This window comes from Hemicordylus capensis, chromosome 3, assembly GCF_027244095.1.
Source record: "Hemicordylus capensis ecotype Gifberg chromosome 3, rHemCap1.1.pri, whole genome shotgun sequence".
NCBI classification, from domain to species: Eukaryota; Metazoa; Chordata; class Lepidosauria; order Squamata; family Cordylidae; genus Hemicordylus; species Hemicordylus capensis.
This window is the reverse complement of record NC_069659.1, coordinates 355,682,786-356,259,501: the sequence shown is the minus strand read 5'-3', so window position 1 is coordinate 356,259,501 and position 576,716 is coordinate 355,682,786. Positions and strand designations below refer to the sequence as shown.

Genomic DNA, 576,716 nt, shown 5'->3' with positions numbered 1-576,716 from the left:
ACCATGCCGCAAGAGGCCAAGGAGTCGGAGAAGGAAGGGCTGGCGAGAGAGTGCAGCAGAGCACAGCACAGACTGATACACCCCACCCTCTCCGCCTGTGGAACAGCCAGCAGGTCCCCCTCACCATGCAGAAGTCGGAAATGACTTTGAAACACCTGCTGACACCAACGAGGCCACTGGCACACACCCGAGGAGCTTTTCCAAACGGTGGTTGGATGCAGCTCCGTGACACTTAGGCTGGGGGAGTTCATATGAGGGCACAATTGACAGTGACATCAGGACAGTGACAGAAGGCGCCATTCATACAGCCAATGGCACGATTCAGCTTTGCTCCTGGCGATTCGCTGTTACTGTGCAGGATACGCGTCCTTAAAAAGTCGCACTTGGGTGCAGTGCTCAAAATGGCTGACCTTTAGGCACTTCCTGCTGTAGTAAAGTTGCCCGGCTGGGGCAACTCCAGCTTCGACAAGGGCCAGAACCTCTCCAGCCTGGACCAGGCCTTGGACCTGAGAAGGTGTGTCATCCAGGCTGGCATACAGGTAGACCTTGTGGGTTCCAGGAAGCCCTTGTTTGGGACAGGATCCAGAGCGCAGGCTTTCAGGAAAGCCAGAGAGGCATCCACTCCTTGAACTGAAATAACTTCTCTTCTGGGTTTTCCTCAAAATCTGAAATTACATATTCACCAGTGATGACATCTGTCATCATGGCTTGATGCCCTGTGCTTGATTTTCAGTACTGGACTCTAGAGATGTGCAAGGTGGCTTGATTCGAACCGGCCTGGTCTGGACCCAAAGTGGGGAGCCAGTATGAGTTCTAACTGGACTGGCCCCTGGTTCTAAGAACTCGTTCATGGGCTGATTCGGGGGTATACTTGTAAAGGGGAATCCATATTGTAAGGGGAATTGAGTGAGGATTCCCCTTTACAAGTAAAGGGGGATTCCCTAACATACAGTGGTGGCGGGGGGGGGGAGCAAAAGTACTTTTAATTTTAGGCCTGCAGAGGGGACAGTGGTGGAGAATCTCCACCAGTGGTGGGGGCTCCTCCAAGCCCCCTGCCAGCCTCCTGAATGACAGCCCGGGCCGGCTGTGGCCCAGTTCAGGCCTCTGCAAATCGCATGGTGACAAAAATGACCTCTGCACATGCATTTCTTCTGCCAGAGTTTGTGTTCCTTTCTGTTCTCTTCATTTGGGCAGGCCTTCCAATTTCTGAAGGAAGTCTCCCTGCATCTGGGAGGAGAGCTGTTCTTGTGGTTGCAAGCATGACTTGTCCCCTTAGCTAAGCAGGATCTGCCCTGGTTGCATTTGAATGGGAGACTTGATGTGTGAGCTCTGCAAGATATTCCCCTCAGGATGGAGCCACTCTGGGAAGAGCAGAAGTTTTCAAGTTCCCTCCCTGGCAGCATCTCCAAGATAGGGCTGAGAGAGATTCCTGCCTGCAACCTTGGAGAAGCCGCTGCCAGTCTATGTAGACAATACTGAGCTAGATAGACCAAAGGTCTGACTCAGTATATGGCAGCTTCCTATGGTCCCATCTCACACTGTGAGATGCTGGACAAATGCGGAATTTTTTTGATCTATAGATGCAAGACCCTTATGCCTCATGGACAGAATCTGGAGGAAATCACATAATGCCACCTCACATCCACCTGCAGCATCTGCCCATCATCTTCTTACTGTCACCTGCCCTGGAGCTCTGCTCACCCAGCATTCCTAACTGCCACCTTGTGAGCTGCATGTGCGCACATAACCTTTTTTTAAAAAGTCCATTTGTTGCTGATGAAAGCATAAGCCAAAATGTTCAACTAAAATTTGGTTCCCTTTAATTGTATCTGTTTTCAGCCACCCTTGTGCCCCCCCACCCTGCCGCCTCTCTACACACATACTACATTGCAACCCATGTACATGGTGCTTTACAAGGAATGAGAGGATAGATCTCTGCCCCAAGGGGCTTACACTATAGATGCAACCTGTGATGTGCATGAGTCCTCTGCCCTCCGTGCCACTTCATTGGCTGCCACTTGCCGGGGATGGGAAATGCGCAGTGCCATCCTGCTACTGTGTCCTATGTTCTGATCTAGCAGACGTGCGACTGTGAAAGCAGCAGGGGCAAAAAGACTACCAAAATATGGGCCTATTCCATTTGCTCCCAACCCCTCCAAATTGGGCAGGGTTGAAAGTGACCACCACACTGCAGCTTAACCCAGAGAAGACGAAGGCCCTGTTGGTAAAGGGCTCCCCCATTCTGACTAGAGGCATCCCACCTCTTCTGGATGGGATTGTGTACCCCCTGAAATACCAAGCATGCCCCTGGGGAGGGCGTCTGGATCCAGAGCTGCCCCTGGATGTCAAGGTGGCTGCTCTGGCAAGGAGTACCTTTGTCCAGTAGTTTCCCCTGGTAAGCCAACTGTAGCCCCACCTAGAAGAAGAGGACCCAGAAGAGGAGACCTTCAGTGACCCATGACACTTGGTCATCGGACTAGGCTACTGCAGCATTCTGTAGGTGGGGCTGCCACTGGAGATGGTTTGGAAACTTCTGTTGGTACTGGATGCAGCTGCCTGAGTACGGATTTGCACAAGTCAGATCGTGCATCTTCCATGAGGTCTATTTCAGTGGCAGGGGCTTCCGTTTCACTCCCAGGGCCAATCCTCGGTGTTGGACTGGGCCTTTCAAGCCACCACCCCTCCCCCAAGTCTGGGACCTGCCTCTCTCTGTATGGACCTTCCAGGGTCTTGAGATCAGCCCTTTGCCTTTGGAGGCCATGAGAGACAGAGCCTTTTCGGTGGCTGTGCCACAGCTTTGGGATACCCTCCAGGAATATTAATCCAGTCCACTTTCTGACTGCCATTTGACAGCAGGGTAAGAATTCATCTCTTCAACAGAGCTTGTAGCGATTTACTGTTTTACCAGTGGGAGAGAGTTTGGTTGGTTGATACTGCTCTAGTGTTATCTTGCTGTGTCTTTTATTAGTCCTTGTTCTGTGGAGAGATGGAGTTTAGATCTTGAAAATAAATAACTGCTAACTAAATCAATAATATAAAGAAGTTACAAACAAGTTTTCTAAAAAAATAAATCCAAGGAACAGCAGCAAGAAGTCCCCAGTCTCAGCCGACCTCAGCTTCTTTGGGCCTTCCTAAAGAAAGAACGGGTCTTGCAGAAAACAATCAGGGATGGGTTTTGGCGACTGTCTGGGAGGTCGTTTCACAAACCCAGGGGCTCCTGAGAGAGACCTGCTCCTTGCTGAAGTCAGGAGGCAAATTCTCACACAGTGGTGGAACATGGAGCAAGCAGCCAACAGCAGATCTTAATGGTGGGGGCGGGGGGGGGACATATGGGGAGAGGCAACCCCAAAGGCTTGCAGGGTCCAGGCCATGAAAGGTCTAAACCAGCACCTTGAAATGCAGTGGGAAACCAAATGGAAGCTGATCCCTGAGAGTGTAAACAAGCCCCAGAACTTTGGGTGGCAACTCTAGAGAAGCACCATCTGTCATAGCCAGCAAGGCGAGCCCCTTCCACACGCAGCACAAGCCCTGGACTGCAGCCAGTTTGTTTGCTCATGTGTTTGTTTTGGCAAGGATCCCGGACGTTTTAGCTGATTGCTTTGCAGATAGCCCCATTCTTAAATAATAATATTGGTACCCAAATAACTAAGAGTGACACTTTGGAAAATAAAGGAGCATGGAAAACAAAGCTGGCATTTGCAATTGTCAATGACTTGTTCTCCAAGATGCTTCTTCCCAGAATCTGCTGTCAAGAGAACATACAAATGTACTTTCCTTTGATAATAACACATTAGGAGAAGCTCGGTGGAGTGCCCTGGAGGGTGCTCTAACTTACCGCTGTGCAGGAGACGGTGCGTTCCCTTTTGAACAAATTGCTTCATAGCAGAAGGGGGGAAAGCCTCCTGTGCCTCTCCTTGTCCGGCCTCACCCCTTGAAGAGCAATTTCAGGCTCTGAGCTACACCTTTAGTTGGTGGTGATGGCACATTTTGCCCACAGTGAACCAAAATAGGGCTCTGGAGACTGTTTTCCTTGGCTGTGGCTCTTTAAGTTGCCTATTGCTACGGGCTGCAGAGAAGGCCTTCGCAGGGTGAGCACCTAGTACCAGAGAGCCAGCTAGTCCAACCCATTTGCTCAAGCACTTCGGTTTGGGAGGGTTTATGACTGCACTGTGGCCAACTGGAGACCAGAAAGAGGGGCAATGCCCTGAATGTATTTCCCTTTTTCACTCTTGGAAAAGTTCATTTCCAAATGCTTTTCAAAAGACAATGCTTCTTCAAATGTCACAATTTATTTTAAAGAATATTCCTTTCTGCATGGATTTGGTGGGTGGGGGGGAGGGGCTGGGATCACTGACTTCCAGACCAGGTTGCTCAATAGTACTGCAGGAATTACTCTAAAGGACTATATATTACATTTGATAAGACCTTCCTCCAGTAAATTTAGTCAGGATAGGAAGATAGGAACATAGGAAGCTGCCAGATACTGAGTCGGAACATTGGTCCATCTAGCTCAGTATTGTCTTCCCAGACTGGCAGCGGCTTCTCCAAGGTTGCAGGCAGGAATCTCTCTCAGCCCTCTCTTGGAGATGCTGCCAGGGAGGGAACTTGGAACCTAGATGCTCTTCCCAGAGCGGTGGCTCCATCCCCTAAGGGGAATATCTGACAGTGCTCACACATCAAGTCTCCCATTCATATGCAACTGATGTCAGCTACTGCTCAGGAATAGGAATGTGCGAACTGGTTCGACCGTTCGGGGTTGAACCGAACCACCCCCTGTTCGGTCCAACCCCGGACCGAATAATCCCGCATAGTTCGGGTGGTTTGCGAATTTATTTATCTATTTTTAAATTTAAAAAACTTGGGTTTTTTACCTTCTCCCCTGCCGGTCCAAAGTTTGAAAGCCCGAACAGGCCACTGGCACTGAAAATGAAGGCCGGCGGGGGGAGGGGGAACCTCCACACACATCCCCGCCGCCCCAAGGAACACCCCCCGTAGGGGAGAAGGTAAAAAACACAAGTTTTTAAATTTTAAAAATAGATAAATAAATTCGCGAACCCTCGAGGGGTGCCGGACCGAACTGACCCGGTCAGGTTTGAGTCCAGTCCGGACTCGAACAGAACCGGGACAGCCGGTTCCATGCACACCCCTACTCAGGAACCCTGATGTGCTTTTTCTTCCTCACCAAACAGAACAGAACGTAAGAAAACAAGAACAGCCCTGCTGGATCAGGCCCAAGGCCCATCCAGTCCAGCATCCTGTTTCATACCATACGAGATGCCGCTGGGAGCTTACAGGCAGGAGTTGAGGGCATGCCCTCTCTCCTGCTGTTACTCCCCTGCAACTGGTACTCAGAGCCATCCTGCCTTTGTGGCTGGAGATGGCCTGTAGCCCTCCGACTAGTAGCTGTTGATAGACCTCTCCTCCATGAAGTTATCCAAACCCTTCTTAAAGCCATCCAGGTTGTTGGCTGTCACCACATCTCGTGGCAGAGAATTCCACAAGTTGATTATGTGTTGTGTGAAAAAATACTTCCGTTTGCTGGCCCTAGATTTCCCAGCAATCAATTTCATAGGATGACCCCTGGTTCTAGTGTTATGGGAGAGGGAGAAGAATTTCTCTCTCTCCACTTTCTCCACACCATGCATGATTTTATAGACCTCTATCATGTCTCCCCGCAGCCGTCTTTTTTCTAAACAAAAAAGCCCCAGGTGTTATATCCTTGCCTCATAAGAAAGGTGCTCTAGGCCCCTGATCATCTTGGTTGCCCTCTTCTGCACCTTTTCCAGTTCCACAATGTCCCTTTTTAGATGTGATGACCAGAATTGTACGCAGTACTCCAGGTGTGGCCGCACCATAGTTTTGTATAAGGGCATTCTAATATTAGCCATTTTATTTTTCAGTCCCCTTCCTTATGATCCCTAGCACAGAATTGGCCTTTTTCTCAGCTGCTGCACATTGAGTTGACACTTTCAACGAGCTGTCCACCATGACCCCAAGATCCCTTTTCTGCTCAGTCACCGACAGCTCAGATCCCATCAGCATATACTTGAAGAGTTGTGCGATACTGAACAGCTGAACAGATATTGAACAGCTCTGAGATACTGTTCTGACAGACCAGTGCCATTTCAAGGAAAATTAGTTCTCTTTTCTTCATACTGTGAAAAATTAGAACAATTTCAAAATATACCCCTGGGAAACAAGCATCCAAAATAAATGAAGCAAGCTCTCCACACAGAAGAAGTTCAGGTAAAAATCATCTATAATAGAGAGAGATAGCAAATGGGCTGCTTGGCTGGTCTGTGGATCAGGAAGGCAATTTTCCACTCACATGTGATTTGTCTGCTTTAATCAGCATCATCTCTGCCACCAAGGAGATGACATTTCCTACCTGCTTGTTGAAGTTCTCTTAGCAAGTCTTAGTAACATTTGCAAAGAATAACTAGAGACCTGCAGCAAAAGTCTCTGGGCTGGTTAGTTCAAGTCGGCTGCTATGGCCTCTTCAAATTCAGCCTCTCTCGGCGTGTTCCATTCAGTTTCGCTGCCTCTCTGGGCAACTTCTCACACAGCACCCCAGTCTTCGAGGCATCCTTGCCTGTCCACTCCCAGGGTGCCACAGCGCCTCCTATTCTAAGGCGCCTCCTATTCTAAGGTGCCCCTAGCTTTCTCTTTTTTCTGTAGCCCTACATCTCTTCCACTTTAAGCTCTGGGAAGGGCAGAAGGTTCCAACAAGTTCCCTCCCTGGCAGCATCTCCCAAGAGAGGGCTGAGAGAGATTCCTGCCTGCAACCTTGGAGAAGCCGCTGCCAGTCTGTGAAGACAATACTGAGTGAGATGGACCAAGGGTCTGACTCATTCTATGGCAGCTTCCATTGTTCCAAGGATGCATCCACTTAGCCTTTGCACTCTGGTGAAGAAAGCAGTTTTCTTTCAGCACCTCTCCGCAAGAGCAGCCGCGGCAGCAGCAGGATGGCACACACTGCCTGCAGTGGGGTTGTCTTGCCTGGCTGCTGCCCCAGGAAGGTCAAGCACATCCTGCATGACCAGGTTCAGAGTGTGCGCCACACAACGGAAGGACACAGAGAGCCAGCATGGCTGCCTTAGTTAGGTGGGAGGCATGGTAGGTGACCATGAACCCTTGGCGAAGGTTGGGCTGCCCGGCCAGCCATCCCGTCCCCCACCTGGAGTTCCCTGGCTGCCAGTGACAGCTGCTCTGCCTTGTGGCCATTCTCCAGCATCTCCACATGCAGCACAGCCCACCTGTGCTTTGCTCCAAGGGAGGGGCTGGCCATGCCACCAGCAGCAGATGTCCCTTCGTTCTCCTGCCCCCACCAGTGTGCCACGAGGGACAGGGAAGCAGCATACGCCTCCCACTGTGGCTGGGCCACAGATCCGCAGTGAAGTGCAGGCCGGTGTCAGGCGCAGCTGCATGCAGCAGCCCCAACACGGCCTCCCTCCACGACCGATACAGGGAGGGCACCACCCACCTGCTGAAGATGTTGCATTAAGGGATGTTTGAGTTGGGGACGAGCAGTCAGAGCAGCTGGCAGAAGCCAGCATTATCCACCACCTGTAATCATCCACCGACGGCACCCACTGCACAGGCAATTTCCCCAGCTTGGGAGCAGGAGCAGGCGCCTTGCCAGTTGCCACTAGTCAAGGACACACCAGGCCTATTGCTGCCCGCAGGAGCACGGACCTCCGGGTAATACTGTCGCAGGCGCTGCAGCATCCCTGACATTGTAGGATGCTTGGGGTCTTTACCCTGCTGACCTGTGTCCCACCGTGGATGCATGCAGCATGGTGTGGGTCACCATGGCAGAGCTCAAAGTGGCCTTTTCACACAACACATGATCCACTTGTGGAACTCTCTGCCACAGGATGTGGTGACAGCCAACAACCTGGATGGCTTTAAGAGGGGTTTGGATGACTTCATGGAGGAGAGGTCTATCAACGGCTACTAGTCCGAGGGCTGTAGGCCACCTCCAGCCTCAAAGGCAGGATGCCTCTGAGTACCAGTTGCAGGGGAGTAACAGCAGGAGAGAGGGCATGCCCTGAACTCCTGCCTGTGGGCTTCCAGCGGCATCTGGTGGGCCACTGTGCAAAACAGGATGCTGGACTGGATGGGCCTTCTTGGACCTGATCCAGCAGGGCTCTTCTTATGTTCTTATGGCCCCACACCAGGCTGCTATTGGTCCGGTATAATTTTGGTGGTGGTGGTACTGGGGCTGCTGGTCCATTCTGGGGGCCGCCATCATGACATCACCTCTGTCTGGGACTGAGAAGGTCCAGGAAATGGAAACCGTTCCTGCTCTTCCTCCATCTTAGCTGAGAGGTGGGGTTGCATTGCTGATGGGGATTGGGGAGGATGGAGAGCACAATCTGGCTGGGCTGGCAGCAATGGCACCTCCTCCTCTGCTGCCACAGGAAAAGCCTCTTCCCTGACAGGGGAAGACCCCCTCCCTCCCCCCGCCCACCAATTCTACCTCAGCTGCCCCCAGGCTCCTCTGGAAAGGAAAGCTTGTGCACAACATCAGCAGGCCCTTCTTGCCCTCACCCACCATGACCAGCGTCATCATCTCCGCCTCTGCCTGCCACTCTGCTCCTCGATCTCGGTCACGCCCTCCCGGACATCTTGTGGGTTTTAAAAAGTATTTATCTGACCCCAAGGCTAGGAGTTTTCCATGTTCCTTGATGTTAGAAGTTGGGGGGTTGTCTTACATTCAGAGCCCTCTTCCATTTGGGTAAATATTTGTAAGAGGGTCGTTTTAAATTCAGCGTCACCATCTATTCAGTCAAATAGATGGGTCAGAAGGTCGAAGGGTCAGACCCGGGACATGGAAGCATCATGTGCAGCTGCCTTGAACCCTCCTCTACGTTCTCTTGCTGCTCTGAGCCATCGGGCCCTCTTCATGCTGTTGTCCCATTTGGCTGCGTTTGCACTCATTTTCTCATACTCAAAGGCCCTGATTTGACATTTTAAAATTCCACACAATTAAATAGTAGTGCTGTCTCTTCCCTGCTGAGAAGTGGGGCTCTCCAGTTTCAATTGTTTGGGTCAAAAATTTCCCTGAAGATTTTCAGATTGTGCAAACGTTGACGTTATTGTGGCTGGTGAAGACATCCCTGGAGGCAACTGAGCGTTAAGCTAGATTACAGGAACATTGACAAATGGGGTTCCAACAAGACTTTGGAAAGGCGACAGATTTCTAGCCAAATCCATTCTCTCTTCTTTGTACTTTATTTAGCACAAAATTAGAACCATTTCAAAACATTTCCCCAAGGGAACAAGCATATTCAATGCATGACGCAGGCGAGATTCGGGTAGAGATTATCTATAATAGACAGGTAGCAAATGGGCTGCACGGCTGGTCTGTGGATCGGGAAGGCAATTTTCTACTCACCTGCAATTTGTCTGCCTTAATCAGCATCATCCCTGCCACCAAGGAGATGACATTTCCTACGCACTTGTTGAAGTTACATCAGCAGGTATTTGCAACATTTACAAAAAAATAACTAGAGACTTGCATAGATTGGCTGCTTGTATATCAAATTTTGCCTTTCCAACAGCTCTGCTGTCTCTCTACCTCTCTCCAAAGCTCCCTTCTCAAGGAGATGTGGTCCCTCCCTCCTGGCCTGGATTTCTCTCTCTCTCTCTCTCCAGCTTTAAGCACAGTTACTGCTTTTTGTGCAGATGATGATGGTGCTTCTTTCAAGCTTTTGGAGTGGCCCGCTTTCAGTGGGGGGTAGTTGAACCTCTGGTTCATGGTTTGACTATTCACTCCCCGGTCTGGGGGATTTCCCCTTTGTTACAAAGATAGCCCATCTGGGGGCTCCCTGAAGCACCCCTACACCTGATTTGGAACTACAGGCTTGTTGTTTCCATTTTGGACTCACGGGATTGTGGGCTCACCATTTGCTTACCTAGGCGGACTCCCGTGAGTAAGTCGCTTAGCAGGTAGCATGAGGAAGGTAACCCCAGGTCAAGCCTAACATGCGACTGAAAGTGAGGGGGCTAGCCCCCATGCTCTCCTCTCTGTTTAAGATCAGGTGAGGATGATAAAGCAGACATGAATTAATTAAGCATTATGCAGCCACTTAATGGCGCAACGGGAAATGACTTGACTAGCAAGCCAGAGGTTGCCGGTTCAAATCCCTGCTGGTATATTTCCCAGACTATGGGAAACACCTATTTCGGGCAGCAGCGATATAGGAAAGATGCTAAAAGACATCAACTCATACTGCGCAGGAGCTGGCAATGGTCAACCCCTCCTGTAATCTACCAAAGACAACCACAGGGCTCTGTGGTTGCCAGGAGTCTACACTGACTCGACAGCACACTTTACCTTGATTCCTCAAGCAGAAATAGCCCAGTACTCCCCAGTACTCCCCTCTGTTGACACATCAGAGTAGCCTCCCAGCTTATCACAGGAAGAACAGATAAGAGGTAACAGGCTTACCACTCTAACAAGAAGTGTTAATGGTTGGCTCAAGGCTCGGGAGGTGTGCTTATTAACACATTCCAGGCACCAATCAAGGCCTTCCTGACTACAAGATAAACCCTAATGTTCCCATTCACTCCATCCTGCAAAGGTTTCTCAAGCCTATTCACTTCACTGTGCTGTTACAGCACATCCACCAAAGTTTGAACAGAACAATATGCATTCCTTTGTCTATCATGGATGTCACCCTTTTCAGCAGAAAGGTATGGTCCACATTTGGCCCCCAGGCAAGATGTTGCCTATTTTAGTCCTTGAGCCCACCAAGCAGGGTCTCTCCTCTCTGGATCCACCCGCTTTGTGTGAGTGCACCTAATCTGGGCACCAGCGATACCATCCTGCTGTGACTTTCTCTCGTACCCATCCCGCTTTTCGCCTCCAGATCGGCCCTGCTTCCAGGCCCAATCTGTGCAGCATGCTTGGCTGCATCGAGAGACTGATCACCTGAGATCAGACCTCCTCTGGACTTTTACTTGCTTCCTGATCCATGAGTGGCACACAGGCCCCCACTTTTGCATTCCACTTCCCTGCTTGTTCATGGAGATAGAGGTCCCTCAGTATTGACTGAGCAACCAGTGTCCAAACACACCACTGGAACGAATTAGGTATACTCATTTCTGCTCTGAAGTCTCTTGCTCCCCTCTCTTCCTAGTCTCTTTAAAGTCTGAAGCTGTTCTCTAAGTCCATTTATCTGGTCAGCCTTGAGTGGACTTAATTTGGATCTCAAGCTAAAATGCCTCTTTGTGAGCTTCAATCTAGTATTATTGATATTTTTTACCTGGTTAGTTTCTCTAGTTATTATTGTGTAGGTTGCTAACCAAGATTTCCTTTCTGTACCCCTAAAACTCTAAATAAGCCTGATGCTAAAAAATGCTAAATAAGCATATATATATATATATATATATATATATATATATATATATATATATATATAATTAAAACATGTTTATAGCACCCAAAACTTACATCTCTGGGTGGTTTACAACAGAATAAAAACAAAGTAAAACATTAGTTAAGACAAAAATGAAAAATTTAACACATTACAACAATTTTAAATTTTTAAAAAGAATATTTTAAAATAGCATTAAAACCATTAAAACATTATTAATTAAAAGCCTGGGTGTCGCAAATCTGTTAGCTCAGCTAACCCAACAGGATTTACAACCCCTTCAGCTCTCCCCCTGTGAGTTAAACAGAAAGTAGCAGCGAAGCTGCATGAAGGAAAACGAAAGACTCACAAAGAAAAATAGTAGTAAACGAATAAAGTCCCCTGAACTAAACTAGGTACCCCGCTCTATGATAACTGAGTAATAACTGAAAAGAAAAAAAACAGAGCAAGGAATGAATAGAACAAAGGACAACAGAGCAAGGAATTAATGGAAAAAGAAACAACAGAGCAGGAAAGAACAGAACAAGGGCAAACTGGAACTCGAAAGGTTGAGGAATTCTAAATAGGAACACATTCTGCGGTAAGCGAAAGTTGCTAACAGCAATCTGTGCCAATAACAGTCTGCTTAATATAGGGCTCAAGATAACCAGCAGCCAATCAGGCTTTCCTAAGTCAGCACTTCTACTTCCTCTCCTGTGATATCCTGCGCCTGTGTGTCTCCCACTGAGCCTTTCTCTTGAGATGTCTTCTCAAGACAGGCGAAATCTCCGCCTCCTCCTGATCAGCCTCCTCAGCACTCATGTCTGGCAGCTGTCCCGATTCCTCAGCTCCAGAGTCTGTTCTCCCTGCCAGATCCTGTTGCTGTGCCTCTGAGCCTGCACTGCCAACTGAGTCCTCCCGTTCCTCTGAGCCATGACACCGGGTGAACAGATGCATCTTTAAACACTTTTAAAAAGCTGTCAGAGATGGGGAGGCTCTTATTTCACTAGGGAGCGCATTCCAAAGCCTCGGGGCAGCAACCAAGAAGGCCCATCCCTGAATAGCTGGTAGCAAATGCCTACAGACCTCTCCAGCAGATCTCAGTGGACGGTGGGGTTCATGACGAAGAAGATGTTCTCTTAAATACCCAGGGCCCAAACTGTTTAGGGCTCTATAGGTTATAACCAGCACCTTGTATTTTGCCTGGAAACATATCGGCAGCCAGTTTCAATACAGGAGTTATATGCTCTCCGAGATGACCCAGAGACCAACCTGGCTGCCGCATTCTGGACAAACTGTAGTTTCCGGACTACGTACAAGGGCAGCCCCACATAGAGCGCATTGCAGTAATCCAGTCTGGAGGTCACCAGCAGATGTATGATATGATGTACCACTGTTTTGAGGTCATTCACCTCAAGAAACGGACGGAGCTGGCGTATCAGCTGAAGCTGATAGAAGGCACTTCTGGCCATCGCCTCAGCCTGGGACACCAGGAAGAGGCTCAGATCCAGAAGCACCCCTAGACTGCATACCTTCCTGGGAAGTGTGACCCCATCCAGAACAGGCAGATCAAAATCATCTCTTGAGTTCCGACCCCACACAATGAGTACCTCCGTCTTAGCCGGATTCAGCCTCAGTTTGTTATCTCTCATCCAGCTCATCACCGACTCCAGGCAGGCATTTAGTGAGGTTATGCCCTCTTCCGATGATGCTGACATGGAGAAATAGATTTGAGTGTCATCAGCATACTGATAGCACCCTGCACCAAATCTCCTGATGATCTCTCCCAGCGGTTTCATGTAGATGTTAAATGACATTGGAAACAATATGGAGCCCTGAGGCACACTATACAAGAGTTCAGATTTTGAAGAACAACAGTCTCCAAGGGACACCATCTGGAACCTGCCCAAGAGGTAGGAGTGGAACCACCGCAAAACAGTGCATCCAACTCCCAACCCCCTCAGACACTCCAGAAGGACACTATGGTCTATAGTATCAAAAGCCGCCGAGAGGTCCAGAAGGACCAACAGAGTCACACTTCCTCTGTCCATTCCCAATGGGAGATCATCCATCAGGCTGACCAAGGCAGACTCCACCCCATAGCCCGCCCGAAAACCAGTTTGAAATGGCTCTAGATAATCAGTTTCATCCAAGACTGTCTGGACTTGGATAAAGTGGACTGTCTGGAGACTGTCTAGATTTGACTTCAACACTCTATCAGTCATTTCCAAGACCGAAACTTTGCACAGATATATCATGTAATGAACTGCTCACTAGAATGTCTGATTCACCACACAAGCCCAAAAGTTAGTTAGGGGTGGTTTGCCAATACCCAAGAGCAATTTCATTAATATCTTCCCTCTGCAGCCCCCCAAGTCACACCCCGTGCCATTGCTGAGGGTCCCCTGACCCCCCCCCCCCCCATAAGCAGAGTTTTGTTGAGTGTAGGAGGCTGTTTTGGCAAGGAGGAGCTGGGGAAATTGCTGGCGCTCATGTGATTGTGCAAGCATTCCCCAGTACTGGGATGTCACCCGCTTCCTGCCTTCTTATGTGAATTCTTATGTGAACTGCTCAGAGCATTTTTGCTGAAAGGAGGTCTTGTAAATCAATCAGTAAATACGCACTAACAAGTCATTAAAAATGGGAGGAATCACCCACTCATTATATTTTCCAAGTTTGGCTGGAAATAAAGAACAGTTCAGGGACATGAAGCTGTCTTTTGAGACTTTCAGCAAGGCAGAATCTTCATTATAACCAAATGCAAAAGATGGCAGAAAGTCCTTATTTCTCCAAAAGCAAAACATGCACACCCCCTTCCCATCCTAATAACAAGGCACCAAAGTGTCTAACAATAATCAAATAAAATCAATAAAACCACTTAGAATATCATGTTTGAAAATCCCAAAACCAGTAGTACGGAATGCAAGCAAGCAACCAACAACCACAAAAGCATGGAGAGAATGGCAGATTTATCTCCCAGACAGATCAAAAGCCTACTGGGGAAAAAAATGTTTTCAGCAAGTGGCAGAATGCCTGGATTGATGTGGCTTGCCTGATCTCATGAGGCAGGAAGTTCCATAGGGGCCACAATGGAAAAGGCCTCACCCGTTCTGTGGTCTCCAACAGTTCCACACAGGATTTTGAAACCCCCGCCCATCGGCTCAGAGACAGACAGACTTCTCTGTGCTTGTTGGCACCCAGAGTTGCAATTCCTCTGTGCTTCAATTGCACCCCATCCGCCACCTATCCACGCTTCTTGAGTTTATAGGGACTCGAACTCGAACCCAACCACTCGGAGTGGTTCTCTGCACACCACTGGGCAGAATATGGAATTCTGAGAATGCTGCTCTTGCCAGTGGCTAAGGATGAGGAATGAGGGCCACTGTCTGGGCTTTTGCAGGAGAACTAGGTTACAAAAACAGATGAGACAGGAAGAGATCTCTTCCTTGACAGATTGGAATCAGTGGAGGCGACTGTAAAACATGAAATGTCTGCCTCGTCTTTGGACTTTCTAACACTTCTTGGGTTATTTCCACAAGCACAAAAAGATGTTTACTGTTTCCTGGATCCTCACCCTGCATGTGTGTGAAGGGGAGATGGTAAATGCACATCACATGATCCCCCTTATTTTCTGCAGAGCTAGGGAATAATATAAGTTGTCTTGAATGCCTATTGGACTGCAGAGTTGATTGCTTTAAGACTAGGGTCACCATCTAGGGGCTTTAGAGGGCATGTGACTATTTGGGGGACCAAACGGGTTTTTTGTTCTGGTTTTTTGCAGTATTTATTTATTTTTATTATTATTTTTATTAATTTAAAATATTTCTGTACCATCCAAATCTTGCGCCTCTGGGTGGTTTACAATGAAAATCATTTAAAACATCAAATCAACTAACAATTAAAATCATTTAAAACATTTAAAACATTTAAAACCCAGTATTAAAAATATTAAAACGATAAATATAATTAAACGCCTGGGTGAATAAATATGTCTTCAGTGCCTATTTAAAAGTGCCTGTTTAAAAGTTGGGGTGGCTTTCATTTCAACAGGGAGTGCATTCCGAAGTCCAGGGGCAGCAAAGGAGAAGGCCCGTTCCCGAATGGCCACCAAACGAGTTGGCGGCAACCATAGGCAAACCTCTCCAGATGATCTTAACAAGCGGTGGGGCTCATAGTGAAGAAGACATTCTCTTAGGATGTTCTCTTAGGAGGAATAGAGACTATTTTGGGGACCAAACAACTTTTCTTGTCATGTCTTGTGGTGTCCAAAGTTCTGGGGAGCAGTTAGAACATGTGGGCCAAAAAGGATCAGTGGGCCCAGAAGGTGCAGGTTGCTTCCTTCATGTGGTGACGGTGGTGGGGCAGTGAGAGGTTAGGAGCTAGCTAACTAACTTTACTCAGCAGCTACCCGTGCTGAGTAAAAAGGCACCTTTTAAAGTGGTGAATCTCTTCTATTGATCATGGGGAGAGCAACTGGCCCTATCCAGCCCCAGCACAGCATCCCTTCAATGGCTGATGCTGGTGTTACATTGTGTTTATTTTTCACCTGTGAGCCCTTTGGGGAAAGGGGCACATCTTATTATTTGTTTTGCTTTGGAAACTACAGTGAAAACCTCTATCGAAAAGCAGTCAATAAATGTTTTTAGTCGCAGAGAGCAGCAAGTGAGTGTGAGACCATGCACACACCACTGCACCAGCATGCAAAGAGGCTGGCTCAGCAGCTAGATGGCTGCCGTGCCTCTAGCCAAGAGCTGAAGTTGCTGGCCGGGTTAGGGAGAACCAGCTGGGTGACCCATGGAGAGGGGAACAAAAGGCTGTGTGTGGTAAACTTACCCAGGGTGCTTTCCAGATTAAACCCTGCAAAGGGGTCAGGACATATCTCGGAAGTGTGCTTCCACACTCCCTGCGTTGTGACACCGCAGTCCCTGCATGGACAGCAGGGTGCCGTTCACATTGCCTTGTCTTGAATTTAATCGCTGCAGTATAGAGCTAGGATGTCCTATATCCGGCGTAAGGAAGTTGCTGTTTTTTCGGGTTGTTAGTTGCTGCAAGACTGCTCCCCCTGCTGTTTAGGTTTCAAATGCGACTTGCCTGATCAGAGGCATTTTGCTGCTCTTGAGCAGCTAGCCTGGAAAGCGCCCAGGAGATGAATTAAATTGGGAGAGGTCAGAAGCAGGGGCCTTGAGAACACTTCCCCTGGACAGCAGACTGAGCAGACATACAGCTCACCTGGTCATCAGCTTCACAATGGTGAGCTGTATTTATTCTCAAATTATCCTATTTTTATCAAAATATACCTATATAATACCAATAAGCATATGCAAATTTTATGCAAAGTGAAGACTTTGGGGAGACTTTTTTTTGGGGGGTAAATATTATTGTCTTCTATTTGTCTTCCTGGAGGCGATAATGGGCTGGATGAGGGATAACAAACTGAGACTGAATCCCGACAAGACGGAAGTACTGGTTGTGCGGGGGCATTACTCGGGAAACAATATTGACCTGCTTGTTCTAGTTGGGGTCACACTTCCTCAGAAGGAACAGGTACGCAGTTTGGGAGTGCTTCTGGATTCACGCCTCTCCCTGGTTTCTCAGGTTGAGGCAGTGGCCAGAAGTGCTTTTTATCAGCTTTGGTTGATACGCCAGCTGCGTCCGTTTCTTGAGATTCATGACCTCAGAACAGTAGTACATTTGCTGGTAACCTCCAGACTTGATTACTGCAATGAGCTCTATGTGGGGCTGCCTTTGTATGTAGTCCGGAAACTACAATTAGTACAGAATGCAGCAGCCAGGTTGGTCTCCAGGTCATCTCGAAGAGACCATATTACTCCTATATTACAGGAGTTACACTGGCTGCCAATAGGTTTCCGGGCAGAATACAAAGTGCTGGTTATAACCTATAAAGCCCTAAATGGCTTAGGCGCACCGTATTTAAGAGAGCGACTTCTTCTGCACGATCCCCATCGTCCACTGTGTTCGTCAGGGGAGGCCCGTCTCTGGCTACCTTCAAGTCATTTGGTGGCCACTCAGGGACGGGCCTTCTCAGTTGTTGCTCCGAGACTTTGGCACGCCCTTCCTGCTGACATAAGACTCTCCCCATCTCTAGCAGTTTTTAAAAAAGCTTTGAAGACTCATCTTTTTAACCAGGCTTTTTAACTTTTGTAATTTTAAATATTGTAAATTGTTTTTGTTTTTTGGCAGCTTTTTGGCGTTTTAATTGATTTTAATGTTTTGTGCTTTTGTATTGTTTTATTATTGTGAACCGCCCCGAGAGTTTGGTTTGGGGCGGTATAGAAATGTATAAAATAAATAAATAATAAATATTTCCACTTTGGGGTTGATGGATATCGACTTTTCCCATCATCTGAACCTGGCAGCCCTACTCATAGGACAGACCCCACAGCAAGCACTTGTTTTGCAAACAAATCCTTCAGCTAGTGGAGACAGTAGCCTTTAATTGCCCCCCCCCCCGGGGGGCAGGGATTTTCATGATCTCCCCTTCCCGCTAAAGCATTCTGTACCACCCACAGATCAGCCCCTGAGGGAGTGGGAAGATAAAACTTTAAAAACATGTAGGTCTATTTTCTTGCCTCTTGGAGGTGTCTCCTGATGACAGGCTTGCCTGAGAGTAACACTGCCAAGACAGCATTCCTTCCTGAGTGTAGGAAAGCCAGCCCGCATTACAAAATGCAATTACATACGTGGCAGAAGTCATGAAGCAACAGAACAGACCAGCAAGGTATTTTGTGGACACACAACTGCAGCAAAATTTGCCCTTCACCACTCAGAGATGGTTCCAGGACAGAGTCCCACCATCCTGACGGATATCCAAACAGACAGTCTACTGCAGGCCTTTCTGCCCTTAATGACTCTTTACCTCAGAAGCAGATATTTTCTCTTTGTGTCCACGTCAAGTTGGCACTGGGATGATGGCCTGAGCCTCTGAGGTGACCCTGCGGAACGAGACGTGCCATTTTTCAGAAGAGGCATAAAATGAAGGTCCTGACCCATTTCAGACTCTAAAGATACTGTGTTTTTGTTCTGTTTTATTTTTCTTTTAATGCCCAAGACTAAAGTTGTTAACCTCCAGGCTTTGGCCAGAATTCAGCTGGTGTAATCAAATTCTTCCCAAGTTAAACACACTTCGTAAAGATTACTGGAAGAAGACTGCAATGCATTACTGTATGTGCTTCAGTTCTTGCCTAGGGTCCTGAGCCCTGCTTGGCCTCTCAACAGAAGATGCCTCACCAGTTCTCAGAGAGCCTTTGGGTGAAGACAGCATAAGTCTGATGTGCCTGGTCTGAACACTCCTTTGTGCATTCCGAGGCATTTGTTTTCACAACAACGAATCAAAGTGTCCAAACCACTGCTCCTCACACTTACAAGGTTGTGTCCGCCATCCCCCTCAGGTGGAAACATGGTTTGATGGCTGCCTCAACTCATTTCCTCTACAGGTAGAAAGCTTCAGGGGGTAGCCTTTAACTGGGTCAGTGACACTGTGAGGAAAGAGATTACTGGGGCCTTGTGGCAGATGATATTCAGACAGTCAGTCAGTCAGTCAATCAATCAATCAATCAATCAATCTTTATTTCAGTCCTTGACCAGCAGAAATTAACACAGCAAAATCATCATCATCATCATCATCATCACTACGAACAATGTTATAAAAGCAAAAAGTGATAAGACCCAGAAAGACAGTAAGCGTCAGTTATGCAAGGAAGTGGATGAGACGACTGAGCACTTTGTATGTTGACATTCCAAAATCCGTGTAAACCAAAGAAAAAAATTCCCAAAATAAATAAGCCCAAATCAGGCATTATGCTGAACAAGTGTACAGATGCCTGTACACTCGTACATGTGTTTGTGTGAATGACGGTACCTGTTCTCAGTCCCTTCAAATGCAATTTACAGATAGGAAGTGTACTTTTGTACCTGCATACAACATAGTATGTGAGTGACTCTACCTGTATACAGATGTGTACCTATGTACACTGCACACTTCTATGAGTGTTGAACATAACGTGTGGGTGGGCCTCTAGTGTTCTCCACATCTGAGGGATCCCTGTTGTATGCAGAAAGCACTACTTGGCCTGTGGGTGTCCCCCTTTCACTGACCCATTGATATACCCCTCACCAAGAAGTTCAGCAGACCGACTCCGAGCCGACAGCCACTTCCATCCAGCCATACCAGGGCCTGCACAGTGTGCACACACGTCCTCCAGCAGCCTGCCCTTGCTACACGTGAGAGAGGCAGCAGGAGATACCGAAGCTGAGGGGTGAGTCTCGGCAGGCAGCCACTGACTCTCCTGCTTGGAAGCGTTGGCGCTACTGGCCCAGGCCAAGCAGCAACCCTACGGCAGGCAGCCAGGTGTGGTGCAAGTGAGTGGAGAGGCAGCCATGCTGGCAGCAGGACAGGCACGCCTGCAGTGGACCAGCCAGAGCGGGCCTCCCTTGTTTGCTTGGGTTGCCCCACGCACTCACCCAGACCACCAACGAGAGAGAGGACCAGTCCAGAATCCAGAGAGAGGTCAACCACAGGTAAACTGAGTGCTGTGCAGCTTGTGTCAATGGAGCTTATCTTCCCCGCAGATGATTCGACGGGTGGGATGTGCTGCTCAAACACCCACATGATCCATGCTGCTCCTGGCAGCGCAGATCTCCAGAGGCCGGGAAAATGAGTCCCAGCCTCCAGGGGTCTCTAAATGCACCATGGGAGCGGCGCGGTCCATTTAGGGATTCCCCTGTGGGTCGGGCGCTCTTGGCGCCTGGCTCTGGGTGCAGCTCAAGCAAACACATGGATGGCCCCGAACCGGGGGTAAAGGGCACACTCACACCCTTTAACCCAGGTTAAAGGGCATGACCTGTAACCCAGCCTTTAACCTGGGGTAAATTTCTGGGCTTACGGTGGAGGCAGTGCCAGGATTGGCTACGATCCCAGCACTTCACATAGGCAGCCAAACCCAGGCAGGGCTGCGGAGTGGGTCACGCTGTGTGTGTGTGAGTGTGTAGGGGGATGAAGCTTATCATGCAGGACATTGGGGGGAACCATTAGATCCAGGCTCTAAAATTATCTAGTGGTACCTCAGGCGACCTGGAGTGTCCCACAGAAACTGCTGGCCAGATGATGGGGATGTCTAAAGTCACGCACAAAGAGAAGCATCAGCGGCCTCAAGACAGGCTGTGAAGTTGGCCAGGGCTGCCGCAATCGATAGAGAGGATGACATCAGACAGATGCTGGAGCAGAACATCATCGTCATGAGGAATTCTTGCCAAGTGACTCACACCAGGATGCAACACATTCTCAATACAAATGGTGACTGCTTTCCTCCGCTGCACAGGTGAAGCCGTAGACCTTGTCAATGTGCCGTGCCGCTGAATGAATAGGCTGCCGGTGTTCTTTAAGTACACAGAGGGACAGCTCTGGCACCAGCCGGGCTTCAGAGTCACTCAACCGGTAGCTGGTGTGGGGATCCTGACCTTCAGCAAAGGCTGCAAATGTGCTTTTGTGAGTCGGGACTTCACAAAGTTCTTTCATGTAATTGGATTTGAGTGCCTGCTGCTGCTGCTGCTACTAGGAGAAGTGTGTGTGTGTGTGTGTGTGTGTGTGAGAGAGAGAGAGAGAGAGAGAGAGAGAGAGAGATGGTGTGCACTGATTTTTATAAGGATTTTATGATTGTGAAGTTTAATAAGTTGCAAGCAGTCTTGAGTCATGGCGAGGCACAGTAAAAATCATTTGATTAATGTCCTTTTTTCCAGCTCTTCGGTGTGCTTTTGTTGTAGGGAAATATTAAGGTTGTTCACACGACTGAAATCCCTGGTGGCTAAACTCGTGGGCTAATGCAAGATGCTGCAGGCAGGTTGTGTGCCAAGGAAGGCCTCTTCCACGCAAGGCACCTCCTCTGTGTTGGAGGAGATCCTTTGATCTGTTGTGGGAATAGGTCTCCACAGTTTTTCACGTGGCAGCCAAAGAAACCTGGAGTGCTCGTACTGGGGGCCTCTGGGATGAGAAGGTGGACAGGCCTGGGATGGCAATGGGAGGCCGTATCCTGCAGTATCCTGCAAAAGCTGTGCTGATCACAGGAACCTGCGTCTAGCATCCTGACTGTCCTTTAATGATGCCAGATAACTCCCCTTCTAGAAGCCAATGGCAAGAATGAAAATGTGCAAGAAAAACTTGTAGATGTTGTTTGATGCTGCTAAACAGCTGTGCAAATAGCGGGGCGGGGGGAGACAGTTGCTCCCCTGGATTGAGCTGGTCCCATTGAATTCAATAGGGCTTACTCCCAGGTAAGTGGGTAAGAGACTGCAGCTTTTGCCCCTGCCCCCTGGGCAATCTTTTGCAGACATTCATGGCTGAGTAGATGGAACTAGACTAAGTTAAATATGCACAAGGTAAAGAATTTGGGACCCAGCATTTAGGGAGAAACTCAGATGAAGAAGATGTCGTAAGCATCTTTGATTATAAGTTGTACAGAACAGCATTACAGAAAGTACTATATTTACCTTAATCCAAGATTAGGTTTTTCTCCGAGTTTTTGATATTAGAAATCAGGAAGTTGTCTTATATTCAGAGCCTTTTGAGTAAATGCAGGTTTAACTTGTATTTAACCTCTACATTTTAAGGGGGGGCATCTTAAATACAGAATAGTCTTCAATTCAAGCAGATATGGTGACTTGTTTTTTTGCACTGCAATTACAAACATTCAATTTATTGTTGTTATTTGCCTTTAGGTGCTCTCCTTCCTTCCAGTTTCTGTAACTGGCCTAGCAAAGAGAGGGGAACACACGGGTGGCAAAAAAATTCATGCTGCTTCTGCCTTTGCATCTTCCCTCCAGAGCAGGCAAGGGCAGGCGGGGGGCTTGCCTTGTTCTGCCTTGCAGGTTTGTCTATTCAGTGTCAACTCCATTGTCAAATCACCTGAGGCTCAGCAGTTCCACAGGAAGAAGGGAGAACGCTATAAGGCGATGTCTCTGGAGATCTTATTACTCGGTGTGTGTTCCGGGCTGTTGCCTCAGGGACAATGTCATAAATTAGTCTCTCAGCACAGCTACCTAATTTAGTGATCTCACCAGAGGGCTGGCATTTCATTCAGAGTTTAGAAACAGGCATGCACACAGCTTGGAAAATCTTAGCCCATTCATGCTTCTTCTAGCAAGGGAGCCAGCCAGCTGAGGTTCTTGCAAAGTATGGATGAATCTGCGGGCTAAAGTTGGGTGGTTCTGCCTTTGCAACATATGAAGAGCTTTGCTGGCCAAGACCACAGGTCTGTCTAGTCCTGCATCCGGTGTCCCATGGTGACCAACCAGAAAGTCCATCAGCAGGGCTTGAAAGCCCACGGGTGTTAGTGGTCCCAGCCACTAGGGCTGCAGGAGTTTCCATAGAGCCATCCTTCCTGACGAAGGGTAATTACTCCCCATGGTGCAGGCTTCCTTGAAGAGCACCCAGAGAACAGAATTCCCAGCTGTGCACATGTCCATTCTTCCACCTTTCTCCAGGCTTACATCTCTGCCATCTTTCCCTCCACATTTGGGGGCACATAGTGTCAGAAGGAAGGACTTGTTGTGTGACAGAGCATATTCAATCCCTGGCTGGCAGTATCTCCAGGTGGAGTTGGAAAGAAACCCTGCCTGAAGTTCTGAAGAGCCACTAGTAGTCAATGTAGACCATGGATTCTCAACATTGGGTCCCCAGATGTTATTGGACTTCAACTCCCATAATCCCCAACCAAAGGCCACTGGGGCTGGAGATTATGGGAGTTGAAGTCCAATAACAACTGGGGACCCAATGTTGAGAATCCCTGATGTAGACAATGCTGAGCAAGACAGGCCAGTGGTTGGACTCAATTGATTAGTTCACATGAGCGCCAGCAGGGTGGGAGAGCGGGACACACGCCTGGTTTTTGATCTTGCGCTTGCAAACATTAAGCTAGGAGGTGAGGTGAATGACGGTGGGCAAGGTGGAAGCTGGGTGGGGCGGTTCTTCCTCCTACCTCAGTAAAATGCTGGGGACAGAATCTGGGTAGGGTGCGCCCATTTGGTCCAGCTGCCACCTCGCACACCATTGTTGTCCCTGCCTCCAACCTCAATGTCTGCAGGCACACAGTTGAAAATTGAGGTGCACCATCTCTCCTACCCTGATGACAGTCCTGCTGTATATTCAAGCCCAAAGCCCTGCATTTGATAGGACAACATGTGTCCGTGATGCAGAGAGCTTTCAGACAGCCGTTCATGTGCCCTTTCTTACAATCCCATGAGGAAAGCCCCAGGGCCCCACTGCCCAGTCAGGGCCATCAAGATAACGGTGGGGGTGGGAAGTTCTGGCATTTTGCTACCACTGGAGAGGATTGTTTTAAGAACATGGGGTGGGGGGGATCTTTGGTAGAGCCCTGTCCACACCTGCCCCCTGGCTCTCAGTTCTCCCTTGGCTGGTGGACAAGATTCTTCTTCACTAGCATAGTCTTGAATGGAGTCTCTGTCATCACAGCACTGTGTGGAGTCTCCATGTCCATAATGATCCAACAGGAGAGCATTCAGCAGTTGTGAACCCCCCATATCTTTCTGCTTTTTATAACAATTCCTGGTGGCTTACAATGATCAACTAGAACCAAACACAAGAACATAAGAACATCAGAACAGCCCCGCTGGATCAGGCCCAAGAAGGGCCATCTAGTCCAGCATCCTGTTTCGCACAGTGGCCCACCAGATGCTGCTGGAAGTCACAGGCAGGAGTTGAGGGCCTGCCCTCTCTCCTGTTGTTACTCCCCTGCAGCTGGTATTCAAAGAGGCATCCTGCCTTTGAGGCTGGAGGTGGCCTATAGCCCTCTAACTAGTAGCCGATGATAGACCTCTCCTCCATGAAGTTATCCAAACCCCTCTTAAAGCCATTCAAGTTGTTGGGTGTCACCACATCTTGAAAACAATTCAATCAGTAAAAATATAACAAATATAGCTGTGCCAGCACAGCGAGAAAAACACCCTTTGAAATCTTGCTTCATATGAGTTCTGTGAAAGCCTATTGAGTGAGAAGGGTCTCTAAGCCACTGCCACTCTCCACGCCCCCTGCCATTGAAAAAGCTCTATCATTCATATCTCCTGAGGTAGGGAGTTCCACAGCGCAGGGACCAGCATCCAGAAGGCCCTCTCTCATATGGACTTCTGACGGAGGAAACACACACAAGAGGGCCTTTCTGGGTGATCCAGTTGAGCAGGCAGATCCATGTGGGATAAGGTGGTCCTTCGAATGCCCAGGAACCAAACTATTTAGGAGGTTTCTGCACCTTGAATCATGCCTGGAAACAAACTGGTAACCGGTGCAGCTGACTTCTTGTGTGGATGCTGGGACTGTTGTTCAGCCGGTGAGTGAGTGCTTGATCCAGTACAGAACTGGGCATCCCAGGAGGGATCCTTGGCATGGGGGGGGGGTCCTTCCCTCCAGAGCAGGTGCCAGGTTCAAAGAGGAACTTTCATTCCCCTGGACAGGTACCTCCCAGGGGACGAGGTGGGCTCCTAGCCATTCTTGGACTCCAGAATGACTGGAGCACCCCCCAGAATGTCAGCCTCAGGAACAGCCAGGCGAGGAGGTGAGCTTGCCACCTGAGTCGTCCTCCTCCTGGCTTGCTGCATTCAGCCAGTTCCCTCTCCTGGGGAACTCCTGGCTCCCTTACTCAGAAGCCGCTCCTCCTCATCAGCTGCCTTGTCTTTAAATACCCCCATGCAGAGCTGACAGGGCTTCAAGCCGACTTCCAGCCCTGCCCCCTTCCTGCCCTGGCTGCCCGTTTCCTGCCCCACCCAACCGAGCTGCCTCCCTGGAGCTGTTTCCTGCCACTCTCCTTGCCTTGCCCTGATCCAACCAGCCTGGGCCCTTCTCATCCCCACTGCCTGCTAGAGGGGACGAAAACCTCAGAGGAGGGATGCCACCACGCCCTTCTCCAGCTTCCACAGGGCCACCCAAGCGACCAGGTAACCTGGCATCCCGATAGTACCCTTAAGTACCACAAAACTCCACAAACATCAGCTGGTAGGGTTGGCCTCTAGATGGCCCCACTGCCGTCATGGACAGGACTGATGTGGATGATTCTCACTTGCAAGCTAAGGGGCTGTGATTCTGCACAGCTTCAAGCCTTCGCTTTCAGATGCTGAGTCCCTCTCTCCCCATCTCCCCTTTTGCTAAGTTGTTTTCCAGAGCTCAGGATTAATGGACGAGGGAAGCATCCTACACCTGTAGTCCTGTCGGTGGGCAGCACTAAGGACCAGCAGCAACCTGGTTTTCATTCATCAATCAGGCTTGTGGCTGAAGGACAGAGCGTGCTCTTCTGCAAGGAGGGCAGGCAGGCTGGCGGCTGACAGTTGTTTGAAGTTGTGCCAGGGAGACTAGATCTTCTGCCTTAGGGAAAGCAAACTTGCCTGTGTCTCCCGCCTCTGGCTCAGCTACTGTTTAAGCCAGACCATCGGTCCATCTAGCATAGCATTCTGCAATGACTTGCCATGGCCCTCCAAGGGTTCAGACAGGTGTTTCCCAACCCTGCCTAGGGATCATGCCAGGGACTGGACCTGAGACCTTCTGCACACAAAGCAGACCTTCTGCACATATAGCTCTTTCACTGAGCGATGATCCTCCCAAGGGTGTCTTTGATCTTCCTCTGCAGCAAAAACGGTTGCAAATATTTAGTACAGTAACGGAAGCCATCAGGCACTCAGAGTGGCTTGTAAATAAATATAAGATAACAACACCTTTAATTATGATACATTCCATAATTGACTTAATGGCATTCTATAATAAAACAGAAATCATTCCAAACCCAACAAAGACGGGTGGCTACCAGGGAGAGAGCCTTTTCGGTGGTTGGACCCCATTTATGGAATAGCCTTCCCAGTGAGGTTCACCTGGCTTTGTTCTTTTAGACACAGGTAAAGACCTTTTTGTTCACCCAGGCCTTTTAAATTTGGGTTTTTTAATTTGGGTTTTCAGGTTTTAAAATGAGCTGCTTTAAGCTGCTTTGTATTTTATTTTATATTTTCTTTTCACCTTTTTTTTGGTCTGTTATGATTTAGTATGTTATGTGTTTTCATTGTATGTTTTAATCCTCTGTTGTGAACTACCCAGAGAACAATATGTTATGGAGTGGCTAACAAATAAAGTTGTATGTATGTATGTATGTATGTATGTATGTATGTATGTATGTATTATTTCTTGTTTATACAGTCAGACAGGCGTTATTGACTGGCTTGTTTTATCCAGACATCGAGTCCTTCCCAAGGACCTGGGATGCCAGAATTTTATTATCAATATTTTTGTTATTATTATAGATATTTTCACAAAATATAGGCTGTTCCCAGTAAAGTTGCTTTTTGTAGTTGGCTGATGGTGATTTCTGTGGCCCCTATGCTGTTGAGGTGCTCTTCAAGGTCTTTTGGAACTGCACCCAGGGCGCCAGTTACCACTGGGATTATTTTGGTCTTCTTCTGCCACTGCCTTTCAATTTCAATTTGTCGATCTTTGTATTTTGTTATTTATTATTATGTCTTGTTTACACAGTCAGACAGGTGTTATTGACTGGTTTGTTTTATCCAAACATCGAGTCCTTCCCAAGGACTTGGGATGACTGCGTTAGGCCCCCCTACTACTGATACTTTTGGGGAAAAGAGGTATTGGAGAAGACTTCTCTTTGCCTTCTAATGTTTCTTTTCACTTTTGGAAGGGTAATATCATCGCTAGTACTATATTCTGCCACTGAGTGTCACTGTCTGACATCCAACTTAATGCAGCATTTCTGGAAGGATGTTGTGCAGTGTTCCCTCTAACAGGGATTCCCCGATGTTGTTGACTACAACTCCCATAATCCTCAAGCAAAAGCCATTGCAGCTGGGGATTATGGGAGCTGCAGTCAACAACATCTGGGAATCCCTGTTTGAGGGAACACTGATGTGCTATTTACTGTTCAGACTAGTATTGTGCTACAGCAGGCATGCTTGCACTTGGAACATAGGAACATAGGAATCTGCCATATACTGAGTCAGACCATTGGTCTATCTAGCTCAGTATTATCTTCACAGACTGGCAGTGGCTTCTCCAAGGTTGCAGGCAGGAACCTCTCTCAGTCCTATCTTGATGCTACCAGGGAGGGAACTTGGAACCTTCTGGTCTTCGCAGAGTGGCTCCATCCCTTAAGGGGAATATCTTACAGTGTTCACACTTCTAGTCTCCCATTCAAATGCACCTAGGGCAGACCCTGCTTAGCTATGGGGACAAGTCATGCTTGCTACCACAAGACCAGCTCTCCTCTCCACTTGTGCAATGGTTGTGCAATTGGCAGCTCACCTCTTTTTTAAAGAGGGAAGTTTGTGCAAGAGCACGATGGTACAATAGTGCAATTCCACAAATTTCCACTTTCTAGGGCAACTATGCGATTTTCCTTCACTAGCAACAACGTGTTTCCTTATGCGAGCGCATTGTCAGCCAGGATCTCGGCCCCTCTTTGTAGTTTGTCTCTCGCCTCCGTGCTAGCTCGCAGATGGCCTGGGATGTGTCAGTTACCTATGTGGTGGGATGTCAGAAAAATGAAAACAAACACGAACCCAGAATTATAAGAAACTAAAATTTAAAAGACAAAAAACCCAGAAGCAATCAACAACCATAATAAAAAAACCCATCGAACAGCAGTAGCAGTTTAAAATAATTAAACTAGAAGAGTATGCTCTTTATTGATTGATTGATTTGATTTGATTTCTATACCGCCCTTCCAAAAATGTCTCAGGGCGGTTTATACAGAGAAACAATAAATAAGATGGATCCCTGTCCCCAAAGCATACTCCATTACACAATGTTTTCACTGCCCAACGAGAGGCAGGCAGTGATGGAGCCAGACATCTCTCCTTAGGGCCACAGTCTGGATGTCCGTGCTGAGAAGGCCCTCTCCCTCTTCCCACTCGTCACACATCAGTACCTGAACGCTCCCTGGCTATTGTCTGGCAACCTGTGTAACTGTGAGCTGTAACTTGACAGCTATATCCCACATTCTCAGGACACTTCAAAGTGGCTTAAATCCATGATAGTCGCATCAGGCTTGCAGACTGGCTTTAATTCAGGGCTTCTCAAATTTAGGTGCCTGGATGGACTACCACTCCAAAAGCCATGGTGGCCAGGGATGCTGGGACTTGTAGATCAACCACCTCTGGGGACTCAAGTCTGAGAACCGCTACTTTCATTACCACCCACACATCTCTGACAGCATCCCTTCTCCTTCAGCTCACTGGCATGACCTCAGTCCACAACTGAGGTCATTTAAAATTGTTTTAATGTTTTAATGTTGTTTAAATTGTGTTGTTTTATTGTAAATCACCTAGTAATGTGAGTTTTGGGTGAGATATATATATATATATATATATATATATATATATATATATATATATATGATAAAATTAGATAGATAGATAATGGTGCTTCTGCAATTTCTCCTGTTCACAACAATGGGGGAAACTGTAGAAGCACTCCTAGCTCAATAACACTGGGGCTGCTTCCGAATCCACAGCCACTTCCGGGACATAGCGTTAGGTCTCCATCATGTTGCTATACATCACATTAGCCCCATTTGAAGAGTCTGGACATATTCAGAGACATTTGGAGGCATCTGGCTATTCGCCCCACTCTTCATCCTATGGCAAAGGTTGGAACTTGTTGCAATTGACAGAAAGGAGGCACTGGGGTGATGATCTTCCAGATATGGAGTGTTCTGAGAGGGAGAAACAGCCCTTTGAGACTGACATCTGGAGCAGCTGGCCTGTAACTTTGCCCAGCTTCTCTGTTCCCTTCCAGTCACAGTGTTTGTGGGGAGGGAGGGACAGAGATTCCTTTATCATCCCATGTTCCACCGCAGTTCTGCAGCATTTTGCTACCCTGTGGGGTGGACAATGAAAGTGATTCTGTGGAGGGGGGGGGGAGTTCTTGCTGCTTCTGTCTGCCTCAGCCTTCTGCTTGTTTGTGTTTAGTGGTTTAAACTAAATTTAACCTAGTTTGTGCTTTTTTACATTAAAAACAAACCAACTATTGGGCGAATCTCCTTCAGTCTCCACACACTTAGTGCTATGACCATGAATTACCACTATGAGAAATTTAAGGACTTTCTGCACAGCATTCTGGAGTGCAGGGGGACCTTGTTCTCTGCAGTTTCGGCACTTGCTGCTTTGCATATCTGTGGTTGGGCAGTATATACCCGGCCTCATTCTCCGCGGTACAGGGCTTCGCAGTTTTTGGCAGTGCAGTTCTGCCCTTCCGTGGTCATGCTCTTGCTGCCCATCCTCACGGGTTGTGAGAGGAGTTTGGAGGAGGACAGTGGAGTGCTTGGGCCTGCATTTTAAGTATTTTGTGCTTCTGAAAGCCATTGCTCTGGAGCCTTTGGAGGCTTTTTGGAGCCAGTTCTGTGGAGCTTCTTGGAGCCATTTTCTGGAACCTCTTGAAGCATTGTGCTGCCCTCGTAAGATGCTAATTATCACTTTTATAATCTAATTTTAATTTTGAGGGGAAATTTTTTTTAATTAAACATTTCAAACTTTAAAAAATTAATTTTAATTGTGATGGTTCCAGTACTGTATTATTTACTCTAAATTGCAATTAAAATTCAATTTCAAATTGATTTGAATTATCCTTTGAAAATGGATCCTCCTCTCACTCCTTGATTCTCACAGACTCCTCTGTGTGTGTTTACTTGGGTTTAATTTTGTGCTGCCTCTTTGGCCAAGCAGTCCAGCCAAGTGGCTTGTGCGGCTGCTAAGTGCTGGACCTCAACCTCATGACTGCGCACTAGTGGAGGAGTTGGGGGGCACTGCTGGAGGACCTGGAGAGCGGGAGCACTGAGGTGGCCAAGATGCAGTGCTGCGCTCCGTCCTTATTTCTGCGTTTATTCTGTCTTTTCAGTGAGTTTTTGGTCACTTTCCTGGGCTCCAGGACCTAATCCCCACCCCCAATTCCCATTGAATTAAGGTGTCATTATGCACTGTTTGGTTTCGTTATCTGCAATTGTAGGCCAGAACGGAAGCCCTGCGAGTAACAAGGTCCACCTGTCTAACCAATAACACTGGGTACCAAAATGGGGGCTAGTCCATTCATATGAAGGCAAGGACAAATGTATCCCAAAAATTGTGACCTTTATGACCACTTAAGGGACTACCATCCCTGTTGTTTTCATCCCATTTTGTGCAGGAATAAAGGTGTTACAGGCATCATAGTGATTCTCCCCATTATATCCTATGGACAAATATTTGGACAATTGAATGATCTGAATATCTGCATACAAATAAGGGAGGAGCTGAAATAATGAAGTGAATAATGAATCCTTCACAGAATTTGAATATAGAATTGAATACTTACCTGTTGACAAAGGCCTTCAGTCCGCTGCTTACTGAGCCGGAAACATAGGAACATAAGAAGCTGCTAATTACTGAGTCAGACCATTGGTCTATCTAGCTCAGTATTGTCTTCACAGACTGGCAGCGGCTTCTCCAAGTTTGCAGGCAGGATTCTCTCTCAGCCCTGTCTTGGAAATGTTGCCAGGGAGGGAACTTGGAACCTTCTGCTCTTCCCAGAGAGGCTCCATCCACCAAGAGGAATCTCTTCCAGTGCTCACACTTCTAGTCTCCCTTTCATATGCAACCAGGGCAGACCCTGCTTAGCTAAGGGGACAAGTCATGCTTGCGACCACAAGACCAGCTCTCCTCTCCAAGGAAAAGTAGGTAGCTCAAAGAAAGATGATCCAGAAGAGGGCACTTGATCATAGCGGACACAAGAGACGACATGAAGACTGAAATGCAACCCTGGATCCACTTTCCTGCACAACCCAAAAGGTCCTGGGCAGTTGTTCTGCGAAACCCACATTGTATACACCTACCCTGAGCAAAAAGGTCTGGAAGTCCCTCCGACCCCTGGCATGTCAGCCACCTTCCTACTCAGGCTCTCCACCACACTTAGGGCCATCTGAAGAGGCGAATGCCCAACGCATGTCATGATCGCTATTGTTCCCCATTAGTTGAACAGTGGCCTGCAGGCTGGGCCAGCAGGTGCAGCAAGGAGGCTGTAGAACAACTGAAGAGGGCTAAAACCACCTGGAAAACCGGATTTCTGCTGGAGTGAAACGGGCTGCATTGCAATCTCCCACTTATTTTTTTTGGGGGGGGGGAGGATAGCTCAAGTTAAGCAAAGCAGCTCCTTTGCTGCTGCTCACGAGAGCAACCCAAGCAAAGCCCCTCCCCGAGAAATCTCTTTTGGCATCCCTTGAAATTCCCCAGATGCTTTGCCGTGGAGGAAACTCCTCTCTGCTCTGAATTTTGCTTTTGGTGAAATCTTCCCTCAGTCTTGGGATCTGCTGCAGAACCCCAACCCTGCTCTTCAAAAAATAAAATAAAATGGGTGTTCTTCTTATTGAAATTGGCGCTCCTTTGAAAGTCCTCAGTTGCCACACCTGAGAAGGAACTCAAATGATTCCCTTTGAGGCTCACTTCAGGATAAATCTGCTGTGCTGAGAGCCTACAGATGTGTGGGAACCGATTCACCCCACAAGAAATGTTTGCCGAATCATAGAAACTGTTTTGGTTCCCCTCAAAAATTCTCCAGTTCCTTCAGGAGAAATTTCCCAGGTGAGGCAAAACTCATTTTTGCGTGCAACTTGGCATTTTCAACATAACATTGGTGAAAACCCATTAAATCAAATGATTCTTGCAATTGTCATATGTGGGCCAGCAGAGGGCACCACAAATGTGGTGCTTATGCAACCACCAGGAGGAGGAAAAAACAGTACAGGGAATGTGGCTAACAGCTTGATGAAAAGTTTATCTGGGCCAGTTACAAATTTGGATCTGGTGCACTTGGCGAGGGTCTTCCTTGCTTTGCTCCCGAACACGTCCTCTCCTGTTGTCTGTTTATCCCAGAGAGGGAGCCATCGATCATCCACAGCCTGGCACGTCTTTGCTCCCTTCGCTGGGTCGGGATTCGTCCACGGCTGCCTTAAGTGACACCATGACCTACTTTCCTCGTATCCCAGAACGCTGCAGTGGCAAGCAGCAAGCACACCGCCCGGCCCACAGCTCTCCGGCAAGCTGAAATTTGAAAAAAAGAGGAAAAGTTAAAGAGCACTGGCAAGATGTCATAGGGCCCTTTTCAAAAATGCATGACTCTTCGTAAGAGGTTACTCGAGGTAAGGCCGGCGCAGCGGACCGCCACACCATGCCAGCAGGGAGAGGAGGAGAAAGAGGCGAAGCAAAAAGAACAAACCCTCCTGGGCCTGGTATTTTTCGAATACTGAAGGCCCTCGTGAAGGGAGTAAACAGCAGCGTTGCTGGCCAAGCATCAGAAGGGCGGCCCAACCAGGCCAGCTGCCTGTCTCCATCCGGGGAAGCCAGATCAACATTGTAAATGGGGAAAACATGACCGGGGCTCCTCCAAGCGTCCCTGTTTACCAAGGATGGTCCCCTGCATGTCTCCTTGCTGAAATGTGACTCCATGGTCTGGCCTTTCCAGAAGACGTCGGGAGCTGTCTTTTTAGCATGTCCTTTGCATGCATGCATGCATGCAGTGGAGGTTCGAGGCCTCTGTGCACCTGAGGCAGGGTGTCAAATGATGCCACCCTTCTGTGCACCCCCCTCCCCTTCTTCCCCTCCTGTTCAGAAAAGTCGGAGGCAGCAAAGCGTCTTGCCACTCTGCTGGTGCCTCAGTATTCTGCTGCCACCTGTGGTGACCATCTTCCCTCGCCTGATGGAAGGACCACCCCTGGATACACATGCGCACTACAGCACACATCACATTTCAAGAGTCTTTGTGTGGGGCTCTAGAAGTTCAATATGGGTGGGGAATATCTGCATTTTAACTGGAAGTAAATGTTGCTGAAACGTCCCTTCAGAAATTGCTCTGGTCAGTTACTAACACAGCCTGAATCAAAAGCTTGTGTGCAGGATCAGCTGTTAACAGAGGGCAGGGGCGTAACTACCATTAGGCAAGGGGAGGCAGCTGCCTGGGGCCCCCAACGCCTCGAGGGGCCCCCCAGAGGCAAGTCACATGTGAAGTGTGTGTATCAGCAAGGGGCCCATTTTAAAATTTTGTCTCTGGGCCCACTCCAGCCTTGTTACACCCCTGACAGAGGGCATTACCTTCCCAGGAGGCAGAGAGGAATCTTCCACTCTGGGAAATGGTCATTGGTGTGAGAAGTAGTTCTTTCAAAATACAAGTGGCCCCATTCTCATATGCAAAGTGGCAGAGGGTATGGCACTATGCACCTGTGTGCTTGTTTCATTTGAAATCAGATGTTTGGAGAATATGGTCTCTGAACTTACTTTTGTCTCTGTTGTGGTTCAAATGTTTGGTTTGAAGCTAAGGAGATCTTCTGCTAATACTGCTGCTGCACATATTTATATACCACTTTTCAACAAAGGTTCTCAAAGCATTTTACATTGAGAAATACATAAATGATAAATAAGATGGCTTCCAGTCCCCAAAGGGCTCACAATCTAAAAAGAAACACAAGGAGGTTTTTCACACCAGGCTTTATGCCTCGGGGTATCTGAAGAGCGAATCTGCTTCCCAGCAGATTCGCAAAACGTTTACTTCGGGGGATGAAATTGACAGTCCACCTAGCTGTCGGCTCCTCCCGCACTCCCTGCGATCTTTCTTCTATGAGCGTTCCTACTGTTGGTTTCAATTTTTTTCCTCCAACCAATCACATCCCAGGAGGAGGCATGAGATGCCTCCCTTCAGTATTCCTCTTATTTCGTTTGACAGACAGCATCATGGGTATCACCGTTATTTATGAGCCTGCTTCCGTAAGCATCGCGTGCTGCTTGATTTAGAAAAGAACAGGGCGGGGGGCGGAAGAGAGGGGGAAAACGTTTAATTTAGAACAGAAAAAGCGGCGGCGGTGGCAGGCAGCAGCAGCAGCCTGCAGCAATTCATCACGACACATATTGGTGCATGTATGTGTATGCGCCCGCGCGTCCTCCCCCCGCTCCATGCACCTGCATTTTCAGCTTCTCACATTTGCAACTCTGCTCTATCCCGATCTACAAAGACAGGAGCCCTTGAGTCACCACTCCCAGCCTTCTGCCCTCCTCATCCCGCTCTTGCATTTTGCAAAAAAGAGCAAGCGTGCAAGCGGGGCCTTTGCGTGTGCGTGAGTGTGTGCAATTGACAAGATCCCTCCAACCCCGGCAAGGCTGGCGGGAGGGAGAGGGCAAAGGCTTTGTGTTGGGAGAGGAGTCCCCTGGCCTCTAGCGTCTTCCCCCCACCCCCTACAGCTCCCAGCTGGCTGCTGCGTGACGACTGAGCTGCCAAACTCTCCTTTGCTGACACTGGGGTGGATTTACAGAAATCCACCCAGTAGACATTTTAAAAAAAACAAAAACAAAAACCACGAAAGTGTGAGTAAGCCGAACTGTCGGCTATAGCTCCTCCGCACATCAAAGGAAAATGTCAGGTTTTCTCCAAAAGCCACTGGAAATACAGGATTTTTTAAAAGTTTGACGTCCTTCGGGCTAAGCCAGAATGCCCATCCTCAATTCAGGGGAAAACAGAGTCATGTCTGTACTGATCCATGATAGCCTGCAAAGAGGTCAGGGTAAATACAACTAATATGTGGACTGACCCGTCCAGAGTGGATTTGAATTAAAAGCCATGTGTGTAAAGCCTCCAGGTAGACACCAACAACAGCCACTGGAGGGATGCTGTGCTGGCGATGGAGAGGGACAGTTGCTGTCCCCCTGCGAAATAAAAAGAATGGCCACTTCCAAAGGTCTGCTGCTGATGTCTACCTTGAGTTTCTTTTGAGATTGTGAGTCCTTGAGGGACAGGGGACCATCTTCTTATTCTTTTTCTTTTTCAGTGTCAACTGCTTTGAGGACATTTTGGTTGAAAAGCAGTATATAACTAATGGTAAGTAAGTTTTCTCAGCTGCTTGGATGGGAATTCGCCCGAGGCCCATATAGAAGTCACACTGACTGACTTCTTGAAGGCAAGGAAAGTTATGCTGCATAAGAGGCTGAAGAAAGAAGGAGATGAATGTAGAAGCTCTGGCTTCGGTTATCTGTCCTGCCCATGGAAAACATTCTGGGCATAATTGCACCAAAGTTAAACACCCCCATAATTTCAGCAGGAGGCATTTAAAGACATTTGGAACTCTTTTGCTGAAATCAGCAGAACTTAAAATTGCCTTTTTACAAAAGCCTGGTAAAAAAAAATCAGATTCAGCCTTTCCAGACGCAGGACTTGCATTTCCCTCTAACCTTCAACCTTCCACCCCCCCCCCCACTGGGAGAAAAAGAAAAACCCAAAGAAGAAGAAAACGACAGAGGCACCCATGCAGTTGCCCAACTCAAATCCATGTTAGAGCCACCTTGCAGAATCTAAGCAGGTGGGAGATTGACTGGGGGTGGGTGGGCACTATGAATGCTGCATGATGAAAGAAAGACAGGAGAGGAGGGAGGGAGGGAGGGAAGGTGGGAGGGAGGGAAAGAAGGAGAGACGGAGGGAAAAGGAGGGAGGGAAGGAAGAAAGGAAGGAGGGAGGGAGGAAAGAAGGAACGGAATCTGACACAGACAGACAGCAACTCAGTGGTAGGTTTATACCTACTGGCAGAAGCAAGGAATGTAACAGGGAGGGTTATTACCTGCACTGGACAAAATTCACCCTTGCTATGGGATCCCCATCTTGAGAATGTATGTCAGCCACATGGAACCAGTGAGCCCTTCTCAAGAATTGCCCGAACTTAAGTGACACCATGGAATGTTCACAGACATTCTGACTGGTAAACTGTCAGGCCGAGAATGTGGACACATAGTGCAGGTTCTCTGAGGAAAGTGTGTGTGCGGGGGGGGGGGGGGATCATCCTTATCTATCTATCTATCTATCTATCTATCTATCTATCTATCTATCTATCATATTTCTATACCACCTCGTCCATCAGCTCTGGGCGGTTTACAGTACCAAAACAAAACATAATCATTTAAAAATCAAACTTATAATCACATAAAATTCCAACACAGTTTAAAACAGTTAAAACAATTACAACAATTTAAAAACCCTGGAAGGACACCCCCCCCCGCCAAAAAAAAGTTTTAAGGGCTCTCTTAAAGGCCAATTATATTTCTAAACCACACGTTTCTGTGGGGAGTACATTCCACAACTCAGGAGCAGCTACGGAGAAAGCCCAGTCCCGAGTCACCACCAGATGCAGCTGGAGATGGACTTCTCCAGATGACCTCAACATGTGGTGGGGGTCAAACAGAAGAAGGGGTTCTCTAAGGTAACCTGGACCTAAGCCATTCAGGGCTTTAAAGATAATAACCAACACTGCCCGGAAATGTATCGGCAGCCAGTACAGTTGTTTAAATACAGGCAAAATATGGTCTCTTTGGGTTATCCCAGAGACCAATCTGGCTGCTGCATTTTGAACTAACTGAAGTTTCCAAACTACATACAAAGGCAGCCCCATGTAGAGCACATTGCAGTAGTCAAGCCTGGAGTTTATCAGCTGGTGCACCACTGTTTTGAGATCATTCTCTTCAAGGTATGGATACAACTTTCGAATCGGCTGAAGCTGATGGAAGGCACTCCTGGCCATAGCCTCCACCTGAGATACCAGGGTGAGGCCTAGATCTAAGAGGACCCCCCAAATTGCCTACCTGTTCCTTCTGGGGGAGTGTAATCCCTTCCAGAACAGGAAGATTTATCTCATCCCTCAAATTTCAATCCCCAATAATGAGCACTTTTGTCTTGCTTGGATACAGCTTCAATTTGTTATCCCACATCCAGCCCATTACTGCCTGTCGGCAGGCATTTAGGGAATGAGTACCATTATCTGATGATTATCATGAAAAGGAGAAATAGATTTGGATGTCATCAGCATATTGATAACACCCTTCACCGAATCCCCTGATGAACTCATCCAGCAGTTTCATATAGATATTAAAAACCATTGGTGGCATTGGTGGCTCCATAATAGCTCCTGTTTGGAAGAACAACTGTCACCAAGTGCCACCATCTGGAATCTACCCAAGAGATAGGAGCAGAACCACTATAGAACAGTGACTCCTATCCCCAAATACCCTGAGTGATCCTGAAGGATACTAATGAGCCGGGGGCGGGGGGAGGGGCACCAAAGGAGGCACAGCTGCCTCTGCTTCCAGAGCTCCGTTTGCTCTTCTCTCTCCCATCTCTCCCTGTTCCAGCATTAATGAGACCTGCACTGCCTGCAGGCTGGCCACTCATCAGGTAGGGCTGCACAGTTAACCTCACAGCTCTACCTGACAAATGGCCAGCCTGAAGGCAGTGAACAGAGTGGGAAAGAGAGGAGCAAACAGAGCTCTGTTTGGGAAGCAGAGGCAGCAGTGCCTCCTTTGGGGGCCCCCTGGCTCATTGGGATGAGTTGCTCCTAGAGGGAAGTGACTAGTCAGTTGGACATTGGAGGTAGGTCTCACACAGGCCCTGTGTGATGTTAATTGAAAAGGGAGTAGAGGAACCTGCCAGGGCCCTCCGCTCATCATCTCAGGCCCTGCTCATGGTCCCGCCACTAACAGAGATCCGGTTGGCAGGGAGTAGAGACGGGGCCTTTTCGGTGGTGGCCCCTCAGCTTTTGAATGCCCTCCCTGAAGAGCTTCGCCATGCTCCCTCCCTCAGTTTTTAAAAAACGATTGAAAACACATCTTTTTAAAGAGACTTTTTAATGCTCCATCTTTGGTTATATCTGGTAAGTTCTTTAGTTCTTCATTATTACAATTCTCAATTTTTAGCTTTTCAAATAAACTTTTTTAAACTTCTAATTTGAAACTTAATTCTGATTGTGGTTTTAGCCTGACTTTTAACTTGTTTACACAATTTGGTTGATTTTATTATATTTATTTTGCATTGTTTCTATTTTATTGTCGTGAGCCGCCCCGAGCAGTAGTGAAGTGGAGGGGTGGGGAATAAATATGTTAAATAAATAATAATAAATAAATAGGAGGAATGGGGCAAGTGGTAAGTTTCTGAGGGCACAAACAATGCATGTGCGTGTGCCTGTGCATCGGTCCAGAGAGTCCTTTGAAAAACCCAGTCAGCTTGTTGGCTGCTGACAGGGAGCTGACAGGGAGCTGCTCCCAAGGAACTTCAATTCTCAGGCAGAATCTTTCCAGAGCAGGAATGTTTGGTAACTGAATGCTGGGATTGTGGCTGCAAAGATTTTGGACTGCAGCACGGCCCTCAATATTAACGAAAGAAATGAAACCCGTCCTGGGAGCCCTGCCCTCAACAAGAGGCCTTCTGCCCTGCCCTAGACACACCTTCTGGGCTGGAGAAGGGGCACCCGCTACTCCAGGAGCAGGGCGGACTTTCAGGTTCGCAGAAAGACACTTCCAGGGTGTCTGTCTCTGCAGAGGCCTTGTTTGCTTTCTTTCGGAGCAGTTTGGCTGCTCGGGGAAAGTTTGTTTCCACAGCTTGTTCAGGCAGGAAGACAGAGTGGATTCTTGCCTTGAGTCTGGGTCACAGCGACCTCGCTGGCAGGAGGCAAGGCGAGGCAGGGCACTGCGCTGAGCACACAGCCTTTCCAAAAAAAGGAAAAAAAAGAATCTGCTTTGGCCACGGAGATGGCTTGTGTACAGACCAGAAGCAGAGCAATGTTGCTACCAAACCTCTGGAGTGTTTGTGTCAAGCCATGCAGCACGACACTTTCCAGAACATCCCTCCTCACACATAGATCCAAACCCATAAGATTTTCTAGCCTGCTAGGAAAGATAACTGTGAATCTCTCTCCGTCCGCGCATGAAAAACTCAAATGAAGAGGCCACTTTCCCTCCACACCTGTGCGCGTCCCCTAGAGGGAGGGCCCCTTCTTCCAGCCTAGGGCCACTTTCCAAGTGCATCACTTCAGGTCAGAGAAGATGCCCCCGTCAGACACGCCCATCGCAAGCTGGGAAACTGCTGGGAACAATTTGGGCCCCATTGAGTGGACTTCCCCTTCAGCAAATCGAACTGTCCGTTGGGGCTGTGCAGTTATGTTGGGCCAACAGGCCTGTGTCAGCCGGGCAGGCATATTGGCATGAGAGACCCTTTTCTGTTGGGCATTTTGGGAATGAGTTCAGACACAACAGCTGGGAGTCCCAACAGCCAGCCCTTCCCAGCGAGGTCTCTCTCGGCTGCTGTTGTGCCTCAGCGCCACGGAGTTCCTAACTGAATGGCCACCTCTTAGCATCACTTTGAAGTGTCCCATGCAGCACCTCTCAGCTGAACGCTGCCTCCCTGGCCATTTCACTTGCTCCCGCGGGATATGTTGGGGAATGGAACGGGGCCATAGCTGAGTGACAGAGCCTCTGCTTTGCAGGCAGAAGGTCCCAGGTTCATTCCCTGGCAGCATATCCAGGTCGGGCTGGGAAGAGACCCCGGCCCGAAACCTTGAAGAGCTGCTGCCAGTCAAACTGCCCTGGATGGAGCAAGGGGTCTTCTTCTGCAGAAAGCAGCTTCCTCTGTTCCATAAGCTGTCAGTAATTTATATTAGTCTTTGTCAGGTCAAGTCTAGCACACACACACACACAACACACACACGTTAGAAAGATTGTGTCCGCCCTTTTGCAGGGCCTGGGGGGGGGCGGATGTCAGCCCTCCCAACAATTTCGCTCTCATAACTGTGCCGGCTGTGCTCAGAGGCGCTCTAACCGCTGGACTTCGGGGCTGAAGTCCAGGGCCCCCACAGCTCCTGGGGCCCCCCAATTGACTCTAATGTGCCGTGGGTGATGTGGTTTGTGCCCTCAAGAACCTACACGTTAAAAAACAAGGCTTACCTTGCAGCAGGGGGGCCTCCACAGGCCTTTACGTCCAGCCTCCCAAATTAGCTCGGGGCACCTCTGGCTGTGCTGTGCTGTGAGTCACTGGAGAGATGCTGGGCTGAGGAGGCTGAAAGCGGGGTGCAGTGGCTCACCCCCTGCTCAACAGAAGAGCGTCTGGGAGCCAGAGGAGGAGCTGGAGCTGAGAGACAAGGTCCTAGGTCAAATGGGAAGCACGCAAAGGCCACCCTGCAAGGATGGCAGGAGCCCAGAATGGGGGGGCCCTCATTTGATTGATTGATTGATTGATTGATTGATTGATTGATTGATTGAATTTTTTATACTGCCCTTCCTAATTTGGCTCAGGGCAGTTTACAAGCAAAACAAAAAGAGTTAGAATCAATCAACAATAAAAACAAAATTTTAAAAATACCATAAAACCATCAGTTTAGTTTTTTTTAAAAAACCCTAAAAAAAAACCCCAGTACATAAAAAACCCCTTACAACCATTTAAAAACCCTGGAAGGCCAGGCCAAACAAATAAGTCATAAGGGCCCACCTGAAGGTCAATAAAGAGTTCAAATTACGGATTTCTGCAGGGAGCTCATTTCACAGCCCAGGAGCGGCTACAGAGAAGGCCCACCTCTGAGTTGCCACCAGACGTACCGGTGGTAACTGGAGACAGACCTCCTCAGATGACCTTACCGTGCGGTGGGGATCATGCAGAAGTTCATTGCCAGAAAGAAGTTCCAGACCGCAACCAGGAGACTGCAATCATCTGCACAAAGCCAAGAATGGCTGGGTCTAGTCCTGGGGGCTCATGCCACTAAAGCTCTGTTGAGATATTATAGACACACACCCCTCCGGTGCAATGCAGGTTCAGGAGTCCTGCCTCTGGTGAGTCTCTGGTGCATCAGTCCCCCTCCCGCCTAGGCCCTTCTTCAAACTGGAGGCATTTGTCTGAAGAGGCAAACACGCTAAGCCTGATTGCACCCATTTTTGTGATCAGCAGGCTGGGGCACCCCAGCCTCCCAATCACGGAAATGCCTGATACGGCATTCACTGGATCAGGAGGAGGAGGGTTCATTCACAGACCAGGAGAAGAGCTGGCCTTGTGGTAGCAAGCATGATTTGACCCTTCTGCTAAGCAGGCTCCACCTTGGCTTGCATTTGTCTGGGAGACTACATGTGTGAGTGCTGTAAGATATTCCTCTTCAGGGATGGGGCCACTCTAGGAAAAGCAACTGCCTGCTTACATGCAGAAGGTCCCCAGTTCCCTCCCTGGCAGCATCTCCAAGACAGGGCTGAGAGAGACTATTGCCTGCAGCCTTGGAGAAGCCGCTGCCAGTCTGGGTAGACAATGCTGAGCTAGATGGACCGAGGGTCTGGCTCGGTCGAGGTCAGAACAGCTTCCTCTGTTCCATCTCTTCAGAGGAATGCTGCTGTTCATGAGGGGTGCGCTGCTGGGGGTCAATTCCAGGGCTGGGCTGGGACCCACTTTGGATGCTGTGCTCCTAAGCGTCTTTTCTTTAACATCTGAACAGGGTTCATGTGTCAACCTCTATCAGTACAATCCAGAAGCAAGCCCCATCGAGCTAAATGGGACTCACTCCTAGGTTCGTGTCCACGTGGCAGCAACTGGAGTGGCTGCAGCACCCTTAGACAATCCACCCCGGCTTAATGGGTAGCAGAGGCTCCCCTTCCTCCTCCTCCTCCTCCCAAGCCCCCCCCCATTCCTGCTGGCCCATCCTCTTGGCCACAAGAAGCTATAACAGCAAGTCCTCTGGCGCTGATGGCATTATGAAGAGGCTATTCATAACCACCCTGTGGGTACGGGTAGCTTTCTCCCAATGCAGAACCTTTTCCGTGGCATGCCTTTTCTGCTGCGCTGGTTTTTCTACTCCAGTGTGCAGAAAACGGCTTCACCGAGCAGCTGATCCCTCCTGGTTTGCTTCTCCGAAGCCACTCAGGATCTCTGGAACAAGTGAATCCTCCTCCTCCTCCTCCTCCAGTGAAGTGTGCTTGTCGTTGCTTGAACTGATGCTCATTTCTGGGCTGCCAAACTCAGAGTCACCCAGGCAACAGTTGCCTCCAGTAAGCAGGCTCTCTCTTGCTCCCTGTTGGATCCTTCTCTGCCTCATTCTTCCCAAGGACTCGGAGCCAAAAACTGCATGTTCGGTTCGATGCATTAGTTGGTGCTGCGGGTTTATTCTGAAGAGGAAGCAGCACCCGTAGGGCTCGATCAGAACCACAACACATGGGTGTGTGTGTGTGTGGCGTGGGGTGCATTTAACCCTTTCTCCTCTGTCTGTGTGGTCCCAACAAAAACAGCTCCCCACAGGATCTGCTTTTAGCCCCACCATGAGCAAACCTTCCTTGCCGTCAGGGCTGACCTTGCTAGCTGGCAGGAGGCTAGAAGCCTGAAAACCAACCCATAGCCGGGGGCAGGGGGTGCAGAGGCAGGCTTGTCCCCTCTACATTTTCTCTAGCCCCCAAAGTTGTGTAGGTATGTGTAAATGGCTATAGGAGAGCAACTGGGGTAGTGAAACCTGGGCCTCCTACTTTTTCTTTGCACCCCCCTCAATGCTGAAAATTTTAAATTGTTGTAATGTGTTGATTTCCCCCCCCATTTTTGTCTTAACTGATGTTTTACTTTGTATTCTGTTGTAAACCGCCCAGATATGTAAGTTTTGGGCAGAATAAAAATGTTTAATTAATTAATTAATTAAATGTTTTAGGCTCCCCAGGGGCCTGATTGAAAAGTTATATAAATAAGAATAAACCCTACGGAGCAGGAGGACCAAGTCACCAGCCCGGGTGCCAACCAGTGGCCAGAAACATAGCCAGCCAGCCAACCTCTTGAACTCTTCCCGTTACCTGGGGCAGCCAATGTGGCCATCCCACAGGGCGGGGCTTGCCCAGGGCCTACAGACTTAAAAACTTGCTGCGGTGCAGCCAACTGCCCGAGGGGCAGCAACATGCAGAGCGCAGGGCAGGCAGAACTTGGAAAGGGGCCTTCTGGGGCTCAGAGCACCTTCCGGGATATGGTTCCCGTCAAAACGGTCATGGGGTGCACTGCCAAAGGGTTAAATGCCGCCCCCCCCCGACAGTCGGAAGTCCCAGTCCTGATTCACTCCCCCACCCTCTGCCTGGCAATGCTATGTACAATTAAAAACACTGGTCACACTAGGCATTTAATGCCAGGGTATGTTTCCAAGTTTTGTTTGGTTCTGTTTTGTTTTTGAGGGGGAGAAAGCAAACTAAAGCCAAGAGAATAATTCAAAAGCATGCCAGATAAGGGATGCCAGAATGTGGCCACTGGATGTGGGGACCTCCAGTCCAAATCCCCAGTTAGCTCCAGAGCGCACTGAGCTTTAAATGTTTGGGGTGAGGTTGGTTTTCAGGATTTTAGCGTGACAAGAGCTATACATGCACTCCTGGGGGACAATAACACGCGGTCTGAAACAGGATGGGGAGCGGGGAACATATCACAGTTCGTGAGTAAGTGCTTAGCCACCTTTAACTGCTTCAGACATGAACAGCTTTAGAAGGAGGCCATAATTCAGTGGCAGAGGCTGTCACTTGCAGGCAAAGGACTCCTGGTTCAATCCTCACCATTTCCAGATGAAAAATCTTATGCGAGCAGGTCTGGGAAAGATCTTGGCCAACCTCGGCCAGTCTCCAAGGAGACTGAGTGGAGCTGGATTCACGAGCCACGGCCTGGCTCCATATAAAGCAACTCTGAATGTTTCTGGAGCTGGAGCCACAGGTCAGTGGTGGATGCAGTAGAAGAGTTCACGTTCAGTCTCCAGGTAAAGGACTACAGGCTATAGAGCTGACAAACTGCACAGAGGGAAGGGGGATCCAATCGTTCCCAAAGGAGTTCCACCTTATAGGCCAAGGTGAACCCCCCATTGGCAGCTGACTAGCTGCCGAGTTAACTTGAGCATGTCAAATAGCACGCTGCAGTACCCCTTCTGGCCAGCTGCATCTGTGGTGCCCAAGAGCAGAGGGGGGACTGTCCATACAGAAGCTATACATAGGTCCACCTCTTCACACATTAATGAATATATATGTGAATGTGATTTTGCTCCTCAAAGTTGGATTTTCTAAATGTTCAACATTTTCAGAACATGTTGAATAATAGTCCTGCCACCAAAGGAGGCGGGGGAGACTCACATTTTCCTTTAACGAGATCCAGTATTTCAGATTAGAAATGTAGATTTTACAAAATGCTTCCACATCCTGCATTGAGTGGGATATGAGAAGTGCTCTCCAACTCCCCATCTGCCTTTCATTCCACTCTTGCGTTCTTCTCGGTTTGGCACAACCAAATCTCATATGACACTAATATTTTTTTCCCACCCCAATTTTCCTGTGATGTTTACCAAACATGTGGAGGTTGGTTCTCGCCATAATTCATCCTAAATAAGGAGATAGGTCAGATGGAGTTGAGTTTTAAAACCATCAGCATCAATAAACACTGGCCTCAGACTGCAAAAAGTAATCTGTTCCATCTGTCTGTCAAAAACACGGTCTTGGACTGTCCGCCTGCCGTATTGACATAAAGTTCACATTTGCTGAGTAAGGTGGCCGACCTTGGAACGTATTGAAGGTTTACATTTCTAAACAGGGGTTAGTGCCTGGTTGTGCATTACCGTTTTGTCATACAATGAGCTACTTGCTCGAGAAAAGGAGATTCTTGTAAGCATAATTCTGGCTGCCAGTTTTGCATGGCCAGCCAGAACGAAAACATCTGGATCTTGTGGTATGAGCCGATTATACTATAGTGCGGCAGGACTTTCTTCCTGGTAAATGTGCTGGGGGTGGCAGCCTTTACATCAGGGGTTCTGATCTTTGGGCCTCCAGATGTTTTTGGACTACAACTCCCAACATGCCCAGCACTATTTTGGCTGAGCATGATGGGAGTTGCAGTCCAATAACATCTGGGGGACCCAAGGCTGAGAAACCCTGCTTTACATGAAGCACCAGATTGGGTGAAAGCTAAGCCTTGGGATTAGTTTTATGAAAGACGGTATATATAAATAAAACAATAAATAAATAGATAAATAAATTTTTAAAAGCTAGGCCGCCTGGCCTGTATCACGGGAAGAAAAGGGCAGCGTTTAGTCACGTGTCTTCACCCTGCTGTCTTCCCTGATTATAATTAACAATGCATAAATAACAGATAGAATTCGCTACCATACAAGTTGTTGCAGTGATGGCCATTGGCTTAGATGGTGTTTAGAAAAAATAGTAAATTATGGGAGGAGAGATCAGCGACCCCCATTCAAAATGACTAGCACTAGAACTTCCATAATCAGAGGTCGCTATTCTTCCATTTTCTCATCCCTTTTGCTCTGTTAACCTTTTAAAGACATTATTCTGTTGAAAAGCCGTACACCAAATGAGGATGAGGATGAGGATGAGGATACCACCTCAGGATGTTTGATGCTGGGGATGAGCACATCACATTTGTACCCTACAGATGCACCTCCCAGAAGTATCTGACTAGTCACTGTGTGTTAGAAACAAGATATCACATCAGATGGGCCTTACAAGAGAGAGAGGGAGTTTCACAAATTCAGCATTAAACAAAGGCAGCTTCACAGAAGATAGTCTATTAGCAGAGGTGAGCCCAGGATCAGTAAATGGAGCCTCCCTGTCTAGGCGCAGTCGTCTCCTGAATGCCTTAGGAGGTGTTATGGTCCAAGCCACTCATACTGGACCAGAACTCGTAGCCCAGTGGGTCAGGATGAGGCCTGTATGTCTTTGCCAGCAATCCCATTGAGAGAGACACTGTTGCAAGGCCTCACTCAACTCTGAGTGAAATGGTTAACCCCTAGGGGAAAAGCTGGAAGCTAATCCCTTATTTCCACTGACAGAATGCTTATCATGTTGATGTCACCTATATCGTTCTGCCTTAGTCAAATGTGTTGATTAACTAGCCTCAAGTAGGTACCCCTTGGCTGTTACTTTAAACATTCTTTTTCTTAGAATCACACACTAAGTAGATGTACGCAAGAAGCAATTTAATTGCTGTCTCACACATAGAGCTTAGCTTCTTCCTTCTTAAACAACCCCCTTTGACTTTTTAACACTCTTTGGAGCAAGAGGCACCAGGAGCCTGCCTCTTAGGCACAGACAAACCACTTAAGAAATGCAGATGTTTGGAGAACAAAAGGAGCAAGTTGCTTCCTGACAACAAAAAGAGGATGCTGCTCTGAAGTGGTCTAACAAAGAAACAGTTTTGACATAAGAAGGATGTTTTATGATAAGAGCAACTCTCACTTTGGAGATCCAGGACTGAGACTGCTATCTTGAACGAACTCCTAGTGCAAATCTACAGTATGAGAGCCAGCTGCTATAAAAAGGGGTCTCTGGACATGGCAAATCAGCAAGCTTTGTCCAACCAGCAGATCTTTGCTCAAGAGCGATCCTAGAGTTCACTGTTCAAGCCTTGGGGCTAGAGCAGGAATTATTTCCATGGACAGGAACCGTCGGTGACCTCTGCTGCGAGTGAGAAGTCAAGACTGCCCAGCCATGCTGCTCTCTCTCTCTCTGCTTTGCTCTGAGCATTTGCCACCAGCCTGCCTGACTGCTTGAAGCCTGCATCGTTTCCAAGCTCCAGCAACAAGCAAGGCCTTTGAAGCCTTCTCTGTGAACCTGGTGAGATGCCTGTTCAACGCAGCCGGCTCTCCGCTCCCCTCCTCCCTACTAATCCCTGCCATCCCTCTCCTAAGCCCTCCCTTCTTTCTGCTTTCTCTGCTTCTCTCCAAATGTTTTATTAGGATTTGTTAGAGAGCTGTAATTACTGACTGCACACACATATGTTAGCTAGGCACATTGCACTACACCTTGAATCGGAAACATGTTTTTAATTTGCATGACCTGTTTGATTTTTATCCTGATGAGCAACCTTCTATCATAAAGCCCACTGAACTTTCTGAGTGTGTCTCCCTCTATCTCTGCTTGCACACCCAGATCCTACATGGTCACCATCTCCAAGAACCAATTCCGTTTGTGTATGGCATAACTTTGCTGCTTTCCCTCTGAGCATATACAGAGTGCAAAACCAGGTGTAGTTCACAACAGAGGTTCTGGGCCAACTAGGAGGGAGGGCAATGGCCTTTGTGCCCTGATGGTCAGCTTGCCAAGAGTGTCTGGTTGGCCACTCTTGGGAACCAGGCTAGAAGAAGGATTCCCAAACTTGGGTTTCCAGCTGTTGGTGGTAGTTGCAGTCCACCAACATCTGGGGACTTAACGTTGACAACTCTGCCTGTTTCTTGAGGAGGATGACCTGAAAACGGCGGTGCACCAGCTGGTGATCTCCAGGTTGGACTACTGCAGTGCACTCTATGTAGGGCTACCTTTGTATGTAGTTTGGAAACTTCAGTTAGTTAAAAATGCAGCAACCAGACTGGGGTAACCTGGAGAGACTCATTATTCATTCATTCATTCCATTTATTCATTCGATTTCTATACCACCCTCTCAAAAATGGCTCAGGGCGGTTTTGCATGTTCTCAAACAGTTGCACTGGCTGCTGATATGTTTACGGGTAAAGTACACATTGCTGGTTAAAGCCCTGAATGGCTTAGGTCCAAGTTACCTGAGGGAACACCTTCCTCTATAAGATCCCCATTGCTCACTGAGGTCATCAGGAGGGGTCCATCTTTGGGTGCCACCGCTCCATCTGGTGGCAACCTGGGACAGGGCCTTCTCTGTGGTCGCCCCTGAGTTGTGGAACGTGCTCCCCGTGGATATGTCTTCATTGGAGGCCTTCAGGAGAGCCATAAAATCCCATCTTTCTAGCCTGGTGTTTAACGGTATCTAGTTTTAGTTTTAATCTGCTTTTAATTGGTTTTTGATTTTAATTGTTAATTGCTTTTAATTGGTTTTTTAAAAAATGTAAACCGCTCTGAGCCACCTTTGGAAGGGCGGTATATTGATTGATTGATTAAATGGGAACCCCTAGTCTAGAAGCACCCACTGGAGTGATTGAGCAGAACTCTTTTTGATGTTCTTATGGAGCCCTGATGCAGCTCTGACTCATTTCTGGAGAGGGTGCAAGTCAGACGAGGAGACAGGTGTTCCCTTCTTCTGCATGCTCATCTGAATCTCTACTCCCTGCACAGATGTCCACACACACACACACACACACACACACACACACACACACACACACACACCCTTCTCCTCTCCCCTCCCCCACCCTTGGCAGGACAGATGCAGAAGGGTGTGTGTCTCAGGTTGAGGGCGAAACAAAGATGGTGAGGGGGCACTGGCTAGGCCAAGGGGCCAAATGCTGCCTTGCCCCGTGGCCCAGGTGGGTGGGGGCCACCCCCCTTCCAAAAACGGCCTTTGCCAACTTTGAGAGTGCCACTAACAGAGCTCCGGTGGGTGAGGACTAGAGACAGGGCTTTTTTGGTAGTGGCCCCTCGCCTTTGGAACGCCCTCCCTGAAGAGCTTCGCCAGGCTCCCTCCCTCAGTGTTTTTAAAAAACATCTTAAAACGCACCTTTTAAAGGAGGCTCCTTTTGGGGGGGGGTTATATCTGGGTAGGTTCTTTAGTTTTTTAAAATTTTCAGTTTTTAGCTTTTAAAATAACCTTTAATTTGAACCTAATGATGATTGTGGTTTTTAATCTGACAACCTTTTTGGGGGGGTTTAATTTAGTTAATTTTATTGTGTCTATCTTATTGTTGTGAGCCACCCCGAGCTGTAGTGCACTGGAGGGACAGGTATAAATATTTTAAATATATAAACAAACAAAGAAACAAACAAATAGCATCCTTCTCTCCTCTCCTCGGGCTCCTTGCAAGCTTAGTTGAGCCAGCAAGATGGAAATTCCAAGCAGCTTGAAGTGACTGCCGGTGGGTCCCTTATCCTTGCCTCCTGTTTAGGAAAGCAGGAGACCCTGGGCATAATAATAATAATAATAATAATAATAATAATAATAATAATAATAATAATTCAATTTCTATACCGCCCTTCCAAATATGGCTCAGGGTGGTTTACACAGAGAAATAATACATAAACAAGATGGCTCCCTGTCCCCAAAGTGCTCTCAATCTAAAAAGAAACACAAGGTTGACCTCAGCAACAGTCACTGGAGGGGTGCTGTGCTGGGGGTGGAGAGGGCCAGTTGCTCTCCCCCTGCTCAGTAAAGAAAATCACCACCTTCAAAAGTGCCTCTTGGCCCAGTGAGCAGGGGTCTTAACATATCTTAACGTTCAGTAACCTGAATGAGGTTCCCCAGCACTGCTCTCCCCGCCTTAATCCCTCCTGCAGCATCTTGTCCCCTACAACCAGTCACTCCCATGAGGTGGGCACTGGGAGCGGGCCCCATTGGGCTCAGGGGGACTTTCTTCCAAGTAGCCATGCACAGGCTCCGCTCAGACGGTTCTGTTGCATAAAAGACGCTGGCAGGAGGAGATCAGGAGCAGCAGAAAAGGGAATGGGGGGGGGCGCGTCTGTGTCTTGTGGTTACACACAAGTAATGAAGAGGGAAAACTAGAGGGTTCCCCTCCTTGCTTTTCTCAGTTCTGGCCGAGGTTTTGGTTGGGTTCACATTGCAAAAGGGTAAATCAAGTCTGCATGAAAGAAAACAAAGCATTTAGGAAAGGCCGCAGATGTGGCACATGTGATCGCTGCCTGGGATCTGAGGCATGGCTGCCTCCCACATCCAGGAGGCCTGTGCTGAACTACTATTGTTTTCCACAGCAAAGCTTAGCTCAGTAACAAGTGGAGGCATCCCAATGAAATTGATGTTTCTGAGCATGCGCAGAGTAAATTTCCTTCTGCGTGCAATTGAGCAGTGAAAGAAACTCGCTCCATGCATGCTCAGAAACACCTATTTCATTGGGATTCCTTCACAAGTGCTATTCTGTGCGGAGCTGAGCAGGGAACAGCAATTGGGCTTGAAGGCTTCATGGCAGATTTGAGAGGCAGCATTTGTCTTTGTAGATATCATCTCCCTTCCTTTTTCCAGCCTATTTTCCTGCCTTGCGATTACACCACTTCAATTTATGCCCAGCAGGCCCCTCTCCTGGTAGAAAGGAGAGCCTGGAACGTTCCCAAATCCCTCTCCTGCCCAAATTCACGAGAATGACTGAGATGGAGCACAGCATCCCACCTGGGGAAGAGCGACCCCTTCCCACTGCTGGAGATGTGGCTCTTTGCACCAGTAAGCAAGCCTGTGAGGCCACTAGGAGCAATCGGGCTAGAGAGAGTGAGCCAGGGAGCCCCCTCTGGCCACCGTAGCCCGCTTCATACGTAACGCACAACCGGAGGCCGGTGAACCTGCAGTTTCAACTTGGGACTGTGGGTCGCCCTGTAGATGTTCATGAAATCACAGCTTGCCAAACTCCCGTTCCAAGGGACGGGAGCCCCTCCCTGCTTCTCGGCCCAGCAAGCTCCATGGCCAGGCTCTGTTCCAAGCATTGGCCTGTCAGCCGGCCGGCCACGACTGCCCACCATCTCGAAGGGGTGTGTGTGCCAAGGGGCGACCGTGCATTTCCTGAGCACTCCGCCCATCTTCGGCAGGGAAAGGGCATTCAAATCTCTTGACATGCCATGGGATGCCAGGGCTTCTTCTGGCAGCGATGGCACTGGCGGCCCCCAAAGGGCCCTGCACCTTGAGAGTCCTGCACAAGCACGCATGGGGGTGGGGTGGGGTGGGGGGTCCGGTGGGGGATATTTCTATTTTTCTCTGGGAGGGGAGGGGAACATGGAGACTTCCTAGGAGGGGGTATGTAGATGAGGGAGGGCAAAGGATGCTGGTGGGGATGGGGAGGTCCTGTCCCACTGTAACCTAGGATGCTGTTGTGCGGGATCACCCTGACAAAGCAGGCCATCCCAACCCAACCAACGTCCTGCTCCACCGGAAGCTTGCTGCTGGCAGGCTTACCCTTTCATGAGAGGGCTAGTCTTCTGGGGAGACCAACGGGGCTGGGAGGGTACTGGCCAACCCACTGCGAGCTCAAGAGTTGAGCCACCCAACCCACCCACCTACCCATCCAAGGGGCTCCCGCTCGCGTGGGGCCCCCAACTCTCCGTGGTAAGAGATAGGACAGAATCTCTGTGACCTTCCCACCCACCCCCCATTCCCTGTGAAGCCTTGCAGGCACCCAAAGGAGATCTAGAGGCTCTATGTGCCACAGCCTGGCTGCATGTGTGGACAGGGAAGACCCGGGGGTGGATCTGTGAACTGACGGAGAATTCAAGGGCCCAGCCCAACATTGGGCCATATGCAGATCGGATGGTGTGGGGAATTGTGGGAGAGGGGAGCCCCAATTTTGCAGCCACCCTAGGACAGCAGGGTCACCATTGGGGGCACCGGCAAGGGTACACATGTCCATGTGGGCAGAGGGGTGGGCAGGGGGCACACCTTGACTGCAACATAGTGACAATCACCAACACTAGGAAAGCAGTCTTTGGGGTATCCCCGCCCCACGGCTTTCCTCCCACAGCAACCCTGGCTCAATTTAGACCCCCCCCCCATGGCCTGTCACTCCTGTGAGGGAGCAGTCCACAGGAGAGGGGGATGTTTTGCCATCAGGCATCAGGATTGAATCTGCTGGGCATTTCTTTCCCCTCCCCTCTGATGGTTCTTCTCATGAGTGTTAAGGGGGTATCTCCCTGGCCTGGCCCTCCCGCTTGAACAAATCTGTCTTCACAGCAGTGGTGCGCACTACTGACTCTGGTGACCGCCCCTGCTCATGAGCAAGCCAAGGGAGCATAAACCCCCAAAGGGGAAAGGGGTGGGCCCGCCTTTCCCAACCTTTCAGTGAAAAAAAGATAAAACTAGGCTGCTCCAGAATCCCTGCTTGGGTCCGCCTTTTGAACCCAGCCAGAAGCACACACAGCTCAAACCGTTTGCTCCTCTCCCGGCGATGGGTGCCCTGTTCGTGGTGGCTATCCTTCCCATGAGAGGGGCTTTCTGTTGGGAAGGACCAAGGGTGTCTGCCCAGTTCCCCCTCCGGACCAAACACTCACAGGTTGAGCCAATCCCTCCACAGGGGTGTCCACCCAACTCTCAATGGCAAAAAGAGTGAGCTTGAGTGCTGCAAACCCCCCTCTCCATAAGGCTTTGTGCGCACCCATAGGGGTTTTTGACGCCCCACGTGTCAGAGGCTGCCCGTGTGCATGGACGGGGGAGGCACCAGGTCCTGGGATGGACCATTACACCCATTCAGAATCCCAGGCTCAGTCTGGCATTGCACCGTATGCAGATCTCCCAGTGCAGGGATTCGTGGAAGAGGGAAGCCCCGGTTTCCAGTGGCCCCAGGGTAGTGGGGCCACCGTTTCCAGTTGCAAGCAAGAGTTGCACATGTCCATATGGGCGGACAGGCTGATAGGGCACATGGTTTAACAGCTAGTTTGTGGCAGTCACCAAGACGGGGGCAACCCTCGCCCAAGTACCTGTCCCCGCTCCTTTCCTCCATAGAGTAACTTGGCTCAGTGACCAAGCCCTGATGGCCTGGCACTCTTGTGGGGTAATGGGTGGCAAGTGCTCAGATAGGAAATTTGATATAAGGACTCAAGGACAGGAAGGGTTGCAGAATGCAACAAGAGCACCTCCGAGCGCCCCCCTCCAACTCCTCACAGACACTGTTCTTCTCATGAGTAAGCCTAGGGACCAATAATCCCCAAGGGGAAGAGGAACATAGGAAGCTGCCATATACTGTGTCAGACTATGGGTCCGTCTAGCACAGTATTGTCTACCCAGTCTGGCAGCAGCTTCTCCAAGGTTGCAGGCAGGAATCTCTCTCAGCCCGATCTTGGAGATGCTGCCAGGGAGGGAACTTGGAACCTTCTGCTCTTCCCAGAGCAGCTCCATCCCCTGAGGGGAAGATCTTGTAGTGCTCACACTTCTAGTCTCCCACTCATATGCAACCAAGGCAGACCCTGCTTAGCTAGAATTTGGCCGCTCCAGGATCCCTGCTTGGGGCTGCCTTTTAAACCCGACCATGGGCACTCCCTCCCCACATGCCAAATGCCCCCCCCCCCAGTGCTGTGATTGGGTGCCCTGCTTATGTAGCCACTTGCAGTGCCTGTGCTTGTGAACATACATCACGGGTGCTTACCTCTTGGGGAGAAAAGCACTTGGTGCCCGTCTCTTTTTGTCCTGCTCCCTCCCTTTCCCTCCTGCTTGCCAGGTGTGTGTGTGTGTGGTGGGGGGAGCAAGGACAGAGTTGGCATAGGGAATGCCCGTTGAGAGGATGGCAAGGCTGCAACAGGGCATCGCCGCAGCCTCCCTGCTGCAGGGCAACTCCATAGCTGGAGAGGTGACAGGAGAGGTGAAGCTAGTTGTCCAAGAAGCACTGCTGGCATAGAACAGCTACGTCCCTGGGCGGGTCTGTGCTTCTGGCTCTATGATTACAATTTGGAACTCTTCCATCGGCATGGAACTGCGGTTATGGCAGTGTCCAGAGCTGGACGTAACGTTTTGGCGGCCAAATCGGCAGCGAACCTTTGTGCAAACTAAAGGTTCATTTTGGAGTTTGGTGAGGCAAATCAGAGGTCCCTTTTGCCGTGAAACCATGGTTGTCTTCTTTATGTATTTTCCTATGTAAACCACTTTGAGAACTTGGGTTGAAGAGCAATCTGTAAATATTTGTGGAAGTATTGTAGTAGTAGTAGTTTCACATGTTCAGATGTACTGGGGTTCGAGCGTCTGCCCTCTGCCGTCAAGTGTGAACCAGGCCCCGGTTTCTGTCCCCATTCCCCATTAGTTAGACTGATCGTCCCCGGTTTCATTCTCTCACCTGAGAGACAGGCTGCCATCTTCTTCCTTCCCCCACTCCTGATGTAGCAGCAGCTGGGCACGTAGGCTCTCTCTCTCTCTCTCCCAGTTGTCTTTCCTCAATACACTACTTTGCTTCGAACTCGAACTCCATGTCTCCAGTGCTCTTGGCGCTCCTGCACTTCTGCTGCAGGTGGGGCAGGTAAATCATCGAGCCCCTCCAAATCCCACCCACCCAAGCCAAGAGCAGCCCATCCTTACAGCAGGGACAAGGACGCATTAAGGCAGCCAGAGATTTGCCACCTCAGGGACAAGAGTAAGGGGGTGGGGGGGAGGGGAACTTAATTCTGGTTTTTTAACCTTTAAAAATGCCACTGTGTAGTGTGCACGTGCACAGAGGCCCAAAATCTCTCGCTCTGTGTCATTTGTGAGTAAGCCAGGCTGGAGTGAGGACCTCTTTTGCCGCCGTCCTCCAGTGCCCGACCTCACCTCCTGTGATGGTTTAGGAGGAGGGCGGAGCCTCTGCTGCTACACAGTGGCATTCTTAAAGGTGGGGGGGATTACGTTTCCCTCCAAGATGCCACTCCCCAAGATTTGCCGCCATAGGCAGCTGCCTATTCTGCCCATGCGGCAATCCGCCATTGTTTGCAGGGCCAGAGGTGCTCTTACCCCCAGACTTTGGGGCCAACGTCCAGGGCCTCCTCCACACCCCCTGGGGCCCCACAAATCCTCTTTAGTCTGTCCTGGGTGGGGTGGTTTGTGCCCTCAAGAACCTATGTGTTAAAAAATGATGCTTAACTTGCAGTGGGGGGAGGGAGGGCTCCAAAGGCCTTGAGGTCCAGGCTCCAAAATTACCTCGGTGCACCTCGGTGCAGGGCTCTTGCGTGCCCACAAAGGTGTGTGGTCACTGCTTCAGCACTATTGCTGTTGTTCCCAATGGTGGCTGCAGTGGAGAAGTGATTACACACTCCTTTGTGTGCACGCAACACTCCCCCTCGCTCTTCACTGTGAGGACAAGCTCTCAATTGGGGCAGAAGGTGCATGTGTTTGCCTGCGTCGCTCTCCCACAGGCGGCACGCTGGGCTTTATCCCAGCCAGAATGCATTATTCCAGATCCTCCCCACCAGATCTGATTTGATAAGATACAGAGATATCTCTGGCTTCTGTGCATTTGTGGGGAGAGGTGTATAAACTTTGCAACATATTGTTGCACCAGTGGTTTGGGTAGAAAAAGTGTTCAAATACTTTTAAAAAATTCTTAAAATAATACGTGACCTTATACTTTTTCTGTGATGGAAAACCATCTGGGGATTTTTCAAGTGAAGATAACAGAATGGAAAGCAAAGGAAATTGTGTGAAGTTCAGATGGAACGAAAACGGAGAGTGGCCGTGTTGTGTGCTGCTTTTTAGAGAGGCAAATTCTCAGGATGAGGCAGACCGTGCGTGTGAATTGGAGGAAACGTGTCCACTTTTGCAGTATAGTTCTGTGTGAGTGGTTGACCCTATCTCCTTGAGGGGAATGGACAGAGCTAGGCCCGCTGAATCAATAACCGGAGACAGTTCTCTGTTAAGTTGTTCTAATTAATTCATCTGTCTTTTTGCCCTGGGTTTCTCCCCAGTGAGTTGTAAGCACTGCGTAGTTGAGATGTTAGAAGGCGTCTAACATGCTGTGTTCACATTCCCAGTGGGGCGTTGCAAATATCATTTTGTTTCCACTACCCTTGTAGGTCTCTCTCCTTCTGTTGGGGTGAGGTAGAAATCTTTAAACTAGCTCAGACTCCTCATATGCAAGAATGTCCCATAGACAAAAGCCCTGGGCAGAAGTTAATTTCCATTCATCTTTACGCTTCTTGAGAGGGCAGGGTCTTGTTCACAACAGTAAGCCCTGCCTGCTTCACGTGCCCAATATCCACGTGATGGTGGGAATGTGAGCATAGCTGCCGACATGCCCATACTCCAACATGATGCTCCATGTACCCTCCACTTTTTCAGTGCAAAGAATATCCACTAGGGGGCTACAGGCGCTTATGCTCCCACTGTCCTTATTATCCAGGGACAGCCCCTGTTTTCTGCCTCTGTCCCTAGCAACTCACCACCCCTGTCTTTGGTCTTGGGGATGCCTTTTAGCATCCTGCCAGGATTGCTCTTATTTTTCAGGACTCATTTCTCCAGGCCCTCAAGAGGGGAGGTTCCAAGCAGGGGCGGAGCCACCACTGAAAGAACAGGTTCAAAGAACCCGGGCCGTGCCCCTCAAGGGTTGTGCCTTGCAGCCCTGCCCCACCCCCTGCGTCGGATGTCAGATGCATGGGGAGGGGGTGTGCTCAGAAACGGGGGGCGCCCCCCCCGTTTCCAAGCAAATTCCCAGCCAGTGCTGTGTTCTCAGTGCGTCTGAGAGTGGCTCTCCCAGTTTTAAAAGGTAAGGAGATGAGTTTCTGGCCAGGCTGAGAAGTCGGCACTGGGCTATGCGACTCAAAAATGGAGCTGTACGGCTCTGTTTTGAGCCGCTTAGCTGAGCGCTGGCTTCCCAGCCTGGCCAGGAACATGTCTCCCTGCCTTTTCAAGCAGCGAGAGCCACTCCAGGATGCACTGCAAACACAGCATGGCTTGGAAATGGGGCACATGCCCTGTTTCTGAGCAAAACCCTGCCCCATGCGTCTGACGTCAGATGCAGGGGGTGCAGCAGAGGGAGAACATGGGCCACCGCTGGCCTCCCTCGGGGGCCTGGTTCCAAACCTTTGTCCCAAGAAGTAGTTGGACTACAGCTCCCATCATCCCCAGCCACAATGGCCTCAGCCTTTGTGGCTGGGGATGATGGGAGCTGTAGTCCAACAACATCTGGGAACCCAAGGTTGGGAACCCTACTCTAGATATATCATAAGAACATAAGAAGAGCCCTGCTGGATCAGGCCCAAGGAGGCCCATCTAGGCCAGTATCCTGTTTCGCACAGTGGCCCACCAGATGCCGCTGGAAGCCACAGGCAGGAGTTGAGGGCAGGCCCTCTCTCCTGCTGTGACTCCCCTCCAACTGGTACTCAGAAGCAGTGTTCGCTCTAAAAGGGATTCCCAGAGGTTGATGACTATAACTCCCATAATCCCCAGCTGCAGTGGCCTTTGGCTGGGGATTATGGGAGTTGTAGTCACTGTTCAGAGGCATTCATTCAGTGGCCTACAGCCCTCCAACTAATAGCCATTGATAGACCTCTCCTCCAGGAAGTTATCCAAACCCCTCTTAAAGCCATCCAGGATGTTGGCTGTCACCACATCTTGTGGCAGAGAATTCCACAAGTTGATTATGCATTGTGCAAAAAAGTATTTCCATTTGCTGGTCCTAAATTTCCTGGTGGAAATTTCCATTTCCTGGTGGAAATGGAAGAGGGAGAAGAATTTCTCTCTCCACTTTCACCACACCATGCATGATTTTACAGACCTCTATCATGTCTCCCTACATTCATCATTTTTTCTAAACTAAAAAGCCCCAGGTGTTGTAGCCTAGGCTCCTAAGGAGGGTGCTCCAGGCCCCTGATCATCTTGGTTGCCCTCTTCTGCCCATTTTCCAGTTCTACAGTGTCCTTTTTAAGATGTGGTGACCATAATTGTATGCAGTATTCCAGGTGTGGCCACACCATAGTTTTGTATAAGGGCATTATAGTATTAGCAGTTTTATTTCCAATCCCCTTCCTAAGGACTAAACTGGCATATAACAAGAAAACTACCCTTCCTCGCTTGCTTTATCCCCATCCCATTCAACTCCAAGCTGAGCCAAGGTATTTGGGCTCCGCACACCACATTTGAGAGGCTCCCTCTATACTAGGCCTCTTCTTCTCAGCAGCAAGTGCAAAAGGGAATAGAAACCTCAGAAGGCTCCAAACCCAGAAAACCTCACAGAGCAAGGGCAGTCCTGCCTTCTGCATTTCAAGGACCACACTCACACCAGGGTTTTGCACACGTGCATGGACAGGGAAGTGGGACACAAGACACAGTCGGCCTGCTTTTCACACTGTTAGCAACATACTGCCGGCAATTATGGTTTTCCAAGTATATAATTAACTAAGAGAATGAACACTGTCTCTTGGCTTCTAAATCAGTAGGAAACCAGCTACTGCGGAGTAAACAAAGACTGCACAGAACAGGCAGACTAGAACTTGTAACAGTGGATTGTGCAGTTAAAAGTCCATGTTTCCTGCTAATTTTTGAATGGCACATGGGGGCCATTCAACTGACGCATGGATGATGGGCAGGTGGAGGGTGCGGAATCTGCAGCTGTGATCTCAGTCTCTCCACCTGCAAAATAGAATAGAAGTGTGTGTCTTCAAAAATCCACTTTCAGCATGGCGAACCAGGTCTCTTTGCTCTCTCTTTTCATACTCTGTTGACACTAGCCTCCATTTTGACTGTTCCATGTTGGGTGACCAGCGTGTGTAAAGGGAGGAGGTCTTCTGGTTACTTTGGCTGTCTTCTGCAGCAGGGCCAGATTGCGAATGGGCCTTCAAATGCAAAAAGCAGCAGGTGGAGGCAGGACCTGACTTGTGGTTGCCTTCAGGTGATTTCAGGACGGTCTGTGCCACTCAGGCCTTTCATGCATCCATCCAAGCAGAGTTTCTGGAACTCTGGATGAGAAGCATGGAAGCAAAGCCAGATAGAAAGACAAGGCTGTGGGGAGATTCCATCTGGTTCTTGCAGTCAGAGGTGCGCCTAGGTATTTTGGAGACCGGACTTAAAGGCCTCTGGAGCCCCCCCCCCCCCCCGCTTCCCTGCAAATTATGTTAGAGGTTGTTGATTTTTACCCACAGTAGGTAAAACAGCAGAGCGCTAAGGAATGAGCACACACTCCAGTGACAGAGTAGGTAGCAGAGGATGGTTTGGATATTGCAGCTGTTTCGAGAAACAGATCCTTGTATGACTAAATACTAAATATTTATTGGTCAAATACACTTAGATAGGAAAGACCTGTCTCTAATCTAAAGGACTACATAGTGGATAGGTAAGGAGAGAGAGAGAGATGTTTCCATCTGCTCTCTAGGAGGAAAGGAAGGATTGTGACTCAGCCCAGGAAGTGCTGCAGAGTCAGTTCAGGGGTCTTAGAGCAGGGACAGAGAGGGAGACTGTCTCTACTCCCAGTGCCCCTCGTGGTCATTAGGACAGTTGGAGCAAAAGGTCGATGCACTGGAACTCCATCTCCAACAAATTAAGCATCATCATGCTTGGCCAGGCAACCACACCACCTGGGACAGTCTAAAGAGGATTTGGGGGCCCCCAGGGGCTGTGCAGGCCCTGGACTTTGGCTCCAAAGTCCAGGAGTAAGAAAGAGCGCCTCTGCTTGCAGTGCCAGATTCTTGGGCTCTGCACCTACAAGCCCTATAGTAACATAGGAAGCTGCCATCTACTGAGTCAGACACCTGGTCTATCTAGCTCAGTCTTGTCTTCACAGACTGGCAGCAGCTTCTCCAAGGTTTGTGGAATGCGCTCCCTGCTGAAATACAATCTTCCCCATCTCTGGCAAATTTTCAAAAAACACCTGAAAACCCATCTCTTCACCCAAGCTTACTCAGCATCCTAAATTTTGGGGGTTTAAAATTTTTGGTTTATTTTAAAATTTAAAACCTGATTTCGGGGGTTTTAATTACTGTAATGGTTTAATTGTTGTTTTAAAATGTTTTTTAAATTGTTAGTTGGTTATATAGTTTTTAATTTGTTTTAGCTTTTAGTGGTTTGTTTTAACTGTAAACCGCCCTGAGCCATTTTGGAAGGGCGGTATAGAAATCAAATAAATAAATAAATAAATAAATAAATAAATAAATAAATAAGGTTGCAGGCAGGAGTCTTTCACTCAGCCCTATCTTGGAGAAGCCAAGGAGGGGACTTGGAACCTAGATGCTCTTCCCAGAGCGGCTCCAACTGACAGGGCTCACACTTCTAGTCTCCCATTCAAATGCAACCAGGGCAGACCCTGCTTAGCTAAGGGGACAAGTCATGCTTGCGGCCACCAGACCAGCTCTCCTCTCTGGGGACCCATCCAGGTCTGCTCCTCAAATGTCCTGCACTACAGACACTGTCTTGCTCACTACATTTGCCAGGCTGATATACCTTGTGTGAGAGCGAATCTAAGAGGGAAGGACAAGGTGTCTGGGTCTTTTGGTTGGGAAAACAGATGACTACTGAGGGGTAGAGAGCATGATCAGTCAATTTATGAATGGCTTGGAGACAGCAGGGAAAGACAGTTTCCTGGCACTTTTTCAGAATCCCAGGACTTAGGGGTCACCCACTGAAGTCTATTTGGAATGGCAGATGGGCACGTTTGTGTTTCTAGTATTGCTTGAACAAAAAGAACAGTCACCACCTTGGGCTATATGGCAGCAGAGGACAGAAGCCCTATTCACATGTTACATTCAACACTTATAGAAACTGTGCTCAGTGTACCCAGGTCCATTTAGTCACATGCTATGTTGAACCTAGGTAGAGCAGTACACTTCTATCCACACCATGCCTGTCAAGGAGCCTGTACCCAAACTCATTTTTAAATGAACGCAAGTACAAGCGTCCACACAAAAACATGTACATGTATCTGAATGCAGGTACAGTGTAATGTCTGGATAGGGTCAGACTATTGTGGGGTAGAGGGACAGAGGATCCAGCCAAGCAGTGAAGAGTCTTCTTCAAGAATATGGAACTGTGCACAGAGAGAGTGGCATTCATGATGGGATCTTTGGTAGAGAAGGTGTCATGAGCATGCCTCTATTCTCATCTTTGGTCACGAGCATGCCTCCATCTTCATCTGTGAAACTGCTGCGGATGGCATGTCCCATTCAGTGCAATGGACATAAGTGTGCAGCCTTAGGAAGGGGTAACAAAAAAGTACCAATGTATTTAAATAATCCAAATCCAGCATGATTAGACTGTTACTCTAACAGAAAACAGCAGGGCTGAAGATCTGGAACAAGCCCTTGAAACACACAGCTCTTGTTTCCAGCAGTTCAGGGAAGTGCATACTGAAAGTGGAGAGGATCTTTTCCACGGAATACTCCAGCAATTAACATGCACTTCAGTTCTGGCAGTAAGATAACCCCACTCCTTTGAATGGCCGCCAAACTAAACACACACAGAGAGAGAGCCCTTAGTTAACGAACTCCTCGTCTTGGTCACTGCTTTCTGGCTTAGTGTGTGAACTACTGAAATGCATGGTGGTGGGGGTGTAATGGTGGGCTTGTATTATACTGGTCTTGCCTTGTATTGGTGACAGGAGAGGAGAGCTGGTGCTGTAGTAGCGAGCATGAATTGTCCCCTCTGCTAAGCAGGATCCATCCTAGTTAGCATTTGAATGGGAGATTGCATGTGAGCACTGTAAAATACTCCCTTTAGGGGATAGGGCCACTCTGGGAAGAGCCCCTGCCTGCTTGCATGCAGGAGGTTCCAAGTTCCCTCCCTGGCAGCATCTCCAAGTTAGGGCTGAGAGAGACTCTTGCCTTCAGCCTTGGAGAAGCCACAGCCATTCTGTGAAGACAATACTGAGCTAGATAGACCAACTTCTACTTCTGACTTAGTAAGAAGGCAGTTTCCTAAGTTCCTATGTGTATGACCATCAGTTGCTCAATGTGAGAACCCTTGGACTAACCATTTAACCAAGTGGGTCAAGGGCATTTGATCAACTAATGAAGAATCCAGCAGCAGAGGGTTTCTGTAGGCCTGTAACTTGTGCATCCCTCAGCAGAAGGTGTCAAGCGACATGCAAAGGCCCTCAGAGATCACTCCTGCCAGTAAGAGTCTCTTGCATGGAGTTCTGGCAATCTCATCTTTACAGGCACTTGATGGGGTGCAGAGGTGGTCTGTGCCTTTGCTGTTATACACCTCGAGAGAAATAGGGATGGCCAACCTTTCTGGAGAAACACACAGAGCCTTGCAGAACGTTATGCTGAAAGGTCGCACTTGCAGGCTCTAGGATCTCAACCCCCCTCAAGGAGGCAGTGCTGCCTTTGTGTCTCAGTGCCTCAGAGCGGGACACAAAGAAATCTAGGGCAAGAAGATAAATGGCTCTGGAGCATTTGGCAGGAAAGGCCTTGCAGCTGAAAAATGGTTACATGTGGGAATCATGAACGCAGATCAGCTTGGACACACCAGTGAAGTTCTAGCCACATGTGCCTATTGCGACATTCCACCCTGAGAAGCCAAGAAGGCATGAGGGGAGAAGATGGCGACAACCTGATTGGGCCCTCTCCTCCTGGCCGTGGGTTGGGACCAGCCCATTTCCTAGGAATGGAGTCGCGCTGGTTCTTTCAGTGCCTTCCAGGGAACCCTGGAATGCCTTGGACTCTTACCAGGGGTTGCAAAACCAGCAGCTCAGTCATTCTGCAGAAGCAACCCTGGTGTGATTTCCCCACCATGGCTGATACAGGGAAATGCTGCTGTAGGTGCCGTTTAGGGCACATGTCACACTCAGGCCATGGAGGTCACTCAAGACTCAACAAGCCTAGAAGACTCTCCCTTTTGCAAACATTACTGTCATGTGAAGGGAAGAGATTCCTCAGCAGATGAATTGGACGTGAAAAGGGTTCCTGGAAGGTAGAAAGGCTGGGGAAAAACCTTCTTACTCACACGAACCCTGTTTGCATTCAGTGGCTGCCCTTTGCAGACAAGTGCTGGATTCGAGGGGGTGGGTGTGGGTGTGGGTGCAAGGGGCAGATATTAGCAAAGGACAGAGTTAGTCAGTGCTTTTGTTTCTTTCTGGCTGTAGGGGGTTGGGCTGCAAGATCGCCAAAGTCCCTTCCAGCTCTAAAACCCTGTGGCTGACATCCTGAGGAGTGCTGCACATGCGCAGCACAAAGAAACACATGTGCAGGGGAACTGCTCTTGCTTTTGCAGTGCAGGAATTTGTGGGTCTGTGTGTGTGTGTGTGTATTCTACAGCACAGGCTGTGCAACTCTCATGGACATATTGGAGCATTGTACAGAACACTTCTGCAGGAAGGGGAGATTGGCAAACATCCTGCCCTCCACTTGCACATAGGCGCCTGTGCTGCAGAAGCCGGAGCACTTCCAGAGCATGGGTACCTCTTTTGCAAAGCTGCCCAGGATGCCAGCTGAGGATTCGATGACTTGCTAGGCTATATTGATATATTCACTATGCAGAAGGACAAGGAAGCCTTCGAAGGCTGGGCATCGGATGGGTTTGTTTTGGTTTTTGAGGGGGGAGTGGATGGAGAACAGTGGAACAAGCCACATTTCACAGAAATCAATAGTCCGCATGCTATTTATCGTAATGAAGTCTTCAGCTGGTTAATTGCTCCAATTCGTCAATTCAAGCTCTCCGTCCGGAGAGGGGTGCTTTAGTGCGATACATGGAAGACCAGCGGGGTAGGGAAGTGAGGGCTGGAGAGCTTGGTGGCCTTTCAGAGGGGAGGGAGCCCTCAAGGGCTGGAGCCAGCAGCGAAGTGGGAGGTGATTTGGAGCCGAGAGCCTTTTGGACTGACAAGTCTTTTCACACTGGGCAACACTCCAGTCCACAGCAGGGAATAGAGAGAAATCGGTGAGGGAAGGGCTGGGATGGGTCAGTCTTCCACTGAGTTTAAGGACACTGAGCCTTCTTTCTGCCCACAAAATCTCAGGTCTTTTGTCGCCTGGGAGAAGAATGGCCAAAACAGAGCAGGCCTTTACCCACGATGGGACACCATCAGGCCGAAAGCTATGCACATGTGGTTTGGAAGGCAACGGAAGAGCACAAAAAACCCTGGCTCATCTCCTCTGGGGCTATTTACCCATCTCTCCGAAAATCCATCTATCTATGAAGGTTATCCCATTCTATCCTCACAACAACCCTGCAGCGTAGGTAGCGGAGAGAGAGAGAGAGAGAGACTGGTACACAAGGTTACCTGGTCATCTCCTTGTGGGGATTCACACAGGCCCCTCAGTTCCATGCCCAACACAGGGCTTCTCAAACTTAGCCCAGGGCTTCTGAAACTTGGATCCCCAGATGTTGTTGGACTACAACTCCCATCATCCCCAGCCACAATGGCCAGAGGCCATGGCACAGACTGGGGAAGATGGGAGTTGTAGTCCAACAACATCTGGGGACCCAAGTTTCAGAAGTCCTGCATTGACTGAACAGGCTGTGGGAATATCACTTGTTCCCACAACCTCCTGCTCTCACGGTAAGTGTGCCATCGAGTCGAGTGGACTCCTGGCACCCACAGAGCCCTATGGTTGTCTTTGGTAGAATACAGGAGGGGCTGGCCATTGCCTCCTCCCGCACAGTATGAAATGATGCCTTTCAGCACCTTCCTATATTGCTGCTGCCCGATATAGTACCAGTGGGGATTCAAACCGGCAACCTTCTGCTTGTTAGTCAAGAATTTCCCTGCTGCGCCACTTAAGGCAAATGCTCAAACAAGGGTGTGGGGTCCTTCTGCATCAATCTGTGGCAAGCTGGGAATATGTTTGCCATTGTTGCCACACACTGAATTCAGCCCAGATCAGCTTTATCATCCATGGAAGATGTAATGGGAGGAGTGTCTGACAAAAGTTGTGCTCAGTGCAGCACATGACAATGGTGTGGGCATGAACACCTCACCATGGCGGCAGGCACACCTGAAACTTGGCACTGGCTGCATATGTTAAGAACATGAGGACAGCCCTGCTGGATCAGGCCCAAGGAAGCCCATCTAGACCAGCATCCTGTTTCCACAGTGGCCCACCAGATGCCTTTGGGGAGCTCACAGGCAAGAGGGATGCGCATGCCCTCTCTCCTGCTGTTGCTCCCCTGCAACTGGGATTCACAAGCATTTTGCCTCTGGGGCTGGAGGTGGCCTATAGCCATCAAAACTAGTAGCCACTGAGAGATCTGTCCTTCACGAACTTGTCTAAGCCCTTTTAAATCCATCCAGGCTGGTGGCCATCACATGGGAGAGAATTCTACAGATTAATTGGCTAAATGCTGAGTCAAAGACCTGCTTCTTAGGGTAATGATCATCCTGTTTCTGGGCTGCGCCACGTCAGGGCTTTGCCATAAAATACTCTCTGCACTTAGAAAACTAGCACCTCAGGGTTCAAGCCTAATCTTCTCCTTGACATTCTACATTCATGTGCAGGGCTGCACAATTTCAGCCCCCAAGCTGTTTTTAGACTACAACTCCCAACATCCCCAGCTACAATGGCCAAGTATCAGGTATGATGGGAGTTGTAGTCCCACATCGACAGGAGGGCCAAAGTTGTGCAGAGTTATCACCACGGCGGGCATTAGGCCAACGAGCGTTTTGAGATCTGAGTAGCATTCAAGACCAAGATAAATCCCCGGCTTCCAGCCATGAACCCGGGCACGGCCTTGGGATGGAAAGGGGCTACAACTTGCCACCTGGAAAGAGAAAGGCTGCAGTCACAGGGCTTCCTGTGAGGAGGCGCCAGCAGGCCGGCTGGGCCCACCATCCTGCTCCACCACAGCCAGCCCCAAAAGCCTGAGCGCCAGGGCCGTGGTGGCTACTTTGCAGCCGCTGTGCTTGCCCACAGAGAAACAGGCCGGGGCTGGCAGCCGAGAAGACTGCATTTTAATAGTTCCCTTGGCAGAGCGCTCCAAACATTTGGGGAGATGTTTTGGAAAAACACAGAGATTTTTTTTTTAAGCAGCAATAAAAACATATCTTTGATTTGCATGCTGTTTATACACTCTTCATAAAAATGTGAACAGTCCTCAGGGAGCAGAGAGGAGGAGAATGCTTTTCTCACAGTCCCCACCCCACATTTATAACTCTCGCCACTCATAAATTCTCAGATAATTAGTATTTTTTACATATCCAGTGGAAAATGGTGAAGTGCTTTTCTGAAACCTTCAGCCTCCAAACATACAAACAGCGAGACACTTTTGCAAATCTTGGCTGGGAAACTTTTCCAGCACCACCTCGGAAGTTTTTCCTAGGCTGGCTCTGGAACAGAAAAGCGTCTTGCCTGACCTCAAACTGAGGGCACAAAATCAGGCCTGGGCGGGGGGGGGGGGGGGAGAGAAAGAAGAGGGTGAATCGGGAAAGAGGGTTGTTAATTCCCAGGTCGTCTTCTCATTCCTCTCTCCTGAAAGAGAAGGCCCAACCACAGCCAAATGATTCACACATCAACCATTTCCAAGATACTTTTTTTTTTGGTCTTTGTGCTTTCCTCAGAAATAATAATCATAATAATTGACAATAAAATCCAGCCATCCCAGGTCCTTGGGAAGGACTTGATGTCTGGATAAAACAAACCAGTCAATAACACCTGTCTGACTGTGTAAACAAGAAATAATAATAATAAAAAGAGCCAGGGGGAGAAATCGTCCATGGCTATGCTCAGTTTTCCTCTGGGAATCTCTTGAAAGAAAGAAAGAAAGAAGGTTCTGGAAACTCTTCAAGAGATTTCTTTAAGGCCATTCCAAATTTTAGGGAGGAGAAAATGTCCCCTAAATTGCTCATGCTGTGACATGAGAGATCTAAGTCTCAGCCTTATTTTATTGATGGCCATTCGCTTTTTTTGTTTTTAAAAACAAAACAAAAACATTTTTATTAGAACTATGAGCTTGATTTCCCTCATCAAAGCATGCTGGAGGGATGATCTGGAGGCTGAAGGTTTCAGAAAAGCACTTTACCATTTTCCAATGGATATGTAAAAAATACTAATTATTTGAGAATTGCTCCCACAAGCACAGCTCAGAATTCACATGGGGCATCTAGCTTCTGCCTCTGATTTTTATGGTTCCTGAAATATCTACCATTGTTGAAGATGTTCACAGAAAGTGCCCATCTTTTCCCACTGAGCTCAATACATTTCCAAATTTCATATTTCAAAAACTGAATTTTAGACGTCCTAAACATGAAATTTGGAATTTCACCTCACAAGCTTCCGTGGGAGTCATTGCCAAACACTGAACAAACCAACCAAAGAAAGGAGTCAGGCTTTCCTAGGCATGAAGGGCTGCGATTATGTCGCTCTTCTGGCTCAGCGGAAAACAGGGTTTACTCAGCATAAATGCCTGGCATTCAAACAAGAAGGGAGTTCAGCAGCTCTTAGAAATATATTATGGTATTGTAGCAAAGCGGATTTGGCAAATAATAAATGGAACCTTTGGATAAGAAGAAACTGATGTTTAATTTGGTGTAAGTTTAAGGTCAAACTCAGCCCAAACTGCAAACTGTTAGGACAAAGAGCTTGGAAACAAGGGACACTGAGGCAGCATGGAGCCCTTCCTTTTTCTTCTTTGTTCTGAAAACCACGGTGGGATGGGGGGCAGTGAAGTCTGCAGTGGTGGCTGCAGCAAGTGTGGGTGGGGGGCGAGGGGGAAATCCCCCTCTTTACCTTTAAACTGCCACTGCCTGCACGCTGCCGGTGGGACGGGGCTGCAGCAGAGAGGAGCGCGGTGGGGTGAGGGGAAAGTCCCCCCTTTTAGCAATGCCCAGAGAGATGCACAGAGAGATGGGGCAGCGAGGGAGAGCTCCTTTCCAGCTCTCCTCCTCTCCCCGAAATGACTGCACGCCCCAGCTGCAGTCCGTTCTGGGCCTTTCTGGCCCAAACTTGCCACTTCTCAAATTTTGCTGCCATAGGCAAGTGCTGACTGTGCCTCTCCTTAAATCCTCCTGCATGGAGCCATGAGACACAGGTGACGCTGGTGGAACTGGAAATATGGTTTATGCTGGTACAAGGAGCTTGTGCACAGACCTTTAAAGCTCTTTGGGGCAGGGCAGACCACGGTGGTTTCAGCCCTTTTAGACGGTTCACTTGATCACTCCAGGATCAAACAGATTTTGAGTCCCTTTTTCCTGGTAATACAACTGAAGTATTGATTTATTTTTTAAGAAAATCGCATGGCATTCTTATGAGTTGGGATAAAAAGTCCTGCACTTATGCAGGGGACTAGGAAGGCTTGTTCCAGAGGCTCCTAAACTAACATATTTGTAGGAGTTTCAGGGAAAGCTTCTTTAAATGTATAGTTAGGTGGTACTTAATGTGGGCCAGGCTAAGTGAAATATTTCTGGCCACCAATTATTTTTGTTGGAGAGCTGTGGATATGCTGGCACAGAGTTGCTCTATATTTGTTCATCAGGCTCGACTGGGAGATGCATCCGCCGTCTTCTCCTGGGCCTTTAAACCAGGAGTTCCACACCCTGGGTCCCCACATGTGGATGTACTACAACTCCCAGCACTCCCAGGATGGAAAAAGGCTTCTTTTTCACATAACAAAACTCTCATGGCAACTTAAAAAAAAATCAGTCAAGACACATCTGTTCACCCAGGCTTTTAATTAGATTTATAGTCTTTAACAATTTTAAGCATTGTTTTGAATCTTACATGGTTTTGATGTTTTAATTTTGTTGTAATTGTATTTTTCTTGTGTACTGTCCAAAGCAGTGGTCCCTCTGATTTTTTTCATCTCTGAGTTTTGTTCTGGGCAGCATCATCAAGGCAGTGTGTGTGCATCTGCATTCAGAGCGGGGCCTTCCTGATTCAACCTGAGTAGGATCTAAAATGAACTTGGCAGAGATCCAAAATCTTGTGAGCACGTGCTCACACTTTAGAGGCAACACCGGTCCAGAGACATAAATTTTGGGTGGTACAGAAATCTGTCAAATAAATAAATATTGTGTATCCCCCTTGTGGTAAAGAACATTTTAAAAAAACGATCCAGCCAACAACTATCATAAGATTCTGAACTCCATGTTGAACTTGCCTGACATCATGGACACAATTTGCCTCTATGTACGTTTCTGGTCCCACTATAGCCTGCTGTCAATCAGGTAACTTCTGTATGATTTCCAGATTGTTGGGAAGGGGGTGGGGTGGGGGGGCGGGATCCACATTGCAAAATAGTTTCCCATCAGGGAAATAGCTTTCTATGACTTGGGCGCGCTTTTGCCCATCATCAAAATATGATGGCTGGTTTTTGTCTTCAAAAGCCCTGATCCATTTCCCAACATCTAGCCCAGACGTTTGCAGAGACAGAGCAGTAGATTCCTAATTAACCCAACCCTGCAAGCTTGTCGTGCCACGACGGCAGGGGAGGGACAACATTTTCTCTCTTGAAAAGGGATGGAAGAAAGATGCGCTTAGTTGCTCATTAGTGGGTTGTCCACCCTTCCATTCCTATCTCCCTACCCCATGCATGGGCTCCCTTGATTGACTCTTGTTGGAGTCTGGGCTGCCTGCTCTGAGGCACATGCAGAGTTCCTTCCAACCGTGCTGAATGGCTCGTTTCAAACTTCATCTTTCACAACTAAGATTAGCAGCCTCCTGACTAATAACATCCTGGGGTCAGGATGAAGACAGCTTGCTTGGCTTTTGAACACCTGTTTTTATACTTCTAATAGCCTGTTAACTGGTCCTTTGCTTTGCAATCAATCAACTAGATTTTTAACTCTTGTTGGTTTTTTAAAAAATATAAGGCTGACTGTGCTGCATTAAATGCCGCGTTCTGCCTCTCCCCATCACTGCTAAGGCCACAGGCTACAGAAGAGGCTCTGAGACACTTTAAAGTATATTTTTGAGATCAGCCCTTTTTTGTGCTACAAACAGGGAAAGTCTGTATTAACACATTAAACCCTTCAGAGTGGGCTCTGGCCACTGATGGTGAGCAAGGAATTTGGAGGTGCCCAGCTGAGCCCCAAATCCTGGTTCTTCCATGGCACCCAGCCACAATGGCCAAGGGCTGGGAAAGGCCAAAGGTCACTGTGGCTGTGGACGATGGGAGTTGTAGTCCAACAACATCTGGGGACTCATGGTTGGGCACTCCTACTTGAAGATCTCTTTCAAAAGCCAAGCTTTTGAAAGAGAGATGATTCTCTGTTTAATGAAGTTTTAATTACTATCAGGTAGATGCTTGTATGAATTGTATATTTTATTGTTTGCTTATGTTGATCTGAAATGCCGTGTTATTGTCAGCTGCCATTTGCCTCTTTTTATAGGGAAAGTTGGGATACCAAAATTTAACACTAAAGCCCTCGGATTCTGCTCTATTGGATCCAGATTCTAGATCTGTTGCGAGGGAGGGCAGGTTCTTTGCCACACTCAGATTTCTTTGTGAGACTTTTGCTACTGCGAATTCTTTGTGCTATTAGAAGATCTGGAAGTAATAATAATAATAATAACAACAACAACAACAACAATGACGACATAGCAATACCAGGGGATAGCAGAATAGAAGAAAAAGAAATAGAAAAAATCACCAAATACAAAGATCTACAAATTGAAATTGAAAGGCTGTGGCAGAAAAAGACCCAAATAATCCCAGTGGTAATTGTCGCCCTGGGTGCAGTTCCAAAAGACCTTGAAGAGCACCTCAACACCATAGGGGCCACAGAAATCACCACCAGCCAATTACAAAAAGCAGCATTACTGGGAACAGCCTATATTCTGCGACGATATCTATAACAGCAACAACACTGACAATAAAATTCTGGCATCCCAGGTCCTTGGGAAGGACTCGACGTCTGGATAAAACAAACCAGTCAATAACACCTGTCTGACTGTGTAAACAAGAAATAATAATGATAACAATACAACTTTATTTATTAGCCCCCCCCCCCGAACAAATTGATCTCTGGGTGGCTCACAACAGAGGATTAAAACATACAATAAAAAACATAAGACATTAAATCATAACAGAGAAAAAAGAAGAAAAGAAAATACAAAATACAATACAAAGCAGCTTAAAAACTCATTTAAAAATTAGTTAAAAATCAGATCAAATATGAGAACCAAAATTTAAAAGGCCTGGAGGCTTTACACACAGGGCTTCTACCCTGAATCTCCTTCAGAAGAGAGTGTGTGCATTCACACACCAACCAAACTTACCTTGAAGTCCCTTCAAGATCCTTGGACCCACTCCACACACAAACCAGGCTTTGTGATGCGAATTCTAGCTTTTCTCGACGTATGCCCAGGTTTTTTAAATGCTGTATTTAAGCTACTTTTTCTGAAAACGCTGGAGCAAACGGGAGAGGCACTGACGTACAATCATTAGCACGATAAGAAGGATACTCTCTTCAGAAATGCTGCTCTAACTCTGCAAGAGCTCTTCCCCTTCTCCCCCATTGGCTAGAAGGCAAACATGGATCATGCCATGTGGACTTGTTTCAAAAGAAAACGGAGCAGAGCTGCAAGTGTAGTTCAAAGTGGCTTCACCCAACATTAACCTCGAAGCATGAAGCCATGTGCGAATAACTGCCTGTGTGGACCAAAGGGTCTTTACCTGGCATCTAAAAGAGCAAAAGGATGAAGCCAGGCGAACCTCACTGGGGAGGCTATTCCATAACCGGGGTGCAACCACTGAAAAGGCCCTCTCCCTTGTAGCCACCCACCTCACTTTGTTTGGCAGGGGCACCCAGAAGAGGGCTTCCAAAGAAGATCTTAAGGTTTGGGTAGGAACATATGGGGCAAGATGCTCTGTCAGCCAGGACAGGATGCCCACGCAAACTGCCCCATAGTGTGTAGGGGCTGCCTGACGCCATCACCTCACCTCATTTTGGTGCTTTCCAGATTACCAGATTAATTGTAAACCTCCCTGAGCCTTTTGGAAGGGCGATATAAAAATTGAATGAATGAATGAATGAATGAATGAATAATACCCGCTCAACAGCAGTTAAATGCTTTGGCGTTGAGCAGATTGCCTTGAAATTGTACATAAAGGCTGTTGTGCAAAGCCACCAGCAGGAGGAACCATCTTATGAAAACTCCACAACAGGGAAATATAGCTATTTATTTGTGCAGCACATGCAACATTATAAGACTGTAATGTGGCAATGAAATCCAAAAGAAGGCACTGGAAATGTGAACGGCAGCTCGCGGTCAGCGCAGGGACTGCGGTGTCACAACGCAGGAAGTGCGGCAGCACACTCTGCAGCTCCATAGTGGCCCTGTGGTGAGGGTGAACCTGGGAAGCACCCTCTTCAGTGAGCCACACCTGAAGGGAGGGTGTCTGTATGACAGAAGTGGTTACAGACACATGATACACTCACAATGGGATGTGAGGGCGATCTGGCTGGGACATCTGTCACCCCACTGATCGCCAGGGTTGATTCGGCGGATCTGGCTGGCTAGGCGGGTGTCCCCTTCCTCCCTCACCGCTCCATGTGCATCCCTCCCGAAGCTGCGTGCTCGGTGGAAGAGGACGACCATCCCAGATAGAAGGAGGGTACCGTTCTTCGGTCAAGGGTACGATAATGTACAACAACAGAAAGAGACACAAAAAGAGCTAGGTGTGCACCATAAAAAAAAAGTCAAGTGACCCTAAGTAATATTTTAATGCCATTAGAAAAAGTAATGCATTGAGGGAAATAATGGGGCCATTCTCATGACGGCTGAGAATGGGTGGGTGGACAGGGGAGGCTCCAAAGAGCTTGCCTTCCCCTCAGACGATCCAAGGATCGGTGGTGGGAGCATGTCCCATGTCCCATGCTCCCACACAAGCAGCCTTGCTCCACAAAGCAAGGAGCAGGATGGAGGGATCTGGGGCCAGAATTTGTTGTTTTGGCCCCTGGGGATCCCACAATGCATTGTGTAAGTGCGTGGTAAAATGTGGGGACCCCCCAAGCAGGGGGCAGGTGCCCCACGGTGCTTCAGTGCTGGCACACAATCCGGTAAACGGGGAACTGGTAAACGGGGGAGCCCTCACTTCCTGGAACTCATTTAAGAGGTGGGCTCCCAAGACAGGCTGGCCGCCGAGGCGCTGCCGGCGCGGCCACTCGGCTCCCGTTGTTTCTCACAGTCTTGGCTGCTCGTGAGAACAGCCTCCATCTTTCCCATCCAAAATCCACAATATTGAATTTCTCAGATTTCTCATAAGTAAATAAATCCACTAGGTCCAGGGTGCAAAACTACCTCGCTGCACCTCCAGGCAGGGGAATGAACGAGGTGGCCTTCACGTACATTAACCGTTACACAGAGGGATACAGTCCATCCTAAATTCTCCCAACATCATTTTCCTGTGATGGAGAAAACTGTACCTGGTGAATTTCTCTTTCATGGTTCAGCTGCAACCGTGCCGGAGCCCTCTATGGGTCTGGAACGGCAGTCCTACTGAAGGAATCCTTTTGCATGCATGCACATCACCACCAATGTCCTGCAGAAGTTTGCAGAAGCGATTCAGAGATGTTTCTTTCCTTTCTTCCAATTAAGGGGCTCATTTGGCTCTAATAAGGTGCTTATTGACTCACAGGCCTCCACTGATCTGAGAGAGGCTGCCATGAACATTTAATAAATTGCCTCCGAGATAAATCAGCTCACAGGTAATAAAGTGCAGCTCGCACAAGCAAACATCCCTTAATTACGTTTCTCTTAACACACCAAGTCCATAATGAATTTTTGAGGTATTTAATTACCCATTTGACAAGATAATCGAGGGGTAGTTAATGATGGACCTGCACATTTTAAAAAGCTGGTATCGGGTGGGAGCAGGGAGAAGAAGAAGAGGAAGGAGAAGAAGAGCAAACTTCTGACAACAAAGAAGTCTCTTCATTGACAGCAAACGAGGATACAGTGAGAGAGGACGGACCATTCTGCACCAGGAATGAGGACTCTGCTTTCTTAAACCACAGAACTTCCAGAGTATCTCTTGAACTAGGGCTCCTGTTCCCTTTTCAGTGCTAGGCCTTCGCCTCTTGCACTGTCCAAAGTCATAAAGAACGGTCTCTGAGCATGTGCAAAGTAGATCCTTCCACACACCCCACCTTTTTGTTGTACCGCTCTGTTTGGCAGGCAGCCAAGTCTTGTGGCCAAATGAGCATTTTGTGGAGGCAACTCGTTGGGTCTTGTATTGCTACCTCATGATGGGGTTGGGTTTTGGTGGACATCCGGGCCAAGGCATGGAGACTGCAAATCGCGGGGTCAGTAAGAAGAAGACAAGGCATCTTGGGGCTCAGAGTGGGGCTGTTTGGGGGGGATTCTTGTGGAGGGGTTGAGTCACATACTCCTCTTTCTCTAGAGCAGGGGATCTCAACCTTGGCCCCTCAGATGTTGTTGGACTACAACTCCCATCATCCCCAGATGGCCTTTGACTCTAGAGTGCCAGCGTGGTGTAGTGGCTAGAGTGCTGGACTAGGACCAGGGAGACATGAGTTCAAATCCCCATTCAGCCATGACACTAGCTAGGTGACTCTGGGCCAGTCACTTCGCTCTCAGCCTAACCTACTTCACAGGGTTGTTGTGAAAGTGAAACTCAAGTATGTAGTACACCGCTCTGGGCTCCTTGGAGGAGGAGCGGGATATAAACGTAGTAATAATAATAATAATAATAATAATAATAATAGTAATAATAGAGGACCAGCTTCTCCCTGCTTCTTTGGCTTCAGCCTGTGAGGACCCAGATCATGATAAAGGGCTCTTTGGTGTATCTGCTCCTTGCAGGTGCTTCAGGGATCGGGGCCTGCTGAACCAGGGCCGGGTGCAGCAGCATCAGTGAACTCCTTATCCATTGTGCCTTGCAGATCCGGACTGTCCTGTGCAATTCCCCAGGGAGCACGAACCTGGAGCATTCCTGCCTACAGGGAAGGGGCCACTCAGTCCTTAGGTGTCGACCCCCAGAGCCTGTGGGCACCCAGAGCACCCACAATGACGAACGCTGGCAAGGGATGTACCCTATTCACGGCGGAGGTCTCCTGCCCTTGAGAATGTTGGGACGCTATTAAGCAGGAAGAGGTCCATTCAAAAGACATCCGGGCTCCACTGAGATCCCACCAATGAGATGTGCATCTTCTCCTGAGCCGTCCTTGGTTTCCGTGAGCTGTTGCTGGTGAAGATGATAGATTTGTCAACCACCTGTTTGGATGGAATGGGGGAAAGTGCATGACCTGCCTGCAGCCAGCAGAGGGCAGCCGAGTAAGAGGATTTGGGGGAGATGGAGACAAGTGGAAATAAAATTTGAACCCATTCCAAGGCGTTGGGGAGAGGTAAAGTGCAGTCAAAGCCACCCCGATCTTTCTTCTTAGAAGCTTCCTCAATAATTCTACTACCAGCTACCGTTGAATGAAACCTAAATGTGAACCCACTCAACACACAAAGAATCTGTTAACTGACATTGAGAAGTGAAGAACAGCCCTGCTGGATCAGGCCCAAGAAGGCCCATCTAGTCCAGCTTCCTGTTTCACATAGTGGCCCACCAGATGCCTATGAGAAGGCCACAGGCAAGATGAGGGCATGCCCTATCCCCTGCTGTTGTTCCTGTGCAGCTGATATTGAGAGGCATCTTGCCTCTGAGGCTGGAGGTGGCCCACAGCCACCCGACCAGTTGCCACTGATAGATCTGTCCTCCACGGATGTGTCTAAGCTTGTCTTAGATCACCACATCCCTTCCTTCCTTCCTTCCTTCCTTCCTTCCTTCCTTCCTTCCTTCCTTCCTTCTTTCTTTCTCTATCTATCTATCTATCTATCTATCTATCTATCTATCTATCTATCTATCTATCTATCACATTTTTATACCACCCAAAAACACAAGTTCTCTGGGCAGTTTACAACAAAACAATAAAAACAATCAATAAAAAGATTAAAACATTTCAACTATTAAAATTTAAAACATTAAAACACAATTAAAACAATATCTAATTAAAAGCCTGGGTGAGCAAATGTGTCTTGACTGCCTTTTTAAAAGTTGTAAGAGATGGGGAGGCTCTTATTTCAGCAGGAAGTGTGTTCCAAAGCCTCGGGGCAGCAATGGAGAAGGCCCGTCCCCAAGTAGCCACCAGCCAAGCTGGTGGCAACCACAGACGAACCTCTCCTGATGATCTCAATGGGCGGTGTGGTTCATAGCGAAGAAGGCATTCTCTTAAACACTCAGGGACCAAGCTGTTTAGGGCTTTATAGGTTATAACCAAAACCTCATACTTTGCCCAGAAACTTATCAACAGCCAGTGTAGATCTTTTAAGATAGGAGTGATATGGTCTCTCTGGGATGACCAAAGGCAGCCCCACATTGAGCACATTGCTGTAGTCAAGTCTGGAGGTGCCCTGTGTGAAAAAGCACATCCTTTTGTCAGTCCTAAATTTCCTGGCCATCAGTTTTATGAGATGACCCCCCTGGTTCCAGTGTTGTGAGAGATGGCTTTAAAAGAGGCTTAGACAAATGGATGGAAGACAGGTCTATCAATGGCTACTAGTCTGGTGGCCACCTCCAGCCTCAGAGGCACTATGCTAATCGATACCAGTTGAAGGGGAGTAATGGCAGGAGAGGGGGCATGCCCTCACCTCTTGCCAGAGGGCTCTCCAAAGGTATCTGGTGGGCCACTATGTGAAACAGGATGCTGGACTAGATAGGCCCTAGACAAGATCCAGCAGGGCTGTTTTTATGTTCTTATGGAGAAAAATGCCTCTCTGTCCACTCTCTCTACTCCATGCATAATTTTATACAACTCTATCATGTCTCCCCGTAGCTGCCTCTTTTCCAAACTAAAGACCCCAAGATGCTGTAGCCGTCCCTCATAAGGAAGATGCTCCAGGCCCCTGATCTTATTGGTTGCCCTCTTCTGCACCTTCTCCAGTTCTACAATGTTCTTCTTAAGACACAGTGACCAGAAATTTACTTAGTACTCCAGATGTGGCCACACCATAGATTTGTATAGGGGCATTGGCATTTTTATTTTCAATCCCCTTCCTAATGCTGATTCCAAGCATGGAATTGGCCTTTTTCACAGCTGAGTCAACACTTTCAACAAGCTGTCCAGAGGCGCACCAAGGTAATTTGGGCACCCAGAAAGCCCAGCTGCGGGGCACAACCCCCCCCCCCCACACACAGCATCTTGGGCTTGTGACGATCTCAACTGCACAGGCGTGCCTCGCAGTTGGTTAAAGATGCTGGAGTGAATGGATGGGCACAGCGTTGCTCCTGGTCCTCGTCACTTCCAGGGGAGTGGGAGGAGAAGGGAGAAGGACTGCTCTGCTCTCCCCCACAGCCACGCCTCGGCAAGAAAAATGTTTTTTTAACGTGGAGGTTCGGTGGGGCGGGCCGTGGGGTGGCCGCTGGAGGCCCCTGGCCCCGGCCATTTTGAGTTCCCCCCGTACCTTGGAGAACTGGGCCAGTTTCCCAAGGTCCGTGGGTTAGTGAGCCTCTGAATATGTCCACCATGACCGCAAGATCTCTCTCCTGGTCAGTCACTAACAGCTCAGACCCCATCAGTGTATATGTGAAGTTGGGGTTTCTTTGCCCGAATATGCATCACTTTACACTTGCTAATATTGAACTGCATTTGCCATTGGGTTGCCCACTCACCCAGTTTGAAGAGATCTTTTTGGAGCACCTCACAATCTGTTTTGGATTTCACTACCTGAAAGAGTTTGGTGTCATCTGCAAATCTGGCCACCTTACTGCTTACCCCTGCTTCTAGATCATTTATGAATCAATTAAAAAGCACCGGTCCCAGTACAGATCCCTGGGGGACCCCACTTCTTACTTCCCTCCATTGTGAAAATTTTCAATTTATTCGTACCCTCTGTTTCCTGTCCTTCAGCCATGGACCTGTCCCCTTATCCCATGATTGCTAAGTTTACTCAAGAGCCTTTTGTGGGGAACTTGGTCAACGTCTAGCCCATTATCCTGTTTCCAACAGTGACCAGCCAAAGCAGGGCATGAAGACATTATCCACAATTTTTCCATTTGCAACTCACAATTAAAACTCTCAGGCCTACCTTGCCTTGGACTCTTTTATGGTAGAATTTTCACTCGAGACACAAATGACCAGGCTCAAACTATCATACTTCAGACACATTATGCAAAGATCCAGCTCCCTTGAGAAGTCCACCATGCTGGGAAAGGTTGAAGGAACAAGAAGAGGACGACCAGCAGCAAGGTGGATGGACTTGATTACGACAGCAATGAACGCACCGTTGAGAGACCTTAAAGGCCACCTTGAAGACAGATTATCCTGTAGATAATCTATCTATGTGGTTGCTAAGAGCCGACACTGACTTGATGGCACTCAATCAATCAATCAATCGATCGATCAATCAATCAATATTCTCAGTGCTGGGCTGACTGCGATGTTAGGTATGTATGCATTTATTTTTACATTTCTTCTCTTCCTCCGAGCAGCCCACAGCAGTATACATGGTTATGTTTATTTTCACAATAACCCTGTGAGGTAGGCTGGCCTGAGTCACCCAGTGAGTTCCATGGATGAACGGGGATTTGAGTTTAGGTCTCCCTGGTCCTTGTCCAACACTCTAAGCACTACACCACACGGGCTCCATATAAATCTCCCTACACCTAAGGGACATCAAGAGAGAATAAAGTGGGTTGGGAAAGACTCAAACATTATTTGCAGCATAACCCTGTGTATTTTTCAAAGGACTTACTCCCTCGTAGGTATGAGAAACAACTACCCATTTCTTGGTGTAAAATTTTGGTCCTGTTGAAAACCACCTCCCAGGGTGTCCTCTCCCCTCCCCGGAGAATATTCACTTATTAATTTTAAATTGGGCTCACTTCTCTTCAGTGATGTCACCACACAGCCAAAGCTGATTGGCTGTGAAGTGTTGTGAAGTTATCCACTCTACTACATGATTCCTGATTGGGTGGGATCACCCGAGTGACTCATCCTCAGCTGGAGGAATATATTGTGCCAAAGGAGCAGCTGCCAGGGAAAAGGATGACTCCGGACGGGATGGTAGAAAGGTAAATATTTATAATCTAAGTATTTTTTTCCTGAAGAAATTTCCACCCCAGCAAAATTGCCGGCTTGGCCTCGAACATGGAAATGGAAGACTTTTTGGTGCAGCCTCACCAAATAGTGCCGATATTTTTAGGGTTGCAACCTGAATCCCTGTTTCTCCCGGCTGCCCAGACAATGCAGTCCGGGTCACAAATGGATCTCAATCAGAGAGCAAGAGGCTGATGGAACAAAGGGCTCCCGGCGCATCCTGGCAGAAGGGGGCTCAGCGCGGCACCTGAAAGGACACTCCAGGTCCGTCTCCAGCGCATGGCCAATCTGACCTGGAGGAAAGTCAGTTCCTTCCTAGTCTCCGGTACAGGGCTGGTCCACCTGTGGTGTGACGGAGAGGCAGACATGGCCGCGTACACCCCACCCTCACTGGCTGCAAGCCGCCCTCCCCCCTTCAGTGCCACTCCTGACCCTAATTCCCCCCTTACCTGGTGTGGGCCACTGTGGCTGGCCCGCTCCTCCCCTTTACAGATGATGCCAACAGAGCAGGAGGACAGGGTGGCATGGGCTACCTCGCCCCCCCACTCTGCTCTGCCACACTCCCCACCTGCTGCCTTCCCCAAAGCCCCAGAGCAGGAGCAGAAGGTGGAAGCGGCAGGGAGGCAACCGTAGGGTAGTGGCCAGAGGAGGGACAGGAAGGCGAGGGCCACCTCCTCGGATGGTGGGGCGTGCAGGAAGAAAGGGCTCCCTCTCCACGGGCATGGGGAGGGAAGCGTGGCGCCCCCACACGCTTGGCTGGGCCTTGGGCAGAGCCTGCCCGGAGAAGAACGTGGTCATTCAGAATATTGTTTTTTAAAAATTTTAATGGTTGTGTTTTAAATTTCTTGTTTTTGTTTTTAACTAATGTTTTAATGTTTTGTCTTCTTGTAAACCGCCCAGAGACGTAAGTTTGGGGCAGTATAAAAATATGTTAAATAAATAAATAAATAAATAATTTTCTGAGAGTATATGCAAAGCCCTCTGCATGCAAGCCGCTGCCTTGACTAGCGCCCACATTGTTATGTGCTGGAGATGGAGTTCCCGGGCATCGACCTTTTGCACCGACTATCCTAATGACCACAAGGGGCACTGGGAGCAGAGGCAGCGAGTGAGGGTCTCCTTGCCTGTCCCTGCTTGCCTCTACTTAATGACCCCTGCCTTGACTCCTCAAGCACGTCCTGTGAGGAGTCAGAATCCCTTCCTTTCCTCTTAGAGAGCAGATGGAAACTTTCTCTCCCACCCCGCCCCTATTCATTATATAGTTCTTTAGATTAAGGATTAGGCCTTTCCTATCCAAAGGTGTACATCACCAATAAATACTTAGTGTTTAGTTCTACACAGATCTCCGTGTGCCGTCTCTTAAAACAGTAGTTGCAACAACCAAACTCTGCATTCTACTCTGTAACTGGAGTGGGTGGCTTCCTTAGTGCTCTGCTAATTAATCACAAAACCCATCACGGGTAGAATTGCACCCTCTTTTCAAAAGTCAACAAGGGGACCTAGAAAACGTGTTTTGCACATCCAGTTTGCACGTCCTTCTGGACATGTGTTGAACATAACGTGTGGACAATTGCACGTGCCCACAGAGCGACAATCATGTGTCTTCTGCCACAACTTGTATGTGCACTGAATGTGATGTGTGGTTTGAGCTCATGACCCCCTTCGTCCTGTCGATGTCCTTGAGGTAATTGTAAAAGGGGGGAAAGACTGGAATCTGAGATGGCAGTGCAGCAAGGGGCAAAATAGGTCTACACGGGTAGCTGCTACGGCTGAGTCAGGCCACTGGTCCATCTCACTCAATACTGTCTGCTCTGACTGGCAGCAGCTTTCATTCTGCCATCTCAACATTCAGAGACGGGGTTTCCCCATCCCTACCTGGGGATGCTGCCAAAGAGCAGAACCTGGGAGCTTTTGCGTGCAAACACAGGGAAATAGGATGCTGCCATCTGCCAAGTCAGTGCATTGGTCCATCCAGTTCAGGATTGTCTACCCAGACTGGCAGCGGCTTCTCCAAGGGTGCAGGCAGGAGTCTCTCTCAGCCCTATCTGGAGATGCTGCCAGGGAGGGAACTTGGGACCTTCTGCTCTTCCCAGAGTGGCTCCATCCGCTAAGGGGGAATAGCTTACAGGGCTCACACATGTTGTCTCCCATGCAAATGCAAACCATGGTGGACCCTGCTTAGCAAAGGGGACAATTCCTGCCTGCGGCCACAAGTCCAGCTCTGTGGTCACGGTGTGGCCTGCCCAGTCCCCCCGGCTGTGGGGCCTCCCGCCCTTCCTGAGGTGTGGAGGCATTTTTATGGGTGAGATGAAGGGGGACCAAGTGCAACTGTGGTCCTTACTCTGCTTTGAGAGGTTAATGACCCAGTTAGCAGTTCTTGGCTGTGGTTCCCGACAGTTTGCAGACATTAAGAGCGGCTCCTTTGCCAAGTACATTCTGTTCCTTGGAGGTCAGCCAAGGCATCTCAGATTACTGTGTAATGCGACAAAGAGGGAGCTCTCGGGGAGGGGAGGGGGGATCCGACTCCGGAGGGGGGGGCAGGCGGGGGAAGCACCGCTGCTAAATTTAAACCTCCGAGCTGGAAACGCTTCTCCAAAGTGCTTATTCACTGGAGGCTGAGCGAATCCCAGAGCAACACGGGGCGGACGCTGCTGGGAAAGGCAAGAGATAATTGAACGGTTCCTCCGCAGGGACCCGTCCGGCCCCGTGACTCTGCTCAGCTCCAGCCCAGACAGCGCTTGTGTTCAGGGCCAGGGTGGCAAGGATTTGGTAACCGCGAACCAACTTCCTGCTGCTGGGGATGCCAGGGAGAGTGGGGGGGGGAGGAGGAGGAGGAGCTGGGGCTGCCGGATGGGGATGCCGGGAGAGGTGCCCGTGGGAGGCAGCTGCAGCAGCCAGCCCACCACCCTTGCATCTTCCCTCCGCCTTCCTTGAAAGCAGGAGGGGGATGCCGGCGTTTGCCTTCTGGGGCCTGCTGACGAGCCGCCTCGGGAGGCGAAAGGCTGAAACCGGGAGGAGGGGGGAAGGCAAAGAGCCCCGAGCCCAGCGGCGTGTGCCTGGAGGAGCAGGCCACGGGGCCTGGTGGGCACATCCTGCAACCCTTTCGGAGCTGAGTGTGTGGCGGGGGCAGAGATCTTAGTGGGGACCCCGAGTCGTGAGTGAAGGGGCCGCGGTGGAAAGGGCACGCTTGGAGACCGGGGCGGATGAGTCCTTTATAGAGCATGGGCTGTGCTTCCTTTTGTGCCCCCAGAAACTCCGGCCATGTCTCAACACAGGCTGGACGGTCTCTCTCCCCCCCCCCTCCCAACCCAAAGGCAAAGGGAGTTGTGCTTGTGGAATGCTTGCCTTGTGCTGCCCGGGGCAGGGGGCCTCAGACTTGGCTGCCTTGGACTACAGCTCCCATCGGCCCTGGTGGCTGCGGATGGTGGGAGCTGTAGTCCTGCCATGACATCTGGGGGCCCAGCTGGGAGATCCCCTGCCCTGGGGCCCTTGGCTTGCGTATCGCCCTCGTTTCGTGGGGTTCTAGAAGCAGTGCCTTGGCCCACGCGAGAGAGGCTCCGAATCTCATACAGCCTGAAGCCCCGAGTGGGGAGGCCCTCTTACCCTCCCGCCGTGGTGCCCCCGCCTGCATCCATCAAGGACTGCATCAAGGACTGGCAGCTTCTGCAAGGACATGCCCTTCCTGCGAGATCTCAGGAGCATGTTGCTGGCCCCGCTGGAGAGACATGCTGGGTGACGTGGACCCTGGCTTCGTCCAGCCTGACCGTTCCTCCAATTTCCTTCTGGTCACATCCTCCTGCTCAGTTCCTTGGGGGTGGAGGAGAGAAGCAGGCCGCACTCACAGGACCAACCCCTAGAGGGACACGCAGTCTCACGTTTCCCACAGTTGCCCCTCAAACTGGGGTCCCCAGATGTTGTTGGAACTCAACTCTCATCATCCCCAGCCACAATGGTCAAATCCCACTGTGGCTGCAGATGATGGGAGTTGTAGTCTAACAACATCTGGGGACCCCAGTTCGAGAACCCCTGCCTTACTGAATCAAACCAAGGTTGAGCTAGCCCAGCATCCTGTATCCACATAGCCGGATGCTCTAGGAAGCCCACAAGCAAGGGGTGAATTCTACAGCCCTCTTCCTCTGTTCTCCCCTCACCCCACCATGAAGGATATACTGCCTCTGAACATGGAGGCTCTTTGTTTAACTTAAATACCTAATAGTTGTGGATAGACCATGTGTGTCTCTAATCTTTTTTAAAGACCAGTGACCATTGGCACATCACATCTTGTGGAAATGAGTTCCATAAGTTTTTAAGGCATTCTGCAAATAGGTTGTTCTCCCCACCCCCACTTCTGAATCTGTCGCTGCTAATTCCAATTAAGTAGTGCTGATGTTGGAAAATGTTTGTATTACAGGAAAGAAAACCCCTTGGGTTAATGATGTAAGCCTGCCATGCAACCATGCTCCCTTGCAGTACGGATATGCAGGTGTGAACATTCTCTATGCAGGATAGAAGGTGGAGGAGAAGATGAGATCTCATGGGCTCCACATCCTTCGGTCACTTAGGATTTGGGGGGCAAGAGGCAGGGAGCGAGAAACATGGAAGAGTGTTTATTATGGTTAACACTGATTGATTTGATTTTGTGGAATGGGCAATTAGAGAACTGAACAGGATAATCACACAAGCATGGAGAAAATCAAACAGCTGTTAGCAGCAGTGTAAAAAATCAACTCTGAATAGCAATCCCTGCTTGCAGGCTGTTGAAAGGCGGGGGGGGGGGGATGTAGTGTAAGGCCCAGCGATTTGTAGGTGGACTTCCATCGGAAGCTCTTGGCCCATCTCATGGTCTGCTCTGCCTGGCAGCAGCAGCAGCAGCAACAACAACTCTAAAAGGCCTCTGGTAAGCATCTTACCAACTTGTATGGTGGTGGTGAGCATTCCTTGGCTGGTGGTTCCCAAGAAGAGAGTGATCAGCCCCATCTGCCAGGGATGCTGCAGCAGTTTCTTGCATTGAGCAGCAGGTTGGACTAGAACAGTGTTTCTCAACTGCTGGTCCGCGAGGCACTGGGTACTGGTCCATGAGGCATCATTAATAAAAATCACCATCCCGAAAAACAATTTAGGGCCGCTGGAGGCTGCTGCCGGGAGCTCTCCAAAGCTCATTTCCAGGCAGCTCTCACTGCCGGATAATGTTCATTTCAAGGAAGCAAAAGGGATGTGATCCAGCAGTGAGGGCTGCCTGCCTAGAAATGAGCTCTGCAGAGCTCGCCTGGGTTCTGTGGACCTGCCTGGGCCCTGCCCCCTTTGCGCATGACATCACTGGGGATAGGGGTGGGGGCGAACCCTTTACTAACTGCTGGTTCATACAACTGCACATGAAGAATGTACCGGTCCAGGACTCCAAAATCGTTGAGAAACCCTGGACTAGAAGACCTCCCAGGACCTTTCTGATGCGAACCTTCTGTGACCCCAAGTTCCTTTGAATGGGAGCTGCCAGAGACAGAGCCGGGAACCTTCTGCGTGCAAAACAAGTGGCACTGATGCTTCTCATGCAGTTACTATTTTGACAGAAGCAGAAAGAGCTTTGCTCAAGTGAGGGGAATTTCTTGGAGGCGTCTCGCACATTCCTGCCAAGGACCCATGGAAGACCTCGATGCAGTTTGTGAGTGGGTTTGTCTGCCAGCAGCTGGATGTCCTGTTAGGAGGCTGGGACTGGTGAAGAAACTCTCCATGCAACCGGAAAAGTGGATAGTTGCTCAAGTGGGAGCAGAGTTGTCAATGGATTTTGCCTGACGTGAAAATTTGCAGGAGGCACCGACAGTTTGGAAGAGCGGAACCAAACGTCTTGGAGTTGGTGAGGATGGGATTTGTGGCGTGCCTTGTCTAGGGCAGGTAGCCCAGAGTCAAAAGATGCTTGCCAACACACTTCTGTAGTGATGCACTCAACAGATAAACCTCCCTCAACATTGGCTTTGGGGCAGCCTGGCTCTCCTCCCGTGTGGTTGGAAATGAAAACGAAATGTATCAATTGCCACGAAAATGAAATTCATTGCACATTTGAAATTTCACTGAATTTTGAAATGAAATGTTTTGCCTCAGCTTTCAAAACAATGTTGAGAGACCCTTCGAAAACGAACAATCTTATTCAGAGAGAAGTCCCACTGGGGCTTACTCCCAGGTAAGCGTGCATAAGATTACAGCCTAAGCCTGGCTGATCAATTTGAAGCCAAACATTAACTTGATGCGTGGCGTTCCTTATTCCACCCTGGAGAGGTCTGACTGTGGGTGCAGCTACCAAATACGAAAACCTTGGAGGAGTGGGGGAAGCCAGGAGTGGAGAGGGGTAGCAGCCACGTGCTTGCTGGGAAGGCGTGCAGCCAGTGGGTTCCTCTTGAAAGCCATCATGACTGGCGCATTGCAGGGCCCATGTCCCCGTTTGCCTAGGACCACTCAGGCCCAAGCAGGGAGAAGGAAAGAGTCAGCTGCGCCCTCTCCTGACCCCTTCCTGTCTGGCTGCATTGTGCTTCCCGCCTGCAGACGAAGTTCAAAATGGGCAATCTCAATCCCGTTTGAGCAAGGACATGTGAGTGAGCCGTTTCTCCAGAAGAAATGCTGCCCCCTAGACCTGGAGTGCCCTCCCAGGTAGGGTTGCCATATTCTGGCTTTCCAAATCCGGGTGCCTACTTTGCATATATTATGTAAATTGGCTTGAAAATAATTTCTCAGCAGAAGAGTGACTGCACGATTTGCTCCGTCACTCTGCTTCTGCAAGGGCTAGAGCTCAGCGTTGTTGTTGTTGTTGTTTTTAAGTGAAAGCTGAAATCTGGGCAAATCTGGGTGGGCCATGCAATCCAGGTGAGATGCTTAAAATCCGGGTGAAACCCGGAATTTTGGGGAGCATGGCGACTCAACTCCCAGGACTCTTCTGTGGGGCAGCCTCTCTCTCCACTCAAGCCCCGCTTCCCGATTAACCTCTGCTCTGAAGGCTTTCCCTTTGTCTCTTATTCCTTCTCCCCACCTGGAGTGAAGCCTGCACTTGCTTCTGCTCACAGCCATCCTTTGCTGCCCTCACTTTCCGACTCCCTCTGCTTTTTGTCCCCGGCTGCTGGGGCCATTTCCCGGCTGCCTTTTCTTTGGAACAGGGGGCTTGCTGCGAAGGTGCTGCTTCTCCCTCTGCTAGGCACCTCCCTCCTCCTCGTCCTCCTCCCCTGAGCTCCCTGCTCTGAGACCACCGTGGTTGGGGCTTTGGAAGTGCTGCATAGGCAACATGATCTCAGGACTCCTTCTCAAGCCAGTGGGGAGGAGGAGGTTGGGCTCAGGCTGGCCCACAGGGCTACAGGGCGTATTCCCGGTGGCGCGCCCCACCTGCGGGGCACCCCTGTGCCCCACCGCACTCGGCAGCAGTGAATACTCCCACCCTTCAGCACCCGTTATTCTGCTCAAGACCCGGCGCCCTCCCCACAGACATTCCACCGCCCTCTCAGTGCCCCCAGTCTGGCCCTGGAGGAGGTGACTTGAGACCCCCCTCAGATGGTGGGGAGGAGGTCTTGGCATCCCCCCTCCCCGCCACCGGCTTGAATGAACCAGCCAACTCTCCCCATGTGCCTGCAGCCAGCCCAGCCTCCTTGGGAAGCGAGAGCAGCGGGGTGAAAGGGAGAAGGCCAGCTTGTGGAGGTAGATCCTCCCCCCCCCCCGCCCAAGGAGGAAGGAGGTGGGCAGAAAGTTGAACAAACAGCTTGGTAGTTGGGAAGCCGTCGCCAGCCCCAGCTTTGCACACAGTCTGTGTTTCCCATCGCTAATTGGCAGCAAGGAGCTCATCAACATTTAAATACGAGCCTCGGCCATGCCAGCAGGAGCTGGGTGTGTATGCCAAGGCTGCCTCCTGCTCCTTCCTTGCCAAGGATTTTCGAAGAGCAGATTTCTCTAGGAAACTTCTGCAAGAAGAAGGCGAGGCAGGGGGGGCAGTGTTTGGGAGAAGGAAGAGGTTTGCCAAAGGTTTCCACAACAATAGTCTCTTTTCTCCCCCAGTACATGCCGATTAAGGCTCCAAAAATCACTAAGCATCCAATCCTCTAGCATATGAATGTGTTCAAGGTCCAGTTACTTCGAGAAGGGAGACGCCATTGTCTCCGTCAGCAACCTGAGAGTCAGCAAGGAAGTATCATCAAAACCTGGCAGCCATGAGAGAGAGGTGCCAGTGCTGTGGATGTGAGCGACTCGTTCAGCTCTGGCGTGTGTGTGTGTGCATTTCGCCAACCTTCCCTTCCCCCTCTGTGTCACCTGAAAATATATCCCCAAGGGCAGCGCAGTCTTTAGGGACATATGTCTGGGTGACACAGAGGGCTTCCAGGTGAAGGGGAGGTCGCTCCACCTCATTCCCACCCCACCCCACCTGGCTGCTGGAGCTGCACTTGTCTGGAAATTGTCCGCAGCTCTGGCACATCTCACTGAGCGCTTTCTCACTTAGGATCTTGGCCCTTGTACTTAGAGCAGGGCTGCTCAACTTCGGCTCTCCTGCAGTCGTTGGCCTACAATGCCCATAATCCCTGGCTATTGGCCACAGTGGCTGGGGATGATGGGTGTTATAGTCCAAAAACAGCTGGGAGGGGGGTCTAAATTGAGCAGGCTTGAGTGACCACTGAAATTTCACCTGAAGCAAAATTTGCAGCGAATTGGAAGAACTTGTTCTTGTGCGAAATAACCGAGGGATTTCAAGGCAACTTGAAATAATTTGAGGATCATTGGAGGAATGTAGTGGGAAGCCAAAGCAAGCCACATTTCTTCCCATTTGTACTGGGAATCACTTGTCGATGAAGTTGGGGAGTGTCATGTCAGCAGGCGGAAATGCATGTTATCCTAGGCATAGAGGGGTCCCTGGATGTGAGGCCCCCGGAGTGCAGATCTCCCCTTCTCTCAGCTTGCTCCAGGGTATTTGGGTACGCTTATCCAAAGTCGATGATGTGGAATGGGAGTGGGGGACCACTTCAAATGGTGTCACGACTCAAGCAAGTGGCCCTCACTGTTACTGGAGAGGTCAAGGGGAGGAGAGACAGAAGCCCCAAGTAGAGCATAAGGTGTGGTTGGGGATGGGGGCCGTAGCTCAGTGGGAGAGCATCTGCTTTGCATCCTGAAGGCTCAATCCCTGGCAGCATCTCCAGGTAGAAAGGCAGTGGGTGGATGCCTGCTTCCTATGTGGTTCAGCTCTGAGAGTAACAATACAGCAACCACTGGATCTCTCTTGTGTAAGCTCCGCAAGCGCTTGTTGTTCAAGGAGTCAGGAAGCTTTTGATTCCACTAGTTCCACTAGCTGCTGGCCCTGCAGCGCTGGGAGGCACAAACTGGTCCGGACGATGAGAAGCGGGTTCAAGACCTCTCTGATCTGGCCCTACATAACATCACGTGGGCTTGCCTAGAGCAATTCTGCCACGTCTCGAAGGAATGCAGGGCCCTCTTGGGTGACTAGAGGTGCTACTGAGAGACGCAACCCCTGCAACGACATCCGACCGTTAGTATCATCGTTCCATTTTTGAGATGCCCTCTTTGTGTGCAAGTGTGTGTGTGTGTGTGAGATCTCCTCCTCCTCCATCACCTTGGCGTTCCTAGGGCTAGGAGTGATGGCAGGGTGGGTGCCGAGGGATTCTTTGGAATGGCCAGGAGAGGGGAAGGGTTAGGGTGCCTACTAGGCACGAACAACTGTTCTCACCATGAATGCCCAATCAAACAGGGCCCATTTCTGGGGGGAATGCCACACCAATAGCCAAATGGGTGTGAGTGGGTTCGTTTTTGAAACCCCGTTCACTATCCATTCATTCTCATTATTTTAAAATAAATGATAGTGAAAGGGTGTGGGAAGAAATGGGCCCTTTAAATGGGTCCTGAAGCGAGAAGCTTTTGGGCCAATTTGACACAAATTGAATGGGATGCAAAATGGAAATGTGTTGGATGCACAGACCTGAATCAGCAATTGCTGCTTCTTATCATTCACTGTTATGCTGTATCTAAAAACCTTAAAAAAAAACAAAACAGAACACCACCACCACCCAGCCAGGGACATGTGCTACCACATGCTGGGGAGCTCATTCCCCAGCTTTAGGGCTACCATGGAAAAGGCCCCGCTTCTTGATTGATGATTGATTGATTAAGTGCCCTCAGGTTGGTGTAGACTCTTAGCGACCACATAGATAGATTCTCTCCAGGATGATCTGTCTTCAACTTGGCCTTTGAGATCTCACACTGGTGCATTCATTGCTTTTGTCATCGAATCCATCCAGCTTGCTGCTGGTCGCCTTCTACTTCTCAACTCCTGCCTGCAGGGTGCCTCTGAGTACCAGTTGCAGGGGAGTAATGGCAGGAGAGAGGGAACGCCCTCAACTCCTGTCTGTGGGCTTCCAGCGGCATCTTGTGGGCCACTGTGTGAAACAGGATGCTGGACTAGATGGGCCTCCTTTGGCCTGACCCAGCAGGGCTGTTCTCTTCCCACTTCTTACAACATCTTTATTGGATGGAGCTCAGAATAGGATGTTGCGGTCTAAGCCTGGGTCTTCATGCAAGGAGAAATGTTTGCTGGGATATGCGGAGACATGTCGACCAAATGAAAGTGGAGGTGGGGATGGTGCAGCACCAATGAATCAAGGAGAATAAAGTGGGGATATAAAGGAATACAAGCATTGACAGCCAACTGTGTAGCACCTTTGGGGTCCTCTGTTCCCCCCCCTTGAAATATGCAGGTCCTAATCCATATCTGCTGATATCTGTTGGTCACGAGCCTTGGAGGAAGTCTCGGGAGCCCTAGCCAAGAGGGTTTGGGGACTGTGCATCAGCATATGTCCAGCTTTCCCCAAAGCGTCCTTCATCCTTTGAGGCCTGTCATCTTGTTGAAATAAGATCAGCAGTGCTGGAGTCTGCTGGGGGCAGGTGCCTCTTGTGGTAACTTGAGCCCTCCAGGTCAGCATTTATTCACCCACTAAAACCCTTTATTGCCTCGTATAGTCGCTTGCTGCAAATGCTACCTAATAATTAATCACCAAGATAGCAGCAGCCACCGCTGCCGCATTAGGTCTCTGAAGGCTATAGTGATGGGAGCCAGGTGGTGATAAAAATACCAAGGCTGACACTAGAATTCTCTGATTTCTACCCACCCCACGCTTTTGACTAAAAGAAGAGAGAAAAAGAAGAATGTGGACATTTTGCTCACAAAATGCCCCACAGGTGGCAACTTCTAAAAATGAATCCTGCAAGTTGCATTAAACAGGATGACAGAAGAAAACCTCCTCCTGCCAGGTCCCCAGTAGAATTTATTTTATTTTATTTTATTTTATTTTAACAATTATAGCCCACTCTTCCTCCATTGAGCCCGGAGCGGTGCCCATGGTTATGCTTATCTTCATAACAACCCTGTGAGGTAGGTTAGGCTTGGGGTAAGTGACTGGCCCAGAGTTACCTAGTGAGCTTCATGGTTGAACAGGGATTTGAACTCAGGTCTCCCTGCTCCTAGTCCAATATTCTAACCACTACACCACACTGGTTATAACCCGCACCCGCCACCGCTACATCCCTAGGACAAGACAGGAGGCATGGAGAAAGAAAAGCTCACCCAGCGAGTGGCTCAGTGTGATGAGTTAGCTCCAGGCCCCCTCCATATGGCTTGATGCTCATATACCTGTTGAATTGCTGCCTTCCACATGAACCTGCCCACGGGTTAAAATTTGCATTGGACATGCTTCTCTGGGTGTGCCCAGCATTGGAGACCAGAAGGGTGGTGGTGATGAGGGGAAAAGCCTTCTTGGTGGCTGCACCTGACTGTGGACAGTTCTCCCTTGGGCTGCTGGTCCCTAGCCTGGGAAGCTTTAGGCACCGGGCCGTGAACTTCTTCTCTGCCCAGGTCAGTTCACTGATCATTAGCTGCTGTTCATATCGTATTCAAGTGCCGTCTTGTTCTTCCGGCTTCATTGTGTTTTCAGTTGTTGCATTGTTGGATTGGAATCTTCTGTGAGTCACTTTGGAAATCCAGCAGAAGTGAATTTTATTTTTTAAAAAACCTATTTGTGTGTGCAGAGCTTGGAAAGGAAAAACAACATCCAGAATATTGTAAGTGGGACCTATGGGAAACATGCTTTGAGATTCCCTTGGCTGATAGTTAACATGCATGTTCTTTTGTCATCAAAACATCTGCATTTTGATGCCTAATTTTAAATTCATTTCCATGTTTATTCCCTTTCCATTTCATTTTAATTTGGTTTGAATGCATTTGTGCAAGCGGCTTTGGGGGCCGTGTTGGGAGTGCAAGGCAGGAAACGTTCTCTCACCTTTTAGTGACCTGCTCCTACAACATGGTGAATGCTACCTGAATAAAACAATAAAAGAAATACATAAATGCAAACAACAGCACCAAACAACAGCCCCATACCTTTCCCCTTAAAAACCATATAAATTTGGTCACTTTTTGACAGCTTTGTGGCAGAATAGCTTTTTCAGAGCCCCCATAAAAGCTGTTTGGGGGTGTGGGTTTTTTTGGTTTTTTTGTTTTTGTTTTTGCAGATCAAGGCATGGCAAATCTTTGTGGGGAGGGCCTTTCTCAACTATGGTGCCAACACTGAAAAGACCTTGTCCTGGTACCCACCAACAAAACCAGAGACAGGGCCTGAAATGCTGATCTGTAGAGCTTGAGTGCATTCAGCAAGGTGCAGACTATCCTTAAGGTCCCCATTATATTCACGGTAACCATACCAGATGCATAAATGAACAACATTTTTGTGGCAGGGGCCCTAGTCTGCAATCTATGGGCAGGAGAGTGGCTGACATCATTCCAGCAGCCTTGTGTAGCTGCACAACAGTGCTCTTGTGCAACACACAAGGATTGTGCAGAGCTGCCTGATGCAGGGCCATGGGACATAAAGGCCCTCTACCACACAACTGCATTTGGGAAAATCTTGAGTGGCTGATGGAACATTGTGCAATACATCGGCCAGCAATCTCCAGCTTCTCCCCCATTTGCTTAGTGATCAACTTCAGTCAAACATCCCAGTGGTCATGATGTAATAGGTCTCAATCCTTTGCTTTCAGCCGCCGCCCCAACCCTGCTCTATGGCCTCAGAAAGGGGAACAGGGTATAGGGATGTGCAAATCGATCTGTGGTTGAATTGATTCAATTCGAATCTAGCTGAGTGAAGTGATTCGACGATGAATCTAATCAGCCTGGGGTCCAAGGAGGGGGCTTAATGCCACCCTCCCTTCTCCTTTAAGGGGTCTCACCCAACTGGTGGGTTGTCTGGCCTTCGGGTCCTAGCTAACTCTCCTGCCTCTGGCTCTTCATTGGCCTTCCGGCCACTGTCCTGAAATATAAGCTGGCATTGATGTCCTTGCATACTGAGCACTTCCAGAGAGAGCCAAAACTCTCATGATATCCTCTGGTCACCATGTTTTTCTGGCCTGCTGGCAGCCAGTGCAACACCACCAAGGCCTTCCAAAGAAACCAGGCTGATATCAGAAGCATCCCCGAGCAGCCCTTCACCCTTTCCCCTGCCAGATGAAGCCCCCCCCCACCGCTGGCTCTGAAGAGTTGGGTAGGTGTGGCCCTTACCTCCTGGCATGTCCTTCACGTGATGAATATGCACAGGTAGAGATGGGCAAGCCCCACCCCCCTGCCATTTTGGGTGACTCAGAAATAAGCCAAGTTTCCCCTCTGAAATGAAAAGCAAACAGGATTCCTCCAAAAGGGAAAACTGGTTAATTTCAAAGCCCATCCAAACATATCCCCAGCCCATCACCATACACTCACCAGCGGGCTCCAGAATCCTCTCCAGCCACCACGGCCCAAACCTGCTCCCCTCCTCCGTAAGCATTGCTAAAAGGGAAGGTGGGGAAAAGGTTTGAGGGCTGGGTGGGCTGGTGGGTGGTCAGCTGGGAATTCTTCTCAGACTCAGCTTTTAATTCAAGATATAGAAGAACTTGGGGGCTCCTAAGGCTTGCTCTCCTTGGAGGTGAGCATTGCAAGGCAGCCCTCAAAGCTTGTAGCCAGGACCTCGACACACTGGGATTTCTGGCTCCAAATTCTTCTGGTGCATGGAACACTTCTTGCCTACTTCCAGATGTGCAAGTAAATAGCAGCAGGGATTGGGTCCTGTGTTTGCTTAGACCAGGGATTCCCAAGATGTATGTTTGTTTGATTGATTTATACACCACCCTTCCAAAAACGGCTCAGGGCGGTTGGGGGACCTCAACAACCCATCATCCCCGGTGACAAGGGCCAAAGGCTTTCCCATCTTCCACCAAGCATGGCATGGGCATCCCGCTCCTCTCTGTTGACCATGGTGGGGGCAGGGTCCATTTAGCTCTCCTGCTAACAGCTGAGGGGGTGAATGTGCAGCAGGAATTGGTGGGTCAGGCTAGAGTTGGGGCAGTTTGGAGCCAGCCCTGTGCAGAGCTGCCATGGGCTCCGCTTCCAGATGCATCCAGCAAGCAGAATGGGCACAGGGTGGTGATCTTTGGTATGAATTTATTTCTGTGAATTGCTGGCAGGTCTGTGTTGCCCCCTGCCTGACTCTCTCACCCCCCCCCACATTTGGCCTCCATTCAGGAAAGCAGCTGCTGGAGGGGGAAAGAAGAATTTCACACACAAGCCAGCACAACTGAAAGGCATAAAGAGTTTACTGGATTGCAAAAACGTTCTCCAAAGATCTGTGATCCTTCTGCCAAATAAATTTTCTCCTCACAAAAAGGGTATTTAGAAAAGTACAACTGGATACAAATCACGATGCAATAAAAGGATAATAACCTGAAGAGCTGAGCAAAGGACAAGAACACATTGATGTATAATTGCAGAAAGCACAAGAAAACGTACAGAAAATACACGACCGAGAAGCTTCTCATGTCCTACACGATAAGGCACCTTTATACCAGTTGGATATAAATACATGTGGTAGTGAATCGGAATTGTGTGGTTCAGGAGAGGTACACAGAGCAGAGAACAGACTTAACAGACTTATTTCATATTATTTCTATATATTTATAAATATATATGGCTCCCCCCCCCACCAATCTGTGCACATACGCTATAAGCGAGTAAACTCTATAGAATTACTGACTGTCAAAGCATCGGGCTTTGACGCAGGCAACCTTCAGGGAACCCTGTCCTCATCGCAGGAGGTGGGGAAGGGCAAGAACCTCAGGGAGCCGCTCAGTCTGCAGGGGGTGCCAGTGAGACCTCTTGGGCCGCCTTGGTGCACCCCCCTGGCACTGAGAGTGCACCTTGGAGCTTGCCCAACACTCTCCTGTTGCTGCAGGGGGTGGGCAGGAGGTGTCTGGGAAGCATGCTTGCCATGACGGCGCTTGAACGGGGGAGGAATGCCCATAAGCTTCCCAGGAAGGAACAGTCAAGCTCTCCAGGATTCAGCCTGGAAACCACTAGGCAAACTAGACTAGGCTTGCCAAATCTCAAGGTTTGGCCTGAAGTTTCAGGAAGTTAGCTGCCTCCCTCTCCGGGTTTCCAGGGAAAGGAGCAAAAACTCAGGATGGGGATTGGTATCAAGGGGGTGGCAGGCTATTTCCTGCTTGGCTTGAGAGTTCTTGCTCTTCACGGCCCACCATGTTTACTAGGCCCCAGCCAGTGTTGTGGAAAAGCCACCTGAGGACATTCTCCAAAAGGTCTCCTTGGGAGAAAGCCTGGCATATTCTCCTTGGAAGGAGCCCTGCTTCCTGTTCCCAGCAGCCCTAAGCCACTCAGCAGCTCCCCACGGGGTCTTTGCCCTCACCCTCCGGGCACCGTTCTCTGCCTTTCCCAGGTGCTCCAAGGCTCCATCCCAACCTCCCTAGACCCCCCACCCCACAATCTACTAAGCGCAGCCCTTTATTCCAGGCTCCTCCCTCTGAGTTTCAGGGGTGGGAGCTCGAGAGACCTGGTGACCTTCCAGATGAGCTACGCAAAACGGATGTGATCCAAGTGGGACAGCCTTGACCAATGCAGGGCGTGAATCAATCCCCAGACAGACTCTGGACTGGAATTAAGGCTGAGCCACATGGCCAGAGTTTAAAAGGGCCCCCTATTATGCTGTGCTGGGGTTGTCTGGCCATTGTATACCAGCGATTGCCTCCGGGTATAGAGAGAGAGAGAGCCTGGGGCGTGGAGGTTAGCATTGGCTTGCTATAAACCCACTGCAGTATGGGACAGCAGGCCTTACACCAAGTATTTTTCCTACACTCACTGTACCCATATTTAGAAGGTGATTGTGCAAAGGAACGTAGCATGCCACGCTGGACTGAAGGGAGGCAAAAGGATCTGATAGAGGCAAATTCTGTACACTACTTATGAATGAATGAGTAAGGATGTCACTGCTGATACGGAATAGCTTGTATTGTTACTGCAGTTTGCTTTGTTCTTATGATGCCTAAAAAGGATTTCTTAAACACACACATGCAAACATACAGCTCATCCTAACTGCTCTAAGTTTGTATAATGTAGTGCAAAGCAAATTAATCTCATCCTATCCCCTAAATCCAAAGGGGGTAAAGGGGGCCTTTTAGATATATTAGAAGCAGCCCCACACAATGCAGCGGGGAGGAGAAAAAAGGAAGCCATCAAAGCCTCTCTTCAGTAAAAGAACTGCACTTTTAAATGGCTCAGCTACAAATAGAGACACTTTGACTAAGAGTTATTTATGGGAAAAGGGTACAAATATATGTATCTGGAAGTCAGCAATTCTGCCAAGGAGCAGGAGAGGGAAATGCAGTAAGTTGTCCGCTGGGTATTTCCCCGCTTCTAACCTCAATAGCAAACATTTGAACCCTCTGCAGAAATAACATCAGGGCTGTGTCCAGCTGCAGCCACAAAAGCTGGCCAATATTTGCATAGGAGTTATGAGACATCCAGTTCACGGAATGTTCCACATTAGGCCCAGGGCTTATGAGAAGATCCTGGAGATAAAACATGAAAAGGCCGGCATCTGCTCTGTCTTCTGACTGTGCAGTTGGGGACGTTCTCCACAGCAAGGAACACTGCCCATCTCACATTAATCAGTGCTGGGGTTTTGCTTCCTTTCTTAAGTGTAGGAGAACAGGGCTTCTCAAATTTGGGTCCCCCGATGCTGCTGGACTTCAACTCCCATCACCTCTGGGGACTCAGGTTTGAGAACGTTCGCAGCAGAAGGTCTCCCAATTGTGTCCTTGAGTTTCTGAAGGGCTAAGCCCATGAAATCCATCTTGCATCTACTCCTGCCCAATTCTTGTGCAATTTATACAAGCCTCAAGAACAGGCCTGCCCAAGTTGTGAGCCTCCAGGTTTTGCTGACTAAGACTGCAGGGCTGTCCAGTAGTCAGCCAGGCATGGCCCCAGGTTTGAAGCAAGCCCCCGGCAAGCCACTCACCAGTGGGGCCCCCCTAAGATTTCAGTGGTGTCCTTTCCCCACAATGTCAGCAATGTAAGTATTGCTTTGGGGCACTGTGGGGGTGGGTGGGAATGGCAACCCACAGCAAGACAGCAGCTGGTCCCGATCCATCCCAGGGAACCGGAGGGATGGTCTGCCAGGTGTTGGGTTGCAGCCGCTGCCTGGTGCTGATGCTGCAGCCATAGGGGGTTGGTGGGCCTATGTTCAGGGGGGTTGTCACAAGATGAACAGGACTGATCTAGGGCAGGGCTGCACAACTCCGGTCCTCCTGCAGATGTTGGCCTGCAGTTGAGTCGCCCTGCTCCAGCGCATGCGCAATTGTTCCCTTAGTCTGTTCCATGGGTACTAGGAGAGGTCGCGAGGGTTGCCCGGTCTCAGGGTCTGCCACCAAAGCCCCCTTCTGGGTTGCAGATGCGGGGCTGCAGTCAAGGGGGCAGACTATTTGCAGGGTTTCTCCGATTCCAGAGCTTCCCAAGCTGTGGTCCTCCAGACGTTGCTGGACTACAACTCTCGCCATTCCAAGCTACAGTTCATTGTGGCTTGTGGATGATGGGAGTTGTAGTTCAGCAATGTCTGGAGGACCACAGCTTGGGAACCTCTGTACTGTTCATGACACCCCTGCACTTGTCAGGCATGGCTGGGTGCTTCTCCTCACCAGGTGTGCTATCCCCCCCATGCAAAAGGTGCCATTAGGCCCTGCCCCTCTCCCACCAGGCCCCACCTCTGAACTCCAAGCTGGGCCTGAGCTTTCATGGCTGACTTCAAGGGCACCGAGAGGGGGGCTCCTCGCTTTTCTTATCCACATTATAGTTCAGATTTTTCACCCGAACAGTCAATTGTCTGCCCATTAACCCATCTTCACGAGGGGCCCCTTTTCAACGCCTTCATTGACTTTTGCACACACCTGCTTCTTTCTCAGCCTGAATCCCAGCCTGGTTTCTTTCACTCCCCCCCTCCCCCACCTTTTCCAAACTATTTCGATTGGTTAACTCCAAGTCTTTTTCCATCTGAACCACTCCAAGAACTAGGTCAAGAAAGGAAGCTATTGATTTCCAAAGCTTCACTACCTATGATTGTGAAAAGCCAGAATTTCCTTTCTCCACTTTTAAAAGATGGTGGCTGACATACTGTGCACGGGTATATCAGCCAAGTAATGTACTACTGTATTGGAAATAATGTAAGCCCCTTAGTTTCAGTGTACTTACTCTCATATAATGCGTTTTGTGCAAATTTTGTGTTTGCACAAACACCATGTTACTAGGATGACACACCCTTGTGAAGTACGTCAGCCCAAGTCTCTGAGAAGCAGAACTAAATTTAAAAAACAAAAAACAAAAAAGAAACATCCTATTAAAAGACACAATAGTGAAGAGAACGTTAGGACACACTAATTATAACAGTAATTTCATCTCTCCAAAGAACTCCAAGAACTATAGTTGTTGGGGAGGGGGAACTAGAGAACTCTGTCAAAGAATTTGCAGCAGCCTCGTTAAACAACAATTCCCAGGATCCTTTGGGGAAAGTAATAATTTTTAAACTCTTATAAAATGGCAAATAGACCATTAGGCACAGTAATTTTGGCACATTAATGTATTTCATTGCTTGCCCATTTAAAATACACAGACCACATTGCATAATGTAAAATAATACGTGAGCCCAGATCCAGAGATTGAAAAGTTCTAAAGTGCACAGGGAACTCCCTCCTACTGGACAAGTTTCAGCATAAGAAATACTGGGCTCTATATATTACCAGGCTTCTGGGGGGGGATTTTTTTCTTTCATGCCCCCACTTCCAAAGATTTCCACTAGTTTTGTGCATGCAGGTTGGCTGCCTCATATAATTCTGCAACCTGTTCTCCACATGCAGATTGCAGAAAGAAATCCCCTATGTAAAATCTCACAATGCACATGATCATTAAACAAAAGAAATATTTCAGCATCGGTGATTCAAAGCATGCTGTTAAGACCCCCCCACTCGAAGCGAAAACAAAAAACCCACAAAAACAAAAAAAAATGGGAATAGGGGACAGGTTCATGAGTTGATTGGTATAACTGGTTGAAGGACAGGAAAGAGAAGGTAGGTACAAATGGACAGTTTTCACCATGGAGGGAAGTAAGTAGTGGGGTCCCCCAGGGATCTGTACTGGGATCAGTGCTTTTCAACTTATTCATAAATGATCTAGAAGGAGGGGTAAGCAGCGAGGGGGCCACATTTGCAGATGATACCAAACTCTTTCGGGTAGTGAAAGCTAAAACAGATTGTGAGGAGCTCCAAAAAGATCCTCCAAACTGGGTGAGTGGGGGTGACAAAATGGCAAATGCGATTAAATGTTAGTAAGACAGGGGCTGATACAGGCCTCTAGGTTGAAAAATTCCTCTGGATTTTGGTTGCTAGTCAGAGGGAGAATAAGCCCCAGAACAGTCCGAGACTCTTACCCGATTCCACCTGGTATTTGGGAATCTCTTTTCCGTGCCCAATTTACGGCTGCCTCAGATTGTCTTTGTACAACAGATGATAGGACGGATTCTACTGCCCCAGGATGGCCCCCAGTTACTCCAGGGGAGATTAATGAATTAGTTGGGTAACAAAGATCTGGGAAGGTGCCCAGTGCTAATTCTGTCCCCATTGAATTGATAAAGTCTAATATGGCTTGGTGGGCCCCAGTATTAGCATCACTCTTCATATCTATCAATCAGACTGCGTGTATTCCTCACGACTAGTACCTAGCTATAATTATCCCAATCTTCAAGAAAGGCAATAAAACTGATCCAGCTAATTATAGACCAATTAGCCTCCTCTCCATAATTGGTAAACTTTATGCCAGACATTTATACTGGAAGCTCCTTGATTAGACTGGCTGAGAAAATGTACTGGCAGATGAGCAGGCTGGCTTCACAGCTGGACGATCTACCTTAGACCAGGTAGACCATCATCTGTTATGATGGCATCTAATAAACAAGTATAAGAACAAGTCGAAGGGTGCACTGTATGCTACCTTTGTTGATTTCAAGGCAGCCTTTGATCATATCTCTCGTGATCAATTATGGGGGAAATTATCAAATTCGTCAATCGACCGAAGGTTACTTCTGCTAATGAAAAATCTTTATAGGGGTTCTCACTTAAGAGTGCGCTGCAATCCGCAGGGACCCTGCTGGAGTGGAAAGCAGGGTCCAGTATTGCTGTATATTAGCCCCACTACTGTTTAACTACAACATTAATGACATGGTGGACAGACTTTCTAATTTGGATTTTCACCCCCCTAAACTGAGCAGTAGACATCTAGCAATCCTTTTCTATGCAGATGATGCCTGGCTTCTGTCACAATCTCTGGTGAGGATGAGAAAAATGCTGAAAGCTCTGGCTGAATACTGTCATGAAAACTTGCTCTCTATCAATTACCAGAAGACTAAGGTCATGATGTTTGCCAAGAAACCTATTATGCATAAATGGCAAATTGATGGGGTTGATGTAGCACAGACATTGCAATATAAATATTTGGGGGTCATCTTCCAGGAGACAGGTAGCTGGAAAGAGAAAATTAATGCCATCGTAACAAATGCTCAGAGGTCTATTACTGCGATACTGAGATTCTTCTTTTCTGCAGGGGGCAGATGTGTTCCAGCTGCCATTAAGGTTTTTCAGACTAAGGTAATTTTGCAGCTTCTTTGTGGCTCACAGATTTGCATATATCGTGACTTTTGTCCACTTGAAAGGATCCAGTCCAAATTTCTCAGGGCTATTTTTTCAACCCCCTGCTGTGTGTCAAATGTCAAGCTGCGAATGGAAGCTGGTTTGTTAAACCTGGAGTCCTCTGCCTGGATTTATATTTTCAACTTCTGGCTGAAATTGATCTTTTCCCCGTCTGGCTTAGCTTCCTTAATCTTGAAGGATGAATACCCCTCTGATTGGACACACAGTCACTGAAAAGTTAAAATTATGTGGGCTGTCAATAGAATTTCTACTCCCTCTGGGCTATGATAATGCCAGGGTGATCCTTAAGCAGTGTATTATCGATATGGAACACCAGAGAGATTTAGGCCTGGCATCAAGCTACAGGCGGTTTGGACTGGCTAAGCCCATGCAAAAAGCAGCCAACTACCAGTATAATCTGACATATCCAACCCACAGAAGAGCCCTGACACTAGCCTGGATGGATGTGTTGCCCTCTGTGGCTTTAGAGGGAAGGTTTAGGAAGGCCCCTTTTTTGGAGAGATTGTGTCCTTGTGGGAATGGCGATGTAGAAACAGTCGCTCATGTGCTTTTGTATTGCTTTTTTAAAATTGTGATGTGCATCTTAGATTTATTGCTCCTCTTGTTTTTAGATATCCAAATAATTCAGATGAGTTTTATATAAACTTATTTCTTTCCGATACAATATTGATGTCACATATCTGGTGGCCAAATTCTTTACGGCTCCAACATGGTGTGTTGGAGCTGGTTAATACAGGCTCTTAACTGGCTTTGTTTTGTTGTGTTTTGTTATCTTATTCAATTTTATATTAATTGTAGGTAATAGTTCTTAATTGTATATTTTATGTGTAATGCACGCACACATTTGCATCAATATTCACTTTTAAGGACCCTTATATCTGGACCTGAACTGTATATTGATCTATGATCGTAATAAACTGAATCTGAATCCGACTAAGGGGAGACATAAAATCATGCACAGTGTGGAGAGAGAAAAATTATTCTCCCTCTCTCATAACACTAGAACCAGGAGACATCCCATGAAACTGATTGCCAAGAAATTTAGGAACGACAAAATGAACTACTTTTTCACACAATGCATAATTAACCCCTGCCACAAGATGTGGTGACAGCCACCAGCCTGTATGGCTTTAAGAAGGACAAAGACAAATTCATGGAGGACAGGTCTATCAGTGGCTACTAGTCGGAGGGCTATAGGGCACTATAGGGCACCTCCAGCCTCAGAGAAAGGATGCCTCTGAGTACCAGTTGCAGGGGAGCAACAGCAGGGAGAGGGCATGCACATACCTCTTGCCTGTGGGCTTCCCAGAGGCATCTGGTGGGCCACTGTGTGAAACAGCATGCCGGACTGGATGAGCCTCCTTGGGCCTGACCCAGCAGGGCTCTTCTTATGTTCACAACATCCTTGTTCATCAATAAGGAACCGTTCATCTTTGCCAGGGAAAGAACCCACAGAGGCTAGAGAGCGAACCCAAAAGGGGAAAGAGAGTGAGAGAGTGAGAAGGAAGTTGCCCTGCTGTTATGCAACTGGAGGGCTAAATATACATCCCAGCTGGCGACGCTTCACCGTTTTCTCCCTTCATTTCTTGGTAGGGGGTGGGGGAAGCTTTTCTAACCCCACTGCCTCCAGGAAGGTTCCTCCCAGCCTGGCCAAATGACAGAAAGTGTTTTCTTCCAACAGCGGAGTCCTGCATTTTTCAGACCACTCAAATACTCTCGCAGGATTCCCTCTCCTCCGCCTCTGCTCAACAGCACCTCAGACCCACATTACTTGCCTCCAGCACTGATGTTTAAAAAAAACAACAGGGGAAAAGAAGCTTTGCTTATTGATGTGGTTTAGTGTCTTGTATCATCAGCAGTTGATCTCTGGCTGAAAGAAGGGCACCGTATAATAGTGCAGTGGGGGTGGAAGCCAACAGCTCTTAAAGTAGCATTGAAAAGAGAAGTCAATGTGGGGTGTGTGTGTGTGTAGTTCACCACCAGTGGTTCTCCTTGGGGGTGGGCAGGTATTGAAAAATGAACTCTTGGAGACAGGGGCAATCCCCCTCCAAAACTCCCAATGTTATGGGGGAAATTGGACCCAGAAGTCCCACAAAGGAAAACTAAAGGGTGAACAACAGAATTCTGGGTCAGTTTGATCAGGCCCATGGCAGCAGAAGTATTGTTTTATTGCAGGAGTGGCTGGACTGCAATTGCCACTATCCCCAGCCTCAAGTTTTTGGGAGCTGTAGTCCAACAACAACTATGGTGTGGGCAAGCAGACAACATTCCTAAGAGCGGCCGTGCTGGATCAGGCCCAAGGAGGCCCATCTAGTCCAGCATCCTGTTTCACACAGTGGCCCACCAGATGCCTCTGGGGAGCCCACAGGCAAGAGGTATGTGCACACCCTGTCTCTCTTGCTGATGCTCCCCTGCAACTGGTATTGAGAAGCATCTTGGAGGCTGGAGGTAGCCCACAGCCACCAGCTAGTAGCCATTGATAGACCTGTCCTTCATGCATTTGTCTAAGCCCCTTTTAAAGCCATCCAAGATGGTGGCCATCATCACATCCTGTGGCAGAGAATCCTGCAGATTAATTGTGTACCATGTGAAAAATCCTTTTGAGGTCCTAAATTTCCTGGCAATCAGTTTTATGGGATGAACCCTGGTTCTAGTGTTGTGAGAGTAAGAAAGAGAAATCCCTCACTCTCCACACTATGCATACTTTTAGAAACCTCTGTAAATGCTCACCTTGACAAAGGGCAGTGGTCTTAAGGAAAGAGAAGAAAGAGGACAGATACTACCTGCAGGGACATAAAACCATGAAAGATGGGAAAGAGTTGAGATCAAATCAACTGGCAGAACCTGGCAATTGGGAAAAGGTGTTACCAAAGTGGCCCAGGGCTGCTTGCTGAGCAAGGAAAAGAGGAACTCAGCCATGGAGTGGAAAAGAAGTGACTAAAAGGACTGACGAGGTGGACATCTCATAACCCTTACCGAGAAAGTTGACTCTTATACGGAGTTGACTCTTGGTCCATCTAGCTCACTGTTGCCACACTGACTGGCAGCAGCTCTCCAAGGTTTCAGGCAGGAGTCTTTCCCTCTGAGAACCAGGAAAGCTGACCAAGGGAGGAAAGTTTCAAAAGGGGAGGAGGGGATATCAGCTGAAACACAATTACAGCTGAGGGCCTTTCCACTATATCACCCACCACCTGCCTGGGCTGGTGCAGGACTGAATCTGACACAGAACTGACATCTGACAGGTGAGCTGGAAATCGGTGGGATTCCTTAGAGAGGGAACTGATGGGGAGGTACGTTGCTTGTTAAATTGTCCTTGCTCGTGAGAAGGAATGGCTTATTTGGCTGAGCAAATCTAAAAGAGAGCTTTGGGATGTCATTTGCCTCATGGAGTAGTTACTCGTGAGGACCACCGTGGACCCACCAAGAAGAAAGCGAGAGTTTGGGCTCTCCAGGAAGGGAAGGGAAGAGGGTTTCTCCCTCCTGCCCAGTGGCCCTGGGACCTGCGACTCCGGGTTCAGGCATGCAGGGAAACCATGAGGCACAGCCCCTCTGGGACTTCTCTACTTCAAAATCCAGGTGGGAGGCCCCAGTGGTGGCTGCCGGGGAGTTCGAAGCTGTGGGGTGAGTCCAGTTTGGGTGCAGTGGGCTTCTTGATTCTGCAGGGCCGCTTGGTGTTCTGGGGAGAAGGTCTTAGGGGACCCTTCAGCATCCTGGTCCTGGTTCATGCTGCGGTCCTACTCTGAGGAAGGGCTCTTCCTTGAATCTGGTTCTGGGAACTGGCAGGTCCTCACAGAGATGGCACAAGTGAATGCCCTGCAAGGCCAACGGTCTCTGCTTGGAAAGCTAGCAGGGCAGGGAATCCGCTCCAGCTCCAGCCTCCCCTCTCACTCGCTAGCAGGGTGAGTCTGTGAGTGGTTCTCAGGGGGAGCATCTCCCACCTGAATTCTGAAGTGAGACAGCCCCAGGTGCGCCGGGCTCTTGTCCATTTGCTTTGCTTTTACAAACAGCTCAAGCCTTTGAAATTAAGTAAATGCATAATTAATCTGCCCAAAGAGAGCCTAAAAAGGCTTTCTACTGGACGATGCAAAATGCAGAAAGCTCTCATCCCTTTCCTGCTCCCAGGCAAACCCCTGGATGATACAACAAAAAGGCAAAAGGTCTAAGGGGGCAGGGGAAGCAAGATTTAAATGATTCATGATTGCCCCAATCCTTGGGAAAGAGTCTTTTTTCTGCTTTGTCCCATGAATGATGCAGCAAAAGCAATATAGGCATTCATCAATTTTTGCATAAAACACTTAGATAAAATTGAGCATAGACAATGTAAAAGGCACTATGAAAAACTGCTTTGGGTGGAAGGTGGAATCCCCTGTTAACTGAACAAAGAGGCACTTTTTAAAAAGTGGTGATTCTCTTATATTTAGCAGGGGGAGAGCAACTGGTCCTGTCCATCCCCAGCACAGCATCCCTCCAGTGGCTGTTGCTGGTGTCTATCTTATGTTTGATTTTAGATTGTGAACCCTCCGGGGGGGACAGGGAGCTATTTAATTAATTAATTAATTAATTAATTGCTATGTAAACCGCTTTGGGACCTTTTGTTGAAAAGTGTATATAAATATTCATTGTATTTGTATTCATATAAGAGTATCAGAGGAGCCTGGGAAGCTCACACGCAAGGATGTTCACAAATCGATTTTTAAAATTTGATTTGTGCCCCAAATAAACCACCCCTGATTTGTTTTGTATCCAAATCTACCCCCTCCAAATCACCCCAGATTTAATTTGTATTTGCTTTGATTCGATTTGGATTCAGACCGATTCAGTTCAGACCACTTAACAAGGTCCTTGGGGGGACCAAATTTGGGTGGTGGGTAGATCCCCATGGGTGCCACCTACCGCCCAAATTTCAAGGCAGTGGGACACTTGGTTGATTTTTAATGAATTGTCAAAGTTTTTACTTATTTTGAACATTTCCGCCATAGGAAACAATGGGGATTCAAAGTTGCCATATCCTAACCCTAACAAGGATCCCCAGTTTTCTTTCTTTCTTTCTTTCTTTTAAAAAGCTAAGCTCTAGCCCTTGTAGAAGTGGAGTTATGGAGCAAAATGTGCAGTCATTATTTTTCAAGTGTTTGGATTCTTTGGTGTATACAGGTTGAGTATCCCTTATCTGGACATCTGAAATCCGGAATGCTCCAAAATCCAGACACCACACCGTAACAAAAACAAAAAACAAAATGCCTCAGCTCACTCGCTCACAGATTTATTTCAGAAGGTTGTTAGTGACAGGGGTTTTATCTGTATCTCTCTAGTTGCGGCTCTGTTTTTATTGTGAAACTTTTTAATGTTTTTGATGTTCTCACTTTGGTGCTAGAGGGAAAAGGGAAAGACCCCCTCCTCCACACCCTGCTCAATTTGGCGCCTGCTCTGTTGCTGTCTGTTTTGGCGCTCTAGATTCCATGCCCAAGATATCTCATTATGCAAATATTCCAAAATCCAGAAAAATCCAAAATCTGGAACACTACTGATCGGATAAGGGATACTCAACCTGTAATAAGTTTTCGTCATAATGAATCCCTATGAGGATTCATTGCACACCTTCATTTCTTCTGTTCATGTTGACTGTCACTTGACAGTGCCAACTGTCAACTGCCATGTGCAAACTACCCCCACGCCCCACCGGCAAGGCAGTGGGGTACTCATTTTAATGTTTAGATTCTTTGGTGTCTAATAACTTTTCCTCATAATAAATCCCTCTGAGGGCCTTCATTTCTTCTGTTCATTTTGACTATCATTGGACAGTGCCAACTGTCAACTGCCATGTGTCAACTACATCCACCCCCCCCACACACTGTGGTACTCAGTTTGGTTTTTAGGTATTTTTGAAGTGTTTAGATTATTTGGTGTCTTCATTACACACCTTCATTTCTTCTGTTCATTTTGACCCCACCGTTTTGCAGGTGGGGGTGGGGAATTAGTGGCATCCCATGTTCCAACTACCCCGCAGCCCACAAGCCACTAGGTACTCAGTTGATATTTTAGGAATTTTTGAGGTTTTTAGACTCTTTGGTGTGTAATGAATCCTCATAGGGATTCATTATGAGGAAAGGTTATTAGACACCAAAGATCCTAAACACCTGAAAAATAGTGACCACACATTTTGCTCCATAACCCCACTTCTACAAGGGCTAGAGCTTAGCTTTTTCTTAAAGATGAAAGCTGGGAATCTGGGGGAATTAATAGGAGGAATTCAAATCTTGAATCGATTAAAATCGAATCAGGTGTGATTTGATTTGTACCCGAATCTAGCCAATGGATCACAGGAGTGATTTGTTTTGTCTCCAAATCACCCGAATCAGCTAGATTCAGCTACAAATCGATTTGTACCTGAATCAATTTGCACATCCCTACTCACAGGCAGGCAGCCCCCTCCCAATGTTTCTGCTTCAGCAGCTGGCACTCAGAGGGGCGATGTGCCCATATACAGAGACCGACATCCAGAGTGCTTATGGGCAGGCGTTGAGTGAGTGCAAGACTGTTGTGCTATCTGGTTACGCTTGTCCTCCAAACTGAAGTTGCCCTACCACAAGCATGCTCGCACTTGTACAACTGTGGCACAGCTTTTTAGCCTCTGTACAACAGCAATAGAGCGCACAGGGACAGTAGCACAATTCCTAAACTCCCTGTTCCTTGGCTCAACTGAGCCATCTTCTTGTGTAAGCACACCATTGCTCGGGATATCACCCAGAGGTCCTGTTGAGCTGCAATAAGCAACAAGCTTGACATCTTACCGAAACTCAGTTAATCCTTCTTCTTTTTTAAAAGTCTAAACTGATGACCATTTCTATATCCTTGTGCTCGCTTTGTCAGCACATATACTAAAAATTTCTCTATCCTGTGGCAGTAAATTCCATATTAGTAGTAGTAGTGTGTTTCCTAGTGAAAGTCAATCCAATGCCTTAGTTTCAAACACCAAAATCTAATTTCAATGGGATTTCCAAGTAACTATATTTAAGACACAGCATAATCCTCAAATCCTCAAAATCAGTGCACAAGGAAGGATAAGAGACAAGAAACAGAAATCGAAGGGAACCTGGCAGTGAGAAAAGTCCCATCCTGACCCCTTTCATTTTAAGGGGGCCTGCACAGGAGTGTTGTTTTGGACACTTAACCCTGAGGACCGTTTCAGGATCAGGATTAAAAAATAATGCACATATTTAAAACCAAGGGCCCAATCCACCAGGAATGCCTCCTGAGTAGGCGCCATTGAAATGATCTTCCCACCCATGGCCTCAGTGTTCATGGAGAAAACCTTCCAAGTGGATTGTGCCCAAGGCCTCTTTGGCAATAGGTTAAATAAAGCTTTGCAATAAATATACTTCTCTGATGTGACTAACCCTATGGGGCTAGCATCCCATTGCACTCTGCTTATATATCAAAGCCCATGCAAAGGAGTCAGGTACTTCTGAGAGTCAAAAGACGCTCACCCGCTTTCCAGGGACAGCAATGGCTAAGAGCTGAATTGTACACTCACCCCCCACCCACCCCCAGACCGCAGTAGTACAGTCCTTGGGGCAGTTTTACTGCCTTATCTGCTGTTCACACAAATGGAGACTTCGGTTGGATCAAAGCATGCTTGCATCGTAAAGCATGGCAGACACCAGAAGTGGCTCCCCTTCTCTCACGAAGAGCCTGGCATGATTTGTGCACCGTCAGCAGAAGCAAACCTGCTGCCTTTTTGAAAAGTGGAAGATGTTGCCCTGCATCTAGTGTAGCTTGGTGTAGCCACATCAGTTCTTATCTCTACCTGACTGGGTTGTCACATTGCTTCATGTAAATTCCAAGGCAGCAGAAGAAACCTAGGCATTAGGAGGCGTCTCCTAACTAACTCAAAGAGATGTGTGGCCGTGGAAGAGTCTGCCTTGTGCAGTGCTGAGCTCTCCTTGGATGGAAGTTTCCAAACAGAGGCTCGATGGCCATCTGTCAGGGACGCTGTAGAAGACTTCTCAGGTCCCTTCCGACTCTAGAATTTTATGATCTGATGACAAAGCATGAGAGTTTCACAGGGAGTGACTTTATGGCTATAGTATCCCTCTGCAGGGCAATGATTTTCAAACCTTTTGCATTCAGGGAATTCTTCTATGGCTGTAAATGACAAGATAAAATTGAAAGTGGCATTGGGGAAGCTATCTTTGGCCGACGTTTGTGCCCCTATTACCGCTGTTCTCATTGAGGAAAGCCTCGTCAGCTTCTGGGGGACATCAGAGTTCCCTGAGAGAACGTATGAAACAAGGCCATAGTGCAGGGCTGCCTTGGGTCATAACCTTCTGAATAGAAGAAATAGCATGCTAAGCTCAGGCTAGTACTCATACTGTCCACCACTCAGAGCGGATAAAATTAGTATTTCAATACATTTGGCAAAAAGGCACATATCTCTCCAAACCACCTCCCCCACCCCACCCCAAACAAACATAGAGAGAGACGTGAGGACAGCTTTAGCTGATCCCCTTGAGGTCTGCATGGTAGACTGGAGCATTGAAGGCCGGGGGTGGGTGGCTTGGCACACAGTGGTATATTCACAAAACCTCAACCAAAGTGGTAGATTTTCTCACACTTTTTCTGGTAGCCTTTCTTGTAGCTCTTCTCACACTTCAGGTTTTGCACCAAACCAGGAATGTGTGAAGGTGGCTTGAACTGTGGGATGGGGTGGGGCTGGCACAGTAGTTACATTTCCTCCCCCTCCCCATTTTCGTTTCCTAAAGTGCAGTTTGATTTCCATCAAAGACATGGACGTCTCCTAGATCTGAGACCTATTTGGAAAAGAACGTATTTTTCAAGCAAATGTTTTAAGCTCAAATTTGCTGCCAAGAATTTGGATCCTTTGCCACATTCCCAAATGGGGAAAGTGGTTGGATACGGAGGTTTTGGAAAAACAGGGTGTGTAAGCCCTTGCGTTGGACAAGTTTCATGCTTAATATATTTGCTGTACACATTTATCAACAAGGCTTATACTTCATCAGTTTTTTAAAAAAACAATTGTCCCTCAAAATCCAACCGTACAATGGAAATTTAAAGTTTCAATCTCCCAAACTATGAACGTGTGCAAAATTTAATTGCAGTGGTAGTGTATGTGTGTGTCTCCTGCCTGAATTCTCATTCAGGTGGAGGTGATAGTATGAATGTGTCAGTAGAGAGTGTGAATGTTATTCCCTCGCTGAAAAACTGAGTTCATTCTGTTTGTGGTTGCAATCCAACCATGTTAGTCAACAGAGGTGCAACTAGGTTGATTTTTCGAACATGCTTTAAGGCACTTCTACCAGAATAAGAACCTAAGAACAGCCTTGCTGGATCAGGCCCAAGGAGGCCTATCTAGTCCAGCCCCCTGTTTGCCTCTGGGGAGCCCATAGGCATGAAAGAAGAGCATGAACCCTCTCCTGCTGTTGCTCCCCTGCAACTGGGATTCAGAGGCAATATGTTTCCAAACAAGCGTCTGTCGATTGTCTATAAAACGTCCCATCCCTTAGTCATTGTTGTAGCTCCTTACTCTGCATCGCTGACTTTAAGGCACTAGCAAAATATTACAATACATTATCATATACACGTATAGATGGAGATATAAAATGTGTTTCTGTGTAACAGTGTGCAAACAAGCTTGGAACTTGATGGCTCATGTGAGAGAGAAAAAGAAAAGCCCTAAGCAGCACCTGTGATTGGAAGCGTTGCTAGCTGGGTAAAATTTCTATGATAGAAAGCGTTGCTAATTTGAGAGGTGGTTAAACTGGAAGAGGATGGAGACAAGGAAAGGTGCCGGAGGAACTACTCTTGACCCTGTGAAGCCAGGAGGCAGCTAAAGCTGCATTGCAAACTTTGCCCGCAGAGGCACTGGCTATATCTACACTACATTTCAATTTAAGACCAGTTCAGCTGTCATGGCTGCCCTCAAAGAATCCTGGGAATTGTGGTTTCTTGAGGGTGCTGAGGATTCTATGCAAGTAAGCCCGAGCTGGCCTTCACAGAACTACAATTTCCAGGTTTCCTTATTGGGGAGAGGGAGTGAACACTAAATCAGTTTAAGTCTGTAGTGTAGACTGGAAGACACCATGATGTGAGGTTTGCAGCTCAGGGTCAAGCCCTCCAAAAGCACATCTCGTTGTCCCAAACCCTTCCAGCTGCCCAAGAGGCAGGGGTGGTGCTCTTTCCCCTAGAGGCTGATCGGAGGCATTCAGAGGTCGGTGCTCGCCTTTGCCGTCAGGGCCTGGATCCGAGCTGAGTTGCAGGTCTTGCAAAGGATGTGCCCATCCAGAGGGTAACAGCCCTGGTTGTCTCCTTCAGAAAGGAGCCCTCCGCAGTCCTGCACAAGAGAAGGAGGATGACGATAATCAAGGTCCTGAGACTGAAATGCTAAAAGGATTATCGCTTGCAAACGTCATTTACAGTTATCTACTAGATAACAAAAGCTACACTAAGGGAATGTGGCTCAGGATGGGCCTGCTTTTCACAGTATTCCTTACTAAGGATTTCTTACATCTTATGGGCCGCTCTGGAACTAAACAGAACAGCTCGATTAATTTCCTGGATGTCTAATGGACATCCTTAAACTTAATCCAAACTCTGGATCAGGTCTGCAGTGCATCAGGCCCCTGGGCTCTGTTGCATGGCAAAAGTATCCTCTCTTCTGCCCCCCCAACCCCATGCATATATTTCTGGAGGCAACAGGACGGCATGGCAGAGGGGAGACTCCCAGGAATGCTGTGATTGGAGCAAAGACCCTGGACGTTGCTGTGAGCATGCTAACATCCTGGGACATTGGGAGCCATGCGAAACGGAAACTACCATGACCTACAGATGACCCAAGATGCTAAGCAGAGATGGATTGCTTAGGGGAGAAAATTGAAACACCCTGGGATTGTTTCGGCTAGTTCAACTCTCAAGACACACTGGGTATGGTTTATTCAATGCCCTAATTGGAAATTATTTTTATTGGAATTCCTCTTAATATGTTAACACATGACACTCCACAGCACTGCACTTTCTTTATACGTGTGAATGCTGAGGAAAATAATGAAGGCACTGGAAATGGTTAACACACTAATTGTAGGATTGATAGCTATAATATAGGCATGCAGGCTTCCTATGGACAGCCACCTGAAAAGAAAAGTTAATCACAATTTTGAAACTGCCCAGTTTGACTGGTATTGTATCTATTCATTATGTTACTCATTAATGAGTGGAAAAATACTGCAGTGGAAAATTTCCGCCCCACATCATGGCTTGGTTTATATGTTTATGAAGTAATTTTTTGTTTGAAATCCAAACATGAGCTTCATCCTCGTGACTCTTTTCAAGGTGGGGAGGGAAGATGCACAATATATTGCAGAGACAAAGCAAGGTCTCTCGAACCGTGGGGTTTCCTAGCAAGAAGAAAAACCCATAAATACTGGCACACTTCACAGGGTTATATGAAAGATTACTGGCAAAGTACTTTGAACGCTTGAAATGTTAAGCACTATTAGAGGGCATGAAGATAGTGTTTACTCCCAGATATGGAGTCTGCCCTCTCTACTCTGAGATGAAATCTTTTTCAATAATATGCCAAAATGTGTTGGACATGCTTTAATGCAACTCAGAACTAGTGCTCTAACAACACAGGAGGGAAGATGTTTGCACTCTGCTTGAAAATGGCAATTAAAAGCGCCATATTGGACCACCTTGTTAATAAATCATCCAATCCTTCAATTAATCCACTCATATAATCCTGTTGTATCCAGTAGGAATGAGCAAAACATTTCAACATTGAAAGACTTAGATTCAAAACAGGCCGTTTTGAGTGTTCCGAGCTTAAAACAAAAGACGCTTTAAATAAAGGGCCTGTTTCAAGCTCTGACCAAAAAAAACCCCCATTTCAACTGAAACATTTCAACCTTTTGAGCGCCATTTTGGAAACCTGTTTTTCCCTTGCTGATTGGTTTTCTGGCCCTGCCTTCCAATTGGCTTGCAATTTCCTGCTTCTTGGTTGGCTCGTTATCATACAAATCAAGTGTTGTCATGGGCAACTGTGCCCCCATTGGCTGTGGGGAGGGAGGGGGAACACAAAAGGAGGGCATTTCAAAATGTATTCAATGGGACTGGGAGGCAGAGAGAGCCCTTATAGTATGCCTTGCTTGAAGAGGCTACATCAAGAGAGGAGGAAGGAATCAAAGAAGGTTTGATTTTGTGGTTTTCTCAGCACGAGTATAACATGCTGTGCTATTGCTTCTATAACTACCTGGTTTTGCTGGATCTTGACAGAGGCAGAAATTGGGTGCCTTCCTTCCTTGAGTTGTGGTTTGTTTTGTTTGTAAGATAGTGTTGTGGCGAGAAATGGACAGTGGCAGCTCATCTCTCTCCCTATATAATATTTCCTTGGTGGTTGCTGTGATGAGCTCCATGTCTGGCCTTGAGGCAAACTTGTGCATCATTCACTGCTCTGATCTGCTCTGCAATCTGCATTGCAAGGTGTACTCAGTCAATATGTGGCTGAAGTTGCTCTAGTTGAGTTTATGGCTATGCTTGCTGCTAAGGGTGCTGCTGTGGCAGCTGCTGCAATGCAAGGAACGTAAGGAGTCATAATTGTGTTTGAGGGAGCAACTTGTGCCAATGAAGTTGGTGCCAGGCACAGGCACTGTGGCTCGTAGTGGATTCTGGGTCAGTGATTTTTTTTTTGCCATTTTTGGACTATCTTTGAAATGTGTGTTCTTACTGTGTGCTTCTGCAGTGTTCTTCAGGGCAGGATTGCAAAATGCATTGCAATTGCAATGCAAAACATGTGTGTGCACTCTGTGAGTGCAGCTTGTTCCAGCCACAGGAATCAATGGGGAAACTCGAAACACCCCATTGTTCTCGATGGTTAGCTCCTAGGCACACCAACGTGGGTTGTGCGGTAGGGCATGATGGGTGCTACCTACCAATCAACCACAGAGCCTTTGGATGGAGCGGTTTATAAATGTAATAAACAAAAAAAATATCGATAAATAAAAGAATGGGTAAGTGGGCGATTTTTAACAAATGTTTAACCTTTCTCCAAACCCCCCATAGGTTCCTATGGGGGGATTGTTTAAAACCGCTTGCTTGCCCATTTTTTTTGTGGGTTGGGTGGTAGGTAGCATCGATCATGCCCTACCACCCAACCCACTTTGATGTCCCTAGGAGCTATCCATGAGGAATAATCAGGTGTTTCAGATTCCCCCATTGTTCCCTATGGCCAAAACACTTGAAACATTGTGAGTTAGTTTCGTCAAAACAGCTGGTTCGACATCTGCTACAATGAAACATTTTGGCCGTTTTGAGTTGCAGTTCGAGCTTGAAACAAAACGCAAAATCTGTTTGGTGCACATCCCTAATATCCAGGGTGGTGATGAGGGCAAGAGAGCTATGCAACATTTCCACGTAAGTTCTAATCATACAGATACAGGTGTACCCCATTATCCATGAGGATTCTGTTCCCACAGATTTCTACAGGTAATGAAACAGTGGATAACAAGGCATTGGGGCAATGGGAATTAGGGGGTTAGATTCCTGCATTGGGGGAAAAGTCCAAAAATAGTGAAAATAATGGAAAGAATATACCGTATTATACTCCGTGGGTCTCCATCAATCTAGGAATGTCACCCCCAACCCAGGAATGCCCCCACACTTTTCTGTGAAAATCCATGGGCAAAAATCCTGCCCCCTGACATTAGAACCACAAAATGGGTCCTTTAAACAAAATGGTGGCCAGAAATGACCTCGGAGGTCATTTCTGGCTACCTAAGAACAGCGGATACATGGGCATCAACTCTTTCTGTACCTGCATATGCTGAGATTGGGTGCCTATTTTCAGAACTGCAAATAGCAGTACTGTGTAAAGCGAGGTCCATCTGTAACAGCCTTGCATATATATAGGAACATAGGAAGCTGCCATATACCGAGTCAGAGCATTGGTCTATCTAGCTCAGTATTGTCTTCACAGATTGGCAGCGGCTTCTCCAAGGCTGCAGGCAGGAGTCTTTCCCAGCCCTATCTTGGAGATGCCAGGGAGGGAACTTGAAACCTTCTGCGCATCCCAGAGCGGCTCCATCCCCTGAGGGGAATCTCTTCCAGTGCTCACACTTCTAGTCTCCCTTTCATATGCAACCAGGGCAGACCCTGCTTAGCTAAGGGGACAAATTGTGCTTGTTACCACAAGTCCAGCTCTTACATGAGGTGGCCGAAAAACCAAAGAAACCAGCCCTAGGCCACTGTGGCTAGGGATGAGGAGAGTGGTGGCTTAACAGTACCTGGGGACCTACGGCTGAAAACCCATGTCACAGAGGTTTAAGGGAAAGCTGAAATCATTTGTTACCTTTCACCAAGGTACTGACAGGTTGGACTAGGTGAGGAGCCAATTTTGGAAGTCAGGGGCAAATGCTCCTCTTGGTGGCTGCCATTTCCCTCCAGAATGTCCCCACAGGCAATATTTTTGTGATGACGCAATGCAGTTCCAATGTGGCATCTTTCCACCAGTAGCTTTGGAGAGGGGCAGCCACACCACAAAGTGGGCGGCAGTGGTGAAGAAATGGTGCAAAAGGGCCAAATTCTTCCACCCCTTTCCTTGCTGAAACATGCGCCCTCCTGCCAATCTTTATTCAGCTAGAGGTTCTGGCTTCCATACTCTGATGCTTTCCCTGCAGGCTGAAAGTACTGACCTCACACCGGTAGCACTGTACGTGGAAGTCACGGTCTAAGGCCACAATACGGACCGTCTCCTCCTGGCCCTGAGCAGGCATGATGGGCTCCTTGCAGACGGAACACCGAGGGGCAAATTTCCTAAAGAACCAAGAGGAAGTGCAGTGAAAATGGCTGCCATCCAAGCTGACCCCAAGTCATTTTATTGATTGATTAGATAGATAGATACTACTTTTCTTCCAAAAGTTGGAACTCAAGGCAGTGCACAATAAAAAACCAGGCAGTTAAAAATTACAACGAAGTACAATAAAATACAATGACCAAACCAACCATTTAAAACTAACAAGACACAGCTAAACACAACAGGAAACATAGGAAGCTGCCTTCTACCAAGTCAGCCCATTGGTCCAACTAGCTCAGTATTGTCTACACAGACTGGCAGCAGCTTCTCCAAGGTTGCAGGCAGGAGTCTCTCTCAGCCCTCTCTTGGAGATGCTGCCAGGGAGGGAACCTGGAACCTTCTTCCCAGAGCAGCTCCATCCCCAAAAATCTTACAGTGCTCATATGTAGTCTCCCATTCAAAAGCAAACCTGGGCAGACCCTGCTTAGCAAAGGGGACAATTCATCCTTGCTTCCACAACACCAGCTCTCCTCCCCGCCGCCACCCACACACAGAGAGCAGAACAAAAGGGAGGCCACAAATATATCAAGCTATGAGAGGTGTGTGGATATCCCAGTCTCTCTTTCTGCTCAGTCCTTGCTTCAGCAATGTCAAACCTAGCGCTTAAAGCTCGTCTGCTGTGTTTTGGTTTTGTGGTAGCGAGCATGAATTGTTCCCTTTGCTAAGTAGGATCTGTCTTGGTTTACATTTGGATGGGAGACTACATGTGAGCACTGTAAGATACTGGGAAGACAGTGGAAGAGCATCTTGCGTGCAGAAGGTCCCAGGTTTGATCCCTGGCGGCATCTCCAGGTCGGGCTGCGAAGGACTCCTGCCTGGAACCTTGGAGAGCTCCTGGAAGGGGAGACATCCTGGCAAGGGAGACATTAAAAGAGAAAGCATTTGGAAACATATTCATAAGGAATGTGCCTGTCTGCTTTTTTCCACGCCCCCGCCCCCCAAATCAAGCAAGAGGAACAGATATGTCTCCCTACCACTCTTCCTTGGATTAGCTGAGCTGAGGGAGTGGATGGATAAGTGGGGGGAGAAAGCACAACTTTCCATTTTTGGTAACTGATATTTGAGCCATTTATGCAGTGCAAAAACAGCCTCACTGCATGCCTCTGTGATGTGGCCAAGGCTATGCTGAAAATCACTTCTTGGTCTGGGAGGGAAGGTCAGTATTCTGTCATGCAGGGTCTCTCAAGTGCCTGATAGCTGAAGATTTTTTTCTTTTTCTGTCCATGCAAAACGTGCAGCTCCAAATCGGGTTGGAAGGAAGAGATCGAAGATCCTCTGAAAGGCCTCACCTGACTCACCTCTTGTTGCTGCCTCTGCTGCCTGTTTCACAGCAACCCTCCTCCTGGCAGGTGCTGTAGGCCGCCATTTTTTTTACCCCACAAGTCCCCACACCACAGCACAGTGTGATGAAGAGACATGTGGGCCAAAAACATGGCAGCCCCCAGTAGCCATTGGGTGCTGAGAAGCCCAGTGCCGGTGAATGCACCTATTTCCCCCTGCAGAAAATTACCAAAATGACCCTCAACTTCACTGAAATTAGGGGGAGGGTTTCAATGCATCAGTCCTTGCTGAATTAAAATGGAAGGCACACTTGATTCTTATGCCCCCAAAGGATTACTGTCAGCCTTCGCAGCCTTCCCTCCTCCTCCTCCCCACCACCAATGCCATTCACGCCAACCTCTCTCTCTCCTCCCACCCTACGGCCCTCTGAGAGGGACTAAGCAGTGGCAAAGACGCCCACCTGTGGAAATCCTCGATGCAATGGATGTTCCCGCCGGCGTCCACCGTGAAAGGGATGCCGTCCAGGCTGCGCTGGCATATCACACAGGTAAAGCAGTGGGGATGATAGGCCTTGCCGGTGGCCCGCAGAATTCGCTCCATGATGGGCTTGGCGCAGACGCTGCACTGCTCCAGAGTATTCTGTGGAGAGAAGGTGCAGTGGAGACCGGTCAGAGAGAAGCGGGCTGACCATTTCCGCAGGCTCCATGGCTGGCCTAGGAAGGAAGGGGGCTTGCCAAGCTTGGGCCCCTGGACCTTGTTGGACAACGTCATTCCCAGGCCTCTGAATATCAGGAGCACAGGCAGCGGCCTTAGACCGAGTCAGACCCTTGGCTCACCTAGCTCAGTCTTCTCTACACTGACCGGCAGCGGCTCTCCAGGATTTTAGGTGGGTGTCTTTCCCAGCCCTCCCTGGAGATGCTGCCAGGGATCGAACCTGGGACCTTCTGCCTGCAAAGCAGATACTCTTCCACTGAGCTACAGCCCCATCCCCGCAGGGGAATATCGTACAGCAGACAAAGCTCACGTGCAGTCACTCACCCAAATGCAGACCAAGGTGAACTCTACTTAGCAAAAGGGACAATTCATGCTACCACAAGACTGGCTCTCCACCCCAAAAGGCTGTGGATGATGGGAGTTGTAGTCCGACAACACTTGGGGACCCAGGGCCAAGAACCCCTGCTTTATCATCTCTCCAAAAAGGAGGCTAAGACTCCCCCTTTACTCCCAACATCTTTCTTTTTTTAAATGTCAGTATGATCACTACAGCACAGGTTAACATTTCAATGCTAGTCTCTTGAAATTTGGACATTCAACTGGAATGACTCTGTGATCACATGACCCTGTGATCTCTCCTGTGAATGGACGAGGTCTTTGAGATGCACGTGGTCTTTAGTGTCCAAGGGGGCGACACTGTGACCAGCCTGCACAACTTGTGGTCTGCCAAGCGGAACGGAGACATGCATGGTTGCTTGTGCAGAGCTCGGTAATCCTTTGCTTTTGCAGCCCCAGGTAGGCAGCCCGAGTGGAAGGGCTATCAGGCTTCTGGAGGGTTGCCAGGCATGGCTAGTGGGGCCATATTTGGCTTGGTTGGCCACAGGTTGTTTAAGACTGAAATATAGGAACCAGAGACCCTGCCTGAGGGTGATCAATAACAACTACCTCTCCACCATCTTTCTTCCAAACAGTATACTTTACGGGGGAGCAAGACCTCATCTCTCTACTCTTCCTTTCCCATAAGAACATAAGAAGTCTTGCTGGATCAGGCCCAAGGAGGCCCATCTAGTCCAGCTCCCTGTTTCCCCAAGTGGCCCACCAGATGGCTCTGGGGAGCCCACAGACAAGAGGGGAGGGCATGCCCTCTCTCCTGCTGCTAATAATAACACCAGAATTAATAAGTGAAAGAGCAAAGATAATGAAAAATTAGACTGCACCAGGCGATGATGAACTGCATGGCTTCTGGCTTAAACATCTAACAAGCCTTCATAAACAACTATCAAAACAGTTCAATCACATTTTGCAAGGAGGTGATATTGAACAATGGCTAACAACTGGGAAAACTCATCTCATCATGAAAGACCCAGCAAAAGGTGCAGTTCCAAGTAATTATAGACCGATAATCTGCCTGCCAACCACGTTCAAATTATTAACTGGAATAATAGCAGATGAAGTGATGCAACACTATTAACTAACAAACAGCTTCCAGTTGAACAGAAAGGAAATTGCCCGAACACCAGAGGCACAAAAGATCATCTGCTGATTGACAAAATGATTTTAGATAATTGCAAAAGAAAAACAAATCTAAGTGTTGCATGAACTATAAGAAGGCCTTCGACTCATTTCCTCATACATGGATACTAAAATGTTTAGAAACGACTGGTGTCAGCAAAAAAATTCAGATATTTATTAAAAAAGCAATGAGCATGTGGAGTACACAGTTAACAATCAATGGCGAGACACTTGGACAGGTTAGCATTAGAAGAGGTATTTTCAAAGGGGACTCACTATCCCCTCTGTTGTTTGTAATCGCCATGACCCCACTTTCACAAATACTCAACAAAACAGGCCTCGGATACCAAACATCTAAAACATCAAGTCAAATAAACTACGTGGACAATTTGAAGTCGTATGGAAAGTCCCAGTCAGAAGTCGAATCACTGCTAAACACTGTCCGTATATTCAGTAGCGATATAGCAATGGAGTTTGGACTAGACAAGTGTGCTGCATTAATAACGAACAGAGGAAAATAACAAAAACAGAAGGAATAGAACTGCTCGATGGAAGCAACATCAAGAACCTGGGAGAGAAAGAACCTTACAAATACTTGGGCATTCTCCAGGCTGATAACATTGCACACACTGAAGTTAAAAGAAAAATTGGAAGTGAATACATCAGGAGAGTTAGAAAAATCCGCAAGTCCAAACTCAATGGTGGGAACACCATACAAGCCATAAACACCTGAGCTATACCCATCATTAGATACACTGCAGGAATAATAGACTGGACCCAGGCAGAGCTAGAGAAGCTAGATTGTAAGACCAGGAAAATAATGACCATCAATCATGCTCTGCACCCCCGCAGTGATGTCGATAGGCTATACCTCCCTCACAGCTCAGGCGGAAGAGGAATGCTGCAAGTCCATCAAACAGTAGTGGAGGAGAAAAGAGGCCTTGAACAATATATCAAGGACAGTGAAGAAGATGCACTTAAAACGGTCAATAACGCAAAACTATTCAACACCAATTAAACAAAGCAGGCCTACAAAAAAGAACAAGTCAAGAACCGAGCAGAAAAATGGAGAAATAAGCCACTGCATGGTCAATATTTGCACAATATAAGTGGAAAATCAGACATCACCAAGACCTGGCAATGGCTTAAGAATGGCAACTTGAAGAAAGAAACAAGAGGGTTTAATACTGGCTGCACAAGAACAGGCACTAAGAACAAATGCAATAAGAGGAAAAGTCAAAAAGTCAACAACAAACAGCAAGTGTCACCTTTGTAAAGAAGCAGATGAAACAGTGGACCACCTAATCAGCTGTTGTAAAAAGATCGCACAGACTGAATACAAAGAAAGGCATGACAAGGTAGCAGGGATGATACACTGGAACATCTGCAAAAAATACAAGCTACCTGTAGCCAAAAATTGGTGTGACCATAAAACTGAAAAAGTTGAAGAAAATGAAGATGTAAAAATATTATGGGACTTCCGACTACAAACAGACAAATATCTGCCACACAATACACCAGATATCACTGTAGTCGAGAAGAAAGAAAAACAAGTTAAAATAGTCGACATAGCAATACCAGGGGATAGCAGAATAGGAGAGAAAGTAATAGAAAAAAATCACAAAATACAAAGATCTACAAATTGAAATTGAAAGGCTGTGGCAGAAAAAGACCAAAATAATCCCAGTGGTCATTGGCGCCCTGGGTGCAGTTCCAAAAGACCTTGAGGAGCACCTCAACACCATAGGGGCCACAGAAATCACCTCAGCCAATTTCAAAAAGCAACTTTACTGGGAACAGCCTACATTTTGCAGTGATACCTATAACAACAACAATATTGATAACAAAATTCAGCCATCCCAGGTCCTTGGGAAGGACTCGATTTCTGGATAAAACAAACCAGTCAATAACATCTGTTTGACTGTGCAAACAAGAAATAATTATAAGTAGCACCGGCACTCGGAATGTACACCAAAAACATATTATCCAGAGTGCTCAAACCTCAATTAACTTAATTAAGTCATTTCACTTTTCACGTGGAGCTAGGTATATACCAGTTGCATTAAGACTATTTGCTGCCAAAGTAATTCTGCAAATAATGTATGGTGCACAGTTAGGTACATTTACTAATTTTGCCTTGATCGAATCTTTGCAAACTAAATTTATAAGAAGTATACTCCAACTTCCAAGGTGTGTCTCAAATTCTGTCATTAGAAGAGAGGTGGGACTGACCACAATTGAATCCTGCTACTGGAAAGCCATTATACTTTTCTGGCTAAAGCTTGTGTTTACAAAGGTTGGGTTGGCATATCTTATCCTGGAGGATCCTTTTAAATCTAATTGGGAATTAGGAATCATGGAAAAATTATCAGCATATGGATTCTCCCTAGTGGAGATAACCAGACTAGGATTTGATCGAGCTAAGCGCTTGATTATTCAGCGCATACAGGATGTAGAATTGCAAATGGAACAGGCAAACTTACCGAGTGGTATATATCTTGGAAGTCAGAACACTGAGATTAAGCCAGCTCCATATTTAAGTAGTATCTTGATACCAAAGTTCAGGCGAGCTCTTACTCTCGCCCGACTAAATGCTCTACCTACAGCGGTCTTATCTGGAAGATTCGCAGGCAGGTCAAGTGTATCTAGAGTGTGTCCTTGTGGATCTGGCCATATTGAAACAACCGCTCATGTCCTGTTGTACTGTGATCACTATAGAGAAGGAAGATGTAAATTAATAGCCCCGCTCTTGAATAATTTCCCTGGTCATCAAGATGAATTTTATTTAAATTATTTGCTTACCAACCTAAATTCTTGATGTATATACAGTGGCTAAATGTTGTTATATAATATGTCAAATATGGACTCACATGGTGTAATGAATTTTCTATTGTTGTTTTTCTATTTTTATTTTTATCTGTTTTTATTTTATTTTATTGTACTGGTCTATGACCGAAATAAATAAATAAATAAATAAATAAATAAATAATAAGTAGCAGTCTTACAATCATGCAGACTGCTTATAAGGAAAGACACAACAAAGTTGATCCACTGAAACTTTTGCAATAATTAGAGATTGCCAGCAAGTAAGAATTAGTGGAATCATCCGGTCACAGAAAATGAAGAGGAAAAAATCCTTTGGGATTTTCAAATACAAACTGATAGGCATTTAGCGCACAATACACCTGATCTGACAGTCATTGAGAAGAATTAGGTTCTGATAACTGACATTGCAATCCAAGGGGATAGACGAGTCAATGAAAAACGACTGGAGGAAATAACTAAATACGAGGACCTTCAGATTGAAATTGAGTGGCTCTGGAAAAAGAAAACAAGAGTGGTGCCAATAATTGTGGGTGCCCTTGGTGAGGTACCAAAAGAACTTGAACAGCATCTTGACACCTTGGGTATTGATAGAATTACAACACATCAACCACAGAAGGCCACACTACTCGGGACAGCACGAGTACTACGAGGCTATCTTTAATTTTTCTTTACTTATCCTAGAGCCTTGGAAAGGGCCCAATAATTAAAGCACTAAATCCAGTCAATAACATTTGGTAGACTGTGTACAAATAGCATAACAACAACAATAACAACTTTGTTAGCTCTGCCATAACAAATTGTTCTCTGGGAGGCTCACAACAGAGGATTATAACATACAATAAAAACACATAACTCATTATATCATAACAGACAAAAAAGAAAATACAAAACACAATCAAAACAACTTACAAACCTGTTTTAAAATTAGTTGAAAATCAGATCAGATCTGAAAAACCAAAATTCAAAAGGGCTGGGTGAACAAAAAGGTATTTTCCTGGCATCTAAAAGAACAAAGTGACAAAGCCAGGCAAACTTCACTGGGGAGGCGATTCCATAAACGGGGTGCAACCACCAAAAAGGCCCTCTCCCAAGTAGCCACCCGCCTCACCATGTTTGGAAGGGGCACCTGGAGGAGGGCCTCCGAAGAAGATCTTAAAGAAGATCAAGACTGGTAACTACTGATAGACTTGTTCCTCATGAATTTGTCTGACCCCCTTCTCCAACTGGCAATTCTGCCACCTCCCTTCACACAAAGTCACGGCTGGCATAATGGCCTTTACATTCTCTCACTGGCGCTAGGACCTCTGACATGCAAAGTGTGCAAATCTGCCGATCTACATTGGGAAGGGCGGTATAGACATATAATGCAATAAATAAAAACAATAAATAAATAAAATACAGACTTTGATTCCCACGTCAGGACCTGAGTTCCTGACGGGTCTTCCTGAACCTGGAGCCTAGGGGGCGGCACCTGGAGATGGATTCAACCTATATGTCACCACCTAACTCTGTCCGAAGCAGCTAAGGTAAGCTAAGTTTCCATAACCACACCTACAAATATTTATATACCACTTTCCAAAAGGTCCTCAAAGTGGTTTACACAGAAAAAATGAATAATAAATAAATCAGATGGTCCCCTGTCCCCAAAGGGCTCACAATTTAAGAAAGAAACACAAGATAGACACCAGCAACAGCTGCTGGAGGGACGATGCTGTGCTGGGGGTGGAGAGGGCCAGTTGCTCTCCTGCTGTTCAATAAAGAGAATCACCACTTTGAAAGGTGCTTCTTTGGCTCCATTAGCAGGGTCCTTCCGCCAAGAGGACATGTGACATATATGACACAAGCCATGAGATTCCCCTTATAAAAGCCTGCTGGCCTGGAACCTTGCTGCGTCTTGCAGCTACAAATGGCATTGCCACCTCCCTCTTCTTTGCCTCTGCCTCATCTACAACTGAGCAGGAGCCAGATCGGATGCTGGGCTTGTATGGTTAGGCCCCCACATTGCAACATAAGAAGCTGCCTTCTACTGAGTCGGACTCTTGGTCCATCAAGCTCAGTATTGTCTGCACAGACTGGCAGCGGCTTTGCCACAGTTACAGGCAGGAGTCTCTCCCAGCCCTATCTGGAGATGCTGCCAGGGAGAGAACTTGGAACCTTCTGCATTCAAGCAGGTAGGTGTTCTTCCACTGAGCTATACCCCCAATCCCCTATGAGGAATATCTGAAAGTGCTCACACATGTAGTCTCCCATCCAAGTGCAAATCAGGGTGGACTCTGCTTAGCAGAGAGTACAAAAGCGGGAAATGACTTGACTAGCAACCCAGAGGTTGCTGGTTCGAATCCCCTCTGGTATGTTTCCCAGACTATGGGAAACACCTATATTGGGTAGCAGTGATAGAGGAAGATGCTGAAAGGCATCATCTCATACTGTGTGGGAGGAGGCCATGGTCAACCCCTCCTGTATTCTAGCAAAGACAACCACATGGCTCTCTGGTCGCCAGGAGTTGACACTGACTCGATGGCACACGTTACCTTTACCACAAGACCAACATTCCTGTTTCTTGCGGATCTCCCTCTAAAGTTCTTTCCGACGACATGCTCAGACCTGGCATGTTGGCGACTTCTCTAAAAGATTGCTGGGATCCCCGTGAATTAGCTGAGCCTGTCCTCTGAAGAGCAAAACAGGCCGTACTGGCAGGCAGACGCTTCCTAATCACCTCTCCCACCCCCCACTCCGAACCAAACTCTGGCTCAATAGCCACATTTTTCCATCCGCAAAGAGGCATAAAAATAGCCAAACTTTCCCTGCTACCCAGAGGCACTTTGGGATCCAGCTTGTGGTAAGGGGAACTGAAGTTTAAATCTTATTACAACCGCACTTGTTTCCAGAAGCTTGATAATTAGACAGCATCAAGTTTTATAGACTGTTTCTGGCTTCAGGGGATGGTTGTACTTTTTCTCAATACAGCAGAACAACAGAAAGAGATCTGGAATGTGTTCCTGCCAACGGCAGGAGTGTGGGAAACCTGGCCCTTCTCCGTGCAGCCCTGACCCTGTGGGACCGCCTTGGGGCTGAACGTTATCGCACCGAGATCCTCTGCAAAACCTCTTGTCAACATGCAGAGAGGGAGATGCGTCGTGCAGCATGTGCAGAGTGCTTTCCTCTCACTGCTGAGTAACCAGAGCCAGCCCCCACACAGCTTGAGCGAGGGCTTCGGGTATTTGAAAGAGCAACTAATCTGCCGGCTGTGATGCTGTGGGAACCCCCAGAGAGGTAAAAAGAGAGAGACAGAGAGAGCACCCGCCACAGGGAAGGCCAGCCAGAGGCCCCTTTCCCAAGACTCTCTCCCCTCCCCTGGCCCTGCCCTGCCTTCACAGCTGGTAAGATGTCAGATCACAGCTTGCTGCTTGGGGGAGACATCGCCCTGCCTCGCAGTCAGAACAAGTTTGCATCTTGAAGGGATTAATTGGCCTCTAGAATGCCGTCTGGGTCGAAACAGCAGATTCCACTGCCCTGCTGATACGCCTCCCTGGACACGATGGCAGGATGAAAACAAGACCCCTGTCCAGCCAGAGCCTCTTGCAAGGCTGTTGTTTTCTAGAAGAGGGCGGGCAAAAAGATCAAGGGGCTCAACTTGTATTTGTCTGCTTATTTACACCCGCCGTCAATAATCTCTCTGCGGTCGATGGGGGATCTTCCCTCCCCGGGTACTTTCTCTCTCCCTCTGCTCTCCCTCACTGTGGACATTTCAGTACAAGGTCCCTTGGGCAGTGTCTTGCCTCTCCATCCAGGACCCTGTACAGACGAGGAAGATGATAACTGCTAATATGAATACGACAATCTCTAATATGTGGCCATTCGCTCCTCGGACTCCATCACGGCTTTTAGAAAGCTTGTTAAAACTTGGCTTTTTATCCAGGCTTTTACATAATCGTTTTTACTGCTGCTTCTGTGTGTTTTTACCTGTGTTGTATTGTTTTTATGCTTGTATTTTATAGATTTCAAATTTGGTTTGTTTTTATATTTTTTAGCTTAATATTTTTATTGTCTTTTTATTGTATGTTTTAACTTTTGTAAACCACCTTGGGGTTGTCTTTTAATGAAAGGCGGTATATAAATGCAACAATCAATCAATCAATCAGAATACGACAATCTCTCTAGCTAAGATCTGGGCTGAGCTGAAATCCACTCCACCCTTCTGCTGCTCCATTTGCAGGTGTTGAGAGGACATCTTGGCCAATTTTTTTGGAGAGGGTGAACGGAAGGGAAAGAAATTTACAGCGGGTGGAGGCAGGAGCATGGCACGGGGGTCAAAAAATGGCCAAACAAGGGTGCCCCCCCCAATGGTGGCCACCTGAAAAAAGTGCTTCTGCTTCTGCCATGTTCAATGCTGCTGCAGCAATGGAAGGTCCAGCTCAGCTCCGTTTCCTTCTATTGGTTAATCCAGGGGTGGTCAGCCTGAGGCTCTCCAGCTGCGGATGGACTACAACTCTTGCCATCCCCAGCTGCAATTTATTGCAGCTGGGGATGATGGGAATTGTAGTCCAACAACAGGTTGAACACCCCTGCATTAGAGCAGGGACAGGCAACCTTGGCTCTCCAGCTGTGTCTAGGCTACAACAATTGCAGTTGGGGATGATGGGAGTTGTAGTCCAACAACAGCGGGAGAGCCTCGGCGTGGCCATCCCTGACTGAGCTGTTACAAAATCTTCCACGAAGTCATTGTAAACAAAGCAAAATGCTCGAACCTGTGCATATTTCAGCGACCGTCAGGCACAGAAAGGCAGAAGGGGGCAAGCAGATTTGGCCCTTGCTTTGTCCTTGAAATCACCCCCAAACATTCTTGGGGAAATTTCAGCCCCACGTTTGCACATTTGGGAAGGTGGGTTTTCTTTCCTTTTTTCCTTTCTTTCTTTCAAGCTTACACAGGTCTGTGTGGGAAGAGAAACGAATAAAAGGGTTTGTGGTCTAGTAACTTCTATTGACTGCAAGAAGGGTTCAAACATTTTGATGGGAAGAGATCGAGCAAAGGTGTAAAACTCTCCTTTGGCAACATTTTCAAGAAGCATTTGCTTCCGACCATGGGCCCTTTGTGCCTGGCGGCATCAGCCCAGCCACTGTGTGCTTGTCAACAGATTAACGTTATCACAGTTTTGTTAAATTTTCACCGGCTTTCACCTTGCCTTTTGAAAGAAAATACTCAAGGACTCTAACCAAGTACAGAAATTTAAAAGAATTCTTAAAACTGAAATGAAACCAACAAACAATACGCAACCATGATCTGGAAATCAGCAGTAGTCAAAGACCCAGTGCCACAGAACAGAATCTTAAAAGGCCTGCTGGAAAAGGTATCTTGGCTGCTGGGGCCAGGTGGGCATCTTTTGGTAGGGCATCCCACCGCCTTGGTGCCACTCTGGGAAAGGCTGCCTCCTTTGTGGCCACCTGCCACACACAGAGCAGGGTCACCGAAGGTTACCTAAATGGTCGGACAGACTCATGTGGATGGAAGGACCTTGGAGTCATGGTGGACAGCTCGTTGGAAGTGTCGACTCAATGCACAGCAGCTGTGAAAAAGGCCAATTCCACGCTGGGGATCATTAGGAAGGGGATTGAAAAGAAAACTGCTAATATTATAATGCCCTTATACAAACCTATGGTGCAACCTCATTTGGAATACTGCGTACAATCTGGCCACTGCACCTCAAAAAGGACATTGTAGAACTGAAAAAGGTGCAGAAGAGGGCAACCAAGATGATCAGGGGCCCGGAGCACTTTTCTTATGAGGCAAGACTACAACAGCTGGGGCTATTTAGTTTAGAAAAAAGACGACTGCGGTGAGACATGATAGAGGTCTATAAAGGCATGCATGGTGTGGAGAAAGTGGAGAGCGAGAAATTCTTCTCCCTCTACCATAACACTAGAACCAGGGGTCATCCCATGAAATTGATTGCCAGGAAATTTAGGACTAACAAAGGGAGGTACTTTTTCACACTTTTTCATAATCCACTTGTGGAATTCTCTGCCACAAGATGTGGTGACAGCCAACAACCTGAATGACTTTAAGAGGGGCTTGGATAACTTCATGGAGGAGAGGTCTATCATTGTCTAGTAGTGGGGGGGGGGCTTTAGGCCACCTCCAGCCTCCAAGGCAGGAGGCCTCTGAGTACCAGCTGCAGGGGAGTAACAGCAGGAGAGAGGGCATACCCTCAACTCCTGCCTGTAGGCTTCCAGTGGCATCTGGTGGGCCACTGTGCAAAACAGGATGCTGGACTAGATGGGCCGCCTTGGGCCTGATCCAGCAGGGCTGTTCTTATGTTCTTATGAAGGAAATCTCAAGACATCTGGGCCCAGGTGGTTTAGGGCTTTAAAGATTAATTCCAGCACTTTGATTTAAGTCTGGAAACAAACTGCTAGCCAGTGTAGATGACAGAATATCATTAAGTGGCTGATAAGCAAACTGCCTTCATAGAAAGCTCACACCGAGGCTAATCCAGTCTGGAAGTGACTTTGGACCATTTGATGATCTAAGGAAGGAGCATTCTCAGCAAAGAAAGTCCCACTCTCCCAATGAAAACTCAGATGCTACATTCCCCCAGGTGGGAGTGGGAGTCAGCCGTGGAGATCGCACAGTGAAACCTGGCAGTGTGCATCAAGGCCGGCATTCTCTGTTTGATATCCATGCACCAACTTGACCCTCCCAAATGTGCATCTTTGCAAATGGCATTCCTTCCCTGGAAGAGGAAAATATCCACTCATTTGGGCCCTTCAGTGTGAGGGCTGTCATCAGCCCACACTAGCAAGGATCAAGCGCACAAGTGCCTCTGGAAAAACAATGGGATGTGGCAGATTCTTTTCCAAACGGAAGAAGAACAAATTCCTTTTCTTGTTTTGGAAATAAAAGACAACACGTGACCAAACAATCCAGCGCGAGGAGGCCCACCAGAAGGATCTGCGTCTGCATGAGGTCCATGTGCAACAACAGATGGGACAATTTAAGGTTACCACAGTGCAGGCTGGGTGGAGCGGGGAAAAGGGCAGGTTGTGTGCTAAGGATTATTGGGGGGGGGGGGGAGAGAAGGGACTGGAAAGAAAGCTGCCTTTATGCAGATCTCCGATACGACCACATTTGAAATGCTGACTGGCTCCTCTCCGAAAAGATAGCATGGGACTGGAAAAGGTGCAGAAGAGGGCAACTGAACGGGTCAGGGGGTTGTCACGCTTCCCCAACAATAGCGGGGACTTCTTATTTCAGTTAAAAGATACATTGAACAGACTGGAAGCTTGTTCTCCCCTCAGTTCCTGTGAAATGGCCAGGGAACACTTGCTTATTACTCGAACGCAGGGGTGGCCATCCTGAGGCTCTCCAGCTGCTGTTGGACCACAACTCCCATCATCCCCAGCTGTAGTGGATGGCAGCTGGGAGTGATGGGAGTTGTAGTTCAGCCACAGCTGGAGAACCAAGCTTGCCTATCCCTGCTCCAATACAGGGGCGGTCAACCTGCAGCTCTCCAGCTGTGGTTGGACTACAACTCCCATCACCCCCCAGCCATAACAAGCTACAGCTGGGGATGATGGGCGTTGTAGTCCAACCACAGCTGGAGAGCCTCGGGCTGGCCGCCCCTGCCCTAATGGCACTCAGCCTGCATTGCCTCTATTGCTTTTGGTCTTGAAGGGGTGATCAAAGGGACACGCAGAGTGCTTGTAGGTGGCGGGGATGCTTCTGGAGTCACTTGATCAAGTTCAGGTCAGCTTTGCATCTTGTCTGGCCAGATGGAAATAAAGAGAGGAGTGAATGATCAGTCTACCAAGTTAGAGTTTCTGCAGTAGAGTCCCTCAATTGGCGGTTCACTCCATTCAGCCCCCACCCAAGCATTACAAAGTATCCCCCCCCCACCGCCCGCTTGCAGAATATTTAGCTTAGCTTTGAGGTAATAAGTATTCACTGAAAATGAACGGTTATTAGCAGCCGGCAAGAGCAGCTCTACAACGGTGCCAAATGCGGAATCTGTTTTTGCTTCCATTTATAATGGAATTAAAATAACAGGACCAAGAAGAAAGAAAGCCTGCTTTTCCAGCATCTTATGTGCCACACGCTCTACATACAATTATGGGGGAAATGACAGGAAATTGACCCATTTGTGCCATAAACATCCCTGTCATGTTCCATGCTATTTCATTTCATGGCCCATTTGAGGATGAGCAATTTTTCTCCAGGGCAAAAGATAAATCGGCAGCTCGGATGCGTGTCCATTGCTGAGCACAAAGGCAGTGCTGGGAAACGCCACTCGGGTTCTTGTTCCCTTTCTCTCCTCCTCGCGTTGCTCAAGAAAATGACAGGCAATCACGGTGAATATACAGTCACAGCTCTGCCTCCTCCTGGGGTGGGGCTGTCACCCAGAGGCAGAGCCCATCGGCTGGGCAGGCAGGAGGTCCCAGACTCACTCCCTGGCAGCATCTCCAGGACGGGCGGGGAAAGACTCTGGCCTGGAACCTTGGAGAGCCGCTGCCAGTCCGTGCAGATGGTCCGGAGCTAGGGCGCTTCCCAGATTCGACCCTGCAACGGGGTCACGTTGGAACTCGGAAGGGGGCTTCCACACTTCCTGCATCGTCGTGACACCGCCGTCCCTATGCAGACAGCAGGGTGCCGTTCACATCGCCCATACCCTGTCTCGAATTTCATCGCTGCAATATAGAGCTAGGGCGTCGTATATCTGGCGTAAGGAAGTTGCTGGTTTGGCGGGGTTGTTCATTTCCGCGAGTCGGCTCCCCCTGCTGTTGACGTTTTGAATGCAACTGGCCGGAACGGAGGCATTTTGCTGCTGTTGAGCAGCTAGCCTGGAAAGTGTCGAGGTGAACCAAATGGCCATAGAATGCATTGAATTTCCAAGTGGCCAGTATGTTCACTGGGGAGGAACCACTGCATTTCAGTGGGCATTCCTTGTCATCCATTTTAGGATGAGGCCACAGCTCCATGGCAAAGCATCTGCTCAGCACGCAGAAAGGTCCCTGGTTTAGTTCCTGGCAGCAACTCCAGGTAGGGCTGGGAAGGACCCACCTGAAACCTAGGAGAGCTGCTGCCAGCCAGTGCAGGCAAGAGTGTTAGAGGGCCCGAGGGTCTGACTCAGCATAACGCAGCTTCTAGCATTCAAAGTCAACAAGACACTTTCTGGGCCTTGGAATATCCCCTGCTCAGAAAACTAAAGGCCGGCTCACAACATTGTCCAAGAACGAGGCCTGCACCTGGCCAGAAGACGGCAGTGATTTTATCTACTTGACATATTTACAGTATATCCCACCTTTCCAGCTGAGGACCCAGGACAGCTGACAATAAGCCGTAACAGACCTTTAAAAGGGAGCAACCGTGACTGATGAAAGCCTCTCCAGGGACGCATCATTGGAAAAGCGCCCAGGCCTCCGATGCTGCTGCTGAAGTGCTGCTCTCCAGATGTTCTGCCCCCCTGCCGGCCCCCCCGCCTCCAAGTCTCCTAGCCAGCAAGCAGGGCCTGGCCGCACCAGATGCTTTTGACTCTGGGAGGCCCTGCATCTTTTCACCCAGGCCGCAGCGTCTCCGGCTTGCAGCAGCAGTGCTTGGTGAAGGCTCTGCGGTGGGATGCAGCAGGGGGTGGGAGGTGGGGGCATGAGGGCAAAGGTCCCCTCGCCAGGCTGTGGCTGGCAGCCCTCTCGGCGCTGCCCCTGCTCCCCCTCCAGTGACACAGCCGCCTCCTTCCTTGCAGAAGCCGAGACCAGCCAGGAAGCCAGGGCCAGGCACCTCCGGGCGCCCTTTCCTCCCCATGGGGCAGACAGAGCAGGGGCTGCAGTCTCCCGGGGGCTTCCGAAGCGGGGGAGTCCTGCTCATCGCCTCGGCCTGTGTGAAAGGGCTCTTCGGTCGAGCACGGAGTTAGTCCAGCACACAAGCCAGAGCTTCGCTGTTCTGGGAGAGGAGAAGAGACCTAGGAGAGATGCCCTGCGCTTTTGCTTCTCCCCACTGTTGCCAAAAGGAGGGGTGGTGACATTGCTGTCCAATTCAGAGGTTCTGGGAATCCACAAGTGCTGCTCTGAACATTCCTGCTTCCTTCTGGAAGTCCACGATGCTTTCATTGGACTGGCAGCGCAGGTTCCTCCTGGGTTTCTTTATGCCATGGAGTGGGGGCTGCTCCCCATTTCTGGACTTCTTCCCTTCAGAAGCCAGACTACTACTACTACTACCACCATCACCACCACCACCACCACTGCGACAGATATTTATATACCGTTCTCCAGTCAACGTTCTCACAGCGTTTTACATAGAAAAATCCATCAATAAAATGGCTCTCTGTCCCCAAAGGGCTCACAATCTAAAAAGAGATACAAGGCAGAGACCAGCCATAGCCAATGGAGGGATGCTGTGCTGGGGTTGGATAGGGCCAGGTGCTCCCTGCCTGCTAAACAGAAGAGAATCACCACTTTAAAAGGTGTCTCTTTGCTCAGTTAGCTGGGGTAACACCACCAATGTCTAGCTGGCTCTGGATGAAATGGTGCCAAGGCCCTTTCCACAGAAACAAGCGTCCTCTGACCAGGGCTGTGCTCCGGATGTCTGGATTTTTGCCTGTGTGCTCAGGAGCTTTACAGAGGAGAACAGCAGAGGGCCTTCCTCTCCTGGAAAAGCAGCCCTTCTCCTCTCTCACAATGACAGCCAGATTAATTAAGCTCGTTAAAAGATCATAAAAACCCTTGGAAGTGGAAGCACGCACAGTCTATGCTTGACTCTTATTATTATTAGCTGGGCGATAAAATCACCAATTGGGGGGTTATAAATTATAATAGCCGAAGCAGAAGCTGCTGGATAAAGGAGAGAAGGTGTCCTGTGGCGAGGCAGCCGAGGTCCTGCAGGTCCTCAGGAACAGGATCAGCTTCTGGACAGAATGGCCCTTAATGTCGCCCCGGGGAGAGTAAGACCACTTTCTACCCTCGACAGAACCAACCAGCGAGGCTCTTCCGGGGCAGCAGATGGAGGAGCCCAGGTTTGATTAGTGCCTCGTGGGGAAAACACTCCCTGAACACAGAAAGCCAGCCCATCAGGCAAATGGCTGGATGGAGCCTTTCTTCCTGAAATACTGCTTTGCTGCCTGAAGGGAGGGTTTTCTCCCTTCTCTGCAGTCTGGAAAGGCACAGCCCAAAGGAGGCGTGTAGCCTTCAGATTCTGCAGCAAAGCTCATGCAACAGAGGCAAATACACTCATAGGAACATAGGAAGCTGCCCTGTTCAGACCATTAGGCCATCTAGCTCAGACCATTATTCCAGAGGTATCTGGTGGGGGCCACTATGTGAAACAGGAGGCTGGACTGGATGGGCTGCCTTGGGCCTGACCCATTTCTATGCAATATAAGCACATAGGAAGCTGCTTTCTACCGAGTCAGACCACTGGTCCATCTGCAGCGGCGTCTCCGAGGTTACAGGCAGGAGTCTCTCTTGGCCCTGTCTGGAGATGCTCCCTGGGAGTGAACTGGGGACCTTCTGCATGCAAGGGCTCTTCCCAGAGTGACCGCAAGGGGGAATATCCTGCAGCGCTCACATGTAGCCTCCCATTCAAATGCAAACCAGGGCAGACCCTCCTTAGCAAAGGGGGCAATTCATGCTTTCTGCCACAAGACCAGCTCTCCTCCTGAAGCCTGAGCATTCCAGATGTGTTTGGGCACAGCAGCTGTTGATACCTTAGAAACATCAGCACTTTGCATGTCAACCTATTTTCAGTGGGCTTTCGGAGATACGAATTGAGTTGAGGATAGTGAGGCAAAGACACAACCACCTTAAGAGGAATACAGGAACACTGGAAGCTGCCTTCGGTCAGGCCCTCCCTCAGTCCATCTAGCTCAGTAGTGTCTCCACAGACTCTTGGGCCTTTTCCTGAGCAACAGCCCGATGATGGCCTGCCTGCTCCTGCTCCCCAGGTGCCTTTCACGTCCATGTGTCTCCCAGGTGTGCTGCCTACAGCCCAGCCTCCCTAACCTGAAGCAGATGGTCTTTCTGTGCAGAGCGGCATGCATGGTTCTGGTGGCAGCCAGGAGCATCACACACACACCGGTCTTGCCTCCTTGCCAGGGCCAACCTCCATGCATTCATCATGGTCAGGTCTCCGTAGGGGTGTAGGCACTTCCGCTCACATGTCCGTAGGTGCTGGACATCCACCCCACGTCCAGGGGAGAATTCAGAGGGTGTGTTCAGAGCCTACGTTTTGGGTGGGCATGCTGGGCCACTTGGGTGTTGGGCCTCCAGTGTCACCTAATGGACTTCATGGCTGGGCAGGGGTTCAGACCAAGCCCAAGTCATCCCATGAAACTGATTGTCAGGAAATTTAGGACCAACAAATGGAAGTACTTTTTCACACAACGCATAATCAGTTCTCTGCTACGAGATGTGGTGACAGCCAACAACCTGGATGGCTTTAAGAGGGGTTTGGATGACATCATGGAGGAGAGGTCTATCAACGGCTACTAGTCGGAGGGCTGTGGGCCACCTCCAGCCTCAAAGGCAGGGTGCCTCTGAGTGGTACCAGTTGCAGGGGAGTAACAGCAGGAGGGAGGGCATGCCCGCTGCTCCTGCCTGTAGGCTTCCCAGAGGCATCTGGTGGGCCACTGTGTGAAACAGGATGCTGGAATAGATAGGCTTCCTTGGGCCTGATCCAGCAGAGCTGTTCTAATGTTCTTATGACCACCCAGCCCCAAGTCTAGCCCTCAGACTACGGCACCATAATGTGTTGACTAGCTAATTGGGACTCAATTAACAATAATTTAAAAATGCAAGGGGCTATGAACTAAGGATGCCATTAAAAAAAAATAACAATAAAAGCATGAATGTGAACATGCAATTAAAGTTATAACGGGAGCTCTCTGACACTGATTCCAGCTGCTGGCCCTCTCACGGAATCTAGCAACCATCATGGCTACTTTCTGCTAAAGGAGGAAGAAGAAGAAGAAGAAGAAGAAGAAGAAGAAGAAGAAGAAGAAGAAGAAGAAGAAGAAGAAGAAGAAGAAGAAGAAGAAGAAGACACAGCAAACGTCAGGCAACAGGCAGGCACATGCCTTTTTGAATAGCAGACAGGCTCTTGCTGGGGTTGTTCTGAGACTCCAAAGATTGAAATCCGGCCTCCGAATCTGGGATAAGGTGGGAATAAAATCTACACGTTAACAGCTTGGGAGGAATTAAGGGTATAAATCTTCCTGTCTCCCCACAATATATTTTGAGGTGGGTGTGGAGGAAGAAGCCTAGCAGAAGAGCTTGTACTGAAGGGGCTGGTGCCAGATTATAGAAAATTATTAAACACGATGAAGAAAGACAGCATAATGAGCTCCTCTGGGACCTCCAAATTTACCCAGGAAAATGGAGCGCTTACTCCTGGGTTAGACGTGCCTCGTGAATTATTTAATAATCGTTCCTCAGCAGGAGGAATCTGTTTATCTGCCCCGTCGGAGAAAGCACACTTTGCAGGCTGTTTACGCTAATTTTGAAAATATGATTATTTAAAAAGTGGGGGGCGGGGGGAGAAAGGAACGAAAGAAGCGAGGGATGGTGTGGAATTAAGCGTGGCCACCGAGGGAGAGAAAAACCCGATTGCAGTTTTCCACCTTCCTGATTGGTTTTGGAAACTCAAGCTCAGATTAATTTGAGTGCTTTTTTAGTGCGTGTACCTTGATTATCTTCAGTTTAGAAAGGTGAGAATTACAGAGGCATTTGTATAGCTGAAAATTACCTTCTTCAAAGAGCACCCATCTGAGGGTTTTATGGCAATTATGACTTCTGTTTTCCTTCTCTGCGCCACGGAGGCAGAGCTGTACTGCGAGCACACGTGAACCGTGACCCTGCCTCTTTCCCCCGGGATGAGAGAACAGATGAGTGGGGCTGACAGGAACAACCCATGGGGAAAGGGGTGTGCTGAAGCCTCCTCTGTGTATTGCCTCGTTTAATCCCCTGAAGTTTACAAACGTTGCTCAGTGGCAGAGTGTCTGCTTTGCATGCCGGAGGTCTCAGGTCCAGTCCCTACCTGGCAGCATCTCCAGGGAGGACCGGGAAAGACTCCGGCCTGAAACCTCCACCACTACTCAGTGGAGACAATCCTGAGCTAGTCTGACTTGGTACAAGGCAGCTTCCTAGCCTCCAGCATTCCTATTGCCTCTGAACATGAGGGGCCGAGAGAGCCATCAGTTATGACTGGTAGCCACTGACAGGCTAATCCCTCTTTAAAGCCACCTAGGCGAGTAGTGATCACCCCCAGTCTGCTGTGAGAGATTCCCCTTTGGCGCTCAGTGGGAGAACCTCTGCTTTGCATGGAGAAGATCCCAGGGTCACTCCCTGGCAGCAGCATCTCCGGGTAAGACTCCTGCTTGGAACCTTGGAGAGCTGCTGCCAGTCAGTGTAGTAGACAATGGACGGGAGCTCGATGGACCACAGGCTTGACTTGATATGAGGCAGCTGTCTATGTCCCTCTGAGCTGAGCCTTAAACTCAGGATCCGTGGGCCCTGGCATGATATTATTGCAATAACTGCAGCCATTAACTATTATTATTATTATTATTATTATTATTATTATTATTATTATTATTATTATTATTTATACCAGCTGGGTGCTTACAGAACACATTGGAGAACAGGCCCGGCCCTAACCAGCTTCCAGTTCCGTATGAACAGCAAAGTATGAAATAATTTAAAATGTTCAGCAGGCTGAGGAAAACTCCAGAGTAGCAGCCAAATGCCTCCAGCAAACAGAACATACAGCGCTGAAGCAAGGAGTCAATGAGTAGCTTAAAATGCTTTTGTGTTACCATAATTTAACATCTCATTAGCAGCTGCAGGGTAGGATTTTCATTCCTGCGGGGAGCCTGTTCCTGGTACCACCCCCGTCGCCCAGATCAGAACGCTGCTTCGTCTTGCAAGACAGGACGCTCCAAACAAACAAAACGCCCCCCTTCCTTTCCCGTCTCCTCTCCCTCCTTTCAGCCGAAGGATGCAAAATGAAAAAGGACACACTTTACATGGAGTTAGGCAGCCATTGATTCTGGAAGGCAGCAGGCTTTAAACATACCTGAATAATGGAGAGCAAAAGTGCGTACAGAACAGTGAAAAAGTGAGATTTAGGGGGATTCATAAAGGTATCTCTTAAAGTGGCATGTCGCCATTAACATAATTAACGGGGCAGAGAAGCAGCACGGTTGGACCAGGGAGAGTGCTCAGGTTTATGGGTTGTTGAAGGCTCTTCGGCGACCCCAAGACAGGCCAAAGCACATGATGTGCCAACATCCCCTCCAAGAGGAAGATGGAAGAGTCAGTCTATAAAAGGAGGATTTAAAAATCTAAGTGATACCATGCAGATCTGAAACACAAAGGTTAAGAGAATATTAGAAGGGCAATAATTCCATCTGATTAAACTTTTATCTGGAGCGGCTGTAAAATGTTCAGAATGAATTAAGGGTTTTTATTAACAGATGTAAGGGCTCCATAAAAGATTTTTTGAAATCGAAGTGGCAGAGAAGCAAGGTCTGAGCATCTCTTGGAAGACAGAAGTAATAGCACCATAAAGTTATAAACTGATGGCGAGTCGGGTGAGAGAGCGAGAGAGAGAGAGAACTCAGAGGGCATGCAGCAAATCAAGATGTTTTATAATTTAAAACAGAAAGAAATTCTTTATAGCAAAAAGATACCTGCCATCTATCACAAGACACGGCATTCTCATCATTCCCTGAAGCCACTACCTGTTTCAGTGTTCAATACCGTTAGCATTTCTTTTATTATTTAAAATGCCGCACTGATTTTCACAACAGAATCTACAAACAAGAATGAACTCCCTTACATCCCACCCCTCCCCACTTTACAAACACTGAATGAGATTAAAAATTATTAAAATGCAAAGAATGAAAAGGCAAAACAAACCATGCAATGGAATGGTTCGCTCCCCTGATGACTGGCCTCTTCCCACAGCATTCCATGCAAGTAAAGTAAAATTGTGTCGTCGAGTCGGTGTAGACTCTTGGCTACCACAGAGCCCTGTGGTTGTCTTTGTTAGGATACAGGAGGGGTTTGCCATTGCCATCTCCCTCACAGTATGAGATTATGCCTTTCAGCATCTTCCTATATTGCTGCTGTCCCATAGTCTGGGAAACATAGCAGCGGGGATTCGAACCAGCAACCTCTTGCTCCCTAGGCAAGTTATTTCCCCACTGCGCCATAGAATGGCCAAATTGCACCTTAGGTGGGAAAAATGTGAAGTCTCTTAAAGCAGCTGTGGGGAGACTGCGATGGTGATTGGAAGAACAACAGCAGAAGGCAGCTTGACTCTTCCCCTCCCTGCAGTTCTTCCACTCAAAATCACCCTCCAGCTAATTTCCCAACCATGGGTGAAAAGTAGGGATGTGCACAAATCAAAAATTGGGATTTGATTCAAGTTAAATTGAAACACATTGTTTTCAGTTCGACCTCAAATCCAGTCTCCCCGAAACAGGCCTGACCTGATTCGGTTTTGGTTCGAGTCGTTCTGAACCAAACTGAATGTCATGAACGCCTTCTTTGTCATGAACCCTGCCACCTATTAAGATCATCAGGGGAGGTCCGATTATGGTTGCCCCTGGCTCGTTTGCTGACAACTTGGGACAGAGCCTTCTCTGTGACTGCCCCGAGACTTTGGAATATGCTCCCTGTTGAAATAAGAGCATCCCTATCTCTGTTTACTTTTAGGAAGACCCTCAAGACACACCTGCTTTAATTAATCTTAAGCTGTTTGTTTTTATTCACATGACATTGTTAATTTCTTATTCCATGAAATATTTTTAATTGTTTTAATTGTGCTTTAAATTTGGTATGGAATACTTACCATATCAGCCTTTATTGTATTTGTAATGCTATTGTTTTTGTACAAGGTTGTGAAGCTGGTTGGTGAATGAAATAAAGATTTATGGAAGTTTGAGATCTCCTGCTTTACGAATAAAAAGAATATTTATATACTGCATTTCAACAGAGTTTCCAAAGAGGTTTACATAGATATAAATAGATAAATAAAATGGCTCCCTGTCCCCAAAGGGCTCACAATCTAAGAAAGTAATGTAAGATAGACACCAGCAACAGCCTCTGGAGCGATGCTGTGCTGGGGGTGGAGCGGGCCAGTTACTTTCCCCCTGCTCAATAAAGAGAATCACCACTTTAAAAAGGTGCCTCTTTGCTCAATTAGCAGGGAATTCCTTCCAAAGAATTTGACTGCCAAACGGAGGGTGGCATTGGAACTCCCGTCAGCATGAGAAAGAGTGTGTGTGTGGGGGGGGGGGGTTGAGAAATGAGACTGCTCCCCACTCCCTACGCAGGATCATCTGTTTGCGGCTCTTTGGTCTCTCTGACTGGCTCCTAATTCTGATTCCTCCCACACCACCCGTGCCTGCAACAGCTCCCCCCCCCCCGCTCGCCTGCTCTCGGGCTCCATGCACGCCACGTGTTTGCTTCTGGGCTCTCCCCCATCCTCATCAGGGCCATCTGTTAGAGGCAGCGAGTCTTTGTGCTGACTGAGGTTCTCTGTTCAACTTCTGTCCAGCACCTGGCACATCACTACTGCTAAATTACTGGTGCAGTATTTTGAGGGTATCCAGTGGTGCCTGGGCGATCTGCAATTCTCATTCTGGTTCAGCAATCAGGGGCACATTTTTGCAAGATGCCTCTTCCTTCAAGTACTGTTCAGAGAATACCTGCCAATTGCCTGTTCTTTTAAGAAGCACAAAGACAGACCAGGCAGTGTCTTCCAGGTTCTGCTGTGGTTGGCCTGAGAATATGCCAGCTTTTGAGTCTCTTAGAACAGCTTTGTTGAAGCGTATAGAAAGACAGAGAGAACTCTCGGCTTCCAAGAGCGCCGGACTTCTTAATGCGGCACCCCCAGGCCCACAGATGGGCTTAAGCGGCAGAGAGGCAAACAGTGATTTTTGTCGCTGCAGACAGAGCAGGAGGATACGTATGCTGGTGGAGACTTTCCATAATGATTGCACACACACCCCCGATCCACATCCATGGTCAGCAACTGATTTTACAAGGGGGCCACTTCAGAGAAGTCCTATTGCTCTTACAGCCATTACTCCCTCTTGACTCTGGATTGGCACCAGGAGGGCCCGGAGGTACCCCTTGGCGGGCCAGATTTGGCACCAAGACCTCCAGAAGTTGCTGCTTCACTACCGAAACTCCTGATTTGCTGCAACCAGTTGAACATCTGTCTATTCCAATGTTCTGTTTCCAACCGTGCCCCCTCCAATGCCCCTTTGCCGTCCACAATGAGGGCAACAGTCTGCCCAGCACGTGGTATCCAGAGGTACACTGTGTCTGAACACAGAGATTCTCTCCAGCAATCATGGCCACTGCCTGGCCATGCCTCCACCCCGTTCTGTCCTGTGGTATCCAAGCCCATCCAGGCTGCTCAAGCTAAGGCATGAAGAAGTCACGCAAGTTGCCAAGGTGATCCAGTATGCTGTGATTTGGTGTTGGAATCAGACCAGGATCAGGGGACGTGGCTGCGTCTTGTCAGTCCTTCCCTCCTGCTGGGCTTGGTGGCAGGTGCCTTGAGCAATCCGTCCAAAGGCACAGAACTCTGTTTGCAGACCGCTGCATCTCGTTACCCTGCCTCCATGCTTTGCTGGGGAAATGATTCCCCTACCCTTGAGACTCCACAGACAAGGTGATCCCTCCGCCTTGGCTGGCAGGTTGCTCCCAAGCCTCGTGATCCAGCTCTCTCCTCCAGCCTCCTGCGGGCGCTTCCACCCCCACCCCCAGATGCTTCCTTCGTGTTCCCTCCTGGTGGCTAACGAGCACGATTCGTCTGTGCCAACAGGAACTGCTGCACAAAGACGATGGTGCCACCACGGTTGTGCAGCTTCCCTTCGTTCCGCCATCCACCCCTGGCAACGGCGAATCTCTGCTTTCTTTTCAAGCAGAAGAACCACAAAGAGGCTTTCTCCATGTCACCTGTAGTGCCAAACAGACTCCTCCTCCCTTCTCTCACAAGGACCAGCCATCTGGAGGTCCCAAAGCTAGAGCAATCATCACCGCACTGGTCCAATGCTACTGCACTCAGTAGTGGGGCCGGTGAGGGTGCTGCCGGGGCGTGACGAGAGGTGCCCTGAAGCAAACATGAGGAGGTGCCTCCCTCTGCGCCAACTGCACATTCATGGCGCTCCAAGCAGCAGCTGGTCACCCAGCCCTCCCTGCGGCAGGGATCGGCTCCGCCCCTCACCTGGCTTCCACGGAGCCAATCCCTCGCCAGTGGCCAGGTGTGTGGCGGAGCTGAGCCCTGCCGCAGGGAGTGCTGGGTGGCAAGCTGTGGCCGGAGCAGAGGTAAGCACCTACTAAATTATGACGGTATACGGGCGATGTGATACACATTTCCACACTTCAAAGCTTTTTTCAATGACCTTCTTCAATGTGCAACTGAAAGTTAAAAGTTTAGAAACTTAAAAATTAAACCACAGATGTAGCAAAATAGCCAACGTTTTGATGTAAGACGTCGTCCTCGGTGCTATACAAAGGTGGCTGAGTCTTGTTCTTAAATGCAACTCCACCCCATGAACTCCACACCAACTCCACCGTGGTGTGGAGCTGTATTTTAGAACAAGACTCAGCCACCTTGTACAGCACTGAGGAGGATGTCTTACATCAAAACGCTGGCTATTTTGCTACATCTGTGGTTTAGTTTTTAAACTTTTGAACGTTTTTAAGCTTTTAAACATTTAACTTTCAATTGCACATTAAAGGTCATTGAAAAAAGCTACTAATTTATGCTTAAATGTGTCTCTTGCTGCCACCTCCACCCCCGACAACGACTGCACCAGCTGCTACTGTGCACAATCTACTCGTAGAGGAAATATTTACTATCAATAGAGCATATTATTATTGGTATTACTAGATCAATAATAATAGCACACATCGTTGTGAGAGATTAGCTTGGTTTGAGCATGGCTGAACTTTAAAAGAGCAGCATAAACTATAATATCAGCTCTCTGTAAAAGGTCAGAGTCCTGTTTTCTACATCTTTAGTTCCATTTTCCACACCAGGAGCTTTCTCACACAGGGGCTTTACCCCGAATCCTGCAGGGCTCTACCCTTTAAAATCTTGTTTTGCAGTGAGGTTTCCTGGGAAATACGGGCAAGGCACTGACATCAGTCTTTACATTTACATGATAAGAGCAAGTCACACCTATGGAATGAAAAAACAAAGTGGTCTATCTGCCTTGCCGTGGACCCTGAGGCAAAGAGTTTTAAAACCCAGTTTCCAGGCCTTTTGCTCTTTGAAAGCTTTTGGAGGAGGGTTTGCAGTGTTTTGCAGAAAATGAGCATTTCCTTGCATGCCATCCAAGCTTGGATGGGGCTGCAAAAGCAGAGGCAATGCTGCAGGAGGGCTGTCGCATGCTGGGTGTGTGTGTGTGTGTGTGTGTGTGTTTGGGGGCTGTGGTGAGGGCAGGATTAGAAAGCCAAGGCAGACAGCTAACAGACAATCTGATCCACAAACTAATTAAGCAGAAGTGTGTGTGTGTGGACTTCAACAGAGCTAGATCACAGAGGGTGCTTTAATTACTGTACTAAACTCTTGGGGAGGTGTAGCATCCCACCTTCTCAAGGAAGCTATTGGCCACAAGGAAAACATGGAAGCAGTATGTGTGGGAACCTACACAAAAGAAAACTCACAGTAGAGAGGGGAGGGGCTGCTTCCGTGGTGCTGTGAGTTTCTTTCGAAGTGGCTTCCCTTGTCAGATACTCCGAGAGCTGGAAGCCCTCAGCGTGAAAAGCTCCAGGTCACGTTCCATGGTTCTGATCAAGCTCATCTTATAACAAAAGGTCTGTTTATAACTTCTAGATCAATGGTGTGTTAAGGAAGCATATAGCCCACCACAAAAGCGATGTTCATTTACATCAAAGGATGCTCTCTGCTCGAGTACAGAAAGTGAAAATCCACTATTGATGTACACATATCAGGTGATATGAAAGCTCAAGGAATTAGGGAAAGGTCAAGGGATAAGGCTTCTAGCCAACCAATATTCCTATGAACAAGAAAAGGACAAGACTAATTTGTTCTAAAGGTTTCATTGTGGGGCTATAAGAACACTTGAGTAGGATTTGTGAGGTGTTGCCAGTTGTGAAGAGAAAGCTCTGCAGCAGCTCTTCAAGGTCTGGGCGCTTTCCAGACTAACTGCTCAACAGCAGCAAAATGCCTCTGTTCAAGCAAGCCACATTTGAAACATAAGTAGCAGGGGAGCAATCTCGCAGAAATTAACAACCCCAAAAACCAGCAACTTTCTTACACCGGATATACGATGCCCTAGCTCTATATCACAGTGATTAAATTCGAAACAAGGCACTGGCAATGTGAACGGCACCCTGCTGTCCATGTAGGGACTGTGGTGTCACAATGCAGGAAGTGTGGAAGCACACTTCCGAGATCCGACCTGACCCCATTGCAGGGTCTAACCTGGAAAGCGCCTTGGTCACCCAGCTAGTTGAAATGACTGTATTCATCTTGACAGGTGGTAAGCATAATCAAGTACTTTATATATTGCTACTTAAATATTGTGCCTTAGCAGTTTTCTGTGGGTCACCAAGACAAGTAGTTCTGCAGAGCCTAGCTATCGATTCACTGACCTGCTGCCGAGGCCAATGGCCATGTCCTGGTAGAAGAGGATTGTGAATGTTTCAGTAAGGTAACAAAAATGTCTTACACTTAGAACAGCGTTCTAGAGACTGTACAGCAGGGTTGAGCAGAAGGCAGATCTCAGAGTTATTTGCAGGAGATCGGGAAAGACTATATCCGTTGTTTAAGAGCAGCAACAGCAAAAAGGCTCCCCCCATCCCAAATTATTATTATTTATTTTTATTTAATGCATTTGTATACTGCCCTATATAAAATCTCAGGGCAGTTTCCATTTAAAAAAAGATCAACTAAATCCTAAAATTAGGTTGTTGAAATGTTGGAAAGGTAGGGGAAGAGGATTTGGGGGTGAAAAAACCTTGAGTTCAGTCCTGGTTATTGAAAAATAAATTCCCAGGTGGAGTGGGTGGTGGCCACTTGCACCTTAATCCCAAATTATGCTTCCCTCTGCCCCTCTCGCCCTCCTGCTGCTGCTATGTACCCGGTCCCAGTTGGTGGGCTTTACAAAAAAACAAAGCAGATCCCCCAAACCTTCAGGCTTTTATAGAATAAAAACGCAATCTCCCCACTGTAGAGATTCAAGAGGAATAAGAGCTGAGGTCAAGAAATGGGATATGGGGGAGCAGGGAGAATGGCTAGTTTTGGTTTTATGAATGACATGGCAAATAAGATCATAGATAAGGTATGAAAGTCATCCCACTTCCTCCATTATTATCCCCCAGCAACTGGTATTCAGAGGTACACTGCCTCTGGACAGGAAGGCTCTACTTCCCTATCATAGTTAATAGTTGTCTATAGACTGATCCGCCACCAATGTGTCTTAACTTCAGGAACTTTCTGCATTTTTAGGATGTATTACTATTATCATGTTATGTTTTCATTTCAGTTGCTAGCCTCCACTTCAGACAAGTGAGACAGCTATGTATTCAAAAATGGAAGATTTTTAAAAATCTAACCTTACATAGCCTCCATTTTGGAACTGTCGACCCATGTGGGTCACCTTTTGCTTCAGCCATCCTATATGTCTGTACCTTTGAATCTAGCCCTATAAATGGTTAGCCGGGCAAATAAGAGTCCAGTACCACCCAATCCCACCTGAACGCAATCAGGCTTTGTTGTTGCTCTGCTGCTGTGGTCAAAATGGTTTCCAGAGGGGAGGAGGGAAAGAGGACTGCCCCTTGTTGCCCTGTGTTTGGGCTAGGCATCTTCTTCTGGGTCCCTGGGGCAGCCAGCCACTTCCCCTTGGGACCCCGAATCCAACTTGGGGCACAGGAAGCTCAGCTGCCGCATACAGAGTCAGACCATGGATCCATTTAGCTCAGCGATGTCTCCACTGCCTGGCAGCATCTCTCCAGGGTTCCAGGCAGGGGTCTTTCCGAACCCTACCTGGAGATGCTGCCAGGGAGTGAACCTGGGACCTTCTGCCTGCAAAGCCACGGAGTGATAGTTGTTCCCCTGACTTCTTGGAGCCGGAGCCTTGTGAAGCCTGACAATACTCCTACTTTGCAACCTATGCAAGAGGAAACATCCAGCCTGAGAATCCAGTCCTAACCATTGGATGGCAGCTTTCCCTGAAGAGGGAACAATGTGACCCTGGGTGGAATTCAGGGAAGATGAGCCTCCTCAGCTTCAAGAGTGCGCTGCATTTTAATGAATTTCATATTTCTTGTTTTTCAAGTAGTCACTCAGAATTCTTCAGCCTCTTCGAGAAACAAACATAATAGTCTTAATGATACCACTGAGCAGTTAAAATTCAAATTGCTGAGCGCGGGGAGCAGCACACCGACAACCACTCTCTGTAAATTACTCTCCAATTTGGTTTTATGATAAAAACACAAATAAAAGAAATGTATATATATTTTCTGAAAAATATATATCTAAATGTTGTTTTGCATCTGATTTAATGCTTACGTGGTTGCTATTTTTTGCCTGTTATTCCTTTCATGGGGAAAATAGCAGAAGAATTATATATATTTAAAAATAGCCATTCTCTTCCAGCATGGAACGAGCATCTGGTTTCTTTCCTTTCCTTTAAGGGCACAATCTGCCAGGAGTTTCTCCTGCACAAGTCCCATTGAGATCAAGAGTGCAACATCATTGGACCAGGATGCTGGAGAGACCGAGCAACAATTACATGCCCCTGCTAACTGGGCAAAGAGGCACCTTTTACCGTGGTGATTCTCTTTATTTAGCAGGGGGAGAGTAATAATAATAATAATAATAATAATAATAATAATAATAATAATAATAATTCAATTTCTATACTGCCCTTCCAAAAATGGCTCAGGGAGGTTTACAAAGAGAATAACAAATAATATGGATCCCTGTCCCCAAAGGGCTCACATTCTAAAAAGAAACATAAGACACACACCAGCAACAATAGCAATAGCAATAGCACTTACATTTATATACCGCTCTATCGTTGGAAGCTCTCTAAGCGGTTTACAATGATTTAGCATATTGCCCCCAACATTCTGGGTACTCATTTTACCAACCTCGGAAGGATGGAAGGCTGAGTCAACCTTGAGCCCCTGGTCAGGATCGAACTTGTAACCTTCTGGTTACAGGGCGGCAGTTTAACCACTGCGCCACCAGGGGCACCAGTTACTCTCCCTCTGCTAAATAAAGAGAATCACCACGGTAAAAGGTGCCTCTTTGCCCAGTTAGCAGGGGTAACTGGCCCTATCCACCCCCAGCACAGTACTTCCAGTGACTGTTGCTGGTGTCTATTTTATGTTTTGTTTCAGAATGTGAGCCCTTTGGGGACAGGGAGCCATCATATTTATTTATCATTTCTCTCTGTAAACCGCCCTGAGCTATTTTTGGAAGGGCAGTATAGAAATCGAAATAATAATAATGAGGCACTACCTTGGCGTGGTTGTGGGGCTTGCGTGCTCTGAGGAAGGTGAGAGCTATGCCAGAGGTCCAACCATACTGGACAGGTCTCACCAGAGGAGCCAGACAAATAAATCTATACCGGATCGGTCGTCACCCGGGTCAACAAGGACCGTGCCAGGTGCTATAGTCCCTGGACATCTGGTGGCAAGTGGGCAACAGGACTCAGGATCTTCAGTTGAGCAACCAGGGCTGGAGACTGCAAGGTTACTGGAAGAAACGTTGCTTAACCGAAAAAAGTATACGAAAAATGCCAACAAGGAAATAATGATCTGCTATTACAAGTCTAGTCCAACTAGAAGAGGTTATTTTAAAAGAATGTACCAAATTTGGAAAGAGAAGCATCCAGACACAGAAATAACAGAACAAAGGCTAGCAGACCAGAGAAGATTCATAATAAGAAATAAAGTATTCACAGGAGTTGAGCTGGAAGAACTGCAAAGAGCAACACAGGCTCAAGATATGGAAGAAGAATTACCACCAATGGAAGAAGTTGCTCAGGTGCAGGTGGAGGAGGTGTTGGAAATCAAGGATGCCACTGTTGCTGAATAGTTTCAAAATCAAAACTAGGCAACCTCCCCTTTGCCTTCACCTCAAAAACCCAAATGTTGTTTAACAGAAAAGCAACAAGAACTAAAGCAAAAAATAACTGAGCACATGAACCAAACAACTACCAGGGTTCGACTTCCAGCTCTAAAAACAGTTGCCAAAAAACAACTTGCTCAGGCATTAAATGATGTCAATGCTGCACTTGCAGAAATAACAACCAAGAATTTGCAAGAAACAAACCAACTAATGTACAGTGCAGCAACAATAACAACACAAGAGCTGGGATATAAGATCAGTGGACCTGTAAAAAAAGAAAGCAGTACATCACCTAAATGGAAGATTAGATTAGAAAATAAAATCTCCAGGCTTAGATCAGATGCTAGTAAATTGAAAGATATGAAAGACAAGAAGCTGAAGAATGAAAACAACAAACAGTATCTGATCCAAAAATACCACCTAGATTCAAGGAAAATTAGAGAAGTCCTGGAAATAATAAAGCAGCAAATAACAGCAGTGTCAAAGAAGATTAGCAGATACGAAGCCAGAATTACACAACACAGGCAGAATCTCCAATTCCAGTCGAATCAGAGATGTTTCTACCAAAGCATAGAAGGAGAAACTGCAAGAAACCTAGAAACACCAAAAAAAGAAGAAACAGTGCAATTCTGGGGGAAAGTATGGGACAATCCAATAGATTATAAGAAAAAAACAAGCAGGCTGGATGAAAGAGGTCAAAAAATGTAACCAACAAATGCAAGATCTAATAATAACACCATAATTAATAAGTGAAAGAGCAAAGAAAATTAAAAATTGGACTGCGCCAGGCGACGATGAACTGCATGGCTTTTGGTTTAAACACTTAACAAGCCTTCATAAACAACCATCAAAACAGTTCAATCACATTTTGCTAGGAGGCGATGTTGAACAATAGCTAACAACTGGGAAAACTCATCTCATAATGAAAGACACAGCAAAAGGTGAAGTTGCAAGTAATTATAGACCGACAACCTGCCTGCCAACCATGTTCAAATTATTAACTGGAATAATAGTAGATGAAGTGATGCAACACTTATTAACTAACAAACAGCTTCCAGTTGAGCAGAAAGGAAATTGTCCAAACACCAGAGGCACAAAAGACCAGCTGCTGATTGACAAAATGATTTTAGAAAATTGCAAAAGAAGAAAAACCAATCTAAGTGTTGCATGGATTCACTACAAGAAAGCCTTCGATTCATTGCCTCATACATGAATACTAAAATGTTTAGAAACAACTGGAGTCAGCAAAAACATTCAGATATTTATAAAAAAAGCAATGAGCATGTGGAGTACACAGTTAACAATCAATGGCAAGACACTTAGACAGGTTAATAATAATAAATAATAATAATAATTCAATTTCTATACTGCCCTTCCAAAAATGGCTCAGGGCGGTTTACAAAGAGAAATAACAAACAAATAAGATGGTTCCCTCTCCCGAAAGGGATCACATTCTAAAAAGAAACATAAGACACACACCAGCAACAGTCACTGGAAGTACTGTTCTGCGGGTGGATAGGGCCAGTTACTCTCCCCCTGCTAAATAAAGAGAATCACCATGGTAAAAGGTGCCTCTTTGCCCAGTTAGCAGGGGTCAAGGTCAGGGGTCAGGTTAGCATTAGAAGAGGCATTTTCCAAGGGGACTCACTATCCCCTCTGTTGTTTGTAATGGCCATGACCCCACTTCCACAAGTACTAAACAAAACAGGCCTTGGATACCAAACATCGAAAACATCAAGTAAAATCAACCATCTGCTGTACATGGACGATCTGAAGTTGTATGGAAAGTCCCAATCAGAAATCGGATCACTGCTAAACACTGTCCGTATATTCAGTAGCGATATAGCAATGGAGTTTGGACTAGACAAGTGTGCTGCATTAATAATGAACAGAGGAAAATTAACAAAAACAGAAAGAATAGAACTGCCCAATGGAAGCAACATCAAGAACCTGGGAGAGAAAGAACATTACAAATACTTGGGCATTCCCCAGGCTGATAACATCGCAAACACTGAAGTTAAAAGAAAAATTGGAAGTGAATACATCAGGAGAGTTAGAAAAATCCTCAAGTCCAAACTCAATGGCGGGAACACCATACAAGCCATCAACACCTGGGCTATACCTGTTATCAGATACACTGCCGGAATAATAGACTGGACCCAGGCAGAGCTAGAGACGCTGGATCGTAAGACCAGGAAAATCATGACCATCAATCATGCTCTGCACCCCCGCAGTGATGTCGATAGGCTATACCTCCTGCGCAGCTCAGGTGGAAGAGGAATGCTGCAAGTCCATCAAACAGTGGAGGAGTAGAAAAGAGGCCTTGAAGAATATATCAAGGACAGTGAGGAAGATGCACTTAAAATGGTCAATAACAAGGATCTATTCAACACCAATGAAACAAAGCAGGCCTACAAGAAAGAACAAGTCAAGAACTGAGCAGAAAAATGGAAAAATAAGCCACTGCATGGTCAATATTTGCACAATATAAGTGGAAAATCAGACATCACCAAGACCTGGCAATGGCTTAAGAATGGCAACTTGAAGAAAGAAACAGAGGGTTTAATACTGGCTGCACAAGAACAGGCACTAAGAACAAATGCAATAAGAGCAAAAGTAGAAAAGTCAACAACAAACAGCAAGTGCCGCCTTTGTAAAGAAGCAGATGAAACCGTGGACCACCTAATCAGCTGTTGTAAAAAGATCACACAGACTGACTACAAAGAAAGGCATGACAAGGTAGCAGGGATGATACACTGGAACATCTGCAAAAAATACAAGCTACCTGTAGCCAAACATTGGTGGGACCATAAAATTGAAAAAGTTGAAGAAAATGAAGATGTAAAAATATTATGGGACTTGCGACTACAAACAGACAAACATCTGCCACACAATACACCAGATCTAACTGTAGTCGAGAAGAAATAAAAACAAGTGAAAATAATCGACATAGCAATACCAGGGGATAGCAGAATAGAAGAAAAAGAAATAGAAAAAAGTCACCAAATACAAAGATCTACAAATTGAAATTGAAAGGCTGTGGCAGAAAAAGACCCAAATAATCCCAGTGGTAATTGGCGCCCTAGGTGCAATTCCAAAACAACTTGAAGAGCACCTCAACACCATAGGGGCCACAGAAATCACCATCAGCCAATTACAAAAAGCAACTTTACTGGGAACAGCCTATATTCTGCGACAATATCTATAACAACAGCAACAACATTGACAATAAAATTCAGCCATCCCAGGTCCTTGGGAAGGACTTGATGTCTGGATAAAACAAACCAGTCAATAACACCTGTCTGACTGTGTAAACAAGAAATAATAATACATGGGACCAGGAACATAAGAACAAGCTGGCCTTGTGGTAGCAAGCATGAAGTGTCCCCTTTGCTAAGCAGGGTCTGCTCTGGTTTGCATTTGGATGAGAGACTATATGTGTGAGCACTCGAAGATATTCCTTTGAGAGGATGGTGCCGCTCTGGGAAGCGCACCTGCCTGCTTTCATGCAGAAGGGTACATATTCCCTCCCTGGCAGCATCTCCAAGATAGGGCTGAAAGAAACTCCTGCCTGCAACCTTGGAGAAGCCGCTGCCAGCCTGGGTAGACAGTATTGAGCGAGATGGACCAATGGTCTGACTCAGTATATGGCAGCTTCCTATGTTCTTATGTTACATAGGCACAGCCTTGTTGGTCCTAAATTTCCTGGTCATCAGTTTCATGGGATGACCCCTGGTTCTGGTGTTGTGGGAGAGGGAGAAACATTTCTCTTTGTCCACTCTCTCTGCTCCATGCATATTTTTATACACCCTCATCATAATTTTATATACCCCCATCCACTTTTCCAAACTAAAAAGCCCCAGATGTTGTGGCCTTGCCTCAGAAGAAAGGTGATCTAGGTCCCTGATCATTGTGGTTGAGCAGAAGAGGGATTGAACCGGGGAGGAAAGAGTGCCAGAAGTGGAAACAGCTTAAGTGGTGGTGGTTGGTGGTGGGGGAATCAAAGCCGGAGATATTTCCTGTAATCTTTCTAAATGTTCACCAGCAAGCACATATCCTCACACACTTCTGCTCTGCACGAGCAGAACCTCTAAAATAGGGCTGGAATTCCTGGACTCATCTGTCATCCTTGACAGTGTCCTGCTCACAGTGAGAGTGGTGTTTGAAGAGGAGGACGCCACATCATGTAGAGCGCCTTTTGTATGACGCCTGATTATGCCCTGTGTCACAGCAGACATGGGCGCTTTCCAGCCTAGCTGCTCAACAGCAGCAAAATACCTCCATTCAGGCAAGTCAAATTTGAAACCTAAACAGCAGGGGGAGCCGTCTTGCAGAAACTAACAACCCTCCAAAACAGCAACTTGCTTACGATGGATATATGACGCCCTAGCTCTATATCGCAGCGATTAAATTCGAAACAAGGCATTGGCAACGTGAACGGCACCCTGCTGTCTGCGTAGGGACTGTGGTATCACGACGCAGGAAGTGTGGAAGCACACTGCCGAGATCCGACGTGACCCTGTTGTGTCGAAAGTGTCGACTCAATGTGCGGCAGCTGTAAAAAAGGCCAATTCCATGCTAGGGATCATTAGGAAGGGGATTGAAAATGAAACTGCTAGTATTACAATGCCCTTATACAAAATGATGGTGCAACAACACCTGGAGTACTGCGTACAATTCTGGTCACCACTTCTAAAGAAGGACATTGTAGAACTAGAAAAGATGCAGAAGAGGGCAACCCAGATGGTTAGGGGCCTGGAGCACCTTTCTTATGAGGCAAGACTGCAACACCTGGGGCTTTTTAGTTTAGAAAAAAGACAACTGCGGGGAGACATGACAGAGGTCTATAAAACCATGCATGGTGTGGAGAAAGTGGAGAGAGAGAAATTCTCCTCCCTCTCACATAACACTAGAACCAGGGGTCATCCCATGGAACTGATTGCTGGGAAATTTAGGACCAGCAAACGAAAGTACCTTTTCACACAATGCATAATCCACTTGTGGAATTCTGTGCCACGAGATGTGGTGAGAGCCAACAGCCTGGATGGCTTTAAGAGGGGTTTGGATCACTTCATGGAGGAGAGGTCTATCAACAGCTACTAGTTGGAGGGCTATAGGCCACCTCCAGCCTCCAAGGCAGGATGCCTCTGAGTAACAGTTGCAGGGGAGTAACAGCAGGAGAGAGGTCATGCCCTCAACTCCTACCTGTGGCTTCCGGTGGCATCTGGTGGGCCACTGTGTGAAATAGGATGCTGGACTAGATGGGCCTCCTTGGGCCTGATCCAGCAGGGCTGTTCTTATGTCTAATTTGAAAATCCCCCTGGTGGCCACTGTTCCCTGCCCTCATCTCACGATAACCTTGGACCTTGGTTGAGAAAAGAGAGAGCCAGTGACTTGACTTTCCAACAAAGGTCTGGGCTCCATCACATGCAGAGTTAATACACATCCTGGCTTAGCCCATCAGGGAGCCAGCCCCTTCCACTGCAGGCCCATAGTCCACACAGCTTACATTAAGCAGTTATTTGGGCTCACCTGGACATGCAGTGAATCATCTGATAGGAACTGGGACTGTGGGATGCCAGGCTGGACCCTGGTCTGCCCAAACCCTGAATCTCAGTGCACTCCCAGTGTGTGTGTGTGTGTGGGGGGGGGATTTTTCACAACATGAACCTGCAGCAAGCTGGTCTCTAAAGAGAGCAGGTCCAGCAAGCTAAGGGTTGCATATGTTGCAAGTTTGCAAAGAACTCTCCGAGGCCTCTGCAGAGCTTGAGACCTGTGTAAACCGCAGCTGCCTGGAGTGGAACAGGTGATAAGTCCTAGGAACCAGAGATGACGTACAGAAGGAAAATAGTCTTGGTTTGGAGAATGTCATCAGGACATCGACAAACACTGCATTTGCCAAGCAGAGCGGTGTCCCTCGCCAGAGCAGCCTGTCCTTGGGCTACGTCCTTCTGATAATACTGATGCTGGAAAGCCGACAGCTGGCACCAGACAGCATTGCACCCGTCAATCTTCTGTAAGAGCACATGCAAGGGTATTGCGCCTAACCCTTTTCTCCCATCCTGGAACGAAGCTAGAGATGCCGATGAGGTTCTCTGAGCTTGTGCCTGAAGGAGAATTTTGGAAGTTTGGAATGCCCACCAAAAAGGAGAGGCAGGCTCTTTATCTCCCCAGAATGTCCTCATCTGCACTGAGGAGTTGGCCAGATCTCGCACTTCTTTCCTTTCCTTTGCCCCTTCACAGAGCAGCACTGAGTAGCGGAGACAGTGGCGACAGGGTGGGAAAGGGGATTCCTCCCCCCTTCCCTTCCGCCCCCTCCTCTTTTCCCTGCAGCATCTGTGCTTGAAGAAGCAGTGGTGGTGAGTGGGCGGTGGACTACTACTGCTTTCTACTTTTCAAGGGCTACACTTCCTTTTATTCATCGCTCCCACTAGCAGCAACAGATGAGTGATGGAAGCAGCAGAAAAAGGGTAAGGGGGGGGGGAAGGTTTCTCCCCTTCTCTTTCCCTCCATGTTTTTCTGGCCTACTTGTGTGCCACTGAAGCAGCTCTTGAAAAGACTACAAGTCCCAAGGGTCATTGCAAATTTCCCCTGCATTCCTAGTGCACCAAGGGTCAGCATGCTGGTACAACAAAAGGTGGGGGGGGGAAGAGAAATAACACCCCCCTTGGGCCTCATACTACTATCGCCACTGCATCTTTGGGCATGAGTACCCCTTGGAAGAAGAGTAGAGGGAAGGAAGGAGGGAACTCCCACCCTCTGCATCCTGTCATGACTTGCCTCCACTGCTCATGCCATCACTGGCCCAGGGAGGAGAAGAGAAAGGAAAAGGGAGAGTCCTGTTGTACGGGTTGGAGTTCTTGGGGAGCGTGTCTGAAGGGTAGCAGGACAGCAAACCGGGCATTGACTGAGCCTCAAATTGGCTTGGTAAGTGATTGCATTGTTTCCTGCTATTTTTGGAAGAACGTAAGATCATTTCCGAGCCATTTTGAGGAGAACAGAAAAGAGCTCGCTCCTCTGTGACTGATGCACTTCTCCACCTCATCTTTTCAACTCTTCTGAGGGAGCAAAACAAAAAGAGTGTGGAGTACGCTCTCAAGACATGGACTCCCACTCCCTGACTGATTTCCCCTTTCCCACTAGCAGTTCCTGCCGATAGGAGTGGTATACCCAGCATCTAGCCTTGTTTCCCATTTGTACTACACTGTCCATCATCGCCAGGAACCGTGGGCCTGCAAAGGCGGATTACCACAGAGGCAGTAGAGGCAATGGCCTATGGTGGCAAATCCTGGAGGAGCGGCAAGTTACGTGTTTTTTTTTAAAAAACTTAAAAAACTGCCGCTGTATGTCGGCGAGGAGAGCTCCTGGTGGGCTCACCCGCCTCCCAAATCCTGTCGGGCAGGCTGGGCGCAGCGGACTGCCTGCCTAGAGGGCAGTGGAGATGGCAGCGAGAGACCTCCTCACGTGGGCTTTCCTTCCTCCCAAATGACAGAGGTCGGGCCGATTTTGGCCCTCTGTGCACCCGCATGCGCAAAGGGCCGAAATCGGCCTGACCTCTGCCATTTGGGAGGAAGGAAAGCCCACGTGAGGAGGTCTCTCGCTGCCACCTCTGCTGCCCATGCCCAGCAGCAACTGTGCCCGCCCCGTCAGGATTCGGGAGGTGTTTGCCTACTAGGAGCTCTGCCACTGACCCTGCTGTGCAGCGGCAGTTTTTAAAAGGTGGAGAGAGAAAAGATTGAACCCCCCCACCCCACCCCGTGGCAAATCTTGGCTGCCTAAGAGCAGCAAAAAGCTTAATCTGCCCCGTGTGCCTGCCACATCTTCCCATGGCAATAAAAATGTCCCCGGCATGCTTTGCCTTGGTGCTTGCTCGGAGGCCAGAGGTTGTTTCTTCCGGCTTCAAGCAACCGAGATGTGAAGAGGAAGCCCGCACAAGCTCTTCATGGAGATCAGGGGCTCCATAAATGCCAAGCCTGGTTGTATTTTATTTTTGAGGGATGCTGGCGCTGCCTCTCCATGCTGAGAAAGAATCCTTAGCACGTATATGGAGCTTGAATGCTCAAAAGCACTTCACCTGCACGTTTGCAGATGTCCTTACAGCAATTCATGGAGGAGAGCTGGTCTTGTGTTAGGGAGACTCCATGTCAGCTCTGTAAGATATCCCCTTTGGGGAGGGGGCTGCTCTGGGAAGAGCCCCTGCCTGCTTGCCTGAAGAAGGTTCCAAGTTCCCTCCCTGGCAGCATCTCCAGATAGGGCTGGGAGAGACTCCTGCCTGCAATCTTGGAGAAGCTGCTGCCAGCCTGGGTGGACAATACTGAGCTAGATGGACCAAGTGTCTGACTCGGCAGAGGGCAGATTGCTATGTTCCTAATTCTGCAAGGGAGGCCAGCATTATTACCACACTGACAGTGTGTGTGTGAGGGCGGGGGGGGGGGGGAGGGAGAGGCTTGGTCTAGATGGCATGTTGCACACAAATGTATATGGCAGTATCCTCATGGATGGTTTTGATGAGGAACAGCTGCTTCCAGTGGGGGATAACTGTGCACAGGGCAATGTTATGCCCTGATCTCAAGTAACAGCCTAGGCTCAGATCCCATGGTGGAAGAGAACGGAACATCCCCCATACCCAGACTAGCTGCAGAGATGCAGGACCCAGGCAAAGGAGTCCTCGGAACCTGAACCCAGAGCACCAGTGATGGCTATGCTTGAGCTGGACTCACCCAAGGGGCTGGAACCTCTCCCCCCTTCAGTGCCCACTCGCTGACGCAGGGAATGCATCAAGCAAGAGATGGCGAAGAGGCAGGGAACAAGTTGGGCTCCAGGCCCCCTTTGAGGCCATGGCAGAGGGGTGGAGCTGGAGGGAGGAGTCGGGACCAAGAGGCGGAAAAGAGCTCAGCTGGGGTCCTGCAGACTGGCCTTGCCTTGCCTTGCCTTGCGGGAAACCAGGATAGGAAACAGCAAAGGGTATGGCAAACACACCCTGGAAGTTCTGTGCTGGGGAAACCTGCAGCAGGATGAGGAGGTGGGAGCCGGACGATCCTTTACCACCCTCTCCCCACACTCCTGCTTCCACGGCCCCCACCAGAAGGGGACTTTGCATGGACACTATTCCACATTGGCTACTGCTTCAGGCCTCAGTCCACCGGGTGAGTTCAGGTTAGAGGTGAGATCTGCACTTCCTGGTCCACAGCTCAACCTCCCAACCCCTGCATTGCACGCCCTCTCTCAGGGCCCAGGGCCCGAGATTCCTCCCCTGGCTGGTAACTGCTGCAGAGTGTCCCTCACACCTCAGTGAGGTAACATGGGAAGCTCCAATGGCCATGGGAGTTGCGGCGGGCTGGGCAGTTTCCTGGCCTGGCCAACATGGACTCAGGTCTTAGGATGGCTGATGCTGGGATAGAAAACAGCCGTCCCCGCATGTGAGGGGGATGGGTCCCCACCGTGACCTCAGGGATATGTGGGAGAGCAGCTCGGGGTGTCCCTCACACAGCTGCAGTCATGCTAGCAGGAATCCTGAGCGATGGCCCGTGTTCAGACAGTCAGCTGCTCCTCAACTCACAAGGGTTCATGGTGAGGCCGTTTCCCCATCCTGAGCGGAGGGAAGCCAAGCAGGCTTTCAGGCTCCAATGAATAATGGCAAATGAAGAGAGAGACCAAGCGAACGTGCAGGCTGGATAATTGGAAAGGCATTAGGAGATTCCGCATTTGCAATGCAAACCACGCAGGGCCGACCCACTGCTGCCGCTCGCCTGCTTTTCATTCTAAGTGACTAATTCTGCGTCTAGCGCAAGGCCAGGCTTGGTTGGTGGTGGTGGGTGGGTGGGAACAGGGTTTGCATGACTTCCGTTCTCTCCCCCGCTCTAGCTGAAGGTCAGAAGGCGAGCGTCAGAGGCGGGCAGGCTGCGGGCAGCTGAGCATGTGCAGAACGAAGCGGCCAGTCCCAGGACTACAGTTGGATGGCGCCCTTCTGGGAGGGCCAGCTCAGAAGAAGAGCCAACCACAGGCCAGGGTCTGAGCCCACATGGCTGTCTCGACGGGGCTGGGAGCAGAAAGAGGGCAGAAGGGAGAGCTTGCCTAAATGGAAAGCTGTCCATCTAGGAGGGGGACAGACAAGGACAGACCGACGGGTAGGTCAAGATGGCCGGAGCAAGGAGAAGAAGCCCCTCAAGCCAGCTCAAGTCCGGCTCGTGTCCAGACAAAGACCCAAGCCTGTCTCAGAAGCGTGCAGAGCTATAATGGTCAGGGTATGATGGGCTGCTGGGGGTGGGGCGGGGGGCTTATGTGGGGACCTGGGAGAGTGTGACTGCCCCAGGGAGGGCATTGCCCTTCTTCCACAGTCTCCAGTGGCTCAACACCAGGAGCACCAGTGCCCAGACTAAAAGGCTCTCTGCTCAAGTTCTACCTGATTTGGAGACTGCGCTCAGATAGGAAAGGGATGGCTCTTCCAAATGGTAGGGGGAGGGCTTGAAAATGTGAGCCACCCACTTAAAAAGACACTGGTGAGCCATTCTGAGGGGGACCCATGCCCCATGAGTAGGAATAGCAGGTACAAACAGCAATGCACCCCGGAAGACTCTTGGGGCAAGAGGGGCTTCAGCGGTGGGTGAAACAGATGCGGCCATTGTGGTGTTTCCTGTGCTTGCAAAGTATCGTGTGGGGGTGTGGGTGGGGGGACCCTCAGGGACTGGAGGGCATCCTTTGCAATGCTTGCAAAGCTGCCTGGGGTTCTGTGAGATCTCAAAGAATGCTCAGAAACCCCCAATGGTTTTCTTGAGCCAAACAGATGAATGTTGGCCGACCTCTAAATTGTTATGCAGTCCTATCAGAAAAGCAGGTGACTGAGGCTGCACACAGCAGCTAATGAGGTGGAAAAGGGGGCTGGGGGTGCCTTCAGGAAATGCACTGCCCTCCCAGACTCCCTTTTGGGACCAAAATCTGGCATGGCTGCCATCACTCTAGCCCCATTCTAATAACATATCCCGGTGGAATTGAAGTGTGGAGAGGGGCAACCTGTGGTCTTGTGGTAGCAAGGATGAACGGTCCCCTTTGCTAAGCAGGGTCTGCCCTGGTTTGCCTTTGAATGGTGGACTACCTGTGTATGAGCACTGTAAGATATACCTCTGAGGGGAGTAGGGCCACTCTGGGAAGAGCCCCTGCAGTCTTGCATGCAGAAGGTTCCCAGTCCCCTCCCTGGCAGCATCTCCAGGACAGGGCTGAGAGAGAGACTCCTGCCTGCAACTTTGGAGAAGCCGCTGCTAGGCTGTGCAGACAATACTGAGCTGGATGGACCCAAGGGTCTGACTCAGTAGAAGGCAGCTTCTTATGTGCATGCAGTGGCATATCGGCATGGACTGGGAATCCCACTTGCCTGAGGCTCTAGACTGTGTGGAGGAAGCCCCGTGTGACCCACACGCCACGCAGAGTTTCAACAGGATGTGTGTGGCTCAGAGGCAGTGCCTCTTTCCACCACACACTCACTCTTCACGAGGACTGGGCTTGTGATGCACACGTGTGAACACTCAAGTACCCTTTACTAATTTACTGAAGTGTCCCCACCATTTAAATATTCAAATGTTCCTCTTAGGTGCATAGCTAAAACAGAGGCCTTGAGTGTTTAGTGGCCAGAAGTGAAGTCATATTTTATACTCAAATGTTGGTTTAGATTATTAATTGCTGGAAACTCTCACGGCCCCTGCTGGGTCTCTGGGGGCTGGAGGGGTTAAGAATCCTCCGTGGCTGCTTCTCCGGGGCCTGGTTTGCTGCTCTTGGCCAATAGCTTTGGACACTGACAAATCTGAGGGTGGGAATAAATGTTTGCCGTGCCCACTTGATGCTCCCAAGCCATCCTGCGCGTAGTGCTCGCCCAGCCAGCCAATTGCTCTTCTTTTATGCCTTAACAAAGACTAGATGATAAATCTGGAAGAGGGCGAGAGGACGAGGATCCTTGTGCATTTTCTTGCTCATCCTTTTATCTCCTAACGGAGGAGGTTTACTGAATCTTTGCCAAGAATTCACTCAAGCTAATGAAGTGTGTAAGTAATGAGATTAAATAATCCAACCATTATTGCCCTGCCGAATGCAGATGCACCTCCAGACGATGGCAGATTTGGGGGGGGGTGTATGATGGGGTGAGTGTGTGTGTGTGGGGGGGCAGTTTGGAAGACTCTCCGCTTGCAAGCATGGCCCCAGCAAGCCCACAGGGCAGCTCCCTAAATCCTAAAAGGGGAGGTGCTGGAGCCACCTCCCTCTCACCTGGAAACTGTGCCTCTGTCCGCCTTCCATCTTGTTCCTAGATGGGCTGGGGGACTGGAAGTAGATACGCTGGCTAAAAGAAAGCATTCTGCATGTGCTCAGAGGCACTCGATAATTCTTTGCATGACTCGGGGCTGCCCGGGAAAAAGGGTTCAAATGAAATCATTTCCCCTTCTGGGGCACCAGGGACAGAATGGCGAATGAAGGAACGAAGCTGTCCAGAAACGAGTCAGACCATGAGTCCTGTGGCAAGCCAGGTCTCAGGGAGCCCCCAGCAGGAGGGCAGGGTCACCCTGGGGAGGAGGAACTAGGGCCGAGAGGGCAGAGGAGGAAGCTGGAGCACAGCAGGGACCGGAAGAGGGGAGCGAGCCTCAGCTGGGCCGGGGGGGGGGCCCATATGTGATGGTAAACTCCCCCCCCACACACACACAAGAGACCTGACTGCCAGCAAGTACTTAAACTGGAGGAGGAGGAGGAGGAGGATGGCGGCGGCTGCAGGCAGAAATCCTGTGAGGGGTGACGGGGCTCTGGACAGTCCAGAGAGCGGGATACTAAAAGAGCAGATGTGGATTAGTAGGTGGCCAGCAGGGGTGTGGCCCCCATGCAGCAGTGTAGGGGGCTGGAACTGATGGAGGCCCAAGAGTGGCCTGTGCTGAGGAGCTGGGGTGGGTGGGTGGGTGCAGGATGAGCCCCAGCTCCTTTGGTACTGGCAGCCGCTCTCCCGCTCCCCTGGGGCCCCACACCGGCTGCAACTGAGCTGTGTGGGCTGGTCATTCGTCTGGTAAAGCAAAGGCCAAGGTGGTGCCATTGGGTCGGTGTCAACTCCTGGCACCCACAGAGCCCTGTGGTGGTCTTTGGCAGAATACAGGAGGGGTTTCCCATTGCCTCCCCCTGCGCAGTATGAGATGAGGCCTTTCGGCATCTTCCTAGATCACTGCTGCCTGATAGAGGCGTTTTCCATACCACCTGGTATGGGAAACATACCAGCAGGGATTTGATCCAGCAACTTCTTGCTCCCTAGGCATGTTACTTCCCTGCTGCACCACTAGGTGGCTCCATTCGTCTGGTAGTGGGGGGAAGCCCCCCAACCCTGGGAGATCTTGTCAGCAGATGCAGCTGGGAGGAGGCAGTCTTTGCACTGTCCCAGACCAAACTATTTAGAGCAGTTAAACGGCAGTCGCTTCAGAGGAGGGGAAGGAAAATGGTCAGAAATCTGAGGGACTGAAAACTGAAGGAACTCGGTTTGTGTAGCCCAGAGAGGAGAGGAAAAGAGCAAAGGGAGGGAGACAGGACAGCAGTCTTCAGACCACCAAAGGGGAGTCACACCAAGGTGGACAAAGGAACATCATATCATAGGAACATAGGAAGCTGCCATATACTGAGTCAGACCATTGGTCTATCTAGCTCAGTATTGTCTTCACAGACTGGCAGCAGCTTCTCCAAGGTTGCAGGCAGGAATCTCTCTCAGCCCTGTCTTGGAGATGCTGCCAGGGAGGGGACTTGGAACCTAGATGCTCTTCCCAGAGCGGCCCCATTATCCCCTAAGGGGAATACCTTCCAGTGCTCACACGTCTAGTCTCCCTTTCATATGCAACCAGGGTAGACCCTGCTTAGGACAAGTCATGCTTGCTAGATCAGCTCTCCTCTCAGGGGCAGGCTTAGGTTACAGGAACATACTCGTATACCGCCCAAAACGCAAGTATCTGGGTGGTTTATAACAAAACAAAAAACAACAAGTAAAAAGGTCAAAACATTACAACAACTTAAAACAACATTAAAAAAACACCAAACTATTAAAACAGTGGGGCTATTCTTATGATCACAAAAATCGGGCTAGTAAAATCCTAGCCCGATTTTTGTGATCATTAGAACCACCGGGCTTACTGCCGAGCCCGGTGGTTCCGGAGCGGCTAACCCGCTCCTGTAGCCCACCTCTTAGCCCGGGTTTGCGGAGCAAGTGCACCGCAAACCCGGGCTAACTGCTCATGAGTAGCCACGGCGTGGCTCTGCGCCGCAGCTATTTGTGTGTAGACGCCCGGCCGGGAGGCTTAAAAGCAGCCTTCCGGCTCGGGGGTCTTCCCAGTATGCCCTGCGCGCTCGCACAGGGCATACTGGGGCTTCCGGGGGCCGCATGGCCCCCGAACTCCCCAGCCCCCGCCAGCTCCGTCTCATAGGAACATAGGAAGCTGCCATATACTGAGTCAGATCACTGGTCTATCTAGCTCAGTATTGTTGTCACAGACTGGCAGCAGCTTCTCCAAGGTTGCAAGCAGGAATCTCTCTCAGCCCTATCTTGGAGAAGCCAGGGAGGGAACTTGGGACCTTCTGCTCTTCCCAGAGCAGCTCCATCCCCTGAGGGAATATCTTCAAGTGCTCACACATCAAGTCTCTCATCCATATGCAACCAGGGCAGACCCTGCTTAGCTATGGGGACAAGTCATGCTTGCTACCGCAAGACCAGCTCTCCTCTCCTCAACTGTACTTCATAGGACACAGCTCACTCTCATTCCTGACACAGGAACATAGGAAACTGCCATATACGGAGTCAGACCACTGGTCTATCTAGCTCAGTATTGTCTTCACAGACTGGCAGCGGCTTCTCCAAGCTTGCAGGCAGGAATCTTTCTCAGCCCTCTCTTGGAGATGCTGCCAGGGAGGGAACTTGAAACCTTCTGCGCTTCCCAGAGCGGCTCCATCCCCGGAGGGGAATATCTTGCAGTGTTCACACATCAAGTCTCCCATTCAGATGCAACCAGGGCAGACCCTGCTTAGCTATGGGGACAAGTCATGATTGCTACCACAAGACCAGCTCTCCTCTCCATCTCAGGGCCGGCCATCGTGTGGGCAGCCGATCTGGCCGCCCAGGGCTCCCTGCCCGCTCACCAACTGAAACCCGGTTTCACGGATCGTGAGACCTGGCTCAGAATCTAATTAAAAGCCTGGGTGAACAAATGACTCTTGACTGCCTTTTTAGAAGTTGTCAGAGATGGGGAGGCTCTTATTTCAGCAGGGTACGTTTTCCAAAGCCTTGGAGCAGCAACGGAGAAGGCCCGTCCCCGAGTAGCCATCAGATGAGCCGGTGGCAACTGCAGACGAATCTCTCCTGATGATCTCAATGGGCGGTGTGGTTAAAGAGGTAAGATCAGCTGGTGAATGGAACCAATTACTTAGGGCAGGGCTGCACGAGTCCGGCCCTCTAGCAGCTGTTGGGACTACAACTCTCACCATCCCCAGCCACCTTGGCCAATAGTCAGGATGATGGGAGTCGTAGTCCAACAATAGCTAGAGGGCCGGAGTTGTGCAGCTGTGACCCAGGAGGCTGTGGGTTTCCATTTGCTGGAGGTCCTCAAGGAGAGGCTAGGCAGCCGTCAGCCGGGAATGCTGGAAGTCTGGATTTCAAGCAGTGGGGTTGGTCTAACCTACAAGGTACCCTCCAATTCTATGATTCTCACCAAGGGTGAATAAAGACAAACTTCCCAGCATCAAGCCTTTGTTGGAGGTTGTTATTTTTTACCTTCAGTAGGTAAAACAGCAGAACACTAAGGAAGAGAGCAGGCACTCCAGTTACAGAGTAGGTAACAGAGGATGGTTTAGTGGGTGGGTGTTTTTTTTAACATTTTCTATCCCGCTCTTCCTCCAAGGAGCCCAGAGCGGTGCACTACATAGGTAGGTTTCTCCTCACAACAACCCTGTGAAGTAGGTTAGGCTGAAAGAGAAGGGACTGGCCCAGAGTCACCCACCAGCAAGTATCATGAGGCTGAATGGGGATTTGAACTCGGGTCTCCCCAGTCCTAGTCCAGCACTCGAACCACTACACCACGCTGGTTTTAAGCACACTTGGATAGGAAAGACCTAATCCGAATCTAAACGACTACATAATGAATAGGTAAGGAGGGAGAGAGAGGTTGCCATCTGCTCTCTAGGAGGAAGGGAAGGATTGTGACTCAGCACAGGAAGTGTGGAAGAGTCAGACCAGGGGTCACAGAGCAGAGACAGGTAGAACAGCTAGGAAGGAGACCCTGACTCACTATCTCGACTCCCAATGCCCCTAGTGGGTATTGGGATAGCCTAGTGGGTATTGGTCGAGGCACTGGAACTCCATCTCCAACAGCCTTCAGTACGCATGCACTTCCGTTCCAAGTGGCACTACCAAAGGCAACGAAGCCGGCCTTAAACATGTTTTATGCTGTCATAAATGTTTTAGTGCCAAAGATCAACAAGACGAAGGCTACAAGGGTTCAAGATCAAACGGTGACCTTGAAACCTGATGGGGTCCGGGCTGCGAGAAGGTTCTTGGTGCCCTGCTCCCGAATCCTTGAGCTCTCCGCTGCATGCGGTCTGAGGCGGGTTTGTGTGTGCGAAAGGGAAGCGGAGCCAAAGCGGAGCCAACGGCAGGGCCCCCTTCCACTCCAGAAGGCTTTAGGCACAAGAGACATCTTTTCAGCCAATCCTACCCAGTCGGCCCCTCTGGCCTCTGGCTCTGAACTCGTCCCCTTTAGGAATGCCTTGAATTTCTTCAAGGTTCATCACAACATCCCCTTCACTGGAAACATCCTCCCCCCCCCCCATGAGGAAACGTCGTCTAAGCAGATGAGTTGGTGATGAACAGCACTCCTCCTTCCTTTTATTTATTGTACCATTCCCCCCTGATTTTCCTCCTGGGGGACGCACTGTCTGGCCGGCTGGCCCGCACCCCATACGTACTGCGGGAGCAGTGGCTATGGGGCGGGCTCAGGAGGCCGAGTGGGAGTCCGGGGGGGGGGAGAGGGAGGCGCAGTTGCTGGGCGGGCAGCAGGGCTACAGTCAGAGAGCGAAGAGAAGGGGGGAGGCGTGTCAAGGACCGAGCTGCCAAGGAGGAGGAGCTGGGGCTGTGAGCCCCCTCCCCGTTCTCCGAGGCCTGGCCCAGGCGCTTCCAGCTGACCCCCTTAGAGGGGCCAAGGACACACCCCGATGGACACACTCGCTTTTCATAATAAAAGAGACGCTCTGCATAGCGAGGACCCAAAGGGACCCAATCCCATCTCCTGCTGCAGGGCCGTTTGGGGAAGGGCTCCCTTGCCTGGGTGTAAGCAGCATTCCAGCTCAGGGAGGAGGGCACTTCACCTGGTGGCCCAAGCAAGGCACCATTCAACATGGGTCCACAATCCATATTCTAGAAAGCGTTTGAGAAAGCCAAGAGGAAAAACAAACCCATGGTGGCTCCAGGCCCACAATGAGGAGCCCCTTTGCTCAGTGGTAAATATGACAGAAAGAGGCAATGAGAGACCTGCTGGATCCAGCCAAAGGCCATCTAGTTCAACGTCTTTTCTCCCACGGTGGCAACCAGGAGATGAAGGCAGCAGCCCCCCTTGGTTGTTGCTCCCCAGGAACAGGTAGACTGCCCCTGAACGTGGAGGTTCCCCTGAGTTATCCTGACTAATAGAAACAGACATATCCTTCATGAATGAGTCTACCCCCACCCCCTTGAAGCCGTCTAAGCTAGTGGTCATCACCACCACTGAAGGGAGCAGACTCCAGATGTCAGGGGTTCTCCACCTTGGGTCCCCAGATGGCCTTCACCATTGTGGTGGGGGTGCCGGGAGCTGTTACTCCAACAGCATCTGGGGACCCAGGTTTGGGAACCCTTGCCAGACATTAGTAATGTGTGCATAAAATATTGCATTTCTTATTTTAGAAAAAAGACAACGGAGGGGCGACATGATAGAGGTCTAGAAAACCATGCATGGTGTGGAGAAAATTGATTGAGAGACATCTTTCTCCCTCTTGCATAACACTAGAACCAAGAGTCATCCCACGAAACTAATTGCCAAGAAATTTAGGACCGACAAAAGGAAGTACAGTTTCACACAACACATAATTAAACTGTGGAATTCTCTGCCACAAGATGTGGTGACAGCCAACAACCTGGATGGCTTTACGAGGGGTTTGGATAAATTCATGGAGGACAGGTCTATCAATGGCTACTAGTCTGAGGGCTATAGGGCACCTCCAGCCTCAGAGGCATGATGCCTCTGAATACCAGTTGCAGGGGAGTAACAGCAGAATAGAGGGCATGCCCTCAACTTTTGCCTTTGGGGTTTCCAGAAGCATCTGGTGGGCCACTGTGGGAAACAGGGTGATGGACTGGATGAGCCTTGGCCCTGATCCAGCAGGGCTGTTCTTATGTTCTTATGCATTTACCGGAATCCAAAACTAGGTTTTTTTCTAGTTCTTGATGTTAGAAATTGGGGTGTGTGTGTGTGTGTGTGTGTGTGTGTGTGTGTGTGTGTGTGTGATTTTAAATTCAGAGTCCTCTTCCTTCTGGGTAAATACGGGTATTGTTTAGGACACTCTTTCTTTTGTCCTCAACTTATGGCCCATCAGGTTCACTGCATGGCCCTGGGTTCAAGAGTTGGGAGATGCCTTACCTTAGCTTTCAAAATTGTTTCTCACAAGCAGGCGTGCGGGATGCACAAAAGGAAGAGATGCAGGGCTCTGAAGTTAGAAATCCAGGACATTGGAGCTGCCTGCCTAGCCCAGCACTCTGTACCGAGAAGAGAAGAGAAGAGAAGAGAAGAGAAGAGAAGAGAAGAGAAGAGAAGAGAAGAGAAGAGAAGAGAACCCGGGCACTTACAATGTAGCAGGGCTCGCAGTAAGCCTTCTTCTCCACCGCATAGAAAGGCTGGCCCCGAAGTGTGTTGTTGCAGGTCATGCAGGTGAAGCACTCCACGTGGAAAACTTGGTCCATGGCTGTGCACCCCGTGCCTTCCCCGACCACGTTCTCCCCGCAACGTGAGCAGCGGCCTGCAGGTGGCAAAGAGAAACAGAGGGGTAAGCATTTTTTCCAACTTGATGGGGGTGGGGGAGTGGGGGTGAGGAATTGTGCTCCTGACCTCAATGGATTTACGGTCTGAATTGCGATCTTTGCATGTCATGTTTTTGCAGTCCACTTCTGCAAATATAACCCCTGAAGTGGCTTAAATAAAATATATATAAGTGGCATAATAAAAATGTAGAATCACAGTGAAATATCTAAAACAAGGTATGCTTGAGCTGTCTAAAGCAATACGACGGAAGTAGCTGCCCAATACCGAGTCAGACCATTGGTACATCTAGCCCACGACTGTCTGCACTGACTGCCAGCAGCAATTCACAAAGACGACACTCACTCATGCCGGCCATACTAAATGCTGCCAGGAATTGAACCTGAGACGCTCTGCAGGCATAACAGGGGCTCTCCCACTGAGAGATGGTCCTTCAGCAATGGAGACGGCAGCGTGGAAATAGGTGAGTCAGTCCCTTGGCCTATTGAGCTAAGCAATTGTCTACTCTGACTGACAACAGCTGTCCAGCTTCAGGCCCACCTGGAGAGGCTGCCAGGGACTGAACCGGGGACCTTCTGCATGCAAAGCAGACGCTCTGCCACTGAGCTACAGCTCCATCCAGCCCAGAAGGCTAAGCATCTTCCAGAGCAAAAAAAACATCCTCCTAAAAATGAACGGAGAGGGAGCCAGTTGGGCCTTCCTCGCTAGAGAATTCTACAATTGTGGGGCTACCACTGAAAAGCCTCTGCCCCTAACATCAAATGTCTGTCAACTGCAGGCCCCTTAATAGAAGAAGTGTCCTGCTGCAGCAGACCCAAGGGCCATTTGGGCTATCATTGTGTTTCCAATAGTGGCCAAGCAGAGGATTCCAGGAAGCCCAAAAGAGAGCACCAGGGCGCTTTCCAGATTAGACCCTGCAATGGGGTCACAGTGGATCTTGGAAGTGTGCTTCCACCACAGTCCCTATGCGGACAGCAGGGTGCCGTTCACATTACCAATGCCAAATTTAATCACTGCAATATAGAGCTAGGACATCATGTATCTGGCATAAAGAAGTTGCTCTTTTGGGGGGTTGTTAGTTTCCGCAAGACTGCTCCCCCAACTGTTTTACGTTTCAAATGCAATTTGCCTGAACGGAAGCATTTTGCTGCTGTTGAGCAGTTGTTCTGGAAAGTGCCCAGGTGCACAAGAGAATGCCATAAGAAGGGCTCTAGAACCTCAAGCCTTGCCTTCATCCCATACAATAGTGTTTCTAGAGGAATGCCAGAAAGAATACGGCAGTGTCCTCTCTAATGTTTTTCATCTGCATGCAGAATGAGTTTTGTTCTGGGTGGCAGTATCAAGGCAGTGTGCGTGCACCATGTGCATTCAGAGTGGGGCCTTCTTGATTCAACCTGAGCGGGATCTAAAATTAACTGAGCGGACATTTAAAAACTTGTGTGCATGCACACATGTGTGTGCCTTAGAGGGAGCACTAGAGCACTATGCCTGGTAGAAATGCATCAAACAGAAACACGATGCATCTTGGTCTCTGGGTATCCCACAATGCAGCGAGTGATGAGTGGGGTATATACCACTGCATCTCTGTGTCTGCTCGGGCTGCATGCTAACTCATGATCCCAGCACCTGGGTTAAGGGTGCACCAGGTTTAAAAGTAGGGTCAAGCTAGGGTGCAGCGCCAGGATCTGCAAGGAGCCTATCTCTCCACAGCCTGGAAAGAACAGCACAGATGGGAAAAGAAGACACAAAGGAACCCTCTTCCTCCACCAGTTGGTTGTTGCCAAGATTCGTACTTAAGGGCTTGGATGGTCAGGGCTGTAATGTTCACCTCACATAAGAGATGAGGATTACGACACCTACCATTTTAATCTGAGCTACATCCAAGCTCCCTTTCGCCCGCTCACCCAGCCTCCCCCACCCTCCACTTACTGGGGATGGAGGCTTTTGGTTCTGGAAGCAATCATTTCGAAAGAGAGAGAGAGAGAGAGAGAGAGAGATGGAAGGGGGGGGCGGGCCTCCCTTCCCTTCCTCCTGGTATGCTGCACAACCGTGCAACAGGCCAGGCTAAAAGGCCCCTGGGAAACAGAGTTCCTCCGAGGGCTACTGGAACGTCAGTAGCAGGTTGTCCTTCCAGGGGCCACTTCAGCCTGGCTTGGTATACGGCTATGCAGGATGTCAGGCTCCGGAGAGAAGAAGGGGGGAGCCCACCCCCTTGACCTCGGCCTGTGATTGCCACTACTAGGGTGCCAGCACCACTCTAGCCTGTACATAGGGTTGGAGGCGGATGGGGGATTGGTGGTGGTGGGAGGCTGGCCTGGGTATGTAGGAGGGAGGAGAAACATTTGAGGTCTCAAGCGGGAGCACACTGGGCTGGCTTAGAAATATTCCCCTGCTAGCCTGAAGTGAGCACAAGAAGGCTCATCCGTCAGTGCTCTGAAAGGAAGGAGTCGAAACCTCAAGACTCGTGCGAGTCTGTTGACTGCAGCTGGCGGCAGCTGGAAAGAGGCAGCGTTGCCCATGGTGTGGGCCACAGGGGCTGCGGGATTCTGCATCGCTCCATAAGGGAGGAGAGCTGGTCTTGTGGTAGCAAGCATGACTTGTCCCCATAGCTAAGCAGGGTCTGCCCTGGTTGTGTGTGAATGGGAGACTTGATGTGTGAGCACTACAAGAGATTCCCCGCTTAGGGGATGGAGCCGCTCTGGGAAGAGCAGAAGGTTTCAAGTTCCCTCCCTGGCAGCATCTCCAAGATAGGGCTGAGAGAGATTCCTGCCTGCAACCTTGGAGAAGCTGCTGCCAGTCTGTGAAGACAATACTGAGCTAGATAGACCAGTGGTCTGACTCAGTATATGGCAGCAGCTTCCTATGTTCCTAAGGCTGCATGACCTGTTTTACCAGGACTAATGGTGAAACACCTTCAGGTATCTGAAGAGCAACTGTCTTCAGGACTAAGGAGAGACACGTGAAGATTTCTGCATGTGTGCAATGAAGAAAGCACGTTGTGTCTTAGGATCCAGGGGGAAACATGGCCCGTCCTTGCTCCTCACCCTAACTTTGCTGGGGACAAGAAAAAAGGTCCCTCTCAGGACTGGAAAATCTCAGCAGAGAAGAACTGGGTGTTGCAGCAACCCAGAAAGAGGGGCGGAAGAAGGGAGCCCAGGTGCCGTGGGGGTGTTTGGCACCCCTTTAGATCAGGGAGGGGCACTCTGGGCTTAAGGGAGAGGCCAGGCTAGGCATCGGAACGGATGGAAGCACCCCAGTTAAGCAGCCAAGCAGAACAACGCTTTGTCGTCTCTCTGGACTGCGGCGAGATGTCTTCCGGAGGGCGACACACACCTCGCCTCGCTCCCCAGAGCCCTTTGCCATTGCTGCAAAGTTATCCATGACGAAGAACTCCAGAAGCAGAACACCTTGTCTTTGCAAAGCTGCACCGCAATGTCTTTCTTATGTAAATATGCTGGGCTGGATCATCTAGCGAAGGGTTCCCGCAGGGGCCATCAATAACCGCGGTTCCTGCGGTGCTGCAGTGCTGCCCTCCCCTCCCTTCTCCTCGCCGCCAGTTGCTATTTTTCTAATTGTCGCTACTTTCGGAGTCCCTCCAATAAGTACGCTTTAGAGATTCATGACACATCCGGCTTTTGGATGGTCTGGGAACACACTGGCAGGGAATGTGGAAAAATCATTATTCCTAATGAAGAAATATTGATGACAAAACAGCATTTCTAGGACAGGACTGTTGAGCATAAGTCAACAGTCTAACAAGATTTCCATTCTCTGCCCCCTTCTCCCCCTCTGCTACTTCCCGCTTCTCTCCTACACACACACACACACACACACACACACACACACACACACACACACACACACACACTTTTTGCCTGTTATGGATTTCTGCCCCAGCAAAAACCCATCAGGGACCAACCTGTAATCTTTTAAGACTTTTCTGCTCAGACAGATATTTGACAGCCAGGGAAAGGAATATTTGGAACAAGGTGCGTTTTTTAAACCAAGTAACACTGCATTTCAATTTTTCTTTCCTTTTAAAAGACCATTTCAAAAATGAAACATGGTCTTACAGGTCAAGCCTTTCAGGAGCATTTGGAGGATTTCAGTGGTGCCATTTTTCATGTCATTGAAATCTTGTGGAGAGGCAAGGTTCAGCAAGGTCCTGCTCTGAGATACCATAAAAGCTTAAAATCACTGTAGAACTGGTGCAGAAGCAGGCAACCAAGAGGATCAGGGGCCAAGAGCACCTTCCTTGCAAGGTAAGGGTACAACACCTGGGACTTTTTAGTTTAGAAAAAAGACGGCCGGGGGCGGGGGCATGATAGAGGTCAATAAAATCATGCACGGTGTGGAGAAAGTCAATAGAATTTTTTCTCCCTCTCGCAAAACACTAGAACCAGGGGTCATCCCATGAAAATGATTTCCAAGAAATGTAGGACCAAATGAAGTATTTTTGTCTATGGAATTTTTTGACATGGGATGTGGTTCTGGCCACCAGCTTGGATGGCTTTAAAAGGGGCTCAGACAAATTCACGGAGGACAGGTCTATCAATGGCTACTAGTCTGGTGGCTGTGGGCCACCTCCAGCCTCAGAGGTACGATGCCTCTGAATACCAGCTGCAGGGGAGCCACAGCAGGAGAGAGGGCATGCCCTCACCTCTTACCTATGGGCTTCTCGGAGGCATCTGGTGGGCCACTGCGCATAACAGGATGCTGGACTAGATGGACCATGTTGTGCTTGATCAAGCAGAGCTGTTCCTATGTTCTTACTTTTTTCACACACTGCATCAACCTATGGAATTTTCTGCCACAAGATGTGGTGACAGAACAGCCTGGATAGCTTTAAGAGGCGTTTAGATAAATTCATGGAGGAGAGGTCGATCAACGGCTACTACTCTCCCACCTGTGAAATGGTATCGCCCAGTTACAAGTAGGCAATCTCCAGCCCAGCTGCCAGTCCAGTTCTCATCCATTGGTCAGGTTCATGTCCAATTCCTGACTCCCAGCCACTTCGTCTGTGTTGATATGGGCAGCACAGATAGGGACCCAGGAAGCAAGAGTTTCCCCAGCCTTCAGATGCTCCTGAAGTCTCACACCTTCATTCCCAGCGTGAGCTCATGGGCTGGTCATATGGCCAGTAGGGACCTGGGGCAATGTCACAGCCCATCTGCTGGGCTTCTGCAGGCAACACAGGCAGCTGCCTTCTACTGAGTCAGAGCCTTGGACCATCTAGCTCAGTATTGCCTGCACTGATTGGCAGCGGCTTCTCCAAGGTTTAGGCAGGAGTCTCTCCCTGCCCTTCCTGGAGATGACGACAAGGATTGCTCCGGGGACCTTCTGCATACACAGCAGGGGCTCTACCACTGACCTATGACCCCGTCCCTAAAGGGAATATCTCACAGCAGACAGTGCTCACAGGTAGTTGCCCATCCCAATGGGAACCATGGCAGACGCTGCTTCGTAAAGGGAACTATTCACATTTGCTACTGCAAGCCCAGCTCTCCTCCTCCCCAAATGCATCTTGTTGTTCATCCTGAAATATTTCAGTCCTGGCAATTTGTCTTTTGAGGGGGACAAGAGAAGAGCATTTGAAACAAGCACTCCTCCTATGAGGAAAAATGCATCAGATTGGGGCTCTCTAGAGCAATGGCCTGCTTACATTTCATCCTCTATTCTCTCTGCCCTTCCGACATTATTATCTGAGAAAACATGCAGCTAAAAGGCATCCTCTCCTTCCAAAAAGAAAAAGGGTGGGTGGGCAGGGAGGAGAGAGTAAGTGCAAGAACAATAAAGGCCAGAGGAAACACGTCTGCCCCCAATGGCAGAGCCCTCTGTGGGGCTGAAAAGCAAGCCATTGCCCTGCTGAATTCTCCCTTTTCATGACAATGGCACATGATCTAGATTTTAGAGCCTGACGGCAAATTCCAGTAGTCGTTGCATTAGATTAATACCCTCAATGATTGTCAAGTCAGATGCTGGAGCACCCCTTTCCTTGAGCTTTTTATATTCCTGGGAAATTTCCAAATTGCTTTGGATTTTGTTGCAGGAAACCTTTGGGGGCAACCCCCAATCCTATGACATGTCACTGCTCTTCTCAGCACGCTTTTGCCTTCCCAGAAAACCCCTCCGGTATTTTGCTAGAGTGAAATCGGTAGCAACCCTATGCATATGTTGACCAGATTTAAACGGGTGCAACTGTTAGGAATGATACATTTTGTGACACCCCTGTTTCCTTCTGTGTTGAAATTTGGTTATGGAGAAACAAATATAAGAGAGGTGGAAAATGCAGGGGGAAAAGCAAAGTGAATTGACAAGCTGTGTGGACACACCTCAGTGTCCTGGTTCATACAGAGCCCTTTCTCATGAGCAGTGAGAAACGGCAAGAGGGTTAGTGGGGAAGAAACCTTAAAAAGCTGACCTCCTCACGGACGACTGAGGGCTCCCTCTTTGGCGGGTGGAGCACCCGCCCAGACGATTACCGGCTGTTGCCAGTTGCTGGGGGGGGGGGGTCGGGGACCAGGTGCTGGGAATGTGTCCCCCCTCTGCACCCCGGAGCTGGCTGGGATCTCCTGCAAACATCCACAGATGGCAGATGATCACAGAAATGGGGTTAGGAGATTGCTCGCTCTCCTAACCTCGCTTTAGAGGGAGGCTCCAGAGGTGGATTTGTTGCCGAGGTGCCACCACACGCGCAGGCAAAACCGGGCTGGGTTTCCTTAGCCCGGTTTTGCCTGCGCATGTAAATGCTTCACAGAATTGTTTGAATCTAGGTTTGATGTGGGTTACCAACATTAGCATGATTTTGTGAACCCACACCAAGTTGGCTTATAGCCCAAGATGAATCTAAGATTCCCGTTTTGTCATGGGTTCACAAAACCACACTAATGCTGTTAACCCACATTAAACCTAAGCCCGATTCAGACATTATGCTGAATGTCATACATGTGTTTGTGTGAATGACTATGAGGATATTCTCATGACTGCAGAAAATTGGGCTAGCCTCCGCTAGCCTGATTTTCTGTAATTGTGAGAACCACCGGCCTCGGCTGCAAGCCCGGTGGTTCTAGAGCGGGTAACCCGCTCAAGTACCCTAAAACCAGGTTTGAAGCCCGCTCTCCCCACTCAACTTCACAAACTGGGTCTCACTGATCGTGAGACCCGGCTCAAAATCTGTGTTCAGGGTACAGAGGAAGTGTGCTGCTGTATCTGTGGTCAGCAAAATGTGTGCATGACTGTAACTGTGTACAGATCTGTACCTGCATACACTGTACACTTGCTGCACATGTGAATGAGCTTCTAGATTCAAATGACTGTGGGAACCAGGCCAATATATCCCAATGGAAAAATTGTTAACGGCTCTTATCCCCCCCCCCGCCCCCTTCACACAGACACAGACACACACACATGGCAATCCACCTTGTTTCTCCAGTCTCACCCCTCGCCCCCCGCCTTCCCAACAGCTCACCCTCAGCTTCCCAAAGAAAACACATCACCCCCTTCCTAACCATTCGGCAGGGTTAGGCAATTTCCCTTCCAAACGTTTATTGGCTCAGGCTCTGAGGGCATCGCTACTAATTCCCATCAAGTGGAGTTACAGTGACATAAATGGGTGGAAGCAAAGTTTGATGTGGATGCCCTGGTTATGAACTCATCCTCCAAGCCAATGAGGCAACGGGATGGGCCTGAGGAGAGATGTGTGCAGGCTGGAGCAGACACCATGGAAAGGTAGGGGAGTCTCTGGAGGTGTGAGGAGCTGCTTGGTTGCCAGCCAGCATTGAAGTCAAGCTTGGCTAAGAGGGGAGGCGATGGGGCTTAAGAAGGAGATGCCTAACAGGACAAGAGGCAACAGGTAAGTTCTAATGTCACAACCCCCATGCAAGAGACAGCAACTGGAAGACAACTCAGGTGGCAGAAACACGTCTTGTGTGGACATTTTGCATATACTGCCCAGCTGCAGCCCTCTGGCAGATGTTGGACTACAACTCCCATCATCCCTCGCTGGGGCTGGGGGTGATGGGAGCTGTCGTCCAAAGAACAGCTGGAGGGCCCAATGTGTGCACGCTTGACACACATCTTTCGACACCCACATATATGTCTCAACGAACCTTGGCCCAACCAAGTCTCCTGGATATAAGATACAAACCTCTTGTGGGTGTGTTCATGCTGTGTGTTTCTGAGAGAAACACCACTGCAACACAACTGGAAGGGTTCTTGACCTTGGGCCCCCAGATGTTGTTGGACGAGAACTCCCATCATGCCCAGCCACAACAGCCTTTGGCCATCATCCAACAACATCTGTCAAGGACCTCTGAAGGGTTGTTTCCTGCAGCAGGGATAGGGCCCCAGAAGCTTATTGTATGCCATCTTTCTAGCTGAAGGTCCCCAAGAGCTCTTTCCAGATTAGACCCTGCAATGGGGTCAGGTCAGATCTCGGAAGTGCGCTTCCACACTTCCTGCGTTGTGACACCGCAGTCCCTACATGGATGGCAGAGTGCCGTTCACATTGCCAATGCCTTGTTTCGGATTTAATCGCTGCAATATAGAGCAAGGACATCGTATATCCGGCGTAAAAAGGGTGTTGTTTTTTTGGGTTGTAAGTTTCCCCGAGACTGCTCCCCCTCCAGGTTTGACGTTTCAAATGCAACTTGCATGAACGGAGGCATTTTGCTGCTTTTGAGTGGCTAATCTGGGAAGCGCCAAGGTGGGAAACAGCATAAAAACAGAAAAGAAATAGATGAAGGTGCTCCTCATGGGACATTCCTTCATCAGCGACGAGCTTCCTCCCATTTTGCAAACAGAGCACCCCAAACCGAGCATGAGGAGATGGAAGCCCCAAAGCAGAGCGAGAGGACTGCCACTCGGGTGCTGCCAGCAAGCAGACCCAACCTGAGTGACCTTTCTGGAGCCAGCCTGGCTTTTCAAATGTAATTATTTGGGGAAAATTATTTTCGTGACTTAATACAATGCCTCGAAGCTTTCCAGCAAGGTTAATTAGATCCCTCCATTCAAAACCTATCTGCTCTCAACTGACTTTTAATATGCTGCGATGCAGCTTTCTAAATTTGACCTAATGATATGATTAGCGGACAACTCTCTGGCCTGCTACGATTACTGTGGCATTGAGTCCCCCGGCAGGAAATGCTGAATGCAAATTAGAGTCACGCTCCTCAACCCAGTCTCCCTCTATTTTTATGGTCTAGCTGATCCCTGTGCTACGGGAACCGGTGGCTTGTACGGTCCACAGTCCTGCACTGGAGGAAGTTTGTAACACAGGCAAAGCCCAGCAGATTTGTTTGCTAGCCAGGTAATGGCAAAGTCTTTTCTTCTAAGATTGGACTCCAGCATTGTATGCAGAGGGCAGGGTCAGTTGCAGGGAAGTTTGGTCAGCGAGTCATGCTGCCTGCGGGCTGGTCATTCTCCAGGCAAGCAGGCAGCATGGCTCTCGTTAAGGCGGGGGCAGGGCGGGATGGAGAAAAAGGTGCAATTGGGCTGCCGGGAACCAGAGGCAGCTGTGCCTTGCCCCCCCACCCCCCGCCGCTTGTTAGGACGAGCCGCTGCTGATCACATGGTACTCACCAAAGTACTCCTCCGAAGGGGGGTTTTCCATGTCGTACAGCATCTTCTTGGTCAGGTGCTCCAGCTCATCCTCTGGTCTAAATAAAGGAGTATTTGAGGCAGGGTTGGGACCGGGACCAGCTTGCCCACTCTGAGGAAGGGGAAGGAAAAAATGAAAGGCAATTTATGGAGTGTCCAAACTGGCAAAGCAAGCAGGACATGTGGGTCATGTCAATTAGAACAGGGGTTCCCCACTTTGGGCCCCCAGACACTGCTGGACTACAACTCCCATCCCCAAAGGCCATGACAACATCCTGGAACCCAATGGCCAAAGTCCAACAACATCCTGGATCCCAATGCCGGGAACCCCAGAAGTAGACTTAACTTATTGACTTAACTTTGTTGTGCCTCTACAGGAAGTTTTTCACACCAGACTTTTGGTTGTGTGCATTCACTTATCTATCTATCTATCTATCTATCTATCTATCTATCTATCTATCTATCTATCTATCTATCTATCTATCTTTATATTTATATCCCACTCTTCCTCCAAGGAGCCCAGAGCGGTGTACTACATACTTCAGTTTCTCTTCACAACAACCCTGTGAAGTAGGTTAGGCTGAGAGAGAAGTGACTGGCCCAGAGTCACCCAGCTAGAATCATGGCTGAAAGGGGATTTGAACTTGGGTCTCCCCGGTCCTAGTCCAGCACTCTAACCACTACGCATTCACATATCAGCCAAATTTACCCCGAAGTCCCTGTGAGCTATCATGGAGCACTTCACGCGCAATTTGAGTTTTTCTTAATCGTGTGTTAAGAGTGTAGCCTGATTTATACCCAGGGTTAAAAAAAATCCACTTTTTTGCATCAGGTGGTGGTTTTTTTTGACAACTTCAAACTCGCAGTAAAGCCTTGCAGAAAACCCACAGTAAGCCCCACTGTCTGGGGAAACTCCAGGTGATGGGAGTTCTAGTACCATACTACTACCGTATTTCTACCGCATGGGAAGGAATGGAGCTCTTTCTGGAGTTCAGCTCCAGCTGGCTACCACTTTCTTCTTTGAATGTCCAAGAGATGACACTATATCATGATAAGGGGTGACAGGCTGTTAATACGAGGCTATATATATATATATAGAGAGAGAGAGGCTATTCTCACAACCGCTTGAAAGCGGGCTAAGGGAGCCCAGCCTACTTTCGAGCGGTCGTCAGACCCACTGGGCTAGTCTGGTGGTTCAGTGGCAGCTAGCCTGCCTGAATACCTCACCCCTAAAACGAGGTTAGCAGAGTGAGCGCTCCGCAAACCCCGTTTCTGTGATCTTCAGTCGCCCTGGTGTGGCTCCGCGCCATGGTGACTCACGAGGAGACCCCCAACCACACAATCTGTATCTGATCATGAGCGGTCTGCATCTGATCTGTATCTGATCGTGAGCAATCTCCATATCTGAAGGGCAGTGATGTAATTTATTAACACTAAAGCCACCCGATTTGCATGTTCTCTTCACTCCGGCTTTTTTCAAAGAGCTCCGCGATGTTCAAAATGCGCACACTTAAAAGCAGGACGGCATAAATCCATCCTTAATTTGCATAATGTGACTTCTTGGCACAGTCTGGCACAGAACGGGGTGCGGGGACTGAAGTCATTTTCCTTTTTCAGGTGGCACTACATTCAGGCACTTCTTTGCGGCGTGGGGAGGGAGGGATCCGTTCTTCAGCATTTTGGGTCCTACATTTTCTTAAGATGGTCCAACAATTGCAAAAGCGGTGCTTTCCTTGTCTTATCAATCTATATATTCAAAAGCCTTAGGAGGTCCGTATGCCGTACATCCTGTGGTACGTGGCACATCTTGCAAGAGTTGTCCAGAGGAGGGCTGAGCGGCGGATGGAGGGGCAGCTCCTGAGGGGGAGGGAGGGCCGAGGAGGAGGCGGAGCTGCGGCAACCAAAAAGAAAGAAGAAGAGACATTGCGCGGTGGCTTCTGTTGCTCTGCTGAGTCACCTCGCGAGGAGGATGGCCAAGGTGGAAGAGTGCACTGAGGACTCTCTGGGCAGGACGGAAGGGAACCCCAGCTCAGCTGTTCTAGAGAGGAGAGCTGGTCTGGTGGTCGCAAGCATGCCTTGTTCCCTTAGCTAAGCAGGATCCACCCTGGTTGCATATGAAAGGGAGACTAGGAGTGTGAGCACTGGAAGAGATTCCCCTCAGGGGATGGAGCCGATCTGGGAAGGGCATCGAGGTCCCAAGTTCCCTCCCTGGCAGCATCTCCAAGAGAGGGCTGAGAGAGACTCCTGCCTGCTACCTTGGAGAAGCTGCTGCCAGTCTGTGAAGACAATACTGAGCTAGATGGACCAATGGTCTGACTCGGTATATGGCAGTTTCCTATGTTCTCCTCACGAGGAGACTCGGCAGGGCAATGGAGGCCAGCCCTCAGTGTGCTCTCCTGCCCAAATTGGCCATCCTCCTCGCAAGGAGACTCGGCAGGGTGACATGACAGAGGCTGGTCTAGGCCGCCACGATGCTGCTCTCCCAAGGAAAGGAAGGTGTGTGTGGGGGGGAAGGCTGAAGGATGGGGGAGAGCAAGAGAGAGAGAGAGTTGTGGGGGGAGAGCGCGCACAAGAGAGAGTTGTGGGGGGGAGAGAATTGTGGGGGGAGAACGAGAGAAAGAGTTGTGGGGGGAGAGAGAATTGGGGGGAGAGCAAGAGAGAGAGAGAGTTGTGGGGGTGGGGAGAGTGGGGAAGGTTTCGCCACCTCTGCTGCCATCCCGGGGGGCAGGTGGTGGCTTAAAGAGGTGGGAAGGCAGGGCAGGGAGCCGGATTGTCCGGGGAGGAGTGAGAGATGGAGAACCAGGGCACAGATGTTCTGTGCAGGGCCAGCTAGTCTGTTTTATTTAAAGATGTGTATCCTGTCTTTTTAATAAAATTCATGGTGGCTCACAAAGAAGGTAGTGCTGGGAAAGACCTCTATCTGAGAACCCGGAGGGATGCGGACCGTCTGGAAGTCCTGGGCTAGATGGACCAGCGATCTGGCTCAGTAGAAGGCAGATGTGTTCCAATGCATATTTATTTACTGACTTCAATGTGTATCCCACCTATTCCCAAAGACTCAGACCCAACAAACAAACAAACAATGCACACAATAAAAACCAAACAGCCCAATTCAAGGTCATGTAGGATTAAAAGAAAATATTGATGTAAGGCTCTTGCAAATTCACTCATGCACCCAAAAGCATGGAAAATATAAGTTGGGGTTCCTTTCTTAACTTCCTCACCATGTAAGCAGTCAAGTCATTCTGCCGCCTCGCTGGCAACTGATGCCCTCGGACTTTCCTTGGACTTTTAGCACCCTCACTTTCCCTGCGGTCTTTTAGCTGCTTAACCTGTACACTCTTCTCTCTCGTTCTCCTGAGTAAAATGGGCAATTTAAAAACATCTGACTTTAAAATGACACCGTTAATTCTCATTGAACTAGTGGAAGGCAGATCCCAAAAGGATAGTTGCATTTGGAAATTTCATCCTACAAAATGACAACTTTTAGGGATTTTTATGCCAAGAAAGAAATGGTCAGAATGGTCCACTCTTCAGCAAGAATTGTCCAACTGCGGAGGTGCAGCCAATTTGCATCTGATTTTTTCAGGATCTGGATGACTTGTATTCCTTATGGAGGAGATTCCCCAGGTCAAATCTTAATGATTTTCTAAAGAACAGAATGTTTGTGATTCACAGTGGTAGGATGCCATCAATGCACTTTGCCTGAACAATGGTGCAGCTCACGGAGCTCTGTAGTTGCCCAGGCCTGCTTAACCCTGGCTACTGAACGGCAGTTCCAAAGGGAAAGTGTTATTACTCTTCTTGAAAGTAATCAGCTTTGATGGACTTGACACCGGAACTGTCACTGAGAACACTTTTCCACGTGCCCTGCTGTTCACACGGGGCACACAGCTGGTGCAATCAAGAAGGCACTCTCAGTCAAGGGCGGCCCTTTCGTGGGGCAAGGTGAGGCGGTCGCCTCAAGAGGCGGATTATGAAGGTGCCAGCAAGATGTCCCCTGCCATTGCCACCAGGGCAACTCTTCAGGACTGATCTGACCCTCGCACGTGCCTCTCCTCACACAGCTTGCAAAGCTTGGACGAAGCTCAAGGAGAGAAGAGGAGGCTGCTGACAACTCTCCCTGCACCACTTCCAAAGCTTGCAAGGGTTACTCTTGAAAGGGGTCTGGCCCCCACTAGGGGCAAGGCAGCATTTGTGCCTCATAGCGTAGTGGTTAGAGTGTTGGACTAGGACTGGGAAGACCCGGGTTTGAATCCCCATTCAACCATGAAACTCACTGGGAGACCCTAGGGCAGTCATGTATCTCTCAGCCTAGCCTACCTCACGGGGTTGTTGTGAGGATAAAAATAACCATGTATTATGGTTATAACCTCTTCTCGGGGGAAGAGTGGGATATAAATGTAAATAGGAATCAATCATCATCATCATCTCAGGCACCACAATTTCTTGGGCCCACTTCTGCTCTCAGTTGATGATGATCAGCCATGATGATACAAAGGAGAGAAGGTGGACTTCAAGACCCATCTAGTGACCAAGCCACTAAGGCAGAGGTTCTCAAAACCTGGGTCCCCAGATGCTGTGGGACTACAACTCCCATCATCCTCAGTCACACTGGCCAATGGGTGTTGTGACTGGGGATAATGGGAGTTGTAATCCAACCACATTTGGGGAATGAAGTTTGAGAACCCCCTACATGAAGGAATTTGGGTCGAAACCAGCACCTTGAAGTGCATGTGAGAGAGAATAATGAGCCAGCAAATATTTGATTTGTACTTTCAAGATTAGAAAGACCATGAAAAACAGTTCCATGCCCCTCATGAATGCTTTCTAACACAGCCACTTCTGTTTCATAATCCTTATTAATATGCAGCACCTGAAAAGCAGGGTTAAGAAGCACAACCATGTGGAATCAATGGGCCAAGAAGCCGATGCTCCGTTTCCCTTGTTAATTTCAGGGTTTCTTTGGTTTTCGTTTTATTTCCACTCCAAACCGTGCTGATAATGATCAGCCGTCAATTTGTCCATGGCTCGCTGGAGAGTACATTAGATCTAGTACCATTCAATTTTGGCCTACCCCCTCCAAAGCCACCTGGATAAGTGATAAATACCTTGCAAAAGTGGCAAAAGGCATTCAACACTGCACAGTAATGAATGTGCCATCTCTCAGGCGGCCCTAGATACGTTCATTTTTCCTGTCCATTTGCAAATGATGTACCAGAGTTTCCTTTCTTGGAAAGAAAATAACTTCAATTATGTGTTCTCAACCAAAGAAACATGAAAATTATCTTCCTTTCAGAAGGTAGAATTAGCCCAATTTAGAACTGAAAAGCTGCCAAAAAATATTTCTTGCTGATATTTACTTTTTTTCATTTTTTCTCCAGCTTGTTCATGTGCATCAAATGTGCAGGATTATTTTGGAGCACTATGGCTCTGGACATTAGTGTGCCCTAGATGTGTTCCACATGCATGCTCTCTGCTACCTACCTCATCTTCCTGGAAGAGAGATGGTCTTGTTATAACAAGTATGAATTGTCCCCTTTTGCTAAGCAGGGTCTTAGTTTGCATTTGAAGGGGATATTACATGTGAGAGTGCTGGAGGCGCTGTAAGATCTTCCCCTTCAGGGATGGGGCCACTCTGGGAAGAGCATCTTCATGCTTGCATGCAGAAGGTTCCAAGTTCCCTCCCTGGCAATGCATCTCAAAGACAGCGCTGAGGGAGACTCCGGCCTGCAACTTTGCAGAAGCTGCTGCAAGTCTGTGATGTACCAGGGCTCCTCAACTTTGGCCCTCCTGCAGATGCTGGCATACAATTCCCATAACCCCTAGCTATTGGCCACTGTGGCTGAGGATTATGGGAGTTGTAGTTCAAAAACAGCTGGGGGGGGCCTAAGTTGCAGGCCTGGAGACAATACCGAGCTAGATGGACCATGGCCTGATTCAATATAAGGCAGCTTCCTATGTCCCTATCCACATCAATTCTCCTCTTCCTATCTGCTGCTGCTCCCCCATACCTTGGCTTGGCCATTTTGCTAGCAAGTGGGCAATCCCCTACACTCATGGTGACATCAAAGGGCATGCAAAGGGACCCCAGCATCTCCCTATGGTTTTGCTGGTCAATGACCGAATAAACTTATATCTATCTATCTATCTATCTATCTATCTATCTATCTATCTATCTATCGGCGAAACTCGGAAAATTAGAATATCGTGCAAAAGTCCATTAATTTCAGTAATGCAAATTAAAAGGTGAAACTCATATATGAGACAGACGCATTACATGCAAAGCGAGATAAGTCAAGCCTTAATTTGTCATAATTGTGATGATCATGGCGTACAGCTCGTGAAAACCCCAAATCCACAATCCCAGAAAATTAGAATATTACATGGAACCAAGAAGACAAGGATTGTAGAATAGAACAATATCGGACCTCCAAAAAGTATACAGTGTACTGTGCTTGATTGGCCAGCAAACTCGCCTGACCTGACCCCATAGAGAATCTATGGGGCATTGCCAAGAGAAGGATGAGACATGAGACCAAACAATGCAGAATTGCTGAAGGCTGCTAATGAAGCATCCTGGTCTTCCATAATACCTCATCAGTGCCACATGCTGATAGCATCCATGCCACGCCGCATTGAGGCAGTAATTGCTGCAAAAGGGGCCCAAACCAAGTACTGAATACATATGCATGCTTATACTTTTCAGAGGTCCGATATTGTTCTATTCTTCAATCCTTGTCTTCTTGGTTCCATGTCATATTCTAATTTTCTGGGATTGTGGATTTGGGGTTTTCATGAGCTGTACGCCATGATCATCACAATTATGACAAATTAAGGCTTGACTTATCGTGCTTTGCATGTAATGCGTCTGTCTCATATATCAGTTTCACCTTTTAATTTGCATTACTGAAATTAATGGACTTTTGCACGATATTCTAATTTTCCAAGTTTCACCTGTATCTATCTATCTCCTTATGGCACTCCCAAGCCTCATTTTGCCTCATTTTGCCTGTTCCTCCAAACCGATCTGGCAGAGCCAGCACCACATGAGAAGTCACTTAAGGACGAGAGCCCAAGCGAGGGTCTCTGCTCTCCCCTACAGTACTGCCACTGCAGAGTTCCAAGCACCAGGGCCCCTGCGAAATGTGGCTTCCTGGGGCTCCTAGTGCCTGGACAGCTTCTGCAGCCGTGTTCTAGGGCAGAATGGAGGCCCTGGCTCCAGCCCTCTCTGCTGCAAGAGAAGAAAATGGAGCAGCGGGCAGGAGGAGGGCTGCTGGTGGTCAAAACATCTTACTTGTTTGTTATTTCTCTGTGTAAACTGCCCGGAGCCATTTTTGGAGGGGCGGTATAGAAATCGAATGAATGAATGAATGAATGAATGAATGACTGGGGCCAAGCTGGATTCTGAAGTGGGTTGGGCCTGGCCCAGAGAGGAACTGGATATGCTGGTGGGGTGGGGTGGGGTGGCTGGTCCACGGCCCACCCAGTTTTGAAATTCACGGCTACCACTCCAGCTAAATCAAGTGTTCACAGCATCAGGATTGACATGATGTGACTGGATATTTAGAACCTCAGGGCAAAGACAAGGAGGAAGCACTTGAGGCTGCCTAGCTACCGTGGCACAGCATCCTCGGATACTTCGGGGTCACTTCCAATTGTGTGGCACAACAATGGTCTTGGACTACATAGGAGTCCCCCCCCCCCACCACCACCACTCACAACCACTGGAACTTGGTCGAGGGAGCAAGTCCTGAGACCAAAATAGTTCTAGCACTGATAGATGGCCACCTGCCCCTTCCCGCCACTGCAGTCTGCCTCTGGCCTTTTTGGATTAGGAGGTCAGAGTGTTCATCTCCCGACATGCACTTGCAGAGCCCCAAACACTCGCTACCATCCGAGGGAGAAGGCACATCAGCAACCCAAAGGAGTACTAGGCAACAAAAAGAAACATGGAATCACGGTCAGGCCAAATCCAGACCTTGAGAGTGTCCTTCTCGATTCAAGGCCCCCCAAACCAGCAGCTTGAGCTGGGGCCAGAAGCATAGCAGGCAGGGGGCACGGCTCTGTGGGCCAGGGAATGACAGGTGGCCTTGGTATTTATACTAGAGCTGGCCAATTCAACGGCTTGGTACTAGCTGCCAATCACAGGGGCCAAAGTAACATATCCCAGTTCCCTTCCATGCCTGAAGAGGGCTCTGGAGCCCAACTGAAAACAGTTCACAGGTGCAGCCTTAGGCCTCAAGGTGGAGGAGGAGAGCTGGTCTCCTGGTAGCAAGCATGAGCTGTCTCCTTTGCTAAGCAGGTTTGCATTTGAATGGGAGACGAGAGGTGTGAACCCTGTAAGATATGGGGCCACTCTGGGAAGAGCGTCTCCATGCTTGCATGCAGAAGGTTCCAAGTGCCCTCCCTGGCTGCATCTCCAAATAGGGCTGGGAGAGAGACTCCTGCCTGCAACCTTGGAGAAGCTGCTGCCAGTAAGTGAAGACAATGCTGAGCTAGGTGGACTAAGCTAGTTCCTGACTTGGGATAAGGCGGCTTCCTAGGTTTCTGTGGTTCATGGTTCAAGCTCTGGATTCCTTGACACATTGTTTTGGAGGGATCAGACCAATCTTTCAATCTGGTACTAGACCTTAAGTGTATTAAGCTATAATTTATCTGCCCCCACCCCAACCCCAAATAGTTCTGGTCCCTTGGATTTATTATTATTAGTAATAATAATAATAATAATTATTATTTTTGTTTACACAGTCAGACAGGTGTTATCGACTGGTTTGTTTTATCCAGACATCGAGTCCTTCCTAAGGACCTGGGATGGCTGAATTTTGTTATCAATATTGTTCTTGTTGTTATTATAGATATCATCGCAGAATATAGGCTGTTCCCAGTAAAGTTGCTTTTTGTAATTGGCTGATGGTGATTCCAGTGGCCCCTATGGTGTTGAGGTGCTCTTCAAGGTGTTTTGGAATTGCACCTAGGGCACCAATTACCACTAGGATTATTTGGGTCTTTTTCTGCCACAGCCTTTCAATTTCCATTTGTAGATCTTTGTATTTGGTTATTTTTTCCATTTCCTTTTCTTCTATTCTGCTATCCCCTGCTATTGCTATGTCGATAATTTTGACTTGTTTTTCTTTCTTCTCAACTACAGTGATATTTGGTGTACTGTGTGGCAGATGTTTGTCTGTTTGTAGTTGGAACTCCCATAATATTTTTGCATCTTCATTTCCAACAATTTTTTTAATTCTATGGTCCCACCAATGTTTGGCTACAGGTAGCTTGTATTTTTTGCAGATGTCCCAGTGTATCATCCCTGCTACCTTGTCATGCCTTTGTTTGTAGTCAGTCTGTGCGATCTTTTTACAACAGCTGATTAGGTGGTCCACTGTTTCATCTGCTTCTTTACAAAGGCGGCACTTGCTGTTTGTTGCTGACTTTTCGACTTTTGCTCTTATTGCATTTGTTCTTAGTACCTGTTCTTGTGCAGCCAGTATTAAACCCTCTGTTTCTTTCTTCAAGTTGCCATTCTTAAGCCATTGCCAGGTCTTGGTGATTTTCCACTTATATTGTGCAAATATTCACCATGCAGTGGCTTATTTTTCCATTTTTCTGCTCGGTTCTTGACTTGTTCTTTCTTATAGGCCTGCTTTGTTTCATTGGTGTTGAATAGTTTCTCATTATTAACCATTTTAAGTGCATCTTCTTCATTGTCCTTTATATATTCCTCAAGGCCTCTTTTCTCCTCCTCTACTGTTTGATGGACTTGCAGCATTCCTCTTCCGCCTGAGCTGCGAGGGAGGTATAGCCTATCTACATCACTGCGGGGGTGCAGAGCAAGATTGATGGTCATGATTTTCCTGTTCTTACAATCTAGCTTCTCTAGCTCTGCCTGGGTCCAGTCTATTATTCCTGCAGTGTATCTGATAACAGGTATAGCCATGTGTTTATGGCTTGTATGGTGTTCCCGCCATTGAGCTGGGACTTTGCCCAAGTATTTGTAATGTTCTTTCTCTTCCAGGTTCTTAATGTTGTTTCCATTGGGCAGTTCTATTCTTTCTGTTTTTGTTAATTTTCCTCTGTTCATTATTAATGCAGCACACTTGTCTAGTCCAAACTCCATTGCTATATCGCTACTGAATATATGGACAGTGTTTAGCAGTGATTCGATTTCTGACTGGGACTTTCCATACAACTTCAGATCGTCCATGTACAGCAGATGGTTGATTTGACTTGATGTTTTAGATGTTTGGTATCCGAGGCCTGTTTTGTTTAGTATTTGTGAAAGTAGAGTCATGGTGATTACAAACAACAGTGGGGATAGTGAGTCCCCTTGGAAAATGCCTCTTCTAATGCTAACCTGTCCAAGTGTCTCGCCATTGATTGTTAACTGTGTACTCCACATGCTCATTACTTTTTAAATAAATATCTGAATGTTTTTGCTAACACCAGTTGTTTCTAAACATTTTAGTATCCATGTGTGAGGCAATGAGTCGAAGGCTTTCTTGTAGTCAATCCATACAACACTTAGATTGGTTTTTCATCTCTTGCAATTTTCTAAAACCATTTTGTCAATCAGCAGCTGGTCTTTGGTGCCTCTGGAGTTCGGGCAATTTCCTTTCTGTTCAACTGGAAGCTGTTTGTTAGTTAATAAGTGTTGCATCACTTCATCTGCTATTATACCACCAACTGAAGAAGATGCTCAGGTGCAGGTGGAGGAGGTGCTGGAAATAGAGGATGCCTCTGTTGCTGAACTGTTTTAAAATCAAAACCAGGCAACCTCCCTTTTGCCTTCACCTCAAAAACCTGAATGCCGTTGATGATGATGATGATGATTTTCTTTTTGATTTATATACTGCCCTTCCAAAATGGTTTACAACAAGGTAAAAACAATTAAATCAAGTTAACAGTTAAAATCAAACTACAAAAACAGAATAAAACCAATTAAACAATTCAAACAGCTAAAAAGCCCTGGAGAACCAGGGCAACAATTTAAAACAGTTTTTAAGTCATTTATAAACCCTGGAAGGCCAGACCAAAAAAATAGGTTTTAAGGGTAATAATAATAATAATAATAATAATAATAATTAATTTGGAAAGAGAAGATGCCCCCTTCATGGTGAAGAAGAAACAAGGCCCAAGGATCAAGGGCTGAGCCAACGGAAGGGATGGTTTATTCATCACTCTGAAGACCCCCAGGAATTGGCAGGCCTCTCTAGGAAGATGCACCCAAGCTCCTTTTTGGCTCCTTTCAAAGAACGCCTTGACTGCTCCAAGAGTCAGAGAAGCAGCTCAACTGCTCTCAGTCAGCATAACAAAGAGCTGTGCACATTTGTGTTGATAGGTAGGACAGCTTTGTAGGTTTCTGAAGAAGTCTGGCAGCCAAAGGCACAGGCCTGCCCTCCATCAGTGGGCGGCAGCATTTATTGTAATCCTTGTAGGGGAAGCAGCAGATGCCGATTCAGCCTGCACAGGTTCCCCTTGAAGTGTTACCAGAAACACCACCAGCTGAATGCGGATGTGGCTGTGCATTTGTCTGGTGGGGCTTCTTCAACAGTGTTGGAAACCACAGTGCTCTCTGTGATGGAGAACAGCCGCCATGTTCAAAGATGAAGAGAGGATGAAAGGATCCACTCTTCCCCCCCCCCAGACACACAGGGACTCTTATGCTATGATTTGTCTGGGCCGTTCATTCACAAGAACGTCCTCAGCCTTATGGATAACCCAGTCTTGCGGATTCCGCGTCAGCCTCGCAAACGGAGGGAGCCTGAGCTTCCAGAGAGTAGCCGCTCACACGTTTCCCTGCCAAAGATCGAGGGGACAAGCAGCAAGAACGGTTTGCAGGCAGCAGCTGTGCCAAGTTCCACGCTCCACACAGGGGAGAAGACGTCCAGGCCAAGAGCCTGACAGGCATATTATCATTTATCTCATCCAATGTACTTATGAAAATGATTTCCCGTTTGGCCAGCATCCTCAGAAGCTTCTCGGCAAAGTCCCAGCGCTCTGGTTACCAAATCAATGCTTTGTCTTTGAGAGCAAGGGTGGCCCGCCTCATGCTGCTGGGATTCCGAAGCCCAGCACAGAAGTCCCGCTTCGGACCTGGGCCCAGGGCATGCCTTGGTTGCATATTCTCTCTCTCTCTCTCTCCTTCCCTCCCTCCTTCAGCTCCAGCTCTGAACCACCAAAAACACGTAGTAGTTTGCAGGCCATTCACTGTAAAGTTTGTGATTTGCAGCTTATGTTGATGTTAAAATATCTGCGGTTATTGTGGGAAGAAACCACTGTCTTTTTAAACATGTGAACAGAAAGGAGCGAGATACAACCTATCCTTCGCGTGGATGTAGAGTAATCCTTTTGCACTGTGCATGCCTATGTCTACTCAGAGGTAAGTCTCATTTTTTACAGTGGGGCTTACTCCCAGGAAAGCGTACTCAGGGTTGCAGTCACAGTCTGGTAATAACTTCTGAGATAACTCCCTTGCTTCTCTTCCAGCATCATATTGCAAGAATTCCCGATGTATTCTCATTTCCTATTCGCTGAAGATAGCCGTTCTATAATCCATATAGGCAAATGGGTTAAAACAGGACCCTTTAAGCCATTATTTCTGTCCATAGAAGTTTCATAAATGAGACTACCACAACCAAAAGGGATTCTGTGGGTCTCAGGACTAGGTTGTGGCAGCCATACCCACATCAAAACCTGAAGGACTGTGTTCTCCAGCTCAGGATCCTTGGTTTGACATGGTCCATGAAGGAAGCAGAAGGCCCTGCTCTGTGGATCAGATAAAGGTAGGAGGGACAAACTCTTGGCACTGACACCAGGCCTGGCCAACCCAGAGGCCCCATATTGCCTGCTAATCACACACACATATTGCTCACACCTATCCCCTCCTGATCTGCAAGGCTCAGGCTCTCTGAGGCCTTAACTTGCTCAGTTCATGATAGCTCACTGGGCAAAGGCCCAGCCTGAGACCTTGAGGCTTCCAAGTCCAGGCATCCAAAGTCCTTCATCAAGTCATCTGGTTTATCCTTTGAGGCATGATATATCTAAAGTACACCTGACCAGCCTTTTCCATAAAAACCTCTTAGAAGGGAGATTTCACAACTTCTTACGCAGCTTGGATATATTCTCTCAGGCTGCTAGGATGAGCATCTTAAGGTTTACCCTAACCATCACTAAAAAAAGTAATAATAACAACAATCCCTAGCTTCTTGCCCTAACAACTCAGAAGACGGTGAACAACTGTTCTGCCTCCTCCATGCTGATATCCCTCAGCGTATTTCTCCCCCACCGCTAAATAAAATGTTCTGTGAGGTTAAAAGTTTCATCATGCTCGCTGCCTTTTAGCTTCTTCGTCATCTCCTTTCACAAGCCTTCCTCGTCACCCTAGCCAAGAACCCCCAAGAATCCTTCCCATCTCATCAACATCCTTCCCCAGTTCCCAGAACGGAGCACATGACTCCAAGATGAGGGTGGCCATTAAATAATCTGCCACAGAGGACCTTATTAGCATGATTCTGAGGTGGGCAAAGACGACGCGAAGGCCCTCGAAGGAGCGGCACTCTCCCGACTCCTTCGAAGCCCTCCAGGCGGCTTGTTCCTTCTCGCCACAGTGCTTCAGTTTCTTCGGCACGAGCTGCCACCTCTGCCTTGAAGCGCACGTCTCTCCTGTGCCAACCATTCTTGACCAATTAGCAAGATAAGTTCATTTGCAGCTCCCCTTGTTGCCGGAAGCAGATGAGCAGCCACACACAGATAAATCTTTGAGCGCCAGGGAATGTTTTGACAGCTAAACATGGATCTTGTTGAGTTGTCACCTCTTCTCGGCTCTCCTCAAAGGCCTTGCATTTATTGGCACGTCAGCCTGCTCCTGACTTCCTCCCAGACAATTCCTAGAATTGTATCTTTAAAAAAAGAGAAAAAGTCCCCCAACAATACTCAGGTATTTTTTTAAAAAACAACAACAACCCTGCTGCCCTACTCTTCATTTTAAGAGTATTTTAAGCAGCTCAGAGAGGAAAGGAGAGCTGGTCTTGTGGCAGCAAGCATGAATTGCCCTCTTTGCCAAGCAGGGTCTGCCCTGGTTTGCATTTGAATGGGAGGCTACATGTGTGAGTGCTGTAAGATTCCCCCCTTAGGGGATGGGGCTGCTCAGAGAAGAGCATCTGCATGCTTGCATGCAGAAGGTTCCAGGTTCTCTCCTTGGAATCTCCATGATAGGGCTTTCTGCAACCTTGGAGAAGCCACTGCCAGTCGGTGTAGACAAAACTGAGCTAGATGGACCATCTATCTGACTCGGTATAAGACAACTTCCTTCATCCTATCCTTAAGAACATAAGGACAGCCCTGCTGGATCAGGCTTGAAGCCTCTCTAGTCCAACCTCCTGTTTCCCACAGTGGCCCACCAGATGCCTCTGGGAAGCCTACAATCGGGAGATGATAAAGGCAGGGGCGTAACTACCATTAGGCAAGGGGAGGCGGCTGCCTGGGGGCCCCCACGCCTCGTGGGCCCCCACGCCTCGTGGGGCCCCTGAGAGGCAAGTCACATGTGAAGTGAGTGTGTGTGTATCAGCGAGGGGCCCATTTTAAAATTTTGTCTCTGGGCCCACTCCAGCCTCGTTACACCCCTGGATAAAGGAATGCCCTCTCTCCTGCTGCTGCTCCTCTGCAACTGGTATTCAGAAGCTTCCTGCCTCTGAGCTTGGAAGTAGCCTACAGCTATCCAAACTAGTAGCCACCCATAGACCTGTCCTCCTTGAATTCGCCTCAGCCCCTTCTTTAAAGCCATCTGGCTATCACCACACCCCATGGCAGAGAATTCCAAAGAAGAACAATGCGCTGTGTGAAAAGATACTTCCTTTTGCTGGTCCTCAATTTCCTGGCCATCAGTTCCATGGGATGACCCCTGGTTCTGGTGTGGTGAGACAAGGAGGTTAGGAAGGTTTAATAGGGAGCAGCAGAATCCAAGCAGAGGAGGCCAAACACGTTTGGGTGCCCAAGGGAGATGATCCACCTTCTCAGGGTGCTCAATGCCAAACACAGCACAACACCATGTGCTGTCTTTGAGTGGTCAACAACGGCCTCCTACCCAGCTCCATGCCGCCACCTAAGGGGGAATTTGGCACTCCTTTTGTGGATTCTAGCCATCTGTGCAAGCACACTGGCCAAAGTGGCTAAGCCCACTGCTGCGGTGCAGCCACGTACCAAGTCCTGTGTGTGCTTCTGAGTCGTACCATAGAGAGGGTCCAGGCTTCCCGCACAGCTGTGCTGATAATGAGATCGGAGGCTGAACAACTCTCTGCAGAGTGCCTGGTTGCTTTGGAAACATGACGAGCCGTGATTCCCTGCTTTTCACTGGCTCTCCAGACTGTTCATACCTCACTCTCATTGAACACCGTATCGGGAGCCCAGCCAGCAAACAGTGGCCCCTCCACTCTGGATACAAGATGGACACCAAGGTGGCACCCGTCTGCCTAACAGTGTGCACAGCATTCAAACCACTCCCTCAACACTCAGTTTCACTTAATGAAGCATAAGACCAAGGCATGATGAGCTTGAGTAGAAGTGCTGGCCGGGGCCCTGGGTCCAATTCGCAACCCAGCCATGGCAGGCAATGTTAGACAGACACCACCTCTCCGTCTAAGTTCCAGGGTTGCTGTGAGGATCAAAGGGTAGGTGTTGCCCGGAGTTCCCTAGAGCAGGGTTTCTCAACGTGTGGGTCCCCAGATGTTATTGGACTTCAACTCCCATAATCCCTAGCCCCAGTGGCCTTTGGTTGGGAATTATGGGAGTTGAAGTCCAATTACATCTGGGGACCCACACGTTGAAAAACCCTGCCCTAGAGGAAGGCTGCAACAGATAGGTGGGTGGGTAGGTAGATACCTTTATACCTTTTTGGGGAGGAGGGGGGAACTTGTTTTTGAGGAACCATGAATCCCAATAACTCCAGCCCAACTAGCTAGTTAGCCAGCACTGACATGGTTCCCGCTTTGCTAATCGTTGTTCGAAAGGGCATTCCGCTTGGGCATGCCGTCAGACCGACTTCACATCTTGAGCCAATTCTCAGGAGCAGAAGCTGGGTACGAGGGGGCATGTCCAGGCAGGCTCCAAGCCTCATGCGTGATCCCGGGAAATGGTAACGTGTTTGGCAAAAACCGAAGTAGGATGAGGGGGAAGTGATCATGAGCTAGCCGGGGGCTGCTGAACAGGCCCCGGTTTGGCCCTCTCCATCCCCTGAGAGGCAGGAGAGCCCAGGGACCTCTTCAGGGCACCAGCCTGCTTGTGCGGAGTGATTGTTCAGGGGCCAGGGGATCCGGGGCAGTCGCTGCGGAGGGGAGCACTTCTCGAGTCCTCCCAAGCAACATGACATCCTTGCAACCTCCCTCCCCACCGCGGCTGCCAGCTTTGCTTGTTGCTAGCCAGTCCAAGCACGGGCCGGCCCACTGAATCCCTGCACGGCCTCGGTGTGTTTCTCGATCTGGGTTGCCAGCACAGCAACCAAGACTCTGACCAGGAGCTAGAGTGGGCAGACATGTTGAACTTTCACCGCACGTTATGATGCAGAAATCTTTACCCTCGAATCTTGCACAACTAAATCGGCCCTTGGAAAATTTCAGCAGTGTGTGTGTGTGTGTGTGTGTGTGTGTAAGGCAAAGCAAAGCACGGAGAAGGATCCCCGCCTCCTGCCTCACTCCCAATACTGAGTGGGTAGGAGCTGCATTTTTGCAAGGCGTGGTGTCTGCAGATGGCACGTGCCTGTGCATCTAAGAGTTTGCACACTGTTCTTTGCAGTGGGCACGCCTCTCAAATCATTCCATGTCCTAATTTCGGCGAATTACTTACTATTTACCTAACAATGTCTACTATAAAGTACCTTCCGGTCTTGAATGCATCGGCCCTCACAACAGCCCTGTGAAGTAGATCACTCACACCACTCTAGTTCTACCCATGGGAAACTGAAGCCGAGACCTGACAGAGAGAGGACCCGGGTCTTCCTAGAGTCCTGTCCATTGGCCTTCGTCAATGCTAAAACCTACCTCCCAATACTTTGTCACAAGTGGTACTTATGGCATCGTAGTGAAGCTTCCGGACCCCCCTTTCTTCAGAATTCGCTCCCTCCCTTAGTCCTGCCCTGGGGACATATGTGCTCCTCTCCAAACCTGGCTCACAAGGCCTCCATGTTCACAAGCACTGGGTCATGGATCACAGCTGCAAAGCACAGTGGCAAGCTGTGGGGTGCCCCCTCCCTGCCCCCTCGGTGTCTCTGCACATTTGGCCAAGGCTGCTCTCTGCTGTCCTCCCGCAAAGGCGAACTCCCCTTCCCCCTCATGATCAGACTCGCACAGTAAATGCAGGAAGCCATGCATGAGGAACACAATGATCACAGCTGTCACTCACGGTTAAATAATTAGTCAATATTAGGCTCCAAACCCTGCCGAGGGTGCTCCTGCCAATCTGGACGGCAAGGAATGTGTCCTTACGTAACACCAGCCGCTCGTTGGGGTTGTTCCTGTAAGCTGACATGCTGGCCTTGGCGCAGACCGCGTGAACCCGCTGCTAATCCAGTTAGCTTGCTAAATACAAATAAAAGCTCTGGAGGATTAAAGGCCGGGAAATGGGCGGGGGGAAGGACGATGCAACCCTCGAAAGTTGGACATGCAAGAACTCCTCCCCCCACTGCCACCTCTTTTAAAGTTCATCTTCTTTTTTAAAACAGAAAGTCGGCTAATTTGCTTATAATTAGCACAGAGTCAGGAATAGCTCCGTTTGCTCTTTCTGTGTGTTCTGCTAAAAGACAGAAGCGGCCAAACTGCCAGGGGTGCGTGAGCCTTTCATTCCTCTCATTTTGTCCTTTGCCTTCCCCAACCTCCAGGGTCATGATTCAGGACATGTGTGCACGGGAGAGAATCACACACACAACCAGAGCTTACAACTGACATGTTGAGGGGCGGGGAGAAGAGGAGGGAGATGGCTACTCTCCCAATCAAGCAACAAGGTTCTACCCATTGTTATATCCATGTCTTTCTCAAGACTTTCCCTAAAGAAACCTGGTAACCGTAGTTTGGTGCAGGCAATGCTAATTCTCTGTTGGATACCTCCAGCAACATCTCTCCCCATAACCACAATTGCAGGATTCCCAGAAATAAAGTAACATTAGTTAAATCAGTTGAATTCTATAGTGTAGATTTGCCTAATAAAGAGGAGCAGGGAATCTATGCCCACTGGCTTGCAGCCTTTGGGAAGACTACTAGTCCCAAGAACCACTACTGGGGAGAAAACAGTTCCTAAATTGATTTAAAGCAAAGCCCACTACCATGTTAAGCATGGTAAATTGTTGAGCATATAGAAGAACAGACCGTGCTGAAGGAGAACCAGCATGGCTTTGCTTCACCAACATTTTGGAGTTCTTTGAGAGTATCTAAAGGTGTAAGGAGAAAGATGATCCAGTTGACATAGTATAGCTGGACTTTCAAAAAGCTTTCAACAAAGTGCCTCATCAAAGACTCTTGAGAAAACGTAGCAGTCATGGAATAAGGGGACAGGTTCATGTGTGAATTGATAACTGGTTGAAGAACAGGAAACAGGGTAGGAATAAATGGATAGTTCTCTAAATAGAGGGAAGTAAGAAGTGGGGTCCCCCAGGGATCGGTACTGGGACCACTGGTCTTTAACTTGTTCATAAATGATCTAGAAGTTGGGGTAAGCAGCAAGGTGGCCACATTTGCAGATGACACTAAACTATTGAGGGTAGTGAAATCCAGAAGAGATTTCAAGGAGTTCCAAAAGGATCTCTCCAAACTGGGGGAGTGGGCAACAAAATGGCAAACTTGGCCCCTGCTAACTTGGCAAAGAGGCACCTATTAACGTGGTGATTCTTGTTATTTAGCAGGGGGAGAGTAACTGGCCCTCTCCACCCCCAGCACAGTACCTCCAGTGACTGTTGCTAGTGTCTATCTTATGTTTCTTTTTAGATTGTGAGCCCTTTGGGGACAGGGATGCATCTTATTTATTTATTATTTCTCTGTGTAAACTGCCCTGAGCCATTTTTAGAAGGGTGGTATGGAAATTGAATGAATGAATGAATGAATGAATGAATGAATAAATAAATAAATAATAAAATGTGGTTCAATGTAAGCAAGTGTAAAGTGATGCACATTGGGAGGAAAAACCCTAACTTCACATATATGCTGATGGGATTTGAGCTGTCAGTGACTGACCAGGAGAGGGATCTTGGGATTGTAGAGGACAGCTCATTGAAAGTGTCAACTCAGTGTGCAACAGCTATGAGAAAGACAAATTCCATGTAAGGATCATTAGGAAGGGGACTGAAAATAAAATTGCTAGTATTCTAATGCCCTTATACAAAACTATGGTGCAGCAACACCTGGAGTACTGCGTACAATTCTGGTCACCACATCTTAAAAAGGACATTGTAGAACTGGGAAAGGGGCAGAAGAGGGCAACCAAGATGGTCAAGGTCCTAGAGCACCTTTCTTACCTGTATGAGGCAAGGCTACAACACCTGGGCCTTTTTAGTTTAGAAAAAAGACGACTACAGGGAGACATGATAGAGGTCTATAAAATCATGCATGGTGTGGAGAAAGTGGATAGAGAGAAATTCTTCTCCCTCTCACATAACACTAGAACCAGGGGTCATCCCATGAAACTGCCAAGAAACGTAGGACCAACAAACGGAAGTACTTTTTCACACAATGGATAACCATGGAATTCTATGGAATTACCGATCACAAGATGTGGTAACAGACAGCAGCCTGGATGGATTTAAAGGGGTTTAGATAAATTCATGCAGGACAGGTCTATCAATGGCTACTAGTCTGGTGGCTATAGGCCACCTCCAGTCTCAGAGGCAAGATGCGTCTATTCTAGTTGCAGGGGAGCAACAGCAGGAGAGAGGGCATGCCCTTGCCTGTGGGCTTCCAGCGGCATTTGGTGGGCCACTGTGAGAAACAGGGTGCTGGACTAGATGGGCCTTCTTGGGCCTGATCCAGCAGGGCTGTTCTTATGTTCATGTCCTATTATTGTTAGAGAAGGTGGCTGCTTCTCCCACTTACACATCTGGTAGGTAACATGGGGGAAGGTATATGGCAGGCGACGGCAAACATCTCCAGGAGGAAAAGAATTCGAGGGGCTTGAGGAGCTGGACTGTATTTTTGCCATTTCTGAGCCCCTCAAGTTATTTCCTGAGCTGAAATCATTTTCTTAAAATGACACCTCTCAACTCACAGGAACATCCATAACAGCCTTCTACTGAGTCAGCCCGCAGCAATTAACAACCCAAAAAACCAGCAACTTCCTTACGTCAGATATATGATGCCCTAGCTCTATATCGCAGCGATTAAATTCGAGGCAAGGCACTGGCAATCTGAACGGCACCTGCTGTCCGTGTAGGGCCTGTGGGGTCATGACGCAGGAAATGTGGGAGCACACTTCTGAGATCCGCCGTGATCCTGTTGCAGGGTCTAATCTGGAAAGTGCTCGGAAGATCTCACAATGCTCGCACATGTAGTTTCCCATTCAAATGCAAACCAGGGCAGACCCTGCTTAGCAAATGGAGACTAGATGTATGAACACTGTAAGATATTCCCCTTAAGGGATGGAGCTGCTCTGGGAAGAGCAGAAGGTTCCAAGTTCCCTCCCTGGCAGCATCTCCAAGATGGGGCTGAGAGAGACTCCTGCCTGCAACCTTGGAGAAGCCGCTGCCAGTCAGTGTAGATCTCCACCTGAGCTGTGAATGTATGGTTTGCCTTAGCACAAGAAGGCTTCATAAGTTTCTAGAGGAGTATCCTGAGCCGCCTCCTCTAGAGGAGTACATGCTTTGAATGCAGTAGGGGCCAACCTCAGGGTCTCCAGCTGTTGTTGAACTACAATTCTCATAATCCCCTGCCACAATAAAACACAGAGAGCTTCAGGTTGGCTGCCCCTGAGCGAAAGGATTTCAGGTACCAGAGCTGAGAAAGAAGACAGCTGCTGCCAGGACCGACTAGATGGACTATTATTTCATTCATTCATTCATCAATCATACTTTTATACCGCCGGATATGTACATCTCTAGGTGGTGTACAATATTTAAAGTATTAAAAAAATCAACAACGATTAAAATACAGAAGATAAAATAAAAACAATAGTGTAAAACAGTTATTAAAACAAATTATTAAAATTATTAAAAGCCTGCAAGAACAGGAGAGTCTTGAGGGTCTTCTTGAAAACAAACAGAGAAGGAGATGCTCTTATTTCAGCAGGGAGCTTATTCCAAAGCCCTGGGGCAGCCACAGAGAAAGCCCAGTCCCGGCTGGTGGCATCCGTAATCAGACTTCTCCAGAGGAATGTAACAGGTGGCAGGGATGATGATAAAGGAGGTGCTCTCTTAAATAGCCTGGACCTAAGCCGTTAAGGGCTTTATAGGTAAGAACCAGCACTTTGTATTTCACCCGGAAACATATCGGCAACCAGTGCTGTTCTTTCAAAAGCAGTGTTATATGGCCCCTTACTGTTGTCCTAGAGACCAATCTTGCTGCTGCTTTCTAAACCAACTGCAGTTTCTGGACTAGGTACAAAGGCAGACCTACATAGAGCGCATGGCAGTAATCCAGCCTAGAGGTTACCAGCATATGCACCACTGTTTTGAGGTCGTTCATCTCAAGAAATGGACACAGCTGGTGTATCAGCTGAAGCTGATAAAAAGTGCTCCTGGACACTGCCTCAACCTGAGAAACCAGGGAGAGCTTTGGGTCCAGAAGCACTCCTAAGCTACGAACCTGATCTTTCAGGGGGAGTGTAACCCCATCCAGAACAGGCAGATCTAAACCATCTCTTGGGTCCCAACCCCCCACAGCCAGTACCTCCGTCTTATTTGGATTCAACTTCAGCGTTATCCCTCATCCAGCCCATTACTACCTTCAGACAGGCATTTAGGGAAGATATGCCATTTCCTGGCAAGGTCGACATGGAGAAGTAGATCTGGGTGTCATCAGCATATTGATAACACCCTGCACCAAACCACCTAATGATCTTTCCCAGCGGTTTCATGTAGATGTTAAAGAACATCGGAGGCAGTATGGAGCCTTGTGGAACTCCACACTTCAGTTCTCACTTTGCAGAATAACGGTTTCCAATCTGGAATCTAGCAGAGAGGTAGGAACAGAACCACTGTAAAACAGTACCACCAATCCTACCTCCCTCAGGCGGCCCAGAAGGATACCATGGTTGATGGTATCAAAAGCCGCAGAGAAATCCAAGCAGATCAGCAGAGTCACACTCCCTCTGTTGATAGCCAGTTGGAGATCACCCATCCGTCGACCAAGGCAGTCTCAACCCCATAGTCCCCCACACGGAACCAGTTTGAAATGGGTCTAGATAAACTGCACTATCTTCTCAGCCTGGAGCTGAGAGGCCACCACCTGCTCAAGCACCTTGCCCAACCATGGAAGATCAGAAACAGGTCTGTAATTAGCTAACTCCAAGGGAACCAGTGTAGCTTTCTTCAAAAGTGGTCTAGTAATAGCCTCCTTAAGACAAGGAGGCATCCTGCCCTCCCCCAGAGAAGCGTTTATATCTACCAGACCCTCTCTGATAATATGATTATCAGATGAGATAAGTCAAGTTGGGCAAGTGTCAAGAGGACAGGACTAAGGGAAGCTTTGTGTATGCATAAGCTACACCTGACCCCCGCACGCTTCAGATGGTCATCCTGGAACCTGCTCTCCATATACAGTGAAGGGAGGTGGTAGAATGGATGGGGTCACTTCCAGCTTCAGGTGGGGGTCCACGGTGTTGAATGTTCCCTGATTCAAGTGCCAAGTAAGCAGAAAACCAACACCATGGGGCGAGGGGTGGGCTAGAAGCAGTCTCTCTGGTGCACTCATCTTTGAATGGCAGGGAGGTTTTTTTTGTTTTTTGTTTTGCATGGGGGAGTCTTAATCAACTGCACCCCCCCGCCCACCTCCATTTCTTCCCCTTCATTGAGCCCTGTGGGCAGATCAGCCTTAAAAGTTGAAACTGCAAAGGAACGGAGGAAGCAGCAGCAGCAGCAGCAACAAACGGCTCCAACATGGAATAAAGTTGGGTCAAACTTTGGTCTCCCATTTGATAATTGCACCCACAGAATTGCGGAGGTGTATCTTGTCCCACCATCATAGCCCCGCCGCTGATCCCAGCGTGAGAAAGCAGTGCCTCCTCTCCACCAGGGCCAAGAGGCCTCTCCTGTCTGCAGCTGCCTCCAGCTGACCACGCACTGCACTCCAGTTAGAGGGCTTGTGGGCCATGGCAAGGAACAGTTGCTCATATGTGTGGGGAGGATGCTTGAGCTGAGACCCCAGCAGCCTCCCAGCAAAGACAGCCAAGAACATACAGAGACACAACATGCTCTGATCACAGAAGTTGATGAGGTTAGCAGACTCTAAAGATGGGAGCTGGTCTTGTGGCAGCAAGCGTCAATTGTCCCCTTTGCTAAGCAGGGCCCACCTTGGTTTGTGTTTGGATGGGAGACTACATATGTGAGCACTGCGAGATATGCCCCTTAGGGGACGGGGCCCTAGCTCAGTGGAAGAGCACCTGCCGGCTTGCATGCAGAAGGCTCCAAGTTCCCTCCCTGGTAGCATCTCTTCTCCAGATAGGGCTGAGAGAGACTCCTGTCTGCAACCTCAGAGAATATGCCTCCAGTCTGTGTAGACAATTGTGAACTCGATGGACCAAGGGTCTGACTCGGTAGACGGTAGCTTCCTATGTTCTTTCTTTCATAAGGTCATGGAATGACCTTTCCAATGGTCATGGAATGCCCTGAATTTCTGAATGGCCATTTGGAAATTCCATACATTCCCATGGACCTTTGGAAGGAACCATGGCTTATCCATGGGCATGCCCTGGTATTCCCAGATCGGGCACAGAGAGGGCCCTGCTTGCAACCTTGGAGAAGCCGCCGCCAGTCAGTGTAAACCATCTTGAGCTAGATGGACCAGTGGTAGAAGGCCGCTTCCTATGTTCCAGCTATTGCCAAGGCCCGTCCAGTTCAGCTCTCTGCTAGGCTTACTGGAGCCATCTGGTTGAAGCAGCCAACCAGCTGTTTTTGGGAAGCCTGCAAGGAGGGCATGAAAGAAACACCCCTTCCCCTTTATGGCTCTCCAGCAACAGGGATTCAGGGGCATACTCCTGCAACCTGGAGTCCATGTCATGGGGTACACAACAGGGCCAATGGGCATCCGTGATCCTTAACTAACTTTCATCAGTCAACAGACCTTCTTCATCCAGTTTGGGGATCAAATAAGAACCGGGTGCTTGCGGGGTGATGATGAAGCTGGTATCCACCCTCTATTACTTGGGAGACCAACATTCTCCCTTTTTATTCTGGTAAAATATTGCAACTTGTTACTAGTTTGCTCTGCATTTTGGCATCAGAGCTTAAGAAGGATCCAGCCTTTAGTAGAAAGTGTGCTCTGCTTGTGTGTGCATGCAAGTATGGTTTAATACTTTATGGCCTGCCTGAGCTTCGGCAGGGGCAGGGAGGGGGAGGTAGGGATGAGGCATAGCTCAGCTGCAGCACACCTGCTTCGACGGCAGAAGGAAGGGTCCAGGTTCAGACCCTGGTGGCAGCATCACCAGGTAGGGCTAAGTGTCTGAAGCCCCCAAGAGCTGCTGCCAGTCAGTGTTGACAATACTGAACTAAGTGGACTAAGGGTCTGCCCAAGGAGGTAGCTTCATATGGATTCATATACAGTACAGCAAGGCAGATGTCTGAAAGATCAACACAAAATGAAAAACAAGCTCCTCCCTCTTTTGTCGAATTAGTGAAGGAAAATCACTACAGCTCTTTTTTTGGAGGAGGAGGAAGAGGAGGAGGAAGACCACTTACCTAATAATTTGAACTCTAAGTTTACAGGGATCTTTTCCCTTAAAAAATAATAATCCCCAAACAACCCCCAAAGATGTGTTCTTTACGTGTCCACAGCCCAGAAGCTAGGGACGCAATTACAGCGTAGTCACTGGGAAACGTTTAATCGTGGACAGCCTTCTGTTTCCTTGCTTATAATGGGGTACCTTTCCCCAAATCACTCCACATAAAACTGTCCAGGGACGACTGCGGCCCTCCGCCGTTTCCTATCTGGGGCTGGCGTCTGCAACACAGAATAAGCTTGTCTGGTGTCAGGGCTGGTGACATCTTATCAATGGATTGTGTCTCCCAGTCCATTTGGGAGTTCATTAAATTTAGCTACTGCCCTTTTGCTTCCAGGCTAATGTTTATTAATGAGGCACGCGGCATCTGAGAAGATGGAGCGCTTCCCTGAAAGACTGAGACAGGCCCAGGAGAGGATGCAGATCTTGTGGTCGAAGCTCACCACGGGGCTTTTTAAATTAACACACTTATTTATTTTAATTCCTCACTGTCTGACCCTGTTAAAGGGAGCGGCATACACATTTAACAGCATCGGACAAAATTACATTGCCACGTCACATCTGGTCTGTCTAATTTAGCTGTTGTCCCAAGTATTTTAGATGTTTCGACGGTTTTATGGCTGAGGGTTGGTTTCAAGTGTGCAGAACCCACACCCTCCAGGCCTAGCTTGTTCAAGGAGGTATCTTGGCTTCCGTGCTGCACTTGTTATCCTCCAAAACTGGAGGAGAAAGATGGGGCACGTTAGCATTTGCCCTATATTTCGTGTATTTATTTAAAATATTTATATCCTGCTCCTCCAGTACAATACTGCACAGGGTGGCTTACAACCGTAAAACAACAAAAGTAATATAAAATGTAATACAATAAAACAAACAAAACACCATGTGGGAGGGAAAACCCAGTTAAATCAAACCCAATTCATCGGAGAAACCCATCGGACTGGAGTAAAACACATTAAAAAGCCTCTCTAAACAAGTACGTTTGTAGATCTTTTTTTAAAAAAACCCTAAGGAAAATGAATCTGAAAGAAGTCTGAAATGCATCTAAAAACAAGGGCCAGCAGAATCCGGACTGACACTGCTGCTAAGTCGGAGGCTTGGTGTTTCCAGACTGGCGGTGTGCTGCTGGCATAAGGCTGTTGTGCTCACCGAAGGAGGTGGCTATAAGCGGAGGGAGGGGATGTCGCTGGGCCCCTGAGGGAGGAGGGCCTGCCAGCTAGGTGACAACAGCCTCTCTGAAAGTGGGAGGAGGGGAGGGGGCCATTTTCACTTTCTGCCCCACAACCGTGTCACACCCCCTGATGCTGGGCAAATAAAGGGATGCCTGCTTGAGACTAGTCCTTGTGCAACACTCGCAGCATTAAGACCGTCCCCCAACGCTCATTGCTGCACCCTGAAGCAGAAGCCGGTTCATGTCCCAGAGAAGGCCTTCTCCTAGGGGTGGCACAACATCCTGGAGCCCCACAGCTTTGCTCAGCTCCTCAACTCTGGGGGCCCTGCTTAAGGAAGGGGTCAATTCATGCTCGCTACCACAAGACCAGCTCTCCCCCCATCAATAGTTGGCAGTCATATGACTGCGATAAGGATCTGGCTGCGTCCCAGTCTCAAAGCATACACCTCCTTGCTTCTTTTTCTTGTGTATCTTGCAATGGAGAGCCTTTGGCCAATTCCACGAGATGTTTAGAATGGGTTTGTGACCTCTGGTGTTTGGATGGTCACATCCAGACAACCTGCATTCCTCATGTTTCCATTCTTACAAATCTCCGGTCAATCAGAGGCCAGAGTCCTGGAAAAAACCTCAGTTGTTTTATGGGTAAAGCTTCATGTTTAAGGAAATACACAGTTATCACTTAATATGGCACACTGGTGTCAAGTTCTCCCTTTCCCCTCCACAGCAAGTGGCAAAATCTGTCCCATGTAATCCAATGGTGAACGTGGAGGAGAGCTGATCTTGTGGTAAAGTTGTGCCATCGAGTCGGTGTCGTCTCCTGGTGCCCACAGAGCCCTGTGGATGTCTTTGGTAGACTACAGGAGGAGGTGACTATTGCCATCTCCCTGCGCAGTATGAGATGATGCTTTTCAGCATCTTCCTAGATCGCTGCTGCTCGATATAGGTGTTTCAGCGGGGATTCAAAGCAGCAACTTCTTGCTCCCTAGGCAAGTTGCTTCCCTGCTGTGCTATTAGGTGGTAGCAAGCATGAATTCTCCATTTTGCAAAGCAGGATCTGCCCTGGTTTGCACATGGGGCCATAGTTCGGTGGAAGAGCATCTGCTTGTTTGCATGCAGAAGGTTCCAAGTTCCCTCCCTGGCAGCATCTCCAAGGTAGGGCTGAGAGAGACTCCTGCCTGCAACCTTGGGAAAGCTGCTGCCAGTCTGTGAAGACAATATTGAGCTGGATGGACCAAGGGTCTGACTCAATATCTGGCAGCTTCCTACATTTCTTAATGTTCCCTCCCCACTCCTCAAAACAGGGCACCAGGGATGGGGACGGCAAAAAACCAAAGTATGACGAAATACTTTGAAATAGCTGAAATAGATGAAATAGCTCATGGTTATAGTGACGTTTGTGTGGAAAGGGAAGCACCATAACCGTGACGGCAGGTGGCTCCGCGATTGGCAGCCAAAGATGCTTTGCCACTGAGATGCAGCCTTGCCCCTTGACACATCAGCTGTGCAATCTTTGACCCTTGAGGAGGATGCTGGGCCTGCCTGCCCATCTTCAAAGGGGAGCCCCTAAAATGTGCTTCCTGCACTTGCAGGTTAGAGAAGATCAATGAGGGAGGCTAGGTGGTCTTTGGGCCGGCTTGTCCACCACTCCTGAGCTTCTCACCGAGACGCTTCTCTGGCAAGCTCCTGAACCCTCTTGCTGAGTCACCGAATTACGGAGATAATGTCTTCGAAACCCCAAAGTGCTATGCAACATAAATCTCTAATGTCATTTTGCTTAATTAGCTGTAATCCCTGATTAGCAAGCATTAAAAGGAGGATTAAAAGGAGAAAGGAGCAAAAGCTACGATGTGGGAAGATAATAAAATAAATAAGTGAACAGTTTTTCCAGAAAGGTCACCAATTTTGTTCTCTCTGTGGGTTTCCTTTCCTGCAAGCCATTATGGAGGGCCGTGGCTGGAACCCGCCACCAAGAATAGCTAGATCGGTCTTTAAACAAACACCTGTAATTCGCCGTTGGCCCCACGAAGAAGGAGCAAGTCGGGAAAGCCAAGAAGGCCGGCCTTGCCTCCTTGAGCGTAAGAAGCAGGGCTATTCCTAAATAAGACTGGACAACTGGTGGATCACTTTTTACCATTTATAGCACACATCAAACACTGTTGTTAAATAAATAGATATCTATTGGGTGTTTAAAAAAAAAAAAGAGTGTCAATTTGATGCCCTCCCTTTCTTACAGAGGCAAATTCGTTATTTGGGCTTCCTTGCATCTTTCCTTAATCTGCTCATACATTCCTGAAGTGATGGTAGAGGGGCTCACAAGAGGCCACCTCCCTCCCTCTTTATGAGCCACCGCAGCTCCTCAACCTGAGCATCCCACAAAATAAACACTCCTCTCCAACACAGACACACAGAGGGGAGCACTCTTGGAATGGCCAGAGGACCCATGTACAGTTTCTGAATTCCAGCTGCAGGGGGCGCTGTTGACTTCACATCCTGTTGGTGGCTTCTAGTTGGTTGCTTTGGCATTAATGCCCCCAACCTGCTCTCCATTCTGCAGGCGATGGCAATGGGAGAGAGAGGGAAAGGAGGCCAGAGGGGACGAGCGGCAGGGGAGTCACCAGCAGTAGGGATGCTCCTCTGGCTGCAACTTCTTTCTTAGTCCCCTGAGGATAATGCTACCTGCTGACAACCACAGTGTGCCCAGGGACCTATGGGGAATTTTAGTGGTGGCCTCTGATGCCACTTAAACTTGTGGCAGTGGTGTGTGCATGCACACACACACACACACACACACACACACACACACACATATGTTGAGAGATGGCTTTGAGCCCCCTTCCACCCCCCACAATTGGAAGCTAAAGGTTCCCAAGGGAACATTTAGCTCAGTCTTAGCTGGACAAGGGATGATGAACCTGATTGACCTTTGGACTGATCTTATATTCAGTTCAACATTTTCTCTACACCTGGGCATTTCCAAGCCTGCTGCCTGTCACCCCTGCTAACTGGGCAAAGAGGCACCTTTCTAATGTGGTGATTCTCTTTATTGAGCAGGGGGAGAGTAACTGGCCCTCTCCACCCCCAGCACAGCATCCCTCCAGTGGCTGTTGCTGGGGGTCTATCTTATGTCTCTTTTTAGATTGTGAGCCCTTCAGGGACAGGGATCTGTCTTATTTAATTATTTGTTATTCCTCTTTATAAACTGCTTTGGAAACTTTTGTTGAAAAGCTGTATATAAATAGTTGTTGTTGTTGTCTGGTCATGTATCAGCAAGAGACAATAAGGCAGGGGTTCTCAAACTTTGGTCTCCAGATGTGGCTGGACTACAATCCTCACTTCCCCCAACAACAATAGCTTATATTCCAACAGCAACTAGGAATACAAGTTTGGGAGCACAAGAACAGCCCTGCTGGATCAGGCCCAAGGAGGCCCATCTAGTCCAGCATCTTGTTTCACACAGTGGCCCATCAGCAGAGGCCTCTGAGAAGCCCACAGGCAAGAGGCAAGGGCATGCCCTCTCTCCTGTTGTCGCTCCCCTGCAACTAGAATAGAGGCATCTTGCCTCTGAGGCTGACCTATAGCCATTGGACTAGTATCCACTGATAGCTCTATCCTCCATGAATTCATCTAAGCCCCTTTTAAAGCCACCCAAGCTATTGACCATCACCACATCCTGTGGCAAAGAATTCCATAGATTAATTATGCACTGTGTGAAAAGGAAATTACTTTTTGCTGGTCCCAAATGTTGGCCCTAAGAACCCCTGCAATAAGCCACTTTGCATCCGGGACTTTTTCAGCATCCCTAAGAATAGGAACAAAAGAACACAGGAAGTTGCCATACACTGAGTCCGACCCTTGTTCCATCTAGCTCAGTAATGTCCACACAGACTGGCAGCAGCTTCTCCAAGATTACAGGCAGGAATCTCTCTCAGCCTTACTTGGAGATGCTGCCAGGGAGGGAACTTGGAGCCTTCTGCATGCATTCAACCAAGCATGCAGATGCTCTTCCCAGAGCAGCCCCATTATCCCCTAAGGGGAATACCTTACAGTGTTCACAGATGCAGTCTCCCATTCAAATGCAATCCAGGGCAGACCCTGCTTAGCCAAGGGGACAACGCATGCTTGCTCCCACGAGGCCAGCTCTCCTCCTTACGCATCCACGTTGATGGGAAGGAGTCCAGGCCCAGCAAGCTTGGCAAATATTTCCCCAGCCAGTGAACTTCTTGGAGCTGCTTGTTCGAGGCCACTCAGCCCTGCTTGCTATTTGTGTGCATGCGTGTGTGACAGAGACAGGATGGAGGAAAAGTTGTTGACAGCTCAAAGGTAAAAGCAAATATTGTATTTTTAGAGCACTGTGCTGACTCTCACAGGCGTCTAGCCTTGTAAGTGCCCATTTCTCTAGCACTAAGCTGAGCTGCTGCATGAAAAATAAAGAAAAAAACATTACGGCAATCATATTTCCAGGGCATAATGAGTCACTGTCCAAAGTCTAAAATGGGAAATAAATAGCTTTGCAGAGCTGTCATTGCTCCTGGAGGCAAAAGGGTGGAAAAAAACCACCCCAGGAACTCAAATTTCTCCAGAATCTTCAGGTTCCCACTCTGACCTCTCTCCTCCTACATGTACAAAGGATATATATTTTGGCCTGAAAAACCAAACAGTGGTGATTGTTTAATGAGGCATTAAAACGGACAAAAGAAGTTCTAAAGCCCAACGATCAGAGTGATTAGATATGAGGTAGAATAGGACATGGGGATAAGAAACCATGCCAAAGGAATCATCTAAAATGTGGGATTGGAAGGCAGGTACTTTCTCTCTGCATTCTGGTCCAGATTGCTCAAACAATGAATAGACCAGAATATAGTATCCTAACTTAAAACCATCTCTGGAGGAACCCAACTTGATGGCCACCCATTTCTCTCCACTGCAAATCATCTTAGCAGCAGAGTCAACTTACTGCAAATCATGTTCAAGCTGAATTTAAATCTGATGTGTGATTTAAGACCATCGATCGATCAATCAATCGATCTATTTATCTGCACACACACACATACACACACACACTCATGAATTGCATAGACATCAAGAGAAGCTAAGAGAATAAAGATGACAAGCAGCTCTCTTCTGCGTGACCTGCTTTTGAATAAACAACATTATATTCCACAGTAAATTATCTCCAAAGTACAAAGTGTTCTGTTACCAAAAAAAGACCATTAGCAGCAGCTGGTCAAAAAGGACACATCCGTGCACCAAAGTGAGCATTTAATCTTTAGTGTTCCTGTATAATTTTATACAAGTGGGGTTGGCTTGCAGGCCTCAGACAAGATGCTGCCATGTTCTTTTTGTATTATTTCATAAAACATCTAATTGCAGGCTTCAGCAAGAGGTGCCGGCATTGCTAGGGAAATGAGACGAGGTATGCTTTCCGCAGGCTGGTAATAAGGCTTCCGACAGAAAAGTGGAAAAACAAATCATTACTGGTACGTATTGAATGGAAGAGGTCTAATGGGACCCACTGGATAAACATTCCCTTTTATGATAGCTTCATTTGCAAAACTCCCTAGTCATATATTAAAATGCCCCCACCCTTTGCAGTGCTGGTGGCTTTCAGAAATTAAAAACCTGCAACAGCAAATATTGTTTTTTTATGGAGACAGCTGGCCAGCCAAACTTACTTCTCTTCTGCCCTCTTTGTTAATCAAAAGGATGAAAGCATCTGCCAGCTACTGGTGGAAAGGTAAGGGGAAAGGTTCTTCTCTCGGCTTGCACTTTGTCACGCTGGCGTGGTCTGCTCTGCTAAGCAGAAGGCTTACAGGGTCAAAAGCATGAGTGCCACCCGGTGAATTGTGGTCGCCAGAAGGCTGCCAAGTCCGGCCACTGGTCCATCTAGCCCCGTATTTTCTCCCCTGACTGGCAGGGTGTCAGAAAGAGGGTAGGTTCCAGCCCTGGAATGTGGGGTCCTCTTAACTGGAGAGGCAGGCATTGCTTGCACGATAAGCACGACTGCATTTAAAAACTGACTTCAGCATCCGTAGGAGGAGATGCCTGCACTAAGCGGCATTTGCGACTAGAAGATCTCCAAGGTCCCTTCCAAGTCTTAGACTATGATTTCTACTTGCGACCACTCGCTTCCACAAAAGATGATGATGGCCACCAGCTTAGATGCCTTTAAAAGGGCATTCAGGGAAGGCAGCTATTAGACATGATCATTTACAGAACCTCCAGGTTCTGAGGCAGTATAACTCTGATGCTAGGGACAGGGAAGGCATTCCGCTTCTGCATGCCAGATCAGCTTACTGCGGGCATCTGACTGGTTATGGCTGCAGCCAGAATGCTGCCCCCTGCTCTGATCCCACAGGGGTCTTCCCATGCCGTTCTATGTGCACAGAAACCCAGCTGCCACTCTGTGGAAAAGCACACACTTGGCATGCTCAAGGCCCCAGGTTCAATTAGTGGCAGCATCTCCAGGAAGGATGAGGAAAAACTGCTCCCTGGAATATTGGAAAGCTGCTGCTAGTCAGTGCAGACAGAACTGAGCTAGATGGAGCCATGAATAAGCTGATCTCAATGTGTGGCCGCTGTGAAAAAGGCCAATTCCATGCTAGGGGATTGAAAATAAAACTGCTCATATTATAATGCCCTTATACTACGGTGCAGCCACACCTGAAGCACTGTGTACAGTTCTGGTCACCACATCTCAAAAAGGACATTGTAGAACTAGAAAAGGTGCAGAAGAGGGCAACCAGGATGATCAGGGGCCTGGAGCACCTTTCTTATGAGGCATGACTACAACACCTGCTGGGGCTATTTAGTTTAGAAAAAAGAAGACTGCGGAGAGACAGGATAGAGGTCTATAAAATCATGCATGGTGTGGAGAAAGTGGATAGGGAAAATTTCTTCTCCCTCTCACATAACACTAGAACCAGGGGTCATCCCATGAAATTGATTGCTGGGAAATTTAGGACCAGCAAAAGGAAGTATTTTTCTCTCCACACAATGCATAATCCACTTGTGGAATTCTCTGCCACAAGATGTGGTGACAGCCAACAACCTGGATGGCTTTAAGAGGGGTTTGGATAACTTCATGGAGGAGAAGTCGATCAACGGTTATTTTCGGAGGGCTACAGGCCACCTCCAGCCTCAAAGGCAGGATGCCTCTGACTACCAGTTGCAGGGGAGTAACAGCAGGATAAAGGGCATGCCCTCAACTCCTGCCTGTAGGCTTCCAGTGGCATCTGGTGGGACACTGTGCAAAACAGGATGTTGGACTAGATGGGCCTCCTTGGGGGGCCTGATCCAGCTGGGCTGTTCTTTTGTTCTTATCCTTGGCTTTCAGAGCCAACTGGGCTGACTCCACCTCAGACGTTACCCCGGGTATTTAACGTGGAGCAAGACTCAGTGGCAAGGACCAGACTGCACCAAGAAGGGCTTGGAGTGCATCCAGCATTTGCATGCCCCAGCAACCCCCCTGAAAACCTATCAGTGCCTCTGAGGCTGCCGATCATCACACAGCACCTGCTCTTGGCGGAGGACCGAACAAGAAGTAACAGGTTTGATGCTACAGGAAGAAACAGTTGTGCTGGATATTCAGGACGGACTCTGGAACTCTCTGAGGGTTGCAGCAGTCAAAAGAGCAACCAAGAGAGGTCAAGGAATCTCCTTCCCTGGCCGTTCTAAAGAAAATGCTATGCACAGAAGAACAGGGGATGCTTCAGTGCCAGATGGGCGGGGGGGACTCCTGCTTGCTTGCTAGCTGGTTGGCTCCTGTTGGAAACAGGCCCATGCGAAAAGAGACCCCCGGTTCTTATGTTCCTCTGCACATTTTATTTGTCTGAATAGATTTTAAACAAGCATCGGCAAGTGCTTTTCCTGTCCCGGAGGGCCGGCGAAAAAAGCCAATAAAACTGTTTCAGTCTCCAGAGCATTGTTCACGTATCTGCATAATATTGTTAGCTATAAACTATAATTGATTGCCACCGTTTACACATTTACTTCATTGCTTCATAAGCAACAACGAGCCAACTTGGGTTTCCAGAACGAGAACTCTTTGTCAGTGTCTCTTTTTTGCATTCGTACACGATTAATGGTTTAAATACTTGACAGTTACTTGACAATATTTGTCCGGCCAATCAAAGGCTGACCCTACAAGGGCAGAAAAGAAACCTACCAATGGCTGGCTCTGAAGATGGAAATGCAAGTGGAAATCTCCATGTGGGCGAGACCAAGGGACCTGCGCCCCAACCCCACCCACCCTTCTCTCGGTGCCAGAACAAAATGTACTAACACAAGAACACAAGTGCCTCGACGACCACAGCCCGAAGAAGAAGCCAAGCCAGAATACGAGAGGACAGACACACAGTAAGCTCTTGGGCCCTACGCCATTGCCAGCTACACACACCAGCTAAGCCCTGGGGCATTCCCCCTCCCACCACACTTACAAAGTGAGAGTGACAAAGGAGAGCGGGTCTGGTGGAAGCAAGCATGCATTGTCCCCTTTGCTAAGCAGAGTCCACCCTGGTTTGCATTTGAATGGGAGGCTACATGTGTGAGCGCTGTGAGATAGTCCCCTTAGGGGATAATGGGCCGCTCTGGGAAGAGCACCTGCTTGCTTGCATGCAGAAGGTTCCAAGCTCCCTCCCTGGCAGCATCTCCAAGATAGGGCCGAGAGAGACTCCTGCCTGCAGCCTTGGCAAAGCCGCTGCCAGTCTGGGTAGACAATACTGAGCTAGATGGACCAATAGTGTGACTCAGTAGAAGGCAGCTTCCTACGTAAAGTCATGGATCATAAGGGGGTCCAGAAAGGCTGAAGGCTGTACGGGTGAGTCCTGGATGGAGGCACGGGTTCATTCAACCGGGGCCTCCCCAAGGATCCCTGTCTGATTCCAGCCCCAAAGATGCTCTCCTGCATCTCCATGGGCAAGTACATGGGAGGGTGGTGCTGCACCAAGTCAGGGGGTTGCCGGGAATGGAAGACAAGACCAATCCATGATAGCATCTCTGGCTGTGGGATCTCCAGCATCAGGGTGCGGAAAGCCTTTCTTTGCTTGGCTGACCACTTGGGAAGCTGCGGCCCAGACAAATAGGCAGTACTGATCTGGATGGGCCAGTGGGCTGACTTGATACAAGGCACGGTCCTCTATTGAAAATCACAAACTGTCTCCCTGATAATTGCATTCATAAATAAATGGACCGTGTTTACACTAGCTGCCCTGGACACAACCCTGTGCAGCAGCAACAGGCTGGAGTCAGGCAGTTGCCTTGTTCACACCCTCCGCATCTGAGAAGGAGCCTCCACTTCCAGCCTCCAAGGCAGGATGCCTCTAAATACCAGTTGCAGGGGAGTCACAGCAGGAGAGAGGGCATGCCCGTTTCAACTCCTGCCTGTGGGTTCCTCAGAGGCATCTGGTGGGCCACTGTGCGAAACAGGATGCTGGTCTAGATGGGCCCCCTTGGGCCTGATCCAGCAGGGCTGTTCTGATGTCGTCCACATGACTGCTTACCCCCATGCTCTGGAGGACTGGAGGGAAGGCCAGCTCCGACCGGTCTCCCCGCAGACAATCAACATATACCCAGGTCTCTGCCGATCATGTGCTCACACGCATGTCAGGGTGGTGATCAGCAGGATGCTAGCGGGAGCGGGGAGCTTGTGCTGGGTCCTCCATGGGCCCAGAATGCAGCACACAAGCGGCAGAGTGGCTGCTCTCAGTATTGCAGTGGCTCCGCTCCACGTGTCCCCCCCCCAACCCCACCCCCCGCAGCTCACTGCAGAAAATAGCGGTGGGCTGGTAGGGAGCAGAGGTCCCTCTAATTGTTTTCATCTCTGTGCAGAATGAGTCTTGTTCTGGGCGGCAGGACCACGGCACTGTGTGCGCACGTATGCATTCAGAGCGGGGCCTTCCTAATTCGACCTGGATCTCCAACGAACTTCACGGACATCCAAAAACTTGTGAGGGCGCGCGCACACGCCCACGCCTTAAGGAGGAACAGTGCTAGGGAGCCCAACGACCCGGGAGCAATCGTGCACACAATCGCCTTCCAAGGTAGAACCACCGTAGGTTCATTTGACCTCAGTAAAATCTGGGTACAGAAGCTGGGCTACCCAGGAGTGGGGCAGCTGGGGCGGAGGGGCTGCTGGCGCCCCAGACGACACGGGCTGCTGGGATAAGCCAGGCTACTCGTGTCGTGTGAAGAGGTTTCATGTATTCTGAAGTCCAGAGCTCTTGAAATGACCTTCCCCAGACAAAAAGGCTCCCCCAAAGCCTTCTTAATTTATATCGTGATCATTCGCTCTGAAGGCAGATGGCTACTGCGGGAAGCAGTGGAGGAGAGGGCTGATGAAACAGAGTTTCAAACCCAAGTTCTTATGTGCATAAATCAGCGATATGTTTCCTATGCAGCAGAAGTGAAGAAGGGGCAGTTAGTATAACTGTATAATATAACGGAGAGGAGAGCTGGTCTTGTGGAAGCAAGCATGAATGGTCCCCTTTGCTAAGCAGGGTTTGCCCTGGGTTGCATTTGGATGGGAGGCTACATGTGAACAATGTAAGATATTCCCCTTTGGGGATAGGCTGCTCTGGGAAGAGCACCTGCATGCAGAAGGTCCCAAGTTCCCTCCCTGGCAGCATCTCCAAGACAGGGCTGAGAGAGACTCCTGCCTGCCACCTTGGAGAAGCCGCTGCCAGTCTGGGTAGACAATCCTGAGCTAGATGGACCAAGGGCCTGACTTTGTAGAAGGCAGCATCCTCTGTCCTTACGTTCCTAATGGCTTCTGGCATTTCCATGGGAGGGTTTCCATGGGAGGGAAGTAGAGATTTCAGCCTTGGGGGATGACATTGTTCCATTTTTAATACACTGTAGCTACCTGTAGGTAAATCTGTCTCCAGGTAGCTAAATGATGTAGTCATCTAAGTAAGATTAACGATCCCAGGGAGCTGTCACTTAGCTAATGCTCAGGTGCCTTCCCGCTGCTGCTGCTGCTGCTCTTCCTCATTCAGAGAAGGCTCATCAGTGGGCAGTGGAAACGAGGAGGAGGAAATATGCCTGTGCCAGGAGCCCAACAGGGTCCAGTGGTCGCCCTCTGAAGCATGGGCCTTGGCCGCTCCCTCCTGACTCACTATGGGTACACAGGAAGCAGCCTTCTACAGAGGCAGGCGACTGGTCCGTCTTGCTTAATATTGCCTACACTGACTGGCAGCAGCTCCCGACGGTTTCGTATGGGTATTTCTCAGCCCCACCTGGAGATGCTGCCAGAGACTGAACCTGGGACCTTCTGCCTGCCAAGCAGAGGCTCTTCCACTGAGCTGCAGCCGTATCCTAAAACAAATGAGAGGGAAATCTCCCTGAAATGCACTGGTCCCTCCCCAGTGGCCATCGGAAGGCATGCAAATGGCCAGTGGCCACTTGGAAATTCAGTGCATTCCCTGCCCATAGGAACATAGGAAGCTGCTGCCATAGACTGAGTCAGACCATAGGTCAGGCCTGCTCAACTTAGGCCCCCCAGCTGTTTTTGGACTACAACTCCCATAATTCCCAGACACTGTAGCCAATAGCCAGGGATAATGGGAGTTGTAGGCCAACATCTGCAGGAGGGCCAAAGTTGAGCAGGCCTGCCATAGGTCCATCTAGCCCAGTATTGTCTTCACAGACTGGCTGCGGCTTCTCCAAGGTGGCAGGCAGGAATCTCTCTCTGCCCTGGGGATGCTGCCAGGGAAGGAGTTCAGAACCTAGATGCTCTTCCCAGAGTGGCTCCATCCCCTGAGGGGAATATCTCACAGTGCTCACACATCAAGTCTCCCATTCATGTGCAACCAGGGCAGACCCTGCTTAGCTAAGGGGACAAGTCATGTCTGCATCGACTGGCAGTGACTCACCCAGGTTCCAGGCAGGAGTCTCTGCCAGGCCTACCAGGAGATGCTGCCAGGGACTGAACCGGGACCTTCTGCCTGCCAAGCTGGGCTGCAGCCCCATCCCCTGCCTTCAGGTACTGCCGGAAGGCGCCTCTCTAGAGGCACAGAAACAAGAGAAAATGGAGCTGGCAGCAGAACTGCTGAACAAAGACAATGGTAGAGAGATTGATTACTAATTTACAGCAGACGCATTTTAATCTGCATTTCGATGCATTTTTATCTGTAAGCTGCTTTGAGGCTCTGAAAGAAGGGGGATAAAATTATACATAAGTGGAAATGGCAGGAAGGAAAATTGCACTACAGAGAGTCTAACAATTAATAACTAATCTTTGGGACGTTCTTGCACAGTCCACGGTCAAACGTGACCAATCAGGAGCGCTCCATGAACTGGAAGGATGCTCACCCCCTCCAGATCTATGGAGGCCTTGTCCCAAGATTACGTTAAGAAGGACTCAGGAAAGAACATCCAGGCATTACACCTAAAGCTACTTGCACCATTATGCACAGCTCACAGCTAACCCCCAACAATTCTCTCGCTTCTAACCAGGGTGGAAAAGATTGTGCTCCAAAGCTGTGGATTGGGGCTGCTTTTCCATTTTTGTGTGCTGTGTTGTTCTCAGATATGTGCTGACCTAGCCTGCTTGCAGAAGACATTGACTTAATTAGCCTCATTACGGAGGGGGAGAGCTGGTCTGGTGGCAGCAGGCATGAATTGTCCCCTTTGCTAAGCAGGGTCTGCCCTGACTGGCATTTGAATGGGAGGCTACATGTGAACAATGTAAGATATATTGCCCTGAGGGGATGGGGCCGCTCTTCCTGCAAGCGTGCAGAAAGCGCCGAGTTCCCTCCCTGGCAGCATCTCCAGAGAGGGCTGAGACGGACTCCTGCCCGTCTGTGCTAGATGAACCCATGGTATGACTCGGTATAAGGCAGCTCCCCATGTCCTTATCTTCTTCAGCCCTGGGTCAGTGCAAGCCCACCATCAGAGAAGCTCAAGCATTCACCAAGACAGAACCCGAGGAGGCAAAGTTCTCAGAGACCCCACCAGCTGGGAAGGGAGGCTACCTCCTGGGGACATCACTGTGTGAACAAGCCCCTGCTCACTGTGGCCACCTGGTATGTTTTCCCCATTTGCCTCTGAGTGTTTAGGGGCAAACCTATCCCTTTGTACCTGTCGACACCCTAACGGGAGCCATCCACCACAGACAAGGTTGGAATCAGATCTGATTCCCAGCTGGTGTGGAAAGTGTGGCAAGCCCTTTCCCCAAGCCCTCCCTGCCTCATTTCCCACCCTTGGCCCACAGAACAGGACCCAAGCCCACCATCTCTCCTGAGGAGCATTCAGCTTTCTTACAACATCTGCATTAAGGTCTGAATACTAAGGATCAGTAGCTATTGATAGACCCTTCCTCTTCCATGAATTTGTCTCGGTCCCGGCTTACAGCCATCCAAGCTGGTGACCATCTCCATATCCTGTGGCAGAGAATTCCACAGATTAGTTATGTGCTGCATGGACAAGTGCTTCCTTTTATTGGTCCCAAACTTCTGGTAATCAGTTTCATGGGGTGACCCCTGGTTCTAGCATTGTGAGAAAGGGAATTAAATTTTAATGTGTTTTTAACATGTTTTTATCTAAATTTTATCTTATGGATTTTAAATGTGCTATATTTTATGTTTTAATAATTCTGTACACCACCTAGAGATTTTTATACTAGGTGGTATATAAATCCAATAAATAAATAAATAAAAAGTTTCTCCATCCACTCTCTCCACACTATGCATGATTTCATGGACCTCTATCATGTCTCCCCTTAGATGCTGAATGGAAAAGGAAGGCTCTTGTTCTAGACTAGGGACCTTTCATTCACCAAAGGTTTGGCGGGGAAAGTGAAACATTTCCAGCCTGAGGAAGAAGAGCATAAGAAGAGCCCTGCTGGATCAGGCCCAAGGCCTATCTAGTCTAGCATCCACACACTGGCCCACCAGATGCCTCTGGGAAGCCTACAGGCAAGAGGTGAGGGCATGCCCTCTCTACTATTGCTACTCTCCTGCAACGGGTATTGAGAGGCATCTTGCCTCTGGGGCTGGAGTTGGCCAATAGACACCAGACTAGTAGCCATTGACAGACCTGTCCTCCATGAATTTGTCTAAACCCCTTCTAAAGCCATCCAAGCTAGTGGCTATCACCACATCCCGTGGCAGAGAATTCCATAGGTTGATGACGTGCTGGGTGAAGAAGTGCTTCCTTTGGTTGGCCCTACATTTCCTGGCCATCGGTTTCATGGGATGACCCCTGGTTCTGGTGTGGTGAGAGAGGTTAGAATTAGAGGTGACACTGTGGGAAATGAAACTGCCCTTGCAAACCAAGCTCAGCCCCAACAACTTCCACTTCCCACTTGGCCTCTTACCTTTGGTTGCAGCAACGGTGGATCGGTAATGTAGGTCTTCTTCGTGTTGGGTGGCGGGTACTGCCCAGTGGGATTCCAGGCTGCAGCCCCAGGAGAGGGAGAGCCCTGCTCCGGCGGCTTCCAGGCATTTTGAGGCAGGTAGGGTGGCTCTGAGCCGTTCCGCCCTCCGTAGCTTGGCCCTCCGGGGTAGGCAGACTCTGGGTAGCGAGGTGGTGGCGGTGCATAACCGTAACTGGGCTCTGGGTGAGGTGCAGGCTGGGCCGCATAACTGTAGTCAGGCAGGCGAGGCGGAGAAGGTGCGTAGGGGGCCGGGCCCAGAGAAGGAGCAGGCTGAGCAGCTTGGTTTGGGACCACACTGCTGTACTGGGGGGCTGGTGGCTGGAAGTGAGGGGCTGGCTGAGCCGACTTCACCTGCACGTTGAAGGTGGGGCGGGCAGAGGTGGAGGCGGTGGTGTAGGGAGCTGGCATGGGCTGGGGTTTCAGGGTCCCAACTGGGGTCACTGGGATGGGAGAGGGCTGAGAGCCAGGCTTGGAAGCGGATTTCTTGGTGGCCGTCAGAGGGGGCTGGTTTGGAATGACCATGCGCTTGTGCCCAGTCACCGGAGTAGACACGGGAGGGGTGGCCACCGGAGAGCCGCCTGGAATCCCAGCGCCCTGTGTGCGAAACAGAAGCGAGAGAAGTCTTAAAGCCAGCAGGAGGCCAATGATACGGGCATACTATGGCGATCTTTTATAGACCCTTTGTCAGCAACAGTCCTCAAAGCAGTTTACACAGAAAAATGAATAAATAAAGATGGCGCCTTGTCCCCAAAGGATTCACCGTCTAAAACGAAACACAAGGCAGACACTAGCAACAGCCACTGGAGGGATGCTGTGCTGGGGCTGGATTGGGCCTGTTGCTCTTCCTCTGCTTAACAGGAAGAGAATCACCACTTTAAGGGGGTGCCTTTTCATTCAGTTATCGGAGCCTAGAATAAGCACGGGGTTCGGGGGGAATTGCTCATGCCTACAACTCAAAGAACACCAACACGGTTCACCCAGTGATTCTCACCTTTGGCTCCCCAGTGTGGAGGGACTATAGCTCCCATCACCCCCAGCCACAATGGCCAAATGGAGCTGATGGGAGTTGTAGTACATGCACTGTCCCCTTTGCTAAGCAGGGTCCACCCTGGTTGACATTTGAATGGGAAAATACATGTGTGAGCACAGGAAGAGATTACCCTGGGGCTGCTCCCCTGAAGCTCCCTGGGGGCATCTCCAAGAGAGGGCTGAGAGAGACTCCTGCCTGCAACCCTGGAGAAGCCGCTGCCAGTCTGTGAAGACAATACTGAACTAGGTGGTCTAAGAACATAAGAACAGCCCTGCTGGATCAGGCCCAAAGAGGCCCATCTAGTCCAGCATCCTGTTTCGCACAGTGGCCCACCAGATGCTGCTGGAAGCCACAGGAAGCAGTTGAGGGCATGCCCTCTCTCCTGCTGTTACTCCCCTGCAACTGGTACTCAGAGGCATCCTGCCTTTGAGGCTGGAGGAGGCCTCTGAGTACCAGTTGCAGGGGATGCCTCCGAGTACCAGTTTCAGGGGAGTCTGATTTGGTAGAAGGTAGCTTCCTCTGACCCAAGACTGAGAACCCCTGGCTAACCAATACATATTTGTTATTTCTTTGCCATGCATAGTGCCCTACACTTTCAACCCCACGGAATCCTCAAGGCATCTTACAAAGGCTCAGAGATGTAGAACCACAAAACACTTGCCATCTGGAGAAATGTAGCTCCATGATTTCCTTCCAGAGAGCCGGGACTTTTTCACACAGCAGCCTTTACCACAGAAAGCTTTTACTGCAAACTCGAAGTTGTCCCAAAAAACCTGACACAAATACTGGATCTTTTTTACTCTAGACAGAAATCGGGCTACGCTCTAATGTACCGTGAAAACCCTGAATTGTGTGTGAACTGCCCTCCAATACCTCACAGGGACTTTAGGGCAAATCTGGCCGATATGTGAACTCACTCCCTCCATTCCAGAGGAGATGCAAGTTAAAGGGCTTTAAAAGCCCCGTGTGAGAGGCTTCCTGGGCGCTTTCCAGATTAGACCTTGCAATGGGGTCATGTCATATCTCGTAAGTGTGCTTCCACACTTCATGCATTGTGACACCGCAGTCCCTACGCAGGAACAGCAGAGTGCTGTTCACATTTCCAATGCCTTGTTTCGAATTTAATCGCTGCGATATAGAGCTAGGGCGTCGTATATCCGGTGTAAGGAAGTTGCTGTTTTTTCGGGTTGTTAGTTTCCGTGAGACTGCTCCCCCTGCTGTTTAGGTTTTGAATGCAACTTGCCTGAACGAAGGCATTTTGCTGCTGTTGAGCAGCTAGTCTGGAAAGCACCCTGGAGGCAGTTTGAGAGAGGGATCACTGCCTATGGTGTGCATGCTCGCTTTTGACTGGGCTAAACAGGGCTTGCAAGTTTCTGCATTGTTTCAGAAACCTGAAAGGCCTGTTGAACAGAGGTGAGATATTATCTATTATTTATTTATACCCCCGCCCCTCCAGTATACTACTGCTCAGGGCGGCTCACAACATTAATAAAATAGATACAGTGTAAAATAAAAGATTAGTAACGTTAATGATCAGGCTAAAACCACATTTAAAGTTCCAAATGTTTTAAAAGTTTCAAATTAAAAGTTTTCAATAACAAGCTAAAAACAGAGAACTATAAAAACTAAAGAACCTACCAGACATAAGCAGCCGATACAACATTAAAAAGCCTCTTTTAAAAGATGCATTTTAAAATGCCTTCTAGCCAATATCTAGCCAATATCTTCCACCAAAGCAAGCCTCAGAGCAGCTTCCAACATACCTAATTAAAAACTACTATTAAAACAGCAAAAGAGCACACATATGCTAGCAGCAGCCACACAAGAGCAAACAGGCAGCAAAAATAATGAGTGCGCAATACCCTAAGCAGCAGGGCCTTTTTGACCTGCCATCTAACATGCTCAGAGGGGTGGGTAGCCTAAGGGATTCTCAGCTGTGTGCCCCCAGATGGACCACAGCTTCCATAATCCACACTTCCAGCCACTATGGCAGGGGGTGATGGGAGTTCCAGCCCCACAATATCTGCGGACCCAAGACTGAGAACCCCTGGCCTAAGTGGTGGACCACTTTCCCCTCTTATGTGAATACCATACATTTCTCCTGGGCGACGGAACCAGTTAAGGAAGGAAAGCAGGAAGCAAAATACACCATTCTGCAAAGAAGCACCCAACACATCCTTGTACCCCTTTGGCTGCCATTAGAATTCAGTGCTTGCCCCAGACATTAAAACCCCAGGATTAAACGCTCTTTGCTACGCTTGCATACAACGCCATTCAGCTCCTTGCTGGGTCTGTTTTCTGGACTCTCAGGAGAACTGTAACAAATGCAGGTTAAGCCAGGTTAATTTCCCTCCCTCCTTTAATTTACAAGTACATTTGCAAAATGTGATTTGCCAGAAAGGGGGTCGGGGGAAGGATCACCCGGCCGCGCACGGCTCCACTTTCGTCGGCATTTTCTGGAGGAGAAGATGGAAAGCTTGGATCACCTTTGCCTTAAATAAAATTGTAAGCTTTTTCCCCCCCTTCAAAGAGGTACAGGGGGCTTCTGATGTTTAAAAAGAAAAAGAAAATCGATACCTTGCTAAAGTAGCGCAAAGCAGCTTCTGTCAAGGAGCCAAAGTATTACAGCAGAGGGATTATGGCTGCGGGTGGCGTGGAAGCGGATTTCAGAAAGGGAAAAGGGAAACGTGAGCTGGAGGAGGAGGTCTGGCGTCCGAGCAGCGGCAGCGAAGGGAGGAAGAATCCTGCCCTAGAAGGCTCCCTCATGCCCTGGCCTAGTTCTCAATGAGGTGATAAACCCAGTTCTGGTGGGCTGTGCAACTTCAAACTGCATGTGGATTGAAAGCTCTCCCACAGAAACAGAACCTTGCATCCAGGGGCTGAACTACAATTGAGCAAAGATGTGCAATGAACACAGGCCACCACTAGGGGGAGCCACACCCAAATCCCCAACCTGATACCATAGGGATCAATGGGAAATTCAAAAATATTAATATGTGTTTAAAACTTCCATCGTAGCCTCCTCTCAAGCATGCTAGTTCCCTGTGTGCAGGGGCTTCTGATGGAGGAGCATTCCTTCAGGGAAGCCCTCTGTAGTCCAGGCCCAGACACAGGTGGAGAGTTTGGCCCCTGCTTCTTTCCCCAGAAGGAAGGCACTGACACACAGATGAATGTGCAAAGGGCAGGGTTGCCAACTGACTAGAAACAAGGACCTGGCTGCTCTTCTGCTTTTAACAGCAGCCAGATGCACAGAGATCAGCAAGTGAGACTTTCCATGGCACAGAGACAAGCTCAGTTCACTGCCTGCAAATCCAGCTGCTGTCAAAGGCACAGCGACAGAGCCTGGCCTGCTTCAGGGATGGTGTGCGGCACTGTGAGACAGAAGCATTTGGAAGTGGGTCAGCCACTGAATGGCACACCGGGGAAATAACTTGCCTAGCAAGCAAGAGGGTGCCAGTTCAAATCCCCGCTGGTATGTTCCCCAGAAACACCTATATCAGGCAGCAGCGATACAGGAAGGTGCTGAAAGACATCATCTCATACTGTGTGGGAGGAGGCAATGGCGAACCCCTCCTGTATTCTACCAAAGAAAACCACTTGGTTCTGTGGGCCCCAGGAGCCGACACGGACTCAACGGCACAACTTTGCTTTACAGCCACTGAATCCACACGTGGAGGCTGGAGAACACACAGACCTGGCTCCTTGCATTGTGGTGGGAGGGTTCATCCAAGTGAGAGGGGGGAGGCGAGCCCCCCTTGCAAGCTTTGGAAGTGGCATGGGGGCCAGGGTGGCAGGTGGCCTCCACTCCTCTCCTTGTGCTTCTTGCAAGGACTGCGAGGCGAGGGGCACCTCTGAAAGCTGGCAAGGGTCCAAGAACGACTCTAGTGGCAAAGGGAGGGGGGAGCTTTCCATCCTGCGGGTGCCCCAATAATTTGCCACCAAAGAGGAGCACTTCGCCATCCCTCAAGAGAGGACCAGCCCTGGTCTTGTGGCTCCAAAAGGGGCTCAAAAGAGAAGTCTCCCACCGCGTCTTCAGGAACTCGGAAGCCTCCGTATGGTCACAGCTTGCTCCTCCCGCTCTGCCTGCTAAGCAGACAACGGCCCTTCTCGCTCTGCCCACTCTCCAGTCCAGCAGGCAGGGCTGAGAGCGGAATCCCTTCCCCTGCCTCTCCTCCTCTCTTGCCAAAGACAAAATGCTCCTGCCTCCAGGATGGGAGTGGGTGGTGGGGAACAGGGCTCTCTCTAACGGGGGTCTCGTTGCAGATGTTGTTGACTACAACTCCCAGCATCCCCAGCTGCGATGTCCATTGGCTGGGAATTATGTGGTTGTAGTCAACAACATCTGGGAATCTCTGTTACGGGGAACACTGGTGGGGAAATGCCTAATTTGGCACCATCCTGCCAGATTAGGGGTGCAGTCCTGAAATCGCTCTTCTCTTCAGGAGCTGCCCTGGAGTGAGCCGTGGCTCTAGAAAAGCCTGGGTTTTGCAGCCTCAGGAAACTCCGAAGGCCCCGTGAAGTCTCCCCTGGTCCTGTGAGAAATGTTGCATCACCCAAGAGAGGAACCCGCAATAGCCGACACAAGGAATATGCCACTAATCCGGGGGAGGGGGGGTGGTAGCGGTGGTGAGAATCCGTCGGGGGAGGGCTAGGAACCGCTATGAGCAATGGCTTGCTCTCCACGCCAAAAAAGCACAAACAATAGCTCTTGGGTAAAGCTTGCTTCCTGGAGGATGTAGTGCAAGATTTCTAGGGCTGTTGTGAACAATCTTGGTTTCCACATGCACACCACTCAAACTGCCAAAAGCCGGGCTGGCACAGACATGCTCACCCTCTGGCCGAGGTCACAGGAACACAGGGAGCTGCCATATACTGAGTCAGACCACTGGTCTATCTAGCTCAGTATTGTCTTCACAGACTGGCAGCGGCTTCTCCACAGTTACAGGCAGGAGTCTCTTTTAGCCTTGTCTTGGAGATGCTGCCAGGGAGGGGACTTGGAACCTTCTGCTCTTCCCAAAGCGGCTCCATCCCCTGAGGGGAATCTCTTCCAGTGCTCACACTTCCAGTCTCCCATTCATATGCAACCAGGTTGGACCCTGCTTAGCTAAGGGGACAAGTCATGCTTGCGACCACAAAACCAGCTCTCCTCTCAAGGTCCCAAGCTTGGGTCTCCCATGATGGTAGTTGTAACCCAACAGCATCTGGGGATGAAGACTGAGAACTCCTGCTAGAGGAATCTCCATACTCAGGCACTGTGTGGGGCAGTGCGGAGAAGAATAACTGTTAGAGCCACACTCTCTTTGTGGGTTTCTTAGGAGCATCTCTAGATGCTGGACCACCTGGACCATTCGGCTGAAGACGCAGAGCTCTTGCATCCCCATGACCCTCTCTAGCCCTATTCTGCTATTATGCTGTGCATGCATACAAGTGTGCAATATTCTGGCAAGTATAGGGTTGTGATATTGTGTCTTTGCTGTGCTGATGCATTTGGAGAGCGGATAATCAAAATGTCCCTGTACAGGGAGTGAGAGGACAGTTGGGAAAACAGAGCCCATTCTCACGAGCAGAGAAAGGGCTCTGATGGAGCGAGGGGAGGAAGCCGCGAAAAGCTTAGCTCCCCCACCTCCCGGCAGATGAGCAGGTCCTTGCCTCTGGCTGGGTGATCCGCCCAGACCGGTTGCTCTGAGGGTCGGGGTGTTGGGACGGGTTGCCCTGCCCCACCTCCCGAGCTCCAATAATGCACCGTGCAAGTGTGTGGTGCATGATGGAGATCCCCCAAGTAGCCATGGCTGGCAGATGATCGGTACAAGGTTAAGGGAGTGATCGCTCCCTTAGCCTCATCTTAAGGCAGTCTTTGTAGGTGGATCTGCAGCCATGGTGGCGCCAGGATCGGCCCAATCCCTGCAGTTCACATGTGCATGCAAAACTGGGCTGGGCTCTCTTAGCCTGATTTTGCATGCACATGTGAATAGCCACAAGTTAGGGAGTGGGGAGAAAGACTCAGGGAAGAGTCTCTCTTGGGACTCAAAGAAACAACAGCTTTATCTGCAAGCTGGGCTAACTGGAAAGGGCCTGAAGTGGACTTCTTGCTCCACGTGGTGAATAGCCTATGAACTGGCATCTGTTCAACAACGGACGTCTTAAGTATCAGCGAGGACAAAGAAGTTGTGAAGCAAGCCGCCCGCTCAGAGCTGGTGAAGAAGGAGTGACATGTCTGTGTCTGGTTTAGAGCGAGGACTGGTGTCCCTGTGCGGTGGTGACAGAGGCAAGCAGAAACACCCGACAGTTTTGTAGCATGAAGACAGACAGACACACCTCAGGGAATATTCCAATGACTTGTTTCAATCTCCAGTCTGAGTAAATGTCTGCCAGCCACCCTCACCCTACGCTTACACTCAGCTACCCAAACCAGTCTCAGGGTGCTCAATACAGAGGCTTGAAGGGAACTTGAAGGTGGCAGCGAGTAGAAAGTCTAATCAAAACCTCCAGGAACATTTAGAAATCATACATCACATTGAAACACATCCTCCTAACTGGACTGGGACATGCCAAGCGTACATACACATGCCAGTATTTTTGTGTGCATGCTTTCATTTCAAAAGTGAATCTGGTGGATTCAGGCCCCCTCAAAGGCAAGGGACAGACAGGAAGTGGACTTCTGTGCACACGCTGAATGGAACATGTGCATAACTGCACGTGCATATAGGTCTGCGTGTGCAGACACTGTACACAGATGGTCAGCATGTGTTGTACAGGTCTTCTGCATGCACAGCAGGTGCTCTGGGGACCTTCCCGAGCTCACCAAGATCTCAGACACTGAGCTTCTCCAGTGTTGCTGGCTGAAATTCTGGGTAACTGAAGACAACAGAGATGGACATGGAGACCATAACACACAAAGCATGTGTGCAACTGTGGCTCCCTGGTCCCTGTCATTTAAAATATTGAAATTGGCATTGGAGTGGACCAGGTTGTTGTTGGTGGGGGACTTCAATGTCCATTTCAAGACTGGGTTGTCAGGGGCAGCTCAGGAGTTCATAGTGGTCATGACGACTATGGGCCTATCCCAAGCATGATGCCAATCACACGCTTGACTTGGTCTTTTGCTCTGATCAGGGTGGTGTCCTGTGGGTGGAGACCTCTGTTATCTCCCCACTGTCATGGACGGATCACCATCTGGTTAAGGTAAGACTTGCAGCCAAAACCCACCTCTGCAAAGGTGAAAGACCCATTAGGTTGGTCCGCCCGAGAAGGTTATTGGATCCAATAACTTCTCAGCTCCAGGCAGTTTTGGATGACACAGACTATTTAGATCCTTTCCAGGCTGGCTGTCGTGTGGGCTATGGGGTGGAGACTGCCTTGGTCGGCCTGATGGATGATCTCCAATTGGCGATCGACAGAGGAAGTGTGACTCTGCTGATCCTTTTGGCTTTCGATACCATTGACCATGGCATCCTGCTGGGTCACTAGAAGGAGGTGGGATTGGGTGGCACTGTTTTACAGTGGCTCCGCTCCTACCTTTCTGGCAGATTCCAGATGGTGTCGCTTGGAGACTATTGCTCTGAAAAGCGAGAGCTGAAGTGTGGGGTTCCACAAGGCTCCATAATGTCTCCAATGCTTTTTAACATCTACATGAAACCCCTGGGAGAGATCGTCAGGAAGTTTGGTCTGGGATGTTATCAACATGCTGATGACACCCAGATCTATTTATCTATATCAACTTCATCAGGAAATGGCATGACCCCCCCAAATGCCTGCCTGGAGGTAATATTGGGCTGGATGAGGGATAACAGACTGAAGTTGAATCCAAACAAGACAGAGATACTATCTGTAGGGAGTCGGAATCCGAGAGATGGTTTAGATCTGCCTGTTCTGGATGGGGTTACACTCCCCCTAAGAGATCAGGTTTGTATTCTGGGAGTTCTCCTGGGTCCCAAACTCTCCCTGATTTCTCAGGTTGAGCCTGTGGCCAGGCTTTTTATCAGCTTCGGCTGATACACCAGATACATTTGTTCTTGGAGACTAGTGACCTTAAAACGGTGGTACATATGCTGGTAACCTCTAGGCTTAACTACTGTAATGCACTCTATGTGGGGCTGCCTTTGTACATAGTTTGGACTACAAACGGTACAGAATGTGGCAGCCCGACTGGTCTCTGGGTTTACCTGAAGGGACCATATAACACCCATTCTAAAAGAACTGCACTGGCTGCAGATAGGTTTCCGCATGAAATACAAAGTGCTAGTTATTACCTATAAGGCCCTTAACGTCTTACGTCCAGGCTATTTAAGAGAACGCCTTCTCTGTCGTGAACCCTGTCACCTATTAAGATCATCTGGAGAGGTCGATTACGGGTGCCGCAAACTCGTTTGGTGGCAACTTGGGACGGGGCCTTTCCTGTGGCTGCCCCAGGGCTTTGGAACGTGCTCCCTGCTGAAATAAGAGCATCTCCTTCTCTGTTTGTTTTAGGAGGACACTAAAGATGCACCTGTTTTCCCAGGCCTTCAATCGAGATTGTATTTTAAATTTTAATATGTTTTTAATGTGTTTTTATCTATAATTTTTATCTTTTTATGAATTTTAAATGTGTTATATTTTATGTTTTAATTCTTTACACCACCTAGAGATTTTTATACTAGGCGGTATATAAATCCAACAAATAACTAAATAAATAACTAAATAACTAAATAAGTAAAACATGACAGTGCTTTCTGGAAAGAACAAAAAGAGAGAGAAGTGTCTTCGTTGTTTCCTATTGATGGGAACCATATCTCCCCACCTACTTTTCTTTTTCAGTAATAAGGTTTCTTCAGTTGAGAATTTCCAATCCCTATTTCAACAGCACTGATTGCTTTTGCAATAAGAGGGGAAAATGTTTTCAGGAAAGTATAAAGTTTCTGTACATGTGAAAGGCAGTATTACTGTCAATGCTTTTGGGTCCGTGACTCAGCACTGGAGGAAGCGAAAAAAGACTGAACAAACACGTTCGTTCCTTTCTGAACAGAACACACAAAAACCACACACACAAGTGCCAAGATAAAAACACACGTTTGCAGTTCAGAGAAATAGATAAAGGGCCTCCAGTTACCGGAGCACACAGAGACCAGGGGAGCTGTTTTCATCGCGCTGGGCATTCCCAAGTCCACATGAACCAGCACATTCTAAACAATCATACGAAGAATGGCCAAGCCAGAAGCGGGGAAATGATTGCACTCTATAACAGCACCCAGAAAGAAGCAGAGAGGTGGCAATGACGGTAATTTAGGGCCAACTTGAAGAGCTGTGGGGGTTACAATTCAAGACTCGTAGATCCCCATTTTGCAAAAAAAAATTAGATGATGTGAAGAGCCTGCACTAGAGCGACTGCTTTGCATGCAGAAGGCCCCAGGTTTGATTCCTGGCAGCAACTCCTCTGGCTCAATTAGAATGGATCCGTTTCAATTTATGACTCCTGAGGATGTGGACAAACTCCTTGGAGGTGTTCGGCTGACCACTTGTCCTTTGGATCCTTGCCCAACATGGCTTATAACATCTAACAGGGAGGTTGTTAGAGACAGCCTAGTTGACAGCATGAATGCCTCACTGAGAGAGGTCAGGATGCCTCCATGTTTGAAGGAAGCAATGATGAGAACTTTGCTTAAGAAGCCTGCCCTAGAGCCCTCGGTGATGGATGATTATAGGCCAGTCTCCAACCTCCCTTGGGTTCAGTTTGATTCGGGGTGGGGGCTCGGGAGTAATTAAAAAAGTATTAGTACTTATCCCTTCTGGTGGGCTTCTCCAAGGTCGGGTGTGTGTGTGTGTGTCCATAGAGGTTTCCCCCTCCCCCCGCCAGCCATCCTCATGTAAAAATCGCCCAGTTCAGGTGTTATTTGGGCTTTCCCGGGCCTTTCCCCCGTCCTGGCGACCATTTTGGAGGTCTCAATGCATGCACAATGGGCCAGTGTGTGTCCTGACACGGCCACGCAGGAGCCCATTGTGCATGCGCGGCAGCCTCCCAAATGGCCACTGTGATGGGGGAAAGGCCCAGAAAAGGCCGAAGAATACCCAAACCGGGCAATAATTGACATGAGGAAGGCCAGCAGGGGAGGGGAAACTTCCGCAGACCAAACCCACAGCCTCGGAGAAGCCTCTCGGAGGGGGTATATATATATTTTTTTTTAAAAAAAATTGCTCGCAACCCCCTGAACACCTGGGGGGTTTGGTTCGACCACAAACTGTCAAACCAAATTGGTTCAACGTCAAACACAACCAGTTCGACATCGAACATGTTTGATGTCGAACCTGTTTGCACATCCCTACTGGAGACACTCTTGGTCGGCTTGTTAGATGATTTCTACCAAGGAATGGACAGAGGGAGGGTGACTCTCTTGGTTCTTTTGGATCTTTCTGTGGCTTTCAATACTATCAAACTACGGTATCCTTCTGGATTGCTTGGGAGATTTTGGGATAGGTGGTACTGCTTTGCAGTGGTTCTGTTCCTATCTCTCTGGTAGATTCCAGATAAGAACATAAGAACAGCCCTGCTGGATCAGGCCCAAGGAAGCCCATCTAGTCCAGCATCCTGTTTTGCACAGTGGCCCACCAGATGCCGCTGGAAGCCCACAGGCAGGAGTTGAGGGCATGCCCTCTCTCCTGCTGTTACACCCCTGCAACCCCGCCCCCGGAGCTGGAGGTGGCCTACAGCCCTCCGACTAGTAGTTGTCAATAGATCCCTCCTCCATGAAGTTATCCAAACCCTTCTTAAAGCCATCCGGGTTGTTGGCTGTCACCACATCTTGTGGCAGAGAATTCCACAAGTGGATTATGTGTCGTGTGAAAAAGTACTTCTGTTTGCTGGTCCTAAATTTCCCGGCAGACAATTTCATGGGATGACCCCTGGTTCTAGTGTTATGTGAGAGGGAGAAGATTTTCTCTCTATCCACTTTCTCTACACCATGCATGATTTTATAGACCTCTATCCTGTCTCTCCGCAGTCGTCTTTTTTCTAAACTAAATAGCCCCAGCAGGTGTTGTAGTCGTGCCTCATAAGAAGGGTGCTCTAGGCTCCTGATCATCCTGGTTGCCCTCTTCTGCACCTTTTCTAGTTCTACAATGTCCTTTTTGAGATGTGGTGACCAGAATTGTACGCAGTACTCCAGGTGTGGCCACAGCATAGTTCTGTATAAGATGGTGTCGCTCGGAGATAGTTGCTCTCTGAAATGAGACTTTTGTATGGTGTCTCTCATGGCTCCATCCTATCTTTGATGCTTTTTAACATCTACATGAAACTGATGGGTGACATCATCAGGAGGTTTGGAGCTGGTTGTTATAAATATGCTGATAACACCCAAATCTATTTCTCTATGACATCATCATCAGGAAATGGCATAGCCACTCTAAATGCCTGCCTACAGGCAGTAATGAATTGGATGAGGGATAATAAACTGCAGCTGAATCCAAGCAAGATGGAGGGACATGGGAAGGCGTCACACTTCAAAGGACGTTATAGATCTTCCTATTCTGGACGGGGTTGCACTCTCAACAAAAGAAGAGGTATGTAGCTTGGGAGTGCTTCTGGAGCCTCCCAGGTTGAGGCTACGGCCTGGGGTACTTTCTATCGACTTTGGTTGATATAAACAGCTACTTCCTTTCCTTGAAGAATATGATCTCAGAACTGTGGTGCACTCTCTGGTAACCTCTAGGATTGACTACTGCAATGTGCTCTACTTGGGTCTGCCTTTGGAAGTAGTTTGGAAACTTCAGTTGGTTCAAAATACAGCGATTAGATTGTTCTCCCGGATGTCTTAGGGAGATCATATTATGCCTGATTTAAAGCAACTGCATTGGCTGCCAACAGGTTTCTGAGCAAAATACACAGTGCTAGTAATTACTTTTAAAGCTTTAAATGGCTTAGGACCAGGTTACCTGGGAAAGTGACTTCTTCTGCATGATCCCCACTGCACATTAAGATCATCAAGAGAGGTCCATCTCCGTATACCGCCAGTTTGTTTGGTGGTGACTCGGGAGTAGGCCTTCTCTGTAGTTGCTCCTAGGCTGTGGAATGCGGTCCCTATAGACATCCGTGGCTTAACACACACACACACACACACACACACACACACACACACACATATATATATATATATATATATATATATATATATCTCCTGGGTGTGCCATGGAATGTGCGTCCCAGCATCCCAGCTGATTGGCTGCGTGCCCAGTGGCACACCCTGGAGACCAAAGGCATTGGCGGACATGGCCGGGGAGGCCAGAGGTGGCAGAGGGCCCAGCTGCGGGGGAAGTGGCGGCGGCGGGCCCGGAGGCCACGCAGGCAAGAGGTGGTGACAGCGGTCCTGGCCGGTGGCTGCACAGGTGACGTCGGCGGGCATGTCCGGGGAGGCCAGAGGCCAGGGGGCAAGCGGCGGCGGCGGTTGATTTTCCCCGGAGACTGGGGCAGAAGGTGGAGGTGGGGGGACATGTAGCTGGCCCAAAAAAGGCCGGCCGCAAAGGCTGGCAAGTGGTGGAAGCGGGCCTGGCGGACCGCGGAGGCGGCACTTGGCGCGGCGGGCCCAGCCACAAACATGCCACTCCGCCCGGTGGCGGCCAAGGCTGCAGAGATGCTAGGTCTGGGCGCGGAGGCGCTCTCGGCCAGGCGGTGGTGGGACCAGCCGCCGAAGCCAGGCGCCCGTGGGAGGCTGGGGTGGGAGGGAACTGGATGGCTGGACTTCCCTGTTTGCTGCTTGGGAGGAGTAGCGGCGGCAGAGGCGGGGCCCTTTTTGGCTGCCCGCCGCCAGGTAAGTAGATTAAAATTAAATGCAGGGGGAGGGGGGAGGGCAAGAGATGGGGAGGGGGAGGGCAAGAGAGAGGGGGCAGGGGAGAAGGGGAGGGCAAGAATGAGGGGGGATGGCAAGATAGAGTGGGGGAGGGGAGAGCAAGAGAAAGTGGGGGAGGGGAGGGTAAGAAAGTGGGGGAAGGGCAAGAGAGAGTAGGGAAGGGGGAGAGGGGAAGGGCAGGAGAGAGAAGCAGGGGGAGGGAGGGCAAGAGAGAGTGGGGCAGGGGGAGAGGGGGAGGGCATGAGAGAGGAGCAGGGGGAGGGGGGAGGAGGGAGGGGAGGAGAGACTGGGGCAGGTGGGTGAGAGAGAGGGGTGGGAGAGGGAGGGAGGGCAAGAGAGAGTGGGGCGGGAGGGAGGGGAAGAGGGGGAAGAGTGTGGGGCAGATGGGAGGGAGGGGGAGGGAGAGTGGGGCCAGAGGGAGGGGAGAACAGCCAACCCCAAAAAGCGCACAGATGCTCTGTGCGGGTTGGCTAGTCTTTACTAAAAGAGCCCTTAAGACACACTTTTTTAGCCAGGCTTTTAGTAATCTCTGAATGTTTTAAATTTTTAATTGCTGTTTAGATTTCTTAATTGCTGTAATCTCTGAATGTTTTACATTTTTAATTGTTAATAGTTGGTTTTATTCTGTTTCTATTGTGTTTATTTTTGTGAACCACTTAGAGCCTTTGGAGTCAGGCGGTATATTAATCAATCAATCAATCAATCAATCAGTCAGTCAGTCAATTAGGGCTGGGAGATACTTCTGAAACTTCGGAGAGCTGCTGCCAGTAAGTGTCGGCAGTACTGAGCTAGACAGACCAAATGGCCATGGAATGCATTGAATTTCCAAATGGCCAACTGCCATTCAGAAATTCCATGCATTTCTATGGCCATTGGGAAGGAACCCAAGCTCCCTCCACTGGGGGAACAAAACAGGTAGGGCAGGGAAAGACTCCTGCCTGTCTCCTTGCAAAGCCACTGCAAGTCCGTGTGGCCAATACTGAGCTAGGTGGACCAGTGGCTGCGTTGGTATAAGGCAGCTTCCTACGTCCACTGTCCACTAGCCTGGCACTGTGTACCTGATCAGGAATTTATTAAAAGGAATGCCCACTGGAATGCACTGGTTCCTTCCAAATGGCCATAGCAATGCATGGAGTTTCCAAATGGCCATTGTGTGTATAGACAATCCTGAGCCAGGTGAACCAACTGTCTAACATGATATAAGGCAGCTTCCTATGTCATTCAGTGTTCCCTCTAAGGCGTGCACATGCTCACAAGTTTTTTGATGTCCACTCAATAAATTTTAGATCCCACTCAGATTGAGAATCTCTTGTGCTATCAGAGAATCTACACTCAGAACACCTCAGAACACCCTTGATCACCTTGGTTGCCCTCTTCTGCACCTCCTCCAGTTCTACGTGATACTCCTAATGTACAAATCTATGGTATGGCCACACCTGGAGTACAGCATACAGTTTTGGTCACCATATCTTAAGAAGAATATTGTAGAACTGGAAAAGGTGCAAAAGATGGCAACCAAGATGATCAGCGGCCTGGAGCACCTTCCTTATGAAGAAAGGCTACAGCATCTGGGGCTTTTTAGTTTGGAAAAGAGGCAACTATGGGGACAATATTACAATGCTGCTCCATGGTTAAAAAAAAGAAAAGAAGGGGTTTTTTTGGGGGGGGGTGTCACTCAGGAGAGAAAGCGGGGACTGCATGAGCCCATTGGATGCTCCTGATCTTTTAGCCATGGTTAAGAAGGGGCAACATGTTTGCCTGGGAACTCTCCCTCCCCGTAGCCACAGCATTATTTATATATTGCTCGAACATAATAAATATGCTGCCAAAAATTGCCCTGCTCCTCTCCTTAAAAGCCTGCCCATATAATAATCTATTCAAATAATAGGAACCCCAAAGGCTGTTCTGCTGATTTTAAACCTTTCACGCCAGAAATCACAAGGGGATGAACTTCAATTAAAGCACTGGCTGCCTTTTATCTGAAGCATTAACACTGGTAGGCCATTAATTTCACCACTGTTAAAGATGAATGTGGGTCTTTACAGATTAAGGTATGGCAGAACATAAACCCTGGGAGCCTGACCACACACACACCCCCCCCCCACACACACACCATGTGGGTGCTAACATGGCCAGAAGATTCATTCTGCATTCTGCCCTCCTCCCTCTGCCCCCTGGCCTGCCCCAAAGAGAAACCTACAGAGATGGCTGCTGTGTCAAAATGAATGGCAGGGGCAAAAGGAAACCCCAGAGCAGGGGTTAGGAACATAGGGAGCTGCCATATACTGAGTCAGACCATTGCTCCATCCAGCTCAGTGTTGTCTACCCAGACTGACAGCGGCTTCTCCAGGGTTGCAGGCAGGAGTCTCTCCCAGCCCTATCCTGGGAGATGCTGCCAGGGAGGGAACTTGGACCCTTCTGAATGGATGCATGCAGATGCTCTTCCCAGAGTGGCCTCATCCCCTGAGACGAATATCTTACAGTGCTCACACACGTAGTCTCCCATTCAAATGCAAATCAAGGTGAACCCTGCTTAGCAATGGGGACAATTCATGCTTGCTACCTCAAGACCAGTTCTCCAGAACTGTTGGACTACAATTGCCATCATGCCCATGGTGGGGGGCGGGGGATGGAAGTTGTAGTCCAGCATCTGGGGATTGAAGCTTGAGAACGTCTGCCCTGAATTAGTTCATTATTAATTAATTTGTGACTGTCGTCGTCACTTCACTATGTCAGTTTAATAGCATGCCACGATGCATGCATGGGAGATCTGAAGGGTTGCAAATCTGTAAGGTTGAAGCCCTCCTTCTTGCAACCCGGTGGTCTGGGGGTAGCACCTTGGAAGCAATACCAAGGAGCAGATGAACAGAAAGTGAAAGAAGAGGGACCCTGAGGAGGTTCCAGGAAAAGAGTGGGACCCTTCTTCAAGGGCAGCGAAAAGCGTCTATAGATACAGAAACTGAGAAGCAAGAACTCAGTGGGTGTATTACTGAAATAACTCAATCTTTTATCATCTTTGTACATAATTTAACATTGCAGTTTAAACCACGAACACACCGGTCGACATCCTGACTCAGCCACTCAACGGAAGTGCCATTGAAATTAATAGGACGAGTTAGTCATGAGTTTCAATGGGAGTTCCATCGAGTAATTTAGTCAGGATGTCAGCCACTGCTTTGAAAGGAAGGCTGAACTTCTGCAAGATTATTAGAAGAATATGTACAACCTGAATATTATTTTTAAGCATAATTTAGGGGCAATACTTTCGTAATTTAATCTGCAATTTGGGATTCTGCCCAAAGATTGTAATAGATTGACATATTTTTATGGCATACTTCTAAAAGTTTATATTCCTGAATTTCTGTTTATAAGTATGTTTTTACAGACAACAACAAACAGTTATATAACGCTTTTCAGCAAAAGGTTCCAAAGCAGTTTACGTAGAGAAAGAATAAATAAGATAAGATGGATCCCTGTCCCCGAAAGGCTCACAATCTAAAAAGAAACATAAGATAGACACCAGCAACAATAATGGAAGTACTGTGCTGAGGGTGGAGAGGGCCAGTTACTCCCCCCCTGCTAAATAAAGAGAATCACCACGTTAAAAAGGTGCCTCTTGGCCCAGTTAGCAGGGGCAGACAAACAAACAGTGATTAAGCCGGGTCTCACGATCTGTGAGACCCGGTTTCTTTGGGTGAGCGGGGAAAGCGGGCTAAGCGGGATGTCACGAGCGGAGAGGGAGCCCTGGGCGGCTGGATTGGCCGCTCACACGATTGCCGGCTCCAAGATGGAGCAAGCGGGGGCTGGGGAGCTCGGGGGCCGCATAGAGGCTTTTTGCCACCCCCGGGTCTACTCGTGAGTAGGCACAGTGCGAAGCCACGCCGCGGCTACTCATGATTTTGAAAACCAGGTTTGCGGCATGCTTGCTCTGCAAATCTGGTTTGGGGGCAGAGGTTCTTGAGCGGGTTACCCGCTCTAGAACCAACAGGCTTGCAGCCGAGCCCGGTGGTTCTGACAATCTGCAAAAATCGGGCTAGGCTCTATTAGCCCGATTTTTTTCACATTGTCAGAATAGCCCCATTGTATTTGTTGGCTGCCCCATAACAGTTGTTATGAGTGACCCCCACTTTGCTTTTGGCCCATTTCCTCACCCCTAGTTCTTGGGCTCAATGTTTGGTGCTGGGGATGAAATTGATGGCCAGGATATGTAGGGCCGACAAATGGAAGTCCTTTTTCACACAGTGCATAATCAACTTGTGGAACACTCCTTGCCACAAGATGTGGTGACAGCCAAGAACCTGGATGGCATTAAGAGGGGCTTGGATAACTTCATGGAGGAGAGGTCTGTCGACGGCTACTAGTTGGAGGGCTAGAGGCCACCTCCAGCCTCCAAGGCAGGATGCCTCTGAGTACCAGTTGTAGGGGAGTAACAGCAGGAGAGAGGGCATGCCCCTTTCAACTCCTGCCTGTGGGCTTCTCAGAGGCATCTGGTGGGCCACTGAGCGAAACAGGATGCTGGACAAGATGGGCTTCCTTGGGCCTGATCCAGCAGGGCTGTTCTTATGCTCTTATGTTCTTAGGGCCAGTTACTCTCCCCTTGCTAAATAAAGAGAATCACCATGTTAAAAAGGTGCCTCTTTGCCCAGTTAGCAGGGCGCTTTGAGCCCTTGTCACTGGATACACAAGAAGCTGCCGTCTGCCGAGTCTGTTCCTTGGTCCATCTAGCTTAGTATTACCCACACTGACTGGCAGCAGTTCTCCAGGGTTTTCAGGCAGAAATTCCCCAGCCCTGGGGCCTATGGCATGCAAAGCAGGTGCTCTTCCACCAAGATGCAGCCCTTCGGCTTCCCCCTCTCAACTCAGAGGTCACACAGCCTCTTTTGTAAGCATTCCTTTTTTTTCCCTTGGGGGGGGGAGGAAGTCATCTTCCTGACCTGTGGCAACCCCAGGCATCTGCTGCCTGAGGTGACCTCGTCTCCCCTTGTGGAAGGGCTACCACCCCCACCCCCACCCAGTGGAAGGGCTACCACAGAAGGGCTATCAGTGCCTGCCTCTGGAAACAAGCACGGGATGCAGACTGCAGAGACAAGTGGCCACATGGCTAGTAGGTGTCTTGGAGGGGGGAGGCGTGACTAGCCTACTGTGCTCCCTCCTCCCCTCTCCACTTCAGTGAACACAGCGGGAGGACAACTCAAGAGGGCTACTGTGTTCCTGGATGTGGCCCCTCTCCTTCCAGCCAGCTCTTGCAGCTGGGTGGCCAATCCGGGAAGGTTCTGGGTTGAAACACCCAGACCAAGTCAGAGGCGGGTGGCATCACAAGAACAATCTCCACCCCATCAAAGCGAGCTGCCCACACCTTGCAGAAATGGGAGGATTCTGGAGCGATGGAGCGGACCCCTTGTTGCCTCTTTCTTCCTACACACACGTTTGGGAGTTCACAATCATGACCTACTTTCCAGGGCGGTTGTAGGGATGACTGAGATGTTATTTGCACGCCAAGTAGCATTCATGACTCAAATGGCTGTGATTGCTGCAGAAACTCTGTGTGGACTGGTGCTGAGGTGAAACCGGAGTGTGCACTTCATGGACATTTTCTCTCCCCATGGAATGCAATCCCCAGTTTGGCAATCTGGTTGGTTATGTTGGCTGTGTGGTGCATTGATCCCGTTTACTGTTGTGTGACCCCTGACTGTCTGTGACCACTGGGAAAGGTGGCGAATTCCATACTAAGAATCATTAGGAAGGGGACTGAAAATAAAAATACTGATATTATCACGCCCTTATATAAATCTATGGTGCAGCCACATCTGGAGTACTGCATACAGTTTGGTCACCATATCTTAAGAAGGATATTGTAGAACTGGAAAAGGTGCAGAAGAGGGCAACCAAGATGATCAGGGGCCTGGAGCACCTCCCTTATGAAGAAAGGCTACAACACCTGGGGATCTTTAGCTTGGAAAAGAGGCGACTAAGGGGAGACATGATCGAGGTGGATAAAATTATGCATGGAGTGGAGAGGGAGGACGGAGAGAAATTTTTCTCCCTCTCACAACACTAGAACCAGGAGTCACCCCATGAGACTGAAAGTTTGGAAATTTAGGACCGACAAGAGGAAGTGCTTTTTCACACAGCACATAATTAATCTATGGAATTCCTTGCCATGGGATGTGGTGAAGGCCACCAGCTTGGATGGCTTTAAAAGGGGCTTAGACAGATTCATGGTGAACAGGTCTATCAATGGGTACTAGTCTGGTGGCTGTGGGCCATCTCCAGCCTCAGAGGCATGATGCCTCCCAGTCCCAGCTGCAGGGGAGCAACAGCAGGAGAGACAGGGCATGCACATACCTCTTGCCTGTGGGCTCTCCAGAGGCATCTGGTGGGCCACTGTGTGAAACAGGATGCTGGACTAGATGGGCCTCCTTGGGCCTGATCCAGCAGGGCTGTTTTTATGTTCTTATGAATCCACGGGTGCTGAAGCAGCACCCTTAAGGGAAACAAAAGCTGGGAGCAAGCTTGGGGGAAATGTGTAAACATGTGGAAGAGAGGGTGACATGATGCCAGCCTCTTGCATCCCTCCATAAAGGAAACTTTTGCATCAACAATTGAACACTGTGAAAATCTGGTGCAGCTCTAAGCAGAGTGGCTAATGCAGTTCAGCAAGTCATGGGGCAGCTTTCTGTCTTTTTAATTTCTGCATTCTCTCCAGTTGTCTGGAAACAAATCCATGGAGGCTGAGTCTCTGTTCCCTTCCACCACCACACCAGGGACAGCAGATGGCAAAAAGCAGCTCGAGACTAGAGTTCTAATTCATTCAGGGCTGGGGGGGGGGGACTCGGCACGGAGCTTGCAAGCTGCCAGCCGCGTCCTTGTTCACTCCCCGCTCTGGCGGAATCAGGACAACTTGTTCTGTACACCCAAAGTCAATTGGGCGAGGCCTGATCCCCGCACAGGTCTTGCAGGGGTCCTGCCAAGGAAGCAACCATCAGTTCCGAGGCCACAGGTCCTTGTTGGGGTCGCCGCGTCCGAATGACCGCATCAGGAATGCGAGTCACCATCAGGCATGCTAATTCATCAGACCTGAGTGGCAATGCTCAGCAAGGATTAGCCTGGCAGCCAACGTGGTTACTGGGGTAACCTGGTCCCTCCCTGCCATGCATGCAATCGGCTTAATGAGATTTTTTTTTTAAAGAAGAAGGAGAAGAAGCAGCAGCAGCAGCAGCTCAGCATGAAGGGAAACAGAAGGGAAGTGCTCGGAGGAGCTGACGCATCAGCAGCCCCCCTCCGCCACTCACTGCCGAGATGAAATGAGGGCCGCCATGATCTGTGCGTACAACCTGTCCCGGAGGGACGCGAAAGTAAATAGAGCCTGTGGAAATAATTAATGCAGGCAGGCAGCGAATGCCGTCACCACGGCTTGGCCACACGACAGGCAAGGAAATGAGAAGCACCGCCACCGTGACAGAAGGACTCCTCATCCCCCTGGACCAGGGGCAGAGCGGGAGCGTTTCATTCTGCCCTGCCTGGTAGCAAGGAAGAGCCAGCCTGGAAAACGAAGGCGGGAGCAGGGGAAACAGGGTGCAGCTGCTGGCGCACGGCTTTCTTGCAGGACAAGAGCCCTAGTCATCTGTCACGAGTAAGAAGATGCTGTACGCCAGTACAGTGCACAAAACGGGGTCAGAAGCCCCCGCCCTGACCCCGTCCATCATTCACAGAAGCATGCCCCTCACAGTGAGAGGGGTGTTCATCTGAACAGGTGAACACTGTAACCATGATGGCGGTTGATCGGGAGATACGTTTTAGATTGTGAGCCCTTGGGAGGCAGGGAACCATCATATTTGTTTGCTTTATTCTTCTATGTAAACCACTTTCTGTTGAAAAGTGGTGTATAAATATAAGTAGCCGTAGTAGTTACTAATAACGTCTGAATAGGGTTAAGCTGTGCACAGCCACGGCAGATGACAAGACACAGCTTTCAAGCGCCAATATCTCGCGAAACAAGTCCATGGATTCACGCAAGGGGGATGGTCAACAATCTAGGGAGATCAACCTAGCCAGTTGCTAGTGGTGGTTGCTGTGTGCTAACAAAACGCTTCTTGTGGCTATCACAGACACTTTGATAACTTCCAAAGAGGGAACTTCTCTAAAATGGTGAAAAGAAACGTGAAGGGGCAGATAGAGTCACTTCACTCCAGAATGCATGCAGTTTGTTTAAAACCACAATAATAGAAGCCCAGTTAGGATGTATACCAAAAAGGTTGGAAGGTACCACCGAGTCCAGAATGATGCCAGCATGGCTAACAAGTAAAGTCAAGGAAGCTATAAAGAGGAAGAAGAATTCCTTCAGAAATTGGAAGTACTACCCAAATGAAGAGAAAAGAAAGGAACACAAACTCTAGCATAAGAAATTCAAGGAGACAATAAGGGAGGTGAAAAGAGAGTTTGAGGAACATTTAGCGAAAAGCATCAAGGGGAATAACAAAATACACCAGAAGCAGGAAACCTGCCAAGAAGGTGGTTGGTCCATTAGATGATGAGGGAGTAAAAGGGATTCTTAAGGAGGATGTGGAGATTGCAGAGAAGCTAAACACATTCTCTGCATCTGTCTTCATGGCAAAGGATACTGAGAGCATACCTGTGCAACAGGAGCTAATGGCAGCCTCTTGAGACAGATAAAGGTCAGCTTGGTAAGAGCTGCCTTTCTCCAGGGACCCCAGCCCCTGAGAATAGCGCCTGTTTCTATCCACATAGCTCCACCCCTTCATCTCCTTCTCTCTCCCCTCCCCCTGCCACTAGATTTGGGTTCTTGGTCATGATGGAGTGTGACAAATTGTTGAGAGCTGGGTTTTTTTATGGACAAAGGCATGGGAATCTTGTATCTAATTTGGTTTGCAGTTCTTCACACCCACCCACATTGAAGTGGTGGATAGCTTCTGACTTTTAGGATTGATCACCAACAGTAAAGAATCCAGCAGTCAAGGAATACGCCGCAGACTAGAACTTGGTAGGGTTGCAATGAAGGCCTTGGAAAGGATATTTAGATGCCGTGACGTGTCGACACCTACAATGATTAGAATTGTTCAGACGATATTTTTTCCCATGACACTCTATGGATGCGAAAGCTGGACTTTGAAGAAGCAAGATAGAAAAAGCATTGATGCTTTTGAACTTCGGTGCTGGAGAAGACTTTTGAGGTTACCATGGACAGCCAGGAAAACAAACAAATGGATCCTAGAACAAATCAATCCAGAATTTTCACTCGAGGCACAAATGACCAGGCTCAAACCATCATGCTTTGGACACATTATGTGAAAACCCAGCTCCCTTGAGAGTCCATAATGCTGTGAAAAGTTGAAGGAAAGAGAAGAAGAGGACGGCCAGCAGCAAGGTAGATGGACTCTATTTCGATAGCAATGAATGCACCACTGAGAGACCTGAAAGGCCAGGTTGAAGACAGATCATCCTGGAGAGAATCTATCTATGTGGTCGCTAAGAGTCAACACCGACTTGACGCCACTTAATCAATCAATCAATCACACCCACCCTGCCTGGTAGGTAACATTATCTCAATGGTCAGCAGCTGAGGGCATCAGAAGACAACTTGTGCAGAGTCACAGCCACTCTTCCCTCTAACAGGGGTTCCCAGATGTTACTGACTACAAGTCCCAGAATCCCCAGCTTCAATGGCCTTTGGTTGGCGATTATGGGAGTTGTAGTCAACAACATCTGGTCACATCCCAAAGCAACCACAAAGTGGGGAGTCTGGACTTCGCTCTTCCAAACCCAGCTCTCTCCTCACTGCCCTACCGCCTGGAGATCTCAACACACTCTAGCTGGAAGCACGTCCGTGTGGTCTCCAGGGAAGGACTCAGAGGCCCCATGTCCAGACCCTGGCATCTTTAGGAAGAAGGATCTCCAGCAGCAGGCCTGCTGAAGTCCTTGGAGAGTGGCTGTCAGTCAAAGCAGGTAGTGCTGGATTAGGGTAATGGAAAACAGCCATTACTTGCCACAAATGGAGTGGCAACCCAGGCACCTGATGGCCTAAGCCAGGGCTAGGAGCTGAGGAAGCTGCCTTATACGGAGTCAGACCCTTGGTCCATCTAGCTCAGTACGGTCGACACAGACTGGGAATGACCCAGCAAGCAGACAGGTGCTCTTCCCATCCCCTCAGGGGAATATCTTCCAGGGCTCACACATGCAGTCTCCCATTCAAGTGCAAACCAGGGTGGACTCTGCTTAACAAAGGGGAAAATGCATGCTTGCTGCCGCAAGACCAGCTCTCCTCCAAGGCTCCCTCAGAAATGGTTGGTCGACAGTTCCTACTTTGGCCACTGTGGCTGGGAACCCCTGGTTTAAACCATACACCAATTTCACAGCTCCATTTGTGGGTGGGAAGATAGGAATCCTTTCAGTGAAACAGGGACACAGGAAGCTGCTTTATACTGAGCCAATCCCTCAGTCCATCTAGCTCAGTACTGGTCTACACTGACTGGCAGCAACTCTCCAAGGTTTCAGGCAGGAGTCTCTCCCGGCCCTACCTGGAGATGCTGCCAAGGACTGAACCCGGGACCTTCTGCAAGCAAAGCAGATGCTCAGCCACAGAGCTCATGCCTCATCCTAAAACAAATGAAAGAGGGGATGTCCACTGAAATGCACTGGCCCCTCCCCAAATGGCCATTTGGTCCACCGAGTTCAGTGCTGTCAGCACTGACCGGCAGCGGCTTCTCCAAGCTTTCAGGCAGGAGTCTCTCCCAGTCCTACTGGGAGATGCTGCCAGGGAGGGAACCTGGGGCCTTCTGCATGCACAGCAGAAGGGGCTCTGCCTCTGAGCTACGGCTCCACCCCTGAGATTTTTTTGGGACCCCATTGCCAGTGGCGGCTAGTTTTCCTCCAACAGGACAAAGACTGCTGCTCTTGTTGCTGTGAAAGAGACGGTGACGAGAAGCAAAAGGGATAGGCCAAAATGTAGACAGATTTTGCTGCGAGCTCCTCCGGCCAAACCATTCAAAAGTTCTCCTTGGAGAACTTTCAGCTTCAGCCCTAAATTCACACACAGAAGCACCTTTAATAGCAAGACGTTAACAGTCACAGAGGCTCTTCTCACGATCGGTGAGAAGAGCCTGGGTGGGGTTTGCAGGGAGAGAGGGCTTCGCCCGCGCGCCCGCCCACATGCCGGCCAGCTCCGTTATGGGGCTGGTGGGGGCTGGGAGGATTGGGGGCTGCATGGCCCCCCGGAAGCGCCAACATGCCCTGTGCACTCGCATTCCGGCTGCTTTTCAGCCCCCCAGTCGGAGGGTGTGTGTTTCCCTACTTGTGAGTTGCCGTAGCGCAGAGCCGTGGCACGGCAACACACGATTCAAAAACGCCCGCTCTGCAAACCTGGTTTTATTAGGACAGGGGTCGTTTAGTGGGTTCACTGCTGGAGGCCCCCCGGCTCCTCTAGCCCAATTTCGCCTGATCGTGGGAATAGCCCCACGGACTAGTGGATCCCCAGTGCTTACACAGGGACACAAACACCCTACCTGAATCCCCCCTTAGCAAGACGCCCCTCCAGCATCGCTGCACAATTACGACGCTGCGTCCCAGAAAGGCCTCCAGGAGCTGCATTGTGTCTGGCCCAATGGGGAAAATACTGCGATTGTGTCCACTTCTTTCCCCAATGATTACACACTGCGGTGGTTTCATTTCCCTAAATAAGATTCTTGCACCAAAGGAGAATGGCTGGTTAATTAGCTTAAGAGCCAAATATTAGGCTCTGTTCCTTGCAGGCACTGGGGAGGGGGAGGCAGCTGTATCATTAGCCTGGCTGGGCTCCCTCCACACAATGCCCTTTGAGGATGGGGCCCCTCCCCACTTCCTCCACCCCCTGCTGTCATAATATTCTATAATAACGGATACAGCATTAACTCCTTCCGTTTCATTTAGGAACGCATGGAAGAATGAAAGACAGTAAAAAAAGAAAGGAATGCAAAGAAGAAGAAACGTGGAAGCGAGGAGAGGAGAGCTGGTCTGGTGGTAGCCAGCATGACTTGTCCCCTTAGCTAAGCAGGGTCCTCCCTGGTTGCATACGAAAGGGAGACTTGATGTGTGAGCACTGTATGGTATTCCCCCTCAGAGGATGGAGCTGCTCTGGGAAGAGCATCTAGGCTCCAAGTTCCCTCCCTGGCAGCATCTCCAACGAGATAGGGCTGGGAGAGAGATTCCTGCCTGCAACCTTGGAGAAGCCGCTGCCAGTCTGTGAAGACAATACTGAGCTAGATAGTCCAATGGTCTGACTCAGTAGAAGGCAGCTTCCTATGTTCCAATGAGGAGGGCCACATTAACTATGGTGCTAGGCACTCTGCAGAATGAGCATGACTCTCACTGGGGTGTCGTGGTGTAGGAGTTTTCTTCTTGCCCCGGACATGAGAACTATCACCTCAATATAGCCGTCACTTCTTTAGGTATCAAGCAGGAGTTCCCAACTGGGGCTACTCCAGGCATTGCTGGACATCTACTCCCATCATCCCCAGTGACAGTAAACTGTGCCTAGGGGTGATGGGAGTTGTAGTTTGGCAACATCTGGAGTAGCCCCGGTTGGGAACGCCAGATGTAGCTAATAAGGGCCCAAAGCATGGCAAGGCTGGAGGTGGCCCTGGGGTCCCGTCCAAGACCCCTCACTCCCTGCCTGCCCTCCAGTCAGGACACACTCACCGCTCACTGCCAGGGAAAAGAAGCCTGTTGAAAGGGGCCAACTGCTCTCACTGGGTTGGGGGCAGTGCCAGCGTGGGGCCGAGGCGAGCACAGTCCGGCGGTGGGGTGATGGTCACAAAGGTGAGGGAAAGCATCGGGGGGGGGGACGAGAGGCAGCAAGCGCAGCCCAGGTGCCCTGCACCCCCCGCGCCCCACTCCATAGCCCATGTGGGTTATGTAGTGCCAGACGAGGGGCAGGGAAAGGCAGGCTCAATGCCCCACTTGTCCACAATGGAGCCTTGCCTTTTGCCTTTGCCAAGAACAGCCCATGGCCGAGGGCAGCCAGACTGGCGGTCCAGCGCTGGAGAGGGGGGTGGGGGCTTCTGTCCAACCCAGGCTCCCTGTCGCTGAAACGTGCCCCGGGGAATCCAGATGCACCTGGGTGCTTGTGCTGGCGCCTGCAACAGGCAGATGGCCCTCAAGGCCTGTTCTGCAGGAAAGGCGGGACACCCGGCTCCTAGCATTTCACAGAACCATAGGAAGTTGAAAGTTGGGAGGGACTCTGGACATCTTCCAACCCGCCGGAAGTCCAACCCGCTGCTCAGGAGAGCGGGTCTTGCAGCAGCAGGCATGGGTTGTCCTCGTTGCTAAGCAGGGTCTGTCCTGGTTTGCATTTGAATGGGAGACTAGAAGTGTGAGCACGAGGGATGTGCGAGCCAATTCGGCTGGAAGGCTCGGCCTCGAGCCAAACTGGGCCCGGTTCGGACTGGCTCAAAGCCCTACTGACAAAGTGGGATCAAGTGAGGATTCCCCTTTACCGGCAAAGAGCTGTGTGTGGCAGGGGGGCGGGGGAGGGCTTCCCTAACCACAGAAGGGGAGTAAATAGAACTACTCACAAGTTGTGTTGGTGGCTGCAGAGGTGGCAGCGGGGGAGGGGGCTCAGTGCAGGCATGGAGGCCAATGTTTTTTACCTCTGCACATGTGCATGGACTATTTGTGGTCACACAAATGGCCCATGCACATGTGCAGAGGTTAAAAAAATGGTCTCCATGCCTGTGCAGAGGCCCAAAATGGCCTGGAGAAGGCTGGTGGGGGTCAGGGGAGCCACTGGCACCCCCCACCCCCCCGGCTGCTGCAGCCACCAGCACCATGACCTGTGAGTACTTATATTTATTCCCTTCTATGATTAGGGAAGCCCCCACTCCCTCCCCCTTGAGCAGTAAATGGGAATCCTCACCAGATTGCCTTTTGCAGGAGGGCTTTGAGCCAGTCCAGATTCAAACCGAACCAGGGGCCGGCTGGGAGGGGGCCATAACTGAACCAGGAAAGCCAGTTTTGTGCACACCCCCAGTGAGCACTGTAAGGTATTCCCCTTCAGGGATGGGGACCCTCAGGCAACAGCACCTGCCTGCTTGCATGCAGAAAGTTCCCTCCCTGGCAGCATCTCCAAGAGAGGGCTGAGAGAGAGACACTCCTGCCTGTGACCTGGGAGAAGCCACTGCCAGTCTGGGAAGACAATACTGAGCGAGATGGACCCAGGGTCTGACTTGCAGCTTCTTATGTTCAGTACAGGAAGCAGCTACCACATCGCTGACAGACACTTGTCAGCCTCTGTTTGAAAACCTCTCAATAACAAGAAGTTCTGATAAGAACTAATCCGCCTACTTTCCTTTCACTATGATCTTAATAGATAATTTACCAACTTCCACCTCCGTCGTTCATAGGTCCACTATCTTGAGCTGCGGTGGATGACATCAACAACTATGCAACTGAGGTGTCCCTATGTGTCCCTACAACCATACAAGTTCAAATCAGTTCCCACTTGCGCCTTAAATGTTCATGAGTCCGCCATCTTTAATTGAGGTGGATGACATCTTCACAAACTACAACCACTGAGGTGTGCCTATGTGTCACTCACTACAACTGTACCAACTCTGGTTCAGATCGGTTAGGCAGTCCACAAGCAGGTTAGCCCACTTGTGCCTCAAATGTTCATGTGTCCGCCATTTTGAATTGTGGTGGATGAAATCATTACAGACTACACTGCTGAGGTGTCCCTATGAGTCCATACAGCTGCCACAAATTTGGTTCAAACTGATCCAGGCATTGCAAAGTTGATAGAGGGACACACACACACACACACACACACACACACACACACACACACACACACACACACACACAGAGTGCTGGGTGATCTCATAAGCTTACTTTCCTTAAGGAAAGTAGGCTAAAAAGAGCCCTCCACTCTACAAAACCTACCAGGTCCGACCAATCCAGAGGCTTCATACTGCCAACCAATCGGAGGGGCTGATGTGCCACACTGCAGGGAACTGCAGGATTGGTGCCTCTTAGCTTGATCTCCGGTGGTGCCTATCCTGCATGGTACGTGGGCAGCAGGAGCAGGTGCTGTGCAAGAGGGCCTGGCTCAGCCAGGGAGCTGTACAGCTGGAGGGGATTTGCAGAAATCCGCGAGGGAGCTGTCCCCACCAGCCACTTTTAAGGACCAGACGAGGAGTTGTGCCATGCACCTGGATGCCCCCTGCCTCCTTCCAGCTCAGTCGAGTCCCCGTCCGAGGCACACGCTAGTCCTGGCCACTTCACTCCGAGCAGGGCTGAGAGAGGGAGGCTCCATTGCCAAAGGGGCCCTGGAGTTTGGTACGGATCCACCACTACCTCCACTTCTACAGTTCTGGGGTCACTGATAAAGCATCTGGAGCTGGAATGTGGCGGGGTGTGTGTGTGTGTCCCTCAACGCAGCCGCCTCCTCAGGTACCATTCAGGAGCTGGCCTAAAGCCGCTCCTCAGAGGGGGCTGAGCCCTGGGACCCCCAGTCTATACAGCCGTCTCCAGGGTCCAGGCACCGGTGGGTCCTCACTCCTGAGCAAAGAGCCATCTTTCCTTCAGTGCAGAGAAATGGTTGTCCCCTTCCTTTTTGTTTGAAGCCAAGCTTTTCTTCTTGCAACGCCTCTGCCAGCCCGCCCGCCCACCCCGTTGTTTGAAATGGAAATGAACACTGTCTAGGATTCAGGAGTTCCGTTGGCATCTCCCTTCCACTGCTGTCATCAAACATACTTAAAAGCGTTGGGGGCTTAATTCCCATAAAAACGCTTCCCCCTCCCTCCCTCCCTTTTCCTTGCCCTCGACCCGGGGAAACATAAAACAAGAGGCTGAGCTCCAGCGCATTCATAAGCGGCACATGCGTGCATGCGCTCACGCACACACGCACACACACACAGACAAGCTGCCTGCCGCGTAGCTGATCCATCTGGCAAAGCTGACACAGTAATAAGTCTGCCTAATTGTCAGGTCAGGCATAATACCGCGCTTGCCTGTCAGCGGCTTCATTTCAGCTTTGTACTGGAGATGTAAAACTCCTTGTACTGTGTGTGTATGCTGCGTGGGTGGGTGGAGAGATAAATCAGACAGACAGAAGGTTGAGGGGCGGGAGGGGGGAGCGGAGCGGAGCGTGGGGCAGGGGAAGCCGCCGTGGGGGCTGTGGGGAAATACACAAGCCAGGGGCCTTCAGCAGGAGCGGGGCTCAGGGTCTTCGGAACCTGGGTTCGAATCCTGCCTCTGCCATGGGCTCGTGGCAAGACCCGGGCAGATCTTTCAGACTCAGCTAAACAGGAGGAGCTGGCCGGGCTTGAAGCAAGAACCCCAGGCAGAAACGCCACATGGCTCCAGCCCGGAAACTGACCCAGGGCACAACAACTTAGCCCAGATTCTCCCATACAAGCCCTGAGCAGAAGTGCACAGGAGCAATGCGAGTTGCCTCCATTTCCAGAGGGAGTATACCACTAATAATGAGCCACCTAATTGCACAGCAGGGCAATGCTTGACTAACAAGCAGAAGGTTGCCGGTTCGAATCCCCACTGGTACTATATCAAGCAGCGGCAATATAGGAAAGTGCTGAAAGGCATCATCTCACACTGCATGGGAGGAGGCAATGGTCAACCCTTCCTGGAGTCTAGCAAAGAAAACCACAGGGCTCTGTGGGCGCCAGGAGTAGAAATCGACTTGACGGCACACTTTACTTACCTTTATACCTCTAATAAGCAGCTGCCGGAGATAAACAACAGGAGGTGGCCATATGCTAGATGCCCTGCACACGGGCTCTTGGGACACTGGGCGGACTGCTGCAGGAAACAGAGTGCTGGATGGGATGGCACTTCCCAGTCTGACCTAGCTGGGCACCTGTGTCCTCATCACCCTTCTGAGAAGTGGGAATGGCTCTCCTCTACAGAACTGCTTTAAAACCCACAAAGATCATACGAACAGCCCAGCTGGATCGGGCCCCAGGCCCAGCATCCTGTTTTCCACAGTGCCCTAGCAGATGCCTCTGAGTACCAGTTGCAGGGGAGTAACAGCAGGAGAGAGGACAGGCCCCTTTCAACTCCTGCCTGTGGCTTCCAGCAGCATCTGGTGGGCCACTGTGTGAAACAGGATGCTGGACTAGATGGGCCTCCTTGGGCCTGATCCAGCAGGGCTGCTCTTATGTTCAGCCCACAGGCAAGTTCTTATGTTCAGTTCTTATGTTCAGTCCCCTATCCTGCTGTTGCTCCCCTGCAACTGGTAGTCAGAGGCATCTTGCCTCTGAGGCTGGAGGTGGCCCACAGCCACCAAACTAGTCGCCATTGATTTACATGTCCTCCGTGAATTTATCTAAGCCCTTCTTAACGCCTTGCGGCTGCCACCACATCTTTTGGCAGATAATTTCATAGGTTGTTTATTTGTTTTTCAGATTTGTAGACCATCCCAAACTTTGGTCTCTGGGTAGTTTACAACATCAAATAGATTAAAAATAAAGACCTTAAAACAGTTAAAAATCACAAATCTAGTTAAAAAGCTTGGGTGGAAAAATAAGTCTTTAGAGACTTCTTTGAAATTGTCAGAGATGGCGAGGCTTTTATTTCAACAGGGAGTGCATTGCAGAGTCTTGGGGCAGCCATGGAGAAGGCCAGCCCCTGCATAGCCACCAGATGCGCCAGCAGCAACTGCACACAGACCTCTCCAGGGACTTTTGCACACAGCAAGCTTCACTGCGAGTTTACTGGGAGGCTTTACTGAGAACTCAAAGTTGTCCCCCAAAACTAAGGCAAAGAGTGGATTTTTTTACCCCGGATATAAATCGAGCAGTGAAAAACCTAAATTGTGTGTTAACTGCTCCCCAATAACTCACACGGACTTCAGAGTAAATCTGGCCGATATGTGAACGCACATCAATGTGAATTGACTCCCTCTGCCAATTCCTAATTGGAGATCCTCCATCAGGCCAACCAAGGCAGTCTCAACCTGATAGCCCACCTGAAAGCCAGTTTGAAATAAATGGGTCTAGGTAATCAGTTTCCTCCAAGACTACCAGGAGCAGAGAGGCCACCACCCTCTCCATTACCTTGCCCAGTCAAGAAAGGTTGGAGAGGGGGCTATAGCTGCTTAGCTGTGAGGGATCCAATGCATGAGTCTTCAGAAGAGGTCTCATGATCGCCTCTTTAAGGCAAGGAGGCATCCTGACCTCATAGAAGCAGTTATAATATCTAGCAGGCACTGTGTGAAACTATGCATTGTATGAAAAAGTACTTCCTTTTGTCAGTCCTAAATTTCTATGCAAGGAGGGAGAAAAATTTCCTCTCTATACACTCTCTCCACACCATGAATAATTTTATAGATCTTTATCATGTCTCCCCTTGTCATTTTTTCCCTAAACTAAAGAACCCCAGGTGTTGCAGCCTTGCCTCATAAGGAAGGTGCTCCAGGCCACGGATCAGCTAGGTTGCCCTCTTCTGCACCTTTTCCAGCTCTACAATGTCCTTTTTGAGGCATGGTGACCAGAATGGTACACAGTACTTCAAGTGTGGCCACAGGATTTTGTAAATTAAATGTGCACAGTATGGGGGAGGGAGGTTTCAATCTGCTGGGGAACTCCTTATTCATTCAGTTCTGCACAAGAACCACGCCTCCTGATATGCTGATACTCTAGATTTGCTCAGTGGCCATCTGGATAAACAGCTCCCCACTTGTGATGAAGGGACATTCATGAAGGGGAGTTGGGACACCTGTCCTCTTGGCCCAACACAATCTCTGTGCCAGGGTCTGGATCATCCAAACTGGCCCCAAATCAGTCACAAAAGCAGGGTTTGGACTCTGCATTTCTGGATGTTTGTGGCCTGTGAGGGGCCAGTTTCAGGAAGGGATGTTTTTAAAGAGAGAAGTAGTGAGAGGTGCCTTTGCTCACTATTTTCCTGTTCCTTATAATCTCCCCAAATTAGCCCCCCCATGGGGGTTTAAAATGCCAGTAAATACATTATTTGAACCCTGCTGGAGTAATCACCATTGGGGAGACAATCTGGAGCAGAAATGTAGCAGGCAGAGAAAAGGGCAGGGACCCCTCTCCTCACTCTTCCTGACTTGGTTGATGTCAAAATAACCCCTGGTATCAGGGCTGCATCATTTAGATTCCTATCCAGGGTGTTTTCCAGATTACAAGCTTTGTGCCAGTAGAAAGTGCTGCAAGATGTGACAGAATGGTGCAACCGTTTCAAACCGCAAATAAAGGGTTGTTCAATGCTTTGTGGTAGGTTGGTGGCCGTTCATATTGCTGTCCACTGCAACGTGGTTTCCAGGCCAGGGCATGTGTGTCCATATTCTCCTTGAACCACTTTATCTGCCCCCTCCTCCTGCTCCAATTTGGGCCAATGGGGTCGTGGAGGGGGCAGGGGATTGCGTGACGTCCTTTAAAAGCAACAACTCTGGGCTGCCTTGGGCAAAGCCATCAGGAGGGGAAAGTGCTGTTCTAAAACAAAAATTTAACTGCAGCACTGGACTGTCGTGCAAGTGCTCCAGCAAAAACAAACAAACAAAAAACAATGATGGAGAGGGCCCCTGGATAAACATCAGTGGAGTTGAGAATTGGGTGGATTTGGAACAAGAGAGTGGCAGTGGGGGAGTCGAGGCAGCCGCCCCCCTTGTTTTGCCCCCAGAAAAGTGCTGAGCAAAGCAAGACCAGGCAGCGCTTCTTGGAGCCCCCTTGCAATGAGCCGCCACCACCACTTTCGTTTGCCGCCTGCCCACTGCTCCCCTTTTGCGCAATGAAGAAATAAGAAATAAAAGATGAAATAAAAAGATAAAAATGAAGTTGAAGCAGGAAGGGGCAATATGGACAGATCCCCCCCCCCCCGCCATCGCTGAATGAACCCTCCACACCATGCCACATGCCACGGAAACATCGTTGCAACTTTCCTACAAAAGAAAAATATTGCCACTTTCCTGCAATGCAGATGCAACATTGTACCGCTGCAGTGCAGCAGCAACAAAACCTCAAAGAGGACATCAGAAATATGGACGGCACCTTACTGACAGTGATGTCAGAATGCAGGCAGTACGGAAGCACATTTAGCGGACATGTTGCAAAACTGTTGCAGCATGTAATCTGGGAACGACCCTGCATATCGAAGGTTTCCACAGAATACGCAGCAGTCAGTTCCTCATTGCCAGGACAGACCCAAATGCAGAACCCCCGGCAGGTAGGTGACAGATGCCACATACGTGCTGAGCTGCAAGAAGCTATTTAAATGTTTTAGAAAACAAAGCAGGTAAACACCACAAAACAAGATTAGTAAAAAAGAAAAGGAAACACAAAACAAAGGGCGGGAAAGGAGACATTTGATGCGTTCGTTGCAAAACTGGTTCCAGAGTGCTAACCGGAAACCCGCCTTCCTTCTCAATGAAATACCAGCAGCAGGGAGGCAATTTACAATGATCAGAAGTGCTCTCTTGCATGGATGCATCACTTATCATCTCTCTCCAAGAGAGAAGATCTGGGGTTGGGTTTCTTCTCCTTAAGTCAATGCCACTTTAATACAGACAGAGAGCAAAGGCACATCTCGACATCTCCAATCGTATCTCAATACGTTCCCGCCAGCCAGCCAGCTCAGCAAAAGGCAATCGATAAACAAAAAGGCAGGGGAGCGAGTGCGGAGCTGCAGACGGCCCTTTTCAAAACTGTCTGCGCGTCGCATCCTCCACCCACAGCTAAACCGTTCTGTACCGAGAACATCTTGCGATTGTTCTGAGGCAGTCTGGAGCTTTAAAAGCGCATCATGGATTAATCTCTGCCAGGAGGGAGCAGGGCCCGCCAGATAAACAAGACTGCCGACTCAATCTGCTGCCTTTTCTCCAGTCAACACTCACACCTTCTGCAGAGCCGGGAGGCGGTTGCTAGCCATGCAAGAAGAAGGCTCACCAGAACTGGGCCCCGAAGCAAGGCACAGGGCTAGACGGGCCTGAGCTGAAAGCTCTCCAAAGAGGACTTCTGGGGGCTTCCAAATGGAAGTGAAGCTGAAACCACCACTTGGCTTACCTTTCTTAGCCACTGGCCCCAATCTATAGCAGCGGTGCCTTCTCCTGGGCATCCAACCCCAGCACAGCATCCCTCCAGTGGCTGTTGCTGGTGTCTTCCTGATCTTTCTTTTTCAGACTGTGAGCCCTTTGGGGACAGGCAGCCATTCAATGAATTAATTTCTGTATGTAACCCACTTTGGGAACTTGGGCTGAAAAGCGGTATATAAATATTTGTCGTATTCGTATTCATATTCTCCTGGCCCCTGCTGGCTGCCATTTCCCCCACAACAGCCCAGCGGGATACGACATCGCTCTGTGGCATTCTGCGGCGGGAGATGCAAATGGCAAATGCCACGCAGCATCCGCCAGAAAGTCCTCTGCTTCTTCCAGAGCTGCTAAACCCCCTTTTTTACCCCTCAAAAAGAACAGGAAGATAGGAGGCTGCCGTATCCTGAGTCAGGCCACTGGTCCATGTAGCTCAGCATTGTCTGCACAGACTGGCAGCAGCTCTCCAAAGTTTCAGGCAGGAGTCTCTCCCAGCCATGCCTGGAAGCAGAACCTGGGACCGTCTGCATGCCAAGCAGGTGCTCTTCCGGTGAGCTATGGCCCTTCTCTTTTCATAAACTAGCTTGTATTGGGTCAGACCCTTGGTCCAATAATAAACATAAGTACCACATCTCAGTTAACACTACAAGCCTCACCTAACATCATCTTAACTGTCATACATTCCAACCTGGACGGTTCTTCACCCAGCCCTCAAGTCCTCCTGCCATATGTCAATCAACTCTACATTCCGCTCTTGAGTTTCAACAACCTGTGTCCAGAGCACTTTCAGGAAAACCCGCTACAACCATGGTAAAATGCTTCTGTTTGGCAGAATCGAATTCAAAAAGATCCCCAGAATCTCCAACGGCAAATACAGCTACTTGTTTGCAACAGACATACGACGTTATAGCCCTAAATTGCAGCGATAAAATCTAAACAAGGCATCCGAAATGTGAACGGCAACCTGCTGTCAGCACAGGGACTGCAGTGTCACAACACAGGAAGTGTGGAAGCACACTCAGCAGATAGACACTCTGGTTGGGGTTAATCTGGAAAGTGCCTAGGTGGGGGGAGGGCTTCATTGCTTCCTCTTTGCTCCCAAGAGAGCACTCAAGCAGCTGCCTTGCCTTCTGTGGCTGAGTTAAAAGGGACTTCCGCCCTTTAAATTGCTCTGTAGCTCCCTGATTGGCCCAGGTGCAGCCTCAACCAAAAAACAAACAAACTACCAATCCCAGAAGCAGTCCAATCCCAAGGCAATTCATGTCTTTCAGCCCACCCCTGTCCCCACTCAAGGTAGCTACCTTGATCTGCTTCTGCCTTGGACTGCTTCTAGGATGGTCCTGGGATACAGTCTCGGTGGGGAGGGCGGGTGGTGGTGGTGGAACTACCAATCCCAGATGGACCCCTAGTGCACAGAGGAAATGATGTAGCCTGCCCCCCTGCCGCACCCAGTAACAAGTAAAGGGGCATGTGTGGATGGAGGAGAGGGGCAAAGAGGAGAAGGCAGCGAGTGGGGGAGGGCCTGACAGACATGTGAATGGCAAACAAGCCAAGGAGGGATTTGCCGGATGCCCATCCAGGCTATGGCACATGGCAATTCAGAGGTTACAGACAAATGCACATTAAGCTTGTGCATGGTTCTAAATGTTGGATTTTGACACAACCGCTGGTGGCGGGGGGCAACATGGGACCTTTCCGACAGTGACACTGTTAGGCTGCGTTGCATCCTGTTGGACTCCAACTTTGGACCATGCACAGGCTGAAAACAAATGCACACCTGCTTCTAACCTGCAAATATACACCCCACGTCTTGAATGTACATCTGGCAAATCTCCCCTTGGCTTTTTCACAAGTTGTAATGCCACATCTCGGCATGCTGCCAAAACACCAGTCTGTAGCTATCAGACAACCTTTGCCAAAGTTCTTGAACCCAAGGAAGACCAATTTCGGTCACTATCCCTTGAAGAGATGGAGTCAGTTGCCTCTGGAAGTCCTTCAGCTTGAAATGCCCTGGGCCTGAAGGGATGGTGCTCAGGGCAGCTCTGAGACCTCCTCTCTCTTTCTTCCATTTGCTGGTGACCCTGCTTCTTTGCTTCCTCAAAAACACTTCCATCACAACAGGCACTTGAGTAATCTGTCATATATTTGAAGAGTTTGTGGGTGTGTTTGTGCAACAGGAAGGCATACTTCCTGATTACCTACAGAGATCAAATTTTCCATGCACAATCCTGCCACTAAAATTAGCTGAACGAACTACGTTTTACACCAGGATATGCTGGGGGAAAGGTGTTTTGTTTTTCATTAGAAGAAATTCTGAATTTATCCATATTTTAACTGTTATTGTTCTGAACAGATTTTAACAATTCAATCATCAGATCAATAATCCAAAAATGACACGATGCCCAAGAGAAGCAAATGATCTTTCACAGATTCAAATTGTCCTTGTATTGTAATCATTCAATAAAATAAAAATAACGTTTGAAGTTGTCATCTTAAAGATTTCAAACTTTTGTTAAATTTCCCTTTTGCGGACACATTAATAAAAAAATTATCTGACATAAAAATGGTGTGTTTTATGTGTTTTTATTGGATGCGTTAATGTTGTGTTATGAGCTGCCCGGAGAGCAGTTTGTTATATAGTAGCTAACAAACAAAGTTGTTAACAATAACAACAATAACAATAAAAATAAATTTTTATTATTTACACTGGAATATGCTGTGGGAAAGCTGTAAATAACTTTTTATTTTTCACAAAATGGCTTTGCCGGGTCAACAATGGGAGTTACCAGTTGGTACAGAATGTGGCAGCCAGGTTGGTCTCTGGGTCATCTTGGAGAGACCACATCACTCCTCTGCTGATGGAGCTACACTGGCTGCCAATAGGTTTCCGGGCAAAATACAAAGTGCTGGTTATAACCGATAAAGCCCTAAACGGCTTAGGCCCTGGGTATCTAAGAGAGCATCTTCTTCGCTATGAGTCCTTCCACCCATTGAGGTCATCTGGAGAGGTCTGTCTCCAGTTGTCACCAGCTCGGCTGGTGGCCACACAGGGGAAGGCCTTCTCGGTTGCTGCCCCGAGACTGTGGAATGCGCTCCCTACTGAAATACGGTCCTCCCCAGTTCTAACAATTTTTAAAAAGCATTTGAAAACCCACCTCTTCACCCAAGCTTTTTCAGCTTTTTAAATTGTTAGGTTTTAATCTGTGTTTGATTTTAAATTGCCTAAATCATTTAAAGTTTTTGTGTATGTTTATAACTGGTTTTTATGCTATTGTTAACCACCCAAAGGTGAAAGTTTGGGGCGGTGCACAAATCTGAAATAAATAAATAAATAGTAATATATTTTTTATTTGACATTCTGTAGTCCCCTTAAAAATTATAAATACTGTTATTCTTGAGAAGTAGTGGTGATTCAGCATTTTCTATTGGGGGGGGGGAGACAAGGGAATAATCATAATGCCCTAAAGATCACCTGTACCTTGTTCCATCTGTGAGAAGCTGATCCTTAGGCGTGTGTGTGCGTGCATGTGACTCTACCGTATAGATTTGCTTTACAATCTTATCAAACGGATTAACTGTTATTACACAGCAGCAGCAGATGCTGATGATCCAGGCATAGGCTAATCAGGACAGGCAGGATGAACAAACGAGCCAGGCTCAGGAGCAAAGCGGGGGGTAGCCAGGCTGGCAGGTAGAATAAAGAAACAGCCCCTTAGGAGACCGTACTAAAGGGGCAGGTTATGGCCAAGAGAACTTGTCCATCGAAATCCAGACCCTTCAGTAAAGCTGAAATTCTCTTTGTTTCTGCTTCCAGGAGGGGTCTTCTGACCCCTGTTCTTTGGGACACCAGGGGACTCCAGCCATGAAAGAGAGGTTCTTAGACTGGGTAGGCTTGGAACCCCATTCAGTTCTCCTTCTGGAGGAGGCAGAAACAATGTATTTTCCATCATCAGAACCAAGGACCACTTAGAACCCAATTGCTCGAACTCCCACGGTCTGGGGAGGTTTCCATTCTTTCCAGCTCAGTCTGGGCTGTGACCATGCTTTGTTTTTCCCCATTACTATGGAAGGGCAAAATCTGAATATTTCAGACCAACTATTTGTCATCAGAGTCCCAGGCCTTTGGCGATGTGGTCTTTCAGATCATCTCCTTTGGATGGTCCTGCAAGAAAGCTTGGGGAACCTCTGGGGGGATCTAAAGAAGTCTCCTTCTGACCCTCATCGGCAGAGATTCTGGAGCACTGGACACCTAGCTGTCCCTCCAGACTAGGCTACTATAACTTCCTATCTATGCGGCTGCCCTTAAAGATGGTCCTGGAACTGCAGTTAGTCTATAGGGACCCAAGAAAGGTCCTGATGGATCAGGCCAATGATTCCTCACAGTGGCCAACCAGATGCTTCTGGAAGCCAACCAACAAGAGATGGGTATGCCCCCTCTCCCATCATTGCTCCCCTGCAAGTGGTATTTGGAGGCATCCTGCATCTGAACCTGGAGAGAGTATATAGCTATCCAGACTAGTAGCCATGGGTAGGTTTGTCCTGCATGGATTTGTCTAAGCCCCATCCAAGCTGGTGGCCATCATCACATCCTATGACAGAGAGTTCCACAGTTTAATTACGTGCTGCGTGAAAAAATAGTTCCTTTTTTCTGACCTCAATCTCCCGCCAGTCCCTTTCAGTGGATGAGCCCTGGCCCTAGTATTGCAAGAGAGGGAGATAGACTACTATCTCTCCACTTTCTCCAAACTATACAATATTTGATAAGCCTCAGACATGCTCTAAACTACCCCAAACCCTGCCAGCTCTTCTCACAAGGCACAGAGCATCAAAGTGGTCTAGCCCCCTGAGCATGCTGGTTGCCCTCTTCTGAACCTTTTTCCAGGGTGCTTTCCAGCATAGCTGCTCAACAGTAGCAAAATGCTTCTGTTCAGGCAAATCACATTTGAAACGTAAACAGTAGGGGGAGCAGTCTCACGAAAACTAATAACCACAAAAAACCAGCAACTTCATTAACGCCAGATATATGACTTCATAGCACTATATTGCAGCAATTAAATTTGAAACAAGGCAATGGAAATCTGAACACCCTGCTGTCAGCATCGGGACTGCGGTGTCACAACATAGGAAGTGAGGAAGCACACTTTAGAGATCTGCTGTGACCCCGTTGCAAAGTGTAATCTGGAAAGCGCCCAGCTCTACAACAACCTTTCTGTGACCACAACTGTACACAGTATTCCAAATATGGTGGCACCACAGATTTGTATCGAGGCATAATGAAATTAGCCGTTCAAGTTTCCTAACGATGCCAAGCACGGACTTTGCCTTTTTCATGGCTTCCATAGTCTGTGGTTGATCTGAAAAAACAACCCCAGTTCTCCACTCTCACCTGCTGTGTCCGAGGCTTGTAAGGCGAGCTGTTCTCCAAGTCAGCCAGGATGCTGGTTAAGGAATCGATTTCTGCGTCCAAGCTGGAGCGCCTCTCTTCTAGGGTCTTGCCCCCCGGATTGGCCTACAAGAGGAAAGGTAGAAGAGCCCCTGCCATTTTTAAATAGTTCAGTACAGCATTCTAGGCTAGCAACATTTTTGTCATATGGTTTTTTTATCATCATGTTTGCTGTACTTGGCTCTCGGGACAGTCCTGACAGTAGGTAGGACAACAATAGCCTGCTGCAGCTATGACTGGAGCAATGAAGAAAGGGACACTCAAGAAACGGTGCTGCACATCTCCTTTTAAAGGAACCCCGAAGAGGCCACTGAATGGAAACAGTTGCCCGGAGTCACAATGAGCCATCACTGGGCTCCTTACCTCAGCCCCCTTTCCCAAGACATAATATCATAATATCTATCTATCTATCTATCTATCTATCTATCTATCTATCTATCTATCTACCTACCTACCTACCTACCTACCTACCTACCTACCTACCTACCTATCCATCTGCAGTCACCTTAAGTGGCGCAGTGGGGAAATGCTTGACTAAGAAGCAGAAGGTTGCTGGTTCAAATCCCTGCTGGTACTATATCGGCATCAGGCAGCAGTGATATAGGAAGGTGCTGAAAGGCATAATCTCATACTGCATGGGAGATGGCAGTGGGAAACCCCTCCTGTATTCCACCAAAGACAACCACAGGGCTCTGTGGGCGCCCGGAGTCCAAATCTACTTGACGGCACACTTTACTGTCTATCTATCTATCTATCTATCTATCTATCTGTCATGTTTTTATACTGCCCAATATAAAATCTCAGGGTGATTTACAATTTAAACTAAACAACTAAAACCTAAAATATCATGTAAAAACGAATTAAAATTACCATCAATAAAATGATAAAACGGGTGTGTTTTCAAAAGTCATTTAAAAACAGCCAGAGATGGGTGTGTGTGTGTGTTCTGATGCTGCTTGGAAGTGTGACCCAGAGTCCTGGGCAACCCTAGAGAAGGCCCAGTTTGGGGTCACCAAACAAGCCGGTGGTAACTGCAACTGGACCTCCCCCATGCTCTTAATAGGTGGCGGGGTTTGTGAACATAGGAAGCTGCCATCTACCAAGTCAGACCATGGGTCTATCTAGCTCAGTATTGCCTAACCAGACTGGCAGCGGCTTCTCCAAGGCTGCAGGCAGGAGTCTCTCTCAGTCCTATCTGGAGATGCTGCCAGGGAAGGACCTTGGAACCTTCTGCATTTAAGCTGGCAAATGTTCTTCCCAGAGTGACCCCATCCCCTAAGGGGAAGATCTTACAGTGCTCACATGTGGTCTCCCTTTCAAATGCAAACCAGGGCAGACTCTGCTTAGCAAAGGGGACAACCCAAGCTTGCTGCCACAAGACCAGAAGAAGCTGCTCTCTTAAATGCCACTCCACCTGCCAGGGGTTCTCAAATGTGGGTCCCCAGATGTTGCTGGACTACAACTCCCATCATCCCCAGAAACAATGACCTTTGACTATGCCGGACCTCAGACCAGGGGTTCCCTTTGACCTTCGTGGCTGGGGATGGTGGAGGTTGGTCATTTGGGAACCCCTACCTTAGCCCACGAGACACCCTATTCAAGCCCTAGAGGCCCTGACAACTTCCTTCACCAAATAACTCCATCCCTGATATGGCAGGAAATAGATCCTAATGTACACAAAGACATTGTGTTTGTTTGTTTGTTTATTTGATTGATTGATTGATTTCTATAGCGCCCTTCCAGAAATGGCTCAGGGAGGTTTACACAGAGAAATAAGTTTATTTGGTCATTGACCAGCAAAACCTCATGTACATGCTCCAGTTTGCTTCCTCATAACAAAAAGTCGCTGGGCACAAGCCTCTGGGAAGTTCTCCTCCATGAGCCCTGACTGAAATGAATTTCTCTCACTGCTGAATAAATTTCCCCGACGACAGCAGCTGCAACACTCGGGGAATTCCTTATGAACATCTCTCTGCCCCTCTCTGCTTTGCGTCTTCCCTGAGCTCTGTGGGAATTGCCCAGACACAGAAAATGGTGCAAAGGGCATAATGCAGCATCTGAAGAAATCAGCTTTCCTTGTTCTTTTTGGCTTTCTTTCTTTCTTTCTTTTTAATGCAAGACTTTCCAGAAGCCACCTGGCAAGTGGGATTCCCAGCAGCGCAGGGCTTAATCAGGGACCCGCTTGGCTTCCTGGCCTCCCACTGGAGGACTAGAGCAGGCAGGAGGATCCGGGATGCAACAACACACACAGCTCGGTGGCAGCTTCCCATGACTGATGCAGCTCACAGGATCTGACTCTTCCCGGCCCAGAATCTGGGTTCCGTTGGGAGCATGGAAGCTCAGCTAAGCGCTTCCTGGCAGCTTCCCTGTTAGAGCGTGCAGCTTTGTAACTGTGGCAGAGACTGTTTCCAAAATTTCTAGCTGGTTTTTTTTTTTTTGGAGGGGGGGGTCACTTGTTGGGTGATGCAAGGAACTGTTCTTGGAAGGGTGTGGCTCCCCCCTTTCCCACCACTCACCCTTCCAGTCTTGGCCAGCATCCTCGACTTAACAGAACATCTATTTCCAACAAATATTTAAGACAACGGAGACAGTGACGGGTTATATAATCCCCCTTAACATGCATTATTAAAAGTGAAGAAGAGCGCACCAAATCATCTTCCTCCTGAGTCTCTCATCATGTGGCATTTCAGGCTCGGGTGCCGCCTGGCCCAACCAGGTGAGGCTGGCCCAACCAGGGAGGCTGGCCTATGAGGTCCCTGATGCAGCCGTGGTGACCAGGGATCCCTGCAGCCGCATCCAATCGATTTGGACAGGCATCTGGATTTGTCTCCGCTGGGCCTTTTGCAAAGAGCAACGGCTGTCTCTCCCCACCTCCCATCTCTGCCTTCTGAGCAGCCAAGGGGCCGTAAGGGGAAGAACACCTGCTTGTCATGCAGAAGGCCACCAATTCAGCTCCTGACATGTCCAAGTAGGGCAGGGAAAGACTCTCCTCTGCTGCTACTCGGTGTTGACAATTGGGAATTAGATGGACTCAGGGTCTGACGCAGAACAAGGCATGATGACCGTATATCCACGTCTGCAGACACATCTTCACTACAGTGACATAGGAACACAGGAAGCTGCCATATACTGAGTCAGACCACTGCTCTTAGCTCAGTATTGTCTTCACAAACTGGCAGCGGCTTCTCCAAGGTGGCAGTCAGGAGTCTCTCTCAGCCCGATCTTGGAGAAGCCAAGACATCTGTGCTGACTTGATGGTGCCAGCAGAGAGAAGCAAGGGGTGCATCCATGGCTCTCCATATGCTGCACAAAGTGCCCCCCCTTGCCTTATGGCCCCCACAGAACTCACTCCTGTAGGGGGAAAATGAAGTGGGGGGAGATCCCAATGGTGTATGCCCCATGCATTCCAAGTCTCTCACGGAAGACTCTGATTCACGTCTTTCAAAGACCAACCAAAACGGGCTTCTGCAACACCTTGGGTTCATGATATGATTTGTGCAAGCTCGGTAAACCATGGTCTGCAGTCCTAGTCTGGAAGGAGAGCTCGCCAGTTTGCAAGTAACAATAAATAAAACGGGAAGTCAGGCATTAGATGCCTTTCATGAGAGCCCAAGCGAAGGAAGAAAGAAGAGGGAGCCCATTAGCACCAGCACCAGAAACAATGGCTTCAAAAATCATCTGAATGGAGTCAGAATATGACCGTGATGCTTCTCTTCCTAGAACTACCCATTCAAATGTGGAACGGCACGCCAGCTGCACTCTTTCCTTGAGAAACCAGACCTGGACCCGGACACTCATTGACTGGTCACTTCCAGGATGGGTTATATGGGGCACTCTACGTGGGGCTGCCTCAGAAGACATTTTGGAAACTTCCATTAATCTAGAATGTAGATGCCAGGATGCTTACTGGACCTCTAGGATTGGAGGGTAGAACTCCCATGTTCTATCGTCTGCACTGGCTGCTCTTTCCAGGCTCAGTTCAAAGAGCCACCTTTGACCCTGAAGGCCCTCATCAGCCCAAGAGCAGCATATCCTAAGAATCACTTTCCGCCTGCTTGAGTCCTCAGACCACCTACCAAGGGCCTGGCTTTGTACCCCTGCTATCTGAGGTATGGTGAGGTGGCACAAAGACAGGGCCTCCTCTGTGGTGGTGCCAAGGCACTAGAAGGCCAGAAAGAAGCCTGCCTGGCTCCATCACTGCACATCTTTTGCTGAGCAGCCACGGCCTCTCTTTGCCTGTGGGCCACTCCTCCAGGATACTTTGGGGGCTGGGTTTTTGTTGTTGGCTGCTGCTGTCCTCTGAAATGTTGGTTATTATTTTTTACAGTTGCTATTTTTGTAAATGTTTTTAGCTAATCCCCCCCCCCCGAAGTTGTATGCTGTAGGATTGTAGGCCAGGGGGTACAATCGTGTGTTCATTTCTACTCCAATGAATGTCTGGATAGAGCGAAATGAAGGGAATGCCGGAGTGAGGTGGGAGAGAGTTAAAGCTGTTAAAGGCTTCCCTCTGCTTAGCCAATTACAAAGCCCTCCCCCCCAGGAGACCCCTGCAGAGGCCTTGGTGGGCATCTTGGCTGGGGGCAGACTGGGGCAAGAGAAAGAACATAAACTGCTTCGGACATGGAATTAGCAGAGGGTTCTGTAAAGGCAAATGCTCACTGCCAGGCTAGAATTACGGTGGCTCATCCTTGGGAATGGAAACCCGTGATCAGCACACTGGCACCATGTCTGCAGCAAAGCGTACCACAGAAAATGGGGCACGCCGATCTCTCCACCCAGCCCAAAGCCCCTTCCCAGTGTCAAGAGGCCACTGCAGTCTATTTGGGGAGCAAAATCCCAATCAAGTCTTCCTGGAGTCCATTAAATCTCTCCAAGGCAGCAACACTCTTGCTGACGGAGAGCGGCTTTAGAGGAGCTGGGGCGACTGCCTCTTCTCTCCCCTTTTAATTAATAAAATTACAGCTCAGAGCTCATTATCGATAATTACGGCCAGTGTTACAGCTTCCCGTTTCGTTGCCGGCCCCCACCCCTGCCAACCTTAATTCTGTTCCAAATGCAGCACGAATTAACGTTTAATTAGCCATTAAATAGAATTAACAGTCTCTGATGGCAACGTGGCATGCTGAACAATGGAGGGGGGGAGGACATCTTGGCACGAGACAATGTCGCCATCCGAGGCTGCTGGAAACCAACAACAAACCAGAATGCCTTGTTCTCATCGCCCAGCCTGCAAAGCACCACCCATATATTCGACGGAGGACAGCTAGATTCAGTGATCCATGCCCCATGGGGACCAGCAGGGCTGTGGTGCATGCCCCCTTCCCAGCCCCAGTGTGACTGTTTAGCAGGACTCGCCACATCAGAAGAACAACCCTGCTTGCTAGCACCCATCATCCTAGCAGACTAGTTTTCTACGAGCAGAGAACCTCATGGGGAGCTCTCCGCTACGCGAGCCCCACCACCCCTTCGGTCTGAAGTGGTACAGTCCCAGCGCAGGTCTGCCAGTCTCACGGAGAACTAGGCCAAGCGATCGCGCTTGTACACGGTTGGCTGTGATTTAAAGAACCCAACCCAACCATGATGGATTACGAGCGGGGTTTTTTAGGAGCCGTCATGTTCTAAGACTTCTTATAAAACCAAAACAACATTCCCCAAACTGCTTCCCCACGGCTGGATCGGCCCCTTCCCTTTTGGCAAGCACAGGTTTTGTTGCTCTGGGTTTTTCTTTTCTCAGGGCTTGAACTGAACTCTGGCCAAGGAGGCAAGGAATCCTTCACTTTGTGCCCTGATTTGTCAAGAGCCCCAACAGCCGTGTCCCCAACAGAGAGCGAGGAGGAGGAGGAGGAGGAGGAGGAGGAGGAGGAGGAGGAGGAGGAGGAGGAGGAAGGGGGCCCACTTGGTGAAGGGGGTTCCAAGGGCACGGAGTCTGGGGTTTCCAGGGTTGGGCATTTAAAGCGACATGGAACCTGGGTTCCCCCTTCCCTGCTTTTATTTCTTGTTGTTCCTCTATCATTATGTTGTGTTCAGACATACATTTTTGTTTTGCTTTGTTTAAACGTCTTCCAGTAAGAAGGGTTTAATCCTCCGTGACAGATTCTGATCCGATTTTGGCTTACTAGTGAGAACAGGGCACTCCTGTGAGTATTTTGGGAGCTGAATGTGCTGTTAAAGGAGGTGAAATTTCTCGTGTTTCAAGGCAAGACTCAGCTCTCTTGCAGAAATTACTCTGGAATGCAAAACCAAACTTCCCACAGACAGGAACATAGAAAACGGCTTTCTACTGAGTCAGACCATTGGTCTGTCGAGCTCAGTACTGCCAACCCAGACTGGCAGCGGTTTCTCCAAGGCTGCAGGCAGGAGTCTCTCCCAGCCCTATCATGGAGATGCTGCCAGGGAGGGCACTTGGGACCTTCTGCATGCAAGCAGGCAGGTGTTCTTCCCAGAGCGGCCCCCACACACAGAGTCTCCCAATAACATGCAAACCAGGATTTACCCTGCTTAGCAAAGGGGACAATTCCTGCTCACTTCCACAAGACCAGCTCTCATCACACCTAAGCAGAACTCTACACACTTGCCCACACAAGAGGGCAGCCATGAAGATGAGCAGATTCTTAATATTCTCCACTCTGCTCCTCTTTCCTCCTTGATGATTTTATTCTGATTCTCAGCAGATCTAAAAGAAAATGTGCTTTCCAAAACAGGAAACTCTTTAATTTAAGCTGAGTTCTAATAAAAACAAGCCAACCGATTGACATAAAAAACCAAGTCCAGCCCAGGAGTTTAGCCGGTGGGTCAGACTAGAGTCCTGCTGCTCCCTTTAGAACCATCCCTTATAACCAACGAAGGATCTTAGTCTGTAAGAACAGATGCCTAGCCAGCAACTCAGCCAGAATAGGTAGAACTGGCCCAGGTGGTAGCAAGGTTCCTGGAGGCCAGGGGACAAAGTTGGGCAGGGGGCCTCCAGCACGCATGCCCAAACCACGCCCCCTTCATCTGTGAGCCCCCCCTACCATTAATCACCTCTGGGGGTGGGGGGCCTTGCTGCTGCTCCTGCCACTACTTCACATCTTTGCTGCCAGGAGAGTGGTGGCGGCAGGCGGGGTTCTCCCTGGCTCCCCCCCCCCACTCCGCTACCAGTGGTCCCTCTAATTTCTCTCATCTCTGTGTGGAATGAGTTTTGTTCTGGGTGGCAGTGTCAAGGCAGTGTGCGTGCACATGTGGATTCAGAGTGGGGCCTTCTTGATTCAACCTGAGCGGGATCTAAAATGAACCGAGCGGATGTCCAAAAACTTGTGAGCGCACACACATGAAGACGCCACAGCGGGAACAGTGTCCACTACTGGCCAGTGCGTGGGCTTCCCTTCTTCCAAATAGCGCTTCTGCACTGTTGGAGTATGGAGACCATGACGTGCCGTGACATCACGGCACGTCATGGTCTCTAGGGAAGCCCACGCACTGGCCGGTAGTAGAGTGGGGGGGAGCCTGCCCGCCACCCCCCGTCAGTGAAGACGGGAAGTAGTGGTGAATGTGCCAGGGCAGTGGAGGCGACTCATGGACAAGGGGGGACTGCCCTAGGGGCTCTTGGGGGCCTCTCAGACCATATGGGCCCAGGTGCAATTGCCCCCCTTGTCCAAGGGAAGCTACGCCCATGAACTGGCCTAATTCTCCCCCCCACCCCAGCAATCTCTGCCTGCCTCCACTTCCCTCCCCTTCCTCTGTTGTCTACCCTGTAGCACATCTGAGAACTCCTCAGGGCAGAGACCTGTCTTCTTGTACTCTGTAAATTACCATGGACATGAGTGGCCATTCCCATCAGGAGTCTCTCCCAGCCCGACCTTGAGATTCTGCTAGGGATTGAACTGGGGTCCTTCTGCAAGCAAAGCAGGGTCTCTGGCCTGGTGGCAAGCATTCCAGAAACCATTGGTGAGAAGTACACATCCAACAACTGGGGCAACCAACTCCCCATTGTCCAAAGCAAGGACATTCCTTGAATGCTGCACGTGCTTTCAGTTTTCATCTCAGCCCCCAGGAGGCCTCTGCCTGAAGCCGCCACCGCCGCCCACAACTTCTGTTTCCATGGATACCAGGTAGCCATGGTACAACCCAGGAGGCCCAAACCGTCTGATGAAAGAGCCAGCCAGGCGTGTAGACCCGTAAGTGGGCACTGAGGGGACAATCCCCGTGAAGCACAGAATTAGTGCAAGCATCACTGCACTATATCAAAATAACTCGTCACCTTTGAGAGAGAAGGACGACGCTTGTGCTATGCCTTCACAAGGCCTTCGTGAAAGTCCTGCGGCTTAATAAAAGCAGGAACTCTGAGAGCAGCCGATGCACAGGGCAGTGGGATCTGCATTGGCTCTGCCTTTCAACTTCCCAGGATCCAAGGCAGACGTCCCTGCTCATGTTCATAAAGCTATCAAGGGTGTGCGTGAACCAAAATTTGCAGTTCAGTTCAAATTCAGACCGGATTCGAACTGAACCACTTGTCCATGAACCAGTCCATTCGACCGAACCGGTTCGGCGGTTCAAGGGGCTATGCTTGTAAAGGGGAATCTGGTGAGGATTCCCCTTTACAAGCAGAAGGGTGGGGGAATCCTTGAAAAGTCTTCTAAAGGGCAGCCGGCGGGGGGGTGGTGGTGGTGGCAAGATGGCACCTTTAAAGGTTCTTACTGCCCGGCAGTAGCCGCTGCTTCTCAGAGCCCCTCTGGTGCAACCCATGGGCGTGGCGCTCCCTCCAGCAACCTGCCCCCATGGCGGTAGCATAGTTCTGGCCACGGCAGAACCACAGACTGGCATCTGTGGAGACAAGAACTGCACAGCAGGCAGTTGATGCAGGGAGCACCATATGCTTGGGCCGCTCTGGGACGGGGGGATGGAGGAGCAGCGGCAGCTACCACCAGGCCACTCAGAACCTTAATCTACTTTTTAAAGCGCCCTCTCCTCTCTCCCCACCCCTGCCTTTCCAAGGATTCCCCCACCCCTTTGCTTGTAAAGGAGAATCCTCGCCGGATTACCCTCTACAAGCATAGACCCTCGATCCTGACCAGTCCACCACAGACAGGGTGCAGTCCATTTCGATTGTGGACCGGACTGCCTCCAATCCAGTTCACAATCGAACTGTCAAACCGGCTCAGTTCGAGGCAAACTGGTTCGGGATCAAATGGTTCGTGCACACCCATAAAAACGACGACTTCCATTTTGTGTTCTCTCCCCACGTCTTCAGCACAGTCTTTCCTGAAGTACCCAAAGATGCACCCCACCTGCTCTTTCACTATCCCTGATTATCTCTTAGCCCCATCTTGTGGAGACCCGGCACAGCACAGACCCTGGGCTCCCAACCTTGGTTCTGTAGATGTTGTGGGGCGACAAACCCCATCGCCCCCAGCCACAATGGTCCAAGGCTACAGCTGGAGGGCTCAACTGTTGGGAGCTGAAGTCCGACAATATCTGGGGAGCCAAGGTTGAGAAACCCCGACTTACAGGGTCTCTGCCTTATAGGGTACTAGTATTTTTAAGCCCGTTAAAATAACGGGCACTAGTAGGCCGGTCCTGCCAGCGCCGTTTCTCTCCCTTCCGGGTCGGGTCTGGTCCCGTCGCCGCTGTCTCTTCCTTTCCTGCGGCTGGGCCGGTCCCGCCGCTGCCGCAGTTCCCCTCCTCGCAGCCAGTCCGATCCCGCCGCCATCACCTTTCCCTTTCCTGAGGTCGGGCCGGACCCGCCGCCGCCGTTTCTCCCCTCCCCGCAGCTGGGCCAGACCCGCTGCCGCTGCCTCGGCTTTCCCCGCAGCAGGGCCGGTCCCGCCGCCGCCGCCTCTGTCCTCCCCGCAGCCCGGCTGGTCCCGCAGGCGCCGCCTCTGGCCTCCCCGCGGCCGGGCAACCAACCGGCCAAAATGGCTGCCTGGTGCCTGCGGTCGTGTCTCCCTCGGCGTGTTCAGAACAGCCGAGGGAGACACGGACGCAGACACCAGCCTTGGCGACACGGACGGACACGCCAGGGACTTTATTATATAGGGTGAGCCAGGACTACACCAGGTCCTCTTGGTGCCCCCATGAATCCATGAAGCAGCCTTAAACAAGCTGCTCACTCTCCCTCTCAAACTCAGGTCCCCATTTGCAAGATGGGGTGAGTAAGTGGCCTCCTTAAATTCAAGCTCAAATTCTAGCCGAGCCAGGCCCCTCATTCGGGATGCCAAAACCGAACATGCACGGTTTGGGTCAAGCCCAGTTCGGACTCAAACCGAACCGGGCAAAACGGTTTTGTGCATACCCCTATCTCGTGATTCCTTATGCTAGTCAGAATCAGAATCAGAATCATTTTATTTAAGCCATAAACCAAACAGAACATGCTAGTCATCAAATTGTTACTTTTCCACTGTTATCCTTTAAATTTAGAAAGAGATTCTTTTCTGCTAAACCTTCTCAACACCTGGCTAAATTGTAGTTTTAGGTTTAGCCTGAAATTGTTTATTACATCGACCAAAGTCCCGTCATATTCACCAGTGACATAACTGCAGCTGGGTATTACATGTTCAAAATGGTGTCATTTGCATTTCTTTAATTAGTACAGGTTTTATTTTCTCCCCATTATATCTTCTTTCTTTCTCTAGGTTTCATATATCATTTCATGTTTATGTCATCTTATGCTATGTTGTGTCTTGACCAATGGTCACACCAATACACTTATTAATTCATTCACGATCTACAGAGGGAGAACAGAGACCCCATCTGAATAGGCTTTTTGGCAAGGAGGTTACAGGCACCTTGATGCTGCTCTGGAAATCCTCGACCTCTTCTACCAGTTGGGTCCCATTCGCTGGTTTGGCCTCATGCATTCAATGAGCCCTGGCAAGTTCTCCAGACACCTGGAGATGCTCCAGGCGCATACTGACACGTGCGCATCCACCTCCCATCAATAAATTTAGGGCTGACAAAAGGAAGTACCTTTTCACACAGTGCACAACCAACCTATGGAATCCCCTGCCACAAGATGTGACAGCCAACAGCCTGGATGGTTTTAAGAAGGGCTTAGACAAATTCATGGAGGACAGGTCTATCCATGGCTACGAGTCTGAGGGCTATAGGCCAGCTCCAGCCTCAGAGACAGGATGCCTCTCAATCCCAGTTGCAGGGGAGCCACAGCAGGAGAGAGGCATGCCCTCACCTCTTGCCTGTGGACTTCTCAGAGGCCTCTGGTGGGCCACTGTGGGAAACAGGATGCTGGACTAGATGGGCCTCCTTGAGCCTGATCCAGCAGGGCTGTTCTTATGTTCACCATTGCATTAAATGTGCCGACAAGGGTGAGGGCCTGGCCATCAGCAGCACCAGTATTTCCGTGAACTAATTAAGCCAGGGTTCACAAATCTGGATCCCTGGATGTTGTTGGACTTCAGCTTCCATGATCCCCAGCCTCAACTGCCAAAGGCTGGGGATGATGGAGGCTGAAGTCCAACGACATCTGGGGACTCACACTTGAGAACCCCTATATTAAGCACACGAGGGGGACAAGCAAACAAGTGATGTTCCTCAGCCCTCTGAGCAACTTGGACCAGCAGTGCACCATGTCCACATTTGAATGGTACCACCATCCCCTCCTGCAGGGCTGCAAAACTTCAGGATCTCCTGAAGAGCTAGACTACAACTCCCATAACCCCTCGCCACTGTGGCGAAGGGTGATGGGGGTTGTACTCCAAAACCAGTTGGAGGGCTGAAGTTGTGCAGCCCTGCTTGACCTCTCCTGGCACCCACAAGGAGGTTTTCCTACCTGAACGCTGAAAGGGGCTTCATCTGGAGGAGGCAGAGGCGGGGGAAGGGAGTCGGGCGGTGGTGGGAAGTTCCCAAGATCGTCCAGAGGAAGTGGCGGTGGTGGCGGTGGAGGAAGATCGCCTGCAGGCATAGGAAAAGAAAGGAAAGCTCCAGAGAGAAGAATATCATGTCCTCGGGAGGGGGCGGGGTGGCTGTGTCCATTCTGAACTTCTAGACACGAACAGCAGAACAAAGGACTCAAATCTGCTTTCACAGTAAATACAAAACGTGGCCGAGGATTCCTTCGTTTGGATCACATGGAAAGGCCTCTTGGGCTGCAGAGCGGGCACTCCTGAACAGTGTTCCCTCTAACAGGGATCCCCCAGATGTTGTTGACTACAACTCCCATAAACCCCAGCCCAAGGCCACTGCAGCTAGGGATGCTGGGAGTTGTAGTGAACAACATCCGGGAATCCCTGTTAGAGGGAACAGTGGTCCTGAATTCACCCTGGGGTTTGGCTTTGGATACAACCCCCAGTGTCACCTTAAGTGGGGCAGCAGGGAAATGGTTGACTAACAAGCAGACGGTTGCCAGTTTGAATCCCTGCTGGTATGTTCCCCAGACTATGGGAAACACCAAATGGGGCAGCAGCGATCTAAGAAGGTGCTGAAAGGCCTCATCTCATACTGCGTGGGAGGAGGCAATGGCAAACCCCTCCTGCATTCTACCAAAGACAACCACAGGGCTCTGTGGGCACCAGGAGTCGACACTGACTCAATGGCACACTTTACCTTTACTTTACAACCCCCAGCAACGCTTCCAAATCCAACTTTCCCACAAGTATGCCATTGCATTCTGCTGTTGCCGTGAATGCAGCATGGGTATGAGAAGCAGAAAATAAGGAGCGGGGTGCCACTCTTGAGGGGCACCTGAAGCAGGCTGGGGGTAAGGCCAGAGGCGTATCTAGGGCAAATAGCGCCTAGGGCAACCACTGACATTGCCCCCCCTGTCCAAGCATCTGACACCCATCTTTCAGATAACTTTACCATAATATCAGCTCAAAAATACAAGTCAGGCTCGTTAATCTTTTAATCTTTCAAAAATATTTAGCAGTGGACGTAGCCAGACCACAAAATGCTGGAAAACTACAAATTTCAGTATGCGGGGGCTCATGAAATACCCACATACTATGTGGAGGTGTACTTGGAAAACTAAACAGAAGTGCCTGTCTAATTCTCTACTATGCATTGTAGCATCACCATTACATAAGTCTTAAAAATCAATGGAGAATTTGACTTTTCCCAGATACTCTGAAAATAATTAAAGGATATGCAGAGTAAACTGTGTCACTGCTTGGAATATATTCTAGTCTTTCAGAAAGACAGTTACAATGAGAGCAAGAGAGCAAGAAACTCCCAGTGGGCCTTAATATTAAGGATTTCACACTGATTCAAAGACAAACTCACCATTAATAGCCATATTATTAAGACATCACATTTAACTCACTTATCACAAGAAGCAAAGTAAGAGCAAATGAATACAATCCTAGGTCATAAGCGTCAGCTCAGTATTCACAAGCCCTGATTCTCTGTACATAGTGCCAATCTGAATATGTGTACAGTGTCATATATATATAACCTGTAGCACCTTTGGGGGGCTTCCTAAAGGCTGTGGGGGGGAGGTTTGCAAAGGTTCCCCCTCACCCCGCTGGCCTCTAGGGCCTCACAGGTACCATTTGAGCATGTGCGGTGGCCATTTTTAAAAATAATCTCTTTTTTTTAACAAAAAGGCCACTGAAAACAAAATGGCCACCGTGCATGCTCAAATGGCCTCTGCAAGGCCTGGCATGACCTAGTGGGCCTCACAGAGGCCATTTGAGCATGCACGGTGGCCATTTTGTTTTCGGCAGCCATTTTTAAAAAAAAAATAATTTTACAAAATGGCACCCCCTTCAACTGTCCCCCTTCAAGTGGACAGGCACATGCCCTGCCTGTCCTACCCTAGATACGCCCCTGGGTAAGGCTGGGAAGGTTCAGAGGAATGTGCCCTGTTCCAGGAGCTCTGGGTTGCAGGCAGCAGCGGCTCATCTCAACGAGCCAGGGGGCGCTAAAGGAGGCGCAGCTGCCTCTGCTTCCTGGCAGTTGGGATTGATCCTCTCTCTCTTGCCCTGCCTGAGACTTGTGCTGCATGCAGGATGGCCATTCTGTCAGGCAGAGCTGCATGATTAACCAGACTGCAGGCAGCACAGCTTTTGGGCAGGGCAGAGCAGGAGAGAGAGGAGCAACTTGAGCTGCCTCTTATAATGCCCCGCTAGCTTGTTACGATGAGCGGCTACATAAGAAGACTCTGGATTTCTGTGCAAGCAGAGGCTGTCTCATTCTCTGCTCTGCGACAAGGAATGCTTTGTGCGCCATGCAACTTAAGTCGCTTTTGTTATCTGAATCCACCCCTTGGCACGAGCTGCACTCTAACCAAGATCTGAACCCTAAGCTTGATGTTCGCTTGTGCACCTAAGTTAAGCCTAACCTTAGTTCCATGTTAGGGATGTGCGAGCCGGCTCAATTCGAACTGTGGTTCAAAACGAACCGGCCCAGTTCGGCCGGCCCGAGTTTGAACCGGCCCGGCCCCTGAAATTCCAAATTGGGCCAAACCAGTTCCGCCCACACTCCTATTCCATGTTGCAGCTGAACTACCAACAGAAGAACAAAACGCATGATGTGATATCATCGGGAATTCCTGACCCGTTCCAACCCTTCACTGGCTTCCACTTTCAAGGGTGGGAAAACTGGGAACATGGTTTTGTCCTGCTTTCTTTCTCTACAGGAGGAATCAAAAGCAAGGGTGTCACGTTCATGATCAGCCACACTCCTCTCCTCTGATCAAGGTCTGCCCTGAGCAAAATGGAGCACCAACAGAGTGGTTGTGAAAGGTCACCTATTGCTGAATTTAAAGGGAAACTGGGAGGTCCCCCGAAGAATCCCCTGAGGAGTTCCTAGGGAATTAAAGCATGTCCATACGACCAGCTCAGAGAAGGTCCACACACCCCTTCCTGGGACACACAGAAAATGAATGCAAGTTCATGGGCTAGACATGCTGCACATGTCATTGGCTTCCCAACAGCCCTGGACATCCTTTTGGGAGTGCAGGGCTAAGAAATAAACTTTCAAAAAAGAACAAGTGTGTGTGTGTGTGTGTGTGTGTGTGTGTGTTCTGCACACCACAACCTTTGCTTGATGCCTGGTACACACATCAAAGCCCCACAGAGATCCAGGTTGTGGCTGTGATATTTGCATTGGCCATTTGAAACACAAATTGTTTTATTCGACAGTTGACAGCTTGGGGATGGCTTTATCCCATCCCATAAAGTTCTGCACTGCTGGCACTTTATCTCATGCCGAGATACATTCCGGTAGGCTCCCAAGTACATGCTGCTGGTGTTTATAGAGATTTGATTATATACATAAATAATACTGATGTTTAAAATAAACAGCCCAAGCCATGATTTAGAAAGCCTCTCCGCTGCCAGATGGTGGAAGACGCGGCTTGACTCAGAACAGGCTCTCCGGGGGCAACTTCCCATGTCTGGTTGCCATGAGCTTGTTAGCTCTGGTTTCTGTCTTCCAGGTGAGGCAACCTGGTGGAAACCCAAAGCTGTTGAAGAGGGGCTGGGGTGGTGGCGGTTCTGAGCTGCAGACAGTTGGGCTTGGAGGAAGACCCAACCCTGCTTTTTATCAATACTGTGTGCTTGTTCAGACAAATGAAGATTACCCAAACACTCAAGAGAGAAGTCCAAAACAGGACAAGAGGAACGAAGAGACTCAAAATAAAATAAAATAAAATAAAATAAAATAAAAATAAAAAATAAAAAATAAAATAAAATAAAATAAAATAAAAGCCATGTGTCATAATTACAGTTGAGCATAAATGGAGGCGCTGCACACGTTTCACAAACATTTTTGCACCTTGAAAATGGTTACACACCAAAAGCACACGTCCCTCTCTGGCACTCGTTCCAAACATGTGACTCTGCCAGGTAAGCCAAATGTGATTAGCTACACGGTGTTGTGACAGCATTACATTAATTGTGTGTTCCCTTACTGGTTGGGATCACTCAGCAAAAATGGTGCTGAAGCAGCAAAGGCGACAGAGAGGAAATGGCTGCAAGGAGCAGAATGCGACCCCAAAAAGATACCGCCGCTGCCGCTTCTCTTATGAATTTTTTTTTAAAAGATCCTCCTACATTTTGCTTGCAAATATTTATGGATAAATATCGAGCACAACTCTAATTATAACTCATATACACCTGTGAAGGGATGAGGCCTGAACCTCCTCTTTTGGTATATAAGACTTCTGTGTTGCAATTGCTTTTCTGACTCCCCACGTTAAAAAGCTGAGCAAAGATTCACAGCTCCTGTTCTACGGTTTGGTTTTGGAGGAAGATTTGTACTGATTCAAGTTTGGAGGGAAGAGAGGGTTTGATTTGATTAGGTGTGTTTTAAAATGATGGAAGGAACTTGAATTGTGTTGATGGGTTTGGAAAAAATGGAGGGGGAAAGAGAACATAAGGAGGCTGCCTTCAGCAGAGTTTAATGCAGAGCAAGTTGGAGAGCTGAAGGAAGTTCAAGTGAAGGAGTTGCTGTCACAGTCAGAGAGAAGCAGAGGTGGTACTGGAATGAGAGCCGAGAGATCACTGGGAGAGTGGTGTCTCTCTGGAGGACCAAATCACTCCTCAAGCAGCTTTAGGACTGAACCCTCAGAACGGAGAAGGAGGAGCAGGACCTGGGGCTGAGCAAGAGACAAGGGAGGCTGGCTGCAGAAGCTGTCGGAGGTGGGAGGGGGGTCAGCCTGCAAGAAGACTCTTGGGAAGGACTCGGAGTGAGGGTCCAGTATTAGTGCAGGATAGATTGGACACGTTTTGCTCATCGTTTATTTCTTCCTTGTGCTCTTCCAGTCGCTATTTTGTACAAGAACTATTATTTCAAATTGAACTATTTTAAAGTACATTTTTCTTGTTTTGAAGTTAACAATTTGTAGCTGCTGTCTGTTTCCCCACCCCACACCGAGAAGCCTTTCCATCCTACCTAACTTTGAAAAAGAGAGAGGTTTGGGAGGCAAATTCAGAAGACCCAGCCAGAGAAAATAAACCCAGAAGTCTACTTGGTGGCAGTAGTGAAGCTTAGGATCACGGGGCTGGTTGCCACCAGGCTGTGACACGTGTGACAGGATGGTTGGATCCGTGACAACATCTATGATGTGATTAAATTTAGAGTAGTGTGTTCCATTCTGGTCACCCCATCTCAAAAAAGATCAACATTAGAGATGAAAAGGTACAGAGCAGGGAACCAAGATGATCAAGCATTCAGATGCAGAAGTGGGCAACCAAGATGATCAGGGGCCTGGAGCACCTTCCCTATGAGGCAGGGCTACAGCATGTGGACTCTTCAGTTTGGAAAAGAGGCAACTAGGAGGAGACATGACTGAGGTGTATACAATTATGCATGGAGTGGAAAGAGAGAATTTTTTCTCCCTCTCTCACAACACCAGAACCAGGGCGTCATCCCATGAAACTGATTGCCAGGAAATTCAGGACCAACAAAGAAGAATTCCTTTCTCACACCCTGCATAATTTTAACCTATGGAATTCTCTGCCATGGGATGTGGTGATGGCCACCAACTTGGATGGCTTCAAAAGGGGCTTGGAGAGTTTTATGGAGGTCTATCGTGGCTACTAGTCTGGTGGCTATAGGTCATGTCCAGCCTCAGAGGCAAAATGTCTCTCAATACCAGTTGCAGGGGAACAAAAGCAGGAGAAAGGGCATGCCTTCACCTCTTGCCTGTGAGCTTCTCAGGAGCATCTAGTGGGCCATTGTGGGAAAAAGGATCCTGGACTGGATGGGCCTTGGATCTGATCCAGTAGGGCTGTTCTTAAGGTCTTATGTTATGTTCAGATGGGGCCTTTTTAAACTCTCGGACACATTGCTATTCAATAAACCTGACTGGCAGTAGATTCTGGACTTAACACATCGGTCTTCACACAACACACAAATAACATCTGAAATTCACTTCCACATGGGGTAGTAGTGATGGCCACAAGATGGGTTTTAAAAGACCACTGAATAAAGCTATAGAGGAAGAGAAATCTATCGAAAGCCATTAGCCATGATAGCAAAATAGGATCCTCATGTTCTGAGGCAGTATTCTCTCTCTCTCTCTCTCTCTCTCTCTCTCTCTCTCTCTCTCTCTCTCACACACACACACACACACACACACACACACACACACACACACACACACACTTATCTATCTATCTATGGCAATTTTTTTGCTCGCTTTTCAGCAGTTGTTCTCAAAGCGGGCTACACTTAAAAACACACACACACACGCAATACAATTACAGCAACCAAGTAATAAAAAAGCTTGCTAGAAGCCAGCTCCTTTCCAGCCTCCTCAGTCTGTCCAACCAGACTTGGTAACCGATGCCAGAGTTTGGAGCCATCAGAAAAGAAAAGAAAAGATTGCATGGCAATGGGCAGTGGCCTGATCGACCGCGGACTTGCTAAGAGGTCCCCAGATCCCAAAAATTAGGACGGGACCTAAGAAAGAAGCTGCTCCCCCTCAAGGACCCTGGGTCCAGATCCTAAGGCCTTTAAAGGAAAGCATCAGTACCTTGACATTCGCCCAGAAACCAACTGGCAACCAGTGGAATGCACATAGGTGCTAAGCATTCCCTGCAGGTGGCACCAGACATGAGGAAGCTCCTGTCTTGGTCCATCTAGCTCCGTACCATCTACACTGCCAGTCAGTAGCCGCCCAACCTTTCAGGCAGGCGTCTCTCCTGGCCCTACCTGGAGGTGCTGCCAGGGGAGAGTAAACGGGGGGCCTTCTGCATGCCAGGCAGACGCTTGAACACCAAGCTATGGCCTCACCCCCTGCTGCATTGACCTAGCTGCCACATTCTGGACTCGAGGAGGTTTCTAAACAGCTGCCTGGAAACTGATGTTTCTAAACCGCTCAAATGCCACTGAGGACCAGCTGCTGAGGAACAGCAGAAGAAGAGGGCAGATGCCTTCCTGTCCTGTATGTGGCCTCCGGGATGGCCACAGTCGGAAACCAGATCCTCAACGCACTTTGGTCTAATCCGTCAGGGCAATCCCCATGTTGCCCCGGATGCCACCCAATGTTTCAAGTCTGGACTGCATCAAAAATATTCTGGAGGATTTCCTGTTTTCTACAAAATATCTTGCCACCTGCCAAACAGGAATATTGCTTGTATAGCAGGTGAAAAGGTAGCTGTTTATGACCTAAAACAGTCTTAATCTCCTCCAACGTATTTTCTACTAGTGGAGGTTCAGGGCAAAAAACACACAAAACCCAGCCATTTAGGAGGATCTAATTAAAAGGGCCAGTCCATCTGATTTTATTTTAGGTTAATTATTCCAGGAATTGGCTGTCTGATGAGCAAGAAACAGCAATTAGTCATCTTGGCGATCTCAGGCCCCGTCAAGAGGTGTGTAATCAGTTAGACGGAGGGAGAATTGGCAATGCAAGATGCTGGATTAGGAGCTCCCAGCTGGAAGGCGGGCGTATTAGCCCCCTGCTGCTCCAGACAGCGGAACCGTAGATCTTGCTTTAAAAAGATGTCGTTCAAACAACATAATATTTCTCCACAATTAAGCTACGCAAGCCAACAACAGTCTGGCTCTGCAGATCCCAAAGGCTCCGCAAGGCAGGCTTCCCCTAAGGTAAGGGAGGTGCCATTGCTTCCACAGCCCTAGCTGCTGCTTGCAACCCTCCCCTCCCCTTCACCTGCCACGAGGACAAGGGGGGGTACCCCGTGGGGGTCGACATATGGGGAAGGGGCCCAGCTCCATGGCAGAGCAAGTGCTTTGCATGTTGAAGGCCACGGGTTCAATTCAACGAATCTTCGCTAAAGGGCTCTCAGGTCCTGAAAGACAAGCTCATCTGAATCCTTGGCAAACTGCTGCCTGTCAGAACAGCCAACCCTGAACTAGACAGACCAGCGGTCTGACTCGGGAAACGGCAGCTTCAGGTGCTCAGCGTGGCTCAGTGACCATGCATCTAGCCCTCAGTCGCCACGCCATCCAAATGCGCTTTTGGAACCCAGAGCCTGCATGGAATCGTACGACGCCAGAGTCGGAAGGGACCTCGGAGGCCCGACTTCTTAGTCCACCCTCTATTCAGTGCAGGAAACTGCTCAAGCACCCCTGGCAGCTGGTTGCCCAGCCTCTGCTTGGAAACCTCCAGCCAAGGACAGCGCCACTGTCACATCATGGCTCTTGCCACAAGCACTTTCTTCCTCGTGGCTCCTTCCCTGCAACTTCAACCCTGTAGTCCCATTCTGCCCTCAGGAGCAACAGAGAATGACTCTGTCCCTCCTCCTCTGTGGCAGCCCTTGGGGTATTTGATCATGTGACAGGGAGGTACCCAACCAGACCTCCTCCAGAGCCATGCGTGTGTTGTCACTAGAAAGCACAGATGGGAACATAGGAAGCTGCCATATACTGAGTCAGACCATTGGTCTAGCTGGCTCGGTATTGTCTACCCAGACTGGTAGCGGCTTCTCCAAGGCAGGAATCTCTCTCAGCCCCATCTTGGAGATGCTTCCAGAGAAGTAACTTGGAACCCAGATGCTCTTCCCAAAGCAGCTCCATCCCCCAAGGGGATATCTTACAGTGCTCACATGTAGTCTCCCATTCAAATGCAACCAGGGTAGACCCTGCTTAGCTAAGGGGACAAGTCGTGCTGGCTCCCAGAAGACCAGCTCTCATCTCAAGGGCCAGGGCCAGACCATTATTCTTCGACCAGCTGCCCAAAGTGTGGTGCGGACTGTTGCTATATTAATGTTGAGCCTCAAGAATGCAGTTGGATGCCGTTTGGACACCTCACCCCCACATATTTCTAGGAAGGGGTGGGCACAGCAATCTGGGGGGAGAGGTACATGGCATGCACTCACTCTGCATTGCAACTTCACAGATCTAGCACTGCAGAAAAAATGACATTCACGATGTCTCAGACACAAAGTTTTTCTGGGGCTCTTGTTCACACATTCCGCTGAGAACCCTTGTGTAAAAGGAGCTGCATGCGTGAACCAGTGGCAGCTGAATGGATGTGTGTACGGGAACTTAACGTAGAAGCGATGCCATAGATTTGCATCCCGTCCTCTTAGATGTGAAATGCTGGCTGGCTGGCCTGCTTGCTTTTTCAGCTGGAGATGAAACGTACATAAAACTTGAACTCTCTCTTTCTTGTCCCTCAAGGACAACCAAGTTTATGTCCTTGCTGGCTTTGCATTTGTCACTGGGCCCCACACTTTTCACTACAAATTAAAAATTGCTGTGGGGAAGAATAAAAAATAAATCCTAGCAAGATGAGCCAGCGTGGTGTAGTGGTTAGAGTGCTGGAGTAGGACCAGGGAGACCCGAGTTCAAATCTCCATTCAGCCATGATTCTAGCTGGGTGACTCTGGGCCAGTCACTTCTCTCTCAGCCTAACCTACTTCACAGGGTTGTTGTGAGGAGAAACCTAAGTATGTAGTACACCACTCTGGGCTCCTTGGAGGAAAAGTGGGATATAAAATATAAAAAAACCAAACCAAAACATGATGGCTGAGTTTTAGGAACACGTGAATTCTGCTGCATAATTCAGCTTTTAGCAGTGTATCCCGACATAAAATGGAAGATTTTGGGGGAGGGGTTGGTTTATTAGTGACCGATGTCATGCTGATATCACAATGGCCTTTAACTTGTTAAAAGGTACCTAAAGACTTATCTCCTCACCCAAGCCTTTTAGTTTGACTGTGGTTTTAAATTGCTTTAAGGTTTTTATTTCCTGTGTTTTGTTTTATGTTGTTGTAAACTGCCCAGAGATGAAAGTTTGGGGCAGTATACAAATTTGACAGACAGACAGACAGACAGACAGACAGACAGATAGATAGATAGATAGATAGATAGATAGATAGATAGATAGACAGACTCTGTAGTGAGAGCACATTTTCTTGACTGCTGTTCATAGAGGTACTTAGCTGTACTATCAGTACTTAGCTGGGGAAGAGGGTCTGACCCTGTTGAAAGGTCTCAGGGCCCACAGAAGTGGTATATTACCTTCTGACCCCTCTCAGCTTTCTGGTGGCGTCTCTTCTACTCACACTCTGAAGTAGTTCAGGAGGAGGCAGTGCAAAACATCTGGGACATTATTCGAGAAATGCAGAGGCAGTGTTATGGATCAACCAGACAAGGAGATAAACCACGAACAACAACATAAAATAAAATGTAAATGAACCGGCAGGGTTAACATTTTAAATAAATACGATTATTATAAGCCTGGGAGGGAGGTCATGACCATTCCTGTATTAAGAGAGGAAGCTGATGCTGAGATGAAGTGATAATTAAATCACCTTTTTTCTTCCAAGAGATAAAAGGAGTCCTGTGGTTTCTCTCCCCCACTCCTGCTTAATTCTGTCATGCAACAATGCAATAAGAAAGCAATTTGCTTAAGCAAATCCCTCCTGACACTCTCACACTATGGAGCCCAGTGTTGGGTAAACACAGATCCTTTGCACGACAGTATTTTAATCTCTGGCAGTTGATAATTTGCCCTCTATTTAAGGGATGTGCAGCACATGTTCTCATTTCATTCCTAGAACTATGGAATTTCAGTTGGATTCGGCCAATGGGAAAGACCAGGCACATCCTAAGTGAACAGAGATTGAATCAAAGCATTTTGAATCAGTCAGGCCCATATGGGAGGCCTGTACAGTCATGTGCAGAGAAGATGGAAGCGACATACTTCTGAGCCGGGACATGGGCAACGACCTTGCAGCTCACCTCCACATTCAGGGCAATATGAACTTCATGCTTCAGCTTGAAGTTTTGGAAGGAGTTGTCTGAGTGGACTGAGAACAAGGAGCTTGTGGGTCTGGGTCTCCTTTGTGGTTAGGGATGGCAGGGTGAAGGGGCAGTTGTCCTCTCCCAGGTCCCAGCACAGCTGCACCAAAACCACCACCGGTCCTAAGCAGCCCTCTGGGACTTCCTGACCTGGCCTAACTTTGTCCGGGTCAGGTCTGAGGTTTTGGCTTAGCAACACCGGGTCTCTGGCCTTGCTCATGGCACCCCTAGCCTCACCCAGCTGTTACTGCCTGTCTGTTCTTGATCTCTTTGCCTACCTGCTCCACTGCCCATCTGCCTGCTTCCCTAACGACTGCTAGCTTGCATCCCTGGATGAGTGTGTTCGCTCCACCCCCCGATCTCTCCGTCTGCACCCTGGCCGGCAACCATCTCTGCCTCTGGATGAAGCCTCCTGTTCTGCTCTGGTGCTCCATCCCTCTCAAGTCCCAGTCCTGTCCAGGACTCTTCACCGAAAATTCCTGCTGCTTCAGATCAAAGCGGCTTCACCAACTGCTGCATAATCTTTTCCGTCCTGGCCAAACAGATGCTTTCATACAGTCCACAAGCAAGATGTGAAGTCAACAGCCCTCCTATGATATGACCCCCGCCCCAACAGCAACTGGTATTTAGAGGCAGACTACTGCCTCTGAACATGGAGGTTCCATCATGGTTAATAGCCTCCAAAAGACCTCTTCTCCCTGAAAGTGTCTAGGTAAAGTAAAGGTAAAGTGTGCCGTCAAGTTGATTTCAACTCCTGGTGCCCACAGAGCCCTGTGGTTGTCTTTGGTAGAATACAGGAGGGGTTGACCATTGCCTCCTCCCATGCAGAATGAGATGATGCCTTTCAGCATCTTCCTATATCACTGCTGCTTGATTTAGGAGCAGCAGGGATTCAAACTGACAAACTTCTGCTTGTCAGTCAAACATTTTCCCGCTGCACCTACTTCCTCTTTAAAGCCATCTTAATTTCAGCTCCCTTCCATCCATCACTGACAGTCACTTTTGCCAGAGCACCCAAAAGGTAGGAACATAGGAAGCTGTCATAGAGTGAGTCAGACCATTGGTCCATCCAGCTTAGTATTGTCTACACAGACTGGCAGTGGCTTCTCCAAGGTTCTCCAAGGTTGTCTAGTTGGCCAAATATACTTTTGTTTTTAAGAAGTTTGATAGATCTCTCAAAACTTGTACAATCAAACTCAATGGCAGGAACACCATACAAGCCATAAACACCTGGGCTATACCTGTTATCAGATACACTGCAGGAATAATAGACTGGACCCAGGCAGAGCTAGAGATGCTAGACCGTAAGACCAGGAAAATCATGACAATCAAACATGCTCTGCACCCCCACAGTGATGTAGCTAGGCTATACCTCCCACGCAGCTCAGGTGGAAGAGGAATGCTGCAAGTCCATCAAACAGTAGAAGAGGAGAAAAGAGGCCTTGAAGAATATATCAAGGACAGTGAAGAAGATGCACTTCAAATGGTCAATAACAAGAAACTATTCAACACCAATGAAACAAAGCAGGCCTACAAGAAAGAACAAGTCAAGAACTGGGAAGAAAAATGGAAAAATAAGCCACTGCATGGTCAATATTTGCACAATATAAATGGAAAATCAGACATCACCAAGACCTGGCAATTGCTTAAGAACGGCATCTTGAAGAAAGAAACAGAGGGTTTAATACTGGCTGCACAAGAACAGGCACTAAGAACAAATGCAATAAGAGCAAAAGTCAAAAAATCCACAACAAACAGCAAGTGCCACCTTTGTAAAGAAGCAGATGAAACAGTGGACCACCTAATCAGCTGTTGTAAAAAGATCACACAGACTGACTGCAAACAAAGGAATGACAAGGTAGCAGGGATGATACACTGGAACATCTGCAAAAAATACAAGCTACCTGTAGCCAAACATTGGTGAGACTATAAAATTGAAAAAGTTGAAGAAAATGAAGATGTAAAAATATTATGGGACTTCTGACTACAAACAGACAAACATCTGCCACACAATACACCAGATATCACTGTAGTTGAGAAGAAAGAAAAACAAGTCAAAATAATCGACATAGCAATACCAGGGGATAGCAGAATAGAAGAAAAAGAAATATAAAAAATCACCAAATACAAAGATCTACAAATTGAAATTGAAAGGCTGTGGCAGAAAAAGACCCAAATAATCCCAGTGGTAATTGGCGCCCTAGGTGCAATTCCAAAACAACTTGAAGAGCACCTCAACACCATAGGGGCCACAGAAATCACCATCAGCCAACTACAAAAAACAACTTTACTGGGAACAGCCTATATTTTGTGACAATATCTATATAATAATACTAGCAACAACATTGATAATAAAATCCAGCCATCCCAGGTCCTTGGGAAGGACTCGCTGTCTGGATAAAACAAACCAGTCAATAACACCAGTCTGACTGTGTAAACAAGAAATAATAATAAAATCAATTTTCTGCAACTTCTGAACTCCACCACCATTATTGATCCCTGTTTCAGACTCGGTGCTTCACAAACCTCCGTGACATGAGCGGAAAGGCTCTCTCTCCCTCCCTCTTGGCATTCCAACCAGAGGTGAAGCAGTCCATATTCAGCCTCTTCAAAATCACAGAAGCTTTTAGGAAAGCTGCACTTTTGCAGCTTCACTTAAGGAGGGTCACTTCTAAAACAGTTGTTGGAGGCCGACTGCAACAATCTCTTTTTAACCAGCACATTTCCCCATGCAGCCTTTGGCTTAATCCAGTGATCTTCACCATTTTTCAAATGGAGGGCCTTTGGGCAAAAAAACTTCAGTGTGAGAGCCATTTCCTACCACCCTGACCTCCGCAGAGCATTGCACTTTCCTCAGTGCCAGGAGGGCCCTTGAAGAGAAATGGAGTCCTTTCTTAAGAGCTCTAGGAGCAAAGCACCGGAGGAAAGGGCTGTGCTTCCCAGCACTCTGTGCATGCCTTCCAAGATGGTGCAGGGGCTCGAGAGTGTCCCTCTTTCCCTTAAAGGAGCCTCCCACCAGAAGCACAGCACCACACAGAGGGAATGGTACTTTCCACATGTTGACAGGAGGACTGTGCAAACTATTCAGCTTCGGCTAAAGCTTTGCACAGGCCCAGCAATCCGTCAGAGGGCCACACGTGGGAGTGATTGGTGCCACCACTGACCCCCGGACCTTACAAGGAAGAACACTGGCTTAATCCAGCCAACTGACATATCACTTTGGTAGATGCAACAGGATCTACCACCCTGCCTTTCTCTCCCTTGTTTACTGCTTCCTCTCCATACAAACCCAAAGTCTTCCCTCCCACTTTTGAATGTCAGATGGTAATCTCTTTGGGGCAGTAGCTGGCAATGCAGCTTAGAGCGCCTGGTTGCCCTGTCTCAAAAATGGCAGGCAAGGGATGGCTGGAAGAAACACAACAGGAAAGGTGACCAAAATGGTCCCTACAAGCGATCTTAAAGAAGTGGGGGCATGTTAATTTAGATCATTGGGAACCTCTAGTTCAGAAAAGCTCATGGAGGAGGACAGGTATGCCTTGGTAGCCACATGGTATCTCCAGGTTCAGCAACAATCCCTCTCTGCATACAAGTTGCTGGGGCCAACCAATGGAGATGGCTAGCACAGCTTGTGTGCTTTTCCGAAACTAGCCCGCAGTTAGCTAGGTAGCCAAGGTTAGACACAGGATGCTGTACTGCAGAGAGCTTTGGTCTGATCCAGCGGGACTCTTCTTATGTGGACTTGTCCTTTATGCTACTCTTAGGTGGACTTGTCCTTGATGCTTTTCAGTGCTGTAAAGCACTGATTACACCGATGGTGGTGCATGGAAGAACAAAGGAATAGAAGAAGCTGCCTGACACCATACCATTGGACAACTGAGCTCAGTATTGTCTACATTGACAGACTGGCAACAGCTCTCCAAGGCAGAAGCCTCTCCCAGCCTTACTGGAGACACCAGGGATGGAACCTGGGAGCTTCTGCACGCATGCAGATGCTCAACCCCTGAGTGATTGTCCCGTCCCCTAACAGGAGCATCTTACAGGTAATCACCCATCCAAACACAAACCAAGGCAGATCCTGCTCAGCAGTGCTTGCTACCACAAGACCAGCTCTCCTCTCCTGAGAAGGAGGAAGAGGAGAAACAGCTTCTCTTCTTACAAGGAGGTGCCACGCTGTCCCTGGAAGAGCAGGGCACTGGGTGCTGCTAGGCATCAACATGTGCCATGACTTCCCAGGGCCACATCATCTGAGCAGTACTTGACTTCAACATGCCGTATATCTCGACAATTCAGTGGCCAGGGTGGGGGGGGAGCAGGGTGCTTAGTTTGGACTGATGCATGACACCACCCTATTCTCGACTGGAATTTTCAGTGTTTCATGTGATTTGGAATTGGCTTAAATTCCCTAATGGACTTTGCATGTCCATATACAATTTCACCTTTAGAAAAGAAAAACTCTCCACCCTCCAATTATCTGCTTTTACAGCTTCAAAAGGAGGCTTGTTTGTGCACAGTCATTTGGACTGCTAAAACTGCCTCTCGTTTTACTGCTGTTAATTAGTTTCAGGACGCCTCTGCTAAAAAAAAGTCACCCTTCCCTTCTCGTAGCCGTATTTATGACACCCAGCCTCCTCTGTTTCTTACTTTCTGCATCAGACTCCCTGGATAGAGGCATGGCTGCACTTTTTCTGCAAATGCACCAGCACATAATTCTGGGTACAGAATTTGAGCAAGATTTACAGCTTTTATTTGATGTCAAAGGCAATCAAAGATCACAGGGCTCTGCTGAAAGACCTCCCCAATCTTTGCCATCTTTTTCACGTGACATGAAATTGGGGGGCATCTCATCAGCGTGGGGGGGGAGCGCAAACAAAAAGGGACAAACAGGCCTTACATAGGAATATAGGAAGCTGCCTTCTACCGGGTCAGACCATTGGCCCATCTAACTCAGTGTTGTCTACCCAGACTGGCAGTGGCTTCTCCAAGGCTGCAGGCAGGAATCTCTCTCAGCCCTATCTGGAGATGCTGCCAGGGAGGGAGCTTAGAACCTTCTTCATGCAAACATGCAGATGCTCTTCCCAGAGCAGCCCCATCCCCTAAGGGGAATATCTTCCAGTGCTCATATATGTATTCTCCCATTCAAATGTAAAGCAGGGCAGACCCTGCTTAGCAAAGGGGACAATTCATGCTTGTTAGGACAAGACCAGCTCTCCTCCCTTCAGCAGCAAATTTGCTCCTGGGAGTCCTCGCAGTCCATGGCTGCCATCCCCCCCCCCCGCCCCCGGCCCTAGCAAGCTGCATAACAGAGCCAAATATCCTCAATTGCTAGCTTTCTGCTCAAAATCTTGGGGTTGGCTCCCTGCCACTTCTTCCACCTGAAACCACCACTTCTGGGGTGACAGCAATCACAAGATTTCACGCTGATACTTTGCAGTTGAGACTGCTTGGTTCAGAATCTGGGGCTGGTTCAATCTCAACTCATCCTGGTTAGGTAAGCCTCATGACCACACACACACACACACACACACACACACACACACACACACACACTACAGATGGGTCCCAGCAGTGTCCCCTCTAACAGGGATTCCCAGCAGGGGCGTAACTATAATACGGCAAGGGGAGACAGTTGTCTGGGGGCCCACTGCCTTGGGGGGGGGGGGCCCAGAGGCAAGTCACATGACTGACTCCCCCAGTTGCACACCCGCCCGGGCTGCCTTCAGTTGTATTCATCCTCCGAAATGGATGTGAGTGTTAAGACCTGGAGCTACCAGAACAGCATGTCTTTCTCTAGGACCATTCAATGACTTGCATCGTCCACAATTTACAAAACCTTTTAAAAAATGATTTAGGATGATGTTCTATTGTGGCACATAGGTTTATATAAACATAGGTTTATAGGTTTACTATGCCTTTTGTTACCACTATTCAGCCTCATTTGAGATTTCTTTACTTCATAAGCTGAGCTTCAGTGAGGGGGGCCCCATTTTAAAATCTTGTATCTGGGCCCACTCCAACCTTACTATGCCCCTGATTCCCAGATGTTGCTAACTACAACACCCATAAATCCCAAGCAAAAGGCATTGCGGCCAGGGATTCTGGGAGTTGTAGTCCACAACATCTGGGAATCCCTGTTAGAGGGAACACTGGACCCCAGCCCCATCAGTAATGCGGGAATGACAGCAACCCTGGCCGACTTTCAGTCCTGACAATGCACATGAGATGCTTCAAAGCCTGGAAGTCTGAAAGGAGGCTCATCGTGGTGTATTATGAGTGCTGTCTTTCTGCTGCTGAGCTGGTAGCTGCAATCCTACATCCACAAGGTTTGCGATGGTGGTGCTAAAACACAGCCGAGGGAAGAGAAGCCTTGGTCTCTCCGCCAGCGTCTCTGCATTGAGAGCCCTGGTGCCTGACACTCTGTGCAAAAAGCAGCTTGTGGGGCAGAGGCACCGGCTGACACCCTGGCTAATGCAGGGCTTGCATCACGAGCTGCACTAGCGCAAGGGGACTGCATCGCGGCACGAACAACAACAACAATGGGGCTCTTCGGAATGCTACTCTTGTGCAAAAGTCCTCTTGAAAACAAATGGGGCATGCCACAGGTTGCACAACTGTTGTGCAAACACAAGTACACTTGTGAGAGTGTCACACCAGTCCTGGATGCAACAACCACACTTCACATAGGTAGCTAGCACAACCAGCTTTGCCCCAGGGCAGTGTCCTTCTCAGATGCTTTGTCAGTCTGGATGTCAGCCTCAGGCATGTCAAAAGCCTGATCGCCAAAGGGCTGAAAAAAGGCTGGAGGGTGCAGGGGAGGGGGGGCTGTCCTTCCTCGCCCAACCTAAACAGTACCCCAAAAGACATTAAAGCGGTACTCCGAGGAACACATACTTGGAAGGAACCTTCACTGAAGTCAGTTATACTTACTTCGACATACACAGCATTGGATGGCAAGGTCATTAGCACTAAGACCCATTAAGTAGAACTCTGAATACCAGATGCTGCAGGGAGGGGGGGGGCACCAATGTGCCAGGCTTGTTGTGAGCTTCCTGGAGAAGGCTGCCCTCTGTTGGAGACAGAACACTGAGCTCCCTTGATCTCGGCTCGGGTGTGATCCAGCAAGGCAGTTCTTGAGTCCGTCTCTGAGGCTGCCTTTATGACAATTGTGAAGGCGGGGGGGGGAGGGGAGGGGAGCTTCTCTCACTCCCCCTCCTCCCCTCCTCCTTCTAGAGCACGAAAACAGGAGAATACATTTGTATAGGGTGCATAATTACAATGTGCAATAATCCAAGCGGTAGCTCTGCTTTTAAAAGCAAATGGACAGATGGAGTGTCTATCATTAGAAATGCCAAAGGCAGAAGATGCCCAGAATCGCCACCCACCCACCCCCCACTCCCCAAAAGGTCATTGCTAGCCAACCTTGTTTAAAATGTACTCCGAGTTGCTGGAGTATCTGGACAACAGCTGAACAGCAGCTCCCTTCTGGTGAACCAGCTGGGGTTCCTCGAGGAGGGGAGGCCTGCTGCTGGCTCCAGTCAGCAGCCTCAAGGAGCAGAGAACATCACAGGGACTGGAAAGTGAGGAAGTCAGCAGACGTTGGTCCAGATCAGTCGTGGTTCCTCCTAACCAGCCAGCGGGGTGCCGAAGGAGGCCGCTTGAGGGCTTCTCCCTCCCTCCTGCTCTGCCCGAGAGTCACGCAGCCTGCAGGCTGGCCATTCATCAGGTAGAACTGCCCAGGGAATTGCTCTCACTTGCAGTCTCATTTGCATCACCGCTTCTCACTTGCCAGGGCTCCCAGGCCTGGCCAGTTTCCATTGGACCTGGAAGCCCCTTGGGAATGAGGGCGTGCATGTGTCGTGTCTCCATCAGGGCGCATGTGCGCCCTCATCCCTGGTGGGCTCCCAGCTCAAAGGAAGCAGGAAGGGATTGGGAGCCGGGAGAAGTGGCTGGTGGGGGCAGTGATGGGAAACACTGGAAGTCAATGCCGAGGCCAGGGTAGGCAACCTCGGATCCCCAGCTGTTGCTGAACTACAGCTCCCATCCTCCCCAGCTGCAAAACTGCAGGTGGGGGTGGGGGGAGTTGTAGTTCACCAAGAAGGACTGGCTGAAAACCTCTCCAAATTCCAGATTTATGGGAATGTTAATCATGGGTAAAAACACCACACAGTCCTTTGATAGCTGCTAGTGTTCAACAACAAAAGTACAGAAACCTGCTTTAGCCAGAGTCAAACCCTTGGCCCATCTAGCTCAGTACCATCTGCACAGACTGGCAGCAGCTCTCCAAGGTTTCAGAGAGGAGTTTCTCCCATCTCTCCTGGGAGATGCTGCCAGGGATTGAACCTGGGACCTTTTGCATGCAAAGCAGATGCTCTCCCACTGGGCCTGAACTTCCCAGGTGCACCAGAGAACCATGGTTTCATCTAAGAACATAAGAAGAGCCCTGCTGGATCAGGTCCAAAGAGGCCCATCTAGTCCAGCACCCTGTTTCACACAGTGGCCCACCAGATGCTCGATCTGAGAAGCCCACAGGCAGGAGTTGAGGGCATGCCCTCGCTCCTGCTGCCGCTCCCCTGCAAGTGGTACTCAGAGGCATCCTGTGTACTATCTAGGCAGGCATGTTGTTGTTGTTGTTGTTGTTGTTAAATACAAAGATGTTCTTGGGGGTGGGGTGGAATAAAATGGTGAGTAGTGGGTTGGCACATGGAGCAGCAAACCTCATCTTAAAAGCAGAAGTACACACAACGAGCCTTTTAAAACCAGGAATTCGTCCCCGTATTTGTTGGAACAAACAAGCCTGTTAGGACTGAAATGCAGTTGCCATGGGGAGATTATATATATCTATATGAAAAGCCTGAAATGGCACTAACGTTTCGTCAGCATCGAGATTATCTTAACCATTTTGCCTGGCTGACAATAAAGGGCAGGGCTGAGCCAAAAGCAAGAGGTGCGGAGGGAGGCATTCATGGCTCTAACGCCCCTGAATATTTGTCGAACAACCGGTTTGGCCAATATCCGAGCCCTGGGGAGTGTTCAAGGGGGTCCCACGGCAGCCAAATCCTTGGCTCTTTTGCAGGGAGTCCATGAAAGTACCTCCATATTGGGGCAGGGGGTGGGTGGGCAGGCAGTGTACCCATTTGTGCAAAATCCTGGCCTCTCGGTTGCCTTGGTGAGCAGCAGCGGCAGAAGCACAAGCTCTCTTCCAGAGTGGCCAATGCTGACCACCTTGAGTTCCCCCAATGTGCAGGGAATGGCGGACATCGTGGTTTTGCAGAGGATTCTGGGCCACACTCAGTTCACACACAGCACTGGGCAGATTGGCTGGACCTGCCCATTGCTCTGTGCGAAGAGAGACCGTGTCCTACAACTTGCCTCCAACTCTCCCCTGTGGCGGAGTACTGCAGGGGAAGAAGGTGGTGGACAGGCTGCCAGTAAAATAAATAAAATAAAGGAGTGAAGCAAGATTACTAAAGGTTTTTTTTCCTAGTTATACACTACAGACTCACAGCTAAATTTCTAATTTTTTTAAAAATCAGAACATAGCAATAGCATTCTGCCATCTTTGCCTCTCCACTGGGGATCCCCCCACCACCAGCAATGCACAACTCCAGCCATATCAAAGACGTCTGGATCTCCCCCCTCTCTATTTCCCCCCATTCCCCTCTGCTTCCCTGATGCCACCCATTCAACATGTGATCCCCCCAGATGATTGCCTGGCACTGAGAGTATATTTTTTCCTCTTGGTCAAATTTATCTCACAAGCCAGCGTGCCGACTTCTAGGACCGCCATAACCCCCTCAGGAGTTTGAATGTTAGTGAACATTCTGTGATATCACACCAGTTCAGACATTGCTGAGCAAATGCCAGATAACCAGCTTTACCTGTCTTCCGTGCACAGAAAGGGTTTTGCATTCATCCTGCAAAACCCTGCTGGGGCTCATTCCCCCCATTTCAGGGGTAGAAGATTCCAGAAAAACGAGTCCACTAATTTGTACCCTTGAGGTTGCCATAGCAGTGCTCTCCACCTCTCCAGCGCTCCCAGACAATCAGGCATGTGCTTGTGGAGCTCCTTGTGAAGACGAGTCAATACTCTGCGGGCCACATCCACCCACCTGTCCAGCTGCCCTCTCCAGAACAGACAAGGAAATGAGTGAGTGTGTGTCAGTCTCCATAGGAACAAAGGCCTAATCAGAGAGAGTGAGGAGCACAATGCTATCCAGACAATGGAGTCTCTGGATTTAATTGTAGCCCCCTTTTTTCTCTTTTGTAAGGACAGGGGGGACTGTCACGCCTGGCTGAGGACAGTTTGCAAATCCCTGTCTGTGGAAGCTTTCTGTGCCAGGCCAGGCTTCAGAGCAACTTCCAGCAAAGAGCTGCCAAACCTGGCGATCCTTTTTTCGCAAAACAGGCCCAGGTGGTGGCACAGATATTCGGCGGGTTTAAGGCTTGCAGAGGCAAAACCAATGAAGCTACCTTTAAAGGAAGTGGCATTGCCTGTCCACCTCACTCGCGCGAGTGAGCCAGGGGCTTTGCCTTCATCGCACACTGAATGGAAACTTGAAACTTATGGGCCCCATTCGTGTCATTTCTCATGAAACCCTCAATGGGCAGGACCCGGCTTCCTTTCCAAAGGCAGTTCCGATCTGTTTATGGCCCTGGGATGCGGCATTGGTGCAGGGCAGTGCAGGTCGAACATGGCAACCACCCTCCTGGCAGCCAGCCTGTTTTCCATGGCCGTAGCCATCTTACCCAGAGTGCCCTGGGACAGTGCCAAAATTCCACAGCTCTATCAGGATCCAAGATGCCACCCACCCAGAAGAAGCTGGATACTGTGGCTCCTGCCTTGGCCAACACAGACAGCAGCAAAAGCCGAGTTTAAGAATGGGGCTGGGGCTGGAGAGAGAGAAACAAATGCGTTCAGATCTAAATGTGTGTTTAGGAATGAACCTGAAGCCTCCAAATAGGTCCCCAAACTAATGAGGCAGCACCCAAATGGCCCTGAAATGAACCAAAGTAATGGGAAATGGGTCCCTCGAGCCATCATGGCTCAGATGGCCACTCCTATTGACTCCGGGTGGCAGCAGCAGTTCTCCAAAGACTTGGGCAGAGGAGTCTTTTCCCGTTCAGCTGTCTGAGAGGCATTTCATTCGAGCGGCCAGGGCCCAGAACCGACCCCATGCCGAGGAGCGTGTGCTCTGGGCCTTCTGTAGCTCAAAAGCCAGCCAAATGACAGAGGGGGCACACACTGCTCCAGTCACCCCACCTGAAGAAGAGAGACTCCGTAGGGGGCTCTGTAGTGTGCGCTCCCTTTCAGCTGGTGCACCACACCGTATGGAAGGCGTGTGCCTCACCCATCCCTGCCCTCCTTGCAGTGGACCCCCCAGCCCAGAAACCTCTGGAAAAACCCCTAGGGAGCCCTGCATCCAAGCCATGGGTCCGGCTAGTATGTCCTGTTCCCACCAGTACTAGAATGATGAAGCTCAAATTTCTCATCCATCAGAGAGAGAAGGGAGCTGTCCAGCAGGGCAAGGAACCTGTTCCACCAGGGCAAGTTTGCTATGACAGCAGGGGAGCTGTCCAGCCAGGTAGCGAAACCTGAAGGCAAGAGACAAGCAGCTGGTCAGAACATACGTCAGACTAGCAAAATCCAGGCAACTGAAGGACTGTATAGGTGGCCTTGCAGTTCTACCCATTCCTGATGCACCCATGGGGCCAATCCGGGTTGCACAAGTCAAGGGAAGACTTTGGGTGAGCTGGCTTCAGCTTGGGGTCATCATTGTCATTGTTTCTGGGGTCTAGGAGGTAATCCTGGGTGTGGCTCCACTGGGGAATGGATACTCAGCTGGTGCAAAAGATCAAACAGAGTCCAAGACTGTGCTATCTTCTAGGGATGGTATCCAGTATGGGTCAGCTTCTCCTGGATCTGGCAGTGAGGTCCTCTTCCATACCCAAGACCACAGGTCCACACTGGGGTGTAAAGGTCCCTGTGACTCAGTCTCCTGACCTGAGAAGATCTTTTCTAAGCCAAGGAACTGGTGGGAAAGGACATACAGGGCTTGATCAAAGATGGTGGGCTCCCAAAGCTGAGGGGAGGAAGGGCTGGTGTACAGAAGCCATGGATGGAGCCCTGCCCAGGGACAAACAAAAACTAGCTATGGCTCCCATTCAGTCCAGGTTTCCCCAACTTGAGCCTGGTTGACACATCTGTGACTATCACTTGCATGTGTGAATGAGCTGTCACAGATACAGCACCAGAGAGCATTCCTCTTATTTCAACCACAAGTTCTTCCAGTGGAGGCAATCCAAGCATTCAGACCTTAGTCATCAAGAGCAGCAATCAAGCATAAGTCCTGTGCAAATCAGTCTTCAGATGTTCAGTGTGAATGCCACTGGCCTACCTCACAGGGATATTGCAATGAGGAAACAACAACTGTAACACAGTGGCAGCTCTAGCAGTGGAGCAGCAAAAGGGTTTATGCTTTGCAAGAGCTGGTCAATGCAAACACTGATTAGAGGGTGGGCTTCAAGGGAGGAAGAATAAAACAGGCCCCCTTTTGCAGAAGTGCTGCTCGTCAGCTCAGAGGAAGTAAATTGCGTCTGCCTTCCTGGACTGAGTCACTGCCATTTGCCTCAGGGGCAGTCTTTGGAGAGCAGTGAAGGGAAATCACCCGGAAGTCACTCTTACTGGTAGGCTCAAAATAGAGCAAAGGACACTCTTCATTTGCTCGAGTATAGGGAAGAAAACTTCCTTGTCTTTCTTCATTCTTGACAAGGCGCCAATCTGATGGTAGTTAAAAATAAACGATTGCATTTATCGGATCTGATGCTGCCTGTCTTCAGATAAGCTAACCATTAACTCCCCGGCTTTTGAACGCTTTATATAAAGTTGTAGACTCATGGGTCCCAATCCAGCAAATGGTCCTGGATGTGGGATTTCAAACAATTGTGGAGCTCACTTGCCCCAAACTGTTTTCTCATTCATTTAGGTGCAAGAAGTTGACCGTTCTCCCTGTGCACATTACAACTGAACATGTTTTATACAGAGTCAGACCAGCGGTCTAATTAACCCAGTATTGTCCCATCAGACAGCAGACGGGGCTGTAGCTCAGAGGCAAAGCATCTGCTTTGCATGCAGAATGTCCCAGGTTCCATGCCTGACATCAACAGGTAGGATTGGGAAGGACTCATCTGAAACCCTGGAGAACCTCTGCCAGTCAGAATCCAGTAGGCAATGCTGAGCAAGGTGGGCCAAGGGTAAGGCAGACTCCTATGTTTCTATGACAGGCAGCACATCCCAGACATGAGCGATTATTTTGGTGAGGGATTGAACAAGATGGAGAAGAGAGCTGGTCTGGTGGTAGCAAGCAGGACTTGTCCCCTTAGCTAAGCAGGGTCCTTCCTGGTTGAGTATGAATGGGAGACCAGAAGTGTGAGCACTGTAAGATCTTCTCCGCAGGGGATGGAGCCGCTCTGGGAAGAGCAAAAGTTTCCAGGTTCCCTCCCTGGCATTATCGCCAAGAAAAGGCTGAGAGAGACTCCTGCCTGCAACCTTGGAAAAGTCGCTGCCAGTCTGTGAAGACAATACTGAGCTAGATGGATGAATGGTCTGACTCAGTATAAGGCAGCTTCCTATGTTCCTAACCTGGATGCTTATACAAGTCTTCTACCACTGAGTAATGGCCCCTCCCCAGAGGGGAGCACAGGGGCATCTTTGGATAGGTGTGATCACATTTGATGGAGCCAGAAAAAGAACCCACAGCTTCTCCTGTTTCTCACATCCCCCCTTTAAGCTGTACACCTTTTTTAAAAAAAAGTAAGCAAAGAGGCCCTTAAAACCTGCTCCTCTGCAGATCTGTTTTGTTTTCAAATTCATTTCAGAACAAGTGTGTTCAATTAGAACAAGAACTACCACGATTATCTCTCCCCTCACCCCCAATACAAGTATAACTTATGAAAAGCTGAGACAGGGGAGCCTTCATCTTCTCAGATCTTTTTCTACCAACACAATAAAAGAGCTCATTCTAATGTGGCTATTTCCGTGGGCTTCTGAGACACACAATGATCAAAGCAATATCCTCAAAACACTCCAATCAGCCGTCGCTCTGCCATAACCCTGCTGCTCCCCTGAACACAGGCTTCTCTTAAGGCAATGCACAAGAGGTTTAACCTTTTAAATTTTCACCTTGCTCCTCACACCTGCCCACGTTCTAACCCCTAAAAGGTTGCAAGGTAGAAGGAGTTGAGGAAAGAAATCAGATCAAACATCTGCTGAACATCCTGAGGCTGTTTCAACAAACAACACTTAAATTAGGTTTTGTCTATCCCATGTCTGCACAGCAACGTCACTCTGAAACGTCAACAGCGTGTTCAGACTCTTCGAAATGTCACACGCACAATCTTCTACTGCAGGAGCGGACTCATCCTACACAGAGAGCAAGTGAGAGAAGAGTGGACTGGTGCTATAAATCACATGAAAGGAAAACAGACTTTTCCCATCAACGGCTGTTCTTAAGGCTTCTTCTCCACAGGGAACGAAGAAATGTGCATCTCACAAATCCATTCCAATTAAACCATCAGTAGGGTATACTATTCAAATATTTGCCATCTTTACATTAACCATACTCGTAGCGTTTTTGAAAGCCCATCAGAATCAAGGTGGCTTTCTTAACTTCCCTGTTGAAAACAATCTTCCCACAAACAATGTGGGCAACCCATTCACGACTGCACAGGACATCAGTGGCCACAACTTGGGGCCAGAGCACACACGGAGAAGGCCACTGAAGAGAGCCTCCTCATTCCAAGTGACACCAGCCCATTCGTAACATCTCCTGACCTTCACTGTGCAACTTGATCTCATCCCCTGCTAAATGGGCAAAGAGGCACCTTTTACCGTGGCGATTCTCTTTATTGAGCAGGGGGAGAGTAACTGGCCCTCTCCACCCCCAGCACAGCACCCTTCCAGTGACTGTTGCTGGTGTGTGTCTTATGTTTCTTTTTAGAATGTGAGCCCTTTGGGGACAGGGAGCCATCTTCATTTATTATTTCTCTGTGTAAACCGCCCTGAGCCATTTTTGGAAGGGCGGTATAGAAATTGAATTATTATTATTATTAGTAATAATAATAACAAGCTGACCCTGCACAAAGCATCTGTGCGCTCTTTGGGGCCGGCTACCTCTCCCCCCCTCCCCCCGCCGTTGCCGTTGCCGCTCCTTGCTAGCCTCTGCGGCCGGCCTCCTCTCCCCCACCCTCTTGCCCAGGCTGCTGGCTGCCGGCCGCCGCCCGCGGCTCCGGACGGGCCCACCGCCGCCTCAGCTCCGCGGCCACCATGGCCGCCCACAGCCTGGCCCGCTGGTTCTCCTGGGTGCGCCTTACCCAATCAGGCGCCCCCGCAGCCCAGCCAATCAGCTGGGCTGCCGGGACGCACGTTCGAAAGGCACACCCAGGAGAATTATATACAGAGATAATAATCACACAATGAATTCCCAGGACACTGATTCACATTCCTGGGGGCCACTGAGAGGAAGGGCATAAAGATGCACAACTTTGTAGCAGCAAGTGACAAGTGAGGGCTTGATACTCTGAGAGACCAAATGGCGATGCCTTGCTCCACAAAGTCCACTGAGGCAGCATCTCGCGCATGTGCACTCACACTATTCAGGTTTTCACAGATGAAACCAGCTGAAGTGCCCCATCCAAGAGGAACACCTCACCAAGATTGTCTACAACATCACAGAGAAAGGACAAGAAGAATCCTCTGCGCGCACACTTGGTTGCAGCTTCAGAGCTCAGTGGCAGAGAACCTCCTTTGGAGCACTGGAACATAGGAAGCTGCCTTAAACCAAGTCAGATCATTGGTCTGTTGAGCTCAATATTGTCTGCACAGACAGGCAGCAGCTTGTTGCAGACAGGAGTTGCAGACAGGAGTCTCTCACAGCCCTATCTTGGAGATGCTGCCAGGGAGGGAAACTGAGACCTTCTGCATAAAAGCATGCAAGTGTTCTTCCCAGAGCGGCCCCATCCCCTGAGTGCTCACATTCAAATGCAAACCAGAGTGGAGCCTGCTCAGCAAAGGGGGCAATGCATGCTTGCTACCACCAGACCAGCTCTCCTCCTTTGCATGAAGCAAGTCCCAGGTTCAGTCCCTGGACCTGAAGGACCCCTCTCTGCAGACCTGGGCAGCTGCTGAGGATCACGGGAGACCACATTGAGCTAGAGGGTGGTGTCACATGTTTGCAAAATGAACCATGGCTTCATATGTTCATAAAAATATTGCCACTCCAAGCAAGATCGCATGGGCTGTTTCTGCCCTGAAGCCAAATCTGGGTAACTTCCGTATTGCATTTGGCATGCTTTTGCTGAAAGAAACCGAAAATGGGTGGACGGAAGGATGGTGGAAGGACAGACAAGCATCCACAGGCCTATCCCCGACTTGCTTTCTGGCCATGGCCAGCTTCTCAGGAGAGTTTCAGAAAAACGGTATCTTTCCACTTCCCTAGCCCAGGTAGTCTTTTTTGTTTGAGTAATTCTTTCTTCTTCCTTTCTCCTGGGGCTGGTTGCTAAGGAACACACTATTACTTGGCTTTTGCTTCTGACCCGATTACTGTGAACAGCAAAGGCAAGTCTGAGCACAGTCTCACCGCACAGCTTGTATGTGAACACCAGCCTCGTTACGGAATGATGAACTGCATTCAACTCTCCGCAGCCCCGGCCAGTCGGGAACTGCCTTTGTGAGGTCTCAAGGCAGACCTGTGAACCTCGGCTCTCTGTTTCTTAGTCCGTGCGCACATTTAAACGTGGGAAATTGCAGGACTGGGGAAGGTGATAAAAGGTGCCTGACGCTCCCATTCATCCTCGCCTGAGAGCTTGGCCGGCCTTTTAAGCAGGAGAGCCACACATCACGAGAATCATGGGTCTGCCACATCTTCTCTTCTGCAATCACAGGAGTCAAACGTACCCCCGTCCCAGTTTTATCAAGAGCGGGGTATTGGCACACGACACGGAGGGGTGTGTGTGCCACATTCACTAGGCCCCCCTTCTTACAGCATATAGGGTGGAGCTTTGAGAGCTGAGGGTGGGGCAAGAGGGGCTCCTCACTGCCATGGCTGGCCACACACGTTTTGCAAAACTCTGAAAAACCCAAGGAAGAAAATGCAACTTGTGGGCCCATAGGAAGCTGCCTTGGTCATATGAAGTCAGACCACTGGCCCACCCAGGCCATCCTCTCTGCTCTGACAAGCAGCAACTCTCCGGGGTCTTTCCCAGCCCTGACGTCTGGGATTCCACAAGCCAGGAGCTCTCAGCCTGGGCTCCGCTGAAGTGGCTGGACTCAGCCCCAATGGCCTTCTGCTGAGGGTGATGGGAGTCCAAGGCTGAGAACCCTCACTGGAAGTGGCAATGCCATGGATTGGACACGGGGTCGTCTGCATGCAACTGCCCATCTCCTGGGAAGGTTTGTTCTGTGGGGATAAGTTCGACTCCTCCCCCAAGCAGCTCCTGGACCCACATCTCCAGCCCCCTCTGCCCCCACCCACCCACCCCCCGCTCGCTGTGCTCTTGCCCACTGAGCTAGCAGCCGTTCCCAACAACCCCCACCCAGTTTGGAGCCAATCACCTTTCATTGGGGAGGAGAACGGCATGGCCACTACATCACAGAATCCACCCACAAGGCTCTAAAAAATGCCATTTCCATCGCCAGTCTTCAGAAGACCTTCAGAAGAAACGCAGCTCTTGACTGGCTTTGATGAGAGTGGTGTGAATTTAACCATCCCCCTCTTCACCCAAAGGGGGACTTGATGGTTTGCTGGCTATGTGGATGGCAGAGGACTCCATACGAGCCCAGCACACTCGGGCATTTGGTGAACAGCCGAGAGGGAAGCAGAACCATGCCCGCTGGACACTAGTGGTGTGCATGGAGCCAGCGCCCCTCAAGCCGATGGGGGGGGGGGCAGCTTTAAGGATGGGGGAGGGTGCACTCACCCTGCCCCCCACCGCGCTCCCCCCTCCAGCACTCTGTGTAAAAATAGCCCATCGGGGTGGCAGCGTTCCTCCTTGCCGCCCCATTGACTGGAAGTGGCCAGAAGTGCCTGGCACATGTATGCAACGCGCGTGAACCCGTGTGCGATATGCACTTCCGGCTACTTCCAGTCGGGGGATCAACGGGGCGGCAAGGAGGAACGCTGCCATCCCGATGGGCTACTTTTACACAGAGCGCCGGAGCGGGGAGTAAGTGCACCTTCCTCCATCCTTAAAGCTACCCCCCACCTTTGAACTGCCAGAACCGCCAGTCTATCGAACCGGTCCAGAGGTCCACAAACGAGCTTCCGAACTGGTTCATGCACATCCTCTGTGGCTTGCATTTGGGATGCTAGTGTGAAAAGGAGGGACCCTGGGTATGTGCCGTTGTGCATGCACAGGGCCAACAATTCACCAGGGTGGGGCTCTCCTTACTGCTGCCCCTTGGGGTGACTTTCTGCTGCACTGCAGCAGTTTTTGAACCTCCAGGTCTTAGGCAAGCCAGACCCTGTGAGGCTTGTCACTGGCTCTCCCTCCAACAGGAAAAGCATAAGAGGCCTCCTACCTTGAGCAGACCTTGCCTCAGTGTCAGGGTTTCCGGTGTCAGGTCTGCTTCTCCTGTCTATGTGAATTCCTGACTCTTGGCTCTGCTCTTGACCTCCAGCTCATTGCATAACCCCCGGCTCCTGACTAGTCTACATGGTTTGACCCTTGGTTTTGTTCCAGACTGCTGCTGCTGCTTATCTCCTTACCCACCTGCATGGTGTGATTCTTGGCTCTGTTTCTGCCTCCTGGCTTGCTACCTGATCCCAGGTTTCTGATCGGTTCACTTGGCTGGACTCTTGGCTTCAGTACCGCCTCATCCAAACATCTCTGGCCGGTGATCACTGCATGATCCTGGTTAATCTATCCAGCTTCTGACCTGTAGCATGACTCATTGACTGACTCTGGCTCTTGACTGACGGTTCTGGCCTCAAGCCCTGTGCCACCTAAGCACTGCTGTCCACGGCTCAACCTGACACATAGGACTCATCCATGTGACCGGGTGACCTAGGCAAACAGAGTTCTTGGTTGCACGGAGGACACCTATATAGAAATGGCCCCTTCCAAACTCACATTAAATACACAGATGCCAGGGATGTGGCCAGGAGGGCATGCAGACATTGTGTGATATGTTCAGAGGATGCAGATCCCCTTCTGACTGCTTCACCACTTATACAAGGGAGAACAAGCGAGCAGGGCTACAGTTGCCTGCCCGTCCAAGCAAGTCAACATGGGATATTGTGCATCAAAAGATAGACCTTTGTCATAGGAAGATAGGAAGCTGCCACATACTGAGTCAGACTCTTGGTCCATCTAGCTCAGTATGGTCTGCACAGACTGGCAGCGGCTTCTCCAAGGTTGCAGGCAGGAGTCTCTCTCAGCCCTATCTTGCTGCCAGGGAGGGAACTTGGAACCTCAGATGCTCTTCCCAGAGCGGCTCCATCCCCCAAGGGGAATATCTTACAGTGCTCACACTTCTAGTCTCCCTTTCATATGCAACCAGGGTGGACCCTGCTTAGCTAAGGGGACAAGTCATGCTTGCTACCTCAAGGCCAGAACTCCTCTCTCTTGGGAATGTCCCAATTCCTCCTCCTGAGTTTGAAATCCTCTGGCTTCCTGCTTAGTGAATGGTAAAGTTGTGTCGTCCAGTAGGTGTCTACTCCAGGCAACCACAGAGCCCTGTGGTTGTCTTTGGTAGAATACAGAAAGGGTTTACCATTGCCTCCTCCGGTGCAGTATGAGATGATGCCTTTAAGCATCTTCAAATATCACTACTGCCCGATATAGGTGTTTCCCATAGTCTGGGAAACATACCAGCAGGGATTCGAACCGGCAACCTCAAGCTTACTAGGCAAGTCATTTCCCCGCTGAACATTAGCAGCAACAAAATGCTTGACAACAGCACAAGCATACACGATGTTAGCTCTTCCAAAACAGAAATACATTCTAGTTTCAGAAACATCCTTCAACCACAGTGTTAAGTCAGCTCCTTCCAACAATTTAGTCACTAAAATCAAGACTATGCAAAACTGAGCAATTCCTTGGCTCCACTGTGAAAATAAGAGGGATTTTCCCCTCTGTAGCTTAAAAAAAATATTTCCACACCCTTAGCATGGTTGTTCTATAAAAGGGCCCTCCACAGAGTCTCTCTGAAAACACGCAAGTTCTTCACAGCAAGGTCAAGTTGATACCATCATCCAAGTTCCTCTTTCTATGAAGTGATCATTAGCAGAGGTTGTTTCTGGATGCACCGTTCACCACTATCGAGAGGAGAGTTATATTATAGCTGGAAGAGGCTGCACAGTATTTCCCTTGCTGGGATGCTCAGTGAGGAGAGTTTGGCCATCCTTGGAACTTGCTCTCCTTCCCATACACATAGTTGGGCAAAGTGGCCCTCTCTGTGTCAGCCGCCGTCTTGGCAAGCGTGCCCCAAACAAAATTTGACATTAATGCCATTCTAATGTATGCTCACATACCAATGCAGTGTTCTGGTGTGGTTCGACCTCTAATCCGTGGATTCCCAACATTTTCTATCCCAACAACGGTAGTAGAAGTAGTAGTAGTAATTAAAAAAAATTAAAAACGAGCATTGGCAGAATACATCAGTGCAAGCCAAGAAGAAATACTACAGGAAGTGAGTAAGACAAGACCGTTGAAAATAAAGGAATCAAAGGACGAATACAAAAAACAGCCAATGAGGAATTGACAAGAAAAATGGCACAACAAGGCATTGCACAGTGAGTTATTTAATGACATACAATTGAAAGTCAACAATAGCACAACAAAGCAGTAGTTAAAGAAGGGAAGTCAGAAATCTAATAGCTGTTTCCCCTTCCGGCTGTCCTGCCAGCTCTTTGACCTTGGGGAGCAGTGCCGACCACCCTTGGAACCTCACCTTGCTTCTTTGTAATGCCAGGTCGGCCCAGAACAAATCAGAAACCATCCATGATTTTATTCTTGATGAAGGTGCCAACCTGGTATGTATTACAGAGACCTGGTTGAGGTAGGCCGGGGGCCCAGTGTGGTCCCAACTTCTCCCTCCAGGGTACTCTGTTGAGGAGTGGGTGAGGGGCCGGGGCCGGGGAGGTGGAGTGGCTGTGGTCTGTAAGAATAACCTTTCCCTTACCAGTATCCCTGTTAGAGTGTAGGAACATATCTAATGTGTGTACTTAAGTTTGGGGGACAGAGATAGACTGGGACTTCTGTTGGTGTACCGATCACCCAGCTGCTCAACAGAGTCACTAACTGAGCTGACGGACTTGGTGTTGCAGTCCCCCAGGCTTGTGGTGATAGGGAATTTCAGTGTTCATTTTGGGACCAATTTGTCCCGGGTGGCTCAGGAGTTCATAGCAGCCATGACAACTATGGGCCTATCCCAAGTGTTCTCGGGGCTAACGCACATTGCTGATCACACACTTCATTTGGTCTTTCACTCTGATCAGGGTGGTGTTCCATGGGTGGGGACTCCTGAGATTTCCTCATTGTCATGGACAGACCACCATCTGGTTAAGGTTGGACTCACAATCACTTCCCATCTTTGCAGGGGTGATGGACCTATTAGGATGGTCTGCCCGAGAAGGTTCTTGGATCCTATAGGATTTCAAGAAGCCTTGGGGGGATTTAGTGTTGGCTCTGCCGGTGATCCTGTTGATGCCCTGCTGGAGAATTGAAACAGCAAATTCACCAGGGCAATAGACATGATTGCACCTAAGCGTCCTCTCCAACCCGCTTCAAAACTGGCACCTTGGTACATGGAAGAACTACGGGGGCTGAAGGGGCGAGGTAGACGACTGGAGCATAAGTGGAGAAAGACTTGGTTTAAATCCTACAGATTGCATAATAGAGCTCATTTGAAGACCTATGCTCAGGCGATATGTGTGGCAAAGAAGTGGTTCTTTTCTGCCCGTATTGCATCTGTAAGCTCAAGTCCGGCAGAGTTGTTCAGGGTTGTGAGAAGGCTAGTAGGTGCCCCTCCTCCCTTGAATCCGAATCTGGAACCATTGATTAACCACTGTGATGTGTTTAACGAATTCTTTGAGGGGGAAACCTCCTGTATTCGGGCCGACTTAGACTCCATCTCCACAATTGCTTCAGAGTCTGATGTGGAGGTGTCCAACAACTCTTCTTATGCGATTAGGCTGGATCAGTTCCAGTTTGTGACTCCTGAGGATGTGGACAAGCTGATTGGAACGGTGCAACCTACCACCTGTTCTCTTGACCCTTGCCTGGCATGGCTTATACTATCTGGCAGAGGGATTGTTGTAGAAGGCCTGGTAGAGATTATAAATGCATCTCTGAGGGAAGGTAGGATGCCTCCTAGTCTTAAGGAGGCAATTATTAGACCACATCTGAAGAAGCCTACCCTGGATCCCTCGGACCTGAACAACTACAGGCCAGTCTCCAACCTTCCGTGGCTGGGCAAGGTAATTGAGAGGGTGGTGGCCTCACAGCTCCAGACAGTCTTGGAGGAAACTGATTATCTAGATCAATTTCAGACTGGCTTTCAGGCAGGCTATGGGGTGGAGAATGCCTTGGTTGGCCTGATGGATGATCTCCAATTGGGAATGGACAGAGGAAGTGTGACTCTGTTGGTCCTTTTGGACCTCTCGGCGGCTTTCGATACTATCGACCATAGTATCCTTCTGGAGCGTCTGAGGGGGTTGGGAGTTGGAGGCACTGCTTTGCAGTGGTTCCGCTCATACCTCTGGGGCAGGTTCCAGATGGTGTCCCTTGGAGACAGCTCTTCTTCAAAATCTGAGCTTTTGTATGGCATCCCTCAGGGCTACAAACTGTCTCCAGTGTTGTTTAACATCTACATGAAACCTCTGGGGGAGATCATCAGGAGATTTGATGCAGGGTGCTATCAGTATGCTGATGACACCCAAATCTCTTTCTCCATGTCAGCAGCATCAGGAGTGGGCACAAGCTCCCCAAATGCCTGCCTAGAGGCAGTAATGGGCTGGATGAGGGATAACAAACTGAGGCTGAATCCAGATAAGATGGAGGTACTCATTGTGTGAGGCTGAAACTTGAGAGACAATTTTGATCTGCCTGTTCTGGATTGGGTCACACTTCCCCAGAAGGAACAGGTACGCAGTCTAGGGGTGCTTCTGGATCCAAGCCTCTCCCTGGTGTCCCAGGTTAAGGCAGTGGCCAGAAGTGCATTCTATCAGCTTCGGCTGATACGTTAGTTGTGTCCGTTTCTTGAGATGAACAACCTCAAAACAGTGGTACATATGCTGGTAACCTCCAGACTGGATTACTGTAATGTGCTCTATGTGGGGCTGCCCTTGTATGTAGTCCGGAAACCACCGTTGGTTCAGAATGCAGCAGCCAGGTTAGTCTCTGGGTCATCTCGGAGATACCATATTACTCCCGTACTGAAGGAGTTATACTGGCTGCCAATAGGTTTCCAGGCAAAATACAAGGTGCTGGTTATAACCTACAAAGCCCTAAACGGCTTGGGCCCTGGGTAGTTAAGAGAACATCTTCTTCGTCATGAACCCCACCGCCCGTTGAGATCATCAGGAGAGGTCCGTCTGCATTTGCCACCGGCTCGTCTGGTGGCTACTCAGGGACGGGCCTTCTCCGTTGCTGCCCCAAGGCTTTGGAATGCGCTCCCTAGTGAAATAAGAGCCTCCCCATCTCTGACAGTTTTTAAAAGGTCTTTAAAGACGCATCTGATCACCCAGGTTTTTAATTAATATTGTTTTAATGGGTTTTAATTTTATAACCTGGTTTCCAGGGCTTTAAAATCTTCTGATTGTTTAATGGTTGTTTTATGATGTTTTAATTGTTAACTATTGTTGTTCTACTCTGTTTTATAATATTTTTTTTAATTGTTAATTGATTTTAATGTTAACCGCCCTGAGCCTTTTTGGAAAGGGGTAGTATAAAAATTGATTGAATGAATGAATGAATGAATGAATGAAAGGAAACTGAAGAAAGAAGCGGAAGGTCTCATTTTTGCAACCCAGGAACAATCACTATGAACAAATGTTATAAAAGCAAAAATTGATAAGACCCAGAAAGACAGTAAGTGTCGGTTTTGCAAGGAAAAGGATGAGACGGTTGTGCACCTTGTATGCTGTTAGAAAATCGCACAGACTGATTATAAGGAAAGACACAATAAAGTTGCTGTGATGATCCACTGGAACCTTTGCAAGAACTACAAATTGCCAGCAAGCAGGAACTGGTGGAATCATCCGATTGAAAAGGTCACAGAAAATGAGGAGGCAAAATCCTTTGAATACAAATTGATAGACATTTAGCGCACAATACACCAGATCTGACAGTCATCGAGAGGAATCCAGTTCTGATAATTGATATTGCCATCCCAGGGTATAGATAAGTCGACGAAAAGCAATTGGGAGAAAATAACTAAATACAGTACAAGGACCTTCAGATTGAAATTGAGTGGCTTTGGAAAAAGAAAACAAGAGTGCTGCCAATAGGTGCCCTTGATGCAGTACCAAAAGAACCTGAACACCATCTTGACACCTTGGGCACTGATAGAATTACAACACATCAGCAACAAAAGGCCACACAACCGGGGACAGCATGAATACTACAATGGTATCTTTAATTTTTCTTTAGTTATCCTAGACCTCTGGAAAGTGCCTGATCATTAGAGTACCAAATCCAGTCAATAACATCTGGTAGACTGTGTGTAAACAGCATAACAACAACAACAACACAGAAGGAATAGAACTGCCCAATGGAAGCAACATCAAGAACCTGGAAGAGAAAGAACATTACAAATACTTGGGCATTCTCCAGGCTGATAACATCGCACACACTGAAGTTAAAAGAAAAATTGGAAGTGAATACATCAGGAGAGTTAGAGAAATCCTCAAGTCCAAACTCAATGGCAGGAACACCATACAAGCCATAAACACCTGGGCTATACCTATTATCAGGTACACTGCAGGAATAATAGACTGGACCCAGGCAGAACTAAAGACCCTAGATTGTAAGACCAGTAAAATCATGACCATCAATCATGCTCTGCACCCCCGCAGTGATGTAGAGGCTATACCTTCCTCGCAGGTCAGATGGAAGAGGAATGCTGCAAGTCCATCAAACAGTAGAGGAGGAGAAAAGAGGACTTGAAGAATATATTAAGGACAGTGAAGAAGATGCACTTCAAATGGTCAAGAACACAAAACTATTCAACACCAATGAAACAAAGCAGGCTTACAAGAAAGAACAAGTCAAGAACCGAGCAGAAAAATGGAAAAAGAAGCCACTGCATGGTCAATATTTGCACAATATAAGTGGAAAAGCAGACATCACCAAGACCTGGCAATGGCTGAAGAATGGCAACTTGAAGAAAGAAACAGAGGGTTTAATACTGGCTGCACAAGAACAGGCACTAAGAACAAATGCAATAAGAGCCAAAGTTGAAAAATCCACCACAAACAGCAAGTGCCGCCTTTGTAAAGAAGCAGATGAAACAGTGGACCACCTGATCAGCTGTTGTAAGAAGATCGCACAGATTGACTAGAAAAAAAAGGCATGACAAGGTAGCAGGGATGATACACTGGAACATCTGCAAAAAATATAAGCTACCTGTAGCCAAAAATGGGTGGGACCATCAAATTGAAAAAGTGGTAGAAAATGAAGATGTAAAAATATTATGGGACTTCCGACTACAAACAGACAAACATCTGCCACACAATACACCAGATATAACTGTAGTGGAGAAGAAAGAAAAACAAGTCAAAATAATCAACATAGCAATAGCAGGGGATAGCAGAATAGAAGAAAAAGAAATAGAAAAAATCACCAGATACAAAGATCTACAAATTGAAATTGAAAGGCTGTGGCAGAAAAAGACCCAAATAATCCCAGTGGTAATTGTCGCCCTGGGTGCAGTCCCAAAAGACCTTGAAGAGCACCTCAACACCATCGGGGCCACAGAAATCACCATCAGCCAACTACAAAAAACAACTTTATTGGGAACAGCCTACATATTCTGTGACGATATCTATAATAATAACAGCAACAATATTGATAATAAAATTCAGCCATCCCAGGTCCTTGGGAAGGACTAGATGTCTGGATAAAACAAACCAGTCAATAACACCTGCCTGACTGTGTAAACAACAACAACAGTAATAATATGGCACATTGCTCCCTGTTGACACAAACATACCACACTGGCCTTAGCACAGTATCAGTAATGACACTAGCATTGTTGGTTTTCTTCCAACTCATAGGAACATAGGAAGCTGCCTTCTATTGAGTCGGACTATTGGTCCATCAGCTCAGTATTGCCTACACAGACTGGCAGTGGCTTTTCCAAGGTTGCAGGCAGGAGCCAGGGAGGGAACTTGGAACCTTCTGCATGCAAGTGCTCTTCCCAGAATGGCCCCAGCCCCTTGGGGGAATATCTTTCAGTGCTCGCACATGTAATATCCCATTCAAATACAAACCAGGGCAAACCCTGCTTAGCAAAGGGGGCAATTCATGCCTGCTTCCACAAGAGCATGATCAGAGAATGCAGCTGTCAAAAATGCCTTTGTAAGATAGGACAGAACCTAACTTCACACCGGAAGGAGAGAGGGTGAGGACGGAGCACCCATTTCCTCTTCCTCGTCTGCCAACTGCACCTCCCAAGAGGGTCTTCTCTCTTGGAAAACGCATGCCAGATTTTCCCATAGCCTTCTCCCTTGGCCCTTTCTGCTTCCTTGGGCACTCTGCAGTCTTGCAGGAACATCCCACAAGGACTTCCCCTCTCCTTCTCTCTGGCCAACTTTAGACAACTGCTCACCTTTCCCAGGCATCTTGACAGCCACTGCAGACCTCTCACTTATAAAAACATAAGAACATTGCCGCTGCATCAGGCCCAAGACGTATCTAGTCCAGCATAGGAAGCTGACACATACTGAGTCAGACCCTTGGTCTATCTAGCTCAGTATTGTCTTCACAGACTGGCAGCGGCTTCTCCAAGGTTGCAGGCAGGAATCTCTCTCAGCCCCATCTTGGAGATGCTGCCGCCAGGGAGGGAACTTGGGACCTTCTGCTCTTCCCAGAGCGGTGGCTCCATCCCCTGCTGAGGGGAATATCTGACAGTGCTCACACTCATATGCAACCAGGGCAGACCCTGCTTAGGACAAGCCATGCTTGCTACCACAAGACCAGCTGTCCTCTGCCTCTGAGGCTGGAGGTGGCCTATAGCCCTCAGACTAGTAGCCATTGATGGACCTGTCCTCCTGTCCCTCTCAGCTCCCGAGCTGCCACCAGGTCAGCACCGGAAGCCCTGCCCCTTGCTCCCTCGTCTCAGGAAGTGAGGCGGGCAGGCACACCAGGCAGGGTCCCTCCAGAGTTGGGCACCACAGCTCTGGCGCACCCTCCTGGGGGTGGCTTGCCCTGTGCTTGCTGGCGGGTCACTGAGCCATAGCACCTTGCTGCTGCGAGGGAGCTCTCTCACCCTTTTTGCTGCTGCTGCTGCTGCGTTTCACCTGTGTATATTACCTGGACACCTGTGCAGCCTCTTTGGGTATTAAATGCTGCAAATAACTAAATCCAGGACAGCAGCACAAGAGCCACTTGATTACTAAAAGGGCCAAACTAGATGTGATGGGGGGGGCAATCAGGGGGCAACTGTATTTGTTTATGCACACCTCTACACCATTCCTAGTGTGGTGGTGGAGTCTGAACCCCTTCTTCCTTCGCCTTCCTCTGGGGCCACTTTTCCTCCCCAACCCGGTCTTGGGGTGGTCTGGGATGACCAAGCAGAGTCTGGCAGGTGGGGTCCAGCTCTCCTCCCCCAGCCCACCTTTTTGGGCGGTAGGGAACTCCCTGCTTCAGATGTGAGCAAAGCAGACACATGGAGAAGCGGGGCTGCCCAGATATCCCCCCACCCCCCCACCCCGCAATCATCTCTAGCTTGGCTCTAATTTTGACCTGCCATAAGGATCTCTGATTGCCAATCCTTGTCTCCACCTGGGCAGAAATTCATTCTGAAATCTGTACTGTTTTGCATGATTCGGTGCGGTTTTGCTAGTCAGGGGAGGGGCAGGCGAGGGGAACGGAAAGAGCTATTCACGGCACCAGAGCCGCACACTCTGCCCCCAGAAACCTCATCTGTCAGCTCTCTATCAGGTACTGCCCACCTGTATGCAAGCTCAATACTAGATGTCTTTGTAAATTAAAGTACTGTAAATGTAAATGAAATTACCATATTTACCCAAATACAAGACGACTCCAAATTTACGATGGCCCCCATAAAAAATACAGGTTATACCTGCATTAACCTGAAAGGAAGAGGACTCTAGATTTAAGATGCCCTCCCCCCACAATTTCTAACAGCAAATAACTTGGGGAAAATCTAGTCTTGGATTTGGGCAAATACAGTATCTAGAGGCTGAATGCTGTGTCCAATATCACATGCATATCTTTGCTCCTGAAGAATCATGGCATTCACACAACCCCAGTGACATTTCATGAGGTTTCATCATTCAGAACGTTATTTTATACTTTTGGCTTTAAAGATCTGGTGCAATATGAGCATGTTTGTGCTGAGGCAGATCGTCAATTCAATTTCTCTTTGAAAATTAAGAGAAAAACAAAACTGAACTAGCAGTTTCTGTGTGGTGGTAAAAAGCCTTAGATTGAGCTGCTGATTTCTGACATTATTATTATTTTTGCTAGAATGGTATACCTTCATTAAGCACAAACACCATGGGTAAATATAGATAAAGTAACCTTTATATTTTTTCAAAACAGGTTTAATATAGCTGATGAGCGATGTTCTGGCAATTACTGTTCTAAAAAACATGATTTCATTCCATTATCAAGTATGTTGGGGTTTTTAATTTCCCTTCCCACCCCTTTTTCAAAATACTTCATTTTTTCTCTCCTTTGCTTCTGCTGCCCAAATTAATCTCCTGTGGTTCACAAACAGGACACTGTGCAGATGAATCACTAGGCAAGGGTTTGCAATGGTGATGTGGAAACATTAAATATAGCATCTTAATGTGCTGATGGCCACCAGCTTAGATGGTTTTAAAAAGGGATTAAACTTCTGACTTCTAAATGCAAAAAAAAACAAAACCCACACACAAACCACCCAGCTTTCTGGACTGTAAGAAACCACCAGAGGATTAGCTCCCCATTCATACAGGATGGGGGTTTATCAACAGCTAGCCAAGGTTGCTAAATGCCCCTTGCACGTCCAAGGCAGGCTACTTCTGGGCACTAGTTGCTGGGGAATGCCCCTAGGAGGAGGCTCCTGCCTGCATTGCCCTGATTAGCTCAGCAGGAGTGCCTGCTTTCCAGGGTTCAATCCCTGGCACCTTCAGGGAGGGCTGAGAAACATCTGTGTGAAATGTTAGAGACCGCCACCAATCAATGGAGGCAATATGAGCTAGACAGAACATCGGTCTGCCTAAAGAAGCTATGGAATTATCTGCCACAGGATGTGGTGCTGGCCACAGCTTGGATGGCTTTAAGAGAGGCTTCATGGAGGGAAGGCCCAATAGTCTGAGGGCTATAGGCCAGCTCCAGCCTCAGAGGCAGGATGCCTCTGAGTACCAGTTGCAGAGGAGTAACAGCAGGAGGGTGGGGGGCATGCCCTCATCTCCTGCCTGTGGGCTCCCCAGAGGCATCTGGTGGGCCACTGCAGGAATCAGGACGCTGGATGAGGTGGGCCTCCTTTGGCCTGATCCAGCAGGGCTCTTCTTATGTTAAAAGTCTGACTCAGTAGAAGGCAACTTCCTAAGCTTGTGAGCTTCCCAGATGCACCAAGCGGGCCGCTTTGGAAAACAGGATGGCCTCGTATGGGTCAAATCCAGCAGAGGCATTCTTATGTTTTAAGACCTTTAGTCAAATGAGTGGGGAAACAGTTTCCACACAATCCCTGCCTCTCCCCAAAGGTAACAGCTAGGATGGGTATTAGTTCAACAAGAACTGACCAGCAGTAATGTGCTAAAATACCTGGGGAAATTTATCACTTTCCATTCTACCAGAAAGCAATGATGTCTGATGAAATCCACCTTCCAACAAAGTATGTGGCAACCTGAAGGCAAGCAGCTCGGTTTGGCACCCGTCTTGGCACCCAGCTCCCCTTTCAGCACAGCAATGGAAAGGCTGAAGGGCGCACGGGATGTGGGTGAGCCAGCCACACGCATCAAAGCAACACACTCAACGTGCCATCTCGAGACGTGTTCCAGCCACCAGGTGCACCTGCTCAGTCTTTCACACACCCCTGTTGCTCGCGACGTCTCTGATCTCAAAAACCTCAAGTAGTTCTCCAAGTGCTCAACGAGATGCCTATGAAGCCCAACTGACTGAATGCAGCCTCCCCATCCCCCCCCTTCACTAAGGAAAAGAAGGTGTGGCTTAGGGACGGGAGTGGGAGACAGTGTGCATTAGCTGGGCGTGGTGCACAGAGCATCATTTATTGCCAGGGATGCTGAGCACGGCAATCAATCAATCAATCAATCCCTGGCAGCATCTCCAGGCCAGGCTGGGAAAGACCCCTTACTGGAACTTTGGAGAAGCCGCTGCCCATCAGTGTAGACAAGACAGAGCTGTGTTTTTGTGTATGGTCAACCAAGGCTGAAGCCATTCTCTCACCAACCCGATTCACTTTCTGTTTCACCAGCCGGAGAACAGGTGTCACTAGTCAGAAATCAAGGGCATCTTGGAGTTCCGTGCCTACAACATCCCAGTGAGGAACTTCCACCCTTTCGCCTGCCTACTACTGGTAGTACATTCAAGCCAGCTGCTAGCAAAGCTGCCAGAGAGGACACTTCATGCAATAGTCAACAGTGTGGGCTTGATTCTGCAATTGTGCAAACACAACCACTGGCCAAGCACGTTTCCCTGGCATTAGAAAGACCACGAAACAGAGCAGCAAAGGTCTGGAGTTCCATGTTCATTTCCTAAGACTAGGTATCAAACATTTGGAAACAAGCCAGAGAATCCCCTGCCCCAGCCAGTGCAGGCAGGGTCAGTAAGATGTCTGGGTTCAGGGAAGGGAAGGTCTGCAGGGGAAGGAGACCATGAGGGCCGAGACTGGCGTTCAGGGTGAGGCATTCAGGAGATGGTCCGGCCTGCAGAAGTGCACAGGGCACACAGAGTATCCACAGATGAGTTCACCACTGGCAAGCGTGTGTGTGTGTGCATTTAATTCTGACATATTTCCTTCTCTTCTCCCAAACCTGGAGCGGGGGGTGGGGGTGGGGGGGCGGACTTCACTGCCTTCACTGGGAATAAGGGGGCAGCTCACTGCTTCCCAGGCCTCTTTGAGGCTCAGCACAAAAGGGATGAGTTGAGACGGAGAAGGGGGCTTGCCCTTGCAGTTGCTCTGGGTCCCAGCTGAACTCCCACTACACTTAAGCACCATCCTGACTCCGCAACCGCTTCTCAGAGGAAGAGAAAAGACAGTGGCAGGCATACACTGGGGCTGGCTATCCAAGTGAGCCAGATTTCGTGACCAGCTTGAAAAAAATTTATATTTTTATTATATATATATATATATATATATATATATATATATATATATATATATATATATATATATATATGGTTTCCTATTTGAAATATCTGATTCAAATTTGTAAGAGAACACAAAAGCAATCAGAAACACACCCATCTCTCCCCTCCAAAAAAAGAAAAGAAAAGAAAAGAGATGGTGATACAATCCTGAGACCTGTGGATTCCCCCCCACCCAAAGAATCTGTTGTGAGTGATTGTTTAGTCTTTTGAGAAGAAAAAGCGTTAATGTCTTAGCATTCTGGATGCAGGATCAACTCCTGCCTGTAGACTTCCAGCAGCATCTGGTGGGCCACTGTGTGAAACAGGATGCTGGACTAGATGGGCCTCCTTGGGCCTGATCCAGCAGGGCTGCTCTTCTGTTCTTAGGATCATGATGAAGGGGCCATGGAGATGACCGTTGCTCTTTGCCCTTGCTTCCAAGCTAGAGAGGCTTACGTGTGTACCAAGCGCCTACAACTGGGCTGCAGAAACCCAGGCATTCCTGTTAAGACTGGAATTTGGCAACTTGTAAATCTCAGCGTGAGCTCCCTCCCTCCCTCCCGTTGCTCCATAAGACATGTGTGCAGGGTCTGGTGAGGTCTCATGACTTAAATGAGGACCAAATGGAGCCTCCAGTGGCTGTCAGGGCTCTGGGCGTGTTTTGCCTCCCCAGGCTAGCAGAAGCAAAATTATGCAAAACAAGTAAATAAATTGTTCGAATGTCGCTGGGATTCAGATTCCTCCCCCACAAAACAAAAAACAAAAAAACATTCCAGAATACATAAGCCTGGATATACATAAGTTTGGAATACATAAGCTTAGAAAGCTTGTTAAAACTTGGCTTTTTATCCAGGCTTTTACATAATCGTTTTTACTGCTGCTTCTATGTGTTTTTACCTGTTGTATCATTTTTATGCTTGTATTTTATAGATTTTAAATTTGGTTTGTTATATTTTTTAGCTTAACACTTTTATCGTCTTTTTATTGTATGTTTTAACTTTTGTAAACCGCCTTGGGGTTGTCTTTTAACGAAAGGCGGTATATAAATGCAACAATCAATCAATCAATAAATATGTGGTGAGCCGCTTGTTGAGGACCAGCCTTATCACAAAGGCATGAAATAACAGGGGGGGGGACTTCTTCTACTCACACCCATCCCCCCCCTTCCTAAGTTGTCTTCCCTGTGTAAAATGTTAGACTCGAAGCTTCTCAGAACAGTGTCCTGCTCTCTTACACATTGTAAAGCACCATCGACACTCATGGTACTAAATAAATCATAAATTCTAGCAACAAGAGTGACTTCAGGAAGCAGAGGCCGCCAATGGGGTTGCCATTTGAGGCGGGGGGGGGGGGACGGGGGACGTAGAATACACTCAAAACTATATATTAATCACACGGGCTCATTTCCTTGCCCCGGCCTCTCTCCATATTTCTTTTAAAAAGAAAAGCGGACAGACACTCCAGTCCAGAGCTGCCAAGTATCATTTTGACTTTTTGAACCAAGTGTGAAAATGTCTCAGGTCTGCACGCTGGATGCATCTACGCATGCAGGACTCTCTGTGTGTTTCTATATAGGTAAATACAGCTTTTATGTATTCTGTATTACTTCATATTTTAATGTATTATGTTTTTAAAAGCTTAACAGCTTATAAAAGGGCTCTTAAGACACGTTTATTCATCCAGGCTTTTAATTAGACTTCTAGAATCTATCATTGTTTTAATGCTTTGATATTTTAACTTTATTTTTAATCTTGTTGTTTTATTGTAAGCCACCCAGAGAGATGGGTTTGGAGCAGTGTACAAACATGCTTAAATACATACATACAAACGTACATACATACATACAATCTGTCCCATTATTGGGGAAGTGATTTCTCCCAAAAAGGTATACCATGCATTCAAGATTATAAGGGAGCAAATAATCCATGCAGGGTCTCATGTAAAGTTTAGACATTTCCAGATGTTGAGCTGCCTTCTTGCTAGGGATGTGCATAAAATGGATTTTGTGTTTTGTTTCTAGCTCGGAACAAAATGCAGATGGCCAAAACATTTTGTCGAAACAGCAGTCGACCTGGTTGTTTCAAAAGAACAAAACATGAAACATGTCGAGCGTTTCAGCTATAGGGGACAATGGGGAAACTCAAAACACCTTGGTGTTCCTAGGGACACCAAAGTGGGTTGTGTGGCAGGGCGTAATGGGTGTTACCTACCATCCAAACCACAAAAGAAATGGGCAAGCAGGCAATTTTTAACCAGTTTTTAAACTTTCCCCCAAACCCCAATAGGATCACAACCCAGTACCAGACAACCTATCAGCAAAGGAAAAACAGACCTCCAAAATGGTGCTTGAAACGTCAAAAACATTCTGAATCAAAATGGGGTTGTTTTGTCCCAAGCTCAAAACAGGCCCTTATTTAAAGGGTGTTTTGTTTCAAGCTCGAAACACTCGAAATGGCCCATTTCAGGTTGAAAGGTTTCAACGTTGAAACGTTTTGCAGATCCCTACTTGTTACCGTGGGCTCTGCAATCTAACCCAGATTCGAGGCTCTTCTCGTTTGCTTTTCTCTCCTAGAGTTCTCAACATAGCCACAAAATGGGCCAAGAGCAGCTTTGTCCATTGCAATCAGGTCCATATTTAATACACAGGATTGGCAGATCACCTCTCAAAAGACTTCTCGGACGTTGCGTCTCAGATTAGCTCCCACCATCTTGAACAGGGGAGGGCCAAATGTGGGCTGCACTCCGCTGCTGGGTCTTTGGCCAGCACAAGTGGACTAACTTGTGAACCGCCTAAACAATTTTGAACAAATTTGCAACAGCTGTAGGGACACAGAGGGATCAGTGTTCCCCCTAACGCGAGCGTACATGCCTGTGCTCACAAGTTTCTTGAGGTCCGCTCAGTTAATTTCAGATCCTGCTCAGGTTGAATCAGGAAGGCCTCACTCTGAATGCATGTGTGCACACACTGCCTTGAAACTCCCGCCCAGAACAAAACTCATTCCGCACACAGGTGAAACAAATGAGAGAGGACACTGATAGGGATGCTTCCATGGTATAGTTTGTGATGATGTCATCCACCCCAATTTAAAATGGCACACGTAAATATTTGAGGTGTAAGTAGGCTAACTTATGCACTGCCTAACCGATTTGGACCCAGTTTGGTGCAGTTGTAGTGAGTGACCCATAGAGATATCTCAACGGCGTAGTTTGTGATTATGCCATTGCCCCCCAATTCAAGATGGTGGGTGTGTGAATGTTTAAGGCACAAGAGGGTTAACTTGTAAAGATGGTAATTATCAGATAAGATTATAGTGAAAGGAAAGTAGGCAAATTAATTCTTATCAGAACAACTTGTTTAGTCTTCATTTTGTCATTTTTAATCTGCTTTTTAAAAATCATTTTGTAGCTCTGTCTTTGTAAGCCACTTTGGGTGACTGTAAACAAAACTGGGCAGATAGGGCTAAATCCAAATGTCCCTGCCCAATTCTGCCACCCCATTCACAGGCAACAAAAGGAGGGGGCACTATAAGGATCTGCAGGGTGGCAGCAGCAGGAATGCCGTTGGCCATTTGGAAATCCAATGCATCCCACGGCCATTTGGAAGGAACCAGTCCATTTCAGTGGGCATTCCCTGTCATTCGTTTTAGGATGTCCTGACACTAGTTCACTGCATGCCGACAGCCCCAGGTTCAGTCCCTGGCAGTATCTCCAGGTAGGGCTGAGAAAGACTCCTGCCTGAAACCCTGGGCTGCTGCCAGTCATGGTAGACAATACTAAGCTAGATGGACCAAGGGTCTGACTCACTACAAGACAGCTTCCTTGTACCGAGTCAGTACAAGGAACCTCGGAACCTTCTGGGGTTCCTGTTCCTTCAGGATCACTGTAAACTTTATCCTGAGGTGTTAGCTAGCCATCCCAATTTGATGTTTTCTGTAGATTTGGTTAAGTTCCACTCCACCCCTTCATCTAGGTCACTGATAAAACTGTTGAGCAGCAGCCAGACAATCCCACCCAAGCCCTCCTCCCTCCAGTTTGAACAGGAGCCACTGATGAGAACAATCTAAGCATAGTTTTCCAGTCAGTTGTGAATCCACCTGATGGTATCATCACCCAGCTTACATCTGAGAAGTTTGCTAACCAAAATATCATGGGGGGATTTTGTCCAATGGGAAGCAGCTTTTAAAGAGCAGCTCAAAAAATCCCAGTAATGCAGGTGTTCTCAAGCTTGGGCCCCCAGATGTCACTGGACTACAGCTCTCATCATCCCCAGCCACAAAATGGATGACGGGAGCTGTAGTCCAACATCATCTGGCAACCCAAGCTTGAGAAACCCTGCATCATTAAAGCATGCCAGTCCTGCAGGATGAGGCAAAAGTTAGCCGTCTCCCCACCGGTACAGAGGTGAACTCTGTCTGTGTGGTCAAGCCAGAAAGATCTCCAGAAGGAAGGGACATGAGAAATTAACAGAACGTGTACAGAACTTTTGCAGCAGTATGCAAAAACCAAAAATCCCACAGAAGCTGACATTTGTATGGTGGGGGTAGGAATCCTTCATTTCTTTAGATATGAGGTTTTTTGGTTTTTTTAGGAACCAGATGGCTTCTATCAGTGTTACTAACAGACCTGACTTAAATATTATTAGCATTCTATTCTTAAGCTTAATTATATGTTGATGAAAGGAAGGGAAGAAATCCAGCACATCTCACAGAAATAGCACCTGCCACAGGTTAGAAGAGAGGCACAGAATCTACCACATGCACACCCAATGCAACCACCCCCTCCCCTTTCCATCCAGTCTCTTCCACCAACTTGTAGAGCCTCTACGAATATGGCCATGCACCATGCTAGTACAGAACTGACCTCAGCCTTTCCCCACTTGCCGTTCCATAGCCTCGTTCAAATTTCTAGTTCTTCTGATTGTGCAGAAAATTCAAGAATGCATGGGCGTTGTGTCATGAAATCACAGAACTTGAGGACAGAGGTCCAAGCAGGAATTTTGCCCTTCCCACATAAACAGACACACAAATGAATTCTGGAAATGCGTAGATATCTGTACATTTGTATAATCCAGGGGGTCTCAAGCTTGGGTCCCCATATGTTGCTGGAGACTACAACTTCCATCATCCCCAGCCACAATAGTGGGTCCATTGTACAAGGACAGAACTGATCTGTCTCCCACCCACCCCCTTATCATCCCATTGCCTCCTTCAAGTTTCTAATTCTTCTGATTATGAAGAAAATTCAAAAATGCATGGGCATTTCTGTGAAACTCCAGAACCTGAAGATATCTGCACATTTGTATAATCCAGGAGTTCTCAAGCTTGAGTCCCCAGATGCTGCTGTACAACAACTCCCATCATTCCCAGCCCCAATGGCCTTTGGGCATTGGGGCTGGGGATCATGGGAGTTGTAGTTCAGCAGAAACTGGGGAGTCAAGCTTGAGAATCCCTGGCATAATCTGTTCTGGACTCAGAGTTTGGGTTACTTTGGTGAAGGGCTGGGATTGTTTTCTTGGAATAGTACGCCTATAGCTTATCTCAATCATCATTCCAACAACCATAAACAACAAAAGGCTATTTCTTACCTTCACCCTCTGGCTGCCTGTAAGGATTGTACTTTGGTTTGGGGGCCACAACCGGAGCAAACTTCTTTGGTGTCTGTTGAGTGGAAATGGAGATGCTTGGGGTCCCAAAAGCATGCGTGGTTTCCATCCTTGCGGTCACATGGCCAACAGGCTCGCTGGAGTTCTTTGGTGGCAGCCATGACGGGTGAGACATTGCTCAGACCTAAAGAAAGAGAATTGCAAAATCATGAGAACAGGTTGCTCTGATGCCTGGTAAGTCAACACACACACACACACACACACACACACGCACACACACACACACACACACACACACAAAAAGGGGGCAAGGAGAGACCTCAGCTTTGAGCAATGGTCAAATAGGATTAATTCTGGAAGGAACAGATTTATTTTTGGTGGTGAAATTTCAGAACATGCCCTCCCAATCCCTGGAGGGACAAGACTGCAAAATACCAGTAGAAACAGCATCTGAGGTACCTCCAGAGCTGAATTTTTATTGACTGCGACTTCTCATGATGGGACAGATCCTGGTTAAAAAGTTGATCAGAATCAGCAAGCCACGCAGAGCTGATTGTGAGAGTGCAGAATTTCAGGGCAATCCTGCTTAAACTACTTCAGTTAACTGGCATTTCATCAGGAGAGATAACTAGGATTCAATAGGACGATAGGTCCCTGCCCCAGAGGGCCCACAATCTATACTGGAAACAAGTGGTGCAAAACTGGAATAATACATGAACAAAGTCTTTAAAGTAGCTTAGCCATTTACGGCTTAAAATATTTTAATATTGTTTTACATTTTAAATTGCTTTAATATTTTAATTTTGTTTTAATTTGTGTTGTTCTTCGGCAAAGCTCGCAGAGACATGAGTTTTGGGTGGTATATAAATATGTTAAATAAACAAACAAACAGCCCTGCACTTTCAACTGAGCCTGGAAGCAAGCTGGAAACCTATAAAGACAAATAGGTAATTTATTAGAATAATAATATGCCCCAGTCAATTGTTTTTGTTTTTGTTTATACAGTGTCATCCATGTCTATCATGCTTTACAAATAGAGAGAGGGCAAATCCCTGCCCCAGAGGACTTGCAATCAAGAAATCAGCATACCAAACTCAGCTGAATTCTAGACGACTCTGAATTTAAGACGAGCCCCTTTTAAAAATAGAGGATAAATACAGGTTATACACTTATTTACCCAAAAAGAAGAGAACTCTGAGACTGAGAGGGCCCCTGATTTCTAACATGAAAGAACTTGGGGGAAAACCTAGTCTTGAATTCAGGTAAATACAGTAAGGGAGGTGTCAGTGGAAGGGGAGAGGAGTCAGGGCAGGGGAAGCATCTGTGTTTGTTTCATGTACCTGGGCGCTTTCCAGAATAACTGCTCAACAGCAGCAAAATGCCTCCATTCAGGCAAGTTGCATTTGAAACGTAAACAGCAGGGGGAGCCGTCTCGCGGAAACTAACAACCCGAAAAAACAGAAACTTCCTTATGCAGGATATACGACATCCCAGCTCTCTATCGCAGCAATTAAATTCGAAACAAGGCATTGGCAATGTGAATGGCACCCTGCTGTCCACGTAGGGACTGTGGTGTCATAACACAGGAAGTGTGGAAGCACACTTCCGCGATACAATGTGACCCCATTGCAGGGATTAATCCGGAAAGCACCCTGTACTTGAGTTTAGTTACAGCATGGAATGGGAACTGAGGCACGGTGCCCAAGGAGTCATGGAAAAGGTGGATTTCAAGGAGGGACCTGAAGGCAGCAAGTGGGGAGGTGCCATGCAGGTGATCCAAAAGACAGTTCCAGGCTTAAGAGGCAACAGTAAAGGAAGGGTGGAGTCCTTTGAAGGAAGAGACCTTTGGACGTTGAAGGTGGTAGTAGAGGAGGAGGAGGAGGAGGATGGGACACAGGCAGCAATGTGAGGAGTAGGGAAGGGCTGGGCCATGGAGCTAGGCGGCAAGCTCTTGGAGGGTTTTTTTTAAGGAGGGGCATGATGTAATGAAGGCTGTGAGGAAGGCATATGATTCTGGAGGCAGAGTGCTGGATGGGAGGGAAAGAAAGAAACAAGGTGAGCCAAGGATGGTTGGGGGGAGACTGCAATGATCAAGGCAAGAGGCCACCAACGAGAGCTTTGGTTGCAGAGGCAGAGAAGGAGGGTTGGAGTCTTCCACAGTCATGAACAGAGAAGCATGGTTTGGCAAAGGCCTGAATATGCCGAAGAAAGGGGAGCAAGGAGTCGAAAATGAAGCCAAGGCTTTGCGCTCAGTTGGAGACCTGTCAATGGATGGAGAGAGAGCGTGAGGAGAGGAGGAGATGGAAGGAGCGGGAGGAGGGCTGATCTTGTGGTAGCAAGCATGAATTGTTTGTCCCCTTGGCTAAGCAGGGTCTGCCCTGGTTTTCAATCTGGGGGAGCAAGATCTGAGGCAGAGAGGTGATGCTGGGTATCACTAGCATGTAAATGGCACCAAAGGCCATGGGATTTGATGAGGTCGCCCAGGGATGGCCAGCAGGGAGCGGGCAGAGGCCCTTTGGCCATTGTGGTTGGGGATGGTGGGAATCGTAGCTGGGGACCCAAGTTTGAGAACCCCTGCATTAAATAGGTGCTTCTGATTCTTGGGGGGAAGCCAGTGAATGACTGAGTGGCACAGAGCAGTTGGCCTCGCCTTCTCTTATCCCAGTGGAAGAAGTGGGAGCAATATGGTCAGAAGCTGCCAGCTCAAATGTTTTTCCAGCTTCTGCTGGGAACATAGCTCAGTAACAGAGCATCTGTTGGCCTCCAAAAATGTAAGAGTAAACCCCCAGGGATGAGAAAGACCTTTGCCACGAGTCCCTGAGTAGACACTTCAGAGCTAGATGGACCAGGATCTCACAGCCTCCTGCAGTTCCTCCTTTGGCCAGCTGCCGGGGCTGTGTGCAAGGAGACATTTAACTTTCAGGGCTCCCTGGGGTGTGTCACAGAAACTCCTTTCTCGGCCAAAAAGCTCCACTGCTGATATGAGCAGGTGGTTCAAGATAGGTTCTTACATTTGGCCATCTCGATTGCTCCTCTGTGACCTGCAAGAAGAAAACCTCTCTAGGAAGACTGAAACTGAGCACAGAAAGCGGAAGCGGCCCTCCAGAGCTGGCCCAGCATAGGAGAATCCTTGGCAGCCCATCTCCCACAAGAGTTCTTTGGATTTCTCAGCATGAGCCTCCCACCAGACCCGCCGGCTGTCTTTTGAGGGCTCTGCTAAGCAGATGTGAGCTTATTCAATTCCAGATCCATCTCGTTATGTTGTCACTTGCTCAAACAGATGGCTGTTCTTTTCTTCATCTTCAAGGAAGTGAAGTTCATCTAACAAACTCTTTGTGAAGGCTTCCTTTAGGAGACCACATGAAAAAGGAACAACGTGCAAGCAAAGAATGGCCCACCTCCCCAACGAGAGGTTTTTTGAGGACTCCTTTGTTCTGGCTAGTTTCGCTGGAAATACAACAAAAGTGCTTATTCAACCATTATGTCTCGTAACAGATCCCCATTCCTCAGCAATGGGTGCAACCAAGATCAGCTTTGCAAGACAGGAGATGTTGCCCATTACCCTTGTGGGAGCCCAGCTCTCCTGCGAGCTACGAGCAAGACTGAGGAAGCCACGGTGAAGCAATTCTCTGATATGAAGTTGTAGATCATTCAAACGCCTGATCCATTGGGTGAGGACTGGTTCATAAGTGCATGATCAGCACCAGATGTGGATGAGCTGTCACAGCTGTCTTAAAATGGTGCTTCCCTTACATTTAGCAGGGAGGGAGCAATTGCCCCTCTCCAACCCCAGCACAGCATCCTTCCAGTGGCGGTCACTGGTGTTTACTTTATGTTGCTTTTTACAATGACTAGATCTTTGGGGATGGGGACCATCTTATTTAGTTATTACCTGTTTTTTTCTGTGTAAACGTCTTAGAGAACATTTGCTGAAAAGCAGGATATCAATACTCATAGCAGTCGCAATAGATCAAACAGCGCAGACAGAACTGCCAGATGGAAATGCAATTCTCCAAAAGCAGCAGAAATGTTCACACATTTAGCTGTCAGTCACCAAATGCAGAGTAATCAACTGTTGAGAGGTCATGTGTCATATATGTGTGTGTGTGAACCCGCCCTGCACCAGATTTTTGATTTAGTGCCATCAAGTCAGCGTTGACTTTTAGTGACCAGATAGATACTCTCCAAGATGATTCCCTCCAGGATTCTCTCCTCCAGGTCTTCAACTTGGCCTTTAAGGTCTCTCAGTGGTGTATTCATTGCTGCTGCTGTTATTAATTCGCTTTCTATACCGCCCTTCCAAAAATGGCTCAGGGCGGTTTACACAGAAAAATAATAAATGAATAAGATGGCTCCCTGTCCCCAAAGGGCTAACAATCTAAAAGAAACACAAGATAGACACCAGCAACAGCTACTGGAAGGGTGCTGTGCGGGGGCTGGATAGGGCCAGTTACTCTCCCCCTGCTAAATAAAGAGAATCACCATGTTAAAAGGTGCCTCTTTGCCATGTTAGCAGGGGTTGCTAATTTTTAGATTGTGAGCCCTTTGGGAATAGGGGACCATCTGATTGATTGACTGGCTGATTGATTATGTTTCTCTGTTAACTGCTTTGAGAACCTTTTGGCTGAAAACAAAAGAACAGCCCTGCTGGATCAGGCCCAAAGCCCATCTAGTCCAGCATCCTGATTCACAGTTCACACATCAGCCCACCAGATGCCCCTGGGAAGCTCACAAGCAAGAGGTGAGGGCACGCCTTCTCCCTTGCAACTGGTATTAGGAGGCATTATGCCTCTAAGGATGGAGGTGGCCTATAGCTACCAGACTAGTAGCCACTGATAGAGCTATCCTCAGTGAATTCTGTGTAAAGAGAATTGTATGTAAATTTTCATAGTAGGCAAGATGCCTCTAAATATGAGTTGCAGGGGAGCAACAGCAAGAGAGAGGGCATGCCTTCATCTCTTGTCTGCGGGCTTCTCAAAGGTACCTGGTGGGCCACTGTGTGAAACAGGATGCTGGACTAGATGGGCCTTGAGCCTGATCCAGCAGGGCTGTAGTAGCAGATTTGGCCCTGTACATCTAAGGATGTACAGGTGGTCTGTAGGCAGGAAAGATCACTTCAAGACTTCTTGGGCGGCGAGTGCAGGGTGGGGTAGATCCAAGGAGTAGCAACTGGCCTATCAGTGGAAGGCACTTTCCTTGGCTGGGGGCGGGGGTGAGCGTGCATAAGCAAGGAATAAATCGGGCTGCCTCAGCATGGACCAAACACCTAGTGACCCTCATCCAACCATGCTAGAAGAGATGTGGTTCTGCAAATAAAGGGTTTGTAAACTTCTGATTCCCATTGAGCACCACCGGAGAGCAAGTGGCTTGAAGCTTCCTGCCCCCTGTGAAGCAGCAGCCAGCACAGGGCGGCAGCAGGGATTCCTAGACTGGCCTTCTCTCTCTCTCTCTCTCTCTGCATCAGCTCCACAGCTGAGCCAGGGAGGGGACTCCGTTTCTCAAGTTGCTAGAGGACACAGAAATGAAACTCACATTTTAGGAAGCCAGAAGACCAGATTGGAAAGCAAAACCCTGGGTGGGGAGCACTTTCCTTTGATGGGAAAACTCATTGTGGTCTTGAGGATCCTGATGATTAGGGAAGTGGCCTGTTGCAGTATGCTGGACTTTGTTTTCTTAATGCAGAAACAGTCTCAAACTGAGATTTGGATATGAAACCCCATTTGGGGAAGAAGGCGGCCTGGGACTGTTGCTGCTTCATCTGGCAGGTCCATAACTGGAAACCTCAAGATCCCTCGATATTTCGCCAGAGAAGGCAGCTCTGAAGAGAAGTGAGCTTGTTCCCCCTCCTATTGAGACACACAGTTCTATCAGCCAGGACCCACCCAGACCCTAACCTGGAGGAGACCTTCTCAGAGGAGAAGCATGACTCAAGCAAGACCCCCAGCCTCAATGGAAGTGCCCTAGGTCCAACAGATAATGGATCGGCCATTGTGGCTGGGCATGATGGCGCAAAGCTGGTCTGGTGCTAGCAAGCACAAATTGCCCCCTTTGCTAAGCAGGGTCTGCCCTGGTTGCATTTGAATGGGAAATTACATGTGTAAGCACTGTAAGATATTCCCCTTAGGGGATGGGGCCGCTCTGGGAAGAGAAGGTTCCATGTTCTCTCCCTGGCATCTCTAAGACAGAGCTGAGGGGAACTCCTGCCTAAGAGAGACTCCAGCCTGGTTGCAAGAAGCCAGCTTGGGGAAACCACTGCCAGTTTGTGTAGACAATACTGAACTAGATGGACCAAGGCTCTGACTCAGTAGAAGGCAGCTTTCTATGTTCCTATGATGGGAATTGTCGTTCAACAATATCTGGGAATCTTAAGTTTGAGAACTCCTAGGCTAGACAAATTCAAAGGTCATGAGTATATCATGGGCTGGAAACTAGAATAGCTAAAAAGGGCAACTCTGTTTAGAGGCTGAATACCTCCAAATACCAGAACTACACCAGAGCTGTCCATCGCACCCTCGTGAATTTTTAAGAGGCCTCTGGCTGGTCATTCTGGCACACTAGTGTGGAGACACACTAAATTCGCCACTCACACATGCAGTGCTTCAATTATAGAAGAAAAGGTAAGAAGCCCTTAGTGGAAACCACCAGCTCTGCACACACACACACACACACACACACACACACACACACACACACACACACACAGTCTAGCCAAATCTCCCTCTGTAAGCTTCTAAAACCAGTGGCCAACCGGGTGTGCAATGCAACACCAGCATCGCCCATCAGTGCTATGCAGATGACAGGAAGTCCAGATGGTGTTGTGCAAATGGGCAGTTATAAAACCTGTTACAACTTTTCACCACAGATGCACAGCACTACTTCCACGATTTCCTATGGAAGTAGCACTGTGGAGGCACAGTTTTAAGTACAATTTGGACAAATTCATGGAAGAGGTCTAATCATGGCTATTAGTCTGGTGGCTAATAGGCTATAGGCCACCTCCAGCCTCAGAGGCAAGATGCCTCTAAATTCCGGATGCAAAGGAACAAGTAAGAGTGTGTGTCTCTGTGTGTGTGTGTGTGTGTGTGTGTGTGTGTGTGTGTGTGTGTGTGTGTGTGTGAGAGAGAGAGAGAGAGAGAGAGAGAGAGAGAGAGAGAGAGAGAGCGCGCATGCCTTCACCTCTTGCCTGTGGGCTTCTCAGAGGCATCTGGTGGGTCACTGTGTGAAACAGGGTGCTGGACTGGATGGGCCTTCTTGGGCCTGATCCAGCAGGGCTGTTCTTATGCTCTTAAGTAGTTGTGAGACTCCCTGCTTGTACAACTCTGCCAGCTGATGTTAGTGTTGCATTGTGTTGGCCAGTAACTAAAGGGGCTGGCACAAGAGCTAGGAGACCCAAAACTCTGCCCCCTAATTTGAACGCCGCCCACATACCACGATGATCCCACAACACACATAACATGCTGATCCCAACACGTACTGCTCCCATTCACAAACCATTTGGCAATGGTACAGCAGAGCTGACAACTCCTCTGCTGGTCCTCTTCTCACCAACAGCACAGAGCCTGCATCTACCTCTAGGTCACGTGTGCTAGTATCTTCAGCTCCTGAACAGTTGTGCCATTTACAAACACGCCGCACCCCACCGAGGCTGAGCCGACGTCTGGGGAGGGCTTGCTTCAACCCACTGAAGCCAAAGTTCTTACAGCCAACAACTATGCTGGTTTATGAAACTGCCGCCTTCATGCTGCTAGGTTGTTTTTCTTGTGTTGGGTCTGTTCACGTTTTTCACTAAGCTGGTAAAACATACTTGCAGCCATAGTAAGTGTCTTATAAGACTGTCCCAAACTGACTTTGTAAATACAGTGCAGGTGGCCTCTGTTATCCACAGTTTCAGCAACTGTGGTTTTGCATATCCACAGGGAGTCCTAGAGACCCAGTTTCCTTATCCATGGGTGCAAGGCAGTTTTTATCTATCCACAGTTTCAGGGCCACCAGAAATGACTTCCAGAGTCATTTCTGGTGTCATTTTCAGTGGCATTTCCAGTCTGGAAGCAAGGCAGAGCCATTTAAAAAAAAAAATTCACCACAATTTTTCATGGAAAATCGGAGAAATGGGGGGTGGGGCATTGCCGGAGAGCTGCAGACTTGGAGAGCAAGGTACAGTACTTTATTTTTCTTTTTTCTGCTCCCCACCAGCCATTTGTGTGTGTGTGTGTGTGTGTGTGTGTGTGTGTGTGTAGAAACCGAACCCCTGGATTTCCATAGGGGTGAGGTTTCATTATTCACAAGAAGGGAACCCCTACAAATAAAAAGGGCCTCCCGTAAATATTTCGATCCTAGAAATGCTCTTGCAGTACAAGTGGTAAGCATGCATGGGGGAGGCCAGAGCTGGACTCAGTATATGCCCAGCTCCTTCAGCCTTAAACCACTAGATTTCCCTTTGGGTGCAGACAGACAGATGCTGTGATCACAAGAGCTCACTCCTCAGCTCAGCTTCCTCCTGGCTTCACAACTGAAATGACAGACACGCATCTCCAAAAAGCAAATGCTGGCTCAGCCACCCTTTCCCCCTTCCTCTTTTTTAAAACTGCCAAATGCACATACATGTGTTTATCCACCTTATGAATCATAAACAAGAAGTGTTAATTTTGTATGCGCAAAAGCTTTCTTGGTGACATCACAGAAGGCAGCCAATCAGCACTGTGTCCAGGTTCAAAGGCATGCACATGCGTATGCGGTCGCACTGAGCTTGATCCTGGCGAGTAATGAATCGTTTGCAATGGACACGGTGTGGACACTTGCATAGGGGTGTCCCTGCTCTAGAAAAGCAATATCCGTGTTCACCCTTTGCAGCCTCTTTGATCATCTTGGTAGCTCTCCAGCTAAAGGTCCTTACTGAACTCAATGCTCAAAACTGGACCTGGGTGCTTTCCAGGCTAGCTGCTCAACAGCAGCAATATGCCTCCGTTCAGGCAAGTTGCCTTCGAAACCTAAAAACAAGGGGAGCAATCTTGCGGAAACTAACAACCTGAAGAACCAGCAACTTCCTTAAGCTGAATATACGATGTCATAGCACTATGTCGCAGGGATTAAATTCGAAACAAGGCATTGGCGATGTGAACGGCACCCTGCTGTCCACGTAGGGACTGCGGTGTCCCAACACAGGAAGTCTGGAAGCACACTTCCGAGATCCGCCGTGACCCCGTTGCAGGGTCTAATCTGGAAAGCGCCCTGGTGCTCTCACCTGGTAAGAAAATCCCCACGGCTTCTTAGCCTCTCCCAGTATTAGAGACTTGCGTCATCACTGCTTTCTTATGCCTCTACATTTGAGGGTGTTTTTCATGGCTGGAAATGATTGCCAGCCCAAAAGAGCCCAGAAGGCTGCAACATGAAGACCAGATCTCAAAGCTGAGGCTTACACTGGAGGCAGCAGTGCAGGGCAGATTGAGAAGCTAAGAGTTGAAATCCTCCCAGCTTACCACAAGCAAACAATCCATTCATGGCCTCTCAGCAGGCGCTCTCTCTTGCTTCTAAACCACCACAAATTGTTTGGGGAGAAAATGAACCAAACAGCAAAATCACCTCTCCAAATATGGAGAAAAAGGGAGCGAGCAGCCACGCCTGGCCAGAAAAGTATTTGCATCGCCACATGGTGAGAGCGGAGGTGGGGGGTGGGTTCATTGTGTTTTTGCCATCTGCTACGGCCTTTGTAGTGGCAACCGCTATAACCAATTGTTTGTTTTTCCATGCTAGTTCCATAGATGTTGGCAGGAACGGGCCAGAGTCGAGCATACGGTGAACTCAAGTGTGTGTCCTGCTACAAAGGGGCTCTGGGTCAGCGCCAAATGAGCTGCTGCTGACTCCAATGGGAGAAAAGGTAGAAGGTAATGTGTGTTGTCAAGTCGATTTCAACTCCTGGTGCCCACAGAGCCCTGTGGTTGTCTTTGGTAGAATACAGGAGGGGTTGACCATTGCCTCCTCCCGTGCAGTATGAGATGATGCCTTTCCGCACCTTCCTATATCACCGCTGCTGCCCGATATAGGAGTTTCCCATAGTCTGGGAAACATACCAGCAGAGATTCGAACTGGCAACCTTCTGCTTGTTAGTCAAGAATTTCCCCGTGGCGCCACTTAAGGTGACAATGGGAGAACTCACTCCCAATTTCCTGAAGCAGGCAGGCTGAGGGGAGGGGGAGTTGGTTCTTCCCAGGCTGGCTAGCCTATCCATCCTTCTGTGTCAGACCACGTCTGCCTTGGGAGCAGCCAGACTCTGGCTTATGTCGATCCCTAATTCTGCACCAGATCTCTTTGCCTTCCACGATAAGGGCCGGCTGCAGAGGGGAGGGGTACGCAGAGCTTCAGCATGCAGCCAGCCAATCAGGGGCAGAGGAGCAGGGTCTTCACCCTCCTCCCTCCCCTTCTGCAGGGGACACATCGCTGGGGATGCATCGGCTTCAAGCTGGCAATACTCAGATGGGGAACGCACGGCGCAGGAGCGCTCTGAGTACTGGGGGCCCTTCAAAAGTACTCCTAGGGGTACTAGTAACCCCTGCTGAGAACCCCTGGTCTACTCCAACCCTTTTGCATCCTAAAAACACAACAACAACAACAACGGACTGAGCTGGTGGCAGAAACAGTTTTCCAGTCTTCAACTTTTGCATGGCAGCACTCAAGAACAGATGAAGGGGCCTGCTGGATTAGACCACAGAGCCATCCATTCCAGCATCCTGCTTATTCCCATAGTGGCCAACCAGATGCATGAAGGCAAGGGCCCCTCCATATGGTTGCCGTTCCCCCAGTAAATGGTATTCAGAAGAATGCTGCCTCTGAACATGAATTTTTCAGGTAGCCATTGAGAAATCCTCTTCTTCCTCCTCCTCCTCCAGGAATGTGTCCAATTCCCTTGTAAAGCCATCTAAGCAAGTGGGCACCACCATATCTTGTGGCAATGAGTTCCACAGGGAATGGTTGAGTGACATAAGAAAGGCCTTGCTGCGTCAGGCCCAAGGCCCATCTAGTCCAGCATCCTGTTTCTCGCCACATTCCTCTGGGAAGCCCACAAGCAGGAGATGAAGGTATCCCGCTTTCCTGCTGCTGTTCCCCTGCAACTGGTATTAAATAATAAACTAGCCAACCCCATACAGAGCATTTGTGCCCTCTTTGGGGCCGGCGGTTCCCCCTCCCCCCACCTTCTGCCCCAGTCTCTCCTGTCCTCCATCCAACCTTCTGCCCAGGTCCATGCCACTAGCCCACTTTCCTTCTCTGCCGGCCGGGCACAGTGCAGCTTCGAGGCCAGCCCAGGCTCCTCTCAGGCGCGGCTCCGCTGCCCGCCTCCCCTCAACCCCGCCAGGCCTCCACCGCCGTCACCTCACCATGGTCGGCTCAGACCCGCCGCCGCCACTTCCTCACCATGGCCAGCTGGGCTACTCTCGGGCCTCCACTGCCCTCCGCCTCTTCCTGGTGGCCCAGCTGCTGCCTCACCACAGCCAGCCCGAACCCGCCACTGCCACTTCCTCACCGCAGCTGGCCTGGGCTGGGCCCAGCCGCCTCTCTTCACCACCACTGCCACTGCCACCTCCTCGCCGCCGCTGCCTCCCCACTGCCCACTTCTGCCCCCTACCCACTTTCTTCCCCCCCACCGCACTACCGGCATCCAAGCCTGCCTCCGCTGCCGCATTTCCACCCACCAAACATCCCCACGTGTCCCCACATCCCCACACATTTCCGGTCAGCTTAGTGAAATAATTATATAGACGATAATAAAATTAACAGATTAATGATTGTGCATGCCTTTGTTTTAAACAAGCACACCCCGTTTGAAGCCGCACAGCAGTACATCACCCATAAGACAGATGGTGCAAGCGGCCCCATCACAAAGCTGTTTCAACAAAGAGGAATTCTGGATTCAGGTCAAAAGAGTTTCTGCATCTCGTTTGGGAATCTTATGACATTTGGTTTTGTTTTAATGCATCTCACACTATTACGCTTGCAAAGATTCGGGTTTTGGAATCTGAACAATGAAAGCACAATGGTTAACTGACTGGACAGAACAACCTGAACGATGCTGGAGAAATTTTTTAAAGTGTTCTAAGCTACTACAACAGCAAAAGCAACCAATAACCCACTCACAGTCTCCCCACTCTCCAAATGAGTGACATTGCTAAAGGGAAAATGTTAGAGAACCCCCCAGTTTAAGGAAGGAAATGATTCACAAAGGGAAGAGTTCACCACCCTAACATTTCCAACCAGCATTAGATGACTGCAGCCTGTCTGTGGCTCGGACAGTGCTTAACTGTACAGACAGAATTAGCTCATGGTATAGCCCTTCCTGTTCCTGGGGCTGTACCACTTCTAAATATAAATGGAGGAATCACAAGATTGCATGCTGTCCCACATCAAAACCTTCCTGCATGACATACCATAACTCCCTCGGTGCTAGGGCAGGTTGGTTTTCTATAATCTGCCCCCGGCATACTAGTTTTCTATCAGCAGGGAGAATTTTGTGTTGGTCTGGATGTTTTGTTTTGTTTTGTTTTTGCATGAGGGAAAATTCACACACAAGCCTCCACCTGCAGTCTGAAGTGGTACAACTTGGATGTGATGGGGGCAGACCTGTTTGTTTAAACTGAGGTCTGCTCCATTTATGCATATGGGGGGGGGAGGTACTAGGTCCATTTTTACAGCAAAGGGGGAGCACAGGGGTGCTGAACTCTCAGCCCACCCACAACGTGCCTCCCTGCAGTGTGCCCCCCGGCACTTTTCTCCACAGCTAAAACCCTGAAATGGGCTCAGCTAGCGCTACTTAATGGCACAGTGGGGAAATAGCTTGACTAGCAAGCCAGAGATTGCTGGTTTGAATCCCCGCTGGTATGTTTCCCAGATTTTTCCCAGATTATGGGAAACACCTATATCAGGCAGAAGTGATATATGGAGATGCTGAAAGGCATCATCTCGCACTGCGTGGGAGGAGGCAATGGCAAACCTCTCCTGTATTCTACCAAAGACAACCACAGGGCTCTGTGGGCACCAGGTGTCGACACCGACTCGACGGCAAATTTCACCTCGAGAGGAATACCTCAGAGAGGGAGGGGCTAAAGGCAGGTAAGCAAAGTTGGTTCAGCTACTCTCAGATGGGACCATCATCCTCTATCCTTAACAGGTCTGGGGTGAAAACCTGGATTCAACCAATATGTCTGCTATCAGCATGTCTGTTGCAGCCCCAGAAGTCGACCAAGGGATCTTTCTGGACGTGCTGCTGAGCTCTTAGCCCGAAACTGTGGACTCTTCATTGATGTCTGCTTTGTTCTGGTCTTAAGTTTCATCTGGGGAAAACTGTGGCCTGCCCAGAGCACTTGAGATGCCGCACGCTAGAGAACCCAACGAGTAAACAAAGACGTCAAAGAGCCTCCTTGTACAGGGTCACTCTGAGCTAATGCAGATATTACACTTGCCACGTGGATCGCTGCCATAGGAGTTCTCCATTCTTGAGGATACATTGACGTGCAATAGACTTGGTGATGGGGGGCATTCCAAACGGCACGTGTTTGATCCTCTCATTCTCTGGAACCTATCCCACCATAATGCACCGCTTGACTAACTCTTCTGCTCCTCTCCAAAACGGCATGATCATTGCTCAGGCAGACCTGGTGGGCATTTGCCCCCGGGATCCACTAGAAGTCACTCAGTACTGTCCAAGGCTCAAGGAACTCTCGGCTGGGAGGCAGACAGGGAGAAGAACTGGAGTCGAACTCTAGGAGGCAGGGGAGGCTGCCACAGTAGGCCAGGAGAAATGCAATAGATGCATAATGCGGACAGAAGCCTGAATGTGTTTCCTTTAAAGCAGATGAACTGCCTTTCACTCGCAAATCCTTAAGTTGGTTAACTGAGAAATCTGCTGGTAGCTTTGACATGCAAGTCAAAATTATTGCTAATAACTCGTTTTTGACTAGTGCCGCGCTGCTCTCCATGGCATGGGATTGTGACCAATATATACGTGGTTCCCCTCGTTAGAAGTTCTGGACATCTTTCACAGAGGCTGAGAATTGCACTCTGATTGCTCTCAAGGGGGAGGAAAATCTATTGCAAATGAATTCTGGAAGCAATTTTCAGCCTGAATTGTTCTCGGGCCGCAGGGGAACTACAACCTGCTGATCTTCCTCTCGCTTCCTGCCCGACACCAGGCATGTCAGCGGAGGAAACCACATCACAGAAGCTGCTGCCGCCCCCCAACCTTCAGATAACACTCAGCTGCTGCATCCCGTGAAAACCTGAAGTCCAGCTTCACCACTTTCTCAAGGGACCACTTGATTTCCCTTTGAAGGAAGGAAGCTCACGGCAGTGGATTGCTGAGCTCTTCATCCAGGCACGGGACTTCGGTGCCAGTGTGTGCAATACTAGTAGCCCGTGGCCAAAAATGGCTACGCCCATCTGTGCACAGACAGCCCAGCTGTTCCCCCCAGCCAGGTTCATGCCTGGAAGCCTTTGCTACCTATGCAGATGCCCACATGGACATTTCTAATGCACAGGTTACCCTCTCCTAAGACAGAAAGACAGAGACTGCTCAGATCCGCCTCTTCTCAATTCCCTCCCAGGCCCTCCTAAATCCTCAAAGCTGTCCTCTGATACGGACTCGCCAAAGCAAAAGCCAAATCAGAAATCTGTACAATGAGGGACTCTGTGGAAACATCATGCTCTATTAGTCAGGGGAGGCTGTACAAGTGCTGTGGGAAGAGGCCGGGGAAACAGACCCTGTCCATCCTCTCTTCACACAACTTAATTATCAGCAAAGAAGCTTGGCAGGAAACCGGTCTCCCGCTTCTGCTCGGGGAATTCTGGATGTCAGGCCCTGCAAACTGCACACCCGCCCACACTGGTCTCCCAGTCCTTCCAATCTCCACAATAGTCTGGGACAACGGGGATGGCGTGGATCCATCCCTTTGAAGCAACAGGCAACGAGGCCACCTGTGAAGGGCAGAATATCTGGCCTGCCTTGGTGGAGAAGAACACAGAGGCGCCAAGAGCTGGAGCCGCGTAGCATCGAGCAGCACAGCTCTACCTGATGAAGCGCCAGCCTGTAGGCTGCACGGCTCTCGTTCATGCTGGGGCGGGATGAGAGACAGAGGTGCAACCAGAACCAGAGACCGCTGCACCTCGTTTGGTGCCCCCCGCCCAGGCTCGTTAAGGCGAGCAGCTATGGCTGCAGACGATTAGCCAGCCCACTGGCCAGCCGGCCTCCCTGTCAGTTCCCGTCTATGCTCGTAAATATGCCATTTTACCCCTTGGATCTCCAAAGGGTGTGTGTGTGTGTGTGTGTGTGTGTGTGTGTGTGTGTGTGTGTGTGTGATGGCGGAGGAGATTTAAAGACAAAGCCTCCCTGCACTCTGAGGAGAGGAGTGGCAGCAATGCGAGACCTGTTTGATGTAACAGTCATATGATTAACAAACTGTCATATCAAACTTTTCCCCCAAAGCGGGAACACTCTGACACTCCATATTTTTATAACTGACATTTTGCCTCATTACTGTAAATAGCAACTCATGTTCAATATTGTGACAAAGAACAGAGTGAGAGTTTCCCCCCCCCCTCATGGTCTGTAACATTTAGGATTCACCAGATTTTGTTCTTCTTTATATAGTTCCTTTGTGCGGGTGGGGTGGCAGGAGGGAGGGCGTTTCTTCAAGCGTTCTGTGGGGGAAGATGCTACGAGACAGAGACAAGCTCCGTGTCATTTCGGAAACAGGCTCTTTCTGAGCCAGGCGTCTTCACTGCACGGGAAATTAGCTTCCCGGTGAGGAATCTAAATGCAGAGTCTTTCTCATCAATACATGGACAGACTGAGGCTAAACATTACGAAGAATTTCCTGACTGAGCTGTTGGACAGTGGAACCGTCTGCCTCATGTAGTGATGGGCTCTCCTTCACTGGAGAGTTCCAAACAGAGGCTGACGGCCATCTGCAAGGGATGCTGTCACAGCTTCCTGCACTGAGCAGAGGGTTGGACTAGATCAGGGTTTCTCAACGTGTGGGTCCCCAGATGTTATTGGACTTCAACTCCCATAATCCCCAGCCCCAGTGGTCTTTGGTTGGGAATTATGGGAGCTGAAGTCCAATTACATCTGGGGACCCACACGTTGAGAAACCCTGGACTAGATGGCCAATGAGGCCAATTTCCGCTCTAACACTCAGTGGTTTTATGACTCTGAAAAGAATACCACCTGCTTCTAGCACAAATATATGGCATTCATTAAAAGAGACTGCAGGACTTATTCCATACCCTGCCCCCAAAACCCCAATTCACAGACAAGGAAAACAGGTGGTATTTCAGTCTATTTTACCTCTGGCCAAAGTCAAACAGACCCCCAAAGCCTTGAATAGCCCTAGCAGATGGACAGAATGTTTCCCCAATTTTCAGATGCACATCAGGGAGTGCTGGCACCCCCATGCCGGCAACTGTAAATACTACTCAGTGTTCCTCTTAGTTGCTTGGACATTTACAAAATCTCTTAGTTTTTTGAGTCCATCAGTAGCAACATCAGAAGCTGCCATATACAGAGTCAGGCCACTTAGTCCAGTAATTTTAGGTCAATTTGGGGAGCGGGGAATCCCAAAGTTTTGAAAATCAGTACAGATGTCAAGGATGCAGTTGTAAGTAACATACTGAAAGACCTGATCATTACAACTTGAGCTTTGGCCACCATCTTGGAAAATGGCAGACAAAAATCGTTTTTCACATATATCTCACAAACTGTTGCTCCAACGGGAAAACATTAAATACAAAAACTGTAAGTTATCTATTAAAATCTGGTGTTCAATGAAGATTTCAACCAATAGTTCTGCCATAAAGTGAAGCTTTCTGTGGAACGCTACTTTGTGGCAACTGCGCCATCCCTGTTTTTTGTCTGTAGCTCACTCATATAAACTTTTCCTGCAAAACCAAACTTAAATATAATTAAGGAGCACGAAATTTACTGTCAGCCACAAGAGGGGGTCCCCTTTTCTTTTTTGTTACATGATTCAAGGACCACATGGAGGACAGTGTGGATGCAGACTATTAAACATGCCTCCTACAGACTCATTTCTACAGCATCCAAAAGGTAGAGTACCGGCAAATTTGTTTAAATGTGGTATCCCCATTAGGCCTAATCTGCAACCTGCAATTTAGAAAAAAATTATTTTCTTCACAGCTTGGTTTGGACTGGGAATATACAATTTATAACTTTGCTCAGGACATCACCTTCATATGAATCAGAATGTTGAAAGCCAACAGCAGTGTTGGACTTTCCTTCGTTGTTTTACATTTCAAATGACTGAAGATGTGTGGTTGTGTTATTCTGTTCAATATTATCTTCATCTGCTTCAGACAAATCTGGTGGGATTGCATTAAGGCAGAACTGCCCGTGGCACTAGCCACAAATTGTGGAACATTTCAATCCACGTTTTCTACAGCCACATCTCAGCCCAAAACCTTCTGAGCAATTACAAGCAATAAATTACAGTAGAGTGTTTGGGGCAGGTGGCTTTAGCATTGGAATGGGAGTAAGACTGGTGGCTGAAGGTTTCCAACCCCAATGTTCAGGAAAACTGGAAATCGAATGAATGAATGAATGAATGAATGAATGGAGGATGAGCTGTGAATCACTGAACACGTTTCTGAATATCTGCTGAGCTTGTGGTAGCAAGCATGAATTGTCCACTTTGCTAAGCAGGGTCTGCCCTGGTTGCATTTGAATGGGAGGCTACATGTCTGAGCACTGCAAGATAATTCCCCGGCTTAGGGGATGGTGCCGCTCTGGGAAGAGCACCTGCCTGCTTGCATGCAGCAGCTTCCAAGTTCCCTCCCTGGCATTTCCAAGACAGCGCTGAGAGAGACTCCTGCCTACAGCCTTGGAGAAGCTGCTGCCAGGCTGGGTAGACAATGCTGAGCTAGACAATGGTCTGACTCAGTAAAAGACAACTTCCTATGTTCCTATCTTTGGCTATGTGTGATTTCCTCATATCAACATGCTGTTCCATAGTACCAAAGTTTACACCATAGAAACCTTCTAAACTATCACATACATGAATACAAATATGGTGAATATGTATATACCACTTTTCAACCAAAGTTCCCAAAGCTTACATACAGAAATAAATAATACCGTAGGCATTTGTTTGTTTCTACATTTTTACACCGCCTTTCTGCCTTGACAAAAGCACCCAAAGCAGTTTACAATATTTAAACAAGCAAATGACATCATATTAATAAAACATCTCAGGCTGTCGGTCTTTTCAGGAGCTGAGGACAAGAGCTCACTCGCCTGGGTGCCTCCTTTCTTGCCTTCCTCTCAGGGCACACATTTGTTAAGAGGTCTGCATGGACAGACCAGCTAGCACGGTCTGTGGCTATGCTGTGTTCAGAGTGGGGGAAATTAGCGTCAAACGGGTACAGACCGATCAACAGCAAGAAAATACTCAAAGTCCTGCAGGCTGGTGGACACCCTGGAAGGGATAAAAGAGACAGGAGATAGGATCTTAAAAATAAAGAATTGTTTTATTGAGGGATAATAGGGATACAGGAAACGAAAAAGATTTGGGTTATTCTTGAAGCATGGTTGCAGTACCAGAAGGGGAAGAGGCTTGAGGGTGAAAGAAAGAGGAAAAGCATTGGTCACTCCTACCTAAATCTAGTCAGGGGGATCCTTCTCAGCAGGGAGCTCAAGCATGAAGCAAGCTCATGAGGTGCACCTGGGCAGCATGTGATGCAGTGTCCGATGGCAAATGTGGCAAAGGCGGTGGCAGGAGTGAGCTAGGTGCCAGGCTTGAGTGGGGTTTTATAGGCAAAAACAAACCCTGAGGCACGACTGAGGGATTACAGGTCCTCCTTGAGGAATTCCTGATGTTCGGAGGTTCAGTCCAAAGAAGGCACAAATAATGGGTATTGGTCAGGTTTTGTCGGGGTGGCTCCCCTGTATGCTCCTTTAGACAAAGCAAGTTTCATGAAAGAGAGAAATCACCTTGGGCAATAACCAGAATAGATATGGGAAGGGGCACATCGCACATTCTGGCAACCACTCCTGATAACAATCGGGAGGTAATGAGAAAATTTGTTTAGCCTTGAAACTTCATGGCAGGAAGAGAGCTTGAATTCCGTTGTCTTTTGTCTCCTTTCGACTTCAATTAGGGTCTTGCTTGACTCTCTCTCTCTGCCTATGCTCAGATGCAATCAGAGAGGGGAATTTCCTCTGGCCTGTTGAAGCCCTTTGTAAATGAAAAGCACTTTTAGGGAAATGCCTTGCAAAAATGACCTTTTGTCTGGAATACAGCCAGCATTTCTCTTCCAAGCAGGCTTAGGGAATAAAAATGGCTGAAAGGCTAGGTTTTAGGGGTACCCTGATGCACCACCACCACCCCAATGGCATAGCAAATGTGGCTAGTAACACATTCCCAGAATCCAGCTGGGAATATCACTTTCTGATATTCCTCTTCCATGAGTAAGTCCTCCTGACGTTTTCATAGAACGCATCAATGTTTGTTTGATGGTCATGTCAGACCAAATTCCTCCCCAAAACTTGTCTATCAATGAATATAGTGAAATATCCATTGTTGATAAACTTCTTGTACACCTCTTTGTCCATTTTTGCTTCAAGGTTTAACATCTATTGCAAGTACAGTTGGCACACTTTTGCATGTGGGAAGTGGCCATTGCCGTCAAAATATGGAAGCATGTCTTGCACTCAACAAATATATAGGTTGACCATTCTTTTGGCTTGGATGTAGTGCCTCAAAACAGTAACCATCCAAAAGTATTGAAAACAGAATATCGCAGTGACACTTACTCTTTCCAGGTTTTGCAGTTGCTCTTTCAATTTTTCTGCAATCCTTCTCAGTGCAGACTCTTTCTTTACTGACTCAAAGGAAGTGGGACTGCCAATGAAATGATGAAGGATTTCCTGAATCATCTCACTATCTTCAAAGGTTGGATGTTCATCCTCTAACATAATAATTGAAAGTGTTGTGTGAACCAGAAAGTGACCTGTGTCCTTTCCAAAAGCATGGCCTGACAACATTTTGTTGATACTCATGGCTACAGAAATAGTCCTCAAGATCTCCTTCAATCCAATTCCTCTCATGATGCAACCAATTGAGTCCAAGATCAAAACTTACATCTAACCACATATTTTGATGATGAGTCTTCACTGAACATGGAAATAATGTCTTGAGCTGATCAAGCTCAAAGGCTGATCAAATGTCATGGAGCAGGTTTTCAGGTTCAACTCTGCATTTCTTTCCGCTGCTAAATGCAACACTGTATAGCCAGCATCATAACTGCTTGGGGGAAGGTCAACAAACGGTAAGAAAAGTACATGAGCCATCTTCAGTCACTTGAAACAAAAAATGAAGGAGGGAAGTCCAACATTGCTACTGGCTTTCAACACTGTGATTCAGATGAAGGCGATGTCCCTAAGCAAAGTTATGAATTGGATACTCCTAATACAAACCAAGTTGTGAAGAAAATATGATTTTCTAAATTGCAGCTTGCAGATTAGGCCTAATGGGGATAAAACATTTACAAAAATGTGATGGTACTTTACCTCTTGGATGCTGTGGAAATGAGTCTGTAGGAGGCATGTTTAACGAACTGCATGCACTCCGTCCTCCATATGTTCCTTGAATCCGGTAGCAAAAAGAAAGGGGAACCCCCTCTTGTGGCTGACAGTAAATTTTGTGCTCCTTAATTATATTTAAGTTTAGTTTTGCAGGAAAAGTTTATATGAGTGAGCTACAAACAGGGATGCCGCAGTCACAACAAAGTAGGGTTCAATGGAAAGCTTCACTTTATGGCAAAACTATTGGTTGAAACCTGCATTGAACACCATATTTTAATAGATAATTTGATGTTCTACAGTTTTCGTATTTAACATTTCTCCGTTGGAACAATGGTTTGTGAGATATATGTGAAAAACGATTTTTGTCTACCATTTTCCAAGATGGCGGCCAAAGCTCGTAATGATCAGGACTTTTAGTCTGTTGCTTACAACAGTGTCAACATATGTACCAATTTTCAAACTTTGAGATCACCCCCGCCCATTATTTACTAAAAATGTACCTACAACTGGACTAATTAGTCCATCTAGCTCAGTGTTATCAACAGTGACTGGCAGTGGCTCAGGGGTCTTTGCCAGCCCTACCTGGAAATTGTGCCAGGGACTCAACCTAGGACTTTCTGCACTGAACTACAGCCTTTTCTCCAGTAGCTTGGACTCAAGTCCTGATCCACCTTAGTCTGAGGCCCAGAGGTTTCCTCACATGGCTATGGAAACACTACCAATGGACAAAAAGGAGCAGCAGAGGGTGAGAGGCAAGTAGAGAGATGAGACTCAAGCCAGTACCCAAATGAACACACACCACTTCTGAAGGTTCAAAGGCAAGATTCAAACCAACGACCCTATACTAGTCCTATTCACACATTATGTTCAACACACTTACAGCTTGTGTACGGTGTATGCACACACTGATCTGTACGCACATAGAGCTATTCACACATTATGCTGAACACACATAAAGCAGTACATTTCCTGTCTAGCCTGTATGTGAGGGGTCTGTACACAGGTTCACTTAATGTCAACCTAAGTATAGTCATCCACCCCCAAACATGAATAGGCGTACAGACATCTGTACACACGCACGACACCATGTCTGAACAGGGCCCCGGAGTCAAGCCACTGGTCTACCCAACTCAAGACTGACTAATCAAACTGGCAACAATTGCCCCCTGGAGACCTCTGGACTAGCTCTCCAACTGCAGACATGGATTCTGACATGGAACCCTGCAAACTGCATAGTCTTTTAGTGCACAATCGTGCATTTCTCTGGTTTCCCAGTTCTGATATGGGCTGTTCACTGGCCTTTCCCTTTGGCTCAGTTAGACTCTGCTCCTGAGGCTGACACCCCAGAATGGGGCTCTGATCCTGCAAAAAGACCCAGTGTTGGCCAGTTCAAGGTGCCCTGCCACTGCAAAGTCAAAGCAGCCCCATCCAGCGACTACACAATGCCTAAAAAGCTCCCATCAGCTCGCCTGCCTGCCACCTTGGAAAGCCTTACAGGAGATCCAAGCAGAGTCACCGTGGTGGTCTAGCCAGACATCCAAAGCAGATTGGCAAGCGCTCTAATTTGTCCATTCACCAATATGTTTTCCTGAAAAGGCCCATATGCTTCTCCGGAGCTCCCCATATGTTTTCAGAAAAAGGAAACAAAAATATTGTGTTAGTCATGAGCAACTGAGCAAGATGTATTTTTGGTGGGTGATGGTGGTGGGGAATCAGCTGCAGAAGATGGGCTGCTTTTCTGATTCTTCCCTTGCTGGAAGAACAAAACCCCCACAAGCAAAAGACTGGAGGGCGGGGTCAGAAGGGATACCTTTGCATGGTCAAAGCGGAGCCTTCAACATCTAGTACTGGCTTGTTTCAAGTAAGAAGAAGTGAGGGGGTTTTGTCTGCCCGGTTGTTATCAGCTGTGCCAGAGAAGCTGCTGGTTGCAGTTGACCATACTGTTGCCACCATTAACCACAGAGATGGGTGACTTCCCCAGCCTGGCATTGGAAGGACTCAGAGGACACACCAAGCTGCTTCCATCAAGATTCAGAAGGAGCTCAGGTTATTCTTCTGAGACCACCTGACTAGGGAAGTTGCCAGCCCCCCATCCCTTCTCCCCCTTTCCCTGAAACCCAAGATACTGGGCCAGCAGCAAGAGACACAGTGGAGCTCTGCGGTCCTGCTGCAGAAGGGGGGTTCTCTCCCCCGACCCTGCAGCAGGCAAAGAACCCAGCAGCAGCCCTCCCTCCCTCCCTCCCTCTCCTCCAGGGCGGGGCCAACACAGCACCACTGCTCTTGCTGCCAGCCCAGTGAGCCGGATTTCAAGGAGAGGGGGGAAGGGGTTGGGGAATCAAGGGCTGACCAAACCAGGAATTCTTCCCATGTCTGAGCTTTAATCCAAGCTAGAGAAGAACTCAAGTTCCTAGCACTCAGCTCATCTTGGAGGCACATTTTAATTTACTGGTGCATTTACTGGTCACTCCATAACAATTGTTTGTTGGGCAGCTCACAAACAAGGGAGCAATGAAATAAAATAGACAATCAAAAGCACATTAAAAACAAAAAGCTACAATCCAATCCAAAGGCATGTATTGCAAGTTTTATGAGTCCCCAAAGCTTGGGTCTCAGTCCAAGATCCATGAGGTTCACTGGCATCTCAAGCAGAGATGCACCTAGGTAATTCTGGATGCTGGGACTAAAGGCCTTTGGAACCCACCCACCCCCAACTGCAAGTTAAGCATCCTCCTCCTATTTTTATCCCACATATTTCTTTCCCCACTCTCCCCTCTGTCTCTAAAGCACCCGACACAGGTCATAATCACACTCCACCACGGCAACCACACCACCCAGGACAGACTAAATAGGATTTGGGGGGGGGGGCAGCAGATGTGGAGGCAGTGGACTTTGGCCCCAAAGTCCTGGGGTAAGAGCACCACTGATCTCCAGGTATCTACACTCCGTAATCTCACAGGAACATAGGAAGCTGCCATATACAGAGTCAGACCATTGGTCTATCTAGCTCAGTATTGTCTTCACAGACTGGCAGCAGCTTCTCCAAGGTGGCAGGCAGGAATCTCTCTCAGCCCTACCTTGGAGAAGCCAGTGGGGGAACTTGGAACCTCCTGCTCTTCCCAGAGTGGCTCCATCCCCTGCTGAGGGGAATATCTTACAGTGCTCACACATGGAGTCTCCCATTCATATGAAACCAGGGTAGACCCTGCTTAGCTACGGGGACAAGTCATGCTTGCTACCATAAGGCCAGCTGTCCTCTCCAACTCTTGGATGGATTATCCAGGGTTTCTAATGTCCCAATCTGAACATAGAGATCAATGTGCTCCAAACAAAGTTGCCCATAAGCACCGTGAGGAAGTTTCAGTCGCTGCCTCCTTGATTGCCCTGAAAGAGATTTACCAGCAAATCTCCATGGAGTAAAATTCCAAAGCAAAGCTGGAGGTTCCACTTCAGATGAAACATCAAAGGGATTTCAATGGACCGATAACATTGAGTCACAGTAAGACTATCCTATGGGGGCGTGTGAGCTGGTCTTGTGGAAGCAAGCAGGAATTATCCCTTTTTATAAGCAGGGCCCACCCTGGTTTGCATCTGAATGGGAGACTACATGTGTGAGCGCTGGAAGATATTCCCACAGGGTATGGGGCCACTCTGGGAAGGACACCTCCCTGCTTGCATGCAGAAGGTCCCAAGTTCCCTCCCTGGCAGCAACTCCAAGATAGGGCTGAGAGAGACTCCTGCCTGCAACCTTGGAGAAGCCGCTGCCAGTCTGTGAAGACAACACTGAGCTAGATAGACCAATGGTCTGACTTAGCATATGGCAGTTTCCTATGAGGCCTACCGAGAAACAACTGGAGGCCGTGACCCTCACTGTGCTGTGGGTGTCAATTGCCTGGATGTCCTATTTGGAGTCCAGAGCTGCTGGCAAAGAAGCTTTCTGCTGCCTGGACAAAGTTGTTCACTCTAATCTTTGAGCTGGCCACTAGATTTCACTTATAGCAAAAACCTCAAGAAGGGTGTGGAAGTCCCTAATTTGGGAGGGATGTCCAAGGTGCCTGGAGTGAAAGAAGTTTTGATAAGACTCACACCAAAAAAAGGTAAGTGGGGTTCTGGACAGCTGTACCTTGAATGCATGTGACCCTTTGCCAACATGCCCATGGAAAGCCAAGGTGAGGAGGAAACAGTGGGTATTAGAAGAAAAGAGAGCGGCGGCCAAGAGGGCTTCTTTGCCGCTGGAGGCTGCTGCACTCCTGCCATCTCCAGAGCCGGCAGCGAGAGAGCAGAATTAGCCAGCGCAAGAGAGCCATTACACTGCTGTCTCCCAGCAACTAGGCAGAGCGGGCCTTGAACCGAATTCTGACGCATTGCTATTAATCCCCTGCCTGCCTCTCCGTCTTGCCCTTTATTAATGTCCACAACTGTTTGTGGTAAACAGGATGCTGAAAACCCATCGGCGGCTCTTTGCAATTTGTAGCGAGCAAAAAAAGGAGGAGGCGGCAGCAGCGGCAGGAACCTGAGAAGGTAGCAAACTTTTCTTTCAAAAAACAACTTTTTCTTCTCCTTCATACATATAAACAGGAGGAGGAGGGGGAGCTTTTGAAGGGCTGGAATCTCTTTAGGGGAGAAGTCCCAGTGTGTGTGTGTGTGTGTGTGTGTGTGTGTGTGTGTGTGTGTGTGTGTGTGTGTGTGTGTGTCTGTGTGTGGTTTTTGCCAGGGCATGTGTGGGGGGCTGTGTGGCTTTCAGGTTTCTCTTTTGCCTGAAGAGGGGGAGGGGGAGGCACCAGCAAGCGCAGAGGTGAGACACACCTGGTGGTAGGGGCCACATTCCCCTCGGGTCTCCTTCCTGCCTCCGTTTGAAGCCTACTCTAAGAACCGCCCTGCTGGATCAGGCCCAAGGCCCATCTAGCCCAGCATCCTGTTTCTGGACATTACTGTATCAGCCATTGGTTGGGAGCCAGGAGAGAAATATCGGGCACAGAGGCAACTGCCTTCGTCAGTCCACTGGTCCACCTAGCTCAATACTGTCTACACTGACTGGCAGCAGTTCTCCAGTGTTTCACATGGGAGTCCTTCCCAGCCCATCTTGGAGATGCTGCCAAGGATTGAACTTCTGCATGCAAAGCAGACGCTCAACCACTGACCCACAGACCCACCCCCTTGATACAAGAGTCATTAAAATGGCACAATGTTTAAAGAGCTACTCACACATGATGTTCTACTTTACTATAGTCTGTATACACACGATTACAGAGGGACATAGGAAGCCGCCTTCTACCAAGCCTGACCCTGGGTCCATCCAGCTCAGTACTGTCTACACAAACTGGCAGCAGCTTCTCCAAGGTTGCAGGCAGGCGTCTCTCTCAGTCCTATCTGGAGATGCTGCCCGGGAGGGAATCTGGAATCTTCTGCATGCAAGCATGAAGATGCTGTTCCCAGAGAGGCCCCATCCCGCTCTGGGAAGATCTCGCAGCGCTCACACATATAGTCTCCCATTCAAATGCAAGCCAGGGTGGGCCCTGCTTAGCAAAGGGGACAAGTCAAGCTTCCTACCACAAGACCGGCTCTTCTCCCACGTACACTGTTGATCTGTATGCGCATGCAGCTGTTTACATGTCATGGGGAATCCCCGAGGTGGAGCCGATCACCACGAGTAAACACAGAGAGCTTCATGTTGGGGCTTCCCCCGATCAGGTCTTGCAGGGAGGGCCCTATTGGGTGGAGGAAGAAGTAGATACCAACATGCCCACCTGGAGGCGTCCACGCTGGCCCCGGCAGGGAGATGTGGCCTCACTATCAGCAGACAACCTGGCTTCGCAGGATCCGGAGCGGCTCTCACAAGATCTCAAGGCGAGACCTCATGAGACTGGTCCCAGTGGTCAGGAGCTATATAAGGGAGGACTAGCCAGTGATGGGGCCAGTCCCGGAGGAGGGCTCAGTGTGGAAGGAACTTTGACTGAGCCTTGGGGGGCGGGGGGAGTGCCACTAGGGCGGGGCTGCTGAATGGAGCAAGCCCTACCTGTAAGCCTTAAAGCTCCCCCGGCTAAAAACTCTGAGGCCACCTCAGCCTCCTTGGGCAGCAGAAGGTGGGATGGCTATTCTGAGACCCTGACAGCGACAAACCCCATATCATTAGTGTGCATGTGTTGTGCAATGTTCACACTTTGTGCCTGTGCAAACACTTTCCTGAGGAGTCCCCAGCTGATTGCCCAGCAATCTGCTTGCCCAGCCAAGGGCATTCCTTTGTCGTATAGGCGTATTCTCTCATTTGTCAGCTGTCTGCAAAAGGCGTTTGTGGAGCCATTACACAAACTGTACACAATGCTGAATGCAGGCCAGATGTGAACATTTTGCTGGTTAGTTTCTAAATGTTTAAAGTCTGCAATGGGCTTGCATGAGAGCCAACAGAGCACAAGGCCTCTGCATGCAACAGAGCACTGAACTGGGGTTGGGGAAAGGGCTGACGGGGCTTTTTAATGAGGCTGACTTTTGCTGCAACTCGCGCAGTATTTTGTATATGGGATTTCTGGCTGCACACCCCCAGACCCACCTCTACACTGCAACAGCCAGCAAGGACTGGTGAGACCCGAGTTCAAATCCTCATTCAGCCATGAAGCTCACTGGGTGACTCTGGGGCAGTCACTTCTCTCTCAGGCTAACCCACCTCACAGTGTTGTTGTGAGAATAAACAAAACCACGTAGATCATGCTCTGGGCTCCTTGGATGAAGAGCAGGGTAAAAAATGGAAAAATAAAATAAAACTTTAAAAATACTAATAGCAGACTATACAACAGACAGGTTGACCTATGTCACTCTCTCAGCAATAGCCCTCTTAACCTGCAATATAGAGATAACAGACTGAACTGGTACAGACATTTGCCATATGCCAGACAATTTGGGTGGGGAGATGCATATTGCCCCATCACAGCTACTCTGAGTCTTCACTTCTTATAGTTATTGAGGGTACAGCTTCCTAGGAGTGACCCCCATGGGACTTACCGGCAAACAAACAACAAATATTGATATATTTACCAGCACACAAGCATTGCATAGGGCAATGCAGCACGACTGATGACGCTACATAGGGCATCTTCCTAGCCCCTGGAGTGGGCAAGCCTTGTCTACCTCAAGGGCCAGTAACTGAGGCCTGCTGGCTGAGCAAAGAGGCATCTTTTCAAGGGGTGAATCCCTTCTATTGAGCAGGGGGAGAGCAACTGGCCCAATTCACACCCAGCATGGCATCCTTCCCGTGGTGGTTTCTGGAGTCTCCCTTGTGTTTCTCTTCAGACTGGGAGTCCTTTGGGGACAGAGAACCATCTTGTTCATTATTTACATTTCTACGTAACCTTCTTCAAGAACTTCTGTTGAAAAGCAGTATATAAATCTCCATGTAGTAGTAGTAGTAACAGCAGCAGTGTTCAGTAGCAGCATGTCCTAAGGAGCCAGGGGGCACCATGGGTTGCTGCTCTCTCCCCCGCCTGGCCTGAGAGCTGCACTGACTGCAGACTGGCCATTCATCAGGTAGAGCTGTGCGGGTCAAGTATCATTTTCCTTAAGACGTACATCTGAATTCTTGTAACTGTTTTCTGAAATGGCAATTGTTATTAGCTGCCTTTGGCACACTGTAGGAAGGCAGGACATGCATCTAAAGAGCAACGAGATATTATAATTATGGCTGAGCTAAAAGCAGCCGAGGTTCTCTTCTGGCCAGCTCGTGGCTGCCATTTTCTTTGGCCCAGAAGCCCCCTGAGAATGAAGCCATATCCACACATTGCATAATTCCCAGGAGACTTCTGGGAGGTTCAAAAGGCCACTGCCAGCTGGCCAAAGTAGAACCACCACTACGAAAGATAACGGCCAGCATTTCCCACCCAGAAGTCTCCAAGCCAGGCCTAGAAGCAAACAAGACTCAACCCAATTCAGTGGATTTCTATTCTTCCATGTCCCTGGAGGCAGAACCTCATTGAGATTTGGCCGAGGATGCTCAGATAGCCCCATAAAAGTCAGATGCTAAGATTTACTGACATGACTCAGTAAAGCCCAATGTCTGAAAAGAAGCCCTATTTAGATATCGTGATTTACATGTGTGCACGTCTGCAGTAAGGTACACGTGTTTATGTGAATGACTGTTCATTTGTCATGAGCTCATTTGAAAACTGAGCCTAGAACAGGCCCCCTCAAATGCAGGGGCCATCGCTCACTGGAAGAACATCTACTTTGCAGGCAGGAGGCCTCAGGTTCCCTCCCTGGCAGCATCTCCAGGTAGGTCTGCGAGAGACTCCTGCCTGGAACCTTGAAGAGCTGCTGCCAGTCAGTGTAGACAAGACTGAGCTAGATGGACCAAAGTGGTAAGGCAGCGTCCTATGATCCAGGGTATATTATTGTATGTGCATTGAACATAAATGTATAAATAACTGTAGGTGTATACAGCTCTGTATGTTTGTACACTCTGCACAGAAGCACTACTGAACACTAGTGCAATCTGTGTATTTCAGTGGGACTACTCATGAGTAGCATGCTTGACTAACAAGCAGAAGGTTGCTGGTTCGAATCCCTGCTAGTATGTTTCCCAGACTATGGGAAATGCCTATATCGGGCAGCAGCAATATAGGAAGATGCTGAAAGGCATCATCTCATACTTTGCAGGAGGAGGCAATGGTAAACCCCTCCTGTATGCTACCAATGAAAACCACAGGGCTCTGTGGGCGCCAGGAGTCGACACTGACTTGACAGCACACTTTACATTCACCTTTACTCATGTGTAATTTAAGCAGATTGTCAGCCAGTGTACACATGTGTGTGGTGTTCAATGCACGTACAGTAGTGAACTTGCTATCTGAAAGCAATTGTGGGCTGGACCCAACTTCACATTTACAATGAATGCATGTACAGTCATTCATAAACAGGGCACTGTCTACATAGGGCTAGACTGTAAATGTGTCGCACACAATGTGTGGACAGGGAGCAGCCCACATCTCCTTCTAATTCTCAGCTCAGCAGGTCCCAAGTCAGGCAAGGCTGACAAGCAGTTGTCCAATGTACCTGTGGGCAGACGCACAAGCATATGCTGCCTGGGGAAAAGCACGTTCTCAAGGCCATGCTCAGGGTCCTTGCTGGCCCTGGCAGGCTACTACCCATTGGGCTTCTTCACCACTGCCTTCTTCGCATCTTGTCAAATATCAAGCAGCACAACACAGCCAAACACGCCCCCCCCCAAAAAAACCAACCCTTGTGCTATTTCCTTATTTTCAATATTTCAGTAGCTTATCAGCAAACATCTCCACGTTTCAGATACCCGGTATGACATGAAACATGTCGGTTACACTGGGAGCAAGCAGAGCCCACCTATGCAGCCACCGTGCAGATGCCACCAGGGACACACAGAGGCTGGGCACACTGAGGGAGGCACCAGCGGGCACAGGCTGGAGGGTGGCTGCTGCCCCTGAGCCCCATCCACAGTCTTGAACCAGAGCAAGCGAAGGACTGCCTGCTTCGGTACAACCCTGCTCAAGGGTACACGGCCCTCCTCGGTGGCCCCATGGTTCACCGAGGGCCCTTGCCTGCGGAGGCCAGGCGGGGCGACTCAAGAGAAGGCCTTGGCAGTGGTGGTGCCACTACCTCGCAAGCAAGACCCACCTGCTGCTAGCCTGATCAGGTGAGCCTTGAATTTCTGGCCGCTCCTTCGTGTGTGGGCAATTTCCTCCACCCCCAGTCTTTTAAACTGCTTCCTTAGGAGGGATTTTATTTGCGGGGCACTCCTGTTAGTTTCTATACATAACAGACCAACGCAAGCTCCTTCTCTTTAATGTCAAAGGCCTCCCTGCCCCCCAGTGACGTTGGCTCCCCCACCCTCAACTGCCCAGGGGTCTCCTGCTCCTTTAAATGACATTTCCCTTTTTGCCTCTTTTGCTTGGAAGTGCCTCCCAGAAGACCTGTGGGGGCCTCCTTCCACTGGGGTAGCCAGAAGAACAGCGGCCCATGTTTGCTCCCCATCCCTGTGCTCCTGCTGGGTACATGCAGTGTGTGCGTGCCAGTGACATCACACGCAAGGGGGCGCGACCAGAGCCCTGGAAGGGCCATGCGAGCCCTCCCGATTATCCAGTGGGGAAGCGGAGTGGCCCAGGCTCTTGAATCCATCTGCTCTATTATAGCTCTGCTCCGACCTCCTTCCTTCCTATCCCTCTTAAAAACCCACCTTTTCCGTGATGAAGCCCTTGGCCCAACCCCTTAATCCCCTCCCACAACTGTAACTAAGCTCAAGCACGTGCAGCTGAAACATTCACATCCTCTTTTCCTGCCTCTTTTTCCCTCTGTTGTTTCCCCCCGTGTTGACATCTGCCGTAGATTGTAAGCCCCTTGGGGCAGGGGGCCTAGTCTTTCATTCTTTGTAGCATGCCATGTACATGATGGCAATGTGGAAACAGTAAGTAAGTAAGTAAGTAAGTAAGTAAGTAAGTAAGTAAATAGAAATATACAGCCATGCTTTCAAGGTATTGTGAGCTGCCTTAGGTAGGTCTACAAGAAAGGAGGTGGGAAGACACACTGAGCATAGTAAAACAATGAATTCCATTTTGATGATGAGAATAAATCCACCATGACACATGGGTAGTTGCTGGATTTCCAGAAACTCTGATCTCTCCTCTCATCTGAATTATCGGTTCTTCCAGAGCCATCATGAGAAACGAGGAGAGCACACAGCCCTTTCCTGACAACACACTGCGCGCTCTCGCTCTCTCCCTCTCTCTCTTGAGCAAATGTGCGATTGAATCCCTTCTTGCATTTCTAAATATACCCTGGTTGTCAAGACAACAAAGGGGAGACTGACGGGTCTCGCACACATCCTGTCTCTCTTTAATTGTCAGCATTTCAAGACTGATTCAGAAGAAAATGCTGCCGGAGATGTCTTATTGCCGCGGTGACCACTGGCTTGCACTCCAGGGTGTTTCCAGTTGCCCAACGGAGGCCGCCTGCACCGGCAAGCAACAGCTGGCAGATGGGCCCAGCGAAGGCAGGAGGGCATCTCGTGGATTCTTCCCCTAACTTCTTACGCTCACTGGGTGCCAGAAATTAGGGGGAGGATGCACGAGATGCCCCCCTAAGAGAAACTCAACGGGAACCTGGAGGCGGTCCCCAGCTTCCTGGCTCAGCGCCAGCTCTATCCAGCAGGTCAGCCATAAGACTTTCCTGTTCCACCAGTGATCGCTTTCCTCTCGATTGCTCTGTTTGAGACCAGAGAAGAGCACCTGCTGGAGCCCAACCCATGATGAGCCTGCTACCCTTCCTTACCCCCTCCTGCCTTTATGGAGGAACTCAAGTGAGATTTTGAGGCTTCTCAGAAGGAGAAAAGGGACTAGACGTCGGTTCTGTGTGGGACTATGCCAGTGCCTTTAGCTTATATGCGCAATGATCTGTGCACTTATAGATCCGTGCCAGGAGGGTCTTGGAGACTCGGGGAGTCCCCAGCTTCCTTAACAAGCGTGCCCAAGGGCAAGACCCCTTTAGCCCTGCTCCAACACCATCTATGAGTGGGAACAAATGGGAGGCGACAGAAGATGAAGGCTCCAGCTGGTGTCCATAATGGGCCCAAGGTACTGGGACCTGCCAATATCCCACCAGGCTTTTAAGCAGCAGAGAGGAGGCTGGCAGAAAGGGAGAGCTTAGAACAGGGCTGCTCAACTTTGGCCCTCCAGCTGTTTTTGGACTACAACTCCCACAATTCTCAGCCGCAGTGGCCAATAGTAGGAGATTATGGGAGTTGTAGGCCAACATCTGCAAGAGAGCCATAGTTGAGCAACCCTGGCTTGGAGAGAAGTTTTGGAGAGGAACCCAGAAGAGGAACGCCTCGGCACTGAGCATGAGCAGTGGTGTAGCCGCTATTGGACAAGGGGGGGACAAATGTCCCTGGGCCACCGGGGTCTGGGGGCTGCCACGGTGACACCTCACTCCCCACCCACAGCCACCTGCAGAACAAAGTGCTCCCCAGCTGGGAGCAGGAGAGGGTCCATGCATGCACCCTCCCTGATGCGGGCCAACCCTCTGCACCCTTCAGTGCTTCCCTGCTGGCACTTCACTCACTGGCCGGGTGCTTTCCTTCTCTCCCATGCTCCTGTGGGTGTAGACTCAGGAGCAGCATGTTCTGGTGCTTGACACTGGCAACATACCATTTCCCAGTTGTGCCGGGGTTATATGGCTGGCTCACCAGAACACAGCTATCACCTGGAGTGCTGGCAGTACAGCCTTCATTTCTGAATATTGCCACTGAACCTGCCTCCAGGAAACAGGAGCCTTGACTTCAATGACCCCCCACTGGAGAAACTCCCATCCAACTCCTCCATACAAATGTGACAACTCCCATGATGTATTCAGCTTGGTGAAGGCCAACACTGTTTCACCCCACCGTTGCTAGGACTGTGCCGTAGATCTAATATCCAGAGCCCTTCTCCCTGTGGGATGTATAGACCCACTCTGAACGAGCAGCTCTCCAGATCTTTATGAAGAAGAACTTGCATCAGGGGTCCATACGTCCCTCTACTACAACTACAACTAATATTTCTATTCTGCTTTTCAACAAATGTTCTCAAAGCGGTTTACATAGGAAAATAAATTAAAGATAAAGAAGATGGTTTCCTGTCCCCAAAGGGCTCACAATCTAAAAAGAAGCAGACTCAACAGGAACAGTCATTTCCCACCTGCTAAATGTAAGAGAATCACCCCTTTAAAGTGAGCCTTTTTGCTCAGTTAGCAAGTCCACCCGCTTCCTAGGTGGGTGCTTTTATTTATTTATTTATTTATCTATCTATCGAATTTGTATGCTGCCCCAAACTGCCATCTCTGGGTGGTTTGCAACAACAGTTCTGTTTCATAAAACAGAAGCAGAGAGAGGTAGGATTGTACAGTGATAACCAGACTCAAAATAAAATCACAGCTGGTAACCACTTTCCCTGACCCCTTATCCCAAAACCGATGACTGATTTTGGTCGACATCAGATTGCTCCTCCAAGGGGCATACAACCTGGGCCAGAGGAAAGGAAGAGACAACGAATGAATCCGGACATTTCCAGATTCACAACATCCTCTTCGAATGTCCTGAGATGCTCTTTGCAATGCCCTCTCAGCCTTTCAGCATTTCATGAATGACTTTTTCCAGGACATCCTGAATCAGTGTGTGATCATGTATCTCGATGACTTCCTTATTTACTCAGAAGCCCCAGATCAGCACTTTGCCACGTACACGCTGTCCTGCAGACACTCTGAGAACATTGGCTCTATGCCTGGCTAGAAAAATGTGCACTGGACGGATTGCAGGTAAGATTTCTTGGGCACATGATCACTCCCCACGGTCTCTAGTCAGAGTCACCTAAGATCACAGCCATGTTGAACTGGCTGCCCCCCTCCCCAAGACTGCCAAGGACCTGTAGCGTTTCCTGGGACTCGCCACATACTACAGCCACTTCATACACCACTTTTCCTCTACAGTTACCCACCCCTCTGAAAATGCAGCCGTTGTTCTGGTGGAACCCTGATGTCCAGAAAGCCTTTGACTAGTTAAACCACCACCGCTTCCATCCTCAACCCAGAGTGAGTGCTCACTCAAGAGACAGATGCAGCCAATGTGACAGTGGGAGCTGTCTTATTCCAGACAGCCAAGGACTTGGTCTATAATATAGACTATGGCTGGGGTATCTGACGGATTGCATCCGTCCATCTGAAAGTGCCAGGGTCCTCCGTTCGGCATCTCAGGCCCTGCTCATGGCCCCACCACTAACGGAGATCTGGCTGACGGAGACGAGAGAGAGGGCCTTTGGGGTTGTGGCCCCTCAGCTTTGAATCACCCTCCCAGAAGAGCGTCAACATGCCCCTTCCCTCAGCATTTTAAGAAACAATTTTTAGAAAGGCTTTTAAATATTTTATCTGTTGCTTATATCTGCTAGGTTTCTTGGTTTTTAACTTTTTATTTACAGCTTTTAATTTGAAACTTTTAAGACCTGTACCTTTTAAATGCAGTTTTAGACTGGTCTTTTAACTTCTTTTTTCTGTAATCACTCTATATTGTATCTATTTTATCAATATTGTAAGTCGTCTTACTACATTGGTGTACATGGGGGACGGGGTATAAATCAGTGACGTGCAAATCGATTTGGGTTCAAATTGATTTGTACCAAAATCTAGCTGATTTGGGTGATTTGGAGACAGAACAAATCACGCCTGTGGACCATTGGCAAGATTCGGGTACAACTCTAATCGCACCAGATTTGATTTGAATCATTTTGAGATTTGGATCCCTCCTATTAATTTTCCCAGATTCCCAGCTTTCATTAAAAAAAACAAAAAAAGCTAAGCTCTAGCCCTTATAGAAGTGGAGTTATGGAGCAAAATGTCTGGTCACTATTTTTCAAGTGTTTGGATTCTTTGGTGTATAATAACTTTTGCTGGTGTATAATTACACATCAAATAACCTAAACACTTCAAAAAATTCCTAAAATATAAACTGAGTACCCAGTGGCTTGTGGGTTCGGGGGGTTGATGGCACATGAAATGTCACTAATTGCCCAGCCCCACCTGCAAAGCAGTAGGGTCAAAATGAACAGAAGAAATGAAGGTGTGTAAAGAAGACACCAAAGAAATGAAACACTTCAGTTATTCCTGAAAAAATAAACTGAATACCCCGCTGTGTGGGTGGGGTGGGGGGTAGATGTCTTTGACACATGGCAGTTGACAGTTGGCACTGTCCAGTGACAGAAAAAATGAACAGAATAAATGAAGGTGTATAATGAATACTCATAGGGATTCATTATGAGAAAATATTATTATACACCAAAGAATCCAAACACTCGAAAAATAGTGACTGCACATTTTGCTCCATAACTCCACTTCTACAAGGGCTAGAGCTTAGCTTTTTCAAAAAAAATCAAAGCTGGGGATTTATGTTAGAGTTAGGATAGGGTGACTTCGAATCCCCTTTATTTCCTATAGTGGGAATATAAGAAATCAATAAAAACTAAAAGAAAATCATGAAAAATCAACCTAGTGCCCCACTGCCTTGAAATCTGAGTGGTAGGTGGCATCCATGGGAACCTACCCACCACCCAAATTTGGTGCCCCTGGGACCTTCATAAGTAGTCCAAATTGATCCAAATCCAAATTGAATCATATCAAATCCAAATTGAATAATATCAAATCCATATCGAATCGGGGACAGATTAGGACACAAAACAAATCAGGGGTGATTCGATTTGGGCACAAATCGAACCGAAAAGATCAATTTGTGCACATCCCTGGTATAAATATTGTAAATAAATAAATGAATGAATGAAATGAAAAACTGGATACCTCACATCCCTGTGCATACCTTCTTTGAAAATTATCTGTGGTAGAACTTAATTATACCATCTCAGAATCCTCTCTTGAGGAGACCTACCCTCCAGCCTCTGCAAGGCCTTGCATCATGACACAGAAGTTCTGGTGGCCTTAGGTGTGGGAGGACATCTATTATATTTCCACCTCCAAGACCTGAGTCTGGGCGAAGGAGCACAGGGGGACAGCGGAAGGGCTCGTTATCCCTCCATCCATTCTAGAGGGATCCAGGGAAACCATGGCATGGGGTATTACCCACTTCAGCACTTCTCCATGTTCCTGGGGGTGGTGAACACTTTCAAGAAGCTGACTCACTTCATACGGCACCTGGAAGCACCCAGTGCCTACAACACACCCATCTATCCCTCCGTGGGCTCCCCAATTGTATCATATCTGTCCACAGAACCCACTTCATGGCTGGGTTTTGGAGGGAATTGTTCCATGTACTGTAGAGATCTATCTCTCCTCTGTACTGTACACCACCCTCAAAACCCTCACTATCCTTCAATGCTTGGATGAAGTGAAGCAACCATTCCCTGGAGCAACACTTGCAATGCTACACCCCTGAGCAACAGGGCAATTGGGGCACCCTACTTTCCTCCAAAGAATTCATACATAAGGATGCCATATACATCACTACCAAACATTCCCCATCTTCAGTAATGATGGATTTCATCCCCAGTACTTTCCCAATCCATGCCCTCTCACAAACATGGCTGCCATGGACAGGCATATGGAGGAGTTACAGGCCCTTCAGTCTAGCTTCCAAGAACAACTGGATCAAGCCAAGGCAGCATAACAAAGCAGAAATTAACCCCCCCAAAAGAAAAGAAATTATGACCACAAAACCTGTGCAAACTGGAGCTCTTGTATGGCTATCCTCAGCTCTCAGCAAAAATTCTGCAAACCACACGTTCCTCATAAAAGGAACTTGGACTTCTAGCACTTGGGGGACTTTCCAGAGATTCAGGTATTCAGCCCCCATGCCTATCCATATCCACCTCAGTAATAGCATGAAGATGTATCTAGTATTCCACTGACCACCGCTTGTCCCAGTTATTGCAAATGCCAATCCATACCAACCCCATAAACCTTCATCTCCAGTGCAAGCAGACAGTGAAGAAGAATTTGACGTCCAAGACATCCTGGATTCTCAGATCCACAGCAGTCAATTACATCATCTATTCGGCGAAGAGAAATATGGACCAGAGAATCTGTTGTGGAAGCCAGCAATACATGTCCATGTCCCTCAGGATGTGTGGTGCTTCAGGAGCAATGTCAACAAATCTGGCCCAGTCACACAATATTTCAGGAGAGCCCGGTGGGGAGATGGTATCATGGCCTTGGGACCAGAGCTCCTTCAATCTGGAGATGTGGCGGAAGATTCTGGCAAGAAAACAGACTGAGATATTGCCTCAGCATAGACCAGGGATGCCTCCACTCCACCTGAATCCTCTGCACCGAGAGCCATGTGCAACCCTCCTTCCACAGCCAGAAGATGTTTCTTGGCCCTTTTCCTGAGTCAAGAGATGATTCCTTTAAGGAGAGGAGAGCTAGCCTTGTGGTAGCAAGCATGACTTGTCCCCATAGCTAAGCAGGGTCTGCCCTGGTTGCATATGACTTGATGTGTGAGCACTTGAAGAGATTCCCCTCAGGGGATAATGGGGCTGCTCTGGGAAGAGCAGAAGGTTTCAAGTTCCCTCTCTGGCAGCTTCTCCAAGATAGGGCTGAGAGAGATTCCTGCCTGCAACCTTGGAGAAGCCGCTGCCAGTCTGTGAAGACAATACTGAGCTAGACAGACCAGTGGTCTGACTCAGTATATGGCAGTTTCCTATAGTCCTATATTCCTATAGACTCTGCCATTGAGCCAAATGTCGGCAAAATTGGACAAAGGCCCTGTAAAGCACGGAAGGTTTCCCCAAGGAAAGGACAGAGTCAACCACCTAACCAGCGGGCAGCTTTTAACAAAACGAAGTCAACTGCAGGACTTGACTCTGAGCCTCCTATGGTGCTAGTATCTCTAGCCGGATCTCTCTTGCATCCCCACAGAACTGTCCAAAGTCCTGAACCCACACCTGGACTCTTGTCCCTGGTGCTGGTGCCTGAACTCTGGTCTCTGCTCAACCCCATCTGCCTGCTAGAACACTGACTCAACTAGGATAATAGGCCAATTGCCCTGTTGAATCAGAATTAAAAATTGTGAACCTTGATCTTAGCTGATTTGCTAAGTCAAGTAATATCCAAATGTTTGTCCGTTTGTTTGTTCAGTGTATCTACTGCCTTTCATAAAAATTATCCCAAGGTAGTCTACAAATTTTAATAAAATCAAATCACATAAAATCACATAAAAACATTAAAATAAATTCATAAAAAGACCAAAAACAGCCATAAAAACAAAACAGAGCAGCCAGAAAGGAGAGACTGGCAACCCCTGATAGCTAAAAGCTTGAACAAATAAAAATTCCGTTGTTTTTTTTTCAAAGCAGCCACAAATGCCAGAGAACAGTCACCCCCTGGGAGAGCATTCCAGAGCCTGGGGGCAATAACAGAGAAGGCCCTGTCCCATGACATGACAGTCAAGCCTCCTTCAATCTTGGTACAAGGAGCAGAACCCCCTCTGACAACCTTGTTGGACAGGCAGAAATACTTGGGAGCAAGCGGTCCTTCCGGTCTCCAGGGCCCAAACCATTAAGGGCTTTCAAGGTATTAACCAGCACCTTGACTTGGATCTGTAAAGAAATTGGCAGCCAATGCAGCTCTTTCAAAATAGGCATAATATGCTCCAAACAAGGAGTTCCAGAGAGAACCTTTGCATTATATGTGCATTATGACAAGACTGGTTTTATTACAGGGTGTAAGATGTCGTCTAATATTGGGCTTTTAAAAAATTAATATATATACCGCCTGACTCCAAAGGCTCTAGAAATACAATAAACACAATAAACACAGAATAAAACCAACTATTAAACAATTAAAAATTAAAACGTTCAAAGATTACCATAATTAAAAAAATTTGAACAGCAATTAAAAATGTAAAACATTCAGAGACTACAAAAATGTGTCTTAAGGGCTCTTTTAAAGGCTGGTAAAAATGTTAAGCCACAAATGTCTATAGAGAGCGCATTCCACAGCCCAGGAGTGACGACAGAGAAGGCCCACTCCCAAGTCATTGCCAGACGAGCTGGCGGTATACAGAGACAGGCCTCTCTTGATGATCTTAATGTGCGGTGGGGGTCATGCAGAAGAAGGCGCTCTCCCAGGTGACCCAGTCCTAAGCCTTTTAGGGCTTTAAAGGTAATCACCAGCACTTTGTATTTTGCCCAAAAACCTATTGGCAGCCAATGCAGTTGCTTTAAAACAGGCATTGATAAGCATTATACGTAAGCTTACAAACATTTGGTTAGAAGGTGAAATTGTATTTTGGGACAAAGAAAAGGCCTTCAATAGGGTGGAATCCCAATAATGAAAAAGTATATTGGAAGCAATTTGGCCCTGCGTTAAGTAGGTTCAATAGACGTATTAAGACTGGAAGCCAAATTGTTCATCAATGGCACTATCTCAGGAAGTAAAGAAAATTAAAGGACTCTATACAGGTTAAGCAGAATAGGAAATAACCCTTTACGCAAATGATGTATTCTTAACATTATCAGTTCCTCTGGCTTATTTTGAAAAGCTATTTCAGATTTTGGATCAGTTTAGTCATTGTTAACTGGGCCAAGTCTGAAGGAATAAGTATTAACATTCATCACAAAATAATGAATAGACTTAAAAACAAATTAAGAAAATCAACCCCAATTACATACTGGCATTAGGGTTCAGACTGATCTTGAAATATTGAATAGTTTCAACCATCTCAGACTGTTCCAGGAAATCTCTATGGATTTGGAGCTTCAGTTCTATCTTAATGTATCATGGTTGTATAAAATTACATTGAGAACAATGAGCATTCGTCCTAAAATCCAACGTTTGTTGGTTAATATACCACTGTTTTGTGATATAAGTATTATAAGTAAGCATAAATTTATTTATTATACATATATACCACCAAAGCCATAAAATCTCATGGTAGTTTACAACCCGAAACAACAACAACAAACAAATTGAAAACAATATACCATTATTTTGTGATATAAGTATTACTGGTAAATGGGGGAAATGCAGAATTAGTATATTTCAAGAATTCATCAAGAGTTTCAAAGAGGCCTTACATAAATATGAATAACAAGAAGTCAGCCATGCACAACAGTATTATGGCACAAGAAGACCCTATTTCTCATTGGGTAGTTCTGCACGAAATATTTCATGCTGCCTAGGAAGCCAAGGGTTGGCCGTTCTTTAGTATGCTCTGAGATCAAAACTAAACCACAAAATGTTAGAATAGTTTCCCGTGCTGCCTTGTATCTGCTCACAAAAAGTATGGCATCACGTTCGAACCGAATGAAGGATCAGGACAGTCTTCCTTTATTATTTCTGATGAGCAATTTTCTCTCATGGAACTGTTGGGGGAATATATCCTGCAGGTACTCTTTGTTAGGGGTGTGCATGGAACCGCCACACTGCAGTCCAGCACTTGGGTGGGGGGTAGCTTTGAGAGCGGCGGGAGGGTTTAACTACCCCTCCCGCCGCTTTCCGCTCTGGCGCCGTAATGTAATGAGTAATTGGAGCGGCAGGATACCTCCCTGCCGCCCCTTCCCCGATCTTGCTCTACAAAAACTCCCAGTAATCCTTTGCGCACACACATCAGTGCAACGTGTGCACGCGCAAAGGATTACTGGGAGTTTTTGTAGAGCAAGATCGGGGAAGGGGCGGCAGGGAGGTATCCTGCCGCTCCAATTACTCATTACATTACGGCGCCAGAGCAGAAAGCGGCGGGAGGGGTAAGTAAACCCTCCCGCCGCTCTTAAAGCTAACCCCCACCCCCGGACCGAACCACCCAGGTCCGGACCGGTCCGGACCAGTCCGGAGGCCTTTTCAATGGCCTCCAGACCGGTCTGGACCCATCCCTACTCTTTGTTCAGTATTGTAGATTTACTAGCGAGTGATTGAAATATTTTGTCATATGAGCACACTGTCATAAAAGGACCATGCATAATTTTTTTTAAAAAAATTCAAATCAGAAATTCTGATGGCATTACGATCTCTGACGCAAAAACACAGGACAATATGTGATCTACCTGAAGTTGAATGTTTACTGAAATCTGTAGATTCAGAAAAGTTTAATGGGCAGAAAAATTCAGCATCCACACTGCCAAGATATATAATAAAATGGACGAGAGAACTGGGGAATGAGTGTAAGAGAAAGAGTGGTTATGGCTACGGAAAAGTAATGCTAAAATAATTCATGTCTCCCATAGAAAGTTATTATAAGTTGCGGCTCCGTTGGTATCTGACTCTCACTCATAGACATAGTCTTCGGAGTGCTTTATGTTGGTGTCAGACCTCAGCTGCTAAGGCATCACCCAGGTTTCCCTCTTGTTCTCCAAGCACAGGCTCCCAACATTGGGTCCAAAGATGTTGTTGGCCACCAAGGTCAAAGGACATGATGGGAGTTGTAGTCCAACAGCATCTGGGGACCCAAAGCTGGGAACCCATGTTCTATCTAGAACAACACATTTTTGAAAGAAAATTTAAGCAAAATTAAATATACCATTGGGTATGTTTTTCCAAACACTCCTATAATTGCTTCATTTGGTTACCCAGGAGCTCTAGCGTTAGCAAAAACGGTGGCATGTTACTTATGTAGATAGTTACCAGGGAAAATGGTAACCCCAATACACCATCCAGGCTAACTCTAACCAAGGGCCAGCCTGTGGGCAGCACAGCTTTTGGACCGGGCAAGAGAGAGAGGAGCAACCCCAGCTGCCCCCTTTGGTACTCCCCTGGTAGGGATGTGTGAACCGGTTCAGTTCAAGTGCTTGGGGTCGAACCCAATCACCCCCTGTTTGGTCTGACCCCAGACCACCACCCCCCAGGGGTTCTCAGGTTTTCTTTAATTAATTTTTTTGTTACACTTACCCCCTCCAGGGGAGTTGTTCGAGGTGGCGGGGAGGGGGGTTCCATGGAAGTTCCCCCTCCCCCTGCCGGCATCCCTTATGCCATAATTTGGCTGTTCGGCTGTTCTTCGGATGCCTGTCGGCCTTTCCCCCTCGGTGCGGTGGCCATTTTGGAGGCCGCCACGCCTGCACAATGGGCCTCTGCATTATGGCATTTGGGAGGCTGGTGGGGGGAGGGGGAACCTCCACAGATCCCCCACTGTCACTTCCGCCTCTAACAACTCCCCCAGAGGGGGTAAGTGTAATAAAAAATAATGTGGTTTTTAAAAATCACAAACCCGCCCCCCAGACTGAACCAAACCGGTGGGGGGCATGTTGAGGGGCTGCCGGACCAAACTGGCCCAAACCGGTTTGAGTCCAGTTCAGACTCAAACTGAACCGGATCAGCTGGATCCATGCACACCCCACCCCCTGGCTCCTTAGGATGAGCTGCTACTGAAAGGAAGTGCCCTCACTGCAGCTAAAAGATCTAAGCTACAGCCGGGAACGCAAGATGTGAAGCACTCTTCACCTTCCTCAAGCAGGTGAATCATATTGAAAGATGACAGGGAGGCAAAACAGCCATTAGGACAGAGGATCAGAGGACCACAACATGTCAGAGCTGGAAAGGACCTTGGAGACCTTCTGGCCCAACATTACAGCATCCCTGACAGACGGCCCCCTAGCCACTGTGGGGAAACCTCCAGCGACAAAGGAGAGCCCTTCACTGCACAAAGGCTGTTCCTCTTTCAAATAGCCCTTCCCATAAAGAAATTGTTCCTAATATCAATCATAAGTCTGCTTCCTTCTGATTTCTATATCCCCCACCATTCTGGCTGCCCTCCTCTGAAGCAGTCCCAGTTCATCAACATCCTTAAAATGTGGGGCCCAGAATTGGATACAGTATTCCACCTGAAGTTTGACCAGTCCTTAATAGAATGGAACGGTTAATTCTCATGACCAGGACACTATGCTTCTGGTTATGCAGCCTAAGACTGTATTAGTGTTTTTAGCAGCTGCAACACACCGCAGGCTCACAATCAACTTATTGTTCACTAAAACAGCCAGATCCCTTTCACAGACACTGCTGCCCAGACGTGTCAAACTTGATCAACTTGAAGGACTAGCAGATCTGCCATCAACAGCTATCAATGCTTTCTGGATATAATGTGCCTTTCTCAGCACAATTGATTTTGCAGAGATGAATAGCCATTGTCAGAGGTAGTATTGTTATTGGCTACACCAATTTCCCCCCATCTTTCAGAACAGTACATTTTTAGAGCAGCATCAACAACAACTTTGCAAAAAGTCGTTTGTTGCTATGGCTCCCACGGTGCCTAAAATAATGTAAAGCAAAGAGCGCAAACAACAAGGTTAGGCCCTTCTTGCTTGCTTTGGGGGAAGAAAGAAAAGATACTGGGGAGCCTGGATCATCATCCTGCTTCCTCACCATGCACCTGGCCTTGAAGCACAATCCCCAAGAGAGACGGGGAGCTGTTAATTTTTGCTCAATAAATAAAACAAAGATGTCTGGAAACATCATGCTTCATGAGTGGAAAAGAACGTGCCTGGCCAGACACAAAACAGGTTTGGCAATATAGCCTTGGAATCAAGAGACTGGATCTAGAGAGCCAGTTCGGATGATACACTGCCCAGCAAACAGGGCTGAGAAAGGGACGTGCTGAGAGCACACCCATTGCGACGTTCTCCACGGATGTGCTCCCTGTGCCTCTGTACGCATGGGGAGCATGCCAGCACAGGACGTCAGCAGCATATTAGCAACGCCAGCACAGTATGTTGGGACCACAGAGCCCTAGATGCATAGACGCTGGCAAAATGTGAAGCCAGCTAGGGAGACACCAGGCATCGCAATGAAACCAGGCCTTTAGGCTTTTAGTGACCTTGCCACTAAAAGTGAGATTCTCCAGAGAGGCTTCTGGGACTGCAGCTCACATGCTTCACAACTGCATACCCCAGCTACCATTTGTACACTGAAGCTTTCCAGAGAGATAAGAAAAATAAGCCCTGCTGGATCGGGCCCAAGCCCTATCTATCCCAGCATCCTGCCTCCCACACTGGCCCATCAGATGCCTCTGAGAAGCCCACAGGTGAGAGCATGCTCTCTCCTTTCTGTGGCTCCCCTGCAACTGGTATTGAGAGCCATCTTGCCCCTGAGGCTGGAGGTGGCCCACAGCCACCAGACTAGTAGCCACTGATAGACTGGGCCTCCATGAATTTGTCTAAGCCCCATTTAAAGCCATCCAAGCTAATGGCCATCTCCACATCCCATGGCAGGGAATTCCATAGATTATCTGCAGTGTGAAAAAGTACTTCCTTTTGTTGGTCCTAAAAATCCCAGCCAATTTCTAAACTTCACACCCAGCCCACTCAGAAGATTGTATTATGAGGCGTCATTAAGTTCCCAGGGGGCGGGGGGAGGCTGGCTTCAGGAATTCGGGAGGAGAGCTAGTATTGAGGTAGCAAGCATGAATGGTTCCCTTTGCTGAGCAGAGTCCACCCTAGTTTTCATTTGAATGGGAGACGACATGTGTGAGCACTGTAAGATAGTCCCCTTAGGAGATGAGGCTGTTCTGGGAAGAGCATCTGCATGATTACAAGCAGCAGGTTCCAAATTCCCTCCCTGGTGGCATCTCTAAGAAGGGGCTGAGAGGGACTCCTTCCTGCAACCTTGGAGAAGCCGCTGCCAGTCTGGGTAAACAATACTGAACTAGATAGACCAAGGGTCTGACTCAGTATATGGCAGCTTCCTATGTTCCTAAGGAGGGAGGGATTTCCGCATCTCCACCTGTCCTCTAAAGGCCCTTTTTACTTGTACAAACCTGTTCCTGAGTGCTGTGCAACCCTCAGGAACAGATTTATGCAAGTGGGCGGGGCTTTTGGAGGGAGGGGAGAGAGTCCGAGACGCAAACCTCGGGGAGGGAAGAGACGCCACAAAGGATGCTTGGATTCACAGCCTGCCTTCCCTCACCAGAAGGCTGCTCATCATGTCAGAGACTGCTGTTCTCTTGGTTACAGTCAGTGGACAATACAAATCTGTTGAAGGCAATAATAATCTGGACCAGAGATAATCAGAATGGTTTTGAGTACTTCCCCTGCTAACTGAGCAAAGAGGCACCTTTTTAAAGTGGTGATTCTCTTTATTGAGCAGGGGAGAGCAAATGGCCCTATCCGTCCCCAAACAGCATCCCTCCCATGGCTGTTTTGCTGCTGTCCATCTTTTCAGATTGTGAGTCCTTTGGGGACAGGAACCCATCTTTATTTTTATTTCTCTATGTAAACCGCTTTGGGAACTTTTGTTGAAAAGCAGCATATTAATATTCATCACCGTTGTTGTTAGGAGAAGTGCTGTAGAAATACTTACAACATGATGATTGACACATTAGGAAGTGTAGAAATGCATTTCTTGTTAATATCTGCTTATTTTGCTCCTAGTTTCAGTGTTACGGTCGATCCTCCTCTTACCATAAACTCAGTGCAACCTCTTGATTTTTAGTATTGTTTTTCATTCTTTACATAATATTGCTTAATCTATTCATGTTTCTTTTTTATTCCAGCCTTTTAGCACATATGAGTTATTAATTGTTCTGCTTTCTTTTGGATTTATTTTATTTTATTTTATTTTACTTATTAAGATATTTTCTTTTATCTTTGAAGTATTTTTTAAAAATCTTGTGGACATTTTTAAAAAACCCAGAAAAGTTAAAAACACAAACATTTTAAGGAGTAATGCAACAGATTTGATTTAGCAGTAATTCTACTTAGTTATATGATTCACAACATATTTGTCAACATTATGGCCCTTCACCTTAGAAACATTACTGAATTATTCCTTTTCTTTAGATTCAGTTTCTCCATGTATGTTTATATTATACTTTTCGGTCTGTAATTAATTGCTGGTAATTAATTTCAATTCAACATTGTTCTCTTGCTACTTTATCACTAGCTTTTGTTTTATTCCTTTCACTGTGTGCCTTTTCCATCCTAAGAAGAGCCTGGCTAGGCCAAAGCAATGGCTCATCCACTCCAGCATCCTATTCCCAATTCATAACCAGTCAGAGGGGAATCCACACAACAGAGCATTATGGCAGCTTTCTACTCCCCACTGTACTCAGAACTATATTGCCTCTCAAACTGTTGGTTCCATTCCATTACCATAGCCAGCAATAAGACCTCCTTCACTTTCCTGAATTGGACTAACTCATGCAGTACGTTCCACAATTTAAGTCCACACTGGGTGACGAAGTTGTATCTGTTTGGAACCTCCAGCCAGCCAGTCAACTTCACTGAATGAAATTCCAGTTTTATGGGAGAGGGAGAAAAAGGTCTCCCTTCATTTTTCTCCACGCCATGCATCATTGGATACAACTCTATCATGCTGCCCTTGTTGGTTTTGTTTTGGTTTCTTGTAAACGAAAAGCCCCAAACAATGTACCCTTTCCTCACAGTGAAGGATCTTCAACCTCCTGGTCCTTTTGGTTGCCTTTTTCTGTTCTGTGAAGAGCCTTCCATTCTGTTCAAATTCCTTGAGCACTGCTCACACTTCTTGGTATTTTACACAGTTCTGGCTTGCTTTTCATTTTATTGTATGAACGTCCTACACACTGACATCAATGTCAATATATTTTCCTGTTTCCCCGCTCAATCCCATCCATATCTTTCATTCCTCATTAATTTCCTTCAGTTTATTTTCTGTTTATTAATGGCTTCTCTCCTTTAGTGGACTTGCAGGCAGACAAGCAGGGCAACCTGATGAGGACGGAGCCACAAGGAAGCCTTTTTCACTCCTCTGCCCTCTCCACAAAAGCCCTCCTCACATCCAGCAATATGTCCAAGAGGGCTGCATAACCTTCATGGACGTATTCCTGGATGAAAAATAGCTTGGGAGGGAGTGAAAAGCTTCCCACTCACCCTCCACCTCCCCAGCACTGTGAAGCAAGCTTCATGGAGAGGTGGGTAGTGTAGTCAGGTTTAGCCTTGCTTCGTGAGGCCAAAGCTCTTCCTCTGACCTCATAAGGCTCTACAGTGTCAGCCATTGTCTGCTGTTTTATCAGTACCAGTGGGTTACCGTCCCCCTCACACACACCTCCTTTATCCCTTTCAATGTAAAATATTTGCCTCTCCAGTCTTTTTTAGATCTTTCTTCTCCCTCGTTCTCTATTTGTAGGGTTGTTTTGTGTGTGTTCTTCCATACTGAGATTTCTCCATCACTGTGTTCCTATATACACTGATTGTCTGTATACACTTTCTTTTGTCACTGTGTTCTTTTTTGCCTCCCTCCACCCCTTGTCTTCATTCTCCGATTTGGAGAAGTTCCTTCAGGACCTGCCAGTCCAAATATTTACTTATGTATCTAAAGAAGTGGGCCACCAGAGTCAGCACTTAGAAAATCAGCAAGGCCCCTTTAAAAAACAAGCATCTTCCCCAGGGAAGGGGCAGGGTCAGTCCCCTCCACCTGGGCAGCAGCAGTAAAAACTCACAGTCGGCTCCAAGCAGTAGCTGGAGCAACGTCCCTCTTGGGTTGCTATACCCAGCTCTCTTGCATTTCTGCTCAGAGTTATCCAAGAGCAGATACCCTGAAACCTTTCCTCTCTGAACTGTTATAGGTCTCTGTCCCTCCCAGATCCCTGCCTCAGTGGAGGCCTTGGCTTTGGCTGGAACAGGCTATCTGCCTGCAGTTCGAAGAGAAATGAGGCAGACTCCATCATCACTGGACTAACACCACTGTCGGCTTTCCTAACCCCTGCCTGAGTGCTGGTTGGAGCCTGAGTGGAAGATTACTTTGGAAAACCAAATCCAACAAGGCAGTGCACTCATTTGCACTCTCCTTTCTCCCTCCCTGCTCTTTGGTTGCTCCACCTTTTGGCTGGTTTTAACTTGCAGAATATTTGATGTGCCAAAGATCACAGAATAAAGTCTATGCCAAAGCTGAAAGAGACAGCAGGAGGCGCAAGACTCCTGGTACCCACTGAAAAGGCTGCTCGGCCAGCAAAATGCAGGTCTTCTCCAGGCTAAGGTTCAGCATCACTATGAGCTGGCCTCTTGATGACTAAGAAAAAAATCAAGATGTGATTCTTCTTCTCACCCCTTCCTCGCAGGCTGGCACGAAACACTGCCTGGCATATTTATAGTCTTCTTACCTCCTCTTTGTGTAATAACTTTCTGAATCACATTCATCAAAGCAGAGCAAAAACCTCATTTTCAGCAAACCTGCTCAAATCACAGGCTAGCTGTGTTCACTACAACTCTCCAAAACTCTCCCCCTTTTAAAGGGGTGGGAAGAGTCACACCCCCTGGCCTTTCTTTTCTCCATTTATGACAGGCCAGGTTGATAATGTTTTGGTTGTCTCTTAAAACTAACACTCCCTCCCCATCAGGCAGAGCCTGTAAAAGGCTCACCAGATATCCTATCATGAAAATGTCCCAGATAATTATTTGAAGGTGTAATTCTATGACTGAAGCTAAGCAGATCTGGCCTCTAAGCTGTTTGGATGGGCGGCCAGGGAAGAGTCATACATCAAGCCCCCCGATCTCTTTGGAGATCAGGGGGGCTTGATGTATCTTAAGAAGGACATGGTAGGACTGGAGAAGGTGCAGAAGAGGGCAATCAAGATTATCAGGGGCCTCGAGCACCTTCCTTCTGAGGCAAGGCTACAATATCTGGGGCTGTTTCATTTGGAAAAAAGATGACGCTCTCTCTCTGAAGCTATTCTCACGACCAGGGGAAATCGGGATAAGGGAGCCTAGCCCGATTTCTCCTGGCTGTCTGCTGCCATGGGAGCTGTGCAGCTCCTGGCAGCAAACTGCAAAACCCACCCCTCCCCTTAAATGAGTTTAGCGGATTTTGCCCCCTGCCTCAGACCCACAGAACAGAAGGACAGCCCTGCTGGATCAGGCCCAAGAAGGCCCATCTAGTCCAGCATCCTGTTTCGCACAGTGGCCCACCAGATGCCTCTGAGAAGCCTACAGGCAGGAGTTAAAAGGGGCATGCCATCTCTCCTGTTATTGCTCCCCTGCAACTGGCACCCAGAGGCATCCTGACTCTGAAGCTGGAGGTGGCCTATAGCCCTCTGACTAGTAGCCATTGATAGTCAATCAATGATCACAGGATTCTTGAGCTGCTGCTGCACACAAAGTAGGGTCAAGTTCTTCAGAGAACATAATCGCACCTGAGGAGGGAAAATGTTGCTTTCCCTTTCCCCCACCCTAAAGTTGGGGGGGGCAGGGGGGGCCTGCTGCCCAGCCTGGTTGAGTGGCCAATAGGAAAGCTGGCCTTGCTCTATAGACTTGACTTGGTTTAGATCAGTCCGAAAATTACTTGCTTGTGATATTTTGAGTTCAGGCAGTAGCAGGGTAGGAGCTGACACCCTGGGCAAGGGGAGAGGCATGAAAGAAATGCTGAGACTATGGATGCATCACATCCTCTTCCCACTTCTAGGCGTCGTTCCTGTGTTTCATTTTCTTCCCTTCAGCTCCATCAAGAATTGCACCCTGTGCCAGATTCAGCACGAAATGGCTAGTAGAGCAAAGACGTTGAAAGCAACGCCCCCCAAGAGTGACCCTCGCTTTTTCCTCAGAGGTTGGGGCACGCAGGTGCCAGCCCTCCAGACTGGCCTGGAGTCCCCAGGAATGGGCATGAATCTGCAGGTGACTCTTGAGGGCCATGCTGAGCTGCCAATCGATCATCTTTATTACAGTACAAGACCAGCATAAGATAGAACAGTAGAGCATGATTCAAAATAATAAAAACAAATTATGGAACCATAAAACTATATTACTTTAGAATTACCACTCTAATAGTAAAAAGCTATATTGTAATACTATAAAGCTGCTATCCTTAGAAAAGAGGGTAGCCACCTAATGGCACAGCGGGAAATGACTTGACTAGCAAGCCAGAGGTTGCCAGCTCGAATCCCCGCGGGTATGTTTCCCAGACTATGGAAAACACCTCTATTGGGCAGCAGCGATCTAGGAAGATGCTGAAAGGCATCATCTCATGCTGCATGGGAGATGGTAATGGTAAACTCCTCCTACCAAAGAAGAGGGCCAGGATACATCCTTGTTTGACTCCCTTCTGTGTCGAGACAGAGTTCACGAGGTGCCCTTGTGGGTTGCACCTGATCTTGAGGGTCGTTTCTGCACGAAGAATGCGGATCAGATAGAGCAGAAGACGGTTGATGGAGGAGGCTTCCAACTTCTCCCATAGCTTGATTCGGGAGATGGAATCACAAGCGGCCTTAAGATCAATGAAGGCAGCGTAAAGGGAGGCTGAGTTGCTGGGATAATGTTTTTCAATGAGGTGTTGAAGCACCAGGCATTGATCGGTTGTGGATCTACCTTCCTCTTCAGACGGCTTGCTCCTCTGCAAGCAGATTTTCTTGGTCTAGCCAGTCCTTCAGTTTCCCATGCAGATGTCTAGCACATGGCTTGTGCATGGTGTTGAGCAAGCTGATGGGCCTATAGTTGGTGGGATCATCCTTTTTTCCCTTTTTGTATATGGGGACAATAATCACCAGCCCCCAATCCTTGGGAATACAGCCATGAGAGTCAATGTAAGTAAAGAGCGAGGCCAAAACTGGAGCCTGCCACTCTATTTTTTATAAGCTCCAGAGGAATAAGGTTTGGTTTGGGAAATGAGAGACTCAATCTAAGCCGCAGAGACTGGTGGCTATCTGGGCAAGTCCTCTACATCTGGGGCGGGGGCGGACATCTTCCACCATCGGGTCTTCATACAGCCTCAGAAAGTGCATTTCCCAGATCTCTGATGGGCTATGGGTGCCTAACTGAGCCAAGCCATTGCCAGTGCAGTTGGTCATGATGAACCAGAACACAGCTGAGTCCTTTGCTCTGACCGCCTGGATCAGCCGTGACCAAGTGGTTTTCATTGCCTCTCTTTTCTTATGTGCCACTGGCCATTTATATTGCCTCTTAAGGTTGGGGAGATATGGGTGGACCATTGCAGTGTTGGTTCCTGCACTGGATTTGTGGATCTGGTAGGCATAAACAAGAGCTTTCCTGGCGACAACACAGTCTTTGACAAACCACGGTTTGGACGGACGCACAGGCAGCTGGAGGGGGGCGGTGGAGTCAGCCTTACGGCATAGGTGCTTTTGTAGTTTCGTAGGTTGCCAGTGGGGCACGAGAGGAATCCTTTGAAGTTAGGTCTAGCTGGTAGCTCTATAGAGTTTCCTTGGCAAGCAGCTCCTTTATTGTTTCATCTAACTGGGGGGACCATTTGGCATGACACCTGGCTTGTCCTGCCGGTAAGATTGGGGCGGGGGGGAGAGAGAGCAGGCCTCCAAGTGGGTCTGCTGGGAAAGCAACGATAATTGAAGGCAGATCAGGAAATGATCTCTGTAAAGATGAGGTAAAGTAAAGGTAAAGTGTGCCGTCGAGTCAGTGTCAAATCCTGGCACCCACAGAGCCCTGTGGTTGTCTTTGGCAGAATACAGGAGGGGTTGACCATTGCCTCCTCCCACGCAGTATGAGAAGATGCCTTTCAGCATCTTCGAATTTCGCTGCTGCCTTAAAATTATTGGCGATGGGTAGCAGGTTCCAGGAGACAGCGAAGTAAACAATGGTACTTGTTTTGGAGCCAGATAAATAAGTAAATCCACCTGGATGGTCCTCTGCAAAATGGCCATTTAATATATGGAGGCTGAGCCTGGCAGTCAGTTTTACTAGGCAGAAACCAGCCAGCCACATTCCATGGCAGGACCTTGATCTTATGCTGGCCTGTGGGATGTCACAGGGTCGAGGTGGTAGTTGAATTCTGAGCAGGAGAACTCTGTGTAGGAATCAGGAAATCTCTGGCGGCCAAGCTGGGGGATGGCTACTAGTCTGAGGGTTATAGGCCACCTCCAGACTCTTAGGCAAGATGCCTCTGAATACCAGTTGCAGGGGAACAACAGCAGAAGTGAGGGCGGGCCCTCATCTCTTGCCTGTGGGCTTCCCAGAGGCATCTGGTGCACCGGTGTGTGAAGCAGGATGCTAGACTAGATGGGCCTTGGGCACGATCCAGCAGGGCTGTTCAGATGTTCTTAAGAGGAGAAGGCAATGAATCTCCGGCTGCCCAATTTTTCCTGGAAAACCTCAGAGTTCAGTAAGTCTATCGCAAGGTTTCTCAACCTTGGGTCCCCAGATGTTGTTGGGTTACAACTTCCATCATCCCCACAGTGGCCTTTGGCTGGGGATGATGGGAGTTGTAGTCCAACAGCATCTGGGGACCCGAGACCTCCTGCTATACACCCTTACTCAGCAGTTTCTTCTATTGCTATTCTATTCCTCTATAGCAGGCCTGCTCAACTTAGGCCCCTCAGCTGTTTGTTTGTTTTTAACTACAACTCCCATAATCCCCAGCCACAGTGGCCAATAGCCAGGGATTATGGGAGTTGTAGGCCAATATCTGCAGAAGGGCCGAAGCTGTGCAGCCCTGCTCTATAGGAAGGATAGCTGGCCTTGTAGTAACAAGCATGAATTGTCCCCTTTGATAAGCAGAGTCTACCCTGGTTGGCGTTTGAATGGGAGGCTACATGTCTGAGCACTGTAAGATCTTCCCCTTAGGGGATGGGGCTGCTCTGGTGCTGTGGGAAGAGCACCTGCTTGCTTGCACACAGAAAGTTCCATGTTCCCTCCCTGGCAGCATCTCCAGGAAGGGCTGGAAGAGACTCCTGCCTGCAACCTTGGAGAAGCCGCTGCCAGTCTGTGAAGACAATACTAATGGTCTGACTCAGCAGAAGGCAGCTTCCTATCTTCCAAGGGGCCACAGGAATGCATGGAATTTCCAAATAGCCATTGGCCATTCCATGGCCATTTGGAAGGAACCAGGACTTTTCAATGGACATTCCCTGCCATTCATTTTAGTCCATTCCCTAAAGCACCTGCCTGCTTGCATGCAGAAGGTTCCCAGTTCCCTCCCTGGCAGCATCTCCAAGACAGCGAGAGGCTCCTGCCTGCAACCTTGGAGAAGCCGCTGCCAGTCTGTGAAGACAAGACTGAGCTAGATGGACCAAGGGTCTGACTACACATATGGCAGCTTCCAGTGTCCCTATGCTGAACAGCCCCTGCACCACCAAAGGATGCTTTGCTTGCTGTGTCACCTCAGTTCACTTCCCCACTTCTCCAACCCAGGAAACGCCACCCACTCTCCTGGAGACAGCCAGCTAGGGACATACAAACCCAGCAAGGTCCTGGCATTTCCAGGAGGGTGAGCTCCTGCCCAGTGAACTCAACGTGAGGCTTTGGGTGCAGTGGCAGCATGCGGTAATTCCAGCAAAAAGCTTCCCCTCCTCCGCACAATTCTTCTCCTGCATTCCCCTTGGGAAGTGGCATTCTCCCCCCAATCAATGAAGCCCCTTTTTACCAGTCTGGATCTCCTCTCTTCTTGTCCAAGGGAAAAAGGACAGAAATCTTTACAAGTGACTTAATCTACTAAGAGAAGCCGAGCTGTGGTGAACAGGGCATGATTCAGAGAGCTTGCCATTCTCCACAGACCCACCAGAGAAGTCGCGGCGGTCATGAACGCAGGGAGGAAAGGTCTACAGGCTCCTGGAGAGCGCCCCCCCCCCCCAATGCACATCTCCCCTCTTTCTCAGAGCGACCTTTCCAGCAAATGCCCAGACCCTCCGGAGCAACTTCTTCCATCAAATGACACACGGGGCCATCCTAACGAGGAAACCAACTGCTTTCAAACCACTTTCCAAAAGGTCGCATGCCCCCGTATTTTCCTCCTCCTGGGCCTTCAAGCTGCACTTTCAGGAGAGAAAGTGGGGGGGAGAAAGAAAGACGTGCAATGCTTTTGCCTGAGAACCCCACAGGGCCCAACTTCAGCTGGAATGTGTAGAAAGCAGAAAGAGACTGTGATGCTAGAACTCGGGGGTCACAGCCAATGGAGGGCAGGCCAAAAGAAGTGCTTTTGATTCACCCCTTACATCAAGTATGTCACAGGTTCTTCGCCACGGGTCCCCAGCAGTAGCGGCTTGTCCCAAAGAGCCAGAGGGGTGCCAAAGGGGGCAGGTTGGCTTGCTTCTCTCTCCCCCACCCCGCCTGGGAGCCACACTGCCTGCAGGCTCACCATTCATCAGGAAAAGCTGTGCAGTTAACCGCACAGCTCTACCTGACAAATGGACAGCCTGCAGGCAGCACAGCTCTCAGGCAGGGAGAGAGGAGCTATCCAAGGTACCCTTGGGAAGCAGAGGCAGCTGTACCTCCTTTGGCACCCTGCTGGATCATCAGGACGACCATCACTCCCCATGATGGGAACTGTAGTCCCACAACATCTGGCAACCCAGAGTCGCAAGAACTCCTGATGCATGGAATTCCCTGGCAAGCAGTGCAGTGATGCACACAGACTCCATAGCCAATATGCCTGTCTTTGAATGTGAACTTTGAGCCTTTCAACCCTGAGTCTGTATTCCCGGATACAACATGCAAAATGTTAGGAGTTTTGCAATATTCTCTCCATTCAAACTTTCTTCAGCAGCTTGGGAGGTTTCATTTTTGCTTCCTCTTAGCTTCAGGCCCTGCCTGGGGGCTTCTCCAGGCAACAAGAGAAGGGACAACAAGGAATTTGGGTCTCAAACAGCTGAGCTCTTCTTGTGTTCGCAGTCATCTTTTTTCTAAACTAAAAAGGCCCAGGTGTTGTAGCCTTGCCTCATAAGAAAGGTGCTCTAGGCCCCTGATCATCTTGGTTGCCCTCTTCTGTACCTTTTCCAGTTCTGCAATGTCCTTCTTTAGATGTAGTGACCAGAACTGTATGCAGTACTCCAGGTGTGGCCGCAGAAGGAGATTCCCTGCCCCCAAAGGCTCACCATCTTAAACACACACAACACCAGCAAGAGCCACCAGCAAGGATGCTGTGCTGGGGTTGCGCAGAGACAGTTGCTCTCCCCCTGCTAAACGTGAGAGACCCCCACTTGAAAAGGTGCCTCTTTGCCCAATTAGTAAGAATATTGTTGCGCTTCCGGAATGGCTCCTCTAAGCAGGGACAGAAAACATTATCTCAACGTTTCCCTGCAGGTGAAATTTGGCAACCATTCTAGGCTCCTCGCTTTAAAACTTGGCACGTTTGAATATTCAAGGAGTGTCTGGGATCCTCATATCTCAAGCAGAGCAAGCCCACCAAAATCTAACCATTTTTAATAGCAGCTCTCTCTTTTCTTCTCTGTGGTTTCCAAGAGGACCTGCGGAGAGTTGCAACTTCGGCTCGTCTTCTTTAGTGATGTGAAAGTGGGTGATTTCTGCAACCCCCAGCTCGGAGTTTCTGTCACAACCCAAGACTTACTGTAAAGCCACTGACTTTCACATTCCTCCTTCCACTGCTCTCAAAATGAAATCAATTTTTTTTAGATAAATAAAAAAACCACACACAGACACACAGTGAGGAGAAAGCTGTACAAACTTTAGTAGAAAGTTGCACAAACTTTAGGTGACAGATTTGGACGACGGTTAGGTGAAAGTGGCTCTTTGCAAGCCGAAACACAGGATGCAAGCCATGTTTTGATCGCTGCTTTCCCCCACTGCACCAGCAACAAGTTGCCGTGCTCCGTCCGCTAAAGCCAAAAGGGAAGCAGATTTCAAGGCTGGCCGTGCATTTGTGGGGAAGCTGATGGGAAGTTGACAGACAGACAAAAACATCTGGGAACTCTCGCAGAGGAGTCTTGCACAGTCTCCAACTGCCCAGGAATCAAACTTCGGGCAAAGATGTGAGGCAATCCGTGTTCCCTGTGACAGGGATTCACAGATATTCTTTGGACTACAAATCCCATCATCCCCACCCAAAGACCATGGTAGGAAAGGATGATGGGAGTGGTAGTCAATACCATCTGGGAATCCCTGTTACAGGAAACTCTGGTGGCAACTCTGGTTTGGTGTTTGGCTAATATGTGCACTGCTTTGAGAGCCCTTATGTGCTAGGAAAGCGGAGTACAGCCTTTTAAATCATTCAGTAACTAAATGGGGGGGGGAGTCTCAAATATTCCACAAGATCATTAAAAGATTAATAACAAAAAAAATAGTGGGGGGTTGCAAACATAAGTTCCCAGCCCAGGTGCAAAGTCGCAATTAGCCTGGAAGGAGTAATAAGTCTAGAATTTCCCAAACTTGCTCTACTGTTTGAAAGACTCTTTCAAGCACCGGATTAGCTTAATTGGCTGAGAGCCAGATGGGTATACAAAACCTGGCCAGGTTGGCTCCAAACAGTCCCATAACATTCTATCCACATTCACACGTCATGTTCAACACTTGTATAAGGCGTGTATCGTGCCCACAGCTGTACACAGGGACAGTGATTCACAAGTTATGCTGAACACAGGTACAGAAGGACACTTCCTATCTGTACCATCAGTGCTCCCTCTAAGGCATGCACACGTGCATGCGCGCCCAAGTTCTTTGGTGTCTGCTCAGTTAATTTTCGGTCCCGCTCAGGCTGAATCAAGAAGGCCCCCCTCTGAATGCACGTGGTGAGCACACACTGCCTTGATACTGCCGCCCAGAACAAAACTCATTCCACACACAGATGATAATAATAATAACAACAAACAAAGGCATGACAAAGTAGCAGGGATGATACACTGGAACATCTGCAAAAAATACAAGCTACCTGTAGCCAAAAATTGGTGGGACCACAAAACTGAAAAAGTTGTAGAAAATGAAGATGTAAAAATATTATGGGACTTCCAACTACAAACAGACAATCATCTGCCACACAATACACCAGATATCACTGTAGTCGAGAAGAAAGAAAAACAAGTCAAAATAATTGACATAGCAATACCAGGGGATAGCAGAATAGAAGAAAAAGAAATAGAAAAAAATCACAAAATACAAAAATCTACAGATTGAAATTGAAAGGCTGTGACAGAAAAAGACCCAAATAATCCCAGTGGTAATTGGCGCCCTGGGTGCAGTCCCAAAAGACCTTGAAGAGCACCTCAACACCATTGGGGCCACAGAAATCACCATCAGCCAATTACAAAAAGCAGCATTACTGGGAACAGCCTATATTCTGCGACGATATCTATAACAGCAACAACACTGACAATAAAATTCTGGCATCCCAGGTTTTGGGGAAGGACTCGATGTCTGGATAAAACAAACCAGTCAATAACACCTGTCTGACTGTGTAAACAAGAAATAATAATATTAGAAATTGATCATCTGCAACCCCGCAGTGATGTCGATAGGCTCTACCTCCCTCACAGCTCAGGTGGAAGAGGAATGCTGCAAGTCCATCAAACAGTAGAGGGGGAGAAAAGAGGCCTTGAAGAATATATCAAGGACAGTGAAGAAGAAGATGCACTTCAAATGGTCAATTATGCGAAACTATTCAACACCAATGAAACAAAGCAGGCCTACAAGAAAGAACAAGTCAAGAACCGAGCAGAAAAATGGAAAAAGAAGCCACTGCATGGTCAATATTTGCACTATATAAGTGGAAAAGCAGACATCACCAAGACCTGGCAATGGCTTAAGAATGGCAACTTGAAGAAAGAAACAGAGGGTTTAATACTGGCTGCACAAGAACAGGCACTAAGAACAAATGCAATAAGAGCAAAAGTCGAAAAATCCACCACAAACAGCAAGTGCCGCCTTTGTAAAGAAGCAGATGAAACCGTGGACCACCTGATCAGCTGTTGTAAAAAGATCGCACAGACTGACTACAAACAAAGGCATGACAAGGTAGCAGGGATGATACACTGGAACATCTGCAAAAAAATACAACCTACCTGTAGCCAAAAATTGGTGGGACCATAAAATTGGAAAAGTGGTAGAAAATGAAGATGTAAAAATATTATGGGACTTGCGACTACAAACAGACAAACATCTGCCACACAATACTCCAGATATAACTGTAGTCGAGAAGAAAGAAAAATAAGTCAAAATAATCAACATAGCAAAACCAGGGGATAGCAGAATAGAAGAAAAAGAAATAGAAAAAATAACAAAATACAAAGATCTGAAATTGAAAGGCTGTGGCAGAAAAAGACCAAAATAATCCCAGCCTATATTCTGCGACGATGTCTATAACAACAGCAACAACACTGACAATAAAATTCAGCCATCCCAGAGAAATAACAAACAAATAAGATGGATACCTGTCCCCAAAGGGCTCACATGGAAGTACTGGAAGTCCTGTGCTAGGGGTGGAGAGGGCCAGTTCCTCTCCCCCTGCTAAATAAAGAGGATCACCACGTTAAACGGTGCCTCTTTGCCCAGGTAGCAGGGGTATGAATTAGATGGAAAAGATCTGAGAGGACACTGTGTACCATGCACTGGAGGGGGCTGTACCCAGGTTCACTTTTGAAATGAAGGCAGGTGAACCCATTCACACAAAAACATGTACGAGGATACCGACCTCTGTACATTTGTGCAACGTATTGTCTGAATAGGACTCTGTCTTCCGTGTGTGAGTCGCAAGCAATACAGGGCTAGAGGAAAGTAGTGCCCAGTGCGCCCTCTCATTTTTTTCATCTCTGTGAGAAATTAGTTGTGTCCTGCGTGGCAGTATTGTGTGCACATCTGCATTCAGAGTGGGACCTTCCCGATTCAACCTGAGTGGGATCTAAAATTAATTGAGCGGACATTTAAAAAACCTGTGAGTGCATGCACGTGTGCACACCTTAGAGGGAACACTGGGAGTGCCCCTGAAAACTTCCTAGCTGCAGGTGTCTTACTTCTTAGGAGATACTGCCCATCTCTCCCCCTGCCCTACCTTTTCCACCCTCCTCCAGCTTCAATTTTTGCAGACTTAGGTTGCAAGAACCAGTGCAAGTCTGGCAAAAGCAGAGCCCACAAGACCAATAAGCCAAAGCCCCATTCACATGTTATATTCTACACTTGTACAAGTGTATAGTGTACATAGGTACTGTTATTCACACATTATGCTGAACACAGGTACAGCAGCCCACTTCCCATCTGCACTATGCATTTGAGGGGCCTGTACCCAGGTCCGCTTTTAACATGAACACACACACACACACACACACACACACACACACACACACGCATACAGACTCTTCTGGATGCAGGTTTAACAGAATAGGCTTGTTCATACAGCCATTTGAATCTAGCTGCAATGTGGGTTCCCAGCACTGAAGTGGGTGTGTACACCCATTGGAACCCAAGATTCCCACCTTGGCATGGGTTCACACAATCACGCTAATCACAGTTTGGTGGACAAGCTTGAGGTCTGCAGAGGGCTAGAGCGACCAGCGGAAAGGGGACTCCAGAGTCAGGGTCAAGTGGAGCCAAGAGTGGACAGAGGAGCTGGGGGTGGTGAGAAGTCTCTCCTCGACTCTTCTCCTCATCCTCAGCCCAGGGATCCCCACCACCCCCTGTGCCAGCTTGGGGTTTTGCTGGCTTTTGCTCACAAGAACTTGACATTCTCTTCTAGCTCAGCACCAACAAAGTTTTCTTCTGTTTCTATGGAGCTGAGATTATCACAGATCAAAGGCTGTCAAGCTGGGATGCCCTGATGTTGTTGGACTACAACTCCCATCAGCCTCAGCCACAATGGATGAAGGCCCAAGGATTATGGGAGCTGTAGTCCAACAACGACCAGCAGCAAGGTGGATGGACTTGATCACGACAGCAATGAAGGCACCACTGAGAGACCTTCAAGGCCAAGTTGAAGACAGGTCATCCTGGAGAGAATCTATCTATGTGGTCGCTCAGAGTCGACACCGACTTGACGGCACTTAATCAGTCAAGCAATCAAGTCTAACAACATCTGTAGACCTGGGTTGGGAACCCCTGCTGTAGAGGTAAGTAAAGTAAAGTTGTGCCATTGAATCGGAGTCGACTCCTGGTGCCCACAGAGCCCTGTGGTTGTCTTGGGTAGAATACAGGAGGGGTTGACCATGGCCATGCCTTTCAGCATCTTCCTTTAACACGGCTGCCTGATAGAGATGTTTCCCAAAGTCTGGGAAAGGTACCAGCGGGGATTCGAACCGGCAACCTCTGGCTCCCTAGGCAAGTTACTTCCCTGCTACGCCATTGGGCGGCTGCTGTAGAGGCGCTCGAGCAGTTTGGCAATGACTTGGAAAGCTTCCCTCGTCTGTCCAGAACACGGTTTAGGAAACCTCAACTCGAGGCCGGGCTCGACGGCACCACCAACCAAAGAGAGGGCAAGAGATCTCGAAGCAGAAAAGGGAAGCCAGCCCTGAAGGCGGCAGCAGCAGCAGCAGCTCCCAAGGCAAAGGCTGGCAGGTTTGCTTGCCTTTGCGCCAGCCCCGGACTCGGTTTGGGCCGCCTTCCAACACAGCTCCTCCCTGCTAATCTAGGCAAGCTGAGAACCTGAGCAGCAGAGGGCAAAAGGTTCCTTCTCCCATTACTGATCCTCTTAACCTCACAGTCCCCTCGACACAAGCCTCTTAGCAGTTCAGAGTCGCCGGGATGGGAAGCCGGGGAGACGGCAACGCTCTTGCCAGAAGCCCCCACCCAACAGCTGATGCCAATCCGACCCACCTAGTCAATCCCCCTTCCCCCCCCCCCCGCGCCCCGCCTTGACTGCCAGGGCTCCCTGGGTGCCCAAGGCTACGAGCTGCTTGCAGAGCATCTTCTGGGCTCCCTTCATCCCCTGCAGCTTCTGTTAGCAAAATAACTTCTGTTTTCGCTTTCCTCTGTGCTTTGGTTGGGCAAGGCTGATGAAGGGGTTGTGCAACAGCCCTCAAGAGGGAGGGAGGAGCACAGGAAGCGGCCGGCTACTGACTCAGACCATTGGCCTGTCTAGCTCCGTACTGTCGACTCTGACGGGCAGCAGCTTCTCCAGGGCTGCAGGCAGGAATTTCCCGCAGTCCAACCTGGAGATGGTGGGGACTGAACCTGGCAGCTTCTGCATGCAAAACAGATGCTCTCCCCCCAGTGGTGGCCCCACCCTCATGCCCCGGGTATGGTTGGGCAGGAGATAAGGATTGGGCAGTGGCAGCTCCAGGGTTTTTGTGGGGGCAGGGTTGACTTGGAAGAGGTGGGAAACAGAAACTGGGAATTCTCTTGGGCACTCCATGCAACTTGAGAATTATCTGAAATCGATCCCCGGCTGATGACGCAGGGATCCCTTTGCCAGAGTCAGGGTCCCTTGGCTCTGGGAAGAGGTTGGAGAGCACACTGCTTCTGAAACCTCCCCCTCTAGCTCACCCCATCTCTCCCTTCCTTCTAAAAATAAGGCCGTGGATACAGTCTAAACCTTCACAAGGTGCTTATTTGGGCATGATCCCCCCTCCTCTGTAAAGCACAGCTGCCTGACCTCTCTTACTACAGTAAATGACGGCGCCTGTTGTGCTGTTTGCAAAACAAGAAAGGGACTGGCATTTGGGGCGGGAGGCATGTGTTGCAACAATCCAAAGCAAACAAGTTTTGCATGTGTAAAGAGCTCTGCGCTTTGTCAATTTCAGATAATTGCTCCTGAAGCACTTGCAAATACTGGCTTCCCCCCAGGACAATGTGGGTTCAGAAAAACACCACCATTTGGTCCATGTTTACAAAAAGCAGCCTAACCCTGCAACAAGACATAAATATACACATAGGTCTCAATTCATGGGCCAGCCAGGGGAAAACCAATCGCAGCCCCAGCAACCTGGAGAAGTTCTTCTCTTCCTGCCCAGTCATAATCCAAGAGACACAAGAAATCGGCTTAAAACGACAGGGCCCTCCACACACCACATTAATTACTGTATCCATCAGCGACGGGGCGGGTTACATATTGCAAGGATGATCCCATCCACCCTCTCCTGACCAGCTCTGCTCTTTCCAGGCAGCCCTTAATCCTTGGCTAATGCCTTATCAGTTGGAAGGGAGCCCTGCCACGAATCAAAGGAGATCGGGGCCTGGCTGGCATGATCCCCTGACTCCGTTCTCTTTTAATCCTGAGCCTTTTTCCACTCCTCCTCCTCCTCCTCCTCCTCCTCCTCAATTTTCATTTGCCTACTACTTGCATTATTTGTTTTACAGGCACAAACACTTTCAGGAGGAGGAGACTGGCTTAATACACTTGCACAGAAGAGCCACGCACAGTCAGAGTGAACATTAAAAATACTTCGTGTGCGCGAAGGAGAAAAATACAATAAAAAATTCTGTCTCTCTCTCTCAGCCTGCTTTGAAAATGCCAATGGGCATGTTAAATAACTTACTTGGGGGAGGGAGAAGGTTCCACATCTGAATATGGGGTCTTCACTGCTTCTATACACAACTTAAGCACACGAAGGATCTATGAGGAGAGCTGGTCTGGTGGTAGCAAGCGTGACTCGTCCCCTTAGCTAAGCAGGGTCCGCCCTGGTTGCATATGAATGGGAGACTAGACGTGTGAGCACTGGAAGATGTTCCCCTCAGGGGATAATGGGGCCGCTCTGGGAAGAGCATCTAGGTTCCAAGTCCCCTCCCTGGCAGCATCTCCGAGATAGGGCTGAGAGAGATTCCTGCCTGCAACCTTGGAGAAGCTGCTGCCAGTCCGTGCTGTAGACAATACTGAGCTAGATGGACCAGTGGTCAGACTCCATATGTGGCAGCTTCCTATGTTACTAAGAGAGCTATTAACAAAGGTCTCAAGACAGAGCGAATCTCCTAATAAAATGGGGGTGGGCGCTCTGGTGGGAAATCAGAAGTTGGACAAATAAAGCCCACAGATGCAGATTAAAGAAGCACAGCAGTGATTGGCAGAGAGCTCTCCCTCCCTTCGGGCCACGAAGGAGCCTTGCTGCCCTGTAAGGATGAAAGACAGCCAATGGCCCTCGAAGCCACCGGGGCTGCAGGTGAAGGCAGCAACTCCCCAGGACCAGCCAGAGGTTCTCTTCTCCAAGGGGACGGTCTGAAGGCACCTGATGCAGCAATCATACTGAAGCTAAGCAGTTCTTAGTCTGGTCAGTGCCTGGATGGGAGACCACCTGGGAAGGAGCCCCACTGATGCCACCTTGAGTGGCAAGGAGAAAGCGAGGATACACATGGAATAAATATATGTCGGACTTGGGGTATAACTCCATTGCTGGAGCTAGCATTCATCCATCCCTTCAGAATTACTATGCTAACATGGAGCGCATTAACACACCCCACCTCCTTCTTCATTCAGCTTTAACTGGAGCACCCAGGGATGGCTTTTCCTGGACGCTCGGTCCACAAAGAGGAGAGCAGTGCTTGTGCTGTGAGGACATGATGCCGGAGGCTGCGGCAAAGCAGAAGCTCCCCAGCAGGCGTTCCTCCCCGCTCCCCCCAGCTTGTCTTCTTTTGTTCCCATCCAGAAAGCATCTGAGACAGGCTGGGTTACCCAAAAGAGCAGGAAGGGACAGTGCAAAAAGAGGTACCATTTTCCACACAGGCCCTGTTTTTCACCAACACTCAACACAGAGTCATTCACACAACCAAAAACTGGGCAGGGCAAATGTTCTACCCAGGTTTGGGAGCTGTGCGCGCTCCCAGGGGAGTGACTGTGTGAGAGGCAGGAGCTGGGCAGGGCAGCTTTTCCTCCTCCCTCAGTCAACCGCTGGGCATGAAAGCTGGGTAGGGAGGCGTAGGACCCTGATCCAGCTCCTCCTGCCTCCCACACCATCACTTCTCCCTCCTCCAACTGAGCTGTTCTCTCCCACACAGCCGAGCACACACACAGCTGACCCAGCTTTCAGTTGGGCTCGTTCTTGAAATGCCACGCCGGGTCCCTTGCTTTCTTCCACAGGAGAGCAGCTCCGGCAGAACTTCTCCTCGCAACCAACGCATCATGAACGGCGGCACCCGGCTGACACAGGAGAGATGGTCTGAAAGGAGGCCTACAGAGAGGAGGAGCGGGCTGCCCAGGCTGAGCAGCCACGATGGCTGAATGGAACCTCCATGTCCAGGAGCAGTATACCGTTGGGGGCCACCATTTCGGGGGAGCTGTCGCACCCATGCCGTGCTGGTGAACTTCCCAGAAGCATGTGGCTGGCCCCTGTTCACAAGGTGCTGAGCAAGCCGGATCCTTCCTCCGGTTCAGCAGTGCTTTTAGATTCGCAATGCCCCTCCCCGCCGCACACACCCCTCTCCCAGTCAGGCCCGGTTGCAGTGCAGGCACTTGGCAGTTTCGGGTGCGGAGTGAAGCAGAGTCAACCCACCTCTTCGCCTACCTGCAAGCCCCAGCTGCTCCAGCATTCTCAGCAGAGGGTTCTAGCAGGGATCCCGGGTCCTGCTGAGCTCAAAGCACCGCTGGCGGCGGGGGGTCTGGGTGCTGGGCTTCCCGGGCTCCAGCCTCCCAGCAGCCCATGGACAAGGGAGCCAGGCCAGGCTGCACCCGGCCAGCCAGCAAAGCTCGCCGAGAACCTTCTCACTCCCCCGAGCTCTGCGGCCCGCAGCAGGCCTGGCTGCCTGCTGGAGATCCCTTGTGCTGCACGGGCGACGCTGTCCCTTTGGGGAGGTGTCCCAGGGCCCTGCTATGTGCAATGCACCCATCCTCGCCCCACCTTCGGGCAGGACCCACACCTCAGAAGCTGCCAGATCCCGTCCCCGGCAATTCCAGGGGAAACGGGACCAGGGGACGGAAGAGGCCACTGCCCACCAGGGCAGAAGCTCCGGGGCTAGGGGACCCAAGGGCCTGTCTCGGCAGAAGCACCGACCTCCGTGCCCCACGCCCGTCAACCCTGACATCCCTAGAGCCAATGCTGCCGAAATGGGTCCTCCCCAGCCAGTAAGCCGTCACTCCTCAGCTAGCCCGCCTGCCCTCTCCCAGGGTCCACAGACCTCCTTGCTGTCCAGGCAAGCCTGCCTTCTGCTCATCAGCAGCCTCCTGGGGAGCTGTGCTCCTCGGTCTCCTCCTCCCGGGCGCCACCCTTCTCCACCCCAACCACCGAGCCCCCTTCCCCCGCCATTCCGCGCACCACTTAATGCCCGGCCAGGGTCTCCACCTTGGCCCCCTCTGAAGTGAGGCTGACAACCGGGGCCCATGCAGAGGGTGCCTGCCCCCCTGCCCCGCCAAGGGAAGTCTTTTCAGAGGAAGAAAAGGTGTCCCTGATCTGTGCAGCCCAGAGCTGCATATTACATGGCAATGACCTAATATTAAGAGACAAAAACGGCCGTCTGTTAAAAAGGGTACAGAAATAGGCCAGAATCATAAATTTCCAGCTGAGTCATCCCAGCATCTGCTCCATGACTACCTTCCTTCCTTCTCCCCCACCCCCCTTCTTGGGACTAGATAATGGCTCTTCAAAAAAGTGTTTATCCAGGGCGGGCCTGAAGCTAAAACAGGGACATTAAAAGGATCAGAAAAGGCACCTCTACATTTATTTTCCCTTTAAAAATAAATGGTGGCCCAGATTTTTCCACTCATGTGCTAATCAGCTCTTCTCCCTACATGCTTTTGCAGAGCACAGTTTATACACTTCTGAATCCAATATGTAGAATAAGCTAATGCTGGCTGCTGCTCCTTGACTGCCTGGTGCCCCAAGTGTGAAGTTGCTGTGATGTCACGGAACGTTCACAAATATTCCAATGGCAGAAGAGGGGCAGTGATCAGTATTTGGAAAATCAGGGAAGGTTAAGAGGCTCTAACTCTGCCCTAGGGAGAAAGAAACAACCACTGCCCAGTTGATTCCAAACCTCATAAGAACATAATGGATGGGTAACCACTACCACTAGTAGCTACTTTTAACATTACGTATATGGGAAATACCTAGATTGGGCAGCAGCAATATAGGAAGGTGCTGAAAGGTATCATCCCACACTGTGCAGGAGGAGGCAATGGTAAACCCCTCCTGTATTCTACAAAAGAAAATCACATGGCTCTGTCTTTCAACCAGTTAGCAATCCAAACCAGTTTCTTGTCTTTCAACCAGTTAGCAATCCACACATGTACTTGTCCCCTTATCCCATGACTGCTAAGTTTCCTCAGGAGTCTCTGATGAGGATCTTTATTGAAAGCTTTTTGGAAGTCCAGGTATACTATGTCAACTGGATCACCTTGATCCACACACCTGTTGACTCTCTCAAAGAACTCCAAAAGGTTGGTGAGGCAGGATTTGCAGAAGCCATGCTGGTTCTCCTTCAGCAGGGCCTGTTCTTCTATACGATTAACCATTTTAATTTTTAGAATGTTTTCCATCAATTTGCCTGGAACAGACATTAAGCTAGCCAGCCTGTAATTTCCCACATCCCCTCTGGATGCCCTTTTGAAAAACATTGCTACATTGGTTACTTTCCAGTCATCTAGTACAGAGCCTGATTGTAGGGATAAGTTATATATTTTTGCAAGGAGGTTGGCAATTTCACATTTGCGTTCTTTAAGGACTCTCGGATGGATGCCATTTGGCCCTGGCAATTTGTCCATTTTTCCATTTTTCCAGGCAGTTTAGAATGTCACCTCTATCTGACTCAGCCTCAGTCCCTGAAAAGCTCAGTTCAGACACAGGTATATGCTCAGTATGCTCTGCTGTGAAGACCAGTGCAAAGAACTTGTTTACATTCTCTGCAGTCTCCTTATCCTCCTCAATAATCCCTTTCACTCCCTCATCATCTAACAGACCACCTGCCTCCCTGGCAGGTTTCCTGCTTCCGATGTATTTAAAGGTGTTTTTGATAAGCTAAATGTTCCTCAAACTCCCTCTTCGCCTCACTTACTGTTTCCTTGCATTTCTTTTGCCAGAGTTTGTGTTGCTTTCTGTTCCCTTTGTTTGGGCTGGGCTTCCAATTTCTGAAGGAAGTCTTCTTCCCTTTTATAGCTTCCTTGACTTTACTTGTCAGTCAGGCTGGCACCTTCCCAGACTTGGTCCTACCTTTGCTCCTTTGGGGTATACAATTTAATTGGGATTCTATTATTGTGGTTTTAAATATGATGAATGCGTTCTGGAGCAAAGTGACTCTCCTGATTTTCTCTTCTTTTCACCAAACTCGTCATTTTAGAGAAGTTTCTTCTGAAATTCAAAGCGTCTGTGTTAGACTTCCTTGCTGTTCCCTCCCCACATATATGCTAAATTTGATTGCACTCTGGTCACTGTTCCCTAAAGATTCCACAACACTGACATCTCACACCAGGTCTTGGGAGCCACTCAAGATTAAGTCCAAGGATGTCTTCTCTCTGGTTGGTTCCAAGACCAACTGTTCTAGGGCACAGTCATTTAGAGTATCTAGAAATCTGACCTCTTTGTCATGACCTCACTGTGAATTTACTCAGTCTGTGTGTGGGTAACTGAAGTCACCCATGATTACAGCTCTCTCTCTCTTTTATGCCTCCCTGATTTCCCTCTGCAACTCCCAGTCACTGTCAGCATTTTGATCCGGAGGGCGATAGCATGTCCGGCACATTTCCTTTCAGGCCTTGTATTGTCACCCACAGGGTTTCTGTGGAGGACTCCAGTCCACCTAGGTTTTCTACCTTGTTGGATTCTATGCCTTCTTTAACATACAGTGCTACTCCACCTCCAAGGCGCCCCTCCCTGTCCTTTCTATAGAGTGTATATCCAGGGATAACAGTGTCCTGGTGACTATATGTGAGAGCTGTAAGATTGCATGCAAGAGGGCCATAGCTCAGAGGAACAGCATCTGCGTGCATGTACAAGGTCCCAGGTTCCATCCCTGGCAGCACCTCCAGGGAGGCCTGGGAGAGACACCTGCCTGGAACCATGGAAAGCTGCTGCCAGTCGGTGCAGACAGAACTGAGCTAGATAGAGCAAAGGTCTGACACAGTTCCTATGTTCCTAAGCCCCCCTTTTTACATCGGTATCCCTTTTCGTTTTCCACCCAGAGTGCAGCATTTTGTGGGTGGGAGGGAGGGTGGGGTGGTGGTGAGCTACCCCCAAAACCACTGCAAAGGGTGCAGTTGTAAAACCTCAGTCACCATCCGGCTCAGCCAGGCAGAGCAAGCAATGAGCAGCCTCCTGAGTAGTGAGGAAGAGGAGGGAGGTTTAGGCCCCGTCTGAGAACAAAAGCAAGGCAGAAGCAGGCACCGGGGAAACGGGGTTTTGAACAATAATGTGGGAATCAGCCGAACTCCCTCTGACACCCTGGGAGAGCAAAGAGAAGCCAAGCTCAAAGTCTCCCTGTTCTGGCATAAGAATTCCTGAAAATGGAGCTTGACTCACACTGGAATTTGTTTTCTTTCTAGTATTAAAGGCTGTCCTAGATTCTTTGGATGTTTTCAAAGTGAAGCTTAGTTTGGAAAAAGAAGAAAAAAGAAAGCCTTTGCCGTCTCAGCCACACAGTGGAAATGTCCCCAAAGCTAGCCTTTGTGTGGGGATGGGAGGGCGGGGCGCTGATCTGGAGTTGTTCTTTGCTGGCTTCCTTGTTTATTATTTATATTTTTATACCGTCCTTCGTCCTAAGATAGTGAACACCAAGTTTAAAACAATCATGGAACACCAATAAAAACATGCTCAATTAAACAGATACAGCTACAGTCTAAAAGAGAGCAGAGGGGCCAGTCACTGGCTGAAAGCCTAAATTAAAAGGGCAGTCTTCAGTCCTCTCCTATGAAGACTGGGAGCCAGGCAGGTCCCAGCTGAAAGCAAGTCCCACAGCCTGGGGCAATCACTGAGGAGGCTCAACCAAGGAGTGAACCTCCCTGTTCCGGGGCAGTTTATCTGTCTCCCTACTAGTTGCAGGCAAACGATGGCAGGAGAGGAGCATGCCTTCATCGTCTCCTGCTTGTGGGTTTTGCAGAGGCCACTGGTGGGCCACTGTGGGAAGAGCAGGATGCTGGACTAGACGGGCCTTTGGCCTGACCCACCAGGGTGGTTTTTACATTCTCAAACAGTTCAGCGAAAAGCATGGCATGTGGCGATGCCACTGACTCAAATGGAGCTGGATGCAAGACCTCAGCTGTGTACAGGCCTCCCAGCAAAACGCCCTGCCAGTGGCAGACCTTTTCAGATCCTCCCGACAGATCTGAATGCTTAATGAAACATACCAGGCAGTTTTCTGTACGTTAAATTTTTAAGAGCAAGGAATGCCACAAATCTCCAGAAAAGCCTGAAAGGCAGGACTCTGAATAATAGAGGAACCAAGAGGGCTGGCAGGTACTGACTGCTTTACCGTTTCCATGCTAACTCAAGGAGCAGGATTCCCACACGGATGCAACACAGGCCCAGATTCACCTTGTTCGCTTCAAGAGGCTCCCTGCTTCCCCAATCCCCACAGAGCATTTACACATCCCGTTTCATTATGATCAGTGAATTTTGACCCGGGCAACACACATCTGTCTTCAGTGCATCCTGACTTTAAGGTCAGTGGGTGACATCCAGACCACTGGGGAAGCGAGCAAATTGGTGCTTAACACAATAAGTTAGCTCAGTGGTGCTAAAAGTAAGGATCTGCAGAACTACACTCTTGCATCAAAGTGCTGCAGGATCCTATGCAAACATGATCATTAAAGCCAGAGAGGGGGGCACTGCAATTGTGCAACTGTGCTTGCAACAGTGCCACGATATCTAGCTATCTATATAATTCTCTAAGGTGTACCCGTGGCTAATCCCATGCGTGGCAGCTTCACGAGCAGAACTACCTGATTCAGCAGTGGGGATTCCATATGCAGATAGTGGGGAGGAGCCTGTGGCACTGTGGTGATTGAGCAATTGGAACCTTCTGCATGCAAGCATTCAGGTGCTCTTCCCAGAGTGGCTTCATCATCCCCTAAGGGGAACATCTTGCAGTGCCCACACATATAGTCTCCCATTCAAATGCAAACCAGGGCAGCCCCTGCTAAGTCAAGGGGACAATTCATGCTTGCTACCACAAGGTCAGCTCTCCTCCCAGCACCACTGGCACTCCTTTTAAAGGAGATGAAGACCTCTTGAGCCCCAGAGCCATCTCAGAACTACGACGACGACAACAACAACAACAACAACAACGTTATTTGTTGGCCTCCCCGTAACAAATGGTCTTCTGGTAGCTCACAACATAAAACAATACTTTACGGCAAAAGTTGGCCTGCCCCAGAGGTTCCCAGCCTTGGCTTCCCAGATGCTGTTGGACTACAACTCCCATCATTCCCAGCCATGATGGCTAAAGATGATGGGAGCAGTATTCCAGCAACATCTGAGTGGCCCAGGTTGGAAGCCCCTGGCCTAGACACTGAAAAATAAGTCTATAAAGAAATAGATGGGTCCACGGTCTGAGTCGGTAGGAGGCAGCTCCTCCACGTGTTCAGAGCACATTCAGACCTGGGGGGTCCTGATTGGGGCAGGAGAGGGACTCACTAGTCCACCGAGACCCCCTCCAGGCTGGTGCTTCTAGGTGCAATTTATATGACTTCCCAGCTGGATCCACATTAGCAACCGGCTGTGGGGTGCTTTGCTGGCAGAGCAGAGCCACTGCCTAGCAGGCATCTCAAAAGGGGGAAAGACCCATAGAAGTGCCACTTATTTACTGCGGGCCAGCCAGCCAGCCTGCCCAGCAGAGGCCCTATTCCCTGGACTGGCCGGCAAAGAAGAGAATGCACGGGAGCCCCAAAGCAGCCGTGCCCTCCTCGGGCCTGCCACCTGCTCCACCAGTCATTCCCACAGCGCCTGCTGGAGAACGCAAGGAGCTCACAAGAGACCCGCCAGTCTGCTGCAAGAAAGAAAAATAAGTGGGGCCCGCTGAGCCCAGAGAACCCACCTCCGAGGAGACGGCCCACCTGCACCTCTGCGTCCGTCTCCTGGACTCTTCCCCAGTGGGAGGCACACCCTGATCACCAATTCACTCAGAAACCCCACAGGGGGTGGGGCGGGGCGAGGAGGGTCCTCTGAGGGCCCACTGACAGCCCTCCCATAAGAACGGCCCTTCTGGATCAGGCCCAAAGAAGCCCATCTAGTCCAGCATGGTGTTTCCCACAGTGGCCCACCAGATGCCGCTGGGGAGCCCACAGGCAAGAGGTGTGTGGCTGCCCTCTCTCCTCCTGCTGTGGCTCCCCTGACAGCACTGCAAAAATCAACTTGTCGAGATGGTCATCAAGAGTGAAGATGGGTGCCTCCAATGTCATTCGGAAAATAAGTCAGCCTCCGCTTCGAGAAGCCCGAGAAAGCATTAGAACTCTACTCCAGCAGAGGCTGTTTCAAGACTCCTGTTCCCCCGGTGACCGCATCGTCTCTAGTTAAACTGAAGATCTGGCTGGCTGAGCTTTGGTTTACCAGGGCTGCGAGTTCTGCAAATATTTCCCGAGCTCCCACACAGCGGATTAGACCCGAAACGAAACCAGCAGTCATTTCATTCAGAACAAACCTGAAACCCACAGCCTGGCTTCATGGCTTCCTTCCTGCCCTGAAACAAGCCTGCGTTTCATTTTTAAAAATAAAAATCTCTTTTAATGTCTCCGTTTTAATGGTCTCTTTCAAAATGAAATAAGAAGAAAGTAAAACTTCCTTCAACGTTTTCGGGTTGGTTTCTTGTTTCAGCGTGGACGCGGCCACCCTGCCCCCCAAACCCCCCCCCCCGCTTTCCTCCTCTCACACAACAACTAAACTTGAAATACTAATTTTAATAATATCATAAATAAGACTTGTGGGACATCTTGAAGTAAAAGCCAGCAATGACAAATTGCCAAAGAAAGCTGCTTCTTGACTACTGAAATTATATATATATTGTCTCTTAAGAAGCCCAATTATGTTAAGAACCCTTGGAGGAGGGATGGAAACGTTAAGCGTAGCGCCTAACAGATGGAGCACTCAATGATAAGCTAATCTTACCTGAAAACTGGAATCAAAGAACCTTATTCGTATTTATGGAGATGGCATTTTAAGCATAGTGTTTAACAGGGAATATATAGAAAATCAATATGTCCTAATTTTTTTTCTATGTCTTCATTTCAGTTAACTCAAGGTGACTATTAACTCTCTCTAGCTTACTTTATATTTTCCATCAGTAACTCTTGTTATACTTTCTCTCCTCCAACTTTGTGGCTTTCAGCTGCCCCAGAAGCAACGGCATCCTGAAGCAAACAAATGAAGCTGCCATGTACCGAGTCAGACCATCCATCTATCCAGCCCAATACCATCGACTCTGGCTGGCAACAGTTCTCCATGATGAGATTTCAACTGGAGATTCCAAGGACTGAACACAGGACCTTCTGCATGCAAAACAGGGTGTTTTCCCACTGAGTTACGGCCCCTCCCCATAAACAGCTCTGTCCTTTCCTCCCACAGAGGCTTATGCCCTCCCAGGACAACAAACTCATCTTCCCATTTTGTCTACTCAAGGGCGCTTCCCAGATTAGACCCTGAAACGGGGTCAGGTAGGATCTCAGAAGCGTGCTTCCAGACTTCCTGCGTTGTGACACCGCAATCCCTACACAGACAGCAGGGTACTGTCCACATTGCCAATGCCTTGTTTCGAATTTAATCACTGCGATATAGAGCTAGGATGTCATATATCCGGCGTAAGGAAGTTGCTGGGTTTTGGGGGTGTTCGTTTCCGCGAGACAGCTCCCCCTGCTGTTTAGGTTTCGAATGCGACTTGCCTGAACAGAGGCATTTTGCTGCTGTTGAGTGGCTAGACGGGAAAGCGCCAAGGTGAGAGAGCATTCGTTCTGGTCTGGAACTTGGGATGAAGGGACAGAATGCGAAAACTGCAAAGCTCAGGGACCATGCAAACGAACTTTGGAAATGCCAAGTTCAGCAATACCAACGTGGACAGAACCAAGCGGCTACAGCTGAAACCCATCAATAGAAGCACTTAGGTTTGCCTGTAGTTCTCTGCTCCAGAACAGGGGTCCTAGGAAACAGCTGCACTGCTTTGCTTGGACCCAGACAGGAAGACCTTCTTGGTTGGTCTTATTTTATTGTATTTGTATACTGCCCCAAACCTATGTCTCTGGGCAGTTTGCAACATTATAAAACAAATCAAGGCAAAAATCAAAACATTAAAACAAACTTGATTGGGCATGATGGTATGAAAGAGAGAAGGCCACCCCTGAATTGCGTTAGGCCCAAGTCGTGTGTGAACTGACCCATCACCTCCAAGGAACTCCAGATGTATCCTCTGGCCTGGAATGGGGCTCCTCGTAGCTCTTTTCACATATTATGTTCAACGCTCATACAATCTGTGTACAGCGCACACAGGTACAGGGGTGTGTGGGTGTGTTTTTCCAAGCCTTCCACTGGACTAAGCACACAGGGACCGCCATACACTTCTTATCTGTCTCCTGCATTCCAGGGCCTGTGTTCAGGTTCACTTTTTAAATGAATGCAAGTAACAGGCATGCCCACATGAACACGAAAATGTGTACAGACATTTGGATGCAGAGAGAACACAGTATCAGAAGAGGGCTAGCATCTTTGAGTGAAGACAGATATAGCACATTCTGAACTCACATTTGCTTTGTTTCCAGGGCAGAGAATGTGTGTTACAAACCCCTTCTACTAGACCAACAACAACAACAACCATTTATATACCGCTTTTCAACAAAAGTTCCCAAACATAGATATAAACAAACAAACAAATAGGATAGCTCCCTGTCCCCAAAGGGCTCACCATCTAAAAAAGAAACATAAGGCAGACACCAGCAACAGCCACTGGAAGTACTGTGCTGGGGGTGGAGAGGGCCAGTTACTCTCCCCCTGCTCAATAATAAAGAGAATCACCACGTGCAAAAAGGTGCCTCTTTGCCCAGTTAGCAGGGGTAAGAGACTGAGGCTGTCTCTTCACCCTTGAACAGGGTGGCTAACCTGAGCTCCAGTGGACAGGTCCAGTAGGGGTGATGGCAGTTCAGCAACAGCCTCAGGTTGGCCATCTCTGCTTTAGACTACCCTGGGAGTCAGGGCAACTCTCAAGGGACAGAGTGGCACAGAGCTGGTATCCAGGCCCCAACTCCCTACCAGAGCCATCTTGCCCCCTTTAGGAACACAAGAAGCTTGCCTTATATGCAGAGTCAGACCTCTGGCCCATCTAGCTCAGTACTGCCTACACTGACTGGCAGCGGCTCTCCAAGGTTATAGGCGGAGGTTTCTCCTGGCCCTACCTGGAGATGCTGCCAGGGATCGGACCTGGGGCCATTCCGCATGCCAAGAGAAGGCTCTGCCAATGAGCTCTGGCCCCATCCCCTCAGGAGAGCAGATATCTTCCAGTGCTCATATGTAGCCTCCAAATGCAAACCAAGGCAGACTGTGCTTAGCAAAGCGGACAATTCATGCCCGCTACCACAAGACCGGTGTGTGTGCTCTCGCTCGCTCGCTCGCTCGCTCTCTCCTGGGTTGACTTTAGTCCTCTGGCACCCAAGGACAACATCTCTTCTGGGAATCAAATGAATTCCACAGCTGCCCGGAACCAGAGCATGGGACGGCCTGCCCCTCTCTCCCCACTACACTGTGCATTTGTGTCCGACACATAAAACTCACAACAAAAGCAGGCATAGCATCTCAGACAGAGGACAAAGAGCACTGAGCTCTCTCGGCCTTTGGATGCCATCACCCCTTCCAGGTTTTCCCGAAGCCTCTTGCTTGAAGCTTCCCCAAAGAGCCAAAAACTGCTTTCCAAAATGCATGCAGCCCATGCAATGCTGTCCCCATTCAAAAGCTAAATGGCCACAAACACCACAAAGAAAACACTCTAAACACTACCGCTCTTCCCCTTGTACGAGACCTCCTGCTGGCGTGCACAAGGCCTGCCTGCTACAAGAACCTAGTTCTAGCCCAGGCCTTCTGCGATTGAAAAGTTCTTTCTTCTCTTGCTAGGTAGAGTCCCAGAGTTCACCATATTCAATTAAAGGCATGATTCATAAGAAGAAAAGGTTTCACGAGGCAAAGGCAAGGGGAGCTGGAATTCAATTTGGGGCTGCTACAAGCAAGTCGGATAAATGCATTTCTCCCCTCCCTGCAAGGCTAAATCGGACTCAGCGCTGTTGATTCTCACCGCAACCTGTTCCTTCAAATTCACCCCCCAGAAGGACACACGCAAAAAAGCCATTTACGTCACACACCTAATCTCATCTTGAACCCAGGAGATCGTCAAACCTGCTAATTACCTTCCACAGTTCCGGTAAAAGAGAGGGGCTATAAAGTTTGGCTCCGTGATTAATTTCCTCTCACAATTTCACCACCTACTGTCGCTGCAAGTGGGATGAGGCGGCAAGGAGAGGCTTGCTTCTTCCTCCATCAATTTCGAACCAGTCAGGGCTTTATCTTGGTCTCCCTCAGCTGCTCCTCCGGGCTCCGTTGAGGGACTTGGGCTTTGCTCAGTCCTACCTGTGCTTGCAACAGAAGACAGGAGTCAGGGCAGAAAATGCCCCTTCCTGCTCCCACAGCTTGCTGGCTGCAGGCAAGCAAACACACGTATCCCTGTCTTTCCTTTGAGAGAGAGAAGACAGGTGGAGAGGGGGGAAGTCCCCAGTATATTTCCTGAATTCTGGCTCTTGCTAGTTTGCTCCAAGCAGTTCCATGCAGGGGGGTGAGGCCTGATGTGCACAGACAACACAGGGACATAGAATTCGATAATTTGAAGGCACCTTAGAGGTCTTCTAGTCCAACCCCTGTTTGCTGCCGGACGCTGCTACAGGCTATTTAAATGGACTATCTAGATCCATTTCACTCAGGCTTCAGGCCCAGCTTTGGAACAGAAACTGCTTTGGTCTCTGTGTGGGATGATCTATGCAAAGAGAGAGAGACAGGGGGAGCACAACCGTTAATTCTCTTGGATGACTCTCCGCGGCTTCCGAGACCATTGGCCAGGGCATCCTTTTGGATAGGCCAAGTTGGGTGTGGGAGGCACTGCTTGGAGGTGGTTCCGCTCCTACCTCGAGGCCCGTTCCCCAGAGGTGGTGCTGAGGGTCTACTGCTCAGCCCCTTGGCAGTTGTGCTTTGGGGTTCCACAGGGTTCCATTCTCCCCCCTATGCTGTTCACCATCTACATGAAACCGCTGGGAGAGGTCATCAGGAGATTTGGCTTGAGGTGTCATCCATATGCAGATGACACTCAGTTGTATCTCTCTTTTTCATCAGATGCCGGTGAAGCGGTGACTATCCTGAATCAGTGCTTGGATGCAGTGATGGACTGGATGACGGTGAATAAGCTGAGACTCAATCCAGACACGACAGAAGTACTTCTGGTCGGTGGTTCCTCTGCCCAGGTGAAGGATGCTCCACCTGTTCTAGATGGGATTGCACTCTCCCTGAAGGACCAGGTTCGCAGTCTGGGGGTGCTCATCAATCCAGCACTCTCACTAGAGGCTCAAGTGGCCTCTGTGGCTCGGAGCACCTTTTATCAGCTTTGGCTGATACACCAACTGCGACCTTACCTGGACAGAGAGAGCCTGGCCACAGTTACTCATGCTCTGGTAACCTCTCGCTTCGATTACTGCAATGCATTGTACGTGGGGCTGCCTTTGAAAACGGCCCGGAAACTGCAGCTGGTACAAAATAGGGCTGCAAGATGATTAACGGGGACTAGACACTTTGAGCATATTACGCCAGTGCTTTGTCTGTTGTGAGAAGAATTTGTTATGGGGCGGCTAACGAATAAAGTGAATTATTATTATTTATTGCATGTATATACTGCCCAATCTGTGCATCTCTTGGCAGTGTCCCTGACCGACAGCCACCCAGCCTCTGCCTCAGAAACCTCCAGCGAAGGAGACCCCACCACTGAACAAGCCAGGCTGTTCAGTTAGGAAATCCCCCCTAACAGCGCTCCTGAATCGGCTTCCATGCCATTTCAGCCCATCCGTTCTGCCCTCAGGAGCCACACAGATCAAGCAGCACTTTCCCAACTAGCCAGTCGTATGTCTCTGGGAACTCAAAGGCAAGGCTGGAAAGTGTCCCCGATCTTCAGCATCTGGGACCCAAGCGGTATACCGCCTCTGTACATGGAGGTTCCACTTCAACCTTGCGATTAATAGCCATTTCGTAGACCTACGCTCTGTAGGCCTTCCCTTCTAAAGACATCCAGGGATAGGGACATCACCACCACGTGCGATACTGAGTTGCTGAGTTCCATATGCTAAACACACACAGGGTGATAAAGAAACCGAAAACTTTGAGGAGGACGCGTGGTAGATGGACAGCTCGCTTGCCCGGCTTCTCTGCACACCCCTCTGCATGTTATCGACATTTCGCCTCAGTTTTAGGACTGCTGCCAGTCTATTTGATCTAAAAGAGCAAATCTCTCTCTCTCGTTCAAACTATGAGGGTGGAGGCGGCCCCTCCCCAACCAGCAACGATTTTTTAACAACTGGGGGAGGGGGAAAGACCTCAGCCTCACTTGGGGTCTCGTGCAAAGTCACCTGCAGATCAGCTCCCCACTGCAGCTGGCTGCCAAGAAGAGGAAGTCGGGGAATGGAGTAATCCAAGCGAGAGGAAAGAGGAGCTCGGATGCAGAGCCTGTGAGACTCTCAAGGAGGCAAAGGGGGAGGGAGGTTCCTCCTCCCCGAAGACGGTACGTCCCAGTGGCTTGCCAGGAAACGACCGCACATTTGGGGACAATCTGGCCTGCAGACATAGGAACAATGTTTAAAGATGGGGGCAAGAAAAGGACAATATTATCTCTCATGTGCGCGAGCCGAAGTGTTCCCTGGACATGGCGCTTGGAACATTGGATTCTCTCTGTATGCGACGCCCGGCTCATGTTCTGAATTAATGAGGGACGGGACCGCAGCTCAGTGGGGAAAAGCACCTGCTTTGCATGCTGGCAGCCCCGCAGGCTCCATCCCCGGGGCAGCATCTCCAGGTAGGGCTGAGAAACTCCTCTGCCTGGAAACCTGGAGAGCTGCTGCCAGACAGTGTAGACCAGGGCTGCACAGCTGTTGGCCCTCCAGCTGCTTCTGGACTACCACTCCCATCATCCATAGCCACAGGGGCCAATAGTCAGGGCTGATGGGAGTTGTGATCAGTAGCAGCTCGTCCTAAGGAGCCAGGAGGGCGCCAAAGCTTGCTCCTCTCTCTCCCACCTTGCCCAAGAAGAGGAGTGTGTGAGCTGGCTGGACCGGATTCGAACCGACCCGGCCTGATCCGGGATCAGCCAAAACAGGTCCGGACTGGTTTGGCCACTGGGCAAGCAGAGGAGGCTTGTGGGCCAGCTCGGGGTATATACGGGGTATAATCGGGTAGGAATCCCCTTTGCAAGTAAAGGGGGATTTCCTAAGCTAAGGCGGGGGGGGGGGGGAGGGAATATTTAATTTCCTGCCGGCGAGGACAGCAGAGGCGGCGACATCAAAGGAGGTGGCAGGGGCTCCTCCAACCTCCCAAATGTTAGGCCAGGCCGGCTGGGTTAGAGGACGCTGCCTCTGCCGTCCCCACCAGCGGAAAACTAAAGGTAAATATTCCCCTTTCCCCGCCCCCCCACCCAGTCTAGGGAATCCCCCTTTAGTTGTGAAGGGGAATCCTAGACCCCCTCCGATTCGGCCCACGAACCGGTTCTTTGAACTGGGAGTGGTCCGGTTCAAACTCGGACCTCCCCAACCAGGCCGGCTCGATGCAAGCCGGCTCGCACATCCCCACCCGAGAGCCACGCGGCTGGCAGACTGGCCACTCGCCAGGTGGAGCTGCACAGGCTCAACTGCTACGGCCTGTAGTCCAGCATCCAGTGCAGACAAAGCTGAGCCATTTGGACCAAGAGTCCGACTCAGGAGAAAGCAGCTTCCTATGTAACAGGAAAGGAGAGAGAAGGGAGCCGGGAAGAATTTGGTGTATGTCTGGTATTCAGGCTGTGCTCTCTTCTTCTTCCCCCAGTCCTTGCTCCTGGCCGTATATGGAGCTGAGCAAAGCATGGCCAGGTCACGGGTGGCCTGGAGCAGCAGCAGCAGCAGCAGCAGTGAGGGCGGCTCACGTTTCCAGCTTTGTTTGTCTTTGCTGGAAATGCACAGACTCCCTCTAGGAACTGGCCCGAGCCGCGCGGCCGGGGGAAGGCAGGAGCTGCCAGAGCAGGGGCAAAGGAAGGTGGGCCCTCCAAAGCCTCCCCAGGGGATCAGGCCAAAGGTCCCTTGAGCCCTGCATGGGGTCTCCAGCTGGGTGCCCCCAGGAAACACACCGCAAGAGGAAGGCAGGGCAGACCAGCCCTCTCTGCCTGCAGCCCCATGCCCAAGCCAACCCGAAGGCTGCTGCTCGGAAGAGTGGCCAAGGCATGGCGAGGGATCCAAAAGGCCTTTCCAATCAGACTAACCAAGAAGGCCGTGGAGCGTCCTCCATTATTCTATCAAACGGCTCAAGCATTTTGACTGACAAACCCCAAATTAGCCGGTCAGCAGATTTAACACGCACTAAGCCCTGCAGGTAGTAAGTGGCACCATATTTAAAATTTTTTTAAAAAAAAAAAAGAGGCACGCACCCCTGGGCCTGGGGGAGTGTGGGCCCCCAGATGTTGTTGGACTACAACTCCCATCATCCCCAGCCACCAGGACCGAAGGCCATTCTTTGTAGTCCAATTATATCTGGAGACTCAAGGCTGGCATCCCCTGTTCTAAGATGCTGCCTGCTACAGCATACAGAGCCAATATCTAAAAACCAAGAGAAAAAGGGTGCTTTTATCCATGTGCCGGATTATGCAATCAATTCTTCTATTAAAACTCATAGGATTAATGGACTGAGATCCCTTTAATCAGGTGACAGCTTTACTAATAACATTTCCTAGGAAGGCTTCCCGGAGTGTATGATGCTCTCTCGCTTGCCCCTTGCACTAGGTAACTAAGGGTAGACTGCCTCTGATCATGGAGGTTCCACTCTCCCCTGTCATAGTTAACAGACTTTCATGCATTGACCTAATCCTTTCTTCTTCTTTTTTTAAGGTTATTAATGTTACCTCCCTGTGGCAATGAATGCCATAGGTTGGTTATACCTTGAGGGTGGAGACACTGACTCTTCTCCATCCAGAACCCCACCGCCAGCACATGGATGCATCTAGTGCTTTGAGAAGTGCATCATGGGAGTCAAAACCCCCTCTCCATTCATTCTCTGCACACCATTTACGATTTTATAAAGCCCGGTCCTTTTTCATCCCCTCCAGTAACCACTTTCCTCGGCATAAACATCTCAACGGCTTAAGTCTCTTCACAAACATACACAACAGATGTCTCCATCTGACCAAGGGAGCAGCTTGAACAGCTCAAAACATCCAAGCGGATGCAGGCACAGCCAAAAAGGAGATGCTTTTGAGACGAAGACGGCTTAGATAACATCTGTGCATTAAACAAACTCTGCATTCCCTGTCATTCTCACTTTCCTGGTTACAAAGCTCTTGATGGAAGAAGACAAGCCCCACACAAGCGGAGGTGCAGGGATGCAGCACAGGCCTGGGAATGCTGACAACCTGCACTTTCAGAAGGCCCTGGTGACCTCCGAGAGCAGCCCGAGTGCTCCTCGGCTGGGCACAGCTCCTTGGGCTCGTGCCAAACCTGGCCCACCAGCACGCCAGCTCAGGACTTCCAAACGACGAGACTCAAAAGCACTTAACTCCGGCTGGACTAGGCCCAAGCGGTTTTATTTCCCATCATCTAGGATAATCATTGCCGGCAAAACAGCCACCGCGGTGGAGTGATATAGAGTGCTGGACGAGGACTGGGGAGGCCGGAGTCCAAATCTCTGTTCAGCCGTGAAACTCACTGGGTGACTCTAAGACAATCACTTCTCTCTCCGCCTAAAACCTACCTCACAGGGTTGTTGTGAGGGTGAACATAACCACATACACACCTCTGGGCTCCTTGGAGGAATAGCCGGACATAAATACAACTTTTTAAAAAAGAGACAGGAGCTAGTACTGTTCGGTGGCATCTTTCCCCCCTGCTGTTATAATCGGGAGTAAGTCCCTTTAGCTGCTAAGTGCTTGAGAGAGAGAGAGAGAGAGAGAGAGAGAGAGAGAGAGAGAGAGAGAGAGAGAGAGAGAGAATTTGGGGGGGCTGCTTTTTATTATTTGTTGCTACTACACTGTGCTTAATTTTATTGCTGTTCCTAATTGTTGCGTTCACTGTGGTTGTTTCACTGTAAGCTGCTTTGAATTCTTTGAAGAGAAGCAGGGAGTAAAAACAAATACATGCAGAGAGACTGACTTTGAACCCCAGCTGCCCAAGACCCGAGGGGGAGAAATGGGGTGGTGGGGAGACATCTTAGGCCCTCCCTTTGCTTCCGAGGAATCTTCCTCTCTCCTCGCCCCCCCCCACACCAGATGCAGAGAGAAACAGTTAATTGCACCCAAAAATAGCTCCTCTGCTTTCTTGAAACTAGAAGCCATTTCCTCCTCCCAAGGTTCACTGCATGTAACCGAAGGAATTGATCAGCAAAATGTGGAAGGTCAGCCCTTCTTCTGAAATTTCAGCTCCCGATTGCAGCCTGCAGCACACGCTATTTACCGGCACAAAGAGCAGGACGATGTACAGGCACAGAGCAAAGAGATCCAGGGAGGGGCAGCTCTGAAGGGCTGGCCCTTTGGCAAGCAAGCGCCTTAAAAGCATTGGGAGAAGGGTTCTAGGACTGCCTTCCCCCAATGGGCTAGTTTTCTATACGCAAGAACCTTTTTTATAGCAGTCCTTTCAATAATGTGAAACACCACCACCCCATCTGCAGCCTTCGCTGGTACAGTCCCAGAAACCTAAGCTTCAGTTCAGCATGGCTGCTCCCAGATCTAGTAAGAGTTTACCTGCAGGTCTGTGTTCAGATCTTGATGCCACAGTCCAAAAGGGGAGTTGGGAAAGGATTCGGAGAGAGCTCTCTGCAGACCTAGGGAAACAAAAAGGCATGGCTGTTTTAATCTACGGGGTTCTGAGAGTGCTGGTTTCAAAGGGCTGCTCAGCCATGAAACGTGTTCCTGAGTGCCTCTGGACAGCTCTCATTTTCCCAGACTGACTTCCCCACCTGGAAAACATCATTTTAAAAAGCCACCTAATGGCACAGCAGGGAAATGACTTGATCATCAAGCCAGAGGTAGTCGGTTCGAATCCCCGCTGGTATGTTTCCCAGACTATGGGGAACACCTCTATCGGGCAGCAGGACTATAGGAAGAGGCTGAAAGGCATCATCTCTCACTGCGTGGGTGGAGGCCATGGTCAACCCCTCCTGAATTTTACCAAAGATAACCACAGGGCTCTGTGGGCGCCAGGAGTCAACACCGACTTGACTGCACAACTTTATCTTGGAGGAACAGGGTTGGAAAAATGCAAGGAAGCCAAGCCGGTATTGTAGAACAAAGGGCATCCTAGAAAGTGTGAAATCTCCAGGAGAGCCGGCCTTGAGGTAGCAAGTTCAAGCATCAATGGCATTCCCTTTTGCTTGTTTATTTTTATTTATAAACCGTCTGGAAGCAGACTGGCCGTGGGGCAGAAGAAACTTTCCAAGGCAGCAGCAGGAACATCTCCCCCAGAGGTAACAGAAGCTTCAGGGGTGCGAGTGCAGTATAAATAAATATATTACACACACACAAACACACCCCATATAAATATCATGTAATATTTATATTAAAATATATAATATAAATATAAATAGTATGAAGACCCTGTTCCCTGCACTCCATTTCCCCCATCCTGAGGGACCTCTCCCCTGCATAGCTGCTATTTTAATTGTTTTAGGACAATAAATGCAAAAGCACAGATGACCCCAAGACCGTTTAACTGGCAATGGTGGGGACTTTTCCTCCTCCTCCTCCTCCTCCTCCTCCTTCTTCTTCTTCTTCTTCTTGGTGGGGGACTGAAGCTCAGACTTTCTGCATGCAAAGCATGTGTCCTACCAGGGAGCTCTGTGACCCACGAACAGGAACACAGGAAGCTGCTTCCTACTGAGTCAGACCCTTGGTCCGTCTAGCTCAGGGCTGCTGTCTCCACCAACTGGCAGCTGCTGTCCCAGGTTCCAGGCAGGCGTCTCTCCCAGCCCTGCTTGGAGATGCTGCCAGGGACTGAACTGGGACCTTCTGCATGCCAAGCGGGTGCTCTACACTGAGCTATGCCCCCAACCCAGACCAGTTACAGCCTCTAGAAGCCCGACGCCACCTTAGACCGAGTCAGAAGAGGGTCCATTCCGGCCTTAGAGACCCAGATGTCGCTGGACTACAACTCCCATCATGCCCAGCAACCCTGGCCAGAGGCAGCTGGGGATCCAAGGCCGGGAACTCTTTGATCTAGCCCATCACGGTCAACACCGACTGCAGCAGCTCGGTGGGGTCTCCGGCAGGCCTCTTTCCCACCCTGCTCCCTGGGATCCTGGAACTGGAGACTGAACCGGGGCCCTGTTCTGCTTGCAAGGCATAGCTACGGTCTCGGCCTGGAAATAAAGGAAGCCGTCATTCGGTCCATCTAGCTCCGTGCTGACTGATCTAACTGGCTGCATCTCTTCAGCTCTGGGATTTTCCCACCGACAGAACTCACGGCAGAGCATCCGTTCTGCATGCAGAAGGCCCCAGGTTCAATCCCTGGCAGCATCTCCAAGTAGGGCTGAGAAGAGACCCCTGCCTGCAACCTTGGAGAAGCGGCTGCCAGTCAGTGTAGACAATACTGAGCTAGAGGGACCAAGGGTCTGACTCAGTAGAAGGCAGCTGCCTATGTTCCTCGCCCACGAAGCGGACACCCCCATGCACCTAGGGCTGCCATATTCTGGCTTTCCAAATCCGGGCGCCTAATTTTCATATTATGTAAATTGGCTTGAAAATCATTTTTTTGAGCACAATAGTGACCGCCCGTTTTGCTCCATAACTCCACTTCCGAAAGGGATAGAGCTTAGCTTTGTTTGTTTGTTTTTAAGTGAAAGCTGGAATCCGGGTGAATCTGGGTGAGATGCTTAAAATCCGGGTGACACCCAGAATTCCAGGGGTATGGCAGCTCTACATGCACCTGATCACTTGAGATGCTAGGGAATGTACTGAACTGAATGAGAGGCGATGCCCCCAGATAGGCTCTGCTTCCTTCCGAATGGCCATAGGAATGCATGGAATTTCCGAAGGGGCATTGGCCATTTGGAAACTCAGTTTGGAAGGAAGCAGTGCCTATCTGGGGGCATCCCCTCTCACGCATTTTTGGACCTCTTGACACTAGTCCACCATAGGACCTGCATGTAGAAAGTCCCCGGTTCAGTACCTGGCAGCATCTCCAGACAAGGCTGGGAGAGAATCCTGCCCCTTGGAGAGCCGCTGCCAGTCAGTGTAGACAACGCTGAGCGAGATGGGCCAAGGGTCTGACTCAGTATAGGACAGCTTCCTGCCTGAGAATTTAAGATCCTTTCTCCCGCTCCTGCTTAAGTCCTGCAGGATGGACTCAGCAGCAGCAAGCATCACAAGGGTCTCACAGCAGTGCAAGGGGTGTTTATGAAAAGACGGTGGCGGCAGCAGCAGCTTCCAGAAAGGCTAACAATGTGCTTGCTAAAGGCAGGCATGCTGAAACCTAATGCTGTTTTCCATGAGCTGAACAGCCCTGCTCAGAGTGTCCCCGGCGCGCCGCGGGCCTCACAGCCAGCAGGCCGAGAAATGCCTTTGCAATCAGAGAGATGTTTGCATTGCGGAGGCATCCGCACAGCACCCAAAAATGCCCGGCTTGCCATCCAGCCCACTCAACGCTTGCTTGTGAACACAACAGAGCCCTCAGACGTGCCTCCCCAGCCATTCCAACACTCCATGTCCAAACAGTCCAGGAGGAGGAAGCCCCAAATAGTGTCCCTCCATCAAACCTGTCCTATGGGAAAGTTCAGCAAAACTATGGAACACGTTTCCAGCTCTCCCACATCTCCTGTTTAGGCTGCAGGTTGCTCAGAACAAACCATTAGAAAAACGACAGAAGAAGTCCCAGCAACTGCAATGGGTTACGCGCAAGAGGGGTCCCCAGCAGATGGTCCCCATCTTCCTATTTGCCTGCTATCCAGGTTAGGGAACTTGGAAGAAATCTGGTCGTGCTACAACACACACACACACAGACACACACACACACATGACAACACAATACAGAACTTTCCACACACAGCGATACTTTCTTGAACTCAACTCTTTTGATTGCTTTTTTCCGGCTCTTTTCAGCTTCAAGAATTTGAGGGGGGTGCGGCGGGAGAGAAATAGCACTATCAAAATTGGTCTTCCCGTTGGCTTCCAGCCAATTTTACTTTCAGGGCTATTCATACTGATTTTTGGAACTCGGTCCAAAATAGACAATTCTGTTGCTTTCGGGTTTGTCTACGCCAGCTCCTTGCAACATGTAAATTGGGCATCTAAATTTAAAATAACCGATGTCTTTTTTGAAACTTGTTAAAAAACCATACAGATGGAGAAAATGCCTCCCCGTCACCCACCCACAGCGCAGTAGTAAAATTCTGGTAATTCAAGCCCATCCATGCAATGCTTTGTGTTAAGAGGTGGGGGTGTTTCTCTCTCTGCCCCCAAACAAGAGGGGCAGACCAGTCTCCCATGACTCACCAGTGGGCCTCTGCCCCAGCTGATGTCTTCCTTCATTTATTTATTTAACAAACTAGCTGGCCCAGGTGCAGAGCATCTGTGCCTCTAGTGCTCCCCCCTCCTTCCTAGCCCTCCCCCCTCCCCACTTCTCAGCCCCCCTCCCTCGTTCTTGGCCCTCCTCCCTTCCTCTCCCATTCCCTCCCCCCTCAGCTCTTCCCCATTCTTGGCCCATTTCGGCCATCGCTTTCCCACATCCCCACTGCTGACGCTCCCCCCTGCAGCTGCTTCCCCCTCCCGCTGCCACATCCCCCCCACCCCAGCCACCACTTTCCACAGCAACATTTTGGCCATCCGGCCATCCAGCCGTCCATTAGCCTGCCCGTTTGCTTTTCCCCTGCAGCTCGCTTGGGAACTCTCGCGAGAGCTGCCACGCATGGGATTAGCGACGGGTATGTTTAAGATAGATAGATAGATAGATAGATAGATAGATAGATAGATAGATAGATAGATAGATAGATAGATTTTTTTTCCATGGAGATCCTAACATGACAACCTAAAACATATCTTTAAAACGTGAAAAGCCTTAAAAGCAAGTTTTAAAAGGTTGATGTGACCGTAGCTTCGCGGTAAAGCACTCGCTTGGCATTCAGAAGGTCCCAGGTTCCATCCCTGGCAGCATCTCCTGAGAGAGCTGGGAAAGACCCCTGCCTGAAGACCTAGGGTGCTGCTGCCAGTCAGAGTGGACATTGCCAAGCAAACCTGAGTCAATAGGCAGCTTCAAAGGTTTACATTTAATGGGTTGTTATATGATCAGTTTTCATTTCAGACTCCTAAACAGCAGCTCAGATAAACGGCTTTGGCAAATCAGGTATCGCCAACAATTAAAAGTCTGCCTGAACAAAAGTTCTTTAACTGCCTTAAAATGAGAAGAGGGGAAGCCTGATACAAACCCCCACAGGTTCCGTGCCACCACTGAAAAGACTTTGGAGAGGAGAGCTGGTCTTGTGGTAGCAAGCATGACTTGTCCCCATAGCTAAGCAGGGTCCACCCTGGTTGCATCTGAATGGGAGACTTGATGTGTGAGCACTGCAAGAGATTCCCCTCAGCAGGGGAAGGAGCCGCTCTGGGAAGAGCAGGAGGTTCCAAGTTCCCTCCCTGGCAGCATCTCCAAGATAGGACAAGATTTTTTTATAGGACAGGATTTTTTTATTGAACCAACAAACTACCAAAGCATACAGTACGTTGCCAAAGCACAATTATATACAAAGTGATTGTTTGTACGATATATCTACAAAGATTTACACACAAGGATTTGGAAACACACAAGTTATGAAGTATATGCAGGTAGTACTGTAACTCGGGGGTGGGGGATTACAAGGCACATCAGGTAATCGGGGGGGGGGGTTACGTCCAACGTCCATTTTCACAATTTGTCCCATTGTTGTTTAGAAGAGATGCTCTTGTCTTTTTGCACATAACCATACAAACTTTTCCAGAAGAGATTTACTGTCTCATCTGCGTGAACCTCTTGGTCGCGTCTTCCCTCCCTATTCCTATGCAGGAGCATTGCATAAATGACATACAGGTTTACTAACCTGATTACGAGGAGGGGAACATTCCAGTTCCCTAGTATGAGGGCACCTGTTCCGTCCCGTTTCCTTGAAGGTTTCTTTCTGGGACCTCGAAAAGAGCTTCTGTCGCTCAAACCCGAGGTTAGTTCTTCCCAAGTCTGTTTTTCCAAATCAGGCCACTCTAACAACTTGCTTACTCCCTGCCACACTCTTTTGGCTACCACACACTCTTAAGAAATGTGAGTGGGTTTCCCTGAATGTCTTGCCTAGCTCACTAGCTTTCTGTTTGCAGGTGATTTTAGGGCACTCTGGGAGCCATGGCTTAGTGGCTAGTACTTAAGTGGTAGTACTTGATGGTATAAGCGCCACCTTGTTTCCCATGAATGGAAAGGGACTTTTTTCTCCTTAAAGAGAGTGATAGGGTGATCGGGTTGCAACAAGTACTGTGAAGTGCCGTGTTTGTAGCGTTTACGTTCTAAATCAGGTTTTAAGAAACCCACTTCTAGAATCTCTCCATAAATTGTTTTCCTTAGCTGCTTATTTGAGGAGGATCCTTTAAATAGATCCGGTTCAACCTTCCATTTTTTAAGTGTGAATAACAAATCTCTCAAGTAGTCCAGGTGTTCTCTTTTTAATACTTGTGTGATATTGTCCTTGAAAGATCCTTTCCCCCACCATGCTATGCCCCATGCTGACTTGCGCCAACGCAGAGCGAAAAGCGAGACCCAGGTTTTTTTCAGGAGGTTGGACATGTTATGGACATTCATGAAAATCCAGTTTCCAAAATTGTAGGACATGGATTCAGTTACAAAATAGGGTTGCAGGGCAGGTAGGGCTAGGCCTCCCCGCTCAACCTCCTTAAATGCTACCGCACAGGCCAAAGGTAAGGACGCTGCGTGCCATACTAGACGGAAGATCTGGCTTTCAACTCTCCAAAGGAGATCGAGCGGGGGAGGATAGACTACCACCAGGTTATGCACCAGGGGTATCAGGTAAGTCCGGATGTAAACCACTGAGAAATTCCTGCCTGCAACCTTGGAGAAGCCGCTGCCAGTCTGTGAAAACAATACTGAGCTAGATAGACCAATGGTCTGACTCAGTATATGGCAGTTTCCTATGTTCCTATGTTGACCCTGCAGCCCATGGAGAGGAGAACTGGTCTTGTGGTCGCAAGCATGACTTGTCCCCTTAGCAAAGCAGGGTCTGCCCTGGTTGTATATGAATGGGAGACTAGACGTGTGAGCACTGTAAGAGATTCCCCTCAGGATGGAGGGGAAGAACAGGAGGTTCCCAGTTCCCTCTCTGGCAGCATCTCCAAGATAGGGCTGAGAGAGACTCCTGCCTGCAACCTTGGAGAAGCCACTGCCAGTCTGTGAAGACAAAACTGAGCGAGTTGGACCTATAGTCTGACTCGGTATATGGCAGCTTCCTATGTTCCATGACTGTCCACAGCCTGTCCATGATACTGCACAAGTTGGAACTCAACTCCTGAGAAGCTGGCAAAATGTTCCAACTCCAACATCGTACAGGACACCCTCTCATCTACATTTTCACAGATCATGGTTTCCTGCATCCACAGATGGGTCCTAGAGACCCAGTTTCTTTATCCACAGTATTTTTTAAAAGCCTATTTTTGCCTATCCACCGTTCCTGAGTGCCTGGAAATGACTTCCGGTGTCATTTCTGGCCTTCATTTGGAGCACAGAGCCATTTTGTAGCTCTTTTTTTCAACAACATCAAAAATTCTGTGAAAATTCACACAAAAATGGAGAATGGAGATGTTAGGGGGCATTGTTGGCCAGCAAGACCCTGCTTTTCTCCTCTTATTTCTGCCCCTCCTCACTTCTTTGGCCCTTCCTGTTGGTGTCAGGAACCTTACCTCTGGATTCCCATAGGGGTACAGTTTCTTTATTTAGGGTTTCCATATGCACACCTATAGGCGAGAAGGGAACCGCCGTGAATAAAGAGGGCCTCCTCCTGTATGTTGGAAGCGTGCACTCCCTGAGGCAGAAGTTCCCAGACCTGGTTGGAATACAGCTCCCAACATCATTCTCAGCCTTCAGCGACTGTGTCTGAAGCTGATGGGAGTTGTAGTCCAACAAGAAGCTTGAGAACCTCTGGTTTTGCCCAACACTGCACCTGCTTGGCTGTCCTCCACCGTTTGCTTGGACACTGGAGGGCACTTGGGGACAACTGCAAAGGCAGAGAGAGTTCCAGTCTCGTTCCTGACAGAATCCAACCCACTCAGCTGTAAACACATCATGGATGTCTCCAGGAATCCGGGCGCTGCCAGTGAAGCATTGAGGGCGAGGTGCAAAATGTGACTCCGACGGGGCACCGGACTGGCGCGGTGAGAGAGGAAGACGGGCAGAGATGAGTACAAGCCCCTAAATAACAGGCCCTCGTGCAGAGTCTTGGCCCTCTCCTCCGTTGGTCTGTCTCTGCCTCGGAGGCTGGCAGCAGCTGCGAGACCCACAGCACATACTGTACATTCCGGCAGCATCTTGGGGGCCATGATGTCAGTAACCCTAACCCTCGTGTCCGTTGCAGGAGGGCACGAGTCAAATGGGGGGATGAGCAGGGCAAAGGCGGTGTAGAGTTCCCCTCTCAGGCATATAACGTTGACGGGTACTTAATTATGACAACACCTGCTCGGCTCCCCACTCCTCGGAGCACAGTGTGGGCTTGTTTATTGAGCCAGGCGGCACAGCCCATAACCAGGAGGGGCCTGAGATTTCCGCTTTGCTTCAGAAACGTAACCCAAGCCCGTTCTTCCCAGGGAGAGCCGACCCCCGCACATAAGCTTGCTCCTCGGCCTCCAGAGATGCTGCTGACCTTGTTCACGCTGTTGCATGGCTCTGTTATCAGGGCTCGCCAGGGGTTTCGCCCCCAGATCTGGTTTCAGTCACCGTGTCCATCTACCCTATGCAACAGAACAGAGGAGGAGCCTGCCTGGATCAGACCAAAGTGGGCCCATCTGCTCTGACAGGCTGCTCCCCACAAGGGCCTTGGGGAAGCATCTAGGCAAAGGACCCCCCTCCCACTGCGGTATTCAGTGGCAGGCTGCCCCTAAGGCTGCAGACAGAAAGGTCTGTTGCAGTGCTTGATTCCCGTGATTCTAGGTCTTCTGCCTGGTTTATCATGTATAGTTCTACCCAGCCTTTCTAATCCAAGAATGTTCCTAGCGAGACACAATCCACAAAAACTTATCACAATATTTTGATCTGGATTCAAAAAACTCCTCAGCATTCCGTCGCTCCTTCTCCACTCAACGTTTGCTCTTTTCCCTACTGGATCACTGGCCCTACAAGCTGTGTGTATCACTGTGGGCAGGTTCTCACAATCAGAGCGAAGTCTAGCAAAAGATCCCGGTGAGGTACACATTTCCGTGGAATGTGTCCTGAAAGCCAGGGGGGAATCAGTTCTCTCAGGTTGGCACTACACCAACCCATAATATACTCAAGATCAACAGAGTTCAGATCTAAGCTTAACGATCCTGGGTAAACGTCACATTCGTGTGGTACCAACCTGAGATGGTCCATTTTTCCCGGGTTATCGCAACATGCTACATAGAAACTTAGAAAGCTTCTATATACTGAGTCAGACCATTGGCCTATCTAGCTCAATATTGTCCTCACAGACTGGCAGCGGCTTCTCCAAGGTTGCAGGCAGGAGTCTCGCTCAGCCCTGTCTTGAAGATGCTGCCAAGGAGGGAACTTGGTACCTAGAAGCTCTTCCCAGAGTGGCTCCATCCCCTGAGGGGAATCTCTTACAGTGCTCACACATGTAGTCTCCCATTCAAATGCAAACCAGGACTGACCCTGCTTAGCTAAGGGGACAAGTCATGCTTGCTACCACAAGACCAGCTCTCCTCCCTGGGAGCATGCACGCAGCTAGTATCGCTCAAGTTACAAGGACCTGCCCTGGGCATGTGTGTTCGCACCCCACAGGTGGTAGCAAACATGGCAATGTGATTTCGAACATTAGAAAAGCAAAACCCACCAGTGGCGAACATGACCGTCACCTGCACAACGGCGTCTGTGCAACCGTTGCAGAGGAACAAGGCTGTCCGCCAACACTGTGGGTGGCACTGCTTTAGACACACACAGCGGCCCAAGCAGTGCTGATTTTCCATTTACATCGGGCGTCTATTTTACAAATGGGCGTGGGCACTGACATCACAAGATGGAGGAAGGTGGGGGACAAAATCTGCTGAGTGGGAGCTTTGAGAGTTGGGGGCAGAGTCTACATCTGCCTGTCCTGGATTGGGGGGGGGGGGACTATATAGCACAGTGATGGTGCACATGGTTGGCCATCCCAAACACAGTCTCTGGTGTCTGCAATTCATTCATTTATTTAAGCATCTCAAAGAGCAAGGATGAGAGAGATCTTTGTTTGCCTGGAAAGTTCCTGCCAGTCCAAGTAGGTGACACTGGGCTGGATGGACAAATGCTGGACTCAGCAGATGGCAGCTTTCTATGGGCATTTCTTCCAAAAATCAACATCGGCTTCTATAGAAAATCCCAGCATCGTAGAACATACCGTCTGCTTGAATGCCAGAGATGCTGCAGCTTTGCAGAAGGAAGCCCATCGAGCCAGGCGGCCTGCATATTAACCCTGTGTTCAGCTGACCTATCAGAAGAGCCACCTCACCACCACCACGGCCTGTTACCCCATTGGGCATCATCTGCCCCAGGTCCTTGCAGAGGCTGCCAGCACCTCCCATCCGGCCCTTGCGGTTGGGGAGCCCGTAGGCACTCTGGCCTGAGGTGGTGTGGAGTGAAGGCAGGGCCAGGGAAGGCAGGGCGCAGGGCGCAGCCACCCACAGAGAGACGGCCCCAGACGGCCTCCTCGTCCGGTGGCAGAAGCCTAGGGGTGTGCTCAGGCGTGCTACTGGGCCCCAAGGCAAACAGCGAGCTGGAACCTCCAGCAAAAACCATGATCAAGAACAAATATATGAAAATAAATCTGTATTAAAGCTACAAATGGCCATTCATGCAAGTTATCAATTGACTGATTGATTAATTAAGTGCCGTCAAGTCAGTTTCAACCCTTAGAGACCACAGAGATAGTATTGTCTGCTCTGACGTACTTACGACAAGTCTTACGTACTTGTCTGCTCTGACCCAAAGGAGAGCATCCTCCCAGGCTCAATTTAATGTCCTGCCATCTATGGCTTTGGTCCCTTATAAGGACCGACTATGTCCCTGTGGTGCAGAAGTGGCTGAGACAACTGCACATGTGCTCTTACACTGTACCTTTTGCAAAACCATCCGTACCTCCAGGCTCGAACCTTATTTGTACAAATTTTGGGGACATCAGGATGAGTTCTATGTTGAGCTCTTCCTGTCAGGTAGGCACAAGGGAATTACCTTGGCCATGGCCAGATTTTGTGCGGCTGCTATAAAAGTAAGAAATGTTTCAATAAATTTTAATTGATATGTTTTATGTGCTATTCTTTCCCCCCCTTTCTCTTCTGATAATTGTATTATTGCTGCTTGTTGTATGTATGCTGTGTTTGGTCTTGTACCGTAAATAAATGGATGATTATTATTATTACATAGACAGAGTTATCAATACATACACATAAAACAAGCATCTGATGGGTTTTCTGGATAATGACTCATTTCTATACTTTATCAAACTCATGGAAAGTTTGAATAAGTTTGAAAACTTGTGAAAGGTTCCCAGTGCATTGGTTCTCAGTGATTACTTGCCGCAAAAGTGATTTGGTTGACCTTGATTCAGTTCTAGCATTAGGGATCCAGCTGCACATTTTTCATTTGGAAATGGTAGACCCAGGTGGGTAACTTGTCCCTTGAGCAATCCTATGCAGAGAACCTCAGTATTCAAGGGGATTCCATTCTCTGCAATTACCGTGGATAAGGAAACCACAAATACTGAGTAATTATGTCTATGGGATCACAGGTGTTAGGTTTCCCAAAGATTTTTTAAAAAGTGCAAGAAATGGGTAAAATGCCCATAAAAATGCAGGGGAAAGTGCCCTACAATGCTCAATCTGTCCCCAGCTGTCCAGCAATGCCCCCCAAATGCTGCAATATTTGGGTTTTTCCAAGAAAAATCACAGTCTCTGTCTATCTGTCTGTCTGTCTCTCTTTGAAACAAAAATGAGCCCAAAATGGCTCCCTTGCGGGCAGAAATGACCTCAGAGGTCACTTCCGCACACCTGACCCATGGAAATGCAAAAATTAACCCTTTTTTGCTGGGTTTTTTGCTTATATTGAGGTCGGGTGCCAATAACCTGGTCGTGGATACATGAAACAGTGGATGTCAGGTCTGCAATTAACGAGGTTCTTTTTTTAATGTGTATTTACATACTTATTTTCATAAGTTGGATAAAGTACTGAAATGAGTTGTGTATGTATGTAATATTTGTATTTATAGCCATTTGTAGCTTTAATACAGATTTATTTTCAGATCGTTGCTTTGGAGCATGATTTTTTACTGAGGCTCCAGTCCGAGTGACTTGTGGGACCTTCTCCTCTTTTGTGGTTGTCTCCTGGGTCCAGCCACTTGCACACGGGGTTTCCTGCTCTGATGATGCCAAACTGGAAAATACATAGAAATACATTCTGATTAGAAAAAGGGGATCTTTCCCTTCCAGTCTATTTATGGTCTAGCAAAAAGTCAGTTATGGTTTGCCGAAACCAACAGGTAACTCAGGAAGGGTCTTGCCACTTAGCTGAAGCGTTATTTGTCTTCCCTCAGCCATCACAAATATTCAGTAAATTATCAAGATGTTTTGCCACCCTGGCTAGATTCTAGAACTTTCACAATATCTCTGTGTTTGCTGGAGATTGAGGTGGCTCGTGTGTTCAGGAACCCATTTGTACAGGAGTCCAAATCAATCATGTAAGTATTTATTTATTCAGCCAGCATAAATAAATCATAAATCCATGCACACCTTTCAAATAGCCCCTCATCAGCGAGAGGAGCCGAGATCCTGTTACAGTTCGTATTACATCAGTTGCCAAATTCCACACCATGTTCGCTGACAATAGCTTGGATTCAGAGATCGCGCTATGTGCGTGGAAGATATGCAGAGGTGGGGGGTCTCCCCCCACTCAGTTTCTCCCATCTGACAGTCCCCTGTGGCCAGGGACCTTCCAGAGCAGCTGGGGTGGGGGTAGCGGGTGTACAGGAGCTCAGAAGGGGAGAAATGGGCAACCTCTCCTCAGGGACAGACGTAGTTACTGCTCACACAGCACAATAGTTAGATCCAAGCAACTGAAAATAATTTGCCATTGGGCAGGAGACGTTCTCCGACCTGGACCACTGGAAGCAATCCGGCTGGGAGCCCCTGTGCTACATCTCCGACTCCATGTAGGGCAACTCTGTAAGTTCAGATTAAAACATGTGCTTGGCAATAAAATGCCCCCGCATTCTGAAATCTGGTTTAAATCAAGATTGGAATTTCTGCTCCAGTACAACCCTCTCCAACGTCCTATTTATCCAGGCCAAATGGTTTTACACACACATCATTAGAGATGCAAATTATTTTCTCTTTTGTATTCCAGTATTGACCCAGTAGATACACTCATGTTTATTATGTTCCCAGTTTGCACTGGAACAAGAACCAAGACTCTCAAAAGCTTGCAAGACCTTGGACTGGTGAGTTGGTCCAACAAAATCTATCACTTTACCCAACATTAGGACACTGTTCCATCTAATGCTAGCAACAAAGAAGACACCCTCCACACCCAATGCCCTCAAAACACCTTTACCCTTGGTGTGTATGTTGGGGGGAGAACCAGGCAGCTCTCTCACACTCACACTCACACACACACACCCCACTCACAGCCCCACGGAAGCAAAGGTTGCTTGGAGTTGCCAAGCCAGTGGAGAAGAAAGAGTCGAGATGCTGCACAGAGAGGGCAGGCTGGGTGGCTGCTAGAAGGAAGGATGAAAAGGCTACCCAGAGTTGGAGCCTGTCTCCTCCGATCTCAAAACTGGCCCTGGCAATCTTGGAGTGTGGCGTGGGTGATGGGGCTAGGTTGCACGCAGCCTCCTCTCCTCGTGCTTCTTGCAAGCTTTGCAGGGAGGGCGAGGAGGTGAGGGCAGCCTCCTCTCGTCTTCCCGCACTCCTTAACAAGCTTGCCAGGTGCAGGTTGGTCTCAAGAGCTGCTCCGCTGGTAGGAGCAGGGTGGGCAACATCTAGCTGTCCTCCTGACATGCGAATGATCTGCCAGCTGAGGAAACCGCCTCACCTTGCCTCACCAAAGGACTGCCCCTGGGCAGTGCTAAAGGCTGCCACGACATCTGTATCACTTGCTGTCTGAAAGTACCCGAGTCAAGGGACCACTAACGCCTCAAATACTGATACTCTGGAATGTGGCTCTTTGGAGGAGCCGATGTCCAAAACCCAACACACACACCGATCCTCCTGGTGAGAGGGGTGCAGGGCGGACATCCATGCCCACCTCCCTCCCTCCTTGCACCTCACCTAAACCCAGGGGTACCCCAGCCTAGTCACCCAAGGGTTTATTTCCTAGGCTCCAAAGACTCCTTGCAATGGTCCACTGAGATCAAACCCAGTTACGTGAGAATCGGGACAGAAGCAAAAAACAGGCAGCTGTTCCCTGACAGGGAGCGCAAAACGTTTCTGGCAGCAGAAAACAAGCGTGCCTCGCGCACATCTTGTGACGAAGGAGAATTCACAAATATTCCAAGAAAAGGAGGAGGAGGAGGAGGAGACGCTCGCCTGGGAGTCATGACGCCGAACTCCCCCGCGCTCCCTCTTTTCCTCCGCGTGCCTCTTGTCGTGGTCTCTACCATACCCCCTCTCTCGACGGCTTCTGTCACCGTGCGCTCTCAGCAAGATATTTTTAAATCTTTCGCTGCGGCTCATAACTGCGAGTGTATCAGCCAAAATACCTCCTACTGAGGGAGGTTATATATAGATCCATGCACAGCCAGGGATCGCGGAGAAGATGTACAACACGCAGCCAATGCCGGTAACGTGGTACAGACTGAAGTGGGACCCCTGCTGGGTTTGAACCCAATGGACCACCAAGGGCGGCCTCTTGCCTTCCGGCCGGAGATCCCAAGCGCCTCGGAGAAGTTCACAAGCAGGGCATGCAGGCAAGAGGTGCACCTTGTAGTCGATCCCAAACACCCGGTTGCCAGAGAGATGTTCTCTCCAGAAATAGGGCCGAGTCCTCAACCAGTCCTCAGGGCTGGTAGCCAGCCAACCTACAAGCTGACTTGTAGACAGAATCCCTCCCGCTAAGCCTGACTCCCTCCAGTTGGCAGGAGCCCGGAGAGAAGAACTTGTCCCCAGCACTTCCGACGAATGCGTCTTTCTTTTTTAAAGAACTGGGGAGGCTGGAAATTGAACCTGGGACCATCTGCATGCAAATCATGTTCTCGGCCACAGAACTAAAGGTCCTAGACCCTCCGTAGACGGCTCTGTTGTGCTCATGGGTCAAGCAAGAAGGGCTGGAAAGAAGCACTTGGCTTGGTCGGCAGAGCTTTCACCTCAAGCCTCCTTCAAAACCATCACCTTGGTAATAATTCAAAAGAGCAAGACAGGAAGCTGCCTTCTACCAAGTCAGACCCTTGGTCCATCTAAGCGCAGTATTGTCTGCACAGTTTGGCAGCGGCCTCTCCAAGATTGCAGGCAGGAGTCTCTCCAAGCCCTATCTGGAGATGCCAAGGAGAGAATTTACTTATTTATTTAAACATATTTCTATACCGCCCAAAACTCACGTGTCTGGGCAGTTTACAACAAAGCAAACATTAGTTAAAACAAATGACAACAGAAATATTAAAACATTAGTTAAAACAAAATAAATGATACAGACAAAGTTAAAACTTTACAACAATTTAAATTTAAAAACATTTTAAAACGATGTTAAAACTATTAAAACAATATTAAATTAAAAGCCTGGCTGAACAGATGCATCTTTAAAGACTTTTTTAAAAGTTGTCAGATATGGGGAGGCTCTTATTTCGGAAGGGAGCATGTTCCAAAGCTTTGGGTCAGCAGCAGAAAAGGCCCGTCCCCGAGTAGCCACCAGACAAGCCGGTGGCAACTGCAGACAGACCTCTCCTGATGATTTCAGTGAGCGGTGGGGTTCATGATGAAGACGACGTTCTCCCCGGGCCCAAATTGTTTAGGGCTTTATAGGCTACAACCAGCACCTTGTATTTTGCCCTGAAACATATCGGCCTTCTGCACGCAAGCAGGCAGGTGCTCTTCTCAGAGTGGCCCCATCCCCCAAGGATAATTTCTAACAGGGCTCACAGATGTAGTCTCCCATTCAAATGCAAACTAGGGCAGACCCTGCTTAGCAAAGGCAACCATTCACGCTTGCTACCCCAAGACCAGCTCTCCTATACCTCTATTTGGATAGAGTTAACTATACAAAATAACTGTGGGACAATTTGAATAATACCTTACCAGCCTATGCAAAAAGCGGGCACACCGAGAGTGCACCCACCAGACATCTTCCACTGAGACACTGCTGGTGTCTCCCTTCATCAAGCAAGGGTGAGCTGTTCATCCAAATGGCTACTCTGCACCCTTCAGGTTAACAGCCCAGCCCCATTCAATAAAGGGGCTCACAAGGAGGGCTTTGGGTGTCTTCGACAGAAGACCTGCCCTTATGACAAGTGGGAGAGAGGAGCTGACCTTGGCCTGCTGGTTAGGGGAAGGTCCGTGCACTGGTTCAGGGCCAGTGTACAGGGAGCAGGACCTTTTTGAAAAAGGATATGTGCATGCGGGTTCTTGGGACAAGCACCACTGCAGCTGGAAGCTGCGTGCGGCAGCACTACCGTGGGGATCAGGCAATGCCTGCTCTCTCTTCCTTTTTTTAAGATCCCACGCCCCACTCCGCCTAACCAGTGCACGAACCTCGGTTCCTGCACATTCCTACTCCTGGTGATTACTGTGAGAGCTGTGAAAACTGTGGCTGTGAGAAACAGCCTGGCCATGCTGGGCAAGAGGGACCCCCAAGGGTCTGACTCAATCTAAGGCTGCTTCCCATGCAGTGGCTTGCAGAGGCAGATCAAGAGGACCTTTTGTGCCTCCCTTCTGACCATCGTGCCGAGCGGGCAAAATCCCAGGCAGGGTTTCCATTCCGGGTTTGCCAGCCACTCAGTTCATTGACTAGGCTTTGCTGTAGCACCAGAACTGAGCCTAACTCGCATCCATCTTGCACGTAACTCATTTTAAAAGCTGTTCAGCAGCCCGTGCAGCTCGTCAGAGCCATGAATCCCATCATGGAATAATGTGTTAGGGCAGGAAGTTATACTCATTCAGCAAGCGAGAATTCCCAGGGCTCTTTGGGGAAGGAAGCCAAAACCTACCAAGGTGAGGACTACAGACCAGAAACTTTTGCAGTTTTACAAGTGGGGGTAACTTCCACAAAAAGAGCTTCAGTGAGCCCCTCACCCAGATTTAGCCCCAAATACCTCTCCACCCACCATCCAGCCAACCTTGTCCCCCTCCCCACACATCACACTTCATGCAGGAGATCAACAATGGACTTTGCAGCAGGAAAAATAATGCAGGAAAAAACAGGCAGGAGGGACAACTTAGGCTAGATCTACGTCTCATGTGGAGAGCAGCTTCTAACGGGAATCACCACGGAGGTGAAGAAAAGATTTGCTGCTCCATGCCGGTGTTTTCCCTGCCTGCCTGCCTGCCTCTCGTTGACAGCTGGCGGCATCCCAACCCACTTGCTCTCGTCCTCACGATGGATTAGCTGTCTTATTTTGTCAGACACAGAAATGCTCACTCGAGGAAACTCAAAGCGCTTTGGGGTGAGAAGGCGCTGCTCAGGCAGCTTTTTGAGGAAATAAAACGTTCCAGAGAAGGGAAGAAGGACATGTTAACGTGCCGATTTTTAAATCAAAATGGATTTGTAGGCAGCTGAAAAGCTGTCCCATTCCTATCAGCTGTGAAGGAAATTAATGCACCAGATCAAATATACCAGAAATGGCAGCGTGACCCAAATACCCTTGCTGATCACCATTTCTGGGCTCATTGCAAGGGAAGTTGGATATTTAGAGAAGTGTCACAAGACACAGGGCGTGGCTACTAGATGAGGTGACGTTTTAAACGGATCAGGCAGACCCAGGGGGAGAGAGGAGGTTGCCTTCTACCAAGTCGGACCACTGGTCTATCTAGCACTATATTGTGTACACTGACTGGCAGCAGCTCTCCAAGGTTCCAGGCAGGAGTCCTTCCCAGCCCAACCTGGAGATGATGCCAGGGAGTGGGCCTGGGGCCTTCTGCATGCAAAGCAGATGCGAAGCAGCTATGGCTATCTTCATGAAGGAAGAGGGTCAATTAATGGGCTATTAGTCATGGTAGCAAAATGATAGCCTGGTGTAGTGGTTAGAGCACCAGACGAACTTGGGAGACCTGGGTTTAAATCCCCACTTAGCCCAGGGCCACCTAGTTAGCCACGAGTTAGCCCATCACCTTGGTCCAGTCACTCAATCTCACAAGGTTATTGAGAAGATAAGGTTGGGCAGGGTGGAAGAACCATGTAAGGGATGTAACAGAACTATACTAATTTGTAGCTGAATTCTGAAATGAAGCGTGAATGATGGGAGTTGTAGTCCAACAGCATCTGGAGGACCCAGGTTGGGAACCTGCGACTGAGACTATTCCCTGCAGACCAAGGGGAAAGAATGAGCTATAGATGAACTCCATAGCTGGCAGAGGTTAAAATAGCCACAGAAGTAGACACAATCTCGGCTCTTCCCGGTTTGGCTATTCTTGGAGATTTCCCAAACTTCTGGAGGGCTGCATCCGCCCCTAAATTCACGGTCTGCTGGAGGGCTGCAGAATGGGGCAACCCAAACTATTTGTTCAGTCTGGTAAGCCTGAGAGGCACCAGGCACTTGGCCAAGGCCAGTCCAGCAAAGTGTTAACACTCACGCTTGTGCATGTAAGGTTGAGGGGGCTTCCCTTCCAGGAAAGGCCTTGGGGGGGGGTCCACCTCCCCTTTCACGGTTCTTGCAACAAAACAAAATATACAACAACCTCCCTGCACTGGAAACATCTGGCATCGTCCTGGGTGCCTAACCTTCAATCAGTGGACTGATACAGCTAGCTCAGGACCATTTACTCTAACTGGCAGGCGCTCTCCAGAACCCCGGACAGAGGAAGGGTTTTCCCGGTCTCGCTATGTGATCCGAGAGGAGAGCTGGTCTTGCGGTAGCAAGCATGACTTGTCCCCATAGCTAAGCAGGGTCTGTCTGCCCTGGTTGCATCTGAATGGGAGATTTGATGTGTGAGCACTGCAAGATATTCCCCTCAGGGGATGGAGCCGCTCTGGGAAGAGCAGAAGGTTTCAAGTTCCCCCCCACCGGCAGCATCTCCAAGAGAGGGCTGAGAGAGATTCCTGCCTGCAACCTTGGAGAAGCTGCTGCCAGTCTGTGAAGACAATACTGAGCTAGATAGACCAAGGGTCTGACTCAGTATATGGCAGTTTCCTATGTTCCTATCCTTTTAAAACATGGGAGATTGAACATGGAACCTTCTGCCTGCAAAGCAGGTGTGCTACCTAAGGTATGACGTTTTAACTGAAATGCTAGATCTCAGCATAAAGGAATGAATCGCTCTGAACAAAGCACTCTAGGTGCCCCTGTGTCAGTGGTGTGATTTTTTTTAATTTGTCTGAATATCAGCATTAAGCTAGAACTCTCCCCCGCCCCCCCAAAAAATTTGTGCATGCCTTTGTTCATTGTGGGGGGTTCCATCATGTGACTAACAAGCTTCAGTCTAATGTAGCACAGCCCAGACAGAGACCTATTTACTAGAAATGATGCAGACTCCTCTTTTCAGCCGACTTTCCAAAAGAAAGAAGGATTGAGATTGTGTTTGGGTGTGGCTGAGTCTCCTATAACGTTTGCATTGACCATCCAATATAAACCAAAGTCATGGCTCAAGGGAGGGAGTCCCAGGGGACCACAACACAAGGATTCCTTTTGCCAGCCCACTGTTTGTTTCGGGGGGGGGGGTGCCTCACTGGGAGCACTAGGTCGCTTGAGCTCCAGGACCCCCCTGAGCGGGTGGAAGCACTCTGGCTGCTGCTGAGGTCTGTGGGATCCAGAACAGGGTTCTCAAACTTTTCCTTTATGCGGACCACTACAGGGTCATCGACAGCCTTTGCAGACCACCATGCAAGCAAGCCACTTCAAACAGTAACATAGCCTTTGGCTGACGGGAGTCAGCCGTATATATCAAGGGTATCCAAAATGTAGCTATTTCTAATAATGTATTATGCTCACTTTGATGCTGGAGAAGACTTTTGAGGAGACCATGGACAGCCAGGAAAACAAACAAACGGATCATAGAACAAATCAATCCAGAATTTTCACTTGAGGCACAAATGACCAGGCTCAAACTATCATACTTCAGATACATTATGCAATGATCCAGCTCCCTTGAGAAGTCCATAATGCTGGGGAAAGCTGAAGGAAAGGGAAGAAGAGGACGACCAGCAGCAAGGTGGATGGACTCGATCACGACAGCAATGAATGCACCACTGAGAGACCTTCAAGGCCAAGTTGAAGAAAGATCATCCTGGAGAAAATCTATCTATGTGGTCAACACCAACTTGACAACACTTAATCAATCAATTATGCTCACTCACAAACATATTGCACTCATCACAGTGCATTTATCTGCAGCAGGCCTACCGGTGGGGAAAAGAATAAGACGTACACAGGATTATACTATATCATTTTTTCCCCCCATGGACCACCAACAATACCCTTGTGGATCAACAGTGGTCTATGGACCACAAGTTGGGAACCACTGATGTAGAAGCTAGCATCAGAGCTGAGTGTCTTAGCTGGGGCACACTCATCCTCGTCCTCATAAGAACATAAGAACAGCCCTGCTGGATCAGGCCCAAGGAGGCCCATCTAGTCCAGCATCCTGTTTCGCACAGTGGCCCACCAGATGCCGCTGGAAGCCACAGGCAGGAGTTGAGGGCATGACCTCTCTCCTGCTGTTACTCCCCTGCAACTGGTACTCAGAGGCATCCTGCCTCTGAGGCTGGAGGTGGACTATAGCCCTCCGACTAGTAGCCGTTGATAGACCTCTCCTCCATGAAGTTATCCAAAGACATCTTAAAGCCATCCAGGTTGTTGGCTGTCCTCAGAGAGGGTCTCCTCCAGACCAGAGTCCAGGTGGGCCATGACACATTGTTTGCCCCCGTGCACCCAGCATTCAAAGGTCTACTGCCTCCAGACATAGAGGTGCCACTAAGCCATCATGGCTAATAGCCAACAATAACCTCTCCTCCTCCTCCAATCCCATTTTAAAGCCATCAAAGCCAGTGGCAGTGACTCCCATAGGTTAGGAGCATCTGCCTTATATTGAGTCAGGTCCATCTAGATAAATTATGTGTTGTGCTGAGAAAGACTCTCTCTGGCCTGGCCTGAGTCATAGGAACATAGGAAGCTGCCATATACTGAGTCAGACCATTGGTCCATCTAGCTCAGTATTGTCTTCACAGACTGGCAGCAGCTTCTCCAAGGTTGCAGGCAGGAGTCTCTCTCAGCTCTGCCTCTTGGAGATGCTGCCAGGGAGGGGACTGGGAACCTAGATGCTCTTCCCAGAGCGGCTCCGTCCCGAGGGGAATATTTCACAGTGTTTACACATCAAGTCTCTCATTAATATGCAACCAGTGCAGACCCTGCTTACCGTGTTTCCCCGAAAATAAGACACTGTCTTATATCTATCTCGCGAGGCGGCGAGAATACCGGTACGGTAAGCACGGCGGTGGCGGGCAGGAGTGCGCAGAGTGACGCCGAGGCCTGCTGTCTGGCCCGGCGTCGCTTCCCAGCGTACTCTCGCCGCCTCCCGCCACCGCCGCGCTTACTCTCGCCGCTGCCCGCCACCGCCAGGAGGAGGGGAGATTTTTGAGGAGGAGATTTTCTGAGGAGATTTTTACCGTACTTCCCTCTACCGTATGCCTCAGCTTGCAGCCTGCCACCCCTACCGGTATCGTTACGCCCCTGTCTGTGGGTCTCTCTCACCCCACACAAACACCAGGAGGATAGGGGAAAAGCTTCAGCAAGCAGCCTGCTACTGAGCCAGGAGAGATCACCACTATGTCTTATTTTCGGGGTATGGCTTATATTGCACAACTGCTTAGAAATCCTGCTACGGCTTATTTTATGGGTATGTCTTATTTTCGGGGAAACACGGTAGCTAAGGGGACAAGTCATGCTTGCTACCACCAGACCAGCCCATTAGAAAACAGGTTCACTGGGCCTGGAAGTGCAGCCACCACCGTGAGCTTGTTAAGTCCCCTTAACGGGAAATGGACCAAGAAAGCCGGGCTGGGTGGGTGGCCCTCCTTGCAGTCTGAGTCAACCTAGAGATGTACATATCAGGTGGTATAAAATATGATAGATAGGTAGATATACACAAGTCGCTTCACGTATATTATACCCATCCTGTATCCGCTTCACTGGTTACCGGTCTGCTTCTGGGCTAGATTCAAGGTGCTGGTCTTGACCTTTAATGCTCTACACGGCTTGGGGCTGGGGTACCTGGTGGACCGCATTCGCCTATATGAACCTGCCAGGGTCCTCTGCTCAGCATCTCAGGCCCTGCTCATGGCCCTGCCACTAATAGAGATCCAGTTGGCAGGGACTAGAGACAGGGCCTTTTCGGCTTTGGCCCCTCGGCTTTGGAACACCCTCCCTGAAGAGCTTCGCTATGCTCCCTCCCCCTCAATGTTTTTAAAATACAACTAAAACATATCTTTTTAAGAGGCTCTTTAATGTTTCACCTGTTGCATATATCTGATAGTTTCTATATTTGAGAGAGGAGAGAGAGAGAGAGAGAGAGAGAGAGAGAGAGAGAGAGAGAGAGAGAGAGAGAGAAGGAGGGAGAGAGACTTGCTCCACAACTTAGGAAAGGTAACAATGAGTATCTGTTCCCCAGGAAACAGAGCCAAAGCGGGCTGTGCCAGCCACTCCCTGGGGAGGGCCAATGATAAAATATCCATTGTATACGTAAGGCAATCATCCTAAAACTTCCAGGGCAGCGTTCATCAGATCACACAAAGGGGATTAAAGCACGCACCCAGCCAAGAGCATAAACGCGGCTCTTGCCTCCGCCACGTCTGCAATCACAAGAGGAGGTCACTGCTGACATCACTGATTACGGAGCCACTTGAAACTGGTCTTGGGCAGAGAAAATGAAAAGCATTGCCCACGGACAGAAGCTCTTCTTCGGCACTCACTATACTTCACGCACATCAGACATCAGACCGGTACCAATTCGGACCAAGAGCCAGAGTTGCTCTGCAGATCAAAGGCTGGCCTTGGAGGAAGGAAATCTAGGCCCCAATGTCCACCTGGTGGAAGCAAAGCCCCTGCTCTCAGCCTAGCCTAGGTGGCCTGGTTATGTTCAGCAGCACTTCCTCCCTATGTTTCCATGGGGCCACATGGACCAATGCCAGAGGCTGCCAGGCCAGGCTTGGTGGGTGGTCCCAAGACTCGTGGTCTTCTCACTCCTCCTGGCACCACTGTTGTAGGATGCCCAGCTGGCCTCATCGCGGTGAACTGTTTGCCATTTGGTGGGGCCAGGGCTTTCCTGGGAGGCTCTTGGCGGGGGGTGACTGCTGGCTACATTCTGATTTTGCTTCCAGAATTCATGCTGCTGCCAATATGGTGTGGTTTGGCAGATTGCTGTTTCTGTTTAATGAGTGTATGTGTGTGTTTTGCTTGTTTTAACAATGGTGATTTAATCAATGTTCTCATATTGGTTTTGATGTTCATATGGGTAGCTGGCTTCAGCTTTCACGTCAAAGGAAAATGGCACATAAGTACAATACATGTACCAATATACCAATAAATAACCTATTTTGCAAGGTTGTTTTCCCACTAAAAACACCACCACTCTTCGCTCTCAGAGCCGGCTGCACAACTTTGGCCCTCCAGCTGTTGTTGGACTACAACTCCCATCAACCACAGCCACAGTGGCCAAGGGTCAAGAATGATGGCCACTGTTGTCCAACAACAGCTGGAGGGCTGAAGTTGGGCAACCCTGCCTTCAAGGAAGGACTGGAGACCCAGGGACTCCTTGGGAGCCACAAAGCAGAGCTGGTGAATCGCTCCGCCAGCCGCATTGTGCTTCGCAGCTGCTCTGAGCACCTGGGCACAAAGGCAAGGCAACTATGGGGATGATCTACCCCACCACCGCCGAGCTTTGGAGGAGGAGAGCCAGGATCCACCAGGATCCCCATCAGGGAGGGGAGGGATGCTTCAAGTGAGTGGCTTGGTGGACCCAGGGAGTGCACATGCAGAATGGGTGCCAAGCTGCAAGTTCCCAAACTTCCAGATTGCATTTTTGGGCTTGGGCAGCCAACAGCAATGCCGCCATTTTCTTCCCAGAAATGCCCCCCCCTCCAAGAACCATGCTACATCACCCCATAGTGTCCTTCCGAGGTCTTCTTCAGGGGTGGGGGTGGAGATGGTAGTTAGTTGCCCGTCATCAGGAGTGGTGCAATCCCCTCCCCAAAGCAGTCAAAACGGTCCTTCCCCACATTTTTGCAGCCTACAAACAGGGCTGCAAAATTGAGGCTCAATTCTGCAAATGCAAAAGCAGAGAAATTAGCCAATTCCTTCAGTTAGCTGAATTCTGGAAGTTGGAGAAATCCTGCATTTGCGTGGGCTTAAGTTGGCCATGAAATGTTACAGCTCACAAAGAGCCAGGAAGGAAAAGACGGCATCTCCACATGAGGCGAGACTAGCAGCTTCCTCTCTCTTTTGGGCAGACCCGCACGTTCTCCAGGAACACATGGAAATTTCTGACAAGGCCTCCATCCAGAAAGAAAGCCAGCCACGCATCCAGGCCAAGCTGCCTCCGATCGGCACAGACTTGAAATCTGCTACTCACAAAAGAAGCGATTGATCCAACCATCGGAACCAACTCTTCTCCGTTTTGCAGCAATCATGTCTTCTAGGACCTCGTTGCAGGACCAACCCCCAGGCTTCACATCACATGTGGTGTGAAACTACAAGAGGCTCTACTAATAACCAGCAAAAGGCCTGCCAGTGTGCCCAGGGAAGGGTCTGCATGTGGAAGGGGGGCTTGTGTTTGCAAAGAGCTCAGGGGGTGCACCTCCTCACGGGGTCCCCATCACTGGTAACCAGGTGACCCAGTATCAGCAGATGTCCCAAAGACAGCTCTCCCTGCCGCTTCTGCCCATCCACAGAGCCCACCAGGAAGCAAAAGACAGACTTTCCCCCCTCCTATCCCATCCTTTGCAAGACAAGGAAAGGGCAAGGTTATCCTTTGCTGACATCACACCATGTTCTAGGCTAGAGGCACTAAATGAGAGTGAGACCGACTTTCATCACTTCTGTGTGTGACAGCAAGGGAGAGGCTGACCCCTCACCACCCCCTAGTCCAGGGGTTCCCAACTTTGACTGCCCAGCTGCTGTTAAAACCCCAACTCCCCTTGACCACTGTGAATGGGGTGGTGGGATTCCACCACCTGGGGACTCAAGGCACACCAACCCCTGGACTACTCAACTAGTGACCAAAGCTGGCTGAAAAATGCAGACCGCCCCTCTCCCTCCAAGGTATGCATTTCGGTTCATCTTCGGCTGCTCCGTTTGCTAGCCAGTGCTTGCAGCTAAGTGGGATAGCAGCTGAGGTCTAGGAAAGTGTATCTTCTCTAGCTTGCAGAAGAACGGCAGTGTCAACCCCCACAGGAGAAGGCCCCTCTTCACCTGGGGAGGGGGGCCCTTTTGGATGCCGCACATCAGTTTGGTGGGGGCATGCACAAGGACTTTCTCGGCTGTTGCGTTACTTAGTCTGCAGAACTCCCTGCCCCAAGGGATCTGCCTGGCCCTGCCTCTAACTCAGTTTGGACGTCATTTCTATTTGGGAAGGTATTCCGTCTAGCTATTTCATATTTTGATCTCTGGCTGCCTCAGAGTTTTGATTAGGGTCCCCGCCACCACCGCCCACCCCTCCCCTGCCCTTTGCTTTTATCTTGTTTTTCCTATTGTCATTTTCATTTGATTGTTTGTAAGACTTGATGAAAATCAGTGTGGACATTTTTTGTAAAACTGGAAAGGGAGGAGAAGAATGTCGTCATAGGTGGACAGAGACAACTCGTAACAAGCTCTGCTGTGCGTCACGTAGAGGGTGACATGCCAACTACACTACTGAACACAAGTCCTATTGGAATTAATTGGACAAGTTAGTTATGACTAACTCATCCTATTAGCCAGAGAGTTCCAATTAGATCTCTTGGGCAGTTTACCTTAATTGTTTAACATTGATCAGAAACAGAGTAAAGGACCAGGACAAAAGCAAAAACCAAGAGATGGGTTTTTTTTTAAGGGCATCAGTCCTAAAAAGCACATGCTTCACTGAAAGTAGGAGAGGACGTGATTTAGGGATCTGCATGGCCATGAATCATCCATTCCTGAGATGCATGGCTTCTAATGACAATACGTCTCGAGAGCATGTGACTCTTCTCTTTCAAGATTGAGTCGCCAGACCTCATGGTTGCAAAGAACTACCTATAGCCATAGTCTGGGACCATCTGAAAGGCTAATTTAGTGCAGCAAGAGCTGTTATCACCTCCTTCATCAGAGGCACCAAGGAGCAGCAAGCACGGAGGGATGTGGTAGGGGACCTCCAGGAGTTAGAGAGTGCAAGCACAATTCCCAGCCCCTTTGTGTCCCAAGCCACCACACACACACACACACACACTTTTGTATTAACAAAAGCCATTGTCTAGGAGGAAATAAAAGACCAAGGGAATTAGAGCGGGAGCAACTCCACACCAACATCCTCGATGATTGTTCAGTTATATTCCAATGCCTGCAAAAGACTGAGCTCCCCCAAATCATTGCTGAATACGGCATAATCCAGCTGGTCTAATACATTACTTTTAATAGCACTCAGCCATCCACAGCTCCATTAACAGACCACAGGCCATCTTTATGTGCTATAAACCCGGGCATCTCATTAAGCGCTGCTTTATAATGCAACATCATTCATTTTTAGGATACAGTTCCCGTATTCTTCTGCTAATCAGATACCCGTTTAAAACAAAAACAAAAACCAACAAGTTATAATTGCAAAACAAAATCTCTCCAGAAGGTGTGTGCAAAACAGGGATGTGCACGAATCGAGATTCGTGCACAGATTCGAAGCACGGCTTCGGCTCCTTTAAAAGTGAGGTGAGCAGGTCCGTATCTGCTCCTCGGCTGCTCCATGCAACTTCCTGCTGCAGTGGTACATCTCCCAGCAGCCCTCGCACCACCACGGCATGCACATGTGCAGCAGCCGTTTGCAGCAGCCATGTTTACATACACGGTTGCTGACCACACAAATGGCCGCCATGCATGCTTAGATCAAGGATGTGTTTGACCTCACTTAAAATGCCAAGGGAATTCCTTCAATGCCATTGCCTGAGTGCGAACCTCCTGAGAGCAAAGAGTGTACTCACCCCGCTGAGTTGTGAGTCCTCCCTGTAACACATGAGCAGATAGAGCATATGCCAAGTTAGACCCTTGGTCCACCTCCACATTTACCTAGAGATTTTGCTGTGGGTGAAATTCTACTGCAGCTCTAGTCTTGGGTACATCTTATCAACTTCGCCTCTCATGGAGAGAGTTTCTTCAGCACCCTCCGATTCCCAAGGGGACGTCCAGGGCTGGTGAAAGAGCAAGACAGCATCCACAACACAACTGGACTACCTTCCTTCCACATTCATGTTTTCAATGGGTTCAAACTATTATTGTTTACATACATCACTTTCCAACCCAGCAAAGTTCAAGATCATGGGTAGAAGGATATTTTATTTTATTTTATTTGTTAAATTTATACCCCGCCTTTCATTAAGAAAAGCTCAAGGCGGCTCACAATTAATTTTAAAGACAAGATTATAAAAAAGACACATTAAAATATTGAGCTAAAAATATATAAACAAATCTGATATCTTAAAAAAAAAAATTAAAACACAAGCATAGAAACAGTACAAGAAACAGCAGTGGAGACAATCATATAAAAGCCTGGGTAAAAAGCCACGATTTGACATGTTTTCTAAAAACTGTGATGGAGACTGAGGAGTGGATACCCACCCAGAGAGCATTCCAGAGTCTGGGGGCAGCAACAGAGAAGGCCCTGTCCCAAGTGCACAACAACCGAGCCTCCCTCATTGTCGGCACCTGGAGCAGAGTCCCCTCAGATGACCTCATCAAGCGGGCAGCAACCCTTGGGAGCAGGCGGTCCCTCAGGCAGCCCGGGCCCAAACCATTAAGCTCTCAGGTCCAGTGTCAGGATTTTTGGAAATGAAAGGCGGCCACACAGAAGAAGTTGCTGGACAACCCCAAGGAGCTTCTTTCCTCCCATCCCAGGAACAGGCAGAAGAGGCAAAAGGGAAGCTGAAGGGCTGAAGCCAGCAATGGCCAGGAGGAAAGTGGGCTGGAAGGGAGCAGGGTAGATTTTGCCCACTCTCCCTTCCAAGGCACCTCAGCACCCAATGCCAGGCCTAACAGACAGACAGCTTGATGCAGCTGCACTGGAACACATTTCACAAACTTTGCTTCCCTGCAAGGAACTCCGGAAAGGAGTTTCACCAGGACACTGCAGCATCTCCGCTGGAGAGTCCGAGCTTCTCACAGAACTACCATACCCAGAATTCCCTGGAGTGGCAAAACCCATTTCAGTCTGTCGTGTCAGAGTGGGCTTGCCCTAAAGCATCTGTATCTCCCTCCTCTCTTTGCCGGTGAGCATGCTGAAATAAACATAGACCAATAAGACAGGGGTTCTGAAATTCGGGTCCCCAGATGTTGTCGAACTACAACTGCCATCATTCCCAGCGGATGATGGGAGTTGTAGTCCAACAATATCCAGGGACCTAGGTTTCAGTATCCTGCTGCAATAGGACAATATGAGTGATGGCGGAGGTTTACTCCAGACGGCTTGCCCTCTTGATTTCTGGCAGGCCCCCTGTACTTTTACCTGCTACATGAGGCTGAAATTCAACATGTGAAGCTTTCCCCTACACTGGGAGGGGAGAAACATGCTTGCCAAATACCTGCCTGTCATGCAACTGTTAAGAACCCAGGAAGAGCCCTGCTGGGTCAGCCCAGAGGTCTGTCAAGCCCAGCATTCAATTTCCAGCAGTGGAAGGGAGCTCTGGGTAGTCCACAAAAAGCAAAGGAACACAACAGTCCCAACCCCGCAGTTAGCTCCAAGCAGCTCATAACTGGAGGCATACTGCCTCTGAACATGGAGGTTCCTCCAGCTTTCACAACTAACGCCCATTCAGTCTGTTCTGTGAACTTGCTTAACCTTTTAAATGCCAGCTTTAGAAATCCTAGCCACATGACACCTTTTATCTCAAAGAAGAGCCTCGCTGGATTGGGCCAAAGGTCCATTGAGTCCAGCTTCCTGTTTTCAATAGACAGTCAGGGTTATTATTCTATTTGTTGGTTTAAAACATTCTGGCCCATGCCACTGCTCAAGGTGGCTTACAATTTATTTTTTAAAGCACACAATATAATAAAAACAGACACAATATAGAAACAGCAACAAAATCAAGTACACCACCCCAGAGGCTAAAATTGATTGGAATGGAAAACCAATTAAAATGTGTTTCAGAAGAGGAGAGTTTTCAGGTTGTCATTAAAACTCATCAGGGTGGGAGACTGGCAAAGCTCCTCTGGGAGGGCAGTCCAAAGACAGGGGGCCACCACCGGAGAGGCCCTGTGCCTGGTGCCCGCCAACGGGGTCACTGGTGGGGCTGAGAGCAACGCCTGTGAGGAAGAACAAAGGAGCCCGGCAGATTCATTTGGGCAGATATGGCCCAACAGATGCCTTGGTGCCAAGCTAGGCAGGGATTCAAAGCCAGCGTGGTGTAGTGGTTAGAGTGCTGGACTAGGACCGGGGAGACCCGAGTTCAAATCCCCATTCAGCCACGAGACTAGCTGGGTGACTCTGGGCCAGTCGCTTCTCTCTCCGCCTAACCTACTTCACAGGGTTGTTGTGCGGAGAAACTTAAGTACGTAGTACACTGCTCTGGGCTCCTTGGAGGAAGAGCGGGATATAATATGTTAAAAAATATATTATTATAATAATAAGTAAAACTGGTGCTTTGAATCTGGCCTGGAAGCAAGCAAATGCTTCTAGGAAGCCCCCAGGGAGTGACGGAAACAACTTTCTTGCTTCTCCCCAGCATCCGGCGCTCTATGGAGTTATCATGATAGATAGCAGACCATTCGTCGGATAGTTCAGAAAAAGCCATGCAAGTTAATTGCTATCTTGTGGCAGCGAATTCCTTAACTAAATGACACATTGTGTGGAGAAGTCTATTCTTGTGCCTGTCCCCTGAATCTCCTGCCAATCACAGGCACAGCAATCTTGCCAGGAATATCCCACACATTTCTGTTTCCCCAAACGAGCCAGGGTGCAGATCCATTCTGCACTGTAGCGTTAACTCCCTTGGTTGCAAATGTCGTTCCCTTTCAGGGAAGGAAGACGATGCAAACGTTTCCGTCTCCGTCTCGCTTTTCTGTTGGTTTTTTAATGTGGCGCATCAAAAGGAAAGGAGGGGAAACAACACAAAACAAGCAAACAGAGTTACAGCGGCAAAGCAAACAAAAGGAGCGGGGGGGGGTGCACGATATTGTTTCTCAGCTAAGGTCTCAATTTCCTCGGGTCTCCAATGAATCCGAGATAAATATTAACTTGGGGGATGAGCAAACCCACAGGCTCAACAGCCCTGTGAACCGACAGGCAGCTCTTTAGAAGAGAAAATGTGTCCAAAGTCAGGGAGCCTGCTCAGGGCCCTGCTGGGATCCACTTTGGATGCCAAAAGGGACCCAAAGCAGAGTCCATCCACGTGGCCCGCAACCAGGCCCCAACGTGCGGCAGGCACCAAGCATGAATTCCGAGCCGGGTTCCAAGTCCTGCTGTGCCATGTGTCCCGGGAAGGCTTGCCAGCTGCCTCCCTTTTGCAGGACGCGGTGCCTTCTGCCGCCTCCCTACTCAGCACGGCCGCAAGCCTCCTGACCAGACCAACAAAGGCCACCCCATTTGCTACGCCAATAAGCACGTACTTACTCGGTTCGGCTGCTCTCCCTCCCTGGGGACGCTCCGTCCTAGAGCAGAACAAATTTGGAACCAGCTCCAGGCGCGAGGGAACTCCCAAACTGACCACAACCAGAGGGAAGGGAAAGAGAGAGAAAGAGGGGGGCACAGAAGGGGGTGGGGTGGGGGGAGCAAAAGAAAGCCCTTATCCTGACTACAGGAATTCAGATCCTGCTTCTTCCACGGTGTCCTGAGTCACCTCCCCTCCCCTTCCAATAGATCAGTGCATGGGTAAACATTTCCAAATATGGAGATCATGGCTACAAAGGGATGTCAGAAAAATCGCCCTTCTTCCCTCCAGAGACAGAATTCCCCATCCTGGGTCAATGATTAACTCCCAGCTGCACACAGTCCAGGCAACACGCCCTGCTGATATGACAGCCCTCGGCAAGCCAGCAGCTTCCTGTAGAAGTCAGGCACAGTCACAGCAGACTTCCTTCAAGAGGATCTGCCTCAAAGTCAGCAAGGGCCACACAAGCGGTGGAAGATACAGGGGTAGCCACTCACGCCAGGCGGCTTTTTTTAAAGGGTTAGACCAGGGGCTCCCAACCTTGGGTCCCCAGATGCTGACAAGACTACAACTCCCATGATCCCCGCCACAATGGGCAAAGGTTGTTGTGGCAGGGAACATAGTCCAACAACATCTGGGGACCCAAAGAGGAGAACCCCTAGATTGTGGGTGGTGTAGCAGTAGTAGTAGTAGTAGATTAGACAAAGCTATGGGGAAAGATCGTCTATCTGTGACTATTAGCAGATGGAGCCTCCATGTTCAAATGAACAATATCTCTGAATACTAAATTCCTCCATGCCCTTCTTGCAGGTTTCCTGGATGGATCCGGCTGGCCACTGCAGGAAACAGAATACTGGTACAGGCAGGCTAATGGTCTGGTCCAGAATGGCAAGTTCTTTTTCACCAATCGTGGAGTTCAAGTTGCATTCAAAGCCAGATATTTCTCCTGCAAACACCATCAGCCTCGCTGAAATCTGCAAGACTTCATCTGTGCCCTCTCCAAGCCACGCCCCTCGCTGTGAACGACGCGACATTCCATGCTGGACGGTGGCCATGAGCAAAATTCACATGTGCTAGAAAATCTGGGGCTAGGCATGCAAATAAGCAATGGCTCACGGGTCCGTTCTGTGAAAGACTTGAACCTTTCCATAAAATGCTGATGGGAAAGATGACGGGAGTTGTGGTTCAGCAACAGCTGGCAGAGGTACACCTAGGTAATTTTGGAGCCTGGACCGAAAGGCCTTTGGAGCACCACCACCCCACCAAAAAAGAAATTAAGCATCATCATACTCGGCCAGGGAACCACACTACCCGGGAGAGACTAAAGAGGATTTGGGGGCTCCCAGGGGCTGTGGAGGCCTGGGACTTCAGCTCCAAAGTCCAGGGGTAAGAGTGACCCTGACGGCTGGAGAGTTCCGGGCTGGCCTGCCTTAAGGTTACAGCCCAAGATGCACAGCACCAAGTCTGCAACCTGCTCTCTGGCCATGGTGTTCCTACTCCCAGCACTGGCTTTTGCAGCTTGGGAAATGAGATGCACGCAACGCTCATGGTTTCCATCTCCAAAAAAATAAATACATTAAAAAGCAATTAACTGAAGTGGGGACAAACAGGGCTGTATCTGGATGGGAGACTACATGGGAGCTCTGTAAAATAACCCCCTGAGGCCATGGCTCAGTGGAAGAGCATCTGCAGGCTTGCATGCAGGGGGTCCCAGGTTCACTCCCTGGCAGCATGTTCGGGGAGACTCCTGCCCGAAATCTTGGAGAGCTGCTGCCAGTCAGTGTAGAAAATACTGAGCTGAATGGACCAAGGGTCTGACTCTGTATAAGAGAAGCTTCCTATTCTCCTACGAACTTAGACGCCAGTGTGGGTAGGCAGAATGAGTCCTGTGCTAAATGAGCAAAGAGGCACCTTGTTGAAGTGCACACACAGACCCCAGAGCATGGAGGAGAGAGAGCGGAGTTAGCAGCGAGGTGGCCAAATTTGCAGATGACACTGGACTATTTAGAGTATTGAAATCCAAAACAGTTTGTGAGGAGCTCCAGAAGGATCTCTCCAAACTGCAGGAGTGGGCGAAAAAATGGCAAATGCGGTTCAGTGCTGGCAAGTGTAAAGTGATGCACATTGGGACAAAAAACCCCAACTTCAAGTATACGCTGATGGGATCTGAGCTGTCAGTGATTGACTAGGAGAGGGATCTTGGGGTCATGGTGGGCAGCTCATTGAAAGTGTCAACTCAATGTGCGGCAGCTGTGAAAAAGGCCAACTCCATGCTAGGGATCTTTAGGAAGGGGACTGAAAATAAAACGGCTAATATCATAATGCCCTTATGCAAAACTATGGTGCGGCCACACCTGGAGTACTGCGTACAGTTCTGGTCACCACATCTAAAAAAGGACATTGTAGAGCCAGCGTGGTGTAGTGGTTAGAGTGCTGGACTACGACCGGAGAGACCCGAGTTCAAATCCCCATTCAGCCATGATACTAGCTGGGTGACTCTGGGCCAGTCACTTCTCTCTCAGCCTAACCTACTTCACAGGGTTGTTGTAAGGAAAAAACTCAAGTATGCAGTACACAGCTCTGGGCTCCTTGGAGGAACAGCGAGATATAAATGTAACAACAACAACAACAACAACAACAACAACAACAACAACATGAGGGAAAACTCACCTCATAATGAAAGACCCAGCAAAAGGTGCAGTTCCAAGTAATTATAGACCGATAACCTGCCTGCCAACCATGTTCAAATTATTAACTGGAATAATAGCAGATGAAGTCATGCAACACTTATTAACTAATAAGCAGCTTCCAGTTGAACAGAAAAGAAATTGCCCGAACACCAGAGGCACAAAAGACCAGCTGCTGATTGACAAAATGATTTTAGAAAATTGCAAGAGAAGAAAAACAAATCTAAGTGTTGCATGGATTGACTACAAGAAGGCCTTCGATTCATTGCCTCACACATGGATACTAAAATGTTTAGAAACAACTGGTGTCAGCAAAAACATTCAGATATTTATTAAAAAAGCAATGAGCATGTGGAGTAAACAATCAATGGCAAGACACTTGTACAGGTTAGCATTAGAAGAGGTATTTTCCAAGGGGACTCACTATCCCCTCTGTTGTTTGTAATCGCCATGACCCCACTTTCACAAATACTAAACAAAACAGGCCTCGGATACCAAACATCTAAAACATCAAGTAAAAGAAACCATCTCTTGTACATGGATGATCTGAAGTTGTATGGAAAGTCCCAGTCAGAAATCGAATCACTGCTAAACACTGTCCATATATTCAGTAGCGATATAGCAATGGAGTTTGGACTAGAAAAGTGTGCTGCATTAATAATGAACAGAGGGGAAATAAGAAAAACAGAAGGAATAGAACTGCCCAATGGAAGCAACATCAATAACCTGGGAGAGAAAAAACCTTACAAATACTTGGGCATTCTCAAGGCTGATAACATAGCACAAACTGAAGTTAAAAGAAAAATGGGAAGTGAATACATCAGGAGAGTTAGAAAAATCCTCAAATCCAAACTCAATGGCGGGAACACCATACAAGCCATAAACACCTGGGCTATACCTGTTATCAGATACACTGCAGGATTAATAGACTGGACCCAGGCAGAGCTAGAGACGCTGGATCATAAGATCAGGAAAATCATGACCATCAATGATGCTCTGCACACCCGCAGTGATGTTGATAGGCTATACCTCCCTCGCAGCTCAGGTGGAAAAGGAATGCTGCAAGTCCATCAAACAGTAGAGGAGGAGAAAAGAGGCCTTGAAGAATATATCAAGGACAGTGAAGAAGATGCACTTCAAATGGTCAATAACGAGAAACTATTAGACACCAATGAAAGAAAGCTGGCCTACAAGAAAGAACAAGTCAAGAACCGAGCAGAAAAATGGGAGAAATAAGCCACTGCAGGGTCAATATTTGCACAATATAAGTGGAAAATCAGACATCACCAAGACCTGGCAATGGCTTAAGAATGGCAACTTGAAGAAAGAAACAGAAGGTTTAATACTGGCTGCACAAGAACAGGCACTAAGAACAAATGCAATAAGAGCAAAAGTAGAAAAGTCAACAACAAACAGCCTTTGTAAAGAAGCAGATGAAACCATGGACCCACCTAATCAGCTGTTGTAAAAAGATCGCACAGGCTGACTACAAACAAAGGCATGACAAGGTAGCAGGGATGATACAATGGAACATCTGCAAAAAATACAAGCTACCTGTAGCCAAAGATTGGTGGGACCATAAAATCGAAAAAGTTGTAGAAAATGAAGATGCAAAAGAAAATGAAGATGCAAAAAATATTATGGGACTTCCAACTACAAACAGACAAACATCTGCCACACAATACACCAGATATCACTTTAGTCGAGAAGAAAGAAAAACAAGTTAAAATAATCGGCATAGCAATAGCAGAGGATAGCAGAATAGAAGAAAAAGAAATAGAAAAAATCACCAAATACAAAGATCTACAAACTGAAAATGAAATGCTGTGGCAGAAGACCAAAAAAATCCCAATGGTAATTGGCGCCCTAGGTGCAATTCCAAAAAAACTTGAAGAGCACCACAACATCATAGGGGCCACAGAAATCACCATCAGCCAATTACAAAAAGCAACTTTACTGGGAACAGCCTATATTCTGCGACGATATCTATAATAACAGCAACAACATTGACAATAAAATCCAGCCATCCCAGGTCCTTGGGAAGGACTTGATGTCGGGATAAAACAAACCAGTCAATAACACCTGTCTGACTGTGTAAACAATAATAATAATATTATTATTATAGAACTAGAAAAGGTCCAGAATAGGGCAACGAAGATGATCAGGGGCCTGGAGAACCTTTCTTATGAGGCAAGGCATATTTAATTTAGAAAAAAGACGACTGGGGGGGGGGAAGACATGATGGAAGTTTATAAAATCATGCATGGTGTGGAGAAAGTGGATACAGAGAAATTCTTCTCCCTCTCACATAACACTAGAACCAGGAGTCATCCCATTAAATTGATTGCCAGGAAATTTAGGACCAGCAAACGGAGGTATGTTTTCGCACAACGCATCATCAACTTGTGGAATTCTCTGCCACAAGATGTGGTGAGCGCCAACAACCTGGATGGCATTAAAAGCGGTTTGGACAACTTCTTGGAGCAGAGGTGTATCAACGGTTACTAGTCGGAGGGCTATAGGCCACCTCCAGCCTCAAAGGCAGGATGTGTGCCAGTTGCAGGGGAGCAACAGCAGGAGAGAGGGCATGCCCTCAACTCCTGCCTGTAGGCTTCCAGCGGCATCTGGTGAGCCACTGTGTGAAACAGGATGCTGGACTAGATGGGGATTCTTGGGCCTGATTGAGCAGGGCTGTTCTTATGGACAAAGATAATTTTTTCTCCCTCTCTCACACACTAAAACCAGGAGTCATCCCATGAAACTGCTGGGTAATGTAGGACCGACAAAAGGAAGTGCTTTTTCAGACAGCACATATGGCATTCTCTGCCACAAGATGTGGTGACAGCTACCAGCCTCGATGGCTTTAAAAGGGACGAAGAATAATTCACAGAGGACAAGTCTCTCAATGGCTACCAGTCTGATGGCCGTAGGCCACCTCCTGCCTCAGAGGCAAGATCCCTCTAAATACTAGTTGCAGGGGAGTAGAAGCAGGAAAGATAGCCTGCCTTCATCTCTTGCCGGTGGGCTTCCCAGAGGCATCTGGTAGGCCACTGTGTGAAACAGGAGGCTGGACTGGATGGACCTTCTTGGGCTTGATCCAGCAGGGCTGTTCTTAAGTTCCTCCTCTTCTGTTATCTTGGAGGGGAAGCTTCGCTTCTGGGGCTAAGAGCAGCTGCGGGCATAAGGCTGTTTCTCAGGGCTGCAGCAGGAAGGAAGGACTTCCACCTCTCCTCTCCAGATCTTCTGGCCCCCACTCCCAGTTGCACTCCAGCAGCTCTTTCAACTTTAAAAACAAAAACCACCAACCAACAGAAACCTGGACGGCGTGTCACTTGAGGCCTGACCCTCAGCAGTCTGTTGAAACAAGCAGCAGACCCAGAAGAATGCTAGTGCAGCCTTCCCCACAACCCACCCGCTCCCGACACCTGCCCGTAACGCCTACTTCCCATACGCTGGTGGTGTGCAATCTTAGTGCTTACCCCTCCAGGGATCCCACCACCACCACCACGCTGCCTGCCCAGCGCCCCTGCCCACTGGCCACAGCACCCTTGTCCCTGGCCAAGGATTCGGGGCTCCTCCTGCAGTTCCTACCGGATGTCAGCCAGGCTTGCCAGCACACCCCTGCAGCAGGTCTTCTGAGGAAGCGCGGTGAAACCCCTGAGAAGCTCACATTCCCACGGAAGCCCCTGCCTACACAGCAGGATCCCAAGGGGCAGCTGCTATGAGAATCTGCACACCGCCACGGCAGAACCAGGAGGAAAAATGAGACAGAGACACGTGGCCATGGCTTCTATGTTATATAATGCATTAAGAGAAGGACTAAATGCGGCAGTTTCCAGAGTGCAAAGTGTGTGTTCATCTTCACAGCAACCCTGAGAAGCAAATAATGAACCCAGCCTCAGTTTATCTTCTGCAAAATGGGCATTCCTCGTATGAAGAGGCAACACCATCCACGGTTGCCAAACAGCATTCATAGCTGAATAAGGGCTTGAACCCAGAGCCCTGGATCTCAAAGGCTCAAAAGGACAGCCCTGCTGGATCAGGCCCAAGGAGGCCCATCTAGTCCAGCATCCTGTTTCCCACAGTGGCCCACCACGTCTCTCCTTAGACCACCTCCATGCACAACATGGCTGAACTGAAATGTGAGAGCCCCACCCCCACCCCCCACTTCCCAAAAGTGCCTCCTGGTGCTCTGCTCCCTCCCTTCGATGTGGCTACTCCCTTGGGGGTGAAAGTCTCTGGATCATCCCCTCCCTGTGCCCTGCAGCGAGAGATTTCAGTGAGACACTCTGAGATCTTTACTGCCTCTTTCTGCAAGAGGAGGAGGTGTGTGATGAGAACAGATAACCATCCCAATGCAAACAAACCCCTTCAAGATCTGAGCATCGGAAATCTAAAGAATGTGCAATTCGGCCATTTCCAAGAGGAATGCGACTGCTGGAGTGAGACTGTGGGGGCAGATTGTTGGGGGTTTTTTTCAAAAAAGAAGAAAGTTATCGGTTCTGTAGGCGTTGGGCAGAAGACGCTGGCTATGGCCATATATGGCCAGGATCTGCTCAGAAATGGGCCCAGTGATGCACTGCAGGGCTCAGGGCTTAGCTAACAGAAGAGAGAATCTGGGGGCGGGAGGCAGAAGGAACGAGAACGAAGCTGTCCGAATGTCTAGGGAGATGGAAAAGCTGGAATCTAAGATGTGCATGCTTGTGTCTGAGATTTCATCAGCCAGGACCACTGATCCCCATATGGCACTGAGGGCACAGCGCACACACACGCGCGCGCACACACACAAGCTTAGATTGTTGCAAAAAAACACCAAAAATACAGGACTTTGAGCAAACCCTCAAAGCATCTTCCACAAACCTTCTGGGCAGCTTGGGATGTCAAATTGAACTATGGTTTGTTTTCACTGTGGTAACACACACAATCATCAGATCTTGGTTTTTTTTGGAATATTGTGGTTTGTTTGGGTCCCACCCTTTCTCATTATCTCCCATGATCTAGAAGCACAGGAGGCTGCCTTCTACTGCGTCAGACCCTTGGTCCATCTAGCTCAATGTCTGCACGGACTGGCAGCGGCTTCTCCAAGGTTACAGGCCGGAGTCTCTCCCAGCCCTACCTGGAGATGCTGCCAGGGAGTGAGCCTGAAACCTTCTCCATGCAAGCCTGCAGATGCTCTTCCACTGAGCTCTGGCCCCATCCCCTCAGGGGAATGTCTCACAGTGCTCACAAGTACTTTTCCATCCAAATGCAAACCAGGGTTAACCCTGCTTAGCAAAGGGGACAATTCATGCTTGCTACCACAAGACCAGTTCTCTAGGCTAGCGTCTCTCTCTGAGAGCTACTGAGACAAACTAAGATTAAACCACAGTTGCTGGTTCAAGCACCACGCACAATCATGGTTAGAATAGGACAAACCAACCAACTTCAAACTTCAAGTTCAGATCATGGTTTGACTCCTTGGGTGTTTTGACTGACATACAATTCAGACATACAAACTAACCATAATTAGACTAAATAAAACAGTTCCACATGACACCTGAACACATTTTCTGAGTTCCTAACAGAAGAATGTGCCTTGTTGGTTTGCACCAAAAGGGTAATCTATTCCAAGCTGTCATATCACAACTCTCAACAACAGAAGAGCTTTTTCCTCATCTTCTGTAGTCAACTGGGTCACTCTAATGGTAACACATGTCCATTATTTATTTATTTATTTCATTTATACCCTGCCCCTCCAGTACAATATTGCTCGGGGAGGCTCACAACAGTATAACAATAAAATTAATATAAAATGTAATACAACAAACAAATAAAACACAGTGTAGAATAGAAATAACTGAAACGAAAAGACCCATCAGGCCGTAGTAAAACACTTTTAAAAGGCTCTCTAAACAAGCAAGTTTTGGGACCTTTGAAGAAACCCCTAAGCGACGGAGGCATGGTGAAGCTCTTCTAGCATTCCAGAGCAGAGGGGCCACAACCTAAAAGGCCCTGGATGCAGTGATGGACTGGATGAGGGTGAATAAGCTGAGACTCAATCCAGACACGACAGAAGTACTTCTGGTTGGTGGTTCCTCTGCCCAGGTGAAGGATGTTCCACCTGTTCTAGATGGGATTGCACTCTCCCTGAAGGACCAGGTTCGCAGTCTGGGGGTGCTCATCAATCCAGCACTCTCGCTAGAGGCTCAAGTGGCCTCTGTGGCTCGGAGCACCTTTTATCAGCTTTGGCCGATATGCCAACTGCGACCTTACCTGGACAGAGAGAGCCTGGCCACAGTTACTCATGCTCTGGTAACCTCTCGCTTCGATTACTGCAATGCATTGTACGTGGGGCTGCCTTTGAAAACGGCCCGGAAACTGCAGCTGGTACAAACTAGGGCTGCAAGATGATTAACGGGGACTGGACACTCTGAGCATATTACGCCAGTGCTTCATCAGCTGCACTGGCTCCCAGTTCATTTCTGGGCCCAATTCAAGGTGCTGTTTTTAACCTTTATAAGCCCACAAGCATCCTTGCAGCAGCATTCTGGACCAGCTAAAGCTTCCGAACCATCTTCAAGGGCTGCCCCACATAAAGTGCATCTGGATGGATTACCAGTGGACAAGTGACTGAAGTCAGGTCTGAGTTCTCCAATCAGGGTCGCAGCTGGCGTACCAGCCGTAGCTGGTAAAAGGCCCAGTTTGGTCTGCTTTGACCAACAGTAGCTCTCCAGGGTCCTGGGCAGAGAACTTTCCCAACACCTACTACCCGATATTTTTGACTAGAGGCTGAACCTGGGACCTTCTGCATGGAAAGCAGGTGCCACTGAGACAGGGCCCCATCCCTAAGCCTCTCCGTCTTATCAAACTTTTAATTAGATTCATGGTTTTAATTTTTAATGTTTTTAAATAATTTTAATTGTTTAACTGATTTTAATTGTTTAATTGATTTAATGTTCTAAATGATTTTAATTGTAAACCACGCAGAGATGCAAGTTTGGGGCGGTATAAAAATATGTCAAATAAATAAATAAATAAATGGCTTTTTTGCTCCTGCCTATTCAGTATTTTATTTATTATTATTACACTCTGCTTTTCAACCAAAAAAACCCTTCTCAAAGCAATCTATATAGAGAAAGAAATAAGACAGTTTTCTGACCTAAAATAATAATAATTATTATTATTATTATTATTATTTATTTGATTTATATACCGCCCTTCCAAAATGGCTCAGGGCGGTTTACAATTAAAACAAGCCACTAAAACAATAAAAAGCTAAAACAAATTAAAAACAATTGAGCAATTAACAATTTAAAAACATTTTAAAACAGCAATTAAACAGTTAACGGTAATTAAAAGCCCCAACTTTCACACTTTAAAAAGGAATTTTCACTTTGAGCTTAGTGTTTGGTGATACTTGGGGGGGGGGCCTTAAATGGGTATTTTGAGGCATGAGGTACAGCTGCTTCCCCCCCCCCCGTGGAAACCATACCTTCACCTCCTGGGCTGTGCCCCCTGCCCTGGCCCACCAAAAACTTACGAGGCTCCAGCCCTCGAATGCTCAAAACCCCACCCATGGCTCCATCCACAAGGAGGCTTTTTTTTTTTTAGTGGCAAATTGTCAACCCCAGATTTCTTGGCTATAATTTCCCACAACCTAAGCCGACCCTGCAAGGTTACTCTATGCAATTCCTAGCAAGGAAGAATGGAGAGTCAGAAAACTGCTCATCGCGAAAGCTGAGAGGGCAAGTGGAATCACCGCTCGTAAGTCCAGTGCATATCAGAAGTCAGTCTACATACCGGGTGTCCCTGGAACCACGTGGCCTTTTACCAAGTAGATGGACAGAAGCAGGCACTTGGGTGGGGGCAGCTTCCCTTCTTCTCCCTTCTCTTGAGTCACAAAGCCAGGATTCCTTTCACAGCCCTGCGAAAACACAAATACCCTCTCAGGAGATCAGGTTTTCCAACAACAATGGGAAGAAGCAGCCTTGATCAAAAAGAAATCATATCAAACAAACCAAAAGCAAGGATCAATCTTTGCTTAACATATATTTAATATAGTGCAGAACAATAGACTCAGTATTACAATATTACATATTGTAGTACTGTAATACTACACAATACTCTCACAACCTCTGAAGCACAACAGATATGTATCATTTCACAAATAGGAGAATTTGCATAAGGTATTATAGAGAAATTGTATATTTAGAAGGAGATTATAAAGAAAATTGTTAATATATGATGCACAATGATATTTACCCCAATAGAAGATGAGACTGAATTTAAGACGAGCCCCTTAAAAAGTAGTGGTTAAATACAGTAGCTTGTATTTACCTGAAAGGTAGAGACATCTGAATTTAAGATGTCCCCCACCCCCAATTTCTAATATCAAAGAACTTGGGAAAAACCGAATCTTGGATTCAGGTAACTCCAAGAGAAGAGGAGAGCTGGTCTTGTGGTAGCAGGCATGACTTGTCCCCTTAGCAAAGCAGGGGCTGCTGTGGTTGCATCTGAATGGGAGATTGGAAGATATTCCCTTCAGGGGATGAAGCCGCTCTGGGAAGAGCAGAAGGTTCCAAGTTCCCTCCCTGGCATATCCAAGATAGGGCTGAGAGAGATTCCTGCCTGCAACCTCGGAGAAGCCGCTGCCAGTCTGTAAAGACAATACTGAGCTAGATGGACCAATGGTCTGACTCAGTATATGGCAGTTTCCTATGTTCCCAAATAGGGTCTGTTATGCATGATATATTGTTTTTAAAATGATATATTTTATTGTAATACTGAGCCTATTGTTCTGCACTATATTAAATATAACGTATGTTAAGCAAAGATTGACCCTTGATCTTTTTGTTATGATGAGATTTTCCCAACAGCATTTTCAAAAGTCCTTTCCTGCCTGGATTCTGAGCTTCTCGAAGAGCCCAGGAGATCCAGTGGCTACAAGAGGTGAGAAAAATGGGTAGACCCAAACCCCACCACATCAGGATCATGCCCTTGTTCAGCCATAGGAACCTTATGCCAAAGCCAATGGGACTAAAAGCCTGTGTGTGGAACAGGCAAGACACAGGTGTGACATTTGCACATGGGAACAGGAGCGCTGCCTTTGCCGTTTGTGAGGGTGTGGCACAACAGGGCACTGAAACAAAGGTTTCTGGACACCATCACGGCTATCCGCAGTTTAAAAGCCACCACTAAAGGTGGCTTCGGGCATTACCATTTGAAGTGGGGGAAACAGACTTCACGTGCATTAGGAACACTGAAAGCTACTTTATACCAAGTCAGACCTTTGGGTCCATCTAGCTCAGTCTTGTCTACACTGACTGGCAGCGGCTTCTCCAAGGTTCCGAGCAGGAGTCTCTCCCAGCCCTACCTGGAGACGCCACCAGGGAGTAAAGCCGGGGTCTTCTGCGTGCAAAGCGGGTGCTCCTCTACTGAGCTCTGGCCTCATCCCCTAAAGGGGACTATCTTACAGCAGACAGCACTCAAGTGTCACCCATCCAAGTGCAAACCTTCGCAAATACATGCTCGCGACCACAAGACCAGCTCTCCTTCCTCTCGTTTCCTGTTCTGCCCGTCTCAGATACTGCCCTGTCCTTGGATTTCCTGTTCCTCACATGCTTTTGAGCTGCTGAAGAAGCCTCCTTCAGTGACATATAACCAAACTCTCTGAGCCGTTCAGGACAGCCCACCCAGGTCTACTGGCTATTCACTGAATGTGCCTGTATGACACCCCTGTTTCCAAATATGTGGCCATCTCGCTCACACATTACATGTTCAATGTAGGCATGCATCTGCTTAGGTGTGTGTCTAAAATCTTAATTTGCAAACCACATGTCCATTAAGAGGACGCACCATTTTTATTCCAAACAGCTGAGGGCACCCTGTATTCTACAGACTCAGAGAATTCCACACCAAAGTGTGGAATCCGATACCTGCCAGCTTCTGCATCTTGTGAGCAACTCTGGCTTCCTTTTTTATTTTTCAAAGGACACTGCAAGCACATGACATGGAACAAAATGAGGCTAGGCCAAGCTCTCCGCAGTCTATCTCCCCCCTCACTCTCTGACAGACGAAAGGGCAAAGACTTATTCACTTGCACCCCAGAAAGCACGACCAGATTTAGTGAGCTTATTACAGATCTAATTCCAGAAGGGTAGATCTCAGCTGAACATTAGGAGAAACTTCTTAATGATAAGAACAGAAATGACAATGGAACCCATTCCCTAAGAGAGGGTAATGAGCCCCCCTGGAGCTCTTCAAGCAGAGGCTGGACAGGCATCTGTTGAGGATATTCTAGCTCTGAATTCTAGATGGCCAACTAAGCCCCACTATGGTTCTAGAGCTCTTCCACTCCTGTTCTCAGAGCCCCATGGGCAGGACTTAATCTGACCCCACAGCTCACTAGAAACTTCTGAAGGAGCCTAGATTTAATGCCAAGGCTCAAGCCTGAATTCTGTATTATGAATGGGGCTGTAGCTCAGTGGTAGAGCATCTGCTTTGCATCAGAAGGTTGCCAGTGCAAACCCTGGCAGCATCTCCAGGAAGGGCTGGGAAAGACCCCTAGAACCCTGGAGATCGGCTGCCAGTCAGTGCAGAAAACACTGAGCTAGATGAACTCATGGCCTGACTCGGTAGCAGACAGCTTCCTGTGTTCTTTATAGTAACCACTAGTGTTTTCAGGCCCGTTGTGATAACGGGCGCTAGTAGGGGAGAGTTTCCCCCCCGCCCCACTTCCTCTGGCCTTCCCCCCCACCCCACGCCCTCCCAGCTGGCCAAGACTTCCTTACCCGAAGCAGCCCGCGACAGTCAGGCGATCTAAAATCATTTCTTGCGAAGAAGAGAGGAGCTCCCGAACAGAGCTCCTCTCTGTGCTAAGCCAATGCCCAAACTGCTGCTATGGACGCAAAGGACGCAATAGGCGTACTTTGCGTCCATAGCAGCAGTTTGGGCATTGGCTTAGCACAGAGAGGAGCTCTGTTCCGGAGCTCCTCTCTTCTTCGCAAAAAATGATTTTAGATCGCCCGACTGTCGCGGGCTGCTTCGGGTAAGGAAGTCTCGGCCAGCTGGGAGGGTGGTTGGCGGCCATGGCGGCGGCATTCTTCTGGGCCATTTTGGCCCTTAATCATTGGGGGGGAGCAGGGAAGGAGTATTTGGGCAGCTGGGAGGGCGGGAGAGCGGGCGGTGACGGCGGCCGGGCAGACTCTGGGGGCGCCGCTGCCGGTCCGGTCCGCCCCCGCCTCACATTCCTGGCCGGTCTCCTCGGCCGGGCAAGGGCCCCAAGGACTCGCAGCCGCCTGGCTGCGGCAGCGGCGCCAGGCCTCGGCGGCGGCTCCACCACCACCTCGGCCGGCTTCCCCCGCCGCCTCCTCCCCCCGCCCAGCTTCGGCGGCGCGGCGAGGCCGCGGCCACGGCTCCACCGCCGCCTTGGCCGCGCCTCGGCCAGTCTCCCCCTTCCCTGCATTCCTGGCTTCTTTGGGACGGCCGTTTTTGGCCGCCCAACATGGCCGCCGGGTGCTGGCGGTCGTGTCTCTCTTGGACTGTTCTGAGCATGCGCTCCGCGCATGCTCAGAACAGTCGAGGCACGAACGCACGCTTGGTGTCCATCCACGGACGGACACCAAGCGTTTTATTAGAGAGGATACATTCGCACAACACCCCTCCCAGCTGTTATTTTACAGCCATCCTTGTGTGTAAATCCCACCTATTTCCAAGTAGCACATAGAGACCATCCTTGTGAATTGTGAATTGTGTTGGATGGTCCCCAATTTATGCTAGACACAGAATCCACAAAGCATTGTCCATGCAAACATGAGGAGAGCCCTGCTGGATCTGGCCAAGGCCCATCCAGCCCAGCATCCTGCTTCACGCAACAGCCAACTGGGTACACCTAGGAAGCCTACAAGAGAGGAACTGCCCTCTTCTCTTGGTGAGCTCCAGCACCACCTCTGATCCTGACTGAAGTATATAGTTACAAAGGCTGATATCCCTAGACGCCAAAAATTTGTCTATAAGAACAATTTGTTCATAAACCAAGGAAGTCTAAAAGCAGACACGGCCCTCCTAACAGGTCACCAAAGTCTTTCTCCTCACAACAAAATGAGACCTCCTGTCTTTTCTTCCAAAAGTGAAGACAAATGTCATAAAATCAGAGGCCACTTCTGGCCTCTTTCCCACTTGGTGTCAACTAAAAATAGGGATGAGTAATTGCCAGACTCTCTTTAAAGGTAAAGTGTGCCGTCAGGTCGGTGTCGACTCCTGGCGCCCACAGAGCCCTGTGGTTGTCTTTGGTAGAATACAGGAGGGGTTGACCATTGCCTCCTCCCATGCAGTGTGAGATTATGCCTTTCAGCATCTTCCTATAGCGCTGCTGCCTGATATAGGTGTTTCCCATAGTCTGGGGAACTTACCAGCAGGGATTTGAACCAGCAACCTATGGCTTGCTAGTCAAGTCATTTTCCCTGCTGCCCCACCAACTGCAGAGACCTTTTTAATGTGGCAAAAGTAAGCACAACTCCCCATAATGCATCCTTTGTACTTGTGTCTTCCATGATGGATGGGGAGAAATTGCTTGTTACCTGAATATGTTCACTGCTCACATATTCAGGTAACAAGCGGTTTCTCCCCATCCATCATGGAAGACACAAGTACAAAGGATGCATTATGGGGAGTTGTGCTTACTTTTGCCACGTTAAAAAGATCTCTACAGTTGGGACCTTGTTTGTAGACCGGGGAGAAATACCCTACTGTCTTGGGTGAGAAGGACCCAAAGGACCCCAGTGAATCCGGAAGGGGGAGGAGGCGCCCAGGGGAGCTGTTATAGCAAAGCTTCTTTCAGAACAGACCTTTGTCAGCTGCATCCCAAAGAATCCTGGTACAATGGGCAGCAGAGGCCTTTAAATGTGAGGATGTGCAGAGTGCTTTATCCCCACCCCAGGAAAAAGCAAGGGGACCAGTGAATTGTCTAGTTCAGAGATGGCCAGATGATGAAACTGCCTCATACAGAGGCTGCCCACTGATCTGTTTAGCCCAGTATTTTGATGTAGTGGGAGGCACTCCGGGGTCCAAACTGGGATCTTTCCCAGCCTGCAGCCCAGAATCCTCTTCACTGGAGACCAGTGTTCCCTGTAACAGGGATTTCCTGACGTTGTTGACTATAATCTCCAGCCAAAGACCATTGCAGTTGAGGATGCTGGGAGTTGTAGTCAACACCACCTGGAAGTCCCTGTTACAGGGAACACTGCTGGAGTCATCAAGAATGGCACCCAGTGCTTTCTGCATGCTTTGCCTTTGTTTGAAGAAAATAATCGTCTTCAAGAATATGTTGACCGTTCCTCATCTTATCTTTGCCTCATACTCTTCAAAAGATCCCAGTCCAACCTTTAACTCTTCCCAAGAAGTGGGGTGGGACTCTCCAACTTTCCTTTAGTGTGACTCAACTGATTGAGCCACAGAAACGGAGAGAACCAACTCCACACGCAATTGGCACGACCCAGATTGAAGCCCAGCTCTCAGCAAGCCAGATAAGGTTCTGCTGTTGAGCCAAGAGGGGGGGAAAGAGGATTAAGGGAGAAATAGAGCAATGCAGCTTTAACGTATCTAAAGAGAATATCAGAAAGAAAGTGGGACCAACAGGCTCCCGTCAAAAAGGACACAGCAATCACAACAGCTCTGGGCAGCGGCTCGCAATCCTGGACCCCTAGATGCTGTTGGACTACAATTCCCATCATTGCTGTGGGAATAAAAATATCTGGAGAGCCAGCGTTTGGAACCCCTGAGCCAGGGTGACTGGGGAGAGCCTTGGAGGAGGAGAGCTGGTCTTGTGGTAGCAAGCAACAGTTGTCCCCTTGGCTAAGCAGGGTCTACCCTGGTTTGCATTTGCATGGGAGACTACATGTGTGAGCACTGCAAAGATATTCCCCTTAGGGGGTAATGGGGCCGCTCTGGGAAGAGCACCTGCCTGCTTGCATGCAGAAGGTTCCAAGTTCCCTCCCCGGCACCATCTCCAGATAGGTCTGAGAGAGAGAGACTCCTGCCTGCAACCATGGAGAAGTTGCTGCCAATCAATCTAAACAGTACTGAGCTAGATGGACCAGGGTCTGACTCGGTATAAGGTGACTTTCTATGTTCCTATCTGCTCTGGGGAAAGCACGGTCTCCAGGGGCCATCTGCTATTGATTCACCGATAATAAATATTTACACCTCACCTTCTTCCCATTATTAAAAGCAGCTCGAGGCGACTTACGAAAGATAAGACGAAAGAGAAGAGCCCCTGGTGGCGCAGTGGTAAAACTGCCGCCCTGTAACCAGAAGGTTACAAGTTCGATCCTGACCAGGGGCTCAAGGTTGACTCAGCCTTCCATCCTTCCGAGGTCGGTAAAATGAGTACCCAGAATGTTGGGGGCAATATGCTAAAAAATCATTGTAAACCGCTTAGAGAGCTCCGGCTATAGAGCGGTATAGAAATGTAAGTGCTGTTGCTATTGCTATTGCTAAGACACAACACCATCACACAGCAAAAACAAAACACAAGAGACAACCCAATTACACCGCTTAAGTAAAAATGAAAACAATCTGGAGGGCAGTTCCAACTATAAAGCATCAGTTCAGGCCACAGAGGTAAATCATCAATGGGTGAAATGTCTGCCGGAATACCTACGTTTTTATGAATAGGCCAGGGATCTGCACACCTGGGAATCCCTATTAGAGGTGATACTGCTGGGGCCAATGGAGGTTTTGACACAGAGGAACCACACAATCCCGCCCCCCTCCAGCTCCCATCAGCAGCTCGGCTGCAGCATTCTGGATCAGCCACAGTTTCCAAAACACATTTCAAAGGCAGCCCCACATGAAGCACATGGAACAAGGGCGCCTGTCCATTGTGGATGGGGATGATGAAAGCTGCACTCCATCATCATCTGGAGACTCAAGGCTGGGAACCCCAAGAAGGCCACCACACTAGCGATGATGGGAGCTGTAGTCCAACAACAAAAAATATGTATATGCCGCTTTTCAACAAATATTTCCAAAGCGGTTTACATAGAGAAATAACCAATAGATAAAGCAGAGGTCAACAACTGGGGACCCAAGGTTGGGAACCGCTGCCTTAGATGACATGCATCTCTTGGCCAGGAAAGAGAGAGATGGACTTGGGAGAGCTTGCTTATGGGATCAGAATGGGCCACTTTTTAAAAAATGTATGGAAGAATGGAGCCTTCAGACTGAAATGCCAGCAGTCATCCAACACAGCACCTCTCCTGAGTTCATTTTGCCCAGCAGCGGTCCAAAGGAGTCCACCACTATCCGATCCGGTATGGGTCCAGCTCCGCCTCTTCCCAGCACACCAGCCGTGTCAGTGCCAGATGACCTCGCTGCACTGCTCAGTGTCCAGAGGACATCTTTCACCTTCAAGAGAGGTGGCAGGGAAGATCCGCTGAGTCAGCTCCAGGAGGTAAAATTAAGTCAAGTGGAGAAGCATGAAAGAGACTCAGATACGCAGCAGAAAGTATGCCCAGGTTAAGAAGTCTCTTTGTGAACGCCAGCACTTTGCCTGACAGCGACAATTCAGGGTGGCCACCTTGTGAACTCTGCCCTTCCCTAAGAGGAAACTCCCAACCAGAAGTCAGCACTGAAAAATAATTGAGCACTTGCAAAGAAAGTTCACAACATCACCCTCACATGGAGAGCAAGCGCTGAACATGCAAGCCCCATAATACCAGATTTTCCCTCACCTTGCAAAAGCTCTTATTTATTCCAACATGGGCTCCATCCAGGTTATGACTGGGCCAGTTTTCCAAACACTACCAAGCAGGTTTTGATTTGGCCAGACCCTATCTGCATAAAATTATCTTATTTCCAGATTGCATTACTAACTTCTGTTTTGAGCACGTGTTTCTAATGTAGAAAGAGAAGTATCATCTGCATACAATTTCTAAATGATTTTCCTCCAGTCCTGTTCTGACCAGGCAAATTCAAAGACTGATCAGGTAGCTTGTTTCACTGGTGAACTGCTCTCAGAATAACTCTGTCACTCTAAAACAGAGCTCCACAACTCCTCCTGCACATGGTGGACTACAACCCCCATCATCCCTGTTTATTGACCACTGTGGTTAGGAATGATGAAAGTTGTCACCCAAAAACAGCTGGGGGGCCAAAGTTGTGCAGCCCTGCCCTAGAAAAAACCAATTTAGGCTCCACAAGGTGAGCTCAAGCTGGTTTGTGATACCTTGGAGAGCTCCAAGGTTGCTTCAAAGGTGTTCCAGCAGAGCCCCAGCTCCAACTGAGCTCTTTTAAGTCTCTTGGCCCCGACTACCTCCCTCAGGCTCCGCCCTTCTTTGCAGAGAGAAAGACCGGCCGTGCACAACCTTGCAGCCTTAAGCTGCCTCTGACAGCAACTTCAATCATTACTTCAAGCCAGGATCAGCTGCCTTGGAAGCCTTACATGCCCCCCAGAATTGGTGGGGTCTAGAATATGCACAGAACGTTTATGGACATCTCTGAGGAGGGGTGCCAGACTCTGAACCTGGGTATGGCAGCTCAGACCTGAATTAGCTCACCCAGCACACAAAGCTCATCTCCTGGTGGTCCCTGTTGGAGAAGGCAGATGCCACAATTCAGGGCCATGCAATGGGGCAAAATAAATACATAGAGGGATTACCGTAGATCAAAAAAAAAAAAAAGGAGGAGGAAAGGAAAGAAGAAGCAAATCCTAAGGTGTTAGGGAATCAATTGCAAACCTTTCATTCATTTGAGAACTTTGCCTTCAGTGTTCTGAGCTAAAGGCTCTTCCTCAGAGGCCAAAAAAAAAAAAAAGTTGTATTAATATCTTTTCCAGAGAATGTCTCTCACAGCTAAAGAAAATATCATTCTTTTTCCTCCTCTGAAGAAGAATCTTTTACTCAAAAGCACAAGTCAAGAGTCTTAAATAAATGGGCTCTCAAAGGAATGAATAAGGTTTGCAATTAGTTCAATTGCATTTGGGATTTTCCTTCTTTGTTCTTTTGCCATGCACTGGTGCCACAGTACATAGCTCCAAGCCAAATTCCCTGCAAACTCACTTGAGAAGCAGGGCTCTGGCAAATGTAAGGACTATGGGGAACTTCAGATCATGACAGATCAACGCCTCTTTTCCCTGGGAGCTCTCCCAGGTCCTGATGGCCTTGCCCCTTCTATCTGGAATCTGTTACTCAGAACTTGCCACTTGCTGCTGGGCGATGCCTGATCAAGGTCAGTTCCCACAAGGCCTTGTTCAGCACTGCTCCCCTACCCCTACCCGCCCCCGGCCCGCTCAAAGAATGGACAGAACAGGACAAAGCTTTCTTTGAAAAGCTCAGGGGCTGGAGAAGCTCTCCAGGCACTTTCTTGAGTGGATGAACAGCTCATAGGCTTGGATATTTGTCCGACCAGAAAACCATATTAGACTTGCCTGTCATTTAAATTGGTCTCAGAGGTATCTACAAAAACGATACCAGCCAATCAGACTGCACGTACCTCTCTGAAGGTATGTGCATCTGAAGGCCCAAGCAGTGAGACTAGAGAGCAATTCACCAGAATGGGAGATATTGCTGATCTCCCAGTGAAACTGCAAAACCAATTATAAATCCTCCGCTTCTTGTATCATTTTCTCTTAACAGGCCAAATAACTAGTCTCCTGCCCTTTTCTGACATGTTTGTAATACTTGAAAAGTGGCAGCACATCCTTCCTTAATCTCCTTTGCTCCAGCCCAGAACCTAAACAGCTCTTTCAGGCTGCTCTCGCAGGAACTGCCTTCTCCTTACTACATAAGAAAAAGAAAAGCCCTGCTAGATCAGGCCAAAGGCCCATCTTGCCTCACACAGTGGCCAACCAGGTGCATCTGGGACTGGGAAGCTCGCAAGCAGGGGGAAAGAGGGCAACCACTTGTGTTTTGGGCAGTATAAAAATATGTTAAATAAAGAAAATGAAAACCACCGAGAGACTTGCGTTTTGGGCAGTATATAAGTAAGTATTTTGGAAGGAAGGAAGGAAGGAGCTCCACCAGCAGGACATGCCCTGTCCCAGTTGACTATGAGGTGAGCCAAGGCTGGTCTGCAGGACCTCGGAGAGCTCCAAGAGAGCCAGATGAGCCAGTGGAGTCCCAACTCCAGCCGAGCCCTTTGGGGTCTCTTGGTCTTCCTGTCTCCTTCCACAGGCAACTTCCACCCTCTGCTGCAGGGTGTTGACCCTTATTCAACAGAGCAGAGCCTGGGGCTGGAACGAAACAATCTGCAAGCTCTCAGACACACTTTGCCTGAAGCATTCCCTGTGTCAGCAAGTGAGCACTGAAGTGCAAGAGGTTCCTGACACATCCAAGTCCAACCCCTTTGGTGATTCTGCCTCGGGGGTGGAGGGGACCATAATTGAAGGTCTGGGTTCCCGGGCCTCCTCATTGCACAGTTCATCCTTGCTGCCTGCGTCCTGCACTTCAGCTCCTGGTGCTGGTGATGGAGAGTCCCCTGGCTCTTCCCTCTCACTACCTGTGTCCTGGTTGTTGCTTGAGATCTGGGCCCCGACAGGGAGGGCTCCAGCCTACTGCTGTCCAAAACTGACAGACATCCACCACTGCCTTCTCTTTCGGCACAGGACCTGTGGGGAGGGGGAGAAGTAGACTCTTGGTCCTGGCACCCAGGATCCAGCATTCAGGTTCTTAAGAGTGCGGGGACCGCTCTTTATGATACTAACTGGAGCACAAAGATCTGACATATTTGCCCTGTTCTGCAATCTCTTCGGACATTAGGGAAGCTCCAGACATCTGCCTCATGGGAACAGCTGAGCTCTCCACCACCCAGAGCCTGGTGGAGAGTTGAGTGGACCTCCCTCCAATATACACTCCCCCCGCCCCCCAACAAAGTCTCAGCCTTTCCCAGAGCAATACACAAACATGATGCCACCTTTTGTCATTTTCTTCCAATGCGCACGACTCACAGTGCAAAGTGTTGGCAACTACACTGCTCTCTTGGCTCTACAGATCACAGCCCTGTAGGAGTTAGGAAATAAATTGGTAGAAGGTGCAATTTTCTTCTTTTTATCCAAGATAATTACTGTGGAAAAGCACGTCTCTCCTTCTGCCTTGCAATTAGCTGAAATAACCAAATCAACGCTACTCTCTTATTAGCAAAGGCTGGAACAGGGAAAACAAATTTGTACCTGCCCTTTGCTCTAGCTATGAATTCGGGCTGTCAAAGATTCTTCACTGAAAGGGAAGGGTCAGACAGGCCGCTTGTCACATCCACAGCTTTGTCCTAGGACAGCGGGATCCCTCCACACTGCAGCCCTCAAAAGGACTAACTCCAGCTCCCTACTCCTCAGGGCCACCCCAAGATGCCTCTTTTCTTCCAAGTACCCCAGGGAAGACACACGGGTCCCCTGCTAACTGAGCAAAGAGGGGCACCTTTTTAAAGTGGCAGTTCTCTTTATTTAGCAGGGTAACTGGCCCTCTCCATCCCAGCACAGTATCCCTCCAGAGGCCGTTGCTGGTGTCTGCCTTGTGTTTCTTTTTTAGACTGTGAACTCTCTGGGGACAGGGGTCCACCTTTATTTATTTGTTTCTATCTATGTAAACCACTTTGGGAACTGTTGTTGAAAAGCAGTATATAAATATTCATCATATCCATATTCATATGTGAGATCCAGCATGGACATCACTTCAGGTCTCAGGCTCTCACCAATATTAACCTACAAAATCCAGACGACAGAATACAAGGAAGAAGAGAAATACAGATTAACTGCAAACCAAATTTTCACCTGGAGGCGCAGGGGTAAAGCGGCCAACATGGCTTGGAAAAACTTCTTTCTGACCTTGTGGAGAGCCACTGCCAGTCAGAGAAGAGAAGGCTGGTCCAGACGGACCACTCAACATCCAGCTCCTTGCATCCCTTAGATCAAAGGTCCCCAGCCTTGGATATTCAGGAGTTGCTGGACTACAACGCCTATCATCAGACTTCAGCCATTGCAGCTGGGGATCATGGGAGTTTGTATGCCACCCCAATTTGTATGCCACCCCAAATTTCTGTCTCTGGGCAGCTTACAACAACATAAAACAAGTTAACACACAAAAGTAAAAACCTTAAAACAATTCAAAACCACAATTATATTAAAAAGCTTAGGTGAAAAAATAAGACCTTAAGACACTTTTCAAAAGTTGTCAAGAGATGGGGAGCAGTGTTCCCTCCAACAGGGATCCCCAGATGTTGTTGGCTACAGCTCCCATAACTCCCAGCCAAAGACCTCTGTAGCTGAGGATGCTGGAAGCTGTAGTGAACAACATCTGGGAGTCCCTGTTAGAGGGAACAGTGATAGGGAGGCTCTCATCTCAACACGCAGGACATTCCTAAATCTCAGGGCAGCAGCAACATAGAAGGCCATCATCCCTCTGTGGCCACCAGACAGGCTGCTGGCAGCTGCAGACGGACCTCTCCGGCTGATCTCAATGGGCAGTAGGGCTCATAGTGAAGATGACGTTCTCTTAAATACCCAGGTCCTATGCTGTTTAGGGCTTTATAAGTTATAACCAGCACCTTGTATTTTGCCCGGAAACTTATCAGTGCCCAGTGTGGCTCTTTTAATACAGGAGCAACATGGTCTCTTCAAGATGACCCGGAGATCAACCTGGCTGCTGCATTCTGTACAAATCGCAGTTTCTGGAATACGGACAAAGGCAGCCCCACATATAGCACATTGCAGTAGTCTGGAGGTTAATAGAAGATGTACCACTATTCTGAGCTCATTCAACTCAAGAAATGGATGCAGCTGGCGTATCAGCCGAAACTGATAGGAAGCACCTCTTGCCACCACCTCAACCTGGTATACCAGAGAGGTCTGGATCCAGAAGGACCCCCAGACTACAGACCTGTTCCTGGGGAGGTGTGATGCCCTCCAGAACCAGCAGATCAAAATAATCTTCTGAGCTCTCACCCCGCACAATAAGTATCTCCATCTTATTTGGATTCAGTCTGTTTCTTATCCCTCCTCCAGCCCATTACCCCTTCCAGGCAGGAGATTAGGGGGGTTATGCCTTCTCCTGATGATGATGACATGGAGAAATAGATTTGGGTGTCATCGGCATACTGATAACACCCTGCACCGGATCTCCTAATGATCTCTACCAGCGGTTTCATGTAAAAAAAACACTGGAGACAGTATGGAGCCCTGGGAGATGCCATACTAAAGCTCACATTTAGAAGAACAACAGCCTCCAAGCCACATCATCTGGAACCTGCCAGTGAGATAGGAGTGGAACCACTACAAAGCAGTACCTTCCACTCCCAACCCTCTCAGACGCTCCAGAAGGATACTATGGTTGCCACCTAGAGATCCAACAGGACCAACAGAGTCACACTCCCGCTGTCAATTCTCCTTTGGAGATCATCCATCAGGCCGACCAAGGCAGTCTCCACCCCATAGCCAGCCTGGAAGTGCATTTGAAATGGGTCTAGATAATCAGTTTCTTCCAAGACTGCCTGGAGCTGGGAGGCCATCACCCATTCAATTACCTTACCAAACCAAGGAAGGTTGGAGACAGGTCTATAGTTGCTTAACTCTGAGAAATCCAAGGCAGGCTACTTCAGAAGAGGTCTAATGATTGCCTCCTTAAAACAAAGAGGCATACTTTCCTCCCTCAGAGAAGCAATTATAATCTCTACCAGGCCTTCTACAACAGCCTCCCTGCCAGATCATATAGGTCATGTTGGACAAGGGTCAGGAGAACAGATGGTAGGCTATATTGTTCCAAGCAACTTGTCCACCTCCTCAGGAGTCACGAACTGGAACTCTCCTCAGAGAGGAGAGTTGGTCTTGTGAAGCAAGCATGACTTGTCCCCTTAGCTAAGCAGGGTCTGCCCTAGTTGCATATGAATGGAGACTAGAAGTGTGAGCACTGCAAGATATTCCCCTCAGGGGATGCACTGTGGGAAGAGCAGAAGGTTCCAAGTTCCCTCCTGGCTGCATCTCCAAGATAGGGCTGAGAGAGATTCCTACCTGCAACCCTGGAGAAGCCGCTGCTGCCAATCTATGTAGACAATACTGAGCTAGAGGGACCTATGTTCTGACTCAGTATATGGAAGCTTCCTATGTTCCTATGATCCAGCCTAACAACATAAGAGGAGTTGTTGGACACCTCCACATCAGACATTGCAGTAATTGTGGGACCCAAGTCTAAGTCGGCCCAATTATGAGAGATTTTGTCCACAAAAAGCACATTAAAAGTGTTACAGTGGGTAACTGATGGATGGTTCCAAATTCTGATTCAGGGAAGGAGGGGCGTGTAATAACCCCTCACAACCCTGAACAACATAGCTGGACGTGAACTTGTGGATACAATACGGGCAGAAAAGAATCACTTCTTTGGTCTTCAAATGTTCTCTATGACTCAATCTGTCAGATTCGAGTCGAGTCTTTCTCCACTTGTGCTCTAGTCCTCTACCTTGCCGCTTCTGCCCCCAGAGATCTTTTGTATACCAAGAGGCCAGTTTTGAAGCAGGTCAGAGAGAATGCTTAGGAGTGATTGTGTCTACTGCCCTGGTGTGTTTGTTGTCCCAGTTCTCCACCAAGGCATCAACAGGATCACCAGCAGAGCCAACACTAAATCCTTCCAAGGCTTCTTGGAATCCTATTGGATCCAATAAGCTTCTCGGGTGGGCCATCCTAATAGGCCCTGCACCCCTGCGAAGGTAGGGTGTGAGTCCAACCTTAAGCAGATGGTGGTCCATCCACGACAATGGGGAAATCACAGGAATCCTCCCCCCATCCCCTACAGAACACCACCATGATCAGAATGAAAGACCAGATCAAGCATGTGGCCAGCAAGATGCATTGGTGCCGAGACCACTTAGGACAGGCCCATTCAGATCATAGTGCATTAAGATCAGATAATGTTTTGTGGGGAGGTGGGCACAGATCTCACTGCAGTGCAGTGAGGAAAAGCGGGGAGCAAGAAAGTGGAATTTCTTCATATTTCCAAATACAATGACTACACGCTACACACACAAGGAATCTCCCACTACCAAACAAAAAGGTTCTCATTTATTACTCCCCATTACTGAACGCCCTGGTCTGTATTCCTCCTGGCAGCTCCTTCTGAGAATAAGCAACAATTTCCCGCTCACATGAGCAAACCAACCACATGCTATGAGAAAAGTCGGGGGGGGCATGTTTCAAACTAGGGGAGACCAAAGAGCTATGCAGGATTTGAACTCAGGTCTCCTAAATGCAAACGCAATGTTTGCTAGTGTTTGTTTGTTTGTGGTTTTTTTAATTGCAGGGAAACCCAAGCATTTAAAAAGCCCGTGAACCAATCATAACTGACCATGGTACCAATGTATTTTGCCACATGCCTTCCGCCTGCGTTTGCACTGTAACATGTGAGTAAGCTCTTACTTCGACCTTATCTGCCAGAGGACCTTATATGACTCTGTTAAACTCATTTGCTTGTGCGATAAACCGACTACTCTACCACACTATTAACCCCTTTCCCAACAGCAGATCTCATCACAAGCCCCTGGATAAAGGAAGCCACGTTCTCTGCCCCAAGGAAGCAGCTTATTATTATTTATTCACTTTATATAACGCCCTCACAAAAAATGGCTCAGGGCAGTTTACATTAAAATAAAACAATTTAAATCAATTAGCAATTAAAAACAAAACTATAAAAACAGCATAAAACTAATTAACAATGAAAACATTTAAACAGTTAAAAACCCTGGAGAACCAGGCTGAAGATTTACAGCAGTTAAAAATAATTTACAACAATATTAAAAATCCTGGAAGGCCAGGCCAAACAGATAGGTTTTAAGGGCTCTCCTGAAGGTCAACAAAGAGTTAAGATGACAGATTTCTGCCAGGAGTGCATTCCACAGCCCAGGAGTGGCTACAGAGAAGGCCCGCCTCTGAGTCGCCACCAGACGCACTGGAGGTACCTGGAGACGGACCTCCTCAGATGACCTTCATGTGAAGTGGGGGTCATGCAGAAGAAAGCACTCTCTAAGGTAACGTAAGCCATTCAGGGCTTTAAAGGTAATAACCAGCACTTTGTATTTTGCCCGGAAACATATCGGCAGCCAGCGCAACTTTTTCAAAACAGGCAGAATATGGTGTCTCTCCGAGTTGCCCCAGAGACCAGCCTGGCTGCCACATTTTTAACTAACTGAAGTTTCCGACCTAGGTACAAAAGCTGATGATGTCATTCACAGAGACACTCACATTTAAGTGGAGTGTCTCTGCAGCATAGGCCTGGATCAGGGAAGCCCTTGATCTGGTAGCCCAGTTCCACCCCACTCCTGCTCCACCCTCTCTACTCCTTAGTTGTAACCGAGTACAGTACTTATGACACTGCTGGGGGGGAAATGGTATCAGCAGACAGATCTAAGCGCACAAAGACCTGCAAGCTCCAACTTACGATGCACATTAACAAAGCCAAAAGACCAGGAGAGCAGGTCTTGCAGGAGCAAGCATGAACTGTCCCCTTTGCTAAGCAGGGTCCACCCTGGTTTGCATTTGAATGGGAGGCTACATGTGTGAGCCCTGTAAGATAGGGGACGAGGCCGCTCTGGGAAGAAAAAGTACCTGCATGCTTTCAAGAACACCACAAAGCCAGCTCTCCTCAGCTTTGGGGGTTTTTAATCTCTGCAATTGTTTAATTGTTGTTTTAAAATGTTTTTACATTGTTAATTGTTATATTGTTTTTAATTTGTTTTAGCTCTTTACTGTTTTAGTGGTTTGTTTTAATTGTAAACCGCCCTGAGCCATTTTGGAAGGGTGGTATACAAATCAAATAAATAAATAATAATAATAATAATTATTATTATTATTCCTTTTCCTATATAAACCACTTTGAGAACTTTTCCACTGAAGCAGTAGAAGCAGTGGGTAGGGTGTGCACGGACCAGTCCAACCACGAACCGATCTGCTGCGAACCAGGCCAGTTCGAGTGGTTCAAATGCAAACCACTCTGAGCCGGTTTGAGTCGGTTCATCAATCCGACTGGCCCAGCCAATGGGTTCAACTGAACTGGTTTGGGAACCCATGGTTCAGTCTAAATTCAGACCCATTTCGCGAACCCAACTGCCACAACCAGTCCATACACACCCACAGCAGTGGGATCCCAGATGACAAAAGGACATTGAGGCTGAGGATGATGGGAGTTGTAGTACAACAACACCTGGGGATCCAAGATTGGGAACCCCGAAGATGTTGCCTCCTCCAGTTCCACTTCAAGAGCAAACACAAACTGGCACCCAGATGGTGCAACCAAGACAGCAACCTCCAGACATCACACTTGTCAGGACCCACAACAGGTCTTCAATTCACAGGCTGTGTGGACTAACCCTAAGCGCCCCACCCTCAGCTCTGGGCTAAAGAAGGGGACCCAAGGCCGACTGGCTGCACCATCCAGAAAGCACCTTTACACCAAAAGATCAAAACAGGTCCAATGACTCAGCCCTACAAGTGTTCCTGGGTCAGACTTCCACCTCCTGCCCTAACACAACAGGAGCCTGGGCAGCGAAGCTGCTCCAGCCCGTCCTCTGGGCAAAACATCTGCCCTAAGCAGGGGGACTGTGCAGAGAGGGCCGTGCACATTGCTGCCCACCACCACCGCAGTCACACCGCACTGCCAAACCAGTCAACTATTTTGCCAAAGTTGATCGGAGAACGTGGGTGGTAGTTACCGAGCAAGAAGAACCTGCTTATTCTCTCCCTGCAGTCCAGAAAAAAGCACAGCCCGGTGGGCCTACGCTGAAAGAGCAGCTGCATCAGGAACGAGGACCCCACAGCTGCAGAAAGTGGGGGGGGGAGGAGGAGCTGCAGGTCAGGGGCAGAGCACAGATCCCAGAGCACAAGGTCCCCACTTAGGTTGCTGTCATACCACCCCCACCCCCAAAGAGATCTCGGGCACAAGAGCCAGCAAAGACCCCCATAGGAGGCCTCAGGGTGCTGCTGCCAGCTAGAGAAGGCAGTACTGGGCTAGCTGGAGGAATGGGCTGACTCCGCAGAAGGCAGCTCTGCATGACGAGGAGGAGGAGGAGAAGGCAGTGGTAGGAAGATCAATAGTTGGTTCGGGCCCCTGCCCAGGAAGGGCACCGACATTTCTCAAGTCAGCTGGAGGGACATGCCCACACATCCAAAACTGACCAGCTGGTTTGGGAGATCATCTGGCATCCTGACGGACAGTCTAGCAAAACCGTCCGTATACACCTAAAATGCATTAGCAAGCCTGAACTCTTGGCCAACATCTTGCACCAGTGATAAAATTGAACTCTGGAAGGTGAAGCACCAACCTTACGATCACAACCCTGGGGGACATCTCGCCTCCCTTCTAAACTCACACTCACAAGGCCAAGAATATTTGCACAGGACTTACATCTGGGCCCAAGCACTTCCCTCATAACCTGCCAGTTCAACAGGGCTGGCCACTGGCATTATTGGTGCCCTCCAGACCCGCCCCAAACGTGCATGTGTGTGCATGCACGCACACACAATCCATGTAGTACACGCATCCTGGCTTAACTGGTTGCCTACACAGAAGTGGAAACACACACACCTAGGGCAACAGTACTGACCCAAAAGCAATCTGGATCCTAGACAAAGCAGGAGGAAGAGATCTGGTCATTACGGGAGGAAAGCTGGTCTTGTGGTAGCAAGCTTGAATCGTCCCCTTTCCTAAGCAGGGTCTGCCCTGGTTTGCATTTGAAGGGGAGACAACATGGGTGAGCACTGTAAGATATTCTCCTTGGGGATGGGGCCACTCTGGGAAGAGCACCTGCTTGCTTGCATGCAGAAGGTTCCAAGTTCCCTCCCTGGCAGCATCTCCAAGATAGGGCTGAGAGAGACTCCTGCCTGCAACCCTGTAAACAATACCAAGCTAGATGGACCCATGGTCTGACTTGGTAGAAGGCAGCTTCCACTGCTCCTAGGTGCTGGACAGGACAGTCGATTCCAAAGTTGGAAGGGGTTATTCATTTCCGGCCCTAAAATATCCCATTCCTCAAGACAGGGGTTCTCAGAGTTGGGTTCCCAGATGTTGTTGGACTACAACTCCCATCATCCCCAGTCACAATGACCATTCTGGCTGATGGGAGCTGTAGTCCAAAATCATCTGCGGACCCACGTTTGAGAACCCCTGCCTTAAGCTTCAAGGCATGCAATAATACTTCAAACAACGACGTCTGTAAAAACAAAACCCCACTTACTTAAACACATGTACTAAACACAAATTAAAACACGGGCAGCTGAAAGCCAGCCCCAACGAGGAAGCCAAAAACAGCTTCCGGAAGAACAAACACCTCTTGATCTGAAAAACCTGCCCGTCCGGTTGCAGCGAGAAACTGTGGTCAAAAGGGCTCAGCGTTCATCTCTGAAGATCTTTTGTGGTTGCTACTATTTCGCTGAGAAGCTGGGTGGTGGTGGTTTTTTTTTTTTAAAAAAAGAACAAGGACAGGCAGAAGAAGTTGAGACACCCACGGACTTCAGCCAGAACAAGGGTCGCCCCTCTCGGAAGAAGGATGCACACCCAACTAGTCTGGTAAGAATCTTGCTCTCTCTTTGTAAGCCGTTCCCCCACCCCCACCCCCGCTGAACTGCAAGGAGCGCAGCTTTCTTTCTATCTTGCATGATGGCGTTTTGGGGTGTTTTTTAAAAAAAATCTAAGTAGATGGAAAGGGGTGGGCGAAAAGAAGCTGGAATGACCAATTCCCACCATCACCCCAACCAGCTGCATGTGCAAAGGTTGGGCTTCCCTAAGAGTACCAGCGAATTCACCCAGCAGCAGCAGTGATAGTAGTACCTGAGCTCACTGGAATGTTTGACAGGGTCTAAAGGTAAAGTGTGCCGTCAAGTTGGTGTCAACTGCTGGTGCCCACAGAGCCCTGTGGTTTTCTTTGGTAGGATACAGGAGGGGTTGACCATGGCCTCCTCCCACGCAGTGCGAGATGATGCCTTTCAGCATCTCCCTGTATCACTGCTGCCCGATAGAGGTGCTTCCCATAGTCTGAGAAATATACCAGTTGGGATTCAAACCGGCAACTTCTGGCATGCTAGTCTACACCCCTAGAAATGAAAAACAGGTGACAGCATCACAAGACTTGCAGTGCGTTGTCACGTTTTTATTGTCAGGATCATCGGGCCTGCAGTGGCCAAATTTGCTGTGGCATTTTTGAAGTTTTAAAAACACAAAAACTGCTATAAAATTTCATTGATGTCAGAGGAATGGAAATTGAAATTAGCAGGAATGTTCTCAAAAGATTATTCCATGGAGAGAGGTTAACAATTTGTTCATTGTTACCCTGACTCTGACCCTTTCCTCTGTGCAAAAATGAGTCTCGTGCTTTGGGGGTAGGGATGGTGAAGGGGTGGTAACTGTAAGTGCAACAATGCTATCACCATTTTTTCATCTTTGTGGGGCACACGTTGCCAGATATCACTACAAGCGTTCGTTTCCTTAGATAGTAAAGGTAAAGTGTGCCGTTGAGTCGGTATCAACTCCTGGCGCCCCCAGAGCCCTGTGGTTGTCTTTGGTAGAATACAGGAGGGGTTGACCATGGCCTCCTCCCGCGCAGTATGAAATGGTGCCTTTCAGCCTCTTCCTATATTGCTGCTGCCCAATAGAGGTGTTTCCCATAGTCTGGGATACATACCAGCGCAGATATGAACTGGCAACCTCATGCTTGCTAGGCAAGTCATTTCCTACTGCTCCATTACGTGGCTCTTTAGATAGTAATGATGGACAAAAATTGTGAGCCTGGATGGCAGAGTAATTTGCTAAACTAGCACATACATTCTCGATACATTTTGGCTTGGGGTAAGGATCTCCCTCCCAAAGAAGGAAGTGTGGTTGGCACTGTTTCCAATAAGGTGTGCACATGTGCACATGCTCACAAGTTTTTTTATGTGCGCTCAGTTCGTTTATTTTTTTAATTTATTTTTTAAAAAATTATATCCCACTCTTCCTCCAAGGAGCCCAGAGCGGTTTACTACATACTTGAGTTTCACTTTCACAACAACCCTGTGAAGTAGGTTAGGCTGAGAGAGAAGTGACTGGCCCCGAGTCCCCCAGCAAGTATCATGGTTGAATGGAGATTTGCACTTGGGTCTCCCCAATCCTAGTCCAGCACTCTAGGCCTCATCCTGAATGCAGGTGCGCACACACTGCCTTGATCCTGCCACCCAGAACAAAATTCATTCCGCACAGAGATGAGAAAAATTAGAGGGGCCACTGGTGGTTGGGGATGATGGGAGTTGTAGTCCAGCAACAGCTGGGGAGCCTTGAGCACGGCAGTCTATGTAGTCCAGTAACGGACTTCCTACTGCAGCCAACCAGAAGCCCCTGACAAACCCAAGAGAGGGGACTGAAGCAATCGTTTCTCCCACTATTGTTCCCCCCACCCTAGGTAAACTGCCTCTGAATCCGGGAGTTGCACACTGCTGCCATGACTAGGAATGGCAGGCCTGTTTTCCTCCATAAATTTCTCTAATTGCCTTGTAAAGCCATCTGAACTAGTGACCATCTCCACATCCAGTGACATCAAACTCCATTATGCTGTAAATCAATTGAATTAGCAATGCCAGCTCCTTTCAGCACCGCAGAAGCCAGTTACAGCATAAAATGTTGGATTGGTAGGATACAAGTTGAAAAGGCTGAATGGCAGCATTTGTCATTTGGAAACCAGATACAGGCTACCCGCCGTGTGCATGGGGCGGAGGGGTCAGGCGGTCATGAACAGCAGGGATTCCTCACCCCGGGTCCCCAAGCCTTTGGCCATGGTGGCTGGGGGTGATGGGAGTTGTAGTCCAACATTTCTCATGGGCTTGGGTCACAGGGTGTCCCAGCAGGTGACCGTGACCCACTGGGGTCACTGCAAGAAAGGAACAAGTCACTGGACCCACCTGCAACCAGTCCAGATATGGCAGGCCTGCACAACGTAATGCTTTCACTCGCCTGTCTGGAAAAGTCCCCAGATCTGGCCCGCGGGGAGGAATATTTTGCAGTCACAGCAGGGACCATAAAGAGCTCTTGACTTGTCCTTTTGACAAGCAGCTCAATGCAGTTGGCCGTTTGAGACCAGGTGCCCCCTCCCCCACCCATGCCAGGGGCCGCGGATACCATCCCTCTTTCCCCTCACCTTCTCCCCAGGTGCCAACCCTCTGCCCCCTCACTTGCAGTAATGTTTTTACTTTTAATGCCATAATCAATGTACTGGATATTGACCTCAGCCCCTGAACACCAAGTCACAGCTGTTTCTGGCCACTGGAGCATCTCAGTTGAGCACCCCAAGTTATGGGAATGAAACGATCAGAGGAGGGGGTACAAAAGCGATCTAAGAACAGGAAAGATGAGCCGGGGGGCTCTCAGCAAAGGGCCAAGTGAGGGGACCTGGAAGGTCAGCCATTTAGAAGGAGTGTCCCGTTTCACAAAATGGCAGAACCTCTATGATCTACACCAGGGATTCTCAACATTGGGTCCCCAGATGTTATTGGACTTCAACTCCCATAATCCCCAACCAAAGGCCACTGGGGCTGGGGATTATGGGAGCTGAAGTCCAAGAATATCTGGGGGCCCAACGCTGAGAATCCCTGGTCTACACTATTTGCCCAGAACCAGTGGATCCAGCTCTTCCCCCTTCTGCACATCCTTCCTCAAAAGCCAGGTCTCGTTTCACCATTTCCCCAACTCTCTGAATTTGGATTGCAAGTGCTTTGGGGCAGGGATCGGTCTCTTGCTCATTTTACTTTGAGAATCGGCGAGGTGCTTTACAGACTAACAGCAAAACCACAGGTCCCTCACCAAGGAGTTCACCATCTAAAATTCAACACAAAGGGAGTTCATAAAAGGGGAGGGGGAGAGATGAGGGCAACAGCGACAGGGGAGAATTACATGTTCATCTCCATACACTTGGGCTTCAAATTTCAGAAGTGGGGGTGGGGAGAAATAAAGGGTTATACCAAACACTTCATGTAAAAGGTGGATTTTAAGGGAGGACTTGAAGAAGGGGGGGTACCCCACAGGACTGTCGGGAGGGTGTTTTAGGCACAAGGACTGGGAATTGTATTTGTTTGTTATATTTGTACACTGCCCCAAACTCACATCTCTGGACAATTTACAACAAATGCAAGACAGATTTTTTAAAAGAAAAATTAAAACACTAAAAACATTTAAAACCAGAATTCTAGTTAAAAAGCTTGGGTGAATAAATGTGTCTTGAGGAAAACGGCTTGACTAACAAGACAGATGATGACAGTTTGAATACCCGCTGGTATTTTTCCCAGACTATGGTAAACAGCTATATCAGGCAACAGCGAGATAGGAAGATGCTGAAAGGCATCATCTCATACTGTGCGGGAGGAAGCAATGGCAAACCCCTCCTGTATTTTACCAAAAGAAAACCACACAGCTCTGTGGGCGCCAGGAGTTGACACCGACTCAATAGCACACTTTACTTTTACCTAAGAGTCTTTTTAAAAGCTGTCGGAGATGGGGAGGTTCTAATTTAGCAGGGAGCATATTCCAAAGTCTTGGGGTGGCAACAGAGAAGGCCCGTCCCTGAGTAGCCACCAGACTAGACTGGAGACCCCTCCACACGATCTCAGTGGGTGGCAGGACTCATAGCAAAGATGACGTTCTTTTAATCACAAGTTGCATTAAGAAGCACCAATGGCACTGCCGTTTTGTCCCCATAAACATTCCTATGAAAACTTCCTATCCAATTTCAAGCAGTGAGCAAAGCACAAAGAGTCTCAAATAGACATTAACACAATAGTTACGGAAAGTTGGTTGGCATTTTATTGCCTGCAGAAAACAGCCTTATTGATGCTAAACAGAGGAGTTTGGGTGGGACTCAGACCCGATTCCTAAGCCTCAGAGTCCAAAACCTCCATGAGGTCATGTAGTGATCAGCCACCCCTCCCTCTAAAGAGTTAACCAGAAGTGAACCCTGTCTTGACTGACTGGCTGATGAACTCCAGGGCTCAGCCAATCAGCACACCAGGTGGGTGGTACCTAGAGAGCTGTTGGGAGGAAGAAGGCAGTTCTTTGTTAAAGGAGGACATGTGGCCAGGTCAATGGCTGCAGGAAAATGACTCTGTGGATCCTTGAAAGATAGGAGGGCAGGAAGCTTGAATTCTCCTCTCAAGTTTGGTGAGTTAAAGAAAAGGAAGCCTGGGCTTTGGCTTCGGGAAGTTTAGTCTCAGGAAAAGTTTGTTTATTCAAACTTTGCATTAGAAGTTATATTCCGTGTGTGTGTTTTGCATATTCATGATACTGTTCTATTATAGTTTACCTACAACGTAATTGAAATAAGTAACACTAGCCTATGCCCCATACACCTAGGGCATAGCAAAAGACTCTGTATGCATTTAAGTGTACTTTTGCATTTTCCTACATACTGGTTCTTTGTAACTGGGTAACCAAGATTTTTAAAGTGGGCTGCCCCAACATCATACTGCTTTTGAAGTATCCTTGTAACCTACTGAGCATTTTTATCTGTAACTAAAAGCTGAGTAAGCCTCAGACAAAAGCAGTCTGTAGTCCCTGAATAAAACTGTTTTTCTTTTTGTTCAGTTCTTTTACAAGCCTCTCCGAGTTGGTTTTTAACTCAGGAAAAGTGGGGGCTAAAGGGAGATTTCTCTGGTGCAAACACGTCTTCTCAGGCGTTGAGCAGCTATCAGTTTTCTCACCACGTGTAGGCTTGCAGGTGGAAGATGTTTGTACTTTTCTAGTAGCAAAATAAAGAGAGTTTTCCTGGGATTCCACCCAAGCCCAGGGAGGTTCAAGCTATATAATAAAGAGGGATGGTGGCAGCAGCCATTTTGAACCTACCAATAGTACAGAAGAGTTTTAAGGAAAGCCAAGTCATGTAGCTCAGCAGGGATGATTCAGCATTTCTTTCCCTCACACGAGCTTGCTCTGAGACAAAGGCTCTAATCCGCTACAGGTACAATTTCACTGTCCACAAAAATGCACTATAGCAACTAACCAGGCAGTCTCTGTGACAGCTAAGCATAAGCTCCAGAAAACAAAGCAGAGAGGTGTAATTTAAGGTGTACCATGGGCAGGCGAGAGGGAAGGGGGCGGAATTCTCTCTCACCTGTGCTCTCCCCCCCCCCCACCAAAAAACCTCCTCCTTCTTCTTCTTCTTCTTCTTATTATTATTATTAATTCAATTTCTATAACACCTTTCCTAATTTTTTAAAACCTTTTTATCCACTGAGGCTCAAAGGGTAGGAATGGCTTCTGAGGGGACAGACACAGTTAAAAAAAGATTTGGGGTGGAACTGCATCAGTGAGGGCACTTTGGTCCCCACCTGCCCACAGTCCACTATAAAGGACCTCCCCGCCTGCCACTTTATAGGAAATGAGCAGGACTCAGACTAAGTCCTGCTGCATTAAGTTTAGTTGCGTCTTTGGAAGGACTCACGTCGGGGCTCCCCACAGTCAGAGCCACCCGAATTCTGTTCTCACTGCAGGCCCGGAGGCTGGAGACTGGGTTTTCCTCTAGGCTGCAATAATCCCAGCCAGGTGGCCAGTCTCAACACAGCAGGCCCTAGAGAGCCTTGCTCTCAGGACTGGCTCCTCAGCCCAAGCAATGCCAGCACTGCGGCACCCCTGGCTGCATAACCTCCGTTCCCTTTGCCCACCCGACTGCTATCCCAACTTGCCACGACTTCTCACCTCTTCTGGCCTCCCACTCAAGGGCTGCTTCCTCGACACTCAGCCTTTGCCTGGCTCCTACTATGTCCCTGCCTCCAGCCTAGGGCTCCAAACCCAGGGTCCCCAGATGCACTTTGACTACAGCTCCCATCATCCCAAGCCACAAGGCCATTGAGGCCATGGATGATGAGAGTTGTAGTCAAACATCATCTGGGGACTCAAGGTTGGAAACCTCTGGTTAGTCCCTTGAATGCTGATAGCCTTTTCTTGGAATTTGACCTCACCGGCTCTGTACCATCTCCCTGTCTCTGCCCCCTTGTCTGACCCCCAGCTCCCCGTATCTTAGCACCCAATTCCCAGGGGCAGACTCCTGATGTGGCCTAAGGCTTGCTAAGGGCTGCTACTACTTGATCAACTGACTGATCAAGAGTTGCCGACTGACTACTTAACTCTTAACCACAGTCCAGCGCTGCCATGTATTCTGAGGCTGCTTGAAGAATCACCCCACTGCCTACTTAGCACTGTTGCTTTTGGAAACTATTGTTTATTAGGGATGTGCCGAAACGCGATTCAGCCGTCCGAATCGTGGGCATCTCCCTTAAAAATCGATGTCTTACACAGCCCCTTTAAAGCGGAGGAGAGCAGGTCCACACCTGATCCTCCTCCACTCGCCCCCACCCCAGCGGTCCCCCCAGCTATGCCCGCGCACCGGTAGGATGCCTCCCAGCTGCCCCTGCGCGGTGCCAGCATGCACATGGCCTCTGCACATGCGCAGCAGCCATTTGTGTGGCCAGCAACCATTAGGGTTAGCAAACATTAGTCAATGATTTTCAAATACTTCTATAATATTGGATGGATCAACTGACCGAAACCTTTTCGACTGAGCCAATATCTAATCCTAGCAAAGCTACAATAGCCTGCTGTTATTACTTGAGCTTCTGCACTTGAATAGAAACCCTGTGAACAGAACCACATTGTCTGGGACGGAACAGGAAGCGTCTAATTAAACAAGGAAGAAACCAGCTAGAAATCACGAGCAGCCAAGCTTCCAATTGATCCCTGGAAGCAAATCCTCAGAAAAGTGCCAGCATACAGGTAGTCCGTGGGAGGCCACTGATGTTCAACAGCACAGATGCCTGCAGGGGTCAAGTGCTCCCCACTGAGCAAACAATAACTGCCAGCAGTAGGTTTCTTGGCACAAAACTGGGACTACCGTTTTGTGATCACCGTCAGAAATGTATTCTCCTACCACAAAATTGGGCCGAACACCTAAAGCACATTTGAACACTTAAAAATGGGGCCCCACTTAATTACCTGGAGGACAGCTTGTGGTAGCAAGCATGAATTGTCCCCTTTGCTAAGCAGGGTCTGCCCTGGTTTGCATCTGAATGGGAGACTGCATGTGTGAGCACTTTGAGATATTCCTCTTAGGGCAGGGCTGCAGATGTTGGCCTACAACTCCCATAATCAATGGCTATTGGCCACTGTGGCTGGGGATTACGGGAGTTGTAGACTTGCCTAGCAAGCATGAGGTTGCCGGTTCAAATCCCCGCTGGTATGTTTCCGAGGCTATGGGAAGCACCTATATCAGGCAGCAGAGATATAGGAAGATGCTGAAAGGCGTCATCTCATACTCCGCGGGAGGAGGCAATGGTCAACCCCTCCTGTATTCTACCATGGACAACCACAAGGCTCTGTGGTCACCAGGAGTCAACACCAACTTGAGGGCACACTTTACTTTAGTCCAAAAACAGCTGGGGGGCCAAAGTTGAGCAGGCCTGCCTTAGGGGCTAATGGGGCCACTCTGGGAAGAGCACGTTCCTGCTTGCATGCAGAAGGTTCTAGGTTCCCTCCCTGGCAGCATCTCCAGATAGGGCTGAGAGAGAGCAACTCCTGCCTGCAACCCTGGAGAAGCCGCTGCCAGTCTGTGCAGTCAGTACTGAGCTGGATGGACCAAGGGTCCGACTCAGGATAAGGCAACTATGTTTTTATGTTCCTAATTAGATAGCACAGCATTTACTAACAAAATGCACAGACAGCAGATGCCACCTCAGAAGTGGTGCTCCCCTTCTCTCCTGCCCCAAAGGCAACATCTCTTCTAAAATTATGACCGATGCATGTATGGTTGCATCTGTCAAAGCAGACGTTTCCCAACCTTGGGTCCCCTGACACTGTTGGACTACAACTCCCATCATTTCCAGCTGCAGTGGCCTTTGGCCACTGTGACTGGGGATGATGGGAGTTGTAGTCCAACAGCATCTGGGGTCCCAAAGACCCCTGTGTCAATGTATGATTTTTTTCCATCTCCAAACCTATTCTCACTCACATGCAAATTTATGAAGTTTTAAGGCACGAAATTGATCAAAGCCCTGAACGTAACCAGCTCGGATATCTTTCATCGGGAGACAATCCTCGCACGGAGGACACAGAGACTCAACGCAGAAAACGGCAGCACTTCACAAACTACAGGCTGCTTCCAACAACCTTCTTCAACTCCGTGCTGACTCGGAGACCGACACATCAACTTGGGCACTCGGCTGCCAGTTCCAGGACACCTCTGGTCAGCCCCCTATCCCTGCTCCCAAGGGTATTGATCTTGTCCTCAAACACTGTAGTCCTATTCACACAACCATTTGGGGGGTGGGTTGAGGATCCCTACCCCACTATCAGCAGATGATCAGAGCCTGTGGGTCAGCAAATCCAGGGAACACACAAATAAGCCAGGCGAAGTGTCCACTGCTGTAACTGAGAGCTGCAGGCATGGAAACACCCCCAAAGCCCTAGCAGGCCTTCCCAGCATGCTTTGTGCTGCCAGTAAACTGGAAAGCCTCATGACATCATCAGTGGCCTTCCGATTGGCCAAGAAGGAGCAGGAGGCAAACCCAGCACTGCTGAAGCAGCTGCAGCGACAGAGCATAGTGTGCGCTTTGAACAGTGGCACATCCATGGCCGGCAGCCACAGGTCCCTAAAGTTTTCAGGCTTGCTGTGTCGTATGGTTGGACACAAGAGGTAAGTGGATCCACACAACCAGAAAAGGCAAGATAGGAGAGCTCGCCTCTCCTCCTACCTTGGTTAAGAGCCGGGTACAAAAGCTGGGCTATCCTGCTTTGAGCAACCAGGGTTGGAGGGATGTTTCTGAGTCCACAGTATCACACAAACCAGGGTAGAATGGCTCCCACCCTGATGCTGATGATTGTGTGTCATGGTCTGGAAAGATTTACTCACACAGCTGCTTCTTGCCAGGGTGTCACCCTCAGATCCCAGCTGCAAACTATCATCTCCCCCCCCCCCCACCACCACCACCACCACCATCTCATGCAAAAAAAAAAATGTTTTCCTGCCCGCTCTGAGGACACATGCAGCTGCCTAGCGCTGCCCCGTTCCACCTCGCCTAGTCCTGCATCCTCCACCTGGCAGCGTCTCCCCAGGTGTCAGGCTGAGGCCCGTCCCACGCCAGCTACCCAGGCGCCTTTCCGCTGAAGCTGCCAGGGATTGATCCTGGGACCTTCTGCAGGGAAAGCAGGTGCTCTGCAGCAGCTGAGCCTAATCTCTTTAAGATTAAGGCAGAATTGCAGCTCAAGTGTCTCCGACTCATCTTAAATGCTCTCTAATCTGCACAATCAGGCAACATTCTTAGTATCAGGATTAGTAGCATAACCACACACTGTATTTCTCCAGGCCCAGGAGCGAAAACAACCTAACACCACACCCACCTAACCCAGTTTTTTGGGCATACGTGTTGCCAAAATCTTATTGTCTTAAGACGTTTTTTGGGTCTGTGGTTTTCAGTCTGATGACTTTTCTTTTCCTTGGTTTGTTTCTATTTTACAAAACTTAAAAGCTCTCCAGGATTGGGCGGTGGGGTGAAGAGAGAAGAAACCCTCCCCAACGCTTCTTTTCTTCACATTTCACCGAAACTCCCTTATTATGAAATAGTTGCCACTATGGCTTTCCCATGCCCATGTTTGGGAAATCCTTGGTGCCTTTTCCATCCAGCGTTCTGTTCTGAACACCTGGCCTTCTTCACCCATACGCTGTTAACAGAGGTCTTGAATTCTAAGTGGAGGCAACTCCCAGCAGTGGCTAATTACTGAGGAGAGCTGATCTTGCAGTAAGTAGCAAGCATGAATTCTTCCCTTTGCTAAGCAGCATCCACCCTGGTTTGCATCTGAATGCGAGACTACATGTGTGAGCACCGTAAGAGATTCCCCTTGGGGATGGGGCCGCTCTGGGAAGAACACCTGCATGTTTGCATACAGAACGTTCCAGGTTCCCTCCCTGGCAGCATCTCCAAGACAGGGCTGAGAGAGACTCCTGCCTGCAACCTTGGCGAAGCCGCTGCCAGTCTGGGTAGACAATTCTGAGCTGGACGGACCAAGGGTCTGACTCGGTATATGGCAGCTTCCTATGCTCCTCTGAGATAGAAGAATTAGGCCATACACGGAGGTGGTCGGCCTCTATCTGAGCCCCAGCCTGCAGGTGGGGGCTCATAGGATTCAATATCCCTCCGAACAAAATAACTCCTAATCATAGAAAACTAGCAGGGCGATAAGGCTTAAGGCTGCCAGGAGCTACCTTTTTTTCTTTTCTTTTCCAGCCAGAGCCCTGGGATCCACCAGCACAAAATAGCAGCCGGAGGACAGAGGGGGATAGGCCAGTGCTCTTGACTGTAAGGCTCGGCAAGGGGCCAGTGGCGCCCCCATCAACCCTGGCTGGGCGAGGCTCCCTGGCACATTGCTTACTGGGCCTGTGTGATGCTTCGGCCAAAGCAGAATACTGTGCATAGCGCCCCCCCCCCCGGTGCTGGTGGGGCCGCTTGATGGGACACGGAGCCCTCTAAAGCCCCTGCACCATCCTGGAAGGCCTGCACAGTGTACTGTAGGGTGGCCATATTCAAGTTTCCCAAATCCAGGTGGCCTAATTTGTATATTATGCCAAAACATGCAGCAACTAATTTGCATTTTTTTTTTAATTTATTGGACAGGTGTGTATACTTTCCCCTCCTTCTCTGCCCTCCCATGTGATCGGATCCGGAGTAAAATCTGTGCAATCCAGGGAGCACATTTGAAATCTGTGTAAATCCGGGTGGAATTTAGCAGCCGGGTGCAGGAGCCAAAATCTGGGGGCTACCCTAAATTCCAGGAGGACATAGCAAGGCTAGCTGGGCTGGGCAGGGCAGGCGTTTCCAGTGCTTCCCGCCTAGAGCTCTGAAGCCAGGGCTCCGTCACCCTTAAAGGGCCCCCCAGCACTAAAAAAGAAAAAGGGCAGGACTGTGCAGAGGTCAACACAGTGCAAAACGGCTCTCAGGCTGAAGGTTTTTTGCTAAATGTGCCTCCCACTGCCCCAAACTTGAAAAATACTGAAGAGCGCTGGCACAAGCCATCACAAAATGTCACAACACAGACAGTCACAAAAATTTACACTGACAGAATCAGGGATTTTAACAGCAAACCTCCTGGATTCCAGAAGTTTGCTGCAGGACAGATGGGGAAGCAAGAAGCGTTGCTTTATGGAGAAAGAAACTGGGAGAAATTAACGGAAGAGACAACCCCATGGCCTTGAGAGAGGGAGATGCCGCACCATTTTTAAAATGGCGTGGCCATCTCCCCAGCGGTGTTCCCTGTAAGAGGGAATGCCAGATGTTGTTGACTACAGCTCCCAGAGTCCCCAGCTGCAGTGGGCTTTGGCCGAGGATGCTGGGAGTTGTAGTCAAGAACATCTGGGATTTTCTGTTAGAGGGAATACTGCTCCCCAGCCAGCCAGCCAATTGGAACCTCAGTACTGGCTGGAAGGGGATGGAAGGGGAAGCAGGCTCAAAAGCCTGGAGCACTTCTTCAGTCAAGGCTTGGAGCTCCCCTTCTTCCTGACCTGCTAGATTTCTATCTGCAGGGAACTTTTTTCAGTTAGGGCAGCAGCCTTCAGCTCTTTAAGAACCACAACCCACCTTTCGTCCAAACCGTCAAGCTTTTCAGCTTCACAGAAATTTTCCAAGGGTGTTATTTACTTATGGGACCTCACGACCACTAGATGCAATGAAGGCCACCACCTCAGAGAGGTGTTTTTTTTGGGGGGGGGGGGTTAAGGGTTAACCTAGTGGTTCTCAAACTTGGGTCCCCAGATGGGTCCTGGACTACAACTCCCATCATACCCTGCCACAATGTCCAAAGGATGATGGGAGTTGTAGTTCAACATCATCTGTGGGCCCACGTTTGAGAACCTCTAGGTTAACCCTTTTTAAAAAAAACCAACTCTCTGAGGTGGTAGCCGTCACTGCATCTAAACAAATTCATGGCAGAGAAGACAAATAAGGGGCATTAGCCATGATAACAAAGTAGAACCTCCATGTGCTGCAGCAGTCTATCTCCAAGTACCAGATGGACTCATCTTGGTCTGATCTCACAAGACAACTGATGATTTTTTCCCCACTTTCTTATTTTTCCTCTCTCTCTCTCTCCATAGTATGTGCCTGCTGTCTCCTCTCTCAAGCAAAGCCATATGCAAGAGAAGGACAGAGCTTGTAAAAACCGCCCACAAGGACTGCAGATTATACAGTCTGCAAAACAGCCGTGTCATGCAGGGAGTGAGAGAAGCTGCACGTGCTGGAATTTACTCCTGTACCTTTGTGTTAAAGTATCAGCATTACAGGGACAAGAGATCTGTCCTCCTATCACATTCACCAGACTTCAGGAAGGATAACTTGCCTACTTGGGAGAAAGAAACAGAGCTGGGGAAGTATTTAGGACAGAAGCCGCCTCCCCAGGTAAAGCCAGAAGAGCCAGGATGTTCTCGTGCCGCTGAGGGGAAAACCCCATTCTGAGCAACACATTTCAACAACAAAATCCATCACAGTCAATCAAGAATCCAGTGCAAAAAGCACCAAGAGGCAATGCAAATGCACAGAGCCGGCTGCTGACAGGCAAGCAAACTGGGAAGGAGCAGCAACGAGTCTCCTGCTGTCAGAAGGGTGTGAGCCGCTGAGATCTGGGCGTGAGGGCACACTTGGCATCTCCCCGCACTTTCTTTTCCCACGCTCGCTTTGCCTGAACATCTCTGGGCACATTCAGGAAGAGAGAAGCCGTCAGGGCTGCCAGCTCACCACCAAGGGCTGTCTCTGCACCTCTCCAAAGCGCACCTGTCAGTTTGGCACGGTAGACCAGGCACCGGGTTTGCAAGGAAGCCTGAGCAACACAGAGATTGGGTGCCCCCCCCCAATGGCCCTACAACCATCACCACTCAAACCTGGTAGGACACTGGAGGTGTGTTTATATAAGGTTAAAAGGTAAAGTGTGCCGTCGAGTCGGTGTCGATTCCTGGCGCCCACGGAGCCCTGTAGTCTTTGGCAGAATACAGGAGGGGTTTGCCATTGCCTCCTCCCACACAGTGTGAGATCGATGAGGCCTTTCAGCACCTTCCCAAATCGCTGCTGCCCGATAGAGGTGTTTCCCATAGACTGGGCAACATACCAGTGGGGATTCGAACCGGCAACCTTCTGCTTGTTAGTCAAGCATTGCCCATTATGCTTTGGTCTATTTCTGGTTCATTTTCATTGTTCATTAGTTTGTTTCACATACATTGTTACATTGTTTTCAACACTGGGCACAGCAACCGCCTTGTGGGGCCTAGACCCAAAAAGGTAGGATATAAACATTGAACATAAACAAGCCAAACATCAGGAAATCAGCACAGGAGCCAAATGCTTGTGCTTAACCTTGGTCTCTTTCCCCATTTTCAGCCCAGTACACAAACACTGGTGAGCAGAAATCGCCCTCGTTCCAATCCACAAGAAGCCTGCAGACGTGCAGGGAGCTGTCGGGGTGCTTGCACATTGCTGTAGACTCTCTTGCCCACACTGTGCAAGGACACAATTCCCATTCAGTTCTCCAGGGCTGGTTTTCAAACTGGGAAAGGAGGCAAGAAAGAACCAGGTGCAAAATGGGAAGCCCCACCCCACCCCGCACCAATCCAGGCGGGTCTCTTTTTCTGCTCCGGTGGCTTCTACATCAGATGTCAGGTCATGCTTCTCACTCATGAATTATATTTATGCCCTGCTTCCCAGCCGGGGGAGTGGGGCAGAAGGGGCTGCAGACAGGCTTGAGGGCTGGCTGATGATTCAGATGCCCACCTCCAGAAGCAGGGCTTCTGTTACCTTTTTCCTGGGGTGGGGGAAGGAAACTGCAGGCACCCCACATCCCAAGGGTTCTCAACCGTGGTTCCCCAGATGCTGTTGGATTACAACTCCCATCATCAGCCCCAACCACAGTAACTCAACGCCATAGTGGCTGGGGATGATGGGAGTTGTAGTCCAACATCTGGGGGTGTTTGAGAACCCTTGCTGTGTCCCACAACAGGGGAGAGACTTGGGATGAGCAATTCCTAGTCGAAAGGTCACTCTTGGCCCCTGCAGTCCGCTACTTCTCAACATGTGCGCCAAATTTATTTATTTATCATCTTATAGGTATATCCCTAGGGGGTGTACATAATTTAATACACAACAAATGTAAAAACAGAACAATTAAAAACTAGTTTTGTTTGTGTTTGTTTGCTCGTTCAACACATTTTTATACTGCCCCATACGCATGTCCCTGAGCTGTTCACAGGGGCTTCTGTATTTTACTGACTTAAAACAATGAAACAGTTTAAAATTAATTTTAACTAAAAACCTGAGAAAACAGGTGTGTCTGGAGGGTCTTTTTAAAAGCAATCAGAGAAGGAGACGCTCTTATTTTGACAGGGGCATATTCCCAATTTGTGGGGCAGCCACAGAGAAAGCCTGGTCCCGAGTCACCACCTAACGAGCTGGTGGCAACCATAAGCGGACCTCCACAGATGATCTTAATAGGCAGGAAGGTAAATATTAGTTAATCTAGAAAAACTGCTCACCTTGATTTCTGATTAGAGGACCTGACCTGCTCTAAGCTTTCAGCCCCACTGATTGCAAATATGACTGCATGTTAGAAACATAAGAAGAGCCCTGTTGGATCAGACCAAATGTTATAGCGACATAGGAAGCTGCCACATACTGAGTCAGACCATTGGTCCATCTAGCTCAGTATTGTCTTCACAGACTGGCAGTGGCTTCTCCAAGCTTGCAGGCAGGAATCTCTCTCAGCCCTATCACCAGGGCACGAAGGCAACAGTCCTCCCACAGCTACTGGTGTTTGGAGGGAGACTGCCCTGAACATGGAGGCTCCATTCAGCTCCCACAGGTAATAACCACCAATAGGCCTGTCCTCCATGAAAAGGCATAACTAATACACTTTTTAACAGGGGTTCCAAACCTTGGGGCCCCAGACATTGTTGTACTACAACTCCCATCACCTTTGGCCATTGTGGCAGAGGATGATGGGAGTCATAGTCCAACAACTCCTGTGGTCTCAAGGCTGTGAAACCCTGCATCCCATGATCTTGAGACCATGCTCTGAGATTCCTGCTTACAAGAGAACATTTGTGCAAAGAGCTTCGCGAAACAGAACACCCCCGCTTTAAACACCATAGGAACATAGGAAGCTGCCATATACTGAGTCAGACCCTTGGTCCATCTAGCTCAGTATTGTCTTCACAGACTGGCGGCAGCTTCTCCAAGGTGGCAGGCAGGAGTCTCTCTCAGCCTTATCTTGGAGATGCTGCCAGGGAGGGGACTTGGAACCTTCTGCTCTTCCAAGAGAGTCTCCATCCCCGAGGGGAATCTCTTCCAGTGCTCACACATATAGCCTCCCAACCCAATGCAAACCAGAGTGGACCCTGCTTAGCAAAGCGGACAATTCATGCTTGCTGCCACAAGGGCCAGCTCTCCTCCAGTTCAATGCAACCTTGCACCTTACGCAAACGGAGGCTTCTGTCAGATTGCCATATCCTGAACATGAGGGAGCGGAGGGGAAAGTCAGTCAAGGAGGGGTGGGGTGAGGTGGGGACCCCTAATCCAGCTAAGTGGGATTTGCTTCAGAGCAGCAAAAAATGATTGCTCCAGGCCCAGTCAGTCATGCAGTGCCAATTCTGTGCTCAAATGTAGTAACTGGAGCAATTACTGGCTTAGTTTGCCACACATCAACACCTCCCACTCGCCAACCAAGGCCCCCGAGGGCCTTGCAGAGATGCCTGCTGAATGGCTCAGGAGAACAAGTTTTGGCAGCTCCAAGAGAAGAGAAATCTGGGAGACGGAGCCCTGGGAACGGTCTGGCTGGCACTCCCTACTAGGCACCCAGTGTGGGGGGAGAGGAAGCACAACGCTCTCTCAGTGGCCACTAGTCTGGTGGCTGTGGGCCACCTCCAGCCTCAGAGGCAAGATGCCTCTCAATCCCAGTTGCAGGGGAGCATCCACAGGAGAGAGAGGCCATGCCCTCACCTCTTGGACTTGTGGGCTTCTCAGAGACATCTGGGTAGGCCACTGTGTGAAACAGGAGGCTGGACGAGACAAGCCTTGGGCCTGATCCGGAATGCCCGCTTTTTGCACTTCCTGTGAAGCAGCCAAAAGATGCATCTCTCTCTTCCCTATGGAGAGAGGAACAAGCCAGGATGCCATGAAGAGAGCTGGGAGGAGACTCCCTGCCCCACAGACCTCAGAAGCACCTTGACCTCTGCCAGCGGCACCAGATTCTCCCCCAACGTGGGCTGACAGGTTGCGCAAGGCAATGCGGGCGTTTCCGGCCTGCTGACAGCCAGCCCTGGCGCTCTTGCGCAGAAACACAGTGGTGCAACTACTAAGACAGTGCAGGTGCCTGCACAATGCCATTTCCACTGGGCAAGGGAAATGGCACTACACAAGGGCTCACGTGCTGCTTTAGACAACTGCACAACACAACTGCACAACGGCACACTGACGGTGACATGCACGGCAGCCTTCTGCAACATGGTGCCCACTGTCTGATTTTCTCCTCATTCCTATCGGCCTGCACATAAAAGAGGCCCGCCAAAGACATCCGTCCCTTTGCTCCAAAACAAGATTCTGCTCTCCCTTCATTGCCAACATTGCTGCAGCTGAAGTAACCACAATCATCAGCAACCTTAAAAGGCAATACTGCTCTGCAGTGTAATAGGAACATAGGAAGCTGCGTCAACTGGAGTCAGACTGTGGGTCCATCGAGCTCAGTATTGTCTACACAGACTGGCAGCAATTCCCCAGGGTTTTCGGAGAGAGAGGTTTCCCAGCCCGACGGGAAAATGCTGCCCAGTGGTGCACCTATGTGGTTTTGGAGCCTGAAGCTAGAGGCCTTGGGAGCCCCCTCCACCCAACACACACACACACACACACACACACACACACACACAGGGTTCTTAACATGTGGGTTCTTGAGGGCACAAAGCACCGACTGAACTCACAAGAACGTAATACTATAAAAACAAGGGTATTTATGCAAATATGCACGAGCAGAAACATTTCAACACGCAACTTAACTTATTTGCCATTCCACATATTTCTTTAGCCACTCCCAGTCTCTAAAGGATCCAAAATTTAAGCAACTGAATTTGCAAGAATGTAAAAACGTGCAAGACTCTTTAGGCAGGAAAACGTTAGCAGAAACAATCCAACATGGAACTTGACATAGTCTGGCCACCACACCACCCAGGACAAACGAAAGAGGATCTGGGGGCCGGAGGGGGGTGTGGGGGCTCTGGACTTCTGCCCAGAGGTCCAGAGGGAAGAGCGTCTCTGATGCTGCCAGGGACAGAACCCGGAACCTTCTGCAGGAAAAGCAGATGCTCCGCCACCCTGTTATTCAGTTATTCTAGTACACAGGAAGCTGCCGTCTACTGAGTCAGACCCTTGGTCCATCTCGCTCAGTGTTGTCTACACTGACTGGCAGCAACTTCTCCAAGGTTCAGGCAGGAATCTTTCCCAGCCCTACCAGGAAATGCTGCCAGGGACTGAACCTGCAAGCAGATGCTCTACCACTGAGATGTGGCCCCATCCCCTAAGGGAAATAAGCTTTTGTCAAGCTATAAGTCTATATAATGGGATGTGCTGCCCATCTTCTTCCCTCTCTGCTCTCGGCTCTCCCTGCCTTTTCTCTGTTGTTTGCACACCACCTATTTAAAATTGTAAGCTCCCTGGGCGCTGTGTTGCTCTACAAGGCACCAAGTACACTGCTAGGATGGGTTAAAAAAACAACTATATTTACCCCGCTATCCATGCACAGAGCAGCACAGATTTTCATAAGTCAGAAAGAGGCAGGGCCCTGCTCCCAATGAGCTTACAATGTAAACTTAGACAACTGTCATTCACATCAGATCTACAGTTGGAACTGATTCAAAGGGTACTTTAGGACTCCTTCCAAAAAAATGGATTTTTCTTTTATACTGCCTGATATGTAAATCTCTAGGCGGTGTACAAATTTTAATATTAAAAACCACAAGTTAATACACAATAAAAACAATATAAAACAAATTATTAAAATTCTAATTAAAAGTCTTGAGGGTCTTCCTGAAAAGAAACAGAGAAGGAGATTCCAAAGCCCTGGGGCAGCACAGAGAAAGCCCGGTCCCGAGTCGCCACCAGACAAGCTGGCAGCAACTGTAACCGGAATGAAATCTGAAGAGAATGTCAGGATTCCTCCAAAAGGGAAAATCGTTGGTTTCTCCACATCCCTAGATCAGATTTACCTGGATTATGAGATTGAAGCAAAAATTCATCTAGTCCAGCATCCCGCTTCTGAGCGCAGTCAACCAGTGAAGCCCACAACCAGGGTGTGAATACAGTAGCCCATCCCTGCATCTGGTATTCAGAACTTGGGGGCTCCATAGCCACCCAAAGCCCTGTGCCACACAGTCCCTTTGAGCTGTCTCATAGGACGTCTAAAAACCCAGAGAGTCAATGGTGTGAAGACAGTCCATTTTGCACAGGGAAAGTAAGCAAAAGCCTCTTCTCATTAGTGTCCCAGAGCATTACCAAAGGGCTCCTGGCTGTAGGAGGCACAGGGACACAAGGAAGGCCCTGCTGGGCCAGACCAGAAGGGGTCCATCTAGCCCAGCACCCAGCAGGACAGGAAGGCCCCAGAAAACAGTAAAGCCGTGTGTTGAGGCCTCCTGCCTTTGAACCCAGAACTTTGGCCTAGCCAGCATGAGCAGGAGCCATCATCATCTGGACAGCCCTGCTGGGTCAGGCCAAGGGCCATCCAGTCCAGAATCCGGCCTCACACCGTGGCCAGCCAGGCACGCTTGGGAAGCCCGCAAGCCTGGAAGAGAGAGCAACCACCTGCCCCCCCTGCTGTTCGTGTTCCCTGGCACCTGGGGGTGGGGCTGGGAGTGAGCAGCTCAAACACAGGGGGCCACTCTTCTCACCAGAGCAATCTGGAGAACTGCCTGGCAGGTAATGGGGGACAGACAAAAGGAAGTCCTCCTTCAGACAGTGCATACTTGGCCTATGGAATTCTCTGCCACAGGATGTGATGGTAGCCACCAGCCTGGATGCCTTTAAAAAGGAGTTGGACAAATACTCCTTCCAGATTTAGAGGCAAGATGCCTCTGAAAACCAGTTGCAGGGGAGCCACAGCAGCAGGAGAGACGGGGCAGGCACACACCTCTTGCCTGTGGGCTCCCCAGAGGCATCCGGCGGGCCACTGTGGGAAACAGGAGGCTGGACTGGATGGGCCTCCTTCGTCCTGATCCAGCAAGGCTCTCCTTATGTTCTCACTGCATTTCAAAACCAAATCAGTTCCCCCGCACTTTCACATTGATACGTCAGAGACCTGCACATTTTTTGCCACCTCTGCACATCTTTGACATAAATTTGCACATCTACTTAAACAGACACAGTTTCAAGCTGGCCAAGTTATTAGTTCCAGTTTCCAAGTGGGACAAACTGAACTGTGTCAGCCAAACAGGAGCGGCTGAGAGAGAAGCTCCGATGCCGGGTATTAGACGCAGGGCACAGCAGTGGCTTAAGGCTAGGAGCAGACAGGTTTGCGGCTTTTTCTCTCTCTCTCTCCAGGGCAAGTGTTAGGACAGAAGCATCATTGCCTGTGGCAGCACACATACACTCACCCTTCTATCACCTCTGCTGAGCAGGTTTTCATAATGTTAAACCTACAGAACTCTGCCCAGATACGGAGGTTGGGGCGGTCTACAAATTTGAAAAATAATAAACTCTAAACTGGCCAGCGATCATAGCAGCCCAAAGGAAAGAAGCACAGGCACCTCTGTCACACTGCCTTCCAAACTCGTAAAAACTGTTGCCCTTTGACCCTCTCCAGCCATGTACAGACGGAAACCCCACAACCCTTCCTCTGGGTCCCCCTGGCAAAAGGCACCGCACTTGCCCACCCCACCCCCGGCCACTTTCAAGACAGCGTCAAGGAACCCTAACCCATTGGCCATTCGGAAATTCAATGCACTCCAAGACCATTTGGAAGAAGAGACATAGCAAGCTGCCATATACCAAGTCAGACCATTGGTCCATCTAGCCCCATCTACACATGGTCTACACAGGCTGGCAGCAGCTTCTCCAAGGTTACAGGCTACAAGAGTCTCTCTCTCAACCCTATTTTGGAGGTGCTGCCAAGGAGGGAATCTGGGACCTTCTACATGCAGAAGAGTGGCCCCCATTCCCTAAGGGGAATCTCTTCCAGTGCTCACACATGCAGTCTCCCATTCAATGCAAACCAGGGCAGGCCCTGCTTAGCAAAGAGTCATGATTGCTACCACAAGATCATCTCTCCTCCCATGCACAAGACCAGCTCCTCCACCTGCACAAACTCATGACCCAGTGAGCCAAGCACCATCCAGCAGTTTTGCCACATCAGACCCAAAGGTTCCTCCCAGCATCCTATTTTCAAGAGTGTCTACCCAGAAGCCTCCAAGGGATCCACAACCAGAGCATGAAATCCACACTCCCGATTTGCTCTCAAGCAATTCATGCTTCTTGACATGGACTCCATTCAGCTATCACGGCTAATAGCTGCTGACAAATCCATGGGCCGCTCTGTCTAGCCTTTCTAAAAAACAGTCTATCACTGTGGCTATCACCACATATCTTGTGGCAGTGAATTCCATATGTTAATTATGCATTGCGAAAAGAAGTACGTCCTTTAACCTGCTCCGAATCCACAGGGCATCAATTTTATTTGGTGACAGCAAAATCTATGTCCAGAGAAAGAGAAGAAAACCTACACCCTGCATGATTTAAACCTCTCCAATATCCTCCACTTAGTCACCTTTTTTCCTAAACCTTCCAACCTCAGGTCTCCAGATGTTCTGAGACTACATCTCCCATTACTCCCAACCACAGTGGATGGAGGCTGGGGACAATGGGAGTTGCAGTCCAACAAAGTCTGGAGACCCAAAGCTGGAAAGGAGGAGAACTGGTCTTGCAAAAATGAATGGTCCCCTTTGCTAAGCAGGGCCCACCCTGGTTTGCATTTGAATGGTAGACTACATGCGTGAGCACTGGAAGATATTCCCCTGAGGGGATGGGGCTGCTCTGGGAAGAGCACCTGCATGCAGAAGGTCCCAGATTCCCTCCCTGGCAGCTCCATGATAGGGCTTTCTGCAACCTTGGAGAAGCAGCACTGCCAGTCTGTGTAGACAATACTGAGCTAGACGGACCAAGGGTCGGACTCAGAATAGCAGCTTCCTATCTTCCTAACCCTGGTTAGGAACAAAAAGGCTCCAAATGCTTTAGCCTTTCTCAATAAGGAAGGTGCTCTGGCACCTGATCACTTTGGTTCTGGAGTGATTCATCCTTATGAGCCTTAAAGGGGGTGCCAATTTGATTTGTTACTCGTGGGTCAAATGGGCTGTAACCCAAAATCTCCCTTAAAATAAGCCAAATCTGGCAACAGATGCCAAAGGAGGCACAGCTGCCTCTGCTTCCCAGAGCTCCACTGGTGCTCTTTCCAGTGCCCTGCCCCACCGGCAGGCTGGCCACTTCTCAGGTAGCACTGCGCAGTTAACCTGATGAATGGCCAGCCTGCCGGTGGGGAAGCAACACATGGGGCGGGAGAGAGAGGAGCAAATGGAGCTCCAGGAAGGAGAGGCAGCTGGGAGAAAAAGCCACACCTGCTTGGGTTGCCCTTTCATGCACCTTCTCCAGCTCCAGGATATCCGTGGCCAGGACAATCGTGCCTGATGACCTACCAGGTGTTCCGATAACCCCCCTCAGTTTTGCAATCCCAGGCAGGCAGTAGCAATGGGAAGCTTGCAATCTGCCAGGCTGCCAGGCATGGTTGTGTTGGGCCCTACAAGACATGTGCCACATTCTACCAGGGTAGCAACTTTATCAGCATTTACAACCAGGGAAGGGAGGGCTATTTGCTGAAAGGTGAAGTCACACAAGTTTCCTTCTCCACTACATTCACTCCCCACATGGGAAATGGATGATACAAAATGACCCAAACAAAAAACCCCACCGAATGTCCTTCACTCCAGAGCAGCATCCAAAGAGTGTCTATTCCTGCACACAGGAAGCTGCCGGATACATTGGTCCCCCTGGCTCAGTCAGTTACGGTCTGCACGGACCGGCAGCAGCTCTCGCGGGGCCCTGGCAGGGAAGGCTCCTTGGCAGCCCCGCAGGGCAGTGGGAGATGCTGGAGGCGAAGCGCCGCCTGCATGTGGACCGGGGCCCCACCCCTGGCCTGAGCAATGGCCCCAGGCCAAGGGCCTAACCCTAACCCACGAAGGGCTGGATGATCCCCGGACCCGGACCTGCCCCGCCGCACCCGCCTCCAGCCCAGAGGCCCCTCCCCCACGCAAGGTGAAAGCCTCGCTCCCGGGGGCCCCGGCTCAGCTGCGCCTGCCCGGCGCCCCGCCTGTACCCCGGAGAGAGGGAGGGAGGCCCGCGAGCTGCTGCGCCGGGGGGGAGGCGGGGAGGAGGAGGAGGAGGAGGAGCTGCGCCCCCGAGGGCTGCGAGGCTGCCTCCAGCCCGACTTAGCGGGCCCCGCTTGGCAGCGCCGCCCGAGGGCAGCGGAGGAGGAGGAGACGCGGCGGCAACCTCCCATACCTGCGCCGGGCAGGGCGGAGCGCGGGAGGCGGCCGGGCCCGGGGAAGCCTGCGGCGGCGGCGGCAGCAGCAGCGGAGGAGGTGGCGGCGGCGGCGGAGAGCAGGAGGAGGAGCCGCGGACGCAGCCAGCCCGGGCGGGCGGACGCAGAGCCCCCGCCCCGCTTCGCCCTCGCCCCGCCCGCAGGAAGAAGGGCAGCCAGGGGGCGGGCAGGCGGCCGGGGGGGCTGGCCGCGCCGTGCTCTGCTGCTGCTGCTGCTCCGGCTGGTTCCCCCCGCCCTCGCTCAGCTGCGGGATCTGTCTGCCCGCCCCGTCTTCTGCCCCTGCCGGCCTGCCTTTCCCACCCGCCGCGCTTCTCTCCCGCTCCTGGCGGCGCGCTCTTCCGCCCAGCCCCGCTGGCCCTTTTCCCTTCCCAGGAGACCCGCGGCTGGAGTGGACCCAGGCTTCGCCCGTCGGATAGCTGCCTGTTAACGCGGCCGAGCCGCTGTCCGCTCCCTCCTTCTAACTAGCGCGCCCCATTATGTAGCGGAGTCCCTGCTGCCGGACCCGTGACCCGTCTAGTCCAGGGGTTCCCAGTTTGGGGTCCTCCAGATGTTGCTGAACTACTACAACTCCAATAACTTGCAGGGGGGCGGGGGCGGGCGAGTTGTAGTTGAGCAACATCGGGATTGGGAACCCCTGGCCTAATCCACCATCCTGATGCCCCCACAACAGCTTTCAAAGGTATACTGCCTCTAAACGTGGAGGTTCCCTTTCTCATCGTAACTACTAACACACCCTCTCCTCCCGGTCCCTAAACTTGCCGACTACCCTTTTAAAGCCATTTGAGGGTCCAACTGCACCTTACAAAGCAGTATACTTTTTTGTCTTTTGAGAGGCTCAGTCCCAACTGGGATCATGGTGGAACCAGAGTTCACCACCCGCGCTCCCAGGCAGCTTTCCCACTCTGCCTTGGCACCGCTGAGCACTGATCAGTAATTGATCACTTTGGCCCTATGCCAGTAGCCATCAACACATCATGTGGCAGTGAATTCCAGAAGTTAATCATGTGTTGTGTGAACTAGTATTTTCTCATGTCTTCTGTCAATCACATGGGTTGTTTGTTTGTTTGGGATGACCTTTAGTGTAAGGGGGGGGGGGATTCTCTCTCTCTTCACAGCATGCAAATTGTATATGTCTCAATCACGTCCCTCCATTAATGGCCTTTTCCCAGACTAAAAAGCCCCAGCCATTGCAGCCTTTCATCCTTGGAAAAATGCTCTCTAACCCCTGATCTTGTCGGCCGTCTCCTCTCATCCTCTTTCACTTCCCTTCCACCTCGGTTGACATAGTATACTTGGACTTCCAAAGAGCTTTTGACAGAGTTCCCCACCCAAGGTTCATGTGTAAACTTAGCAGTCATGGGATAAGGGGACAGGTTCATGTGTGGATCAGTAACTGGTTGAAGGAGAAGAAACAGAGGGTGGAAATAAATGGAGAGTTTTCACAATGGAGGGAAGTAAGAAGTGGGGTCCCCCAGGGATCAGTACTGGGACCAGTGCTCTTTAACTTGTTCATAAATGATCTAGAAGTTGGGGTGACCCGTGAAGTGGCCAGATTTGCAGATGACACTAAACTATTTAAGGTTTAATCCAAAACAGATTATGAGGAGCTCCAAAAGAATGTCTCCAAACTGGATGAATGGGTGACAAAATGGCAAATGTGGTTCAATGTAGGCAAGTGTAAAGTGATACATATTGGGGCAAAAAATGCCACTTCACATATATGCTGATGGGATCTGAGCAATCGGTGACTGACCAGGAGAGAGATCTTTGCGGGATGGTGGGCAGCTTGTTGGAAGTGTTGACTCAGTGCATAGCACCTTTTTCACAGGCCAATTAAACACTAGAGATCATTAGGAGGGGATTGAAAATAAAAATGCTAGCGTTATAATGCCCTTATACAATTCTATGGTGCAGCCACATTTGGTCTACTGTGTTCAGTTCTGGTCACCATATCTTAAGAAGGACATTGTAGAACTGGAGAAGGTGCAGAAGAGGGCAACCAAGATGATCAGGGGCCTGGAGCACCTCCCTTATGAGGCAAGGCTACAGCATCTAGGGGCCTTTGGAAAAGTTTGGAAAAGAGGTGACTATGGGGAGACATGATCGAGGTGTATAAAATTATGCATCAAGTAGAGAGAGTGGTGCCTCCTTAAGTGGCGCAGCAGGGAAATGCTTGACTAACAAGCAGAAGGTTGCTGGTTCAGGTTGCGGGCAGCAGCGATATAGGAAGAGGCTGAAAGGCATCTCATACTGCGCGGGAGGAGGCAATGGTCAACCCCTCCTGTATTCTGCCAAAGACAACCACAGGGCTCTGTAGGCGCCAGGAGTCAACACCGACTGGACGGCACAACTTTACCTAAAGCCCCTTTGGAATGGATGTGAGGGGCTTTGAAAACACCCAAGATGAATAAACTGACTGGCTTACATATGCAGGAAGGAAGGGTCACAAGAACATAGGAAGCTGCCTTATCCTGAGTCAGACCTCTAGTCCATCTAGCACAGTATTTTCTACACTGACTGGCAGCAGCTTCTTCAGGATTTCCGGCAGGAGTCTCTTCCCAGCCCTCCCTGGAGATGCTGCCAGCGATGGCATGAAAGCAGATGCTCTACCCCTGAGATACTGCACAACGTCCCCCTTCTATCAAATTTGGGTAGGTTATTTAAAACAGTGGAAGCCTTTTTGCTCAAAATCATGTTTTTGTTGGGTAAGACTTAATCAGTAAGCTATTACTTGTTATATTACTTTTGTATGTTATGTAATATGAGATACCCCATGTGCATGCGTGCATAGAGTATGGGAAAGGCTTTGAATACAGCTGAAATGGATAATAATTAATTAATTACTATAAGAAAATCAAGCATAGTAATATGTAAGATACAAATCCTGTGTGCTACATTTACTTCCGACTACCTCTCATTCACTCCCCTCCTCACGCCACACCCTGCGACTTCCTGCCCATCTTTAGATTGCAGGCTCCTGGGGGCAGCAGCCTATCTTTTGGCTTTCGTTATTCTGTCAAGCCACATCAGGGTACTGTGCAAGTCAGAGGTTAGGTGCCTGCGTGTCTTGCAGCTGTTGGAGGCGCAGGAGCAGATATGGACAGCAAGGCAATCACCCTTTCCCTCATTCTTCCTCCTCCTCCTCTCCAGCACGGCCTGCCTCTTGCCCAGCCGTGCTTGTCAGTCAGTCAGTTGCTCCTCTCTCCCCTGCCCACCTGTCTGCCTCCTCATCCTTATCCTTCACATCCTTATCCTTGCTTCCCCTCTCCCCCCCCCCCCCCACTGCATTATTAGATATTATTACAGATTATTCCTCCAGAAGCTGCCTTTTCCAGCCACCCTTCACCAGATTGCTTTGCTCTTTCTTGCCTGCCTTCCTCCTGCCCCACCCATGCCTTCCACAGTCATACCTTGCACCTTACCTGCTTGCTTGCTTGCTTCTTTCCCACGAGGTGCATTCACACAAGGAACCCAGAAGAACGGGGAGGGGACTCCAGATCAACCCCCAAAGAAAAAGTGAAACTTCTGCTGAGCTTCTGTCCTTGGGCAAATGCCTCCCGTCTCTCCCCACCCCACCCCCACCCCCTTTGAACCTCCTCCTGGACTTTCCCCAAGGCACTGGCTCTAGGGTGACGTCAGGATCCCAAATTCCTGTGTTTCCCTGAAGGCAGTTTTGACCATGTAAGGCGTGGGGATGGCAAATCAGCGTCGCTGGAGGAAATTGAGGGAGAACAGGCCAGAGAAACCCTCTGCAAGGGAATATGGGATGTTGCTGTGCCTGAGCACAGGGAGAGGCAGACACGTCTCCTGGACTTCAAGACCGAGCCCAGACTCCCTTGGGGCACGGAAGGCATTCACAGACTGAAAGAGAGCCCTGGGTGGTGTGGCCTTAAGTCCCACGAGAAGCCTCCTCTTCAAACAAGGCACAATTCACAGACGGAATTTGCTTTGAAAAGGGACCAAATCCATGAGGGCTATCAGTGGCTATCAGCTATTATTAAGTGGAACCTCCATATTTAGGAGCAGTCGGCGCTTGAGTACCAAGCACATAGGCCAAACTGTCGGCAATGGCCATTGCCTACTACACGACTTGTCCAGAGCTTCCTCACGGGCCACTCCTGCAGAGTGCTCAGCTAAGCCCTAGGCTATGAGCCAGCCCTGCCCAAGCAGACTTTGTGTTCCTGAGGCTTGCCAGAGAGGCTCGGTTTGTGCTCAGGGCTGATGCATCGACATGTTTGGGGTTAGGAGGACACAGGCCACCGTTCAGACTTGTTGGGACAGCGGGGTGTCTTGCTCCCAGCCTCCCCCACTCCTCGGCTTGCTGGTGTGAGTCACCTTGATTTATTTGTTTGCGCTCTGGGTGCTACCAGCACCTGCTGCGCTCAGATGCATGCAAATGGCCATGCTAGCTCTGCACTGTGTGGGCGGGTCTGCGGAGGGCCGGGGTGGGGCAGAGGCAGCCCTGCCTGTGCTGGGTGAAAGGCCTGGGCTTCCCGAGCAAAGAAGCACCTTTCCCTGATTTTAGCAGGTGAAGAGCAACAGGCCCTCTCGAACCCCAGCACAGCATTTCTCCATCCATCCATCGCTGCCAGCATCAGTCCTTGGCAGCGGGGCGGGGGGGGGGAGCAGTCCTCACCTTGTTACTTCACAGGTGTCGCGAGCTCCACCCAGAGCCTCTCCTCTCCACTCCTGATCAGAGGGAGCCTCCTTTTTCCCTTGGCAGGCTTCAGGTTATCAAGGGCCCTCTGTGGGGGCTCCATCCCCTTCCTCTGGTCTGGTGGTTGAAGCCTTTCTTCCAATCGCACCTAAATACCAGATTGGAATTGGTTCTGATATCTGCGATATTGCTGATATCAGGCCATTTCAGATCTCAGAAACCCAGTATTGCACAGGACTAATATTTAGCAAGCCACCTAATGGTGCAGCGGGGAAATGACTTGATTATCAAGCCAGAGGTTGCAGGTTCGAATCCCCGCTGGTAAATTTTGCAGATTATGGGAATTATGGGAAACACCTATGTCGAACAGATTATGGGAAACACTTATATCAAACAGCAGCGATAGAGGAAGGTGCTGAAAGGCATCATCTCACACTGCTCAGGAAGAGGCAATGGTAAACCCCTCTTGTATTCTACCAAAGACAATGATTTATGACTTCATTAGACATCCTGGTTAACAAATGAGAACTTGTGTTGCAGAGTGACTGAGCTATGAATCCAACCCTTGTTGGACTCTTGTTCCTACAACTAACTTACTTTGTAGGCCTGGGCAAGTCACTCCTTTTCAGTCTCAGCTACAGGATAGGGATAAAATTATTTACTCAGCCCACTGGGTTGCTACAAGAGAATTCACATGAAACACGTCAAACGTTCAAAAACACAATGCAAGTGCCTAGTATTATTATTAAACATTGGTAGGTCTCTACCTGTGTTTGCCTGCTGATCTTGAAGGAAGGAAGGGGAAGCAACAAGCTTGTATTTCTCTACTGAAGAAGATATCAAGCAAAGAAAGCCAGCAAGGGAATGCATAAATAAATCACTAGGAAAACAAAAGGGAAAGGAGAAGTGAATTTGTTAGGGCTGGTAATTTTCTAGGGTTTGATTTCTGGCTTGCTGGAAGTGTTTGTGTGTTTGTCAGAGGAGCCTGCGTGGGGGATTCATTCCAGGTGAGTAACATTCCAGCTAGTGGGAGGAAGATTCACATTCCTGAGGAGAATCAGTTTGCCTACTGATCTTGAATACAAGGCTCAGACCAGAGGAGCTTTGCGAACAGATATCGAAGGAGTTTTGCAGGAGTTTAGTGGGAGATTGGCGGGGAACTTTGTGGGGAGGCACACAAGTGGTCTATCACAGAGGAGACACCCAGCACAAGGATAATGTGAGTACTACCCGACTATTGCAATTTTCTTGGAGGACAAGCTTAAGACCTTTAATTAGCTGGCAACTACTGCACCCAATACATAGCTTCAAGTGAACAAACCCTATAAATTCTAAATATCCAATCAAGCCAAGCCAGTTATGATGGTAGAATGTCAGTAGGGGAGGGGGTGCTTCCCAGTGTATTGCACAGAGCGTTGCTGTATGACTGTCTGCCTGGGGGGGCAGAATTTGTGGATGTACGCTCGGTGAGAAGAGCTCCTGGCTTTCAGGGAACAAGTTCGTTCCCTTGAAGCCAAGGTGGCTGACTTGGAGAAGCTCAGGGAGGCAGAGAGGTGTGTGGATGAGACCTTCAGGGATGTGGTAGAGAGATCCCACTCCCAGGCTGACAGTGCTTCTGCTGTCATGGAGAGTGAAGGTCTCAGGGAAGGAGGACATCGGTCTGAGGAAGAGGGAAACACTCCCTTAGCAGGGACACCTTCCTTGGGTGATGCGCCCATATCCTCTCACACAGAGGATCTCCTCTAGGGGGTGGGGGCCTTCTAGTAGTGGGTGATTCAATCATTATGGGCATAGAGAGATGGGTCTGTGCCTCACATGTAGACTGCACAGTGACTTGCCTGCCTGGTGCGAAGGTTGTGGACATCACACTGCATCTCGTTAGGCTGTTAGGCAGTTCTGGGGAGAAGTCGGCTGTCATGGTGCATGTTGGCACCAACAATGTTGGGAAATGCAGTCGGGAGGTCCTGGAAGCCAAATTTAGGCTGCTAGGTAGCATACTGAAGTCCAGGACCCCCAGGGGAGCGTTCTCTGAAGCACTACCTGTTCCATGCACAGGGACAGTGAGACAGGAAGAGCTGAGGGGTCTCAATGCATGGATGAGACGTTGGTGCCAGGAGGAGGGATTTAGATTTGTTAGGCACTGGGATATATTTGGGGGCAAGCAAAGCCTGTACAAAAGGGATGGGCTCCACTTGAACCAAGATGGAACCAGACTGCTGATGCTTAAAATCAAAAAGGTTGCAGAGGGGTTTGCCAACAGGAACTGGGAAATATCTGGTTTGGCCAGCAAAATCCCCTAAGGAGTCGAGGTGCACATGACAAACAAGAAGGAGACAGAGTAGGTTTTGCAGGTGAGGAACTGGGTCAGTTTGAGGTTACAAGGGAAGATGTTCTAAACTGTCTTGGAAAACTAAATATTAACAAATCGCCAGGGTCAGATGGTATCCACTCAAGAGTTCTGAAGGAAAGGCTCTACACCAAAGGCTCTTGGGTAAACTCAGCAGTCATGGAATAAGGGGGCAGGTTCATGTGTGGATCGGTAAGTGGTTGAAGGACAGGAGAGTAGGAATAAATAGACAGTTTTCACAATGGTGAGAGGTAGGAAGCTGGGTCCCCCATGGATTGATACTGGGATCAGTGCTCTTTAACTTGATCATAAACAAACTAGAAGTTGGGGTGACCAGTGAAGTGGCCAAATTTGCAGACAACCCTAAACTATTTAGGGTAGTGAAATCCACAAGAGATTGTGAGGAACTCAAAAAAGATTTCTCCAGACTGGAGGAGTGGGTGACAAAATGGCAAATGTGGTTCGATGTAACAAATGTAAAGTGATTCACATTGGGACAAAAAACACCAACTTCACATATATGCTGATGGGATCTGAGCAATCGGTGACTGACTAGGACAGAGATCTTTGGTTCATGGTAGAGAGCTCATTGAAAATGTTATCTCAGTGTGCAGCAGCTATGAAAAAGGCTAATTCCATGCTAGGAATCATTAGGAAGGGGATTGAAATTATTAATGCTAATATTATAATGCCCTTATACAAATCTATGGTGTGGCCACATCTGGAGTACTGCGTACAGCTTTGGTCACTGTATCTTAAGAAAGATATTGTTGAACTGGAAAAGGTGCAGAAGAGGGCAACCAAGATGAGGGGCCTGGAACACCTCCCTTATGAGGCTAGGCTACAGCATCTGGGACTCTTTACCTTTAAAAAGAGGCGAGTTAGGGGAGACATGATCAAGGTGTATAAAATTATGCATGGAGTGGAGAGAGTAGACAGAGAGAAATTTTTCTCCCTCTCTCACACTAGAACCATGGGTCACTCTATGAAACTGAAGGTTGGAAAATTTAAGACCAACAAGATGAAGTATTTTTTCACACTGCACATAAGTAATCTATGGAATTATTTGCCATGGGATGTGGTGATGGCCACCAGCTTGGATGGCTTTAAAAGGGGCTTAGATTCATGGAGGACAGGTCTCTCAATGGCTACTAGTCTGGTGGCTGTGGACCATCTCCAGCATCAGAGGTAAGATGCCCCTGAGTACCAGTTGCAGGGGAGTAACATCAAGAGAGAGAGCATGCACATACCTCTTGCCTGTGGGTTTCTTGGAGGCATCTGGTGGGGCACTGTGTGAAACAGGATGCTGGACTTGATAGGCCTCGAGGCTGATCCAGCAGGGCTGTTCTTATGTGCTCTCCTCTATGATTGTGCACTGGGCCCACCATAAGGCCTTTCTGCACAAGGTGTAGCTGACAAGTAGTAAACTACTACTACTACAGCAACAAATATTTATCTGCTGCTTTTGTCCTAAGCGGTTTATATAGAGAAATAATAAATAAACAAATACACTTATATAGGTTATATAGAGAAATAATAAATAAGCAAATAAGTTGGACCAGATGTTCCCAACCTGGAGTCCAGCCAGATATTGTTGGACTACAACAATGGGGATGAAGAAACTTTGAAGAAGAAAGATTTGCCTTCAGTGCTACCTTTTGTGGGGGACAATATACTGCTACCTAATCACAGCCACTTTAAAATCCTGGGATTCTCAATAGTTTTCTATGGATAGTTTTTATTTCCACTCCAAGGGACTCAAAAAAATGGTGCCCAAAGTGAACCTGGGAGCTACTAGCTCTTCCAGGTCTATTCGTGTGACTGCCATCTCCAGCAGACAAGGGCACAGGGCTCTCTTGCCTGGCAACGGAGATGGCCTTCCTCTTCCAGCATCAGCACAGGGTCCACTCCTGCACAGCCAGAAATACAGTCGCTCCTGCAGAATAATTGCTGAGGCACTTACTAGGAGCCCCAGTTTGCTCTAGGCCTGTGCATGGCTCAGAATGTCGGATTTGACTGACCCGACCCAACACTGCTGCAGATGGTTCTGAAGGTGCAACCTCAGAAAAAACAACCACCCTGGAACTGTTATTACCTATAAAGCCCTCAATAGCTGGGGTGCAGGCTATTTAAGAGAGTGCCTCACTGTCATGAACCCCAATGCTTTCTGAGATCACATGGGGAGGTTTGGTTATAGCTGCCACCGGCTTGTTTGGTGGCGATGTGGGAGGAGTTGGCCTTCTCTGCGGCTGCCCCAGGGCTTTGGAATGCACTCCCCAGAGCTTCTCCATCTCTGGCTACCTTCCAGAAATCACTGAAGACACACCTGTTTCCTCAGACCTTTTGCTATAACTGTTTTTAAAAACATTTTTGTTAATCTTCTTTTTCAAAGACCTCTTTAATGCGTAAATACAAACTGATGTTCAAAGATAGCAGACCTTTCAATGTGACGCATCAGTCGCAGTGCTATACAGTAGTAACTGGAACGTGCTCTTAAATGCAATAACTCCACATGGCGACTCAGCACAACTGACAGAAACTAGCCAATCCTCTCCAATGTCTCATAATAGGCTGGAGAGAGTGAAGATTCCCACCCTCACTCAATAGCCAATGAATTTCATCGCTTCCCTCATTCCTTCTTTTACATTTATGGTGGGAAACAGCTGTTCTATGCACATCGCTTCCCTGGTTTTCCGCTTCCTCGCATCAGCCAAAGGAAATGTCTTTGTATTCACCGTTCTCCCTTGATGCTGTTCTTTAACATGCTCTGCCGATGGTTTTGTTCTATCTTTATGCTGTATATCAGTCTGATGTTCCTTGTGTCTTTTTATCAAGGGTCTGCCTGCCTCCCCAATTTAAAACTGCATTCCATGCAAACCATTTTATATACCACCCCCCGTGTCTGACACCTCCCTTCCTTGTTCGCACAAATCTGGCAGTCCTCCATTTCGCGTTGGTTGTCATCCAGTCTTGACTTCACTACATGCCGTCTCAAGATCATAGGGACTGTACAAATAACATTAACTTCCAAACCTTGAGGCTGTTCTCACGAGCAGCAGGAACTGGGCTAAGGGAGACCAGCCCGGTTCCTGCTGCTCCGTGGCAAGCCCCCTTACAGAGCCCACCATGGAAGCCGATTGCATTCCCCTCCCTTAACCTAGGTCTCCGGTGCGAGAGTGCCCCCAAAGCGGGTTACAGGGTCGTGTGTCACCGCGGTGTGGCTGCACGCCGCAGTGACTCAGGCATAGCCCCCCAAATGGGAGGCTACAACAAGCCTCCTGGCATCAGGAGGCTCCCCAGAATAGCCTGTGCACTCGTGCAGGCTGTTCTGGGACTTCCAGGGGCCAGGAGGCCCTCAGACCCTGCTGTCCCAATCGGCTCTGTTACGAAGCAGGTAATAGCCGATTTGGCCACCCAAGTGGGGCTGCCTGATCATCTGCGGGGAGCCCGCTCTCCCCACAGACCCCATTTAGGCTCTACCCACAGATCGTGAGTAGAGCCTTATATTTTCTTTAAAATCTGCTGTGCCTCCCAATTAAACCTACAAGTCACATACGGAATTTTAAGTACTGGGTTTCCTTCTCTAAATTTAGTATTCCTATACTCTTTGGCTGTGGAGGCAGATGTGAGGAAGCAGAAAACCAGGGAAGCGATGTGCATAGAACAGCTGTGTCCCAAAATAAACCTAAAAGAAGAAATGAGGGAAGCGATGAAATTCATTGGCTATTGAGTGAGGGTGGGAATCTTCACTCTCTCCAGCCTATTACGAGACAATGGGGCGATTCTCATGATTGGCCAATTTCGGCCGAGTGTGAGGGCCACCGGGCTCGTAGGCAAGCCCTGTTTCTCCAAAGCGGGTGATCGGCTTCTGCAGCCCTCCCCTTAAATGGGGTTAGTGGAGTGAGTGCTCTGCTAACCCCATGCATTTGATCGTGTATTGCTGCAGCGTAATCCCCACAGCCCCCACCAGCTCCACGATGGAGCTGGCAGTCGTGTGGGCAGCAGGACTGATCATCTGCGGGGTGAGCGGGCTTACTCCCCGCAAACCTCCTCACGGTGAGTCTCACTGATTGTGAGACTCACCTTGATGAGGGCTTTGGATTGGTTGACATTGGCATTGTAACAGGACTAACTCATTGCTGTCAGTTTTGCTGAGTCACCATACTGAGTTATTGTATTTAAGAGCACGTTTCAGCTACTACTATTCAGCTATTATGCTCTTAATTAGATTTATGGTTTTAATTTTTAATGTTGGTTTTAAATGATTTTAGTGTTTAATGTTTTAGTGATTGTAATTGTTTAATGGATTTAATGTTTTAAATGATTTTAATTGTAAACCACCCAGACACGCAAGTTTTGGGCGGTATAAAAATATGTCAAATAAATAAAAATAAATAATAATGTATAGCACTGAAGCTGATGTGTCACATTGAAACGTCTACTCTCTTTGAACATCTGCTTGTATTTATGCATTAAAGAGGTCTTTGAAAAAGAAGAGTGGATTTCAGAAGATGTGTATCTCATCGCCGTTACACCAGCTTATTTGAGTTTTTGTTAAAACTTTTTTTTTTTTAAAAAAATTGTGATTCTACAATTGTTTTGTTTTTATTGAGCTTTATGTATTGTTTTGTGTATACCACTTTGAGATTTAAACAAACAAACAAACAACCTGTCCTGCTCAAGGACCTAAAAGGTAATTTAGTAGGCGGGTGGGGGGAGTGACATTTAAATGGAAGCCCAAGAAGGCCACACAGCTGCTTGAACACTGCTTCTGGAGCAAAGAGGATACGAGGTAGTCTGTCTCCTGCCCCTACCTAGTCCAGATAGAGGAGGAGAGGACAGGACAGGTGGAAGCCTGACAGAGATGTCGGATCTCCAAGGAGGTTTGCCATGACAGAGGGGTCGGTGGCTTCCAATGTTTCTGACTGTTGGAGGCTCCCTGTTGTTGTGGCAGAACTCACTCCAAGAGCATATTGGACCACCGACACAAACACTTTCTTTCTTTACACCTTTGGCCTTTATCCTGCATCGTGTTGGTTGCTTTAGGAGTGGCCAAAAGGTGCACGCTCCATCCTACATTCTCCCAGCTCTATTGTTTCAGCATGACAACAACACGTTCCTTTTCTAGGCTTAGAGCAAACTTTCCCAACCTAGCCAAGGGGAGCCCAACAGCCACCCACGGCCGGTCACCCATCAAAAGCCCTATTTTTCTGACTTGCCTGGGCCTGCAAACTCAGGAGGTTGTCAAGAAGCTGGCAAGCTGTGCTACCTGACTGGGAGCGGGCTGCAAGTTACGTGGGCCTGGTCTCTGGCTGAGCAATCTGAGCCAGCATTTTGCCATCCACCTCCAACAACGAAAGCCTGAGTGTTTCATAAACTCTGTTTTCATTCCTTTGATGAAAGTAGCATGGTTAGCGTGGGGAAGAAACTCATGGCAGCCAATTGCATTTCCCTCCCTTAACTGCATGGAGCAGGGAAGGCTGGTTGCGAACGGAAAGGGAAATCTCAGACGCGTTTGGCAGCTGTTGTCTTCTCATGGCAGCAAGATGAACAAAAGTGGCAGCTTGTTGGAACAGCAGTGGTGTCGGCAGAACCTGCCAGGATTCCTCGTTTCCCCCCCTTTTTTGTGGCACTGAAGAACGTCGGACAAGCTGTCAAGTAAAGAAAATTACCTACTTGAGAAGCCAAGGAACAGACAGAGTCTATTGCAACCAGTAGATTTCAGCAAATGTACTGAAAAAGACTGTACAGCAAGCAGAAAATGAGTTGGCCGTTTAAGCACCGTTGATGAAAATAATCACTCGTTTCCCTTCCCAACTGATTTTCTCATCTCTTGAGCCAGTGGCTATTTTCACCCTGCCCACATGTCATTGCAACTGATAAAGCTACATGCGAGTGACTACATTTCACTGTAAACTTGACTTGCCCAAGAGCAGCTGGTTGGTGCTAAGTTACTTCTGAAAGATGCAACAGTTGCTGGTTTCTGATTCCCGTGACATGCTTGGAGAACATGACTGTCTGTCTGTCTGTCTGTCTCTCTCTCTCTTGCTATCCTGCCCTGCCCAAGATCCACATTGCCTGTAGGCTGACCATTTGTCAGGTAGGATCAGGTAGAATTTATTATTAGCAAATCTGGAGGGACGCTGTGCTGGGGATGTATAGAGCCAGTTGCTCTCCCCCTGCTAAATATAGAGAATAACCACTTTATTAACAAGGTGCCTCTTTGCTCAGCAGGGGATGGACCACAGTTTAACCTCTACTCTAGAGTTTGGAGTCTAGATAGCCATAAAATAACCTGACACACGTCCCACTTTAGGGAGGCCATTTATATGACCAACAGAGCCACATGGTCAAGCTTTTTCTGGACTGTGCCACTTCAGGCTGGTAGCTGGGGGGAGACTGCAGGGGTGAGTACTCCCCTCACTTCAAACCCAAAACTGTTATGACATGTGGACTAAACACGTGTGTCTGTGTGTATTGTGGCCCCCAAGGGCGAACATCTGCAGTGGGAGTGGGGCTGATACAAAGGGGGAGGTGAAGCAAGCTTCTAATGAACAAACATGCACATTTACTAAAAAGAGAATGTAAATGTACACATTGATTAGGGAATTAGTTAAACAAATCATCTGCACAGAGAACTGGCAAAATAAAGCAATACGTTCAATCAGAACCATTAAAACGTATTGAAAAACCATCAAGTTCTGGGAGATGGACCTCCCAAAGAGGTAACCTAGCTATGATTGTTATTGTCTTTATTTATTAATTATTTATTGTTTGCATGTATATATTGCCCAATAAAATATATCTCTGCGCAGTTTACAAATTAAAACATGAACAAATAAATCATTTTGAACTGTAAATATTAATAAAACTTTAAAATTTTATGAACTAAAAACCTGATAAAATAGGTGCATTTTCATATGTTGCTTAACCCTCATCCAGTCATGATTTTTTTTACACATGAGTAGCCTAGTGGTGCAGTGGGGAAATGACTTGACTAGCAAGCCAGCTGTTGCCGGTTCGAATCCCACTGGTATGTTTCCCAGATTATGGGAAACACCTACATTGGGCAGCAGTGATATAAGAAGATGCTGAAAGGCATAATTTCATACTGCGTGGGAGGAGGCAATGGTAAACCCCTCCTGTATTCTACCAAAGGTCGCCAGGAGTTGACACCGACTCAACGGCACACTTTACCTTTTACCTTTAGAACTTCCTACTCCCAAGTAGTCCCATTGGTTACATTGATCTCCCCCTGCAAACCTTTTCAGGCTACAGAACCCACAATAATATAACATTTCACTCCAGAGGATTGCTAGCAGTGCACTCCACATCCCAAACATGGTGCCATGTGTGACTGCACAAACCACTGAGAAAGTGAGTCATTAGCAAAGAAAAATGAACATGGCAAACCCCACTTGAATAAGGATCCATACTTCAACAGCTCCGTTCTCAGCATTTCAGCTGAAAGGACACGATGGTCGCATTAGGACATTGCACCAAACCGGAGTTACATGTGGCTGCGGTTTGTGTAACTTTGTGTCCGAAAGCGTGAAACCGCAGTCCGGACCCTACCTCAAACTGAGGGTTCAGTCAGCAAACTCCAAATTGAACCCCCAGTTTGAAGTGAGGTCCGCTGCTCGGGCCTCCAGTTTGCGGCTGCCTCCATTACATCCCAATTCATTAATGGAAGCAGCCTTCCCTGGGACCAAAGGAAGCTCCCCCCGTCTCCATCCTGATTAGCTGCCGCAGCTGTCCTTCCGAGGAAGCCCAGAAACCAGCTCCCCCTCCTTTCTGCAGTCTCGCAGAGAGGGGTCCCGGTTCTGTGTTATGTCTGAATTAAACTGACCTAAAGGTGATCTCAGAGCTTGCCAAGTGCTTTCTACAGGCCAGTCACCCACAGCCAGCACATTTTTTTGCTTGGTTTCTTGTCAGCCGTCCTGGGCACAGGCTTCCTGGTCTTCTTTCCATCCAAGCCAACCCAGATGATAGTCCTTCCCTTTGTGAATGTGGTTGCATCTCTGGGGATATGTCTGGCTTGTTGTGTCTCCTAGTGCCGACACAGGTCAACCCCTTGCTCAGGAGAGCCTCTGCTAGCTATTGCCTTGGGGTGTGCACAGAGCCGGCAGAGGCGGTTGGGTTCGAATTGGAACTGAATGTGAACCAAGCCACCCTGTCTGTGAAATGGTTCGTTAGAACCAGCACCAGTTCAGTTCGTGCTACGAACCGGGTTGAACCAGTTCGGCCCGGTTTGACCTGGTTTGAGGGCTCTTCTTATAAAGGGGAATCTGGTAAGTATTCCCCTTTACAAGCAAGGGTTCCCCCCCCTATCTAAAAAGGGCTTTTGAGGCGGGTGAAATGGCACCTTACCCTTCATGGCTGCAGTGGCAGCTCCACAGTGGTGGTGTCCTCCTCCCCGCACTGTGGGCTGATGGATGGCCCAGTTCTGGCCTCCCACCAGCCTGCAATTCAGAGCGGGGCGGGAGTGAAACAAGTACCAGCATTTCTGCTCTCAAGATTGTACCAGCATGTTGTGCCATGGCAGAAAACCCTGGACACAGCTTGAAGCTCCCTTGGAATGTTCTCCTTGCACTGGACTGCTTCAGGAACACAAAATGAGGATATCCCTAAAAAGCGATGCCCTCTGCTCCAAATCCCCATGCCGAACATTCCCGAGTATGATGAACTGTGTTTGTTTGTTTCTTTGTTTGCTCACACTTATGGTTATAAAACCCAGAGAGGCTGTTTTTAGGGTTGGAAAAACACCTTGTCTCCATGGTGGCAAGAAACTGGCCTCCCCTTCGAACCAGTTGTTTTCTTTAAAGATTATCTGCTGAAATTTCCTCATCGGTAATGCAGGCATTTTGTCCCAAGAACAAAATGTTTCCTCGCTTGTGGGGGTTATTACATAAAATCCCTTTGCAAAAGGGTGCATCTTAGTTTTCACTGCCATTGTAATTTTGCTTTGTGCCTCTTCTGGGAACCAGTCCTCAGGTCTGGCCAAAGCTGACCTGACCTGGTTCCTTTTAGGAGAGAACTGCATTCCTTTGGATGAGCGTAGGCCTATTTGCAAGCCAGGTTTCCATCCACAGCCTCTATCCCAGTGTGGTGTCAGGGGCCGCAGGGTTGAAACTAAGGTGCTGGGCTGGCTCCCGGATTCCTTGGCCACTGAGGCAGCTGGTCCGAGGAGAAAAGTACAATAAAACATAGCCAAAAGATCTCCACAGAAGGTGCCCTTCTGTGCACCCCATGCAGCCTACCTTTCTCCTAATCACCTGCTCTGCAGCAGCAGTGGTGGCCATGTTCCTGCCCATGGCTGCCATTTTGTTTACCCCAAAGTTCTCCACAAAAGATGCTATGGCATCATGTCTTGCTGCTCTCTGGAGACTTGTGGGTAAAAAAAGGGGGCCCCACTGGCACTGGAAGGTTCTGCCAATGTTTGCTACCCCAGTCACAAAATGACCCCCAATGTTTTAACTGTTAATTGGTTTTAATTGTTTTTATCATGTTGTGAACCGCCCTGAGCCATTTTGGGTGGTATATAAATCTAATAAATAAATAAATAAATAAATAAATAAATAAATAAATAAATAAATAAATAAATAAATAAATAAATGTCGCCCACAGGGCTGTCCTTAGGGCATGGCAAGCAGAGCGACTGCCCCACTCTTTTGACCTCCATTAGAATTAATAGGAAGGGAGCCCGCACTTGCGGATTTGCCCTGAGCCCCACACCCCGCCAGGGTTCTCTAAGGATAGCCCTGGTCACCCACTGTGAATGGGATAGTAAAACTGAACAGGGGGTGTGACCCCAGCCCTGAGCCAGGGAGAGCAATCAGGCTGGAGGAGACAAGCCAGGCCCAGCCCTGACACCAGCCCGGAACCCATCTGGAAGACCCTGGAATTAGGGACCCCAGAAGCAGAGCCCCCAAACTGGCACTCACTCAGCCTGAGCACCCCAATAAACCAGACTTTCTTCATCAGCAGCACCAGTGTTCCCTGTAAAAGGGATTTCCAGGAGTTGTTGACTAAAGCTCCCATAATCCCCAGCCAAAGGCTAGTGCAGCTGGGGATGCTGGGAGTTGTAGTCAACAACATCTGGGGATCACTGTTAGAGGGAACACTGATCAGCACCAGCAATGAGCCTGGAGGAACTTGGTGGAGCAGAGGGGACGTGCTAGACCAGGCCAGCTCAACTTTGCACCCCCCCCCCAGCTGTTTTTGGATGGCAACTCATAGGAACATAGGAAGCTGCCATATACTGAGTCAGACCCTTGGTCTGTCTAGCTCAGTATTGTCTTCACAGACTGGCAGCAGCTTCTCCAAGGTTGCAGGCAGGAGTCTATCTTGGAGATGCTGCCAAGGAGGGAAACTGGAACCTAGATGCTCTTCTCTTCACCCCCTAAGGGGGATATCTTACAGTGCTCACACATCAAGTCTCCCATTTGTATGCAACCAGGGTAGGCCCTGCTTAGCTAAGGGGACAAGTCATGCTTGCTACCACAAGACCAGCTCTCCTACCCTAATCCCAGCCAAAGTGGCCAATAGCCAGGGATTATGGGAGTTAAGAACATAAGAACAGCCCTGCGGGATCAGGCCCAAGAAGGCCCATCTAGTCCAGCATCCTGTTTCGCACAGTGGCCCACCAGATGCCGCTGGAAGCCACAGACAGGAGTTGAGGACGTGCCCTCTCTCCTGACATTACTCCCCTGCAACTGGTACTCAGAGCCATCCTGCCTTGGAGGCTGGAGGTGGCCCACAGCCCTCCGACTAGTAGCCATTGATAGACCTCTCCTCCATGAAGTCATCCAAACCCCTCTTAAAGCCTTCCAGGTTGTTGGCTGTCACCACATCCTGTGGCAGAGAGTTCACATGTTAAAAAGTACTTCCGTTTGTTGGTCCTAGACCTCCTGGCAACCAATTTCATGGAGTGACCCCTGGTTCTAGTGTTGTGTGAGAGGAAAAAGAATTTCTCTCTCTCTACTTTCTCCTCACCATGCATGATTTTATAGAACTCTATCATGTCTCCCCGCAGTCATCTTTTTTCTAAACTAAATAGCCCCAGGTGTTGTAGCCTTGCCACATAAGAAAGGTGCTCTTGGCCCCTGATCATCTTGGTTGCCCTTTTCTGTACCTTCTCCAGTTCAACAATGTCCTTTTTAAGATGTGGTGACCAGAATTGTACGCAGTACTCCAAGTGTGGTCGCACCATAGTTTTGTATAAGGGCATGATAATGTTACCCGTTTTATTTTCAAGCCCCTTCCTAATGATCCCTAGCATGGAATTGGCCTTTTTCACAGCTGCCGCACATTGAGTCGACACTTTCAACTAGCTGTCCACCATGACCCCAAGATCCCTCTCCTGTAGTTGTAGGCCAACATCTGCAGGAGGGTTGAAGCTGAGCAGGCCTGTGCTCGACTCTAGGCTCTAGGCTCCTGTAAGTCTTCTTTCTCTCCCAGCATGGAGTCAGGGCTGGGAGGGCTGGTCTGGGCCTGAAGGTATTTAAGCCCTCATTCCACTCCTGCCCCTTCTGGGAGCAAGTGGCTTGCTGAGAGCTCTCCAGCGTTCTGCAACCCCCATTGCCTTTCAGGCACCTGATTTGGGGAGGGCGAGAATTTTGTTTCCTCTCTAAAATTCCCCGTCTGGGATATTCACATGAGCGATCCCTACTGGCTGGCCGGGGAAGTGCAGCCCCATCCAGGAGAGGCTGTAGCTGTCTGCTGAGAACAGCAGAAACTCCTCTTGGCTGGATGTCTCTGGGTGGATTTCCCTGGCAAGGCATCCCCCCAGGAAAGGGCCAACATAAAGAAGGCCCTGTGTTGTGAACCAAGCCTGATTTGTGTACTAGATATGCTCAGGAGCTAGCATATGAAATTAGGCTAGCTTCACCAGTGCCACAAAGTGACCAGCTCTTTTATACGGTGACCATGTATACTCTGGGCGCAAGGTAGAAAGGAGATCAAAGCAATTCTAAATGGAAGAAGTGAGGAGCTGAGCTCCCATTTCCTCCTGCAAGAAGTCTATGTTAACCCTTGTCAATGATTGCTCTGCTGTGCCCAAAGGGGATACCCAATTGCTGTCTATAGAAATTCCACTCTAGGTAGATGCACACAAAGAAAACACTGATAGATTTAATTCTTATTTTATTAACACCTTTTAACACCTTCTGGGACCAGGCACCAGAAATCTGGGGACAAGAGAAGATGCCCAAAGCAAATCTGTAAGAACAGATGAGATTTGTGATGGCATTGGTGAAAGCTTCTTGGGGACTGTAATCGGGAGTGGTCTGAACCCGATTGATGATCTTATGCTCAAGGGGGTGTGGGACCTTGTACCCAGCAAAGAGTACTTGGGGGTCTTTCAATAACTGCCTGGAAAGAAAGAGAAACATTTAAGATGATGTTATTGCTGTATTGTGCTTACATTGCAGCATTATAGAGTACAAGCAAGGAAGTTTACAACCTAAGATTTAACATGGGAGAAAAGAGGAAACAGAGCAATCTAACCATTCCTTGCATTCAGGCATTCTTTCAGTAGGGCAGGATAGCAGTTTTGCTGGTTAGCCCAAATTCTGACCAAGCCAGGATGCTGACAACAACAGCCAGATCAAGGTTTCTGGATTACATTAATTCTGTTAATGTTTTAATTGGTCTTATATTGTGAACTGCCCAGGAACTTTTTTGTATGGGGCAGTATATAAATGTACTAAATAAATAAATAAATAAATAAAATAAATTCAGAATTTTGCTATACACCAGGGAGAAAACTGGACATGGGGCCATTTGTCTGGTTCTTCTAAGTGAAACTCTACGCCTTTGATGATGGCTGGTCCCCAGAACATAAAAACAGGAGAACAGTCCTGCTGGATCAGGCCCAAGGCCCATCTAGTCCAGCACCCTGTTTCACATGATGGCCCACCAGATGCTCTGAGAAGTCCACAGGCAAGAGGCGAGGGCATACCCCTTCTCCTGCTATTGGTATTCTCCTGCAACTGGTATTCAGAGGTCTCTTGCCTTTGAGGCTGGAGGTTGGAATCTTTGACTTGTTCCACCCACACCTTCTGCTGAAGTGTCTTTGGGTTTTTGTTTCAGAGTTCTTGGATTCCCAGGGGTCTGATCTGGCCAACCTTTGCCTTTGCAGACGACATTGCTTTACGTTTGAACATTTGCAGAGAATCCTGGCATGCAAAGAACAGCCATCGCCAGGGCTTTGTTGGTGTTGCCAGGCTATCGGGCAATGGCTTCTTGACCAAGCATGGCTTCTGACCCCACCCTTTGGCTTACTCCTGGGGCTTTTTGCAACTTCACCTGCTGCAGACGGCATCAGCAAGAGTTGCGATACCTTCCCCAAGAACTCTCTGTCCTCCTGAGCCATAGCTTCCATGGAAGTTGTCAAATTTCCGTGCTATGGTTCCCCTTGCCCTTGGGAGAATGCTGCTAAAGAACAGTGAGTGGTGAATGCTGGAGTGTCACCACACAGTGGCCGTCTGCTGCAGTCTTCTTGGGCGTGTTGATTCTTGGAGGGCGAAGACGGACAGACCTTCAAAGGGCAGGGAAAGTGATTTAGGCTCAGATCCTCTGCTTCCCTGAACACAAATACCCCAGAAGGCAGTAAATGAGTATGCAAAGCTACTTTCACCATGGTAGAGAGTAGGCTTGTTCACACAATCATTCCAACAGCATCGTCCTACCCCGCACTAGATCAGAGGAAACACCATCTAAGCCTGCACCACCTCCCACAGAATCACTTTCCCTTCCTCCAACCTAGCTTTTAACTCACTCAGAACCCAAAATTAGGAGTCCGCGTAGCTCCCGAAGGTGAGTAGGATGCTTGTCCTAACTATTTAATGGTCACATGAACAAGTCAAGTGTTTGTCTTCATTCTAAGACAAGGACTCCTTCAGCTGTCATGGCAGGGGATGATGGGAGTCGTTGTCCAACACCATCTGGGGACCCAGGTTCAGGAACCCCTGACTGTCAGGAACCTTCAGCTGTCGTGGCAGGGGATGAGGGGAGTTGTAGTACTGCAACAACTTGGGACCGAAGCTTGGGTGCCCTGTCCTAATTCTTTTAATAATACTGTGAAGAATCAGAAATGCTACAAAAACTGAGGCCTAGATTGGTTTCTGGCCAGATTCCTAGGATCTGGATTTTTCAGCCAGCACTAGAAAGGAAATAATTTGCAAGTGAGGCCTTGTACAATCAAGCTTGAGTTAATGAATAAGTGTCTGTGTGTATGTGTGTGAATGTTAATCCATGAGGATAAATTTTAATCACTGGGGGCTATCAATTCAGAGCATACGTGTTTATTTTTAGCCTACTTTCCAGTAGGCTTATGAGACCACCCAGAATTCTGTGTGTGTTTCCATCCATGTGCCCGTGTGTGCGTCCCCCCGCCATCAACTTTGCAACACCTAGACCAATATGAACCAAATTGGTACAGTTGTAGGGATACATAGAGACACCTCAATGGCATAGTTTGTGAAGATGTCATGCACCCTGATTCAAGATAGCAGACATGTAAACCTTTGAGGTGCAAGTGGGCCAACTTGTGAACAGCCTAACCGATTTGAACCAAATTTGCTACAGCTGTAGGAATACATAGGGGTGCCCAAATGGTGTGGTGTGTGACGATGTCATCCACTCCAATTCAAGATGGTGGTCACGTGAACATCTAGGGCACAAGCAGGCTAATTTGTGGAATGTCTAACCAAATTGAACCAAATTAGGTGCAGTTGCCGTGAGCAACACACAGGGACTCCTCAATGGCATAGCCTGTGATGATGTCATCCACCCTGATTCAAGATGGTGGACATGTAAACTTTTGAAGCACAAGTGGGCTAACTTGTGAACCTCCTAACCGATTTGAACCAAATTGGTACAGTTGTAGGGACTCATAGAGACACCTCAGCAGTGTAGTTTGTAATGATGTCATGCACCCCAATTCAAGATGGCAGATGTGTAAACTTTTGAGGCACAAGTGGGCTCACTTGTGAACTGCCTAACCAATTTGAACCAAATCTGCTCCAGCTGTAGGGGCATATGGAGAAACCTCAATGGCATAGTTTGCGATGATGTCAACCACCCCAAACCAAGATGGCAGGCATCTGAACATTGGAGGCACAAATGCACTAATTTGAGAACTGTCTGCCCAATTTGGACCAAATTTGGTACAGTTGTGGTGAGTGACACACAGGGACAATTCAATGGTGTCGTTTGTAATGCTGTCATCTACCCCAATCCAAGATGGCAGACACGTGAACATTTGTGGTGCAAGAGATCTAACTTGTGGATCTCAGTTTGAACCAAATTTAGTCCAGTTGCTGAGACAGAGAAAAGAAAGTAGGCTGATTAGTTCTTACTATAACAATTTATTTATTATTTCACTTTATAAGCCCTTACCCCTCTGCACATGTCACCAGAGCAACTTAGGTATCTTTCCCAGAGATGATTTCCCATCCAGATGGGTTCCTTGGCCAGACCCACTTAGCTTCATCAGTAAAACTGCTTTGTATGTTGTCATTCAACTTAATAATATATCTGTGTTTTTGGATCAGAATATCTAAATCCTTTCCCTTCTGACTTCTGATCTAGATTTAAGACAATAACTATTGAGGTCACCCTGGTAGATGACTTATACTAGACAATGGAGAAGATAGGTGTGTCTTTGTTGGTTCTGATCCCCTGGATCAACCATGGTATCTTTTCTGGGCCATCTGGCTACGATGGAGTTGGGTGGCTCCATTCTTCAGTGGCTCCAGCCATTCCTAAATAATTCAGGCAGAGGTCATCATCCAGACCTAGAAGTTGGTGCTGACAGACTGCTGTTCTATCCCATGGCCTTTGGCTTACAAAGTCCCACAAAATTAGATTTCCCCCCATGCTATATCCATATGAAACTGCTGGCAGAGGTCTTTCAGAGAGCTGGAATGCAGTGTGCCATCAGTATGCTGACAACACACTTTATCTTTCCTTTCTCTGGGACTCTTGGACAAATTCATGGAGAAATTGGCTTGGTCACAAAATAGTTTTGACAAATTCATGGAGGGCAGGTCTGTCAATGGATAGGCCACCTCCAGCCTGAGAGGCAAGATGCCTGAGAATTCCAGTTTCAGGGGAGCAACAGCAGGAGAGAGGGCATGCCCTCAGCTCTTGCCTGTGGACTTCCCAGAGGCATCTGGTGGACTATTGTGGGAAACAGGATGCTGGACTAGATATTCCTTGGGCCAGATCCAGCAGTGCTGTTCTTCTTACTCCAGGATGTCAATAGAAAGTCTGGATCAGTGCCTGAAATCAGAGTTGTCTGAAGGAAGGGATGAGAGGGTGGATGCCCAGAGCACCTACAGGCCCCCCACTGAGGCCTAGATTGCACCCACAGGGGCCCCCACACCATAGCAAAGCTACAGAGATTCTGCTAGTTCCAGCAGGAGCAGAATTTATTCATGCACCCCACCCCAAACTATTTTCACCCTGGGACCCACAAAAGCTAGAGACAGGCCTGCTGAAACCTGCAAAAGACAAGATGTGGGCTAGCATAATGCAGTGCAGCACACATGAACTTTATCACATTGTCTCTTGGGAATTGGTGTGCCCAGTGCCAGTCATGGTGAAGAGAGGTCAACCTGGAAATTCAGCCTCTCTCCCCCTGAAAACACCTGGAAACAAGAGGGTTTTTAAGATCTGGATAGGGCACAGCGACTCAATAAAAATGAAGGGAAGTTATTCATATTGAGAGACAAAGATATGCACTGAGCAGGCTGCTTGTTTTGGTTGTCTGGCCATGGAGTTCCCAGCAATTAACAAGGGTTCCTTCAAAAGGAAAGGTCTATGAGTAACGGATTTTGCATGTGCACCGAGAAATCATCTGGGTCAGCCTCAACACTGACTTGTTTCAGCTTCTGAGCTGGAGAAGGCCTGGGGGAAATGCTGCTCACTTCACAATACACCTGAGCATTATCAGCTGGGCAATTTCATCCCCCAGAGCAGGTGATTATCCACCTCAGTGACATCCTTAGTGGGATGCCCTTTGCTTTCCTTGACAGACGGCAACAGCAAGCAGCAAGCAGATGCTAAGCTTTTCCATGATGGGGGAAAGTCAGCTAGCTTGGGGGCACTGCACACCACCCTGTCTGTGCTGCCACCCACCACAAAGGGAGATGGCAGCACACAACTTGATGGACTCTTTCCTGGGCTGGGGGTCTTGGCAAATGCCCCACTATGTCAACCCCTAGCATTGGCCATGGATGCTGATGGAAAGGTACCAGCTGGGTCACAGCCGGAGAGTCTCATCCAGAGGTCCCCTTTCAGGAAAGCAAGCAACAGAAGGCAACTGAGATGTTCATTTTGAGAACTGGGATTGTCTTAATCTTCCTCCTTGACCCAAATTACTCAGATGCCAGGAGAAGAAAAGCTCTAAGGGATCACACACACTCTGATGTTAGAAGAAAAGCAACCTATAATTGCAGAGGCATACTTGTGAAAAGGCAAATTCTGTGGAAGATGTTGGTTTGCAACGAGATCCCTGAGTGGGGATTTGATCTCCAGGAAGGAAAGATTTTGTTCAGGGTATGCCGTATGCTGGAAGGTCTTTCCCTAGTGCCTCACTTGCTTTGATTCTGGCCCATCAACACAAATTATCATTACATTGAAAGAAATAATCATACACTGCCTCACTATATCATTAAACGCCATTCTAAACCCTTCTCCTAGGCTCAGCTGTGTGCATTCCATCCTCTCACAAAGGTGAAAAGAATCCTGCAGGTAAAAGAATGCAGAGAAGGCGTTGCTGGTGGGGGAACAGCTACAAATCAGATTAGCTGGGGAGTGAAAATTACAATAATAAGGGCACAATGGATTTATGAAATAGACTGGTTGGGACTAAATCTGGGGATGGATTTTTGCCTACTGAGCTTCCAAGGACTACATGTTCTGAAGACTCAGGGACCTCTTCAGCTCCATGAAGGAAACAAAGGTTTGCAGCTTCAGCCACTGTGACTGGCCAGTTGTATAAAGCCTCTGGATTGGCCAGGCCTGCTAGAAATACAAGAAGCCTTCAGAAGAATCCCTTCTGCCCTTGCCTGGTCAACACCATAGTGTCCTGTCCAGTGTTGTCTGCTAGCAGGGATTCCCAAATGTTGTTGGCTGCAACTCCCACAATCCCCAGCAGTAATGCAATGCAAAGTAATGCAGCTGGGAATTATGGGAGTTGTAGTCAACAATTTCTGGGATTCCCTGCTAGCAGGGAACACTGGACAGGACACTATGGTGTTTACCAGGCATGGGCAGAAGACCAAGGCAATCAGGGTTGCAGAACCCTGGAGAGCTCCACTGAGCGACCTGCTCCTCAGGCCTGGTGTCTTGCACTCCTCCTCTGCTCCATCAAGTCTCTCCTGGCTTGTTACCATTGCTACCAGTGTAGTTGGCCATGGTACTTGCTGTGGAAGAGGCCAGTTCATTGGGGGGACTCGGACTCAGGCTCAGAGAGTGCCAGCTCCAGAGTCACATGTTCCAGGGTCTCCCAGTTCAGAGGTCTCTTGTTCTGGGGTTTCTAGGTCCAGGGTCTCCAAGCTGGCTGACTCAGGCTGCAGCCTGCAACACACTCCCTCCCAGCCAATATTCAGATATGGTTGCTCAGGGAACATCAAGTTTAGGCTTGATAATCCCAGACGTGAACCGTATTCCCTCACCCGACAGCCCCAGTGTAACATGTGAACGGGCTTCCAGATTCTGCTTCCTTTATCTTCTGTTTGAAGGCACCCTCTTATCCTCTGCAACAGGAGTGCACCACTTCAGCCATTCAGCTGTAGTTGGATTACAATTCCCATCATCCCTGACTACTGGCCACTGTGGCTGGGGATGATGGGAGTTGTAGTCCAACAACAGTTGGAGGGCTGAAGTTGTGCTCTACAAACTAATTTCTTGATGGAAAGTGAGTGGCTATGAGGATGAAATCAGGTCTCTTTTTATTTCAGTTTAGTTGAGTTGTAAGGGCTGCCAACGAGTTAACCTTTTTCTTTAGTTGATTGATCATCTGTGGCTCTGTGCCAGTGGCTTTATAGCCATGGGTTGATTGGAGCCTGGGCTCATGACTAAAGTCAAGGAATCCCTTCCCTTCCTTGCCCACGTTGGCCTCTTGGGCATCTGGCTTAAGACTGGATGGCTCACCTTTCGTCGTGAGGTTTGTATGGGCAGTGGCAATCCCTCACTTGAAACTACTGTCTGCCAGTGTGGGTAAGGAAGGGAAGGGATTCCTTGGCTTGAGTCATGAGCCCAGGCTCCAATCCACCCATGGCTATAAATCTCGCTCGATCGCTTTCTCTCAGCCCAACTCTGCATCCTGAAGCAGCTGAGAAGATAATTGAGATGGAGATGATGATGTTAGGGCGGTGCACAGTAATGAAATGTAAGGCTTGGCTGCTTGCTTTTAAATTTGTGTATTGCCTTTTCCATCCGACAAGGGTTCCCATATAATTAATTCATGTAAAACATCTGGTGGCTTGCTTTTCAGATTTATAACACCCAGGAACTCTGTCCTGCTTTCCTTCTACTCACAGGAAAGCATGGGAGAATACCTGGAAGCCCGCTCTCACCAAATAGGAATCCAAGGGAGCTAGATATAACAAAACAAGAGACATGTTGCTCCAGCAGTGCTTAGGGCTGGTTGCTCTAAGGATCATGTCAATGTAAATTAGGGCATCCCCAGTTTCATCCATCACACCCCAGTCATGAATTCACTAGGTGGGTTCTCATGACTCATGTGAGGTTACCCAACCAGGATTTGGGAAATTTCCGATTCCTAATTTCTGGCCGTAAGAATCCAGAAATACGACCAGAAATATTCACCATGCTAGCCTGCCATTTAACAGGGATCGGCTACTACAGATCAGATCCCCGATTACTCATCCCCATTAAATGTTGGGGTTGGTGCAGTCAATGAAAATGTCTAGGTTCTTACAGCTGGAAATCAGGAATGAGCATGGTGCACAAATTTCCCAATTCCCAACCAGGCAGCCTCACAGAGGTTGTGAGAACCTGCCCACTGAAAGGTCTGGAGCAATCCTCAGCCTGCTCATTTGCAATGATGGGGATAAATGTACTGACATAATGTAGAACACCAGGCAAGGAGGTATTGGTCAGTAGGCGAGTTGCTGTGTATTCCTGCACTGCTAGGCCAAATGCCCTCCCCGCCGGTTCAATGTTTGCTTCAAATGTAGTGATTTCAGAGAAGGTGAAAGCCCCAAAGCTCTGAATTCTACTGGCTGTACATCTACAGCCAGTTTTCTCCCTCGACTCTTACTTCAGCAGCCATTTTCTCCCCAAATGACCTTCCAATTCCCCACAAGTGACCCCTGCTAAGGCTAACACAAGAGTTACTGAGGCAATGTTTCTCATTACCACACAGGTTTCTCTGTTCTCTTGCTGCTCTGTCTCTGCCCTTCCTCTGTATTTTATGTTACTACTTCATAGTTTGTATAGTTGTTGGTTTTAATGTGTTTTTTAATGTGATTTTATTGTTGCATGAATTGCATTTTAACCTAGTGAATCACCTTAGGATCAATGTATGAAAGATGGTATGATAAATTTAAATAAATACATCATTGCTTCTGCATGGCTTTGAGCTATACCAGTGAGAGCCAACATTTGAGCAATGGTACCACACCTCTATCGGGCAGCAGCGATATAGGAAGATGCTGAAAGGCATCATCTCATACTGCACGGGAGGAGGCAATGGTCAACCCCTCCTGTATTCTACCAAGGAAAAACACAGGGCTCTTTGGGCACCAGGACTTGACACCGACTTTATGGCACAACTTTACTTTTTACCATGCATCTAGACCAAAGCAGAGAAGGTAAGCAGAGACTAGCAAGTGGTACACCAGGCAGGCTTCCCCACACACATTTTGGTGTGGTGTTCCTTCAGGTCTATCCAGCTGTGGGGTTAACAGGCAGGCCCCACACTGCAGGGCTCAACTCAGGAGCCCTCCATTTCAGCCCCTGCCCTCTGCACCACCAGGACTGCTAAGCAGGAGGGGGAGTTGCAGGTCATTCCTACTGGGAGAACTGTAGCTTTTGCCTTCTGAAGAGTGACCAGTGCCATTGTGACTGGAGATGACGGAAGTTGTAGTCCAGCCACACTTGGGGACCCAAAGCTGGGAACCCCGGCCTTACAGGATTGTTGTGAGGACTGCAAAACAATAAGGTCATGCACACAACCAAACTCGGGTTGGCTGGGAGAAAGGCTACTTCAAACCCCGCCCCCACCAGACGATTCGAGCCCACTCCTGCCACTCGCATGTCCAGAACTGGGAACTGGAGGAGTAAGTCCTCCAGTATCCCACAGTGCATTGCATGTGCAACAGAGAGGCAGACCACATGAATGCAGCAGCTCCCATCCTCCTGGCCACGCTGGATGCAGCACTCCCTGGTGGAGATTGTACCAGGCTGCAGGGAACTGCTGAGAACAGCCCGTTCATATGCATGACTGGGTTGTGAGGTCAGATGGGGCTTTACTCTTCTTACCTTGGTAAAGGCCAAGGTCTGGGGCAGCAGGGTAGGCAGCTCCACACGAGCCTATGGTGGAGGTGTGTTTGCTGCCTCCTACCCTGGAAGTTAAGTGGTGCAGCGGGGAAATGCATGACTAACAAGCAGAAGGTTGCCGGTTCGAATCCCCGCTGGTACTATATCAGGCAGCAGCGATATAGGAAGATGCTGAAAGGCATAATCTCATACTGCATGGGAGGAGGCAATGGTCAACCCCTCCTGTATCCTGCCAAAGGAAACCACAGCGCTCTGTGGGCGCCAGGAGTCAAAACCGACTTGATGGCACACTTTACTTACTTACCCTGGAAGTGCTGGTTGTAAGAACGACATCAATATGTGTGAAGTGCTTTGAGTCTCTAGAAGCACTGCAGAAATGTGAAGTTTTATTTTTACCCTGTCTTTTGGTTCCAATGATCTAAGGCAGCAAAAATATCATACAGTTTTACAATAAAACTCTTATTCAGAGGCAGAATAATTCTAGGCCCAAGCAATGGGGGAGGTCTGTTGCCTTCATGCTCTGCTTGGGGGCAGTCTGGAGGGAAGGGGTGGTGGTGGGGCTACTATGGGAAACAGGACCAATTGCTAGGCTGCATGGACCCTTGGGTCTGATCCTGCAAAGCTCTTCTTATGTGCTTAGCATTATGGTAGCAGGGCAGTGGCTAGTGTGTGGTGTGCACAGCCCTGGACACTGAGTTCCAACCTCCTTCGACATTTGTCACATAAGCTGCACAACATCTTTTTTGTACGGGGCGTGCGTGTGGTTTGTAGAGTACAAAGCCGTATGTTAAAAGGCCATCCGCGATTTACAGGAAAAGCTCTTGAAGGAAAGTGGGGTGGAAAAGAACAATGGCAAGGAGCCAGCAGAAGTGAGCAGAAGTGAAGATTAAGCAAATCTTCCAGCGGAGCCCAATAGGCAAAGAATCTCCATGGGAAACAGCTCATGTTTGAGTCAAGTGTCCCTGCTAAAAATGTCGCTGCTGGGGGCAAATGTGCTGCTTGTCTGGGCTGATTAGAAGACTTCCCCTTCTTCAGACACAGACTGGAAAACAAGGCCAGTGGTCAGACAGACCCGAGGGAAGGAGGGCTGGGGAGGGAGGGGGAAGCCAAGCCGTGGGTCGCTGCCATGCCTGACCTGCAACACCAACATGCTGGGGGTGGGGTGGGGGGGCTCAGTCCTGTCAGTCCCCATTTGCTGCTGTGTGCTGCCATCGCCCTCCTGACCTCTCCTTTCGCTCCCTCCAGGTCCCCGCTAAACTTGACCTCTTTGTTATGCTCATCGTGCTAAACTGAACTGGCTCACTGCTTCCCTTGGAAGTGAGGATGGAGGATGGAAAGGAAGAGACAATGGAGGTGAGCAAGTCCGGAGCTGCAGAAGTCTCCTAGGCCATGAGTTGTCACCCTTGGGTCCCCGCATGTCCCCACACTACAACTCCCACCACCCCCAGCCCCAGTGGCTATAGGGACATAGGAAGTTGCCTTCTACTGAGCCAGATCCTTGGCCCATCTAGCTCAGTACTGTCTACCCAGACTGGCAGCGGCTTCTCCAGGTTGCAGGCAGGAGCCTTATCTGGAGATGCCAGAGAGGGAACTGGGAACCCTCTGCATGCAAGTGCTCTTTCCAGAGCAACCCCATCCCCTAAACGGAACAGCTCACAGTGCTCTCATGTATTCTCCCATTCAAATGCAAGGAGGGCAGAATCTGCTTAGCAAAGGGGACGAGTCATCCTTGCTGCCATAAGGCCAGCTCCCCTCCCAAAGGCTGAAGGGCTGATGGGAGCTGTAGTCGCACAACATCCGAGAGCCCAAGGTTGAGGATCCTGGCCTGGGCCATCACAGATTATTTGGTGAAGTTCAGCAGGCTACTGCTGGCCAGTCTTCTGATGTGGCATTCCTAGTCGTGCCATGGTTCCATTTTGGAGTGCTTCGCCTCTCTTTTGAAAGGGGCTCAGATGTGCTGAAGACAGCATCAAAATACTTAGCATGCCAAGTGATTCACAGACATCCTTCAAATAGCCATGAATGATAGGCCAGCACGATGATCATTTCCACATAGTGCGGTGGGGTGGAGACCAAGAATCTTAGCTTGCCTGCTGCTAACCTGCTGCATTATCAGAAGTTCAGATTTGTGTCACTGGGGAAAGGCCCAGTCCAAACTCATCAGTGCTGTTGATGGCAGAGGTCATGTATCATAGAATCATAGCAAGTTAGAGTTGGAAGGGACCTTGAAGATCTTCTAATCCAACCCCACTCTTGCTAGAGCATCCTTGCAAGGTGGCTGTCCAGTCTCTGCTGGAAAAAATCTCTAGCAATGCAGAGCCCACCACTGCATGGGGCTGCTCTCAGTCAGGAAATTCTTCCCAATGTCTAATGTCTAGTCTAAATCGGATTCTTTGTAACATCCACTCATTGGTTTTAGTCCTTTCCTCAGGAATTCCCATAAATTGTGATAAGTTTCCTCAGGAATCACAAAGATGTTATCCATTGCACACTTTCATATACTAGATACCATTGCATGTTGTCTATCAAATGCTCTTCTTAAAGAATGTCTCTGAAAGGAGCAGCCGCAGAGGAATGTTGGGCATTTTCTTGGGCACACTCCCAGTTCACAGTGGGCAGTGGTGGGAGCCGAAAGTGCTCTGTCTCTGTGAACCGACTGAGCATCTTAGACCTTGCCCCAGAATCCTCTGCAATGAGCAGGCGTTTCTTCACCAAGTCAACGTGGATCAGTTCCCTGAAGGCAGAGAGACTTAAAAAAACCCATGGATGCTCTCCTGCATGCCAGTGATCAGGTCTGTCAGATGCTAAATGCTGTCAAATGCTGTCAAGTATCAACTGCCAAGCTGCCAAACATCAGAGATTGATATCAGAGGTTACTGGGTGTAAAATGCCGCCACCCGCCTACGCCGGCCTAGGGAAGTGCCACATGGTCATGACAATGCAGCTGTGTAGTTCTGCTCCCGAGAGGACACCAAGGAGCCCTCATGAATCAGAACCAAAGCTCAGCATCTATCCCACAGCAGCCAACCAGATGTCTCTGGGACGTCCACAAGCAGGACACGAAAGCAATCACCACCACTGCAGTCAGTGTTAGCAAGCATGACTTGTCCCCTTAGCTAAGGAGGGTCTGTCCTGGTTGCATATGGATGGGAGACTAGAAGTGTGAGCACTGTAAGATATTCCCTTCAGGGGATGGAGCTGCTCTGGGAAGAACAGAAGGTTCCCAGTTCCCTCCCTGGCAGCATCTCCAAGATAAGGCTGAGAGAGATTCCTGCCTGCAACCTTGGAGAAGCCACTGCCAGTCTGTGAAGACAATACTGAGCTAGATGGACTGAGGGTCTGACTCGGCATATGGCTGCTTCCTATTTGAGAGGAGAGCTGGTCTTGCATGGCTTATCCCCTTTGCTAAGCAGGGTCCATCCTGGTTGCATATGAATGGGAGACTAGATGTGTGAGCACTGTATGATATTCCCCTGAGGGGATGGAGCTGCTCTGGGAAGAGCATTTAGGTTCCAAGTTCCCTCCCTGGCAGCATCTCCAAAATAGGGCTAAGAGAGACTCCTGCCTGCAACCTTGGAGAAGCCGCTGCCGGTCTGTGAAGACAATACTGAGCTAGATAGACCAATGGCCAGACTCAGTATATGGCAGCTTCCTATGTTACACTTAAATTTTTTGAGGAGAGGAGCGCTGGTCTTGTGGTAGCAAGCATGACTTGTCCCCTTAGCTAAGCAGAGTCCACCCTGGTTGCATATGAATGGGAGACTAGAAGTGTCAACACTGTAAGATATTCCCCTCAAGGGATGGAGCCACTCTGGGAAGAGCATCTAGGTTCCAAGTTCCCTCCCTGGCAGCATCTTCAAGACAGGGCAGAGAGAGACTCCTGCCTGCAACCTTGGAGAAGCTGCTGCCAGTCTGGGTAGACAATAGTGAGCTAGGTAGACCAAGGGTCTGCCTCAGTATATGGCAGCTTCCTAGGTTCCTATGTTCCATCTCGCTGTTGGTGAGCAGAGCTGCACACAGAGTCGCAGGTGTGGCTGCAGCCTAGGGGTTCTACAACAGCATTCTGGTGCTGTCAGGCAGCCAGGGCTCGTAGCAGGGAACCTGGCAGCAGTGGGGCTCAGGCACCCCACACCCTGTGCCAGCAGGGCAGATCTCAGGCAGAGGGTGGGAGCCACCAGCCCAGGCCTCAGTGGGGCTGTGGTGCCATCCAGATGCTGGCCAGAGAGGGTACTGTGGGGAGGGCCCTGCTGGTGTGTCAGGAGCAGCAGTGTGGGGAGGAGATGTTTTAGGTAAACAAACAAACATCACTGCTCAGGAAGTGATAAGGTACAAGAAACGTTTAGGGGCGGGGAGGCAATATTATAATTGGCTCAGGGGAGCAGGAATTACAGGCCAGTTCTGCAGAGGCAGCCCTGCACCCCCATTTGTCAAATCGTCCCTTTTTGATGTATGTTTGAAAGGAACATTTCATTCATTCATTCATTCAATAGCAATAGCAATAGCAGCAGCACTTACATTTATCTACCGCTCTATAGCCGGAGCTCTCTAAGCGGTTTACAATGATTTAGCATATTGCCCCCAACATTCTGGGTACTCATTTTACTGACCTCGGAAGGATGGAAAGCTGAGTCAACCTTGAGCCATTCATTCATTTTATTTTATTTATCAAACTTGTACACCGCCCCAAATATTCATCTCTGCATGGTTTACAGTAGCATAAAACAAGATAAAACATATACAAAAACTTAAAACAATTTAACAATTTAAAAACCATCCACAAATTAAAACCTTAAAATTTGTATCAAAATACTTGGTGCAAAATGCCTGCCTTTTCATGTCTGTGACGCTCCTTAAGCCCCTGCTAACTGGGCCAAGAGGCACCTTTTACCGTGGTGATTCTCTTTATTTAGCAGGGGGAGAGCAACTGGCCCTCTCCACCCCCAGCACAGCATCCCTCCAGTGGCTGTTGCTGGTGTCTGTCTGATGTTTCTTTTTAGACTGTGAGCCCTTTGGGGACAGGGAGCCATCTTATTTGTTATTTCTCTGTGTAAAATGCCCTGAGCCATTTTTGGAAGGGCGGTATAGAAATTGAATAAGTAAGTAAGTAAATAAATAAGGCCAGTGTATGTGGAGTACACTGGTAGCTCTGTAGAAATAGTAAAGTGTGTGGTCAAGTCGATTCCCACTCCTGGCGCCCACAGAGCCCTGTGGTTGTCTTTGGTAGAATACAGGAAGGGTTGACCGTTGCCTCCTCCCGCACAGTGTGAGATGATGCCTTTCAGCATCTTCCTATATCGCTGCTGCCTGATAGAGGTGTTTCCCATAGTCTGGGAGACATCTCAGCGGGGATTTGAACTGGCAACCTTCTGCTTGTTAGACAAGCATCCAAAAAAACAAAAAACAAAAAACACCCCCACAACCCCACCGTCATAATTTCTTCCACTGGAAATGCCAACTTTTCTTTCCCCTATTGCCAGGCAAGTGTACTCAGTCCTGTTAAAAACATGGTTCTGGCGTGTTTCAGAGTAGCCAGCAAGGCACACGGTTGGAAAAATAGCAAGTATTTGTCAGGCCCTCCTTGTTTATTCAAAGTCCTTAAAACAATGGCTTCTTGACCAAGCAAAACCCTGCCAGTGACAGCACATTGAAAAGAAGATGGAGCAACCTGCCGCCAGCCAGCCTTCCTGCCCTCTCTGGCCCACTCTCCTCGCCCGGCTTGATGTGACTCATTCTGAGAGGTGCCGAACCGCTATTGTGGTGGCGGGGGGGGGGGGCGGGGGAAGGCAGGCAGAGCATTTAGCCTCCCGCGGGGCGAGTGGCACACAGCAGAGCTTGCCCTGGAATCAGGTGGGTGCACCAACTCCCTTCTCACAGGGCCTTTGCCATTGAGATGTGCAATTTTTATGTCAAGGCGGAAGGAATGTCACCGATAACAGGCAGTCTAGCTCTTTTGGCCATCCCCTTCCATTACTTGGTGTTCTCAGAAGGAATTATAGCCTGGGGATGGGTTCCTTTTTTGCATTTTGCTCCAAGTTGTGGGCACGAGATGCAGGCACTTCCGTGGATGCAGAGGATCGGCGCAGAAAGAAGCTCCCTGGAGAAAGAGTTTGCCCGGCCTCTTGCCCTGAAGCAAGATCTGCTGTGCGGAAGCATCCCCCATGGATGTCAAGCTCACCTATTTGTATCCTAAGGGATCCGAGCAGCTAGCAGCAGTTCTGAATTCTGTCTCTATCCAGCGAGCTCCATGTCCCCTGGAGGGCTTAGAATCAAAATACGCCACATAAATGGACTCAGGGAGAGAAGAGTAAGGAGGGGAGAGGAGCAGAACAGACTTGTAAAAGACAACCTGTGTTTGTGTATTGTCTTTTGTATGCTATCCTGCCTCCAAAGAATTCCAGAGAGTGGATCTAAGAGCACCTGGAAGCAATCAAGGCAGCCCCCCCTTCACAGTTTTGGTAGGTGGCTACCAGAGAAAGGGTCCTCTTCTCTCTGGTGATGTCCCAGCCATGGGGAACAGATGGACTTTTGACTCTTCCTTTTGCAGGAGGTCCTGATCTTGGGTCCCCAGATGTCGTTGCCCAACAATGTCGTCCAACAATGTCTGCGGACCCAAGATTACGACCCCCTCTTCTATAAAAGGATAAGTGCCCAAAGTGTGTCTCTTCCTCCCCGACTGGAACATCCACAGAGAGAAGACCCTTCGTTGTTAGCTCTGAAGGAGGGGCACACAAAGGAGGGCCTCGGAAGATGAGTTCACTGAATGGGAAGATTTGACAACTTGTGTCCTGCTAGAGATGGGCCCCAAAATGCCTCCCCCTCTTTGGCACCCATTTTGCACATTGCAGACTTTGGGGTGGCATTTTGGTGATGGCAGTGGGCAGTGAACGGAGGTGAAACCAGCTGTGTGAACTTAGTGCTGCTAGCAATAGGAACCTAGGAAGCTGCCTTCTACCGAGTCAGAGCTTTCGTCCATCTAGCTCAGTATTGTCTACACTGACTGGCAGCAGCTCTCCAAGGTTTCATGCAGGCGTCTCTCCCAGCCCCACCTGGAGATGCTGCTAGGGAGTGAACTTGGGACCTCTGCATGCAAAGACGATGCTCTTCCACTGAGCTACAGCCCCATTCCCCAAATGGAATATCTTACACCTAGGGATAGGCGAACTGGTTCTGGGGTTCCATGTGGAATTTTTTTTAAAAAACTTACCACCTCTGGCGGCTTCCAGGGGTGCTGCCACCATTTCACCCCTTTCTGTGCTGGTGGCCCTCCCTGCACCCCGCTTCGAGCCAAACCCAAACTGATTTGGACTCGAGCGGGACCGAGGCCCAGCTCGATGTGCACAAAACTGGACTGGGCTCAGTTCAGTTCAAGTCCTGTTCTACTTGAACCCAACTGGGTTTTCCAGTTTTGTGCACACCCCTACTTACACCTAACGGTGCTCACATGTGGTCACCCACCCAGCTGCAGAACAAGGGAGTTCCAGTGGGAAGCAGTTGCTGTTCCCCCCCTCCCAGGAGTCCCCAGAGAGAAGGCTCATTCTGACCGGCATCATGATGAAGCTCTCATGACAAAGAGTCATCAGAAGCCAAGGGGAATAAGGGCAATGCTTCCTGCCCGCACTCTTGGGACTCATGGGGGGAAGTGGCAGTTCCTCAGACTCCTGGAAGCCAGGACCAAGAAGACAGGCAGTGGTGAAGAAAGCTGAGCTGCAGGGTGGCTTGGGGAAATCTTAACCCCGCAGGGGCCTCCAATTTAAGTTGAAATGGTTCGAGTGAGAAAGGTTGGTTCAGCCCGAGGGTTGATGTCTTTATGGTGTAAATTTCCTCACTCTAGCTCCACTTCATTGGCTGCCACAAGCTGTGAATGTGGCAACGGTGACAACTCATCAAACTGGAGTGGGGAGGGGGGGCTTTGAGATGGGGGGGCACTGTTGGCTGGAGTCCTGTGCTCCTTGCCAGTTCCTGCTTTGCCCATAACTTCAGGGACGTACAAACCAGGGAAGGAAACAAGAGTTATTGGTGTCTGCTCTTTATGGGTGAACCATCATATCTGTCTAATGAAGCGTGCGACATCCGCTCCATAAATTCACCTCCTCACGGCAGCAAACAGCAGCTCGTCATCAGAGCTATTCAGGGTGCCGAGGAGCAGCACACTGTCTGCGAATTGGAGAAGTTTGCAGCTAGTTAAAAATAAACACGGAGAGAAATCGCTTTTAGACTGTGGCTCATTTCTGGATTTTATCCCCCCCGCCCCCCAAGATGCCCTTCATGAAGCAGGTCATGAAAGACCGTGGCAGAAGATAAAAGGAAAACATAAAAGAACCTGCAGCATAAACATCTGTAACGAAACATGACTCTAGAATTAGGGTTGCAAAAGGAAATACATGCAGGATTTTTGCCATTCCTGGAGCAAAGGAAACCCTGAGGGATCACAGCAGTCATCGAAAAGACTCCTGTGCTCTTGCGCCTTTCAATGCAGCCTGAGCAAAAGAATGTCCTGGTGGATTGTGCCCATATATTGGAAACCCCAGGAGGTTTTACAGACAGGGCTACACACACACACACACACACACACACACACACACACACACACACACACAAATCTACTCCTGATTGGAGTGTGCCAGTCCACATATTTGCTGGATTTAACCTGACCTCCCTGCAGGCTATCAGGCACCAGGACAGACAGGGCTTTGTTTTTCTCCAAAGGGAGGCTGCAAAAACCTCCGGGGCTTTTGCTTTCTCCAAAGGTATTGATGGAGGTGCTGATGGCTATGCGAATGGTCCATCTAATCCCTTGAATTAAAAGGGATGCAGATTCGCTGCAGATTAGCTCTTGAGATACCCCAAGGCATAGGGGTATGTGTGAAAACCTCCCTGGCACCACTTGGGGGTACTTGGGCCAAGCGCCGCCCCAGCCGCTGCATGATGCAGCAGAAAGCAGGTAAGGACCTGCTCTCCTCTTCCTTGAAGCACCCGCTCCCTGCTCCCCTCCCTGAAGTTCCGAACCGGTGCTCAAACCATGCTTCATGCACACCTCTAATTCATGATCAGGTAAGGAGAAGCAACAAAAATACAAATTGTATGTAGATCAGGAACTGGGTATGAGACAGTGAACATTTCAGATGGGGGACTTTGTTCGAGTATGGTTGCCTTATAAAGTGAGAAAAGGATGTTCCTGATATTCTGGACCAAAACAAATAATCAAAATCCAAGGAGATCGTTTCATATTGGATGATGGAAAGAAATTGAACAGTTTGAGACTTTCCAGCATGCAAACTATGAGGCAAGAGGAAAGGGAGTCTGATCTCAAGAGAGGAACTGGAGAGGAATTTGATCTTGCCACCAGTTTTGACCTCACAGAGGAGGCTGATGAAAGTGATGGACAATCCTTGTACCAGGGGGGAAAAAAAAACACCACTAGCAGCTCCTGTGCCAGAGACCCCAAGAATTAGGAGAAGTATGCATGACAGGAGACCACCTAAAAGATTTCAAGACTTGGTCACTGAATTTTAAATTGATCCAATTCTGGTTGTTCTAAAGGGGAGGGATGTGTTGTATTCTCTCCAGTGATCTTTTGTGTTGTGTTGTTGAGAAGTTTGTCCCAGGGATCCTGTAGAGAGTGTGGGGGTGGAGTCGAAAATGGAGTTGCTTCTGAATAAACCTTTAGTTAAATCCATGTAAGATTTGTTTGTGTTTGTGAGGGAAGCAGCTATTAAAAAAACAAGGCCCAGCCAGTGGTCCTTCTATCAGAGATTCCCAGATGATGTTGACTACAACTCCCAGCATCCCCAACTGCAATGGCCTTTAGCTGGGGATTCTGGGAGTTGTAGTCAACAACATCTGGGGATTCCTGTTAGAGGGAACACTGGGCCCAACCTCCAGCAGCAGCAGCAGCAGCAGCAGCTACTGCTCCTCTCACGGCTTCTGAAGGCCAAGAGATGGCCCTCCATCTTTTTTCCACCTTCTATGCTGCTGACAGTTTTTTTCACCACCAGCTGTAGGATGCCAAATGGCTTGTGTCTGAAGAAGAGCCGTGAGATAAAAAGGTCAACGGGATCATGCAAGGATTGATTTGATCATCTGGAGAGACTGTCATTATGCTAAGGGGAAGAGGAACAGAGCAGCATTACTATCTTTGCACGATGAAGAGATTGCTGAAGTCTGATTACAGTTCCCTTGGTCATACAGGAGCAAGAAAGGAGAACATCATTACCATCCATTCCACCGCTGCTTAGGGACTTGGGACAAGGAAGAGAAGATTCTTTGAAGAGACGGGTTGAGGATGGAAGACAATAAGGCTGTTCACACGACCAGCTCCTACCCACCTTCCTGCAGATGAGCAGGAGGTTCCTCTAAACTCTGCTACTTGTGCACCCACATGAGCGCTGGGGAGGCAAGTGGCAGAGTGCTGGAGGGAGGAGGAACTCATGTTGGGTCCTTTTGGAGCCCAGGATGCAAAGCGTGCACAGTGGAGCGTCTGCTTTTAGTACTGCAGCTGCTCTGTTGCAACAGCTGCCCCTTCCTGCAGGCTCACTGCCTATAATGATGGCTAGTTGGGAGCTGCGCTACCTGGGGGGACTGCACACATGGTTGCCTATTAAATTAACCCCTGCTAACTGGGCAAAGAGGCACCTTTTACCGTGGTGTTTCTCTTTATTTAGCAGGGGGAGAGTAACTGGCCCTATCCACCCCCAGCACAATATCTCCAGTGACTGTTGCTGGTCTCTATCTTACGTTTCATTTTAGAATGTGAGCCCTTTGGGGACAGGGAGCCGTCTTATTTATTTAATATTTCTCTGTGTAAACTGCCCTGAGCTATTTTTGGAAGGGCAGTATAGAAATCAAAATAATAATAATAATAATAATAATAATAATAATAATAATAATGATAATGATAATAATGCTGCCCAGTGAGGCACTACCTTGGTGTGGTTGTGGGGCTTGTGTGCTCTGAGGAAGATGAGAGCTATGCCAGAGGTCCAACCATACTGGACAGGTCTCACCAGATGAGCAAGACAGAGTGCCTCTCCCATCAACAATATGGTGAGACGTAACTTTAATAAATCTATACCGGATCAGTCATCGCCTGGGTCAACAAGGACCGCGCCAGGTGCTATAGTCCCTGGACATCTGGTGGCAAGTGGGCAACAGGACTCAGGATCTTGAGTTGAGCAACCAGGGCTGGAGACTGCAAGGTTACTGGAAGAAACGTCGCTTAACCAAAAAAAATTTACAAAAAATGCCATCAAGGAAATAATGATCTGCTATAACACGTCTAGTCCAACTAGAAGAGGTTATTTTAAAAGAATGTACCAAATTTGGAAAGAGAAGCATCCAGATACAGAAATAACAGAACAAAGGCTAGCAGACCAGAGAAGATACACAATAAGAAATAAAGTATTCACAGGAGTTGAGCTGGAAGAACTGCAAAGAGCAACACAGGCTCAAGATATGGAAGAAGAATTACCACCAACTGAAGAAGTTGCTCAGGTGCAGGTGGAGGAGGTGTTGGAAAGAGAGGATGCCACTGTTGCTGAGCTGTTTCAAAATCAAAACCAGGCAACCGCCCCTTTGCCTTCACCTCAAAAACCCAAATGCCGTTTAACAGAAAAGCAACAAGAACTAAAGCAAAAAATAACTGAGCACATGAACCAAACAACCACCAGGGCTCGACTTCCAGCTCTAAAAACAGTTGCCAAAAAACAACTTGCTCAGGCATTAAAAGATGTCAATGCTGCACTTGCAGAAATAACAACAAATAATTTGCAAGAAACAAACCAACTAATGTACAGTGCAGCAACAATAACAACACAAGAGCTCAGATATAAGATCAGTGGACCTGTCAAAAAAGAAAGCAGTACATCACCTAAATGGAAGATTAGATTAGAAAATAAAATCTCCAGGCTTAGATCAGATGCTAGTAAACTGAAAGATATGAAAGACAAGAAGCTGACAAATGAAAACACCAAACAGTATCTGATCCAAAAGTACCACCTAGATTCAAGGAAAATTAGAGAAGTCCTGGAAATAATAAAGCAGCAAATAACAGCAGTGTCAAAGAAGATTAGCAGGTATGAAGCCAGAATTACACAACACAGGCAGAATCTCCAATTCCAGTCAAATCAGAGATGTTTCTACCAAAGCATAGAAGGAGAAACTGCAAGAAATGTAGAAACACCAAATAAAGAAGAAACAGTGCAATTCTGGGGGAAATTATGGGACAATCCAATAGATTATAATAAAAAAGTAGGCTGGATGAAAGAGGTCAAAAAATGTAACCAACAAATGCAAGATCTAATAATAACACTAGAATTAATAAGTGAAAGAGCAAAGAAAATTAAAAATTGGACAGCGCCAGGCAACGATGAACTGAATGGCTTTTGGCTTAAACACCTAACAAGCCTTCATAAACAACTATCAAAACAGTTCAATCACATTTTGCAAGGAGGTGATATAGAACAATGGCTAACAACTGGGAAAACTCATCTCATCATGAAAGACCCAGCAAAAGGTGCAGTTCCAAGTAATTATAGACCGATAACCTGACTGCCAACCATGTTCAAATTATTAACGGGAATAATAGCAGATGAAGTGATGCAACACTTATTAACTAACAAACAGCTTCCAATTGAACAGAAAGGAAATTGCCTGAACACCAGAGGCACCAAAGACCAGCTGCTGATTGACAAAATGATTTTAGAAAATTGCAAGAGAAGAAAAACCAATCTAAGTGTTGCATGGATTGACTACAAGAAAGCCTTCGATTCATTGCCTCACACATGGATACTAAAATGTTTAGAAACAACTAGTGTCAGCAAAAACATTCAGATATTTATTAAAAAAGCAATGAGTATGTGGAGTACACAGTTAACAATCAATGGCAAGGCATTTGGACAGGTTAGCATTAGAAGAGGCATTTTCCAAGGGGACTCACTATCCCCTCTGTTGTTTGTAATCACCATTACCCCACTTTCACAAATACTAAACAAAACAGGCCTCGGATACCAAACATCTAAAACATCAAGTCAAATCAACCATCTGCTGTACATGGACGATCTGAAGTTGTATGGAAAGTCCCAGTCAGAAAACGAATCACTGCTAAACACTGTCCGTATATTCAGTAGCGATATAGCAATGGAGTTTGGACTAGACAAGTGTGCTGCATTAATAATGAACAGAGGGAAAATAAGAAAAACAGAAGGAATAGAACTGCCCAATGGAAGCAAGATCAAGAACCTGGAAGAGAAAGAACATTACAAATACTTGGGCATTCTCCAGGCTGATAACATCACACACACTGAAGTTAAAAGAAAAATTGGAAGTGAATGCATCAGGAGAGTTAGAAAAATCCTAAAGTCCAAACTCAATGACAGAAACACCATATAAGCCAGAAACACCTGGGCTATACCTGTTATCAGATACACTGCAGGAATAATAGACTGGACCCAGGAAGAGCTAGAGACGCTGGATCGTAAGACCAGGAAAATCATGACCATCAATCATGCTCTGCACTTCCGCAGTGATGTCGATAGGCTATACCTCCCTCGCAGCTCAGGTGGAAGAGGAATGCTGCAAGTCCATCAAACAGCAGAGGAGGAGAAAAGAGGCCTTGAAGAATATACCAAGGACAGTGAAGAAGATGCACTTCAAATGGTCAATAACGCGAAACTATTCAACACCAATGAAAGAAAGCAGGCCTACAAGAAAGAACAAGTCAAGAACCAAGCAGAAAAAAGGAGAAATAAGCCCCTGCATGGTCAATATTTGCACAATATAAGACATCACCAAGACCTGGCAATGGCTTAAGAATGGCAACTTGAAGAAAGAAACAGAGGGTTTAATACTGGCTGCACAAGAACAGGCACTAAGAACAAATGCAATAAGAGCAAAAGTCGAAAAATCAACCACAAACAGCAAGTGCCGCCTTTGTAAAGAAGCAGCTGAAACCGTGGACCACCTAATCAGCTGTTGTAAAAAGATCGCACAGACTGACTACAAACAAAGGCATGACAAGGTAGCAGGGATGATACACTGGAACATCTCCAAAAAATATAAGCTACCTGTAGCCAAACATTGGTGGGACCATAAAATTGAAAAAGTGGTAGAAAATGAAGATGTAAAAATATTATGGGACCTCCGACTACAAACAGATAAACATCTGCCAAACAATACACCAGATATAACAGTAGTCGAGAAGAAAGAAAAACAAGTTAAAATAATTGACATAGCAATAGCAGGGGATAGCAGAATAGAAGAAAAAGAAATAGAAAAAAATCACCAAATACAAAGATCTACAAATTGAAATTGAATGGCTGTGGCAGAAAAAGACCCAAATAATCCCAGTGGTAATTGGCGCCCTGGGTGCAGTTCCAAAAGACCTTGAAGAGCACCTCAACACCATAAGGGCCACAGAAATCTCCGCCAGCCAATTACAAAAAGCAGCTTTACTGGGAACAGCCTATATTCTGCGACGATATCTATAACAATTGACAATAAAATTCAGCCATCCCAGGTCCTTGGGAAGGACTCGATGTCTGGATCAAACAAACCAGTCAATAACACCTGTCTGACTGTGTAAACAAGAAATAATAATGATGATGATGATAATGATGATGATGATGATGGTGATGATGATGATGATGTAGAACAAATGGTAGTTTTATTGTACATCAATAGAGACCTGGGTACAGGAGCTGGGTTACCCAAGTTGACACAGGCAGGTATCTGGAGTATTACTACAGGCAGCTCAAGTTGTGTGAACAGCTTCCATTTTTGCCAACTCTCTTGGGAGTAGAGCTGCTCCCAGCAACCAGCAACGTTTTGGGCACAGCATGGTCAAGGACTTGAAAATTTGATTGCAGGAGTTGGGGGCAGGAAAGAGACACAAGGCATACATAGAACACTGCTAATTAATTGAACACAGTTAATTTGTATGAGGAATCATCAACTAGCAACTCCCAAGATAATTTGCCTCTTTCCCCCTTGCCTGAAACAATTCACTTAAACAGTCTGACCATTGGTCCATCTAGCTCAGGACGGTCTACACTGACTGACCACAACTCTCCAGGATTTTCCAAACCTTCTTGCTGCTAAGGATTGAACTGGTGACCATCTGCATGCAAAGTGTGCTCTCTGCCACTGAGCTACAGCCTCTCCCAGTATGAATTCATGTTCATTTCTGTATTATTTCATTCATTCATTCATTCATTCATTTATTAAACTTCTATACTGCCCAAACTTTTGTCTCTGGGTGGTTAGCTGTAGGCTGTAGCAGAATACAGAAAATTGTATAAAACAATGAGCTAGCAGAAATGATGTCATTCGGATGATCGCAATGAGCAAAGAGGTGAACGTGTATTCCAGGCTGGTGGAATCGATGAGGTAGTTCGCCACCTAACAGGAAATATTGAGTGCAACATGTTTTCTACTGGAAATTTTTAACTGAAAACAATCTGGCAACCCCTGATTCCATGCAAATGCAGTGAAATATAGCCAGATTTGTACAGAGTGCCATTTGCAACTTGGTTCTTCCAGGTGGATTCCTGCTCTGCAGCTCTGGTGCCTGTTGATTTCTCGGCCTCTCTTGAGATGGTTTGAATACCTGCTCAGGTTCATGGAGAGTCACAGCCAGGGCAGCTGGAGATGTGTATGGCGCCAACAATTAGCATGCAAAACACAACCAAAGATGGTTCATATTTGCATCCCAGGGCACATGCCCAGGCCCATCCTACAAGTGTCTGAAGCCTCAAGCAGCTGTAATTCACAGCTACCCAAAATATTTCACTGTGGAGGCAAGTGTCCTCTTCTGACCTCTGGACTGTTGTGGTGCTGGACTCATAGATGAGAAACCAAGTAGTCTCGAATCAGACTTCATTGGGAATGGTGGGTTTGATTTGTTTAAAAAAAAAAAAAGGCACCCTGGGCAGAATCCTTATCTAATTTCCCTCAGATCTGGAGCCTCGCTTGGAACTAGGGCTGCTGCATCCTTTAATGGATTCCTGCTTACAATAGGGGTTCCTAACTAAACCTTCCCAATAGCCAAAGTCTGGGCTGATGGGAGCTGTAAGCCTACCGCATCGGGGGACACAAGGTGGGGAACCCTTGAGTTAGACTATTCAATTAAAAAGTTTTTTTCTTTAAAGTTTTGGATATTTAACAAATAAATTAAACCGTGAACTGTGAGATGCCTATGAGGCATACGTGACAATAACGATCACAGTTCTGACAAATAAAAATGGAAGGACACTGAAACTGAACAAACCCTCTCTCCCCCCTGGGTTGCATCCTAGAATCATATAAACCGTGAGATTAGATTAACAGCAACCATGGCTAACGTGATGACACAAAAGAGACCTTAACAACCTTTGAGAATAGGAAAGTTACCAAGAGAAAATGTTATTGAGTTTGTCTTGGTGGATTACAGGATCTGTGTTTTGAGAAACATCATCCCAATAAGGTTGCCAACTCTCATAAAACAGCTTGTTAAACTTCTGGTGATCTTGTTTAAGAGATGTAGATTATTTTGTCTGATACTATTAAAGTGCCAATTTCTTTCTTTTTAGTCATCTAAAAACACCCCGATTAATTGGGCAACACTGTTTTTAAAATAACAATTTTTTTAAAAAAAAATGCAGGCACTTCTTTAAAAAGCAGCAGATAGCTGGCACCATTTTAAAAGGGACACTGTCTCTTCATTTCCATACAGTACGAATACGATGAATATTTATATACCACTTTTCAACAAAAGTTCCCAAAGAGGTTTACATATTTTTATTATCTTAAAAAAAAAGTAAATAAATAAATTGAGCTTACAGTTACAAACAGAGTGGCTAGATACTGTGCTGCTGCTATTAATACTTGTCGGCGATTGGTTAATAAGAAATTATCATTGTCTTTTAAATCTTAGATATAAATGTATTTTAAGTTCTTTTAATTTTTTATCTAATGTACTGTTCATATTGTACTGGTCTGTGACTATAACAATAAATGACTGACTGACTGAAATAAATAAATAAGGCCTCCTCTAAGATGACACCTACTCCATAGTATGGGTGCATCACCTAAAGAGAAAGATTGTCCAAAAAAAGAAGATATTTAAAGTGCTAGAGCTTGCAGAAATGGCAAAGCTAATGGCATTATTAAGAAGTAAATCTGAAGCATTTAAAAGGGAGTGGGGCCCTCTTCTTATTTACCTAAAAACATATTATAAAATGGATTTGTATCAGGCTTTTGAGTGGTAACAAAAATGTTTTAAAAATGCCCTAGAGCTGACTTTTGTATGATTTAACTGGGGGAGAACGATTAAGTTGCGGGCAAGACTTTGGCATTGTAATTGATACTTGTTCTAACAATGAGATGGAAGTCCTCCCCCACACGTGTGTGTGTGTGTCTTATTTTGTGGAAAAATTGAATAAAAAAGTTATTGGGGGGAAAGAGAGAGAAAGATTCTTCAAAACTACTATTTACATCATATGCAAATTGATCAATTAAAATTCATTCAAATTGACAGTTTTCTCAGTCCAGTGAAATTTAGCGCCACGTCATTTTTCTCGCTTCGGTTTCCGTGCTTCCTTCAAAACCACCCATCATGCTCTGCTCTCAGCCCCCCCCCCCGCCCCGCTCCAGTTTCTGGTCATTTCCTTTCCAGAGCGATTGTCTGGCATAGCCCCTGCCTATTTAATGCTGCCCCTCTGTTGCTGGCACATTCCTTCTCTCCCCACCTTTTCCACAGTGGCTGCAGATCGTTTGCTGCCCAGAATTCTTCTGTGCCTGCAAACGACATCGGATGTGGTGGTTGTCCACAGTGGCAGAGGGAGGGACAGGGACAGGCAGCCCCTCCCCACCCCGGCAGTGGTCTCCCTCTGGGGATGGCCTCCCCGCCCTCAGCGGCAGCAGAGGCATGATCCTCCCACCCATGCTTCAGCCGGCTCTGGCCCCAAGGAGGCAGCTGGGAATGAAGAGTGCACACGTGTTCTCCTCTCCAGCCAGATTTATTACAGATAAAACTCGGAAAATTAGAATATAGTGCAAAAGTCCATTAATTTCAGTAATGCAAATTAAAAGGTGAAACTGATATATGAGACAGACGCATTACATGCAAAGCGAGATAAGTCAAGCCTTAATTTGTTATAATTGTGATGATCATGGCGTACAGCTCATGAAAACCCCAAATCCACAATCCCAGAAAATTAGAATATTACATGGAACCAAGAAGACAAGGATTGAAGAATAGAACAATATCGGACCTCTGAAAAGTATACAGTGTACTGTGCTTGATTGGCCAGCAAACTCGCCTGACCTGACCCCATAGAGAATCTATGGGGCATTGCCGAGAGAAGGATGAGAGACATGAGACCAAACAATGCAGAACTGCTGAAGGCCGCTAATGAAGCATCCTGGTCTTCCATAATACCTCATCAGTGCCACAGGCTGATAGCATCCATGCCACGCCGCATTGAGGCAGTAATTGCTGCAAAAGGGGCCCAAACCAAGTACTGAATACATATGCATGCTTATACTTTTCAGAGGTCTGATATTGTTCTATTCTACAATCCTTGTCTTCTTGGTTCCATGTAATATTCTAATTTTCTGAGATTGTGGATTTGGGGTTTTCATGAGCTGTACGCCATGATCATCACAATTATAACAAATTAAGGCTTGACTTATCTCGCTTTGCATGTAATGCGTCTGTCTCATATATCAGTTTCACCTTTTAATTTGCATTACTGAAATTAATGGACTTTTGCACTATAATCTAATTTTCCGAGTTTCACCTGTAGGTTAAGTACACTTGAGATAGGAAAGACCTATCCTAATTATGAGCTACATAGTGAACAGGAGGGGGGAGAGAGAGAGATGCTCCCATCTGCTCTCCAAGGAGAAAGGAAGTAGAACTGACTCACTACAGGAAGTACCTGAGGAGTCAAGGCAGGGTTCATAGAGTAGAAGCAAAGTAGGGACAGGTAAGGGGACCCTCACTCACTACCTCTCCTCCCAATGGCCCTAGTGGTAATCAGGATAGTTGGTGCAAAAGATCGATGCACGGGAACTCCATCTCCAACAGCATGTGCCCAATTGTAGCTTTGCCCCTGGCTGGCCAGATTCCAGAGGTGTGCAACAGGTAAACGTCCCCTCACTTTCTGAGCAGCAGGCCAAACGCCGCAGCAGCATGCCCCATTGCAACATTCTTCAAACCTACCCCTGGGCTTTGAAAAGCTTTGTGCAATGTGTTACAAGGAGAAGCTGTTGCCAGTAAGGAAAAGGGAAAGGGAAAAGGAAAGGCATTCTCACTTGCCTGTCTGTAAAAGCATTAGTTATACTGCAGCCATTATAGATAGGCCTATTCACAGGTTATGTCCAACACTCATGCAATGAGTGTATAGTGTACCCAGGTACAGTTATTCATGTGCAATGTAATGTTGAACACAGTTACAGCAGTACACTTCCTATCTGTACTACGCATTTGAAGGGCCCATTTCTAGGTTCACTTTTAATATGAACACAGCTGCAGGCATCACACAAACACATGTACGAGTGTCCATACATCTGTACGCTAGTACAGCATAGTGTCTGAATTGGGCTTCTGTATCATTAGAACAGAACCAAAGTATTTCATGAGTGGCAACATGGAGGGAAGCATTTCTCTGGAGTACCAGCAGAGAACTGGATCCTAGGGGAGTGGCCATTTCGGGTTTGGCAGTTATAAGAATTGCACACTGTTAGGTAAAGTTTGTTTGATCCATACTTCAGTCTCCTGTGGCATCATTTTATACACTTTGCAGCAGCAAATAGTACATTCTGTTGTGATGTAGCACAACAGGACCAAGCGGGGGGAGATAATTGTACATTCGTTGAAAACTGCCAAAAAGACATCAAAAGAAGATTTAAAAATAGGTGGCAAATTCAGTGTGGGAGCAAAAATAAATTAAATGGCTGGGAGTAGTATCAGTGTGGAAGCAGAAGGGATAAAAATCTATCCATCCCCAACAGAGGCACTCTAACCCCAGGACTTTGGGACCGAAGTCCAGGGCCTCCATACCCCCTGGGGGCCCCCAAATTCTCTTTAGTCTGTCCGGGGCGGTGTGGTCGCTGTGCTGTGCTGGGTGGCCAAGCGTGACTGTGATTTGTGCCGGGTATTTTAGAGACAGATGGGGGAGTGGGGAAAGAAATATGTGGGATGGGAATATCTTAATGCATGTTGAAATGTTTCTGCTGATGCATATTTGCATAAATATACAACTGTTTTATATTCTTAGATTCTTGTGATTTCAGTTGCTGTTTGTGCCCTCAAGAACCCACATGCTAAAAATTATGTGTGTGTCACGGTGTGTGTGTGTGTGTGGGGATGATGTTCAATTTGTGTGGGGGAGGAGGCTCCGAAGGCCTTTAGGTCCAGGCTTCAAAATTACCTGTCCCCTTAAGTGGTGCAGTGGGGAAATGCTTGACTAACCAGCAGAAGGTTGCCGGTTTGAATTCCCACTGCTGCTTTATCAGGCAGCAGTGATATAGGAAGATGCTGAAAGGCATAGGAAACATAGGAAACTGCCATATACTGAGTCAGACCATTGGTCTATCTAGCTCAGTATTGTCATCTCGCACTGTGTGGGAGGAGGCACTGGTCAACCCCTCCTCTATTCTACCAAAGAAAACCACAGGGCTCTGTGGGTGGCAGGAGTCAAAATTGATTTGATGGCACACTTTACCTTATGTAAACCGTTTTGGAAACTTTTGTTGAAAAGCAGTATATAAATATTTGTCATAAATATTTGTCGTGTTTGCAAAAGTGCTGGTCCATGTATTCTTCCGCAGTGTTTTGCTGGCATTTCCAACTGGCCCGGCCCTGCTGCAGGCATCTAAGGATGCTTTGATGGTCTTGCATAAGAGCACAAGTGTGCAAATTCTTAAAAGGTTGTGTGCCCTCCAAAGTGGAAGACAAGAAGTTTAAAATGAGGACCCAGTGAAAGACAGCAAGCTTTCCATGTAAACAAAGAAACAAGGATGAAGCCAGCACTCTGTGAGGAGCCGTAAACTTTTTTCTATGATGGCAAAGAAGCTTTGCAAAGACCTAAAAGGCAGTCCACAGCCTGCCAAGGGCACCTGCAGGACTTTTCCCATGGCGGGGGGCAGAGGCAAAGGCTGCAATCCTATACCAATTGCCTGGGAGTAAACCCCAATGAATTCAATGGGACCAGCCCAATCCAGGATGGGGATAACAGTCCCCTCTTCCTCCTCCTTCCGCATGCCGATGCATACTGCTAAGCAGCCATGGCTCATCCTAAGGAGCCGTGTGTGTGCGTGTGCGCACACACACACACACACACACACACACGTAAAGGAGGTGCATCTGCCTCTGCTTCCCGGCAGCTGCTGGGATGGCTCCTTTCTCCCCGCTCCTCCCTGCTGGAGAGCCACACGGCCTGCAGACTGGTCTTTCGCCAGGTAGAGGGGTGTGGTTATCCGCCCGGCACTAGTGGATGAATGCCCAGCCTGCAGGCAGCACAGCTCTTGGGCGGGGCAGGATCGAGAGGGACACCCAAGCTGCCTCCTTTGGTGCACCCCCCCTCCCCCCCCCCGGCTCATTAGGATGAGCTGCTGCTGCTGCTAACTGTGCCTAGCAATGGGCTGTCAGGCAGGGCAGCAATATCCGAGCATGTTAGGAACATTGGAAGCTGCCTTCTGCCGAGTCAGACACTTGGTCCATCTAGCTCAGCATTGTCTACCCAGACTGGCAGTGGCTTCTCCCAGGTTGCAGGCAACAGTCTCTCCCAGCCCTGTCTTGGAGATGCTGCCCGGGAGGGAACCTGGACCCTTTTGCATGCAAACCCAGAGCAGCCCCATCCCCTGAGGGGAAGATCTTACAGTGCCCACACATGGAGTCTTCTTCCCAAAGGCAAACCACGGCAGGTCGTTTTGGGTACTAACTGAAGTTTCCAAGCAGTCTCCAAAGACAGCCCCACCCACATAAAACACACTGTGGTAGTCGAAACAAAAGGTTATCACAGCAAAGCTATCTGTCTTGAGTACTCATCTCTCTTTGCCTGTTTGTCAACAGTTGGCAGAGGGTCACACACCCACTGCTCTTTCGACTGGCTTTTGATTTCATCTGTGCTCCGCATGTAATCTCTGCAGAGTCATCATCTCGTGCACTTCTCAACCTTTTGACCTTCATTTTGTGACAACGTTTTCTCTCCTGCACCAGTTCTCATCACTGAATTTAGGGCAGACGTACCTTCTCACCGGGGTTACTAGTTCATGCCTCTGATGGAGCTGGCTCTGGCCCATGAAAGCTTCTGCCTTCTGTTGATCTGCTAGTTTCGAAGGGACCGCCGGGCTGCAAACTCTCTGTAAGCTGAAAGCTAGCCATACTCGAGAGGGATTTGCTGTCCTTGGCCTCTCTCTGTCCCCCTCCCCAGCTGATGCCTTATCAGCTCTGGTTCAGTTCTCTGTGAACTGTGGCCTGTATCTGCGAAACAGAGCTAATCTTCCATCCATTTGAAGATGACTGAGGCTTGTTATCTAAAAGTCCCCAGTGCAGGATAAGGAAAGGCAGAGGGGGAAAAGCCACCCCCTTCCTGCGTTGGCTCTTTGCACTATGGCAGCAGGCTCTCCAAAGCCCCACCTTCTAGACACCCCACCCGCCCCGCTATTCTCCTCCCTCACCTGTCAAGGAAAGACAAGGACTGCCAGGCAGCGTCAGGCCAAGGCCCATCTAATCCAGCATTGAGCTGCTAACCAGTCTGGGCCTCTAGACCTGTCCCAAAACGAAAGGATGGAGATAAGCCTTTCTCTCCCTCCCTCCCTCCCTCCCTCCATCAAAGAAGCCCCCTTCTTCCCTTCTCTGTCTGCACAAATCAATCACGTGCAGCTTATCATGCAAAGGAGTACAAAGCCAAGATGGGCGAGCTGGAGTGCTTGGTTGCTAATGAAAACACAGATGGAGTGGGCATAAAGGAAACATGGAGGAACACTGAGAACCAGTGGGACACTGTTATCCCTGGATATAAACTCTATAGAAAGGACAGGGAGGGGCGCCTTGGAGGTGGAGTAGCACTATCTGTTAAAGAAGGCATAGAATCCAACAAGGTAGAAAACCTAGGTGGACTGGAGTCTTCCACAGAAACCCTGTGGGTGACAATACAAGGTCTGAAAGGAAATGTGCCGGACATGCTATCGCCCTTCAGATCAAAATGCTGACAGTGACTGGGAGTTGCAGAGGGAAATCAGAGAGGCATCAAGGAGAGACAGAGCTGTAATAACAGGTGATTTCAGTTACCCACACACAGACAGGGTACATTCACATTCAAGTAATGACAAAGAGGTCAAATGTCTAGATATTCATTCATTCAGTCAGTCAGTCATCATTCATTCATTCAAATTTGTAGACTGCCCCCAAACCTTCATCTCTGGGAGGTTTACAACAACATAATGTTGTAAGATTAAAAAAAACACCCTTAAAACAATTTAAAACCACAATCCAGTTAAAAGGCTTGGGTGAAAACATAAGTCTTTAGAGACTTTTCAGAAGTTGTCAGAGATGGGGAGGCTTTAATTTCAGCAGTGGGTGCATTCAAGAGTCTCAGGGCAGCAACAGAGTAGCCTTAGTAGCCACCAGATGAGCCGGTGGCAACTGCAGACAAACTTCTCTGGATGATCTCAATGGACGGCAGGGCTCATGGTGAAGAAGACGTTCTCTTAAATACCCAGGACCCACTCAAATGCAAGCCATGGTGGTCCCTGGTTAGCAAAGGGGACAATTTACCCTTGCTACCACAAGACCTTCTCTCCTCCCTTCTACGGTCTACACGAGGCAGACTGTTCCACTGTCTAACGGCTCCCACAGTTAGAAAATTCTTCTTAACAACTAGCTTAATCTGTCTGGAAGATGACAGGTCATGGGATGGGCTAAAGCAAGAAATAAACTATTATGCAATTGTTTCAGGTGGCTTTTTCTTCATGTGGTGAGAGAAAGAAAGGGCATGTATGGTGCAGAGAATGTATGGTGCAGAACACAGTGTGCCATGTGCAGAAGCAGAAATGCCATGCAGAGCTGCTTGCAGAGCCCAAGAGTTCAAGATGATGAACTCACAGAGACAGGCCAAACTGCTTCATGTGCAGCAAACCTAAAACACAGGGCCACTGCATGACCAGTCCTGGAGGAAACGTCTCCTCAGTCTGCGACATGGAGTGCAGAATGAGCAAAGCCCATCTCTATGCTATCCTAAGGTAAACAGCATAGCGTAGTCCTTATTTTGGTCTTTGACCCACACAGAAGGTAAACAGAACTGAGGATAGATCCATGTCTCCTAACATCATGTCCCTAGAAGGAGATTAGTTTAGGACTGTTTAATGTGGTCCATGATGATTTGGTAGGGTTGCAGTGAAGGCCTTGGAAAGGATATTTAGATGTTGTGACGTGTCTATACCTACAAAGATTAGAATCGTTCGAACAATGGTCTTTCCTGTGACACTCTATGGATGCGAAAGCTGAACTCTGAAAAAGGAAGATATTCTATCTATCTATCTATCTATCTATCTATCTATCTATCTATCTATCATATTTTTATAATGCCAGATATGTAAATCTCTAGGCGGTGTACAAATAGAAATACAGATAGAAAATGTATTGATGCCTTTGAACTTTGGTGCTGGAGAAGACTTTTGAGGATACGAAGGACAGCCAGGAAAACTGTGAAAACTGGACTTTGAAGGCGCAGCATAGGAGAAGAATTGATGCTTTTGAACTTTGGTTCTGGGGAAGACTTTTGAGGATACCATGGACAGCCAGGAAAACAAACAAATGGATCCTAGAACAAATCAGCCCAGAATTCCCACATGAGGCACAAATGACCAGGCTCAAAGTCTCCTACTTGGGACACATTATGTGAAGACTAAACTCCCTTGAGAAGTCTATAATGCTGGGGAAAGTTGAAGGCAAGAGAAGAAGAGGACGACCAGCAGCAAGGTGGATGGACTCGATTATGACAGCCATAAATGCACCCCTGCGAGACCTTCAAGGCCAAGTTGAAGACAGATCATCCTGGAGATAATCTCTCTATGTGGTCGCTGACACCCACTTGATGGCACTCAATCAATCAGTCAGTGATTTGCTGAAGTCTCCATGTTTAGGGAAAGAATCCCTTGGATATCAGTTGCTGGGGAGCAAGTGGGTGGGGGGGGCTCATGCCCTGCTGGTGGTTTCCCTGGCGCATCCAGCTGGCCGATGTGGGAAGGAGACTAATGAACTGGAGCTGGAGTTTCTAACCCCAGATGTGGTTGTACTCCTCCTCCCATTACCCAAAGGCCATTGCGGCTGGCGACGATGAGAGTTGTAGTCCTACGACATCTGGGGTCCCAAAGTTGGGGACCCCTGAACTAGAGGGGCCTTTGATGTCATCCAGCATTGTGGATCTTGTAGTCTTATGTCAAATTCATGGAGAACAAGAGGTCTGTCAATCAGCAAGGAGTCCACAGCAGCTAAATGGAACTCCCACATTTAGAGGCTCTATACCTTTATATACCAGACACTGAGGGCAAACAACAGTGGCCCCACCTCGCTCGTGAGCACCCCAGAGGCACCTGACTGGCAGCTTTGGAAACAGGATACTAGACAAGATGAGCCTCGGTCTTATGGAAGTCTCAGTTTATGGAATCCCCTAAGGATGTGAGGGGGAAAACCAGACCATTTGTGGCAAGGGGGGTGGTGGTGGAGTGTGGACTTTTGTGACCCTGACAGGTCAAAAGTGAAGAATCTAGAACACACACATATACGTGTACACACACACACACACACACACACACATCTTGTGATAGCAAGCAGGAATTGTCCCCTTTGCTAAGCAGAGTCCACCCTGGTTTGCATTTGAATGCATTTGAGACTGCATGTGTGAGTACTGGAAGATAGGGGATGGGGACGTTCTGGGCAGAGCACCTGCCTGCTTGCCTGCAGAAGGTTCCAAGTTCCCTCCCTGGCAGCATTTCCAAGACAGGGCTGAGAGAGACTCCTGCCTGCAACCTTGGAGAAGCTGCTGCCAGTCTATGAAGACGATACTGAGTTGGATGGACCAATAGTCTGACTCAGTATAAGGCAGCTTCCTATGTTCCTTTCTCTCATACATTTTTCCAGCCCCATCTTGAACCCGGAGTAGTACTTTGTTCTTCACCTGTTCTGGGAAGGGGGCGTAGGGGACCTTATTACTGATGTATTGTATGGGTTCTGCCCTCCACCAGAGGACACAGTTTGTCAGCATCTTACGTGGCTCTAATGAGGCTCCTCTCTGGCCCAGGAGGCTGCAGCAAAGTTCTGCTCCGCATCCCATGCTGTCCTTCGCCTTTCTGCTTAGCCAGCTGACAACAATGAATTTGCTGATGACTGTTTTCAATTAAACCACGGCTTTGTGTTGCATGTTAGCCTAATGAAGCGAGGCCTTAATTCCATCTCTTGTGGTGGTTTGCTGCTAGGAACAGCTACCAAACCAGGGTTATAATGTATTGTATGTTTAATCCTCTGTTGTGAGCCGCCCAGAGAACAATCCATTATGGGGCAGCTAACAAATAAAGTTGTATTATTATTATTATTATTATTATTAAATCCTAGCTGAGAATGTAAAGGGAAGGAAAGAAAGCAGGCCTGGAGACCTCACCTTTTCTGTCCTTCCTCCATCTGCAACCTGCTTACACTCCATTTGAGATGGGAGAATGGCATTCTCTCCTCCAGCAAGCATCCTCAAAAGGCAGGCAGCAGACAGAGGATTGCCAAGGCCTTCCAAGATGACAGCATGCCAAGTTGCTGGTTCTATAGTTCCTTTCAAAGTGCCGTGTTGCAGATACTCTCATGTTCTCCATCTCAGAGGGATGCAGATTCCTCTGACTTCACCCTGATATCTCCCCTCTCATATCCAAGCAGCCACTACCCTCCACCACATACTTCTTTTTGACTATGGCCCCAGTCGCACGTTTTGCCAAACTGGAGTTTAATGGGGAAGAGGTTGGAATTAAAGGGGAAGAGGTTGGAATTCTGATGCCTCTGAGTACCAGTTGCAGGGGAGTAATGGCAGGATAGAGGGCATGCCCTCAACTCCTGCCTGTGGCTTCCAGCGGCATCTGGTGGGCCACTGTGCGAAACAGGATGCTGGTGGACTAGATGGGCCTCCTTGGGCCTGATCCAGCAGGGCTGCTCTTATGTTCTTATGTTCTTAATTCGTGTACGTCTGAACCACGGTTTCACACCCAAAGTGGCCTGCGGTTTACCTCAGAAAACCCCAGTTTGAACCTTCGGTTTGTAGTGAGTTTCCCCGCTCCAACCTCAGGTTTGGGAGAGATAGTATGACGTCCAAATATAGATGCCACCATAACCGCAGCTTCATGCTGTTTCTGGAACTGAAATCATAGAGAGGGAGTCCCAGACCTGCCCGGGAACGCATCCGCCCGATGCCTGCTGTGCTTCTCGATGGCCGCCTCTCTGAACATTTGTCCTGCCCCCCTGTCTCTGAGCTACTCAAGCCATTGCCCACCATGTCCCATCCCAAGCTTCTAAGCTTGTCAAAGGGAAACTTCACATGGGGGGGATGCCCCCTTCCCACTGTGTCCCTTGTTCACCCATTTTGGCAATCAGAAGAGAAAGGGGACAGGGTGGCAAGTTGGGCACTACATGTTTTACTCACCAAAAATAAATCGATAAAGAAGAATGTTCACAAGCACATGCAGTTGTGGTGGCACCATAAACCAGGAAACCCAACTGGATAGTTGCAAAGATAACATATGGCAGCGTTGTGATTCTCAGGTCAGGTTTAAAAGGCAGCCCCCACCCAGGAATTCTTGAATGGCTCTGCTCTACATTTTGTACAATAGAGTTGGGGAAGGGGGGCCCAGCCCCTTCCCCGTGGGTAATAGTATGCAGTCTCTGGCATTACTTAGGAGAAGTCCATTCATTTTGAAAAGGCACAATCACTCTTGGCACACCCCCTTGAAGATTGTGGCCAATGGCTTCCATCCTGATGATGTGCTAACACTAGGGGTGTGCACAAAACCAGCTGGCCGAACGGGTTAAAACCAGACTGGGCCAGTTTGGTTTTGCCCCCCTTGGAAACCCCCCCCCCCACCAGTTTGGTTCAGCTCAGGGAAGGGGTTTGCGGTTTTACTCTGGGGGTATTCTCTGAGGCCGGGAGGGGGGCATGAGCAGCCTCCAGAATGGCCACCAGAATGTGGGGAAGGCCCAGAAAGGACCAAAGAAACGGGCACTTTTATACATAAGGAAGGTCGGCAGTGGGAGGGGGAACATCTGCAGACACCCTCCCCCATGGCCTCAGAGAAGCCCCCCAGAGGCGGTAAGTAATTTTAAAAAAAGTTAAAGAAAAATTCATGAACCCCCCAAACGGCCGTGGTGGTGGTGTTTCGGTCCGATGTTGAGCCAAACCTGGCTGGGGGGTGGGGCAGGGTTGGCTTGACATCGAGCAGTCTAACCAAACCGCTTCAACTTTGAACAGGCTCGGAATCGAACCTGTTCACACCTCCCTCGCTGACACCTTGCCCCCTGTAGCGCTATGGAGCTTGCTGGGATGTGGCTTTGTCAGACAAGGGAGAGGGAGATGCTTCCCTACCCTGAAACTGGAGGCTGCCGGGCTGCACTTGGACCAAGGTCTGCGATGTGATTCATGGTTACAAAAATCAACCGCAGCCTTGGCAAACTCGGGTTTCACGTTACGTGCGTTACGTGCGGATGTGGCCTACAGCTTCAGAACTTACCTTACAGAAATCATGACTACAAGATGTAGTGATGATTCCTAGATTAGAGGGCTTTATAAGGTGATTAGTCAAAGACATGAGCCCGATTCAGATTGTATGAGTGTACAGATGTGTATAGGCTGTATGAGTGTACAGATGTCTGTACATTCACACAAATGTTTGTGTGACTGACAATACCTGTGTTCATTTTAAAAGTGGCCCTTCAGATGAATGGAACAGATAGGAAGTGTACTTCTGCACCTGCGTTCAGCATAACATGTGAGTGACTGTTCCTGTGTACTACAGATCTGTACAGGTGGGCTTCATTATCTGTGGGAGTTCCGTTCCAGCTGAGTTCTGCAAATAATGAAACCACGGATGATGAGGCATTGAGTCAATGGCAGTTGGGGGTTAAAGTGCCATACCATGCTCCACAGGGTTCCAGCTGTCCAGCGATGCTCCCTGAAACCCCCAATTTCAGGGATTTTCTGTGAAAACCCAGGGCAAATATTTTCCCCCAAGAAAGTGCCACAAAAAGGCTCCTTTAAGCAGAAGTCATTTCCAGCCACCTAGGAACTGAGAATAGCGGATTTTAGCTCTTTGTTTAACTATATATACTGAGGTGCACATGGTCTGACCGTGGATATGCGAAACCGTGGGTGCCAAGGCCGTGGACGATGAGGTCCACCTGTATCTGTGTTCACTTTTTTAAAAAACCATTTTATATCCGGCTCTTCCTCCAAGGAGCCCAGAGCGGTGTACTACATACTTAACTTTCTCCTCACAACAACCCTGTGAAGTAGGTTAGGCTGAGAGAGAAGTGACTGGCCCAGAGTCACCTAGCGAGTTTCATGCCTGAACAGGGATTTGAACTTGGGTCTTCCTGGTCCTAGTCCAGCACTCTAACCACTGCACCACGCTGGCTCTCTCTCACACTTTGCACTCATTGCACGAGTGTTGAATATAACGGCCCTCCTGAGTGTGCCTGCCACGGCTGCAAGACCAAGAAAACAAGGCTAAGAAGGTGTTTGCTCCCTTAACCTTGTTTAAGAGGGTGGCTTCTTAGGCAGGCTTGAGGCTGTGGAGCCACCAGACTCATCCTCGAGCCTGGTGGTTCTCACGAGCGTGCAAAACCAGGCTGGTCTCCCTTAGTCCAGCTTTGCACACTCGTGAGAATAGCCTCCTTGTCTGAATAGGGCTGTGGAGAAAAACATCTCCAAAAAAAATTTCCAGCATCTCCCAAAAAAATTATTTCTATGGCTGAATTCAGGCATAGCATGAAACCTGGTTTAAACCGGGCAGAGGTTGGAACTCCATTATGTCCGATTTTGTGCTACCATGGTTTCAAGCTGAAAGTGACCTTGGTTTACCTTGCCAAAGTTACTCCAGTTTAAACCTGTTTACACAAAGGTTCGTCGCCGAGACCTCTGGTTTGCGTTATGTCCAATCCCGGAAACCACCATAACCGCAGTTTCGTGCCAATTTTCAAACCGCCATCATGGCTGTGGGAGTCCTCGCTGGCCGCCTCTCTGAGCAGCAGCCCCTCCCCGCCTGTCACCTCTCCAGCTATGGAGTTGCCTGGCAACAGGGACGCAGCCACGTCCCATCCCAAGCTTGTCAGCCTGCACGGTCACAAGTGGCAGGGTCATCACACATGGGCATGCCTTCTTCCCCCTCTGTCCCTTGCTCACCCCACCTGGCAAGCAGGCAGGGAAGGGGCTGGGAGGACAGGATGGGCCCTAAGTGCTTTACTCCCTGAGAGTGAAGCGAAGAGGATGCATGTTCAGAAGCACAAACACTCCAGGTAGCAATATAAGCAGGGCACCCCATCACCGCTCTGGGAGGGGAACAAATGACTACAGGGTCAGGTTTAAAACGCAGTCCCAACCAGGGATTCTTGAGCAGCCAAGTTCTATTTTTTTCACAGAAAGGTTGAGGAAGGGGGCCCCAGTCCTTCCCCCTTGGGGATTTGGGGAGTAAGTCCCTAGGCTTACTCATGAGCAGGGCCGGTCACCAGGGTCAGCATTGCTCCAGTAAGAGGAGCGATTCGACACATGTGATGACGATGGATTCCGACCCGAGGCAGACGGCACTCGCTCAGAAGAAGGCCAGGCCATGGGGACACCCCCTCACAACTCATGGGAAGAACTGCCAGAGGGGAGGCGAGATAATTGCCAAGTTAAATCACTAACAATGCACGTTGATAAAACAACCCCTTCTTAGACAATATTAGAGTTGGATGGATTGATGAATCGGGCTTTGCTGCATTCGGTTTTGCTGTTTGTGTTTGGATCAATGTTGTTTAGCGTTGTAAGTTTGTTTTAATAAAGAGATTTAAAATTTAAAATGGATAAAAATCAAAACAAACAAACAAACGAAAATAAAACAACCCCTTCTCCCATGGACCGCTCTATTGCCCCATCAGAGCAGTCCACGCAGACCAAGCTACACTCCTCCTCTGCTGGCAGCTTGCTGCCTGTGGGCTATCCCTCTCACGAGAGGGCCAGTCTACTGTTGAGGACCACGGGGTTGTAAGCCCTAGGTCTCCCATTGGCCTGCACGCTCATGAATTGAGGTGACCTAACAAGGGGTCTTCACGAGAGTTTCAGGCTATATCAAGCCAGGTTGCTGTATGGAGGAAAGCTGCAGGGACTGATGATCAGGGGCCTGGAGAACCTTCCTTATGAGGCAAGGCTACAACACCTGGGGCTTTTTAGTTTAGAAAAAAGACGACTGCAGGGAGACATCATAGAGGTCTATAAAATCATGCATGGTGTGGAGAAAGTGGAGAGAGAGAAATTCTTTTCCCTCTCCCATAACACCAGAACCAGGGGTCATCCCATGAAATTGATTGCCAGGAAATCTAGGACCAACAAACGGAAGTACTTTTCCACACAATGCATAATCAACTTGTGGAATTCTCTGCCACAAGATGTGGTGACAGCCAACAACCTGGATGGCTTTAAGAGCGGTTTGGATAACTTCATGGAGGAGAGGTCTATTGACGGCTACTAGTCGGAGGGCTGTAGGCCACCTCCAGCCTCAGGAGCGGGGTGCCTCTGGGTACCAGTTGCAGGGGAGTAACAGCAGGAGAGAGGGCATACCCTCAATTCCTGCCTCTGGCTTCCAGCAGCATCTGGTGGGGCACTGTGCGAAACGGGATGATGGACTAGATGGGCCTTGGGCCTGATCCAGCAGGGCTGTTCTTATGTTCTTATCCAGGGTGGGATGAGTTTACATCCAGATCTCACTGGTTCTCACTGTTCTACCATGTTTCTGTTATGCCCACTATATCTATTTTTGTGTTAGGAACCAAGCACTCCAGCTCACCCATCTTGGCTTAGAGGCTTCTGGCATTGGCATATAAGCACCTTTATACGCTGAGTCTCTCACCTGATATACACTATCTATCTTTTGACTCTTTGACCAGCTGGCACAGCCAGCCTTCTGTGTGCTCTTTAGTCCAGCACCGTGTTTCCCATGGTGGCCCACCAGATGCCTTGAAGAAGTTCATGCCCAGGAGATGATGAAGTCATGCCCCCTCTTCTGCTACTGCTCCCCTGGAACTAGTGTTTGGAGGCGTCCTGCCCAGGGGCATATGCAAGCTTGTAGCAGCCCCAAGACAGGATGTGAGCGTGAGTACCACGCCTGCCCTGCTGCTGGCAGTGAGGGTTCTTCTTCCATTCCTGACACTGAGATACTGGCTGTCTCTTTGCAGCATCACCTCTTTTATCCCTTCCAGTCCCTCCTTCCACCTCTGTACCTCAGGAACTGCACCATGGTTTAGGACAGGGTTCTCAAACTTGGGCCTGCAGCCCCCTTTGCCCATTGTGACTAGGGATGATGGGAGTTGTAGTCCTATAGCAACTGAGGACTCAAAGTTACGAACCCCTGGATGAGGCTACTGGAAATTGCTCTTTGCTGAGGGCCTTCTCTTGTCATACATCAGGGAGATGGCAAAACCTCCTTCCCTGATGTATTCGATTTCTTCATGCAGGGAACCTTGTCCTTTTTTTACATGTGTAGAAGCAGTCCGAAGAAATATGATCCCCACACGCTCCCTGTATCTTGAACTTGCAGTCTGAAATCTGCAGCGTAACTCAGTTGGTCACCCAGTACAGGGTGAACTCTGCGACGCTCCGCTCTGAGTACGTCCGCCGAGTTTTCTTCCAAACAAACCCTTCCATCTGTGCACAGCCTGGCATCGCTTCTGCCGCCCTTGAGTGTGTGAAAGAGCAACGGCCACCCAGTGTCCCTTGACTCATTACACGACTCGCCTTATCAGCCCAGAGAAGTCTTGGGTTTCAGGCCAGGCGCCATGCCAGAACGTTGAGGCATGTCATTAGAAAACCACACGCGGGGGTGGCCTCGTGGAATACCTGCGTGCTGTTGACTCCTCTGCTGCTGACATGAAGATCCAGCACTCCCACTCACAAAGAAGCCTTCAGTGCTGGGGAAGAAGCGTTCTATAATTCTTGGCTCAGTCCTCAGAGGGGCATCTGCTCTCCAGCACTTTCATTCTGCCTCCGCCTGTCTTGCTGCTCACCCCTGCTAGCTGAGCAGAGAGGCACCTTTCAAAAGTGGTGACTCTCTGAACTGAGCAGGGGGAGAGCAACTGGCCCTCTCCACCCCCAGCACTGCATCCCTCCAGTGGCTGTTGCTGGTGTCTATCTTATGTTTCTTTTTTAGATGGTGAGCCCTTTGGGGACAGGGAGCCATCCTGTTTGTTTGTTTGTTTGTTTGTTTATATCTGTGTTTGGGAACTTCTGTTGAAAAACGGTATAGAAATATTCATTGTATTTGTATCTTTATTGGGCCACCACAACTCCTATATTGGGATTCACCATTCATTTAAGCAAGCGTTTCATCATGCTGCTATACAATATACACACAGAATTGTAGAATGTTCAAGTTGGGAGGAACCTGGGAGGTCTTCTAGTCCCTCCTCCCGTTCAAAGCAGGAATCTGCTACAACATCCTTGACAGAGGGGGACATAGGAACATAGGAAGCTGCCATATACTGAGTCAGACCCTTGGTCCAGCTAGCTCAGTCTTGTCTGCACAGACTGGTAGCAGCTTCTCCAAAGCTGCAGGCAGGAGTCTCTCTCAGCCCTATCTGGAGTTGCCAGGGAGGGAATTTGGAACCTCTACATGCAAGCATGCAGATGTTCTTTCCAGAGCAGCCCCATCCCCTAAAGGGAATATCTTACAGTGCTCACACATGTAGTCTCCCATTCAAATGCAAACCAGGGTGGACCCTGCTTAGCAAAGGGGGCAGTACATACTTGCTACCACAAGACCAGCTCTCTTCCCTAACTGTACAGCCGCTATTTGAACACCTTCAGTGAAGGCCACCACGGTGCAAGGCAGACAAATCAAGGCTTGCTTTGAATTTGAGAGAGAGGAAGGTTTTTGGGGGGAGCGGGAAACCTAGAAATTCTGATCTGAGTTCAGGGCTGCACAAAAGTCCCTGCTATGTGAGATTTCAACAGGTCAAAATAAGAGTATCTCCTTCTCTGTTTGCTTTTAGGAAGACCCTCAAGATGCACCTGTTTTCTCAGGCTTTGAACTGAAATTAATTTTGAACTATTTAATTTGGTTTTATCTTATCTTATTTTGTTTTTAATCTTTGTTTATCTTGTGAAATTTTAATTATTTTTTTTACTGTGTTTTACATTTGTAGTGTTTTAACTCTGCACCACCACAGACTAGCACTTGGTAGACTAGCGTAGGTAGGGTTGCAATGAAGGCCTTGGAAAGGATATTTAGATGCTGTGACATGTCTGTACCTACAAAGATTAGAATCATTTGGACAATGGTTTTCCCCGTGACACTCTATAGATGTGAAAGCTGGACTTTGAAGAAGCAAGATGGAAAAAGCATTGACCTTTTTGAACCTGGGTGCTGGAGAAGACTTTTGAGGATACCATGGACAGCCAGGAAAACAAACAAATGGATCCTTGAACAAATCAATCCAGAATTTTCACTCGAGGCACAAATGGCCAGGCTCAAACTATCATACTTCGGACACATTATGCGAAGAGCCAGCTCCCTCGAGAAGTCCATAACGCTGGGAAAAGTTGAAGGAAAGAGAAGAAGAGGACGACCAGCAGCAAGGTGGATGGACTCGATTATGACAGCAATCAATGCACCACTGAGAGACCTTAGAGGCCAAGTTGAAGAAAGATCATCCTGGAGAAAACCTATCTTTGTGGTCACTAAGAGTCGACACCCACTTGACAGCACTCACTCAATCAATCAATCAATCAGTGCCCCACCTGTATATTTGCAAATAAACCCTAAAGCAAATATTAGACACCTGAAGTGTCTAATACTAAAAATATTAGCAAATAATAAAAATATATATATATTAGCAAATATTAGGCACCTGAAGGCATTGGTGTTCTCCCCTCCAAAGCTGACAGTGATGCTCTTGCAGCTTCTCACCCTTTGGGGAGGCAGAGCTCACTCAGCAAGGTCATGAACCAGATTCTAATCTCACTTGCCCACCACGAGCCCTTTCATCTTCAGCCCACCCACCGGCTGTTGCATTTGCCATACAGGGATGATAATATTGTCTCACCTGACTGGGCTGCTGTAAGAAATGTAGGCAGAGAACTTAGGAGAAACCACTCTATGGATATTAAGTGGGTGTCCCTTAATGTTCCCCAAATAGTGCCAAAGTGAATGGGGCAGTACTCAATTTCTAAATAGAGGTGAGCTGGAGCCCTTACTTCCATCTGCTTCCAAAGGGAAGGGAAGGACCATTCTATCAATACAAGAGTGGAGAGCACAGAGACACCTGGGAACTGCCTAGTGTGGAGACAGTCCCTTGGCCCCTCTTGCTCAGTACTGTCTACACTGACTGGCAGCAGCTCTCCAGAGTGTCAGGCAGGGGTCTTTCCCAGCCCTACCTGGAGATGCTGCCAGGGAGTGGACCTGGGACCTTCTGCATGCAAAGCAAAGCAGATGCTCCGCCACTGAGTTATGGCCCCATCTCCGAAGGGGAATGTCTTACAGTGGACAGTGCTCACATGTGATCACCCATCCAAATGGAAATCAAGGCATGCCCTGCTTAGCAAAGGGGACAATTCATACTGGCCACTGGAAGTCCAGCTGTCCACCCTTCAGCACATCTTCAGCAGCTTGGTGGAGAGGGAAAGAGACCTTCGACATGCTCTGTGGCACTTTTCTTTATGCTATAATATTCCTTTTCTTTAAATAAGGGGAGTGGCCAAAGATGGGAGTGGTTGGTGCTATGGGTGTGGCTTCAGGGGGTGGGGCTACAAGACCAAGACCTTGGTCTTGGTTGACAGTTGTCCTTTGTCTATCGCGAAGGTTCAGTTCCTGGAAAACCTTGTGGTTGGCGAATTTGCAGTTGACAAGGCATTAAAACCAATGGGAAAAAGGGGGTTAGGGGAATCACGGTTGCAAAAAGACCAAAAAAATAAGTTAAAATAGAATAAAAACACCCCCTGGGCCCCCAAAATCACCACCTAACCCCCGGAAATGATCCCTGAAAATCATCCCTGACCCAAACCCCTCAATATCACCCCAGCCCCCCAAATCACCCCTGACCCCCAAAATGAGCCCCTGACCCCTGTGAATGACCTCCTGACCCCGACCCCAAATTTCCAAAAGATCTCGCCAAACTGCAGACACTCAGGTCGTGGTTGGCAAGACCTCCCACAATTTCCCAGTCGTGGACACTCAAATCCGCGATTGGGAAACTCGCAGTTGCCGAGGGGCGATTGTATGGCCATTGGCTTTTTTTCTTGGCACGAACACCGCTGGGCGACGGCTGCAGCAGAACTGCCTTGCTGGGGGTGTCTTGGGGCCAAATGCCAAGCAGGCTGCCTGGGCCGTGCTGTGGGCCTCCTCTCTTGACTGGGCAGGGAAGCCGTTCACCAGGGAATTTGCACAGCTGGGGCCAGAGCACTGAAGCGGCCCTCTCGGCGGAGAGGAAGCACTCTCGGATCTGATTGTGCAAAACTTTTATCACTCCCAGCCATCGTTCTGCGGCTATTGATTCCTAGCCAACTATTAACTAGAAATGACCTTAGTGGCTCAAAAACACCTGGGCAAAACATTAAACAAAGGCGGAAGCCGGCAGCCAAGGTATGCAGGCAACACTCCTCCCACCCCCACCCCCACCCCACCCCTTCTCCCCTTTGCTCCCAGCAGTAAAAACAAAGCAGGTACTTTTCCATTCAAAGGCCTGAGCTGATGATCCAGAAACGGCAGGGCTGTTGGGTAGTCAGGGCGGAAGGGGAGCTGCTGGCCAGCGATGGGAATACTTGGTCAGGTTTCCTTCCGAGAGGGAAATCATTCCGGCAGAACCCACGGGGCAGGCTTGGGGAGCGCCTGCATTCACAGGTCTTCACACCCTGCCTTGAGGTTTTCCAGCAAGAGCTTTTTAGACACTGTTTTCTCCGGAGGTTCCCTTCTGAATGAGAGAAGCTCACATTTGGTACCTCTGCAAGCCGGGTCTTGGGCAAGAGCTAGGCTTCACATTTATGGAGGACAAATCGATCAGAGGCCACTAATCTTGAAGACTGCAGGCTACTTCTAGGTTCAGAGGCAGGACCCTTCTGCTAGGCAGTTGCAGGGGAGCACGAGTTGGAGAGGGGGCATGCCTTCGTTTCCCGCTTCCCAGAAGCATCTGGGAGGCCACAGTGGGAAACAAGGTGCTGGACTGGATAGGCCTTGGCCTGATGTAGGCTTTTGCTTTGCAGAAAATCAGGATCCAATATCACAGCATCTGCTGTGCAGAAGGGGCATCCATGCATCCACTTCTTGTAAAGGACCCCCTTCCGTCAAGTCACCCTTCCCATAGTTAAGACAGGGGTTCTCAACCGTGGGTCTACAGGGATTGGATTACAACTCCTTTCCCTCCTTGTGAGGCAAGGCCACAACACCTGGGGCTTTTCAGCTTAGATAAAAAGATGACGGAGGGGAGACATGCTATCAGTCTATAACAGGATGCATGGTGTGGGGAAAGTGGGCGGGAAGACATTTTTCTCCCTCTCTCACAACACTAGTACCAGGAATCATCCCATGAAACTGATGGCTGGGAAATGTAGGACTGACAAAAGGCAGTGCTTTTTCACACCGCACGTAATTAATCTGTGGAACTCTCTGCCACAGGATGTGGTGATGGCCACTAGCGTGGATGGCTTTAAAATGGGCTAAGACAAATTCACGGAGGACAGGCCTATGAATGGCTGCTAGTTGGTGGCTATAGGCCACCTGCAGCCTCAGAGGCAAGATGCCTCCGGATTCCAGTTGCAGGGGAGCCACAGCAGGAGAGAGGGCATTGCCTGTGGGCTTCTCAGAGGCATCTGGTGGGCCACTGTGTGAAACAGGATGCTGGACTAGATGGGCTTCCTTGGGCTTGATCCAACAGGACTGTTCTTATGTTCCCATCATGCCCTGCCACCACTGCCACTGGGGGCCTTTGGCTGTGGCGGCTGGGAATGATGGGAGTTGTAGTCCAATGACTTCTGGGACCCAGGTTTGAGAACTCCTACATTTTGGGATAAAAATCACTTTTGACCATTTGGTCTTGTACACTGATCTATATAAATGGAGGATGGCTGTGAAGTGTTTTTTTAAATGTTGGTCATGTTATGCAGGGCCTTCGCCTGCAAGCCAAGATGCAAATACTTCAAACCCAATATAAATAAATACGTAGGATCCCCAGGTGTCTCAGTGTGAGAACCCAATTTGGCCCCCTCCCGAAACCAGCCGAGGTAAAGAATAAACCCGAATGTTGGCAAGAATCAAATTCAAGGCAAATTTGTTCATCTATAGACATTTCACGGAAAGCAAAAATAATTTTGAGAAGTGAGATTTCTCTTGCGCTGTGGTTTGCCACATCTCTCTCCTTGCAATGGCACCCACCGGGGAAGCAGTGCCTCATCAGCACCTCATCATCAACACACAGGACCTTGATTCATATCTAACTTGCACATGTATTTGGAAGAACGTTCCACTGTGTTTGTTTATTTTCAGCATTTTTACCCCGCTCTTCAGCTAAGTAGACAGCATGTTCTCCTCTCAGTCTTCGGGGAGTGCGCTTATGGCTTCCCCTCGGACTGTATTTTCCCCCTTCTTATCTGCTACAAATTCACTAACTGAGTGAGTGAGTGAGTAAGTGAGTGAGTGAGTGAGTAAGTAAGTAAGTAAGTGTAGGTGGAATTATCCTGAATTCTTTTCTGGCTTGCAAGTATTTCATTGTCCAATATTTCTTTAATCTGCCTTTGTCCTATGGACGCCATTACTCATGTGTTGAGGCTGTCTTTGGGTGTCGAGTTTGTCAGGAAAGCTAAAAGGTTTTATTCTCTTCAGACAGGAGAATGCTCGGTCTGCTTCTGCTGTAGCCAAGCCATCGGAGCAGTCAGTGTAACTTCACTGTTTCTGCAAAACAGGTTTCCAGATTTTTGTCCAGAAGTGTGTGTGCAACAGTGTTGAAGAAGCCATGACACGGTGGAGTGCTTGCCTCATGCAGAAGATGGAAAGATTCCCAGGGACCGATTTTCATTTGACACAGGGCAATTCCAGGGCCAGAGCAAATCAACCAAATGTGCTCCCCCACTGGCACCATGCACCCAGTGTTGCATGCACAGGTAGGAACATTCTCCAAAGTACAGGTGGGTCTTGCTGGCAAGTCCACACTCCATTACTCTGGATGTCAGCCTGCGTCCCCTTAGGCTATAGTGAATGTTACAGGCCACAAAGGCCCCAGTCAAGTGGGCAACTGTCATGGAAAACAGCAGGGTGAGGCAGAAGGTAGACCGGCATAGGCAACCTTAGCCCTCCTCCAGTTGTTGTTGAACCACAACTCTGATCATCCCCAGCCAAAATTGATTGTGTACCATCTAGCACCTGCTGGTTGCTGCAATTCATGGAAAGAATGCTGGACTAGGCTGATCTTGTCTAATCTAGAGTGGCGCTCCTTACAGTCGCAGGAAGGAGAGCTGGTCTTGTGGCAGCAAGCATGAATTGTCCCCTTTGCTAAGCCAGGTCCAGCCTGGTTTGCATTTGGATGGGAGACTATATGTGAACGCTGTAAGATATTCTCCTTAAGGGATGGGGCCATCGCTCTGGGAAGAGCACCTGCCTGCTTGCATGGAGAAGGTTCCAAGTTCCCTCCCTGGCAGCATCTTCAAGATAGGGCTGAGAGAGATTCCTGCCTACAACCTTAGGCCCTGGGTATTTAAGAGAACGTATTCTTCGCGCTGATTCCCATCGCCTGTTGAGATCTTCTGGAAAGGGTCATCTATGGTTGCCACCGGCTTGCTACTCAGGAATGAGCCTTCTCCGTTGCTGCCTCTGGGCTTTGGAATGTGCTCTCTTTTGAAATAAGAGCCTCCCCATCTTTGGTAAATTTTTAAAAGGCACTGAAGACATATTTATTCACTCAGGGTTTTAATTAGATTTATTATTTTAATACTTTTAATGTTTAAATGACTTTAATTGTAAACCACAAAGAGACGCAAATTTTGGGTGGTATAGAAATATGATAAATAAAATAAAATAAAATAAACCTTGGAGAAGCTGCTGCCAGTCTGTTTAGACAATACTGAGCTAGATGAACCAATGGTCTGACTCGGTAGAAGGCAGCTTCCTATGTTCCTATGTTAAGCAAGGGATGAAGACTCAGGAAGGATCAAGTAACACAGAGCTCTTATGCCTTAACTGTCAAGAGATCCTGAATGTGCACTATGGATTTGTATATATACCTCAGTGGGCCATGGGGGTTCTAGTAGAAACCAGAAGGTAGATGATGTATTCTATCTAGTAATCTTTTATGTTTTGTTGTTTAGAAGTTTGTCCAAGTGGGGATACTGTAGAGAGTGTGTGGGCTGGTGTCAGAAAGGGAAAGGGAAAGGGAAAGGGAAAGGGAAAAGGAAAAGGAAAGGGAAAGGGAAAGGGAAAGGATGTCCAAAGAGGCCTGCTGGATCAGGTCCATTTGAGACAGCCTCCTGCATGCTTCCCACATTGGCAAACCAAATGCCTCCAGGAAGCCCACCAGCAGAGCAAGAAGACAACAGCCCCCCGCCCTAGTTTTCCCCCTCCCAGTATCTGGTATACTGCCTCTGTACACAGAGGTTCTGTTTAACAGTCACACAAATAATACCCATGGCTGAAGTCAACCTACCTCTGATGTGTTGCCACTTGATTAGATTTTGGTCAATTTGACAAGTTTTTGCCACCTAGACCCCGGTTGTTGTTTTTTTTAATGGTCTTTTGCAAAGGGCTCTCTTTATAAAACGGAAGAAACCTGCCACTGATCTGGTATTTCCAGGCAGCTCCTAATATTACCTCCTATAGGTGTGCAAGGGGGAAAAAAATCTCTAATCATTTTGTATCTAACGATCATTTTGTACAAAAATCTAATCATTTCCATGTCTAATCATTCATTGTATCTGTTTGTGGGAATAGCGTTTGTGTTTTCATGAAAATTATTCATTCCCTGAGTCATCCATGTTCTTTCCCATGGGTCTGAATGGTGGAATTGCCTCTGCTTCTCCTATCAGTAATGTAATCATTTCCCAGCTAATGTACATGTGATTTGCAGGCATTTGAAGATCATGCCTGCCAAATTTCAGACAGACAGGTTCCAAAGCAACTTCTTTTACAGAATATTTAAAAGGGCATACAGATGCAGCCTAATGTCTGCCATCATCCATCACCCAAACATTCTGCTGAGATGGCTCCTCCCTCCCCACACTGCCACCTCAGAGCTACCTAAGCATCATCATCATCAGAGCTACCTAAGCAACAGCCTTGCAGGATCAGGCTCAAAGCCCATTCAGTCCAGTAGCCTGTCTCACGCAGTGGCCCACCAGATGCCTCTGGGGAGCCCACAGCAAGAGATGAAGGCACGCCCTCTCTCCTGCTGTTGCTCCCCTGAGACTGGGATTCAGAGGCATCCTGCCTCTGAGGCTGAAGGTGGCCTAAAGCCACTGACTATTAGTGGCCGATAGCCAGACGGACAGCCTATCAGATGACCCGATTTAAGAATCCAATATGGAAATATCTAGCTCTTGAAAAGTCTCTCTGTTACTTGTCTTTGCTGCTTTGTTGTGAAACTTTTGGGTACTTATGGTTTTGTCAGGGATTCTCCAACTTGGGTCCCCAGATGTTGAATTTGGGACTTCAGCTCCCATAATCCCCAGCCACAATGGCTTCAGGCCGGCCATTCATCAGGTAACTGAGCAGCTCTAGCTGATGGATGGCCAGGCTCAGCCATTGTGGCTAGGGATTATGGGAGCTGGAGTCCAACAACATCTGGGGACCCAAGCTGGAGGATCCCTGTTATATGCAAACTGCTATGAGAGCGGTTCATCTGAAAAGTGGAATATAAAATAAATACTTCCTAAACTAATGGTGACTAGAAATAAAAGACTTCAGGCCCAGCAGTGACTGACATGGATGAGCTGGGGAGGGGGCAGTGGAGAACCAGAAGCAGCTCTCCAGCTCCTCTCCCTTCGCTCCTCACCCTGGCTGCCTCTCTCTCATGCACTGCTTGTCTCTCTTAGGGCTGCTTCTCTCATGCATGCCAAATAACTTGCGTGAGTGAATGAGCGGACACAAAGACACAAAGATGGACGTGACCCATGACGCATCACATACTGAGGTCATTCACACAAGCAAAAACTGAAGCTCTGCTCACAATCAGTGAGAAGAGCTGTGAGGGGGTTTGCGGGGAGAGTGGGCTTCGCCTGCTCTGCCCGCAGACCATCGGAAGGAAGCCCTGAGCGGCCGGAGCGGCCGCCCACATGACTGCCAGCTCCCTCATGGAGCCGGCAGGGGCTGTGGAGTTTGGGGGCTGTGTGGCCCCCACAAGTTCCAGGATGCCCTGCACAAGTGCTCAGGACATCCTGGAGAGACCCCCAAGCCCGGGAGGCTGTTTGCAGCCTCCCGGTCAGGGGTCTACTCGTGTGTCGCCATGCGCTGCAGCAACAGACGAGGTTAATGGAGAACTCACTCTGTTGACCTCGGCTAAGAGGAGGGGTATTTAGGGTGGCTCCCATCGTAGCACATGATTGCCCCAAAGTGGGCTAGGCTCCCTCAGCTCGTTTTGGGCGATCGTGAGAATCGCCTCACTGTGTTCTACCTGGGTTCGGCAGCTGTGTGTGCTCCCAATTTTTGGTTGTGTGGAAGCAAGGTAAGAGGAAAACCTGGGCAGAGGTGATTGTGTGGAAGCAAGGTAGGAGGAAAAGCTACCCAGGTTTTCCTCCTACCTTGCTTCCACACAATCAAAAATTGGGAGCATCCACAGCTCCCAAACCCCAGTAGAACACAGTTTTCGACTGTGTAAATTACCTGAGATTTTTTTCATGGAGTGAGTTTACATAGGCATCTTTGGGTTATCAAGCATGTGAGTTTAAGTAGCTGACTGTGGGTTATCAAGTGTATAGTAATCAAGTGTAAAACCAAGGGATGGGCATGTATTTGTGAACTAGGGCTGAGCATTGTACTGGATTAAAAAGGTGAGGTTGATTGACTGGTCAGATATTATCAAATAATGGAGAAGTGTTTTAAATCACTCATTTTATTAGAACAAGGAAAAAAGGGATTTTAATCACCAAGCAGTTTGATACTTTAATCACCAAAAGCTTTGATACTAATTAAAAAACCAAATTAGTTAACTGTCATTGTGAAACAACTAAATTTACTTTTCAAACTGTAATAACTTTTAAGCACATTAGGTAAAGTTTCTATCAGTGTGTATGATCCTGGGAACAGTTCTCCTTCTCTTTGACTTTGAGCCTTGAACGCTCAGGTAAGCCTATAGTTTAAAAAATAATAATTAAAAAGAAAAGAAACTCAAGCAGAAATAACGCCTAGTAAGAGCAGCTCTTCCAAAACAAAACAAAACTGTCCTAAGTAGGCTGCAGGCCAGGTCTTCAAGCACTATCAGCATCCGCTTCCTGGTACCTGAAGTAACCAAGAGGAAGTCATGGGTGGTCTGTCCTAGGCAGCGACTTTTGCCTCTCAGGACTGCTCATTTCACCTTTCCTGGTTGGCAGCGATAGCCTGCAGTTAGAGCAAGTGGCCAATATGAAGAATTTTGCTGTGCTGCTAGGTTTGCCCTGACTGCTCCAGGTCTAGGAGACAAGCAGCCTTCACTCCCACCCTTACTTTAAAAAATACGATAACCTCATGCAGAGGTTCTCAAACAGACCTCTACAAACCTCTTGGCCATTGTGGCTGGGGATGTTGGAATTGTAGGCCCACAAGATGTGGGGACCCAAGTTTGAGAACCCCTGCCTGGATGTACTCAAAAAGGCAATCGGTCTTGATTTCACGAGCTATTTCACTAGTCAACTGACAACTGTGCCAAACCCAGGCTAGCCCTTGGCAGCCGATAGCCAGCCCTTGGTAGTCCAAAGATTTATGGAGGCAACCCCCCAGCTTTGCATGGATTCTCTTGGATTTGGTGACCTTTGGGTTCTGCTGTTTATGGGGTTTTTTCCCCATCGATCCTTGCTATCGATCCATATATTCTTGTTATCAACTGAGGATTACACTTCATGCTTCTGACAAACTGGGCAAACCTCTGCAAAAGCTTCTGCTGCCATAACTCTGTTAGTTTTCAAGATCCCACAAGATTCTTTGTTGCTTTTGATCTGAACTGCTAACTAAGTTGGCTACCCCACTGAAACCAGCTATGTGATGTGCTTGATTCATGTATTGAAAATAATGAGAAGTACTTTACTCTGGCTGGATTATACCATAGTTTGGCAGGGGAAGGGGTAGGTGGGAATCCAAGAACATACTGGGTAGGGGTGTGCCCGGATTGCATGCGGTGGTTTGGTCCGAATTCAGACCGAACCGCCACTCTGCAAACTGGTTTGTCAGATAGATGGGCTGGAATGGTCAAACTGATGAACCAGCTTGAACTGGTTTGGAGCAACGGACCAGCTTGAACCAGTTCGACCGCAAACCAGTCCATGCATCCCCCCTAATAATGGGTCAGGAAAACTTACTGTAAAAGAAGCCTTTTTAGGGCATGATGAAACTATTCCTTGCAGAAGCTTATCCTTTCAGAGCAGTAAAGTTGGGTCACCAGCACATGGGTGGGGGCTCCTCACCAAGACACCTGCACTGTCCTTGGGCTCTTTAAAAACCCCGCTCCCGACTGGTGCAGTGAAGCTGCACTTTTATTCCTCCCCAATGTTTGAGCAATGCTGCATCAATGGTATCATGGGGAGATTAACGTGCGAGTCACTTTGGCTCTGAGAGGAGTGCTGTGGCTGCTGCCCGTTGCCATTGGCTGTTTGGTAACCTATCCAGGGCCCAGCCACATGGAGACCTGCTAGGAACACTCTGTCCTGGGCCTTCTCAAATCTCTCCCACACGTACGACACTTTACTCATTTTTATGTATTTAAAATATTTATACCACGCCCCTCCAGTGCACTACTGCTTGGGGTGGCTTACAGCATTAATAAAAAAGATACAACATAAAATTTAATAACAACAACAACAATAACAACAACAACAACAACAGTTGCCAAAAAACAACTCGCTCAGGCATTAAAAGATGTCAGTGCTGCACTTGCAGAAATAACAACCAAGAATTTGCAAGAAACAAACCAACTAATGTACAGTGCAGCAACAATAACAACAACACAAGAGCTCGGATATAAGATCAGTGGACCTGTAAAAAAAGAAAGCAGTACATCACCTAAATGGAAGATTAGATTAGAAAATAAAATCTCCAGGCTTAGATCAGATGCTAGTAAATTGAAAGATATGAAAGACAAGAAGCTGAAGAATGAAAACACCAAACAGTATCTGATAACTCCAAAAATACCACCTAGATTCAAGAAAAATTAGAGAAGTCCTGGAAATAATAAAGCAGCAAATAACAGCCGTGTCAAAGAAGATTAGCAGATATGAAGCCAGAATTACACAACACAGGCAGAATCTCCAATTCCAGTCGAATCAGAGACGTTTCTACCAAAGCATAGAAGGAGAAACTGCAAGAAACCTAGAAACACCAAATAAAGAAGAAAGAGTGCAATTCTGGGGGAAATTATGGGACAATCCAATAGATTATAATAAAAAAGCAGGCTGGGTGAAAGAGGTTGAAAAATGTAAACAACAAATACAAGATCTAATAATAACACCAGAATTAATTAGTGAAAGAGCAAAGAAAATTAAAAATTGGACTACACCGGGTGACGATGAACTGCATGGCTTTTGGCTTAAACACCTAACAAGCCTTGATAAACAACTATCAAAACAGTTCAATCACATTTTGCAAGGAGGGGATATTGAACAACGGCTAACAACTGGGAAAACTCATCTCATCATGAAAGACACAGCAAAAGGTGCAGTTGCAAGTAATTATAGACCGATAACCTGCCTGCCAACCATGTTCAAATTAGCAGATGAAGTGATGCAACACTTATTAACTAACAAACAGCTTCCAGTTGAACAGAAAGGAAATTGCCTGAACACCAGAGGCACCAAAGACCAGCTGCTGATTGACAAAAATGATTTTAGAAAACTGCAAGAGAAGAAAAACAAATCTAAGTGTTGCTTGAATTGACTACAAGAAAGCCTTCGATTCATTGCCTCACACATGGATACTAAAATGTTTAGAAACAACTGGTGTCAGCAAAAACATTCAGATATTTATTAAAAAAGCAATGAGCATGTGGAGTACACAGTTAACAATCAATGGCGAGGCACTTGGACAGGTTAGCATTAGAAGAGGCATTTTCCAAGGGGACGCACTATCCCCTCTGTTGTTTGTAATCGCCATGACCCCACTTTCACAAGTACTAAACAAAAGAGGCCTTGGATACCAAACATCTAAAACATCAAGTCAAATCAACCATCTGCTGTACATGGACGATCTGAAGTTGTATGGAAAGTCCCAGTCAGAAATTGAATCACTGCTAAACACTGTCCGTATATTCGGTAGCGATATAGCAATGGAGTTTGGACTAGACAAGTCTGCTTCATTAATAATGAACAGAGGAAAAATAACAAAAATAGAATAGAACTGCCCAATGGAAACAACATCAAGAACCTGGAAGAGAAAGAACATTACAAATACCTGGGCATTCTCCAGGCTGATAACATTGTACACACTGAAGTTAAAAGAAAAATGGGAAGTGAATACATCAGGAGAGTTAGAAAAATCCTCAAGTCCAAACTCAATGGCGGGAACACCATACAAGCCATAAACACCTGGGCTATACCTGTTATCAGATACACTGCAGGAATAATAGACTGGACCCAGGCAGAGCTAGAGATGCTAGATCATAAGACCAGGAAAATCATGACCTTCAATCATGCTCTGCACCCCTGCAGTGATGTCGATAGGCTATACCTCCCTCGCAGCTCAGGTGGAAGAGGAATGCTGCAAGTCCATCAAACAGCAGAGGAGGAGAAAAGAGGCCTTGAAGAATATATCAAGGACAGTGAAGAAGATGCACTTCAAATGGTCAATAACGAGAAACTATTCAACACCAATGCAACAAAACAGGCCTACAAGAAAGAACAAGTCAAGAACCGAGCAGAAAAATGGAAAAATAAGCCCCTGCATGGTCAATATTTGCACAGTATCACTGGAAAATCAGACATCACCAAGACCTGGCAATGGCTTAAGAATGACAACTTGAAGAAAGAAACAGAGGATTTAATATTGGCTGCACAAGAACAGGCACTAAGAACAAATGCAATAAGAGCAAAAGTAGAAAAGTCAACAACAAACAGCAAGTGCCGCCTTTGTAAAGAAGCAGATGAAACCGTGGACCACCGCATCAGCTGTTGTAAAAAGATCGCACAGACTGACTACAAACAAAGGCATGACAAGGTAGCAGGGATGATACACTGGAACATCTGCAAAAAATACAAGCTACCTGTAGCCAAAAATTGGTGGGACCATAAAATTGAAAAAGTTGAAGAAAATGAAGATGTAAATATATTATGGGACTTCTGACTACAAACAGACAAACATCTGCCACACAGTACACCAGATATAAAGAAGAAAGAAGAAAGAAAGAAAGAAGAAGAAAGAAGAGAAGAAAGAAAAACAAGTCAAAATAATCGACATAGCAATACCAGGGGATAGCAGAATAGAAGAAAAAGAAATAGAAAAAATCACCAAATACAAAGATTTACAAATTGAAATTGAAAGGCTGTGGCAGAAGAAGACCCAAATAATCCCAGTGGTCATTGGCGCCCTGGGTGCAGTTCCCAAAGACCTTGAAGAGCACCTCAACACCATAGGGGCCACAGAAATCACCATTAGCCAATTACAAAAAGCAGCTTCACTGGGAACAGCCTATATTCTGCGATGATATCTATAACAGCAACAACATTGACAATAAAATTCTGGCATCCCAGGTCCTTGGGAAGGACTCGATGTTTGGATAAAACAAACCAGTCAATAACACCTGTCTGATTGTGTAAAATAATAATAATATAAAACATTTAAAAACCCAGGCTAAAATCACAATGAAAATGAGAAATTTAAAACATTTTGAAATTAAAAGTTATGAATAAAAAATAAACGCTAAGAAACCGACCAGGTATGAGCAGCAGATAAACTGAAAAAGCCTCTCTTAAAAAGATGCGTCTTCAGTTGCTTCTTAAAAACACTGATAATGGAGCCTTTCTCAGTGTCGGTACCAAGAGCAACTCATACTTGCAGCTCCTTCACCGCAAAGACACACACACACACTGCCGGACCCAACTGAACCCATGTGTTGTCCCTCAAGCCACTGCCCAGCTCGGACCATCTATAGCAGAGGATCTTTGGCCCTGGATCTTGGGCAGCAGGGCTGGCCAACCTGATGGAGCAGGAAGAGATGTTGGAGAGGGGGTGGAACTTAGCAGGGCAAAGCTGGCATGGGAAGGAGGCAAGCAAGTCAGTGGGGCTCTCTGCTGGGGAAAGCAAGACTCACCCCACGATCCCTCTTTGGGCTTGTGACACATTGGGGTGGATTTCTCAAGACATCCAGTAGAGGGCAGAAATGGGGCCTTTCCCCTCATTTGGAGCAGCTGACGTTTCCTTTCCTTCTCACACTTGTCATAGAAACTAGAAACAGATCCATCCATTCTAAGCACAGTGCATGGAGAGGAGAAGGGCAGGGCACAAATCTCTCTCCTCTGTTGCATCTGCTTGTCTTCTGCTCAGGGCCATTCACAAGTTCAACTTGCTTTTCTGTAGCTTAAGGTAGTCGTGGGGGTTGCCAGGAGATTGACTCTTGGCCATGTTCGTATGCGCAGTGGCCAGTAACAGAAGCGAGACTGCAGGACCTGCCGTGGAAGTTCCTTCTAGATTGCGGGGAAGGGGGACTGGGAAGGAAATCCCTCGTCTTGTTCAGTAACATATTTTGCTAAAGCTCTAAGGCAGGGCTTCTTAAACTTGGGTGCTCAGATCATGTGAGACTACAACTCCCATCATCCCTTGTAACAGCCGCTGTGGCGGGGATGGTGGGAGTTGTAACCCCTGTGGACTGGGCAAAGAGGCACCTTTAAAAGCAGCAATTCTCTTTATTGAGCAAGGGGAGAGCAACTGGCCCTATATCCAGTGGCTATTCAGAGCAACAGAATCCCTCCAGTGGCTGTTACTGGTGGCTACCTTGGCGTTTCTTTTTAGACTGTGAGTCCTTTGGGGTCGGGGGAAGCACCTCCTCTGCCTTTTTTCTATGCAAACTGTTTTGAGAACTTGGTTTATAAATATAGCACTTTGAGAAGTGGCCTATAATTCGTAGTGGTGGTAGTGGTCCAACGGAATCCACGTAAAATATTAGTTCCGCAGAATCCGTTTTGGTTTTAAATGGTTTTAGTGTTTAATGTTTTAATTCTTGTTATAATTTATGTTATTTTATTGTAAACCAGTGGGGCCATGTATAAATATGTTAAATAAATATGCTGAATACACATCTGGGGACCCTGGTCTGAGAACCCGGCTCGAAGGAATTCCTGGCTTCAGCTGCCAAAAAGCAACCTTGAACAGCCGCCAACTATCACAGCACCTCACTACTCCTGTGGAAAGGCCTGCTTGGTGAGCCTGCTTGGTTATATAACGAGGCAGAGTGTGTGTTCACATTGGATGCAAACCACCACAACACTCACGTGTGCTGTGGGGTAGCCTCCGAGAAGTCCTCCTACACCACCAAGCCACAGGACTGACGTGCTCTTGTGACTTTCCGGCACCCTCTGCACATATTTCATGGCACTCAGGAAACGAGGGACTCTTGCATAAGGGTGACTCCACTGTGTTTCCCTCGCCTTTGTGATGTATAATTGCCTCATAACCACATGGAGGAATTGCTCTGAGGTGGGTTGGTGTGGCAGAAGAGGGGAGGCTTTTAGCAGACTGCCAGCACAGGTCCTGTATCCTGGGGAGGCAGAAGACACAACAGTCCCCATGGATGACATTCCAGAGATCAACTAGAGGAGAATTATGATGAATGTCCACAAACAAAATGAAAGCAGCCGAAGAACAGAAACTTACTTACTTACTTATTAATTAATTACATTTCTAGAACGCCCCATCCAAAGCCTCTGGGTGGTGCACAACAAGTTTACAAAACATAAAAACAAACACCATTTAAAACTCACTGCTTAAAACAATATAAAAACAATTTTAAAGCAATTCAGAACCAATTAAAGCTAATTAAAATACTTAAAAACAATTTAAGAACTTTGGAAGGCCAGGCCAAACAAATGAGTTTTCAGGGCTCTCTTAAAGGCCAACAGCAAGCCTAAACTGCAGGTATCTGCAAGGAATGCATTCCATAGGCCAAGAACAGCTACAGAAAAGGCCTGGTTCTGAGTCACCACCAGACATACCAGTGGCAACTGGAGACGGACGTCTTCAGATGACTTCAACGAGCGATGGGGATCATACCGAAGAAGGTGCTCTCTAAGGTAACCCGGACCCAAGCCATTCAGAGCTTTAAAGGTAATAACCAGCACTTTGTATTTCGCCCAGAAACATACTGGCAGCCAGTGCAGCTGTTTTAAGACAGGCATAATATGGTCTCTCCAGGTTGCCCCAGAGACCAGTTTGGCTGCTGCATTTGGAACTAACTGAAGTTTCCGAACTATGTTCAAAGGCTGAACCACATAGAGCACATTGCAATAGTCGAGCCTGGAGGTTACCAGCTGATGCACCACTGTTTTGAGGCCATCCTCTTCAAGGAATGGATGCAGCTGTTGAATCAGCCAAAGCTGGTAGAAAGCGCTCCTGGCCATAGCCTCCACCTGAGATACCAGGGTGAGGCCTGGATCCAGGAGTACTCCCAAGCTGAGTACCTGTTGGTTCTGTGGGAGTTTAACCCCATCCAGCACAGGAAGATCTAACTCATTCTCAAATTCCAATCCCCCATAATGAGCACCTCTGTCTTGCTTGGATTCAGCTTCAATTTGTTATCCAGCCCATTACTGCCTGTAGGCAGTAATTTAGGGAGTGAATGCCATTTCCAGATGATGATGATGATGATGAGGAGGAGGAGGAGGAGGAGGAGGAGGAGGAGGAGGAGGAGGAGGAGGAGGAGGAGGAGGAGATTTGGGTGTCATCAGCCTACTGATAACACCCAGCACCAAATCTGATGACCTCACCCAGCGGTTTCATGTAGATGTTAAAAAGCATTGGTGACAGAATGGAGCCCTGAGGGACTCCATATAATAGCTCCCATTTTGAAGAGCAACTGTCACCAAGTTCCACTATCTGGAATCTTCCTGAGAGATAGGAGCAGAACCACTGCAAAGCAGTGTCTCCTATCCCCAACTGTCATGCCCCTGTCCTCAGATAGCGAGGAAGAAGAGGAAACTGGCAGTCCTCCAGCAGCTGCAGGGATACCTGAAGGATAGAGCCTGGCTTTCAGCCCACAGGAGAGACCTGAGGCAGGTCTGGTTGAAGCTTCAGAGGCAGCAGAGACAGGGAGTGGAGAGCAGAAAACTGAGGTAAACTGCAAAACTCCTCCGCTGCCTCCTCACGAGAGAAGATTGATGAAACGCCGTCAACAGGTGGAAGAACTCAGGAGAAGCAGATGGCTGCTCAACAAGCCAGATAAACCCTGAATCTGTGCCAGCTGGTCGAAGGTAGATAGCAATTAACCCAGTCTATAAATTAGGTCTGAAGGCTGCAGCCAAATGCTGAAAGCAACGCGTCTCCTGGAGCCTGCTTCAGCCGAGCCTCAGACTCAGAGGAACTCCAACTTTGTGTTGGCCTCTAGAAACCCAGGCTTTTCCTGTTTTGCTGCGGCTACCTGACCAAGTCTTGACAACTGTACCTAGCAGCACCTCCCCTGGGAACGCCTTTTGCTCTGGAACCATGCAATGAATCTGGTGAGCAAACTGAGTTTGTGGGGGAGGCTGTCTGAACTTGATACTGTAGTAAAGTGTTCTTGTGTGTTTCTCTTGCAGGCCAAAAAGGATTCCGAGGACTTTCCAGTGACCTTGACGGAGACTGTAACTTTGATGCCGGACAGACAGGCTCCTGACACCAACTCCCCCAGGTGATCCAGAAGGATAGAATGATCAATGGTATTGAATGCCACCGAGAGATCCAAAAGAACCAACAGAGTCACACTTCCACAGTCTATTCCTTGGTAAAGGTCATCCATCAGGTCGACCGAGGCAGACTCAACCCCATAGCCTGCTCTAAAGCTCTAAAGCCAGTTTGAATGAATGGGTCTAGATCAGGGATCCTCAATGTTGGGCCCCTAGATGTTCTTGGACTTCAACTCCCATAATCTGCAACTAAAGGCCACTGGGGCTGGGGATGATGGGAGTTGAAGTCCAAGAACATCTAGGGGTCCAACGTTGAGGATCCCTGGTCTAGATAATTGTTTTCCTCCAAAACTGCTTGGAGCTGGTTAGCCACCACTCTCTTAATCACCTTGCCCTACCATGGGAGACTGGAGACTGGCCTATAACTATCCATCACTGAGGGATCTAGGGAAGGCTTCTTAAGAAGTGGTCTAATCATTGCCTCCTTCAAACAAGGAGGCATCCTACCCTCCCTCAGTGATGAGCTAATAATATTAAGTAGGCTATCTCCAACAATCTCCCTGCTAGATGGAAGCAGCCAAGTTGGGCAAAGATCCAGAGAACAAGTGGTAGGTTGCACCGCCCCAAGCAGCTTGTCCACGTCCTCAGGAGTCACAGATTGAAACTGATCCAATCTAATACTGCAAGAGGGATTATTGGACACCACCTTAATAGACTTTGCAGAAACAGTGGAGTCCGAGTCGGCCCGAATACAAGAGATCTTGTCCACAAAGAACACATTAAAAGCATCACAGCAGAACAAATTCTCCAGGGATTGGTTCGAAATGGAAGGAACCTGAATCAAACTCCTACCAACCCAGGACAGTTCTGCTGAACGCGAAGCTACAGAAGCAATGCTTGCAGACCAGATTTTTTTTTTTTGGCCACATGCACCGCTTCCGCATAAACTTTCAAATGGGCTCTATGCTGTGTCCTATCAATTTCGAGCCAAGTTCTTATTCACTTGTGCTCCACTCGCCTACCTTGCTGCTTCAGACCCCGCAACTCCTCTGTATACCAAGGGGCCACTTTTAAAGCAGGTTGGAATGGATGCCTAGGAGCGATCGTGTCTACTGCCCTTGTGAGTTCCCTATTCCAGGTTCCCGTCAGGGCATCGACAGAATAACTGTTAGCAGCAACATTAAAACCCTCCAAGGCTTTTTGGAATCCTACTGGGTCCAGCAGCCATCTTGGGTGGATCATTTTAATAGGTCCTCCACCCCTGCAGGGCTGGGTTGTGGCCATGAAACCAACCTTAACCAGGTAGTGGTCCGTCCATGACAATGGGGAAACCACAGGATCCCCCACCCACTGAACACCCCACTGATCCGAACAAAAGACCAAATCAAGTGTGTGGCTGGCAATGTGAGTTGGTCCTGAAACAAGTTGGGATAGGCTCATAGTTGTCATGGCCACTATGAACTCCTGAGCCATACAATGGATATTTAAGTTCCCCAGCACTAAGAGTCTGGGTGACTTCAACACCAACTCAGAGACCAGCTCCGTCAGCTCAGTTAGGGAGTCAGCTGGGCAGCGGTTTGGATGGTACACCAACAGAATCCCCAATCTATCCCTAGTTCCCAGGCTCAGAAATACACACTCAGTATAAGTCAACTGTCTCACAGGGGCCCTGGCAAGGGAGATGGTATCCTTACTGACCACAGCCACTCCATATATTTCAAATATATATTCCAAAATATTTATTTATTTCAGTGTGTTTCAAAAAGAATGGTTCTCAAGGAATGTCTGTTAACAAAAAGATATACAACAGATAAAACCTCTGCACATGTATATGTAAGACTTTAAAAATTATGATAATATCAAAATATGCAAAATACACAGTGGGACAATACCATATATTCCGTAAAACACATGTGCCATTTTATTTATTTATTTATTTATTTATTTATTTATTTATTTATTTATTTATTTATTTATTTAAAATATTTCTGTACCACCCAAAACTTGCATCTCTGGGAGGTTTACAATGAAAATCATTTAAAACATTAAATCAGTTAACAAATAAAATCATTTAAAACATTAAAAACATTTAAAACCCAAAATTAAAAATATTAAAACTATAAATCTAATTAAAAGCCTGGGTGAATAAATATGTCTTCAGTGCCTTTTTTAAAGTTGCCAGAGATGGGAGGCTCTTATTTCAACAGGGAGCACATTCCAAAATCCAGAGGCAGCAACGGAGAAGGTCCGTTCCCGAGTAACCATCAGATGAGTTGGTGACAACTGTAGACTAACCTCTCCAGATGTTCTTAACAGGCGATGGGGCTCATGGCGAAGAAGACGTTCTCTTAAATACCCGGGACCTAAGCTGTTTAGGGCTTTATAGGTAATAACCAGCACCTTGTATTTTGCCTGGAAACATATCGGCAGCCAGTGTAGTTCCTTCAACACAGGAGTAATATGGTCTCTCCTAGATGACCCGGAGACCAGCCTGGCTGCCGCATACTGAACCAACTGCAGTTTCTGGACTACATACAAAGGCAGCCCCACATAGAGCATATTGCAATAATCCAACCTAGAGGTTACCAGCATATGTACTACCATTTTGAGGTCGTTCATCTCAAGAAATGGATGCAGCTGGCATATCAGCTGAAGCCAATAAAAAGCACCTCTGGCCACTGCCTCGGGACACTAGGGAGAGGTTTGGATCCAGAAGCACCCCCAGACTGCACACCTGTTCCTTCCGGGGGAGCGTGACCCCATCCAGAACAGGCAGATCAAAATCGTCTCCCGAGTTTCAACCCCGCAAAATAATAAGTACCTCTGTCTTATCTGGATTCAGCCTCAGTTTGTTATCTCTCATCCAGCCCATTACTGCTTCCAGGTAGGCATTTAGGGAGGTGATGCCTTCTCTCGATGATGTCGACATGGAGAAATCGATTTAGGTGTCATCCGCATATTGATAACACCCTGCACCAAATCTCCTGATGATCTCTCCCAGTGGTTTCATGTAGGTGTTAAACAACAACAGAGACAATATGGAGCCCTGAGGGACAGTACACGAAAGTTCAGATTTTGAAGAACAGTCTCCAAGAGACACCATCTGCAATCTGCCAGTGAGGTAGGAGTGGAACCACTGCAAAGCAGTGCCTCCCACCCCCAATCCCCTCAGACGTTCCAGAAGGATACTATGGCCAATAGCGGTAGACAGAACTTGAAAAATTAAAACAGTTAAATACTGTTGAGTGTCATGTAGCCAGTTGGTTGTGAAACTAGGGCTGTAATGACAAGGATCCCCTATGGACCCTGCCCCCATTTAGTGACATTCTGGAGCAAACCTTGGGTATTCAGTTTTCATTTTAAAAAAACTAGACCCTGGAAGGGTCAACTGGGGCCTGCCTTCCAATCTTCTGATCAATGAGTACAAAGACACTGGGATAACTGCCAAGCCTTAGGCATCTATTTTTAAATTTTATCAGACCAGCTTTTCTTGTATCAATGGACCAGTCTGGAAGACCCTTGGCTCACCCAGACCCACCATGCATTATAAGGACACACAGGCTCTGTGAGTGCAGACATCGAGACAAGGCTGGTTTCAGGCAAGAAGCTCTTCCTGTTTAGGAATGGAGCCAATGAAATGGAGTCTTCCTGTTTAAGAATGGACACCGGTGCTCTCATTGGTGTCATATTCAGCTTGATTTCAGGCCCTGCACACGGCAGGCCCTTGTAGGAATGTGCATGGAACCGGCTGTCCCGGTTCAATTCGGTCCGGCATCTCCTCAAACTCCCCCCACCTAAGTTCAGTTTGGTCCGGGGGGGTTCATGATCTTTAAATTCTTCTTAAATTTTTTTTTAAATTTTAGCTTTTACTCCCCTTGGGGGAGTTCCTGGAGGCGGTGGGGGGGGGCCCATGGAGCTTCCCCCTCCCCCTGCCGGCCTTCTAAATCACCCCCTCGTCTGGTTCAGGCACTCTTCGGCTGGTTTTCAGCCTTCGCCCGGCAACCCGGCTGGCTGCTATGTTGGGGGCTGGGCCCCTGCACACATGGCCTCTGCGGCTGCCGGGTGAAGGTCGAAAAGCAGCCGAAGAGCTCCCGAACTGGGTGAGGGGGTGATTTAGAACACCGATGGGGGGGGGAAGCTCCATGGATCCCCCCACCCCGCCACCTCCAGGAACTCCCCCAAAGGGAAGTAAACGGTTTTTTTTTAAAAAAAAAAAAAATAATAATAATAATAATTTTAAAAGCATTTAAAGATTTCAACCCCCCCCTGAACTTCGGGGTGGTGGTGGTCTGGGTCCAGACTGAACTGGGGTGGGGGTTGGTTCAACCCCAAACTGTTGAACTCCCGAACCGGACTCCCAAACCCCCGAACTGGTTCGCACATCCCTAGCCCCTTGTCGTAGCTTACTGCATTGCATTGCTGCAGGGTTTTAAGCCTTTGGACCCTAGACAAGCTCAGCCCTCTAGGATCATCCATCAGGTCCCCCTGGAGCAAGAAGAGTCTATGAGGCTCCCAGCCTGAGGCAAGCCGTGCCTAAGTTTCAAGGCCTCCTTGCTCTGGTGTGTTGGTTCCCTGCTTCCTTCCTTGACCTGTCTGCTTAGCTTGACCTCTGGCTTGTCCCGACCTTCATCTACTGGCTTGACCTCTGATTCATGAGTCTCTTCTTGGCTTGACCTCTGGCTCCTGGGCTGGACTTATTGCCCGGCTCTCCCGGTCCTGGCTTCTGGCTTGTGCCACCTAGTGGCCAGTGCCCACAGCTCAGACTTGAAAATGCAAGTCCTAGAACCTCTACGATGCCTTGTAGTAATTAACAGTGGCTTAGTTCTCCCTGGAGATAAATAAAAAGCCTGATTATTCAGGCCTGTTTCAACTGGTATCCTCTTCCACGGGTATTCAGAGGCATCTGGTCTCTGAACCTGGAAGTAACATGCAGCCATCAAAATAAGTTGTCTTTGATAGATTTTGTCCTCCATGCATTTGCTTAATCCTCTTTAAAAGCCATCTCAACTAATGGCATATTCTCTGAGATGGTTAGCTTAGCTGTGCCTAGCCTGTACCAGGATGGAGAGGGCCAGTTGCTCTCCCTCTGCTAAATAAAGAATTGCCACTTTTAAAAGGTGCCTCTTTGCTCAGTTTGCAGATCAAATGGTATAATCCAATCGGGGGGGCATGTGGGGTTCCAGAGTCAGTGTCCGGGTGCCAACTGAATCTAGTCCCATTCTCCATGACCCGGAACCAAGATGGCTCTTGGGAGTCCACTAGGGCAGGGTTTCCCAAGTGGTGGCACTCCAGATGTTGCTGAGCTACAACTGCCATCATCTCCAGATACAATTTATTGTGGCTGAGGGTGGTGGGGGTTGTAGTTCAGCCATGTCTGGAGTGCCACCGGTGGGGAACTCCTGCCCTAGGGTAATAAAGAGTTTCCCGTGAGCTTGTCGTGACTTGGGAGACCCAACCAAGATGCATACAACAATTGTGGAGTCCTCTGCCCATAAAGCAACATTCATTAGAGCAGAATGATGTAACCAAAGTGGTCCGGCCTCTTAAAGTTGCTCCTCTTCTCAGAGCATTTCAGGCTGGGGAGTAGAGAGTGTTTCTGAAAAGCTTCGTGAAAGTGCCCGCTCTCACCAGAGGTGCACCTAGGTAATTTAGGAGCTTGGACCTAAAGGCCTCTGGATCTAAAGACCAGCTGCAAGTTAAGCATCATTTTTTAACACATAGGTTCTTGAGGGCACAAACCACACCACCCAGGACAGACTAAGGAGGATTTGGGGGGCCCCGGGGTGTGTGAAGTCCATGGCTCTCTCACTTCTTGCTTCTTGCTTTTTAAACTCTTGTCACATCAGCCATCACACCCAGTGTTCCCTCTAACAGGGATTCCCAGATGTTTTTGACTACAACTCCCATAATCCCCAGCCAAAGACCATTGCAGCTGGAGATGCTGGGAGCTGAGGTGAACAACATCTGGGAATCTCTGTTAGAGGGAACCCCAATCACACCCTCAAGAGTTTCAACTCCATCGTGAAGCCAGGAAGCACGGTTCCATCATTATCTCGGGTGGTCTCCTGCTCATGAAGCCAAGTGAGGCCAATGCTTTTAATCCTCACCTGGAGTGTTGTGGGCAAAGAATGGAACCCAGCAGTTGACACAGAGAAATAATTAATGAACGAAAAAACAAACAAATTAAATTAAATTAAATTAAATTAATAAATTAATAAATTAATTAATAAATAATAAAGGTGGATCCCTGTCCCCCAAAGGGCTCACAATCTAAAAAGAAACACAAGATAGACACCAGCAACAGTCACTGGAGGTACTGTGCTGAGAGTTGATAGGGCCAGTTACTCTCCCCCTGCTAAATAATCACCACATTAAAAAGGTGCCTCTTTGCCTAGTTAGCAAGATTTACTGGCAATATATTACCAGAGAGCAGCTCTGAGCTCTCTCTGAGTGCTGAGTGCTGAGAAGCATCCTGGCTCTTTACTCAGAGAGGACTGCTTGCTGTTTAGATATGAATACAATATTACAAAACTGTCTACAATGACTCTTGTAACCAATACCTAAATTATTGGTGTGATGATGTTATCTAATGAGGAAATGTCTGATGGTACTTTAGAAATGAGGGATGTGAAAACTGATTCGGGTACAAATTGATTTGTACCCAAATCTAGCTGATTCAGGTGATTTGGAGACAAAACATATCACTCCTATGGTCCATTGGCTAGATTAGGGTACAAATCGAATTGTGCCTGATTCGATTCAAATCGATTCGAGATTTGGATCCCTCCTAGTAATTCCCCCACATTCCCAGTTTTCATTTTTTAAAAAAGCTAAGCTCTAGCCCTTGTAGAAGTGGAGTTATGGAGCAAAATGAGTAGTCACTATTTTTCAAGTGTTTGGATTCTTTGGTGTATAATAACTTCCCCTCAGTGAATCCCTATGAGGATTCATTACACACCTTCATTTCTTCTATTCATTTTGACTGTCTTTTGGACAGTGCCAACTGTCAACTGCCATTTGCCAACTACACCTCATTCCCACCCGCAAGGCAGTGGGGTACTACTCAGTTTATGTTCTAGGATTTTTTTTCCAAGTGTTTAGGCTCTTTGGTGTCTAATAACCTTTCCTCATAATTAATCCCTATGAGGATTCATTACACACCAAAGAGTTTAAACTCCTCCAAAATTCCTAAAATATAAACTAAGTACCCAGTGTCTTGTGGGTTGTGGGGTAGTTGGAACATGGGATGCCACTAATTCCCCACCCTCAACTGCAAAACGGTGGGGTCAAAATGAACAGAAGAAATGAAGATGTGTAATGAAGACACCAAAGAATCTAAACACTTCAAAAATACCTAAAAAATAAACTGAGTACGTGTGTGTGTGTGTGTGTGTGCGCGCGCGCATAGTTGACACATGGCAGTTGACCGTTGGCACTGTCCAATGATCGTCAAAATGAACAGAAGAAACGAAGCTGTATAATGAATCCTCATAGGGATTCATTATGAGGAAAATTTATTATACACCAAAGAATCTAAACATTTCAATATTCCTAAAAATTAAAATGAGTACCCCACTGCCTTGCAGGGGTGTGTGTGTGTGTGTGTGTGTGTGTGTGTGTGTAGTTGCTACATGGCAGTTGACAGTTGGCACTGTCCAGTGACAGTCAAAATGAACAGAAGAAATGAAGGTGTGCAATGAATCCTCATAGGGATTCATTATGAGGAAAAGTTATTAGACACCAAAGAATCCAAACACTTGAAAAATAATGACAGCACATTTTGCTCCATGACTCCACTTCTACAAGGGCTAGAGCTTAGGGTTTTTTTAAAAAAATGAAAGCTGAGGATCCGTGTTAGGATTAGGATATGGCCACTTCAAATACCCATTGTTTCCTATGGTGGAAATGTTCAAAATAAGTAAAAACTAAAAAAAAAATCATTAAACACCAACCAAGTGTCCCACTGCCATTAAATTTGGGTGGTAGGTGGTACCCATGGGGACCTACCCACCACTCAAATTTGGTACCCCTAGGAGATTGTTAAGTGGTCTCAATTGGTATGAATCCAAATCGAAGCAAAGCAAATACAAATTGAAATTGGAGGGGGTAAATTTGGATATAAAACAAATCGGGGTGATTTGTTTTGGGCACAAATTGAATTAAAAAAATTGATTTGTGCACATCCCTATTAGAAATGTACAGAGAATGGCAAAGCTGCTAGAGAGGAAATCAAAGTGTGAAGCTTTCAACACCAACACAGCTCAGGAAATGTCAATGGAGACAAGACTGTGTTTTTTTCCTCTCTGCACAGCAACTGGTAAAGCTGATTTGTAAGAAAAACCACAGCCTTGTGTGGGTGAGGTTCTTGGTTTGTGAAGCCACTTAATTCCATTGAGGTTAACTGCGAAAGTAGTTTAAGTCGTTCGGCCTACTTGGGTAGTGGGCCAGCCACCTGAAATGGCATCCCCCAAATCAAATGTCTCTCTGATTATCTATCTTCCCCAGTACATAAATACTATATGCAGCAGTTATGATCAGAGTATTGTTTTCTTTCTGATTACAATCTGTGGACCAGGCAGGATGTTTTTCTTGGGTCAAGTGAAGTAGAGATCCTGACATTTGGGTGCCTTCCCTTCTGCAGGCTTGCACAGCTCTACCTGATGAATGGCGAGTCTGCAGGCAGTGTGGCTTTTGTTAATGACATGGCAGGATGCGAGAAACAACCAGAGCTTCTGGCAACCAGAGGCAGCTGTGCCTCCTTTGCCCTCCCCCTGGGGTTTGTTAAGAAGAGACGCCAATGGAGCTCAGGACATCATTTAAGGTACCCTCCATTTTATCCTCACAACAACCTTGTGAGGCAGGTTTGTCTGAGAAAGAATGGCTGGCCCGAGGTCATCCTGTGGGCTTTATGACTGTGACTAAGTGGGGATTTGAAGCTGCATCCCACCACTCCTAGTTGGAGACTCTAACCATTATACCACAGTGGTCCACCACAGCATTATCTCACAGGGGTTGAGTCATCCAGAGCTATTGGCTCCACCCTCCGTGTTCTGCTCTGCACCAGTGCCCTGGTGGGCTGACCTGTGGGAGACTCGCAGATGGGTGGCCCCACCTTTTGGTTAGGGCATTAGAACAAATGCCCTTTGTTCCCTTCCAACTTCACAACCCTGTATAGGGATCCCATATGCTATGCGTAAAACTTATAGGAAAAATTCTGCCCAAGTTGTTCATGTCCCAAAGGAGCCCATTTCTACAGGAAACCCTTCTTCTTTGAATTGTGCTTGGCTCCATTTCTGCTGCTCTTTCCTCTTTGGCATTGCAAATGGCTCACTGCTGCTAAACTCCCCAGATTTCTTTTCATGTATGTCATCTTTGCTCACTAGTGCAGGGTTTCTTAACCTTGGGCCCCCAGATGTTGATGGACTACAACTCCCATCATCCCCAGCCATGGCTGGGGCTGGGGATGATCGGAGTTGTGGTCCATCCACATCTGGGGGTCCAAGGTTAAGAAACCATGTAATTTGTAAAGGCTGTATAAAGGCAGTACATTTTAATGGCATTTTTATTCTTATTGTATTTTATTATTGTTGCATTTTAATATTTTTGTGTGTGTAAGTCACATTGAGTCTATTGGAAAAGGCAGGATATATTCTTTTACAAATAAAGAAACCATATGCTAAACTATAAGCTTGCTTATGCAGTCTCAACATGTTGTTACCATTCTGGCTATGAAGATACAGTTTCTTGCCATTCATATTTTCCTCCCTTCCAAGGCTGATTAATCACCTTTACAGGTGATTAATGCTTCACCCTCAACTTGGCTGCTCACATCGGCATCTCGATGCTATCACGCCACCTAAAATTCTGGACTGCAAAGCTCTCCTTCTTCTTCCCCATCCACCCCTCGCTCTACAATCCTCTGTCAGGGCTGGCCCAGATACTGGCCTGGAGGAAAAGAGGGGCAGGCTGGCCCTAGCAGAGGGCTTCACCCCTGATAATCAACCCCCAGGATCACCGGCACTAGAATGACCAGAGCCAGCCACTGCCTCAGAGATTTCATGGAGTGCCAAGGATCTAGTGCCCCTTAGTGAGAGGTCAGTCCCTGCTCCAGAATCACCCCGTCGCCTGCAGGAGAGGTGGCAGTGCCCTGGCTGAGCTCAAGCCTCAGGAGCGTACATTGAGCTGCTCTGGGCTTTCCCCATGATGGGTCTCTTCAGGAGGAGGTAGAGGGCAACTGGGAAGTCTCCTCAAAAGCAGGGGTAGCTTGGAGGTCTCCTCAACTGGGAAGTCTCCTCAAAAGTAGGGGTAGCTTCATTCATATTCCTGATTCCACTCCACTGCCTTGTCCTTGCATCCCACCACTCTTTCCTCTGGATTCAACGGAGGTCCTTCTCAGAAGTAGCTTCTCTAGGAAGAACAGGAAAGGGCATGGTCCCTGCAAGCTAAGGGCATGGTCCCTGCATGGTCCCTGCAAGGAAAGGGCATGAAAAGGGCATGGTCCCTGCAAGCAGACTCTTCCAGATGCAGCTTACCTGTTGCTGATTCAACAGCCCCTCCTCTGGTGAGCCCATGCCCCAGTGGCCTAGATGGTGCCTTGCCACTGGTGGGACCTTGAGGGCAGACACTAAGGGGTCCCTCCCTTTCAATCTCTGCCCATGTGGCAATAGAGTAATGACAATATGGCCATGGTGGTGACTGAGGATTATGGGTAGGGGGGTGCACAGAACCAGCTGGTCTGGTGTGGTTCGAGTCCAAACTGGACCCAAACCGGACCGGGCCAGTTTGGTCCAGCACCCGGTTTGGTCCGGGGTGGGGGTGTGTGGTTCAAACTTTTTTCAAACCTCTTTGCACATCCCTAATTATGGGAGCTGAAGTCCAACAATACCTGCTGGGGACCCAAGTTTGAAAACCCATGCAACCTGGAAATCGTACTCGTGGGCTACTTTGCAAGGTTGGTGTAAGAATTCCTGAGAGAATGTGTGTTTTGAACATGGGGGTGACCCCCTCTAAATGCTACTGTATGTATGTATGTATGTATTTATTTATTTATTCAATTTCTATACCACCCTTCCAAAAATAGCTCAGGGCGGTCTACACAGAGAAATAATAAATAAATAAGATGGCTCCCTGTCCCCAGTCTAAAAGAAACATAAGATAGATACCAGCAACAGTCACTGGAGGTACTGTGCTGGGGGTGGAGAGGGCCAGTTACTCTCCTCCTGCAAGGCTTTGTTTACTCTGTGGCCTTAAAAAAATCTCCCCACTTTGCACCAAAGTAACCTGAATTCTGTGTCAAGGAAAGCTCTCTTCTGTGACTGGCATATCTATCTATCTATCTATCTATCTATCTATCTATCTATCTATCTATCTATCTATCTATCTTATTGAATTTCTATACCGCCTGATATAGGAATCTCTAGGTGGTGTACAAATTAAAACATAATATCTCTATATATAATTCTCCTGGGTGTGCCAGGGAAAAATGCGTCCTGACAGCCCAGCTGATTGGCTGGGCTGCAGGGGTGCCTGACTGGCTGGCGCACCCAGGAGAATTAACGCCTGGCCCACCTGCGGATGTTAAGGCGGCACTCGGCCCGCTGGCGGCGGTGGCGGCGGGGGGACTCGGCCCGCTGATGGTGGTGGCGGCGGGGGGACTCGGCCCGCTGGCGGCGGTGGCCGCACTCGGCCTGCCGGCACCGGCGGCTGCGGCGGGGGGACTCAGCCCACTGGCGGCCGCATTCGGCCCGCTGGCGGCGGCCGCGGCGGCAGGGGAACTCGGCCCGCTGGCGGCGGCGGCGGCAGCGGCGGCGGCCACGGCGGCCGCACTCAACCCCACTGGAGACGGGGGGTGGAGAGAGAGAGGTAGCTGGCCCCAAAGAGCGCACAGATGCTCTGTGCGGGGTCAGCTTGTAAAATATAAAACACTTAAAAGTCATACAATAGATAAAAATACATTAAAATTAAAATTTCAGTTAAAAGCCTGGGAAAACAGGTATGTCTTCAGGGTCCTCCTAAAAACAAACAGAAAAGGAGATACTCTTATTTCAGCAGGAAGCACATTCTAAAGCCCGGGGGGCAGCCACAGAGACTGCCCGGTTCTGAGTTGCCACCAAAAGGGTTGGTGGCAACTGTAACCGGACCTCTCCAAATGCTCTTATTAGGCGACAGGGTTCACTAGAGAGAAGGCACTCTTTTAAATACCCTGGACCCAAGCCATTAAGGGCTTTATAGGTAATAACCAGCACTTGGTATTTTGTTCGGAAACGTATTGTCAGCCAGTGCAGTTCTTTTAGAATCAGTGTTATATAGTCCCTTGGGGTGAACCCAGAGACCAATCTGGCTGCTGCATTCTGTACCAATTGTAGTTTCCAGACGATGTACAAAGGCAGCTCCATGTAGAGTGCATTACAGTAGTCAAGCCTAGAGGTTACCAGCATATGTACCACCGTTTTAAGGTCATCATTTGTCTCCAGAACTTGATGTATCCAGTGTATCAGCCGAAGCTGATAACAAGCACTCCTGGCCACGGCCTCAACCTGAGAAACCAGGGAGAGTTTGGGATACAGGAGCACTGCGAGACTACAAACCTGATCTATTGGAAGAGTATAACCCCATCCAGAACAGGCAGATCTAAACCATCTCTTGGATCCCTTACAGACAGTACTTCTCTCTTTTTTGGATTCAGCTTCAGCCTGATATCCCTCATCGAGCCCAATATCACCTCCAGGCAGGCACTTAATGGGAGGGGGGGGCGTTATGCCATTTCCCAATGAAGTTGGTATGGAGAAATAGATCTGGGTGTCATCAGCATATTGATAGCATCTATAATTTATAGCAATTATAGAAATTATGCACATTTAAGCAGTTTCCCTTTATTTGCATAATGGATTTGGCTTCTGCTTGGCATGAGGAGGGGCACAGAGCTACAGATGCTCCCGAGCGTCCTGTTACAGTTCGTGGATCCGGCTTCCTTGGTTCTCTGAGGAGCTTAGGGAGATGAAACAGACCAAAAGACACTTGGAACACCGTTGGAGGAAAACTGGTGCCGAAGATGAGTGAATGCGACTACTTGCCCATATTCGGGAATATTCTAGGATGATAAGAGTGGCGAAACCCCACTATTTCTCCGCTCTTATCGCATCAGCTGACTCTCATCCAGCGTTCCTATTTCAGATTACCCACTCCCTTCTTAGGAGAGAGGAGCCGCTAGATGTTCAATCTGGCTTCTGTGATCAATTTGCTCAATTCTTTGCTGATAAAGTCACCCGCCTTCGGCTACAGTTGGATTCTATTTCTGTAGGATCTGATCAGATAGAGGAGATTCTGCCCTGTGATGTTATTTGGGACACCTTTGAGCTGGTCGAAGATATGGACACGATTCTCTCAGGTATGGGTGCGGCAACATGTTGCTTGGACCCTTGTCCCTCTTGACTGGTTAGAACAACTGGTGGGATTGTTAATTCTTGCCTACGGCAGTTGGTTAACTCCTCGTTAAGTGAGGGTTTCATACCAGCAGCCCTTAAAGAGGTTATAGTTGGCCCTCACTTGAAGAAACCCTCCCTGGACCCTGAGGTCCTTGACAACTACAGGCCAATCTCCAACCTCCCTTTTGTAGCGAAGGTGTTAGAGAGGGTTGTATGTGCCCAGCTTGAGAGGATCTTAGAGGAAACTGGCTATCTTAATTCTTATCAAACGGGTTTCAGGCCTCAGCATAGCACAGAGACAGCATTGCTCGCTCTGGTAGATGACCTTCTTCGGGACCTTGATGAGGGTAGTGTCCCTCTCTTGGTCCTTTTAGACCTCTCAGCGGGCTTTGACACTATTGATCATGCTATCCTTCTTGACCGCCTGTGTGGGTTGGGTATCGGGGGCACTGTCTTATAGTGGTTCCGTTCTTACTTTAGCGGGCGTGTCCAGTCGGTATGCATTGAGGACAGGTGCTCTGACCCATGGCCTCTCCTTTATGGAGTCCCCCAGGGTTCAGTTCTTGCCCCTGTCCTCTTTAACTTCTATATGGAGCCACTGGGTCAGGTCATTTCCCAGTCTGGGGTGAGATTTCATCAATACGCTGATGATACTCAGCTGTATATTGCCATCCCAGACCATTCTGGAGATGCTTTTTCTGTGCTTACTCGATGCCTGGAAGCTGTTAAGGTCTGGATGAATCAAAATAAGCTCAGACTGAATCCCACCAAGACTGAATTACTCCTACCCAGCCCTTGTACCGGCCAACAGCTGGATGTGAACCTTGTTTTAGATGGGGTGGCGCTGCCCCCGAAGGAGCTTGTACGTCACTTGGGGGTCCTTTTGGATTTGCACCTCCTGCTTGAACAGCAGGTGGAGGCTGCAGCCAGAAGTGCCTTTGCCCAGCTCCATCTGATTCGTCAATTATGCCCTTACTTTGATCGGCAAGCATTAATGACAGTGACCCATTTCCTAGTTATCTCCCGCCTAGGTTATTGTAATGCCCTCTATCTAGGGTTACCTTTGAGGATGATCGGAAAGCTACAACGGGTCCAGAATGCAGTGGATCATTTACTTATGGGTGCCAGAAAATATGACAGGGTAACACCTCTCCTGCAGTCATTACACTGGTTGCCTATTTGCTACCGAGTTCAATTTAAAGTCCTAGTTTTGACCTTCAAAGCCTTGTGGGATTTGGCACCTGTTTACCTACAGACCTGCCTCTCCCATCCAGTTACATCCCATCTGGTCAGATCTGCTCAGATGGCCCTTTTGTCAGTCCCCAATTTCCAGGAGGTTCGGGGTGCTAGGACCCGTGAAAGGGCCTTCTCGGTTGCTCCCCCACTTCTCTGGAATTCCCATCCTCTGCAGATTCATTTGGCTCCTTCTTTGTCAATTTTTAAGTCTCTATTGAAGACTTTTCTCTTTCGCCAGGCCAGTGGCGTAACTAGGGAAAACGGAGCCCAGGGCAAGCACTGAAATTGCGCCCCCCCCCCCCCCCCGCCGCACCAATCTGAATATGTGTACAGTGACATATTATATTAATTTTTTTTTAAAAAAAAATTACCTGTAGCCCCTTTGGGGGACATCTTAAAGGCTGTGGGGGGTCTGCAAAGTCCCCCCCTCCTCCCACTGGCCTCTAGGGCCTCACAGGCACCATTTGAGCATGTATGGTGGTCATTAAAAAATTTTTTTTAAAAAAAAATGGCCGCTGAAAACAAAATGGCCACTGTGCATGCTCAAATGGCCTCTGCAAGGTGTGGCATGCCCTAGGGCCTCACAGAGGCCATTTGAGCATGCCCAGTGGCCATTTTGTTTTTGGTAGCCATTTTTAAAAAATTATTTAATTTTAAGAAATTGCGCCCCCCCTTCAAGTGGCACCCGGGGCACGTGCCCCCCCTGCCCCCCCTATAGATACGCCCCTGCGCCAGGCTTTTACCTTGTAGTTTACCTAATTCCCCCCACCCCTGTTAGTTACTTTAGTTTTATTTAGAATGTGATTTTAATCCTGTGCTGTTGTTTTTTTGGCATGTTTTTGTACACCACCCAGAGTCTTCGGAGTGGGTGGTATATCAAGTGTTTCTAATAAATAAATAATAAATAAATTGTACAGAGTAGAGCAGGCAAGCTAGGGACTGGCAATCTGTCACGATGCAAACCAAGAGCAGTGCCAAGGCTCCCAGCATCCAGGGCCCTCAAGGGCTCCATGCTTTGGCCAGCC

General features: G+C 48.6%; 1 protein-coding gene across 4 annotated transcripts; it reads right to left on the bottom strand.

The window, feature by feature from the left end:
- Positions 1–108,672: 108,672 nt before the first annotated feature.
- Positions 108,673–483,823, bottom strand: LPP (LIM domain containing preferred translocation partner in lipoma). Of its 4 annotated transcripts, none has more exons than XM_053313056.1 (12): positions 483,693–483,823; positions 437,447–437,570; positions 396,554–396,633; positions 315,089–315,290; positions 267,083–267,204; positions 255,265–255,387; positions 214,922–215,575; positions 174,519–174,648; positions 164,750–164,919; positions 116,182–116,360; positions 114,280–114,400; positions 108,673–109,928 (listed from the first exon to the last, which is right to left on the bottom strand). In XM_053313056.1, exons 4-12 carry the CDS (start codon positions 315,279–315,281, stop codon positions 109,800–109,802), a joined length of 1,821 nt encoding a protein of 606 aa, XP_053169031.1. In that variant the 5' UTR covers positions 315,282–315,290; positions 396,554–396,633; positions 437,447–437,570; positions 483,693–483,823; the 3' UTR covers positions 108,673–109,799. The 4 variants fall into 4 exon arrangements, with proteins under 4 accessions (XP_053169031.1, XP_053169030.1, XP_053169032.1 ...); XM_053313055.1 differs by lacking the exon at positions 483,693–483,823 and adding an exon at positions 480,231–480,348; XM_053313057.1 differs by lacking the exons at positions 437,447–437,570; positions 483,693–483,823 and adding an exon at positions 423,409–423,526.
- Between the last annotated feature and the right edge of the window lie 92,893 nt (positions 483,824–576,716).

What these genes read in the sequence shown, in the direction of transcription:
- LPP (XM_053313056.1), bottom strand. Translation starts at nt 315,281, where the DNA reads ATGTCTCACCCGTCATGGCTGCCACCAAAGAACTCCAGCGAGCCTGTT. An exon ending in AAGCCCCTTTCAGCGTTCAG is followed by an intron (nt 255,388 to 267,082) that starts GTAGGAAAACCT and finishes TTCCTCTTGTAG; the next exon opens with GCCAATCCGGGGGGCAAGAC. An exon ending in CCCTTCGGAGGAGTACTTTG is followed by an intron (nt 164,920 to 174,518) that starts GTGAGTACCATG and finishes TGCCACCTGCAG; the next exon opens with GCCGCTGCTCACGTTGCGGG.